Source organism: Balaenoptera borealis (genome assembly GCF_965194805.1).
Source record: "Balaenoptera borealis genome assembly, chromosome: 13".
Taxonomy (NCBI): domain Eukaryota; kingdom Metazoa; phylum Chordata; class Mammalia; order Artiodactyla; family Balaenopteridae; genus Balaenoptera; species Balaenoptera borealis.
Genome location: NC_138870.1, coordinates 44,769,427 through 45,298,464, shown reverse-complemented (window position 1 = coordinate 45,298,464; position 529,038 = coordinate 44,769,427). Strand labels below are relative to the sequence as shown.

Genomic DNA, 529,038 nt, shown 5'->3' with positions numbered 1-529,038 from the left:
GTTATGTCCCCCACGCCCGCAATTAAAAAATAATAAGCCCTACCTTCAAGAAGTTTCCAGCATGCCTGGGGAGTGCACTTAGACGCAGACAGAAGGAGAAGTGCTCTATGATTCTATGAGTTCTATGTGTGTGGGGAGGAGGGGAGTCTGGAAATGAGAGGCGGAGTTTATTTAGAAACAGGCAAGATAGTTTACAAGAAAAACAGGTAGTGCTCAGGAACTATGGGGAGGTGTGGGGCAGTCACTTCTGATTTCTTGCATCTGTGTATTCCTTGATACCACAAGTGAGGAGGGTTACCAGGCTAAAGAACTTGACCAGGAGATAGCCGGGTACCTCTGAGGGGTTTCCAATAGGAGAGAGGAGATTTACATGCTGTTTGTTTGTGGCTGGTGTTTGGTACAATTGACACAAACAGGGAGCTCCAGTCTCCTCTGGGGAGCGGGAAAGGCAGTGGTGGTCTTCATTGTGGTCAGGAGCACATGAGAGTCCAGAGAACAGTAAAGGAAGTTGCTGAAAGCCAAATACCAAAACCAAGATTGAGAGATTTTGGAGGTGGGGATGAGACTGAAGGGAGGACAGTTTCCCAAGTTAAAAGAATTAACCCATTCCAACTTCTAGCCAAAGGAGAGACCCATCACCTCCATCCAGGACACAGGAAGCAGCTAGACCAGCCCCTTTCTGAATGCAGCCTCAGCTCAGATCCACTTGTAACTGGCGATCAGAGAAATAACAGAGGGTAAACATTTATTGTGTGCCTGCTATGTGCTAGGTGGAGTGCTAGATGCTTTGCATTCATCAAGGTATTTACTGTTCACAGAACCTCTTGATAACAGGAGCAGTTACCTCATGATACTGATGATGACCCGAGGTTTAGCTTGAGACACTTGCCCAAGGCACACAGCGAAGTGCAAGAGCTGGATTAAAATGGCTCTGACCCTGGAACCGCTCTGCAGCACCCCACCTACCCTCACACCTTGCTCCTCTGAACTTGGTCAGATAAGAATGGACAAGGACCTCGATATGGCGCAGGATCCATTTCCCACAGAAGAACCATCTCCTCATGGACTTGATGCTCCCATTTAAGAAGTGGTGAAACTACAAGATGTAATGATGATGAATGTCAGGTTCTGTGCTTGGGACCAGCGGTGAGACAAAGCTTACAAAAAGGTTCACCCTAGCTTAGGCTGCATTGATAGAAGTATCAAAACCTGATCTAATCTACCTATCCTAAGAAGTATAAGTTGGTTTCTAGATGCCTCGCTTTAAAGAAGGGGGAATGCTTCCCCTTGAACAAAGAAAGACAAAAGAAAGAAGGAAGGAAGGAAGAATGAAATCTGTCTTCAAACATGGGAAAGGCTTGTAACATGAGAGATGAGAGGTGTTCTCTGAGAGTGAGGGAAACCAGGACCCCTGGTGGAGGCCACAGGGAGATGAAAGCCAGATCCTTGCAAGGATGATTCTGTCTGGACTGTCTGAGGAGATGGCAAGTTCCCTAGGACCCAGGATAATCACAGCTAACGTTGTGAGGAAGCCTGCTCTATGCCAGGTCCTGTGCTGAATGGGTTACAAAAAGTATCTCAAATGATGCTCACCTTAGGAAGTGGTTCCTTTTAACGCTGCCATGTTTTAGGTGAAGAAACTTCTTACAGAGAGCTAAGCATCTTGCCCAAGTCTGATTCACAGGCCCTTTATGTCATGGCACCTCTCCAGCATCAAGAACCACACTGGGGCTGCTGAGGAAGGGACTCTAGGATCAGAAGGGAAACTACCAGATGACTTTGAAGGAACGCTTCCTGAGAGGCAGTGACTGATTTTTCCTAAGGTGGCATTCTAGGCACCTGCCTCAGTAGGTCAGAGCCAGAGCCAGGCAGAGGCTGGCGTGACCAGAGGGAGGTGGACACCCCAGTATCCTGCCCCTGCCTTTCTGGGACTCTGTGGGGTCAGGGCCTTAGGACCTCCAGCCACCCTACCCTTTAACAAACTGTTCCAGAAAAAGGAAATGGCCGGGCCTGACAATGCAGAGCTGTGACCACAGGGTGGCAGCAGTGCTTCGGCTGCAAAGCACTGCTCCCTAGGCTGAAGCGAGGCAGGTCCTAAACAGTGCGAGTGACGATGGGGGTCTGTCTACAAACATCTGAAGCAATCTCCACTTTCTGGGGGCTCTGAAACCTTTTAGTCTCCTGTATCTCACTTTTCTATCCACAGGCAAATCTCAGAGTATTGATTCCATTTTTGACCCTCCAACAGGCACGTACACATGGGCGTGAATGGGCTGCATGCCCCTTCCTGCAGCCTCTCCAGTCACCAGACTGGGTCATCCTGGCTGACTCTGACCCTGGCTCTTCCCTCCTTCCTTCCCAGGACATAATGCCTAGCCTGACAGGACTTTCTCTATGCTTTTATTCTACAGGTTAGGAAAGAGGAGGTGATCAGTTGGAGCTCTCCAACCTGTTGAGGGATTGGGAGTTCTTGAAGGTCCCCCAGGGCCTGGCTCTGACAAAGCATCTGCAATTAATGATGCTTCTTGAGCTCTGGAGACAGGATTTATGCATCTAATAAAGTCTGTAACTCCAGGCTTAGGGGCTGGGGCCGGAGGCTGAGAGCAGGAAGTCCCACAGGGGCCAGAGGAAAGGGGGGGTGGTGGTCCCAGATGGCTCTTAATGGAGCCGTGCATTTCCACCACCTGCTCTAGATTCCCCCTCAGGCTGCTGTCGGGGGTGAGGAGCAGGGGCACAGCAGGTATAAGAGGCAGGTGTGGCCAAAGGAAGGCAGATGGCCGCATGGACTCCAGACGCTGCTGCTGCGGCTGGTAACAGACTGGGGCCGCGCTGAAGGAGCAGGGGGCCGGGATGAAGGAGACCAGAGCGTCACGGTAAGTTAGCATGCCCACCCCCTTGTCACCATTTTCCTGTACCTCAGCTTGAGAATTGTACTCCAGGTTCAAATACTCTCTCTGGCTGCCAGGGTCCCTGGGTCCTCACATCTGACAAAATGACTCCTTAGCCTCCTACAACTTGCCCCCGGAAGCCACTCCCTTCCCCTCGTGACCTAAATGCCCAAGGCCTTTGCCCATCTTCCTTCCCGGATGCCCCTGTACCACAGGAGGAAGACAGTGGAGCCCGCCCACCGCAGGATGCCCAGACCCCCGGGGCACTCTTGCGCTCCCTGCTCCAGGCCATACAGAGACCCAGCCGGAGTCCAGCCTTCCTGATTCAGCCCCAGAGGTGAGTCTAAGAGGGACACGGGCAAGACAAGGGCCAGAGTGAGAGGAGCGGGAGGGCAGCGGGGAAGGGGGGGCACTGGAAGGGCCTACAGCTGAGGATGGATCTCTCCTAAGGTTTGGCAGAAACACCCGGGGCTCCTGGAGCAACGAAGGGCTGAGCTCCCCATTCCGGAGCCTGGCTGCCCCTCGGCGCTTTGGGAGGAAGTGACATGCCGTCCTTTGATGTTTGCATGCAAGGCCCACACCCAAAAGTGCCATGTGTCCCCCCAATAAAGCTGTCTGGCTTCTGAATCAGTGTGCGTGTCTGTCTGTCTGAGACTTGAAAGGGCCGGGAGGGAGTCCCAAGAACCACAGCCCCCTCCATCTCCGCCAAACCAAGCTCTCCAGGAACAGGCGATGGAGTTCCCAGAGGTCAGTGCACCCAACCTCCCGCCACCAGAAAGGCAAACATGGGGACCTGTGGGAAGCAAAGTAGGGAGGCACAGCAGGGGAAGTGACCTGGTGCTAACCTCTGCCACCGACTACTCAGGGAAACAGAGCAGGGTTTAAGAATCCAAAAAGCAGCACGTTTATTTGAGGCTCTCATTGGAGAGCCCCCGATTTCATTCCCCTTCGTCATCACCAGTTACGCGAGGACAGCACCTGGGCCAGCTGAGGCCCCTGGTTCCTGGCCCTGTGCCCTCCTCAGCCTGCAGGCAGGCAGTCTGTGTCAGAGGTAGAGGTGGCACCTCCAGGGGGTCCCAGAGCTGGGCAGATGCATGGGCCGGGGGCAGGAAGAGCAGGGAGCAAAGGACGAATGTCCACGAGTCCAGCCGGGGCTTTATTTGCTGCCCGCCATGATCTTGAGGTACTGCAGGGCACGGCGCGCAGCCTCGCCTCGGGCTGCCTCCCTGGTAGATGCAGAGCCATGACACACGGTGGCCGGCTGTGTGGACAGCTCCACCAGGCACTGGCAGAGCCCACTGAGGCTCAACTCCTCTGCAGACCAAGAGAGAAGAGAGAGGCAGTGCTAGGCAGGAAGGCAGCACCGGGAAGGGGGTGTCCACGTCATCGCCATGCCCTCCCGAACCCTTACTCCCATGCATACTTGCTCTGGTCCAGTCCCACCAGCCCCCGGCCCCCCAGCAGCCATACCAATATCCAGGTAGCTGACATGGAAGGCCTGCTCCTCAGAGAGCTCACTGAGGACACTGCAGCAAGCGGGGCCCAGAGCGCCCAAGGAGCCCGTGGGGCAGCTGCGGAGGGACAGGATCTTCTCTCCCACCGAATTTCGCAGAGAATCCCAGGTGCAGCCTGGGCCCCGGTTCCGAAGTCCATCTAGACGGGAGCCCACACCCTGACAAGATGGGGACAGGAAGAAGGATGCAGCCAGGGACTCTGAGACCCAGGCATTTAACAGACATCCTACGTCCAAGGAGAGAAAAGCCCAAAGAACGCTTCCTCCCATTGCCTCCCCCAGTCAATCCCTGTGTGGCCACCTCTAACTATCAGACCGTGGACCGGATGGCCAGGCAGCCTGCCTCATTCCAGTAACAGAAGCCTACAGGGCCCCTGCCCTGGGCCAGCCCCCTCCCCCAACGCACTCACCGTGCAGGCCTACAGCTGAGGCTGAGGGGGGGGCCCAAGAAACCCTGGGTCTGGTAGGAAAAAGGGCAGAAGCAGCCCTGGGACCCAGAGAGGCTCACTTCCAAGTCACAGACCTGAGTCCCCAGTGCCCTGCCCTGGCATGGAGGATGGGGCACGGGGCCTGGCCCACAAGCCACTCACAATGGAAAAGTGATCGTCATCAGGCTCTGCCTCATTCCCCTCCCGGGCATCCAGAGGCACCGTGTGCACTCGAAGCAGCATTTTGGCCGCTGCATTACGCTTTGCCAGCTTTTTGGAAGTGCCACTGCCTGCATGGGGGAGAGGGTTGCTGAATTATGGTTCCCAATAGACCCAGTGCTTCCACCCAGCTCCAACTCGGGCTGAGGGTCCCCTCAGGGGATGTCAAATGAAAAGGGGAGCTCAGGACCTGCCATGCATCCGAGAACCTAGCCGGCCAAAAGAGGAGGGCAGGATAGGGTGCAAGGAAAAAGCTAGGAGGAAGGAGCCAAGCTCGGGGTCTCCGCCAGGAAAGCAGAGAGAGGCTGGGAGCTGCCTGTGGCTGTGGCTGGGGTGCTGGGGGATGGACAGTAGCTATAGGAACTCCCCTCCGCCCAGTTACCAATCTCAATGAAACGCTCCACCCGGCAGGTCATGGTAAACTCTTTGCGGTGGGCTGGCCCAGACTCCTGGGTCACTGTGTACTCAGGCAACCGCCAGCCTTTCTGCACCACCAGCTCCTTGGAAGGGAGAAACAAGGGTGCACAAGACAGTGAGAAAAGAGTCCTCACATCCTCTCCCCCTCCCACCCTGAAAGCCTCAGACTCGGGGCTAAAGAAGGAATAAAGGAGGGGTGGGAGAAGCCCTCAGAACAAGGTAACCGCCCCACATCAGCTTCCCCCATGGCCCCTGGTACAAGGGAAGACAGGCATGCATGGGAAATGAGGATGGGGACACACCTGCAAAGCACCAACGGGGTTGCACTCAGACTGCTGAGGGGAGACAGGGGGCTGCACCTCCATGGGGGGACTCCTGAAGGAAAAAGGGCCCAGGGCCAAAGCTGAGGGGGCCGGTTCCTTCGGCAGCTGCCCATGAGTCCTAAGCCCTGCTCTGGTTTCCCCCACTGCCATCTCCCTACTCCCCGCCAGGCAGGCAGCTGTCTCTCCAAACGTCAAGCCCGCTCTCTTGCCCCTCCCACCCTAGCAAGGTCTCCTCCAGGTCCCAGGCCCATTTTGATTTTCTGGAACACTTGACCATCACCTCGCCAGGACAATGGAGAGGGGTATATATCCAGTCCCCAGAAGCACCTGATGAGACTCAAACACAGGGCCATCACGTGGCCAACTCAGAAGAAAATGGGGCCTGCAAGACCTTTAACATCAACCATGTGGCTACTGAAAAATTATAAATTACCTCCCATCCCAAGAGCTTACCAGCTGGTGCAAATTCTTCAAACTCTGGTCCCCAACTATTCCATCCTCTGTTTACACTCAGACTTCCTCATACCTGACCAGCCTGGGTCCAAGGGCTAGGGCGCCAGGAGCCAGGACCCCTTCCCGCCCCCCTCAGGCAGTCAGGAAACACAAGATACCTGGTTGGGACAGCAGATGGAACAGGAGTAGCAGCCGCTGCAGCTGTAAAAACCGGCACGTCCTCAGGCAGTGAAGAGTCTAGGGGAGAAAAAGAACTTCCCGAGGGGAAGGGGGCCTTTGATTCACACCCACGTGGGGTGGGGGTGGGGAATAAAGGGTGTGGGACCCAGGTCCTCCTGACCTGCCCATCCCCTAAGAAAATCTCTTCCCACTAGAGACAAAAACTCAGGGAAGCTCAACCACCAGTTCCTCCTGAGATCTTTTGCTGCCAAACACTCGATCAAAAAGACTAAGAAAAGTGGGAGGAGAGTCTCTTCCTACCCAAGAACCATGGGAGCAACAAACACCAACCTGAGTGTGGAAGAGGGAATGACATCTTGCTGGAGAGGGGAAGTATGTTGGGGAGCAGCTCCCTCCAACCTCAGCCTCCACCCCTCCCCCTCCCCAGGTCCCAACCTGGGCCCCAAACCACAGCCATAACCCCTCACTGGGGCTAGCCATTGTCCCCCAGAATCCTTCACAGCAGCAGGAGCCCTGGAAGCATCCTGCTTGGGTTCCAGAGGAAGCTCTCAGGAAGAGGCCAAGTCAGCGTGGTTCAGTGTCACGAGGCCAAGCCTACGGGGCAGAGGGGCTGGTGCAGGGGCCTGGGTTCCTGACAGAGCCTCTAGGATGCCTCGGCTGTTCCTCCCTCACCTGCTGTCCTCCAGGGCCGGCTCCAGCATGCTCCCCCCTTTGAGGTGTTTGAGGGCCACCTCGGCTGCCTTGTGCTTGGCTGCCTTCTTGCTGGGGCCCTGACCTGAGAGAGGGGGTGTGGGCAATACTGGAGGTCACTGGAAGGACAGAAGAGAAACCAGCATCCCACAGCCTCTCTCCTCACAGCCAGAAGGAGTCAACCAAGCCCCCTCTCACCAACCTCCCCCTGCCCAAGACTGGAAGTGTTAACACTAACTGCTGGAATGAAGTGCCCTTATCTTTCCACGAGTTCCCCGAATCAAGCCATGCCAGGCAGAACTCCTCCTGAGGTCAGACACTTTGTCTGGAGGTTCTTTCTCTGCCTTACTTTCCTCTGGGAAGCACTTTGTTTTCTCTCAATAAATAGAGCTGGCTGGAAAAACAGAAGGAGTGCAGGCTCTAGAGTCAAAACCTGGCTCTGCCACCTACTAGGCATGTGACCTTGTCCCAGTCATTGAATCTCTCTGAGCCTCGGTTTCCTCATATTCAACATGAGGATACTACCACCTACATCACTGGATTCGACCACGGTTTAAGGTAAGTGTGAATTTGATTAGGCTGATTAAGCACCTGGAACAGAGTCCAGCACAGCGGGCACTCACTCCCCCAAATGCTGCACTGAGATTTCGAATTATCTCCTCTTACTTCTTCCTCCAGGATGACAACGATCTGCCGGATCACTGTGGCAGCACGGTTTGCTCCTCTAACTCTCCCGAGTCCTACCCACCTCCTCACAGACCTGTTCTCCTAATCCAGTCAGTGATTTTTCCCCTGAAATCTCTCCTTCCCTCACTGGTCTTGGAGAAAAGGACTGTGAATAGACTCCAAGCAATAAAGCCAATGGGGCCCTGTGAATGCACACCCCAGCCAGGCTGCCCAAGCCTTCCTCACCAGTGCAGCTGGTGTCGCCAACGGTGACCCGGAAGGTGAAATTAGGCTGGTGGGCTTGGCCCTCGGCTTTGAGAAGGTCGTACACGGGCGTCTTCCCTATTCTGGTCCCATACTCCTGCAGAAGGCTGATCGGGGTCTTGCCCGGGTTGGCTGCCAGCATTTGCTCTATACTGGGGGGAGGGGCACAGACCCTCATCACACCTCCCCTCTCTGCACCCACCTGGCCAAGCACTGCCATATCAGACCCAGCACACTATGGGGGACATAGGGTCCAGGGGACCTTAGGCAGCCACCGGCTGGGTTCAGTGTGGAGTGGAGGTGCAGGCTGGGAAAGCAGGGTCCACTGCCCCAGGACAAGCGGGGAAAGCACTGTTCCCTGTCTTAGTAAAGGCGAGGGATCCTGTACCCCAGTGCAGTTTGGAAGTGCATGTCCCCTGACACAGTGCAGGCCAGGACCCCAGTACCCACCAAATGCACTGAATGTCGGGGGCATAAAGCCCAGCGCCCCAGTGCAGTCTGGGAACCGGGCCAACCCCGAACTAGCTAAAGCTGGAGGCAGTGGCCACTGCCGGGGTGCATGCCGGGAACCACGGCCCACTACCCCAGTGCTTGCCGGGAACAACCCTCAGGCCAGGTGCATGCTGGGGCCGAGACGCTACTCCCTCCGCACCGTGCCAAGTTATGCGCCCTGCAGAGATTGGTACTAGGCGGCTCACCTGGGCAGCCCGCAGCCCGTGGTAGTGCCGGAGCCCTGCTCCTCTTCACTCATTCCCTCCTCCGTCCCCGCGGGCGCCACCGTGACTACAGCCTCCACGCGCCCCAATACACCGCCGACGAGCTAGGGCCGGGGCCAAGCCCCGAGTTGCGGCCGGTCGGGCCTGCCGCGGAGCATGCTGGGATATGGAGTCCCCCGCCCACCCGACTCTAAGAGTCTCCATCAGGAGGGGAGCTATCCGCCCCACAACCCTCCGCGTGGTTCGCCCTGGCAGGCAGCACCGCCTTCTGGGAGGAGCGGACTCATCCACTGTCGCTTCCCGAGCTGAGGGTGGTATTTTGTTTTTTGTGTTTTGTTTTTAATATCGCCCCGCCTCCTTCCTTCCGCGTCTCCTAGCCTCAGGGCTGGGGCTCTGGGCATGCGTACTAGCAGAATGGAAGCGTCTAGGGGCGGGGCGGTAAGGGCGAACTCGAGATTGGGGGGAGGGGGGGCGGGGGGGGGCCTTCGGGTCCCTTGAAAACTACAGAACCCAGGAGCTTGCGCGTCATCTTTGTCACAGCTGGAGGGGCAGGGTCAAACGTGCACGAAAAGTTTCGCGTCGTAATTGGTTATTCCCGACTGCGCTCGCTTGCTCTAGGAGGATTGCGACTGGTTACTTCACCTAGAGGGGCGGGGACAAGGGAAGAGTCAACCCCCTTGACCCCGCCTCTTTCTGAGAAAAGGTTGTGATTGGCCCAGGTGCAAGGCTGCTGTCGGTTCCTGACTCTGCAGTCTGGGAGGGTGAGCCCTGCCTGGACGCGGGAGGGCACTATCCTCTGCCCCTCAGGGCACCGGGGCAGTTGTAAATCCTAGCCCATCTCAGTCTCAGTTCCCGCTCAGCCTTTGGCCTAAGCCCCTGGCTCTCGGGCCTTCGTCTCACAGAACCTGCTTCTTTTTCCTAGGTTGTCCTTCACCTCCCTTCCCCTTAATTCTGCCCTGCAGCCTGTCGGTTTCCGCTTTTCCAAAGCCTTTTTAGAATGGCCCTACACCTTTCTGTAGCTGGTTCCCCTACGCCAGGAGACCCCCCCCTCTGGGGACTGAGAATCAGGCTATAGTGGGACAACAGGATTAGTAGGACTAAGGCACATAGTGGTCTCATTCCCTCTGCCCTGGGTCTTGGGTCTCTCAGCTAAAGAGAGAACAAGAGAGGATTCTGGCCTCTTAAGACTAATCGACTAATCTGTGTGCGGAGCAGAACGCGTATTTTTGGGTCCCAGAGCTCCATTCCCTCTTCACCAAGGTCTCACGGCCACTGGCCTGAAAGTTGTAGGGAAAATCTTGTGACCTTGGAGAGAAAGAGATCACGAAAAATGTCTGACTCTAACGAGTGTTCTGGGAATGGATCAGGGAAGAGATGGGCTTCTCTTTGCGGGGGTAGCGGTCCGGAGGAATCTTGGAATAATAACAAGGGGTCATCCAGGAACACTGGAGGGGGACGGGGCATTGAGCTGAGTGGATTCCAGCTGGGTGGAACTGGAGTTGTGAAAATTAGGGGAAAGAAGACAGGCAAGATCGTTTGACAGGGGGAACGATGCTAGAGCGCTGGGGGCTGGGGGTCCCACCTGAGGGGCTGCTGTCTCAGGGTATAGGAGGGAGCTTTTAAGACCAGCATGGTGGGCTCCTACGGAATCGGCTTAAGGCCGGGGGTGGGATCGCTCCAGGTCCCCGCCAGCAGGGAGGTGCGGGGCCCGGACGACCAGGGACGAGCCTGGAACGTGCCTGATGGCAGCAGCAGGCTCCTTTAAGAGGCCGCGGCTCCAGCGCAGCATCCCCCGTTCAGGGCGTGTCCGTCCCGGGGGGCCCGGGGCGGGGGCCTTGGAAGGAGCGGGAGTTCAAGCCGCGTGAGGACGGGGCTTGGGGTCGGGGGGTGGGGGGAGAAAGCTGGGGCTGACACCCGTGCACCCGGACACCGCACGAGCATCGCCTGTGACAGCGCCCCTGGTCCGGTCGAGGGCAGCGGGGGGAGGAGGGAAGGAGGAGGAGAAGGAGGAGGAGGCGGGAGCAGCATCCGGAGTCGAGCTGCAGCAGCGCCGCCTTTTGTGCTGCGGCCGCGGAGCCCCCGAGGTGAGAGCCGGGCCGAGTTGTGGAGGGTCGGGGGCAGGGATGGGTCCGGGTCCTGGGGTCCGGGTGCCGAGGGAGGGTCGGGAGGCAGATGTGGCGGGGTGCGGGGAGGGTGGCGCGGGGATGCTGAGACCGTGGGGATGGAGGAACTGGGGACCTGGACCCGACGCCTGTGGGGATGGGAAGGAGGGGAACCGAGCGGAGGGACGCCGCGGCCCAGCTTGGAGGCGAAGGGCCTCCAGAACTGGAAAGGAGTGTGTGGGGTGGGGGTGGGGGCACGACTGGGGGACGGACGTAAAGGGCAGGGGGCAAGGGAACATCCTCCTCTCCTCCCACTCACCCTCAGGAGGGGGGAGAGGGAAGGAGGAGGAAGAGTTTGGGCCCCCTCAGGGCAGGAAAGGAAGGACAAGGCCTCATGTGCCCCTCACTCCCCTCCCCCCTACACACACACACACACTTAGCAGGCTGCACCTGAGGATTATAGGCAAGAGCACCTGTTCCTGGATGCCCAGGTGATGGTCATCCTCCCCTCCCCCATTCTTAGGTGGCTTTCTCCCTCCTCAGTCTCTCCATCTTCTCTGGCTCCCCTAACCCATTTCCCAAGCCCAGGCCTTTCATAGACCTCCTCCCTTTTCCCTACATACTCCTCAAACTCCTTGGCTTAAAACTATGCAGGAATCCTTTCCACAGAGTTAAAACTCCTATAACCATGGCCTTGGCTAAGGGGAGGGAAGAGAAAGGGTCAGAGGCTCTATAGACAGTGGAAGGAAATAGTGGGGTATCCCTTAGAATTGAGGGAAGAGTCCCACCTTTTAGCTCCTTTACCTGCTCCCTCTTGGGAGGAGAGTGGGTCAGCAGCCCTCAACCAGGAAGGGGTGCACACGAGGTCTTGCCCCAACACAGAATCATCTCAAGCCACAGTCAGTGCCTCCCTCTAAACACAATTTCCCTTCCAACTCACAGAATGGACTCCATGGCTCTGGGAGCTCTGATTTTTCAGCCAGAGGGTCATATCTAGGGAAGGCAAGTAGGAGGGATTCAGGAAGGAAAGGGCCTGAGTATGCCCTGCGTCTTCCCATCCAGGCACTGAAGTTCCTCTGAGCTTTAGGGCCTGCTCCCTCCTATCTCACACTTAAGGGTGGAAAAAACTTCTGCCCTCTCCAGCCTGCCACCCATCTACTCACTCACTGTGGGGACTGAGGCAATGCTGGGAAGACCAATGGTGTGATACACTAACCCCAGCACATGTGAAAACGAACCGCTAAATATCCATCCCCTAATTCAACCCAAGTATGGGCAGGGGAGGCAAGAAGTTTACGTAAGAAAGTGGCTCAGGACTTTCTGGTTGTCCTTACAGCTAAGGATGGCAAAACCCCTCTAAAAACTGACTGCTGTTTCTGGGTCCTTCCCCCTGAGGTGATGTGCTACTCTGGCTTTGCCAGGAAGAGGACCCTAAATTCTAGTACCCACCACCCTGGACTTGCCCAATGGCTTATCACGTGCAGTCCCACCTAGCCCTGCTGGTCTGGGAGAAAGAAGGGATTAGGGAATCAACCCCTTCAGGAGTCCCTGTTGAGGCAGAACAAGGATAGTGTGGAGATGACGCCAGCAGGGGACACGGGGGCTTCACGATGGGCTGGCTACAGACACTAGTCTGTCTGCTTCCTTTGCTCCCAGGAGAACTAGGGGCAGCTGTGCTGGGGAAAGGTGACGAGGCGGCAGGGGCGTGCTATTCCAGAGGAGAAGAAGAATTCTCCAGGATACAGCCCTTTTCCTTTGGTTCCTTCTTTCTTCACTCTCCTTTTTATCCCTGTGTTTATCTAGCTCCCTTTCCACCTATACCATCTCTGCTGCCTCTTGCTTTGCGGAGGGAGACAACGGAAAGAAGGGAAGGGACACACGTTTATAAAAATCTACTACTGCTTGTTAGGCGCTTTCCACATGCTAATGTTTATAGGGAGCTTCCTGTGTGCCAGGTACCAGGCCAGGAACTTTATTTGGATTATCTCAATACTGCTTATAACAATACTGAGAGGTAGAATGATCATCATTTCTATTTTAGGGATGAGGAAACTGAAACTTAAAGAAGTTAAGTAATCTGTTCAAAATCAAAAAATCAGTATGTGGCAAAAGAGTTTAGGATTTGAACCCAGGTGTATCTGACCCAGAGCCTATGTTATTACCCACATAATATCCTGCATTGCCACTGTGTGAATTAGTGACCACTGTCGCCATTTAGAGATGAAGAAACTGAGGTTTGTTAAGAAGTCTCGTACTCCAGGTCGCCCAGCTGCTCAAGAGCAGAGACAGGACCTCAAGCAAGCCTCTCTGCTTCTCAGGCCATCCACCCTCCCTCCCTAGCTCACTGTCCAAGGCTAGGTGACAGGAATGGATATAGGCACTCTGTAATTTTCATTTCTTCTTTTTCAGTTTAAAATAGATTTTTTAATTTCTTAATAAAAATACCCACAATTCCACCTACTTAGAAATGGTTACACATTGGTTTCTATCCTTCCAGATCTTTTTAAATGCACATCCGGCTCAGGAACAATTTGTTAAAATACGCTTAACTTCTTCCAGGTGCACCTGAGGTCCTAAGTAGCAGAGACCCCTGTGACCCATCATACCTTGCTCCTACCCTCGCCTTCCCCTCAAACCTTGACGGGTAGGGCTGCGGGGTGATCCTGGGCCACAATGGCCAGGGGGTGAGGATGGGGTACAGGCAATTAGGCCTTCCCCCTCAGTCCAGAGGAGGTGGGATATAAGGATTTGCAGAGGAAGGACGGGGGCCTCTAGCACACCACTGCCATTGTGACCTGGTTCCCCTGGGACGTGAAATCAAGATTTGTCCTGGGGAAGTAGAAGGTTCTGGTCTCCCTTCTGGTCAGACAGAAGAGATGGCCTCTCCAGAATCCACAGAGAAAGACCTGGTGTCCAGCCAACCAGAAAGACAAAGCCGGGAGCCCCAGCACTGTGCTCATGTCATTCCCCACATCATCTTACTTAACCCTCACCATCCCATAAGATAGGGTTGGGAGTCTCGGAGGGATTACGTTCCTTGAACTAATTCACGGCAATATGAGGTTTTAGTTCTGATCTCTCCAAATCCAAAGCTGGTTCTTTTTTCCTAAACAGTACTGCCCCCTCTCTCCCAGCCCCTTCACTGCCCACCCTACTGGAGGAAGAGGTGGTGGCAGCTAGGGGTCTCAGGGCTGGACCTGTGTGAGGCTGGGGGCCTGGAGTTAGGGGTGAGCTCCAGTTTTGCCCAGGCTCTCAGGGGAAGGCATTCCCCCCTTATGAGGGCACAATAGAAAAGCTGTAGTTCCTTCCATCTGAGAATAACCCTGGGGCCAGGACCACGGATCCTGTAAAAAGCAAAACAAAAACAAGCTGCAGCCAAGTGGCCAGGAGCCTTGGCCAGGAGGGGTTAGAGTCTTTTACTCTCTCAGGATCTCAAAGCCTGGATTGGTGGAACTACCATTCCCAAGTCTTGGGTCTCCTTTCTGTGTGAAGACATCCCCTCCACCCCCAGTCAGGAGAGAAGGGGAATCTTCCTTCCTTTCCTGAGTGCAAAATAGGGTCCAAGACAGTGGCGAGTGCTCAGTGTGAGAGCCCAAGACTTGGACAGATGGCCTGGCCTCTCAACTGAGCCCCCAAGACAGCCAGACAAGCAGCTTGGCATTGAGATTCTGCTGTTAGAACAGGAGGGAGTGAGAAACGATTTAATGGGTTGCTTTGCCACAGGCCTCCAGCATCTCAGGCAGGAGAATCTGGGAGGAGGAATGAAAGGGGTGTGGGGTACTCCCTGCCCGCACTCCAGCCCTACAGCCCCCTGGAGGGAACCACCAGCAGAGAACCTGGTAGCTGAAACTGAATTGGGGCTTCCTGGGGTGTCCGAAGAGTGGCTTCCCCTGGAAGATGCATAGTTTAGGGACCACTCTCTCCCCTCACCCAATCTGGAGCCGAGTTCTGCACAGTGACCTTTTGGTAAATATGGTTGACAGAATGACTGACAGAGATATCCACCCCTTCCTGTCACATCCCTGCCCTTCCCCCGTGCTCTGCATAATTGATGGCCAGGGAGACATCCCACCCCCAGGGTGACCGAATGTCTGGGGCAGGGGTTCCTAGCCATGATATCCCCCGCCCCCCGCCCTGCAAAGCCCTGGCGCCAAGGCCCAGGTGGTGAGCAGTGGGACACAGCTGGCAGGTCAGAGATAAAGGACACAGAGAGAGAGTGTGTGTTGGGAGAGAGGAATCTCCAGTTTACTATAATCCCCTGGGGCCTCAGCTCCACCCCACCCCCACCCCCCTCCCCAATACACACACACTCCTTCAGGTCAATCTGGAAGAGCTGTCATTAGCCTGAGAACAAGGAGGGGTGGACTGAGCGTGCCTGGGTTCCCTCCCTTTCCTTCGGTCCCATCTCCTATTTCTTCAGCTACTTCCACTGCCCGAAAAGACAAACAGGTGAAATGGCTTCTCTCCCTCTCCCCAGCTGCTGGCCCTGGATACTGGAGGGGCCCCTGGGGAGGCCAGGGGAACTGGAGGGAGGCTTGGCTGCAAGTGTCTCGGAGCGTGTCACCTTCTCTAGGCCTAAGGCTCCAGGTTGCCAAACACCAGGTGAAGGCTGAAAAATTCCTTTAAAAAGCCAGGTGTTGTGCCTACTCAGAGCTCAGCTTCTAAATAGGAAATGAATTGGGGAGGGCACAGATGATCTGTTTTTCAATCCCCTTTCAGCTCCTTTTACTCAGTGTCCTCTGCTTTTCAAAATCAGTTTTTCAGTCCATCCTTCTTAGGAGTGTCTCTCCCTGTGCTTCACGCTGTTCGGTCTGGCTTTCTCTCAACTAGGTAGGCCCTCCTTCTCTGGCCGTGCCTGTCGCCGTTTCGCGTGTCCAGTCTTCCTGTCTCACCATTTCCTGCTTTCTCTGTGGCACCGCACCCCCAAAGTCAACCCAAGTCCCCTCTCTTCACCACCACCGGCTCTCCCTCCAATGCACGCGGGGACGGGGGTCAGCGTGGGGAAGAAGGGACCCCCGGTGGGGTCCAGGATCCCCGCCTGCCAGCCCGCAACCAGCACGTGGGCCAGCCCGAGTCAGGGGCGGGGCCCGGGCTGGGCCCCACCCCCGCGATCGCCGCTCACGTGACTCCGGGCTAATCTTGTCCCGGTGACTTCACGCGCCGCCTCGGGCCCAGTCGTCATGGTTACGCCGCAGCGCCCAGCGCTTCCCCCAACCCGCTGCGTCCCCTCCCCTTCTCCGCCCGGACCCCCTCCTCCTGCCGCCGGGCCCCCGCCCCCAGCCCCAAGCCACGTGACGGCCGGGAAGGAGGTCGGGAAGCGGGAGGGCGAGCTGGGGCCGTAACCCCTTCCTCTCCGCTTCGAACGGCCCTCACTCTGGCTTCTAGCAGCCGGAGTGCCCCAGTCCCGCCAGCCCTCCCTGCAGGCCCACCCGGGCGGAGCGCCGGGAGCCCCGGCCTTCGTTCTCAGTGGTCCGGAAGGGACGCCCGGCGTGGGGGGCGCAGGCGAAAGCCCTCGGGTCCTCCCGCGGACGTTCTCCGGCGAATTGGCACGTTGCTTGGGCTGTCATTTGCCTTACTACGTGCATCTCACCTCTTGAAGCCGCCGTTATCTCGCGGGATATGTTGGGGATTCGGAGGCTGGGATTTCAGCTTTCTGAGCCTCAGTTTTCTCAAGAATATAAAGGGACCAATGATAATACCTCCTTCCCTGGGTGGTTCTGAGGAATGAGGGAGCTAATGCATGCGTAGTGTACGTCTGGTCCTTAGGACGATCCTCTGGGGTGTGTAGGGCAGTGGTTGCACCTTACTGGACACCTTCCTGCTCGCCGGGTGCTGTTCGAAGCCCTGGGATCCCGTGCGACATCGTCACTCTCAGGAGTGCAGGCTCTCGGAGGAGCCGGACGCCCGCTCGACCGCACTGTGTCTCCAGGATAATGGGAGCCATGATGGAGGAAGCACAGGGGGCTGTGCCAGCCCAGAAGGAACAGTAACTCAGAGCAGCAGGGACAGGGAAGAAGACTTCCAGGATGAAGTGAGACTTGGAAGACAACAGATGGGGCTTGAGAAGCGCCTTCCAGGCTGAGCACGGAGCTTGAGCCTCTTCCTAGCTAACAGCACCTTGGGCAGGTTATTTAAGACCTCTGCTACCTCTGTCAAATGGGCGTAAGGATGCCTAACTTAGAGTTGTTAGGATTAAATAAGCTAATGCACCTATAACAGAGGCTAACATGCATGGTAAGCTTTCCATAAGTGTTAGCCATTCTCATTAGGTGCCCTGGCCCAAACTCCTGATGTAGCTTGGTGACAAGCTCTGTCCATTATGGCCTGGGTACCAACAGCAGTGGGAGACGAGGCTGGGGAGGGGCCAAGAGCATGGAGGTGAGGCTGCAGGACCAAGTGGGGGCTACTAGAGGGTTTGAAGAAGAGGGGTGCTGGCCAATTTGTGCTTTAGAAAGATCCTTCTAAAGGCTAGGTGGAGAATGGGGTGGGGGGAGCCTTAGAAGAACTTGGAGACCATTTAAGGGGCAGTTGTCCTGGGCCAGGTGACACAGCTAATGAGGCCTGAATTAAGGCAGTAACATGGAACTAGAGAAGAGAGACTAGAAAGGCACTGGGTCAGGGCTTTTCAAATGTGCCAGGCATAATAAGAATCAACTGGGGTGCTTGTTAAACACTCATCCAGGCAAACCCCACACCCACCCACTGAAAAGGTCTTTGAGAGGCCTGGAAATCAAGAGTTACAAGAGCTGAGACAATCAGAGGTGCATCCCCACCCAGTGAGCCCTTTTTATTGTAGATTCCTGCCACCCCTCTCCAGTCGTGATTCAGAGGCTTCGATGCAGGTGGTTAAGGAGGGACCCTACTATGCTGAATAGTTAGAGAGGACTGCTGGCCTCAAGAATCCCTACACCTCAGGATGATCTGGTAACTGACTAGATGTGGAGAGAAATGGGAGACCAGATGACTTCTGGTGTCAGGCTTCGGACAAGATTGGTATAGGTTGAAGAATTCGCTGTGCCTGAGTGATAGCTAGTTTATCCCTTTGTACAGTTGGAGAAATGGAGGCTCAACTACAGCTTGCCTGAGATCACGCAGCCAGTAAGCAACAGAGGCAAAGCTAGGATTCGGATTTTTTAATGGTTGCTTTATAGATAGCACCCAGCTATGAACTAGGACAAATCTCTATTGTTTGGAAAGCTGGATCTTGGTTTGGGGAGTGGGGGGAGAGGGCAATGGAGAAAGAGGAAAGGAGACTGAACTGAACCGTGGGGGAGCAGTGGGACTGATGGGAGGGCTAAGGGGGATGAAGCAGTAGGCTACAGCTTGTCCTGACACAGTTTCTGCATCCTCCTTGGACGGTTCTACCTTTTTCCCTCGTCTGTGCTGGGCAGATAATGGAGCTGATTGGTTACAGCCGTCACTTACCTCGGAGAGGCCCAGGTGTGTACGTGTGAGCACCCGAGAGGGAGACCCAGATGTGAGCCCTGAATGTGCCTTAGGATAAGACTCTCAGCAGGATCATGTATCAAGTACATGAGTGTGAGGCCCAGGAATGTCATGTGAGAGTGCCTGAGCGGCACTGAGTCCTAGCAGTGTCACCTGTGTGTGCTTCAGTGCGAGGGAGGCTTAGGAGTGTTACTGTTGTGTGCCTAAGGTTGCGACTCAGAATGTGTATATCCCAAGGACCCTTATATGACACGTGTGTGCACGTGAGCCTCAAGTGAAAGATATAATGTGCTCCAGAGGTGAATTACAGTAATCTTACAGGGAGAAGGGAACTAGTCTATTACCGTACTTGAGTTTGGGACGTACCTTACCAGTATGTACCTGAGCAGGGCTGTTACCTGTATCTACGTGAGAATGGTACTTAGGTATGTTGCCTGTATACCTAAGGAAGACTTGTGTCACTAATAGATGCTTGAGAGGAAGCTTATGTTTCCCAAGATGGATCCCAGGGGGAGCTTGGAGGGGGATAGGTACCTGAGGGTGAGGTTCAAGTGTTACTTCCAGGAGGCTCTTGTGAGCCCAGCTCCCCACCCCATGCCCCTGCTTCTAGGGCGAGCCTCCTGAGCTGGGGCACCTGCGGCTTTGACGGCCCCTCCTCCTTTTTCCCACAGGGCCCACCGCTCACCACTACACCGGGGCCCAGAGGCCATGGCCTGCCTCCATGAGACCCGCACACCCTCCCCTTCCTTTGGGGGTTTCGTGTCCACCCTAAGCGAGGCGTCCATGCGCAAGCTGGACCCAGACACTTCCGACTGCACCCCCGAGAAGGACCTGACGCCTACCCAGTGTGTACTCCGAGATGTAGTGCCGCTCGGGGGGCAGGGCGGGGGCGGGCCCAGCCCCTCCCCAGGTGGAGAGCCGCCCCCTGAGCCTTTTGCCAACAGTGTCCTGCAGCTGCACGAGCAGGATGCTGGGGGCCCAGGGGGAGCCACTGGGTCCCCTGAGAGTCGGGCGTCCAGAGTTCGAGCAGATGAGGTGCGGCTACAGTGCCAGAGCGGCAGCGGCTTCCTGGAAGGCCTCTTCGGCTGCCTGCGCCCTGTCTGGACCATGATTGGGAAGGCCTACTCCACGGAGCACAAGCAGCAGCAGGAAGGTAGGCTGTGTCCTCGAGGAGACCCTCTCCCCAGCTCCCTGAGCCTGAGATCCGTTTGGACAGCCCCACCTAAGTCGCCTGATGATCCTTTTCTCTCCCCAGAGCCCAGCCCCTTATTTGTCCATCAGCCACTGACTCCCCAGTTTTTCTTTTCTTTTTTTTTTTAAATTAATTTATTTATTATGGGCTGCGTTGGGTCTTCATTGCTGTGCGCGGGCTTTCTCTAGTTGCGGCGAACGGGCTTCTTATTGCGGTGGCTTCTCTTGTTGCGGAGCACGGGCTCTAGGCGCGCGGGCTTCAGTAGCTGTGGCGCACGGGGTTAGTTACTTCGTGGCATGTGGGATCTTCCCGGACCAGGGCTCGAACCATGTCCCCTGCACTGGCAGGCAGATTCTTAACCACTGCAACACCAGGGAAGTCCCCCCAGTTTCTTTTTAGACCACCCCTTCATTTCCTTCCTGTCCCCTCATCTTCTCAGCCCATTTTAGCTACTTTTCTGCCTCACCCTCCTTGAGTCATTTCAGCCAACCCAATGCTTTTCCCTGAGCCTGACCACCCCAAGGCCCCAGGTGTGGCTCTCTGAGCCTGTGGCACTGTGCCTCCTGTCCACAGACCTTTGGGAGGTCCCCTTTGAGGAAATCCTGGACCTGCAGTGGGTGGGCTCAGGGGCCCAGGGCGCCGTCTTCCTGGGGCGCTTCCATGGGGAGGAGGTGGCTGTGAAGAAGGTACGGGACCTGAAGGAGACTGACATCAAGCACCTGCGAAAGCTGAAGCACCCTAACATCATCACCTTCAAGTAAGGTCTGGGGCAGGGGCCGGGGTACTCTTTTGAGGGCAGGGATCTACCGCACCCTTCCTGAAGCGGGTGCCAGATGGCGTGGGTGGGAATGGGGGTGCCAGGTGTGAATCAAGTGGATGCTGGGCTGGCTGAGGCCTTCATGCCACTGTGTTTGGCTCCCAGGGGCGTGTGTACCCAGGCTCCCTGCTACTGCATCCTTATGGAGTTCTGCGCCCAGGGCCAGCTGTATGAGGTGCTGCGGGCTGGCCGCCCTGTCACCCCCTCCTTGCTGGTTGACTGGTCCATGGGCATTGCCGGTGGCATGAACTACCTGCACCTGCACAAGATTATCCACCGAGACCTCAAGTCCCCCAAGTGAGTAAGCAAGCAAGCAGGGAGAAGCTACTGTGCACGGTCTCCTGTAGGTGTCCCCACACAGGTCAGTGTGACCATCTCCCTGCTTTCAGACCCTGTCCTAAAGTCCATGTGGCCATCTCAGAAACCCCTCCCAAGTGACAGTCCTATCTCTAGAGGGCTGTGGTAAGCCCCCCGTTTCTGGGTGTCCCAAATGACTTAAAACAGAAAGGTAGAGTTGCTTCAGCTAGATGAGGTGCGTGGAGGGGCCCGGACCCCAGCTGACTACACTCTTTACCAGCATGCTAATCACGTACGACGATGTGGTGAAGATCTCCGATTTTGGCACTTCCAAGGAGCTGAGTGACAAGAGCACCAAGATGTCCTTTGCAGGGACAGTAGCCTGGATGGCCCCTGAAGTGATCCGCAACGAGCCTGTGTCTGAGAAGGTCGACATCTGGTGAGGGCCACGCTGAGGACTGAGAATAGCAGGCGGCCAGCATGAGAGCTGGCGGGGTGGGGGGTTCTTCCAGGGCCTGAGTACAAGTGAGAAGTGAGACGAGCCTGCAGTAACCTGCAGGGCCTCTGGAGGAAGAACCCCCAAGTGACGTCCCTCTTATCCCTAGGTCCTTTGGTGTGGTGCTGTGGGAACTGCTGACTGGTGAGATCCCCTACAAAGACGTAGATTCCTCAGCCATCATCTGGGGTGTGGGAAGCAACAGTCTCCATCTGCCTGTGCCCTCCAGCTGCCCAGACGGCTTCAAAATCCTGCTTCGCCAGTGCTGGTAAGGACCACCTGGCCAAGCTGGGAAGCAAGGGAGTGTGGCTGACGGTTAGCCAGCACCCAGGACCCAGGCACCCAGGCCCAGGATCCTGAACAGGGAAAGGGGGACAGAACTCCCAAATATGGCTCTCCAAGAAAGACCCCAGGATTCAGAGTGTGTATCAAGGGAACTAGGATAAAGAACTGAGAGAAATTGGGCTGACCAATAGTCTGCAGTGGTGCACAAACTGTGTGTGACCTTGGGCAAGCAGTGTTCCCTCTGAACCTGTTTCCTTATCTGCAAAATGGGGACAACAGTGTCTGATATAGAGGGTGGCTATGAAGCGCCTGTGAAGGACCAGCACAGCCACTGAGCATGGTTGGTTGAGCCTCAAGTAGACTGTCTTACAACGCGGGAGGCCCTGGACCCTTGTTGGGAACCTAGACCATGGAGGAAGGTGGGAGATTTCTAATCTTTGGTTAAGCATTTCCCCAAATGTGTTTCTTTTAATGGAGTTACTCAAAAAGGTTTGTTTTGGCAAACAAGTTGGAAAACAGGATTAAATAGGTTTCCTTACTGCAGGACTTTGATATGCTAACAGATGACCTGTAACATTTCCTAGATAGTTGACCAGGGAATTCTTTTGTCACAGAATACGTTCTAGAGTTGGATTCTCCAGGACATGCTTTGGGAAAGGATGCTCTAGTTCCTTTCTGGACCTCCCTGAAATTCCTTTCTCTCCCACAACTCCATTCCCTCCAGGAACAGCAAACCACGAAATCGTCCATCATTCCGACAGATCCTGCTGCATCTGGACATCGCCTCAGCCGACGTACTCTCCACACCCCAGGAGACTTACTTTAAGTCCCAGGTGTGCTGTGGGGAGGAAAACGAATGCCTTAGCTCCCTCTCTTTGCAGGGATAATGGTGTCCTTTGAGTGGAGGCTGGGAAGAAGGGTGGCTGGGGATGGATAGATTAGCTCTTGAAGGACTGAGACCTGGTCTTGGTTGATCCTGTGCCCCACTCCCGTCTGCTCCAACACACACAGTTTGCAGCAGTGCAGGCACCTGCGAAGGCTTTCTACAGGTCTCCTCACCCCTAATTTTCTCTCCCCCCCCAGGCAGAGTGGCGTGAAGAGGTAAAGCTGCATTTTGAAAAAATTAAGTCAGAAGGGACCTGTCTGCACCGCCTAGAAGAAGAGCTGGTGATGCGGAGGAGGGAGGAGCTCAGGTGTGTGTTTTGGGAAGGTGATTTCACCAATAGCAGGGCCTGCAGACCAGTTCCCAGAGACTGGGATAAATTATCGCACCAGGTGAAGCCAGCTCACCTCGGGGACCCTTCTGCCCATTTCAGACACGCCTTGGACATCAGGGAACACTATGAGCGGAAGCTGGAGAGAGCCAACAACCTGTACATGGAACTTAATGCCCTCATGTTGCAGCTGGAGCTGAAGGAAAGGGAGCTACTCAGGTAATCACACACACCCTCATACACCAAATCCCGTCTTCCTGGAGCTGTGCCTGACTTGGAGATCCTACTGAGCCTCGGCCCCCATCCCTGGTCCCATGCCCAGCTAAAGTGTTTTGTCTTTAGGAGGGAGCAAGCTTTAGAGCGGAGGTGCCCAGGTCTGCTGAAGTCACACCCTTCCCGAGGCCTCCTGCACGGGAACACAATGGAGAAGCTCATCAAGAAGAGGAATGTCCCACAGAAGCTATCACCCCACAGCAAAAGGTAGCACCAGAGTTTACACGTGCCATCGCTTGTGAATGGCAAGGGGGATGCTGGAGAGGCAGGAGTAGGGCTCAAGGATGCCAGGAAGACGGATACTGAGATGGGAGAGAGGTGCCTTGTACTGCCTGAGGTTAGGGAGTGCTTTCATGTGATAAATTTGTTAATCTCCAACTTGCACTTTCCCTCTCCCACCAGGCCAGATATCCTCAAGACTGAGTCTTTGCTACCCAAGCTGGATGCAGCCCTGAGTGGGGTGGGGCTTCCTGGGTGTGCTAAGGGCCCCCCCTCACCAGGACGGAGTCGCCGTGGCAAGACCCGTCACCGCAAGGCCAGCGCCAAGGGCAGCTGTGGGGACCTGCCCGGGCTTCGAGCAGTTGTGCCACCCCATGAACCTGGGGGACCAGGAAGCCCAGTGGGGCCAGGAGGGGGACCCTCAGCCTGGGAAGCCTGCCCTCCAGCTCTCCGTGGGCTCCACCATGACCTCCTGCTCCGAAAGATGTCTTCATCGTCCCCAGACCTGCTGTCAGCAGCATTGGGAGCCCGGGTCCGGGGGGCTACAGGGGGAGCTGGGGACCCCGGCTCACCACCTCCAGCCCGGGGCAACACCCCGCCAAGTGAGGGCTCAGCACCTGGCTCCACCAGCCCGGATTCACCAGGGGGAGCCAAAGGGGAGCCACCTCCACCAGTAGGGCCTGGTGACGGTGTAGGGCTGCTGGGAACTGGAAGGGAAGGGACGGCGGGACGGGGAGGAAGCCGGGCTGGGTCCCAGCACTTGACCCCAGCTGCACTGCTGTACAGGGCTGCTGTCACCCGAAGTCAGGTAAAGTATGGAATGGTTCCTGAGCTCTTCCTCTTTCCTTCTTCTCCGTGGGGTGCAGTGCAAGTCCTTAATTTACCTCCCATGTTAGGTTCTTGATCTTAAGCCATTCCCGACTTAACCCTTTATAACCATGTTTCCTTATCCTGGGTCCTTGATGACCTCTTCCCCCTTTGACCAGTCCCCTCATCTCTCTTGCAGAAACGTGGCATCTCATCAGAGGAAGAGGAAGGAGAGGTGGACAGTGAAGTAGAGCTGACCTCAAGCCAGAGGTGAGTGATGGAATCAGGAGGTAATGGCACTCTTTGCTTTCTGAACTGCAAGGTGTAGTCAAGCTATAATCCTGGTCTGCCCAACATACAGGTGGTCTCAGGGCCTGAAAATGCGCCAGTCGCTATCTACTTTCAGCTCAGAGAATCCATCAGATGGGGAGGAAGGCACAGCTAGTGAGCCTTCCCCCAGTGGCACACCTGAAGTTGGCAGTACGAACACTGATGAGCGGCCAGATGAGCGGTCTGATGACATGTGCTCCCAGGGCTCAGAAATCCCACTGGACCCACCTTCCTCAGAGGTGGTTACTGGCCGGGAACCCAGCTCCTTGCCCATCCCACACCACAACCTACTCAGAGGGGAGCAGGTGAGTCACAACCAACCAGGTATTGGACAGGGAGCAGATGTCCAGTCATTTGAGATCTGCTAGGGAGACAGCTGCAGAGGCCAGAAAGATAGGTACTTAGCCCCTGTGTCACTCTGTATCTGAAGCTGTTTCCTCTGGTACTAAAGAGCAAATATCCACATGGTAGAATTTGGGAGGTCTAGAGTACCTAGCGAGGTTGCGTGCACGGTACCTATACATTGCAGCCAGGGAGGAATCCTGAAACTAGGAGTCTGGTGCCTTGGAGAATGGCCTGAGCAACTGAAACCTGGAGACAGTAAAACCACTAAACCTGCTACTACAAAGACCACAGTGAAGGATCCTGAAGGAATCTATTTGCCAAGAGATGCTGAGCCGCACATTATTGCCTTTCTGCTCTTCTTCGCAGGGCCCTCCCAACTCTGAGGACTCAGACTGTGACAGCACTGAACTGGAAAACGCCAACAGTGGTGAAGCCTTGCGGCCCCCAGCCTCCCTCCCTCCATGAAAGCCACTCTTATCCTTGTACATAGAGAAATATTTATATAAGTAATATATATGCGCCACATAATCAACAAAGACAGGGCTATCCCAGCCTAAGTCTGGCTCAAGGGAGACTGACCCCTGACCAAGTCACCTGATAAACTCTAGGGACACTGGCAGCTGTGGAAATGAAAGACAAGTACTGCCCTAGAGATATGGGTAAGGGCAAACTGGCCCCTTCCTGCTTCACTCCAATACATTCAGCAAGTGGTGAGGCAACAGAAAAGCCAAACTTGCCTAGTTTCCTCTCTATTCTGCCTAAACCCTGAGGAGCAGGAAAGGGAGCCATTTAGACTGCACTTTTTTGTTTTCTGTTTACTCTGTTTACACATTTTGCACTTGGGAGGAGGGAGGCTAAGGCTGGGTCCTCCCCTCTGAGGTTTCTCAGGTGGCAATGTAATTTCTTTGTCCCTCCATCTCTCTGCCCAAGCGCTGGCTTAGGGACTAGGGGGAGGCCAGGAGATTGTGAAAGCATGTGATGGCTCAGGCTGAAGAACTGGGGTGTTGTTTTAAGTCCCTGCTTTTATCTTGGTGCCTGATTGGGGTGGGGACTGTCATATTGTAACCCCTGTGGAAAAAACCTTGAAATATAACCACTCCATGCAGGCAAGCTGTTGAGGGTTTTCTTGGTGACTGAATGGGGTAGCCTGCATGGTTAAGTAGGAGCCTTGGGCTCCAGACGTTATCTGAGGACTCTGAGTGACTTCCTCCTTTTATGCTTTTCTAACAAACTGAACATCACTTACAGCCCCAACCTTGTAAAATCTACATAAATGGGAACAGGTCTGTCTTTATAAAGGATTCTAGTAGGACCCATACAATACCCATTCTTTTTAAAAACAGAAGACTGCAGTTTTAAGTCTGGACAAGAGTATAGGCATTCCCAGCAACCTGAATCCCAGTGAGACACACATTCAGCTGCTTCCATGTGTATGCATGTGCATCCTCCCCCACCCACCCAGTGGAAGTGCTTGCTTACACTTTGCAGACAAGTCTTAGGAAAATATAACCCCCCATCTTTTGGACCAAGGGCACAGCCAGCCAGCTTGCTATAGCTATTAAGGTCACTCTGCAATGCAGGCTCAAGGGCTACAGAAAAAGATGGGAGTGGTAAAACAGAAGAAAACATCTTCACTGGAATAAAGGCTTACATTCAAAACCCAAGCAGGGTCCTTGTCCTTTGACGGATAAAAGGTGCAAAAATAACAGCAAGACACCAGGAACAAAACCCACATGAAATCACTGTGGCATCCAGTTTCTATTCACAAAGAAAAAGCTCCAGTCCATCTTTTAATTTTTTTGAAAAATTCCTGACATTACAGAACTAAACTGAAATGTATTAATATTCCACTCTTACATTTCCATGACAAACAAAAAAATTTCATGAGCCAAAAAAAAACCCAAAAAAAACACAAAAAAACAGGGAGAAGCTTATAAAACTAAATATGGATCTCAGCATTAACAGCTGAACAAAGAAAGGAATTAAAACGCTTTAATTAAAAAATCACGAGTGGATGATAAAGTGTGTAGAAACTGAAAATTTACAAACTATTTAAAACCTGGAATCGCTGACTGTTCAGAAACTACACAGATGGATCATGGGTGGTGGTGAACAGCAGAAAGGGATTATGGATGAATCTGCATTGTTCTAGCTGCTCCCCATGCCACCCGTCTCCGAGGAAAGCCTGTAACACACACACAAAAAAAACTCGAAGTTAGTTTTCTGAGTGCCCAGCAGTACCTCACCTCCAAAACTTTTAGCCTGGTTGATGAGATGTGAAGGAGTACATAATCTGCTTCAGTATCAAGGGAGACATTTTAAAGACTTTCTGGATTAATCAGTACCATGGTCCTATAACCCCTGCAATCCAAGCTTCCTGAGGCAAATTACCTCACAACCAAGGGAAATTGAGGACCTTGGTTATTAATTGTGGGTATCCCTCAAACTACGCTCTATAGAATCTTTGGGGGAGATGTTAAGCACTCTCGGAAAATACCACACACACAGACACACACACACACACACACACACACACAAAAGCCTTAGAGGGTCACAATATACACAAACTGTTTCTTTACTGCCCAGCTTATTTTAGCTTCTCCCAAGCTACTGATAGAACAGTCCCAGGTTTCTCCATCAATGTGAAGACTATTACTATTAAGAGATGCTTGAGTTTTAAACACTAAGGCATGTTAAAGAGGGAGCAGCAAGTGTTAAGTATGGGTCAAGAATTATACCCAACCTATAGTTTTTAGACCTAGTTTTCAAGATTTTAAGTGGAAGTCAAAACAATTTGTTTTCAGCACCTCCCTAGCTCACTCTAGAAGCTCCCCAATTTGTGGTCCTGTTAAGCCAAATTCTCCATCCAAATATACCTGGCTACAATGCCTGTTTCAAATAGACTATTTGAGGTCCTGGAATCCAATTTTGGGCTTTGAAGGAAAGGTCTTTAGATGTTCGGCGATCAGCCTGCTTCACTGATATTAGGTAGCCAGCAGGACTTAGCTCCTATTTTGAACAGAACTAAATGTGTAAGACCCAGTCTCAGTTTATAACTTTTTTTTTGGGCCGCACCTCCTGGCATGCAGAACTTCCCCAACCAGGGATCGAACCCACACCCCTGCAGTGGAAGCGTGGAGTTTTAACCACTGGACCACCAGGGAAGCCCCTGAGTTTATAACTTTATTTCATAAAGATTTTAAATTTACTGGCATTCATGTCAAGAGAGCATTTGCATCTCTTCCAGAATAACGCAAATCCAAAAACTGGCCAGGAAGGCAGGGGCAAGGGGGTGGGGGAAGGGCAGGAAATAGGTCCTTCAACTACAAACTGCATTTAGTTTCAAGTCAGAAATGCTATTGTAACCTCAGCATAAAGGAAAATAGTTCTTAAAGGGGGTAGGTTCTTGCCAACCTCAAAATGGGATGATTTAGAGCAGCGTAAACAACAGACCCTGAATCAAAGAGTTTAGTGGGAACTGAAGGTTGAGGAAAGGAGCTGCCGCAAACAGTTTAGATCTAGGACCTAAAAAACACTAAGTTAATGTAAGAAGGTGGTGGCACTCTGGCACCAAAAAGAACTCAAAAAGAATAGTCCAGAATTTATACAAAGCCTGGGCAGGAATTGGGGGTGGCAGGGAGAGGGGGCAAGGAGAAGGGAAAACCCAACCAGAAATACTGTGTTAAGGACTCCAGAATAGAAGGACCACATGGGGGAGCTGTAAGCTACTAAAAAATCGAGCACCAAGAAGTACCTTTGGATGCGGTGATTTTGGTCAGCCCTTAAAACATCTGACTTCCTTCCAAGCAATCCTTTAGGGAGTACTCATTAGGTAAAGAGGCCTTCTAAAATCAAGAACTAGATAAAATAAAAACCAGGTTTCTGGGGGAGATGGTATCAGCAAGATATAAAAAGAGCTTACTAAGGAAAGCTGGACCACACGATAAAGGAGCATCTAGCAACCAACAAGAAAAACCCTATCTGGACAATGAAATTTGCCCCCCTAGTCCTTCATGCAGACTTGGGACATGTAACACTTATTCACAGCCCCAATATGAGACTGAGGGACCAGGATACCAAAAGTTAATATATTGCAATATAATTAGGTTTTTTTTTGTTGTCTGTTTGTTACATTGTTGTTAAACAATGTAAGCCAAAGGGGATATGGGAAAAGGTCACCAGGAAAAAAATCTCCACACTGGTTTTCTAAGTCCTGGGAAGAGCATCATACTTTCATTACCCTGGCAATACGCATTCAGGCTGAATGGAAACTATCAGAGCCCTTCCACCATTTTACCTGCGGCATTCCTACTCTTTTACAGAGAGAGATCTTGGGATACGAAAAAGAATGAGGCTTCAGGGAGATCAAGCACAATCTTAGAAGACTGAGTAAATGTAAAGCACAAATTGCTAGTCCTGACTACTCACTCATGTGGTCTGCAAATTTAAATTCTCCCGGAGCCTCTATTTCTTTAATCTGATAAAGTGAATCAATGAGTTACAGCTGATCTTAAAGGTCCCTTCCAAATCTAGGTCTTAATCCTCTAATTATGACAGGGTTGGTGGGGAGACAAAGGTAGGCGGGGAATAGAATAAAAGGGTAAAAGGACCTGGTTGAGTAATCAGGGTTGACTTAGGATAACTGGACAGAATCCTGCCAAATTTGAGGCAATGTCACCCATTGGTTGTTCAAAATTTATCCAATGTCACAGGGAGAGGGGTAGTACTAGTTCAGAGGAATGCAGACAGAAGCCGGCAAACTTTATTAGACTTTTCCCAACTTGCCTCCCCATTCTGGGTAAAGAAATAACTTCTTTCCTTCACAGCACAGTCAACTAAAGGTTCTTACTGTGGCAACTTTATTACAGCTAGAAACACAAATCTGGCCAAGAAGGCTGGTTGATAACCATGAAATTAAAAAAAAAAAAAAAAAAAAAGGTTAATGGAGAAGCTTTTATTCATTAACACAGAGCCTAAAACATTGTTATATTGCAAGGCAGAATAAAGCTACAAAAAAGTAACAGAATGAGAAAGAAGAGCAAGAACTGTGGCTCTAGATAAAGAATTCAACAAGTCAGACTCTGAAACAGGCACTCAAGCAGAAACGGCCTAAACCTAAACAGTTTACCATTGCCCCTGCCCCCACCCTGTTATCCCCCAAAACAGTAAAAAGGAAACGGTCACAAGCTCACAATAGTTTGGTTCTCACCAATGTTAACAAAGGGAAAACAAAAACAAAAACAAAAACAAATACTTGAGGGGGTGCCCCAAGATATATGCAATCAGTAGGGAGAGAATCTCTGTTTCTCGCTTTTCAGTTTGTTAGTTACACATGGCACGGCAGAGGTGGTGGTGGTGGTAGCTGAAGCCCCGGCACCCTTAGCAGCAGACACAACATTTAGAGCCAGGAGAGGGATGGGTTTCATGCCAAGCAGACTGGAGACACAAGGGGCGGTCGGAAGAGGGTTGGGGAGGCTGGAGGGTGCGTCGGAGGTCCCCGCTGTGGCGAGCGAGGGGGTGGTGGTGGAGGAGGAAGAAGAAGAAGAAGGGGTGGAGGGTTGAGAGAGGTTGATGCTGAGGTGATCAGGGATCGTGACGGAGGCTGCCTGGGAGGAGGGTTTAGCGTTTTCTAAACTGTAACAGAGGAAAAAAAGGAACAAAAAAAAAGGGTGGGTGGAAGGGAAGACCACAAAAGGGAAAAAGTACAGGACAAAATCCGCTTCAGTTATCAGTAAGTGCCTCTGGTTGCCAATTAGGAAGACTTAATATCAACTTGTGACAAGCTGTCTTTTATTCTGTGTCCCACCCTCTAAAAATGTATAGTTTGCCAAATTCCATTCCACAATGCTATTTAAAACTGCTATGGTGAAGAAAAAGCTGACAGACTGAGAAAAATCACACACTTCCTTATTACCTGACACACTGATCCAACCCAGAAGGCAGAAAAGAACGATTTCAAGCAGAAAATGAAAGAGTACCCATCCACCTCCAAACAAGAACAAATGTTTCACCCACCAATCACTTGAGCAGCTTTGGGATACTAATGCACAGAATTTTTAATTGTTTTTTTCTGTAATTGATATTAAAATTTGCTTCTACCGCCACAGCAAACTTACCAAATATATCAGGATGGAAAGGGACAAGAGCCTAAAGTAGGTCACTCATTTCAAACTTCAAAGATTGTAGCATTTTCAATGAAAAATGCTGAGAACAGAAGCATAGATAAAGCCTCATTTCTGGTGATGGGGTGGGAGAGAAAAAAGGTTCTTTGTTTTTGTTTTTAACTGACTGTACTTCTCATATAGACCTTAGAAAACTGGAAGAGAGAAACTTCAAGCACTGCTGAAAAGTTCAGTTTAATAAAATAAACTACCACTGCTACTCCTAAAATAAGCTCTAAATCACAGTGATGACCTGTAGCTCCCAAATACCTGCATGTATCTATGGCAGAACTGCAGGCATTTGCTGAAGTCTGTTGGACATCCTACGGCTCAAGATTAACTCTTAAAAGGCAGGGAGGCTCCTCTCAAGACTCCATTTTGTTTACCTAAATCCAAGGACAGTTGCAATCCATAAAAAAGGTGCCAAAATCAGTAGAAATGCTCAGGGTCCATTCCTGAAAACAGAGAACTCTTTCTTGCCTAGTATTCATAATAAAACCAGTTTGCTTTCTGCGTTCAAACTGGGCCAATATAAGAAAATGAAGAGTTAGCTCCGTGCACACATAGTCCTTGCTTGGTGTTAAATGAAGCTTTAAAAAGTTCTGACCCAAATCCATAGCTTGGGCAGTTTCATTAAAAAGGATGATCCTGAAAAAGAGTGACTAAAATCAGGAAACAAAGATGGACCAAGTTCTGCTTCCTTACAACTTAGCCACTGACCTAGTACAGGGGTCAGGCAAGCAGGTTATGTGGAAGCACTATCTGACAACATTCAGGGCAGGTCTACCCAAGCAGAAGAAAAATCGCTTGGTTTCCAGCTTCCAAGAACATGATTCTTGCCTCTTAACAACCCACCACCCCCATTAGAAACAAGGAAACAAACCTTTGCAAACAGCCTCCATGCAAAACTAATAACTACCATTTCAGTCTGAACAGTAAGAATTTGACATCTTGGTAGCTGAAGAAGAAAGCAGATCTAGACACAGAAAAGTCTTTTCTACATAAAGACTAGAAAATACCTCAAGGCATGAAAAGACATAGGCAAAAGTCAGAACCACTACTGGGGAACTGATAAATTCTTAACCAGGGGATAAAAGACCACGGAATAAATACATGATCTGCAGAAGCATGGCAAAAAATAGATCCCATACTTACGAATTCCTTTCCCTTGCACTAGATTCAGGAACCCATAAAATTTTTATGCACAACAGAGACCAAAGAATTGTGACAGAGGTAAATAACAACTAGGTAAAAGTCTACATAAAAGGGATAGCTAAGTCCCTTGGGGAATGAGCTAACACTGGTTTAAGATGTTAGTAAGCAATTAAGAACATGACTTAAGCACATGTGCTGAGAAAGCAAATAATATAAATGCCTTGTAGGATGCCCACTGGACTGTGAATAGTCCTGCTACAATTGTATTAACATTAGCTACGTCTGGATAAAAAAAGTAAAATCTCAGAAAGTCATTAAGAGATGAGATGAGACTGTGGGGGAAAAAGAAAATACTAAGCATTTCTGAAACATCCAATACCTGTACCTTCTCCTTTTCCACAAGCTCTGAACAATGGAACACACTGGCAACTTGAGAAAAATGGATGTTTTCAGAATAAACGGTAATGACTGCCTCCAAGAAACTGTCTTGCTGTCACGTAACTTCATTATCCTTATTTCAATTAAGGGTGCTTTGGAGCCTAAACCCAATCAGTGAAGTATTAGTCTATATGACATCTACAGCAAGACCCACATTTGGTTTTAAGTCAGTGCTCCAGCCAGAGCAATCCTACTGGTGAAGACATGCTCCATACCTTCCACTCCCAAAACCATCAAAAAGTCAAATGCAAACAATCTATTCCCCATCCCCCAACCCCATGCAAACTTATTACAAATTGGTTTCTTTTTCTGCTACACTAAGGATGGATGAAAAATAAAGCTAGACTTTAAACTTTTTCTTTTGCCATCTCTACCCTTCCCATTTCCATCCCCCAAAGAATCCCACACTTTACATTACAGTGTAACTTCCCCCAACACACACATTACTTGTGCTGACATGAATAACACAAAAGATAGGGAACCCTTACCTGACATTGATTAGATATTGAGCCAGGCTAATGCTGGCAGCAGATCCAGTGATGGTAACCTGCCTATCAGTAGATCCTTCCACTGGGTTCGCAATTTTGATCTGCGCCCCAGACATCTGACGGATCTCATTGATTTTGGCGCCTTGACGCCCGATTATGCAGCCAATCAACTTAAGGGAGAAAAACAACAAGGCATACCAAATTAAGAGTTGCATGGTTAGGTCCAAGAATTCCATCCCACTCCTCAGGCTTCTACAGCTTGGGTCCACAAACATGACAATGGAAACTACTATCTGCATCCTACATTCTACTCATATACTCCTGATTTTAAAAATTGAGTTATAGATTATATCTCAACTCTTGCCCTAGTCTTCTGTCTGATCACTACAGGTCAGAGCCAACTCTAAGCTGAATGACTCCTAGGAGCATTAGCTCATTTCCTCAGAGTACTAACTCCAAAGACAAAATAATAAAGCAGAGCAAACATGATGATAAACCTAGTTTACCAGAGATAGGAATAAAGATAAAAGTATATTCTGTTTTTGACAAAAAAGATCCCTTAACTCATCCTGCCATGATTCCTACTTTACTATAGTGACAAGAATTCTGGCTAATTTCTAATGCTTTTGCCTTGGGAAAAAGTAAAAAATTGGTCAACATTTGCACTGTCCCATACCGCAGACACTAATAACGTGATAACTAAACACATGAAGTGTGGCCAGTAAGACTGAGAAACTGAATTTATTATTTTATTATTCTCAATTCAAACAGCTACACGTGGTAGTGACTACCATGTTGGATAGTACAGACAGAACATCCAAGGACCACTGCGTTAGGGATAAGGCTTCAGGTTCTACAAGAAACAAAGGCAAATGGGAATTTCTATTTGAGACAAAAAGGTTCTTTCTGGCTCATCAATTTCCTCCATCAGTTTTTACTTGAGATTTTATATAGTTTTAATAATTTAATTTGGTGTCTACAACCCCATTTTCTTAAGAGTGGCATGATGCCATTGAAAAGACCTCTATTCTTTAAAACCAATTCTCTTATTTTCACCCCATGCAACCCAACCATATACTTACATCGTTTGGAATGGTGAGTTCATGAGAAGTAGTCTGAGCAGATGCATCCAAACCTGCTGAAAGACAGAAGAGAGCAAAGAAGTTCAATGCACAGCATACAAACTCCCACTGATTTGTACATTAACCTAACAGAAGGAAAACGAACTGGAAACCCAGCATTGGCTGTTGGGATTCATCACTAACTTGGAAGCCTCCAAGGAGGAAAGAGGGGGAGAGGGGTGTAGAAATATGCTGGAAAGGTTCCTCTGTACACACAGAAGAGGCTGATTTCATGCCATTTCCTGCAAAGCCCAGCCTATTAGGGTGTAAGGGGATGGAAGCAAGGGGCAAGGGAATGTGGTATCCTCAATTCTCAGGACCAAAATCTAAACAAGTACTTCTGCACTTCTCCCCTTTTCTGGTTGGATTTCCTGCTGTTGTGTTCCAATTTTATCTCACCTGATGCTATCACCAGCGCCAATATCATGCCTGTTATTGGGTACCATGGACTTCTGGCACACATGCAGAGTTGCTTTAAATATACCTATATCAAATTAACACCCTCCTAACACACCCTTACCCCTAACCTACACTTGAAGGTCAGTGAGAATGAGATGGCAGTAAGGTGTGGGAAGTTCGTTTCTCCAGATTTATTCCGTCTTTTGCTCAATAATTTGTTCTGGGTTTTGTTTTCCAAAGAAAAAGAAAAAAAACTCCTATCAGCAAACACCCATACCCATCTGACACCTGGACTGGACCAGACCAGCTGGCTAACTCACAAGTCTAGTCTTGCTCTCAGCTGTGGCTGCTGAAACTCAGCATTTTTAGAAGGGGGTAGGCCAGATCCATCAAGGGACCCTCCGGGGTACCAGGCCCACCCCCGCTTTGCTCTCTCAGCTCCTTTCTGCCATTTGCATGTTCTGCTGGTATGTCATGGGTAGTGAAACAAGACTCCCACCAGTTTATTAATATAACAGTAGAATACTACAGATTTTTTTTTTAATCATTACCCCAATAGCCTTTCACCTCTGGAGAGCTGGATTCAATGCCTGTTAAGATACAAGTGAAAATGAGTTTGGTGGTCTCATCCTAACCCTATCGGACAAGTTATTCCTTATATATAAAAAAAAAAGCCCAAAAAAACAAAACAAAACCAAAACCAAAACCAAAACCACTACACAATTTGGCACAAATGGATTGTTTCTACCCAGGTCTATGATAGCTGGTGGAGAGAAAGGGGGTGCCAATCAGATCAAAGGGGCAGCAGTGAGGATGGGTTAGAAGAAATATCAGCCTACCCTTTGCCTGACAAGCATCCCCAGACCTCACCCCAAACCTTCCAGGGCCTTTTTTCTCTTTTAGAATAACTCACCCCAAATGAAAACCAAGTTAACAAACACATTACCTCCTTCGGTTTAGCCATAGAAAACAGGCAAGTTTAAACCAGCAGGATGCTGGGTAATGAAGTTTGTTTTAAACAGATGTCAAACTGAGACCTTGGGGCTGGGCCTCTGTCTTGTACTACACCTTACAGAAATAAACACTGAGGTATTCATACCACTGAATCCGGTGTTGCCATGCGTCATGGGAAAATGAGACTGTTGCATTGCCAACTGGTGCAGCTTGGTCAACTGCAGGAAGGAAACAGAAGAGGTTGGCATTAGAAGAGCAAAACAGTCCGGGCTCAAGCACATTCAAATTTGAAAATGCAGAGCTCCTGATCCCCAAAGTTGGCTACTACTCAACTATGACAGAGAGTAAGATATGGGGCTGGTATCACCATCCTGGGGATGGGCACAAGAAGGTAAGGGTCAGAAATAGAAAGGGTATCAGTACAAAGAGAATGAGCGCATTTGGGGTGTGTGAAAAGACAAGCAGCAGCACCCGCCTGACAACCATCCCCCTGTGGGCTATTTAATGAAGGTGCTTGCAGCCATTGCAACAGTTGCCCCAGGGACAAGCACAGACAGGCTAGGAAAACAAACTGTGCAGTGGTGCTAGGGAAAACACACCATGCAGGGTTCTGTCAGTATTGGGAGGAGGGAAGGAGATGAGGGGGCAGGGAAACTGCAAGGAGGAGAGAGATTAAGGTGTAACCAAACTGGGTTTAGCACATCCCCACCCCATGATTTCTACAGCTATTTTTCTTCGTCTATATGAACTGTCCTGGCTGTTGTAAAACCATCCTTCTTCAAGTCTACTTCCCCTCCTGGGGACTATCACTAACCAAGAGCCAATCTCAACTTCCCAAATCTAAAGCTCAGCACCTGAAAGAGTTAGTAAGGATAGAGGATAAGTGCAGAAAGAAATGCCCTTAAAGTCTAAATACCAGCACTTTTTAAGTTGGAGTTTTTAGTGACAAAGAAGGTTTTATTGAGTTGAATTCCCAAATATTCAGCTTCCTATCCCTCCCTGTGTAAATAAGCCCCTTTTTCCCATCCCTCCAGATGCTTTTTAAATTGTCACCTCAGAATGAGGAGTACACAAGGGCAAAGCCAACCTCCCACCCCCCATCCCCCGCCATGGAAAAGACTCCATGCAGAGATGCAGAGCCCACTGTCAATTTAAACTGTGCCCTGGGATAACAAACGACAGTATACCGTGGAACATTTCTCTTTTAGAGTAATCTGGAACATGGGAGAAAGTAGAATCCAATAATCTGCCAGATTATAATTTCCAGGGATTAAATGTCAAAAACAAGGTGCTACTATGTCCTGATTAAAGATTATTTAAGGGCCAAAATATGGAGTTCACCTTGTGAGGAAAACAATACTGCAAATGTTTAAGACCCAACTCACTTCTGCCTACGTGGAGAAGAGAGACAATTTTGGACGGGAGAAGGAACTTTTCAAAACAAGAAGTGAAAACAAAACTTACATCTGGCTGTGGAATGGCATACTGTCCTTGAATGGTATAGGCCTACAAAAGGAGGAAAACAATTCCTATTAAAAACCAATCACGGACAGCCACCCAGTGGGGGGAAAAAGACAGATTTCAACTAGCCAGGAAGCCAGAGTTGAACTAGAGAATAGGGAGGCCAGGGGTTGAGGCAGTAGATGGTATCTCACAAATACAGTCAGACCTGTTGGCCTTCTTTAAACCCTAATATGATGGCTTATTCCAGGATGCCTATAAAGGGAGCCATGTTCCCTGCAATCAAAGACAAAATAACACATCTGTTTCTTAATGAAAACGAGGGAAGTGGGATTAAACAATGCCTCGACTGCCCGAGACCCCTTCCTTCTCCCTGTGTACAAGATAGCCTAGAAGGAAAACGGTCTTTCTTCAGCCACCCCAACCCTTCTACCAATCATGGTGACATGAATGATTTGTATCTGCACAAACCTACATGGCATGTTTTGAAACACTTCTTTTCCTATCTTATTTTTCTCTACATCTGCCTAAAGACCTTAAGCGCACTGGAAGCTAGTTGGGTCCCTAGCACTAGGGAGCTGACCATAGGAACACACACACACAAAAAAAATCACTGTGTTCTAAGTCCTGCCTTCTCCCACCTCCCCTCCATAAAAGGCACTTGCAGCTCCCACTACACCCTCCTCCCCCCACACCATAACCTCCCAAAAAGGGAGCTGGGTCTTCAGGGCAATGGGGTGGGGGACAAGGAGAATCAGGAAGGGAGGGGAAGGAAGGAGCAGCTGGTTCACAGGATGTGAGGCTTCTTCTCACATCACAGTGGCCAGTACCCCCAAAAGTGCACCCAGGTGGGGGTGGGAAGGTGAAAATGGGGTAGGAGGAGTAGGAGACAGGGAAAAGGGGTTGAACAAAAAAAGAAAAAAAAAGGAAAAAAAAAAGAGAGTTGGTGTTACCATCTGGTGGGCTACGCAGCCTGTGTGAAATGAGGTGGGGGGGTCAGTCCAGGTCCCCGTGGACAGGTGGTGTCCACAGCACAAAAATCACCAGCGCCACTGGCCCCCCGTGTGTTGGCAGTCTCGGCTGAGGCGGAAGGATTGAGTGAGCCTTGGAGACTGAACATCCCCTCTCACCTCTAGAGGTGGTCCCTCCAGGTCAGGGTTGAGGCACATGGACGGGGTGGTGTGGGGAAAGCTCGCACTGTCGCTGCCTGTGCTGTACCTGTCCTGTGGATAAATAGAGGATTTCAGTCTCCAGGGCTGTCAATCCGGCACCTTGTCACCAGCATGAAATTCACACAAAAAAAGTTGTTTAATTTTTTCTTTTCCTTTAAAAAGGAGCTCACAACACAATTTGAAACGAGCTGCAATCAGTGAATTAAAAAAAAAAGTTACCTATGGTGGCAGATTTCACACTGCACAATTGGGCTATTTTCAGTCAGAATGAAGGCGTGGGGCAACAGAGCTGATGCCAGCTCCTGGTCAGTGTGCGATTAAATTGAACCCCTACAGAGCCCACTTTGTCACACAGGAACAAAAGACACAGGTCCATCTGTGGACACTGCATGAACTGGTCCATTTAAAAAGGCCCATGGGAATAATCCAAGACAGGGCCACTCATGGAAGAAGAAGCTGCAAGTTTTTAGAGGGTGGTCAACTGAATAAAGGGGAGGGAGGGAAGGAAAGCAAAGAGGTAAGAAGGGGGGGGTGGGAAGGGGAGGGAAGGAAAGGGAAATGAAGGAAGACTTGTAAATGGAGAGGACTGCTGCTGTGCAGCATGGACTCCATAGATAATCCCAAGTGCGAGTGGAAGAATCCAGAAGAGTAGGAACTTGTAGTTCCAGGGTAGAAGGGAAAACTCCTAGAACTAAACCTCCCTGCTACACTGACTCTGGGCCTGTTTATCCTGCCTAACTATCCAGACTCATGGAGAGCCCTTTGACCAAACCAGTTTGTACAAGGCTAGTGTTAAAAGCAAGGTACTAAACTGTGATATGATTAATTTCTTGTGAAAGCTTCCAGAACTACAAGACAAACTAAGTCCCCCAAAACTTGCTGTTTTATGACAACTCAATAGAATATGAATGAGATGGACTTTCAGTGCTTCTCCAGTTCAAATATAAGATGGAACTAGTTGAATATCTGTGCTTGTAACAGGTCAGCCCCATGTAGGAAAAGGCACTTTGAGCACTATACTTGTTTAGGCAGCTACCAAAATGAAGGTCACTATTTCAGCCTGAACCTCAATACTTTAAAAACTAACCTACCTACTCCTCAAATACTAACCAAAAAGCATAAAACCATGGTGCTAATCAGTGCCCTTTGTCATAAAAATCTAAATTCAGAATAAACCACGTGCCAAGGATCCAGAGTTTAGGGGGGTGAAGGAGGAGAGGCCAAAGGGGTGCTTTGGTGTTCTTACTCTAACACCAAAGGTCACAGCCCCACACAGCCCAACATGCTCTCCCCCTTCTATTCTTAGACACTGAACCCTTACCCCAGCTGATTTGTTATGCCATGTGGGTTCAAACCAGTGTTTATGAGGTTAAGAGCCCGGGGACAACACACTGGAGTTTGGGAGTGAAGGGGTAGGAGTAGGGGAGGTGAGGTGGGGAGAAGGGGAAGTTTGTAGGACACTCAATTTCAGGACCCCCAATTTGAGACCACCATCCAAGAATCTCTTTCAGAGGTCCAACTCTTTGCTACCTTTATTCAGACCTCTAAAGAACACCCCACACATGAAAAAACATGGGATGGGGTGGGGTAGGGAAAGAAGTAGTGACACCAAAGCAATTTAACCCTTTCTTCTAACCCAACCCACCTTAAATTACTAAGTAAATTACCTCTTCCGAGTGCCTACAAAACTCCCATTGCCTGCTAAAAATTAAATAAGATAGCATTCATAGCTTTCTCCAGTATAAAAAATAAATAAAACTGAAAGCAGGTCAAATTATGGCCAGAGTACAGGTTTCAGCAAGCATGCAGAGTGGCCTGGTGTGCTGCTGGCAAAGTTGACATTTCAAACATAATCCTTGTTCACCTTAGCCCACCAATAAAAAATTTCTTACCTGACCACCTGCAAAGATGACTGGAGAACTGGACGGCTTGGGCCGGTACGGGATGGTCACGCCCTTCGGGGGGGACTGGGAGAGAGTCAGAGGGGAAAAAAACAAAAAGAGATAAGGTTTCAAAGCTGCTTCAGCTGTGTGGCTTAAGCTCACACAGGTCAGTTAAATTAAAAACTGTATTATTTCCATTCCCTCACCTACCAACGTTGTCTCTGGCTAGATCTAATCTCAAATCATCTGCAGTTATTTGCCTTTAAAGCAGTAAGATGGTCCGTGGACTACACAGCTCACACTAATTCTCATCAAGGCAGATTCCCCTGTAATAATTTAGGCATTATTTCCATGTGTTCAAATAAGTCTAATTAACATAAAAAACCTGTATGTATACATATGTACGTTTGAGTTGGTAATTAAGATCCTACATTTTGGCCTGAATAGGAAATAAAGCCAAAAAAGGAAATAAAGCTCCCAAATGTTGCATCTAGGATAATACAGAACTGTCCATAAATAGTTCAAAGGCTCAATCAATATTTTCCTAATCTCTACTTGAAAATTCTACTTTCCTTTCTCACCAATATGGGACCAACTCCCTATGACAATTCTAAAAAGGTTTAATTCCCCTTAATTTTGCTATTCTTGTTAATTAAATAGCATCTACTAGAACCTCATAAGTCATTCAGAAACACCATTATGGATATTTTTTTTAATATATATACCATTCTGAATATAATCCTGCCTCATAACACAGAAATTAATTTAAAGAATATATCAAAGTTGCATGTAGCGAAAATATTGTAGTCTGAAAGGCAATTTAACTTAGCTTCTCAGGAACCCAGATACATCTTTTGTCCACTCATTCCTAGTAGTGAATCTTCCCCTACCAACTCTGCTAAAATTGCTGTAAACCAAATGATCACCACTGCTTAGTTTCTATTTTTGCTTGGACTGTAAGAAAAGTCAAAGCTGGAGGAAGGAAAATATGAACTCAGGGAACCTCTTCCCCACCCCCACTGGAGGCTTCTAACAGCCTCACCTAATTCTAGTCTTACTAAATATAGATCAGTCTGTCTCCCTAAATCACCTTCCCCCCATTCTCAGCATGAGCCTGAGGGCTTACCTCCAACATGACCACGCAGATCTGTTTCACACACTCAATGATGGACTGCGGAATGCCAGCAATAGTGATGGCCCGCTCAGTTGAGTTGGGGAGCATATCCCCTGCCACCTGGACCTGAGCCCCTGTACTCTTTGGGGGTAAAAAAATTTTAAAATCAGAGAAAACAGCTCATACTCTTCAGTATCTCCCAGCAGAAATCTTAAGAGTCTAAAGCTCAGTAGACACTTAACCCATCTCCTATCTTACCCTTTTTATCCTCCCTTCCCACTCTTCCCTTATTCCAGATAAAACTGTTTAATCAGTTATAAATTAGCCTCTGAAAGCTGAAAATAAGGCTGAATAACAGCCTAAATTTAACCTGTTCTCAAGAAAAAGGTCCCTCTAGACAGTTTCCTCTCAGCTAATGACAGGTCTGTAGGCCATCAAACAAAATACCCACAAATATCACCCACCTTTCATTCTCTTATTGAACAAATGTTTATATCAAGCCCATCCTATATGTGCCAGGTACCACCCCAGGTACTTGGAATACATCAATGAACAAAATCAAAATCCCTGCTCACATGGCATGTACAAAAGGCTCCCAAAACTACAATTCGTTTTCCTTTAGGAGCCATTCAAATTTCATTCCAACATCCAATTCAATAACTCCCAGATATAAGTAAAAGCTTCCATAATTTTATGTAACTTCCATAATTTAAAAGGGAGAATTTCAACTACACCCCAATACACCTTCATTTTCCCCTTGCTATTTAGAGATTCGGCCAAGAAAAATATTTGATATTATTATCGATCAAATTGTAAGCTCTTTAAACATAAAAAAAGATAACGTAGTCTCATGGAAAAGAAAAGTTGCCAATGGGTCATATGCAATAGGTGGAAATTGTGGTTAACTTTTCTGACTTATTGTTGTTAAAGTATATGAAATATAAAAAATATATATATATATCTCAATCAAATTATAGTCTTCTAGGATTATTACTTTAATAAAAATCTTCATCTCAATAAACACAAACTTTTCCTAGACATAGTAAAGGCTAATAGAAGAAGCACATTTAGAATAATTTACATTTCAAAAAGAAAATGAGCACAAGTTACCAACCTCACGTATTTCCTTGATCTTGCAACCACCTTTCCCAATGAGAGAGCCACACTGACTAGCAGGGACCACCAGCCTCAGGGTGACTGGGGGTCTACTGGCAGCTGTGCTATTGGTCATAGAGCTGCTGATGTCCTACAACAAGAAATTAGTCAAAACATCAGAAGAATGTAAAAGTTTTAAACAGATTCCTGGGAACCCATAACTGCCATGAGAGAACCTTACAAGGGACATACTATGTCACAATCTGCATCAACAAAGGTTCAAATATTGCCTCCCCCCAAAACGCTATTTCTGAAAAGATAAAAAGGCCTACAAACGTCCTCAGATTTAGCCCTAAATATATTTTCCTTCACACCGGGGGCAGTGATCTTGGTAGAGAGAAAACTTACTTTGAAAATTAAAGAGTTTTTTCAGTAAAATAAAACAATATTGAAGACAAAATTAAATATTAAGAGATACAACAATGCAATCCAAATTCAAGTAACCAATTCTGTTCTCTTAGAAAACTACATGAAGATTAAATACTGTACTTCCATTTATCCTTGTCTTAATTTCTTGGTAATATTACCATTGTACAGATAATGAAATTGAGGCTGAGTACCTACCCCAATCACATCTAAAAAGCTGTAGATTTTAAACTAAAGGACTGTATTGGTTCCAAAGCCCATAGTCTTTCCCGTTACAATATGCTGCATTTGAAAGTCATGGCTTTAAACTAGTTAAGTTTAGCCTTCTGAGGATTAAATGGTTTTAACCTAATCTCTATGTAGTAGCTAGACCTGGGAATTCCTCAAACATAAGCCCCTAAAGTCAAGAACATGCTTCTTATTTGTTAAAAGTATGAACAGATTTTCTGAATTTAAAAAAAATATATTTATTTGGCTGCACCAGGTCTTAGTTGTGGCACGCAGGCTCTTTGGTGCAGCATGTGGGATCTAGTTCCCTGATCAGGGATCGAACCCGGGCCCCCGGTGCTGGGAGCTCAGAGTCTTAGCCACTGGACCACCAGGGAAGTCCCTAGATTTTCTGAATTTTTTTTAAAGCTACAAGCTCTGGATTAGCAGGGTCTTGCATGTCAAAGGATAACATTTCTGATCTTGGCAAGGATAAGATCTCAGGCACCATTAAGGCATCAGGCAGCAGCCCCGAAGCTCTCCTCTGCCTGCAATGTCAATTGCATGATTAGCAGTATTACTGCAGAAGTGGGAGGAAGCTGAAGACTGGACCTAGGGCAATGGTTGTTCAGCATTATAAGGTTGAAACCAGTTAATTAAAAAAACAAACAAACAAAAAAACTTCCTTCAGTCAAAAAATCTCTGGTATTGATATTTTGCTTCTGATAACCTGTAAAATGCATTCCCTCCCTCCAAGTATAGCTCTGACAGTTACCAGATTGATTTTTTAAAAAATATATAACTGCATCCAGGGTTGGGAGATACCTGTATTTATGGAGTATATTAGTGTTCAGAAGGGCTCCTAACAAAAGCATGTTAATTTAGTCCACTCAACTATGAATTAGGGGACATAATTACCAACACAGTGGTGGCATACCTTCAAAACTGCTGGTTAAGAAATAAAAGATGCTGGTTTAAAAAAAAAAAAAAAAAAAAAAGATGCTGGTTTTTCATACATTTTTTACAGAGTCCCTGATAATAGTCACACTATTTGGGGGTTTTTCTGGGTTTTTTTTTATTCAAGTATAGTCAATATACACTATTTAGTTTCAGGTGTACAACGTAGTGATTTGACATTTAAATACATTACAAGATGATCACCACAATAAGCGTAGTAACCATTTGCCACCATACAAAGTTAACCTCCCATTACTTATTTTATAACTGGAAAATATGGGATGCTTCACAAATTTGCGTATCATCCTTACACAGAGGCCACGCCAATCTTCTCTGTATCATTCCAATTGTAGTTTATGTGCTGCCAAAGTGAGCACTCAAACTACAGTTGGGGGTTAGGGGTGCCGACACCCCACCCCAGTCAGAAGTCCATGTATAACTTAACTTATCCACAGTTCTGCATCCACAGATTCAACCAACCTCTGATTGTGTAGTTCTACAATACATATTGTGTAGTACTGTAGTACGTATTTATTATAAAATCAAGTACAAGTAGACCTGCACACTTCAAACTCATGTTGTTCAAGAGTCAACTGTATTTTTCTACCGATTAAAGTGACATCTTTTTTTAATTGCAAATGGTCCAATTTGGGGGATGATGAATGGGAGCAAAGAACCCATTTACAGAGTTTCATGATCTAGTCTGTCCTTGAATTTTAAAAGCCCTTAGAAATCACTAAACTATCTAGAAGCACTTAAAAATAAAGAATGAGGGGCAGGGAACAACAAACCTCTTCCAGTTTATCAATGATCATAGCAAAGGCTTTGAAGATGGCATTAGTGGGTCCAGCCAAAGTGATAATCCTCTCAGGACAATTCCCTTCTGAGATGTTGATACGTGCACCACTCTGGATAGGAAACAGAGCCAAAAGGTTAAAGAGACAAAAAGATCTGAGCTTACACACACACATACACACAAATATATAATCCCTCCTAAATAAGATGGGCAAGAAGCTGCCTGTATACATGATCCTGACACAAGGCAATATCGACATCACTTCAAATACTGCTCCATATTTGTCCTCAAACATAAACTACAGAAGCTGCTTTAAGTCTTGAACGAACTGAGACTTCCTAAAATTACATTTCCCAGCATACTATTTGTCATTACAAATAACTGCGCCAGAAAAACACCAGCTTCTCCTATTAAGATCTCCCCCTCGGGCTTCCCTGGTGGCGGAGTGGTTAAGAATCCGCCTGCCAATGCATGGGACACAGGTTCGAGCCCTGGTCCAGGGGGATCCCACATGCCGTGGAGCAGCTGAGCCCGTGCACCACAACTACTGGGCCTGCGGCTCTGGAGCCCATGAGCCAGAACTGCTGAGCCCGCGTGCCACAGCTGCTGGGGCCCACGTGCCTGGAGCCTGTGCTCCGCAACAAGAGAAGCCACCGCAATGGGAGGCCCGTGCACCGCAACGAAAAGTGGCCCCCGCTCATCGCAGCGAAGACCCAATGCAGCCAAAAATAAAAAAAATAAATCTAAAATAAAAAAGAGAGAGAGAGAAAAAGATCTCCTCCCTTCTGGGACTTCCCTAGTGGTCCAGTGGTTAAGACTCTGCGCTTTCACTGCAGCGGGCACAGGTTCGATCTCTGGTCGGGGAACTAAGATCCCACATGCCGCACAGCCAAAAAAAAAATTCCCCCTTCTAATCTCTCATTAAATTTTTTTGGCTTTTGTTTTCAAGGTTTTTTACTTCCCAAGTTAACAGTCCCTTAACCCCCCATCCGCAATAACTCACCTCCTCACGCATCTTCTTAACTGATTCTCCTTTCTGTAAGAGGAAAAGTTAAGAGTGAGTTCCAACTGCTATTTAAACGCAGACTGACTAAATAGTAATTAGAGTTGAAGTGATGTCTTACCTTTCCGATGATACTGCCAACTTCCTGCAATGGAGAAAACTAGTGTCAAATATGAGGAAATTTGAAGCGTTCATTATCACAAAAAGTAATTTTGAACAGTCCAAAGCAATGGAAAAACTAAGATTTATTGGGAAAGGGAATGGACAGGCTTATTATTTTCTTTGCTCTAAATATAAGCAAAGCTATCAAAGAACTGTGAAGAAATAATGGAGTAATTAAATGCTAGCTTTGTTTAATAGAAATCCTTTTTTAAAATACCAAATATATCACCCCACCTTAAAATTACCCCAAAATTGTTTGGGCAGGGGAAATCTACCTATCACAAGCTATAGCAACATCCATGAGAAAAATCTTATCATCCAGGTATGAGACAGTCTTTGGCTCTAGCCTATGGTTAAGCCTTCCCTGCTCAGTGGCGCTTCTTAGTAAAGTCTGTCCATTTTCCCACTACACTCTCATCTACTCTGCTAGAGAAGAGTGCTAAAGCCAGACACCCCACAGTGCTAATCTGATGAGCTCCGAGATCCATGCCCTCTATTCCTGGCCCCTCCCCTAGCAGTTACTATGACCCAATTTCCCAAGCTGGTGCATACCTTTCCATGCATAAGTAGCCGGATGGTGAGAGTGACATTTAATCCACCTTCAATCACACCGGTGTCCATGTCGAGCAGTGTTCTAAGGAGCTGGACGCTGAGTGGTCAAGTCTTTGGTCACTGGTGGGGGTGAAAGCCAAAAACTGAAATGAAAACATGACCAAAATCAGAGTAGGAAAACAATGGAAATATTTCCCAATGTTACTTTAACCATTATCCATGTTTTCTAATGAACTCTTTTCCTTAAATGACAGTCTGTCAGTTGGCAGGCTTATATACATCCAGCACAACTGCATTAACAGCTCAGGTTCTGTTACAAAGTATGAAGGCAACTTTCCAGTCTGCTCTCATTAACGGTACAGTTTCCGCTGACTCTCAGGATGTGAAAGATTCCTTCAATTGGCAATGGTTCTAAGGGAACTGCTGAACGTGCACCAGTTGTCCTTCAACAGAATAAGCTTCAAGAGAATACAGAAACACCTGGAAATCATGAGGGCAAACCTCAAACTAATCAACTACACTGAGGGCAACGACCTTTTGCTTCCCTGTTAGGAAACAGCTTGGGTTGAAAGCTAGAGAGGACACATGTAAACGTTCTTACTGGCAGCAATTTCTAACTAAAGAAATTGAGAAGCATCTCACATTAAAATTTTGAATGTCAATAGATGTCACCAAATAATTTTTAAAAGATTTAAATCAAAAACCTCATTGAAAAAGGCATCTGAAATGCCTTCTATTGCAGGCTGGGTTCCATATTCCCCTTTGGGAAATGACTCAATACATTAAGTGCAGCCTGAGTCCTCTTTTCCCAACCTAACTTGATAGTCACTCAAGATGTGAAAATTTTCCTTGCTTCTGTGTTAACCTCTGTTACCACTCAAGTCTTCATTCAAATCTATTAAATCTTAAATTTTCTTCCAAAGGAAACAATCGAAATTAAAACTGGTACTGCTAAAAATTTATTGTGTAGTTGTTTTAAACAACAGCAGTAACGAGCCTTTCCTACTGAGGCCCTTTCCCCACGTATCCTCTAAAGCAATGTTCCTTACATTTCTGCTTTAGAATAATTGATTACGTGTAGAAAGAATGTTTTTGGATATACCTTAGCCTACAACACCTCTTTAGGCCCTAAGACTGGTTCTCCCCAAAGCTGTGAAATTTCTCCAGTGACATTTTTAGTATACATCCCTTCAAAACAACATCAATGATCTCTCTCCTACAGCCAGTCTTCCCCCTTAACAAAACCAGCCACCGTTTTAACTTTGCTCTAACACAAAGCCCATATCCTAAGTATTTAAAGTGTTTAAGTGGCTGCCAGACCATTCTGTATATGGCAAGCTGCCCTATGGCTACCTCAAGTGAGTGACTGAGGTGACTGAGGCATCCCCAAAGCACTTCATTCCCCCATTTCCAGAATATAATTAATTGCTGGCAAAATCCCAGAATTCAACACTTTTCACTCAAGAAAAAACAACAGTGCTGGGGGTGGGGGGGAAATGGGGAGACAGAGTTAAGTCTGTGCGGAAAACTTTCTTTTTTTCAGTAAGACGTGGTAAAAATTTGGCAGTTTAATTCCTTATCCCCACTCACATAATAGGAAGCACGTTACAAATACCACAATAAATGCAAGTTCGAACGAGCAAGAAAATTGAAAACCTATTTGAAGCCATTTCTTGAGGTAAGGCACAAAGGTGCATTTCCAACTCCAAATCATCCAAGAAATCCCTGTCATATTTCTCTCCTGACTAGGTCAACGTCAGTGTACCCAATCCCAGGAATCCAGCTGTTAATCCTGCAGTCCATTACCCCTTCTCCTATAAATAGCTCGGTCTGGGTCTGCAGCGGCAGGCATTTTGTAATTTCAAATTTCGTTACCCCAAGAGAATGTCCTGAATAACTCGGTAACTGGAAGCCCGTCTACCCTTTCTTCAACTCCACAGCCCCCCTCCCCTTGGTCATCCAAGCATTTTCCACTCAAAAAATGCACCCCCTATCCCTCCACTAGAAAAGAGGGAAAAAAAATAAACGGTTCGGTCAGGGGGGGGCGCTGCGATCCAGGGGGAGGAGCCGGACTAGTAGCGCCTCCTCGTGTGGCTGCGCCAGCGCCTGACCCCCGCGGGGAGCCGCGCTCACCCGCCCGGCCAGCAAGCCGGCCATCGCCTCCCCCCACCCGCCTCAACCAACAAATCCACCGCCGCCCCCCCCTACCGCGCGCGCGCCCTCCTTGACTCCTGCGCAGCCGCCACCGGGAAAAAGCGGGGGGGGGGAGGGGGGAGGGGGGAAGGCCTTGCGCGAGGCCTACTAGGCCTCGCCGGAGCCAGGGCCTCGCGTGAATGGCCGGCCAAGCAGAGTGAGGAGGTAGGCGCTCACGCAGGACTACGCGAGGTCGGGGCTCGTGACGAGGACCGGAGCCCGCTAAGAAAGATGGCAAGAATAGAAATAGAGCTATAGCCGCGGGCGGAGGGAGAATCTTGAAGCTTACCTGCAGGCGCGAGGCGACTGAGGGGAAAAGGGGAGCGGGCGGGAAGGGGAAGGGCGGGAGGCCGGGGGCGGAACAATAGGGGCGGGCGGGAAGGCGAGGGGGGCCCCGCGGGCGGGCGGAGGAGGAAGGGGGGGGTGGAGGAGGAGGAGGAGGAAAGGGGAAAGAGACCCCGGGGCGGGTGGAGGGCGGCGGAGGGCGGGCGGGCGGGCGGAGGGCGGGCGGGCGGGAGAGGGCGCAGGCTGCGGCTGCTCCGGCTGCTGCCTCTGCTGGTCTGGGAGGGGGACGGGGCGGAGCGGCCCGCTTTCAACCCCGCGCACCCTCCGACCCCGGAAGCGCTAACCGCCCCGGGGGCCGGCGAGGCGACTGCGTCGTCCAAACCTTCCCCACGCAATACGGACGGCCTCCCAACAGCCTAGAGCGGCTCCGTGGACAGCGCTGGCACCAGCGAGACAACTGGTGGCAGACGCCGAAGTTCATGATAGAGCGGCAGCGTGGGGGGGGCAGGGAGGAAACTAGTGTCCCCTAGCGGGCTGGTTGGAAAGCCCAAGCGTAAGTGCGGAGAGAGTTGGCAGTCGCCATGGATAAAGGAGACGGGAATATGGGATGTGTGAGGAGAGACTGACAAGAGCCGGGAAAACCCCATAGTCTATAGTGATACTCAGAAAGAGAAAAAAGCTAATTTGCCACATTGGAGGTCACTTTTACACCAACTTACTCTGAAAATTGGTAATTAAAAGGAAAGATTTAAGCATTTACCCTTTCTTTTAGGAAGAACTGTAGTTCATTCCTAGTCGATAAGGGAAAACTTTTTTCAAGAGTTCCATATAATGAATGTAGAGAAATAAAAAGTTAGAAAATCACCATTCATTCTCCAACCCAAAATGAAATAATTGATTCAAGCAAGTGCCATCAATCACCAAAACTCTAAGGGAAAGTTTATTAGGGAACAGGATGTTATCCTGGTGCCAAATATCACATGGACTATCTGAAAAAAAAGAAAGAAACCCGAAAATTTTAAATCGAAAGATCGTATAGTCAACACCTCACCCAAGTGATCAAACTTTGCATCACTAATAGTACAACTTTGACATAGTCCTTGGTGAGATGCAGTAAGTACATAGCATCATCTATTAAGTATTCTTGTCAAGTGTTTAATCTTAATATAATCAAGCCTTCAGACCCGATTTGCAATTTACAGGAAAGTTACAAGGGATAAAGGAAAAAGTTAAACACATCAAGGAGATAATCAGCAAATCCAGAATCCAGGACATTCTATAAGACAACTAGGCTGTTCTCTTCGAAAAGAAAGAGGAGGAGGAAAAGGAAGGGGAGGGAAAAGAGGAGAAATTTGAAAGAATGATAATCAAATATAATGTGTGGATCTTGTTTGGATCCTGTGTTTTTTTTTAAGAAGAACAACTGCTATATAAGACATTTTGGAGACAACTGAGGAAATTCAAACATGAACTGAATATTAGCAAATATTAGGAGGTGTTGTCAGTTTTCTTAGGTGTGATAATGGAATTGTGGTTATGCAGGAGAAATGCTGTTTTAAGAGGTACATGATGAAATATTTAAGGGTGAAGGGTCATGATGTATGAAACAGACTTTCAAATGGTTCACATAGGTATATAAATGAAGCAAATTTGGTAAAATGTTAACCGTTGTTGAGTGTAGGTGGTAGGTTTATGGGTGATCATTGTACTGTTCTTCAAACTTTTAAAAAATAATTTTCAGGGAATTCCCTGGCGGTCCAGTGGTTAGGTCTGCACTTTCACTGCCGTGGCCCGGGTTCAATCCCTGGTAGGGGAACTAAGAACCTGTAAGCCCCGTGGTGTGCCCCCAAAAAATAATAATAATTTTCATAATAAAAATTGGAAAAAATATGATGTGGAATGGAACAAGATTGGCAAAGTGTTGATAATTATTGAAGCTAGGTTATGGGAAATAGGAGTTCATTAAACTGCTTTCTCTACTCCTGTATATATCTGTAAATTTCCACATTAAAACTTTTGTTTAAAAAATAGAGAAGAGGGGCTTCCCTGGTGGCGCAGTGGTTGAGAATCTGCCTGCCAATGCAGGGGACACGGGTTCGAGCCCTGGTCTGGGAAGATCCCACATGCCGTGGAGCAACTAGGCCCGTGAGCCACAACTACTGAGCCTGCGCGTCTGGAGCCTGCGCTCCGCAGCAAGAGAGGCCGCGATAGTGAGAGGCCCGCGCACCGCGATGAAGAGTGGCTCCCGCTTGCCGCAGCTGGGGAAGGCCCTTGCACAGAAACGAAGACCCAACACAGCCATAAATAAATAAATAAAAATTAAAAAAAAAAAAATAGAGAAGAGCCCTGGAAGGGAATGAAACAAAATAAAAAGAAGGATATTGAAAGAGACAGCTACTACAGGGTTATTATTTACCCTTGTTTGAGTTCTTCAGGTGTCAGTTCTGGCCTTAATATTAGTCAAGTATTATTGGGCAACCCCAATTCAGTGGAGTTATCCAAAAAGAGATAGCTTTCTGAAGTGGAAAATAAGGCTTGGGGTCTCCAACGTCTTTCCTCTGACCCTCCAAATGATGGGTGGGCATTAGGAACAATGTGAGATAGAAATAAAAAGAAGTCTGTCATTTGGCAAAGGCAAGGGACAGAGCAAATAATGACAGAGAGGAAATGAGGTAGGAAAATGTTAGGACACCCAGAAAAAAGCAAACCAAGGAGCAGGCTTACTGTGAGGCCTGGGCTGAAGGTCAGATTAACCTCAAGATTTTGCAGTTGGGTCATTTACACCCCAGGGACTCTAAGAGCTGGAGTGAAAGTGAGTGGCTATCTGTGAAATCATCTCTAATAATGGGGGCAAAACAAAGATCAAATTAAAAGTTGATAAAATAACACAACATAACTCTACTAACAATAACATGGCTTCTGTTGGGACTGGCCAACAGTTGCAGCCAGCTTTGAAAGAGATGCATCCAATAGCAACACTTGATAATTCCATGAATCAATAAATTCTTCTCAGAAGGGGAACCAAACTAGTCAAGTGAGTGAACTTGCCTACAGCTACAAAACAACCTGATACAGGGAAATGATTCCGAAAAGACAGCAAACTGAAGACTCATCCCATGACTTAACAGTCCCCAAAGCTACAGTGTCAATTTGTATTTTATTAATAGATCTAATGGGTTTCCTATCCTTTCCCATTTTCAATTAATTGTGTGGAAATCTTACTATACTTAGTTCCTAGTAAGAAAAGAATGGCAGAATCCCAGATCCTCTCATGGACATTGGGCATAAGATAAAAACATGTGAGAACCACCATCTTTAGAGCCTTATACTGATGCACAAAACAGGGCGCACCAACCTAGTGCTCTCGGGAGTCAGGCAAGTAACGTAACTGGCCTAAAGAAAGGCAACAGGAAGCTGAAAGGACAATAAGAAGACTGGAGAGTACAGGGTCCATCTATAAGGAATGACCACTACTCAGGGGCCAGAACTTCTGTCTTCAGAAACGTGGACCCACTATTGCTAGAGTTTCCAGCTTGAAATCTGAAACTTTATTGAAAACGTCTGATAATTAACACAGAGTGGTCCCTCAAAAAAAAAAAAAAAAAAAAAAAGTCCATGGCCAGATATAGCTGTAAGCATCCAATTTTTCAACCTCTGGCAAAGATATATTTACCAAAATGCTCCCCACAGCAGTTAAGTATAGCAAGGTTGAAAACATTCTAAAATCCCAGCAATAAAAGATTGGTTGAATGAAATGCTGTTAAAACAATGTTATACACACACACACACACACACACACACACACACACACACACACTGATATGGAATCAACTCCAAAATAGATAATTAAATGGGAAAATGTTAGGTCCAAAAGAGGGCCTGTACTATGCTCCCATTTGATATAAAGTCGGGGTAGGGGCAATAGGAACAATGTAAGGTAGAAATAGAAAGGGAGGGGATACTTAACTATGTTCAGAATAGCTCTGGAAGTTTACAAAAGAATTTGGTAGTCATGGTTGCCTTTGGGGAGGAAGCTGGAAATCTGCGATGAGAAGAGAACCTTACTTTTCACCAAACATCCTATTATAATGTTACAATTTTTCCCAAGTACATGTATTACTTTTAGCTTTCAAAAAGTTAATAGACTTTTGGGGATTCCCTGGTGGTGCAGTGGTTAAGAATCCGCCTGCCAATGCAGGGGACACGGGTTCGAGCCCTGGTCCGGGAAGATCCCACATGCCACGGAGCAACTAAGCCTGTGCGCCACAACTACTGAGCCTGTGCTCTAGAGCTCGTGAGCCACAACCACTGAGCCCACGTGCCACAACTACTGAAGCCCACACGCCTAGAGCCCATGCTCTGCAACAAGAGAACCCACCGCAATAAGAAGTCCACGCACCACAACGAAGAGTAGCCCCCACTCGCCGCAACTAGAGAAAAAGCTCACACACAGCAACAAAAACCCAACGCAGCCAAAAAAAAAAAGATTAAAAAAAAAAAAGTTAATAGACTTTTGAGAAACAACAATAGCAAAACAGCAAGGTGCTGTGCATGTGACTTAGAAAAGCCAGGAAGGGGAAATGGGCTGTCCATGGTTAAAACTGGGGAAGGAGGTCGGTGAATTTTCTCCCTAATTTCTTTGTTTCTCTTTGTGTTTTCCCCCTTGAACCCCTTCTCATTATCTCTCCTTATTTGTGGTTTGTTTGTCAACATCTGTTTCTCTTTCACCTCACAATCCCCCTGTCCCCACATCTCCCTCTCCTCCTCGAAAAGGAAGGGCTGATGAGTAAATGAAAATGGAGTATGATTGGGAAAAAAACATTAAAACGGCCCCCAAATCCAGGACACTGGAAAACAGGCCTTGGTCTTGGATTTTCTAATAAAATTAGAAGCTAGCTCTAATATATTTATTTTAAGCATTGATTTCATATAACTCACCCCAGGGACAAGTGGTAGATGCAATCCAGCCAACTAAAAACACTGCTTCCCTGTTCAAGCCCCACACTCAATCCCTAAGCCCTGTGGGTTCCACCTCAGAAACATCTCTCAAGTCCACTCCTTCCTCTAGACCCATCTAGAGCCTCATTTCCTGCTTTCAGGCTCCTGTATGGTATCTCAGGCTCAGGAATTCCTGAACTTTCATCCCACGCCTTTTTACAACTTTTTGCCTCTGCAAAACTGCTTCTTCTGCCTGAAATCCACTGGGTTAAAAGCATAGACACAGGAGCCACACTGCCTGAGTTCGAATCCTGACTGAAGTTTTCTTCTTCCACAAAATGGAAGCAGAGTACCTACCTCATAGAGTTGCTGGGAAGATTAACACAAGTTATAAGTGTACAGCACTTAGTGCCTGGCACACGATAAATGCTTGGTGTTAGCTGATGTCATTTACCAACTAGGAACCTCCTACGCATCCTGAGGCCCAGCCAGGACCTCACTCATTTCCCACTGGCACTGTCACTCCTTCCTTTGCTCCCCCACTGCTTGATCCCTGTCTCTGTTGTGGTCCCTTTTACTGTATTATAATAACCTATTCACATATCTATCTGCTCCCTTAGCTCTTGCAGGCCATGAAGAGCAGGGACTGTCTTATTCATCTTTGTACCTCAACACCCGGAACACAATATTTCCTCAATAATCCTTTTCCAGGGAATTAATCTATAGCTGCATTGGGATACCTGTGATCCCCAAACATGCTATGGAGCTTTAGACCCTGTACCTAAGCACATGCCTTTCCCAGCCCTTCTCTGCCATCCACTTGGTAGATCTATTCTTTCATTTTTTTGTGTACTCATGTTTCTCCACTCACGGCCCTAGAGGTAAAATGTCACTTTTCCTGTGAAGTCATCTTTGACTCCTCCTTCACTTCCCAGTTATTTCTACGTTTATATCTCTCTGGCATTTTATACCATCTGTATTAATTAGTTCTCTTAGATGTCTTTTTCCTCTACTCAACAGATCTTTGAGAACCCAATGTGTAATACCATGTATGGCATTTGGTAAACCAGTGGCCCTCAGTTCTAGCTGTACATCAGAATCACCCACAGTGTTTTAAAAATCCTGATTTGCAGGGCCCCATCCTTTAAAAATCCTGATTTGCTGGGCCCCATCCTTATCAAGAGTCTTTCAGGCAAAGCCCTAAATCACTCTCTGATAGCTGATGGGCAGCCAGGGTTGAGAATCTTGGTAGCAGATATGAAAACTTATGCTAAAGATCTATATGTATTCATCAAATGGAAGACAGTAAAGATTCATTCCACTAAGCCTGAACCAATTCTGAAGGATCCTCCCACTAGAGACATATAAGGACAGTATGCTGTCTTCCTGATGACGCTCTGGTTCCTTACCAAAAAACTGATACACTTTAAAGGGTCCGTGGAAGGCGAAAGTAGTAGAATGTGCTAGACCCACCCACGGTAATGGCACAGGTGAACAGAGACCAGGAGAAACAGCTTTATTTGGACTGAGGGCTGGAGAGTGAGAGGAGGACCTGAGATAGCATACTGAGCTAAGGGGTAGAGATCAGTTTCCAAAACGGCAGGCAGAGCTCATCAGCCAAATGGACTCCACTTCCCAGCAGCCTTGCAGCGAGTGCAGTCAATAAAAGGCCTGCTGGGAAACGTTTATTTGCCACTAAATCATCCAAGCATGCCACAATTACAAGAAAGGTACAGGTCGTTTTTTCCTTTCCATAATTAAATTTCCATAGCATCTCCCCAATCATGAGTATTACAAAAGAAAGTAAAAAAATCACATTTTACAGATCTTAGACTTGTCTTCAGCATTTAGCTCAAATCTCACCATCTTCAAAAACTAGTTCTCCTGCAAAATTCACCAGCTAAAAGTTCTATCCAAGCAGTGGGAAGACGGCCTTTGCTAGCCCATGGCAGTTCTTTTCCCATTTTCCCTAGCCAGTTAGGGTTGAACAGCAGAGTGAGGCTTAGATTGCAGGGGTGGCGGGGGGAGGGACACAAGGGCTAATTTCCCCCAGTACAAGATGGCATCTGAAGCTTGATGGGAGAGCAGAACTGGAGAGACTTGAGGGAAGGGTCCAGGCCCTGTATTCAGTCAGAGTCACTGCTGGAAGAGGAGGAGGAGGAGGAGGAATGCTGCAAGGGGAAAGGGGAAAGGAGATATCATCAGATCCAAATGAACTTTGATCACTCCATGGGACATTCTTTGGTGCCCTACACCTCCACCCAAGTGCCCTTTGCTTTCTAAGAAGGTCAGGAGTCTTGAACCAGACTGTCCCTTAAACAGCAAAAGCAAGGATTTCCTTCAGCAGTGAGCATACAGGAATGGATGAAACCATCTAAATCACTGCACAGAATTTACTGCATTTGGCGCAAATTTCCAATTTTCTTTACCTAAGCCAATGCCTAGGCAAGGAATAAATTATAGGCACAAGCATAGTATAGTGCAGGGAAACAGCTGCTACCTTATAATAATGATTAGCTGCATGGACATGCCTAGTGGCTATGAGTCTAAGAAAAGTGAGTAGAATCAGCTGCTGTATGTGCATCTGTCTCTACGTTTTCCTAAGCCCCAATTGGGAGAAAGTGAGGAAGGCGGGAGAGAAAGCTGGGAGAGTCCTAGTCAAGGTTCTTTACATGCATAGTCCCATCAACAACTGTCATAAAAAACATTTTTGAGTCTCTCCATTCAATCTCACCTTTCCTTCTCCTCAAACTTCTACCAAAGATCCAGAACTAGGATTAGCACCCAAAGCCATAAGGCAAATAAATACTAGGCAGAAAAATGTAAATTAAGGCCTCCTCAAGATCGAGGTTGGTTCAACCCTTCCAGAGTTGTCCTGAGAGCTACTTTTACCCTTGCTAATTAACACTCCTCTGGAATGCTGCAAGGGGAAAGGGGAAAGGAGATATCATCAGACCCAGATGAACTTTGATCACTCCATGGGACATTCTTTGGTGCCCTACATCTCCATCCAAGTGCCCTTTGCTTTCTAAGAAGGTCAGGAGTCTTGAACCAGACTGTCCCTTAAACAGCAAAAGCAAGGATTTCCTTCAGCAGTGAGCATACAGGATACTTAGCCTTGGGGCTGAGCATGAAACTCAGGGTTTTATTTGAGGCTGAGAGTCACTGACTGCTCTTGTCCTGTTTCCCTGCCAGACAGTAGGACAATAAGGCCCATGTAATTAACACAACACCCTGAGAATACTGAAGGAGAGAAAGAAACTCCAGGAACTAGGGCCAGATTATTATCTGTTAATTATTATATAAGACTTTGCTTTGTCAAAGGACTGACTCTATTACTTGACATTTGACCACCTCAGTGGGTGTGTCCAACCTGCTAAAACAAACGTAGGGTGGGGAGGGGTGGAGTTCAGGGAAGAGAAAGGCAAATTAGAAAAAAAAAAAAAAAGGCTTTTGATTCTGATATCCATTCTAAGGCTCAGCCTAGCCCCTCCCAGATAGAAGGCCTAATTAGCCTAATAATTCTTTTGAAGATTATCAGATTCTTCCCAGTGGGAATCCTTTACACAATCGCTGCCCCATGTCCTCAGACTTTGAATCCACCTTCCTTGCCCACCCACTGCCTCTCTAGTCCCCCTGAGGGGACACCCCTTACTAGCCAGGATCCAGAGGGCACTGACCTTGCCATGTTTGTGGTGTTTCTGCTTCTTTTTATGAGCTTTTTTCATTTTCTTTTGCATCTTCTTGTCAATCACCATTCCTGGTCCTACCATGCCAGGAGCCAATGGATTCACAGGACACATGCCAGGGGCAGGTGGTGGGTATGGAGGGGGGTAGGGACCTGAGGGTTGGCATCCTGGATACCCTGGTTGTGGCACAGGATGACAGGGCCCACCAGGGGGAAAGGCTGGATTCCCCTGGGGTGCTCCTGGGGGAGTGGGAAAGGGGCCTGGAGGAAAGGTAGGGGTGGCAGGTGGTGGATGGGCAGGATTGCAACCTCCAGGGTACCCGACGTTAGGGGGGTGTGGATATGGCCCTGGCTGCCCTGGTGGAAGAAGCAAAGAATCAATTAAGATTAGAACTGCCCAGAACCTCTGACAACAAACAACAAAAAGAAGAGGATTTCGTTTCTCACTCAATAGCTAAAGGCAAACGGAAAGGTGAGGAAAGAAAATGGAGGGTAGGGGAGACAAACTTACGTAAGAGAGAGAAAAGGTAACGTCCCTGGCAGGGCGGGGGAGAAAGGGAGACAGTGAACTCTAGGGAAAGATGAGAGCATCGGTCAGCTATGGACTAAGGACTTTGCTTTTGCGGGTTAGGGGAGAGGTGGACGAGAAACTGACACAGAAACCTCCTGTTGTGGCCCTTCTGAAAAGAGGTTGGAGCAAGAAAAGAGATCCCCCAAACACCTACCGGCACTGGGATTCCACATGTTCAGGTATTCCCTCCAGCCTGGGAAGAAACAAATGAAGGCAATAAGCTGACGGCCCAGAAATGGGTAGGGGTTTTAGAGACCAAGCTCAACTCCAACGCCTCCCGCTCCGCAACAGTCTCTCAGAGAACTACCACGACCTCCACAGAAGAAATGTTTCTTTCCACCCGTTCCTTCGCCCCCAACACCTATTCTATTCCTAGTTCCCTAACCACAGGAACCTAGCTCCCAGGGCCCCTCCACCTTCCACTAGCTCTGGCCGCGGCTGGAGGTTTCTAAGTTCTCCGGAGAGGGGCAGACTCCGCGAATCTCGCTATCCCCATCACTCATCTGCCTTTCCGAGACCGAGTTCGGAAGACTTTAGCCACCCATAAGCTGCGAAGGGATCTTAAACAACTTAACTGCTCCCGGAGAAGAGTGACGGGGGACAGGACCCCCACCCCAGGCTAAGAGAAGGACCTGCCTTGAGGCGAAAGGAGGTAGGCGGCTCAGGAAAGATCCTCAAACGCTTACATAGCTAGACATACCCCCTCCCACATTAAAAAAAGGCAAATAGAGATCCTGGCTCCCAGCTGCGAAGGGACCCCCTCACCCAGGAATGGAAAAAGAAGGAAACTGAGTAATCCAGGCGTCCCGTCACCTCTACACCACTGCTTGCGCGGACTCCTCCTTTCAGCCTCCACTCTCACTGCCTGGTCACCCTCCCACCTTAAGCTTCAGCATCCGCCTCTGCTACCGCCTGATTGGGACTATGTGGTCATTCGGCGTTACGATTGGAGAACATTGTCGTCAATCACTCTAGGCTAGAAGGCAGCGGTAGGGGAGGAGCCAGGCGCTTCAGGACGCGGCGGTACAGTGGAGCGGGCGGGCCGGAAATCCCTGGGGGCGGGGCTAGGAGAAATGGGCTAGGAGAGGGCGGGGCCCGTTTCTGGGCGAAGTCCTTGAGTGCCTAGGGAAAACTCAACCCTTGACCTCTGAGCCCTTAGTCCAGTGGGTGCCACACCTTGTAATGTGAATATACTGTGATAAGCGGTATACAGACACATCCATATATATATATATATATATATGGATGGAGCGCTTAAGGAAGGGCGGAGAGCTGCTAAATCTCACCCCAAGCCTCAATACTGCCGCCTCCCTCTTAGTCCCCATAGGAAATAAGGAAACATTCTTGGGGAAAATACAGAGATTTCTAATCTCTCCTAGGATTCTCTATCTCAATTGCATAGCTCTGCCATCTGTCAAATTGCATAAACCAGAAACCAAGAAGTTCAGCCTGATGGCTCTCTCTTTCCTTCACCTTTCCCCCGCATCTCCTTCCAACTTCAGGAAGGGTCCGTTTTGTTTCCCAAATAAATCTGGAATCCCTACACTTCTCTCCATCTTCTCTGCTCCCAGCCTACCATCATCTCTCAACTGGATTGCAGCAATGGCCTCTATTTTTTTAATAACACAATTAACAAGCTTGATTTAATGAATATATATAGAACCATACACCCAAAATTTAAAAATACTTATCCTTCTTAAGCATACATAAAACATTTTTAAAAATTGTTCTCAACTAATATAATTCAAATTTCAGAGAATTGTGTATTACATACTGTATTCTTTGACGGCAACGTAAAATATAAATACAAATGAAACCGAGCAGGACCCTGTGGGGCCCTCACGGGTACAAAAGCCTTTCCATGTCCCCTTTTCTAGTTTGTAGGAAAAAGGGTTTAGCCTCCTAGACCTTCCCTGATTTCCAAAGGGAAGACTCAAACAGTTGCTAATTAGGGAAGGGAGGGAATGCAGAAACAAAGGATGAACAGTCAAAAATCAATAGCGCATCAATAAAGCAGGGTCCTGGTTTCTCCTGAAGGTGAGACAGGCTGGGACCTGGGACCCTTTGCTGCAGTGCTGCAGTTTTTGCACCTGGACACACCTCTCCTCGAGCAACAAAATACAAAGAGACTGTACGGGACTAAAAATTATGTGCATGCACAGTTGGGGCAAATTCTGGACAAAAGATACAAAGACCAAAAACCCAACTGCCACTTTTGAAGAGCCTGCAGCAAAAGCAGGGTACTGTGCATGCCCCCGGCACACACCACCACTTAAGGGGTGGGCAAACCACCTAAGCCACTCCTCCGACCCGACCACTGGACACACCCCTACCCTCACCCCATATAAGGGACAAGGCTCACCACCCACCCCTCAGGGAGCGAGCCAGCGAGGGAACTTGTTGTACGTTCTTGCTCCCCCCTGCTGTAGCAGGGGCCCCAGTAAAGCCTTGCCTGAATTTCTCATCTGACCTCTGATCAATTTCTATTGATTAGGGAGGCCAAGGAACCCTCGTCTGTAACAAAGGGATATACATAACAATGTATTTTTGAGTTATTCTGTGAAAACTAAGACCCCCACCCAGTTGGAGGATGGTAAATTCCAGCTGAGCGCAAGATTCCTGGAATACCATCTCAGTTACCTCACCACCAACCAATTAGAAGAAAGTCACATGTCCTGCAGGCCTTGCTCCAAATTTTGCCTATAAAAACTCCTCCCCGAAAACCATTAAAAAATTCGGGTTTTTTGAGCACAAACCACTGGTTCTCCTTGCTCGGTCCTGCAATAAACCTTCCTCTGCTCCAAACTCCAATGTTCTGGTTTGGCCTCACTGTGCGTCGGGCACATGAGCTTGTGTGCATTCGGCAACACAAACATACATTTGGAAGTTAAAAAAAAACAGTCTTCCAAATAACTCTGGGTCAAAGTATAACACACGATGGAAATTAAATACTTTGAACTCAACCGTAATGAAAACATTACATCCCAAATTTGTGAGCTACAAAAAATATGAAGATAAATTTTATACTGAGTTTGTCATCTTGAACTAAAATTTTTGATAGATTTTTAATTTTTTTAGATATTTATTTATTTGTTTGGCTGTGCTGGCTCTTAGTTGCAGCGCACGGGATCTTCGTTGTAGCATGTGGGATCTTTAGTTGCGGCATGTGAGCTCTTAGTTGCAGCATGTAGACTCTTAGTTGAGATATGTGGGATCTAGTTTCCTGACCAGGGAACGAACCCAGGCCCTCTGAACTGAGAGTGCAGAGTCAACCACTGGACCACCAGGGAAGTCCCAATTTTTAATTTTTTAATTAAAATATTTTTGTTATATATATTTTATTGAAATACAGTTGACACACAATATTATGTTTTACATAACCATAGTACATATTGATATATTTTTATATCAGGTTTGTGCTAAATATTTGAGATGAATTGGGACTGGCACTTTTTTTGTTTTTGTTTTTAACGCAATTTATATCTGAGTTATTTCTTCCTTGTAAGATCATTGAGTTTGAAAGAAATTATTGATGTGTCTATATGGGCATGATGCCTCTCAGAATTTAAATATTTAAAACCATTTCTTTTTTAAAGCAGCTTTATTGAAATATAGTTCATATACCATACAATTCACCCATTTAAAGGGTACAGTTCAATAGTTTTTAGCATATTCTGAGCTTGTGCAACCATTGCCATTATTTAATTTTAGAACATTTTTTGTCCCCCTTAAAATAATTCCACACCCCATTAGTAGTGAATCCTCATTCCTCTCCCTACCTCTCCCCCATTCCACCCAAGCCCTTAGCAACCACTAATCAATTTATAAATGCTCCTATTTTAAACATTTTATACAAATGGAAAATTGTATAACATGTGGCCTATCGTGACTGGCTTCTTTCACTTTGCATAATATTTCAAGGTTCATCCATGTTGTAGTATGAATCAGTAGTTCATTCTTTTTTATGAAGGAAATACTGAATAATATGCCACTGTTTGGATATACCACATTTAGTTTATCCATTCATCAGCTGATGGACATTTGAATTGTTTTTGCGCTTTGCCTATTATATATATCACTGCTATGAACATTCATGTACAAGTTTGTGCATAACCATATGTTTTTTTTATTATCAGCATAGAAATGTATTTGAATTCAAAATTATATGGTTATATTTAGAATAATGTAATAATTATCTAAAACACGTATCATCCTTGGCTCTGAAACAGTTCTAAAGATGTCATTCTTTTGAAGTCAAAAAACATGTAGGAAGAATGTACAAGGAGGACTTCCCTGGTGGCGCAGTGGTTAAGAATCCACCGGCCAATGCTAGGGGACACGGTGTCGAGCCCTGGTCCGGGAAGATCCCACATGCGGCAGAGCAACTAAGCCCATGCACCACAACTACTGAGCCTGTGCTCTAGAGCCCGCGAGCCACAACTACTGAGCCCACAAGCCACAGCTACTGAAGCCCGTGCGCCTAGAGCCCGAGCTCCGCAACAAGAGAAGCCAAAGCAATGAGAAGCCCGGGCGCCGCAATGAAGAGTAGCTCCCACTCACCGCAACTAGAGAAAGCCCGCGCAGCAATGAAAAATCAACACAGCCAAAAATAAATAAATAAATAAAATTATTTTTTTAAAAAAAGAATGTACAAGGAAACAAAAATATAAAAAACAAGTTTGCTGAGTATTGGGAGTTGTTACAAGAGGGACACACCAAGATAAATGTAACAGAGTCCAAATTATATAACATGCAGCAAGGCGTTCTCTTGCTTTATCAGCTCCTAGAAAATAAATTAGTAATCTCAGTAATGCAAGAATACCACCACTTGGTTAAAAGGACAAACTTTCTGAGGGACACAGGTAGTAATTCACTGTACTTCCCCTTTCTATAAGTCCTTTCTTCACACCAGTTTCTTTTCGTTCCCCTAAAATATGTTTTATCGTGTTAAAAAAAAATGTGGTTTTATTTGTAAATTGGAGTAAATAATATCCTGATTGAAATATGCAACTATTTAGTTAAAGATGCTCAGGGATCAAATTTTTGAAAAAGGTCAGTCAGCTAGTTAGCAGGGACCATCAGTAGCAAACAGAAAAAAAATTTTCAGATATTATATGTTTGCTAAATAGATTAAAAAAAAAGAATAAGCAGTTAAAAATGGGTGAAAAATCCCAGGGTTTACTGTGACCAAGACAATCAAAAGCAGACAGACCCATTTACTTGTGGAGCAAGCTATAAGGAGGTTCCAGGATAGACTCTGGTTCCCAACAGAGTCCACCGCCAAAGGGCAAACTCAGAATGTCTCCTCCTCTCATAGAAACTGGAACACAGATGAGCAGGCTTCCTCTGAGTAGCCCTTCACATACATCATCCTGTAGATCTGATGGGCTTGACTGCCCAGAGAAGGATTGGGCTCTTCGTGCTAACCGCAGAGGCTTGTGCTAATCCCAGATCCTTAGTCATGAGTGTTGTTCTGAATCCACCCTGATACTTATTAGGCAAGGGAACTCCATCAATCATGCCAGGTATGGGATTATAAGTATCACTTGACCAAAGCTGTCCTGAGCTCACATATAGGATTTTAGCCAATGGTTTTGGGTCAAGCCCCAACCTGATTCCCAGATTCATAGCATCAGCAGTTCCAATCATACCATACCAACAGCGTGTTGTAGCCGATCCTCACAGCCTGCCCAGTCCCAAGGGCTCCACGATGCACCACATTGGAGCCCTTGTACCCCAGCAACTCTTGGGCAGCAGCAAATTCATCTGTGACTCCTCCCACCAGAAACATTAGGTTCCCAGACTGAGCAGCTCCCACACCACCAGAAACAGGGGCATCCATGAAAATTGCTCCCATTTTCTCAACATCTTTGGCCAATTCTTTCGAAACTGTAGGATCAATAGTACTGGAGTCTATTAATAGTAAGCCTTTCTTCACTTTTTTTGGAACTCCATTTGCTCCAGAATAAGCTTCTATTGCATTGATACTGGTGGGCAACATGGAAATAATTCCGTCAGCTTTTTTGGCTACATCTGCTGGGGAAGACACTACCAGTATACCTGCATCAAGAAATTCTTTGCATGCATCAGGGAACACATCATAAATAACAAGCGGATAGCCATGTTTCATGAAATTTTTTTGCCATTGGATGCCCCATTTGCCTAGTCCAGTGAATCCAGCTGGAATCTTAGAAGCCATTGACCTAGAACACACCACTGCAAGGCTGGCCCTTGCCAGCGGCTCCAGTAGGGAGGCCCGAGGCCCTCCACAGAGCTGTAAGGTGGCTGCCTTGCTGCCCCGGCTCACCCACTGACTGTGAGGGTGCGTGGGGACGCGTGCAACCACCATATGTTTTCAATTCTGTTGGGTATTTACTTAAGAGAGGAATTGCTAGGTAATACGGTAACTGTATGTTTAACTTTTTTGAGGAACTGCCAGACTACTTTCCAAAATAGCCACACCATTTTATATCCCCACCAGCAACGTATAAGTGTTCCAGTTACCCCACATCTGCACCAGCACTTGTTGCTGTCTGTCTTTATTAATATAGCCATGCTAGTGGGTATGAAGTGGTGTCTCATTAAATGTCCGGTCAGCATCCACTCGGACCCTCTTCTAATTCATCCTCCAACCTCAGAATTTGTTTTCTAAAGCCAACTGTGACATCACCCTACTGCTTAAGATTCTTCAATGGCTTTGCATTATCCTTAAGACAACGGTGGAAAGTATTTTTACATGTATGTATTCATTTTTGTTGAATAGGTAATATGTTCACATGCTTTGAAAACCAAAAAAGACCAAGAGGTATAAAGTGAAAAGTCTCCCTCCCACTCTTGTTCTCCTTTACCCAGCCTCCCCCAACCCACATAGCCCACACAACCACATAACTGGTTTCTTATACATATTTCCACAGTTTCTTCATTACAATCAAGCAAATACTGATATAAATTTATATCCCCTCTTTTAAGTATACAAACAGCAAACTATGCAGAGTTTAATTTGCAACTTTTCCCCCCACTTAATATATCTTGGAGATGTTTCCATACCAGCCAGCACAGTGTGTCTTCAGTCTTTTTCACAACCCCATTTGATTCTTTTGTATGATGTACCATAATCAATTTAACCAGTCAATCGATATTTGTGTTATTTTCAATCTTCTGCTACTAAAAACAATGCTGCAACAAATAACCTGACAAATATGTCATTTTACATATTTTTACTTTTTTATAGGTATTGATGAATTACCCTCCATAGAGGTTATATTTATTTACATTCTCACCAGCAATATATGAGTGTCTGTTTCCTCCAACTTGTCCAACAAAAAAATACTCAAAATCTTATTACTGCAATGTCTGCAGTGGTCTGGCCCTGCTACCTTGCTGGTCTCCTCTCATACCACTCACCCCTGGCTTTCTGCGCTTCAGCCCCTAGGCTTCTTTCATCCCTCCAGAAGATCTTGGTTCCATTTGCAGGAGGGCCTTTGCACTTGCTGCTCCTGCAACCTGGAATGCTCTCCCCATCTCTCTCCACTTTGCCTAATTAAATCCTGCTCATTCATCAGCTCTCAGCTCCAGGATCACTTCTTCAGGGAAGCCTCCTTGACACCCTAGTCAGGTAAAACTCCTTTGTTGTAGCCCCTAGTAAAACCTTGTCTTTCCTTTAGCACACCTATCTCAGTTTATAATTATACATGAATCAGTAATTACTTAATGTTAGCTTCCTACATTAGACTGTAAGCTTCTTGAAAGTAAGGACACTTAACAGTTCACACAGTGCCTGGTACATAGGATGGTATGAATGAATACACTGTTAAATAAATAACTACATGAATGAATGAATGAATGAACAAATGGACAAAGAGGAATAGAGCATGGTGGTTCTGGAGTTAGTCAGAGAGACCTGGATTCAAATCCTGACTTTGACACTTATTGTGTGACCTTGAATAAGTTATTTAACCTCAATTCACTCATTTGTAAAACAGTGGCAATGGTACCTACCTCATAGGGTTGTGATGAGATAATCGTGTATCTGTCACATAATAAGTACTTACTATATGCTACCATGTATTACTATCATGATTCTTGTTAATATTAAGAACTTTTACTGTTAGACTAGGATGATTTTAACCTCCCTTCAGGACCCTCATAGGTTGCCAATACCCTCCATACCTCTCTTCACCTACCTGCTAGTTGGGAAATTCTTCCTCAGATTTAAACTCAGATTTTTTTTTTTTTTTTTCCCACGCCAAGCAGCCTGTGGGATCTTAGTTCCCTGACCAGGGATCGAACCCGTGACCCCTGCTGTGGAAGTGCAGAGTCCTAACCACTTGACCGCCAGGGAATTCCCTAAATGCAGATTATTTAAAAAGCATTTAAATAATGCTTGTAAAGCTCATTTCTCTGATTCATTAAATCATTAATGATTTACCATGCTTCTGTCATTCATTCATTCAACAAATATTTCTCAAGCTATCCAGGTACTGTTCTAAGCACTAGGGATAGAGTGGAAACACAGAGAAAAAATCCTTGCCTTCATGGAGGTAATAACTTGGTGGGAGAGGCAGAATATAAATAAATATATAATAAAATGTCAGATAGTGATGTGTACTATGTAGAAAAATTGATTGAAATAAGGGGAGGAGCTGTGGTGCCAGTATTTACAGATCCTTGTAAGCCATGGGAAAGAGTTTAGATTTTATTCTAAGTGTGAATGGAAGCCTCTGGAGGGTTATGAGCAGAGGAATGACATGATCTGATTTTCATTTTTAAAAAGTCATTCTGTAAACCAATGTTCATAGAAGCATTATTCATAACAGCCCAAAGATGGAAACAACCCAAATGTCCATCAACAGATGAATGGATAAACAAAATGTGGTATATGCATACAATGGAATAGTATTCAGCCCTAAAAAGGAAGGAGAGTCTGACACATGCTACACTATGGATGAACCTTGAAGATATTATGCTAAGTGAATTAAGCCAGGCACAAAAAGACAAATGCTGTATGATTCCACTTAGATGAAGTGCCTAGAGTAGTCAAATTCATAGAGACAGAAAGTAATTAGCAGGGACTGCAGGCAGTGGGGAATGGAGATTTATTGTTTAATAGGCACAGAATTTAAGTTTAGAAAGATGAAAAAGTTCTGGAGGACGATGATCACAGTTGCACAACACTGTGAATGTACTTAATGTCACTGTACTGTATGCTTAAAAATGGTTAGAATGGTAAAATAATAATAATAGTAATTATTATTATTATTCTGGCTACTGTGTGGTGAAAGAACAAAATAGGGAGAAATGGTTAAAGTGGAAGCAGAGATCCCAGTTAGGAGGCTACTACTGTACTCCAAAGAAGGAATGGTGGTGGCGTGGATGGAAGTTGTAGAGATGATCAGGAGGGGTCAGACTCTGGGTATTTTTTTTTTTAATCGAAGTATAGTTGATTTACCAGTTATTTTTTTTCTAAGGTAGAGCTTAGCAGATTTGGACTGGAGGTAGAGGTGAAAGAAACAGAGAAATCAAGGATGAACCCAAGAATATTGAGCAACTGGGAAATAATTGTGTCATTTACTGAAATAAGACGGGGAGGAGCAGATGTGAGTACTTTTGGACAAAGTTAAGTTTAGGATGGCTATCAGATATCCAAGTGGAAGTGTTAAGAAGGCAGTTGGATTTGGCAGTCTGGCGCTCAGGGAGAGGTCTTGTCTGAAGAGAAAAAAATCGAGAGTTATCAAGGTATCTAAAGGAGCCAGTAAGCCCGAAAGAGAAAAACAAATATCGTATATTAATGCATATATGTGGAATCTTGAAAAATGGTACAGATGAACCTATTTGCAGGGCAGGAATAGAGACGCAGACATAGAGAACGGACATGTGGACACGGCAGGGAAAGGAGAGGGTGGGACAAATTAGGAGATTAGGATTGACATATATACACTACCATGCGTAAAATAACTAGTGGGAACATGCTATAAAGCACAGGAAGCTCAGCTCAGTGCTCTGTGATGACCTAGATGGGTGGGATGGGGGGTGTGGGAGGGAGGTCCAAGAGGGAGGGGATATAGGTATACATAAAGCTGATTCACTTCGTTGTACAGCAGAAACTAACACAACGTTGTAAAGCAATTATACTCCAATAAAAATAAATAAATAAATAAACAAATAAAGGAGCCAGATAGGGACTTCCCTGGGGTCCAGTGTTTAAGAATCCATCTTCCAGTGCAGGGGAACAGGTTCAATCCCTGGTCGGGGAACTAAGAACCCACATGCTGCGGGGCAACTAAGCCCGCGTGCCACAACTACTGAGCCTGAATGCTCTGGAGCCCACGCACTCTGGAGCCCATGTGCCACAACTACAGAGCCTGTGCGCCACAACTAGAGAGCCCGTGTGCCGCAACTACTGAGCCCGAGCACTCTGGAGCCCACATGCCACAACTAGAGGGAAGCCCTCGCACCGCAACAAAGAGCCCGTGTGCCACAACTAAGACCCAACGCAGCCAAAAATAAATAAATAAATATTTTTAACAAAGAAAAATTTTTAAAAATTCAAGGAGCCAGATAAGCTCAGCCAGGGAGCAGGGGTAGCCAGAGTAGAAAAGAGGGCCCAGCCCGTGGCCTCAAGCCTGCCAATATTTAGAAACTGGCAAGAGAAGAGGAATGAGCAAAGGATACAGATTTTCCCCTTCTTCAGTGAGGAAGTGGAAAATCAGAGGAAAGTGTGAAGAAAAGATTCAAGGAGGAAGCTATCAAATGTTCATATGCTGCTGATAAATTTTGTAGGATGCAGACTGAGAAATGGCCATTGGATTTTGCAAGAATAGTGAACTTTTTTTTAATAAATTTATTTATTCATTCATTTATTTATTTATTTTGGCTGCGTTGGGTCTTCGTTGCTGCGCGTGGGCTTTCTCTAGTTGCCGCGATCGGGGCCTACTCTTCGTTGCGGTGCATGGACTTCTCACTGCGGTGGCTTATCCTGTTGTGGAGCACGGGCTCTAGGTGTGTGGGCTTCAGTAGCTGCGGCATGCAGGCTCAGTAGTTGTGACTTGCGGGCTTAGTTGCTCCGTGGCATGTGGGGTCTTCCCGGACCAGGGATCGAACCCGTGTCCCCTGCATTGGCAGGTGGATTCTTAACCACTGCGCCACCAGGGAAGTCCCAAGAATAGTGAACTTTTTTTTTTTTTTAATTTATTTATTTTTGGCTGCATTGGGTCTTTGTTGCTGCATGCAGTCTTTCTCTAGCTGCGGTGAGAGGGGGCTACTCTTCGTTGTGGTGCGCGGGCCTCTCACTGTGGTGGCCTCTCTCGTTTTGGAGAACGGGCTCTAGGTGCACAGGCTTCAGTAGTTGGGGCGCACGGGCCCAGCTGCCCCATGGCATGTGGCATCTTCCCGGACCAGGGCTCGAACCCATGTCCCCTGCATTAGCAGGCAGATTCTCAGCCACTGCACCACCAGGGAAGCCCGTGAACTTTTTAAGAGTGGTTTTAATTACATTCTAGGGATGAAATTTTGCCTGCAACGAATTGAGGAGAGAACGAAACGTGAGAAGGTGGAGGCAGTAAATAAAAGCAATTCTTCCAAGGAGTGTTGGTAAACAAGAAGCAGAGAAATGGAGCAGTAATCATAAGAGAATGGGCGAAAAAAAAAAAGAGGATGGGCAGTCTGGGAGGGGCTTTTTAAGATGGGAGAGTTTAAACCATGTTTGTAAACTGATGTGAATAATCCAGTAGAGAGAAAAAATGCTTTTGCTGGAGAAAGAAGGGATAACTGAAGGAGCAAAGTTCCTAAGTGACCAGGAAAAGAGGGGTTCAAGTTTACATGAGGAGACATTGACCCTAGATAGGACAGTTCACTTGGTACAGTGTAGTGGTTGAGAGAATGACCTCTTGTTACCTGAAAACTGGGTTCACCTCTTGGTAGGTGTCAAGCCAAAAGACACAACCAAGCCAAAGAAGAAGGAAGAAGAAGGAAGGATTTATTGCTTGCAGCAAGTAAGGAGAACACTGGGACTCTGTCCCAAAGCAGTGTTTCCCTGAACAGCAAAATTGGGGAACTTTTAAGCTAAGGGTACATGCATATTCATGAAGGGGCTCGAGCAGAGGAAAATTCAGCATAGAAGTGGGGCAAAGGTTGACAGGGTCCAAGCTTTAGTTGATTGAAGTCATGAGTGTCAGAAAAGGTGACCATCATCATTCCATTCTCCACCTTGGTGGGAGCCTGCAGAACTTATCAGATTGTTATGTATACCCCTTGAGGAGGAATTAGGACTCTGCTTTATCCCTGAACTATTGCTTCTTGACAGCTTTTCCTTTGTTCCTGCATTCCCTCACTTCCCTTAAGATCTTTTTTTTTTTTTTTTTTGGCTGCGTTGGGTCTTTGTTGGTGCACGTGGGCTTTCTCTGGTTGCGGCGAGCAGGGGCTACTCTTCGTTGACGTGTGGTGGTTTCTCTTTGTTGCAGAGCACGGGCTCTAGGCGCATGGGCTTCAGTAGTTGTGGTGCACGGGCTAAATAGTTGTGGCTCGCAGGCTCAGTAGTTGTGGCGCACAGGCTTTGTTGCTCTGCGGCATGTGGGATCTTCCCGGACGAGGGATTGAACCCCTATCCCCCACATTGGCAGGCGGATTCTTAACCCCTGTGCCACCAGGGAAGTCCTCTTTGCAGTTTCTTACTGCACCACGTAACAGTACAGCTTACTGGGCCAGGAATGCCCTACTGCTCCAGCACTCCTGGAAAACTCCTGGTCTTCAAGACACATCTCAAGCATCCTGTGCTCTGTGAGGCCTCCCCACTCAAGCCTCAGGAGAGGATACTGCCCCAGGACACTGTATGGGTGGCCAACAAAATGAGCTGTGGGTCTTGGAGCAGTTTCAGAGCAGCAATTTCATCTTTCTCATCCTTTTCCCAGTGCCAGTATGAGATCCCACCAAATAAAGGCTTATGAAAGAGAAGGAAAAGGAGAGAGACAGAAGGAGTGCAGGATCACTGGAAGGGAGGAAGGCCTCAGGACCAGGACGTAGAGTCAGGAAAGCTGACTTTATCTCTTTCCTGTGCACACCCCCCGCCCCAGTCACTGGTCAGAAGCAGTGGATTGGATACCCACGGAAGGATCCATCCAAGCATTTGGCAAGTAGGAAAGGCCGTGGCGAGGCAGAGCAGACAGGCATCTGATCACCGTATTTATGTTTCCATGTACACCGACTCTACATAAACTGCATATTTACACATGAGAACTGGTACGGGCAGGTTGAGGATTTCTGGAACAAGGGCCTTGCTGAACACTGAAGTGGCAGACACTCAGCTGAGGCCTACGAGGGAGAATGGCAGGGCGGAGGAGTGGAGAGACGGTCTTCTGGGCAGAGAGGTGGGCAGCCATGTGGACAGCCCTGTGGGAAGGGGTGGGCCTCCTGAGGACGGGCCAGGGAAGCCAGGCGTTGCTGTACACACTCAGCTGTCAGCCGTGCTTCTGGGTCTGCATCCCAGCAGTCCTCCAGGAGCTCTCTCAGGCCACCAGGGTCCTGGGAAGAATGACCAGGAGGCAGGCTTTACCCCAGGATCCTGAGTGGCCCCATGAGTGGCCCCAGGGTTAAAAGGTATCTATCATGGCCCCGTTCTCAACACGCTTCTTCTGATCCTTCCTGGAGCCTTCTTCCTCCCCTTCACTGAAATCCAGCCCTTTGCATCTTGTTCCCTATGAGACAGGTTCTCTCCAAAGAGTCCACCTTTTCCTCTGAGGAGCTAATTCAGGTTAATTAATGGCTTACCGTGCTGATGGGAAATTACTCTCCTTCCTCTCAGGCAATCAGGGTCTTCTGCAAACAATGCCTGGGCCTTTGTTATCTAACCCAACAGACACTTGTGCAGTGGAAACTTCAGATCAGGTAGCAGAGGAATGGGCTTCCTGTTAGGAAACTATTTTCCTCAGAAACCCTGAAATTTCACTATTAGGCCACTGTTTTAACCCTTCATACTTAGTTCTGGCTTTTATTGGGTCATGGCAGAAACACAGATGTGTAGGACAGAATGAGGAATTATTGGATTAAATGTTGGGCTCCAGTGTACTAGGAGAGGAGCCATCTTGGGGGCAGAGCTCAGGGCAGAAGCAAAGCCAAGGAGGGCTTCCTGGAGGAAGGAACTGAGGAACAGGGCAAACTGATGATGGAGAGAAGAGGGACGGACAAGGCAAGACTGAGCAAGAAGAAGGTGTGTGTCTCAGGAGTGGGCTGTGTGAGACTTAACGGTGGAAGGGGATGAACTGAGGTTCAGAGCACGTTTGCCCAGCTCCAGCTGAACAAGAGCCAGGAGGGTGGGAGATGAGAGGGGATAGGAGTAGGTGGGCTGGTCCTGGTGGACAAGTCCTTGAAGCCCGTGCCAGGACTCTCCAGGTCCCCAGCCCACCAGCCTGTGGCCTCTTACTGTGGCAAAGCAGCCCCAGGTGGATGGGATGTGAGGGCGCCTTCTCTCCTCCACCGCCAAGGTCCACAGCTCACAGGTGGTAGGGGTGCTACCCAGTTCTGCCTCATAGGCCAGTTGGAAGGGTGGTGGTCTGCTGTCTGGGAAAAGGCACATGGGGCTAGGTGTCAGCTAGCCCGTGGGGGTGACTTCTTGCGGAACGGTCACGAGGGAGAAGGGAAGAGCCTCCTGGGTCAGGAGGTAGGTGGGTCTGGAATGGGTAGGTGGGGCATGGGGGGAGTGAGGCCACTGTTACACCCATCCTTACCGGGACGCAAATCTGGGCAGCGGCTCATGATCTCCCACAGGAGCAGAGCCAGAGAGTAAACATCAGCTCGCCGGAGGGCCGTGCCCCAGTCCTGTAGGTCCAGAGTCTTGTCCAAGAGCTCCGGTGCCATGTACCTCTGGGTGCCCGCCTAGACAGCAAGGCATGGAGGGCCAACAGTCATCACCATGGCAATCTTCACCACACAGTGGTCCATGCAACAACCCCCCAACTAGACTCAGCAACATCCCATGTGCTATAGGTGCTGCTGCACTGTTGTCACATCTTCATCAGCACCACCACCAGCATCCTGGGCCTCACCCTTATCCAGAGTACTGACCTCCATGATGGCAGCTGGGCCTCGGGGTTGAGTAGGAGCCCAGGTTGGGGGCTGGGCGAGGCCAGGGAGCACCAGGGCGAGGCCCAGGTCTCCAATGGCGCATGACCCATCGTCCCGAATGAGCACATTCTGGCTGCTCAGATCCCGGTGGGCGATACCTGGTTTATATTGGCCTGTGGGAGAAGCCAGGTTGAAGGGACATGGATCTTCTTCCTTTCTCTTTTTGACCCAATCCTTCCCCTCCAAGCTAAGGGAAAATCAGAAACAGCGGTGTGGCTCCTGACTCCCACAGCTTCCTGCCCCCAGCTCACCCACCATCCTGCCAACGTTCCTCATGGAGAAACGCCAGGCCCTGTGCCAGGGACAGTGCCATCCGCAGGGAACTTCCCCAGTCACTGGTGTGCTGGGCCAAGTAGTGGCACAGGGAGCCCTGGGGAGAAGCAGAGAGAAGAGAGGGACACACAAAGCTGGAGGTGGCTGATCCACCCCAGGGAGCAGAGATCAATTGATCCCCCTGCATCTCCCAGCAGACTTACACGCCGACGCACCCAGGGCAAGGCAGCAGGCAGTGCGAGTGAGGACGTGCATCAGTTGGATTGACACGAAAAACAGTAGCTCTAGTTCAAGTGTCCCGAGCACTTACTGCGTGCCAGGCCTCCTGTAGCCCTCACTACAACCCGGGGAGGTAGGTACTCCTGTCACTCCTGTTTTACAGATGAGGAGCTTGCTGGAAATCCCTGGGTGAGAGAGTAGCAGAGCTTGACCCTCAGCAGTCTGACTCCAGCATCACTCACCTTTAGCCACCTCATACTGCCTCACAGGACTTGGGGTAAAGACAGAAACAGAAGAGGCAGAGCAGGTTAGGTGGGGCACCCTCGGGAACCACCTGGCCTGAGGTGTCACCCTGTAGCAGAGTGCGGATGGGGAGAGCCGTTGGGTAGGAGAGCAGCTGGCAGGGAGCAACTGGGAATTGGAGGGAAAGGGGCAATAGAGTCCCTCATTCTGCAAACATTATTGAGCACTTTCAGTGTGCCAGGAAAGGGAAACAAACAAACAAAACTAAAAAAGCAATGATTTTTGAGCTGGGCAATGAGGTACATTGGTCAAAGAAGGGACTTTCCAGAATTCAAGATTTCAGAGGTGAGGGAACTACAGGTGCTGATAAAGTCCCAAGTCCTTAGCAGGCCCACAAGGCCAGTGTGGTCTGGCCCCTGCCTACCGATTCCTCTTCATCCTTTTTGCTCATGATCCTCCTTATTCTTCTCTTATAGTACCTTTTCTTTTTTTTTTTAATATTTATTTATTTGGTTGCACCGGGTCTTAGTTGCGGCAGGTGGGCTCGGCAGGTGGGCTCCTTTAGTTGCATTTCACGGGCTCCTTAGCTGCGGCACGGGACTTCTTACTTGTGGTATGAAAACTCTTATTTGCAGCATGCATATGGGATCTAGTTCCCTAGCCAGGGACCGAACCCAGGACCCCTGCATTGGGAGGGCGGAGTCTTACCCACTACGCCACCAGGGAAGTCCCTCTTGTAGTACCTTTTCTTTCAGCACTTAACGCGCTTGACATTTTACACTTCTTTTTGTGTTTGCTTGATCCATTTCTGCTTCCCTACTACTCTGTAGAATCTGGAAAGGCAGGGACTGGGTGTGTTTTTCCTAGCACAGGAAGTGTGACATATAGTTCATAAACATTAGTTGAATGCCTGGAGGTAATTCTTTAACAATGGTTTTCCTTGAGGTTGGGAATATGAATTGCTTTGATTTCTCCCTTTTTTTGTCAGTGTAAGTCAAAAATGTTAGCAAGTACTGCTTATAATAATAAAAGGTAAAAACAATACAAATCATTTTTAATGTTCTACAGAAAAGGAAATCTAAAGAATAAGAATAAAGCAAAATAATAAGCGTGGACAGGGCCTCGCTGCCATCCAGCACCCACGCGCCGACGTCTTCCCACACACAGGCAAACACACACATATGCGTTCCTCAGCACTCACCTTGGGGTGTAGTTCCAGTACCAGCAGGGGCCCACAGGGCAGGGGACCAGGGCTGCCCCTGCTGGCGGTGATCAAGCGCACAATGTGGTCATGCCGTAGGCCCGGCAGCCCGTACAATGCTCTCTCAGCTTGGAACTGGGCCACAGCCCTCAGGGGGAAGGCCTTGATGGCCACCAGCTTGCCTTGCAGCTGCCCGGCCCACACCACTGCGTGACCTCCTTCCCGGATTACCTGGTGAGGACATGGTGCTGGGTGTGGGCCCCAGCTAGGAGCAGAGCCAGGCTTCCTCCCCAGCACACCCTCCGAGAGCGCCCAGAGGAGCCCGCCGCCCACCCTCCCCGGGCACCTGGGAGAAGCACAGCTCGGGCAGCTCGGGCAGCTCGGCACTCCAGTCCCTGCCTGAGTGTGGTTCCGGCTCCAGCCCCGGCCCTGGCTCTGGCCCACCATGCGCCCGGCAGCCTTTCCGCTGTAGCAGGGCTGAGGCAGAGGAAGAGCCTTAGGGCCGGGGTGCACGGGTATGGAGACTGGGAAGGGGGCTTTGTGGGAAGTGATGGGGGTCAGGGGAGCCTGGAGAGGGGTCAGAGCGCTGGGACAGTGTGTTGGGGTCACAAGGGAGGGGTGGGGCAGATTAGTACCCAAGATGATGTTGCTCAGCAACAGCAGGAGGAGGAACAGTCCCAGCAGCACCAGTGCCATCCAGATGGACTCGCCTGCACGTTAAAGCAGGAATGCAGGCTGGATGAGCCCTGCCCCAAATCGTGCTCTCTGCTCCTCTCCCGCTCCGCAGAGAAGTTGCTTCTCCACCCGCCTCCACCCTGGTCACAAGCCCCCTTATCTCCCAGTCACCAGGGCAACCAACTTCTCAAGGCCAGGAGGAGGGAAGCTTGGGACGGGGGGTAGGGTGAGAATTGGCCCTGGTTCTACCTCTCATTCTAACCTGGGCTCCAGCCCCCACCTGGCTCCGGCATCCTGGGTGGCTACCTGGGATGGCCTTGAGGCCCTGGGAACCAGGTGTCCCAGGGCTCCCCAGACGAGGCAGATGGCTGTAATTGGCATTGCAGAAGTCAGTGCCACAGGAGCAGGTGAAGAGAGTAAAGCTGGGACTAGGATGGGCTCGGGGGCTCGGGTCACAGTGGGGGGACTCACAGCCTGGCTCATCACTGTCTCGGCATCCTGATGGGATGGGATTGGGAGAAGAGGATAGAAAGGGGGCGAGAGAGAGAGAGAGAGAGAGAGAGAAAGAGTGTACGAGTGAGCGTAACGGGGTCTGGGAACACGGAGGGGGTCCCTTCTCTATCAGAGGCGTCCCTTCCATCTCTTATGGGCTTTTCTTTCCCTCCACACATTCCCTTTCTACTCCTCTTCTCAGCTGCCACCCCCCACCCAGGATGTGCCTCTCTCCCCTACTGGCTATCGCCTGCCATGTGCTGTGCCATTCACCTTGCATCTCCACCTGTGCCTGGTCTTGGGTCAGGTTCCAGATCCCAAAGCAGCAGCGGCTGTAGAGGCAGCGGATAACCCTGGGGGGCCCCGGTCCTGCATCTAGCAGCTTCCCCAGATTCTTGGTGCTTCCCCGCACTCCAGGGGCCTCAAAGAACACACAGGTCCGCCTGCCTGGGGGTGCTGTGGCCCAGGGTAAGGAGAGGGGAGGGTTCAAGATGACAGTGAATGCAGGGGCAAAAACAGCAGCCAAAGAGAGACAAAACATGTTTTATATCCCAGGGCCAGCCTGGTAAAGCCACAGGAGGAAACAGGGTCAGCAGAGGCCTGGAACCTGACCCCCACCAAGGGGACCCATAGCTGTACCCATCACCTTCACTTGCCCACCCCATCACCACTCTTCCAAAGGGGTGGCTGCTGCTTCAAGTGCCCCCTCCCTTAATGGGTGGGTGGAAGGACCCTGCTCCTCCCTGTAGACACTTACCTTGCACAGCTGTGGGAAGCAGCGCCCAAAGCCCCAGAACCCCCAGCATCATGTAGTGGAAGGGGGGGAGCGTGAGCCAACACAGCTGCCCCCGGCCAGAGCTTCCTTCAGATGCAGGGCACCGTGGGGCTTCTGATCCTTCAGTCCCCAACTCCGCCCCCTCCCTCTTCCCAGTCTCTGTGGGGGAGACGGCTGCTGAGGGGGAGAGGATGGGTGTGGGGAGAAGCAGGGAGAGAGAGGGAGGAGCAGAGAACCAATCTCGTGTCTTCCTCTCTTCAGCCACCTCCTCTTTTCTCTGTAAAGTGAGAGGAGGGGGCCTTAGTGGTCCCGCTGAGAACCCAGCAATGCCTAATTTCAAACCTCTGCCCTTTGCTGACCCTAGGACAAAATGCTGGATCCTGTCAGCCCTTCCCAGGCTGGAAACCAAAGAGAGGTCAAGTGCTCAGAGCCATTCAGCTGTGCCCAAGAGCCTTTCTAGCCCTTATTTTCCGGGCTCAGATCTGCAGTTCCCTGGGCACAGAGAGGCTTCACAGCCTATACTAGAGTTGACCTCATTTTCCAAACTCAAGAGTCATAAAAGCAGTTGTATAAAATTACTCAGAGTTTTTTAAAAATCACATTGAAAATAGGTATGATGGTAAATTTTATGTCATCAAAATTTTTTAAAAAATCACGTTGAGTCACACACTAAACACATCACCATTATTGAATGGTAACAAACTTTTATTAACCACCTACGTGCTAGGGCACAGCTAGGGCTATGAATTTTACAGTCATCTCATCTAATTCTCCCATTGAGCTGTTTATTATTATTTTCACTTTATAGGGAAGAAAGCTGAATTTAGGTAACTTGCCCAAGTCACTCTGCTAGGAAATAGCACAGCTAGGATTTGGACCTTGTTAAGTCTGACTCTAAAGCCCAGGCCCTGTTCTTTGCACTTATGCCATGATGCCGGAAAGAAAATACAAAATTCGGCAATAAAAAAGTATTTCCATTTAACACAGTATTTGAATATTTGAATATGGATTGAGAAAATGTGCATCAATACCTGTGAGCAGGCCACTAACTAGAAAAAGATACAGTTCAAACTATCACCACCAGAGGTCAGCAGATATAGGAGAAACTCGGGGACATAGTGAGGGGGCAGAAAGGGCGTCCTCTGATGACTAATATCCATAGTACATCTCCAATATCTATTAAGCTGCACGAACTGTAAAATGTGAAGAGAGGGCACAGGGTGTGTAGAGGGAATGTCAGCATGGAGATGGAAGGAGAGAGGTCTATAGCTTGTGCTGCAGTCGAGAGACAGGAGGTGTCCAACTCCACCAGATTACTGCTCAGAATAAGGGAAACTACAGAGCAGCTGCCTCCCATGAGAATTAGAGCCAGAGGAGACTGGTTCCCTGTTTTCCTAACTTTCTGTTCCCCTGGTGGCTGCCTGGAAACCCTTTCTGGGGATGGTCTGGCTTAGATCAGGCCTGAGGGCCTGAGTACTCTTTGATTCTGGAGCCTTTCTCCCAGGGAGGCTGCATGAGAGGGTAAAAGCTCCAGTGGTGTGAAGTAGCAGCTAGAGGAATGACCAGGGCTTAGAGGCTGGTAGATAGCTGCCCATCCCCTCCTGGGTCCTTTTGGGAGTCCAGTGAGTTGGAATGTTGTACTTAGTTACAACTATCTTCCTTCACCAGCTCCCAGATCAGTAAGTCTGGGACTGAGGGGAGGAGTTGAAGGTAAAATAGTTTCTTGTGTCAGGAGTGTCTCAGGAGACTCTCCTCCAGAGGAGAGCAAGGTAAGGATCAGGCAGGAAGGCAGTGTCTCCTCACCCAAAGCCTTGGATAACTACACTCAAGACAGAAACGTTCCAGTCAGGTTTACAGGAACTGGCAGTCAGAGTTTAGAGTTGAGGTGGTGAGAGAAGGAGTAAGGATTTGAGAGCTGGGGGATTAGGAAGGTCCTGAGAGAGAACTTCAGCATAGAAGAAAGGCTTCCTGCATTCCACATACACAAAGCTCTTCATTAGGATCCCCTGATTAAAGTCTGCAGTGGCCCAATAATTTACCTTTGACCCCACTGACGACAAGGCTAAAGTGAGTTGTTTATTCAATTTATAAAATATTAGGTCCTAGTCTTAAAAAGGTATTCTATTAAGTGCTGGACCTACAAAGATACATGTGATTCCTGCCCTCCAGGAACTCATAGTCTAGAAAGGCAGGAAAATATATCAATAAGCAACCAGAAAAATGTGTCAAGCTAGGGGTATGAACAAGGAGCTATACAAGCAGAAAGATCAAACAAGCTAATTCTGTTCAGGGCATAGAAGACAAGGGAAGAAAGGTGCCCAGAGTTTTCACAGCAAAAGTGATATTTAAATTGTCTCAATGTAAACACACTGAAAACAAATAAAAGGAGGCTGATTATTACAGGCCAAGGGAACAGCAAAAATACAGGCAGCAAGAATAAAGGTATGAACATAAAGTGTGTATAGTGGTGTGTTGGGGGCGGGGGAGATTGAGCAGGAAAAAGGGGTATGAGATATGAAGCAGAAAATCGTGACTAGAGATAGACTGGGACCAGACTGGAAAGTGTAGACTCTTCCTGAAAGCAAAGGATTTTACGCAGGGGCCTGGTGGCAAAGTGGAAGATGGATGACTGAGGCTCAGGGAGACTAGAAGAAGGGAGATCAGTTACAAGACCTAAGCAGTAGCCAGGGTGAGTACTAGGACAATGGAAATAAAAAAAAAAGAGGGAGGGAATTCCCTGGAGGCCCAGTGGTTAGGACTCCACGCTTCCACTGCAGGGGGCCCCAGGTTCGATCCCTGGTCAAGAAACTAAGATCCTGCAAGCCGCTCGGCGAGACCAAAAAAAAAATCCACAACCCCCACCCCCCAAAAAATAGATAAATAAAAGAGGGAAAAAATTGAGATACACTGTATTTTTTTTAAATTTATTTATTTTTGGCTGCGTGGGGTCTTCGTTGCTGCGTGTGGGCTTTTCTCTAGTTGCAGCGAACGAGGGCTACTTTTTGTAGCAGTGCTCGGGCTTCTCACTGCGGTGGCTTCTCTTGTTGCAGAGTACGGGCTCTAGGCACGTGGGCTTCAGTAGTTGTGGCACGCGGGCTTCAGCAGTTGTGGTGCTCGGGCTTAGTTGCCCCGCGGCATGTGGGATCTTCCCAGACCAGGGCTCGAACCTGTGTCCCCTGCATTGGCAGGCGGATTCTTAACCACTGCGCCACCAGGGAAGTACCGAGATACACAGTACTGGTAATTGACAGGATTGGTAATCAAATGAATGTTGGTAGATGAAAGGCAGAATTAAAAGATGATTCTGAGGGGAATTCCCATTCCCTCGTGGTTCAGTGGTTAAGAATCCACCTCCCAATGCAAGGGACACAGGTTCGATCCCTGGTGGGGGGAACTAAGATCCCACATGCTGCGGGGCAACTAAGACTGGACGCTGCAACTACTCAGCACACAAGCTCTGGAACCCTTGCACCACAACTAGAAAGAAGCCCGCGAGTGCTGCAATGAAAGATCCCGTGTGCCGCAACTAAGACCCGATGCAGCCAAATAAATAAATATTTTAAAAAAGAGATAATTCTGAGGTTTCAAGCATAAGTGATCAAGGAGTAGTAATACTGTTAAGTGAGCTGAGGAACACAAAGGATTATTTTCCTTTCTTACATGTTGAGTTTGAGTTATCTGTGGGACATCCAGATTAAAATGTCCACTAAGGAGGCTGCCAGGATGAGAAAAAAGTGAGGCATTTTGATTTGGGAGTCATCAAAATGTATGTAATAGATAAAGAATGGATGCAACTTGTTTAGGGGTGAAGAGTAAGGAAAGGATCCAGGATGGGGAACAGCAGTATTTCAGGGACAGAGGAAGAAGTGGCTATGAAGGAGACTAAAACAAATAGAAAGGTTGAAGGAAAGCCAGAAGTGCCTCAGTTTCACACTCAGTGGGAAGAAAGCACTAAGGCACACACTGTTGCAAAGAGGTCTAAGAGGCTAAGGACTGAAAGACCACCCGAGCAGGCAACCAGGGCGCTGGTATTGATAAGAAAAAATTTGGTAAACGATAGGTGCTTAACAAAGTGGACTGAGAGGTGAATAAAAGAGAAAAATTAAATGTAAACTACTTTCACTAACTTTGGAAATGTTAAGAATCAGATCAGCAGCTTGAAGAGGAAGCACAGGTTTTTCAAAATGGGGGGTGGGGAGCAGGGAGGCAGATTTTAACATGTTTATAGGCTGATAAAAGGGGACCCAGGAGAGACTGAAGATAAAAGGAGAAAATACTATCAAAACAAAGAACAGAAAGAAGTTAAAGAAAACAAGGTTGGGAGCCCAAGTGGCAGGGTTGGCCTTGCAAAGGAAAAATATTTCTCTCAGAAGAGAGAAGGGGGTAAACTGGCACTGGTGAGTACCTAGATGTTTGTTAGAGAGAAGAGAGGGAGGTCTGAGGAAATTGATGCTTCTGTTTCATGAAATAGGAAGCAAATCACCTGCTGAAAACTGGGGTCAGGATTGGGAAATTTGCAATTAATGGTATGTCTCACTCACCAGACTATGAAGTACTTGATAGCAGGACTTGTCTTATTTCATTTTTTATCCTCAACCTAGCACATAGTAAGGGCTCAATAAATGTTTACTGACTGAATAGCTGGCACAACTATTAAAGGCCCACTTAAGGCTCCAAAGCCAAAAAATAAACACTCCCCCCCAAAAAAAACCTCCAATAAAGTCAAATATTAAAATGTTATATTGCTAATGGCTACATAAGGAAATCAATTGGCTGGCTGAGTGATTGACAAAACTGACATAGGGAATCAAATGACCAAAAATAATCAAGAATGCTGGTAGCTATATATAAACAAGCAACCAAGGATTCTTAGATAGGTAGGAAGGGAAGTAAAGGTATAGGCTGATGGGAAATGGGAAAGGCTGTCAAAATAACTTCAATTTCAGTTTCAAGGGGCCATAATCCAGATTCGATCATTTTAGACACAGGTTGGTATTAACTGAACGTAAAATGTGTTGGAGCTAGATCTTGGTTTCTAAATACCATTCTCCAATAAAAAGAACAAAGGCTCCTTGGAGAAATGGCTGATCTAGGGCTGGGGCAGGGAAAATACAACATGAGCCTGAAGCATCTTGTGTATCAGAAAGTAAGAAAGTGCTCAAAAAAATAAACGGATGTAGACATATCAAGGGGACACAGAAGTCAACTTGAAAGCACTCCCAATGTCCAAAGCTGGGACAATTCCATCAAAATAGTGTATAATTGGATTGTAACAACGCACCTATAAAATATACGTGAGTACATGCTAGTTTAAATTAATGGAGAAGAAACAGTTTCCTCACAGAAGCTTAATTCCCACCAACCCCATTAAGAGTGGCCTAGACTTACTTCCAAATAGGGAAAGAGAAACAGTGGAGAAAGCAAGCAAACACTACCTTAACCAGGTGCTGAAGGTTTTATCATCAGTAATGTCATGTGGTTATCACATACTCCTTGATAGGATGTGATGAGAAGGGCATTTCACCTGTGTGGGTATTTTTTTTTTTTAAAACCTGTAAGCTCAGTCTAATAATGAGAAAAAAATCAGACAAATTCAGACTGGGGGATATTCTACAGGACACGGCCAGTACTCCCAAAGACTGTCAAGGCCATGAAGAACAAGAAAAGACTAAGAAACTGTCACAGAGAAGACTAGGGAGACATATCAACTAAATGCAACACGGTATCCTGCAATAGACCCTGGAACAGAAAAAGGCCAACAATGGATGAAGTCCATAAAGCCTGGGATTTAGCTAAAGTAATGTACCAGTGTCAGTTTCTTAATTTTGACAATGAACCATGACAATGTTAACAATGGAGAAAACTAGGGAAGGGGCATATAGAAACCCTCTGTACCATCTTTGCAACTTTCCTTTGAATTTAAAAGTATTTCAAATAAAAAGCTGAATTAAAAAAAAGTTGGGCCTGCCCCTGTTCCTCTGGGTCCTCCACATTTCTATGTAGTCGTGGCACACTGATTTGGTCATGAAACTCTTTACCCAGGAGTTAAGTGTAGGACAACTGCACTGATTAACATGTATGTAACAACAGTGTAGCTGGAAACCTCTGTTGGGTTTAGTATATGAAGTTATAACCATATTCTCCCCATTCCCAACCCTCTCAACACACCAGAGACATGGCTTTTTATTAAAAAAACTTTTTTTAATTGGTTTACAAAGGAGCTACAGACTACATTGAACTAATCTTTGTACAAAAAGGCAAAAAAAAAAAAAAAAAAAAGCCCCAAAACACCCAGAGACAAAAGGTAGGGGGAGAGACAAGAAAGGAAGATACAAAAGAGCAGGAAGAAACTAAGACAAGAGATTAGCATCATACATACACAAGATCAAGGGGAAAAAAGAGCAAGAAAGATGAGAGAGCATTTAAAAGTTATTTCCCCACACAGCCCCGGTGATAATCGGATTGGAACCAACAACAAACACAGCATGAGGTTATTAAGAGATTTAAAAAAGGCAACAGTGGTATGGAGACTGGTTATTGCCAGTGTTAAGAGAGAGAGAGAAATAAACTTGTTTTAGGCACCAGAGACTGGAGCACTGCCCCTCCCTCCCAGAGGAGGAGACTCCGGAAGAGGAAGCAGGCCCTGGAGCAGCTGCCATTGGTGTGTGTAGACGTGGTCTCCTCAGGTCAACCTCCGCATGTTTTCCCAAAATCTTTGTGCCCTAGACTCTAGGTGAAAGCTATGGGATGCCACTGGGAGAAAGGGGTGATCAGAAATATGAAGACTTGCCCTTGTGCACACTGTTCAAGAGCAGCTGCTGGGAAAGTGGGGGCCTGGGTAGAGAATTCCATTCCTCTGTGGAGAAGGCACAGTGTAATTCCTGAAGGTGAGAAAGAGGAAAACACACACCCCAGGAGAGGTATCAACAAGGTCCTCACCACAGGCAGCCTCAGCCCCTTATGTTATGCTTTTTTCCAGATACTGAAGGGAGCTGAGGGACAATCACCATGCCTCTTCTTGCTCAGCAGGGACATGGAAGGCTGGGCTTGTTTGATAATGAGGAAAGGAGAAAATGGGACAAAATACTCTTTTCCCTCAAATGAACATTGGGGAGGAAATCTTTTTGGGTTCGGGGAAGTCAAATTAGAGAAGAGCTAGGAGGGGAATAAAGCCAGGGACTCCCATTTTTTTCCCTTTCCCAGACTCCAATCTAAGGCAAGTGAGCTAAATCTGGAAGAGGGAGTAGGAATTTAAGCTTAAGGCTGCTTACTGTCCTCCTGGGGGCTGGTGTTTAGGGAAGGCAGACAAAGAAAAGAAACAGGTCAACCTCAAAGCTGGTCTGCTCATCCTCCTAGATGAGGTCTGTACCCCAGGAGTAGAGCCAAGAGAGGCACCAGAGAGCACACAGGCTCCTAAACAAAAGTAATAACCTACCCATACTTTATCAGCAGTTTTCAAAAGCAATGTTTTCCGGGACTGGAGAAGTGCCATATCCTCCTCCCTTTCCCCAAAGCTACTGCTGCCACCTTTCATCCTTGCACATAAGTTACTGGCTCTCTTCTAAGGGAGATGAAACTCTGAGATTTCACATTTCTCCTCCCAACTCCAAGAGGCTACTCAGCTTTGAATAGGGGAAAGGAGAGTTATGCAAAGGGCCCCTCACTTGAGGCAGCTAGACTATCCTCATTTCCTTGGTACCTGGATCAGAACTCCTTTGATCTGATCCCAAGGTCCAAAAGGCATCAGGGTACTTACAATTGAATGAAAACTTTAAGTAACTAGCACCAGGGCTCCCCCAAAGCACAAGAGGGGCCTGATTAATACCCTCAGAAGAACCCCTCAAAAGGTATATAAATTTATTGCGTCCTAGCAAAGATCTGCAGCTTCCAGTATTCACACAATGTGAAGATATTAACAATACAAAATATATTCTGAAGTCAAACATCTGCAGTTCATAGTGCTTTCTCAGATTTGTTAAAAAAATACAATGCTTAGTTTCCTATATAGGATATACAAAAGCAAAAAATATATATATGTATATAGTAGAAATAAAATCAATCAGCCATAGTAATTTACAGCCTTTGTCTCTAACCCTCCCCCAATCATAATCTTTACACCACACTTCAGTCTATACTTTCTGGGATCAAGAGTTCTATCTATCCTGAACTCTGAGAAATGTCTGTTAAATTGCATTCTGCATAGCACCCACAAACAGAGTGCCAGCTGGGAAGTCCCTGAAGGAAGATGGTGTGGGTTGTTACTGCTCTGGGTAAAAAGTCAGACAGTCAAATGATAAGCAGATAAATGTGACTGGGCAACCTGAACGGACAAGGGAATAATATTACCACTCCTCTGGGCACCCCCACCCCACAAGGTTTGGTCATTAAGAAGTTAAATAAAAAAGCAACTCTTGAAAAAAATTTAGAATCAATAGCCTGTCAGTTACATTAATTTCTTCTGGCAAAAAGTTCAGGGAAAGGGAGTTTCATCAATAAACTCCTGACTCAAGGAATGTGGGCTCCTAACTTCCTGTGGAAAAGACTGAGTGACTTACTGTTGCTGGGAGACAAAAGCAGAAGCTGCTTCAGTTTTAGGGCCAAACAAGATACTGGATCTGGAGCTTCCTTGGTAAGAAGAAAATAGGGCAAGTGGAAAGAACTGGATATAAATTCACTCATGCTAATGAATGGAGTTGAGGGTAAACCAGCATTCCATTCCAGAGAAAAACATCAAATAACCTTCTAAAAGCTTGTAGGCTTCAGCATCATTAAGCTAGTTTATATCTAATAACTTCATACTGGGGAAGATTCCATTCCTTGAAATCTCTAGCGAATACTCACACTTCAGTGAGTTATCCTGCCCCTTTCCTCCAGAAGATGCCTATGAACATGATTACAGACATAAAATAACAGGTTCTGAGTTCTGCCTTTCAGAGGGGACAAAGGGTGCGATAAGTGGCTGGGCATGGATAACTTTTACTTCAGTATTAATAGAATTTGATCTGGGGAGAAGTTCCTTGCAATACTTCCTGTGTTAAAACAGTATTAAGTCTGCAGAGAAAGGACGAAATGGAGTAAACTTTTGTTTAGATTAAGTTATTGTATTTCAGGTTAAACAACAACACAAACTTACCCAAACCCTAATTTGGATAGATTTTATATAAAATATATAGTAGAATTATAGCATCATCTATTTGTAGTCAAGGTAAATAGATTCATGAAAGGAACTAGGACTCTGCTATAGATCTGGATGTTGGTTTCACTTTCAAACACAAAAATAGTTTCTTCTTTTAAAAGTGCAGTAGAATATCCCCCATTCATAATTGTAACTAATTTAGCAAAAGCAAAGAAATGACCTCAGGAACATACCCAGGTTTTAAGATAGATTTCTAGGTAATGGGCCTTTGAAAGGCATTTGATCTGAATTTGATTTATTTTCCAACAATTTCAAATATTAATTTCTCATCTGCATGTAGATATATACAGGCACAAACACACATTCACACACAGTCATACACAAACACTTCACTTTCTATCAGATTAGGGTAATTTTTTATTGCAGGTCTCTTATAGTATTGGCTAACAGAAAACCTATCCCCAACCTAACAGATTACACACATACACACAGCCATTTCCACACTTCCTCACAGTGAAAAGCTCTCTGACAAGATACCAGAAGGTCGAGAGAGACAATGTTTTAATGGCTGGGCCTTGAGGACAACTCTGGTTGCATTTAAATCTCAGTGCCAAATGCACTAAGAGTTCCCTGCCGCTATAATTTTTGGATCAGTCTCTTCAGCAATCAGGCCACGGAGAAAGCAGGATGGTTTTTCCTGATCTCTCCTATAAACCACAGTGGTAAGACAAGATTTCTTTTTGTTCTGGGCTATCATTCCCGTGATCGTGTGTGCTTCCTTTCCCCTTAGGAACCACCCAAGGAAGAGTTAAGGGAAAAGATCAAAGAACCACTGCCTTGCCACTGGTCCATGCTCTGGAGTTTTGCAGAATGGAAACCCAGAACAGGTTCATTGGCTGATGCTCCTTAATAACATAATGGGAAAGAAACTACTGGGGATGTTCAAAAGAGGAAGTGTATTTCCTTTCAGAATGTGAACTCAGAAGCCCACACATCAAAGCTGAGAGCTACCTTGGAAGACAGTTGTACAAAGGTCCAAATAATCCACTAACTCCTGAACTGGACTACTTGAGTCACTTCCGCTTCTGAGCACATCATTTTCCTATTGAAAGCCCCTACCTATTATTTGACCATCTTTTCACAGTTTATATAAACTGATCCCAGATTATAAACTTCAAAGGGTCTCTTGTACAATTCCATAGAAGGACTTCTGATTCTTGATGCTTAGAGCAGCTAATGAAGAGAGAGGTGCCTTTGACTCTCCAGCGCCAAGAGGGTGCCTGCGTCAGTAGTATTTTGAACACTCTCTTCACAGCTACCTCAAGCATTCGCCTGAGCTTCAAGGCTTCTCTATTCTGCTGCTGGGACTAAGGACTTTAAAAGAATGACAGAAGTGCCTCATCCAGGGACCACTACCAAAAACAAATCATGAAGTGATCAGGTGAGAGAAGGGGAGACAGAAATGGTTGAGTCAAGGAAGGAGTGCAAGAAGCTGATCCCAAATTAAAAGACAAAATTAAGAAAGGAAAACATTATGTATGTATATATAAACTAAAAGCAGAGCATATAAATGCTTAATCTGGTGGGAAGCCAAGACAACATCTATAGAAAATCTTGATGTGTCACAACAAGGCTCAGCCATAAGGAAATAAGGCAATATAAAAAAAAATGACCAAGTTATTTTGGTCACAGAATGGTCTCCTTCCTCCTCCCAGCCAACCCCTGCAAATGCATCTCTATATATCTTTTATATATATATATATATATATATATAATATAGAATCTGTTTTTTGTTAAAAAGTATTTCAATGATCATATATATTTATCAAGGCATGATGGCTTTAGGAAAGGGGGGGGATCCATCATGGGGGAGCTGAGAAGGGAAATGCAGGAAGTGGAGGCTGGGGTAAGAAGTGTTAAGAAACTGTTTGGGGTCAAACAAATGCTCATCAAAGGGTGGCACCAACAGAATTTTCACTAATGTTTCGCACTTCAAGGAGGTACTGATGATACAGGTGGATGCCAGGACCCCATCTCTTCTCTTGTATCCCTCCCCCAATTCTTCCCACCACCATGCATTTTTAATGCCTCATGGCTCTCTCTCCCACATGTCTCTTGGACCCATGCTACCTTGCATCCCAGGGTTGATGGGTATGGCCCATATGTCTCTGGCCCCGGGTGCCTGATCTCAGAAGCCATTGCCACTGATATTAATGGACTGCAGATCTGCCACCTGCATGACGTTGATGCCACTGTTGGCAAGACGGGCAATACCCTCTGGACAGATGGCCTCCATGGCTACCATGTTGGTGGTAATGAGGGCCGAAGGGGTGGCAGTGCCGCTGCCTTCTGAACCTGCCCCACTGTCCAGGGGCAAAGTGCCCACACTTAGGGCTACACCTGGGCCTCCCTTCTTATTCTGGTGGGTCTTAATATGTTTTGACAGGTGGTCACTCCTCATGAAGCGCTTGGGACACTCAGGGCAGGCAAATTTCTTCTCACCTAGGTAAAGGAAGAGAAAGAAGATGAGAAACTCACATCTCAGGAAGTAGTGGTACCTTGTCCAATTCACTGCTTTCAAACTATATAAGGCAGAATAAAGCTAGTCCTAGAAGGTGATTACAAACAAGAAAAACCTGGTGACTGTCTTTTGCCTTTTGGGGGAACAAAAAGTAAGTAAAGGCTGGGGAGTACTCAGAAAGGAAGGAGTATAGCAGAAAAGTAAGGCAGGACCTTCAAAATCCCACTCAAAAGCTAGCTCCTTCCTTCTTAAGGGTTTTCCAGATTAACTCCAATTCCATTTATGATCCATACATTCAGTTTCAAACATAAGTTGCTCAGAAATTTTAGTTATTCCATAGGTATATTTTGTGTATTTTTCTTTTTTTGACTTGAAATGTTAGAAATTTCTTTATTATTACTCAATAAGCACCAGCTTAATACTGCGGAAATTTCAAATCACTCCCCAAACCCAAATTCTTGATAAAGAGCTCTTTTAGTAAAGACACGCTCTCTTCTCTGTATAAAACTTTACAAAATAAAGGCAAAGAACTGTGTACATCTTGCTGTAAATGCTGCCCATAGCTGTGGAGGCAGTGTCTGCCCAAGGCTCCCTTTACGGTCCAGGTCCTGAAAGACTCTTGTTCATGAACTGTCTCTTCGCAAAGCGAGTCCACCACTTGCTGGGTTTATCATCCTGAGGGTCAAAAACTTTCTCACAAAGTCTCAGTCCAGTCTCTTGCCTCAGCTGTTGTAAGTAGGCCCTCATCACTTCATCTTCCTGTTTGTTTGCAGGTTTGGCGTAAATTGCATTAAGTGGAAAACCAGGCTCTCCAGGAATGGGAAAATTAGTGATTCCCAGTGTATACATTTCTTTCTCGCCTTGGCTTTTAGAATTGCAATTTTCTGAGTTTCTTTAGACACTCAGAAATGTAGAGAGTTATATATATCAAGATCCTATCAGCTTCATTCTTAATTTCATAGTTTTTGAAGAAGACATTGGCCTTGAAGTAATAGATAGCTTCATCCACAATATCTGTATCTTTTGTCTCTCTAGGAGTGGGTCCTTTGAACTGACTTCTGATAGGCAACAGTGCCATGTTTCCAATGAGTGTGGTGTCAGGGTCCATGAGGGAAGAGTGTGGTAAGCCGGCATCTTGAAGGCACCCAGGTTTCAACCCCAATGAGGAGGATTGGGTTAGAGCACGGCGCTATTTTGTGTCTTTTTATTCTGGTCTATTACTACCTCTCCCTTCCCCAAGTTCCTGCTCACCTGTGTGTGTGCGTTTGTGCCTCTGTAACTCATCCGAACGTGTGAAGCGCTTCCCACAGTATGACCAGGTACACATGAATGGCCTCTCGCCTGTATGCCAGCGCAAGTGTGCCCGTAGGTGTGAGGTCTTGCCATATACTTTGCCACAGCCTTGCATGTGGCAAATGTGCTGTTTCTTCTTGCCAGGATCCCCAGAGCCCCTGGAAGAGAGAACACAACTATTCATCATTCATCCTAGAGACAAAAATTAAAGAATCACAAAGTATCCATCATAATTACTGGATCCACTCAAAACTAATCCAAAATTTTATTTAAAAAAAAAAAAGCCCTCTCTTTAGTATCAAAAGATAAACCTTTAGTTGATTCGGATGTTTGACGTTTGAAGAGATAATCATTCTCAAGGTGACTTGTGAAATGTGAGAGGCATTTTCTTATATTTTTTGGAAGTTAAGTCTCAATACAAGCATTTTCCATGAGAACTACAGTGAATATGGTGACATGGTGATATTTTTGGCTGGGAACTTACTTAATGAACAAAGCGTCTCTCCATTTAAGCACCTGGTGGAGAACTTTAAAGAAAACATAATATTTTACAACTATAGAACTTTTCTCCTAGAATAAAGGTCAAGAGCCAAACACTAAAGATTAAAAGCTGAAAAGAGGGCTTCCCTGGTGGCACACTGGTTAAGAATCCACCTGCCAATGCAGGGGACACGGGTTCGAGCCCTGGTCCAGGAAGATCCCACATGCCGCAGAGGAACTAAACCCGTGTGCCACAACTACTGAGCCTGCGCTCTACAGCCCACAAGCCACAACTACTGAAGCCCATGTACTGAGAGCCCGTGCTCCGCAACAAGAGAATCCACTGCTATGAGAAGCCCACGCACCACAATGAAGAGTAGCCCCTGCTCACTGCAACTAGGGAAAGCCTGCGCAGCAACCAAGACCCAAGGCAGCCAAAAATAATTTAAAAAAAAAAACAAAAACTGAAAAGACAGAGCAATATCAGAGACTTCAGTGGAAAAGGACGATGGGATGGATAAAAGTTAAAAGAGAGGAAATAAGGATCCTAACTAATTCAAGGTATGTAAAAAAAAATATTCCCTATATGGAGCAAATCCTAAGCTCCTCTCAGGAAATCAGTTCTGAAATGTTTTTGCCAAACCAATTTGTACCATGTGTGAACCATTAGTGGGCACTGGGGAGATTTCCAAGAGGGATTTTTCTTGGGTTTTAACAGCACATATTAGTGGGGCAGGGGGAGGGGGGAACCAACCATAACAGAAATGAAATCATACTGAGGTAGAAATCACAGAATTTCCTTCAAAAACTTAAATCCACTTTAAGCTTTGTGAGAGGGAAACTCTATTGTACTCAAGTGTTTCTGATTCAGGTTTTTCCTGTAATATAGGGTAACCTACAAAGAATTCAAATTATTTTTTGTTTTGGTACATTTATTTTTATGTTTATTTTTAATGGAACAAAACTTTAACAGATTTTTTTCAAAGGCATTTAAAAAACTATGTGACTTCTGGGCTTCCCTGATAGTGCAGTGGTTAAGAATCCACCTGCCATTGCAGGTTCGAGCCCTGGTCCGGGAAGATCACACATGCCATGGAGCAACTAAGCCCACGCGCCACAACTACTGAAGCCGGCGTGCCTAGAGCCCGTGCTCTGCCACAAGAGAAGCCACTGCAATGAGAAGCCTGCGCACCACAACGAAGAGTAGCCCCCACTCGCCGCAACTAGAGAAAGCCCACACACAGCAATGAAGACCCAACGCAGCCAAAAATAAAATAAATTTATTAAAAAAAAAAGACCCAATGCAGCCAATAAATAAATAAATTTATAAAAAACTATGTGACTTTCTATTCTCTTTCAAAATCAGTGACTTGAAAAAAAGAAAGTAACTTGGAACTCTCCAGAGATAATACTGAATAGCCAGTACACTAATGAGAAAATTCGTCAGAATTCTGTTCTGTAGGACATATTAGATTCCTTGATGGAAGAATTTGCTACCCAGAATAAGTATTTTTATCTATTTTGAGAGAAAAAAAGATTATGGAAAACTCATGATTTTTACACAGCCACTGTAAAAAATCATTACAGTAGGTATGTTTCTTTTTCTTTGCCAGGCTGTTTTATAAGCTATCTTGTTAGGGGACTTCCCTGGTGGCACAGTGGTTAAGAATCCACCTGCGAATGCAAGGGACATGGGTTCGAGCCCTGGTCCGGGAAGATCCCACATGCAGCAGAGCAACTAAGCCCGTGCGTCACAACTACTGAGCCTGTGCTCTAGAGCCCGCGAGCCACAACTACTGAAGCCCGTGCACCTAGAGCCCATGCTCCTCAACAAGAGAAGCCACCGCAATGAGAAGCCTGTGCACCACAACAAAGAGTAAACCCCACTCGCCGCAACTAGAGAAAGCCCGCGTGCAGCAACGAAGACCCAACACAGCCAAAAATAAATAAATAAAATAAATAAATTTATTAAAAAAAAAAAAAAAAAGAGTTGAAAAGGATCAGAGCTGGAACCAAGACCTCATATACTGGAACCAAGACCCCATATATAATCTAATCAAAAGCACTGTACTATCTCTGATCCCTTTGCAACACTGCCAACACTTAAAAATTAAAAAAAATAACCCTTTCTTTTTACCTCCAAGTCTATTAATTTTTCTTCTTTATACTCTTAAGAGATTGGCTGAGTCAACTTACCTTCCTTCACTATCTTTACAGTAGGGGCAGGTGCATGCTTCCCGCCGGGTCCTCCGACCAGCTTGGGGTTGGGGATCTGGGCTGTTCTCTCCTTCCTCTCCGCCTGTTGGGTCATCATGTATTCCATCACCACCAGCCCCATGGAGGCCAAGCTGAGCTCCATGATCACCTGAAATTAAGAGAGTAAAAGGGTCAAGGTGGGAAGAAGGGGAGGTCATCACAGCCGCAGGCATATCAGTGACACTTCACTTTTACAGCACCATTTCTTCAAAACTTTGAAGTCACATTCACTGATACTGCCCATACTTGAAATCTCAAGAATCAGAGTTGAAAAGACAAAGAGCCAATAAGTCTACGAAAACATGCTCATTCTCACTCAATTTTTAAAACACAACTCTATTTATAATAGACTTGTAATTTTTCACCTACTAGTTTACAAAAAGTTAAAACTCTAATAATGCACAGAATTGGCAAGGATACAGGGAAACAGGCATTTTTATATACAGGTGGTGATAAATCAGTACAAACTTTTTTTTTTTTTTTTGGCTGTGCCGTGCAGCTTGCAGGATATTAGTTCCCCAACCAGGGATTGAACTTTCGCCCTCAGCAGTGAAAGTGCGGAGTCCTAACCACTGGACCACCAGGGAATTTCCAGTACAACCTTTTTGAAGGCCAATTTGGCAATATTATTAAAAATTTAAGTGCACTTCTTCAAAGAAGTTTCACTTTGAATCAGCAATGTCCTATGGATATATTCATGAGTACATAAAGATATCTGACAGTAATGTTTTCTGTAGCTTTATAATAACAAAAAACTGGAAAAAATCAAAATGTACACCACTGAGGAACTAGTTAAGTAAATTACGATAAACTTATGCAATGGACTACTATACATGCATTAAAAAGAATGAGATAAAGTTATGTACTGTTATAGAAAGATGTACAACAAATCTTATTCATTCCCAGAACTAAAGTGCTATGGAACCAACCAAATGGAAGTGACTAAAAATAAGACTTTAAGGGATTCCAAATTAGAAAACATACAAAACTGGAAAGAGGAAACTTCCTAAAATGAGCAAAAAATTGTGCTGAATATTCAGTGGGAAATAGTACATGTACATTATAAATTTTAACACAAAGAGAAAAGGAAAGAGCTGAGGTCAAAGTTAATTGTTTTTTTTTTTTTCTTTTGGCCATGCTGCACAGCATGACAGAATCTTAGTTCCCCAACCAGGGATTGAACCCACGCCCCTTGCAGTGGAAGCACAGAGTCTTAACCACTGAACTGCCACGGAAGGTCCTCGAAGTTAATTCTGTGTAGCTAGATATACACCCCAGGAAAGTTTCGGTTTGGGATTGGATGCTTTTCAGAATGCTACAAAAGGAAGAAAATATCGTACATACAATCTATTATGTTACTTGATGTCATTTCCTTTTAAAGATAAATTTGTGTACTTCCCTGGTGGCACAGTGGTTAAGAATCCACCTGCCAATGCAGGGGACACGGGTTCAATCCCTGGTCTGGAAAGATCCCACATGCTGTGGAGCAACTAAGCCCGTGCACCACAGTTACTGAGCCTGCCCTCTAGAGTCCGCGAGCCACAACTACTGAGCCCACGTGCCACAACTACTGAAGCCTGTGTGCCTAGAGCCTGTGCTCTGCAACAAGAGAAGCCACCACAATGGGAAACCCATGCACTGCAATGAAGAGCAGCCCCTGCATGCCGCAACTAGAGAAAGCCCACGTGTAGCAACGGTCCCAACGCAGCCAAAAATAACTAAAATTATTTTTTTTTAAATAAATAAAAAATAAAGATAAATCTGTCTGAATCACTATAATTTCTGTCCTGGTTAAATTAAAATAGATAAATGCTACAAAGCTCCAGGCCAGTGTTTCTCAAACTTTTTAAACTTGCAACCCACAGTTAAAAAATATATATACGACACTGTGACCTAGTATATAAACATGTAACTGAAAGCAGTTTCACAAAAAATGCTTACCCTTATGATAAGCAGGGTATTCTGAAATTTTCTAGACTCTATTTAAATTTTGTTTCCTTAATGCTGGTCATGACCCAGTATATTGATTTTATGAGTTACTAATGGGTCACACTCGACATTTTCAAACACTGCTCTAGGCCAATAGACAGAAGCAATGTTTTAAAGGAATAGATAACATTCTTTTCAAGCTTTCAAATCTACTATCAATAAGCATTCACCTATGAAAGCACCTTGTAAATAAGTTAATGACTCTATCCATATTTAAGATTCCAATAAATGGAGAGTGTTGAAATGGCCAGCTTTGTTTTATCTATTTTATAAAGAAGGAAACTAAATAAATGGGGTAGGTCAGACTTAACATCTAGAAACCTAGGCTCTTGACTTTACTTCTGTACCTAATTTCAACTCTTTTCAGCTCATCAATGTAATTTTGAGTCACAATACCTAATAAGCAGCTCTCTTTGTACTTTCTTTCTCACTCTACCACTTCTAAGCACCAGCTTATTGCATTAAAATAAATTTAATTTGAATATTTTGAGATTTTCATGATACTGGCAGAACTAAAACTGGGGAGTACTGGAGTACAGGTTAAGAACAAGTTTTTTTTGTTTTTTTTGTTTGTTTTTTTAAAGCTTACCAGGTTCAGATTATTGCTAATCATTCCTAGCAGTTCTTACTTTATTTATTTATTTATTTATTTATTTATGGCTGTGTTGGGTCTTCGTTTCTGTGCGAGGGCTTTCTCTAGTTGTGGCAAGCGGGGGCCACTCTTCATCGCGGTGCGCGGGCCTCTCACTATCGTGGCCTCTCTTGTTGCGGAGCACAGGCTCCAGACGCGCAGGCTCAGCAATTGTGGCTCACGGGCCTAGTCGCTCTGCGGCATGTGGGACCTTCCCAGACCAGGGCTCAAACCCATGTCCCCTGCGCTGGCAGGCAGATTCTCAACCACTGCGCCACCAGGGAAGCCCAAGAACAAGTTTTGAAGTAAGACAGACCCTAGATAAGAGTCCCTATACTATGATTTGATTAGCTTTTCTGGCAGTGATCAAGTAACTTCTCTAGTTATTCATTTCTCCATCAGTAAAACTGGGATGAAATATTAACAATCTCATAAAGTTATTGTGAAAAACAACTGAAATAATACATGTAAGGCGCTTAGCACACTATCTGTCACATAGCAAACATTCAATACATTGTAGCTATTACTATTAGGAAAATATCTTGTGGAAAAAACATAGTGAGAAATCATGGAATAAGATACACCAGTATTTCATTTAATCATTCCACCTTAAAATTGTATGTGTTACTGAGTGGAAACTCCCCCTAGTGGGGATGGAGAATTTATCCTTAAAATAAGCCAAATAGCTCAGCAGACAAGACAGGATGCTAGTTAGTACTGCCAGTGGTTACCTACTAAAAATTACCTTCAGAAGAGAAATTTATAAAACTGTAGATCCAGCTATCTATAATAGGTCTTTAGAAATAAGACAAAACTGTGGTGCATATCAGCAGATCATCTTCTTTGATCTATTTTCCAAGCTAACCTAACTCCATTAAAATTTGAGAAGCAATCCATTAATCCCCAAAGTTCTCCCTTGTCCCAATCAACTGGAAAGAGGCAAATCTTTCTCCACTTTATTGAAATATAAGAGTAATATTCAAGATAGGCATAATACACTAAATAGGGACACAAAAAAATACTTAGATATCAGGACTACTAAAACTAAATCTCTAACCCTCTTTTCAAATTCTTATGAAATGGACAGTCAAAAATTAACATCCTCCTGGACCCCCACAATGATTTCAAATTTTTTTAAAATAAGAAAACTGAGAATGGGCTTAGATAAAATGAACAATTTTGAATTTCATTTAACAAAAAGAAGGGATAAAATGTCAACAAAGCATCAACATCAGACCAAAATCTGTTTCCTGCCTCTTTTAATAACAGTTTTAGTAAAAGAACAGTTTTATCTTAAAATGTGGCACTGGTTAAGCAATGAAATAAATTAAAGATTTTCCTTTCCATGATTAAAATAACTGGTAAACCAAAGGCACAGTTTAATGACAGTCTTGCCCAACCCAGTGGTTGCCTCTAGCATCAGTTTCTGAAATAGCTATGGCAGTTACACACTTTTTTAGTTTCCTCAAAGTGAAGAAGTGTGCTGAAGTCATGAACTTTCAAGACCACCACATGGTAAGTCAAACACCCTATTCTTCTCTGAGAAAAAACTTGGGTAATACTAAAATAAGATGAAATAAGAACCTCCTCAATAATTTTCAGAAGGGTGGTTCCCATACACTTCCCTATTTATCTGCTTTCTGAAACGATTTTGGGAACACTGTGTTCTTTAACTTTAATTCAGTAAGTATTAATACAGTAAGACTAAAACTTTAAAACTATACCTATATTAAACACACACTGGGTTTTCTGAATATGTTTCAGTTTACACAACAGATTTAATTCAAAGAAGCATATCTCAGACCACAAAGTGTTTGTGTCTTTTCAGCCATGTTGAAACAGAATATTGGTAACACCACTTATGCCTGAGGAACAGGGTATCCAGAATATGGCCCCAAATCAAGAAATAAAAACATCTCTAAGGACTTCCCTGGTGGTCCAGTGGGTAAGACTCTGTGCTCCAATGCTGGGGGCCCGGGTTCGATCCCTGGTCGGGGAACTAGATCCCGCATTCCACAACTAAGAGCCCACATGCTGCAACTAAGACCCCGCATGTTGCAACTAAGACCCGGTGCTGCATTAAAAAAAAAAAAAAAAAAAGGTCTCTAGTAACAGAAATAGATGATTCACAATACACAGGGATCCAGGGATTGAACCCAAGCCCTCAGCAGTGAAATTCCTAACCCCTGGACTGTCAGGGAATTCCCCTTTATATTTCTAAATAATAATAATTTTATTAATCTAGTTTCCCAGTCCAAACAAAGTATATTAGAGGTAGCAAATTAGAGAAAAAGGAATAGAAGAATCATACCTTTAATGGCACAAAAACTGACAACTGGGAGTGATATATATAAATGACCCACAAATCCATCCCTATATTGACTATTTGGTTACTCTTGAAGTACAGTCTAATGTAGAAGAGATAGGATAAATGCTTGATTCTGTCAATTAGTAGTTTTTAAAATAATGAGTTGGTTTCCTAGACTCCTTAAAAAGTGACTAATGAGTTTTCCTTTTCTTAAAAATCAAGTTTCTTGAGATACAATTCACATACAATAAAAATTCACCCTTTTAGTAAGTTTAGACCAGGGTTCTCAAACTGGCACCATTATACTCCGCAGGAGACATCTGACAATATAGGCATTTTTGGCATCTAGTGCTGCTAAATATTCTACAATGCATAGGACAGCTTTGCTCCTCCCCGCCCCAATAATTACCTGGATCAAAATGTCAATAGTGCTGAGGTTGAGAAACTATGCTTTAGATAAATGTATACAGTAAGTAATGTAACCACTAATAAAGCACGATACAGAATATTTCCACCACCTCAAGTAGTTCCCTTAAGCCCCCCCCATAGTCAGTCTTTTTTGCACTGATACAAACTCATGGATTTAAACATATTTGATGCTTCAATCCACTGCAGTTATTATTCTTACTGATGCTCAAGCTATCCTGCACTTGGCCACAGAAACATCAAGTTGGCTCCTTTGTTCTTTGACAAGACGTCTCACGTTTGATATTAATTTTCTGCTCTAGATCTAGAATCAGCTATTTCTTCAAGTATTCCTAGTTTCTTTTCATGGGAAATTAGTATTCAGGTACCGTAATCTGGTCCTCTAGTCATTTTAGTTATTTGAAGCTCTAGTAGATTCCACAGGAAGGGATCATGTGAACACTATTTCCTTTATTCTTACATGTTAGTGATCTTTATACTTGGAGGTCTATTTGTCTGAACAGAAAATTCTTGGTTGTTGTTTCATTTCCTTGATTCTCTTAAATGTTAATCCATCGCCTTCTAACACTAAACATGCTGTCAAAAAGTCTAGTGAAAATCCATTTTCCTTCATTTGTAAGTGATTAGGTCTTTTTCTGCTAGGATGCCCAAATGTCGTTTTTCTTTAAAGTCCATCAGTTTTAATAGACTATGTCTCAGTGTTGGCCATTCTGGGTCGATTTCCCCAGGCACATTTTTAAATTTTTTAAATAAATGTATTTATTTATTTATTTAATTTTTTTGGCCTGCCTTGGGTCTTTGTTGCTGTGCACTGGCTTTCTCTAGTTGCGGCAAGCAGGGGGCTACTCTTCGTTGCGGTGCGTGGGCTTCTCTTTGCGGTGGCTTCTCTTGTTGCAGAGCATGGGTTCTAGGCGCACAGTCTTCAATAGTCGTGGCACGTGGGCTCAATAGTTGTGGCTTGCGGGCCCGAGAGCACAGGCTCAGTAGCTGTGGCTTGCGGGCTTAGTTGCTCCGCAGCATGTGGGATCTTCCTGGACCAGGGCTCCAACCCGTGTCCCCTGCATTGGCAGGTGGATTCTTAACCACTGTGCCACCAGGGAAGTCCCTCCCAGGCACATTTTGGGAAAGTTTTCTTTCTGTCCCATGCATTTGGCTGTTTTCTTCCTTGGGAACTTTGTTCACATGAATGTTGGTTCCTCTTTGCCTATATTTTGTATCATTTCTTCTCAAACCCCTTCTTCTTTTTTTGGTAATATTTATTTATTTATTTATTTATTTATGGCTGAGTTGGGTCTTCGTTGCTGCACACTTGCTCTTTTCTCTAGTTGTGGTGAGAGGGGGCTATCCTCCATTGCGGTGTGTGTGCTCATTGCAGTGGCTTCTCTCGTTGCAGAGCACGGGCTCTAGGCACGCGGTCTTCAGTAGCTGTGGCTCACAGGCTCTAGGGCGCAGGCTCAGTAGTTGTGGCACACGAGCTTATTTGCTCTGCAGCATGTGGGATCTTCCTGGACCGGTGACTGAACCCATGTCCCCTGCATTGGCAGGTGGATTCTTAACCACTGCGCCACCAGGGATGTCCTTTTTTTTTTTTGGTTTCTTTTATTTTAAAAGCTTCCCTCTTTCTATTACATATAAAAAATTAATTGCTTTACTTTGTGTTTTTTGAGTCATATTTGTTGTCATTACTTTATGTTCCTTTTATTTTCATCTTTATTTCTGAAATGATTTTTTTCTCTTATTTCTAATTTTTTTGTGTGGTCCATCAGTTCTCTTTTCAAATTCTCCTTTTCTCCAATCACCTCAATTCTGAGATTTTTCTAATTAGAATGTAAACTTTCTCTCATAACTTCCATCATTTCCTAAATTAGCTCATTTTCAATTTTCATCTGTTTGGTGAGCATGTCTTTCCAGGAGCCTTCCACTGCCTTAGGGAATTTTTCTGCTGCTTTCTGTTGTTGCTATTGCTATCTTTTGCTAATAGTAATTTTACATGGATTCAAACTCATTTTTAAACTTAAGTGAGTTTTCCTGAAATTTTATGAGGAAGGGGTATGAGCCAGGATGGGTTTTCTAAGCTTCATGGCTTTAGAGATTTTCTCTTATTTTTGAAAAGTGATTAAGAAACAAAACACAAAACAAAAAACATATAACTCTTCCTTCTTTCTACCCCTCTGCTCTTTCTCTGACTTTTATCTTGTCCTTTTCTTTGTTCCTGTCTTGCTCAAAGTGGATTCTACCCCTAGAAGTTTCTCCTCAGTGCAGTTTTGCATTAGAACTTCAGTTTGTTAATTTCAAAAGTTGCCACAGTTTATCTCCATTCCCTCCTACTCACCCTCTAAGGGCAGAATCCCTTCCCAGTTTCAGTTACTGTTCTAGATGTTTCTCCGGTGCATACCTGTTGGTGATTTAGAGGTTCTCCTGTTCTCAGGGCCATCAGAAGCCTTGTTGCCTTCCCTCTGCTTCCTTCCCTTCACAAATGCCAATAATCAAAGATATACAGTTCATTGTAGATATAAGGTTTGATTGTAAAGTTTTTGGTTTTGCTGTCCTAGTTTCTCTAGCTATTGTAATTTTTTTGTTTTGGAACAATTTTAGATTGATAGAAACATTACAAAGATACTTCAGAAAGTTCTTGTATATTCTTCTTCGTTTAATGTTAACATCTTACATAACCAAAGTACATTAGTCAAAACCAATAAATTAATATTGGTACAATACTAGTAACTAAACTGTAGACTTTACTTGGATTTCACCAGTTTTTCACTAATGTCCTTACTCTCTACCAGGATCCCATCACAATACCACATTGCATTTAATTGTCATGTGTCCTTAGGCTCCTCCCATCTGTGACAGTGTCTCAGTCTTTCATGACCTTGACACTTTTGAAGAATACTGGTTGGTATTTTGCAGAATGTCCCTCCATTTGGATTTGTCTGATGTTTTCTCATTAGGCTGGAGTTATGGGTCTTGGAGAAGAATACCACATAAGTGAAATGCCCTTCTTATCATATCATTTTAAGAGGTACATGATATCAACATACTCTGTTTTTAGGAGGAAGATCCAGGAAGATTTAAAAAACTGGCTGCCATTATGTTCCCACAATTTTCAGTAAATAATCTTTTGAAAGTTTTAAAGTAAAAAAAGAGGGCTTCCCTGGTGGCGCAGCGGTTAAGAATCCACCTGCCAGTGCAGGGGACACGGGTTCGAGCCCTGGTCCGGGAAGATCCCACATGCCGCGCAGCAACTAAGCCCGTGCGCCACAACTACTGAGCCTGCGCTCTAGAGCCCATGAGCCACAACTACTGAAGCCTGCATGCCTAGAGCCCGTGCTCCGCAACAAGAGAAGCCACCGCAATGAGAAGCCCGTGCACCACAACAAAGAGTAGTCCCCACTCCACAACTAGAGAAAGCCCGCGCGCAGCAACAAAGACCCAACGCAGCCAAAAATAAATAATAAATAAAATAAATAAATTTTAAAAAATAAAAGAAACAGAGTCATTCATCTAAAATAATTATTTAGGTGGACTCCTCATGCTCTATGTGTGGTCAGTGGTATGCATATGTATGTGCACTAGGCTATGGCGCTCAATAGCAGATACTAATTCTTTTTTTTTTGGCTGCTCTGTGCAGCATGTGGGATCTTATTTCCCTGACCAGGGATCAAACCCACGTTCCCTGCATTGGAAGTGCGGAGTGTTAACCACTGGACCACCAGGGAAGAAGTCCCAGCAGATACTAATTCTTGTTCCCAGTTTTCAATCTCTCTTTCTTTCTGCCTAAAAGCCACCTGATTTTTGTTCAGGGTAACAGTGCGCCAGGTTAAAAATATTCTCCTTCCCAGATTCCCTTGCAGATCAGGAGTAGCCAAGTAACAAGGTCTTGGTCAATCAGGTATAAAACAAAATTGCTGGATAAGACTTTCAGGAAAGCTCTTTAATTGGGAACAACTAGGTTTGCTTCCTCCTTTATCCTGTCTGGAAAGAGGTCCCAATGACCAAAGGTGGAGTAGTTGCAAGCATGGCAACTGTCTCACACTAAGGCAAAAGTAAACGTGGCAGGGGTTCCTACTGTTACCTGGAGATGCCACACCAACTCTGGACTCACTACTTCCAGATTTCATATTATATGTGAACAATAAACCCCTATCTGGTCAAGCCACTGCAATAGGTTTTCTAGTACATACAGCTAAATGCATTCCCTAACTACAAAAAAAAAAAAAAAAAAGAAAAGGGGAATTATGTTTTCTTAACGTGAGTCATGACTACATTGGGCATACAAATTTTTCTTGACTGCAGTCTGTATCTCAGTATGTTCTACCAGTATTTTGTGTCACTATTTTGTGTGACTCAAATTGATGAGAGTCTTTAATTTTCTTTGTCCAACTCCCAGAACTATGCCGTAAGTGGGTAAGCATGTAACAAAAAATTCTGATGATAATTTTGTATTAAACTAGACCACATAAGAATAGAGAATGGGCAACAGAAATTTATTTCCTTCTGCTCCAGAATGCAAGCCCTTGCTAATTCATCAGTAACTTGTGCTCTATACAAATCCATATATATACCTTGTTTCTAAACTTATTTATTACACATTGAATCTTTCCTGTTTTAAAATTACCACAACATATTTTATACACACACACACACACACACACACACACACACACACACACACGCATGTATAAGTTATAGGCTTTACTACATATAAACTTACTTAAGAGCTTATCCCTATAGTGCCTTATACCACCATGTGGACTCCCTAAAGGCAATCTGTAGAAATGTTTATCAATTATTTACTGTCTATTGCTCCAAGTACTATACAAAGCTCTGAAGATTCAAAGAAATAGTTCTCACTGTTGAAAAGCTTGTAGTTCACTAAAGAGAGAAACAGATAATTTCAAAATAATGATATAAATGTTACAGTAAAAGCCATTCAAAAGATGTTCCAGAATTGAAAAGGGTAATTTCTCCAGTCTGGAATTTCAGAGAAGGCTTGCTTCCTAAAGGAACTGAGATTTGGGTCAAACTTCAAAGAATGCATAGGAGTTAGCCAAGTGAAAAATGTTGGCAAGGGAAGGGCATCCCAGGCAGAGGGAAGACTATGAGCAGCATAAAGGAATGTAGTGGAGTGTGGGATGATGGTGGAATAGAGGGAGAAGATGTAGGTGGAGAGATGAACTTCAAAACAGATGATATTATTAGATGCAAGACAGATATTTAAATGACTGATTTTTTTAAAAAGGTGATGGTAGATAAGAGTATGGAGAGATAAGCATTTTCATACAACTGCTAGTAGCATGACTTCACTAAAGCATATGTCAGGGAAACAGCACGGTGTGTGTAGGGCATGTTGGCAATACAGACCAAGTCTTTAAGATGTAACTAATATTTAACCCAGCAAGTATACCTCTAGGAATAAGGACACGTGCCAGATATTGTATCAGGCTCTGGAGATAGATATAATCCTGGCCATTATAGAGCTTCCCAGCTTCATTATCTCACTGGGAAGACACAAAATGAAATCAACAAGTATAATATCTGTCCTATAATTTGTATATTAAAGTACTAATAAAACACTCTAATAAGAGAAGTATTAGAGTTGGGAGGGGAACTATTAGAAGGAAAAAAGTGGAATATTCTGGGCTATTTCATTAGATAATGGTGAGAGATAATAAAGGTCTAAAGTAGGGCAGTGGTTCCAGTAAAGAGAAAGGCATGGATAAAAAAGTATTTAGGATTTAAAAGAAAGCAGGATTTAAGTGGCTGAATACAGGGAACTTCAAAGTTTCTGGGATATAACTGAAAACAGCAAGACTGCCAGGGATATGAACAAAAGACAGGCAACAAGCATTTTTAAAGATTTTTCGAAGATGCAGACTAAGGGACTCATTAAAACTAAATAACCCAGGGAATTCCCTGGCAGTCCAGTGGTTATGACTCTGTGCTTCCACTGCAGGGAACCGGGGTTTGATCCGTGGTCAGGGAACTAAGATCCCGCAAGCTGTGCAGTGCAGCCAAAAAAACAAAAACAAAAACTGAATAACCCAGTAAATTCACTCCTAGGTATATAATCAAGAGATATAAAAACATGTCCAGGGCTTCCCTGGTGGTGCAGTGGTTGAGAATCTGCCTGCCAATGCAGGGGACACGGGTTCGAGCCCTGGTCTGGGAAGATCCCACATGCCACGGAGCAACTGGGCCCGTGAGCCACAATTGCTGAGCCTGCGCGTCTGGAGCCTGTGCTCCGCAACAAGAGAGGCCGTGGTGGTGAGAGGCCCACGCACTGCGATGAGGAGTGGTCCCCACTTGCCGCAACTAGAGAAAGCCCTCGTGCAGAAACGAAGACTCAACACAGTCATAAATAAATAAATAAATAAATAAAAGAACGTGAATTTCTTTAAAGAAAAAAAAAAAAAATGTCCACACAAAAACTTGTATACAAATGCTCAAAGCAGCATTAGTCATAATAGCCAAAAAGTAGAGACAACCCAAATGTGTATCAACTGATGAATGGATAAACAAAATTCGGTATACCCACACAATGAAATATTATTTGGCAATAAAAAAGAATGAAGTACTGATACATGCTACAACATGAATGAACCTTGAAAACATTATGCTAAGTGAAAGAAGCCAATCCCAAAAGACCACATATTGTATGATTTCATTTATAAGAAACATTCAGAACTGGCAAGTACATAGAGATGGCAAGTAGATTAGTGATTGTCTTGGACTGGGGATGAGGAACGACAATGGGGCATGATAGCTAATGGGTCAAGTGGTGTTTCTTTTTGGGGTGATGAAAATGTTCTTAAATTCGAATTGTGGTGGTAGTTGCACAATTCTGTGACTATACTAAAATCCACTGAACTGTACATTTTAAATGGGTGAATTATAGAGTATATGAATTATAGCTCAATAAAGCTGTTTTAAAAAGCAAACTATAGTTCAAAAAGTTCTTTTTTAAAAAAGGAAGGAAGGAAAAAAGAAAAGGTTCAAAGGGGAAAAGTGAAAAGAAAAACCCTACACTGTCAGGGATGAGGGGGGTACCACAGGAATAGGGAGACAGAAAATATTTATTTTTTATTTACTTTAATACAACAAATCTTTATTTCACCTCTGTTGTGTGCCACACACTAAATTTAGGTTCTACGGTCAAGGACCCAAACTCTAGTGAGATAAAACACACAGAAAAAGGTATCTCTAGCTGCCTTTTTTGCTCTGGATGTCAGGAAGCTGAGAGACAAACCATATGTTCAAAGTAACTTTAGATATTGAAGTTACAATATCACACCCTTGTCACACTTCAAAAATAATTCTGGGCAGATAAAGTTCAATGTTTACAAAAATGTCTGGAAAGAAAGACTGGAAAAAAATTTAAAAACACTAATATTGGTTTCTTTAAATGATGGGTTGACTTCTTTGTATTTTTCATATTAAACAATGAAAAATAAAGGGAGGGAGGGGAGTTAAATACACACATATATATATTTAAATATGAAAAGAAAACAATTATCAAACTTTTAGGGACTTCCCTGGTGGCACAGTGGTTAAGAATCCGCCAGCCAATGCAGGGGACACGGGTTCGAGCCCTAGTCCGGGAAGATTCCACATGCCGTGGAGCAACTAAGCTCGTGTGCCACAACTACGGAGCCTGCACTCTAGAGCCCATGCTCCGCAACAAAGAGTAGCCCCCACTCGCTGCAACTAGAGAAAAGTCCGCGCGCAGCAATGAAGACCCAATGCAGCCAAAAATAAATTATTAAAAAAAAAAACTTTTATAAGGCATAGACCGTAGAGATCTATGTTATGATTTTTTGAACTCATTAAAGAAATCACAAAAGAAAAAATCAATTCATTTGACATACAAAAATGAAAAGCTTCTGTATTAGAAAAAGCCAGTAAGAACTTGAGGAAGTTATTTTCAGCAAATGAATTTCTTTATTTAAAAAAAGAGCTCAGGCAAGTTCCTAAAAATATTATCATGCCAGTAGACAAATCAACTGGTATAATCTGTAAACAAGCAGAAGGAGGGCTTCCCTGGTGGCACAGTGATTAAGAATACATCTGCCAATGCAAGGCACATGGGTTCCAGCCCTGGTCAAGGAAGATCCCACATGTCCCGGAGCAAATAAGCCCGCGGTATGTGAGATCTACTGAGCCTGCACTCTAGAGCCCGTGAGCCACAACTACTGAGCCCGTGTGCCACAACCACTGAAGCCCATGCGCCTAGAGCCGCTGCTCTGCAACAAGACAAGCCACTGCAATGAGAGGCTCACGCACCACAGCGAAGAGTAGCCCCCGCTCACCACAACTAGAGAAAGCCAGCGCACAGCAATGAGACCCAATGCAGCCAAAAATAAATTAATTAATTTAATTAATTAATTAAAAAAAAATAACCCGCCTGCCAATGCAGGGGACACGGGCTCAAGCCCTGCTCCAGGAAGATCCCACATGCCGCGGAGCAACTAAGCCTGTGCACCACAACTACTGAGCCTGCGCTCTAGAGCCTGCAAGCCACAACTACTGAGCCCGTGTGCCACAACTACCGAAGCCCGCGCACCTAGAGTCCATGCTCCACAACAAGACAAGCCACCGCAATGAGAAGCCTGCGCGCCGCAACAAACAGTAGCCCCCGCTCACTACAACTAGAGAAAGCCTGCGCACAGCAACAAAGATCCAATGCAACCAAAAATAAAAAATAATAAACAAGCAGAAGGAAAAACATTCAACCTCACTAATAAGCAAAAACATAACTTATTTGGGGAAAGGTCAGTGTCCATAAAAATGCTCATCACTGAAAAAAATCCAACTATGGAAAAAGTCATTTGAACAGACACTCATCAAATTATTTACAACAGCAATAGAAGAAATGAATTAAAATGTAAATAAACTGTTCAAGTAACCTGATGGACTACTAGGCAGTCAGTAAAATTTATAATTAACGTATAACAGTTTAGACAAAATGCTTATGCTATATTACCAAACAAACCAAGAAACACATTACATGCATACTAAGAAAAAAGACTATGCTAAAGAAATACTGCGTTGGCCACAAAGTTCGTTTGGGTTTTTCCATAGGATGCTACAGAAAAACCCGAACGAACTTTGTGGCCAACCCAATACATACATTAAAATTTATATAAAGTAGAGCAAACACCAAATTGGTGACTGTAATGGGAAGTGCTATTAGTTTTGCTTTTCCCCTTTCTCCTTCTCATATTTTCTACAGTGTAATTATACAACTTTTATCATCAAAAACACCTACACAGTGAAAACAAAAATCAGCCTATGCATCTCCCCACTTTTTGGTATATTAACAGTGTTTTGCTTTTGTTTTTCCAATATATTTGGCTGCGCCGGGTCTTCAGTTGCGGCACTCAGGATCTTCATTGCCACATTCGGGATCTTTTAGTTTCAGCATGTGGGACCTAGTTCCCTGACCAGGAACTGAACCCAGGGCCCCTGCGTTGGGAGCATGGAGTCTTAGCCACTGGACCACCAGGGAAGCCCCTATCTTTTTTCTTTTTAATTTATTTTATTTTTTATTTTTTAAGTGGACCTGAAACTATCAATGTAGAACTGTTTTTTTTTAATTGGACTATAGTTGCTTTACAATATTGTGTTAGTTTCTACTGTACAGCAAAGTGAATCAGCTATACGTATACATATATCCCCTCTTTTTTGGATTTCCTTCCCATTTAGGTCACCACAGAGCACTGAGTAGAGTGCCTTGTGTTATACAGTAGGTTCTCATTAGTTCTCTATTTTATACATAGTATCAATAGTGTACATATGTCAATCTCCATTACAGCGTTTTTTAAAAATTGGTTCTTCACATTGCAGAAACTGCATAGTTTTCCTTAAGTACAGGGCAATCAATCAGCACAATGATTGCAAAGGCTCTCACCAGTAGGTGTCGCTGTAACTAAGTGATAAGTGTTTTAAAAGCCCACCCTCCCAGGGAAGAGTGTTTAGGAGGAAGAAAAAAAGAGGGGAAAGGTGTGCAGTGTATGCACAAATTTTAAATGGGACCATTTGAAGAACTATAATTCAGATGTCTCTCCATCAAAACTACATTTTTTTCCCCAGTGTTGGTAATGTTTCCTTAACTAAACACTCTCTGGTTTTACGTTATCCATCGGTACACATTTCCTTATTTTTCATGTCCAAGAAAACTAAGGATGTGAAAATTTGATCATCATTAGTAACATACCAAAATTCTTATAAATTCCAAGACTTTCACCTACTTCCCATCTCTGTCAACATCATTCCATAGTGAAAATTGTTTTCAAGACAGAGAAATGAACTAAAATTGTCTTATCTTTCCGCCAGCTCTCACCATAGTGATTATTTCCTGGGAAAGGGACTCACTTTAACATCCCTCGCAAACTAGCTATAATTACCTATTATTATTCAGACTGTTATGATTTAAAATTCATTTAAATATATAATATATACCAGAGGAAAGCTGTGGAGAAGGAGCATAAAGCTTAAGAGAATATAGTCGGGCCTGCGAACATGGCGCTGCGAGTGGCGCGCAGCGTGCGGGCCGCGGTCTGCAGCCTGCGCGCCATCTCTGCGCCCAACGCGCCCTGCCCGCCGCGGCCTTGGGGACTGCGGGCGGGCGCCGTCTGGGCGCTGCGCACCGGCCCCGCTCTGCTGTCGGGTCGTAAATTCACAGACAAACATGAATGGGTAATAACAGAAAACGGTGTTGGAACAGTGCGAATCAGCAATTTTGCACAGGAAGCTTTGGGAGATGTTGTTTACTGTAGCCTGCCTTAAGTTGGGACAAAATTGAACAAACAAGAGGAATTTGGTGCTTTGGAAAGTGTGAAAGCTGCTAGTGAACTCTATTCTCCTCTATCAGGAGAAGTAACTGAAATTCATTAATGAAGCTCTAGCAGAAAATCCAGGACTTGTCAACATATCTTGTTATGAAGATGGTTGGCTGATCAAGATGACACTCAGTAACCCTTCAGAACTAGAGGAACTAATGAGTGAAGAAGCATATGAGAAATATATAAAATCTATTGAGGAGTGAAAATGGAACCCCTAAATAAACTAGTTTGAAACAACTTAATCTAGCATAGTTGTCTTAAATTAGTGGTGGATAGATTTTTAAAAAGCAACTTTTAGCAAAAGAAACTACTTGAAACAATGTTGCCTGAAGAAAATACCCCTTAACTTCCTAATGATTTCAGATAAACACTATGCATCTTTTTCACAACACCCTGTGATTTTTAGGCTAGTCTCCAGTTATAATACTCAGAATTCCTGAAATTATCTGTGGTAACACTAGTTATAAAAATTATGTACTTCAAGGATAACATTGTTATCTTAACCTTATATAATATTGTAACTTGCTTACAGCCATCCCTGGATTTGGGTCAAAATACTCAATGAACTTGCCACTGGAAATAAATGACAGTGGAGAAAAGTTTGTTAGTTGTATAGTGTCCAGTGAAGAACATTATTATCTTAATTTTGCAATATACTGTGTTTGCTGGTGCTATTTTTATACAGTGAAGCAACAGCCTTGCAGGAAAATAAGAAACAGTTTAATAATAAAGTATTCAACTTCTTAAAAAAAAAAAAAGAATATAGTCGGGAATTCTCTGGTGGTCCAGTGGTTAGGACTCTGTGCTCTTACTGCTGAGAGCCCAGGTTCAATCCCTGGTCAGGGAACTAAGATACTGCAAGTCGCACGGCCCAGCCAAAAAAAAGTTTTAATAAAAATTTAAAAAATAATTAAAAATTTTAAAAGACACCCTTTTTTAAAAAAAGAGAGAATACAGTCGTTTGGTTTAGTAAGAAAACGAAAGTGATATAATAAATAGGAGAATGATAAAAATTAATTCTGGACTTATTTCATGCCTCTATCACTTCCCTGATTAAAGGAGAGATGAACACAATCCTAACCACTGGACCACCAGGGAATTCCCTTGACTGACTTTCGAACTGTTCATATTCAACCGACATTTTAAATTACTGAGAGCCTCTGACGATTAAAATTAATAAGGGCCATTACATACACTGTAATGCACTATAATGGTGCAGTTGGACAAACTTAGGTATGAATCCTGGTTTCACCACTTATTAGCCAAGGAACCTCTCTGAGCCTTACTTTCCTCAGGGGCAAAAAGGATACTGGGATAACTAATAAAAATTAATATACAGCATACCTAGCATTGTTCCTGGCACTTAGGAGGTACTCAATAAATCACCGTATATTAAGAAAATAAAAAGGCTAAATGTGACTTTTAATGTTTTTTTCCTCCCATCTACACATGTACCCTTACTACCCACAGTATGTGCTTTTGAATTTATGTAGGGAAGTTGTAACACCAAATTCTATCATTAGTGTTTAAAACAGCAGCAATAAAATACTGTAAAACAAAGAATAAAATGCACTGTAATCTAACATTTTGTTTCTAACCACTGGATTTACCACTGAAAAAGGATAATCATATCGAAGTCTTCAAATTATACATAATTCCCATTAATAATAGCTTGGGGTTGATTAGTAATGCAGAAATAACTGTTCTGAATACACAGCGTACTTCTGAAAGGAGAAAGAAACTGTGGATAAAAGTTCATGTTTTCAGAAAATTTCCTAGATAAAATATAGCAAGGAGATGTTGTTTGATGATAAAGCACGAAAGAATGCTGAAGCAAAGTAGAGATGTACATAGTAAAGATAAGAACCTCAAACTCAAGTATCCTAGAGGCTTTCGCTAACAAGACCAAATTAATTTCTCTAGTAGGGCCTGAAGAAAAATGAATAATAGTAGCCATCTATCATGTTCTGTGAATAAGAGTCTATAAAATATTTATAGTACTATTAACAGTAATGGAAACCAAAAAGGGGGTGAAAATATCCCAAATTCTACCATCACAACAAATTAACTATTATTATCCTTTTCATCTTCCCCTCAATTACTATTTGCACAAACTTTACATATTTATAATCATAATACAGTAACATTAAGCATAAAAATCTGAATTAATATTAAGAAGTAACTCTTCAGGGGACTTCCCTGGCAGTCCAGTGGTTAAGACTCTGCGCTTCCAATGCAGGGGGTGCAGGTTCGATCCCCAGTCGGGGAACTAAGATCCCACATGCCACTTGGCGGGGCCAAAAAAAAAAAAAAAAAAAGAGGTAGCTCTTCGGATCCATACCATCCTGAGATCCCTGAAGTGACAATGTAAATAGGCACGTACATATTGGGTACCTTTTAATGATAAGGCTCTCTAAGTTTATGCCCACAGTGCAATTATATAATCTGATACAGTACAGCTGACATTTTAAACCTCCCAAGCATAAACTCCAAGGTAACTTTTTAATATGACAACTAGACTTCCCCTTGTCTTAATTTGTCCAGTTTACTAGATAAATACTAAAAGCAGATACTCTATTTATATCTAGTGTTACAGAAACACATCACAGCTTTAAACTGTCAGTGACAGTATGACAAAAGAATAAAAGATGGAAATGTTACTCCATGAAAATATACAGATGTTCATCTATGCATTTGTGAACTCCTTTTCCTAAACTGGTTTCCTTCAACTTTTGCTTAATATGGCAATGAATAATTCAGATGTATGCATTTTATTTAACGTATTCTGAGTTTTCTGTTCTGTTCTTTTAATACTGATTATGTAATAAATGAATCAGCTAACATACTCTTGAGGACTTATTCTAAGAAAATGATTTAAAATGATAAAACTGGACTTCCCTGGTGGTGCAGTGTTAAGAATCTGCCTGCCAATGCAGGGGACATGGCTTTGAGCCCTGGTCCTGGAAGATCCCACATGCCGCGGAGCAACTAAGCCCATGCGCCACAACTACTGAGCCTGCACTCTAAAGCCCACGTGCCACAACTACTGAAGCCCACGTGCCTAGAGCCCGTGCTCCACAACAAGAGAAGCCACTGCAATGAGAAGCCCCAGCATGCCGCAACTAGAGAAAGTGTGCACGCAGCAACGAAGACCCAACGCAGCCATAAATAAATAGATTTAAAAAAAATAATAATAAAAGTGTACAATTCAGCGGCATTTAGTGCATTCACGATGTTGTGCGACTACCACCTCCCTCTATTTTCAAAACTTTCATCACCCTAGAAAAGCCCCTCTGTCCATTAAGGAATCACTCCCCATTCTCCCCTCACCCCATCTTCTGGCAACCACTGTCTCTACGGATTTTCCTATTCTAGATATTTCATATAAATGGAATCATACAATATGTGACCTTTTTTTGTCTGGCTTCTTTCACTTAGCAGAATGTTTTCCAGGTTCACTCACATTGTAGCATGTATCACTACTTCATTTCTTTTTATGGCTGAATAATATTTCATCAAATGGATATACTACTTTTGTTTATCCATTGGACATTTAGGTTGTTTCCACCTTTTGGCTATTATGAATAGTGCTGCTATAAACATCTGTGTACAAGTTTCTGTGTGGATGTACGTTTTCATTTCTCCTAGAAATATACCTAGAAGTAGAATTGCTCACTTACAAAATTTTAATCTAAAAAGTATAAACAACAATATTCATCAGAGCATTACTTATAACAGTAAAATTTTAGAAAAAAAAGTACATCAGTAGGGTTAAGCATATCCTAGTACAAACATACTATGGAATTCCCATACAATCATTTAAAATGATGATGTAGATGTATATTTATTATTAGTTATGGAAAATATGTTTATGATATTCTATTCAGTAAATATAAGATTATGGAGAATTGTGAATAGTATGATTCTACTTCATAAAACAATATGCAGACTTCTTTGTAAATTGTACACAAAGGTACAAAAAGATGTCTGGAAGGACGATCACCAAAATTTCAACAGTGATTTTCTTCGGATAGTTAATGTTCAAAAATTTTTACTTTACTTTCAGTATTATTTGCATTGTTTAATGTTTTTACCAATATCATTTAAACAGGTTACTTAAAAATATATTTAGGGAGTTACCTGGTGGCCTAGTGGTTAGGATTTTGGGCTTTCACTGCCTTGGCCTGGGTTCAATCCCTCGGGAACTGAGACCTCATAAGCCACGCAGCATGGCCAAAAAAATAAATTTTTTTCCTATCCTCAAAGGTATGTTTTCTAATTTTAGCTCTGTAGATCTTTATAAAGTGAATGCTTTGAATTTTCCCATTTCCCACACTGAAACTGTAATTTACATAGCAGTGTGCGTAACCAATGTTCTCCCTTTAGATCATTTATTCTGCACCCATATGTTTATGGTACCAAACATGCTCTGTATAAAGAAAAACAGAGGTGGTTCCTGCCCTTCAGGCATTTAAGATCTAAAACACTGACATACCTAAAATTGTACAAAGAGCAGCTAACAAATGTTTTAGATATTTGTTTGTATGTATTTGTACATCTATGAATTTACATCACCACAAAGAATTGAGCAGCTATAATCATCCTTGTTCTTAGATGAACAGAAGTCAAGAAATTCCAAAATCACTAAATTAAGTCGGTTCAGACCTAACCAGTTTCTCAATTTTTTACTTTCCTTTTGCGATAGAAGATTAAAACAAGCGAGTTTACATACACAACCAGAACAACCATTACTTGATAAAACACACAGTTCAGCAGCAATTTTAAAAAATTTTAGGAGGGCAGACAAATTTTGTGAGCTTTAATAATATTTATAATGTACCATTTTGTGAACTGGGATATGGGTAAAAGAATATCCATTGTATTACCCTTCACACCTGCCTAGATGTCTTAAATTATTTCACAACCATTTTTGAAGTGTTGAGTTTTTTCTCGGGGGGTGGGGGTGAGATACATGAGACAGGAATTAGCTGAGATTACAAAAGGAAGTAAAACAGTGATTGAGTAAAATCAAGTTCTAGAAAGGTAAAAGGAAAAAATAAAATTGTTTTAATGTACAGAAAACCAAACAACTCTTAAGAAAATAGGGACAGAAAAATGATTCATTGAAACAGAAATTGAGAAACCTAATTATCATTATATGGAGTGTCAACAAAGTGTTCATCAAGAAGAATGTTTTTCTAGCAAACAGTCTGCACCAAGTTCATAACCAGGCCAAAGAGAGATGAAGAAACAGAAAATCCATGGGTAATCCTAAAAACCTCTACTGTCAACTACTGTTTTTACTAGAATGGTTTATGAAAGAACAAAGCATACTGGTTGGAATTTACTTCCTTTGGCAGTTGTGGTAGTTCAATGACTACACCAATGGACAAGAAACATAATGGGTGAGAAAGAACGTGAAGGTCTAGACACAACAACTTGAAAGAGCTGCCTTCAACTAAGTGATTAAAATCCTACTTTTAAATGGATGGGAAGACAGAACTTTTATTGAGAGGTGGGCACTAATATGTGTTGAGAACCTATTATGTGCTCTCACATGTTCTCTACCTCATTTAATCCTAATAATCCCATGGGGGTAAATATTAATACTAACTAACTCTCTTTTACAGATAAAGAAACCTCAGCTCAGGCTTCCCTGGTGGCGCAGTGGTTGAGAGTCTGCCTGCCAATGCAGGGGACACGGGTTCGAGCCCTGGTCTGGGAGGATCCCACATGCCGCGGAGCGGCTGGGCCCGTGAGCCACAACTACTGAGGCTGCGCATCTGGAGCTTGTGCTCCGCAACAAGAGAGGCCATGATGGTGAGAGGCCCGCGCACCGCGATGAGGAGTGGCCCCCGCTCGCCGCAACTGGAGAAAGCCCTTGCACAGAAACGAAGACCCAACATAGCCAAAAATAAATAAATAAATAAGTAAAATTAAAAAAAAAAACAAAAAAAAAACACCTCAGCTCATAGAGGATGAAGAACTTCCCCTAAGTCACACAGCCAGTAAGAAGCAAAGTTATGATTTGGATCCTAGTGTATCACTCCCCTGTCCATACTGAATATCTCATTTAGGACAAACTTTCTTTTTCTTTCACAAAGGATTTTCAATTACTGCTAGTTTCAGAGCTGGAGTTATTTCGTCCAGCTAAACTGTTCAATCTTATACTACACAGGATGTGAGACTTGTTCATCTGCAAAAACAGTATTTAAAACAAAAAACAAACCGCAGTATTTTGGCTTTAAGATCCCACTTACAGTCAGTCATCTATAACTTCCCATCCAGAAGAGCACTAACCAAGTAGAAAAACTTTTCCCAACAACTGTTCCCAATCTCCTAACAATTTTGTGGATTTTTATATTGTACTTTCAAAGAGTCATTTCATTTTCCCTCCTAACAGCAGCATAGCAAACAGGAAAAAAAAAAAAACAGTACTCTTTAGCAAGTGCCTGTGTTTGTTCATAGTACCAACATCTCACGGGAGGTTGGGAATAGAAATGGGGGTGGTGTGGAGGTGGTATAAGAAAACAGGAGACATGACACAATATGACTCACTTATAAACAGAACCATTCACGTGCAGCAGTAGCTTTCATTTTCAGCCTCCATTTCAGGTTTCAGAAGGCAGCTGCATGGGCCTGATGGTGGTTTTGAACCAGAATTAGAAAAGCCTCAGAACTTGACTTCTGAACAGAAGCTCATGTTTTCCAAACATAACCTTTATATTTTTGTTTCCTCTAGGTACAATATTGTAGAGCATGCTGAGCACAATGCCAGGTATCTCCAAACCATCCGCTACTGTGGTCCTGAATTTCACATTTCAGTTAAAAATAGTACAACGTGGGGACTTCCCTGGTGGCGCAGTGGTTGAGAATCCACCTGCCAATGCAGGGGACACAGGTTCAAGCCCTGGTCCAGGAAGATCCCACATGCCGCAAAGCAACTAAGCCAATGCGCCACAACTACCGAGCCTGCGCTCTAGAGCCTGCGTGCCACAACTATTGAAGCTCACGTGCCTAAAGCCCGTGCTCCGCAACAAGAGAAGCCACCACAATGAGAAGCCTGCGCACCTCAACGAAGAGTAGCCCCCGCTCGGGAAACTAGAGAAAGCTCGCATGTAGCAGCAAAGACCCAACACGGCCAAAAATAATAAATAAATAAAATAAATATTAAAAAGAAATGCATAATAAAAGACCCTTCACAATCCAGCCTCAATTTCCCTTTAAAAAAGAAAAAAAACAACATTGTACCTGCTGTATTAAAAAAATAATAAAATTAGGACTTCACTGGTGGCACAGTGGTTAAGAATCCCCCTGCCAATGCAGGGGACATGGGTTCGATCCCTGGTCTGGGAAGATCCCACATGCCACGGAACAACTAAACCCGTGCGCCACAACTATTGAGCCTGTGCTCTAGAGCCCGCGAGCCACAACTACTAAGCCCGCACACCTAGAGCCTGTGCTCCGCAACAAGAGAAGCCACTGCAATGAGAAGCTTGCGCACTGCAATGAAGAATAGCTCCCGCTCGCCACAACTAGAGAGAGCCCGCGCGCAGTAACAGACCCAATGCAGCCAAAAATAAATTTATTAAAATAATAAAATTAATTTTTTAAAAAAAACATTGTATATCATGACAATTTTTTTTCCTTTTTTTTTTGCCGTGCCGCACAGCTTGTGGGATATTAGTTCCCCGACCAGGGATCAAACCAGGGCCCCCTGCAGTGGAAGCTTGGAGTCCTAACCACTGGCCCGCCAGGGAATTCCTTATCATTAACAATTCTTCATGTGCAATCCTAAACGGTAATAATTCCTGTCTCAAATCTCAATCCTTGAGCTCCATTTTAAGCATCTTACATTACAAATATCCATATTTAAATAATGTAAAAGCAGCTGGATATCAGCTATAGTGTATTAATGATTTTGCTCCATTAGATTAGGAAATCTGGAAATAATCTTACAGGAAATCTGGAAATAATCTTATCTGGAAATAATCTTATAATCAGACAAAAAAGCTTAAAATGTAGTTCTAACTGAAAACATAGTATGGAAACGTAGTTTTTTAAAATCTTTGTTTATAGAAGCTAAAAGCAAAACTACAAAATATATTTCCTCAAAAAATTAAAAACAGAATTACTTGGGAGTTCCCTGACGTTCCACTGGTTAGGACTTGGCACTTTTACTGCCGGGGCCCAGGTTCAATCACTGGTCGCGGAACTGAGATCCCCGCAAGCCGCACAGCACGGCCAGAAATAAATAAATAAATGAAAAAACTAAAAATTAAAAAAAAGTAGAATTACCATATGATCCAGCAATCCTACTTCTGGGTACATATCCAAAAGAACTGAAAGCAGGATCTCAAAGAGATATTTGCACACCCAAGTTCACAGCCACACTATTCACAATTGCCAAGAGGTCAAAGAAAGCCAAATGGCCATCACAGATGAACGGATAAAGAAAATGTAGTATATACATACAATGGAATATTATTCAGCATTAAAAAGGAAGGAAATCCTGTCACATGCTACAATATGGATGAGCTTACAAGACATTATGCTAGATGAAATAAGCCTGTTGCAAAAAGACAAATACCCTATGATTCCACTTACACGAGATATTTAAAGTAGTCAAATTCATAGAAATACAAAGCAGAATAATGGCTGCAAGGCGCTGGGAAGAGGGGGAAATAGGATTTTAATAGGTATAGATAGTGTTTCAGTTTTGTAAGATGAAAAAGTTTTGGAGATCTGTTGCATATCAATGTGAATATACTTAATATCACTGACCTGTACACTTAAAAATGGTTAAGATGGTACATTTTATGTTATGTGGTTTTTACCACAATTAAAAATACTTATTTAAAAATATCTATATAAAAAAATACCTGTATTACTTTTCATATTCTTTCGTTTTAATCAATTTTTTCTAAAACTACATAAATGCTAGGGATTTAACAGCAACCAAGCAAAAATATCATTAAGTACATCACAATATATATACAAATCTCTTCCCTCTTTCCATGCATCTTCTTTTACAAACTTGAGCCAAAATTATAAGTAAAAGTAAAAACAATTAAGTATTAAAGGACATGACAGCCTTTTTATTTATTTTTTAAAATAAATTTATTTATTTTATTTTTGGCTGCGTTGGGTCTTTGTTGCTGTGCATGGGCTTTTCTCTAGTTGCGGTGAGCGGGGGCTACTCTTCATTGCGGTGGCTTCTCTTGTTGCGGAGCATGGGCTCTAGGCATGCGGGCTCAGTAGTTGTGTCTCACGGGCTCTAGAGCGCAGGCTCAGTAGTTGTGGCGCACAGGCTTAGCTGCTCCGCGGCATGTGGGATCTTCCCGGACCAGGGCTCGAACCCGTGTCCCCTGCACTGGCAGGTGGATTCTTAACCACTGCGCCACCAGGGAAGTCCATGACAGCATTTTTAATTAAAAATAAATAACCTGACAATATATAACACAGTACAACGAGACTATAATATAAATCCAAAATACTGTGGGACCCTATTATTTAATATATTTTGGTGCAACTCTCAGGATTAGTTGTGTGAAAACTGGTTCCCCCCTCCCCGAAATGCACTAAGTGTAGGTAACTATAACGCAACAGCAACTGGAGCTCCAAGAAGGCACGGGAACATATCTGTTTCAATGAATTCCAAGAGCCTAACACATCTGACACACAATAAATGCTCAATAAATTTTGCTAAACTTTGGACTTCCCTGGTGGCGCAGTGGTTAAGAATCCACCTGCCAATGCAGGGGACACGGGTTCGAGCCCTGGTCCGGGAAGATCCCACATGCCGTGGAGCAACTAAGCCTGTGTGCCACAACTACTGAGTCTGCGCTCTAGAGCCCACGAGCCACAACTACTGAAGCCCGCGTGCCTAGAGCCCATGCTCTGCAACAAGCCACTGCAATGAGAAGCACACGCACCACAACGAAGAGTAGCTCCCGCTCACCGTAACTAGAGAAAGCCCGTGCACAGCAACAAAGACCCAACGCAGCCAAAAATAAACAAATTTATTTAAAAAAAAAGAGAGAGTAGTAGTGTAGTGGAAAGGATACTCATCTGAAGTCAGAAGACCTCTATCACTCTGTAAATTTTGTCACTGACCTTTGGCAAGTCACTGCATCTTTCTACACCTTAGGTTTCCAAAAGGAGGGTACTGGAGGGACTTCCTTGGTGGCACAGTGGATAAGACTCCATGCTCCCAATGCAGGGGGCCCAGGCTCGATCCCTGGTTGGGGAACTAGATCCCACATGCATGCCGCAACTAAGGAGCCCACGAACTGCAGCTAAGGAGCCCACCTCCTGCAACTAAGACCCAGCACAATCAAATAAATATATTTAAAAAAAAGGAGGGAATTGGAGGGGATCCTCACCCCCCTTCTAAGCAATCCAAACAGGGTCAAGTTAATGAAGAACATATGGAATAATCTGAAAAGATCTATCTCAATAGCATTTAACCTTACTTAGATTATTTGCAGCAAATATTTGATTTCCTATGAAAACCGTTTAAAAAATTTTTTTCAGAGATGCAGATTTTTTGTTTTGTTTTTGTTTTGTTTTGGCCTCACCGCGCGGCTTGCAGGATCTCAGTTCCCTGACCAGAGACAACCCAGGCCCATAGCAGTGAAAAGAGCCGAGTCCTAACCACTGGACCACCAGGGAATTCCTTCAGAGATGTAGATTTTTAACTGAGTTCTCTCATCTTGTAAAGGGCAAGTCTTTGTCTTGACCTGGGTATTTTATATTTTAACCCCTTCTTTGAAATCATTAAATTATTATTTATTTTGCACATAGATATAGGGTGAGAAGGATTCATAGTAAATTAGACAGGCACGCCCAACTTCTCAAACAAGTTATACTACGCAGTTTCCATAAGCCACTCAGAGTTTAAAACACACTGGAGTGAGGGCCTTCCCTGGTGGTCCAGTGGTTAAGACTCCACGCTCCCAGTGCAGGCGGCCCAAGTTCGATCCCTGGTCAGGGAACTAGATCCCGCATACATGCTGCAACTAAACATCCTGCACACCACAACAGAGATCCCGCGTGCCGCAACTAAGACCTGGAGCAGCCAAATAAATAAATGAATATTTTTAAAATAAATAAATAATTAATTAAAATTAAAAACACTGGAATGAAAAGTATAAATTCAAATTACAGTCCAGATTTGCAACCAACTCTGAAGAAAAAAACTTTCTTCAGAAACTTTTTCAGGGTCTTTTAAGGGGCCCAATTCTTAAAACCTAGAATAGTATTAACAATGTAATCATAGTGTGGCATATACCTTTTAAATAATGCTTCAGAACACCAGGGCCTGCATAATAATGCTAAATGTTAGAGAAAGGGATAGTACTATTGTGATATCCCTTCTGTATGAAATATGAAAAATATGCCTGTTTTTCAATTAAACAGCAAATTGAAAAATTTCAACTAATTATTATCTATTAATGTTTACAGACACCCAATCAGAAACTTACAAAGCATTATGTAATAAAGCTTTTCTACAGATTTTCATCTTACATTTAAAACATTTTCAAGGAGGGAAAACAAAACAATCAGAAGCAAGGAATGAGCAGAACTAAAGTTTTAGTGCCAACATTTATATGCTACTTTACAAAGTAGAACAATTAAAGGGAAAGGGAGATATGAGAACAGATAATTAAATTTTTCTGAAACACTAGGCACCCTTGTGCTCGTTATTTAATTAAGAACTAAAATGGCCACATTACACAATGCAACGGGATTTAACAATGACGTCATTGACAGAAAGCTACTGGAATGAATAAATAGGAGCAATTGAAAAGGTCTCAAGACTGCCTTCTCAGTCTTTTCAAATCAATCAAGGCACCTAGGTTTTAAAGGAGACCTTTTCTACTTACACTGAACTCGTTTAAAAAGCACTTAAAAAAATCACACTAAGAATCAAATATAATATTAGGTACAACAAATGATGCAGAAACATTTTATATTTGATAAAAGTATATTATTTTAAAATAGAAAATTCTGTTGTATAACCTTTTGCACTAGAATGTTAATTTTGAACACATTTAAATCATCTAAACCTACTTATCACTAATGTTCAAATGAACTAGTCTAAAATACAACTCTCTTAACAAATTAGGTCTCAGCAATCTGACCCCAAGTTTAGCGACACTTGGCAAACCAACTCTGGTATCGCATTCAACTTAACTTCTAAGAGGAGACATTTTCCTGACCCCGATAAAACTGAGCAGATGTGAAATTTTTATTTTTAGTGCCAGAAATTTGCTTCTCGAGTGAATTATAGCCATCAAGGAAATGTGCTCTATTCTCTTGCCAAAGCCCACCCCTGCACTCTTTATTAGGCAGAACTCCCACAAAGTCATCCAAACTAAGTCTTTCAAAACCAGGCCCCTCCTCAACCTGGGGGAAGAGTTTTCTGGATTTAGTAGTGGCTGAGAAAAAATCTGAAGCTTTAAGGTTAAAAAAAAAAAAAAAAAAAAGCAAGATCTATGAGCGTATGACTACAAAATGAAAGGAAAAAGGGTGCTGATAAAGGAGAAAGGGTGTTGATTAAAAAAAAAAAAAAAAAAGCTTCTAACTTAAAAAACAACAAAAACTAAGAGCCCATAGATCATTTCACTGTCTGGAAACTAAACTCAGTTTACTGGGTGGTCCCTTCTTCACCACCACCCACCAGGGGCAGAGCTGTGAAAAACAGGAATACAGAGACGGCGGGCTTATTTGGTTCTAAGTTTGTGCCTTCGCCTGTACATTCAAGCAAACAAACATAGTGAAAGTCAAAATGAGAGCTTAGAAGATTTTTAAACGTTACTTTTTAAAAATAATAAATGTGGGAATTCCCTGGCGGTCCAGTGGCTGGGACTCCTCGCCTCCACTGCTGGGGGCGGGGGCGGGGGGAGGAGGGGGGATGGGTTCCTTAGATCCCTGGTCGGGTAACTAGGATCCCACAAGCCCTGCAATGTGGCCAAAAAAAAAAAAGTAAAGTAAACATACTAAGCTGCAGTCTTCCACAACCATGTAATAATAATGTCTCACTTTGCAGAGTGCTATCTACCTACCTCTCTGTATCTTACAACATGATTTGATATCCAAAGCTCTTTCCACTACATCATACTGCCAAGAGGTTGAGTTTTTCTAATAAAATAACTATATACCAGAAAAACCATATATCAGAAATAACTATACATGAGGCACTTTGTAGCAGCCACACAACAGCTAAGGAGCACTAAGCTTCCAGGAAATGACTTTATTATCTTTCATTAAGGCTGAAGTCAGATCAATTGAAGGGGAAAAAAATGTTGCACAAGTATGACTAACCAGAAAGGAAGAAATATGTATCTTCAGAAACCACTATTAATAAAGCAATCTCAACTCACACAAAATGGCCTTTCAGAGCCTCATTCTCTCCTTAGTGAATGTCAAACTGCTGCTACCTTACAAAAAGGCGTGCATTTTCTAGAGCTCAGAGACCATCAATAACAGCTAGGTAGGTAGCCCTATCTTATGACATAGTAAATGGCAGACTTCCCCAGAGCATGATTTAGCAATGAAAGTCTCAGAACTGTTCCTTAGAGCTGAAGTTATAAACCTTTTAAAAATTGCAAGGATCCAAATTATTACTAACTAGAACAATCTCAGTTTTGCTTTCCTTTGAAGAGCAAAACTGCTGGATACAACAACCTAAGAGCAAAGAGAAAACAAACACAAATGTAGATTACCCAGAAAGTGTCTAATTTTCCAGGCTGTTGGGTTCAGTTTTTATTAAACTTTTCCCATTTCTACTCCCATAATTTTTAGCCTATAAAACACTTGCCAGCTCTAGAGCCTTAAATTTCAAAGAAACAAAAATATCTTTTCTGAAACATTTTAAACAGTCTAAAGGATTTCTCATGTCCCAAGTTAAAACTAACAGGTAATGAATGCCCCAGACTAGAACTAACAGCAAGTAGTCTCATCACTTAAGTGCTTCCCAGTATCTCAAAGTACTCATCTAGAAAATAAGGCAGTTGTATGAGATGATTTTCTCAGGTCCCTTCCACCTCTAACTTTCTATTCCAAGATCTCCAATTCACTAAGAAAATTACTGTCTGTTAAGGCTCAAAATGTACTAATTTTAAACACACTACAAGACTGTAAGAAAGTAGGGAACTTGAGCAGACCTCCCCAGCACAGATTTTCCTGAACTGCAAAAGGCAGGAAATATGGTTGCCTATTTGTTATCCTCTCTTACATAAGAACCAGTCTAAACGCAATGAGAACTCTATAATAAAAGTAAACAGTTAATAAACCCACACATATTCCAAAAGAAGTAGAAGTTCGGTGGTATTAAACTATTTCCCATCATAACTTGTATATATCATGCCAGAATATAAAAATGTGTATGTATCCTAATGTGCTTTATTAAAGATTAGCTCCATCACCATGGAATTTAAAATGATAAATTCTAAATAAACTTTCACCTTTTTAAATAAATGTTTTAAATTTCAAATTAACCAATACTAGTGAACATAGTTCAAAATAAATGACTGAATAGTAGCATCAACTGATTCAACATACATTCCAATATATACCTCTTCCCTGACGACTCTTTCCCCTTCAAAGTTCTCCTTATTCCCAACTCCTCTCAGCTCCACCTCCCAAACTCCATTCTGGGCCCCACTCCCTTTCTCGCCCCTCCCTTCTCAACCACACACTACTTTCAAAGCAGACTAGGAAGTGGCTCTCTAATCTAGGAAGTATCAGAATCACCTCGGAAGCCTAAGAAACAAAAAATAAATAAATTTAAAAAAAAAAGAATCACCTATGAAGCTTGTTAAAAATACACATAAGTACTTTCAGGGTAAGTAGGAGTTGAAAAAATTAAACCTTGCTTGCTCAGAGGGTACACTCTTCTGGTTAACTAAAGATTAACCAGGGAACTTATTGTGTTGAAAAGTCCTTTGGAATCCATCACTTTTCCCTTGCTTACAGTTCATGAGAAGTATCTGATGATTTAATAACTGCCCTACAAACAGGTTAAGTTTATAATCAATTCCTATCCCGCAGGGGTGAGCCCTCAGGCCAAATAAAGCCCTCAAGGTAAGAATGGTTTTATATTTTTAAAGTGTTGCACAAACCAAACAAAAAAGTACATGTAACTGAAACCACATGTGGCCCACAAGGCCTAAAATATTTACTGTCTGACAGTTTACAGAAAAAGTTTGCCGACCCTTGTTCCGTAGCACCAAAGGCACTGAAGTACAGAGACCCCAGACCCCAGGGACACTGCCCAGAAGGGCTCCTTTCTCATCAGATTAACTGAGGAAAAAAAAAAAGATTCCATTAAGTCAGTTCCAAATGACTTAGAATCACTGCTATTTCTCTAATTGACTTGCCCTCAAGAAAGTGTTACCCTCAAGAGGTTCTACTCCCTTCTTTAGACTCAATAGTTTCAGCTAGGATGCTAGGTAGCTCTGGAGATAAATACAAAAGATTTCAAGCCTTACCTGAGGCATTTGCTATAGCCAAGGGCAGACTTGGAAGCTGGTGCACCTGGATTCCTGAAGCACCCAATGCACTGAGGTTAATGGTCTGGAGGCCAGGCATGGAGGAGAGCTGAGCAGCATTCACAGTGACTGTGCCGGCAGGGATGGAGGCAGCTGAGGCAATAGGTGTAAGGGTGGTACTGCTGCTGCTGGTCTGCCCCAAGGAAACACCCTGCATTGGGGCCAAGGTGATTGTCTGGGCCTGTGGGTTCTGAACTTGGAGGTTCTGCAGCTGAAGAGTCTGCCAACTGACCTGTCCATTGGGCCCCACTGTTGGTGTCCGGATGATGATAGGGCCAGAGTTTGGAACAGCCTGAAGCTGAAGGTTCTGGAGGGTTTCCTGGGAGATAGCTTGAGTTGTAAAGGTCTGCCCTGACAGTGGGGCTGCTTGGAGGGCCTGGAGGGCCTGTCCCCCTTGAACTAGCTGAGGCTGGATGAGAATTTGTTGTTGCTGCTGCGTCTGCTGGTTTTGCTCTCCCTCTTTTTGTTGACTTGCTTGCAGTGAGCCTCCAGATGTCTGGTTCTGCTGGATGTTCAGAGCATCAGATCCCTGCAGCCCACTGACCCTCTGTGGTGTCTGGCTTTGAGAGTTGGTCCCTGCTGATCCGCTGGTGGTAAAGTTCATAATTCCCATGTTGCTGGTGGTAGTAGTTGTTGAGTAGCTATTGGCATTGGTGAAAAAGGAGCTGGAACTGGCTTGTGATGATACCAAACTGGCAGAACTGATGGCAGTCCCTGAGGTGACAGGCTGTGAGCCACTCTCCTGGGACCCAGAGCTGCTGATCGTGACTGCCTGAGAGCTAGGAGTCAAGGTAGCTGCGGAAACGCTGTTGACAGGTAGCAAGGTAATATTCCCATTCAGGGCCACTGGTACATTGGTCACATACTGAGTCTGTCCTGAGAGTACATTATTAGCCAGGCCTTGGAGGGGGACAGCCTGCTGGAGTAGGTTTGGCATAGCAGCAATGATGTTGCCTCCACTTCCTCGATTTGTGATGATCTGTTGGTTTGCACCTGGTATGATCTGTATCTGACCTGAACCATCCTGCTGCACTTGAGCCCCAGTGGCAGCAAATTGCAGCTGTTGCCCATCAACGGTCTGGAACTGTGGGATTACTTGATACTGAATATTAGGCATCACTCCAGGCAGTCCTGTCAGGACTTGCTGGTTCTGTAGGTTGGAGGTGGCAGCCACAACATACTGCCCACCAGAGACTGTGCGATTCTTGGAAGACTCACTGCCATTGTTGCCATTGGTGCTGCTGCCACTCTGTTCCTTCGAGGTAGGGGTAGCCCCAGAGGAGGAAGAGATGATCTGCCAGCCATTGGCACCCTGGGAAAGTTGTGTGGCTGTGAGGTCAAGCTCACCTGTGCCCCCTGACTGGCTTGGGCCCTGGGAGTTGTTGCTGTTTTCATTGGGTGACTCAATTCTGCTGCAAGTTGCTGCCAGCAGGGCCAAAGGGGATGGCTGGGATTCCTGGCCAGAAATAAAGGAGAGGAAAGGAGTTACTTTAGTGACACCCATCTGTCAGCCCAGGGGGTAGTACACAAAATATAAACAGCAAAACAGTGCAAAGAAGGAGAAAAAAACAAAAACAAAAAGCTGACCTATCTATATTGCTGAAATTCTCATTTGGGGGGATCTCCAAGCTACTTGTCTCTCTGTGCTTACTTCCCTATCTATAAAAGTTCAGCCCTTTCTTAAAAATTTTCCTATGAAAAGTAAGACAATCATCTACGAGTATTTACATCCTCTCAACACCTTCCCCACTCTGTCCAGATCCTCACTTACCTGCCCTCCTCCTCCTCCACTGCTGCTGCTACTGCCTGTGCTGCTGCTTCGAGCCTGAGAAAAGGCACCACCACCACTACCATTGCCCCCATTATTGCCACCAACTCCTTTTTCAATCTTCACCACAGCTGTCATTTCATCCATGGAGTGATCTTGGTCTAAAAAGAATTTAAAAATAACTTAAAGTTGGAGAAAGGAAAAGAGTAAAGTGAGGAAGGGTAAAGGAGGCTGTGATGAAACAGAAATGACTAACAGGAAGGTGAAAGGCGCCAGTATGAAGAAAAAAAAAAAAAAAAAAGGATTGGGGGAGAAGGAACAGTTGTAGAACCAGTAGATGTGAACTAGGCTAGGTGGTGCCAAAACTGGGCCTCAACTCTCCCTTGCACAAAATTAAACTCAGAAAACATTGAAAAGGTGCTTTTGATATAGGAAATGTGAAGGTCGGTGGGCATGTTGAAAGAGTTTAAAAGTATCCTGGGGGAAAAAAGGATAGGTAAGGCACAAAACAACATGTGGGTAGATGGAAAGCTTGCTGAAAGTAGGGTCAAAGGAGATAGGGAAAAAGAAAAATTCAAGTGTAAAAAATAACAAGAGGAAAGGAAGAGAAAGGGGAAAAGAACAGATAAAAAGTTTGAATGGGGAAACATCTGTGAATACTAGTAAGGGGCTAAAGAGGTCCAGGGGTTAGAAATCAGGCGTTTCGGGGCGGCTACAGGGCGGGCCCTATAGGGAAAGGGCGGTTTCGGGGTGAGGGGCGTGGAAAGGGCGGGACGGTAGGGGGGAGGGGTAATTTGCGGGGGGGAGGGGTAATCTACGGCCGGGGGGTGGGGGAGGGCCTTGGGGCCGGCGGCGACCAGAGGGCGGACCAGGGAGGCGGTTGGCCCGGGCGGGGCCTGCACTGCTCGGGCCGCCCCCGCGGCTCCAGCCCCCGGCAGGAGGAGCCTCAGGCGGGCGGCCGAGTAGTGGGGGGTAAGGCCCGTCCCCCGTGGCCGGGGCGGGCAGGGGGCGGGCGAGGCCACGCTGCCCCCTCCCCCGGGGCGGGTGGCCCATCCCCCTCCTCCGCGGAGGCCCCGCCACTGCCCCTTCTCCCTCCCTTCCCTCCGCCCCGGGCGGGACCAAGGCCGCCGCCGCCGCCTCCCGCCCGTCCCCCCTACGGCGGGGACCGCCCGGTCGGCCCTCGCGCGCGCCCCCTCACTCCCCTCCCACCCCTAAGCTTGGAGTGGACTCATCCTTACCGCTCATGGTGGCAGCCGAGGGACGAGCTCAAGGGGGTCCTGTCCGGGGGGGTTGGGGGGGGCCAGGAAAAACGCGGACGCTGACGAGGCAAGCGAACCCGGACCGGACAGGGAGGGGGGGGGTAAGGAGGAGGGAGCAGCGCGCCACAAGCCCGGCCTAGGCCCCGCCCCTTCACTGCTGCCCCGCCCAATGAGGGAGGGAGAAAGGAGGGACTTGCAGAAGAAAGACCGGTAGATTGCCCAATGGTAAGACTCGCTTGCACTCTTAAGGCGTGCAAGACAAAGTTGCGCGCGAGGTGTCCGCCCAAAAAGAGCGCCCTCTCAGTTTTAAAGGCCAATGAAAGACGCAGGAAGTGAAGGTGGGCGGGAACTAAAGGTGATAGGCTTGAAAAGAAGCCAGTCAACTGCCAGGCGGGCTCCCTGAGAGGTAGGGATAGGAAGAGCTTTCATTGGAATGACAGGACAACAACCAACCAGAACCCTGGACGTGCCTGGGCAAAGTCCTGGTGGGAGGAGGTAAGAAGTAGACAGGAATGGGATAGGATGAAACTGATCAAAACCAGTCAGAAATCAGGCGGGCAGCCAGGAAAGTTATGATTGGATTAACACTGAAAAGAGACACGATAGGACGCAAGTTGACATGAATAAACGCCAATTGAACGCCGCGTGAGCTCTGAGGGCAGGAACCTGGAGTGGGCAGAGGAGAATTGGCGTCTCCCTCAGTCATTCAGTCCAATGAGGCGGAGGGGGAAGCCTGGCACCGCCTCCAACTTAACCAATGGGCGTTACTAGAGCCGGGAGGGAACAGGGCTGTGCCAGGAGGAGTCCGTCGCCATTTTGGCCCTCCTCAGGGAACGTCTTCACCGTGATTAGGTAGCAACGCTTCAGCGGAACCGTGCAGTTCAACAAGTGTCAGGGCCGAGCTACTCGGCGCGTAGGTCTGCCGTGACACCAGGGCTCGTTTGAGTCTTAATTTAACCGCTCTTAAAAGTACTTCTCAAGTCTCACTCTCCCCCGGGTGGGCGGACAGGCAAGCGGGTGCCTCTGAATGTGGTGTAAGCCCTGTAGATACACGCGCAACGAGATCTGGCGAGGGTGTTCACACATTCAGTTAATAATGTGCTGACCAATTTGCACGGTCTTTGTGACTGCAGCAAACGCCATTTTATTAAATTCCCCCCAGACAGAGGTGCTAGCTACTTAACTTAAGGCAGGTTAACTTTTCAAGAGCTTGCCTTTGAAGGCTAAAGCATGTTGGAGAACTTCCCAGAGTCAAGATTCTGTAAGCCACTTCCCCTCCCCCCGCCCCCTTTAATTGTAAATACAGTCTAAGCAAAAAGCAAGCTAGCAAGATAGAGTTCCTGCTTTTTGCAACTACAAAGGTTAAAGGAGATTTTTCCTGAGACACCTGAATTTCTGGTCTCCCATTCTGCCTCTCCTGTATCCTAGTTTTGGTGGAGGCAGCCTGGGTGGTTTGTCAATAACACGACAAGGTCATTCTCTTTCTCATTTGTATGTTATATGTTGGCACTTCATTATCTGCAATTCAGCACTTGATAGTGTCACGTTTTGAAGTCTGGATTCCCCCAAAACTGAGATCTCTTGCTGCTTTGGGCAAGGCCTGAAGGTGAAAGCCTATAGTGTGAGGTGCCTAGGTCAGCTAGGCATCTTGCATTCCTTATGTCATTCTCATAATGAAGATAATAGTATTAGAGATATTATGTATTTTATAAGTGAAGAAATTGAGGCTGGGAAGTAACTTGCCCAAGATCACAAAGCTAATGAGTTGTACTGCCAGATTCCAACCCAGAATAGTCCCACAAAAAGTCTTCTATAAATTCTTAGGTGAATAAAGCAATGCCTTGTATAACCATTTATGAAAATGGGCTTAATAAAAAAAATACTTCTTTTAATTTTTGGCCACACCCCACTGCATGTGAGATCTTAGTTCCCTGACCAGAGATGGAACATGCACGCCCTGCATTGGAAGGCGGAGTCTTAACCACTGGATGGCCAGGGAAGTCCCAAATTTATTTAGTTTTAAAAAAGCTTTTTATTGTTACCTTCTAACTCCTGAAAAAAATCCTGCCCATACTTCCAGGACGGCTCAAATGGTATCATACTCTTATAAAACATCACATTTCCATTAATAGCATCTCTCCCTAGGTCAAAGTTTCTCAAAATATAATATCAGAGTCTTTATCTGTATCCTCTGGACTGCTTTTTTAAAAAGGTGGATTCCTAGACCCCATCTCAGACCTAATAAATGAGATTCTCTGGGGTGGGTCATGAGAATATGCATTCTTAAATAGCTCTTTCAGGTGATTAGTCCCTAAATCAGAGTTTAAGAAACACTAAGGGAAGAAATTGAAGAGAAGAAACTTCCAGAAGGAAAGAAACTTCCTGGAGGGAAGAAGCTGTATTACTCATCTTTGTAAACCAAGCTCTGGAGATTCCAACAGCTGTTTAGTGTATTTAGCAAAGGACCACACCCAAACTTGCTGGGGGGGAGGGAGGAGGAACTAACACCGAAGAGCAGCCCTCTGAACGTTTCACGTGTGTTGTCTAATCCTTTCAACCAATTTAAGAAATTGTCATCCTCTTCTACAGATGAGAAACCTGAGGCTCAGATACTTCAGTTAAATTATGACTGTTTTGTTTAGTTTCAACGCTTGTGTTTTTTCCAACAATTCTAAGCTAGTCTAAGCCTGAAATGGGGACTAGGGTTTGATTTTATTCCAGGTAGTGAGAAAAAAGGCCTAGATTTAGACTCAGAAATTCAAGAGCCACCATCCTTTTCACAATACTCTCTCCTTGCTTCTCCAGGACAAGACAGAATTCAGATCCTGGCTAGTGAGGGATGTCCTCGACATAAGCCTGTTTATTGATAGTTCCTGAGAGCATATGGACATGATCCATCGTGTCCAATTCATCTGTGAAAACCTGAACAAATTTTCTTTTTTCTTTTTAATTAATTAATTAATTTATTTATTTTTGGCTGCGTTGGGTGTTCGTTGCTGTGCGCAGGCGTTCTCTAGTTGCGGCGAGCGGGGGTTACCCTTTGTTGCGGTGCATGGGCTTCTCATTGTGGTGGCTTCTCTTGTTGTGGAGCACAGGGTCTAGGCACGCGGGCTTCAGTAGTTGTGGCATGCGGGCTCAGTAGTTGTGGTTCGCAGGCTCTAGAGTGCAGGCTCAGTAGCTGTGGCGCACAGGCTTAGTTGCTCCACGGCATGTGGGATCTTCCCGGACCAGGGCTCGAACCATGTGCCCTGCATTGGCAGGCGGATTCTTAACCACTGCGCCACCAGGGAAGTCCCCATAACTCTTATCTTTGATAAGAACGAACTCTAATGAAGTCTGTCCTACCTCCCCCAGCTATTGAACACTCACTCTGTCCACCATGCTCTTTTTACATACATCCATTAGAGGTAACTAAATGTCACATCTCCTCCAATCAGACAAAGCAGTCTGAGGGCGGGGATGATACCTTTTCACTTTGTATCCTCAAGGCCTGGGATACTGTTGACACCCAGTAAATACTTGATAAATGGAAGGGGAAGCCTAGTCCCCAAAATCCTGAATAGGTCTCCAGATATTACAATGCCATGGATTGATTCTCAGCCTTCGGTTGGTTGCCTTTTACAAGTTGAAACTGATTTTGAAGCTGCTCTTTGATTCTAACAATTTCCCACTTAGCAATCTGGTAACGGGAACATTTTATAAATTAAAAGACACAAATGATTCAAAATTCTCCTTTTATACCATCATTGTAACCTCCCTCTCAGTAAGCTTTCAACTACAGCTGTTAAGAACAAAACACACTGACTAAAATTTCATTTACCTGTCCTACCTTCTCTAGGATAAAGGAGTGTAGGAAAGAAAAATAGTCCCTGACAAGAAAATAAAGTCTCAACGGTCTTATAAACCTTTACATTCTAGCTCTCTGAACAGGAAAACAATCCTAGATATTTCACATCATGCACGCTCAGGTCATTTGCAAGGCAATGGTGACTTGGAGAAGCTAAAGGGATCATCACAACATGCCCTTCAGTCTTTTCAGGACCCTGCAAAGGCAAGTAACTAAGAAAAGAACTCTAACAAGAGGTAGTTTCTTTCTGTTTGAGAAGCCCAGAATCTGTTGATGAAAAATCCGGGACAGGCTACGGATATTCTTTACTGTTATTATTATTATTATTATTATTTAAAATGACTCATTCTGCATCTTTGCCGGCTTTGTTTCCTTATCTGAGATGCATCATGGTTCATCCCTGCCTAGACTCTACCTGGTACTAGGAAGGCCGTCGTCCAGTCCGGCAACTAGTCGGTGGCTCTGGTGGTCTTGAAGGCCCTGGACGAGGAAGAAAGGCTGTGGGAACGGGGGAGGGGTTTTTTGTCTGAGAGTTGGGAGGCATAGTCAAGAACACAATTTAGTTATTGTTGGAGCTGAACTCTGGCCCAAACTTCTGGAATATTCTCTTTTCTGAAGAAGACTGCAAGAAGACAGGCCTGACTGTAAACCCAGCTGATGGTCCCTGCAGCTTGAAGACCCTTTGGCAAATAAAAGCAGAGGTGGTTTCAGGCATGGTGGGAAAGAGGAATAGAAACTGCTGAGAGACACGATCCATCTGCGTTCTTGACAGCTAGAGGAGGCAAGCTGGAGTCACCAGGGAGGCTCAGAGAGGAGCCTGGACCCCACAGTAAACAAGCAGAGAGCTTCACTGAACATTTAAATCTGACCCCTAGGGACTCCAGCTTAAAACAAACACATAATCAAAACATTTCCCTCCCTCAAATATCCAACCCCCTCAGGCTCCTCAGCTCACCAGACCTGGAAGGAAGCCTGTGCTTACTGCCAAGTTACCCTCACCAGTCACCCCCATCGCCACCGCCACCCGGACCTCTGCACCCCCAAGGTGACTGGGGTACTGCGTGGCAGTTCAGCATTAAAAACAAAACACAACCAAAGTTCCTCTTTTAACCAAAAATGAAGCAGTTTCCTTTTCTCCTTCCTCTCCTGGGGAAGAAGCCTTGAGACCCCTCCAGAGTCCAGAGCTGAGAAGAGAGCTGCACCACCCCCAGCTTGCCACTCCCAGAAAGGAGAATGGCCCCGACTGGTTCAACAGGTCTATAAAAAGGACCTGCCCTGCCGGGGAACCTACAGCAGAGGCTGGAGGAGGAAAGGGGAGGGGACCGGAGGGGCGCCGGCGGGGGCTGGCCTAGTTTCCCCCTCCCACGGTACTGGGGCCACCCTGAGGGCGGGCAGAGGGCCGGGCTGGGGGTGGAGGGAGCTGGATTCATAAACAAACCCGCCTGGGCCACGAGGTGCCAGAGGAGTGGGGTGGGGTTTGCCGGCCTCTCAGGCCCAGCCTGGAGCTTGGACACTGGTGTGGGCCGGGCCGGGGCCTCTCCACCCCCAGTTTCCGGCTAGGGGTGGACCAGCTGGCTCTCCCCAAGCGCATACCCCTCCTTCCTGCTTTGCCCTCCCTCCCTTGAGCCCGAAAAGCCAGCTGAAGTTCGTAGAGGCCTGACACCTGACTTCTCTCTTCTCCCGGAAGTTTTCACTGTTCCCCCAGGAGAGTGGGTGGTTCCTGCGGGGGAAAGGCCCTGGAACACCATGTTCATACCTTCTTGAGGTGCCCAGGGAGATGGTGGAGAGGGCAGGCGCTTCACAGGCTTTTGCCTCCAAGAGAGGTTTTCCCACCGCTGCCCTGAGGCTGATGCCCAGCCTAGAGGTAACCCTTACCGCGGCCTGCCTTCTCTCTGCTCTCCCCTCCCCCACCACTGTAGGTGATCAGAGGTTCCTGGACAAAAGTCCCTGGGCGTCTTCCAGGAAGAACTTACCTTCAGCCACTCACAAGACTAGTAACTAATACTTGTAGATAGTATAGTGTCTCTTTCTTACTGATTGGGAAATAAATTTAGAACTTGAGAAGTGTGTCCAGCCAAGGTCTCAAGGCAGAGGTAGGTGGGACTCCCTGATGCCAATTCTACTCCAGCACTTCCGAAAGTGTGGTGGCATTGAACATTTCTGTATGTGTTCTTTTAATAAAATTTTATTTTTATTTTATTATTTTTTTATACATTTATTGTATTTTATTTATTTATTTTTGGCTGCAGGTCTTCGTTGCTGCGTGCGGGCTTTCTCTAGTTGCGGCGAGCGGGGGCTACTCTTCATTGTGGTGCGCGGGCTTCTCATTGCAGTGGCTTCTCTTGTTGCGGAGCACGGGCTGCAGGTGCCCGGGCTTCAGTAGTTGTGGCATGCGGGCTCAGTAGTTGTGGTGCATGGGCTTAGTTGCTCTGCGGCATGTGGGATCTTCCCAGGCCAGGGATTGAACCCATGTCCTCTGCACTGGCAGGTGGATTCTTAACCATTGCGCCACCAGGGAAGTCCCTAATAAATTTTTAGAAAGAAATTGAACTACATACCAAACCTATCATTTCACAGGTGTTATTGTTAGGGTGAAGAAAAAAGTAATGGTAAAGGGACTTCCCTGGTGGTCCAGTGGTTAAGACTCCACATTCCCAATGCAGGGGGCCCGGGTATGATCCCTGGTCAGGGAACTAGATCCCGCATGCCGCAAGGAAGATCCCACACTCGGCAATAAAGATCCTGCATGCCGCAACTAAGACCCGGCGTAGCCAAATAAATAAATATTAAAAAAAAAAAAAAGTAATGGTATATTATGGAACAAGGAGAGCCTGATTGTGGTAAAAATAGGAAGGTGGAGTGTGATGGATGGACCTCGAAATTATCCTATTAAATGGAATAAGTCAAACAGAGAAAGACAAATATCATATTATATCACTTGTATGTGAAATCTAAAAAAAAATGATACAAATGAACTTATTTACAAAACAGAAATAGACTCACAGACATAGAAAACAAACTTACAGTTACCAAAGGGGATAGTGGGTGGGTGGAGGTGGTGAGGATAAATTAGGAGTTTAGGATTAACAGATACACACTACTATATATAAAATAGGTAAATAACAAGGACCTACTGTACAGCACAGGGAATTACACTCAATATCTTTTAATAACCTATAATGGAAAAGAATCTGAAAAAGAATATATATATAACAGAATCACTTTGCTGTACACTTGAAACTAACACAACATTGTAAGTTAACTAGACTTCAATAAAAATTAAAAACAAAGAAAAAGAAGGTGGAGTGTGAATGACTGAAGCTGGGGAAATACATGGTAACATCCTGATCTCACCGTCTTACATGCAGCTATTTCTAAGAAAGATGAGGGAGAATGAGGATTCTTCAGTGAGGGGCTAGTCCAGATGACCTACAAGGCTTCTTCTAGCACTGACATTCTAAAGTTTAAGATCAATCAAAGAGTATTTAAGGCAGAAACTGGAAGCCAGAGGACAAGAAAAATTGAGCCAGCAGAGTCAGGAATTTTCTCTGAGCCACACCACCATCAGGCCAACCGCCGAAGGTCCCAGATTGGAAGAGGAAGGCTTCCTGGTCTCCACAGTGGAGAGTGCAGGACACGGTGAACAGGTCTTGAAATGGTTTGTCTCCCCCAAGTCCTGGGGAATTTTGCCTGGTTAGTCTCCTCATTCCTACAAGGTGCACACAGCAGGGCTGAAAGGAGCCACTGCTGCCCGTGTGGTATCTCTGTCCCAGGACCCTCTGCTCAATCCTGCCAAAGGACTGAGCCAATCCAAGCTGCCAACATCAAGCTGATGCTTCTCTGAGTGCCTCCTCCCTGACCTCAACCCACACCGTGCTGCTAAGGCCAGCAGCCACGGAGGCTGGGGCCCAGTCGGAACTCAGCCTCCAGGTCCAGAGGTGGTTAACTGCCTAGATCCCCTCGGGCTTAGCTTCCTCCAGCAGCTTCAAAAACACAGGACCCCAGACCACCAGCCATGTGCACATATGTGCATTATGTGGCCCTGATATAAGGCAATATGAAGAACACTGCATCACCTAACAAGTATTCTTTCCAAGAATATTGAACCTGAATCTAAGGAAGTCTTTAGATCTAATCTCCAGTTTCCAGAAAATATGGGGACTGGAGGAACAAGGTAAGTCAAAACACAAAGAAACTAATCAGAAAAATCCAAAATGTAGGTCATTCTACAGGGTAACTGACTGTTTCTTCAACAAGTCAATGGAGGACTTCCCTGGCAGTCTAGTGGTTAAGACTCTACATTTGCAATGCAGGGGGCGAGGGTTTGATCCCTGGTCGGGGAACTAAGATCCCACGTGCTAGGCATGGCCAAAAAAAAAGAACAGGTCAGGGCTTCCCTGGTAGTGCAGTGGTTAAGAATCTGCCTGCCAGAAATAGGGACACAGATGTAGAGAACAAACGTATGGACACCAAGGGGGGAAAGTGGTGGGGTCGGGGCGGGGAGATGGTGGTGGGATGAATTGCGAGATTGGGATTGACATATATACACTAATATGTATAAAATGGATAACTAATAAGAACCTGCTGTATAAAAAAAGTAAATTAAATTAAAAAAAAAAAAAAGAATCCGCCTGCCAATGCAGGGGACATGGGTTCGAGCCCTGGTCCGGGAAGATCCCACATGCCGCGGAGCAACTAAGCCTGTGCGCCACAGCTACTGAGCCTGCGCTCTAGAGCCCGTGAGCCACAACTACTGAACCCACGTGCCACAACTACTGAAGCCCGTGCACCTAGAGCCCGTGCTCTGCAACAAGAGAAGCCACTGCAATGAGAAGCCTAAACACCACAACGAAGAGTAGCCCCAGCTTGCTGCAACTACAGAAAGCCTGCGCACAGCAACGAAGAAGACCCAATGCAACCAAAAATAAATCAAAAAAAAAAAAAAAAGAGCAGGTCAATGGCGTGGAAAAGGAGGAGGAAGAGTTGCTCTTGCTTAAAGGAGACTTAAGAGGCAAAACAGTCACATGCAACAAGATCCTATTTTGAACAAAACAACAACAGTAAAAAGACCTTTTGGGGACAGCTGGGAAAATTTGAATATGGACTGGGTATTAGATGATATTAAGGAATGATTGTTAATTTGGGAGGCATGATAATAGCATTGGGATTGTATTAGAATATGTTTTTATTAGCAATGCATATTAAAATACGTAAGGGTTTAACTCAAAATGTCTGTAAATTATATTAAAATGCTTAAAAAAAGAATAACTGGGGGAATGCCCTGGCCGTCCAGTGGTTAGGACTGTGTGCCTCCACTGCCGGGGGCCTGGGTTTGATCCCTGGTTGGGGAACTAGGATCCCACAAGCTGCACGGTGCAGCCAAAAAATAAATAAATAAGTAGGTAAATGAATGAATAACTGACCTAAATGTGGCAAATATCAATAATCGTTTTTCGGCCCCACCCTCCAAATATTAATAATTGTTAAGTCCAGATGACAGTTATATCAGATTCATTTTCCTCTCCATTCTGATTTTTTTTTAAATTAATTAATTTATTTTTATTTTTGGCTGTTTTGGGGTCTTTGTTGCTGTGCGCGGGCTTTCTCTAGTTGCAGTGAGCAAGGGCTACTCTTCGTTGCGGCGCGGGGGCTTCTCATTGCAGTGGCTTCTCTTGTTGCGGGGCACGGGCTCTAGGCGTGCGGGCTTCAGTAGTTGTGACACATGGGCTCAGTAGTTGTGGTGCACAGGCTTAGTTGCTCCGTGGCATGTGGGATCTTCCCGGACCAGGGCTCGAACCCGTGTCCCCTGCATTGGCAGGCGGATTCTTAACCACTGTGCCACCAGGGAAGTCCTCCATTCTGATTTAAATGATTTTTTAATAATACAGTTTAAAAATTAAATAATAATAATTAAAATTCCCACTGGCTTATTTCTCCTTTTATGTCTCAAGTCTCAGGCCCATGGCCTCCTTTCCTTTGTGCTGGAGTTCACACCTTCTCAGCTGTTCTCTCCTCTTCTCCCCTTGCCACATCAGCCTATGGCATAATGCCAAAGACATGCCACCACTTGCCATACATCTCAAGGTTTGGTGATTTAGAGGAGGGGAGTAGAAGTACGAGGCTTCTCCTATGGCACCCTTTTTAGAATCCGTTTCTGCGTGGTGGTAGTAGACTTTTGGGGAGACGCTCTTCCCCACACTGCAGCCACCCATGTCTGAGCTAGTCAGCATCTATCACACCATGTGGCTAACTCAGAAAAGTAAAGGATTTAGGGGAAATGGGAGCAATCTCCCCTGGGGCAGGCTTCTGACCAAGGCTGAGGAGGGAGGCAGTAAGCTGGAGAACTTCCTGGCTTCCCACTTGTGTGATTATTTATTCCCCCCCAGGGAATTCCTGGTATGTCCACTGGTTAAGACTCCCCACTTTCACTGCCGGGGGCCCACGTTTGATCCCTGATCGGGGATCCTGTAAGCCACGTGGCCAAAAATTAAAAAATAAAGAATACTTTTATTCCCCACCATTCCCTGCTCCCCACCCCAGACCAAAGCCAATGTCTCTGCTGTGCACTTTTATTCGTTGTTGAACATGTTCTGTGCAAGATAGGGCTCTAGGCACTGGGAAAGATGAGAGGAAGGAGACACGCTCCTGCCTCAAGGAACTCATGGCTTAGTAAAGGAGGCTGACTCATACTCAGCTAATTATAATATCCTGTCTTACATGCAATGAAGGAGATACATACACAAGGGATCCACCACCCCCCCTTTTTTTTTTTGGCCTCGCTGTGCAGCTTGTGAGATCTTATTTCCCCTACCAGGGATTGAACCTGGGCCCTCGGCAGTGAGAGCACAGAGTCCTAACCGTTGGACTGCCAGGGAATTCCCAAAGGGACCCCTTTTTAAGGGACCTTGTGACCAGTTTTCTCCCCAACAAACTTTTACTCTCTCTCTTAGACGCCTATCCCCACTCATAGCAGTAATCAGTCATTGAGTCTCATCGGTCTTATTCCGCAAGCATCTTTCAGATTCATCCCTTAGGCAGGTGAACCCAACATTGTTTACTTGTTACTGTAAACAATGCATTCCTTGTCTCCAGGTTGACCCTCTTCAAAATAGGCCCCAGGGAGTCTTATCTCACTGATAAGACATAGCTTATCATCTGGTACAAATCAAATCAAATCTTTCCAGGATTTACCTTTCACCTTAGAGAGCAAAGCTCCAGCCATGCCCACTCAACTACTTATCACTCATAAAATAGACCAAATGGTTTTCTCCATGACATCCTACTGATACACATACAGGTGAATGCCTGGGGTGCCCTTACCCGTAGTAGTTCAAGAACTCACTTTTCAGGAATTCCCTGGTGGTCCAGTGGTTAGGACTCTGTGCTCTCATTGCCCAGGGCCTGAGTTCAATCCCTGGTCGGGGAACTAAGATCCCACAAGCCACACAGTGCAGCCAAAAAAAAAAAAAAAAAAAAGAACTCACTTTTCAAGTCTTAGATCAAGCTTCATCCCTGGAATCCTTTCCAGAAATATTCCCTTCTCTATAGAATTGGCCACACTTCTCCCTGTGGTGCCCCCAGTTGCAATCTGATACAACCTCTGCTGTTTTCCACCTTGCAGCCTTCAACACTTTGTTGCACTTGTCTGCACATTTATAAATACAGTGGAGAGAAGCAAACCTGGGTCATGGAGCCACAGGTCAAAGTTCACATCCAGGCTTAGAAACTGTGCAACTTGAAGCAAGTTACTTAATCTCTCTGAGCCTTAATTGCCTCATCTATAAAATGAAAATATTATTACTCACCTGGAAGAGTTGTAGAGAAATTAAATGGAAATGTGGTCAGTCTTTTTTGCTTTTGTTGTGGGATTTTTTTTTTTTAATCTGCTTGGTTTTTGTTTTTATTACCCAAGTAACACATGAACATCCTGTGTCTGTATAAGATTTGAAACAGTCAGAAGTTTAGTGAGTATGTGCACATCTCCCATCATTAACCTACCCCACACACACCATTCTCTCTTCTTCCAAGGTAGGGAACCGCCTTCACCAGTTCATAGTTTGGTCTGCAGTTTTTCAATCCCTTTTCTATGCATTTACATATATTTATATACATCCAGCAGATATTTACTCAACGTCTGTTATGTGCCAGGCACTGACTGTTCTGCTTTTGTTGTTGTTGTCGTTGTTGTTGGTTTAGGTCAGAGGTCTTTTTTTTTTTTAACTTTTTATTTTATATTGGAGTATGGAAGGCACTGACTGTTCTGGTGTGACAATAAAGACACAACAGTGAACAAAACAGAAAAAAACGTTTGCTTTTTTAAGCTTACTTGCTATGTTCACATATATTCTCTGTTGGTGGTATTTTTTATGTAACTAAGTATTGTTAAGTATTATTCTACAACTTGCTTTTTTTTTTTTTACTTAACAAAATATGCTGAAGATATTTCATTAGTTTATTTCATTCTTTCTTAATTTTTCAAACTCTTCTGGAGCAAACATCTTTGTATTTATATACTTATGCCCATGTATGGCATTTAAGAGACAGTGAAGAGCTGTATAGCATAGTGGTTAAGAGCACAGGTTCTGGAGACAGGTGCAAATCCTGACTCTGTCACCTACTAGCTATATGACCTTGGTCAAGTCACTTAACCTCCTTTCCTTACTTACCTTACCTTATCTATAAAATGAGGAAATAAGAGTATTTACTGGGTGGAATGGTTGAGGTATGTTAGGAATCCCAACACACGGTTAAGTACATATCAGTATTATCGGTATAGTTTCTTTTTTTTTTTTAAAGGAATTCCTTTATTTATTTTTTTATAATTTATTTATTTATAGCTGTGTTGGGTCTTCGTTTCTGTGCAAGGGTTTTCTCTAGTTGCGGCAAGCGGGGGCCACTCTTCATCGCGGTGCGCGGGCCTCTCTCTAACGCGGCCTCTGTTGTTGCGGAGCACAGGCTCCAGACGCGCAGAGCTCAGTAGTTGTGGCTCACGGACTGAGTTGCTCCGCGGCATGTGGGATCTTCCCAGAGCAGGGCTCGAACCCGTGTCCCCTGCATTGGCAAGCTGACGCTCAACCACTGCGCCACCAGGGAAGCCCTATCGGTATAGATTTTTAGGTGGAATTGCAGAGTCAAGATTATACATATTTAAAATTTTGATACACTGCCAAATTATCTTCCAAAAATATTTCCAGTTACACTAATACCAACACTGTGAAAGTGATAGTTTCCCTGAATTCTCTCCAATGTTTAAAATTGTTTTTGGGACTTCCCTGGTGGTCCAGTGGTTAAGACTCCACGCTTCCAATGCAGGGGGCACGGGTTTGATCCCTGGTCAGGGAACTAAGATCCCGAATGCGGTGAGGCCAAAAAAAAAAAAAAAAAAGTTGTCAATCTAACAATTCCATTATTGAAATTTGTTGTTTTCTGATTAATTGAGATTTACAAGGACAAGTGTGTCCATTTGTATTTTGTCCTCTATGAATTGTCCTTTCATGTTCTTTGTCCATTTTTCTATTGAATCGTTTGACTTAAGCTCTTTATGTGTATAAGATATTAATTCTTTGTTAAAAATATGTCAAATATTTTCTCCCTGTCCATTGTCTTTTTGTTTGTTTTTGAGATCAAAGGCAGTCAGCTTTAGTGAGGTATAATTTTTACACAATAAAATGTACCCATTTTAAATGTACATTTTGATGAGTTTAGACAAATATATATATACACGTGTAACTATCACAACAATCAAGATATAAAACGTTACGGACTTCCCTGGTGGCACAGTGGTTATGAATCCGCCTGCCAATGCAGGGGACACGGGTTCGAGCCCTGGTCCGGGAAGATCCCACTTGCCGCGGAGCAACTAAGCCCGTACACCACAACTACTGAGCCTGCGCTCTAGAGCCCGCGAGCCACAACTACTGAGCCCGCGTGCCACAACTACTGAAGCCCACGCACCTAGATCCTGTGCTCCACAACGAGAGAAGCCACGGCAATGAGAAGCCTGCGCACCGCAAGGATGAGTAGCCCCTGCTCCCTGCTCGCCACAACTAGAGAAAGCCCGCACGCAGCAACGAAGACCAAACACAGCCAAAAATAAATAAATAAAATAAATTAATTTTTTTAAAAAGATATAAAACGTTACCCTAAAAAGTTCCCTGTGCCCCATCCCCTCCTACAATCCATGCCAACCCCTCCCCCACCTCAGCTCCCAGTCTTTTGTGGGTCTTTTTTTTTTTTTTTTGGCTGCCTTGGGTCTTCGTTGCTGCGCCCAGGCTTTCTCTACCTGCAGTGAGCGGGGGCTACTCTTCGCTGTGGTGCGCGTGCTTCTCATTGCGGTGGCTTCTCTTGTTGTGGAGCACGGGTTCTAGGCGCACGGGCTTCAGTAGTTGTGGCATGCGGGCTCAGTAGTTGTGGCTTGCGAGCTGAGTTGCTCCGTGGCATGTGGGATCTTCCCGGACCAGGGATCGAACCCATGTCCCCTGCATTGGCAGGTGGATTCTTTTTTTTTTTTAATACCTCTTTATTGGATTATAATTGCTTCACAATACTGTATTAGTTTGTGTTGTACAACAAAGTGAATCAGCCATATGCATACATATATCCCCATATCCCCTCCCGCTTGAGCCTCCCCCCCCACCCTCCCTATCCCACCCCTCTAGGTCATCACAAAGCACGGAGCTGATCTCCCTGTGCTACGCTGCTGCTTCCCACTAGCTGACTATTTTACATTTGGTAGCGTATATATGTCGATGCTACTCTCACTTCGCCCCAGCTTCCCCCTCCCCCCCGCACACCGTGTCCTCAAGTCCATTCTCTATGTCTACGTCTTTATTCCTGCCCTGCCACTTGGTTCATCAGTAGGCAGGTGGATTCTTCATCACTGTGCCACCAGGGAAGTCCTTGACCTGCTTTCTGAATTCTAGATTTGATTCTGGAAAATAATTAGATTTGTGTTTTCAGAAATATAATCATACAGTATTTGGTATGTATTTTTTTTTTTTTCCTCTAGCTTTTTTCCCTCAACATACTGGTTTTGAGATTCTTCCACACTGCTGGGTATATCAGTAGCTTATTCCCTATTATTACTTAGTAGTATTATGGTAAATATATGTTTAACTTTATAAGAAACTGCCAAAATGTTTTCTAAAATTGCTGTACTATTTTACATTTTTATTTATAGATTTATTTAATTTATTTATTGGCTGCATTGGGTCTTCATTGCTGAGTGCGGGCTTTGTCTAGCTGTGGCGAGCGGGGGCTACTCCTCCTGGCGGTGTGCGGGCTTCTCATGGCAGTGGCTTCACCTGTTGCGGAGCACCGGCTCTAGGTACACAGGCTTCAGTAGCTGTGGCACATGGGCTTCAGTAGTTGCGGCTCACGGGCTCTAGAGCTCAGGCTCAGTAGTTATGGCACACAGGCTTAGTTGCTCCGCGGCATGTGGGATCTTCCCGGACCGGAGCTCGAACCCGTGTCCCCTGCATTGGCAGGCGGATTCTTAACCACTGTGCCACGAGGGAAGACCCTATTTTTAAATATACATAAATACTAGATACTAACCCTTTTTAAAAAGTATTGGAAGTATTTTCTTCTGTCAGTTGCCTTTTAACTTTGTTATTGTTATCTATGCACCAGAACTATCTTTATTTTAACAAAATTCACGTTTTATTTAGGTTGAAATAAACTATACAAAACTGATTTTCTTCATCAAAAATAACAATATTTTCTGTATTATTCCTAGATAAACCACAAAACACTTATTTTTGTAGGTTTTCTAGGTTTTGCTTGTCAATCAAGATGAGGCAGTAGATACCGTCATGGAAAAAGACAGAAGAAAACAGTCAAATCAGTTGTCACCTCCCATTGAGTACATTAGTCATTGATGATCTGCCTGTTTAAATGGCCTGTTTGAACTCCTGTGCTTTGGAGACCTAACTGTTCTTCCAGAAGATAGCATTGAAAGTACCCTGTTACACTCTGTGTGATCTCTGCTAATGGCACTTTGGAATTGTATTAAAGTCATTTTAGACATAACATTTATCACTGTGGGTCCAACTATCAGGTATTGAGTTATCAGTTCTTTGAAGAAATAAATTTTGAGGAGGTGTGGGAGGAAGGAATACATTTTATAAAACGTTACAATGAAGCTCATCACTGACTTTTGAATATTAGGAGTTTTAAGTATGCTGTTAAAAATCTGTAAGGGACAGTTAAGAAAATTATCAGACTGTAAGAGAAACGTGTGAGCTCGCCAAACAAGGATTTCAGTGTAGATTTTGTCTTTATCAAATGAAGTTAAAGAAACAAGTTATAGTTAAAGTTTGAATGGAAGAGCCTGCCGTTATTGTTCCTCATCTGGTTGTTGCTGTGCAATGAAAATGGACGAAAGTGTCTCAAAGCATACCTGAGGAACACTTTGACAGACCAAAGGTCAAGTAACTTGGCTTTGTTTAACATAAATTTTGATATAAAACACGATTTGGATTTAATGGTGGATACATATATCAAACTCTATACAAGTAAGTCAGAGCTTCCTACAGATAATTCAGAAACCATTGAAAATATCTAAGAGACTTTTAAAATAAGCTTTCTCTTATACTTGATATTTGAAAAACTCTGTCAGAACTTATTTTTTAACAGATCAAATCTTTCTTTTTGTACCTTTGTATCCCCAGCACCTGGACCTGTGCCGGGCACAAAATAGCCCGTCACTTAGTGTTTACTGAATGATCCAACGACAGTGAGGAATTCCACTGCCATCCCCAGGAGTTTGTAAATACAGTCACATTTCCATCATTTAGTTAACACAAACTAGTCACAGGAGATGAATTTAACCATCAGTAAAAGACTCCAAAATATTATCTGCCAAGGAGAGGCTGATGAGATTTGGGAACACCTAACTCCACTCTTTGGTCCACTGTATGCCCACTGAGAGCCTTCTTTAAAAATTTCAGGGACTTCCCTGGTGGTCCAGTGGGTAAGACTCCACGCTCCCAATGCAGGGGGCCTGGGTTCGATCCCTGGTTGGGGAACGAGATCCCACATGCATGCCACAACTAAGAAGTCCGCAAGCCAGCAACTAAAATCCCGCATGCTGCAACGAAGATCCCGAGTACCACAGCTAAGACCCGGAGCAGCCAAAATAAATAAATAAATATTAAAAAAAAAAAATTTCATCTGATTTTATTACACTCCCCTGCTTAAACCTTTTCAAGGCTTTATGGCACCCTTGGGATAAAGTCCCCCAACCTTAACTTGGCCTATAAGGCTCTGAGTCATCTGGTCTTCAGGTTTGGCCACCATTTCCTCCTTCTCGTCCATATATGTTTTCAGTTCCTCCAACATGCCATGATCTTCCCCAAGCCATTGTCCCTACTTATGCTGCTCCTTCTGCCTGGAGCACTTCTGTCTCCCTCCACCCCCACCTAACTGCCAGTCACCTTTCTGGACTCAGTTTAACTCAACTCCTCTGGGACGCCTTCCTTCCCCAACTCCTGAAACAGCCATAAGTTCTGTATAACCCTGTAATTACTCATTCAACTTTTGCCTTCCCCCCAGACTATAAACTCCACAAGAGAGAAGACCATGCTGCTCTTATTTGCCTCCTTGTCTCCACTGTCTACTAGAGTGCCTGGCTCATAATAGACACTTGATAAAGGTTGAATGGATGAATGCATTAAAGGTAAGCCAGGAGTAGGAGGAATTGCAGGATTCATTAAGAAGTCTGGATTTTATCTTGGGGGTAATGGAAGCCATTAAAAGATTTGAAGCAGAAGAGTAAAATATAAAAGGCTCAATCAGTCCCACTAGGCTGAGATGAAATGTTCAGATAATCAGACAACAGAAATCGCACAGTGATAGAGTAAACACATAAGGGGACCCTAATCCAGCCTGGAAATGCCTGAACTGAGCAGGAGATCATGATTCCTAACCTACCTGTGGTTCTTTATTTTTTTTTTAATGAAGTTCTATTCTTTTTTTAAAATTTATTTATTTGTTTATTTGATTTGTGGCTGCGTTGGGTTTTCATTGTTGCATGCGGGCTTTCTCTAGCTGTGGCGAGCAGGGGCTACTCTTTGTTGTGGCTTCTCTTGTTGAGGAGCACAGGCTCTAGGCGTGCGGGCTTCAGTAGTTGTGGCACACAGGCTCAGTAGTTGTGGCTCGCGGGCTCTAGAGCGCAGGCTCAGTAGTTGTGGTGTACGGGCTTAGTTGCTCCGCGGCAAGTGGGATCTTCCCGGGCCAGGGCTCGAACCCGTGTCCCCTGCATTGGCAGGCGATTCTTAACCACTGTGCCACCAGGGAAGTCCCTACCTGCAGAGCTTTTAAAAAACACTCATAGGGCTTCCCTGGTGGCGCAGTGGTTGGGAGTCTGCCTGCTAGTGCAGGGGACGCGGGTTCGAGCCCTGGTCTGGGAAGATCCCACATGCCGCGGAGCAGCTAGGCCCGTGAGCCACAACTACTGAGGCTGCGTGTCTGGAACCTGTGCTCCGCAGCAAGAGGGGCCACGATAGTGAGATGCCCGCGCATCGCGATGAAGAGTGGCCCCCGCTCGCCGCAACTAGAGAAAGCCCTAGCACAGAAACGAAGACCCAACAGAGCAATCAATCAATTAATCAATCAATCAATCAATCAATCTTTAAAAAAAAAAAACAAAAAAACACTCATACATGGCCCCACTCCAGTCCAATTAAATCAAGTACTTCTGGGGTTGATTGAGGCTCAGACATCTACACATACTATATTCTCTGGGCTGTGCATTAAAATCCTATGACTTATTTATTTCATAACTGAGAGTTTGTACCTCTTAGTCTCCTTCACCTCTGGTAACCACTAGTTTGTTCTCTGTATCTGTGAGTCTGTTTCTGTTCTGTTCTATTTGCTTGTTTTGCTTTTTAGATTCCATGTATAAGTGAAAACATACAGTATTTGTCTTTCTCTGCATCTATACATTTTTAAAGCTTATAAAGTCATTCCAATATGAAGCTAGAGTTGAAAACCAGACTTATAAGGATATTCCAGAGAGGGAGTAAAGGCAAAACAGCTAAGAATTGCTGGACGTAAGTTCTCGACACAGAGAGCCTTGATCTTCTAGATTATGGAGAACTTCTGAAGGATTTTGAATGGGGAAATGAGAGCCTGGAACATAGAATTTTTTTTTTCAATCTAGGTGCAAAGAGTCAATAAGTTAGTCATAGTATTTGGTTCATAGTGAAGCAGGAGGGAAGGGGGCAGGGCACAACCTTTAAAAGAATGACATAGCCATAGGACATGACAAAAAACTGGGTCCAGGATGGCGGAAGATTCAACTTCCAGTAGACCTCGAGCCTCATTATATGCTCATTGTAATTCATTAGCATGCTAAATGCCACACCCACCAACGCCATGACAGTTCTGAGGCCAACCATAAAAGGCCAAAAGTGGGCCGTGGCCCAGTTCCTGGAAATCTACGCCCCTTCCCCCAAATAGTTGGAATAATCCTCCCACTCATTAGCCTATGAAATTACCCAGTCCATAAAAACTAACCACGCCATATTTCCAGGCTTCTCACCTACTGAGATGGCCCACACTCTGTCTGTGGAGTATGTTCCTCCCAAGACCATTCTCTTCTTTTGAGACAGACCACATTCTGTCTATGGAATGTGTATCTCTCTAAATAAATCCCCTTCTTTTTTAAAAAATTTATTTATTTATTTTATTTTTGGCTGTGTTGGGTCTTCGTTGCTGTGCGCAGGCTTTCTCTAGTTGCTGCGAGTGGGGGCTTCTCTTGTTGTGGAGCACGGGCTCTAGGTGCATGGGCTTCAGTAGTTGCAGCACGTGGGCTCAGTAGTTGCAGCGCATGGGCTTAGTTGCTCCGCGGCATGTGGGATCTTCCTGGACCAGGGATCAAACCCATGTATGCTGCATTGGTAGGCAGATTCTTAACCACTGCGTCACCAGGGAAGTCACCTGGGAGTGAATTTTTACTTAACATCTTTTTGGTCTTCTATGAGAGTAATTTACCCCCATTTTACAGACAAGGAGACTGAGGCTCACAGAGTTTGCACAACTAGCAAGTGGTGGAGCTTGAGTTCACACCTTAGTCTGTCTGACTTCCAAGACAGTGCACTTTACTACTCCAAACTGCCTCCATGTCATAAGAGCATGGCTGTTGACCAGGTTTCTTCCACTAGATTGCACACTTCGTGTTAAATGCTATTATGGACACTTGTAACACATACCTGGCACACAGTAGATGCTCAGGAAATGTCCGTAAAAGGCTGGTAGGCTGGTGGGTGAGACAGAAAATAGACCCTTGCTTGTTGAATTCTGGCCTACGAGTCTGGACACTTTTACACCTTTGACAGGGGTCATGCCTTCTCTGAGTCAAGGCTGGGGGAAGGCACAGAATCAGTACCATAACCCTCTGAGGATTCTTCCCACCCCAGCCCTTACCTCAGCACTGGCAGGTCTGCCATTGCATTGTCTCCTGCAAAAGGTGCCAACACTCTGGCCCGGGAACAAGCCCTGGAGAGTGGGTGATAGGTGGAGTCGTTGGGTAGCTCACTCCTGCCACCTGGTGGTACTGAGCAGCCTTGCTCACCCTTCTTTCAGAGCTGAGGATCTAGGGAAGGTCTTGTCTGAAAAAAGTCTAGAAGTTGTTTGCACACTGCCCTTCCCTCCAAGGGTCTTTCTTTCTCTGGAATCCCTTCCCATTTGCAGAACACACTGAACTGAGCTGGATGGAGTTAAGACCCTTAAAGATCCTAAGCTCCGAAAAGATTGTGGTGTTCAACTCTAGCATAAGGGCTTCAAGATAGAAACAATACTGAAAGTGATAAGTGCAAGTAACGATGTGACACAAAACTGACTTCTCTTACGATGACTACTTTAATGCTTTTATTTTTTAAAATGAAATAACAAATTATATCAAATGTTCTGTTTATTTTAATGTCTCTGCTTTGCTGCCCTGTGTACTAAGCACTACTGGGTACTGTTGGGTACCAAGGTAGCACACCGTGGACTCCCCTTTGGAAAAGAGAATCTTCCTAATTTAAGCCTATGAACTACTTGAGGGGGAGGGTTATTGTATTTTATACATGTTTGTCTTCACTGGGACCCTGTGGAACCTGGGAGATAATAAGAGATAACAATCAATGATTGGCTTGTTGTCTTTACCTGAAATGCATCCCTGACTGGCCTGTTGTCAGGACCCTTGGGAGACCATCTCTACTTTGTCACAGCCTTTTGTGTGTGTGTGTGTGCCTCGACACTCAGCATGCAGGATCTTAATTCCCCGACCAGGGATCAAACCCGTGCCCCCTGCAGTGAAAGAATGGACCCTTAACCACTGGACTGCCAGGGAAGTCCCTGTCACAGCCTTGCTGGGTGCCTAATACCTACCTGCCTATCTCTCTGCATCTTTAGTTTTTCTCTTTGCAAGTCAGAACCCTCCCTCCCCACTCCAAGAAACCTGATTTCAATTCCAAGAAAGGATCTCAAAACCCTAGAACTTTAGAGCTAGAAGGAACCAAGATACTAATAATTCCCACCATTTGCTGAATACTATTTTTTTTTAAAGTGGGTTTTATTAAGAATAACCATTTTGCTTTTTTAAAAAAGTTTTATTGGAGAATCTTTATTTTTATCCTTTTAAAAAACTTTTTTTAAGAATAGCCATTTTGGGGGACTTCCCGTGGCACAGTGGTTAAGAATCCGCCTGCCAATGCAGGGGACACGGGTTCGAGCCCTTGTCCGGAAAGATCCCACATGCTGCGGAGCAACTAAGCCTGTGCGCCACAACTACTGAGCCTGAACTCTAGAGCCCACGAGCCACAACTACTGAGCCCACGTGCCACAATGAAGAGTAGCCCCCCTCTCACCGCAACTAGAGAAAGCCCGCATACAGCAACGAAGACCCAACGCAGCCAAAAATAAATAAATAAAATAAATAAATTTAAAAAAAAAGAATAGCCATTTTGGGGCCTTCCCTGGTGGCACAGTGGACAAGACTCCATGCTCCCAATGCAAAGGCCCCGGGTTTGATCCCTGGTCAGGGAACTAGATCCAACATGCATGCCACAACTAAGAGTTCACATGCCACACCTAAGGAGCCTACGAGCTGCAACTAAGGAGCCCGCCTGCCACAACTAACACCCAACACAACCACTAAATAAATAAATAAATATTTTTTAAAAAACCCCAAGAATAGCCATTTTGGGACTTCCCTGGTGGTCCAGTGGTTAAGACTCCATGCTTCCACTGCAGGGGGTGCAGGTTGGACCCCTGGTCTGGGAACTAGGATCCCACATGCCACATGGCAGAATAAATAAATAAATAAATAAATAAAATAAAAAATTAGGAGTAGCCATATTTTTGGGGTTTTTTTTGTTTTTTTAATATTTATTTGTTTATGGCTGCATTGGGTCTTTGTGCTGTGCGGGCTTTATTTAGTTGCGGCGAGCAGGGGCTATTCTTCATTGCGGTGCTTGGGCTTCTCACTGCAATGGCTTCTCTTGTTGTGGAGCATGGGCCCTAGAGTGCACAGGCTTCAGTAGTTGTGGTACGCGGACTCAGGAGTTGTGGCTCGCAGGATCTAGAGCACAGGCTCAGTAGTTGTGGCGCACGGGCTTAGTTGCTCCGCAGCATGTGGGATCTTCCCGGACCAGGGCTTGAGCCCATGTCCCCTGCATTGGCAGGCGGACTCTTAACCACTGTGCCACCAGGGAAGTCCCAAGAATTGCCATTTTGAATTTTGTCAAATGTCTTCTTAGCGTCTATTAAATTGGTGATGTGACTTTTATTGTTTAACATATTAACATGCTCTTTATTCATGACTTCCATTATTAAAGACCTATTCTAGCATTCCTGAGATGAATCAGAGAGGAGCCTTAGCACTCACTGAAGTCAGTGGTTCTCAATTAGATGTAGCCAAATTCGTTTATTTTCAGATGAGGAAACGGACGCAATGAGAGGTAAAGTGGGTCATCTATGCTTTCAAATATGGTCCTTGGGTTTTTTTTTTTGTTTTTTTTTTTTTGCCCTACCCAGGTTGTTAAGATCCTAAAGGGCAAGCACTGAGGGTCCTATGTAGCATTTTCTGTATAATATTTCACCTAAGGGTCCACTCAGTAAATCCTATTCATTACTAAATTGATTAGTAAGCTTTTATACTGGAGCTAGAAAAAGAAGTTGCAGGCTAAAAAGGTAGATGGAAGATGGTAGTTATACCAAAAGAGGACTTCTAGATAGTGGAGAGGTAAACCATTAAACAAGTGAATAAAGATGGCTTGAGGCATCCCCTCCTCAGGTGAGCCTGAGAAAGAGGAGGATATGCCTTCTAACTAGGCCACACGACTGTGGAAAGAACATAATGACTTTTGGCCAGGCTGATTAGCTTTGGTTCTTCCTATGATTATCACATTTCCTCATCCCTCCACGGTGACCTTACATCCTAGAGTTTTCAGAACTTTACAACTTCAGATATTTCCCTTAAACCAGTGAGATGTTCCAGAAAACAGCAGACTGTGTATCTCCATCCTCCACTTTTTCAATGCTCTGTCCCATTTTGTATCCATGCCCAAATCTGTACCTTTCCCAGCAAAAGACAAACACGCAGGATGTAAGAATTAGGCCCCTGAACTGGAAAGGCAGTGGGCAGAAGAGCATAAGGCTAAAGAATAGGCTGAATTGAATATAACAAAAAAGAAACAGACTCACTAGTGGTTACCGGTGGGGAGAGGGAAGGGGGGAGGGGCAATATAGGAGTAAGGGATTAAGAGGTACAAACTATTATGTATAAAATAAGCTATAAGGATATATTGGGAATATAACCAATATTTTATAATGACTATAAATGGACTATAACCTTCAAAAATTGTGAATCACTATATTGTACACCTGTAGCTTACATAATATTGTACATCAACTATACTTTAATAAGAAAAAATAAAAGAGCCGAGCTGGGGGTACAATTCCCACACTCTTCTTCTCAATCTGGCTGAGATAGAAGGGATCAAGGGGGAGCAGAGGTGGGGGGGTGGAGGGTGGGCTGTCACCAATGAGCCACAGATCCCCAGGTCCCCAGGCTCCTGGAGCTGCACATTCTTGCCCTCTCTTTGTCTCTTGACTGCCATGACTGAGTCCACTGGACACCATATGCTTCTTCTGCAGGAATTTGGAAGTAGCTAGAAAGTGCTCTGAGGGTAGCACTGAGGGGGAGCATTGCAGTCTTCCTCTACTCCAGTTCTCAAGACCCTGGAAAGAGGGGTCAGGCCTGAGAACCATCCAGAAATGGAATGGGGTTGTGGGTGCTGCCTGGCAGGGCACAGGCAGCCCTAGATGTCCCGGTCTGTCCCCTCACCTCTGTTAAGTAAGGCCTGCCTGCTCTCCTACCCCATATTCTTGGATTCCTAAGGTCTCCTTAGCTGGCAAGGAAGGCCCAAGGCCCAAGGAGACTTTAAAGAAGTAAGGGACTGAGGAGAGAGAGAGTGTGACCATCCACGAGTGTGCTGAATGTACTTATTTGAGTTCAATGTATGTCTCCTTCTAAGACCTGGCCCTCGTGGTTGTCAGTGTCGCCATGAATACCCATGGGTGTGTGACTGTGGCATGTGGTGTGTGCCTTTGTGTGTCGGGGCAGGGGCTCCCTGTGGTGTGCATGTGTGTTGGGAGGGAGTGATGGTGAGAGTCTGGCTCCCTCTCCTCCTCCCCCATCCCTGGTCCCATCTGGCCTTGATCAACGGGTCCCTGGGGAGGGAGCCGCGGTTTCGGATACAGGAAAATGTTCCAGGAAGCGGCCACTGTGCTGGGCCCTGCTCAGGCTCCCCCAGCGGAAATTGTTCCAGGAGGGAGGGGGAGAGTGTTGAGATAGGATTAAGGGAGGAGGGGGTGGCTCTTGGCTCCCCTCTCCATTGGATAAAGCAGGATAAACTGATGGGAAGCTCAGGTCAGCCAGGAACCTGGATGCTGCTACCTAAATCCTTTAATGCAGGAAAACTGAGAGCCAGCGAGAGGAGAGGGTTCCCTTTCTTCTCTCTTTCTAGTGAAGTTTAAGGACTGGGATCTGGGTGGTCCCTGGAGATCCCTTTTCTGGCCCTGCTAGCACGTACCCAAGCTGGGGACCAGAACACCTGGGTCTTGTCTGAAAGTGGTGTGGCTTGATGGGGTGGGGGAGGAGGGGGCATAAGATTCAGCCCCTTCTCCTCACTGAGGGGGCTTTGAAGCTTGGATGCAGGACTGGGAGGGCTGCCTAATTGGGATAATGGAGGTTAATGGGGCGCCTGGAGGGGGTGGCCACGCTCCTAGATCAAAGAGGCCAGCTCTTCCCATCCACCACAGCTGGAGGTCACAGCTGGAGGGGGAGGGGCGTGGGGCTTCGGGCCAGCCAGCAGGGGGTGCTCTGGTCCCTGAATGCCTGTCCTCTCGAGTGACCCCTTCTTTGCTTGGAACTATTTTTGCCTAGAGAGTGCTTGTGGGGAGCGGGGGGTTGAGGAATGGGGGAGTCCTGAGATTCAGACTCTTTGGGTGGATGAGGAAGAGAAAGAGCACGAGAGGCTGGCAGCCTGGGGTCAACGGGATGTTAGCGCCTTGGGGACCTCGGGCCCTGCAGGGTCCAGAGGAGGACGCCTGGGCTGAGGAGGCAGGACTCCCACCCTAGGTTCAGGCGGTGGAGAAAGGACTGGGCGGGGCCGCTGGGGGGCACTGGCTGGGGCGGAGAGGAAAGGGGCACACAGCTCCCCGCCGCCGCCTCCTCCCCCCTCCCCCCGGTTGGCGCTCTCTCTCGGGCTCTAATCGGCGCGGCGGCCGCAGCGGGCAGAGTCAGCGCCGCCAGTCTCCGGGACGCGACTCCCAGCAATTGTGGTCGGGACCGCAGATATGCAGCTGCCTCCTGCCCGGGCGCCCGGCCCGGCCGGCCCCGCCCGCGCCCCGCCCCCTGCCCCCCGGCCGGCCCGCCCCTCCGCCTCCTGGCCGCGCGCGGGGACACTGAGGCACGGCTGGGAGGCGACGTCTCCGGCCGCTCCGAGCCCAGTCCAGACTGCGTGAGGCGGCTGGGGAGGCCCCAGACCTCGCGATCTGCTGGTCCCGGGGCACGCATCCGCGCAACAGCTGGAGCTAGGTCTGAGAGCGCCAGTCTTGCCTTAGCTTTACCGCTCGCCCGGCCTCAAACCTCCCCGCCTAGAAAGTCAAGCAGTGATTGCTTTGGGATCCAGCGGGGGGCGTCCGACTGAGGGTGTGTGGGGAGGAATGGCGGTGGCTGAGCCCCCAGGACTCTCATTAACCCGGGCAGAGGAAAAAGGAAGGATGGAGAATCATGGCCTGTGCAGACTTCGAACTTAGAGTTCCTTCGTAGGAGAGGAGAAGGGGGCGTGGGAGGGTAGGGGAGGGAGGGAGGGATGGGTGAAGAAGGGAAAAGGAAATAGTTAAAGGGGGTTAAGGCAGAGTGTGTGTGTTGGGGGTTCTCCTGGGAGGCTGGAGGCCAGGTCCTCAGATGCAGCATGGCGCTTCACTCTGTTGACCAGACCCAGCAGCTGGCTGTCAAGGGGCCATTTTCAGAACTGAATAGATACCTCTCACATGCCCGTACGTCCTGTGTGCTCGTGCCCACACCAACACACTTATCAAGAGAAGTCATCCTTGACTGCTTGGTCTCCCTCACTTCTCACATCCAATCAATCACCAAGTCTTGTCTATACCACCTCCTATGTATCACCTTTCCATTGACTTTTCCTCATCCCCTTTGCTGCTACAGGCCACACCTTCTCACCTCTTGCCTGGGTTGCCACTGTAAACTGGTCTTGCCTCTGATTTTACCCTCCTCCAAACCCTGACAATACTATTAGGCACCATTTATGGAACAACTACTAAGTGCCAAACCCTGTGGTAAGAGTTCCACATGTATTATTCCTAATCCTTATAACAACCCTGGGAGGTTGCTGTATTATGTTTCCCCATTCTAAAGAAGAAGAATCCAAGGCATCAAAGGTTAAACAGCTTGCCCAACCTTACGCCATAGTAAACAGCTGATTTGCCCAGAACTGCCAGGCTCTAAGTCCCTATTCCATTCTCTTCTACGCAGCCAGGGTCATCTTTCTGAAATACAAATATTCCCATATGTTGCCCTGAGCATCTAGTTCAGATTCCTTGCACTGCTGATCAGACTTTCTCCATCAGCCCCTACTGTCTGTGCTCTAGTCACACTCAACTCTCAGCACCTTAAAATGTCATTAATCCCTCAGACCTCTGGGCCTTTGCATACACTCTTCCCCCTGCATGTAACACTCTTCCTCTCTTCACCTGGCTGACTCCTATTCATCCTTCAGTTTCTTTACCTAGTCATCCCTGCTTCCAGGAAGCCTTCCTTGATTCTCCCAACACTGGCTTAGATTCATTTTTTCGTCTCCAGTAACATCTAGTACTTACTCTCTTAAGATACTTTCCACTCTACGTTGGTTGCTGGTTTGTGAGGCAAAGGACTGGGTCTGTATTGCTCGTGGTTGCAAGCCTGAGCCTAGCCCTGCATGCGTGGCACAAAGTAGGTGCTTGCTGAGCATTTGTTGAATGAAAGAATGTTCCTCGGGTCTAGTCTACATCTTAAGAAACTGTTCTCCTAAGAAGAATCTAAGCAGGTCAGAGAAATCAGGGGATTGGGGCGGAGTATATCTAAGATTTTGAAGGACCGTTGCCTTGGGTTGTTTAGCCCCATTGCTAAGGATAGAAAATGTGATGAGGACCCTAACACCCCAAGTTCTCTTTGTTTAAAGACAGTAATATATTTCATGCATCAGATTCCAGGGTATCATTCTTACAAAGAGGCACTTGCTGGAGATGACCAAGATGACCAGAGTCTTAATTCCATGCTGATCCTTTTGAAACGCCTACCCAGTGCAGGTTCCTCTGTTCCAGGATCAGGCCTCTCAGTGTTACCCTTCCCTCCATTTCCCTCTTTGTCCCCGGCCATCCTTGCTTCTTCCTCCCCCTCCCAGAGCACTTTTTCTGATTCTTGATCTGCCTCCCCTGGAACTGCTATATTATCTCAGGGCTCAAATGTCAACTAAGGAGACTGAGGCTCAGAGCAGAGGGGAACCAGGGCCAGCACCAGGAGTCCTGCCTTTTAGGCCAGGCACTGGAAGAGGCGAAGGGGAGACGCAGCAGATAGGGAGGGAGCTGAGGTATCACACATATGTAAATGTGCTTATGTGAGCATTAGGGTGGGGAGCTCCTTTTTCAAGCTGTCCTATACAGAGGTTGCTGGCCTCCTAAAAGCTTCCTTTCTTCCCTGTGTCCTCAGCTTTGCCTCCCAGAATGGGATTCTCTTCCCCAAGCTCCCTGAGCCTAGTCTCAGAATGTCAAGGCACCGGGCAGTGTCCAAATCCCAAGGTCATGAGTGGATCTTCCCCCCACCCAAGGAGCAAGTTTCCCTGGTCAGCAGCCCTGTTACTTTTGGAGGACCCTCTCAGATTTGCAGTTGTCCCTCAAGGTCTCTTATCTGTAGTCCCACCATCTCTGTTTCCCCCTGTGTCTCTCCCTTTGTCTTTGTTTCCCTGACTCTGGGTGCCTTCTTTTTTACTGTCCCCTCTGTGTTCTCTGTCACTAGTGTCTCCACTGGAGACAAGGGTTGGGCCTGGGTGCATGGGGGGGTAGTGGCCAGACCAGGGGCCCGGGACATGAGCGCAACTTTCCAAGCTTCTCTTCCAGGCCCCTGTGGTTGGGGAGCTCCACAGAGGGAGAGATGAGTCAGCGGGGCCGCAGAGCAGGGGGGGTCTGGGTGGGGGTGGGGATGCCGGGGTTCCCCAGGGCCAGGGAGTTTGCTAGGACCATCTGGGTCTCTGAACTCTGGTGGATATGGAGAATAAAGGATCAGCGAGTCCCCAAAGGTACACTACACTAGTAGGAATTGCAGGCAACAATTTGTAGCACTGGCATTGCCTGTCACATCACCCTTATGCCCAGATTCTTGTAGGAAGGAGTTCCTAAATCCCCTCTAGGAGACCTCCGGGATTTCTAGAGCTGTAAGCTTGTGATGTTAGACCTGTGTGTATGTCTGTGATATTTGCCATGTATGTAAATGTATGTATTGATGTGAGTCTGTGTGAGTCCCTGCAGGGGTATTGTAGCTAACTGTGAGTCCATCTGCATGTATGTGTGCTGGTGTGTGCATTTTTGTGATTGGAGGTTAGGGTCAGTGTCTTGGTGTAAGCATCATCTGTATAACGTATGTATTTATATCCGTGTGTGTCAGTGTGGATGCCTGCAGAGTGTATGTATGTTCATAATTCAGCGTGTGTGCAAGAGTGTATCTGAAAGTGTGTCACTCATTAGGTACGTATTAGAGAACGTGTCAATCTGTATCTCAGCGCTTTGTTCACTGTTTGCTGGTGACTCTCTCTAGGGTAGCCAAACTCATAAAAACAAAGGAAGAGTTACGAGTCCCTTTGGATTGGGGCTCTAAGAGGAAGCCCAGCCTAGGATAGTGGGCGGAGGGCAGTGGGGTGGAAGGAGGCGGCTTCCCTGAGGAGAAGGGAGGTAGACGTCTCCCACTCTCCCCAGTGTTCACTCTCTCTCCACCCTCACTGACCTTTCCAAAAACAGCTAAAGAGAACTGAGGCAGGTTCCAGATTCAACCCCCTCTAACCTAGAAATCCCACCCCGATTCTTCTAGGGGAGGGAGGGAGGGAAGGGAGCGGTCCCTGTGGTTCAGCCCAGTCCTGGGGTTGAAAGATCAGAAAGGCACCATCCCACCCCTTCCTTCAGGGGCGTCCATCTCTGGAGCTCAGCGTCTGGGTGGCCATGGGCGGAGGCTGAGGGGCCCCCAGGGTGGTGGGGGGTGGTGGATAGAAACCAGATGCCTAGGGGGTTTATACTGGAAGGACCAGAGCCGCAGCCTCTACCCGCCCCTGCCACATGGCGCCTCTGCCTGGCTGCCCCACCCCCTGGGAGGCTGGGCTGAGGGAGGCCTGCGAGGGTGGAGGCAGGTCCTTGGTCAGGGCTCCCAGTTGTTGACCCCAGCCTCTGGGGGCACTGGGAAGGGGACGGGGGTCTGGGCCCAGGAATAGCAGGGCCTCAGCTGGGCTGCAGGACTATCTTAAACAAGGGTGTGGAAGAAGTCAGAACCCAGGGTCCTGAGGGAGGCAGCTGGGGGCTTCAGGCAGCCCCTCTGCCTGGCTTTGGCGCAGACCTTTGGGAGGGGGCGCTGGGTCCAGGGACTCTCCTACTGGGGTCGGCACATCAGGGGCCCTGGCTCACATCTTGCTGGGGACCCTGCTCCTTCCTTGTCCTTCCCTAGCACTCCTGCTCCTTTCCAGGTAGGATTAGGGATCCAGATCCCCAGAGGAAGTGGAGAAGGCTGACCATCCCTGCCCCCATCTCCTCTCCTCAACCCCCCACCTCCTTTCATCCTGCCTCCTTTTCCCCTTCAGTTTCTTCCTTTCCTCCCCAACCCCTCTCTCACCTGCCATCTCTTCTGTGGAGTCTAGACTTTGCTCCTCTGCCTCAGTTGCCTGCCTGATCTGAAAGCGCCTGGCTTTCCGCTGGCGGTGCAGTAATTCCTCCAAAGCTTCCCCTTTTCCTCCCCAACTTCTGAGCCGGCTTGTGTGGGCGCCCAGAAATCCATCTGACACCTCAGGCTCAGAAGCACCCCCCACCAGGGGGAGACTGCGAGGTCATGGGACACCCCACCACGGGCACTTCCTCTTGGGCAGACGGGTGGGGTGGCCCGTGTAATCATCGGACACAATTATGCACTATTTATACTCCATCCCTGCCCCCCACCTGCCTGGCCGCTTTGACCCTCTGCCTCCGCTGGACCTGGCCAGGCGTCCGGCTATTTTCCCTGTCCTGTCCTTCTGAAGCCATTGTCTCCTCATCTTTGTTCCTCTGGGCCTATTTCTTTTCCTTTTTTTCATTTTTTTCTGCTCTGTGTTTTTTTTAAGCCACATACTGGTCTTCTGTTTTCCTCTCTTCTCTCCCTGTTATATCCCTCGCTTCTCTTCTGATTTTCTTGGATTGTTTCATTTGCTCTGTGTGCCCCTCAGTCTTCCTGTGTTCCTTCTTTTGCTTCTTTTCCTGGGAGACTAGTGTCTGCCAGTCACCCTGGTTCCCTAACTCTCTCCTCAAAAGTTGGGCCCATAGGCTTCCTTGGGGGAAATCAAATCATGGGGCTGGAATCCCGAACTTCTCCCCCCACCCCCCGACCCCCTCCTCCCCTGAACTTTGATCCTGCCTGCTGGTTAAACTGCAGTTAACCCTCCCTGGACTTCCAGCTGCTCCTGCCCCCTCTCCACCTTTGCCTTGAGGAACTGAGCCGGGAGAGTAAAAGGAGCCCTGAAGTGGGCACCCAGGAAGAGAAAGTGAGGGGACTGGTTGGCGAGTGAGGGAAGCGGGGGAAGGACCAGGCTCCATTCCTCTGATGGGCAGGGCTGAGAGCGGGAGAGGGGTGTGTTGGGGAATAAGTTGCAAAACAACCCCAGCTGGCTGGGCGCCTCCGTGGGAGAGATGCTGGCTCTACCACTTGGCTGCCCAGTCCCCTCTCTCCCATAAACTTACCTTAGGGCCCAGGTTTCAGTTAATAGACTTTTTGAATTTCCCTCTTCCAACTGGTTGACTTTCTTTTCTTCCCCATTTTGATGAGAAGTCAAAGTTGGGAAGTCCTGCCTAAGCTCTAACTTCAATTCTTCCTGCTGCAGAGGGAACTGATGCATGACAATGAGAAAGGGAACCAGGCACTCCCTCCTGGAAAGCATGATCACTCATGAGAAGATCATGAGTGATCACTTTGATCACTCCATCAAAGGATGGAGATTTGATGTGTGGCCAAGAAGGGCCTAGGGATGGTAACTGGCAAGGAGCAATGGAGGCTAGGGCCTCCCTTTGTGGGGGGGGGTTAATCCAAAGAGGCTAGGCTCAGGCTTGGATGAGTTGACCCAGTGACCTCCTGCCCTTACCCTCACTCCTGCCTGCCTTAAATTTTCTCAGAACCAGAAGATCTAGCTTCTGCCCCACAAAGTGAGGCAGGCCTAGGTGCCACTTCCCAAGAGTGAAACTCAGGCGTTGGGAGGAAGATTGGCGACCCCCAAACCTGTGCCAAGCTCTCCCCACCCCCACCCCCCTCCAGGCCTTGCTCTGGAACCTACCTCAGTGACCCTGAAAGCCTGGGCAGCAGAAGCCTCCACCCCAGAGCACACTCCCCCTCCTGGCTTTCACAACACACGTACACACTGCACTCCTGATCTCGAGGTGGGTGACTGGGGAAGCAAGCATCTCTGTGGTCAGCTCGGGTGTGTGTGTGGCTTGTGTGCCTCCAGCCATGTCACTGTGATCATCTGTGTGTGAGTTTGTCTCTGTTCATTCATGACGGTGGCTGTGCCCGTGTGGATAGCACTGTGCGTGTGGACGTGCACACGTATCATCCTGTGTTTGTCCATGAGCGTGTGTGTCAGTGTGCTCCAGTCTCTCTGTGTGAGTGTCGTCCCCAATCCCCCATCCCCCCCCCTGGATCTCTAATTAGTGGTTTGGGGTTTGTTCCTTTTCCCTCCTGTTCCTTCCCTCAGCGGCAGCAGCGGCGGCAGCAGCAGCAGAAGCAGCAGAAGCAGCAGGAGCAGCCGTCGCCACCCGCCGACCAGCAGCCAGGACTCTGGAGTCAGAGTAGGATTCTAGGATCAGAGCCTGAGTGGGAACAGGAGTGGAGCTGGCCTAGGAGAGGAGCGAAGCCCTCCCAGGACCCTCAGGCGACCCCTTGCCAGCATTCCCAGTGCCAGACCTCCAGGGAGGAGAGACCCAGGACACCCAGCCCCAGATCCCCCAGGTACAGGACACTGGGGAGCTCTGTCTGGGAGGGGTTCCCACAGAGGCTGATGGGATCGCTGGGGGCAGGGTGTGGGACACCTGGGCCCACCGTCCCTCCGTTTTGCCCTCAGCGCACCCCAGCACGCCCTGACAACTTGCCCTGTCCCTACCCGCTCCTGCTTCCGGCCCTTCTCTGGGAGCCCCGTTTCTCGTCTCCCGCCCAGATCCCTTCTTTGGGGAGCTCAGCAACTGGAGCAGGAAATTTGGACCCTCTGCCTCCCTCTCTCGCCCTGCTCATTGGATCCGGAGCCTTCTCCGCTGGGAAAGCTGTAATTAGAGGGTGGATCCCTACAGACAGAGAGCAGCCCCCCCCAGCCCCTACCCCCCAGTCCCTTCTAACTTTAGATCTCTTCTCTCCCATTCTCCCATTCTCCCTCCCTCTCCCTCTCCCTCTGTCTCCGGCTCAGCTCTCTCCATCTGCCTGGCTCCTTGGGACCCGTTCCCCAGCCTCAGGATGGCGTCCTCCCTGCTTGAGGTAACTGCCCCCTCCGTCCCCCAGGACACCAGCCATGATCTTAATGGTCCCTAATCCCTGTCCACTTCCCACCTCCCAACTCACACAGACAGTTGCTGTGGTGCTTGTCACTTCCAGGGGTCAGAGGAGGGGGGAGCAGGGGGCAGGAGAAGGGAGGAGAGAGCAGGCCCAGGGGTCAGAGGACAGTCAAAGGAGGATGAGAGGGGATTAGCTTAGAAGAAGGCATGGACCCCTAAGGTCAGCCAAGCACACCAACTCTGAGGAGTGGAAAAGGGATGGAGAAAGGAGTAGGGGGGTTAGGAGAGAGGAGTGGGAGAGAGATAAGCTGGTAGCAGATGGGGGAGAGAAAGAAGGCCAGAGGACTGGCTGAGTGGGCACAGAGTAGCAGTGAGTACACGGTTCCTTGGGGGTCCTGGCTCTCGGGACTCTTAGCCTAGGCAGTGTCCTGTCTGGTTTGTAGGTGGGGAGGGGGCTGGGCTTCTGGGCTCGTAGGAGAGGAGGTGGGCAATGAGAGAAGGGAGAGGGCAGTCCCTGCATGTGGGGGGCTGACCAGAGGAACTGGGCCCAGGCCTGAGAGGCAACCAAGGAGGAGGGCCAGGGTCTGAGGCCGCCTGCCCGGCTCACAAATATTTAGCTTTCAGCCAAAGACAAACTCAGCTCTATTTTGGGAGTGGGAGGCTCCAGGGCGGACTGAACCACTTCCCCTCCAGGCCGGGACCCCAGTATCCCTTGCCTCTGGCACTGGGGATGGAGGGAACTAGGGTACCATGGGGGTCAGGGCTTGGGGGCTTGAGAAATTTCTGACTCTGCCAGGGCTTCTGGGAGGCTCATGGCACATAGTTGGAAAGGGGGACTCAGGGTCACTCAGAGCCTGTTTGAATGTCCTGAGTTCTCCTAGCTTCTGGGTCTCTGACTCTGTGTCTCTGTCACCACCTCTGCTTTCTGGGTCCCTCCGCAGGAATTTGGGACCAGAGAGCCCTCCCCAAAGATCAACTCCCAGCAGTAGCCTTGACCTTCTGTATTCTTGGGCCCCTCTGAAGGCCCCATCTCTGCTCCCGGTGCACTAGCTCAGGTCCAAGGGGTGATGGGCCAAACAGGAAGCCGACTCATGCAGCCTGCAGGAGAGGTGTGTGTGAGATGAACTGGGAGTCTTTTAACACCTGTGTTCACTGGCCTGCATGTAAGTGTCAGAATGTAAAGCAGCACACCCGCATGTGTGGCTGGCTTTGTGAGAGCACAGGGGTGTGTGCATATAAGCTGGGGCACCTGAGTGTCTGTTAGTCCAAGTGGGGAATGGTGTGTGTAAGTCTGGTGGATAGCGAGTCTGTGACTGAGTCTGAGGGAATGGCATGCAAGGCAATGGGGTGGACACCATAACCCAGTCAGGGGGCCTCAGGTGCTGTGCTCTACCCCCTGCTGCAAGGAGGCAGATCGCTCACCCCCAGGACACTCTCAATTGAACCATATCATTGAAACACTGGGGTTGGTCTTGAGGAAGCTGGAGGACTAAGGTGCATGGAAATCCTGGGTCCACCCAAGGCAGGGGCAGTGTCAGTGGGCGTGGGCTTCATGTCAGAGTTGCCAGCGTGGCACTGGTGCCTGCAGGAGCAGCTGGGCCAAAGGCCTGTTGGAAAGACACGGGATTGGGGTAGCACTTGGCAAGAGCAGTGTGTCCTGGAAACTGGGCTTTCATGTCCCTTGCTCCCCGTGAGCTGGAGATGCCCCCAACACCAAGGCTTCTAGCCTCTGTCTCTTTCACCTGTTCTGGGGGGCGCCTGGGCCCTCAACCTTCTTCTCCCACCCCCATCCGGAAGTCCTCTTTGGCAGTGGGAAGAACTTGGGATTTCAGAGAGGGGAGCTTGATGGAAGGCTCACCTGGGCTGAGTGAGATGCAGAGGAACAGGGTGGAGGGAGAAATGGGGGTGGGGGGCTAGGTGGGGATGGACACTTGGAAGGTGGGAAAGCTAAACAACTTGGGAGGAGGCGGAGAGTGGAGAAGTGAAAACTGGGACCTTGGGTGCCCAGAACCTATGGCCAGTCAATGCTCGGGTGTCCAGTGAACATTCCCGTGGGAGGTCAGTGGAAAGAGGGGGCTCTCCTCCCTGTGTGAGTGAGAGAGCTGGGACAGCTCCTTATCTAGTTCCTTCTCCACAGACTCTCCCTTCAGTACTTGAAGGCTGTTTTGTTGTGGTTGTCATTGTTTTCAATGGATGGTGGGTGGAAGTGAGAGGAAAAGCAACTGGAAGGTGGGCTCCTTGGCCCCCGGTGTGAGGTCGTGGACAAGTATTTAGAATCTTTAACCAGGACCCTCTCCCCAGTTCTCAGAAGAGCCCAAGCAGCAAGAGAAGGAAACCGAGGCTGTGGTGAAACTTAGCCAGGTGCCCAGCTCTTGGCCTCCAGGAGCTCCAGAACCGTCTGAGTGGTCTGGTGCCTTGCTCCCCCTTCCCTGCCCTCAGGGGCCCTGGGGGCCTCCGCTCCCCAGTGCTGGGGTCTCCTGTTGGCCTGGGGCTGCTGGCCTTCTTTCACCCCTCCTTCCCTCCCCACGGCTGGGTGGGGTCCCTGGGCTTGGCTGAGGCCCCTGTGGCCACAGTGTGAGGGCCGGGCGGGGGGGACGGCGTCGGCGTTTTTAAAAATAAACCGACCGCAGGGAAACCAACGGAGCCGGGCCGGGCAGGCAGAGGGGGAGGGGGTGGTCAGGGGGAGAAGGAGGGAGGAGTGGCCTGGTCTGGGGGTTTTCTGGGGCCCAGCACTGTGGGGATTTTCTCTTAGGTAGGAAATCTGCCTTCCTCCTCCCCCTCCCCCTTTTCTTTTTTCTCCCTCCTTTCTTTTCCTCTGTTTTCCTGTGCCTTCCTTGCCCAGTCTCTTTCCATCACCTCTCTGTCTTTGTTTATTTTGCTGCTTTCTTCTCTCTCCGTCCTTTTTGTCATTGTTTTGCTTTCTTCTCTTTTGGGTCCCTGCCCATTTCTGCCCCTGAGGGCCAGCTGCCCCTCTGTTTTCACTTTCCCCCCTGGGGGCTTTTATGTCAGCTCTTCACCCTGCAGGGTCCTCTGCTCCGGTGTCTCTGGGTCTCTGCCTCTCTCCTTTGAACTCCACGTTTTTACCTCTCCTTTCTGCTAGGCTTTGCCTCCTGCCCCATCAGCTACCCTGCCTTACCTACCCTCTGCTTGGGAGATGAGAGGCTCCAGGGAAATCCTGGCTGGGCAGGACGCAGGGCTTTTGCCAGATTTGAGGACGCTTTCAGTGGCTCAAATTTGGGAGTCCATGGGGTCAACAGGACCTCAGAGAGAGGTAACTGGACAGGGGGAGCAGCAGGTTTGCATTTGCGGAGCAGTGCAAGACTGGCGACTGCACACACCCCTCACTGCAACCTTTAGACCCCAGATCTACCTCTAGGATTGGTGTTACGGGCACATACCGCACATACCACATGCTAGGAGCTAGCAGGCAGGTCTGGGAACCCTGGATTCTTGGGTTCCTTTTCAGTTTTTGAGGGCCCCAGTCAAGGAACTGTACGGGGTCAGCTTTTGAGGGCATCTTTTTTTTTGGTGGGATTCTCAGTGATGGACGCCTATCTATGCCAGCCTGGGATCCAGGAGGGCATCCATCGCCCAGGAGGGCGTCCCAAGGCTGACTCAGGGAGGGGGTACCATGAGCTCCTGAGAGATGGTGATCTCAGAGTGGTTTGGCCTGGTAGCAGCAGCACGATGGGCACGAAGGGCATTGTGTGTTTCTAAAAGACCCCCACGACCCGTATCTACATGCATCTTCCTTCACTCCCTGCGCTGGAGGGGTGAAGAGAGACGAGCTATGTGGCCTCTGTGTGTTAGGGTACACCGAGGCGTGGGGGTGTGTGGCTGTGAGGCAGTATCTTAGCCACCCCAGTTCCCTGCCCTGCAGGGGCATGAGGACTTCAGCTCTCCCAGCCCTCCCAAAGGGGTACCAGCTGGCTCCACAAAGCAGGAGGTGCCCAATGCCCGCTTGAAAGACATTCTTGCCTCAGCCACAGTCCTGGCTTGGCGGCAGCCCTGTTCCCTCTCAATGTCCCAGTGTCTCTGCCCTCGCTTCCTCTTGCTCCCCAGTCCCAGGGTCCCTGCCAAGAGAAAGAGATTCCTTACCAGGGACATGAGGACGCCGCTTCAGGGAGACCAGGCCACTGCCTTAGTCAGGAGACGAAGCAGAGACAGGAAGTGAATAAGGGGTCAAGCTGGGAAAATCTGGAACGCGGGGAGCTACAGTTCCCTACGACTTCACCTTCTTCCCAGGCTGCCCTTTCAGCCTCATCTTTCCTCTCCAAGTCCCCGACCACGGCCTCTGCTCCCAACCCATTTCCAGGGGTCAGGATCCCTAATTCTCACCGCACCCAAGTGCTGCCTCTATCCCCAGCTCTTCTCATGGCTATCTAAGAAGCATCTCCCATTCCTCAGAGGCCCTTGCACACTCCCCCAGCACCACAGGGAGCTCTGCTTCCTGCCTGCTGGGTTGGGTGTTAGGCCGCTGTCTTGGTCCTTTGCTTTTTCCAGACTCCATCTGAGCTCTGCCCTGGGTCCCCGTCCTCAGTGCCGCCCCTCACCACCTCTGATTCCCCATCCTCTTCAACTCTTCCTCAACCCCTTTCTTCTGTTGTCCAAGCCTCTGGGGTGCACAGTCCTTCTGCGCGTGTCCTCCTCTGCCCCTAAACGGTGCTTCCCTCTCTCCACAGGAGGAAGCTCACTATGGCTCCAGTCCCCTGGCCATGCTGACAGCGGCGTGCAGCAAATTTGGTGGCTCCAGCCCTCTGCGGGACTCAGCGACACTGGGCAAAGCAGGCACAAAGAAGCCATACTCTGTGGGCAGTGACCTTTCGGCCCCCAAAACCATGGGCGATGCCTACCCAGCCCCCTTTTCAAGCACCAATGGGCTCCTCTCACCTGCAGGCAGTCCTCCAGCACCCACCTCGGGCTATGCCAATGACTACCCTCCCTTTTCCCACTCATTCCCTGGGCCCACAGGCACCCAGGACCCTGGGCTACTAGTGCCCAAGGGGCACAGCTCTTCTGACTGCCTGCCCAGTGTCTACACCTCTCTGGACATGGCACACCCCTATGGCTCCTGGTACAAGGCAGGCATCCACGCAGGCATCTCACCAGGTCCTGGCAATGCTCCTACTCCTTGGTGGGACATGCACCCTGGGGGCAACTGGCTAGGTGGCGGGCAGGGCCAGGGTGATGGGCTGCAAGGGACACTACCCACAGGCCCTGCTCAGCCTCCACTGAACCCCCAGCTGCCCACCTACCCGTCCGACTTTGCCCCCCTTAATCCTGCCCCCTACCCATCTCCCCACCTCCTGCAGCCAGGGCCCCAGCATGTCTTGCCCCAAGATGTCTATAAACCCAAGGCGGTGGGCAACAGCGGGCAGCTGGAGGGGAGTGGTGGAGCCAAACCCCCTCGGGGTGCAGGCACAGGGGGCAGTGCTGGCTACGGGGGCAGTGGAGCAGGGCGCTCCTCCTGTGACTGCCCCAACTGCCAGGAGCTAGAGCGCCTGGGTGCCGCAGCAGCCGGGCTGCGGAAGAAGCCGATCCACAGCTGCCACATTCCGGGCTGCGGCAAAGTGTATGGCAAGGCCTCCCATCTGAAGGCCCACTTGCGCTGGCACACGGGCGAGAGGCCCTTCGTCTGCAACTGGCTCTTCTGCGGCAAGAGGTTCACCCGTTCAGACGAGCTGGAGCGCCACGTGCGCACTCACACCCGGGAGAAGAAGTTCACCTGCCTGCTCTGCTCCAAGCGCTTTACCCGAAGCGACCACCTGAGCAAACACCAACGCACCCACGGCGAGCCAGGCCCAGGACCCCCGCCCAGTGGCCCCAAGGAGCTGGGGGAGGGCCGCAGCGCCGGGGAAGAAGAGGCCAGTCAGACGCCCCGACCTCCGGCCTCACCGGCACCCGCAGAAAAAGCCCCTGAAGGCAGCCCAGAGCAGAGCAACCTGCTGGAGATCTGAGCCGGGTGGAGGTTTCCAGCCCCTGGGCTGCCTTGCCAGTCTCTCCTGGCTCTGTGGACCACTGCTTGCCCCTCACTCCCTTTACCCCATGCATGCTGCCCTTTGGGACTCGCTCCATCTCTTCCCCCCATCATTCTGGGCCTGGGTATCTCCTTGCATGCTTCCTCATCTCACTTCCTCCCCCTTGCCATGGGCCCCTTCTGCAAACTCTCATCTTAGGCCCTCACCTCTTGCCTGATTTCTGCTCTCGGGCTTCTGAAGCTCTTTCCTCACCACTGCTCAGTTTCTCTCTCCTCTGCTCTTCCCACACCAACTCACTTTCTCTCCATTTGGGCTCCCAACACTTTATTTCTCCATCTCACTAACTCCTTGACATGCATCTTTTCTGCTTCCCAAGCTTATTTACCACTATCCCTTGGCTTCCAGGCTCCAGTCTCCTCAGTGGACTTTGTAGTCCATTGCCTTCCATGCTCCAGAGCATTCTTCCTTTTTACAAACACAATGATGATGATGATGATGATGATGATGATGATAATTTATTGCCCCCTGGTGGCCTCTTCATTAGGGACCAGAGTTGGGGGATTGGGGTAAGTGACCTGGCAGGGAGCAGGGTGCCAAGAGGGGGGCAGACCAGTGGGGATCTGATCCCAAAGATGGGGTGACCCCAGGGTCAGGGAGGCTGCCCCCAGGCCTGTATATTTAACCCCTATGTTCCAAGAGAAATGAATAGTAATAATAATAATTCTATTTATCTAAGTTATGATGACAGGTCAGGTAGAGTGAGCTGGGGAGGGAAGGGGGTCCATTCCTGTTATGGAAATTTTAGCCAAATGCATCTCTGTCTAGAAAAAGTGATAGTGAGATCTTGTTAATAGAATTTCTATCATCAGGGTCTCACTTAATGGTGTTTCTTGTAATGGAATCTCTGCTAATAGGGTTGATTAGCTAGATCTCTGTTAAGAGTTAATGGGGTATCTCACAATTAGGGGATCCCTAATATTTCCAGCCCCGGCCAGAAGCTGTGAAACCTCAAGTCCTATGGAGGGGAGGACTGGAATTTACCCCAGCTCCCTTGACCCCAGAGCAGGTTCTTCCACTGCCCCTCCCCTGACACCATGACCCCATCAGGCTAATCCCTTGTTGCCATGGTAACAGAGAGCTTGCAGCTGCCATCTTAGACATGCTCTTTGGGGAAGCCCACCTAACTGGAGGAGGACACTGGTTTGGAGGTGTCTCTCTAGAAGAATAGGTGGGGAAGGCTTTCTCTGGGATCAGATCAAGAAAATCAAGTATTTATTGAGTGTCTACTCTGTGCAAGGCACTGTGCTAGGCTGGTGCCTAGAAGCCACGAGAAAGAAGAATTTATAGAGCTAGGAGGACAGAGGTCCCCAAGCTGACTTGGGGGTGCGTCCACAGGCCCCCAACCTGGGACTTCCGATGCTCCCAACTCCACCTCCAGTGACTTTTAAAGCCGCTTCGTGCCTTTGAATGCCTTTCCTGTGACTTTGGATCCTCCTTTTCTATCTCTTGCTCCCTCAAGGCCCCAAGTTAAAGGTTTAAAGCCGCCGGAGCTTGGGGAGAGGGTAATATTGTGGAAGGGAAGGGATCATGCCCTCATGGAGTCTTTTTTTTTTTTTTTTAATTTAATAAATAAAAGTTCGATTTAAAATTTTGTCCTGGTGAGAAAAGAGGGAGAGGAGGGGAGAAGAGTGAGCCACAGGATTTCTCTTTGGCAAACTGGGGAGTCCCTGCGGGCACTGTCGTGCCCGTTTGCACGTTACGCCCGGGGTAGAATACTTTGGCGGCCCGGCCCTGCGGCGGAGGTCAGTTTTTGACCGCCCAGAGCTCTCTGCGGAGTTGGGAAGGCGAAGAGGTTTTCTTCACCTGGCTCTTTCTCGGGCTCGGCACCAGCGGACACGGCCTGGACAGCAGCCGGGCCGCGCACCGGCCCCGCGGTCGCCGTGCGGACTACGGCGCGGCCCGGGCCGGGCGAGGTGCGGCTCCCGCGGGTGGACCCGCCTGGCACGTAACCCGCCCCCGGCCCCGGGCCTGCAATCAGTCGTGCCCGCCACGGACTCAGCGGAGGAACAAAAGCCACTCTGTCGCGGCCAGACCCCAGCCACAATAGGGCTTTGTGCGGCCTCCGCCCCCTACGGCTCCCCCGCCGGGCGGAGGGGCGCACGAGCCGCTCCCCAAGCCTGGGCCCGACTGCGGGCGGCACCCCCGTCCGCCGGTGCCCCTTGCGGGCTCGCGAGAGGCGCTCCGCGCTAGAGCGGGGGAGGGGTCGGCGGGTCCCAGGGGGTGCTCGGGCTGCCGGTCCCCTCCCCACCCCGCCCCCGTCCAGGTGCGAAATCTCCTGCCCTAGGGCGGGGCTCCGGGCTTCAAAGGCGCTTTGAAGAAGGATCCGAGTTCCGAGGACCCTCCGGCCGGCCGGGGGCCGCGGCGGAAGAGCGGCTGAGAGGGGCGGGGGACGCCTGGGCGCGGGGCCGCGAGAGTGGGCGACCCGAAGTGGACCCCCGGGCTCGGCGCCCACCCCGCGGGGTCGGCTCCTCAGGACCCCCCAGGGCCTGGCCCTCTCGCCTCCCGGTCTCCGCCTGTCCGGTGCCAGCTCCCGCCCGCCGCAGCCTCGCGGTCCTCCCCTCCCCGGTCCCTCGGCCCCTTTCATCTTCCTTAGACTCCGCTTGGGGTTTTGCTGGTTTCTGGGAGATAAAAACCGCCTCAAATAGCGGCGGCGCGCTGCCAGGACAAACAGGGCCGGGCGGGCCATGTGCGCCTGGTTACCGGCCCCGGGCCGGGGCGCCGGGCTTCGGCGCGCCCGGGAAGGGGCGGCGGGCCGAGGTCCAGGCACCCAGGCTCCCGCGATGCCAGTGGCCAGGACGCTGCCTCGGTTTCCCGCCCAGGTCGTAGGGAGGGGCCCCGGTGGAGACTGCCCGCTGAGCGCTCTGAGCCCCTGGGGTGGTGGGTCACAGTCACTGTGTCGCCAGGGCCGCCGCGCCCCCTGGTGAAGTTAGTGGGGAGTGCGCTAGGCCTGGACTTCAGCCTCCCAAGAATCTGCAAATTGTGAAAAACCATTCAGCAAACCTTAAATAAGCTGTATGGGGGAGGCGGTGGTGGAGTATGAAGACACAGAGCACTGTTCCTTCTCTCCAGGTCACATTACAGGGTAAGAGGCAAGCACCTAACTGATAATTATAACAGTCTGTTGGTGAAAATCAGGCTTCATTCAAGGGAGGGTGGAGGTTGTAGGCCCAGGCTGTAGTGAGTTCTTGAGGTATCTGGGGTTGGAGGATACAAACAAAAAATTTGTGGGTGGCTTCTCACTGCTCTCCACCAGTCTGTCAGGGTCACGGACTCCCACTTTTCCTTCAAACCTGTCCTGCTTCCCCGTCTCAAGGAGAGCTTTCCCAGCCAATTTCTCCAAACTACCCCCAGTTTTAATAATCTGCTCTTTTAAGTTTTCTGTGACTTCCCAAGTGACAGTGAACTAATTAAATGGGGGGAGGGGCTACTCAAAGCGTTGTCTGTGCAGTATCACCTGTGGGCTTTTTGGAACTACAACTTCAGAGCTCCACCCCATAATTTGCATTTTAACAAGATCCTCAGATGAGTCCTATGTCCATTAACATTTTGGAGCCCCGGGTTTTCTGACCCGGGAATAACTCTTGGGGGGAACTTTTCATGTAGAAACGAGGGGCAGATATAGAATCCAAGAATGTTAAACCAGAATGCCTCCTAGAGTCTCCAATGAGGCTGGCTGCTCTTGGGAATGGGGAACTGTATGCCTTATACAGTTCTGGGTCCCCAGAGCTTGGTCTTTGGAATTGCTCATTAACATTTGTTAAATGAATGAACCAGTGCCCAAGGTCACCTAGTTCATGGCAGAGTTAGGGCTATTCATCTCCAATATCTGCTTAGCACTTTACAGTTTATTAAATGGCTTTCTTTCCATTATTTTGTATGGGAAACAGCCATGTATAATAGGACACTGCAAGTGAGGGAGCTGAGTCTCAAAGAATTCAACGATTTTCCCAAAGCCACACAGCTGTTAGAAGAGGAGCCCCCATTCTGCATTAGATTCCAGTTCTAGTTCCATCCTTTGGAGTTAGAAAAAGATCAATCTCACTTGTTTTAAAAAATTGATTTACAATATTATATTAGTTTCAGGTGTACAACATAGTGATTTGATATTTTTATAGATTATACTCCATACAAAGTTATAATAAAATATTGGCAATATTCCTATGCTGTACATTACATCGTTGTAATTTATTTATTTCATACCTTGTAGTTTGTACCTCTTAATCCTCTTCACCTATTTTTGCCCCTCTCCTCTCAATCTCACTTTCATTCTGCAGTCAGAATGCCTTATACAGGTTTTGGTATTTTTAGGTCCGATCTCCCTGTGCCTCACTTTCCTTATGGTGACGTAACAGTACCCACCTCATGGAGTTGTTGTAAAGATTATACAAGCACTTATCATAATAAGTGCTCAGGAAATGTTAATTTCCCAACTGTTCCCACTTTTCCTTCCAGGAGGCCTAACCCTGTGGGCTCTAGGTTCCGGCGGGCCCTGCACTTTCTCTCCCAAGGCCTCCCGCCTGACTTCCCGCCTCCCGGAGGCTTTCCCTCAACTTTCCAGCTTGCTGCCCGTGACACAGTCCTGGGAGCGTTTAATTAGGTACTGCCCTGAACGTGGCTTATTTTGGACTTTTCGAGTGCTGAGAGTGAGTGGGAGAGTGTGTTGGGGAATTCGGAACTGGGAAAAACAGCAGTCTCACAGGAAACAAAACAAAAGAAAACAAAAAAAACGCTCCGACCCTTAACTAGTGGTCTGCCCTACGGACGTGTCTGCACCGCCCCCCTCCGGCCGCCAGGCGGCGCGCGAGGACGCCGGAAGTCTGTCCCCGGACTGCGCATGCGTCCTTCTTCTCCGTTACTCTTCCATTCACTTCCGTTGAGCTTTGCATAGCCGTTTGTCCCAGGCGACTACCCGTACGCATCCTAATCTAGCCCGGGAACTAAGAGTCGGCGGAGCGGGATACGGGAGTTTGCTCAGTCCGGACGTCTTCGGGACCGGCAGGATGTGCTCCCTGGGGTTGTTCCCTCCGCCGCCGCCTAGGGGACAAGTCACCCTATACGAGCACAATAACGAGCTGGTGACGGGCAGTAGCTATGAGAGTCCGCCTCCCGACTTCCGGGGCCAGGTGGTCAGGGCGAGGAGGGAGGAGACCTACAGGCATGGGGGGCAGAGTCGGAGAGAATGGGGGAGCAGAGGCAACGTGATAGGGGCGGGGTCGAGGTCCCCATACGGGAGTATTGGAAACAGCCTGGCCCAGGCTGGAGAAGAATAGAAAGGCTGGGATGTATTTAAGAGCTGGGATTGAAGGATGAGGGATGCTGAGGGGCTGTGGTGCGGGCCTAGTGGGAACGGAGAGTGAGGGCGAATCTAGGGGATGTGAGGGTGCAGGAGGACTTCTGAAAAGTTGGTACAGTATCTGGGAGAACTGGGAAGGCACAACCTGGGGAGTTTTTTCCTGTGGTGTTTCTGGGAAGGAAAAGGAAGAGAAACTTACGTTTATTGAGCGTTTGCTTGGAAGAAAGAGGCTCTGAGTCAGGTGTTCTCCACAAATGTTTTAATAATGTGATTTAATAATCACAGCAACCCTATGAAATGTTATTCTAGTTTTACAGATAAGGGAGTTAAGACCTGTTTCCCTGCCCCACAAGTGTTATATATATATATATATTTTTTCCTTTAACATCCTTATTGGAGTATAATTGCTTTACAATGTTGTGTTAGTTTTTGCTGTATAACGAAGTGAATCAGCTATCTGCATACATATATCCCCATATCCCCTCTTGCGTCTCCCTCCCACCCTCCTTATCCCACCCCTCTAGGTGGCTGCAAAGCACCAAGCTGATCACCCTGTGCTATGCAGCTGCTTCCCACTAGCTATCTGTTTTACATTTGGTAGTGTATATATGTCAATGTTGCTCTCTCACTTCGTCCCAGCTTACCCTTCCCCGTGTCCTCAAGTCCATTCTCTACGTCTGTGTCTTTATTCCTGTCCTGCCCCTAGGTTCATCAGAATCATTTTTTTCTTTTTTTAGATTCTATATATATGTGTTAGCAGACGGTATTTGTTTTTCTCTTTCTGACTTACTTCACTCTGTATGACAGACTCTGGGTCCATCCACCTCACTACAAGTACAAATATATATATATATATATATGCCACATCTTTATTATTATTTTTTTTAATTTATTTTATTTTATTTATTATTTTATTTTTGGCTGCATTGGGTCTTCATTGCTGTGCACGGGCTTTCTCTAGTTGTGGCGAGCGGGAGCCACTCTTTGTTGCAGTGCGTGGGCTTCTCATTGCAGTAGCTTCTCTTGTTGCAGGGCACGGGCTCTAGGTGCGTGGGCTTCAGTAGTTGTGGCATGCGGGCTTCAGTAGTTGTGGCACATAAGCTCTAGAGCGCAGGCTCAGAAGTTGTGGCTCACGGACTTAGTTGCTCCGCAGCATGTGGGATCTTCCCGGACCAGGGCTCGAACCCGTGTCTCCTGCATTGGCAGGTGGATTCTTAACCACTGCGCCACCAAGGAAGCCCACATCTTCTTTATCCATTCATCTGTCGTTGGACACTTAGGTTGCTTCCAGATCCTGGCTGTTGTAAATAGTGCTGCAATGAACATTGTGGTACATGACTCTTTTTGAATTATGGTTTTCTTAGGGTATATGACCCATTGCTGGGTCATATGGTAGTTCTATTTTTAGTTTTTTAAGGAACCGCCATACTGTTCTCCATACTGGCTGTATCAATTTACATTCCCATCAACAGTGCAAGAGGGTTCCCTTTTCTCCACACCTTTTCCAGCATTTATTGTTTGTAGATTTTTTTTAAATTTATTTATTTATTTTTGGCTGTGTTGGGTCTTCGTTTCTGTGCGAGGGCTTTCTCTAGTTGCGGCAAGCGGGGACCACTCTTCATTGCGGTGCGTGGGCCTCTCACTATTGCGGCCTCTCTTGTTGAGGAGCACAGGCTCCAGATGCGCAGGCTCAGTAGTTGTGGCTCATGGGCCCAGTTGCTCTGCGGCATGTGGGATCTTCCCAGACCAGGGCTTGAACCCCTGTCCCCTGCATTGGCAGGTGGATTCTCAACCGCTGCACCACCAGGGAAGCCCCTGTTTGTAGATTTTTTGATGGCCATTCTGACCGGTGTGAGGTGATACCTCATTGTAGTTTTGATTTGCATTTCTCTAATGATTAGTGATGTTGAGCATCTTTTCATGTGTTTGTTGGCAATCTGTATATCTTCTTTGGAGAAATGTCTGTTTAGGTCTTCTGCCCATTTTTGGATTGGGTTGTTTGTTTTTTTGATACTGAGCTGCATGAACTGCTTGTATATTTTGGAGATTAATCCTTTGTAAGTTGCTTCGTTTGCAAATATTTTCTCCCATTCTGAGGGTTGTCTTTTCATCTTGTTTATTGTTTCCTTTGCTGTGCAAAAGCTTTTAAGTTTCATTAGGTTCCATTTGTTTATTTTTGTTTTTATTTCCATTTCTTTAGGAGGTGGGTCAAAAAGGATCTTGCTGTGATTTATGTCATAGAGTGTTCTGCCTATGTTTTCCTCTAAGAGTTTTATAGTGTCTGGCCTTACATTTAGGTCTTTAATCCATTTTGAGTTTATTTTTGTGTATGGTGTTAGGAAGTGTTCTAATTTCATTCCTTTACATGTTTTCCCAGCACCACTTATTGAAGAGGCTGTCTTTTCTCCACTGTATATGCTTGCCTCCTTTATCAAAGATAAGGTGACCATATGTGCGTGGGTTTATCCCTGGGCTTTCTGTCCTGTTCCATTGATCTATATTTCTGTTTTTGTGCCAGTGCCATACTGTCTTGATTACTGTAGCTTTGTACTATAGTCTGAAGTCCGGAAGCCAGATTCGTCCAGCTCCGTTTTTCTTTCTCAGGGGTGCTTTGGCTATTCGGGGTCTTTTGTGTTTCCCTACAAATTGTGCAATTTTCTGTTCTAGTTGTGTGAAAATTTCATCGGGATTGCACTGAATCTGTAGATTGCTTTGGGTAGTATAGTCATTTTCACAATGTTGATTCTTCCAATCCAAGAACATGGTATATCTCTCCATCTGTTTGTATCATCTTTAATTTCTTTCATCAGTGTCTTATAGTTTTCTGCATACAGGTCTTTTATCTCCTTAGGTAGGTTTATTCCTAGGTATTTTATTATTTTTGTTGCAATGGTAAATGGGAGTGTTTCCTTAATTTCTCTTTCAGATTTTTCATCATTAGTGTATAGGAATGCAAGAGATTTCTGTGCATTAATTTTGTATCCTGCTACTCTACCACATTCATTGATTAGCTCTAGTAGTTTTCTGGTAGCATCTTTAGGATTCTCTCTATATAGTATCATGTCATCTGCAAACAGTGACAGTTTTACTTCTTCTTTTCTGATTTGGATTCCTTTTATTTCTTTTTCTTCTCTGAATGCTGTGGCTAAAACTTCCAAAACTATGTTGAATAATAGTGGTGAGAGTGGGCAACCTTGTCTTGTTTCTGATCTGAGAGGAAATGGTTTCAATTTTTCACCATTGAGAACAATGTTGGCTGTGGGTTTGTCATATATGGCCTTTATTATGTTGAGGTAGGTTCCCTCTATGCCTACTTTCTGGAGAGTTTTTATCGTAAACGGATGTTGAATTTTGTCAAAAGCTTTTTCTGCATCTATTGAGATTATCATGTGGTTTTTATCCTTCATTTTGTTAATGTGATGTATCACACTGACTGATTTGTGTATATTGAAGAATCCTTGCATTCCTGGGATAAACCCCACTTGATCATGGTGTATGATCCTTTTAATGTGCTGTTGGATTCTGTTTGCTAGTATTTTGTTGAGGATTTTTGCATCTATGTTCATCAGAGATATTGGCCTGTAGTTTTCTTATTTTGTGACATCTTTGGTTTGGTATCAGGGTGATGGTGGCCTCATAGAATGAGTTTGGGAGTGTTCCTCCCTCTGCTATATTTTGGAAGAGTTTGAGAAGGTTAGGTGTTAGCTCTTCTCTAAATGTTTGATAGAATTCGCCTGTGAAGCCATCTGGTCCTGGGCTTTTGTTTGATGGAAGATTTTTAATTGCAGTTTCAATTTCAGTGCTTGTGATTGGTCTGTTTATATTTTCTATTTCTTCCTGGTTCAGTCCCGGAAGGTTGTGCTTTTCTAAGAATTTGTCCATTTCTTCCAGGTTGTCCATTTTATTGGCATATAGTTGCTTGTAGTAATCTCTCATGATCCTTTGTATTTCTGCAGTGTCAGTTGTTACTTCTCCTTTTTCATTTCTAATTCTGTTGATTTGAGTCGTCTCCCTTTTTTTCTTGATGAGTCTGGCTAATGGTTTATCAATTTTGTTTATCTTCTCAAAGAACCAGTTTTTAGTTTTCTTGATATTTACTATTGTTTCCTTCATTTCTTTTTCATTTATTTCTGATCTGATCTTTAGGATTTCTTTCCTTCTGCTAACTTTGGGTTTTTTTTGGTTCTTCTTCCTCTAATTGCTTTAGGTGTAAAGTTAGGTTCTTTATTTGAGATTTTTCTTGTTTCTTGAGGTAAGATTGTATTGCTATAAACTTCCCTCTTAGAACTGCTTTTGCTGCATCCCATATGTTTTGGGTTGTTGTGTTTTCATTGTCATTTGTTTCTAGATATTTTTTGATTTCCTCTTTGATTTCTTCAGTGATCTCTCGGTTATTTAGTAGCATATTATTTAGCCTCCACATGTTTGTATTTTTAAATTTTTCCTGTAATTGATATCTAGTCTCATAGCGTTGTGGTCGGAAAAGATACTTGATACGATTTCAGTTTTCTTAAATTTACCAAGGCTTGATCTGTGACCCAGAATATGGTCTATCCTGGAGAATGCTCCATGAGCACTTGAGAAGAAAGTGTATTCTGTTGTTTTTGGATGCAGTGTCCTATAAATATCAATTAAGTCCGTCTTGTTTAATGTATCATTTAAGGCTTGTGTTTCCTTATTTATTTTCATTTTGGATGATCTGTCCATTGGTGAAAGTCAGGTGTTAAAGTTCTCTACTGTTATTGTGTTACGGTCTATTTCCCCTTTTATGGCTGTTAGCATTTGCCTTATGTATTGAGGTGCTCCTATGTTGGGTGCATAAATATTTACAATTGTTATATCTTCTTCTTGGATTGATCCATTGATCATTATGTAATGTCCTTCTTTGTCTCTTGTAATAGTCTTTGTTTTTTTTGTTTTAATTTATTTTTGGCTGCATCGGGTCTTCGTTGCTGCACGCGGGCTTTCTCTAGTTGTGGCGAGTGGGGGCTACTCTTTGTGCTGGTGTGTGGGCTTCTCATTGCGGCGACTTCTCTTGTTGCAGAGCATGGGCTCTAGGTATATGGTCTTCAGTAGTTGTGGCACGCGGGCTTCAGTAGTTGTGGTTTGCGGGCTCTAGAGCGCAGGCTCAGTAGTTGTGGTGCATGGGCCTTGTTGCTCCACGGCATGTGGGATCTTCCCGGACCAGGGCTCAAACCCATGTCCCCTGCATTGGCAGGCGGGTTCTTAACCACTGCACCGCCAGGGAAGCCCCTAGTCTTTGTTTTAAAGTCCCTTTTGTCTGATATGAGGATTGCTACTCCAGCTTTCTTTTGATTTCTATTTGCATGGAATATCTTTTTCCATACCCTCACTTTCAGTCTGTATGTGTCCCTAGGTCTGAAGTGGGTCTCTTGTAGACATCATATGTATGGGTCTTGTTTTTGTATCCATTCAGCCAGTCTGTGTCTTTTGGTTGGAACATTTAATCCATTTACGTTTAAGGTAATTATCAATATGTATGTTCCTATTACCATGTTCTTAATTGTTTTGGGTTTGTTATTGTAGGTCGTTTCCTTCTCTTGTGTTTCCTGCCTAGAGAAGTTCCTTTAGCATTTGTGCTGGTTTGGTGGTGCTGAATTCTCTTAACTTTTGCTTATCTGTAAAGGTTTTAATTTCTCCATTGAATCTGAATGAGATCCTTGCTGAGTAGAGTAATCTTGGTTGTAGGTTTTTCCTTTTCATCACTTTAAATATGTCCTGCCACCCCCTTCTGGCTTGCAGAGTTTCTGCTGAAAAATCAGCTGTTAACCTTATGGGGATTCCCTTGTATGTTATTTGTTGCTTTTCCCTTGCTGCTTTTAATATTTTTTCTTGTATTTAATTTTTGATAGTTTCATTAATATTTGTCTCATTGTGTTTCTCTTTGGGTTTATCCTTATGGTACTCTCTGTGCTTCCCAGACTTGATCGACTATTTCCTTTCCCATGTTCGGGACGTTTTCAACTATAATCTCTTCAAATATTTTCTCAGCCTCTTTCTTTTTCTCTTTTTCTTCAGGCACCCCTATAATTTGAATGTTGGTGCGTTTATGTTGCCCCAGAGGTCTCTGAGACTGTCCTCAATTCTTTTCATTCTTTTTTCTTTATTCTGCTCTCTGTCAGTTATTTCCACCATTTTATCTTCCAGTTCACTTATCCATTCTTCTGCCTCAGTTATTCTGCTATTGATTCCTTCCAGAGTATTTTTTTTAAAAATAAATTTATTTATTTTATTTATTTATTTTTGGCTGTGTTGGGTCTTTGTTGCTGTGTGCAGGCTTTCTCTAGTTGCAGCGAGCAGGGGCTACTCTTCGTTGCAGTGCACGGGCTTCTCATTGCGGTGGCTTCTCTCGTTGTGGAGCATGGGCTCTAGGTGCATGGGCTTCAGTAGTTGCGGCACGCAGGCTCAGTAGTTGTGGCTCATGGGCTCTAGAGCACAAGCTCAGTAGTTGTGGCACATGGGCTTAGTTGCTCCACGGCATGTGGGATCTTCCTGGACCAGGGATTGAACCTGTATCCCCTGCATTGGCAGGTGGATTCTCAACCACTGCGCCACCAGGGAAGCCCCTAGAGTATTTTTTTTTTAATAAATTTATTTATTTATTTTTGGCTGCGTTGGGTCTTCGTTGCTGCGCACGGGCTTTCTCTAGTTGCAGTGAGCGGGGGCTACTCTTCATTGTGGTGCACGGGCTTCTCACTGCAGTGGCTTCTCTTGTTGTGGAGCACAGGCTGTAGGTGCACGGGCTTCAGTAGTTGTGGCACATGGGCTTTAGTAGTTGTGGCTCGTGGGCTCTAGAGCGCAGGCTCAGCAGTTGTGGCACACGGGCTTAGTTGCTTCGCGGCATGTGGGATCTTCCCAGGCCAGGGCTAGAACCCGTGTCCCCTGCATTGGCAGGCGGATTCTTAACCACTGCGCCACCAGGGAAGTCCAGCCCCTAGAGTATTTTTAATTTCAGTAATTGTGTTGTTCATGACTGTTTGTTTGCTCTTTAGTTCTTCTAGATCCTTGTTAAATGTTTCTTGTATTTTCTCCATTCTGTTTCCGAGATTTTGGATCATCTTTACTATCGTTAGTCTGAATTCTTTTTCACGTAGGTTGCGTATTTCGTCTTCATTTATTTGGTTTTGTAGGTTTTTACCTTGCTCCTTTGTCTGTAACATATTTTTTTTGTCGTTTCTTTTTTTTTCTCTCTTTTTGATGGGTGGTGCTGTATTCCTGTCTTACTGGTTGTTTGGCCTGAGACGTCCAGCACTGGAGTTTGCAGGCAGTTGGATAGAGCCGGGTCTTAGTGCTGACATGAGGACCTCTGGGAGGCCTCACTCTTATTAATATTCCCTGGGGTCTGAGGTTCTCTGTTAGTCCAGCAGTTTGGACTCGGAGCTCCCACCACAGGAGCTCAGGCCTGACCTCTGGCCTGGGAACCAAGGCCTCGTGAGCTTCGTGGCGTGGTAAAAAAAAAAAAAAAAAAAGAAAGAAAGAAAGAAAAAAGAGAAAAAGGAGCAGTACAATATCAAAGAATAAAAAACAAAATAGAAAGATAAAAAATATAATAGGAAAAATAAAACTATAATTGAACCAACTGGTTGCTGGGGGTTCCTCCCATCCCCTTAGGTGTCCATGGTTCCCCACCGGTGCCTGGTAGGTGCCCTAGTTGTGAGGAGACACAAATTCCACGTCCTTCTTGTATGCCATCTTGACTCCGCCCCTCTCCACAAGTGTTATATTTGTGGAAATGGGAAACAGGTCTCTGGAGCCTCTTACCCTCAGCCCTGCCAAGGGTTGGAGATGGCAGGAAGTTCAGTAGAGATCTAGGGAAGAGACTGACTCACTGTCATTCCTCATTTCTGGCTCTAGTGGATCAATCTTCCTGTCCTAAACCTTACTAAGGATCCCCTGAAGACCCCTGGGAGGTTGGACCATGGCACAAGAACGGCCTTCATCCACCACCGGGAACAAGTGTGGAAGAGATGCATCAACATTTGGTGAGACATGGCAAAGGGTCTCCTGGGCCAGTGGTCTGCAGATCCTGGAGGCAATGAGGTCACTACCCCTCTGCCTTGGGCTTCCCAGCCCTCTCTAGCTCAGAGCTGTGTATCACTCAACATATCAAATTATCAGTCCTTTTTGTGGAACTCAGGTTGTGCAACAGTAGTTCCATTTCATCTCGGGTGACTTGCTTTCCTTTTTGGTTTAATTCTGTGAACCTGTTCCTTCCTTATGTCATTATTACTTTCTGAGCCTTTACCTGAAGTTCAGCAAGATTAGGTATAAGGTTGCAGGGAATAATCTCATACATAGGTCATTCATTCTGCACATGTAGGAGTGAAGCCTGGATTGAATTCCTGGCTGTGCCACTTTTTAGCTGTGTGACCTTGGTCAAGTTACTTAATCACTCTGTCCCTCAATTTCTTCATCTGTAAAAGGGAGCCTATCTTACAAGGCTGTAGTGATGATTAAATGAGTAAAACACTTAGAACAGTGCCTGGCCCATGTTAATCCCATCAAGAGTTAGCTATTATTATTATTATTATCATCATCATCATCATATGTAGGATGAATTCCTACAAATGAAGTAGCTGGGTTCAAAGGGTATGTTCATTTGTAATTTCATGAGCTATTGCCATATAGTCCTCTGTTTAAGTTGTACATATTTACAGACCTACCAACAGTGTATGAGACGACTATACTTCAAAAAAATTAGAAAACAAAACAACAACACAAACACAGTGTATGAGAGTGCCTGTTTCCTAACACATGTGCTATCAAGCTTTGATATTTGATATTGCATTACAGTTTAATTTGCATGTCTCCTTGAGTGAAGCTAAACATCAAGTCATGGTCTGAAAAGCCATTCAGTCCTGGGTGCTTTCTCACTTTCTGCCTCTCTAACTGCTGCTTCTCTTCCTGCTCTCTTTTAAATGTTGGTGTCCCTAGGCTGGACTTGTGATTGATGCTCCACACCTGGGTGTTCACTTGTCTGCCCAACACCCTCAGTCAGATATTCCACAGGCTTCATACTCTCAGCATGTTCAAAATCAATCTCTTCATTTTCCTCTCTAAGCCGGCTTCTTCCTTGTGTTTTTTATCTCAAGGAATGGCCTTCCTAGTCATATAGAAGCAAGTGGTTTGAATGTAGGCTCTGGGGCAGGCAGACAGGTTGAATCCTGACTCTGCTGTTTCCTACTTAGTTCACCTTTGATAATTAACCTCTTCACACTCTCTGTTCTCTCATCTAAAAATGCTGATGATAACAATACCTATTTTGTAGGGTTGTGATAAAGGCTGAATTAGATGATGCATGTGACGCATCTAGCCCAGCCCTGGCACAGTGTAAGCAGTATTAGATGCTATCATTATCACCTGGGTGTTTCCCTTGATATTGCTCTTTCCCTTGCTAATGTCTAATTAGTCCTCAAATCCTGTCCATTCTACTTCCTCCAGCACTCAAATCTGTCTTTTTTTCTCCATCCCCAGTGGTTCAGGCCACTTTGGCCTTTCTTCTAGATTCCTGAAGTAGACTCTTAACCCATTTCTTTCTCTCCATTCTTTTTCCCCTCTAATCTGCAGCCAGACTGATCTTTCTAAAATGCCAATGTGATCAGTTTATTCCTCAGCTTAAACTCCTTCTGTGGCTTTCCATTCACTATCTTAGGGCAAGTCTTCTTTTTTTTTTTAATAATTTGTTCTTAAATTTATTTTATTATTATTATTTTTTATAAATCTACCTATTTATAAATCTATTATTTATCAATCGATCTATTTTTTCTACATCTATAAAATTTATTTTTGGCTTCATTGGGTCTTTGTTGCTGCATGTGAGCTTTCTCTAGTTGCAGCGAGCGGGGGCAACTCTTCGTTGCAGTGCGCGGGCTTCTCATTGCGGTGGCTTCTCTTGTTGCGGAGCAGGGGCTCTAGGCACGCGGGCTTCAGTAATTGTGGCACTCGGGCTCAGTAGTGTGGCTCGCGGGCTCTAGAGCACAGGCTCAGTGGTTGTGGTGCGCAGGCTTAGTTGCTCCACAGCATGTGGGATCTTCCCGGACCAGGGCTTGAACCCGTGTCCCCTGCATTGGCAGATGGATTCTTAACCACTGTGCCACCAGGGAAGTCCCTTAGGGCAAGTCTTGACTCCTTGATCTGTGCACAAAGCCCTGAAAGACCTCTGAGCCTTAGTTGCCTCACTGGTGGACAATTTATATATTGTCCTTTCATTGGTACAATGAAAGGACTATATAAAGTACATGTCACATAGTTGTCACTCATTAAATGTGAGTGTTCTTATTTTTAATACATGTTTATTGAGTGAATGAATACATGAACTTAGAGGGGAGACTGAAGGGATCAGAGTAACCGACTCACAGCTCCCTCTCCTCTTCAGGCGCGATGTGGGCCTTTTTGGTGTGCTGAATGAAATTGCAGACTCAGAGGAGGAGGGTAAGTGTGTTTACCTCCAGCCTTCTCTAGTTTTATGGTTGCCATCTCCCCTCCATATTCTCCCTAATTCATCCCAATACCTGTTGGCCCAGCACCTTTCCCTTTAGCCCTGTATTTCCTGGCCCATTTGACTCTGCTGGTGCCATCTTCTCTTCCCCTCTACCTACCCCCATACCATAGAGTGGGTGTCCAGAGCACCTGTTGGGTGGAAGGATCTGGGGAGTGCTTGCCCTTGCTCGTCCCTTACCTAGGAGGGTGCCAGTGAGAACCCTGTGAATGGTTTAATCACAGCTGCTTTCTCAACCCCACAGTGTTTGAGTGGGTGAAGACGGCATCCAGCTGGGCCCTGGCACTCTGTCGATGGGCCTCCTCCCTCCATGGGTCTCTGTTTCCCCATCTGTCTGTAAGTTTGGCTTCCTCCCCCGGCCCTCCCTGGCTGCTGGTCCCCCACTCCCACCCCCTCTCCACTTCCTATGTCTTAGGGTCAGGGTGTGATGAGAAGACTGCAGAGGGTATGAATGGTCAGCTCCCCTGTGGGAGCACTGAGGGGATGAGCTCCTTTTTCCCAGTGCCACCTCTATCCACTTTGTTATTACAGCTCAGGAGTGAAGATCTGATTGCTGAATTCGCTCAAGTCACAAACTGGTGAGTGTACAAGCTCTGGAGCTTTTGTGGGAAGCAAGTCCTGAACCCTGGAACTTCTTCTGGGGAGAGGGAAATCAAGGCAGAGACTCCTCACACCCCTTTCCTGACTGCTCCCCACATTCTCCCTCCTACCTCCCCCAAAAAGAAAGAAAAGAAACAGTGAAAAATAATAATGTCCTCACATGGAAGGGAACCTGAACTCTGGGCCGGGTATGGCGAGGTGCAGGTCGGGACTCCTCGCTCTCACTCCTGCCCCAGGTCCAGCTGCTGCTTGAGGGTCTTTGCGTGGCACCCACACACCAACAAGTTTGCGGTGGCCCTGCTAGATGACTCCATCCGTGTGTACAATGCCAACAGGTATGTGGGGGGCACGCTGTGCGGACTCGGAGTCTTCAGTCTCCATCGGTCGGTCCCCACTTCCTTCTCCAGCCTTGGTGCCCAGGGAGTCCTGCAGTTCCTGGGCCTGGTCCATGGCTCCTTCCAGAACTGGGGTCAGGGAGGCCCCACAACTGGATGCGTCCTCTTTCCAGATCCAGTCTTTATCCTGTCCTCTGTCCCACAATACCCCCAGGCCCTGGGTGATCAGCTTTCTCTCTGGATTACCCCTCCTCAACCACAACTCAGGTCCCCTGCGCCTTAGTGTCCCTGCTTTGACCCCATCGCCTCCCCTTTCACCCCAGCACTATAGTCCCCTCCCTAAAGCACCGGCTGCAGCGAAATGTGGCGGCTCTGGCCTGGAAGCCCCTCAGTGCCTCCGTCTTGGCTGTGGCCTGCCAGAGCTGCATTCTCATCTGGACCCTGGACCCCACGTCCTTGTCTACCCGGTGAGTCCCAGCAGTCTCTCTCTTACCTTGGCCTGAGTGTCGTGGCCATGCTGGGGTGGTGAGGAGGTCTGGAAGGAGAAGTTCTTTTTCCTCACAGCACTTCCCAGGGCTACGGGAGAAGCAGACCTAAGGCCAAGGTGGAGGTGCTGAGAAGATCTAATCTAGAGAAAGGGACAGAACTGGGGGCTTCTGGGATTGTGGGGAGTTTGTACCTGTGGATCATGGATTGGAAAGACTGTCTCTTTCAGAGGACTGCCAGATGTAGGTTTAAAGGAAAGGGGGAAGGGAATTAATATGGATAAAAGCTGAAACCGATGAAATTGGAAAAAATCCCCATGAGAACTAACTAAATATAAAACCAGAAACTGGTTCTTTAAATTATGAATAAAGAAGAAAACCTTTTGGCCAGCCTTATTAAGGTAAAATAGAAAATCAAAGTACACTATTTTCAAAATGGGAAAGGAGAGATAACCACAAATATGGAAGAAAATAGAAGAATTATTAGAGCATATTATATATGTTTAGACTAACAAATTTGAAAACCTAAAGGAAATGTTTGTCTAGCAAAATATATGTTATCAAAGTGGACTGTAGAAGCAATTAAAATGGATGATCTCTACCCCTATAAAAAGATGCCAGGCTGAGATGGTTTTATGAGAGTTCTATCTAATTGTCAAAGAAAAGATAATCTCCATGTTATCTGAACTAATCCAGATCATAGAAAAATTTGGAAAGCCTCCTGATTTGTTTTATTTTCCTTTTAATAAACTTTGTGCATAATTTTAAATTTTTAGAAAAGCTGCAAAGATAGTAGAGTTTTGGTATACCCTTCACACCATCGTTAACGTCAGATATTACAATGTTAGATTTGTCAAAACTAAGAAACTGACATTTGTACATTGTTATTAACTAAACTCCAAACTTTGTTCCGATTTCACCAGTTTTCTCATTAATGTCCTCTTCCTATCCCAGGATCAATCCTGATTTATTTCTTTTTATACAAATCTTTTTTTAAAAAATATTTTATTTATTTATTTATTTGGCTGCATGGGTCTTTAGTTGTGGCACTCAGGATCTTTGTTGTGGCATACGGGATCTTTCATTGCGGTGCATGGGCTCTCTAGTTGTGGCACGCAGGCTCTAGAGCACACGGGCTTGGTTGCCCCGCAGCATGTGGGATCTTAGTTCCCCGACCAGGGCTCAAACCCACGTCCCCTGAGTTGGAAGGTGTATTCTTAACCACTGGACCATCAGGGAAGTCCCCATCCTGATTTATTTCCATAAAGCTAATGTAACTTAAACCTGACAATAGGTAGTATAAGAAAGAAAATATTTGAGCATAGATTTTATTTATTTACTTACTTACTTCCCTCCTTCCCTCCTTCCTTACTTTACTTCCTTACCATGCCTCGTGGCTTGCGGGATCTTAGTTCCCCGACCAGGGTTTTTTGTTTGTTTGTTTTAAATTTTTATTGGAGTATAGTTGATTTACAAGGTTGTGTTAGTTTCTGCTGTACAGCAAAGTGAATCAGTTATACATATACATATATCCACCCTTTTTTTAGATTCTTTTCCCATATAGGCCATTACAGAGTATTGAGTAGAGTTCCCTGTGCTATACAGTAGATCCTTAGTTATGTATTTGATATACTGACCAGGGATTGAACCTGCGCCCTTGGCAGTGAAAGCATGGAGTCCTAACCACTGGACTGTCAGGGAATTCCCCTGAGCGTAGATTTTTTTTAAATGCTTAATAAAATATTAGCAAATAGAGTCCAAAAGCATATTTAAAAAAAAATCTTAACCAAGTGGAATATTCCGGAAATTAAAAACTATTCACCATTAGGAAATCTATTAAAATGATTTGTTACATTAGCAAATTAGAGGAGAAAAGTGTTTATATAAATAAATGCCCTTCTCAATAAGCAGACATTCAGCTGAATACATAAATAGGAATACAAAGAGACAACCTAAACATAAAGAGTATATATGCAAAATCAGTGGCTACCATATTGAACAGTGAAATAGGAAATACTAAAGATATTTCCAATAATGTCAAGATAAAGACAGAGATGTCATTATCACCATTATTAACGAACATTATTTGTGGAGGTTCCTTTGAGGGCAGTAAGACAAGAAAAAGAAACATGGTAAAGTCTTGTGAAAGAAGAGAAAATTATTTTTATTTGACGATGATATGATTTTAAACCTAGATAAGAGATTCAACCAAAAAAACCTATTGAATAAGAAATTTAAGTAGTAAAGTAACTGGATCCAAGAAACTGAAAATGTAATAGCTTCCCTTTGTACCAACAATAATCAGTTGAGAAATTGCAATGGAAAATATGTTCTATTTACAATAGGTACAACAATTACTATAGATTACTAGGAATAAATTGTTAAATTTATTTAATCTGTTAGACATTTGAAGAAACTGGTTGAAGAATATTAAACAAGAGCTGAATTAATGGAGGGACGTGCTATATTCCTGGGTAGGAAAATTTAATCATGAAGATGTCAAATTAAGTGTATTTCCCATCAGAATTCTGCTGGTTTTTGTTTGTTTTTGTGAACTGGACAAAATAATAGAGTTTTTATGAAAGAATAAATGTGGAAGGATTGCCAAGAAATGTTTGAAAAGGAAGCATATTGAGAGAAGATTTGCCCTACCAGGTATTGAAATATTTTATGAAGTTATAGTAATAGGAAGTTATTGGCATAAGATCAAACAGATCAGTGTAACAACAACATTCAGGAACAGATCTAGGAATTTATGGAAATTTAATATATGATGAATTTGGATTTGCATTGCAATAGAGAAGTTTAGATTTTTGTTTTTTGTTTTTTGTTTTTTAGTGGTTTTGGCATAATTGGCTATCCATTTAGAAAATAATACAGTTTGTCCTTGCTTCACACTTTATATACAAATAAATTCCAAGCAGACAAAAGAACTAAATGTAAAAATAAATAAATAAAAGGACTAGAAGAATGTATAGAATGCTTTTTGGCCCATTCAGAATTATAGTAGTATAATTATTATTATTATTATTTTTTTGGCCACACCGTGAGGCTTGTGGGGTCTTAGTTCCCTGACTGGGGATTGAACCCTGGTCCTCAGCAGTGAGAGGGTGGAGTCCTAACCACTGGACCGCCAGGGAGTTCCCAGTATGCTAGTATTAAAGTTGAAATGTTTGATAATATCCAATACTAGCAAGACTAGGAAAACTACTACTAGAGTATATTGCGGTACAAACTTTTCAGAAAATATTTGTTGGCATATTTATCTTTTGAAAGGTTCAAGCCTTTTTTTACCTGCAATTCCATTTTAATACTCTATTCTACACAAATAATGACAAGAGTTCATAAAGATATAGGGAATATTTTTTGCAGTACCGTTTGTAATAAAAAATTACAAACAACTGAAATATCCGTTTGTGGTGGCATGACTGAATAAATTATAGTTCATCTATTCAGTGGAATACAGTGGGGCCACTGAAAAGAATGAGATGGATCTCTGTAAACTGATGTAAAGTTAAGAGAGTTAGTTGTAGACTGGTGACCTAAGACCTCATTAGAGCTTAAGGTGGGTATAGTTGGGAGGAAAAAGGACAAGGTGGCATTAATTTGGCTAGTAGCCTGTACCTGTCAGGCCAAGTATGTGGCTCTGGAGATACAGAGCTGACGGACACAGCCGGGGCCCTCAACTAGTTCCCAGTCTAGTGGGGGAGGTTGCCACGTGCGCCATCTTTGATGAGGAGAAAATGATGTGGGAGCACCGAGGAGGGAAGCTAATTCTGACAAGGAAAGGCAGAAAGACAGATTTAGGAGCACAGGATGAATTCTGGAGAGTGGCAGATAACTGTAGGACGAGAAGAGATTGGAACCTTGAAGTGATGGCATGGATTATCCCACGCTCCAGGCAGGATGGTCCTGTGGGGAGAGGGCTCTCATCTAGAGCAGAACATGCATCTCCCCAGCACAGTACCTTCTAGCTTTACTGGTCAAAAGTTTTTGTCTCTTTCAGGCTCTTTTGTTCCTTTCACCCATTTTCCTTTCTGGACCTCCTGATAGTGACTGCCCTTCCTTCCTTCCTTTTTTTTTTTTCTTTTTCTTTAACTTCCATGATCCTTATTCATTTTCCTCAACCTGGATTTGAACTCAGAGGGGCCATTGCGATTGGGAAGTTTTAGCAGGAGGAGGCAAGGGAATAGAATCATGGGGCTTTCTTCCTGTTGTCTTCTGACTCCACACCCCGTTTCCCCTCGGCAGACCCTCTTCTGGCTGTGCCCAAGTGCTCTCTCACCCTGGGCACACGCCTGTCACCAGCTTAGCCTGGGCCCCCAGTGGGGGTCGGCTACTCTCAGCTTCACCTGTGGATGCTGCCATCCTGGTGAGTTGGTCCCCACGCCTCTTTTGGTCATTTCAGCCACCCCTCAGACTTGAGGAGAGAGCTTTCTTTGCCTGGTGGTGGGAAATACCCTGGGGGAAGGAGAGGAATCTGTCCATTCAATCTTAAGCATATCCAGGGGAAGGCGCTGCACCAGCCTGACTCCTCAGATGTAGATTTCTGCCTGCTGTCAGTATAAACATAACCCTATTTCCTCCTGTTTTAACAGTCCCTTTCCCGCATCCTCCCCTCTGGTTCTTTGTACCTTAAGGAAGGGCAGCGCCCCGTGGGATGGTAGGGACGCTTGAGTCTCCCCTGTCTCACTCTCTTCCCCTTTCTCCTAGGTATGGGATGTCTCAACAGAGACCTGTGTTCCCCTTCCCTGGTTTCGGGGAGGTGGGGTTACCAACCTGCTCTGGTCCCCGGATGGCAGCAAAGTCCTGGCTACCACTCCTTCAGCTGTCTTCCGGTGAGTAGGGGGAGGGCGGGGCGGGGGGCGGGGCGGGGGGCAGGAACGACCTAGAGAAAGGCACTAGGCTCCTGGAACTGCTAGTGCCACAACCTTCCGTCCGCGTTCCCATTCACCTGAACGTGGGACTGACAGGAAGGGAAGTCCAGGCTGTGACACCTAGAGTTCCTAAGCTGTGACCTGCCTCTCTTTGGCACAGAGTCTGGGAGGCCCAGATGTGGACTTGTGAGCGGTGGCCTACCCTGTCAGGGCGATGTCAGGTAGGAGGGACTGTGTGTCTCAGGAGCGGGGGCGGAGGTGGGCCCTGCTCCCCCAGGCGTGTCCCCCACCTCCTCTACTTCTCTTCCTCCTGTGCTTCCCCCCTGTATTCCCATAGACCACCCTTTCCCTGCCTTTTGCTCCCTGACCCCAGACTGGCTGCTGGAGTCCTGATGGAAACCGCCTGCTGTTCACTGTGTTGGGGGAACCGCTGATTTACTCCTTGTCGTTCCCAGAACGTTGTGGTGAGTCCAGGGAAACACTTCTGGATGCACAACATCTGGGGTAGTCGGAGGGAGACAGGAACCATCTGGAATATGCTGCTCTGAAGGATAAAGGGAAGTAAAGAAGCTTGGGGGAAAAAAAAAAAGGAATAAGCTTGGGAGCCTTGAGAGGTGTTGATGCCTGTGATGGAGAGGAGGCAGGGGCCAGTGGGAGGCCCCTTGTCCTTAGGAGCCTCGGCCCTGATCCACAGGTGAGCGAAAGGGGTGCGTTGGAGGCGCGAAGTCAGCTACAATTGTGGCAGATCTGTCTGAGACGACAATACAGACACCGGATGGAGAGGAAAGGTGAGCTGGGTGGGCAAGGGAGGGGCAGTGAGACAAAGCTGGGAGGGACCACGCTGAGCCCTCCCAATCTGCTGTTCTGACCCATAGGCTTGGGGGAGAGGCTCACTCCATGGTCTGGGACCCAAGTGGGGAGCGGCTGGCTGTGCTCATGAAAGGTAAGAGGAGGGGAGGGAGGCCTTGGCTCAGGCCTCACCATCTTCCCATTAATTGACTGTTTCCAGGCCCTGGCTGCAGTTCTTCTCTGCCCCTGCCCTGGGACTCTGCCCCTGCCCTGGGACTCTGCCTCCAGAGTTCCTTCCTATCCCTGCATCCACTTCTTACAGGAAATCCACGGGTCCAGAATGGTAAACCAGTCATCCTCCTTTTTCGCACTCGAAACAGCCCTGTGTTCGAGCTACTTCCTTGGTAGGTGCTGGGCAGGTGTGGTTCCCCCCGGCCTCCCATACCAAACCCATACCCTCTACACCTGCCTTCTGCCTCCAGCAGCCTGCTCACCTTTCCTTCTGCCCCTAGTGGCACTGTCCAGGGGGAGCCAGGAGCCCAGGCCCAGCTCATCACTTTCCATCCTTCCTTCAACAAAGGAGCTCTGCTCAGTGTGGTGAGTAGGCCAGCGGCTGCGGTTGCAGGAGTGGGCTGAGGAGCTGAGGGCTGCAGCTGCCGTGTGGCTCTGCTGTATGGCCTTCTTTGGGCTCAGACTGGTCAGACTTTGCTTTCCCCTCTCTCTGCAGTGCTGGTCCACGGGCCGGATCGCCCACATCCCTCTGTACTTTGTCAATGCCCAGTTTCCACGTTTTAGCCCAGCGCTTGGGCGAACTCAAGAGCCCCCAGCTGGGGGCGGAGGCTCTATTCATGATCTGCCCCTCTTTACTGAGACGTCCCTAACCTCTGCCCCTTGGGACCCTCTCCCAGGGCCACCCCCTGGTCGGCCCCACTCCCCTCACTCCCGCATTCAATAATAAAAAGTGTCCTTTTTTGTTTTCCACTCAATTATGAGACTCTTATCTTTACCCAGCATTGGGGTATACTGAAGAAGAAAAAGGCATGGACTTTGGGTTAAGATCTTGGCTCTTTCACTTTTTAGTCATTTCTTGTGAATTTGGTCAAGTTATTTACCCTTAGAAACTGGATAGTTTTCAAATGATTTGGAAAGCAAAGCTGAGAAAATACCTAGCACAGGCTCTGGCACATAATAGATGTTGCACTTTTCCCAAGTTTCAGCAAGTTCCCAGAACGATGCAGGGCAGTAATGGAGCAGTACTTCGTCAGTGTGAGACAGGAGAGATTTCATTGGACTAGGGAATTTGTGGGAGGCACAGGTGCTGGGCGTTGGGCCAAGGTGGCACGGGCCATGCTCAGGGCACCCTCTCGGGTGTGGTGCCCACCAATGAAGCCACTGGCGTGGACAAAGACACAGCCAGGAATCCCACTGATCTGGTCCAGGGCCTCATCCCGAAGACCCCGCCATGGCTCTGGCAGGGGCAGCCTATGAGTAAGCAGAAAGAGGGAGTTGGTGGGAGCAAACGGAGGCCTTGAGGAACTGGGAGAGGGGGAGCAGAAGCCTAGGTTAGTGGCCTCCTCCTCTGATAGGGTTGAAACAGGCCTGAAGGGCTGCAGGGCGGTCCCCTAGGGCCTCACCTGCTCTGGAATGAATGGGGCTCCTTAGGCACACACTGTACCCGCCACTGTCCAGCCTGGTCCGTGTAGATAACAAAGGCGATGGTCCCTGGGGAGGACAGCCCTGATTCCAGGTGGTAGAGGTGCTCCTTCCAGGGGCATCCACCCTTCACCAGTTCTATTATCTCCCCACTTGGGTCCACCTGAAAAGGAAGTGGAGCAGGGATAGAAGGTTTAGGGTAGGAGTGGGAGCCCCTGTTGGCCAGCAGCCCACCAGGAATCACTAACCTGAGCCACAGTGCCTCCTCCCAGGCCAGTACCTGGAACCGCTGGGCCAGGGCCTCTTCCACCAGGGCCCGGGCTGGCAGCCAGCTGTGCTGGTAGAAGTCTAGTCTCTGCAGGAACTCCTCTCGAACCAGGTCCATTGCACGCTTGAACGCAGCCTGGGAATCACATGGGAATTAGAACCACAGTGCTGGCCCAAACTGCTAACTCTGCTAGGGCTTGACGGGGCAGCCTCTCTCATTTTCCCCTGAGGTTCTCACATGCTTCACGGCCTCTTCCCCACGGTCCTCCTCACCTCAGTGTCTTGGTTGGGCTGGTTCCAGGTGGGATTAAGCCGAGCAACCCGGGCGCTCAGCGTAGTGGTCAGCGCGTACCGAGGCTCCCCCTCCTCCCACTGAGAGATCCCATTGTCCACGGCATCCACCTCCTCCACGAAGTTCTCGTACATCTAAGGCAGCATAGGAGAAGTGCTCTGGAGGGCGCCTACCATTTGCATAAAGCTTTACAGGTCTCAAAGTTTGTGCATACCCAGTCTTTAATCTTTACTACAGCCCTGCAAGGATCTCCCAACGTTAACTGGATGAGGAAGGGGGGAATTGGGGAGTTCAGCAGCTGACTAAAGGTCAGCGAGCATACAGTGCTGGGGCTGGAATTCAGATCAACTGATTTCTAATCCAGTGCTCACTCTAGTACCACTCAAAGCCTGAGCCAAGGCCAGCATGTGTGGGGAGGGGGCTGCTGCCTTCTGAACAAGGAAAAGTCTAGAGTTCCATGAGGGGTTCTGTGGGAGTGGATCCTCATGGCCTGGGGGCGTAAATCTCCAGGTGGGCTGAGCAGGCTATTCACTGATCCAGTTAAGAGGTACGGGGCCGGGGGGTGGGGTGGGGGGCTTTCCTGGTGGTGCAGTGGTTAAGAATCTGCCTGCCAGTGCAGGGGACAAGGTTTAAGCCCTGGTCCAGGAAGATCCCACACGCCGCGGAGCAACTAAGCCCACGATCCACAACTACTGAGCCTGCGCTCTAGAGCCCACGAGCCACAACTATTGAGCCCACGTGCCACAACTACTGAAGCCCGTGTGCCTAGAGCCCGTGCTTCACAACAAGAGAAGCCACCACAATGAGAAGCCCACTCGCCGCAACTAGAGAAAGCCTGCGCGCAGCAACGAAGACCCAACGCAGCCCAAAAAAAAAAAAAAAAGGTACAAGAGGGTCTGGCCAAGCACACCAATCAGGTGGGAGAAGATGAGTACTGGACTAGACGTCAGGGCTGGGATGTGGTCCCAGGGAAGCCCATGATGTGCCATGTGGCATCAGCAGTTGCTGCATCTCCTGAGCCTAAAGAAATGGTAGGATGATGCCTCAAGAATCTGGGGGCAGAAAACGATACGGGATATCAGTGTTTAATACAAAACTGCCCGACAAAATAGGCCTACATAGCAACACATCTGTGGTATGTAGAAAAAGTGCTACTCTCAGGGAGAGTTGGAAAAGAAACTCCTTCCAGCACCTCTAGGTCTGGACCCCAACCTGAGGCACAGTTACAACTTGAGTGTAAGGGAATTCCCTGGCAGTCCAGTGGTTAGGACTACATGCTTTCACTGCCGAGGGCCTGGGTTCAATCCCTGGTTGGGGAACTAATACCCCACAAGCTGCACAGCACAGCCAAAACAAAAAACAACAAAACTGGGTGTAATTCTAATAACTGAAAGATATAAACAGCTCATATAACTCAACATCAAAAAAAAAAAAAACCAATTAAAAAATGGGCAGAAGAATTGAATAGATATTTTCCCAAAGAAGACCTACCAGTTGGCCAACAGGCCATCAACATCACTAATTATCAGAGAAATGCAAATTAAAACCACAATGAGATACCACCCCACACCTGTCAGAATGGCTAGCATCAAAAATACCACAAGTAACAAATGTTGGTGAGGATGTGGAGAAAAGGGAACATTTGTGCACTGTTGGTGGGAATGTAAATTGGTGCAACCACTGTGGAAAGCAGTATGGAGGTCCCTCAAAAAGTTAAAAATAGAACTACCATATGACCCAGCAATTCTACTCCTGGGTATATATCCCAAAAAAACAAACACTAATTCAAAAAGATACATGCACCCCAATGTTCACAGCAGCATTATTTACAATAGCCAAGATATGGAAGGAACCTAAGTGTCCATTGATGGATGAATGGATAAAGATGTGGTATACAATAGAATAGTACTTAGCCATAAAACAAAAAATGAAATTTTACCAATTGCAACAAAATGGATGGACTTGGAGGGTATTATGCTTAGTGAAATAAGAGAAAGACAAATACCGTATGATATCACTTATACGTGGAATCTAAAAAAGAAAAACTAGTGAATATAACAAAAAAGAAACAGACTCACAGATATAGAGAACAAATTAGTGGCTACCAGTGGGGAGAGGGAAGGGAGGAGGGACAAGATACGGACAGGGTTAAGAGGTACAAACTACTATGTAAAAAATAAATAAGCCACAAGGATATACTGTATGGCACAGGGAATACAGCCAATATTTTATAATAATTATAAATGGAGTACAATCTTTAAAAATTGTGAATCACTATGTAGTTATACCTGAAACATATAATACTGTACATCAACTATCCTCAATAAAAATAAATAAAATAAAAAAACCTTGGGCATAATTTAGTTCAATTGCTTAGAAACCCCTTAGCAGTAGAAGGGAAAATTGACCCAGGCAGTCTAAAACGTTAGTATTCCAGAAGCTCCAATTTACCATTCATATTTCTTCAGTTTTGGATCAGAGAACTGAACTCAACAGCCTATCTGCAAAAAACAGAGTTGACTGCACCTGCAGTTTGACTTGCTGTGAACTTCACATTAGCGGGGTCAAGTAGGTGTCCTCAGAATCATCGATCCAACATGCACACCAGGGACGCTAGCCCTGTTCCTTCCCCAATCACAGGCACCTGCTGAGCTGCCTGCAGGGGGCGCTGGTGGAACCTGAAGAGGTTTTCATAATCAAACCCTTCCCAGTTTCCCAACTCAGTGAGCCTCCAGTGAATACAGTGGTGCCTGAGATATGCTGCCCTCCACCTTCGGGGCAGCCAGAACCTCAGCCATATGCTTCCAAACATAAGCAGCCTCCTCTATTACCAAGTTGTTGAACAACTTACGTATGTCAGGTCATGCTTTATAGTTTTCAAAGCCCTTCCCCATACACTACCTCATCCACTTCTCACAAGCACCCCAGGATGGAGGCAGGAGACTAACCATTCCCCTGTGAGAAGATGGGCCGGACTGAGGGAGAGAGCAGTGGGCCAGCATGGGTCAGGAACCCCGACCTGAGCCCAATCCTGAGTGCCACTCTGGCCCGCCTGGTGGAGATGCATGTGGGGGGCATCTCTGTCCTCGAGTCCCCACCTTGTCATAGAGGGTGCCCACCATGCTGTCCTCTTCGCTAGTAACCAGCAACTGGGCCAGCAGCTTGTGCCCGAAGTGCAGATAGATGAGTCCCGCACTGCTCAGCTTGGTCTGCCACGGCTTCCCAGGGGACAGGGAGCTCATGGTCTCCGTGAAAGACCTGAGGAGCACAGGGAGGTGGGGCTGAGGCAGAGCTGTCCCGGTTCACCCACAGTGTCGTGTGCATGTGCAGGCACAGTGGGGTGGGGCGGCTGGAGAATACTATGGGAGTTGGGAGAAAGCCCAGGTGGGGAGGCTTTGGCTTGTCCTCAGGGGTCAACATGGACTTGAGTTTGGAGTCTCCATTCATGCATTCATTCGACAATGGTTAACTAAATGCTTACCACATGCCAGGCTTTGTGTTGTAGACATTAGAGATGAAAAAACTAAGACTTGTCCCTGCCTTCAAGTTCATCCACCTAAGGTGGACACACACGCACAAACAACCAAGGGAATGCTCTAGCTAGTTATAAACAAGGAAAAGGCAAGACGGAGGAAAGGGTTCAGGAGAAGAGCATTCAGGTCATTTCTGAAAGATGAATTAGTGGGTGTTTCCCAGACAGACAAAGGGTGAAGGAGAAAAGGCACTGCAGGTAGAGGGAACAACATATACAACAGCTAAGAGAAAGATTCCTCCATGGAACTGCAAGAAAGCAGCTTGGCTTGAGGAATGAGTGGCAAGAGAGAAAGCAGGGGCCGGACCAGGGTAGGCCTTGTATGCTACACTTCAGAGTTTGGACTTCATCTGTAGGTAACGCAGAGCCACTGAGAGAGTGTAAGCAGGGCAGTGCGTGTCAGAAAGAGCACTGTGCCAGCCAGCATGGAGAAGCGATGCAAGATTACCTGCAGTGGTCCGGGTGAGTAAGGAAGGCAGGGTTTTGAATAGCAGTGCAAGAGAGGACACAAAAAAGGTATGAAAGTTGTTAGGGCAGTAGAAACTACAGCTGTAATTTCTTTTTTTTTTTTTTTTTTTTTTTTTTAATATATGTATGTATGTATGTATGTATGGCTGTGTTGGGTCTTTGTTTCTGTGCGAGGGCTTTCTTTAGTTGTGGCAAGCGGGGGCCACTCTTCATAGCGGTGCGGGGGCCACTCTTCATCGCGGTGCGCGGGCCTCTCATTGCCAAGCACAGGCTCCAGACACGCAGGCTCAGTAATTGTGGCTCACGGGCCGAGTTGCTCCGCGGCACGTGGGATCTTCCCAGACCAGGGCTCGAACCCGCATCCCCTGCATTGGCAGGCAGATTCTCAACCACTGCGCCACCAGGGAAGCCCTACAGCTGTAATTTCTAAATACCAGTCCATCAGAATCACCTAGGGAGCTCATTTTTTGGTTCTAATGATTAATGTTCTATTGCTTAGGGAGATCAGTTCATGGGTGTTCATTTTCTTTTTATTAAATTTTAATTTATTTATTTTTATTTTTGGCTGCATTGGGTCTTTGTTGCTGCACACGGGCTTTTCTCTAGTTGCAGCGAGCGGGGGCTACTGTTTGTTGCGGAGTGGGGGCTACTGTTTGTTGCGGTGTGTGGGCTTCTCATTGGGTGGCTTCTCTTGTTGAGGAGCACGGGCTCTAGGCGCGCGGGCTTCAGTAGTTGTGGCTTGAAGGCTCTAGAGCGCAGGCTCAGTAGTTGTGGCGCACGGGCTTAGTTGCTCCGCGGCATGTGCGATCTTCCCGGAGCAGGGCTCGAACCCGTGTCCCCTGCACTGGCAGGCAGATTCTTAACCACTGCGCCACGAGGGAAGCCCCATGGGTATTCATTTTATGTTTTATATTACAGAAATGTTAAATAGATTCTTTTATGTGTCAAACACTGCATAATTTTTTTTAAAAAGTATATAAAATCGGGACTTCCTTGGCTAAGGTCCACCGGCTAAGACTCCACACTCCCAGTGCTGGGGGCCTGGGTTCAATCCCTTGTCAGGGAACTAGATCTCACATGCTGCAACTAAAAAAAGATCCCCAATGCGGCAACTAAGACCCAGCGCAGCCAAATACATACATACATACATACATACATACATACATAAATATATAAAATCATTAGGAAAAAGGAAGTAGTGAATAATGTCAAGTGCCGGGCTTCCCTGGTGGCGCAGTGGTTGAGAGTCCTCCTGCCAATGCAGGGGACACCGGTTCGAGCCCTGGTCCGGGAAGATTCCACATGCCGCAGAGCAAGTAGGGCTGTAAGCCACAACTACTGAGCCTGTGCTCTAGAGCCCGCGAGCCACAACTACTGAGCCTGTGTGCTACAACTACTGAAGCCCGCGTGCCTAGAGCCCGTGCTCTGCAACAAGAGAAGCCCACGCACTGCAACTATGAGTAGCCCCCACTCGCCGCAACTAGAGAAAAGCCTGCACACAGCAACGACGACCCAACCCAGCCAAAAATAAATAAATAAATAAATAAATTAAAAAAGAAAAAAGTATATAAAATCGGGACTTCCTTGGCTAAGGTCCACTGGCTAAGACTCCACACCTCCAGCGCTGGGGGCCTGGGTTCAATCCCTTGTCAGGGAACTAGATCCCACATGCTGCAACTAAAAAAGATCCCCAGTGCTGCAACTAAGACCCGGCGCAGCCAAATACATACTTACATACATACATACATAAATATATAAAATCATTAGGAAAAAGGAAGTAGTCAATAATGTCAAGTGCCGGGCTTCCCTGGTGGCGCAGTGGTTAAGAATCCGCCTGCCAATGCAAGAGACACGGGTTCGAGCCGTGGTCCGGGAAGATCCCACATGCCACGGAGCAACTAAGCCCGTGTGCCACAACTACTGAGCCTGCGCTCTAGAGTCTTCGAGGCACAACTACTGAAGCCCACGCGCCTAGAGCCCGTGCTCCTCAACAAGAGAAGCCACCGCAATGAGAAGCCCACACACCGCAACGAAGAGTAGCCCCCGCTTGCCACAACTAGAGAAAGCCTGTGCGCAGCAACGAAGACCCAACGCAGCCAAAAAATAACAATAATAACAAATAAAAATAATAATAAATAAATAATGTCAAGTGCCACAGAGAGGTCAGTTAAGGTGAGACCCTCAACCAGCAACCTGAGCTTGGTGTTGAGGTCACTGGTGCCCTTTCCACAAGCATTTCCAGTAGAGAGATTGGGAGAGAACTGGCTGAATGAATGAATAAATGAAAGGATGGATGAATGGAATGTGCAGCGAGGGTCAGCTCTTCTTTTGAAGAGTGGCTGAGAAGTGAGGGTGAGAGATTAGGCTGTAAATACCGGGAGCATTCCCTCCTGGCATCATTTATGAAGGTAATACGTGTATTTAGAAAAAGATGGAGAGAAGTAGCGAGGGAAGGAGAGAGAGAGGGAGAGAAACAGACTTAAAACAAAATAAAACCTCCTCATGACCCGTCAGAGATAACCACTTTATACAGTGTGGTGTATATGAGGGAGAGTTTGGGTTTTTTTTCACTCCTTTGTTTTCAAGATGGGAGATGCTTAAGCAGAGTTCCTTGCTGTAGGCAAGAACTAGAAACCCTGCCATGTGAAGTCCCAGAGCAGAAAATGATACACTGGAAAAGGGGCAAGCAGAAGGAAACAATGTCTCCTGAGTTGGAAGAAGGGAGCTGTTCAGGAGTAAAAAACTGAGGCTGTCCATGCAGGAAAAGCTCAACTTCCTTTAAAGGGAAGAGACAGGGTCACTCACTAAGGTAGTTTGATGAGGCAGGGGCTTGAGGAGAGGGGAAAAGGACTGGAATGGTACTGTGGATAATGGGCTACCCTCGGATAAGACTGATTTCCCCGTGGAAGAGTGTCAATGACAAAGGAAGACAACACACCTGAACTATCACCACCCACCACAATCATGTGGGCCCAGCAGTCTGAGGTGGGGCAGCAAGGGCACATGACTGGATTAATCCCAGCTGGGGTATTCACTGGGGTGACGATGGGGCTGGTGGGAGAAAAGCCTGACTGAGCCAAATAAGGAGGTGAGTTGGAAGGGGCCCAGGGACTGACCCGGGCCAAGGGAGGCCCAAGGCCAGCTAGATGGGTGCAGAGCAGGTGGAGAGCTGGAAGCACGGAAGACGGTAGTCCCACGGGGCTCAAAAGTTTGCTTTCCAGGATGAGGCGGTTCCCTTCGCTGACGCGGACCACGGCAGTGGACTGGAGCACTGACAAGAGTTGAAGTCAAGGAAAGTTAAAGAAATGGTAGTGGGAACCCACCTCTGGTGATGGTCATATCGGTGTCTCTGAGGGTCATACTCGCCACCTACGTCTACCACGATGTCACAAGAAGCCAGTTTCTCGGGGTCCCGGGTCCGCACGATCTCTGCATCCTGCAGGGCACACAGGAGGTGAAGAGGCTGCCGGGGTCGCACGGGTAGGGGATTAATGTTGGGCTTCCAAGGAGCCGGGGAGGGGAGGAGGGGTGCTCGGGCGGGACCCCGTTAGGGGGACGCGATCTGCCCCGGAGACTCGCCGGCAGCCCCCGGGTCAGTTTGCGCTGCCCGTACCCGGTACTCGGGCAGGAGGCGCAGCAACGCGCACGCCAGCGCCTCATCGCAGTGGAAAGTGCCGTTATGCGTCCCGATTCGGGGCGGGGCCATGAGGTGGCTGCGGGGTGGTTTGGAGAGTGGGACAGACTCCAGGCTGCGCTTGAGATGAGGGCTTCGGCGGGGTGGCGGCAGCAGCAGCAGCAGAGATAGAGAACCGCGCAGGAAGCGGTGGCCCATGCAGCTTCCCCTATGGGGCGGCAGGGCGCCGACCCGGAAGAGGAAGCGCCCGGGCAGCCCCCACTTCCTCTTGCCGGCCGTTTCCACGACAACCGGCCGCGCAGGGAGGGCGCGCCGCCCGGCGCAGAATTTCGACCCCCGCCCCTCGAAGGGCCCCGGGTGGAGCCTCCAAGATGAGCACCGTATCACCCCTGCTTACCAGGCTCCGGGAGGGGCACACCCTCTCACCACCGCCCTCCCATCTCATCACCAGTCCCTTGCCTAATGCAAGAAAAGACCAACACTCTGCCCAGCTGGCGGATTTATTAGCATTAAACACAAGACCCTCCTCTTCCCGGAATGCAGGAAACCACGCCCACAAAGTCCCAGGCCCCTGAAGCAGGCGCCCTCTGTCCGATTTCTGAAACAAGCTATCAGGCCTTGGCAGTAGCCTGAGGTGCTCCCAGGGCTGTGAGCTGCTGAATTTTCTGGCTCATCATCTCCATGACAGCTGTGGGAAAAAAGAAGAGTCAGACCCTGGTCAGGAGCTAAAGGGGAGAAGCCAGAGTTAAGGAAAAGTGACAGGGAGACAACCAACTACAGTTAATAAAACTTTTAACACAGTGATCCACTGTGGAGGGCACACACAACACAAATTTAGAGTCTAAAATGTGTCAGTAAATATGAGAACCACTGGGATATAAAAACGAACAAAATACAGTATTCAAATGAGTCAGATATAACCAGAAAATGATACCGTGGAAAAGATGTTTGCCTTTAGAACAGTGGTTCTCAATCCTGACTGTGTAACAGAATCACCTGGGGAGCTTTTAAAAAAAAATTGTTCCCTGGAATCCCTGCCACCCCCCCCCCCCATTGACTTACGGTTGATCCTTGAAAAACAGGGGTTTGAACTGTGCAGGTCCACTTATTCGGGGTTTTTTTTTCAATGGTAAATTCTACAGTACTACATGATCCACGATTGGTTGAATGTGCAATGCGGAACCGAGGATATGGAGGGCAGACTGTAAAGTTATATGCAGATTTTCTTCTACTTCACCAAGGGTTGGCACCCCTAACCCGCACACTGTTCAAGGGTCAACTGCAGTTGGTCTGGAGTGGGCCCAGTTTCTCTTTTTAAACTCTCTGGGTGATTCTAATGTGCAGCCAGGGCTGTAATTGCTAGCAGTTAGCTAGTTAGGGCTATATTTCTTTGCCGGGTGTTCATTTATATGCATCTTCTCCCTCATTCCATCCACAATAAATAGGAACTCAAACACAAAAACAAAGACATGATTTCCTTTCTCTAAATTTCTCAAGCACCGAACCCAGGAATCTATAAATAGTGGATATGTAATGCACAGAATCTAAAGAACAACACATCAAGACACCAAAGAGAAAACCATGGTTTTAATCCAGCGAAGGGGACATCCCCATGGATCACAGTGCAATCCCTGTTTGTTATTATGGCTGTAGAAAGGGTTCAAAGAGGTGCCCAAGGCCAAGCTTACCCTGCTTCATGGCATGCTTCTCCTGCAGAGCCGGCTGGATTTTCTCCATTTGCTTGGTGAGGAAGTCTATCTTCCTCTTGAAGAAGTCCTTAGCATCCTCAGCCGTCTGCAAGGTCAGAGGTGAATGAGGGGTTAAGAGGAGACCCCATTCTGCACTCTGGATCTCCCCCTCAGAGGGGCATCCATATGCTTCCTTCCACTCACCTTCTCTACATAGTAGCCAGTTCCCACATCGATGAGCACATGTTCCACATCATGCAGCTTCCCAGGGACATACATCTGAGAAGCAAGGATTAAGGGAAAACTAGCCCAGCATGAGTCATGATTCGCTGTCAGCTAGTGTGCTTGACCTCCTAAGACCCTTCTTTCTAAAAAGCTATAAGGCGGGAATTCCCTCGCGGTCCAGTCATTAGGACTTGGCACTTTCACTGACGGGGCCGGGGTTTGATTCCTGGTTGGGGAACTAAGATCCGGCAAGCCTCGGGGTGCAGCCACAAAAATTAAAAAATAAAAAGCTATAAGGCTCAAGGAACAAATAATCCGGAGGCCTACGAACTGCAAATGCAGAGAGACAGGGAAGTTGGTTCCTTATGGAGAAAATCACATATGCTGATCTTGCCCTCATCCCATCTGCCACCTTCCAAGCAGTTCTTACAGTTCTTCCCATTAGCCCTTCCAGAAAGACTAGAGTGATTTTTTTCCCGTTGCTGTTGAGTAGTTGAGTGAAAAGGCAGCCTCACTTTCCCTTTAACACTCCCAAACATGAATTAGCTAATTCCTGATGAATTTAATGTTCATTATTTAAGCAATCCCTACTACGGTGCTATTCCTGTGTTTACCTTTCAGCCTGTCAGTTCTGTGGTACAGTTTACAGGTGCCTTATTGTCATAACTTGCTCACTCAAGTAAAACACTCAACAGGTAGACACAATCCAGGTTTCTTAGTAACAACAGTTTAGGAATAAGAGCCACAGTTGAACTGAAATTGAGGATTAATAAGCAGAACCAACCCCCTTGTTTCTGTATCCTCTATTCTTCTATTGCTTATGTTTTCTAAGTTATTAGTAGAACTGTAAACCACCAGTTTTATCTCCCTATTAGGTTATATCCTCAAACAGCAAAGGGAAATAATCACACCTCAATTCTACATACACCTGGGTGCTCACAAAGCATTAGCTGGATGTTGGCCCCAGGATGGAGAGCAGAGCTAGGAAGCGTGTATAATAGTATTCTCAGAACCATCCGAGCACTCTGGAGTAATTAAAACCTCTCGTCCTTCTTTGCAGGTTAGGTGTGTGGAGAAAAGGTGAGGGCAGGGTAGCAGTTCCTGCGGAAAGGATACAGAGCTCGTCAGTGGAACCAGTAATTCTTTCCCTGTGAAAGCAATTAAGACAAACAAGTGGGGGAGATTGGCAGCTCCAACGTTTAGACATTAAAGGGAGTTTCAACACTGCACAGCACCTAGAGACTGTATGCAAAGGACGGAGATAGGGACAATGGGAGCAGAAGAATGTCCTGGACATTTCAATTCTAGGTAAGCAACATGCAAAGGGCTCCTGTAGCGGTATACAATACATAATGGACTGCTCTCTCGTCTCAGGTGAGGAAAACTGAATTAGGAGGCGGGAAGAGAGGAGAAGCCGGCTCGCCACATCCCCCAGGGTGCCTTCACACGCCTACCCCGTACCCTCGTTGCTTTTGTTCAGCACGTTCAGACAGTCCTTGGCTTCCACATACTTGGTCTGTACCACCTTGAGCTGGGCAATGGACGTGGACAAGAACTCCACTTCCTACAGAGGATGGGAATGAGGGTCAGTGTGAGGGCTGGCGGGAGAAGGGGGCACAGCCGGAGAAGGGGCGGGTCCTGGGACCGCGTGGCGATTTCGCCTGGGAAGGGAAGCCTCCCCAGCTGGGGAGGAATGGAGTGGGGCGAGGGAGTACCCGTGGCGGGGAGGGATGTGAGGCGGCAAAGGGGTGTCTCTGGGGCCCATCCCCACCTGGTCCAGCTGGTTCTTGAGCATTTCTAGCTGCGGCAGACTCAGCTCGGTGATATTAACCGACTGCGCCATGTTGGGAAGGAGGACTTATGAAGCAGAAGCCGGCCGGGCGAGCAACGCTCTAGCCATCCTCTGTGCATCTCGATGGCTGCGCCGGGAGGCCTCGCTGCGCCAGACGTCTCTATGGTCCTCCGTCCCGGAAGGGAAGGAAAGGCCTGGTTAGTCTCGGTGACTCCCATTGGGAGAGAATGGGTAGAGGCACTTTATTTTCTCACAACGTCCCAAGCCTAGCGTAGTCAAGTTGTAGCAAACAGGATTCCTACGCTCAAGGAACTTAATCTTAAAAGTACTCAGGCCATAACCACAGCGTTGTAAAGCAATGTATGCTACTCCACGTAGGTGGTATAAACCTAGTGACAACAGGCAAGGGGGAAGCCTGTGAAGTTCTCTGGGTCAGGGGGAGTAGCATTGTGAAAGGAATGCTTTGGGCAGATGAAGCGGGAGTCTGGCGGTGGAGAGAACACAAAGGAGGCCCGTTATCAACTAAAAAGTACAGCAGTGGGTTTATTAATCAGTACAGTGTTTTACCATGTGCTAGAAGTGAGGGATACATAAGAGTGTTAAGATACGTACTTCTGAACTTAATCTAGTTGGAGAGAGAAAAACCGTACATCAGCATCAGAACCCCCCAGAATCTGCTGCTAAAGTGCATGGCACTAACAAGTGTAACAGCTGTTTGTGGGGAAGGGACAGCAGCCTATAACATCCACTTAGGAGGGGGGCGAAGCAACTGAGGCATTAAACTTGTGTCACTCCTAGGATACCTGAGGGCAGGAAGACAGGATAGACATGAGGGTACCTGGCCAAGACACTCTCAATGGATCTATCTCTACCTTTCCTTGGGCCTTTGTCCCCACTTAGAGCATTTTGATGCCCCTCTCTCCTTCAGCTTTGTCTGGTGAGGTCAAGACAGGCCCAGCTTTGTCTGTTGGTTTTGCCTTTCGTCCCAACACTCTCAGACTTGAACTCCTACAAGCTATTCTTATCTATTTATAGTACCACACAGTAGGAAGCCAGCAATAGTCTTCTCTTTAAATGTTCTCAGAGGAACTACACAAAACAGGGTTTAAGTGATGTATCTTTATTATATTAAAAATTAAATCAAAAGGAAATGTTTCATATAAAACACTGGGGAAAATCATTTAAAATATTTATTGTAAGGGCCAAATCTAAGTTTGGAGGTAGAACAGTCACATGGCTTCTATCAGCAACAGGAGAGCTCCAAGGGGTCACTGCAGGGAGACAGGCAAGCCATAGGCTACAGGTGCAGCCCCAATAAGATACTTGAGTCGGGGAGCCTGGCGGGCCTGGCTGACGTAATACAGAAGTGGGGCTCCTGGGCCTGCTCCAAGCCAGCCCTGCAGCAAAGCCTCTGTGTAGCGGTCAATGTCACGGTCAGTCACATCCCAGAGGTTACCTAGAAACAGGGGGCTGGGAAAAGAGAAGGAAGAAATACAAAGTAAGGGTCTAAAACAGAACACCTAGGAAAACACGACTGGTGGTGGTGGTGGTGGTGGTGGTGGTGAGTGAGTTGAGAGGGACTGAGCCAATGAGGAAGTCCCTTGACCCATAGTTCCAGGAGGATGATAGAGGATGGCAAAGGGTTAAGGGCCCAGGTATGCCAGGGAAGTAGGGTGGGAGGAAGGAGGTGGGGCACAAAAGAGGAAGGATTTAGGGTTCAGACCTGGGAAAGCACTTGGGATGGGGACCTAGGATGGACTTTGCCCCTCAAGACTCACCAGCCAGCCATGATATACTTGAGCACAATGCCAGCACCCTCCAGGTTTCCACGCACAGCCAGGGCTGCACTGCTGCAGCCAAACAGCAGGGCCACCGCCCGGCAGCTCAGCCGCAGGACAGCCTGCCCGTCCAGGAAGCGGGCACCGGCCCCATGCCCTGCATAGCTGTGGCAGAAGGAGGCGAGATGAGCCTGACCTAGCAGGGCCAGGCCTCTGCTGTGTCTCCAGAGGTGTCCTGAGTCAGTCAGGGGCTCCAAAGCCCCAGAGCAAACCGTGGTGATACCCACCCTCTGGGACTGTCCCTCTCCCCACCTCCCTGCCCTGAGCACTCACATGTACAAGTCATGCTCCGTCAGGGCCGCCTGCACCTGTTCCGGGCTCGGCACCTCCCCGACCACCCCTTTCCAGCCAGCTTCACTACAGGGAAAAGGTAGGAGTAAGAAGGGTTATGGGGCAAAGAGGGCAGAAGGAACACTAGGGAGAACGTGGGCTGCAACATTTGATTCTGGAGAAAAGGACATTTGCCCCTGTGTTGTGCTACCCTTCCCCACCCTCCTTCTTACTCTTCTCCCCCTGACCTGCTAAAATGGGCTCGGAATTGCTCCTCTGTGCTTGACAGGTTATTGTGGGGATTCAGGACGTAGAAGGCACTGCGAGGATCCACCCCTTGGCTCAGCACCGACGAGGCCCCGGACTGATGGGAAGACAGTGGTCATCAGGATCCTGGTCTGGCTCAAGGGCCCAAGCTCCCACAAACCCCAAGCCCCTTTCCACAGCTGATCCATTCCTAAGACCTCCTTCTTCTCTTCCCAGGTTTCTCTACCTTTTCTTGCCCCATCACCAATCACCCCCACCCCCAGTCCCCACTCCCTGAACCCCGCACCTCTTTGATGATGGAGTAGCTGAGTAGGAATCGGAAGGAGGGCAACCGAGTGACAGGCAGGGCCCGGAGGCTGGGCATGCTCTCCCACGGGAGCTTCTGTAGGTCCTGGGCAAAGAGCACTCAGAGGTTACTGTCCTGAGCCAGGGGTACACAGGAGTCAGAAGGGGCATGGTGGCGAGTAGCTGCCCACTGCCCACCAGGCGCTGCCCCTCCGGCCCCTGGCTCCTTACCTTGTCCAGCACCAAGACAAGATGCCTACTGCTTGGTACCGTCTGACCCTGTAGACGCTCTACTGCCTCACTCAGGAGCTCTTGGGCTCTTTCTGGCCAGGCTGGGCACAGCCCATAAGCCAGGGCCTGAACGTCCTGTGGGGTGAGGGTACTGGCACCGCTGAGCATGATCTGCGGGGGAACAGTGGTCATTGAGTACCATAGCTCCCATCTCCACCCTCAGTGGCAGGTGGGAAAGTTAAGGCTACCTTCTTCCCCTTCCCTGATTGCTCAACTCACTTTCAGCAGAGTGCGGTCAGGATATTTCCAGCCACATTCCTGCAGCAATTCTTGTAGACGGGAGGCCTCCTGGGCAGGGCCGGGGTCCTCACTGGATGGCAGCAACAGCCCCCGCCAGCAGCCTAGCACATACTTCTCTAGGGAAGTGGTGAGAACCTGAATGCAGAACAGAACTGTCAGTCAGAGAGGAAGCAGAGTTTCTTTCCCCACAGGCACCGACATTTTGGAGACGAGGAGATGGGTCTTCCAGTAAGTGGATGTGTCTTACTTATCCTACTGCCAGTCAAAAAAGGCAAGAAGCGAGAAACATTTTTCATTTGCTGAGACTCTGGGGGAGTATAGATAAGAGGATTTGTAGGGGGACTTCCCTGGTGGCGCAGTGGTTAAGAATCTGCCTGCCAATGCAGGGGACACGAGTTCAAGCCCTGGTCTGGGAAGATCCCACATGCCGCGGAGCAACTAAGCCCATGTGCCACAACTACTGAGCCTGCGCTCCAGAGCCCACGAGCCAAAACTACTGAGCCCGCGTGCCACAACTACTGAAGCCCGCGCGCCTAGAGCCCATGCTCCGCAACAAGAGAAGCCACTGCAACGAGAAGCCCGTGCAGCACAACGAAGAGTAGCCCCCGCTCTCCACAACTACAGAAGGCCCGCATGCAGCAATGAAGACCCAACGCGGCCAAAAAATAAAAATAAAAATAAATAATATATATATATATCTTTTTAAAAAAAAGATGATTTGTAATAAATCACTACGTTTTGACAAATACGAACAGGTAGGCAAAAGCTAAAGCCAGGAAATGAAATGAAAGTTGTGGTCGGGAGGCTGATACTTGGGCTTAACTTCTTTTTTTGTACCTATCTTTAAACATTCCATTGCCATAACCCCTTCCAGTCTCAGACTCTTGTTTAAAGTGCTTCCCAAGTGACATAATTTTTTATTTAGGCCTACACTTCCAGAAAGGACTTGAGGTGGCTCAGCAAGAACCTGGGACCCCTGAGAGAGAAGATATTCCTAGGGCAGGCTGGACCCCACCCCACGCTGGGGACACACACCTCCATCCTACGGTCCAGTTCCAGCCGCCCCGTCCACCATTCTCGCTTGTCAGTACAGCTGCTGTTCTCTTTCTGTTCCTTCTGGATGGCGTCAAACTCTTTCAGGGCCGAACTCACAGAAAGCTGAGGGCGATGGGGTTGTAAGAGTTCTGCTTGTCCACGTGACCACCATCTCTCCATCCCCCAGCCACAGCTTGACCAGAAGCCTGCCCCAGCCCAACTTTGCTCCCCGGCCCAGAAAACCAACCTTGTTCTGGGCAGTGGGGATCTGCACGGTGACTGGGGGATTGTCTTTTTCCAGCCGGGTCAGCAGGAGGGTGTTACCCATGGTTCCAGGCTGCAGGGTGGCCAGGGCCAACACACACACGGTCACCCCTGACACACAGGACGTGCCCAGAGTTATTTCAGCTGTTACAAAGAATTCCTTTCCCTGTCTTCTGCATGCAATCCCTGTCCATCACTCAAGACAACTCCTAGAAGACTTCCCTGGCCACTGGAGTTCAAAGGTGCTCTCCCTTACCCTAACAGCTCCCTGTAGACAGAGACCATGTTTTGTATTTATTTGTGTCCCTACAGAAACTAACAACTGCTCCCCGCCACCGCCCCCCGCATACAGTGAGGCACTCAAATCATCCGTGAACATGTTTCATGTTAGCATAGGAAGACCCTGGACACCTGAACTTACCCCTAAAGAAAGAAAGACACTGAATTTGCTGGTAACTCAAATTGAGATTAAAAAAAAAAAAAAAAAAGAAAGACTTCTAGATTTAAGGTATGTCTGTTTGGTGAGAGTTACAAAATGTCTAGTCAATGGAAAAGTATGACATGATCTTCCATAAGGATCATAAATCTGTGTGTGAACTAACTAATGCCTTAAACTCCTTCACCCAACTCTTCCCTACGAAGATGAATAGAAGAACAGCAGAGGCACTGATGCCTGCCGCCATACCACTGGGGATCAGAGCCAGGCGCTCCTGGAAACTCTCCTCCTCGGGCTGGGGGAAGTGGCCAGATCCCGAAGCTCTGAAGGAAAAGAGGCGCTGGATGCGGGCCAGGGGTGTGTCTCCAGGCCTCTCCTGGAGGTTCAGCCCCTGCAGCTGGTCTGCTATTTCAAGCGATCCTCGGCGCTTCTGGGCCTTGCTGCAGGCAACACAAGAGCGGGTGAGTTCTGCCTCCTTCAAAGTCTGGACAACTCCCCCCAGTCTGTCCCAGCACAAGCCTTAGGGATGGTGGGCACTCACCTGAGCTGCCTGTGGAGGTGGATGAGCAGCTGGTGGCGACAGGTGATGGAGACAGACTCGGTGACAAGGCAGGCAGTGGCATAAGGATCCCGGTGGCCCAGGCACAAGGCCAGGAGGCGGCAGAGGTGAGCGTAGAGCCCACTAGGAGGGCAGTGACTGACCCCACGGAAAGCAATGCTCAGTGAGTCACAGATGGAATCCAGGATAGAGAGACCTAGAGGAAGGTCAAGACACAGATGAATCCCCGACTTCCTAACTGATAGGAACTTTCCAAGAATGAGTGTCTATCTACTCTCCCACGTGGAAAACAGCAGCTACCATTTAGGAAGGGCAGTGTGCCAAGTGGGGAGCTATGCAGTTTACATGCATCAACTCTCTCCATCCTCCCCAAATTCCACCTTACAGTTAAGTAAACTGAAGCTCAGAGAGGTGGAGTGACTAGAGTTCAGCTAGCAGAGAGAGTGCTGGGATTCAAACCCAGGTTCAAAGGCTACCAGATCCAGATGGTCCAAAACCAGAACCAAGGACAGTATGGAAAGGCACTGGGATCAAGCGATCACACCTTTGTGGTCAGCATACTTACTGACGGCTACGGGGGCCGAGGGGAGTTGGAGCCGAGGACCAAGATCCTTGTCTCTCTCCTTGTCTGGGCCCCGGACGGGCAGCTCCTCTTTGCTGGCATCCCGTCTCAACACCTCACATTCTCCTATGGCTGAATCGAGCCCTGGAGCTGGGGTCTTCCCACCTGGGCAGACAACACGACTTTTCTGTAGAGTTCCCTCTTCCTGCCATCCCCTTTGCTCTCCCTTCTAGGGTCTGGTCCCAGAGCCAGCAAAAGAACTTTCTTCCTGTTCCATCTTTGGCACCAGTTATTTCTCACGTTTTGGCCCCAGGGCAACCCCGAAAAAACATGGACCTCTATCTTCCACCCTTGCCATCACACCTGAGGCTGAGTCTTCCCCATCAGAGCCCCTGAGGATCTCAAAGCTCATTTCCATCTGCTTGTCAGTCAGTTCCTCCTCAAGGATGGTCCTCATCATCTCGGGGCCCAGCTCCTCACAATGTCCTGATGCCAGCTTCTTGACCCTCCGGCTTCTGCCACTGAGGCCAGGGTGCCCAGGGGCACTGCCTGGGGCGGCCACCGCGTTTGTCTTCACGCTCGGGCCCTTCCTGGCCCGGCCCCGGCCCCGGCCCCGGCCCCAGCCCCGGGAAGCAGTGCCTCGTCCCTTGGGCCCCTCTGCAAGCCGTGCCTCAACTGAGACAGGGTCTTCCAGGTCACTGTCATCACTGAAGTTCACCTAGGATGGTGGGAAAGGGAGAAGGGCCAAGTGACAAGACATTGTCCACCAGCAGGTGGCGCTGTGGAGGCGCCATCACAGAGGCCCTTGGGGAAGATTTAAGAATCAACCTCCCAGGTATTAGGCCACACTCAATCAGGGGCAGTAACTCTGGGGTGTGGAAGGAGGGAGAGGAGGAAGGAACAGAAGATAAGGAGGAAGGATGAAAAGGGGAAGGAACCGTATAGAGTGAAGAAAAGTCCCTTCTGTCTGAAACAAAGATGGACTTGAACTAGGTCTTGCTGTGGAAGATGTAGGGGTCCTGCAGTAACAGGAGAGCTTAAGGTCCCCCCCTCCCCGGCCCTAGGAAGCTATTCCAGAGACACCTGCTCTGCAGAACTCTTCTCCAGGATCACCCCCACTCAACACCAGTACCACCTAGCCACAGTCCCATCTCACCTTGAGGCGTGTCTGGACCCTCTGTTGTACCCTGGGGGCCTTGGGAACCTCAGGCTTGCTCTTTGTAAGGAAGACTTCCTCAAACACGGTGAAGGGGACACGAGGGCCAGCCTGCCTGACCCGGCCTGGGGGCTTAGGTGTACAGGGTGGTCCTCCACCTTCCAGACCTTTCATAGAGGTATTTGAGAGTGGCAGGGTAGCAGAGACCTCTTGCTGGCGTCTTCGTCCGCAATGTTTCTGGCTCCAAGGCTTAGAGGGTTCTGAGCCTGCAGGGGTCTTTACTGATGGTGGCTGCCAGCCCCAGGAGCTCGCAAAAAGTCGGGGAGTGCAGCAGCTGAGGCCAGCCAGCTTTGCAAGGGCCCGAACCAAGAGGAGGTTGGCTCGCCAGGGCTCCAGGTGGGGTATCCGAGCCGCCACAAACTTTAGCCCCGACTCCAGGACCTTCTCCAGGCTCTTGTTTGACAGCTGGCTCAGTCCCTCCAGTGCCAGCTGTGCATATGCCTGAGCCGAGATCTCATCGAAGAGGCCCAGGACAGGAGAGGGGGGTGCTTTGTGATTCAGGGAAGCTTGTAGAGCTTGGGTGAGGCGCTCACTGGCCGCGGCGCAACGCTTCAGCACAACCTGCAGCAGATCCAGGCCCTGGGCCTGATGGCCCATGGCCAGCCTCGCCCCCGCTGTGATCAATGCCCAGCGCAGACAGACTGCTGAGAGGACAGGGCTGGCACAGAGAGAGCAGTCACAAGTGGGCAAATGGGTCAGGAAGCCAGGGCTGGGCTGGGGCTTTGTTTTCAGGATCGGGGAGGAGTTAGTAGAAGGTGCTACAGGGCCAGGCTCCTTGGCCACGGTGGCCACCAGCTCCAGGGCAGGGCCTCTTAGAACAAGCTCTTCCTCTGGAAGCTCTGGAGGATGGGGCACCCAGGCCTGCTGCTTCCCCTTCTGCAAGTGGACCTTCTTCACAGAGTCTGGGTGTTGGGCTAGTCCGACAAACTCTGAGGAAAGAGTGTAAAAAGAATTACAAAACTGGGAGAAATTATACCAGTGTGTCCTGAGCTACCTCAGCGGCCAACGACCTATGTTATTTACTTACTAACTGTTCATATATATACTGTACTAACATACTAAATATTAGTATCCTTACTCTTTTTTCGATAAAATCCTAACATTTTCTTCCCTTCTTTTTTTTTTTTAATTTATTTATTTTTGGTTGTGTTGGTGTTCGTTTCTGTGCGAGGGCTTTCTCTAGTTGCGGAAAGTGGGGGCCCCTCTTCATTGCAGTGCGCGGGCCTTTCACTATCGTGGCCTTTTTGTGGAGCATAGGCTCCAGACGCGCAGGCTCAGTAGTTGTGGCTCACGGGCCTAGATGCTCCGTGGCATGTGGGATCTTCCCAGACCAGGGCTCGAACCCGTGTCCCCTGCATTAGCAGGCAGATTCTCAACCACTGCGCCACCAGGGAAGCCCACATTTTCTTCCCTTCTAACAATGCATCAGCACAGCCCACCGAGCCCCCATATCTGCAGCTCAGAAGGCTGCATGACTCAGGCCAGAAGGCCGGCACCCAGAGGCCCAAGTCTTAATCCTGTCTCTGGCCCCTGACTAGCCCCGTGATCCCGGCCTCAAACATTGAATTTCTCAATTTTCTGAGTTTACAAATGAAAAAACTCTAGTTCCCACTCAACTTTCCAGGGTTTTGTGTGGGTCCAATGAAATACTACAGGTAAAAGTGGTTGATAAGGAAAAAAAAAAAAAGTACCATAAATACAATATTTTATTATTAGCTTAAACCCTTCTGAGGATGCTACATTTGTGCTGCCCCATACAGTAGCCACACGTGCGGCTACTGAACACAGGAAGTGTGGTGAGTACCTAAGGCACTGAATATTCAATTTTATTTAAATTAAAATATATTAGTGCTGGGAATTCCCTGGCAGTCCAGTGGTTAGGATTCAGTGCTTTCACTGCAGGGGCCCGGGTTCAATCCCTGCTCCAGGAACTAAGATCCCGCAAGCTGCACGGCACAGGCAAAAACAAAAACAAAAACAAAAACAGAAAAACAAAAAAACATATATATATATGTATGTGTCTATACGTGTGTGTGTATATACATATATATACACACATATATACATATATACGTATATAAATATATATATACACACACACATATATACGTATATATATATGTATGTGTCTATACGTGTGTGTGTATATACATATATATACACACATATATACATATATACGTATATATGTGTGTGTGTATATATATATATATTAGCACTGAAAACTAGAAGCAGGTAAGGTTAGTCCTGGACAGCCCATCTGAAGGAGGGACACCAATGGTCTGACGGAAGTGAAGGGAGCTTTGCCCTGGGACAGAAGTAAGTCTGGTTTAGAAGAGAACCTAACCTTGACATGTAAAGCTGTGTTGCAGTGCGTGCATCACTCTCACCACCGCCCACGGGCGTAGGGGCCTGGCTGCTCACCTGTGCAAGACTCGAGCAAGAACAGAACCCGCTGCAGGTCCGACTGACAGAGGTCGATGTCACTGCGCGCCAGCTCCAGCTCCCCCTTCAGCACCAGGAACAGGGCACACCTGGTTGGGAGAGAAGATGATGACTCATTAGTGGAATCCTTTGTTTTCCTGGAGAGTCTTCTTTTTTTTAAATAAATTTATTTATTTATTTGTTTGTTTGTATTTTTGGCTGTGTTGGGTCTTTGTTGCTGTGCGCGGGCTTTCTCTAGTTGCGGTGAGCGGGGGCTACTCTTCGTTGCAGTGCACGGGCTTCTCATTGTCATGGCTTCTCTTGTTGCGGAGCACAGGCTCTAGGCACGCAGGCTTCAGTACTTTTGGCACGGGGGCTCAGTAGTTGTGGCTTGCGGGCTCTAGAGCGCAGGCTCAGTAGTTGTGGCGCACGGGCTTAGTTGCTCTGCAGCATGTGGGATCTTCCTGGACCAGGGCTCGAACCCATGTCCCTTGCAGTGGCAGGCAGATTCTTAACCACTGCGCCACCAAGGAAGCCCTCCTGGAGAGTCTTTCTTTCTGCCCCTTTCCCAGGCAGAGCCATCACAGTCTTTTCCAGCGTCCAGAAGGCCTTTAATTCCTAAGGCTGACTTCAAGCACTCCCTGAGGAAAACCCTCTACACTCATCTCTCAAACCAACTCACCCTTGTGCCTGAGGACAGGATTTCCCAAACCGCACTCCTCACCAAAAGGATCCTCCGGGCAAAGAGATTTAGGGAAACATTGTATACTAGATCTCCCTTCTGGAGATTGAAAATGTGTGTTAGCATACTAGAGGACATAAGTCCTATAGGAAATAGAAACGTCTAATCTTGATTAACTCAGCATTTCCCACTTATTTGCCGTGGAATGCATTCTTCCACCAACCCATCCAAATATAACATGTTAATCTGTGGAATAGTTTGGGAACCCACGGTCAAGGTCGTAGGCACTCAGGTTTGGGAATCGGCATCCTCTTGGGCCCTGTACTCACCAGCGCGGTATCTGCAGCTTTGTTGTCAGTTTCAGGGCCTCCAAGCAAAAGGCTTTGGCTTCGCTCACACTACCCAGGTGGACCAGGCGGGAGACCAGCTTCTCCGAGCAGCTTAGCACCTCAGTAAGAACCTGCCATTTTTGTACCAGATTTTCACCTGTAGCAAAGGAGAGAGACGAGACCATCATCATGTGGAACCAGGACCCGTAGCCTGGATCCTCTGCAGACAAAACTGCCAGCCCCGCCAGCTAGCCTGTTCCCTCCCATGTTAGCTCTCCTCCTCGGACTTACCATAGTCCAGAAATGGTGTCTCCACAGCTGTTTTTTGAACCGAGAGCACATCGCTGCCCATGAGCAGGAGGATGATGCTTCGGAGGAGCTTATGGGCGTCGATGAGCGCTATCTCAGGCGTCTGCCAGCCTGTGCAAGTGTAGGGGGAAGGTGAGAGGGACAAGAAGGGAGAGGATATGGCCAGAACTTCCACCACCTTCAAATACTAAGAAAGCAAATGCAAAGCATGCTCTCACCCTCTCCCTCCACGCTTAAGGCAGGCAGAGCTAATCAATCACAGAACTCTCTCCCCCGAGGCTACATGGGAGTCTCAGAATCCTTGTCAGTGTAGTGTTCAGGGCAGTCACTAAGCAGTCAGTTAGAGTCAGCAAGCAAACTGAAACTCATTTGCTATCCCAGGCCTGCTCTGGGCAGCTTCTAGGTAGGCTCATCCACGCAGCTGCACAGCAGAGGGGACGAGGGCAGAGAAGAGCTGACAGCGGACACAACACACAAACCACACAAGGAGGGCCATCCACCCTCTTCTTTCACCTTGGGCACAGAGCTGCTCCCACAGGGAGGCCGAGAGGCTGTCCGATGAGAGGCTAAGGTAGACTGCCACAAGCTGCAAGGCCTGGACGCGCAGCAGGTACCAGGCCTTGGATGACCTCTGGAGGGCAGGGTCCTGAAGCACAGACAGCAGCAGAGAGGCACCCTCAGCCACCTGGGGGGAGGGGGAAGGGGCGGAGGAGAGCAGTGAGTGAGGTAGGATCAGCAATTCAGAGCTCAAGGTGCCCCCATAGATCACGTAGCCCAACCCCCTGCTTTTCAGATGATAAAAGCTGGAGAGAAAACTAGAGCCTGAAAGGGCATAAGACTCAGCCAAGTCACACAGCTAGTGTGTGCGAAAGCCCAGTCTTTTGGATCCCACTGGATTTCCAGTCGAGGGCGCCAGTGTCATCCCAGTTTCTAGTCACGGGACAGACTTTCCCCCTTGCCCCAGAGGGAGCTGGAAGAGGACGAAAAGGATGGAATGGCTCCTAGAGAATCACAGGTGGACGATCCACGGGAGAGAGCAAGGCGAGATGGTTCTGCTCCTCAGGGCCACGAACATTCTCCCCAGCTCCAGGGAAGCCTCAGGAGCCAGACAGATTCTCTGGAGAATCCTCAAATCCTTCCCGTACCCAAGACCTTCGGGGATCAAGAAAGTGAGAAGCACCTTCTGGCAAGCACAGTAGAGTCGACTTCGCAGGAGGTCACAGGTCAGGGAAAGGAGCAGGCATGTATCTGTGGTGCGATCCAAAAGCTTCAGACTTGATTCTGCCTCTTCCAGGTACAACTGAGGAAGCAATTGGGGGTGCGTGAACATGCTGGTGAGGAGAGGCAGCCAGACTCTTCAAATTACAGCGGATTAAAGCATTCGCAAGCAAAATGTTGACCTTGTCCAATTAAATTATTTCAAATATTATAGTCTACGTAGTGATTATTCTCTCACTCACTAAAATGCTCATTTAGTACCTTTCCATTAACCACTAGGCTAGAGAGACAAAGCTGGATAAGCAGTAAGCAGGCCCTTCCATCCAATAGCTTGCAATGCAGGGGGCAGGGGGGCGTGGGCATACCTACGTAATCATGATACAATGCCATTAGTGGTTGGGGACCCAGGGAAAGTGGTTGATTTTGCCCTTGAAGAAGGGGACATATAAAATGCTTTATGAAGGAGGAGACAATTGAGCTAGGCCTTGGAAAGAAAGTACGGGTTTGGGGCTTCCCTGGTGGCGCAGTGGTTGAGAATCTGCCTGCCAAGGCAGGGGACACGGGTTCGAGCCCTGGTCTGGAAGGATCCCACATGCCGCGGAGCAACTGGGCCCGTGAGCCACAACTACTGAGCCTGAGCGTCTGGAGCCTCTGCTCCGCAACAAGAGAGGCTGCGATAGTGAGAGGCCCGCGCACCACGATGAAGAGTGGCCCCCACTCGCCGCAACTGGAGAGAGCCCTCGCACAGAAACGAAGACCCAACACAGCCAAAAATAAACATAATAAATAAATAATAAATAAAAAATTAAAAAAAAAAAAAAAAAAAGAAAGTACGGGTTTGCTGAAGGAAAAAAAAGTTGGGGAGAGGGTGCATTTAGGGTGGAGGGTCTACCACAACCAAAGACAGCGAGGTACGTACGAGGAATATAAAGTAAGTGGTACAGATTAGCATAAAGTTCATGGTGTGGAGCGGTAAGACAAAGAGTGAACCAGAATATAGAAGGTGTGCAATCCAGAGTAAAGGATCTGGACAGTATCCCTCAGGTAGCGGAGAAGCCAATGTAATCCTTTAAGCAGGAAAGAGATAAGATCAGATCTGTGCCTAACATGATCCCGCTAGTAGAAGTGGAAAAGGGAGGAACTGGAGGCCAGGAGACCAGTTAGGTTACACTGACACAGCCCTAAGTGAACAAGAAGCATAAACTAGGACAACAGAAATTGCTGGGAAACCCAGGATTAGCAGCGTATTGCCAGTGCAGACTAGGTAAGACTGAATGAACAGTTGGTTTGGCAGTGAGACGGAGAAAGATGCCTCCTCTCCCCCAGCTGCGTCCCAACCACTCCACACTTCACCATCCTTCAGCCAAATGTGGCGCAGAAGGCAGAGAAGCCACTCCTTCAGTAGACTATCTTCTCAGAGGAGAGCTGGGTCACTGAAGCCAGGTCCTCCTGCAGCCCCAGGCTAGCGTGGCTGGGCACTCACCTGGGCATAGCTGGGACAGCCGAGTGTCAGGAGGAGCTGGGTGACATGGCAGGAGGAGCCGGCTGCCTTTGCGTGGTCCTCCAATCTCTGGGAGACGATCCGTAGGAGCAGGAGGACCTCCAGAGCTTGCAGGGGCTGGGAGGCCAGAAGCAGCATATTTATCCAGCTCACGCTCAAGCCTTCATTTCTACCCGCTCCTCTCCAGCCCTTTGGGACCTTGGTCTGACCTGAGGGCCTGGCTGGAATGTGGACACCCAGACAGAGCAACCACTGGCCATCCTCAGGGAGCCGGAGAGGAGAGCAGCCAGGGCATCTGCAAACCCTCCTACCCCCTCACTTGTTTTAAAGCCCACACGCCAGTTGTCTTCAATAGCCAGGATTTCCTGAGCGTTTGCTATGTGCCAGGCACTGTGCCAGCTCACTTTATTTTCATAGCAACTCTAATCCTAATATTACAGATGAGGAAACTAATAGGTTAACATATGTTAAGCTGCTTGTCTAAGTTCACATAACACGTATGTGGTAGAGCCGAGACTCAAATCTAGGGCTCAGGCAGATTCCCAGGCTCCTCCTGCTAGGAATATGACCTAATGCCCACAGTAATAAAGATCCTCTATGTGCAATGTCCTTTTTCAGAGGTTCCTAATATGGGGTCCAGGGAAGAGCTTCAGGGAGTCCTTGAAACCTGACATTGCATGTAAAAATTTAAAATTGTATCTGTAGAAATTTATGTATTTTTTCTGAGTATACAGGTCTCAAATTATCTGATAATTACTAATAATTATGGCTAACGTTTGAGTATTCCGTTTATACACACCATCTTTCATGCGTTATCTCACTGAATGCTAACAAGGCTATGAGTTAGTATTATTATTACCCTCATTTTAGAAATAAGGAAATGGGCTTGGAAGGTTAAGCAACTTGCTTAAGGCCATGTACTAGTAAACGCTGGAGCCTGGATTTAACTCAGGGAGATTGGTGACAGAGCCCACAATGGATGACATGACTTCTCAACAGGGACACAGGCCAAAGAAGGTGAAGGAGCTGAGTTTCTGGCCTGTGTCAATGCCCTGCCCTGTTACCTTTGCCACCAGCTGATAGAGGGCCGCTAGGATCTGCAGGGAGGCTGCTGTCTGCTGCAGACACCGCACAGCGGGGGCCTGCCCCTTTGTAAGCACCTCCTTCCACAGGGCCATGGCTTGGTCCAGGCATGCGGACTGAGCTGTAAGTCAGAAGAAAGGGACCAGCCATTCTCTCAGTGTGGGCATCTGGGGAAATGTGGTCCTCTTCCCCATAACAGCCTCTGCCCTTGTGCCCGCCTTCCACTCCACAGGGCAGCCTCTCTCACACCTGGGGTACCCGTAGGAAGCCATAGAGGAGGCCCTATCCCACCACACTACGTTCACGGCCCTCACCAGCATCTGCAGCCAGGTTGAAGGCAATGTTACTGTATAGGAAACGATCTTCCTGGAGTTTATCTTCATAGTTCAGGTCATTGACTTCAAACTCCTCCAGGTTACTAGGGGCCTGGGCTCTCCGATCCCGCTCAATACCCTGGATGGGGCGATCAGGGTGAAAAACAGGGTTGTCACGAGCTTACTGGGGTCCAGCGAAAATAAACCCTGTATCCAGTCCTGCTCAACCCCACAGCAACCATGCTCACCTCCTGCATCTTGGCCTCCAGGGTACAGATGTAGAGCCACAGCAGGGCCTGTGCTTTATCATCCAGAAGCCGATCCTTGGCCTGGGCCTCAGGCCTCACAGACTCCAGAAGCTGCAGGGCTTCCCGGATGGCATCCAAGGCAGAGCTATAGGGAGAAGAAGCACTTAAGCCAGGCTACTGTGAATACCTGCCACGCTGTCCCGGGAAGGGCCTTCTGCAGCACAGCTGGCCTCATCCTTTGAATTGAGTTCCCATGACCACAAACTAAAGGGAGTGCTCAGGGACGTGGAGAGGGAAACGGGCTCCAGGAAGGGTAAGAGGAGCTAGGGCAAGAAGCAAGAGTGGCCTTCCCAGACCTTCCTCCTCACCAGTCGGTCTGCTGGGCAAAGTTGTGATAGCAGAGCACCTGAGCCAGTTCCACCAGGTGGGTGGCCCGGGCCCAGGCCCCGGCCGGTGTTTCCTCGGGGCTCAGCTCCAGCAGGTCGCAGATGACGTTGAAACGTTCCTGCCCCGTGTCGGCCCGCACCGCCTTGTAGGTCCGCAGCTCCTCCCTGAGCAGGAGGGCCAGGGTCTCCGGGTCCCAGCCACTCAGGCTGTCTCGAAGCGTCCTGAGAGAGGGCAGGCTCAGCACTGGGGAGCCCATGAAGCATGGCGCCTCTGCCCCAGGCCAAGGAGTCCCCGCCTCAGCTTGCTGAGAGCTCAGTTTCCGGTGGTGAAAGCAAGAACAATTGCCTGTCGCCGCTGTCCCCCCACTACCCAGTACAGTGGCTGGCACACAGTCGGCACTCAATCAATAATGATGAATGGAGGAAACAGTGCCTTTTTCAGACATGAGGATGAATGTGACCATGAGTGCCAAAACCAGCCCTATCCAGGGGATAAAAATGGTTGTCCCCCTCCCCACCAACTCACTTCAGCTGTAGCTCCTTGTCTCCGGCTCTGGCTGCATCCATCTTGACCCGGACCCAGAAGGTGACTGGCTCAGTCATGTGTTTGGGGCCACAGGGCTGCAGGGCTGCCAGCCACAAAGTCACCATCTTGCAGCCCTGGGCCTGTTTACCCAGTTTCTTCAAACTCTCTACGTGCAGCCGGAAGCATCTGTGCAACTGACCAGAGGAAGAAAACAGACCAAACTGGAGAAGGAAGCAAGGAGTCTGTACCATGGGGGCGGATGTGTGTGCTCAGGGTCCTCCTGCCCCCAACCCCGCCCTGCAAACACCTAAGAACTAAATATCTGGGTGCTCTCAACCTGAGGCTTCGACCCATCTCACCCATATACCCATCACCCATACTCCTGCAAACTGCTCCTCCTCCTGACGCTTCTCGGCAAATCACCACCTTCTCCTGAGTCGGAAAGGCGAGACCATCTTGGCCTCTTCCTTCTCCCTCCCGCATACCAGTCACTTTCCAGGTTAATCCTTGACTTCTTGCACTCACCCACTTCTTTCCATCCCTTGGGAAGCTGTTTCAGTTCAGACGCCCACCCTTTCCTGCCTGGACTGTTAGAGCCACCTGGGTGCCTGGTGTTGTCCTTTCCTTCTGTTTATTCGCCACAGTGATGCCAAGAAGCCCAAGATACCAATCCGATACCAGGCCTCCACTTAAATCGAGAGGCTCATCAAATGAAACCCAAGGCCCTCTATGACCCATCTTGCCTGCCAATCCAGCCAACCCATCATTTCATGGGTATTCTTGCTTTATGACAGTGGTTCTCACTCTGGTTGCCCAAAGGACCACGTAGAGGAACTTTAAAAAAAAAATCCAGATGCCTGGGCTCCAGTGCCAGAGATTCTGAAGCAATTAGCTTAGGACAGGCTTTAGAATTTTTTTTTTTTTTAGTTCACTCAGGTGATTCTAAATGTCTAGCCAAGTTGAAAACCACTGGCCCAGGACAAGGCTAAATATAAAAAGTGGATCCAAAAAAAAAAAAAAAAAAAGTAAATATGAAGGCATGGTGAGATTTAAAAAAAAAAAAAAGTGAATCAATCAAAAAAATTACGTAAATAACAGTACAGGTGAGGTCTGGGAAACACCGCCCCAGGTACTGCTGCCAACATGCAGCTCCTAACTCTCTACTCCAAGGCAGGGTCCTGGCCAGGCCCTTTCACGCTACTTGAGCCCCCTCCTCCCTTCAATATAACCTCCCTCCTGCCCTCATACCTTCTCAGGAGGCACCTCAGGATAGGTGTCTGGCTTTGCCAAGCCCAGGTGCTGACAGAGGGGCTCGGAGATGGCACAGGCCTCGGCATACAGCTTGTGACTATAGAAGTTGTAGGCCAGGTTACTGGTGTAAGAGGCTGCAGGGGAGAGAGAGGACAGCTGACCGCAGGAATGGTTCCACTGCCCTCTGCTGTTGGAGGGGCGCAGAGAGGTGCTAAACCTGTGGTCAGCTCAGCAGTCCCCAGATCAGCCAGGAACCCCCATCGCTAGGGAATGAGAACGGGACAGCTCTCCCCTTCATGCTCCAAGTCAGCCCATGCCCTCCATTCCAGGAAGGCAAGCCCACACCAGCCAGCCTCTCTGCACTTGTTTTACAAGAGACAAGTCCTCATTCCCACACAGGGCCCGTCTCTCCTCACATGCCAATCTCTGTCTTCATCTTGCTCCAAAGGTCAGCATTTTGGGGGAAACGCGCTGGCCTATCCCTTACTTCCCTCTCCTTCCCTCATTCCACTGAAGCCACACTAGCCTCCCTGCTAGTCCTTGAACACGCCAGCCCCTTTCCTGCTGTAGGCCCTTGGCACTGGCTGTTTCCTCTGCCAGGGGACGTCCTTCCCCAGGTTTCCACATGGTCAATTCCCTCACACCCTCCAGGCTGTGCTCATGTCACCCTCCCCAAGAGGCCTACCCTGACCACCATTTTTTTTTTTTTTTTTTTTTGGCTACGTGGCATATGGGATCTTAGTTCCCCAACTAGGGATTTGAACCCGCACCCCCTGCATTGGAAGCGTGGAGTTCCAACCACTGGACCGCCAGGGAAGTCCCTGACCACCTGTTTAAATGGTAATTTGCCCCCCCTCACCTACCCTGACCTCCTAATTCCCTTTCTTATCCTGCTCTACTTTTCCTTTCCCTCCATATTTCTGATCACTTTCTAACATGTTGTACTGCAATTATTCTACTGTTTATGATCTTTCTCCCCCAACCAGAATGTGTCTCCATGAGAGCAGAGATCTTTGTTTTATTTACTGACATATCTAAGTACTCAGAACAGTGCTTAGCACATAGTAGGTACTCAATAAATATTCACTGAATGAATACAATTTTCCTACATTCTAGTTTAGGCAGCTTCTTGGCTATCGATGTACATGGCTGGGAGAAAATAAAGTAGGTCTTCAATACTCTGTGGGAAGAATTTTCATACTATTAATTTGTGTGACTCCTGATGACATTTTCACCTCTGTGGCCAGGTTCAACCTGAAAATATGAATATGAAAAACTCTCCAAAACCTTCTCGTGACTGAACTCATTAGGTTTATATAATTCAAACTAAAGGGCTATGTATGCTTTTTGTAAAACTGAGGGGGAAATTTCTTATGAAATACAAAACAGGTAAAACTAATTGATGCTGTTAGGATAGTTAGTGGTTACTGTTGGGGTGTGGGGACCAGAAGGGGGCACAAAGAGGGGTTTTCAGGGGTCTATGTCACGCTCTGTTACTTGACCTAGATGTTGGTTACAAACCACGCTCACTTTGTAAAAATCCATCAAGCTGTCTGCTTATGATCTTAGTATTTTCCTGTATGTATATTTCAATAAAAAGGGTGGGGAGAAATATATATGCCTGTTGGTTAATATATACATATACATAGTATATATACATATAGTAGCTATACACAGTATATCTCTAGAGGGATACATAAGAAATTGACCATATTAACCTCCTCTGCAGAGTGGGACTTGGGTGACTAGGATTCGGAGCAGCAGAGGGACTTTTCACTGTATGCCCTTTTGTGCAATTTGAATTTTGAATCATGTGAACGTTCTACCTGGTTTTAAAAAATTTAAGTTATAAATGTTCTACATTTTCATGAAACAAATACCAAGTCAGATTTCAAAGTCAATGAGAAAAAAATTCACGTCTGCTAGGATAAATGAGCCTCATCATTTCTCTCCTGCTGTTAAATACAGAGATCTTTATAAATATCTTTCTCACTGCCTCCCTAAGCCATAGGGAGGCCCCACAGAACTATCCAGCTAGTGCTACTTGCCTGCCTAACAAGCGATGACCCTCCCAAGAACCCTGTATCTGGGTCCTAGGGCACTAACCAGTCATCCCCAGGTAGTCAGTCAGCTCTCGGCCCGACAGGCCCTGTAAGGCCTCCATCATCCAGACAACAGTAGATGTGCAGCTTTCCACTAGCTGGGCCAGGTCAGCCAAATCACCTTCCTGAAGGGACAAAAAAGGTGAGAGGAAACATAATAGGTCTAAGGTGACGTCCACCCCACTTCATGCCCAAAGCCAAAGCAACCCCAAAGCTCTACTGAGGGCAGTCAAGCAACTCCAGACCCTAGGACCTGTCCAGGTTTTTTGATTCCAGATGGTACCTGACAGCCTTGGGCAAAGTCATAAACCACCGTAGTGTAGAGGTGAAGTCCCTGAAAGTGCATCTGAACCAAAGCCTGCAGTTGCTTGCAGGAGTCCCCACAGACCTGAGGAAGGAAGGGGAAGCTTGGTTTGAGGGACAGGGAGCTCCAAGCAGAAGACTGGCCCAGAGCCCTGGAGAGCTGAGACAGCCCGGGGAGTAGGAAGAAGGACATCAGGATGGGCCACTGCCCTCTCAGTGTATACTAGGCTGCTTGCTGGCTGGCAGGCATGGTCCAGAGAGCAACTTACCAAGGCGGGAGCCAGGGCTTCCAGATCTTACCAAAGACCCTAGCCCAGTGGAGAGTCCACAGAACCACATTCCCACCCTACCCCTAGGTCCTTAACTCACACCATCCTGCAGCTGCCGGATGAGGCAACAGTAGCTGCCAAGAAAAGCAAAGAGGCCCAGAATGGCATCAGGTCCATAGTGCCCCTTGGTGCCTCGCTCCAGGACTGAGAGGAAGAACTGGCAGCTGTCACACAATGCCCGCAGTGCGGGTGACGGTGCTTCCATGCTGTTTTTCAGGACAGCTGATGCCTTGATCAGAAGCTTGGCCACTGCCTGGGGTCCTCCCTCACCAACCTGCAGCAGTTCAACTGCCAGCTGGCAAAGCTGGAGGCTGGGGGCCAGACTGGTGTTCCTTAGGTAATTGTAGGCCTTCTCCACTGCCCTGGTGGCTCTGGCGTGGTGGTGGCCCCAGCAGAGGCGACGGCAGTGTTCCAGGGTGAGCTCCAAGAGACAGAGGGCCCTCTGCGGGGAAAGAGGACCAGGAGAGCCCCCTCCCTCTCCCACCAAAGCTCTGATCACATGCCTGGAGAGCAGGTCATCTAGGAAATCAGCATCTGCTTCATTCAGACCATGCCCACTGGCATCAAATAGCTGATTGGCAGCTACAACTCGACAGGCTGTCGGAGAAGCAAAGTGGGGAACCTCACAAGGGGTACTTTCATCCTCCAAGAGTACTAGAAAGCTCAAGGCCTTTAGCCGAGCTGACAATGCAGCTTGCCGCTCCACCAGGGCTTCTGCCCCCTTCCAAAGCAGAGAAAAGCTGCCCCGAGCCACAGCGTCATAGTCCTGGGGAGCAGCTTGTCGAGAACACTGCACCAAGCAGGTATGGAGGGGCTGAGCGACTCGGAGTGTGGCCTCTGGGATTCCCTGTGCAGCAGTGTTCCGCAGAAAGATGAAGAGAATTCGTTCCACGTAGAGGGGTGGGCGTTGGGGTGTAGACATCAAGTAGCCATCGCAAGCTACCTCTGCCAGCTCCAGCAGGCTCCCCAGGTGCCTAGGGCAAGCCAGCTTGACAGTCAGCTGCTGGTTGCAAGCCCTGAGGATGGCATCACAAGCTTGCCTCCTCTCGGCATCAGATCGGCAGCTGGGAAAATCAGCTGGAAGCTGGGACAGGAACTCCTAGGAGGAGAGGAAGATGTGAATGAGGCTACCAAAGGAGAAAAAAAAAGATAGGGAAAGGAACTAGAAAGGAGATTGCTCAAGAGTGGATCTCCTACTAATCTATCTCTTCAAATAAGTCAGAAAACAAAACAGCTCAGCTTGGTAAGCCGGGTGTATCCACAGCCAGACAGCACTCCCACCTTCAAGTCAGGCAGCAGCTCTTCAGCCTCCTTTGGACTTCTTAGCAGAGTCCCAAAGTTGACTCCTTTGAAGCTCCTCATGGTGCCGCGGGACTAGGGGAAAGAAAACGGATTAGGGAAGGCGGAGAAGATTTGTAAAGGAGCTAAATAAAGGGCGGGAGAAGGGCTTGAAGGCCGCGGAAGGCGGGGGGCAAAAAATCCCATCAGAAATCCTATCGGAAAAACGTACATGCCAAGACACCGGCCTCCCGTTATAAACCGACGCTTCTGCTATTCCTTCCTCCCAGCCTATCCCCAGCCTCACTACCCGTCCCACCAACCAACGCCCCACACCGGAGGCCTCCACCGAGCTCTTCAGCACCACCAGGACGTCCCGAGGTCTCCCGACCCTCCCTCGTAGAGACGCCCGGCCTCTTCCTCAAGTCAGCGCTGGGGCCCCATTCACCTCGGCGCATACATACGTTCACGAGTACCTCAGGCCTTCCGGTCCCAGAGCCCGTTCTTCTTCCCAGGGGCAGGACTTAACCACTAGACTGAGTACTCCGCAAGGATCCAAAATGTAACCTTCGTTTTCCGCGCCAGCCCCTCCTTTCAAATATCCCCAGCGGCCAATCAGCGAGAGCTGCGTAACGCCGGCGGGCCGCGAGGCGCGCTGGGAGTTGTAGTTTACTCGCCGCGCTGCGTCCTCACGTGACGCCGGCCGGCGGGGGGTCTCGCCGCTCTGAGGGCTAAAGCCCTTTGGGAGAGCGGGTTTTCCCACATTTTCTAGTCGGGGCCGACTTCTTCAGCTACGTGTGGCTTAAATGCTATTGTGAAGGCCAGCCCCCTGCCTCCTTCTCCTCCCCTTTATCTTCAGAGCTCGGAAAGAGTTTAAATTTGCAGAGAAGAGAAATAGGTTAGACAACAAAAAGAACTTACTTGGAAACTCGCGGTTTGGGTTACTAGGAAAAAAGGGTATAGCCTTTCATGGAATTCTTTAAAAATATAGTTTTCCGGGGCCACTGACATGAGTACTGTGGCGACTTCCAGCTCTCTCTGCCTTCCAGCCTTGCTCCTTGCATCAGTTGGATTGTTTGAGGAAGACAGAGGATCTTCTTGATGGGGGATGGAGGATAGAAGGGGGGCGGGGGTGGAAGCTGTGAGTGACGACGGGAAGAACTAGGAAAACTCATTCACTGGGATATTTCGCAGTTTTTAATGGCTTGTATTCGGTAAGTACTAACTACTTCCCCAAACACACACGTTCACTTGGCCCTGCTTCTCTTCCCTTCCTCCAAAGAATTCAGTTCACAACTTTGGGTCTTCCAGTTAGCTTTTTCCTGATGAACTCTATTAACTCATCCTTCTCTATTATTGGTTTTCCTCATCATCATCAACCTCTTTTAGGAGCTGAGAATCTAGCAGGGAAAACTATTTAAAAACAAACAACAACAAAAAAACAATGACGAAGAATCTCAGCGTTGTAATGGTAATATTGCTGCAGGGGCTAAATGTGTATGATACATCAATTCTCTCAGTACTCATTTCATCTTGCTTACACCTTAGCAGTCAGTGCTTTGACAGTGTTCTAGGACTTTTTCCCTATGTATATCTACTTGATTTCTCCTCAAGGGCAGAAAACATCCTTTTTTTATGCGTCTTCTACTTCTAACAAGAAGGAAGTTCTTTAGAGATCAAAAAGTGCTGACCAGGGACTTCCCTGGTGGACCAGTGGGTAAGACTCCCCACTCCCAATGCAGGGTGCCCAGGTTCGATCCCTGGTGGGGGAACTAGATCCTGCATGCATGCTGCGACTAAGAGTCTGCATAAGGCAACTAAAGATCCCGCATGCGGCAGCAAAGATGTGCCACAACTTAGACCCAGTGCAGCCAAAATTAATTAATTAATTAATTAAATGGTCCACATCAAAAAAAAAAGAAAAAAACTATGATAAAACTGAAAAAAAAAAAAAGTGCTGACCAATGTGAATTTGGGTCACATAATTCAGTCCCTCACTTGAATCCCTGATGTTTACAAAGAGACAGTATGGGACAGTGAAAAGAGCTTTCAACTTGAGTCTGGACAGAGGAGCCAGGTTCTAGTCCCAGCTCAATTTATTATTAATCTGTGAAATGGGGTAGTAACATCTAGCCTCACTCCCTGCCAGGGGTTCTGCCAGCCTCAACTAGAACAGATATGAAATGCTTTCCAAAGGCTCAGCAAGGCTTCGCAGCTGTTAAAAGGCGTGTCTTATATATAATGACATATGAAGATGTCAGAGATACATGAATGATTGTTATAGTCTTCCTGTGGATTTCAATCGTTTTAAAAAGAGAAAACCAAGATATATGTTTATGTAAAAAACAAACAAGTTGCAGCATGAAAGGTATGATTCATTTTTATTAAAAAAATATTAAATCTATGCACTAGACTATAAACATTTAACAGTGGTATGAAGAGCAGGCTTAAGGGAGCCTATCATGTTTTACATTTTATATTTCTATATTTATATATGTATTTATATTTGTACTATATTTATACATCAATATAAATATATGTATTTTAATGTAACATTATATAAACATGATTTACATTCACATATTTATATTAAATATATATTTCTGTATTTGCATTTGACTCTTTACTTTATTGTTACTGTTATTATTTATTGTTATTACTTTATTGTTAAAAAAATTATTAAAGCAAATGTGACATATTTTTATAACATTAGGTCTGATCCCAAACATGACAAACTTTTGTTTGTCTAATAATTCTATTCTGTGGTTCTGTGGGGAAGTGGTGGCAAAAAATAATAAAAGCAACAAGGAGAACCACAGGACTGGGGTTAGGGAAAGTGTGTTGGGGAGTGGAACCTAGACCCAGCCAAAGGGTCATGGCTATTAACTGGGGGCAGCCATTCCCCTCCCTGAGCAGGGACTGAATTTCCAGGAAGAGGTCATTCTCCAGCCTCAGAACGCAGTACTGTCCTCATGACCCAGTCCTCCTGCCTTCTTGTCCATTGGCTCCTGGTTCCTTGGGCTGTTTCTGTTCTCCTCAGGATCGCTTAAATGCTCCAAATAAAATAATTATATATCCAGCTGGATGGAAAGTCAGAAAATCAGGAGCCTCTCTTAGTGAAAGATGGTGGTGTGTATCAAGTCTGACACCAAGCTGACCTTCCCACTTGAGGAAGAGGAAATGAGTTCAAGTGGAACACACTGACACCCTCCTCAGCTGCTCACATACCCCAAAGTAGAAGGCTTCTCAGATAGCTTGATCCTGCTCTCTGGGCCAGGACCAAGGATAAACACTGCTGGGAATCACCCAACCACTGGGATGGGCTGGAAAGTTCTACACCCCATTACAGCCCCATCCACTCATTCTCACACCCAAATCTGGCTAGGCTCAGCTGGATTGAAAAAGTTAAACAATAAAATATGAAAGCAAACACTTATGTAGTACTTACACTGGGGGCCAACTGCTGCTCTAAGTGCTTAATTTAATCCTCACATGAGCCCTAGGAGTAGAAACTATACCATCATCCCCGTTTTATAGATGAGGAAACTGAGGCACAAATTTGAACCCAGGCAGTCAGGCTCTGACTCCATGCTCTTCACCAGCTCCCTCCGCTGCCTCTCCGCAAGGCATCACAAGCAGCGTTTTGCAGGTAGCATGTGCCTGGTGAAGCAATCCCTCATTTGCCCCATATGGGTAAATATCCAAAGGTGGACCAGGTGGCCACGGCTAAGCGCTCCCACTCTCTTGCCCTTCTCCTGGGACAGGGCTCGGGAGGAGGGAAGAGGGCTAGAGGGGGAAAGGCAGGTAGGTGGAGGCCCAGGGGACAGAGTCAGTACATGCCATATAGAAGGGGCACTGGGCAGGCAGCAGGAGGCAAGGTTTAGCCTTGGCTTTGCCATCCACTTGCTACGTGCCCTTTAAGTGGATTTTCCTCTTGGGTAAAAAATTTCACCAGCACCTAGTAATACAGTGCATGGCATATAGTAGGTGCTCAATAAAAATACGTTTAAGGCTGACTGGACAATCTCTAAGATGCCTGTGAGCTCTTCACACCCAATGAGTCTTGACAGGAAGAACCCTCCCCACTCTATCTGCTACCAGCTCCTTTGAAGAAAGCTCAGCAGGGACAAAGCTAAGGGAAACTCATTAGTCTGTCTCCCCTACCCCCCCATTTCCTTATCACTTAGGAATATGGGGCCCCCTCATGCTTCCATCAGTAAACAATTACTGTCATCCAAAACAACAAATCATTAACTAGGCTCTGGATTCTAGTGTAATAGATTTCCCAAATGGGCGGCTCTTGAAAAGCCACGTGTGAGCTAGCCTGTCTCCTCTCCAGACATTTACTGAGCACAGCCACGGGCCAAGCCCCCACTTGTGTGTATATATGGGGGAGACAAGGGCAAATAGGACACAATTTCCTCCTGTCTTCAAGGAGATCATACTGTAGTAGAGAGACGGAAAGTCTACAAATAACTAAAATACATCGAGGTCCAGCTCCACAGGGCGGAAAGGGGAAGTGGAGTTACTGCAACAGACTCTGTTTTAGCCTCAAGATGGGGGAAGGAAAAGATACCTGTCTTTTCATACTTAACCTCAACTTCTATTCCCTGCAGGCTGGGTGGGGGAATGTGTTTTTTCCCTTGTCTGACTAGGGACCTGAGACCACCACTCTTCCCTCCCCCTTGGCCTCACCCTGAAGGAGCGCATCCACCCCACATTCCTCCCACACCAGGTGATGCTATCTCCCCACACAGGTTTGGACCTGCAGCTCTTGGAAAGTCTTGCATCTTCCTGTCTGGGAAGTAGTCTGGGACCCACGGAAAGGTCATCAACCTCTTTTCCAGAACAGGTAGGTCCCTCATGCCCACCTCAAGCACATTCCAGGACACACCCTTGGGCCTAACCTCCCTCCATCCCCACCCTTCTTAACTGCTGGCTCTACTTCCCCTGAGAAGCCCAGGTTTGGGTGGGAGAAGGAAAGGCAGATACAATCGGAGGTGAGGCAGGGAGGGGCTCACAGAACTGGTGTTCCTACTGGTACTGTTTCCTGCCCTGATGGCTCTCTCACCCTCACTCACTCTGGGTGGGGAAGAGTCAGGTACAGACAAGATCCCAGTCCCTCATCCATTCACTGCTGTCTCTCCTTGGCAGCCCTTCACTTGGGTTTCATGCAAGGAAACAGGACCTGGTGGACCCCGGTGATGCTGGGCAAATGGTGCATCCACAGCCACAGAGGCAGAAGGCAGACAGCACGCACGTGCTGAGCTGCAAGCTTGTTCCTGCAGGAAGGCTCCGGATTTGCCCCAAGGGGTGGTCACAGACGCAGCTCAAGCCCCTGGAATCTTTGCTCAGTGGCATGGACATCCGCCCCATATGCTCCAGAGACTGCCCCACCCTGGATGTGGAGCAAGGTTTTTGCTTGGCAACCGGGGAGGGTGCCTGACCCCAGAGTAACAAGATATGGAGGATCTAGGGGCCTCAGGCATTTCCCACCCATTTCTGTTGAGAGGCAATTCCACAGCTCTCAGTTTAAGCTGGAGGCAGTCTTAGAGAGGCTAGAAGTACAAACCTTCTGCTGGTAACCCCACCTCTCTCCTCACAACCTCCAGCTGCCCTCTCACCAGAACTACTGAGGTGGGTACAGGTGAGGATGAGTAAATCAAATCGATGATCAATTAAAAGTGTTTATTTTTAAGTAGAAAGGGGGAAGGGAGTGACACAGAGGCAACTTTTGGCATCTTCTTTCCAGGCCATCACCCCCATGTGCTTCCCAACCCAAAGCACTGGCAGGAGGGGCCCCAGGACAGGATGAGGGGCCAGATAGTCGCAGAGTCACAGAGAGATCTGTACAGCCCTGGAGAGGTGGGATTCAAGGGTCCATCCCAGCTCCCTCGTCCTGGAACAGGATTAGAGCTCAGGGGCATAGGGCTCCCCAGTGGGTGAGGGCACCCGCAGCTCAGCATCATGCCTGACCACGGTGAAGAGCCCCACCACCGCCAGCAGAGCCATCACCATAACGGCGGAGCAGATGCTGAACATGTTCCGAGTGCCCGTTTTGCGATCGCTGTCATGGAGGACCAGAAGCCCCAGGCAGGCCAGTAGGTGCAGGGGCACCCGGAACCAGTTGAGGACACCAGCTTGCTCTGTCTCAGGGATCACCTTTCTCCGCAGGAAGCTCATGCTGGGAAAGTACAGCCCACAGGCCAATTCGATAAGAAGGAAGGCTATAAAGGACTCCACTGGACTCTCCTGGCCTGGGCTGGTAGAGAAGGTCAACATGAAGAGGGAGAAGACGACGATGAGGACAGCGAGGGAGACTAGGTGCATGGGCTGAAGGTGGTACCTCTTGGAGGTAGCGATGCGGTACAGAGAAGAGCCGAGCAGGCTGGCTGCCATGAAACTGGAGAAGATGATGCCCAGCGGGGCCCCATGTGGGTCCAGCACAGGCGTCCAGAGGAAGACAAAGATGAAGATGACACTCTCAAACAGGGCCTGAATGGTGCCTAACAGCAGCACACGACGGTCCGACAGGAGGCAGCGCAGGCCCCCAGCACAGGTCCTTGAGAAGGCACGCTGCCGATCATAGTTCTCTCCCCAGTTATGAAGGGCCAAGGCCCCAGCCAGAGCCAAGAGAGGGATGGCAGCCACAAAGGGCGCTACAGGCCCCAGGCCCATCCAGCAGGCCACGGCCTCAGCTGCCACACCTGCCACTACAGCCAGCACATGATTCCAGAAGGCAGCTCGGGCAAAGGTAGCCGGGATCCACTCTGCAGGGAAGTCATGCCGTTCCACGTGCTCATGGATGTACCAGGCCTCAAAGGCCGAGAAGAGCAGGGCTGTGGACAGCCCACCAAGTGCTCGGCCCACCAGCAGCACAAAGTAGTCCCGAGAGAGTTTGGTTAAGCAGCAGAGAGAGTAAGTGAGGGAGAAGAGGACACAAGACTTCTTGCGACCCAGCCAATCCACAAGGGAGGAGGCCACCAGTCCAAAGAGGACTGTGGAGGCAAGGCCGCAGACATAGAGGATGGCAATTTGTCCCTCCAGGAAGTGGTAATGCTGATAGAGTTTATAGAGGTAGGGGGCCTGGAGCCAGTCAGCTGCCAGGGCCAGGAAGTAGACCTGATAGAAGTCCAGTTGAAACCGAACGAAGGAGGGGTTGCTGCAGGCTCTTCCAGAGGGCTTAGCCCGGCATCTTGACAGCTCCAACCCCAGGCAGGAGGCCAGGAGGACCACAAAGGCAATGTAGGCAGTCACCAGCATGGCCGGCCCCCGGACGACCTGGGGAGAGAAAGGGGCTTCAGAGTCACATCCATTGCCCGGATAGCGCTGTCAAGGGGCTGGGTGTCTAAGTAGACGGCAGCTCCACCCAACCCCCCGCTGCCACCTGCACTTCCCCACCCCTCAACTCCACTCCCCCGGAGCTCAGACCGGAGGGACCAGTTGGGTGGGTGGCAGGAGTGGCCCGCCAGAGCGGTCTCCAAGGACGCTGTGCGGCAGGGAAGGGGTGGGAGAGGGGAGAAGATTGAGCATTCGCCCCATCCTTGCCTGGTATAGCAGAGAGGGAGTTCCTTCACTAATCCCAGCCCTGCAGTTAAGGGGCTGCTGCCCTCTCCCACAGTAGCTTCTGCATACAATACTTCTGTTACCTCCCATCCTCTTTGGGGAGCCCGTTTTTGCCCTCAATGTCTCGTCATCTGTCCCGGGCATCCCTACCGCCCGCGCGGGCCTCTCGAGTTGCTTCTGGGTCACGAGCGTGCATCTCAGATTCCCCCTCCTCCAGGTCAGGGCACCCCCCGCCCTAAAGCGCCCCCTAGCCCCCGCCCAGCGCCGCCACATCCGCTCGCGCCTCGCCCAGACACCATTTCACCTGCTGCCCCGGTCTGCGGGGACGCTCCGGACACACCCGGCTCCAGGCCGCCCGGCCGCCCTGCCCGCTCTACCTCCGGCTCGGGTTCCCCCAGCGCGCCCGCCCCTCACAGCCTGCTTCCGGGAGCCTAGGAGCCCTCTGGCCGCAGCCATGATGGGTCCCGTCACGTGACGGGGGCGCGGCGCTCAAACCGCGCCCCTACTCCACCCTCTTGCCCCAACCAGGTCGCTGAGCTCCGGAAGCCTGCTGGGGCTCAACAGGAGTCGGTGGTGGTAGCTGCTCCGGGTTTGGCCCTGTCCGCTGCCCTCCCGTGACACCCGCTCCTTCGACTCCGGGATACCTACGGGGCCCCCTGGAAGTAAAGACACATTTTCTGTCTCTTCCTCCGTGCCGTGGGTTAGGGAGCGCAGCTGTGCCTGGGAAAATGCCAGCAGTCCCGCAGAGCCGGGGCTTGAGCTTCTTAAGGAACATCGCCGCCCCAAGCCGAGACGGGCTCCTCGCTTACCTCCTCTCCCAGAGTAGTGACCTCCGGGCCAAAAGTCAGTATGGCCCAGACACCTGAGGGAGGCAGTGTGGTGTCAAGGACTTGGACTTCGGTTTGCAGACGGCCAAGGCTCAAATCCCAGCCCTGTCACTTACCAGCTCTGTGGCCTCGGGCAAGCCATATGACTTCTCAGTGTCCCAGTTTCTTGGTCGGCAGTCACAGGAGAGCAGCGCCCAAATAAAAAAGGCTAAAGTTCAGTGGCAGTTAAGGGTTAAGAATTTCAGCCTTGGAGCCGGATGCCCACCCTCTGTCACTTAACAGCTGTGTTACCTTGGAAACGTTATTTAACCTCTTTCCAGCCCTAGTATTATCTCCTCAAAACCCTCCAATGGCGTCCCATCTCACAAAGCATAAAAGCCAAAATCATTATAATGGCCTACAAAACCCTCTGTCCTCTGTTCCACTGCTACATCTCTGACCTTATCTCGTACCATTCTCCTTCCTACGCCTTCTCCATCTATACTGGCTACCACCAGGGCCTTTGCACACTGTGCCCTGTAAAGTTCTGGTTCTTCTCCCAGATATCCACATAGTTCCCTCCCTCAGCCCCTGCAGTTCTGTCTTCAAGTGTCACCTTATCAGAGAGGCCTTCCTTGGCCAACCTGTTTGAAAAAACACCACCACCTCTGCCACAGTAATCTACCTGCTTCCCTACCAACTCTCTATTCTCCTTTGCTGCATTTTCTCCATAGCACTTAACACCATCTGGCACACTATATATTTTGCTTATTTACTATTTCTTCTCCCTACAGATTTTTATCTGTTTTGTTCACTTGTATTCCCAGTACTTAAAATGGTTAATGGTACATAAAAACATTCAATAAATACTTGATGAATAAATGAATAAGTTAATACATGTAAAATACTCTAAAAAGTGCTGGTCTTTATTAGCTGGTAACACTTATCAAACAGTTATTATGTACCTAAGTTCTGTCTTAAGAAGTCCTGGGCCAACTGCTGTAGATGAATTGTTTAACTGTCACAACAACCCTTTAGGTAGTTACTATGATTATCCTTCAGAATTGGAAAGGTCAAGTAACATGACTAGAGTCACATGGTAAGAAGTAGAGTCAGAACTGGGACCCAGATCTTTCCAGTTCCACACTCATGATTTCTAAGAAGATTAAATGGGTTCACCCACCTGCACAGGTGATTAGCAAATGTTGGTTTTCTTTATACTAAAGCTTGGAGGGTAGAGGGTGGGAGAATCTGGAATTATAACTTGAGAAATACTTTCTTATGATAAAGTAAACAGCTGAGATTTATATCCTACAAGTTCCAAGGTGCCTTTATCCCTAACTGGCAAACTTCTAGAGAGTAGAAAAGGTGTTGGTTCCCATGCATTTGTCTAGAAACACGAAGACTCAAAAATCATGATTTCCCAAGGTCATTCAGTGAGTGAGGGCATGAGGGATCCAAATGGCCTTCCATTCTGATCCTGGACTGAAACCCCTTGAACTCCTGACACCCAGTCTCTCAGTTCCTGGTGGTCTTTTCTGTGAGGGAGGAGGTCATCCTGAATGAAGGCAGGGAGTGGGACAGGATGGCCTTACGTGCTTTGTCTTCTGTTTTCCAGGATGGAGGCCAGTGCTCTCCATTATTGAGTTGCATTTTGCTCAGAAGCACCTGACAAAGAGAGACTTTAAGGAAGATTACATTATTTTGGATTACTTTTATGGTAGGACCTATTCAAAATATGTTAACTCTTTAAGATTCCCCTGGCCCCTCGAAGCTGTGAAGCACAGCTGGGAAAGATCCTGCACATGGGAAATGTGCCAGCTGAGCAGCAGGGGACTGAAGGGGATAAAGGACAGCCTGGGAGGGCAATTCCATCTCTAGGACACACTTCTAGTAGAGGGCAAGGAGGGCTGGGGTCTGTGTGTGGGAAGTCACAGGGGAAGTCTGGCTTTCAGGGCAGGTGGGGAGGATGCTCTGGGAATTACTAGGAACCATGCTTACCAGAGGCGCATCATTTAAAACTTCTATTATGAAAATGTTCAAACATACATAAAGGTAGAGAGCATAGTTCTATGAAACCCTATATACTTAATTCAACAATATTGATTTTTGTCCCTTCGTTCCTTCTTCTCCTTTCTTTTTTTGTTTGCCAAAATACTTTTAAATACATCACTTCACTCCATACTTCAGTATGCATCTCTAGGAAATACGGACCTTTTCTTACATAACCTCAAAGCCATTTTCACATTTAACAAAATCAACACAGATTCCTTGGCATTGTAAGTACTCAGTTCATAATTAAATGTTTCCAACAGTCTAAAAATGTCTCTTTACAATTGGGTGGTCCCAATCAGGAACCAAACAAGGTCTCCCCACCACCACCACCACCAGCCATTGACTAGTTGAAGAAATTCAGTCAGATCTCCTTTAGAAAGTCCCACGTTCTGGATGTGTTTTCTTACTTCCTTGTTGTGTCATTTAATTTGTTCCTCCACCCCCCATATTTCTCATTAAATGGAGGTTAGCTCTAGAGGTTTGATTAGAATCATGTTCAGTTTTTTTGTTTGTTTCTTTGTTTGGCAAGAGTCCTTCACAGGTGGTGCTGAGTGCTTCAGACTGCATCATATCAGGAGGTACACGGCATGTGGTTGTGCCGTTTTTAGCGATGCTGAGATTCATCAGTGGGGTCAGGTAGTGACAGCCTTATTCCTCCATTGTAAAGTTCTCCATCAACCACCATCCTTGGTTTCATCCATTGACGATTCTTGCTTTGATCAATTGTTTCATTAGGGGTTGCCAAATGGTGATTTTTCTAATTGCATATTCCTTCTACGTTAGCTGGAGTTCTTCTGTAAATAAGTTTTCTCCACCACTTAGAGCTATTTGGCCACCCTGAAATATAATTTACACAGGACAGGCAGCATAAATGCATAATTCTTTTTCTTTTTAGTTGCCAATTTTCAGAATATGAAGTTGGGAGAAAAACTTCATTTTTTAAAAGTTTTGGGCTTAGAGCCGAGTAGGGATGGATGGCCTGGACAGTGGGCAGGGGAAGAAGGGTCTATTCTGGTAGCTCTGTCCAGCCCTCACTCACTCCAGGGCATGGGGTGTTTGGGGGACAGACAGACAATGGAGGACTTGGTGTCCTGGCCCTTGGGCAGCAATGAGATTGGCATGACATAGGCCTGGTGTGCAGGCAGCTGCAGGACCCAAAGAGAGAGAGAGAGAAAACCAGATATTGGGGAGGCAGAAAGAGAGATAGGAATTGAAATACAGCTGGACCCAGAAGACAGGAACAAAGACAGAAAGGGAAATAGAAATGAAAGAGATCGAGAATGACTTGCACCCAGAAGCAGAATAGGACAGAAAAAGAGAGAGGCAGGAGGTGAATCAAAAGACCAAGGAAGAGGGACTTCCCTGGTGGCGCAGTGGTTAAGAATCCACCTGCCAATGCAGGGGACGTGGGTTTGATCCCTAGTCCAGGAAGATCCCACATGCGGTGGAGCAACTAAGCCCATGTGCTGAAACTACTGAGCCTGCGCTCTAGAGCCTGAGCTCAACTATTGAGCCTGCGCTCTAGAGCCCGAGCCACAGCTACTGAAGCCCCTGTGCCTAGAGCCCACGCACCACAACGAAGAGTAGCCCCTGCTCTCCACAACTAGAGAAAGCCACAACGAAGACCCAACGCAGCCAAAAATAAATAAATAAATTTACTTTTTTAAAAAAAAGGAAGAAAACAAGATTTTAAATTAGATGGGGAAAGGGAGAGATGAGTGGGGGAAACAGATGTAGAGACACAAGTTAGGTGAAGGCAGAAAGTCCAGGTGATAGAAAAAAGGAAACAGAAGTGGAGAGAGTGGTGCAGAAAGCTAGAAGGAAGGATAAGCAGAAGGATAAACAGAGATAGAAAGGAAAGAACAAAGGGTTCCAGAGAAGGAGGTTGAGAAAGAGAAGACTGAAGCAGACCAGTGTCAGAGAACTTGGGGAATGTGGAAGGGTGCTTAGGGGCTCTCAGCTTAAGATCCAGTCCCACGCAGATGCCAGGGTCTATCACTTCCAGCTTCCTCTTGGTGGCTTCTCCAAACCCCCAGCCCCAGCCCCACCCCCAGGGACAGGGGACTTATGACTAGCTATGTGTGGATGGGATCATTGGGAACCTGAGTCAAGGGTTCCCAGCTTCCATCACCCCCCTGCCAGATGAGCATGGATGTAACAGATGGGATTATTGCTGGAAGATTGAGGTCATGCGGCTGGGCGAGCACTCAGAGATTTGAGAGATAAGACATCCAGGTAGAGAGCGCCAGGTTCCTAGAAGCAAAGGACCATGAAGGATGTCATGATATCCAAGGGGAGGGAGGAACCAAGAATTCTCTGCTCAGCCTCTTCTTCTGGTCCAAGAGCCATTGACCTTCCTTACCAGGCTCATGATGAGAGGTAAGGGATTCAGAGATTCTTGGGTCATTTAGGGATATGGGTGGAGGTCCACAGGGCAAGAAAAGTGGTCCCTGGACAAAGGATCCCCTGTCGCCTCTAGAGGAAGAATCCATCTTATCCATGCAAACTGCAGAGAAGATGAGCCAGGAAGGGTCTCCAGGGGAGGCTGGCTAGAGGGGAAAATGGCCAACTTGCTCACCTTCAGGGGCCATGGGAGAGGCTGTGAGAAGAACACTTTCCATTCCAGAAGTTGCAGAAGAGGAGGCTCTGGAACCAATGAGAGCATGCCCAGAAACTAGCTTCAAAGCAGATGTCCCGCTCTCACTCCCGGGACTGAGGAGAAGGCCGGGGGACCTGAGCAGCCAGCCTCCTCTCCCTGCCTGGGTGAGGGGTCCAGCTGATCCTTCTCCGTCCTCCAGAGCTTCTGCCTCCTCCCTGAGGAAGCAGCTGCAGAAGTGCCCTGGAAGACTGGCAATCTCTCAAGGGGCAACAGCCCAGCTAGACTATCAGACAGTGTCGAGAGGTGCGGTGTCTCCTGAAGCAGCAGCTGCAGCGGCCAGCAGAGCCTGGAGGTCCCCGGGCAGCCCCCCGGCCATGGCCGCAGCTGTCACTGCAGCCCAAGCAGGAGCTGGAACAGGCGGCTTGACCCCTGGAGCAAGGGTACATGGGGCAGGGAGAGGGGTGGCAGCAGGTCAAATGCGGAGCAGAGCAGGGGCTGCAGGAACTGAGGGGACAAGTCAAGGGGGCACAGGCAGGGCAGGGCGGGCAGGGGCAGGTACAGGGTGGGCCAGGGAGGCCGGGACAGGAGGGGCAGGGAGCTGCGTAATAGGGATAGGTGGTGCCGGAGCAGCTGGGAGGGGGACAGCCAGGGCAGGGGCAGGCACAGGCGGAGGGGGGGCAGGACAGACAAGGGGAGGCAGCTGGTGGGCCGTGCCCGGAGGGTGGAGGGGGCTGTTGGTGGCTGGCCTTCTTGTTCCGAGGCCCCAAACGTAGGCCCAGAGAGAAGTCCATTCAGCTGCAGGAGCGGCCAGGCTGGGGGGTTGGGTGAAGGGGAGGGCAGGGGTGGGGTCAGAGGGGGGACTGTGGGGAGCAGGGGTGTGGGCAGGATTAAACCTAAGACACTGCTGATCCTCTCTGAGCCTGCAGGAGCTCAGACCTCCCCAGCTAGCCCTCCCCTTCCCGGCCTGCCTGCTCCCCTCCCCTCCACTGAGAACCCACCAAGGGCACCAGACCAGAACCCGTCCTCCAAATATCATGTGCACTTCCATGCCTCCAGTCCTTCGTGTACACTCTTCCTTCTGCCCCCAGTGCCTTTTCTCTTTTTCTCCACCTGGCGAGGTCCCATCATCTCTGAAGTCTTCCCCTTTATTCAATCAAAAAGTATTTCTTGGGGACTTCCCTGGTGGCACAGTGGTTAAGAATCCGCCTGCCAATGCAGGGGACACGGGTTCGAGCCCTGGTCCAGGAAGATCCCACATGCCGCGGAGCAACCAAGCCCGTGCGCCACAACTACTGAGTCCGCATACCACAACTACTGAAGCCCGCACGCATAGAGCCCATGCTCTGCAACAAGAGAAGCCACCACAATGAGAAGCCCGCGCACTGCAACGAAGACCCAATGCAGCCAAAAATAAATAAATAAATAAATAAATAAAAAAGTATTTCTTGAGCTCCAGGCACCTGACAACTGCCCATCGCTCTCCAGCCCTGAAGGCCAGAACGGCTGCTTCAGGCTCCCATATGGTCCCTAAGGAGACGTAGGGAAGCAGCAACAGCACCAGCAGGTGCTCTGAGACTCTGAGACTGAGCCAGGGATGTTGGTGGGAGCTGGCAGGGGAGGGAGGAAGCCTAGGTTCTGGGAGTTTCCAGACAGGGCAAGTCCCAGGTGTGAGGGTTGGGGGAGGGGCTGGCTGTCTCTGGGAGCCTGACAACCAGCCTGGACAATTATTATCTGAGGGCCTGTCATGCAGCAGGCACTGTCCATGGGACAGAGCAAGACAGCTTACTTTAAAGTGAGGGGTGGGGTGGGGCAGGGTGGAGACAAAAACCAAACAGGTAAACAAACAAATACATTAGCTTATTTCAGAGCATGGAAATGGCTATGAAAAAAACCAGGGTGATGTGATAAAAAGTGACTCAGAGAGGTGGATCCTTCAGGAGGGGCAGCTAGACAGCCCCCAAACAGTCAGCTATGATGGTCCTTAAGGGTTTGGGAGGAGATAAAAGCACTGGCAGGAACTTCCCTGGTGGTCCAGTGGTTAAGACTCTGAGTTTCCATCCTGCATGCCACGTGGCCAAAAAAAAAAAAAAAAAAACAGCGCTGGCCAACCAGGGGGAGAGCTGCTTGAGGCTGAATGGAACCCAGGTGGCTGGACTACGAAGAAAACTAAAGCTGAGAAGGGTATAAGGAGGGCTGGAGGTTGCAATAGAAAATTCAGTGGTCAGGGAAAGTGCCAGTGAGAAGTGACATTTTAGCAAGGACCTGAAGAAAGTGAGGGAGAGAGCCATGGAGATAGCTAGTGGAAGAACATTCCAGAGAGGGGGGACAGCAAGTACAAAGAGCAAAGAGGAGAGTCATATGGCACAGGCAGAGAGCCAGGTAGAGGCCCTGGGAGCCACGGCAGTGACTTGGATCTTATTCCAAGGAAAAGAGAAAACCACTGAGAGTTTTAGGTAAGAAAGGTGTGTGGATCTTCTTGATCCTACACCTGCCCCTGGTTAGAATGTTCTGCTTCCTGTGTAACTGATACAACCATTTTGGAAAACAGTTTGGCATTATCTGGTAAAAACTGAGATTTCCTGTACATACACTTTGACTCTTAGTTTTATAGCCTAGAAAAACTCTTGCATGTATGTACTGGGAAACACACACAAGAATGTTCTTAGTGGCATTATGATAGCCCAAACTGGAAACAACTCAAACTTTCACCAACAGTAGAATAAAAAAATTAATTGTGGTATATTCAAGCAACTGAATACTCTGTAACAATAAAAAAGACAGTTATGGGGTTTCCCTGGTGGCGCAGTGGTTAAGAATCTGCCTGCCGATACAGGGTACATGGGTTCGAGCCCTGGCCCGGGAAGATCCCACATGCCGCAGAGCCACTAAGTCCGTGTGCCACAACTACTGAGCCTGAGCTCTAGAGCCCACGTGCCACAACTACTGAAGCCTGCGCACCTAGAGCCCATGCTCCACAGCAAGAAAAGCCACGGTAATAGAAGCCCACGCACTGCAATGAAGAGTAGCCCCAGCTCACCGCAACTAGAGAAAGCCCGTGCACAGCAACGAAGACCCAACGCAGTCAAAAGTAAATACATAAAATAAATAAATAAATTTATTAAAAAAAAAAGACAGTTATGTGCAACAATTTGGATCTCTCTCACAAACAAGAAGTTGAGCAAAATAAGTAAGACACAAAAGGGTAATACAGTGTCATTCCGTTTATATAAACCTCAAAAACAGGCAAAATTAAGTAATATCGATTAGGATGCATACATAGGTGCTAATACTATAAAGAAAAAGAAGGAAATAATTATCACAAAAGTCAGGATGGTGGTTACTTCTTAAGGGAGGGAGGGGATGATGGGAGAGTCACATGGGAACTTCTGGAGCAGGAAGTACTCTATTTCTTGACCTGGATGGCAGCTGAGTAGGTATTCACTTTATTCTAATTTATTCTGTACACTGTTCATAATATATTTCTTTACTCTTTCAGAAAGAGAAAATAGAAGTACTGTTTCTTTCTCTACTCCATGCCGCCTCGTTCAATCATTAGGCTGAAGTTAGATACTGCCTAGTTCACACACCTATCTTTCCCACCAGACCTTGAGTCAGCAACCTTCCCTGTCACTGGTCTGGCACCTGTCCGGGCCTGGCATAGAGCAGATGCTCAATAACTGTTTTCTGAATTGGACTGAACTGAACTGATTTTTCCAAGTCTCTCATCTCATGGAGAGGTGGGCAGCTGCAGAAGAGGAGGAAGCCTGTCGTGGTGAAGACAGCTCAGGACCACCAAGACCTAGGTTCCCATCTTAGCTCTGCTATGTGCTAGCTGTGTGATATTGGGCAAGCTGCTTAACCTCTCTGGTTCTCAGCTCCCTCCCCGGTGATGGGGTTGATAATAACTGCTACTTCTCTGGACTGCTTTGTGGATTAAATGAGTAATGTACATGCCTAGCACAACGCCTGGCACAAAGAGATGGTCAACGAAGGATTAGCTTCCCAACGCCCTCCCCCCAGCCCCACATCTTTTCTTCAAAGGGGTTCACTAGAAAGGGCAGCCAGACATCAAATATGGTCCCAGAAAGTGGGCCCACATCCTCAGGGCCCCTCAGGGCTAAGGCGGAGATGTAGTCTGGAGGAGAGCTGGCAGACAGGGAGATCCCACTGTAAGTGAACAGAACCCAGGCCGTTGGTGGGAGCTGGCAGAGGAGGTAGGACACCAGGGTTCTGGGAGTTTCCATCCAGGGGAAGTCCCAGGTGTGGGTGCAGGGGTGCCAGGCCCACCCCACCCAACACCCTGGCCCCAGGGCATGTGGGCACAGGGAGGAAAATGGGTCAGAGCAGGGCTGGAACTTAACCCCATTGGTCCCATGACCTCTTTGCCAGCTCCGGAGGAGGCATGGCCCCAAGTAGCCTGCTCCCTCCTCCAAAGGACCCTCTGTCCCTTTTCTTCAGAAAGGAAGAAGCTTGGAACCTTGGTGTCTGGGCAGGAGGAGCTGGAAGCCCCCCAGTGGACAGAGGAGAGATCACCCCATAACCCGGGATGGAGCCTCTGTACAAAACAGACTGCCCCACCCCCCCACACCAGGACTGGCAGCCACCTGGAGCACTGGCTCACGAGCAGGCGACTGGGGAAGCAGACATGCTCCTCATTCCAGGGAGTGGAACAGGTCAGGGCTGGATCCCGGAGGGGGAGGGTGCACGGTCAAACAGATCAGAGTAGAAGGGTTTTCTATCTGGTGAGGCTCCAGCCAGGCAAACTCAGGAATCCCTCACCCTGAGGGATTTGCCAACAATGTGCAGCCTTGTTTTCTCTATGCAATCTCGGGCCTAAGCCTGTGGATTCCTCCTCCCTATCTGTGCCTCTGTTTCCCTTTCTGGAGGAAGAGATGAAGGAATGGGTGGAATCATTCCAGGGCAGGATCACCAGGTGTCCCAGGGTCCTGCTTTGGCCATTAGGAGGTGCTTACCATCCCTCCCTTGTAGCATATCAAAATCCAGGTGAGGAGCAGGTATGGAGGGACTCTCTTCTTTCTGGGGGAGCAGGGTGGCTGGGAGCCAGGACCCTGATCCCAGGGCCTTTGCACATACTCTTCTGCTGCCCTCCCTTCTCTCCACCCCCCACCCCCCCCGCCCCCCGCAAAAGTCTTTTCTGATCTCCTTGGCTGGGGGAAAAAACCCTTCTACTATCCATTCTTAGAGCACCTTATACCTCTCCACGCTGGTTGTCACTTGCAATTTCGTGGGTGATTTGTTTCACGTCTGACTCCTCTGCCAGACTATAAGCCCGCAAGGGCAGAGACCATACCCAGGGCCTAGCACAGTGCTTGGCATATAGCGGATGCTTAATAAAGATTTGTTGATTTAATGAATGGTGCACGTTCAGGGAAGAAATTCCTAGAGTTGTTTAGGCCAGTCCTAAAATCCTGTGTTTCAAAATCAAGGCCTTATTCTATGTGGGGATCTGGGCAGCTCTGAGGCTGGTAAGGATCTTCCACACACAAACTCATTCACCAGGAGAACCAACAAACTGGCAAGCAGCAACACAGGCCTGATACAAGGGGTGGAACTGAGCAAGCACCCAGGGCAAGGCTGGCACCAGCCTCGGCACAGAGCAGACCTAGGGGGAGGAGGTGGGAGAGGAGGGGAGGAAGGGAAAGAAGACACATGTTGTACATGTTTTCATCACGCTCTCCCTGGGTGCCCTGGTCTCCAAGCCCCGATGGCACTTCTGTGCCTTAATGATGTCCTTGGGGGTTGTAACATAGCTCCCCCCACCTCCCAAAGACATCTGCCAGCCACCTCTGAGCGTGGCCTAGGACATCCCCCCAGTACCAGACTGGGCATGGGGAAATTGCCTGTTCAGTGTCCTGATGCTGATGGGGAGCGGGCAAGGCTGAAAATTAGGGGCGGGCAATATGGTAAATCAGGGCAGGTGGGACAGATGTGTGGATCCTTTTCCTCTCCTCACAATCTCTCCTTTTGGTGTTTGTGATGAAGGGAGCAAAGGAGGCCTGGTCCTAGGGCCCCCAAGATATCATTTTCTCCAAGTTGCCAGGGTGACCAAGTGGAGCAACCACAAACAGAGCAAAGCCTAGAACTAGGGATGACCCAAGAGAAAGAGAAATGAGGGGAGCTCCTTCTACCAGTTTCCAGAGTGGGAGACCCTCTTCTCCAGCTTCCTCCGAGAATCCTTGGACAGAGCACAGGCGGCAATGCAAGATGGAGAAAAGAATCTGAACCCCTCACAATGCCCCTCTTCTCTGCTCCCCAGTCTGCCTGTTTGGTTTGACTTCCAAACCGCTGCAGCCCACAGACCCCAGTCATTGGGTCCTGGGGAGAGGCGGGGGCGGAGGCGAGGCAATCCCAAGGGGAGGGGCCGGCACAGGGCGGGTCTTCCTGGGCATCGCCCCCTGGCTGCTGTCGTTGGCTGGGGACCGTAGAGGCTGCCAGAAGGGCGGAGCCACAGTTACCAAGACAGATGGACAGACAAACACCCACCAGAGACAAAGACAGAGGCAGACAGACAGACAAACCAAGACAAAGAGGAAGGCAGAGACAGATGGAATTCCAGACCCGCTCTCTCTTTCCAGGCTACCCAAGAGTTTTGTCCCCCGTTAGCTTCCCTGGCCCCGTTTGCTACCCCGGCTGCACAGTTTCAGAGCTCTAGCTCTGGGGGACCAGACCCTGAGCCCCTCTAAGAAGGAGAAGGGGAAGAGTTGAGAAAGGGCTACCCAGCAGGGAGAGCGTTCCAGGGGTGGGTGGTGGCTGGTTCTGTGTCAGGATGCCCGGCCAGGGCCCAGGGAGGGAGTGGTGCCCTCAGCCGTTTCATGAGGACAGGAGACTCATTCACTGTAAACCAAGTGCAGATGTGCTGGGAGAGGGAAGGGGAATTAGGGCCACACTCACAAACCGCAGCTGGGCCCGCCCTCCTTCCGCCAGCTACCACCACCACCAGGGCAGGAGGGGTTAACTTTGCAGGCTCCTGACAGGATCTCTGCCACAAAGGCTGAGTGCCATCCCACCCCAGCCTGGATGCCTGGGTCCAGCTCTCCGACACCCGCCCCTCTCACACTGCTGAGAGCTGCTCCCAGGGTAACCAAGCAAAGTCAACAGCAGCCAGGCCACCTGGGGACGGGACCCTGGAGTACCTATTCCCGGCTCTTCCCACCCCCAGAGTGAAAGGGAGGGCCTTGTCTGCACCCCATCAACGGCTCCTGTTCTCCTGAGAGAGCCACAGCAGGCCCCCTCTTTCCTCTCCCCTTCGCCTGACTCTGGCTACCAAAAGTGGCCTTTCCCTTTCCCTGGAGGGAGGATACCTGGTCCCTAGGGTGGCAGTGAGGACAGAGCAAAGTAATTCCGGTATGGGAGATGTGACGTGACCAAGAGTCAGTGTCCCCAGTGCTGGCCACCCCAGAACTGTTGCTGGGGGAAGGTCCCTTGGGTGCATCTCTCCGGACGAGTCCAGCCCTCACTGCTACTGCTGCCCTTCTCCACTTTCTCTCTCCCACCCTAGTTCCTGTAGGAGTGTTGGAGCTCCATGTACAGAGCTTGGACTCTCCTCTTGCTCTGTCCTCAGTAGAATGGACGCTGACACCCCGGGGTTCCTACTCTAGGACTGAGAGTCTGTGGTGGTCACATTGAAGTCAGAGAAATGTCCCCATCAGACCCTGACACTGACACTGGGTGCGCATGCCTGCACACACACACACACACACACACACACACACACACACACACACACACACACGGCTAGAGTCAACAACATCCGTGGCGCATCCACCAGGCAGGCAGGCAGGCAGGCAGGCAGGCTCTAGGTAAGGCAGACACACACCCTCGACTTGGGCTTTCCCCCTCACACCCAGCCCCAGGCTCCTCCCACTCCCAGCTACAGTTCCCCTTGCCCTCCACCCCAGCCTAAAGGTAGGCAGCCAGGGACCCAGGAGCCCTAGCCCAAGCTTACTCAAGGCAGGGTGACAGGGAAGAGGTCTTGAAGCCCTGGACTTAGCATCCGCACAACCTCCACTAGTTCAACCAGTTTGCTCTTGGGACCAAAGAACAGGCTGGGGTAGGCAAGCGGAAGTGGAGCCTACTTTGACCTGCAGGTGAAGGCTAAGCAAAGGGTAAAGACAGTGGCATCTGCTGTGGCATATCCCTGCGCGGTCACTCCACGCCTTGGGGGTCGTGGATACAGCCCCCCACTGCCTACCCTGAGGAGGTACAGAAACTGGCCTCCGTGAACCGCAGCCCGGCCAGAGGACTCAACCAGTACCCCCCAAATGGCAGGAAGGGGAAAAGTGCCAGAGAGAAAGGGTGGCATCATGGGCCCAGGACACTGACCTCTTCTGCCAGCCTTGCCCGGCCTCCCGGGGACGGAGCCACGGAAGCCCAGCAAATGGGCGGGGCAGAGACCCAGGCGTCCTGGCCCGCCCCGCCCAGCCCCCCTCCCCCCCACCCCCCGCCCCCCAGCCCCAGGGCACCGAGGAGGGAGCCGGGCAGGGGCAGGCGGCAGGGGAGGGAGGAGCGAGGGCGGGAGGGGGAGGAGGGAGCCAGGCTGGGAGGGATGTGGGGGGGTGGGGAGGGAGAAAAAGAAAGAAAATATTTTCCGTGTCCCCGCCTGCAGAGTCAGTGTGCGGTTTGGGAGAAAATGTGTCGGATATTTTGGGGCGGTCACGTGGGCGGGCGGGCTCCGAGAGGCCCCGGGACCGTCCCAGCCTAGAGTCTGTGCCCCCCCAGAGCCCCCCATCACCGAGAGCCCCTGCCACTGCGACGCTCTATCCCCGCGACCGCCCGACGCCGGGACCTCGGGGCTCGGCGGCCTCCCTTCCCCCTCCCTCCCCCTCCAGGTGAGTCAGGCGGGGAAGCAGGCTCGGCCGCCGCGGACGCCCGGGTCCTCCGGCGAGGTGGGCCGGGGGCGGGGGCGCCGGGAGCCACGCCGGCTCAGTTCCTCCCCGCGCTGGTCCGGCTGTCCGCAGGGGTGGAGGGGGGCTTCCTGCCCCGACTTGGGGGTCAGCCCTGATGTGGGAAGGGAATGGGGAAGATTTTAGACAGGCTGGGCTGGGCTGGGCTTTATCCACCCTTCACTGCGGTGAGTAGTCGGGGAGAGCTTTGCGGGAAGAGTCTTCAGCCAGGGGCCTTCTATCCTATGTTTGTGCCTGGAGTGTGAGGGGAGATAGGGTCCCCTCCTGCGTGGAAGGTCCACCATCCGCCTCCCCTGAGGCTTTCCCTGGGGAATCTGAGGGGAGGATTTTTGGTCCACGCTGATCCTTCCCTAGTGGAATGGCACAGCTTGGACAACAGAAGGGCGAGGAAAAGGTCCAGAGGCAAGTGATTCTGGCCGTCTGGGTCCAGCAATTTGGAGAGACAAGTGGATAGGATAGGGGTCTATGAAGTTGCCTTGAACCGCAGTGCAGGATTCCCTCTCTCATATCCGCAACCTTGGGTGTGAGTCCGGGCTCCCTCCAGCCAAGGTCGGGGGCTCCTCAGGAGTATTCTTGAGGGGAGCCCGAATGGTACAAAGGAAGAACAGGGAGACTGGGGCAGGGACCTGGGAGTTCCAGTCCCGGAGCCTCACTGACGCTGCCTCACTGTCTCTAGCACTTACAGCCCAGTTCCCTCAACCTGACCCAGTTTGTAGGAGAGAATCTCTGCAGGTGGCCAGAGAGTAAGAGTACACAGGGTTGGGCGGGGGGTGAGGTGGGGGGGTGGGCAGGGGAGCCCGAGGAGGGGCCTGTAGGGCAAGAACCTGAGACGACTGTGCCCCTTCAGGGCCCACATCCAGGGCAGCTACCATCCGAGTCCTCAGGTCTGAGGCTCCTGCCCTTACCCCTTACCATCACTCCTCAGATGCTGACTGGGGGTTGAGGACCACAGGCAGCGTCCCATATCCTGGAGGCGAGAAAAGAGAGGACAGGGGAGGGGGCAGGAGGCAGTGTGTGAAGGGTGCCTGGAGCTTGGGTATCCCAAATAGGGAAACACACACTCACACACACATGCACACACACGCCATGGCTTAGAGCCTAGTAGGCAGCACAGGGCACACACCCCCATCCCGGCACACCCCCACCCCTGGCTCAGAAAGCCACCCAACTGGCACCTCCAGTTCCCCCCTCTGCCCCACCCTACCCATGCCCTCTGATGCCCACACACATTCCACCGGCCTTGCCTGCCTGCCTCCTGGGTACTGCCCCTCCCTGGGGCCAGTGAGGTAGAGGGAAGGCACCTGGTAATGGGAGGTGGAGACTCAAGGGTCTGGACTCCCCCAAGGGTGGCACAGGGCCAGGGAAACCCAGCCCACTGTTGCCTCCTGGGGAGCAGGCTGGGGGCCCAGGCTAGAGCAGAGGATGCCTGGGTTCTCTGCCCAGGCTGGGGATGGGGTCATGGAAAAAGGTGGTCGTGTTTATACAGAGGGGAGGGGGGCAGCGGGTGGAGTGCAGCCGACAAGAGCAGCTTTGTTCCAGGCTCTGGAGCGGGCAGGACGGCAGAGAGACGCCCCCAACCCCCCTCCATCCAGCAGCCCCCTTCATCCATGCCCTCCCCTCAGCTCCACCTCAGCTGGAAGAGAAGCAACTTCGCAAGGGCCCCTTTCCCCTGGTCAGCCCCCCTCAGTCTGAGGTGGCATCTTGGGAGGAAAGAAGTACATTCTCCCTTCCTCAGGTCCTCCAAAGTACCAAGGCCTCTGGGTTCCTAGTTTAGGATTTCCTTTTACGCTGTGTACCACTGTCTTCAATTCCTTGGTCCCTTCCTCTACCCAGGACTTAGGACCCTCCCCTTCCCTTCCCAGCCAAGGCAGAGAAACCAAGGCTCAGAACTGGGATGCATCTCTGTCCCCTTCCTCTCTTCACTCAACTCTCAAGTTCCTTCTCTGAGGCAAAATAAGAGGAAGGCCAGGGAGAGCTTGGCTCACTCACAGCTTCATTCCTCCGTAAGGACCAGGGGCCTGAGCATCCCTCTCTGGGACCCTCGGAGTCCTCCTGCCCCACCCCCAGGTCTCTGTTTCCCACCCACAGGTGAGAAGCAAAGATAGTGAGTGCTGGAGCCCAGAGCCGGGTTCTCAGTCTAAGCCAGTCTGGGGAAGATGGGGTTGGGGGGACCTCTAATAGCTTCTCATCCTTAGCATTGGAGGGGTTAATCCACCTGGAATGTGGCCCAGCCTGTTGAGCTATGGCCCAGGGGCCTCAGGGGCCCGGACTCCTGGCTCTACCTGGGCTTAACCTGGGACAAGGACTTCAGGGAATAGGGGAAGGTAAAGGAGATGGACCCTGGGGGCTCATAGCTCAGACTTTTAGGGCTTGGGGAGACACTGGGCTGAAGAGTCAGGGTGCTGGGGATCTGGGTGGTGGCTAGTGAGGGACAGTGGCTGCTTTACGCATTGGGACTGAGTGAAGGGTCGTGGCTTGGGGTCTGAGTTCCTGTAACCTCCATGACAGTTTACCCTCAGGAGCTTGAAGGCCAAGGCAGATGAGAGATAGAAAAGGAAGGAAGAAAAAAAGCAGAGGTACAAAGACGGAGCGATATTGATCTTAGAAGCAAAGACTTATGGAAAGAGATGCAAAATACCCATCACCTACCTCTGGGCCTGCCCACCCCGAGGACTCTGTGTTTCACTCTCTCTCGGTCCTTCTCTGTCCTTCTTCATCTAGTCCATTATGGTTCTGGCTGGTAGAGGAGGCACCCAGGCTGGGGTGACTCTCCTTCCCTAGCCCCTAACTCCCTAGACAGGTGGGTGGTTCTGAGGCTCCTGGGAAAGCCTACCTTTCCCTTGTCAGAGCATCAGGAGAGGAACCACCTGCCTGGCCCTAGGATTCCCACTTCCTCTTTCCCTCCTTCCCCTCCCCCTCCCTTGGGCTCAGGTTAAAAACCTCTGAGGTCAGGTTACATTTGAGGGAGGGGAGGATGTAGGGAGGGCTTCCTATAAGCAGAGGGCTCAGAAAAGACAGAGAAGAGATGGAGAAGCAAAGTAAACTAAGGACAGGGAGAGGAGCTTCTTAGCATCATACCTGGCACACAGCGGGGCTTCCATTAACCTCTGTGGATCTGAAGAGAAGTTAGGGAGTGAGGGATAATTGGAGACAGAGACAGAACTGGGAGGGGAAAACGGGAGAGGGAGTATAGAGGAAGGTGGAAAGAAAGGAAATGCAAATTAGAAGAGAGGTATGGAGGAAAAGAAGGTACAAAGAGAAAGAACAGGAGACATTTATATGGCATTTAGTATGTGCCCTATATTATTCTAGACACTTTACATATGATAAATTATTTAAGCCTCCTAATAACCTTATGAAGTGAGGCTTATTATGATTCCCAATTGACAAAGGAGGGAACTGAGGCCCAGAGAGATTAAGTAACACTAATACATCCAAGGTCCTGCAGCTGGCAAGTGGTGGGCATCAATTCAGGTAGTCTGGCTCCAGAGTCTGTGGTCCAGAGAGGTGTAACATTTTTTAACAAAAATGTTAAAACAGATATGTTTGCTTTCTCCAGGATGGTAGAGAGTTTGAATCTTGGCTCTACTATTTACAGCCATGTGACCTTAAACTAGTCCCTTAACCTCAGTTTCCTCATCTGTGAAATGGGAATCATAATTCCTACTTCACAGGATTGATGTGAGGGTTAAATCAAGTGTCCAGCCCATGGTGGTGTTTAATGGTCATTTCTTAGCCTAGGAGTCCTCTCTGCCAGCAGTCTGAAGACCATCAATCACCTTGGAAACTCAATTTACCCTTCCAGGAGAGTTTCTCTGAGCCTGCATCAGCACCTGCCCTGCCTCCCCTACTGTGTGGCAGAGGGCGGCAAGGAGGGAAAAGACTCCAGCTGGGAGAGGGCCATGGGGCTTGGAACCTCAGAGTGATCATTCTCTCATTCCTCCTTTTCCTTTCTTTCTCCTTAGGAGTCCTGGAGACCCAGTGAGCAGGCCAAGCAGGGCGGGCACGGAGCCTCCCAGGCCAGGGCAGTGGGCATGGGCGGGGGCTGTGGCTGAAGAAGTCCCCCGCCCACTGCAGACCCCAGGGGATTCAGCCTCCCACACTGCAGCGGCCATGGCCACCAATAAGGAGCGACTCTTTACGCCTGGTGCCCTGGGGCCTGGCTCTGGCTACCCAGGGGCTGGCTTCCCCTTCGCCTTCCCGGGGGCACTCAGGGGGTCTCCACCTTTCGAGATGCTGAGTCCTAGCTTCCGGGGCTTGGGCCAGCCTGACCTCCCCAAGGAGATGGCCTCTCTGTGTGAGTCTCAGGGATCTTGGGGGATGAGGGCAAGTGGAAACAGGAGGGCATTTGGTGGGTGGATGATAGAGAAAATTGGTGCCCCAGTGAGGAAGGCAGGCCGGGCTGGGGGTTTGATCTAATGGAGGAGGTGACAGGGGTAGCCACGAGGGGGTTTGGATGTGGAGCAAATGGACATGCTTGCAAATGAGAGTTCTCCTGTGCAACTAGAATGGGAAAGTAGCACGCCTAAAATTTGGGGCTCTGCAGTCGCCTCCTGAATGACTCAACTAGCAGGGAGAACCCCTTTGTACGGGCAGCCAAAGGTGGGTCTGGGGAAGCCTGAGGCTGCTGCCTGCCTGCAGTGCGGGGTGTGGGGAGCCAGGCTGCAAAACGGAGGAGTCTGGGAGGCCAGTACCCCAACTCTGTGATCAAGAGGTAAAATTGTTCTGAATTAGGGGGAGGCTGCAGAAAGAGGAAAGGAACCTAGTGCCAGGTGCCCAAAGATGTGTAGGGACAGGAAACTTCCCTCTTGGTTCTGGGGAGGGTGGAAACAGCCGCAATGAAGGTAGCTCTTGTACCATTAAGTAATCCGGGGAGGTGCAGGGGGTGTTCCAGAAGCATCCTCTGCTCCAGCCATGTGGGTTGTGGACTCCTCCCCTCTCTCTAGGTCTGGCATGGTGCCCACATGCTGTGCAGATCCCTACTTGTCCCTCAGGCCTGCCCTCTTTGGGTGAAGCCTTTGAGTGCTGACGGCAGCAAGCCTTAGGCCTCTCTTCGTCCCTCTGGATCCCCTCTCCTTCCACTTGGTAGTTGTTCCTCCTCGCTAGGCCATTACAGGCGTGGGTGTCCGTGAGCCGGAAGGCTGGGATGCTGGCCTCTGTGGGGTAGAGGGTCAGTGCGGGAGCTGGCATAGAGAAGCCCCCACCTGGATAGAAGGGGAGGTGATAGAGAGAGGGGCAGTTCCAGAGAGAGAGAAAGACAGGGGTAAAAGAAAAGACCAAAAGATAAAGACACATCCTTTATAGCTCCACAAGCTGAGAGAGAGAGAGAGTTGGAGAGAAGGGGCCTGCGTTTAGGAGCAGGCACTCCGAAAGTTGTGTGTGTGTGTGTGTGTGTGTGTGTGTGTGTGTGTGTGTGTGAAGGGGTGACTAGGCCTGGCTGGCAGCTCTGCTGGAAAGAGCTTGCTCATCTAGAGAAGGCGTGTGCGTGTGTGAGAGGCCATATGCAGTTGTGTGTGCACAGCATGGCCCTGAGACGCTGCTCACATACAGAATTCCAGGGTTGCAACAAAGAGTCAGTGTGAAGAGTGAGGCAGTATTTCATAGGGCTGCTGACGGTGTGTCTGGGGTTTGGTGAGGCCTGCCGGTGGCCTGTCTGTAGTCCAACAGGGGTTATTTGGGTGGCACGCAGGTGAACGAGAGAGCACAAAGCCCCCCTTTTTGGAAACCTCAGCTGGGCTTCCCCTACCTCATTTGCACCCCATGAATCTGTCCCAGGGTCTGGGGGGTGGGAGGGAACCACCCTCCCCACATGAATGTACTTCTTGCAGAGGGCAGTACAACTCAGTATCTTGGGACTTGATTTTCCCGAGTTCCTGAGGCAGCTAAGGGAGCGTGAGTGAGGAGGCAGAGTACAGAGAATGGTGGCGGGGAGAATGCTGAGAGCCAGTAGCCAGTCCCCAGTGAAGTTCTCCATGTGCCCCTGTGCCCTGGACACACTGAGACCAAGGTCAGGGTTCAAAGTGAGGTCAAGGTAGGGGAAGGGGTCAGACTGGGCTGTATCCCCAAAGGTTGCCCTGCAGGAGGAGGGGCTGAAAGAAGAAATCCCAGGGAGGAGCCAGAACCAGGGCAGGTAGCTGGGGAGGGTGTGGCTGGCAGCAGGGGGACAGGCCTGGGCAGAGAGGGGGCAGTGGGGTGGGGAGGAGGGGAAGGCCTGGGTCCAGACAGCTTGCATGGGAGTGGGGCACGCAGCACCTAGTGGTGAATGAGAGGGAGCAGTGGGGAGAGGAGGGGATCCCGGAGTCTGGGAGACCTCCCGGTGGGACAGTGGCTGAAGGGGGAAAGTGTATTCTCTCACTTCTCTGCCCTGCTGTCCCTTTTTGGCTGGGACATCTAATGGAGGGGGATTGGAGGCCTAAGTCTGATGCCAAAGCCACACTCACCTGGAGTCTGGGTCTCTCTCTTCAGCCTCTCTCCCCTGGTCTGTGGGAGGGAGGTGGGGTGGTCCCTGAAGGAGTCTGGAACTTCTCCCTGGGGCTGGCTCCTGAATCCTACTGCGGGGTCCCTAGCACCTTGGAGACATCCATGTTGAGAAGGGCAGTCTTGCTCCATCTCTTGGGGTGCTCTAGGGGCCTGAGTGGTTAAGGCAGGTGTCTCAGAACCTCGTGGTGGAGGAGGGCAGTGGGAAGGGGAGCACGTGCCGCCGGGGCAGCACAGGCCTGTGTGCGTGGGAAAGCGGAGGGGTGTGTGTGTGTGTCTGTGTGTGTGTGTGTACACACACGCACACAGGTTTGGGTGTGCTTGCTCACACACATGCATAAAACCCTGGTGTCTGTGTCCTCGTGTATCTCCATGTTTATGAACACTGGTGTGTTGTATGTTTGTTTTATCAAGACTGCAGGGAACAGAGTGTGATGGGAGGGAAGGGAAGCCTTGCCCTCCTCCCCCTCTTGAGGAGATAGCTGGTGTCCTGAGGGCCTAGCCCTGCTTGTCCTCTGAACTTGGTGACAGTGTCTCTGGGCAAGGGAGCCCAGGCTCCACCATACTAAGTCACATGGAGAAACTGAGGACAGGCTGGCACAGGAAGAAAAAGAGTTCTACTTAAAAGAAACTGAAAAAGAGAGACTCAGAGACCTAAACCAGATGAGAGGGAAATAACATAGGCTGAAAGGCGCAGACACAGAGAGAACCCAGACTCCGGGAGAGGCAAGGGGACTTGTTAAGCGGGCGGTACCGGTGGTGAGCAGGCGGCAGAGAGGCCTCCTCCAGGAAAAAACCCCAGCCGACTGCCTCCTTCCCCTCCCCTCCCTGGTCTCTCCTGCTCAGGCTCGGGCTCCAGCTCCAGGCCGACACAAACGGGGCTTTGATTGCAACAGGAAACCTCTCTGGCGGGGGGAGCTGGGCAAGCCGCCGCCGCTGGGGCCCAGGCTGCACCCCCCTCTCCTGGCCCCCTCCCCGGTCCCAGCCCCCATCCTGCCCAGCACTCCTGCTTTGGGGCCCGTCCCTCATTCACACCTCCCTATTCCTTCGCTCCACTGCTGCCCCCTCCTCCAGAGACCCCTCCTATTGCCCTTCAGGTGGGACTCCTAAGTTAGGACTTACCCTTGGGGTGGGGCCTTCTTTGCTTTGAAATGCCCCCACTTCAGTTTTTTGAGGGAAGGTTCTGGAAGAAAAGGAGAATTTAGCATGAGGAATTCAGAGCCAGTTATCCTCAAGCCCCTTCCAGAAGGTGGCAGGAGGGGAGGAAAGGAGGGATGAAGGGGTTAGCTGTTCCTCCCCGCAGAGCCTCTCGTTGGCCAAATTCATCCTTGCCAGGGTGGTAGAGGCTCTGAGGGGTGACCACACCAGATTCAGTGCGAACGGCTTCTTTAATGGGGGAGGGGTACACTTCTCCTTGCCTCTGGGGCCATGACTTTGTGGGGCTCTAGCTGGGAGGGGTGCGCCTTGGTGGTGGGGATCATAGGGAAGGGGGTGAGTCAGGCAGCAACCCCCCCTCATACTCCCACCAGGCTGGTGGAGAACATCTGGTTCCCATGAAATGCTAGAAGGCTAATGGGTCTAATTGCTGCAATAAGGGCTGGGGGGACTTTGGGGAAAAGAGGGGGCACTAGATTCCCCCATCCTCTTACCTTCTCCTCAAGGCTAAGACTGTCTAGAATGGGGGGTTGGGGTTGGAGGTTAGGGTGGGCCTGACACCCCAATGCCTGGTCCCTTCTAAAGCCCCCTCTCCCTGCAATGCCTGGGAAGCACACACAGATGGGGTGATGAGGAGTGGGGTGCATCTGGTGGAGAGAAAAGGGGGCTACTGAGAACTCATGACTTCCTGGAGCCCTCCCCCCACTCCTCCTGTGCCCCACTCCCAACCCCCCTCCCTGTGGCCTGGCCACTTCTGGTTCTAATTACCAACCAGGCAGGCCTGACTTAATTGGGACCTTTCAGATTTCGGAGGGGGAAGGGTGGGGGGTACTGACAGCCTAGAGTTGACTAATCAGGGCTCTCTTCTCCCCTTGTTTTGGGGGTACTCCCCATTTTGCACTTAATTGACTTTTTTTTGCCACTGGCCAGGTTCTGATTCAGAAGTCTGCCACCCCTTTTTTCTTTTTGTGGGGGATGGCTGGAGTCAGAAATGGGGTATTTGGGGTTGGGGCAAGAGCAGGGAGCTCAGGCTGGACTGGAAAGAGCAATGCATTCCCTCTTCATCCCTGCTACGAGTCCCCCGAGTCGGCCCTGCCACCCCGCGGCCCCCCATCCGCCAACCAGGCCCTCCTTCCCAGCCCTGCCCCCTTCAGTCCCCGGCAGCCACCCCGGCCCCTCCTCCGCGCCTGCCTTCCCTTCCCTCGCCTACTCTGGCACCCCTTCCTGCTCTTTATTCTTCCAAACTGGCGCCCCACTCCTGCGGCACCCCAGTGCGCCCCCCACCCGGTACAACAGATTCTTAGAAAAGCGCGCCCCGCCCTGGCCCAGCCACCGCCGCCGGGAGGGGGAAGGGGCCGGGCCGGGCGCCGCTCCCGCTCCCCCGGCACTCCCCTTGTGAGCGGCGCTGACAGAGCCGGCTGGGCCGGCCCGCCGGGCGGCCGGGCGGCCGGGCGGCCGGGCGGCGGGCGGGGCGTGGGGAAAGGGGCGGTTTCCGGCAGTCGCCGCCGCTGGCGCTGTCCCGGGGCCAGGGTCCCCGACTCGGCCCGGCTCGGCGAGGGCAAACTCTTGACGTGGCCAAACTCCCGCCCCCCCACCCCCTTCTCCGCCGGTCGAGGGCACTCAGTGCCCGGAAGGGGCCCGTGAGGGAGGAGTGGGGCGGCCCTCCGAGATCCGAAGGGCACCAAGTGTGGCGCTGAAGGGGAGAAGGGGCAGTTTGCCACTGGTGGGGGTATTTAATGACTCTGAGAACAGTTACCGACCAGACGCGCAGTTATTGCCGAAAAGGCACTTGGCACTTGGGGGCGACTGGCACGGTAGCGACTCTGGGGGAGGGGAGCTGGCACTCAGGAAGGCAGTGTCGTCCGAGGCGCAGCTGGCACGGCGGGAGCAGTTTGGGGTGGGAGTCTTGTGCTGAAGTCAGGTTCGAGGAAGGGGCATTGGAGGAGCTCCGGGAGTGTCAGCCGCGGGATGGGGCTTGGGGGACTCGGAGGGAGGCAGCCCCGGCCGCGGCGGAGGGAGGACTCCTCGGCCTAAGAAGGGTAGACTCCGGCTGCGCAGGAGGGGCGGGGGGACTCCGCGGCGGCGCGGGCTACGGCCTGGGCGGGGTGGGGCGGGGCCGGGTCAGGAGGAGGTGAGCGCGCCCGGCCACCCGCCCCGAGGGGGGTTCCCGGAGAGTTCACGGCGGGAGCGCGCTCCGGCCCTCCGACCGGGGGTGGGAGGACGGGAAGGAAGGAGCAGGCCGCGCGCGCCGAGCCGCAGGAATGTAATGTTCGGCCCTGCAGCGCGCGCGCGGAGGGAGAGGGAGGAGCCAGGCCTGGGAATGAGCGGGTGAAGGTAGTGCAGGTCCCTGGGCTCTGGAGAAGTGCCGCGCGCAGGGAACTTCCATGTTCCCTCTCCCCAGTCCTCCTTGACACCCCTGCCTGTACTGACTTGTGTAAAAAAAAAGGAGCGCTGGGGGAGGGGGAAACTCGAAAGGAAATGCGTGTGCTCGGTTTCTCCACTCCTTCCCCCATCCCCGACCTTGGCACGCGCCTAAGTGCAAAAGCTTGCAAAGCCTCCGAGCTGTGGAGAGAGAATCCTTGCAAGTGTTCTCCTGAGCCAGGTGTGTTTGCAAAAACGTGTGTGCACCTCTAATTTTATGCGCGTGCAGACATGCATGTGCACTATTGCATATTTGCAAATGCGTGGTGCCTGCCAAGATAAATGCATGCACGGATGTGCGTCTAAGCAAGCAAGCGCGCCACGGTGCGAGTGCGTGTGTTCCACTCCCAGCTCTGCTCATCTTGGTGCCCGGCCCCCTTAGCTCTCCAAGCCCCACCCCCACCCCGCCGGGCTTCGCTTTTACAAAACGTCTCCCCAGTGCTAGCCGCCGAGGCGCCCAGAGTGAGGCGGACCGCGGCTGGAGCTGCAGCCCCGGCTCTGCGCCCCGCCCAGTCCCTTTCCCCTGCTGGGGATCCCCCTCTTCCCCGCCCACCCCTTACCCCCCATGCAGCCCGGCGCCCTACGCTAGCCCTCCCCCTCCCCCCCCTCCAGGAGCGGGGCGCCGCCGGGGGAGGAGGGGGAATCGGCTGCGGGTCCTCGGTGTTCCTAGCACCCAGCTTCCCTCCAAGCCGGGTCGCGATGTACGACTGCATGGAAACGTTTGCCCCGGGTCCGCGACGGCTGTATGGGGCGGCCGGACCCGGGGCCGGCTTGCTGCGCAGAGCCACCGGCAGCTCCTGTTTCGCCGGACTCGAGTCTTTTGCCTGGCCGCAACCCGCCAGTCTGCAATGTAGGTACCCGAGCCCTACATTGGGGGTGGGGTGCGGGGTGCAGGACAGGCAGCGGCTGTCTCGTTCCGTGTGTAAAAGGTGGACTTGGGTTGCAAGCGGAGATTCTGACCCTTTCCATGTGAGGGACGGGTGTGTAGGAGAGAGGTACTGGCCCTTTAAACGTGGGGGCCTCAGCGACTCCTTTGGGTGTGTGCAGTAGTGTTTGGAGTGTGTGTGTATTTTTTATGGTGGGTGTATAGCTAGGACCTGTGGTTGGTGACCCTCCAGAGTTCCCGGGGATAGGGAGAGGCCGAGGTGCGTTGGTAGTTTGTGCCGGCAGGTCCGTGGCCCGGGAGGGTTATGGCACCCAGGACCGTGAGTGGCGTTTGTAAAGTCCATGTGGGAAGTCGCGAGTGTAAAAATATTATTTGCAGAGCGTGTGCATCCCTGGAGTGTGCAGCGCCTCGCTTAGGCGGTGCGGGTGTGGGCGTAAGGGTCTCTCCACGCAGCGTCGCCCTCCGCCAGCGTTGGCAGGTCCGCATGGCCCCGTGTGGGGATGTTTGTGACTTGAGGCCGGGAGGGCGTGTGCCCTGCGTGGCTGCGGGGGCGGTTTTGGAAAGTGCTGTGTTCGAGCGTGCACCCTCTGTGTGTGCTGCGTGCGGGGTGTAAGGGGTTGTGCACGCAAGCGGGGCCAGGCTGGGTTCTGGCGTCCCCCTCCCCCATTGAGAAAACAAATTTTAGGAAATGTATATAGGGTTGTGTGCACTTTTTCCTATGGCTCGAGCCCACAACTTCAGTAGGAAGCGAAAAGTTTCAAGAAAAGTTGGTGTTATGGTGAGGAGTGGCCTGGCAGCGGCAGGGGGAGCGGGACTCCTGGGTCCCCAAATATCCATCTTCCCCTCTCTGTGAAATGGGAGATGCCAGGCCTGGGGCCCTGGAACCCCTTTCCAGAGCGGTAATAAAAAGCCGGGGATTGAGAGGCAGTAAAAATGAAGTCCAGATGAGAGGCGGCTTTGAAGCCCGGGCTGAAGTGCCTGGCGGGGGTGAGGGGGGGGTGGGGAGGGGAGCCTGGAACACCCCCGAATTTCCCCGGGGCTGGGACGGCGCTCGGAGCCCGGGGACGCGGGGCTGGGGGGCACGCTGGGAAGGGGCGGGCGGCGGGCGCCCGGGGAGTGCGCGCGCGGGGTCACTGAGCCCCCGCCAACGCGCCTCGCTCCTTGGCACTCGGCAGCGCTGTTTACGAGATCGGCTTTTTTTTTTTTTTTTTTTTTTTTTTGGTCTTTTGGTTGCAGGGCAGAGCTGCTCAGATTTAACAACTGGGAGACTGGAAGAGGGAGGTGGCAAACAGGAGACCGTACTGTGAGGTGGGGTGGGGCAAGAATGAAAAGCGTAGCATTTAAAGGGCGGGGAAAGCGTGAACTATTGCCTTGCACCAAATCCTTGTGAATTCTTAACCTTCTCTCATGGCCCAATAGGATGGGGATATGGGGTATGTTGGGAGGGGTGCTGAGATGGAGAGAATCTCCCAGGAAGGGTTTTTGTGGGGGCTGGGCAGGAACCCCGTCTTTTTCAGGCCCAGGGAAGCCCGTGGGACTTGGCTGGCAGTATGTTTTTGCATTTCAGTTTGGACCAACAATTTTGGCCTCTAGGGTCTTGGTGGGCCTCAGGCCTGCTCCACACACTTTCAGAGAGAAAGTAGTTTAGACCTGTGTGTCTAAACCAGGGAAGGAAAGAGGTCCTTTGGTGTGTTTGTATTTGGCAGCGTAGGTGTCCTGGTGCTGCGTTGGCAGGCCATGGGTGTTTGTCTGGGGGCAGAGCTTCTCGCTTGCAACTGTGAAGCGAGCGCTGGGTGTTGTGTGTCCTCCTTATGACTTGTGCATCCAGCTCCACGGTGTGGCTGGAGTGAGTGTGCCTCTGTGCCCGCCTGGGTGTTCTTCTGTGCCAGGGTCCCGTTGGGGTATAGGAGCCCATTGGTAAAGTGCCTGCTTTTGTGCCCCGTGTGTTGTTGACGTGTGAGAGTGTCTCCAAGGAGGTGTGTGTCAGATTGTGAGTCCAGGCTTCTCAGCCCTGGGCCTCGCAGCTGGGAGTGTTTACAGCCGGTTATAAAGAGTTTGTTTGAAGCTCCGCTCAGCCTGGCCAGGAATTTCCTCAATTTCAGCAATTTGGGCTTTAAAAGGAGAAAACCCCAGAGCCACCCGCCTCCTCCCCTGCAGGGGCCCCTGCTTAGCCAGGAGCGGCATCCCCCTGGTGCTGGGGTCTCTGCCCAGGGCTGAGAAGGGAATCTCAGTGGAGTGACAACGATTAGCCTTCCTGCGCCCTTCGCTCCCAGACTGACCAGAGCTACTGGGCTGCGCTTTAGGGTTCAGGGACGGGAGTGTGCCAGAGGGGTTCCGAGAAGGGGCGACAGTACCACGCATATGAGAAAAGCTGCCCCTGGGCCAGTCTCCCTGCCACCCCCAGTCTCATAATAATTGGCTGGCACTGGCCCATGCCAGTCTGACCACACCCAGGCCCTTTTGCAAGAGAGGAAATGAGGCAGCGCTCTGCGGGCAGGGAGGGCGTCAGCGCCGAGTGAGCACCACCCCACGCACTGGCCTGTGGGCAGCACATGTGCCCTCAGAGGACACTGGAACCATCCTGAAAGGCATTCCAGCCCACCCCCCATCTCTCAGCACCAGCGGGCCCCCCCCCCATTTCCCACCAGGTCCTGAATAGACTCCAGGCACCCTCCTTTCCTCCCCTCCTCTCTCCTTTTTCATTGGGGAATCTCACTCCAACTGGATTCTTATGCTAATTGAGTGTCTGTGTGTCGGGGGGTGGGGAGGGCTTTCCTCCTGTGGGGAGGGTGGAGCTAGCCCGAACCCCAGCGTCCGGGCCTTCCTTCTGTCCTTCTGGTGGCCTGGGTGGACTTCTGACCAGGTGGGCTACAGCAGGTTAGAAGGAAGAAGGTGTTCATGAGGTGGGTGCAAGCAAGGGACACTCCTTAGGGAGGGTCTTAGGGTTTTCTTGCATTAACGTAGGCCCTCCAGGTTTGGGCAACTGGTCCTACAGGTTGAATAATTTAATTTATAGATTTTTTTTCAAGCCTCTGAAGATCAGCCACACACCCAAAAGAGGTTTAACTCAGCAGCCTCCCAAACAGAGGGCATCCTCCCCCTCACACTGTGCGTGGCATGGGTGGAGATCTCGTTTGAGCTGTGTTTGGGTATTTGCAGGGGAAGTTTAGGAGTGAAGACACGGCTCACAGAGGGTCCAGAGATAGCTCCCCTCCCCCATCAGCCCTGTTTACCCACTGTCGCCTGACTTCTCTGCTTTGCTACACCCCCAGCAGCTTCTAGACCTGAGAATCTGAGCAAATACCTGTCTCCCTTTCCCAACTTCTCTAACTCCTGGCCAGGTCACGTAGATCTAGTTAGAAGACCTGAGAGCCTTGGCTCCACCATAACTGGCAGTGTGGCACTGGGCTGGTCGCTTCTCTCTCTTGGCCTCAGTTTCTTCGGGTGTAAAATAAGGCTGTTGCATATGCCCTAACCTACCTTCCCAATACCTGTGTCCCATTTCCTCCACTGTCTCAGTGGTTTCTGGGGAAAAGGACACTGGTGATTATTTGGGGGGGTGATATGAGGGGGAGAAGCTCAAGGATTGTCTACCCTGTACTGCTTGAGAGAAAATGAGGTTCTGTTCTACCTCCTGAGCCTCCCAGCAGGTCATTTAGCCAGGTGCTAGCCACAGGTGGTCTGGAATTTGCCTCCTCACACCCAGATCTATGGCCTCATGAGGAGGAGAAGGGTAGGAGGGAGACTACCCGGCAGGGACCCGATATGAAAGGGAGTGACTAGAGAGTTCAGAGCCACGGGACGTAACACACCTACTTTGTAGCTGGGGAAACTGAGGTCCAGAGAATTTAACTTCTGGAATGGCCTCGACCTAGAATTTGGAGAATTGAGCAGTGTCCCGTAGGGCATTATTGTAGGGGGAGATGGCCAGACTGGGAGGTAATAGTGGTCGTTTAGGGGTTTCTGGACGTGTTTACTATGGGGCTGTATATGGGTTGTTGGGACTTTAAATCACTGTGGTGGCGATGGTGTTGTCACCGCTGAGCCAGAGGAAGAAGTGGGAGTGGGGGGGCAGTGTGTATCTGATGAGGATGCCTAGAGATCTGAGGGGTCCTTTTTCCCTGACCCTCACATCACTGCTTCCCCGCAGCGGTGGAGACGCAGAGCACTAGCTCAGAGGAGATGGTGCCCAGCTCGCCCTCACCCCCTCCACCTCCCCGGGTCTACAAGCCGTGCTTCGTGTGCAATGACAAGTCCTCTGGCTACCACTACGGGGTCAGCTCTTGTGAAGGCTGCAAGGTGTGTACGTGGTGGAGGCGGGCGCACTGGGCACCCAGTTACCTGCGTGAGATCAGAGACTCACTGTGTGTGGGTGGGTATCCCTCTGAGGTGGGAGGGGACTGGCTGCTTTGCACAGAGGTGGTTAATAGATTGGCTCAGGCCTGCAAGGCCTGTGAGAGGCTGGTACTCCCAACATCCTGCTTCACTGACCCTCCTCCCTTACCCCCAACTCCAGGGCTTCTTCCGCCGCAGCATCCAGAAGAACATGGTGTACACATGTCACCGCGACAAAAACTGTATCATCAACAAGGTGACCCGGAATCGTTGCCAGTACTGCCGGCTACAGAAGTGCTTTGAAGTCGGCATGTCCAAGGAAGGTAGGCCCTTAGGCCTGCCTGGGCAGGAGTGCTCCTGTCCTAGCCTGTGGTTGCCACCCTCTTCCCACTGGCCACCCCCACTTTCCTGACCTCTGCAGTCCAGCCTCCAGCCGCCCTGGAGTGCTGTGCCTCCTCCCTGGCCAGTCCTATTTGATTAGCTCCATTCACCCAGGAGACCCCACCCCTTCCCATTCTCCCTTCTCAGAGCTTAACCCTTCCTCTGAATGAGTGAATGGGGGTTACCAGTGCACATTCCCTGTTTCATGGGGATGTTAGGGGGGCTTGCCAGTCCCCTCCCCTGCTCCCAGGACTGAGCCTGAGGTGGATCTGGGGTGCCCCCCCTCCCCTGCACCATTGTGCTGCCAAGGCTATAAGTGGATATCCTGCTGCCTGCATATCCTGCCCCCCCTCCCCAGCTCCTGCAGGGTGACAGGAAGGGCAGGATGGAGCCGAAGGGCCTGGGGAGGGAGCAGGGCCTGCAGGCCCTGGGTGGGGCTGGGGAGAGCCAGCCTGGGAATGGGAGCTAGTGTAGGAGATAGGGAAACTGAGGCCCTGCCCAGGGTCCCAGGGAAGGGATGCTCAGGAGCACATTAAATTAGGGTAAGAGGGGATACCCAGGGGGAGGTTCTGAGGGTCTTGATCCTCTCCTTGCGCCTCCACCCCCAAGCTGTGCGGAATGATCGGAACAAGAAGAAGAAAGAGGTGAAGGAAGAAGGGTCACTTGACAGCTATGAGCTGAGCCCCCAGTTAGAAGAGCTCATCACCAAGGTCAGCAAAGCCCATCAGGAGACCTTCCCCTCGCTCTGCCAGCTGGGCAAATACACCACGGTGAGGAGTAGGCAGGGCCCCAGTGAGGGCAGGGGACCATTGACTTTGGAGAATGGGTAGGGGTTGTGTTGGAGGCCATGGTCCGGTGCTGACAAACAAGGAGGGCATCCGAATGCAGAAGGGAGAGCCTGGGGTATTGGCAGAAAGAAGACAGCCCCCCAGGATAGGCCTTCGTTTGTGTTCTAACCGGACCTTCCTGCAGAACTCCAGTGCAGACCACCGGGTGCAGCTGGATCTGGGGCTGTGGGATAAGTTCAGCGAGCTAGCCACCAAGTGCATCATCAAGATTGTGGAGTTTGCCAAACGGCTGCCGGGCTTTACAGGGCTCAGCATTGCTGACCAGATCACTCTGCTCAAGGCTGCCTGCCTGGACATCCTAGTAAGTTAAGACCCGTGGCCTGTCTTCTGCCACAGCCTGACCCTCATATGAGACCAAGGAGTTGGTCCACACAGAGATTTCATTATCGCTCTTCCCCCCCTCCAATCTGGGACTCCCCAGATCTCCTCGAAACCCAAGCTCTTTTTGTCTTCATCTCTGCCCCTGAGATCTGATCCTAGACTTCTGGGTGCCCTGCCTCCTTCTGACTTCTCTTCCCTCCCCCAACTTCAGACCCTCCATCTCTCTGCCTTGCTCCCCCTGCCTGCTTCAGGTGGCCCTCCTTCAGGACCTAACCTCCTCACTTTCCACCTGCACCTCATTCCCTCTTTTCCCCACCCCCATAGCGCTCCTTCCCAGAGACAGCACTAACCCTGCCCCCTGCCTACCTCCAGATGCTGCGGATCTGCACAAGGTACACCCCAGAGCAGGACACCATGACCTTCTCTGACGGGCTGACCCTGAACCGGACCCAGATGCACAACGCTGGCTTCGGGCCCCTCACAGACCTCGTCTTTGCCTTTGCTGGGCAGCTCCTGCCACTGGAGATGGATGATACAGAGACAGGGCTGCTCAGTGCCATCTGCCTCATCTGCGGAGGTGCGGGGGCGCCCCCTGGCGTTTGCTCGGACTACTTTCCCACCACACCCTACACCTGATTGATCTCCCACCTGGCGGGAGACCTTGGTCCCATCCACAGACTCCTCAGCTCCAGTACAGACTCCCTGGCAGCCTGGAACAAAGGACAAGAAGAGGGGAAGAGCCAGGGGGAGCTGAGGAGACCCCCGATACTAGTGCTGACATAGAGGTCTGGGCAGGAGCGATTTACCAGAGAAAACCTCTTGCCAGAGGCAGGGAAGGGATTGGAACAGGGGAGATGTCCTGGGTGGGGCTCATGGTCAAAGTTTGGGGCCTGGAGGGCCATAGGGCAGGGCCACTTGTCACTGTCTTCCCCATCTCTTCCTCTCTCACTCCCCTGTGCTTTTCCCCACAGACCGCATGGACCTGGAGGAGCCTGAGAAAGTGGACAAGCTTCAGGAGCCGCTGCTGGAAGCCCTGAGGCTCTATGCCCGGCGGCGACGGCCCAGCCAGCCCTACATGTTCCCGAGGATGCTCATGAAGATCACTGACCTCCGGGGCATCAGCACCAAGGGTTAGTCGGGAGCGAGCCTCCCCTCTCTCTTCCCGGAGCTGCTGGTCTCCTGGGTCAGGCAGAGACAAGAACAGAGTGGGTGAGAACCAGGCAGCCTACGCGAGCATCCTAGCTCTGGCCACATGCTAGTGGGGACACTTGGGCAAGTGCCTTTCTTTTATTGTTTTTCTGCTTGTAAACTGGGCTAGACTTCCACCTACCTCCTAAGTTTTGTGAGGATGAAACGAGTTAACACACGATGGGCTTAGAACTGCACTGAGTTACAAATTCAGTTCCTCCGTTGCAGTAGCCACATTTCCAGTGCTCAGTAACCCTGTGCAGCCAGTTATTACTGCGCTGGACAGAGGAGATATTTCCCTCATCACAGAAAGTTCTATTGGACAAGACTGGTTTAGGAGGATGCCTGGCAGATAGTGTTTGATAAATATTCGTTCTAATTATAAACGTTATTAAGAACAGCCCTAGGAACAACTGGCAAGCTATGGACATTGGGGGAGGGGTGTCCAGGGAGTGGGGCTGGAATTGGGCACCACGTGATTTTTGAGGAGACAGCCTGAAAGGATGGGACGGATGGGCAGCAGGCTTGGCAGAGAAGACAGGCAGAGGCTCCAGGCAGAGGAGCAGTCCCCAGGAACCCTAGAATAGGGAGAGGGTGACAGAGGTGGCAGGCCTGTGCTGGGAGCCCCCAGAGGGGAGTTAGAGGGCAGTCCAGCAAGGTTAAGGTGTCAGCCTTAGGGGCTGTACCTCAGCCCCCCCGAACCTCCTTGTCCCTCCATTGCAGGAGCGGAAAGGGCCATTACCCTGAAGATGGAGATTCCGGGCCCGATGCCTCCCCTGATCCGAGAAATGCTGGAGAACCCCGAAATGTTTGAGGACGACTCCTCGCAGCCTGGCCCCCACCCCAAGGCCTCCAGCGAGGATGAGGTTCCTGGGGACCAGGGCAGAGGGGGCCGCAGCCCCCACCCTGACCAGGGCCCCTGACTTCCCCTGTCTCGGGTTGGGGGCTCCAGGCAGCAGACTGACCATCTCCCAGACACCGCCAGTGACTGGGGGAGGACCTGCTCTGCCCTCTCCCCACCCCTTCCACTGAGCTCCTTGTTTTTGCCAAAGTTTCCAGGGGTGCCTCCGTGTTCATCCCCTTCCTGCTCTAACCGGCTCCCTCTCCAGTCTTGGGAGCCTGCCCTGTTCCCTCCAGGAGAGAGGGCAGAGGGGTGAGCCTGGGTTTGGACTCTAAAATCTCAGCACTGCCCCTCAGACACCAGGGTCCCGGGCTCCCCAGGGCCCGGGAGGAAGACCCTGCCATTCCACAGCCCCTTCCTCTGCCGGGTGCTTAGGCCTCTGGGAGCAAATAGGAACACTAGAGACCAAAAGAGGGGGGCGTAGGGGGAGGGCTGAGCCCACCCTCTTGCCCCTGTCCTTGGTGCCTAATGCTGCGTAAGGCAACTGCCGGGTGCATGCTGCCCGCTGTGCCCCCATCCTCGTGCCAGGTCAGGGTGGGGCAGGTCGGGCCCTGCATTTCTGTGGGGGGCCAGAGGGTGAAAGGGACAGAGGCAGGTCCATTCTGCACCTCTTTGCTTGGGCCCAGAGTTTACCTTGTGCCCTCAGTTACAAGCCCCTCCCCCAGTCCTGTCATGTGCCTTGGGCTCCCCCTGCCCCCCATCTCAGCCATGGGGCAGGAACCCTCCTACACTACAGAGGGGCCAGGGGATCCCTCTCCCCCTAGTGCCTTCCCCCCGTGACCCCCAGAGCAGCTTGGCCCAGGGAGAGGGGGGGTGGGCACTGCTTAGCTGATCCCACCCTGACCCAGAGGAAGCCTCTATTTATTTATTAGCTTTTGTTTACACCCTGGAATTGACCCCTTCCTCCAGGGGTCTTGGGAGGGGGAGCCCAGGGCCCCTGTGACCCCTCCCTTCTTCCTCCAATCCCCAGTTTGTATTTAGCTGCCAAATAAGATTCCCACTGGCTCCCCTTTTTCTCTGGGGGGGTCAGGGTGCTGTCCCCTCCCCTGTTTACATCTCCCCTCCACCCCGCTGTGTCGCATATTGCTGAGTTTTCTATTTTTGCAAATAAAGTGATGGAAACTCATGGGATGTGGCTCCCTCTAGGGGGGAAGCAACGAGCTGATCTGCAGAGGGACTGGGTGGGGAGGGTGGATTTTGCAGCTTTCTTAGGGGAACTAAAGAAATAGGATGAAATGTATCTGGTTGGGTGTGGTGGGAAGGTGGCGAAAAGGGAGTCCACAGGGGCCTGTCCTGACTGTCTGGGCCTCCATGGTCACCAGGTATTGGAGCTTTGATTGGACTCTGTGAACCTCTAGTAAGGTCCTGGGCCTCAGAGGTCTTTAGGCTATCCCCACCCCCAGTTCTGTATACATGCACATCTGCCCTTCTCTGGGGAGGAGGTCGATGCAGTTTCAATTGGTTCCCATGAGGGTCCCTGGCCCCAGAAGAAAAGAACCACGGTGTACATCTAAGTTACAGTGTTTCTGCTTTATGCCAGCCCCTCACCCCATAAGCCGCCTACCCTGCGACCCCACTATCACCTTCTGAGTCACTCCTTCTGCCCCCACCCATCTCCCTGTGACCCTGCTTGCCCTCCACGACCCCACTGTTACCTTCTGTCCTAATACCTCTCCCTGCCCCTGCATGCCTTAACTTCTGCAACACCCCAACCTCAGCCCCATTGACTTTGGCCTCTGCCACTGCCCCCTGTGACTCCCCATGAACACCCACCCCCACCCACCTTCTTCCCTGGGACAGTGCCTTGCCTACCTGCGCCTGGCTGTCTTCACCAATGACCCGTGCATGTGGGAGAGAGAGGTTGAGGATGTGGGAGTGGCGGAGGAGAGGAGAGGGGGGAAAGCAGAAGAAGAAAGTGAAAGAAACTCTAGAGGAAACCACAGGGCCTGTGGGGAAGGAGGGGTCATTGCCATGGCAACCCTGGTTGCGGGGGAAGGGCAAGAGGTCTGAGAGCCGGTGGCTGAAGCCCACCCAGAGGAGGATGCCCTTCTCTCCAGTTGCTCCTCCTACGACCCATCTGATGTTCACTGAACACCCGCTAGGAGACGGACCCTGCGGCTTCAGTCAGTCCCTTGCCGGTGGAGGAGACAGACCTGTGAACAGACGTCACGTCCAGTTCCTTCTCAAAACTCCCTGTGGTCAAGTGTGGGCCTCAGCCTCTTTTCCCTGCAGCCTCGTCCTTGCCTGGCTCCAGCTGCCATGCCTGTGCTCAGCTTTGCGCGGTTCGCCTCCTCCACCCACGTCCCGGGCCCCAGCACCGTTTGGCTCCTTGGCCCCCCAACTTCATTCTCTGAGCCTGACCCTGTGCCTGTCTCTCCAACTTCCCAGCTGTCTGGTCCTTGAATTTTTCAAAGCCTCCCACCTCCATTACTTCTCATCCACCGATTCTCTCTCTTATCGAGCCCTTAGTAAGTGCCATGTTGTCCTCTAAGCAATTGATACGAATAATCTCATTTAATTCTCACAATAATGCTATGAGTTCCACTTGACAGATGAGAAAACAGCCACAGGAAGGGTAAGTAATTTACCTAGGGTCCCACTACTAGTAAGTGATAGAGCTAGGATTTGAACTTGGGCAGTTTGGCTCCAGAGCCCGTGTAGTTAAGCACACACTGTAAGACAGTGGGCACCAGGTTTTCAGAATGAACAACAGTCACTCATTTCCCCCTCCGACAGTACTTACTGCCTCCATATTTCTTCCTTCCTGTCATGTTCCTATATGAGGAAATAGAACATCAATTTGGGAGGCAGGCAGACCTGGATTTAAATCCAGACCATCTAGTTGCTAACTATGTGACCTCGGGCAAAATACTTTGTACTTCTAAGCCTCTACATCTGTAAAATTAGGGGGCTGGAGGGAGGTTAACACCTATGTCATGAGGTTGCTGCTGTGAGAATGAATTGTAACATTATGATACCCCCAGTACAATAACAGGTGCTCAACTGATGAGCTTCCTTGCTTCCTTCTTCCAGATCCCTGTATCATCAACTCCCTTGGCCCAATTTCACCCTTATCTGCTCCACCTTCTCCTAGGTCAGTCACCCCCACCAGCCCCAAGTCTCCCCCACCCTGGGGCGTGTCACTTCCTCCTCTGCAGCCTCCCAGATCAGTACACAAAGGCTGCTGCTACCACCGGAGGGAGGAAAGGCTGCTCCGCACGCACCTGTGAGTACCAGGGCAGCAGCCCTCCTGCCTCCTCTCCTACCCGCCCAGGCCCCACCTGGTCCTAACCTCCTGGGAAGAGGGCTCTGACCTGAAGACACCCAGGGTTCAGCTGAGTCTTGAGAAAGGCTCTGAAGACCTCTCTGCATTCCCAAGGTCTCCTGTTCCCTCCTCCAGTCTCACAAGCCCTCCCTCCCCCCACCCATCCCTCTTGTGCTGGTTTCCCAAGAGTGGGACTGGAGAGAGAAAAAGGAGGTAGGGGATGCATGAGTGCTCTCATTTGCTTGCCGGCTGTGTGTTACGGATTATGACGAGGTAAGGTTCTCCCAGTATTACTCCCCAGCTGCCATCCCTGCTGCCTGATGCCTTGTGCTTGGCTCAGGCCTCCTCCCGGTTGGTACCTTGGCCACAGATCCCACACTCCTGGAAGACTGTGGCTCAGCGGCTCAGTTCTGTCCCCTCCTTGTGACTCTGAGTGGGCAGCAGAGGGTTCCTCCTGACTTGGGAGATCTGGATGGGTTGGGGAGATGCTCTCTTTCTCAGCTGCTCAGAGGGCAGTGGGGTACATACTGGAGTCAGAATTAAGTCCAGGAAAATGGACAGCCCCAGAGGGAGAGAAGCGAAGATAGAGGAAGGCCAGAAGGAAAGAGAAAGGGGATCAGATAGAGCCCATCGGGGCTGGTGGGGAGAAGGCACAACTTTCCATGAAGATGGTGCCCAGGTTGGAGGGGAGGAAAGCAGCAAAGAAAGCGAGAGGCCTGGCCTGTGTCAGTCCCTGCTCTGCTGTAGTTCGCTGGGGGACCTTGGGCAAGTCACTCACCACTCTGGGATTCAGGTTTCCATCTGCAAAAAGAGGGGGTTGAAATAGAAGATTTTGCCATTCTACGGTTAGGATCAGAGTGGGAAAGGAAGTAAAACAAAGAACTGTGAAGAAGTGGAGAAGAGAAAATTAGCTGTGAGATGGAATCAGATTTCTGACTAGGAAGGGGAGACAGAGAAAGGGAGAGACAGATTAAGAGAAGCAGGTGGCAGGTCATGTATCCTGAGGAGGGGAGAAGGGGGGTTGGGGAGGGGAGTCCAAGGGCCCCCTTTAGGGGAGATGAGTGACTCCTTTGAGCCCTCTGGGACTGTCCTATCCTGGGGGACAGTGTGGCCCGGAGCCCCACCTGTAAGAGATGAGTCAAAACTGGGCTCCGTGCTGCAGCATCCCCAGCCTCGCTGACCACAGGCGTGCCGAGACAACGAGGCTGAGGTTACGCTGAGGCTGAGCCCTGGGCTAGCCTCTCACAGGAGGGTGGAGGCTCTGTTAAATATATATCTACTACGCCTGAGGTTACAGGTGGTGGGAAGCAGGACAGGGGCGGTCAGCGACTTGGCACCACACCCCTTCGCCACACCCCGTGTAGATCATCTGGTACTGAGTCTCGGCCCAGGCTGAGAAGGATGCAGATGCTTCCCGACAAGGAGTTAGTTCAGATACACTGCTGATGGGGATGTGAACTGGCGCAGTCCTTCAGGAGGTCATGTCAGTTATGTTGGCACTACTCACCAGTATTACAAATGATACCTATTTATTAACCCTACAAATCCTCTTCCAGGGGTTTATCCTACAACATGCACACATGTGAAATGATAAATCCATGAATTTTCACTGCAGCGTTGTTTATAATAGTGAACAATTAGAAACAACATAAATTCCCATTACAAGAGACTAAATACAACATGGCATATCCATGCAGTGGAAATCTATATAGCTGTAAAAATGAACAAGGGAGTTTTTTATTTTCTTGGGTGGCAGGAACTCCAAGAAAACTAGTCTGATCAAGTAAGATGCAAAACTGGGTGTAAAGTATTCTAGCATTTGTTGAATTCTATTGTTTGATTCTATCATTTGAAGAGTATATACGTGTTCATGTTAGTTTGTATATACACTAAAAGTCTCTAGAAAGATTATAGGCAACAAAAGATAATAATAAATGATGGTTATTTATTTGAAGTTAAGTGTGGAAACTGGGATGGATGGGGGATAGGAGTGGGAGATTTATATCATCTTAACTTTTTGGTTTTTTAAATTGTGGTAAAATACACATCAAATTTATAATTTTAACCATTTTAAGTGTACAGTTCAGGGGCATTAAGTACATTCACAGTGTTGTGCAACCATAACCGCTATCTAGTTCCAGAACTTTTTCTTCACTCCAAAAGGAAACTGCCCATTAAGCAGTCACTCCCCATCCTCCCCAACCCCTGGCAACCACTAAGCTACTTTCTGTTTCTATGGAGTTGTCTAGGTGGGCTATTTCATATCAATGGAGTTGTACAATATGTGGTTGTTCATGACTGGCTTTGTTCATTTAACATAATGTTTTCAAGGTTCATCAACGTTGTAGCATGTATCAGTACTTCATTCCTTTTTATGGCCAAATAATATTTCATTGTATGGATATACCACATTTTATTCATCCATTCATCAGGTGATGGGCATTTGGGTTGTTTCTACCTTTTAGCTACTGTGCATGGCACTGCGATGAACAGTATTGCACAAGTTTGTATTTGTTTAAACACCCGTTTTCAATTCTTTTAGGGATATCCTTAGGGGTGGAATCGTCAAGTGCTAGGGTGATTCTGTGTTTTAACTTCTTAAAGAATCACCAAACTGTCTTCCACAGTTGTTGTACCGTTTTACATTCCCACCAGCAATGTATGAAGGCTCCATTTTCTCCACGTCCTCATCAACACTTATTTTCTATTTTTTTTTTTTTTTGATTACAGCCATTCTAGTGGGTGTGAAGTGGTATCTTGTGGTTTTGATTTGCATTCCTCTGATGACTAATCGTGCTGAGCATCTTTTTATCTGTTGTTAGTCACTTGTCTATCTTCTTTAAAGAAACGTCCAAGTCCTTTGCACATTTTAAAACTGGGTTGTTTTTCTCTTTGTTGTTGTTAGAGTTCTTTAATATATTCTGGATACTTAACAGATACATGATTTGCAAATATTTTCTCCCATCCTGTGGTCTGTCTTATCACTCTCTTGATAGTGTTCTTTAATGCATAAAAGTTTTAAATTTTGATGAAGTCCAATTTATCTATTTTTTCCTTTGTTGCTTGTGCTTTTGATGTCATAGCTAAGAATCCATTGTCAAGTCCAAAATCATGATGATTTATCCCTATATTTTCTTCTAAGAGTTTCATAGTTTTAAGAACTTATACTTAGGTCTTTGGTCCATTTTCAGTTAATTTTTGTATATGTTGTGAGGTAGGAGTCCAACTTCATTCTTTTACATGTGGATATCCAGTCATCCCAGTACCATTTGTTGAAGATTATTCTTTCTGTATTGAATGGTTTGGCATCTTCGATGAAAATCAACTGACCATAGGGATGGATTTATTTCTGAACTCTCAATTCTGTTCCATTGATCTATTTGCCTATCCTTATGCCAATACCACACTGTCTTGATTACTGCAGCTCTGTAGTAAGTTTTGAAAGTGAGAAGTGTGAGTCCAACTTTGTTCTTCTTTTTCAAGATTATTTTGGCTATTCATGCAATTCCATGTGAATTTTAGGATCAGCTTTTCCATTTCTATAAAAACGGCCATTGGGATTTAACTTTTTGATTTTTGAAGCATGGTAATAAATTGCCTATTCAAATTTTTAACCTAGATCCCCTTTGTGCAATGTACAGGAAAGAGAAATTTTTACCAAACCTGGCCTTCCTTCCTCCATTATCCCAGACCTTTAGACAGTTCTTCTTATGGTCTAATCTTTATTCCTCTTGCTACCATGTCAGTCAATTACAGCTGACTTTCCCTGCCTCTTTCACATACTCCCTCATCTGCTCCAGCTTTATTTCCTCTCATTCCTAATCCCTGACTTTTTCCCCTTATTTAGAGCCCCTGACCCTCTTCCTTTAGAATCCAAGGTTATGAAAGCTAGAAGGGCTGTCAGATTATTTTTTCAACTCCCTTACTTTACGGCTGTGGAAACTAAGGCTCAGAGAGAAAATCTGACTTGACACCAGCCAGTGAGTGACTGAGGCAGGACCAGACCTGGTCCGTTTCCTGTTTGGTTCTCTTTCCACTATGGCTTGGAATCTTGGTGAATAGACCTGTGTGCAGACCTTAGTGCCTCCAGGTCCACTCTCCAGACTCTTAGTTAGGCTATTTTGCCCACTCTGGCCTCATGAAGTCTGCACGCAGGAGGGCTGGGTCTTTTCCAAGCCTCCTAACCCTAGCCTGGGATCTGCCCCTTCCTGCCATTTTGAAGAAACTGTTGAATCCACAGGGGGAAGTGAAACTATGGGGAGAGATAAAGAGTTGGGGTAGAGTTTTGAGAGGGACAACCACAGGCTAAGTTTAGAGGGCTGAGAGCTTGGGGGCCCTCGCTGAGGACCCACATGTCCCCCTTTATGTCCTATTACAGACCATGGTGGCTTTGTCAATGGTCCTTGTTTTCCTGCTGGCCCTGAGCAGAGGTGAAAGTGAACTGGACACCAAGATCTCATCCCCACAGGAGACCACAGAATGGCGGGATCCTGGGCTGTCCCTACCAGGGTCCTGCCAGCCAGCTCCCTCCTGTCAAAAGTGCATCCTCTCACACCCGAGCTGTGCATGGTGCAAGCAACTGGTAAAGATGGGTCTGTGGCCTTTGAACCAAGTGTATGTGTGTGTACAGCCTGGATATACGAGTGTGATTGTGTGGGCACGTATGTGACTTTCTGGGTGCACACTGTAGTTGTGTGTGTGACTGAGTTTGTGCACATAGGACTCCTGTCTGATTGTACGTGTGTGTATGTGTGTGTGCATATACATGCACTCAAGTTTCCTGCGCATGTATGTTTATGTCTGTATCTGTGTATTTGTGTATATGGGGAGAAGACTTGTGACCATAAATTTGGAGGAAGCATGTTCCTGCTGGAACCCATGCTTGTGTATAGGGAGAGGGATCTTTTGTGGGTGTACATGTGAGAAAGTGTATTTGTCAGCTTGGGCTGTCATAGCAAAATACCATAGACTAGGGGGCTTAAGCAACAGGAATTTATTTCTCACAGTTCTGGAGGATGTGAAATCCAAGATCAAGGTGGTATAGCTGATTCAGTTCCTGGTGAGAACTCTCCTGGCTTGCAGATGGGCTGCGGACAAGCTCTCTGGTGTCTCTTCTTATAGGGATCTAATCCCATCATAAGGGTTCTACCCTCATGACCTCATCTAACCCTAATTTCTTCTCAAAGGCCCCATCTCCAAATATCATCATGTTGGGGGTCAGTCCACTGCAGAAAGTATGTGACTGGGTCTCTGGATCTGTGTTGGGGGTGGGGCATGTTCCTAGGTATGTAGAAGCCTGTGACTGGGAGGGTAGAAAGGAAGGAGCTGGAAGCCTGTGGGCTTTGGGGGAAAGGCTTGAGCTACCTAAGTGACAAGAAGGATGCTGGGGAGAGGGTGTCTCCCTGGCTGGTCAAACAAGACTGTTCTTTGTTTTTTTTTAATTTTTTGGGAAATTTTAATTAATTAATTAATTTTTGGCCATGCCATGCGGCATGGCATGTGGGATCTTAGCTCCCCGACCAGGGATCAAACCAGTGCCACCCACCTCCATTGGAAGCAGGGAGTCTTGACCACCAGGGAAGTCCCAGGCTGTTCTTTTGTTTATGCCTTAAAGAGACAGGGCTCATGGTGTAGCAGAGCATGAGGGGCGCCTGAACTGGAGGGTGGGCAGAATTGTCTCTCTCACAGGAAGATGGAGAGTTAGATGAGATAAGAAATGAGGGCACACTCACTAGGAGGCAGAGCCACAAAACTGAGTGGGTCCAGGGGAAATGCACATAGTGAATCTGGGAGGCCGGGAGGGGGAAGACTCAGAGTCAGTGGGAGGCAGAGGCCAGAGATGCCAGACAGGGACTCTTGGGACACCTGGGTATGTCTGTCTCCTCCAATCCCCCGATCAGAGGCTGGCACCCGGGTCAGCTGAGAAGCCACTCTAACCATTTCCTTCCCCTGTGGCTTCCCAGCCAGTGCCAGGGGTACCAGACACACTGAGGGGGAGCGGGGGGTTCTCTCCTGTCCCTATCCTTCCCCTTCCCAGGGACTGTGGGTCTTAGTCTGACCCCCTTCCCATTTTGGCCTGAGCATTCAGGGGAGGTTGGACTAGGAGGTCAGGCTCCTCCTTTTTTAATGGCAGTGAGGTCCCTGAGATCTCAACAGGAAGTCTGTGGCACTGGGGGAGTGGAGAGGTAGGGTGTCTGGGGAAAGGGGGCATCCAGATAAGGGTAGGAGAAGGGGGGGTGCTGTAGGAAGTGGGCTCTGACAAGGAAGAAAGGACGGCGTTCAAGGGTAGCTGTGGAAGGGAGGGGAGGGAATCAGGGGGGCCCAGGGAGTTGCCTGACAGGGGAGGGCTTGGAAGTGGCCGGGATGCCAGGGTGGTTCTGAGAGCAGGGCTGAGGGGTCCAGGGGACTAGGGTCCCGACGTGCCTCCCCTTGCGGCGCAGAACTTCACGGCGTCCGGGGAGGCGGAGGTGCGCCGCTGCGCCCTGCGAGAGGAGCTGCTGGCCCGGGGCTGCCCCCCGGGGGAGCTGGAGGAGCCCCGCGGCCGGCAGGAGGTGCTGCAGGACGAGCCGCTCAGCCAGGGCACCCGCGGCGAGGGGGCCACCCAGCTGGCACCGCAGCGGGTCCGGGTCACGCTGCGGCCGGGTGAGTTAGGGGGTGGTGGGCCGCCGGGCCCCGGGCTGGGCTGGGATTCCACCGCGCCCCACCAACCTCTCCACTACCTCCACCCCCAGGAGAGCCCCAGCAGCTCCGGGTCCGCTTCCTTCGAGCCGAGGGATACCCTGTGGACCTGTACTACCTTATGGACCTGAGCTACTCCATGAAGGACGACCTGGAGCGCGTGCGCCAGCTTGGGCACGCGCTGCTGGTGAGGTTGCAGGAAGTCACCCACTCCGTGCGCATTGGTGAGCCCAGCAGAGCCCTGCTCCGCACCTGCTGGCCCTCTGCCTCTAACCAACCGCCACCCTAGCTTCTGCCAATGTCTAGGACACACAAGGGCCCCACCTGCCCTCTCCCGTTTTTTTCTGTTTTTTTCAAGAAAGTAAAGCGAGGGTTTACTTAAGTGAAAGTATGCTCTCAAGGGAAGAGCAGGGAGACTCAGGTGAGTAGCTGCCCTGAGTTTTTTTTGCCAGCCGGTTATGTGGGGCGTAGAAATGAAGGGGCAGAATATTCACTGTGCCGTCTCCTCGTGTTTAACGGACCTGGCCAGGCCACGGGTTCCTGACATCTCTCCCCAAAGACATCTATCTTCTAGGTCAGAGCTAGAGGGGGTTTAAGAGACTGTCCAGTAGGACCCCTCATTTTTACTGGAAGGGTAACTGAGGCCTTGAGTTTGGAGAGACTGTGTTCACACAGCTCCCAGGGTCAGACAGTGCCCTAGATGCACCCACCTGGACACTGCCCTGATGCCACTTCTCAGGCCCCGTGTCTCCTGGACAAGGTCTAAATGCCATTATCCCTGCTGTACGTTCTGCTCTCATCCCTCCCGTTCAAGATCCCCTCCTTCATCTTATGCTGCTGCTACACCGCACACCCGTGCATTCTTCCCCAGCTTTAACCAACCCCCTGCCTGCCCACCGCTGTGCCCTCCTCCTCATCTCCATCCTCCACTTCCCTGAACCTGTGCTCTCACCCCTTTGCCCCTGCTGGGTCCTGGGTCCCCGCCCTCTAGGAGCACCCTCTCCCATCACCTCCGCTATGACTGTCCCCCCACCACCACTTCCCAGGGACTCCCCTCCTGAGTCCTCAGCAGTGCCCCACCCCGCCCTGCATCCTGCTGCTGTCCAGTGACTTCTGGCACTGCCTTCATGACTCCTCCTCCCAGGCTTTGGTTCCTTCGTGGACAAAATGGTGCTGCCCTTCGTGAGCACAGTGCCCTCCAAGCTTCGCCACCCCTGCCCCACCCGGCTGGAGCGCTGCCAGCCGCCCTTCAGCTTTCACCATGTGCTATCCCTCACCGGGGATGCTAAGGCCTTCGAACGGGAGGTGGGACGCCAGAGCGTGTCCGGCAACCTGGACTCGCCTGAAGGTGGCTTTGATGCCATTCTGCAGGCTGCCCTCTGCCAGGTGAGGGGGTGGGGAGGGGCCCTGAGCCTGAAGGGCTGCTTGGGGCCCAAGATGGCCACCTATGGTTATGCAGTTCACAATTCTAGGGGGTGGTCTTTGTATTATAGTCCCTGTAGTTTGCATATCTGTTTTGACAATTTGCTGGTGGATTGGGGTAAAATGTCTTGAGGAAGAGGTGTGTTTTCTTTTTTGTTTTTGATGTGGACCATTTTTAAAGTCTTTATTGAATTTGTTACAATATTGCTTCTGTTTTATGTTTCGGCTTTTTTGGCCGCGAGGCATGTGGGATCTTAGCTCCCCAACCAGGGATGGAACCTGCACCCCCCTGCATTGGAAGGCGAAGTCTTAACCACTGGACCGCCAGGGAAGTCCCGAGGCGTGTTTTTCTAATTCACAAGAAAGCCTCCACTAGCAGCAACCCTGTTTGAGGGGCTGGGGAGAAGCAGGGAGCTGGAGACAAGGGGCTGGACAAACTGACCACAACAAGGCTGGCCAAATCCTTGCTCCTAGAGCAGGCGGGGGTGGCTCAAGGGCCATCCATGCCCAAGTGCACAGCCTACCCACCATCCCACCCCAGGAGCAGATTGGCTGGAGAAATGTGTCCCGGCTACTGGTGTTCACTTCAGATGACACATTCCACACAGCTGGGGATGGCAAGTTGGGTGGCATTTTCATGCCCAGCGACGGGCACTGCCACTTGGACAGCAATGGCCTCTACAGTCGCAGCCCAGAGTTTGTGAGTCGCCACCCTCACCTGCCCTGCTCCATCAGAGCCACACCTCCTCTCCTCCCAGGAACCCACCCTCCAGCCTCACTGTCCTTATGGGTGATGACCACCCTGCCATCTTCCCCAGAAGTTCCTCCTCTCCATGTCCCCCCACTGCTCAGACAAACCCAAGTCACTCCACTCCCTGGCCCTTCCCTCCTTCTTGCCAAGCCTCCAGGGCTCTTCTAGCTGGTGGAACCCTGGATTTCCTGGGTTGAGGGCACCTTGCGTGTTGTGAGGGGGACTTGGGGCGCTCACCTTGTCCTGACTCCCTGCTCCAGGACTACCCCTCCGTGGGTCAGGTAGCCCAGGCCCTCTCTGCGGCAAACATCCAGCCCATCTTTGCTGTCACTGGTGCCACACTGCCTGTCTACCAGGTGAGAGTTGTCTGAATGCCAAACCCTCCCACTCCCAGCCTTTCTCACTTCCCTCACAGGCCCATCCTCCTTCCCCCATATGCCCTCCTTCCAGACCCCCAGAAGCTTATTTCCCTAGAGCTGTGACCCACCATTTCCCTCAACTCCTCACGTCGCAGGAGCTGAGTAAGCTGATTCCCAAGTCCGCAGTGGGGGAGCTGAGTGAGGACTCCAGCAATGTGGTCCAGCTCATCATGGATGCTTATAATGTGAGGGGCCAGCGTGGGGGGAGGGGGAGGGTGGGCGCTGGGGAAAGGTGGAAAGGGACCCTCAGGTGGGGTGGCAGAACTAAAAGGGGACGATCACTTTTTGTGTAACACTCCACAGCTCCTACCTACAGTTTGCATGTGGCTGTCATTAACAGCTCATTCACTCAGTCAGTCTTGCATTCACAAATCTTAAGTGCCTGATTTGTGCAGAGCATGGGGCCCTGCTCTGGGCAAGGAAGGGAATTAACATTGATTGAGCTTTTATTTCATGCCAAGCACTGTCCTGAGTACACACACAGTTTGCTGTCTCACTTATCCCACTAAAACCCCTGCTTGGAAACTAGTGTTCCAATTTTATCGATGGGGATACAGACACAGGGAGGCTAAGTGACTTGCCCAAGGTCACAGAGATAACAGATGGAACGGCTGGCACTTGTCCCCCAGTCAGTCTGTACATAAAGAATGTGACATCTGGAGACTGCCTTCACTAAGCTTATAAATAATTCAGAGATATTCTTCACAGGAACCATAGAATTTTACAGGTAGAAGGAACCATAAAAATTTGTGTTTCTTGCGTTTAGGTCTTATCCCTGCAACTAGACTGTAGCCTTCTTGATAACAGGGACCATGTTCTAAACCCATGGCCAGAAAATTTGAGACAATATCAAATTTCCCAGGACAAACTCAATTGAAAGCATCTGCCCTTTAGACCTTTTATGCACACCGGTTATGTGTCCTGATCTGGGGTTTGAAAAACATAGCCACTGCACGTTCACAGTGCTGGCCAGCCCCTGACCCCCGGCAGGCCTTTGCTGCAGCTGCACTGAAATGCTGTTTTAGAAGCCTCTGGATTCTGTGTTCTCACTCAAGGTTATCACAGGTCCTTCCTGCAGAAACTCCTCCTGACTGGGCAGAATGGAAGGAGTCCCCAGGTGGGCTGAGGGCAGGCTTCTGGCAGGATTTGGAACAGCTGGAGAGGGCATGAGGTGGAGTTGGAGTCCTGCCTTCACATGGTTACTCTCTCTTTCTCCCTTTCCACAGAGCCTATCATCCACTGTGACCCTTGAACATGAACGCTCTCTACTCCCTCCCGGGGTCCACATCTCTTACGATTCTCAGTGTGGGGGTCCTGAGAAGAGACAGGATGAGGCTGGTGACAGGGGCCAGTGCAACCACGTCCGAATCAACCAGACAGTGAGAAGGAAGGGCGTGGGGGTGGGAGTGGGAAATTGAGCAGGCAGGGAGAGATGGAGGACAGGCCCAGGAAGCAAAGCAAAAAGCATGGGGTAGCCTTCCACCCATCCTTTCTGAGGAGCTTTAACGAGCAGCCTCCTCAAGAGTGTTTCTAGGAGATGGGTGTTAGCACGACCCTATCCCTTCGTTTACTAGGAAGTAGGGTTCTGGATGACCAGTGTGTTTGGTGTGTGTCCGTGCACACACAGGAGTGCACATGATCTTAGTTTGATTTCCGCCTGCCCCGTCCTCAGGTGAATTTTCTGGTTACTCTCCAAGCTACCCACTGCCTCCCAGAGCCCCATCTGCTGAGGTTCCGAGCCCGTGGCTTCTCAGAGGAGCTGACTGTGGAGTTGCACACACTGTGTGACTGTAACTGCAGTGACACGCAGCTCCAGGCTCCTCACTGCAGTGACGGCCAGGGGCACCTACAATGCGGGGTGTGCAGGTGAGGGCCTCCTGCTTCCCTTCACCTATATGGCTCCCCTGTATTCCTCCTCCCTTGCCTTCCCTCCTCCCACTGGCGTCTCTAGACGTCTTGTTCGTAGACATCCCAAGACTCCACCCTGATTTTCACCTCCTGAAGCTTCTCAGAAATGCCAAACCCTCCCCTCCACCAGAACTCCCCCCCACCCCCTCTATACACCTTGGTGCTCCATTATATTCTGGCCTCCTGTCAGCCGCTGGTGGCTCTCCAACTATCTTGAGATCTTGGGTTTAGAGGATTCTGGGAAAGGCAGGTCAAGGCATGATAAAAATCTATGACTCCCCTTTCCCTCCCCTGCCTTCCCCTCCCAGCTGTGTCCCTGGCCACCTGGGTCGGCTCTGTGAGTGCTCTGAGGCTGAGCTGTCCTCCCTGGATCTGGAATCTGGGTGTCGAGCCCCCAATGGCACAGGGCCCCTGTGCAGTGGGAGGGGACAGTGCCAGTGTGGACGCTGCACCTGCAGCGGACAGAGCTCTGGACGTCTGTGTGAATGTGATGATGCCAGCTGTGAGCGACATGAGGGAATCCTCTGTGGAGGTACCTGGAGACTTTGGGGAGGACGGGGTCACAATGGCTTCCCCAAGGGTGTTTAGGCTCTGGGAACTTCTCTGCACTAAGGGGAGGAATCAAAGATTCTGGTGTAGGGGTTGGAGGGTATCCGGCACACTTGAGAGGGAAGTGGATGCACAGGAACAGGTCAGCTCTAGGCAGCCTGTGGTGGCACGGGATATCCAGTGCCTGTGGGGAGGATGGTTGTCACCCTGCGTGTGGCTCTGCCTCAGGCTTTGGCCGCTGCCAATGTGGAGTGTGTCACTGTCACGCCAATCGCACGGGCAGAGCATGCGAATGCAGCGGGGACACAGACAACTGTGTCAGTCCCGAGGGAGGGCTGTGCAATGGGCGTGGATACTGCACCTGCAACCGCTGCCAGTGCTTGGACGGCTATTACGGTGCCCTATGTGATCAGTGCTCAGGCTGCAAGACGCCATGCGAGACACACAGGTGAGCCCTCAGGCCTTCCGCCTTGGGAACAGGGGCACAGGGCTCATTGAGCCCCTCCCACCCACCTGCTCTTTCTGCATGTGGTTTGGGTGACATCTGTCCAGCTGGTAACTTACTGGCACCCGCTGGACAGGGACTGTGCAGAGTGTGGCGCCTTTGGGACTGGTCCTCTGGCCATGAATTGCAGCCTGGCGTGTGCCCATGCCAACGTGACTCTGGCTTTGGCCCCTATTCTGGATGATGGCTGGTGCAAAGAGAGGACCCACGACAACCAGCTCTTCTTCTTCCTGGCAGAGGATGAAGCCAGAGGCAGGGTCATGCTGACAGTGAGACCCCCGGAAAGTAAGTGGGCAGGGATGCTGTGGACGTGCCAGATGGGGCCCTGGAAGTTTAATGGGTAGGGCCTCAGAACTCTGGAGGTAAAGACAATGGGAAATCAGGCTGGGGGTTGAAGCAGAGCTAATGAATCCAGGCAAAAGTGCAGGTGCTGGACCAAACAGACAAGGCTAAGGCCCTGAGCACTGGGATAACCTTGGACCCTGTGGAGGTTCCCTTTGTTTTCAATAACAGGCAGCCTGGGGAGGCTGGATGCGGCTGGACACACTGTGGTAACTGGTGATCAATTCCTAGGCCCCGGCCCCCAGAAGTCTCTTGTTTCTTTCCCATAGAGGGGGCAGACCACACCCAAATCATCGTGCTGGGCTGTGTGGGGGGCATCGTGGCAGTGGGACTGGGGTTGGTCCTGGCTTATCGGCTCTCGGTGGAAATCTACGACCGCCGAGAATACAGTCGTTTTGAAAAGGAGCAGCAGCAGCTCAAGTGGAAGCAGGTGAGGCTGCCGCCTACCCCACTGGGTGAGGTTTTCCTTGCTTCCCCTGGTTAGGGGGGCTTTGCTTTCTGCTTCACCGTCTCACCCTCCACCCTGACTCGGTCTACTTAGCCGCCCCCCCCGCTGGCCTAGCCCTCCTCTGTGGGCTTACTCTGGTTCCTCTGCTAATTTCCATCAGCTCTTGGGGTCCTCCTGCTCAAGTTCTAGGCTGGCCTCTTAGGACTAGATAAAAGCGGAGTCCTGGGACTTTTCCTCATCATTTCCAACTTCTTTCCCCAGGACAACAATCCTCTCTACAAGAGCGCCATCACGACCACTGTCAACCCCTGCTTTCAAGAGGCGGAAAGCGCCCCTCTCTGAAGTGGGGAGGGACACTCACTGCAGGGCTCTTCTCTGGGATGGAGGGAATTGGGGCATGGGGTCTCTCAGTCAGCAGCTTGGTAGGGGGCTAATCCGCTGCTGAGTGGTCACCCATACTTCATTCTTAGAGTGACACCGGAGAGGACTACCTTCTGCTGCAACCTTGCTTCCCTACCTCAGAAGTGGGGGCTACCCCCCATGTATGTATACAATAAAGAGTCTTACCTCAGAGCACACCTGTCAGTTTGCTTTACCCCAAGGCCAGAGCAGGTTGTAGAGCCTGGGCCTCAGGAAGGCTCTTGTGCATTCCTCCTCCTGCCGCCTGAGGGCAAGGAGAGGTTCTCAAACTTAAAGTGCACAACAGACTGCACAGTACGGGTTGCCTGGGGAGCAGCAGCAGTGGGCTGGGGTGGGCTAGTGAATCCTCAAGTAATGCTGACGTAGGAGGCCTACAGACCACGCTTGGAGAAACACTGCCTTTCCTGGTGTCTGGCCTCATTCTGTCCTGCTGTGCATGTTTTTTTTCCTTATTCTGAACTGGTATCCTGTATTTATTCTACTTGTTTCTCTCTGCAAAGGGGAGCTTACAGGGTGCTGGAAGTCGTGGGGTGGTTGGTTACACTTGGTGGAAAAAAAGAAAACTACTTTGGCCCCAGTGAAAAAGCTTCTCCCAAGGATATTCTTCCCAAAGAGGAGATAGTATGTACAAAAGCCCCATTTTCTTTTTATTTAAATATCCTAAATATATCACGAAGGAACATACACTGCACTTTAATGGTAAAAAGATACAAGTTTATAACATTTTATAAAAACTACCATTTAAAAGTGATCTTGTTCATTTGATATCCCCCTCCCCCAATAGCAAAATAAGTATATTAAAAAAAAAAAAAAAAAAAAGAGGATGGAGAGGAAGGGTAGGGTAGGAGGGATTAAGATAAAAGCCCCAGGGCCACACAGAGGCAAAGAACATCTGGGGAGAGGGTTAAAAGTTGTGGCGGACTCCACGCCTCATTTAACCCTCCAATGTCAAGCCATGGGGGCACAATCAGTAGCTAAGTGATGACAAGAGGCTATTGGGGGGGTGGACGGAAAAGACTTGGGGTGCTGGGAAGGGCAGGGCTGGTGGGACCTGGTACAGGAGCCCACCTAGGAACTGGCGCTACTCTTTCCCAGGTCTCTGAATCCCATGTCCTGGTCTTTAAGAACCGGCCCTACCTCCCTCTCCCTTCACTCCAGACACACCTGAGGCGGCTTTCCAGTGCTAGACCCCACCCAGCAGTGGGGTGGAACATTGGGCCCAGGAGCCTTTGCAGCGGTCTTGGTCTGTGATTTCCCTGGGGTGTAAGTGGGACTCCTGGGCTCCCTGGGCGCTAAATCACTCCTTTGGCCTCTCAGCTCCTCTCTCCTCACACATCCATGGCCCCAGACCATCAGCACCTGGACAACTGAGCTAACCACCTGCTCCTGTGTTTCCCCTCACCCAGTCCTCGGCAGGGGTGGTTCTGGTATGGCTCTTTGCACATACGCTTAGTAGTTCCCTCTCTCCCGCCCACCCAGGCAGGAAGCCAAGGTCTGCAGAGGGCCAGGGCACATCTGGACATAAACACACATTCGCACACTCAGGGGCACAGATCACTCATGTGATTCTCTCCACACATACCCCAACTCACCCCAACCATAAACAGATTAGCCGCAGGTGACAGGAAGCAAAGCCTCCCACTTTCAAAAGCGCGTTTGGAAGGACAGAATTTTCTAAATGTATCCTAGACAAATCCCAGCCCCCAGCAGAGCCCTCTAACAGGGAGGGGGCTGGATCACATGCAGAAAGATGCCCTACTTGCAGGGACCAAGGGCAGGTCCAAGGACTCGCGGTCTAGTTTCTGGACCACATTAAATGGGAGTGCCAGCACAGAACTAGAAAAGCACAGGTAGCAAACACATTCCCCAGCGTCTCCCCCACAGGATCTCAGATGCTGTCAGGGAAGATCTAAAGGGTGCCACGCCTCCTTTCTTTTTCCCTGAAATCCTCACACCTCAGAGGTATGGAGACCCCCACCCCGCCATTTCCTCCAGAATAAGTAACAGCCAGGAGTCTGCTGCTGCTACTGCCTACATTTTTCTGGGAAATGAAACCACTTCCTGGAGATTGCCATCTCAGATCCCCACTGACAGCTTGGTCAGGTTCACCAAGTCAAGTCTCCATGATTCTTCCATAATTACTCACCCCTCCTCCCCACAGGTCAGGGCAGGCCACAACCTGGGAGTCAACCAAACCCCAGAACCTCCCATAAGGATCCTTTCCTTAGCAGGAAGAAAGAGGGTTTTTATTTCACTTTAGAAAATTCATATTCACAAGCCCTGGTTTGGGTTAGAAACATCCTAACCACCAGTCTGTTGAATCAATCTTAAAAATCCCCTCCAAAACAAAGCCCTCCAGTCCCCTAAGATGAGTTCTTCAGCTTCTTTTGGGACCTCAAGCACCCTTCAGATTTGTTTGGTGGGGGGGGAGGTGGTCAGGAGAGGCTGTTTTATGCTCATCCTCCCGAGCTGAGGGCTAGAGAAGGGTTTGGCTCAATAATATGCCATCTCCAAGCATACAAAAACACTCACTCACATACCACACACACACACACCCACACACACCCCCCGATTGCTTTTTGTGGGGTGGACAGGGTGGTGGGGTCGGAGCAGAGAGGAGCAAAGAGTACAGTTAAGAGTAAAACCTACGTTAGGTTTCCTCCTCAGTTTTTTCTCCGCAGCATCCCCACCCCCCGCAGTTCTTGGTTGGGTAGGGACGGCCATCAAGAAGGAAGCCAAGCCCTTGCTCTTTGGGACTGAAGGCCAGACCCCTATCTCCTCTACCTGAATACAGTGATAGGACTTGGGCAGGGAGAGCAGCTCACACTGCTCAACAGTCATGTCAGGGGACACCAAATTCCTTTCGTTTCTTCAACAGCTGTTACCCAACTTGGGGCTAGTCTTGGGTTGCTCCTAAGAGGGCACAAGGAGAGAGAACCCACTTTGACATCCATGACTTCCTGCTCAACATCTGTCTGGCTTAGGAGTCAATATCAGCGAGGTAGCCAAAAACTATCTCCAAGACCAACTGCCCAAAGAGAGAAAGGAAAGGGGCTTCACGGGCCACTCTCACCCAAGTTTCCTCCAGAAGGCACTTGAGCTGACCCCATTAGGTACCAGTGTGGCATGGGCCATTACAACAGCCATGGCCACAACTCTTGCTCTTCCCCGAAGGAAATGAGAGGTACCTGTCCACTCTTCTTGGATCCAGCCCTTGTCTGCTCCTGTCACTGTTCTTCCTTTTGTCCCTACAGTGTATAAGGAGACCAAAGTAAGCTCAGCTGCCATCCCTGATCCTATTCTCCTTCAAACAGGAGATGAGGTACAGGGCTGTGGAACACTGAGGATCAACTGCAACTAAAAACTCAATTTTGGGGGAGGGCTGGACCAGCCACAGTCCCTACTTTGACCAGGACTCTATACCTCCATATTACCTGTTTCCACAGTGCACCTGCTGAAATTGTTTTTGGATAAACAAAAACAAGAACAGAACAAACAAACAAATCCCTCTCCCCGATCTTTTCCACTTCAGCTGCCAGCTGGAGTCCAAGGTTGTGGGAGCCACACTTCAGTCTTGGTCCTGTACCTTTAGTCCCCACCTATGACCTCAGACAAGGGTCCAGGGACTAGCTTCCCTACCCAGGAATGCTGAAGGAACTTCCCCGAGATACTCATAGTCTCAGATTATTTACAGAGCTGAAGCTCTGGGGCCCGCTGTCCCCGATGCACTCTTCTGGTCTCCTGGGTCCACTCCTCCAGGAGGGGGACAGGTACAGACGGGGTGGTGGTGGGACCATCAGACCAGAGGGGTGCGCTCTTCGGTAGAATCTTCTGATCACTCCCACCACCCGGGGCCCCTTGCGCCTATAGAGAAAACTGCCCGTCGGAAGTCTTGGACTGGCACCCTTGGCACATCCGTTTGTGTCTGAGTAATCGATCTGTCCGAGAAAAACACTGAGAAGAAAGGGAGGGTTAAGTGCCTGAGAGGAGAAACTCAGTTACTATTGGCTAGAGCTGCCTTCCCCACACGGGAGAGGCACACATCCCATTCTACACCCCCTTGGCACATACACAGACGGCATGAGTGCACAGTGGTTAAGAACGCAATCTCTGAAGTCTCAATTCTGGCCTAGTGCTTAGTAGCCGTGCAACCTTGGGCAAGTTATCTAACAGCCCTGAATCTGTACACTCATCTGTAAAACGGGGCTAAAGGTACCTACTCACAGAGTGGCTGCTTCATTTATCACACATTTATTGAGCATCTATCTCAAGGCAGGTACAGTTCTTGGGGCTGAGGACAGAGTGGAGAACCAGAGGGACAAGGTCTCTGCCTCCTGGAGCTTTCATTCTAGTGTTTTGCAGATTCAACCTAAGAGCACGGAGCAAAGCCTGAGACCCAGCAAAGCATCCAGGAAGTGTTGGTTGTTATCGTTTCTCATCTCTTGTTCTTGTCTTATTTTGGTCCTGGCTCTTACATTCTCTACACATCAGATATTGACCTCCCAGGGCAGAAATTTTATCTCTTCCTCCAAAGCGCACCTGCTCTGCAGTTCGATTCAATTTGTCTCTCGTCCCGGATCTGCTGTGTCCTCGGGAAACTCAACCTCTCTAAATCTCAATTTCCCCATGGGTGAAATCAGGACAACACAGCTTCCTCACGGAGTTAATGTGAAGGTTAAACAAAGTAATGTCAAATATGCTCTCACAGTGCCTAACACAGAGTAAGTACCCAAGAAACGCTATTATTATTATTACAATTATTCTAATGGCCCCTACCCATGATCAGCTGCATAAGGCCAGAGAGATATACATCACCCTGAGGTACTAACTCTATCATGGCCAGGAATGCTAGGTGGCCCCTTGTCAGGCAGCGAATGGCAGCAAGCCCTGGTTCTTAGGGAAGAAAGTTTGTGTGTGGGCGTGAATGGATGACACGTGAGCTTACCTGATGACACCGTTCACACTGGTAAGGCTTTTCCCCACTGTGTACACGCTTGTGACGCTCCAGGTGGTACTTCTGGATGAAGCGCATATCACATATGTCACACTCAAATGGCTTCTCACCTGGCCCAGGTGGAGAGAGAAGCGAACATCAGGAGGTATACATGGCAGGGACCTCATTCCAGGTATTTTCCCAGAAATCTTTAACTTTTAGTAATGTGCAGACACCTAATGGGGAAGGCTCCCCAAAGCTGCTGGTCTCAGTGACACTAGATACATACAATCTCTCTGCCTCATTCACTTACCTTCTTTCTCTATTAGTAAGTATTCCTAATACTTACTCCTTAAAATAAACCCAACAAGAACTACACACAAATATAATACAAACTATGGACTATTCTCCCCCTTTGAATGTGAGCAAGAGACTTACCAGTATGAATAAGGATGTGCCTCTTGAGGTGGTAACTGCTCCTAAAGGCTCCAAAGCAGTGTTCACAAACAAAATTTTTGGGAATCTTTACTTGAAAAGAACCATTTTGTTCCACTACCACCACCTGGGGGCAAGAGTCAGGTATGTCATGAGGCTATCCCTCTGCTCCCTTCTTGCCCCCATTCTGCTCTGGGTTTATTTCCAACTGCTGGACAAAGTAACCTCTCTGATGCTGTCATCTCCATATTCCTTAGAGTTAAAAGACCTTCTAAGGAAGGAGGTAGGGTGGGCAAGCTATCTGCCTTGTCAAACCCAACACTCTGAACTGACCTGAGGGGGAGTCTGCCTGCCCCTCTGCCACAGAATTTCATGCTCCCCTGACCCTCCTTCCCTTACCAAGGATGTTCCAGAGAGGGCAGAGATCAATTACCAAAGTGGTCTCTGGATGGAATCAGGGTGACACACTCACTGGCTATGAGGGAGCAAAACATCTAGGGAGAGCTCCGGGTTGAGCCAGAGAGGGAACAAAGAGGAGGACTGCCCTATTCCCAAACTGGACCAGTTTGGGGGTTACCCCATTACCTGCCTTTTTCTTTTTTTTTTGGCCGTGCTACATGGCTTGTGGGAGCTTAGTCTCCGACCAGGGACTGCCCTCAGCAGTGAAAGTGCCCAGTCCTAACCACTGGACCGCTGGGAATTCCCCATTACCTGCCTTTTTAACAGTCTTTTTTGAATGAGAGGCCTCAGCCAAGCTGTCATCGTCTTTGCGGCTCCGGGACTTATCGCTGTCTTTTCGGTGGCTCTTTGAATACAAATCAAATCTAAATTCATAGTCCATCTCAGAACACAAGACAGGAGGCCAAAAAGCTGCTTTGAGACAACTTATAAATGAGAGTAAATCACCTGCCCCAAAGGTTTAGAGAAAGTACGCATTCGTTTCCTCTCCAAGTACCCTGGTTTTAAGGAGCTGTTGTACAGAAAAGACCATCCTTTTCTGTACCCTTTTCTGTATCCTCTAAAATACCCACATTCATTCATTCCCCAGCTGGATCCCCTTTCCCACTTCCCTAAATAGAAGCACTAAGGAATCAAAGCTGGGCATCTTCTGGCAGAGAGCTCGGGCCACCCGACCCCCAGGTGCCACAATGGACTCAAGTGCTGTACCTGACTCGAGCACCTCAGCATATCAGGGCTACCTGCCCGCTCTCCATTCTCGGCCTGCTTGCTGGCAATCTGGCTCAGCATCATCTTCTTGCTGGCTGCAGTGGGAACCAAACTCACACCTGCTAGGCCTTCACAAGCCAGGAGACTTGCCTAAGTTGAAAGGAGATGAGGTGTCAGGTCACCTGGCAGGGCAGGGCAAAAAGAGACTGCCAACTTCTATAGAACTACCTTTCACACCCAGCTACTAACATGCTGCTTCTCTCTAGGGAGCGTCCCTCCTCACCACAAAACCCAGCTTCCTTCAAGAGTCCTCCCTAACTCATCTCACCAGGAACTACTCATTTTGTCATCTGTCAGCATTTAGATACAGACCAAGTGAATAATCAAATGTCACTGACACTTCTGTCATTAGCACTGTGCTGGGTAAAGCGTGTGTCTATGTATTCCTTTGAAGTATTTCTAAGCCTTGTGTGTGGGCATGAGGGTCTCTCCTGTTGACCCACTGACATGGGAGATTTCTAGGGGAACTTCCTTCTTCCACTCTTGATGACACTCAGCTTCACAGAGCCCACTGATGATTGGCAGACCTCACTGGTGCCAAATGTACATTCTATCGGGTCCTACAAACATGTTTATCAGTAAAGTTAGATTAATTTCTCCCTTTAGATTTTAAATTCCCTAGATGTTGCCAATTACAACAGATATAAAAATTAAACCACTTGGAAGGATTCTGGAGTTGAATATACAATTTCTCTCCCCCTCCCGGCCCACCATTTATATGTGTGCATATCCATATTTTTTCACATTCCCTGTTATACATACAGTTTAAAAATGCCTTAAGCAAGAGTGAACACGATGCTGTGAAGTGGGCTGCAAACAAAGGAAGAAGAAACTGAAGGGCTCCTACTCTGCGTGGAAAGGAGGAAGCTATGCATGCAGCTGGAAGAAAGCCAAATATACTGTAATCAGGCTGCCATCCTGGTGAGACTGGTAGGGGAGGGTCCCTGGAAGGAAGCTGGGAGCAGCTCTGGGGTTGCCTGCATATAGCTTTTCTACCCAGATAACTACAATAACCTATCAAGTCATCCTGTCTCTCCTATCCATCCTGTATCCCCACAATGACAATTACCTTCCAAATACACTGATGTGACGTAACTCTGCTGCTTAACGTTCTTCAGAGAGTTCCCATTCCTTACAGAATAAAGACTAATTCCTCAGCAAGGCATAAAAGGCCCTTCAGTCACACTCTGCTTGTTTCTCCAGGAAACAACTCCCTTACCCTAACGTTCCCATCTATCACTATCTACCATATTCCTCTAACCATGCCCCACTTAAATCCTCTCCTCCTTAACTAGAAAACTACCTGCGGTACTCCTAACGTCATCACATCCTTCCATGTCTCTAAGCCTCTGCCCATGCAGTTCTCCTTGTCTGAATGCCCTGTTCTGCTTGTTTATCTAGCAAAATCCTATGCATCCTTCCAGCTTCAACTCTTTTCATCCAAGCAGAAGGATCATTCCTTCCTTTTCAGTGTACATACCTCTATTATTGCACATTCCTTCAATCAACAGATTCACTACATCTCTACTACTAGCCAGCCACTAGGCAAGGTGTTGTGAATATAAAGATAAACAATAGAGTGTCTCTTCATCTCCCCCCGCCCCAACCCAACTAGCCTGGAAGCTTGCTGGGGACAGGGACAATTTTATTCATCTTTGTATTCCCAGCACAATGCCTCGCATGTAACAGGAGCTCACTAAATTCCTGCTGAAAAAAATAAATGAAGCATTCACCAGACTGTTCACTCCCTCATGCCCCTCAGCAGTTAATGTACCGAGTGTAAACTGAGTACATGTTGCTTTGCAAATGTCCCATCAGGGCCTGTGATGCAGTATAGCCTACCTCCTTCATTTGACTGGAAGCTCCCTGAAGGCAGGGGCTGTGGCCTGTCTCCTTTCCTTCCTCTAGATCTCCCCCTGGTGCTTAATACAGAGCTTCGCTCACTGGGTTGGTCAATATGTTGACTAAGGCAGCATTCAAGAGTGAAATTGCAAACACGCTTCCCAGTGATCTTGAAGGAGGAGGACTCGAGAGCTTTTTACCTGAGCCATGCTGATTTCTCACTTAATGCAACCCAAAAGTTCAGGAGTTTCTCGATCCACCTTTCCTTAAGACACTGTTGTTTGAAGAACTGTCACCAAATCACTGTAACAACTCCTTCGCGTCCCTTCAGTCCTGCTGCCATACTGAACTGCCTTTGTCTTCAAACAGAACTTAGTGTCCTCCAAAAGGAAGATAGATGTTCCAAGAATCCTTGATCTCTGCCTGGCTCCTGCCTACTGTCTGAAGAAAGAGTCTGCCAGTCTTGGTTTTCCAGCTGAATTCTCTGGATGAAGTTCACGATCTGTTTCAGAAACCTGAAACCAGAAAGGGAGATGGGGCTGTTAGGTGCAACATCCTCAGGCCAACCTGCAGTGAGGTGAACTCTTTTTGCCAGGCGCTCTCTGTGCAACTCCAAAAGAAGACATCAGTCAAGCAGAGTTTTCTTTCTAGGTCATGAGTTGAAACTGGTCTCCGGGCAGCCAACAGGAGCAAAAGTAACTGGGGCCTCTGGTGGAGGAACTGCAGCAGGTCAACTGCTTGGATTTGCCATCTTAGAACTGGAAGAAGGGGGCGGAGGTCCTCTGGGGCTTTTGTGTCCAGCGGGCCGGCCCGCGAAGCTCGCATTCTATTAAGGCGACCAGAAGTGGGGTAGAGAAAAGCTCAGGGCGCTTGGGCAGTAGGCAGAAACCGAACCGGCAGTACGCGCCCGGGCCGGCCCACACGTGCACATTCTCCGTGTCCGCCCGAAGGTACGTAAACTCGCTGCGAAGGTGGAAGGCAGGGAGGCGAAGCCCAACTCTGTGCATTCCCTCCCATCTTCCCTCCCTCGCGCCAGCCAGACAGCCAGCCAGCCAGCCAGCCGCTGCGCCCGCCGCACGCACCCGGAGAGAGCCGAGGAGCGCGCAAGGTGCGTGCTCGCGCCCGCGTCCCTTCCGAGCAAGCCCCCTCAGCCCAGCCGGTGACGCGGCCGGACGGTGGTGTGCGCGCGGCCCCTACCCCTCCCCGGGAGCGCCCTCCCTTCGCCACGCGCCCCTCCTCCCCTCCCCTCCCCCTTCCCGCGCGGCGCCCCACGGCCTGCGAACTGCTGAAGCGCTGCCGTCTGCCCAGACGACGCTGCGCTCCCTGGGGCGTGCTCCTACCTGCCAGGCGCGGCCTCCTGCTGTCTCCCCCGCCGCGCGGCCCCTCCTCCAGGCCGCAGCACGCCGTGCCAACCCCGTGGCCACCGCTGCCCCCGCCGGAACCGAGGCAAGTTTACAAACACCAACCCGGGACCCGTTTCCCCGGAAGCACTTCCCCTTCCCCCCTCGTCCTCTCCCCCCTGAGCAGCATTATCCACTTCCGGGCTCGCGACCCTGGACGGGCGGGGGCAGACAGAAAGGGGGTGAGGCTGAGGGCTCACCGAGGGATTGCAGCTGGCGAGTGGGCGGTGCCGGCGCGCGGAAGGACGGGAAGAGGGAGGACCGGAGGTACGGCGCTTGCGCCGTGGTGGGGGCGCGCCTCGGCGGCCATCTTGATTCAGGGAAGGAACGAGGGCTCTGAAATGTTGGTACGCTGAGTGTTCGTTGAGCGGTTTTGCTAGGTGAGCTGGTTAGTACTCCTGAAGAAGCGCCATCACTCTCCCTTCCTCCCAGATGTTCTCCCTGTTGCTTCTGAGCCTGAAGCCCCAAATAAAGCCAGAATACTTTGTACTAGGCTTTTTCACGTAATTCGGTCGAGGTCATCTTTACCCGACCTTTCCATCAGGCCCAGATCTGCAGATTCTGAGGGCCGCCGCGTCACCTGGGAGGGGAGTTAACTTTTTTGGCACGCTCCTGCCGAGTACACTCGACTCCAATCTGAGAACGGATTCCCTGACATGGTCTGCGCACCCCGAAGCCTCTGATTTTCTTATATAGCTTCCGCCTTTATTCCAGACCGTCCATGCATCTAACCTTGGCCTCCTCGCCTGGAAAAAGCCATAGGACTCCCCTCAGTAGGAGAATGTAATCTCTTTGGAGACTTAGCGATGCAGGGTGGCCCGTGGGACCGGCTACATTAGGAAAACTTGAGCCTTTCTTTAAATTCTATTCCCAACTTTAGGGAGGGGTGCTGCTAAAGATGGGCAATGCATTTAGTTCACTTGATGGAAGGAAATGTCGATTCTATTTAGGTGTGTCAGATTGTGAGTTTAGGAGAATTAACGGAGCTGCCAAAAGAAAAAAAAATATTTATGAAAGAAGACAAGAATTGCCAGCCACTTTTTGTACACAGATTTCATTTCCCTGAGCGCTCCATTTTTTGAGTAATTGACAGCAAATCCTTGTGCTCTTAAGATCATCATAGACCAGATAAAATGGAGCGAGATCATCAGAAATAAAGCTTTAATTTAAAAAAATTAGCTCATGCTTATTTTAATAAGTCCACACGGCAGAAAAGAATTAAAAGGCAAAAAATATGTTGCCATTTACTATTCCATGCTCCATGTAAAAGGTAGTCACTTTTACAAGTTTGGTGTATATACCTCCAGGCTTTTTTCTATGTTCATAAATTTGTTATTTCATCCAAAACATATTTTTGAGCACCTACAATGGACCACACAAGTGTATTTTAGACATTTTCTAAGTCATTTCACATTTTAAAAATTGTTGCATAGTATTCCAACTATTTTAATTTGTCTAGACCCATCCTGATGAACATTTAGGTTACTAATAGCTTTTTTGTCTTATAAACCATGCTGTAATGAACATCCTTATATAGTTATCTTTTTGTTTTTCTAGATAGATTCGTAGGTAGGATATGTGCATTTTAAATTTTAATAGATTCTGTGAAATTGAATTTCAGAAGTTTGTGACAATTTACACACTCAGAGCCATGTGTGAACGTCCCCGTTTCCTACAACCTTGGCAATACTGGATGCTATGAATTTTTGTACAGTTGCCAAGTTGATAGGTGAAAAATAGTAATTTCATTATTTTAAGTTGCATGTCGTTAATAGTGAAGTTGAGCATCTCTTGTTGCTTTTTGACCATTTTAATTGTTTTTGTAAACTGCCTGTTCACATCTTTTGCCTGTTAAGGAAAAAAAGATCATTTGTCTATTTCGTATTGATTGATAGTAATCTCTATGTTATATTAACTTTTCATTTGTCATATGCTTTTAAAATATTTTCTCTTCGTTTTTCATTTATCTTTGAACTTTTTTTAGAGTGAAAGTTATGCTTTATGGGAAAATATTTGAAACATTCCTGTGAAAATAGTAACAAGACAGGAATGTTTACAATCAAAACTAATATTCTATTAGAGGTACTGGCCACCCAAAAGTCATTATTATTTTCATATTTTTATACTCATTATTTTCACATGATATATCCATCCGCAAAGAGAATCAGTTGACAAAATACTAAAACCAGTGAGTTCAGCAGCATCGCCAGATATACAATTAACAAACAAAAATTATATAAATAAGATATGAGAACAATAATCAACCATAAAAATGTCATAGAAAGGTCTCATTCACAATAAAAATGTTACATTATAGGCATAATTTAACAGGAAATTGCAAATTATGCATTAAGAAAATCAGATTATTTTAGTGGAAGAAAAAAAGGGCCGATTATTATTTTTGGCTGCACCACGTGGCTTGCGGGATCTTAGTTCCCCGACCGGGGATCGAACCTGGGCCAAGGCAGTGAAAGCACTGAGTCCTAACCACTGGACTGCCAGAGAATTCCCAAAAGGCTTGATTAGATGGAAAGTTTTACCATTTCCGTGAATAGGAAGACTTAATATTGCAGAGACACAGTTTTTACTTTAGGTTAAATTCTTATTAAAACAGGACTTTGCATGGAACTTAAGCTGACTTTTAAATCTGCATGGAAAGGAAAAATTGCAAGGAAAGCAAAAACCATTTTTGGAAAGCAATGAGTAGGTAAAATAATGGTGGGGGAGGGGAAATAAAGCCATAAATCATCTTTAACCACTTTATTTATTTTTTAAAAAATTTATTTATGTAGCTGCGTTGGGTCATAGTTGTGGCACATGGGATCTTCGTTGCCGCGTGCGGGATCTTTAGTTGCGGTATGCGAGATCTAGTTCCCTGACCAGGGATTGAACCCCAGCCCCCTGCATTGGGAGCACAGAGTCTTAGCCACTGGACCACCAGGGAAGTCCCTAACCACTTTAATGGTGTCTTTCTTTACACAGAGTTTTAAAAGTTTTACGTAGTCAGATCTGCCTGCGGCTTTTGGGTTTTTGTGATATGCTACTTCATGATTATAGAAATTTTTCCCTGTACTTACTTCTGGTATTTTTATGGTTGTATGTTTTCAGTTTTATGTCTTTATCTCAGCTGCAGTTTATTTTTTTTAATTTTTAATTTTTATTTTATTTATTTATTTTTAAATTAATTAATTTTTGGCTGCGTTGGGTCTTGCTGCGCGCGGGCTTTCTCTAGTTGTGGTGAGTGGGGGCTGTTCTTTGTTGTGGTGCGCGGGCTTCTCATTGCGGTGGCTTCTCGTTGTGGAGCACAGGCTCTAGGAGTGCGGGCTTCAGTAGTTGCAGCATGCGGGCTCAGTAGTTGTGGCTCGTGGGCTGTAGAGCGCAGGCTCAGTAGTTGTGGCTCGCAGGCTCTAGAGCGCAGGCTCAGTAGTTGTGGCGCACGGGCTTAGCTGCTCCGTGGCATGTGGGATCTTCCCGGACCAGGGCTCGAACCCATGTTCCCTGCATTGGCAGGCGGATTCTTAACCACCGCGCCACCAGGGAAGTCCCTGCAGTTTCTTTGTGTGTGTGGTGAGTAGGAGAAATGCCAGACTTAAAAGGTACCAATAATGTAATGGGAGAGGTACTAGCCTAGATGCCAGAAAATCAGCGATCTAGGCTTCCTCCCATGTCACCTTTGTAATCTTGGACAAATTAATCTCACTTTTTTTGGCTCAAGAGCCCTTGACTTGAAAATGAGGGTGAATAAATACTTTTTCAGGCTAATTTCTAGCACTACTGTGAGGCTCAAATGAGATCATAGGTGAGAAGGCTTTACGAAGAAAAAAAAACCCTTTGCAAATCTTCTAAGTTATCTTTAATACTGATTTTTGGTTTATGCATATCAATGTAAGTGTAGTGCAACATCATTTTTCAGTACCTGGAAATAGTTTATTCAAGTTTGTGCAAGACCTTGGGGGAAGGGAGAGGAGAGTGGGAAAGATGAAAACTAACATTTTTCTGAATGCCTATTTTGTATTTGGTGCTTTACTTAAAGAAGGATAAGACTTAGACCTCTCTTCCCAGGAATTTACAGTCTAGAAGAGGGGAAAACGCTGTACACATAAGAATTGGAGCCACTATTAACGTGGGTGTTGAGTTGGTGGGGTTTGTTAATAGGTAGACAGCTAGGAGGTCAGTGTTTTCACTTTCTAACAATAAGCCTGGCTGAAAGTGCTTTAAGAAGCAACTGCCCTAATCCCTTTGCCCTCAGGCAGGCCTCCTCCTGGGCGACCTTCCCCACCTTCTTTGGTACACTCTCCCCTCAGGCCCACCCCATCACTTTTTCAGGTAGTATCATAATGATTAGTCTTTTCCTGTACCAGCTCTCTATCGCCTTAAGGAGAGCCGGAATGTTTTCTCTTTGAAGGCTGCCCTGGGCCAATTGAGCAGAGTTAAACAGCCCTCCCTTTCTTTAGTGAGCGAGCATGCCTTTATTTTATGTGCTGGCCTCTCTCCTGGCCTGTTAGCTGGAGCAAACAAGGCAGACACACCACCTGGGGCAGTGCCAGACATTAGATAGTCAGTGTTTGTTGAACTACCTGAACTCGTTCCTCTCTCTGAGAGCCAATTGGGCTGCATAGTAGAAATGAGCAGTATGTAGCTACCTTTGTCACCTGGTAGACCTTTTAGATGAGAGTTGATTGAGGAGTTGGGAAACCACATGGTGTAATGGGGTCATTCCTTGAGCCTGGCAATTTGTATAGTTTGGAATTCTTGTTGCCCCTTCATTCCTCCTTAATCTTTTATGTTGCTTAAAAATAATCTTTATTTTAATTACATAAGTCAATGGAATTATCATATAAAATTATAAAAATATAGAAATGTGTAAATAAGAAAATGAAAATCATCTATAATCCTAATACCGAGAAATAACCGCAGTTAGTATTTTGAAGACTTTTTCCATCTTTTCCAGTTTTTAAAAAAATGCATGGGGAGTGACTGCTAACAGGTATGGGGTTTCTTTTTGGGATGATGAAAATGTTCTGGACAGTGTGATCCATGCACAACTTTGTGAATATACTAAAAACCACTGAATTGTACACTTTAAAAGGGTGAGTTTTGTGGTTTGTGAATCGTATCTCAATAAAGCTGTTTTTTTTTTTTTTTTTTTTTTAATGCTTGTAAGGGTTAAGAATCCACCTGCCAATGCAGGGGACACGGGTTCGAGCCCTGGTCTGGGAAGATCTCACATGCCGCGGAGCAATAAGTCCGTGCGCCACAACTACTGAGCCTGTGCTCTAGAGTCCACATGCCACAACTACTGAGCCTGCGTGCCTAGAGCCCGTGCTCCGCAACAAGAGAAGCCACAGCAATGAAGAGTAGCCCCCGCTTGCCGCAACTAGAGAAAGCCCGCGCACAGCAGCAAAGACCCAATGCAGCCAAAAATAAGATAAATAAAATAAATAAATTAAAAATGCTTGTAGGTACATACACACAGTATTGTTTTCTGAACTGAAAGTGCATATACAGTGCTCCTTTGCTGCTAAATGATTTAGCATGTTTCCTAAGAATAAGAACATTCTTTTATATAACTACAATGTAATGATCAAGTTCAGGAAATGTAGCACTGACAGAAGAATTCTAATACTTATGAGGCCTTTCATGTCAGAGTCCACCAGTTCTTACAGTAACTTTCTTCACAGCAGGTTTTTTTCGTCCTTATCCAAGAGCCTATTTAAGATCACATATTCCTTTTGGTTGTAATGTCTCTAGCTTCCTTCAATCTGGAACAGTTCCTCAGTCTTTCTTTAATTTTCATGATGTTGACATTTTTGAAGATTACAGGCTACATTGTTTTGTAGAATGATCCTCAATTTAGATACCTCTGTTTCCTCATGTTTAAATTCAGGTTGTGCATTTTTGCCATTTTTCCATGCCTCACGTCAGGAGGCCCATGGGTCCATCCATCCCATTACTGGTGATGTTAGCCTTGATCACTTGGGTAAGGTGGTGTCCACCAGGTTTCTCCACTGTAAAGTTACCACTTCCCTTTAAAGTGCTTTTAAGGAAAAGAATTTTACAACATAACCCAGAAGAAAAAGCTTTATCCAGGTTTTAGTGTTCTGCTGATGTTTTGAATGAGAGAGAAAGATATAACATTTGAAGATTAAATAAAAAGGAAAAAAATCAGCCAAGGACGAGGAGGCAGGAGCTCAGTTAGAATCTAGGTTTCAGAAGATGGTACCATTCACCTAACCAGGGAACTCAAGAAAAAGAGCCTCAAGAAAAAGACTCATAATGAGTCCACTTTTGGACCTGTTGAGTGTGAAGTCCTGTGAGACTTCCAAATTAGGCAGGTGGCATCATGGATCTTGGCTGGGGAGAGAGGTCTGGGATGGAGGAGTCACCAGCATGTAGCCCTGGGAACAGAGTAGATTGTCCAGGGAGAGGTGCAGAACACAGATGAAAAAGGCCCTGGGATAGAACCCTGAGGGAGGGCCAGAGGAAGGTGAAAAGGCAAAGGGAACTAAGAAATGGTCAGGGGTAGTCATATGGAAGCCAGTGAAAGAAAATGTTTCAAGATGGGATGGCAAATGTGTGTTGGCTCCAGAGGGGTCAAGTAGGATAAAGATGATATGTGTCCATTGGATTTGGAGGCAGGGATGTTCTTGGTGGCATTGAAGGTGCAAGCTACATGGTGGTGGGCTCAGGAAAGTGTGAGAGGAGAGGAAATGAAGATGGAGTGGGCACTACTCTTTTAAGAAGGTTGGCTGAGAAGAGGAAGTGGCTGGAGTGGGAATGTGTTGTGAGAGGTTTAGACAATTAAAAATGCTGTGAGAAAGAGGAAGTGGGAAGGAGAGTTGGAGAAATGGGGGGGGGGGGCGGGGGTAATCAAGAGGTATCCCTGAAGGAGAAGGAGAGGAAGCCTTTAGACCAATGGGTCCAACTCAGATGTCTACAGGGCCAGGCAGGTAAAGCAGCTGAGTGAGGTGGACTAGTGTGGACTGAGGTGAAACAGAATGCAAAATTCTAAGGGCCTGTGGCCAGTCCTCTTCTGAGGATTGTCACCCAGTCGTCATCCATTGCCATGCACTTTGCAGTGCCCCCTTGTGGGAGGAATATACATCCTCACCCCACTGCCCCAGGGCTTGCTTTGGTCAACTGGATCTGACCAGATGTGCCATATGCTAGGTCTGAGCAGAAATTTTAGGAGTTGGTGCATGGTTTTCTCTGCTGTGAGAACACTGTGTCCCAAGTAGGGGCTATTCCTTCAGCCTGGGTCTTGGAATAAAGGCACGTGAATCAGAGCTATAGCCAGCCCTACCACCAACATAAACAATGAAAGAGAAATAAATCTCTATTGTAAGGCAGTGGTCCCCCCTGACCCCCAACCGTGCACGGCTTGCAGGATCTTAGTTCCCCAACCAGAGATGGAACCCTCGCCCACTGCAGTGTAAGCGCAGAGTCTTAACCACTGGACCGCCAGGGAAGTCCCAAGACAGTGGGGTTTTGAAGTCATTAGTTAACCACAGCAAAACTGACTAATACAGGAGTTTAACCAAAATAAAGCTATACTAAGATATTTTTTTACTCCTCGAATTAAAAAGATTCAGAAGTTTGACAGCATACTCTTTTACTGAGGCTGAGAACACAGGCGCTTTCATACACTGGTGTCACCTCTGTGGATGTTGGCAATCCTTATCAAAGTTACAAATGCAGATGGCTGTAATCAGAAAGACAGACAATAACAAGTCTGTCAAGGATGTGGAGAAATGGGAACCCTCATGGGAATGTAAAATAGTGTAGTCACTTTGGAAAGCAGTTCGGCAGTTCCTCAAAGAGTTAAATGTGGGACTTCCCTGGTGGTGCAGTGGTTAAGACTCCTCGCTCCCAATGCAGGGGGCCCGGGTTCGATCCCTGGTCAGGGAACTAGATCCCACATGCATGCCGCAACTAAGGGTTCGCATGCCACAACTAAGGAGGCCTCCTGCTGCAACTAAGGAGCCTGTGAGCTGCAATTAAGGCCTGGTGCAACCAAAAAAAAAAAAAAAAAGTCAAATGTAAAGTTACTATATGAGCTAGTAATTCCACTACCAGGTATGTACCCAGGAGAATTGAAAACATGTCCACACAAAAAATTGTATATTAATGTTCATAGCAGCATTATTCACAATAGCTTAATAGTGGAAGCAACCTAAATGTCCATCAATTGATGAATACTTAAAATGTGGTATATCCATACAATGGAATATTATCTGATCATAAAAGGGAATGTAGTTCTGATACATGCTACAACATGGATGAACCTTGAAAACATTATGCTAAGTAAAAGAAGCCAGTCGCAGAAGATAACATACTGTTTGTTTCCATTTATGTGAAGTGTCCAGAATAGGCAGATCTTTAGAGGCAGAAAATAGATTAGTGGTTGTCAGTGGCGGGGGGAGGGGAGAATGGGGAGTTTCTTTTTGTGAGGATGAAAATGTTCTGGAATTAGTGATGATGGTTGCACAATTTTGTTACTATATGAACAACTGATGAATTGTACAATTTATTTTTTATTTAAAAATTTTTTTGGTACCGCAGGTGGGACTGAATTGTACAATTTAAAAGGATATGCTTTAGAGTATGTAAATTATCTCAATAAAGCTGTTATATTAAAAAAAAAGAATGAGGAAGTTCTATATGTTCTGATATGATCACTCATATACTGTTAACTGAAAAAAAGCAAGGTGCACAACAGTGATTATGTGCTTTTATGTGAAAAAGGAGAAAATAATACATATTTACATTTGTTAGTATTTGCATTAAAAACTCTGAAAGATTATCTGAGACACTAATAAAAATAGTTACCTGGAATGGGGCATATGGAATAGGGTGGAAATTAGACTTTTCACTATTAGTATTTTCATATATTTTGTTTTTGAACTACCTGAATATGTTGCTTAATCAAAAATTTGAAAAGAAAACACAATGAATGCACAACTATAATAATAATAAAGGGGGAACTCCAACTACACATGATTGTTGCTCCTTAAAATTCAGGCCCCGTGTTGCTAGATCTTCTGATTTTTTTTTTTAAATTAATTAATTAATTAATTAATTTATGGCTGTGTTGGGTCTTCGTTTCTGTGCGAGGGCTTTCTCTAGTTGGGGCAAGTGGGGGCCACTCTTCATCGCGGTGCGCGGGCCTCTCATTATCGCGCCCTCTCTTGTTGTGGAGCACAGGCTCCAGACGCGCAGGCTCAGTAATTGTGGCTCACGGGCCTAGTTGCTCTGAGGCATGTGGGATCTTCCCAGACCAGGGCTCAAACCCGTGTCCCCTGCATTGGCAGGCAGATTCTCAACCACTGCGCCACCAGGGAAGCCCGAGATCTTCTGATTTTTTTCACAAGAAGCTGGACGTTTCGGTATTGACAATTATTTTTTAAAGTTTTAAAATGTACTATGCAAGCCAAACAAAACCATGTCTATGCAGTTGGCCCTCCGTCTTCCAGTTTGTGACCTGTGCTTTAGACTGTGAACCTCATGAGGACAGGGCTGTGGTCTTTTGCTCTCCATTGTGACCTCTAGTGGTCACCAAAGTGCTTGGCCCATATATACCAGATACTGAATAAATACTGAAGTAAGGCAGAGAGGGATCCAGAGTGCAGGTGACAAAAAACTGAGTGAGTTGGGATGGTTTTTATTTTCTATAAGAAATTTGAAATGAGAGGGAAACAGGGAGAAGGTTGATAGGTCAATAATTTGAGAGGTGTGGGAAATTTTTGAAATAATTGCTCCAGAGAATTGGAGATAGAGCCGACAATAGAAGAATAGTAATATTGCCAGGCAGTGTTGTGTGTCCAGTTGAGCTGAGTCATTGCTGCTTTTTGCCTCTGAAGATGGTTACTACCTTCATCACAGTCCTGGGAATTCCCTTCACCTCTCTCCTGTGTTGGGCGAAATGTGATGTGGTCTGATTCTCTGTCCTTTGTCTGTGACCTGGTTTGGGTTTTGTCTCTGGAAGTCTTTGGATCCTCCATTGTTCTGAAACAATATTATCATCTGTCTTCCTGTTGGTCATTCAGTGGATCCATTTGATCTATCCTATTCTATAAAGCTTTTTTTTTTTTTTTTTTAATTTCTTTCCTCCTTTTTTCCCTTCTGTTTCTGAAACTTCTATTAGTTGACTCTTGGGCCTTTTGGATTGATCTTCTATAGTTCTTTTCTGTTTTGTTGTCCATCTCTTTATATTTTTATCTTTCTGTGTGATTTTCTTGACTGTCATTTCAGTTGTCATATTTTTAAAACCCTAGAGCTTCTCATTGTTCTATGAGTGTTCCTTTTTGAGAGCAACCCCCCCCCCTTTTTTTTTGTTATGGATGCAGTATCTTCCTGAATTTTTGAAGCTTTCTTCTGCTCCCTGCATTTCTCCTCTTCTACCAAATACCTTTTTTCAGTTTGTCTGTTTTTACCTCTGTGGTTCACATTAGGGGCTTTCCTCAAGTGTCGGGTAGTCCCTGGCTGTCTGTCTGCTCACATTTAAGAGTGAGGCACTAAGGCATATTGGAAGGCCCAAGTGCATAGAAAGGATGTATTTATTGACTTGTGGGCGTCACTGACTAGGTGATTGGGTGAGGACTGAAATAAGAGTGTCAGATCTTTTCTCTAGGGCTATTGAGGTCAGTTTCTCCAGAGAGGAATCCTCCAGTCTCCTGGCCCTGGAAGGTTTACCCCAGGCCACTGGTTCTGAACACTGATTGGGAGAAAGGACTTGACTGGATACTTCCTGCTAATCCTCTTGTATTCAGTACAGTGCCTCCTCCTCACCTTCTGCTGTGCTTGGCATCCCTAAGTCCCAGCCGCTCCATTTCAGTTTCTCTAGAAAACAGACTTCCTGCTTCTTTGGAATTAGGTGGAGGAGAGGGGAGTTGCCTTGCTGAATGGGCAGGGGGAGAAGAGTGAGGGCCTAAATGTTCCTTGTATAAATTTTCATCTAATTTCCACGTTTTTAGCTGTGCTTCCTCCTCCTGGATTCCAAGGTAGCTACTGTTGTAAATTCCTGAGCCTTTCTGGGCTTCTGCCCTAAGAACCAGCTTATATCCTGTTGGCATAACCCTCTGCAGACAGACTGGCTTTAACTTTCTGCATTTGCTGAACCACTTACCACTTCTCCTCTGCCTTCTATCTTCTACAGTTATTCACATCTCTCACCTCTTGTCTCTCATCTGCTTTATTCTTCTGGATTTAAAATTCCACTGATATAATTTTAGTGGGGTTTCAGGAAAGAGTAGTAGTAAACATATGCATTTAATCTGGTGTGTTTTATTGGAATGAGCACAGAGACCATGAATTTATAGCAAAACCAATTTGAATGGTTAGGTGGTTTTCACTAGCAGAATTCAGCAGTCCTGGTGGATTTGGTAAGAAAAGGACTGGCCAGTTGGATTGGGGTTTTGCCAGGTGGATTTGGTGGAAGGACATTAGGGCCAGGGAGTTGAGGATTTTGGACAAAGAGTGGTTGAAACAACAGACCATACAATCTAGGTTGTGTAAGTGAAGGAAAGAAAGATACAAGGGAGTTGATGGCTGGAGGAGTTTATGAACTAAAGATCCCATGAAGTCAGAAAAACTTGTCAATTTTTTTTTTGAATTTTTGAATTTTATTTTATTTTTTTATACAGCAGGTTCTTATTAGTTATCTATTTTATACGTATTAGTGTATATATGTCAATCCCAATCTCCCAGTTCATCACACCACCCACCCCCCGCCACTTCCCCCCCTTGGTGTCCATACAAAACTTGTCAATTTTTAAACAAACCCTACTTGGTCATTCCAGCATCTTCTCAGCTAGGGGCGAAAGTGCTGTTCCTAAGTTTATTCATGTTTCTTTGCTTTATCATTCTATCTTGGGGGTTAATGTCCTTCTTGCTTTGAAAAAGGAAAACTCTCTCAGGTCCCCAGGACAGGATTCTGTATGGGGCGTGAGGGTAGGGATGCCTCACCTCCCTGTTTACCCCGGAGGAAACTGGGGGTGTTCAGAGCCCTCATCTATACCTTTCATTTCTTTCTTTTTTTTTTTTTTTTAAATTTATTTTATTTATTTATTTTTGGCTGCACTGGGTCTTCGTTGCTGTGCGCGGGCTTTGTCTAGTTGCGGCGAGCGGGGCTACTCTTCGTTGTGGTGCATGGGCTTCTCATTGCAGTGGCTTCTCTTGTTGTGGAGCACGGGCTCTAGGCACGCGGGCTTCAGTAGTTGTGGCACGCGGGCTCAGTAGTTGTGGCTCGCGGGCTTAGTTGCTCCACGGCATGTGGGATCTTCCCAGACCAGGGCTCGAACCCGTGTCCCCTGCATTGACAGGCAGATTCTTAACCACTGCGCCACCAGGGAAGTCCCCACCCTTCATTTCTGAGTGGTGACTTTGGTGGGATGGATACAGAAGGGGCCGGGTGGACAGAGCCATATCTTCCTTGCAGACCTCTCTTCAGAGCTTTGGGAAAAGCCTTCCTCCAGCCTGGGGTCTCTCTTTCTTCACCAGTCGTTCCCTCCTTGCAGCCTGTTTTCCACTCCCCTGGCCTGCTTGCCGTATCCAACAGCCTGAGCTGATGAACACCCACAGATACCTTGGAGGTTCTCTCTTTAAATCCCTTATTTTACAGAAACTGAGGCCCTGAGGTGTACTCACTCCTGGCCCAGAAGCCTTTGTGCCACAGCAAGCTCAGTGGCTGAGGGTGCCCCGCATGAGGCGGTGGAGCCTGGTGATTAGGGGCGGGGTCTTCAGAGCCCCGCACACCCTTGTCCAGACCCAGCTCAGCCACATACTGGCTGCATGACCTGGACACGTTACATACATAGTGTCTCTGAAATCTGTTCCCTCATCTTTAAATGTGGGTCATAAACTTAACTTCAGTGGTTGTGAAGATGAGAATAATGCATGTTAAGTACAGAATGAGGCATGTGGTAAGTACTTCCATGGTGCCTGTTTTTATTAGCCTCTCTCCTTCTAGCCTTTCCACCTAAAACGCCCCACTGCTGCCACCTATCAGGGGAGCCAGAGTGAACACTGATGAAGGATTGAGTCTTATTCTCAAGGCTGAGCCAGCTCCCCTAGTTTCCCAAAAACCAATCTACTGAGGAGAAGTTTAAGGATAGGACCACTAGGGTCCCTTGGACCTGTGTTTTCAACTAGCTTGGGGTCCAGTGGCTGCTGACAGTGGATTATACCAGAGGAAGATTCCTTCCTTTCCATGTTTTCTGGATCCTCTTATCCCCTCATTTGGCAGGTTCCCCAGGCCTTGGTGTTTGCCCCTCTCTCCCTGGCCATCTCTGTGAGCGTTCTCTCCCCTGGGGAATGGAGCCCATCACAAGGCTTCAGCTGTGGCCCACCTCTCGAGTCTGCTTCTCATTCCTGCATCTCAGCAGAGCTCTGGACCTGACTTCCTCCCATATGCGTATTTGTAGCCCTGGACACTTCCACTTAGATGAGTATTTCCAAGAAATAACAATCTTACTTTCCATCCAGCCTCCACTTTCCGCATCCCTATTTCTTTTAGGGGCACCATTATTTTTCCAGTCACCCAGGCTTGAAACCCCAGGGTCGTCCTTGGCCCTTCCTTCCCCTCCAATGTAGATTCTGTAAGTGCTGAATTGAGTATAATCCAGCAAGTGGTTAAGCCTGCATGTTCCTCTGCCTGTCCGTCCCTAGCGACACCACCCTTATTCACGTGTGGCTCACCTCTTTCCTGGTTTACAGCAATGGCCTGTTCATTCTTCTGCATCCATCTGCTATACACTGGTCTCCTGAGAGCGTTGTTTTCATCACATTAATCCTTGCCACAGAATCTTTCAGTGGCTTTCCATTTTCTGCAGGATAAAATCTAGATTCTTGGCCTGGCTGGCACTCAAGGCTCTCCATAATCTTGTGCAGCTCTGCCCACCCTGCCTTTGCTCCCATGTCGTCCTTGCAGACCTTCTCTCCAGCCAGCCAGGCACCTTCACTGACCTGAGAATCAGCCATACTCATTCCCGTTGTAAGCTCATGGCATTCCCCCCTGTCCCTGAATGCCTCTCTTCCTCCCTTTCTCCAGTCCTGTTTCTCCTGCCCGCTTTCAAGTTGCAGCCCCAGTCCCACTGCAGATCCTCCCCAGTCTTCAGCCTTCATCCATCTCTTCTCCTGAATAGCGCTTGGGATCAGTATCTAGCCAGTGCCCTGGGCTGTAACTGTTGCACGTGCGTCAGTGTCCACCCTCCCCCCCCAACCCCGACCCCGACCCCGGCACCCTGGTGTGAACACAGTTGGTGGTCATTTCAAACAGCCACTCCCTGTTTCTTGAGCACTCTCAACCTGCAAGGCACAGGATTATACTTGCTTAACAATCTGCCTCCTCAGTGTGGCCTCCTTTTCTTCCTGCTCTTTGGAGAAGAGGGCTGTAGAAATCAGGACAGTTCTGAGAAGACTCTGGGGGCTGGGATGCAAAGAGATTGGCCTCTGAGGCCTGCCTAAACCATTTCTCTGCTCTTCTCCAGCCTAAGTGAAAGTGGCATGTGTTTTTGCCTTACATCTCATCTCCCCCCTTCTTCATGTCAGCTAATGGTTATTCAGGAAACTTCTCTCAACCTGCTGGCCCTATCCCAAATCTTTTGGGCAAGGGTCATGAGAATGATGTCATGGTCATGTGACTGCTGCCTATACCTTGCTCCCTCTGCTGCCCTAGTCCTAACACTCTAAAAAGCCAATTGTGTCCCCTGCTTCCAGCTCACCTGGACAAAGACCTGAGCAGAAAGGTAAGCTTCTCACCTTTGCCTTTGGTGAGCAGTGGCCACTGGATTCTACCTGCTCAGCACTAACTGCCTTTTTCTTTCCCACCTGTTTCTGCTGGCTCTCTCCCTGGACACTCTCACTTGCCCTTATCTGTACAGTGAAGGCTGGGGCTAGGCCTTAGGCCCATTACGGAGTTGAAGTTCCTGCTGGTTAGGTCCAGGTGGGGTCCACAGGCTGAGTAGGGAATAACTCCTGCTCTGCTCACAGATTTTCTCCTGATGGCTGACTCTAAACCACTCCTCTCCCTTGATGGGGACGCCGTGGCTGCAGAAGCCTTGCTCCAGGATGTGTTTGGGATTGTGGTGGATGAGGTCATTCGGAAAGGGACCAGTGCCTCCGAGAAGGTGGGTCTTTTCTCCCTCCTCCTCCTGCCCATCAAACCTGGCTGAGAACTTTCCTCCTCTGTCCAGACTTCTCCCCAGAATTCATCACTCTCACTGTGTGCCTCAGGGATTACATACTGGGCCAGACTGTGTTTATTTACCCTTGTTCATGTGTTGCTTGGAAAATATTCCTAACTTGCTGTAAGTGCAGCTTGGTGCTGTCTTCTGTCTGCTGAGATGTGGTTTGGGCAGCCAGTCAGTGGGGTGCCTCAGTGCCCCCAGAATCTCCCGCTTCTCCTCCTAGGTCTGCGAGTGGAAGGAGCCGGAGGAGCTGAAGCAGCTTCTGGATTTGGAGCTGCGGAATGAGGGGGAGTCACAGGAGCAGATCCTGGAGCGCTGCCGGGCTGTGATCCGCTACAGTGTGAAGACCTGTGGGTCCTGGGTCCTGCGGGGAGGCGTGTCTAGAATTCGTACCCAGCTCCACTCTGAGCCCCCCTCCCCCTTCTCCAGGTCACCCTCGTTTCTTCAACCAGCTCTTCTCAGGGTTGGATCCTCATGCCCTGGCCGGGCGCATTGTCACTGAGAGCCTCAACACCAGCCAGTGAGCCATCCCAGGGCCCCCTTCCACCACCCCGAAAGGATTTGGGTTTGCGGGAGACACACTCTGTGGGTGGGAGAGGAGAATGGTGCTTGCCCCCCTGTCTTTTCTGGGAATCTCTGCTGGCAGAGTCTTTCCCCTCGTACCCTTTGGGCTTCCTTTCCCAAGCTTTCCCATGTCTCCTGGCTCCAGTTTTTTCTCACCTTTTCCTCCCTGGTTCTTTTTCACCAACTCAGTCCTCTCTTTGGACCCTCCTCTCACTCACTCTCTCCACCTCCTCTCTCCCTGTCTCTTTCCCATTCTCATCATTCCCTCTCCTGGCAGGTACACATATGAGATCGCCCCCGTGTTTGTCCTCATGGAAGAAGAGGTGCTGAAGAAACTCCGGGCCCTGGTGGGCTGGAGCTCTGGGGATGGCGTCTTCTGCCCTGGTATGTAAACAGGAGGGCGGCCTTTCTTTGGCCTTTTCAAGGGTTCCTCCTTCCCCACTGTTCTCTTGCTCTAAGCTGGCAGGGAGGGGTGATTCTTCTTTGTTTCTTCTCCAGCTGGACTCGGGCCAAACCAGAGAGAAGCTGCCCAGTCCCCTGTATCCTCGTGTTTGCCAGATAATACATGGGATCGGTGCCTGCTGTCCTGGCGGGGGGTGGGGTGGGGTGGTGGATCCTGGGATCAGCCCAGGATAAGGAGGGGGAGTCAGGGGATCTGCAGATTCCGCTGTTCTGGGTTACCAGCGTGCCATTTGTCGAGCCCTCGGAACTCGTGGCCTGGTAGCCAATCACTCGTGCTTCTTTGATCAGTTCTTCTGGGTGGAGAGGTCAAGAGAGCCAAGCTCCAGTTTTGACCCACTGCCCCTCCCTCTTGCCACCACCCCTTCCCTGTGACAGGTGGCTCCATCTCCAACATGTATGCTGTGAACCTGGCCCGCTATCAGCGCTACCCGGATTGCAAACAGAGGGGCCTCCGAGCACTGCCGCCCCTGGCCCTTTTCACATCAAAGGAGGTGGGAAGAGGCACAGGCCTACCCTGGGCTCCCCGATTCTAATCTCCAGCCAGCTGAGTCCGAGACCTGTCAGGTCCTCTGTCTGCTCAGACCCATCTCTTCGGAGACCAGCCTGCCCCCAGGCGGATGTGCTTCCTTCCAACCAAGGGGGCTGTGTAAACGCTCCCCGTTCACCTTGCCTCCTGTGTGGGGGTAGCAGAGGGGCATCCAGTGCAGTGTACACAGTCCACACCCTTTCTGCTAAGAGTATGGGCCACGGACCAGCAGCATCAGTATCACCTGGGAGCTTGTTAGACATGCAGAATCTCGGGCCCCAGCCCAGACCTACTGAATATGAATCTGCATTTTAACCAGACACACTGGTGATTTGTAGGCCCATGAGTGTTTCAGAAGCCCTGGTCTACAGGGTCTCATCTGTTTGACCAGTCTCTCTCCTCCCCACCCTCCCTGCCCTCTGCCTTCCTCCACAGTGTCATTACTCCGTCAAGAAAGGAGCTGCTTTTCTGGGACTTGGCACCGACAGTGTCCGAATGGTCAAGGCAGATGAGAGGTGAAGGTCCTTCCGTCTGCGTGTCTCAGACCCAGCCTGGCACAGTGTGCCTTCTCATTGCCAGAGGCTCTGGCCTCTGGCGCACACCCCGGTGGACTTCTCTCCCTGCCCTGTTCCCGCCGAATTGCCTCTGCTGTCTACCAGTGCCTGCTAGAGTCTCTGCCCTGTCCCCTGAGATCTGTTTACCCCTCTTAGGGAAAAATCAACACTGTGGCCTCTGCATTGCTAACCGCACATTACCCTGCTCTCGACAGTTCTGCTGCCCAGCCTAGAGAACCTATTACTCCCCTACCCACTAAGTTTTCTTTTCCAGAGGGAAAATGATCCCTGAGGATCTGGAGAGGCAGATCGGTCTGGCCGAGGCTGAGGTGAGTGAGTGAGGGGTGATGAGGCAGTGGAACAGGACCCTTCTGTTCCTTTCTTGGAGGGTTCTTTGGCCTGTCCCTACTCAAGGCTCCCCTCATCCCTCTCCTTGATCTCTGTGCCCATTTCCCTGGTGGGTTGAAGTGATCCCTGGGGAGCAAGGACACTGTAGTCCTGCTGAGACCTATGGGCAGGATCGGATCCCAGGGCAGGGGCAGGACTGATTCACTGAGTGGAGTCCCAAGGGGCACCGCAGGGAGGATGTTGGGGACCTGAGGTGTAGCACAGAAGGTTTCTGTGAGCTGGCAGGGTCTGTGCAGGGAGAAGTTCAGGAAGATGTGCGGGCCAGTGGTGAGCAATGCAGACTTGGAGCAATGGGAGATGTGGAGGCCCCTGCACGCCCCTCCGCGCTGGTGGACACGGGAGCTGCTGCAGCCGTCTTGGAGGGCGTTTCAGCACTATCTATACCATTTTTATTTACTTATTTATTTATTTGTTTATTTACAAATATTTATTTATTTATTTGGCTGCTCCGGGTCTTAGTTGTGGCATGCGGAATCTTTTAGTTGCGGCATGTGAACTCTTTTTTTTTTTTTTTGAATAAATTTATTTATTTATTTTTGGCTGCATTGGGTCTTCGTTGCTGCGTGCGGGCTTTTCTCTAGTTGCGTCGAGAGGGGGCTACTTTTCTTTGAGGTGTGTGGGCTTCTCATTGTGGTGGCTTCTCTTGTTGTGGAGCACAGGCTCTAGGCGCGTGGTCTTCAGTAGTTGTGGCACGGGGTTCCCCCTTGCGGGCTCTAGAGCGCAGGCTCAGTAGTTGTGGCGCATGGGCTTAGTTGCTCCGCGGCATGTGGAATCTTCCCGGACCAGGGCTCGAACCCATGTCCCCCGCATTGGCGGGCGGATTCTTAACCACTGCGCCACCAGGGAAGTCCCATGTGAACTCTTAGTTGTGGCATGTGGGATCTAGTTCCCTGACCAAGGATCGAACCCGAGCCCCCTGCTTTGGGAGCACGGAGTCTTAGCCACTGGACCACCAGGGAAGTCCTATACCATTTTAAAATGTATCTATCCACTGACTCTGAGTTCTGCTGCTAGGATTAGTCTATAAATCATCATCACAAGTGCTTAGAATTGTGTGCACTGGAGCGAAGTGTAAAATTTAAAAAAAAATTTTAAATATCCATCAATAGATAAATTATGATGTATCTGTATCAGTTTCTTCCTTTGTAAAATGAGCATAATATAGAACTTATGGGGTTGTTGTAAGGCTTAAATGAATTATGTGTAAAGCACTTAGAAGAGTGAAGCAGTATATAAATATTAGCTGCCATTGTTGTTATTGTTATTATTGGAGTAGTATGTAGCCATTTAAAAGAATAAGATGGGAATATATATGTTAACCTGAAAATACCTCAACTATGTATTTAAGTATAAATTTAAAAAATATATATATATCTCCACATGCAAATGGTTGCAGCATCAGTTTTTGAGAAGACTGTTCTTTCCGCAATGAATTGTCTTGGCATCCTTGTTAAAATCCATTGAGTGTAAGTGTGAGGATTTATTTTGGGACTCTCGGTCTATTCCATTGATCTGCATGTCTATCCTATAGACCATGTTGTCTTAATATAGCTTTGTAGTAAATTTTGAAATCAGATGTGTGAGTCCTCCAACTTTGTTCCTTTTCAGGATGGTTTTGGCTTTCTGGGTCCCTTAAATTTCCATTTGAATTTTAGGATCAGCTTGTCAATTTCTGCAAAGAAGCCAACTGGAATTTTGATAGGGATATGTTCAATCTGTAGATCCATGAACATGGAATGCCTCCATTTATTTAGGTCTTCTTTGATTTCTTTCAATAGTGCTTTGTAGTTTTCGGAGTATATGTTTTGCACTTCTTTTGTTGAATTTATTCCTAAGTATTTTATTCTTTTTGATGTTCTTATAAATGAAATTGTTTTCTTAATTCCATTTTTGGATTGTTCACTGCTAATGTGTAGAAATACAACTGATTTTTGAATATTGATCTTGTACCCTGTGAACTTGCTGAACTCATTTATTAATTCTAATAGTATTTTTTTTAAATTAATTTATTTATTTATGGCTGTGTCGGGTCTTCGTTTCTGTGCGAGGGCTCCCTCTAGTTGCGGCAAGCGGGGACCACTCTTCATCGCGGTGCACGGGCCCCTCACTATCGCGGCCTCTCTTGTTGTGGAGCACAGGCTCCAGACGCGCAGGCTCAGTAATTGTGGCTCACAGGCCCATTTGCTCCGCGGCATGTGGGATCTTCCCAGACCAGGGCTCGAACCCGCGTCTCCTGCATTGGCAGGCAGATTCTCAACCACTGCGCCACCAGGGAAGCCCTCTAATAGTATTTTTTACTGGATTCCTTAGGATTTACTCGGTATAATATAATGTTATCTGTAAATACAGATAATTTTGCTTTTTTCCTTTCCAATCTGGATGGCTCTTATTTTTTTTTACCTAATTGCCCTGCTAGAACCTCAACACAATGTTGAATAGAAATGAGGAGCGTGAACATCCTTGTCTTGTTCCTGATCTTAGGGGGAAGGCATTCAGTCTTTTGCCGTTGAGTATGATGTTAGCTGTGGGTTTTTTTTGTAGTTGCCCTTTATCAGGTTAAGGAAGTTCCCTTCAAATCCTAGTTTTTTGAGTGTTTATATCATGAAGGAGTGTTGGATTTTGTCAAATGTTTTTCTGTGTCTACTGAGATGATCAATAAACCACATTGAAATGTGGGTTTTTTCCTTTATTCTATTGATAAGATGTATTACATTAATTGATTTTTGGATGTTAAACCAAGCTTGCACTCTTGGGACAAATCCCACTTTGTCATGGTGTATAATTATTTTTATATGTTGCTGATTTTGTTTTGCTAGTGTTTTGTAGATTTTTATGTCTATATTTAGAAGAGATATATTCTGTAGTTTTCTTGTGATATTTTGTCTGGTTTTGGTATCAGGGTAATACTCACTTCATAGGATGAATTCAGAAGTGTTCCTTCCTCTTTTTTTTTTTTTGGAAGTGGATGAAGAGCTGGTATCAATTCTTTTCTTTTTTTTTTAATTTATTTTTAATTTATTTATTTTTAGCTGTGTTGGGTCTTTGTTGCTGCATGCGGGCTTTCTCTAGTTGCAGTGAGCGGGGTCTACTCTTCGCTGCGGTGCGGGCTTCTCATTGCGGTGGCTTCTCTTCTTGCGGAGCACGGGCTCTAGGCATGCGGGCTTCAGTAGTTGTGGCACGTGGGCTCAGTAGTTGTGGCTCGCGGGCTCTAGAGCGCAAGCTTAATAGTTGTGGCACACGGGCTTAGTTGCTCCGCGGCATGTGGGATCTTCCCGGACCAGGGCTTGAAACCATGTCCCCTGCATTGGCAGGCGGACTGTTAACCACTGCGCCACCAGGGAAGCCCTAGCTGGTATCAATTCTTTTTTAAATGTTTTGTACAACTCGTCAGTGAAGCCATCTGGGCCTGTGCTTTTCTTTGTAGTAGTTTTTTGAATACTAATTCAATTTCTTCATCAACTTTTGTACTATTAGGATATTTAAAATAGCATTTTGATCTTCCAGTAAGACATTCAACTTTTTTGAAAGAGTATGAACTTTGGAAATAGACCATCAGACAGACCTAGGTTTGAATTCCATCTCTGGAGTTTCAGCTTGGGGGCAGGTTTCTTAACTCCTCTGAATCTCAGTGTCCTCACTTGCAAATTAAAGGGGACAGTAACACGTTGTAAGGTTGCAAGGGCCCAGGTCAGGCATGTGAAGTTTATAGAGCTGGATCTCAGCACCAGGCTCTTGGTAGCTCTTGAGATGACTTCACAGCCTCTTTCTCCCTCTGCATTTTTGCCACAGGGTGCTGTGCCATTCCTGGTCAGTGCCACCTCTGGCACTACCGTGCTGGGGGCCTTTGACCCTCTGGAGGCAGTTGCAGACGTGTGCCAGCGTCATGGGCTGTGGCTGCACGTGGACGTGAGTGGTACTCAGGCCTGAGGATGGGGTGGGCTGAACTGAGGCCAAGGCCAAGGCCCACATTGTTCCTTTTGCTCCACAGGCCGCCTGGGGTGGGAGCGTCCTGCTGTCACAGACACATAGACATCTCCTGAATGGGATCCAGAGGTGCATACAGCCCCCTACGCCCTGAATCTCACCCTTCAAATCCTTGATCCAGAGAGTAGTTTTGGACTAGGGAGCTCAGATGGGAGTAGGGGAAGGAGGCTGGTAGGAGGGAGATTGGAGAGGTGGTTGATTGGGGCTGGGAGGTCAGACGTCAGACCTGGAAATTCTTCTGCTGGGCTGGGGTGAGACCGAAGCCCCTTTTACTGGAGATCTGGAAAGGTGGGGGCTCTGGTTGGGCAGCTTGAGGGGGAGCCAGCTGACCCTGCTTTGCTGTGTGCACCCCAGGGCTGACTCCGTGGCCTGGAATCCCCATAAGCTCCTCTCCGCAGGCCTGCAGTGCTCAGCTCTTCTTCTCCGGGACACCTCGGTGGGTCTGCCCCTCCCCAGCCCTGGTGCCACTTCCCACCCTGGACCTCTGTCTTCTTTTCTATCCCACCTGAGGGGAGCTCCTGGCCTTACCATGTTCTCCTTACCATGCCATCTGAAGCTGAATATCTGTGACCACCCTAATCCCCTGTAGTGGGCTCCCTCATTCCCCTGTCGTAATGCAAAGGAAAAAGTTCCCAGCTTAAGTTGTAATCGGAGGGATCCTGGGTCATTTGGGAAGAACTCTTGAGTGTTGGAAGAAAACCCAGAGAGAGGGTTTCAGTCAGCTGGCAGCCGTCCCATCAGTGCCGCCTGGTTCCAGGGAAAGAAGCATGTGGACTGAGCTAAGAAATGGCCCAGTGCAGCTCTGGAGGAAACCTCGGCGGGGAGGGTGGGTCTGACTGTCTCCTCACCCTCCACAGAACCTGCTCAAGCGCTGCCACGGGTCCCAGGCCAGCTACCTGTTCCAGCAGGACAAGTTCTACGATGTGGCTCTGGACACTGGAGACAAGGTGGTGCAGTGTGGCCGTCGCGTGGACTGTCTGAAGCTGTGGCTCATGTGGAAGGCACAGGGCGGGCAGGGGCTGGAGCGGCGTGTGGACCAGGCCTTTGCCCTTGCCCGGTAGGAGTGGGGGCGGTCCCGTTTCCCCTCCCCGGGCTCCAGCCCTGCACCCCTTTCCTGCTCTTAGTGTCTTTTGGCTCACTCTCTGGGTTGCTTTTGTTTCTGTATCTCTGCCTTTCCTCCTCCACCCATGATGTCTCACTCTGTGTTCACAGGTACCTGGTGGAGGAATTGAAGAAGCGGGAAGCTTTTGAGTTGGTCATGGAGGTACGACCGACCTTGTGCTCTTTTGCATCCCCCGCCCCCCCACCGTTCCCCTCTCACTGCCCCTCTTCCCCAGCAGAGCCCTGGTTGGGGAAGAGGGGCAGTGAGAGGGGAACGGTCCCCCTTCCTCAGCTCACACCTTCCTCTTCCTCATTCCTCCCAGCCTGAATTTGTCAACGTGTGTTTCTGGTACGTGCCCCCCAGTCTGCAGGAGAAGAAGGGGAGTCCGGATTACGGTGAAAGGCTGGCTAAGGTAGGCAGTCTCCTCCCTGCTCTGGTTAACCCATTAGGGATCCGATGCAGCTGGTGTGTTTCTGCCCCCTGCTGGCTGTGAGTGGCATGGCAGTTCCCTTGGCTAGTCTCTTGCTCCCGAGCTGGGGACCATGAATGGGAAGACGACACCCACTTGTCCTCATTTCTGTGAGCCTGGGAATGGGAGATAAGGTATGCTTCTGGAAAGTAAGAAGAAGACGGAGAGGGGCATTACAAGAGAAGTCACCAGTGTACAGTACATAGATCCATGGTGTGGGGCATTCTGCTGGGAGCTCAGGCTCAGGACAGAGATGTGAGGCAGAAAGATCTTGGAAGTTTTGCTCACTAATGCTGGGGACAGAACAACCCTGTCAGGCCAGGAGGTATGTCCTGGTCGCTAAGGATAGATCGGTACTAGGTGCTGCAGATGATATGAAAGGACGAGAATGTTCTTACCCTTAAGGAGTTATTTCAGAAAACAAGCGTTACCTATTTGAAACCAGTGTGTTCAAGGCAGTCTTGGAAATTACATATTAGATCAGGGGTCCCCAACCCCCGGGCCACGGACCAGTACCGGTCCATGGCCTGTCAGGAACTGGGCCGCACAGCCAGAGGTGAGCAATGGGCGAGCGAGTGAAGCTTCATCTGTATTTACAGCCTCTCCCCATTGCTCACATTACCACCTGAGCTCCGCTTCCTGTTAGATCAGCGGTGGCATTAGATTCTCATAGGAGCTCGAACCCTGCTGTGAATTGTGCATGTGATGCATCTAGGGATCTAGGTTGCGTGCTCCTTATGAGAATCTAGTGCCTGATGATCTGAGGTGGAGCTGAGGCGGTGATGCGAGGGCTGGAGAGCGGCTGCTAATACAGATTATCATTAGCAGAGAGGTTTGACTGTGCAGAGACCATAATAAATCAATGCTTGCAGACTCATATCAAAACCCTATCAGTGAATGGCAAGTGAAAACAAGCTCAGGGCTCCCACTGATTCTGCATTATCGTGAGTTGTGTAATTATTTCATTATATATTGCAATGTAATGATAATAGAAATAAAGTGCACAATAAATGTAATGCCCTTGAATCATCCCAAACCACCCCCCTCCACCGGTCCGTGGAAAAATTGTCTTCCACGAAACCGGTCCCTGGTGCCAAAAGGTTTGGGGACCACTGTATTAGATCACAGGGTACAGATCAAAAATGTTATAGGAATTCAGAGAGGGGAGAAGAAGGTGTCGAGGATGATGAAGGCTTGAAGTTAGACTGAAAAAGCAGTGTTGAGATTCAGTGAAAAGTCAGGTTTTAGCAGAAAATGGCCCATGTGGTAACGTGGAGAATGGTGAGTTGTGAAAGAATGCAGGAGGTAGAGAAGGTCCAGTGGGCTGGATATGGTGGCAAGGGTAAACTGGGGCCACGTCAGGATCCGAGCCGTGAGTTGCTGTCTCTGGAAGGTGTCTGGGTGGAGGGAGGTGCAAGTCGGGGAGCCCACCCCCTCACCTGACCCCAGGCTGCAGCTGGAAGGTCGCTCCACTCCTCCCACAGGTGGCCCCAGTCCTCAAGGAGCGCATGGTGAGGAAGGGCTCCATGATGATTGGCTACCAGCCCCACGGTACCCGGGGCAACTTCTTCCGCATGGTCGTGGCCAACCCTGTGCTGACGCAGGCAGATATGGACTTCCTGCTGAATGAACTGGAACGGCTGGGCCAGGACCTCTGAGCCGCTCCTTCTCACTGCTGGCCTGGACCCCTCCCCCAACCCTTACCATCTCCCTGTATCCCCTCCCCGTGTTCTCAAGAACAACCTCTCCAGGAAACAAAGCCGTCTTAATTTTTATGTGCTTTGACCCACTAACTCTCCTTTAAGTATTTGATATTAAGAGAATGTTTAAATAAATGATAGTATATCCATATGATGGAATATTACTCTGCCATTAAAATTATGTTTACAAAGAGGATTTTTATAGATAAGAGAAAAATAATTTTAATATAATGTTGAAAAAGCTGGATATAAGACTTTATATATGGTAATATCTGAGCTGCATTCAAAAATACATAGGAAAAGACTGATGAGATGAAATATGCCAAAATGTTAATAGTTTTCTCTGGGATGGGATTATAGGCAATTTGAAAATTAACTTCTTTATACCTTTTGTGCTCCCCTTTTATGATATAAGGAGTATCTGTTGCTTTTTTTTTTATAAATTTATTTATTTTTGGCTGCATTGGGTCTTCGTTGCTGTGTGTGGGCTTTCTCTAGTTGCAGGGAGCGGGGGCCCCTCTTTGTCGCGGTGCTTGGGCTCCTCATTGCGGTGGCTTCTCTTGTTGTGGAGCATGGGCTCTAGGCGCGTGGGCTTCAGTAGTTGTGGCACACGGACTCAGTAGTTGTGGCTCGTGGGCTCTAGATCACAGGCTCAGTAATTGTGGCGCACGGGCTTAGTTGCTCCACGGCATTTGGGATATTCCTGGACCAGGGCTCAAACCCGTGTTCCCTGCTTTGGCAGGCAGACTCTTAACCACTGCGCCACCAGGGAAGCCCCCCTCTATTACTTTTAAATAGGAAAATAATAAAGTTAAATTTTCAGCTGTATTATTTTGGTATATCGTGAAGTTTGTTATCTTTCAACAAAATATTGGAGAACGCAAATTTGCAAAAAAGTAAAGGTATAAGAGAGGCTAAAAATAGGAAAAAATTTTCCCAAAAATCTTGAGTGGGAGGGGGAAGACCAAAAGCGGAGTTACTCTAAAATTAACTGTACTTTGGGACTTCCCTGGTGGTGCAGTGGATAAGACTCTGTGCTCCCAATGCAGGGGGCCCAGGTTCGGTCCCAGGCCTGGGAACTAGATCCCACATGCGTGCTGCAACTAAGAGTTCACATGCCACAACTAAGGAGCCCACATTGCCACAACTACAGAGCTGGTGAGCCGCAACTACGGAGCCCGCCTGCCGCAACTGAGACCTGGTGCAGCCAAATAAATAAATTAATTAATTTTTTAAATAAAGTTAATTATACTTTAATGACACTGAAAACAAAACGGGCACTGGTTGTATCTTGAGACCAGAACCTTGTCCACTTATCACTCTTGAAAAATCTTCGCACACACCAAAAAAGTAAGAATGTTCCCTCTGTAATTTAAACAACAGAAAGCAAGTTGAAAAAAAAAAAAAAGCCCAGCAACGGAACCAACCACTGTTATGTCTTCTGTTATTGCTACTGTCTTACATAAAAATATCCATTTAACACTTAAAATCCTGGCCTGATGTTGCTTCTCAGTCACTTTTTGGGAAAGAGGCATTTAGCTACACAAGTTATTTAGGACAAGTGGCAAGTCTACCAGAACTTTCTGTTATTTCCAATTCCTAAAAATACCATTTATGAAAACAATAACGTGGTCATGTAAAAGTCATCCAAAGTTATTTGAAGAAGCAAATACAGACCGTACAAACCATAGCAAAAGAACATCCAAATCTCAAACCCAATTCTCTTGACCATTTGGGGGAAAAAAGATTTTCTATTCATAAATTACTAATAATTTCCCTATAAACTTGTTATTCTTGCAATAAATGGTCTCTAATTTCTTCCAAATAATAAATTTGTTTTAAGAGTACTAATAATTTGAGCTCCAAGCCCTAATCTTAAAGAGTTCTATTTATCTGAAAAATGTCTTAAACATAGTAAAAGCAAACTAAAAAAGTCCTTATTTTTCAGCTCAAAGCAAAGCCAGAAAGCCAAACAAAAATGAAAATCTTCAAATTCCTTGAATCATCTCCATCTCTGAAATATGTTTAAGAGAAGGCTAGAGGACTTCCCTGGTGGCGCAGTGGTTAAGAATCCGCCTGCCAATGCAGGAGACAAGGGTTCGATCCCTGGTCCGGGAAGATCCCACATGCCACAGAGCAGCTAAGCCCGTGCGCCAGAACTACTGAGCTCACGCGCCACAACTACTGAATCCCACACACCTAGATCCCGTGCTCCACAAGAGAAGCCACCACAATGAGAAGCCCATGCACCACAACGAAGAGTAGTCCCCACTTGCCGCAACTAGACAAAGCCTGTGCGCAGCAATGAAGACCCAACGCAGCCGAAACTAAATAAATAAATTAATTAAAATAAAAAAAAAAGAGAAGGCTAGAAAGACAGGACATAAAATCAGTGAATCATCTATTTTTCTCCAGCTTTATGAAACGGATTCTTCTTTTCCTCCATTCCCAAAATTCAATCTTAAAATCTCTGGATACAATATGGTAGTCTCTCTCTTCCTTCTTCTCTCCCATCAACATTTACTGAGCTCCTGCTGTGCGTAATTCCTTTTCTTGCCTTCCAAGAGCCCACCTAAGACTAAAGCAATCATCCCTCAACTGAGGCCTGTCCCTGCTGTAGGCCCTTTGCACCTGCTGCCCCTTTGGCCTGGGTGTTCACCCATCTACATGATTCGCTCCCTCATTGCCTTTAGATTTTTGTTCAGATGTCACCGACTTATTGAAGCCTTCCTTGAATTGTTGATCTAAAATTACATTTTCACCCTCTGTTGTTACATCTGCCTTGTTTTTCTCCATGGCATGTATAAGCATCTGGCATACACTGTATTTTATTTATTTATTTATTTATTTACTTACTTACTTACTTACTTCCCCTACACCTGCCTCCCCTGGTCTCACTCAGCTAGAATGTAAGCTCTGGGAGCAGAGATTTTGTATCATTGCTTCCGAAAGTGGAGTCTGGTACTTACAAGGTGGGTAATGTTAAGTGAATGGTTAATGAGCTCCAGGTACTAGTTGACTTGCTCTCAGTCACACATCTTTTAAGTGGTGGGTCAAAGCCAAATTCAGACCATCTTCCTCTGGCTCTTAACCATGGGTCTAGTCTGCTTCTGTTGACAGGTGTACATAATTCATAGTGTGTGGTATCAGGGCCATTTTATTAACCGTATGCTGTGGATCTGTTGCTTGCGGGAAGAATGAAGGCATTCACAGGTTTGGTCACCCATCTTGCCCTTGGCCTGGAGAAATCGTATTACCATCAAACAGAAAACAAGGTCGTTGGGAACACCTGGGTGAATTACAATGTTTGAGTGGGTTTTCTCTTTTGTTTAAAGGGGTCAAAGTATTCAAGAGGCTAGCCTCCCCATGACTGGGGAAGGAAAATGGTGACTTCACAGGGTGGTAGGCCACGGGCTGGGAAGCTAAAAGCTGGGTGGGGCACCTTGGATATGGCAAGGTTGGGGTAAGAGTCTTTTTAGGAGAGTGGATGGAAGGGTGCAAACTACAGTAAAGTCAGAATTTGGACACTTGGAACTGTTCTTATGCGCCCTAGGTCCTAAGCTGGCTATTTCTCCTCTTTATATACCTTTAAAAAATCTTTTTATTTTGAAATAATTTGAAACTTAGAGAAAAGTTGCAAGAACGTCTATATACTCTTTACCTGAATTTATCAATTTTCACATTTTGACAAATTTTCTTTATGTATGTACTATAACTTATTTTTTTCAGAACCGTTTGAGAGTCGGTTATAAACAATATGCCTCTTTATTTCTTAATACTCTAGTGCATATTTCCCAAGGACAAGAATATTATTTTAACCATGATATGATGATCGAATTCAGGAAATTTAACACTGACACCATACTTTCATCTAAAGTCCATATTCCAGGGACTTCCCTGGTGGTCCAGTGGTAATGAATCCGCCTTCCAATGCAAGGGACGCGGGTTCGATCCCTGGTCGGGGAACTAAGATCCCACATGCTGCGGGGCAACCAAGCCCATGCGCCACAACTACTGAGCTCCCACGCCTCAACGAGAGAGCCCGCGTGCCACAAACTACAGAGCCCATGCCCTCTGGAGCCTGCACGCCACAACTAGAGAGAGAAAATCCACATACCACAACTAGAGAGAAGCCCGTGCCACAACAAAGAGCCCTCATGCTGCAACTAAGACCCGGCACAGCCTAAATAAATAAATAAATAGATGATAGATAAAATAAAGTCTATATTCCAAAGTTGTTGATTGTCCCAACAATGCTCTTTATGGCATTTCCCCCTTCCAGTACAAGACCCCAGTCCAGGATCATGTTGTTTCCAGCCTTTCTGTATCATTAACATTGACATTTTAAAAGAATACAAGCCAGTTATATTATAGAATGTTCATCAGTTTGTTTTTTCCTGATGCTTCCTCACGACTGGATGCAGGTTAGCATTCTAAGCTGCAATATGACTTGTCACGTGTGTCCTTTTCAGAGAAGCACATCACGAGGGCCACAATGTCCATCTGCTCCTTACTGGTGATGTAACTTTGATCAAAGTCAAAAGTGGTCAGGGTGGTGTCTGGCTTCTGCAAGGCATGGTTACTATTGTGCCCTTTGCAGCTAATAATCTGTGAGGAGACATTTTGAGATTTTGCAGATATCCTGTTCCTCTTCATATTTTCCCCATCTAGACTTAGTATCCATTCACAATGCTTGCCAAACCAACTTTTATCATAATGATTGCCAAATGGTGGTTTTCTAACTCCAACATTCCCTCCACTTTTATAATTTGGCATTTGACTATAAAGAAGAGCCCTCCTTTCTCCTTATTCATTTAGTCATATATTTTTTTCAATATGGACCCTTCATTTTTGGCTGCGGTGGGTCTTCGTTGGGGTGCGCGGGCTTCTCTAGTTGCGGCGCGTGGGCTTAGTTGCGGTATGTGGGATCTTAGTTCCCCAACCAGGGATCCAACCCAGGCCCCCTGCATTGGGAGCGCGGAGTCTTAACCACTGGACCACCAGGGATGTCCCAGACCCTTGTTTTATTAAGTAACTTATAATCCATTTCTAACCTTACTTATTTTTAATGCTCAGATTGTCCCAGTTTTGACCATAGAGAGCTGCTTTAATCTGGCTCCCATGTCCTTTAAACATGACTTTTTGTTTTTTTTTTAAAACACTGCCTTTCCTCCTGGCACAGCAAAAATCTTGTCCCTTCTCTGCCCAGTCTTGCAATCAGCAAGGAGCCCTGATTCCTTTTACTGGAGAACGGCATTTAGAAACCACAATCTAGGCACCAGGTATGTTCATTGGTACTGGATATATTCATGTACTTTATTTATTTATTTATTTATTTTTGGCTGCGTCGGGTCTTTGGTGCTGCACGTGGGCTTTTCTCTAGTTGTGGCGAGGGGGGCTACTCTTCGTTGCAGTGCACAAGCTTCTCATTGTGGTGGCTTCTCTTGTTGTGGAGCACAGGCTCTAAGAGTGCGGGCTTCAGTAGTTGTGGCACGTGGGCTCAGTAGTTGTGGCTCGCGGGCTCTAGAGTGCAGGCTCAGTAGTTGTGGCGCACGGGCGTAGTTGCTCTGCGGCATGCGGGATCTTCCCAGACCAGGGCTCAAACCCGTGTCCCCTGCATTGGCAGGTGAATCCTTAACCACTGTGCCACCAGGGAATTCCCTATTCACGTAATTTAAAAATTTAAACTAACATCCTTTTGGATCTCCTAACCCATCATAACTGTGCTGAGGGAAACAAAAAGCCAGAGTTCTAAAGGGGGAAATGCGGTTCCCCTGAGAGCTAGCACAGGGGCAGCAGAGAGAATAGGTTGATAAACTAGGATGGTAGGTGGGGGGTGAGGTACAGAGTTGGGATGCTTAGTTGATTCATCTCTTTTTTTAGAGAGTTTTTTTTAATGTTAAGTGGAGAACCTTGCAGATTGGGTACTGTATGAAGATGGCAATGCCCTTGCAGACCCTGGTTTAGCATTAGCATTCCAAGTTTCATAGAATTTTTGGTCTTGCAATTAAAAGGACAGAACAGGTACTCATCTGTACAACCTTGGCCTTTAGGTAGATTTTTTAAAGCCGTATTTTACAAATAAGGCAGCTGAGGCTGGGCAAAGCTCAGGTTCTTGACAAGGTCACAAAAGTGTCTGTCTCTTAAGCAGAAGATGTATTTTATTCTAAAGAGGAATATCTGGGACTTCCCTGGTGGTCCAGTGGTTAAGAATCTGCCTGCCAATGCAGGGGACACAGGTTCGAGCCCTGGTCCAGGAAGATCCCACATGCCACGGAGCAACTAAGCCTGTGCGCCAAAACTAATGAGCCTGCGCTCTAGAGCCTGCGAGCCACAACTACTGAGCCCACGTGCCGCAACTACTGAAGCTCGCGTGCCTAGAGCCCATGCTCCACAACAAGAGAAGCCACCGCAATGAGAAGCCCGCGCACCACAACGAAGAGTAGCCCCCCGCTCACCGCAACTAGAGAAAGCCCGTGTGCAGCAACGAAGACCCAACGCAGCCAAAAATAAATAAATTAAATAACTAAATCTTAAAAAAAAAAAAAGAGGAATATCTTTTGTTTGTACAAGCCAGCATCTCTTTAATTTTATACCCCAAATGCAATAATTCTGTTCTTTCTTTTCTAGACTGATACTTTTTTGGCTCTTGAGATCCAGTTTCCACATGTTAGAGGAATCCAGTAGTCTGATGGCCTAGTTTTGAAAAATTCCTGAAGTTCATTTTTAGCAAATTCTCTGGTGCCAGCATAATGAGCTTGCACATTTCCTTAGTTTGTAGCATGGTATTTTTAGTTTTTTCTTATAATCACATACATTTTAAAGTTGGCTCAGAGGTTTAAATGTTTTTACTGTCAACTGGAGGTGTTGTGGTGCTGTTCCCTTCTGCTACATACTGTCACACGTCAATGCTGAGACAGTACCATGTCCTGAATGGAAGCTTTGATTACTGCAAAGCTATAGTAATCAAGACAATGTGGTTTACAGGATACACATGCAGGTCAACGGAATAGATTGAGAATCCAGAAGTAAACGCTCACATTTCCACTTAATTGATTTTCAACAAGGATGCCAAGACAATTCATTAGAGGAAAGAATAGTCTTTTCAACAAATGATGCTGGGACAACTGGATAGCCTCATGCAAAGTCGAACCCCCTTGTCACATTATACACAAAAATTAACTCATAATAGATCATGGAACTAAATGTAAGAGCTAAAACTATAAAACTCTTGGAACAAAATAGAGGAGTAAATCTTTGTGAGGTTGGGTCAGGCAAAGCCTTCTTACGAATGACACCAAAGCACAAGCAACCAAAGAAAAAAATAGATAAATTGAATCTCATCAAAATTTAAAACTTTTGTGCTTTAAAGTTTGTGCATCGAGGAGGTGAAAAGAAAACCTAAAGAATGGAAGAAGATATTTGCAAATCATATATCTGATAAGGGACTTATATCTAGAGTAGATGAAGAACTCTTGCAACTCAGTAATAAAAGACAAATAACCCAGTTAAAAAATGGGCAAGGGATCTGAATAGACATTTCTCCAGAGAAGATATATAAATGGCCAATAAGCAACTGACAAAATGCTCAACATCATTATCAGGGAAATGCAAATAAAAACCACAACAAGATACCACTTCATACCCAATAAGATGGCTATAATTAAAAAGAGAAATAGCAAGTGTTGGTGAGGGTATGGAGGAATTGGAACCTCATACACTTCTGGTGGGGTTGTAACCTAGTGCAGTCACTTTATTTTTTTTATTTTTTATTTTTTTATAATTTTTTAAATTAATTAATTAATTAATTAATTTATGGCTGTGTTGGGTCTCCGTTTCTGTGCGAGGGCTTTCTCTAGTTGTGGCAAGCGGGGGCCACTCTTCATCGCGGTGCGCGGGCCTCTCACTATCGCGGCCTCTCTTGTTGCGGAGCACAGGCTCCAGACGCGCAGGCTCAGTAATTGTGGCTCACGGGCCCAGCTGCTCTGCGGCATGTGGGATCTTCCCAGACCAGGGCTCGAACCCATGTCCCCCGCATTAGCAGGCAGATTCCCAACCACTGCGCCACCGGGGAAGCCCTTTATAATTTTTTTTTTTTTTTTTGGCTGCATTGGATCTTCGTTGCTGCACGCGGGCTTTCTCTAGCTGCGGCGAGCGGGGGCTATTCTTCGTTGTGGTGTGCGGGCTTCTCATTGCGGTGGCTTCTCTTGTTGCAGAGCACAGGATCTAGGTGCACAGGCTTCAGTAGTTGTGGCACGTGGGCTCAGTAGTTGTGGCTCGCGGGCTCTAGAGCGCAGGCTCAGTAGTTGTGGCGCAGGGGCTTAGTTGCTCCGCGGCATGTGGGATCTTCCTGGAGCAGGGCTCGAACCCGTGTCCCCTGCATTGGCAGGCAGATTCTCAACCACTGCGCCACCAGGGAAGCCCTGGTACAGTCACTTTAGAAAACAGGTGCCCAAAGCTGGAGGGATTGGGGGAATGGGTACAAGATTTTTTGAGACAGTGATGAAAATATACTGAAATTAATGAATTCTGGAGATCGTTGCACAAATCTGTGAATATACTAAAACTATTAACTTGTACCCTTTTTTTTTTTAAATAAATTTATTTATTTTTATTTATTTATTTTTGGCTGTGTTGGGTCTTCGTTCTTGCGCGCGGGCTTTCGCTAGTTGCGGCGAGCAGGGGCTACTCTTCGTTGCAGTGCGCGGGCTTCTCATTGCAGTGGCTTCTCTTGTTGTGGAGCACAGGCTCTAGGCACGTGGGCTTCAGTAGTTGAGGCACGTGGGCTCAGTAGTTGTGGCTCACGGGCTCTAGAGCACCGGCTCAATAGTTGTGGCGCACGGGCTTAGTTGCTCTGTGGCATGTGGGATCTTCCCGGACCAGGGATCGAACCTGTGTCCCCTGCATTGGCAGGCGGATTCTCAACCACTGCGCCACCAGGGAAGCCCTAACTTGTACCCTTTTAATGTGGATACATTGAATGGTATGTGAATTATATTTGAATAAAACTGATAAAATAGCTCATATATATGTATATATGTATCTATACACACCTTTCCCTCTAAATCAGGAACAAGGCAAAGATGTCCACACTCACTCATTCTATTTAAAGTTGTACTAGAGGTTCTACCCAGGCAATAAGGCAAGAAAAATAAATAAAAGAAATAATGATTGAAAAGGAAAAAGTAAAATTGTCTTTATTTGCAGGTGATATAATCATCTGTTTAGAACATTCTGATGAAGCTACAAAAATGTTACTAGGACTAGTTTAGCAAGGTTATAAGACACAAGATATAAAATGCAGAAACCAGTTGTATTTCTATATACTAGCAACAAACTATTGGAAGTTGAAATTAAAAGACAATATCATTTACAATATCATCAGAAAATGAAATGTTTAGAGACAACTCTGACGAACGATGTGCAAATTCTATACACTGAAAACTAGAAACATTGCTAAGAGAAATTAAACAAGACTTAAATGGAGAGGTATACCATGTTTATGGATTGAAAGACACAATATTGCTGAGATGTCAGTTCTCGCCAAACTGATCTAGAAAGTCAATGTAATCTCAATCAAAATCCCAGTATGATTTTTGTAGAAATTAACAGTTGATTCTAAAATTCATGTGGAAACGCAAGTGATCTAGAATAGCCAAAACCAACTTTGAAAAAGAAAAAATAGGAAGACTTATACTACCTGATTTCAAGACTTAATAAAAAGCAGTAATCAAGACAGAGTGGGACTTCCCTGATGGCGCAGTGGTTAAGAATCCACCTGCCAATGCAGGGGACACGGGTTCAATCCCTGGTCCGGGAAGATCCCATATGCCTCGGAGCAACTAAGCCCATGCTCCACAACTGCTGAGTGCATGTGCCACAACTACTGAAGCCCCCCCGCCTAGAGCCTGTGCTCCGCAATAAGAGAAGCCACCGCAGTGAGAAGCCTGCGCATCGCAACCAGAGAAAGCCCGCGCGCAGCAACGAAGACCCAATGCAGCCATAAATAAATTAATTAATTAATTAATTAATTAATTTTAAAAAATCCTTTCTCCTTCCCACTTCCTTTAAAAAAAAAAACAGTGTGGTATTAGCATAATTATAGATAAATGGAACAGAAATGAGAGTCCATAAATAGATCCATACATATACGATGAATTGGTTTTTAACCAAGTTGCAAAGGCAATTCAGTGGAGAAAGTACAGTCTTTTCAACAAATGGTGGTGGAACAACTGGCTATTTATATGCAACGTTAAGTTAGATACCTCCTGCTTTTAAAATGGAGGAAACCTCATGGAATGATGGTGAACATGTAAATGGCTCTAAGTCTAGCTATTCTGGAGAACATCTGGCTGTTCTTAATGAAATTAAATATGTCTTAAGAACAAGTTCCTAGGAAATCCCACAGAGAACCCCTGTCTCCTCAAGCCCATGCTAAATATCCACTATTAAATGTCCAAAAGACATATATAAAATGTGGTGCATGCATATGATGGAATGAACTATCAGCAGAAATTAACTAACTTTACCTGTAACACCGTTGTACATCTTTTAAAACGATGGATGAAATGGGATGAGAATTATGGCATAAATTACTTTATATAAATTAAAAAGGTGCAGTACAACACCGTATATTTCAAGAATATGTATAGGTTTGTCATGTATTAGAGCGGATACGTTTGGTGCAGAGGAAATGGCAGTAAGGGACGGGAACTGGAGTAAACAACCCATACTAAAATATGGAGACCCATGGGTGTGAGAAGCCAGCAAGAGGGAGCTCAGACAACTCTTTCCAGAAGTTTGGCTATGACAGAAAGCTGAGAAGTGAGACAGCTCGATGAGAATGTGGGGTGAAGAGATGATTGTAGTAGAGGAGCATATCTGGATGCCAATGGGAGAAATTTGATAGGGAAAAGGACAGGGTGGTGCCCAGAACTCATCAAACGGACTAAGTGTTTGAGATGGTGAGAGAGACTGGCCTTTGATGTGAAGGTGTTATGGAGCTCATAGACCACTGGGCCAGCGCAAATTAGGGGACCACAGAAGAGTGGAGTGGGTGCTATACGGGGGTTCCTGGACAGGCAGGGAAATTTGGAGAAAACAGAGGACCGAATCAAAGGGGTAAAGAGAGTGTGATTGAAGCAAGGGAGTGGGCACAGAGTTTGGGGACACAGGTGGGGCAGGGCAAGGAGACTCCAGACAGGAAGACGGGGTTCCTAGCCCTAGCCCGGGAGCAGAGCCCCACTGGGCAGGAGGGTGGCCAGAGAGCCCTCATTGCCTCCCACGTTCATCCCCACTCCAGGCGCTTCCACCCCGAGTCCCCACTGACCCCAGGGGGTCGTGGAGGGAGTGCCGGGCAGCTCCGATGCTGCCCTCTGGGTACAAGGGTAAAACAAGGGTGCCGCCAGGGGAAAGGGGTCCTCCTTTGCACAGGCTCAGGACGCCTTTCCCCTGACACCTCTATTCCACTTCAGCCCAGCTTCAAGGCATCCTTACCTGGGTGCCCTTCTCAGACTGGGAGTCAGGGTCTTGAAGGGCCTGTGAGAGCTTTGGTGGAGGAGGGGGTCTGGATGGAGACCAGCTGTGTACAGGCCTCCGTATCATGAACAAATTGAAGAACCCAATATAAAATAAGGAGATGATATCTCCCTGCTATTGGATTAATTTCCTTACCGGAGAAAAAAAGGTAAAATTTTGAAGAAGATGAAGGAGGAGGGCTTGGTTTGGTGTATTCTAACGCAGTGGTTCTCAGAGTGTGGTTCCCAGATCAGCAGCAACAGCATTCTCTGGGAACTGGTTAGTAATTCTCAGGCCCTACCCCAGACCTCATGAATCAGAAACTCCTGGGGTGGGGTTCAACCATCCATATTCACAAGCCCTGGAGATGATTCTAATGCATGCTCAAATTTGAGAACCACTGTTCTAAGGGGATTTTTTACTTCCATCTCCAAACATGTGCTTCTTCTTAGCCATATTGCAGCTGGGACCAGTGGCATCAGGGTATAGAAGTGAAGGCTTGGACTTGGCATTAGTATGGGGAAGGCCTGGTGTGGAGACAGGTGAGGAGCTGCCTCATTCTCACCACACAGGAGCCTGGAGACCAGCTCTGGAGAGCCCCTGAGCAGAGGTCAGGACTGTAGGGATACTGGAAGAACATGACTCAGAGGGCCTTGGCCCTACAGGGATGAGGTCATTATAGCTGGTGTTCCTGCCTATGGGACAGCACAGGAACCACTGAAGAGGTATGTGACAACTTAAGAAAATATTAGGAGCAGCTAAAGAGATTCAAGTACTGTACCCCAAAAATACCTTCTGGAACCAAAAAAACATTATTTTCAACAACAACAAAAAAATCAGCCTATTTACTGAAAGAAAGAAGTCTGGTCACTGGCAGGACTCAAATTAGTGGCTTGGAAGAAGAAGTGGAAAAATATTTCAAAGCACAGAGCAAATAATATGAAGAGATGGAAATAATGAGGAAAATATGAGATTTGGAGAAGAGACCCAGTAATCCTAACATTCAAATATTTTAGTTCCAAAAGAAAGAAAAGGCATAAATGGAGGAGAGGCTATACTTTAAAAATAGAATATTTTGCCGACCTGAAGAAAGTTCTGAGCTTGCAGACTGAAGGGGCATAGGAAGATACAAAAAGAGAAGACATACATCTAAGCATGGAACTCCTGAATTCCAAGATTAAAGAAAGATATTTTCAAGTGTCTAGAAAGAAAAAGCAAGTTATTTACAAAGCGAAAAGAATCAGATTGACACAGGACTTTTCATCTGCAACACTGGAAGTTAACAGTAGGAATACTGAGAGAAAAGGATGGCTACCCCGGAATCTCATACCCAGCTGAGGAAGCATTCACCTGTTAGCACGAAAGAAAGATATATGGAGATATAAAGGATTCAGAGAGTATATCAATCCCATATCTCACCTGAGGAAACTACTCAAGAAAATTTTGGTTAGAGAACAGAGAAGTCAAGATAGAGGAAGATGAAAAGGAGAAAGAACAAGCAGTGAGCAACAAACCTGGCAAAATATTATACTGTTAAATGTTTATGGCGATTGGGCTTCCCTGGTGGCGCAGCGGTTAAGAATCCGCCTGCCAATGCAGGGGACACGGGTTCGAGCCCTGGTCCGGGAAGATTCCACATGCCTTGGAGCAACTAAGCCCGTGTGCCACAATTACTGAGCCTGTGCTCTAGAGCCCGCGAGCCACGACTACTGAAGCCCATGTGCCTAGAGCCCGTGCTCCGCAACAAGAGAAGCCACTGCAATGAGAAGCCCGTGCACCGCAACGAAGAGTACCCCCGCTCACCACAACGAGAGAAAGCCCGTGCACAGCAACGAAGACCCAATGCAGCCAAAAATAAATAAATAAAATAAAATTTAAAAAATTAAATGGGCAGAAGAATTAAATAGATTGTTCATAAAGGAAGATACATGAGCGGTCAATAAACACATGGAAAAGTGTTCAATGCCATTGATTATCAGAGAAATGTAAATTATAATTACACTCCACTAGAATGACCAAAATAAAAATGAACTAGCAAAATCAAACATTGGTGAGAAGTCCTGTGCCCAACTAGAATTCTCATACACTGCTGGTGGCAATGTAAAACGATATAACCACATTGGAAAAAAGTTTTGCACCTTTTTATAAAGTCAAGCATGTATCACCTCTATGATCCAGCTATTCTGTTTCTTGGCATTTACCCAAAAGAAATGAAAAAATTTACCCACAAAATGATTTGTACGTGAATCTTCAGAGCAGCCTTATTCATAGCAACCCCAATTCAAATGTCCATCAACAGGTAAATGGATAAACAAATTGTGGTATATTCATAAATGGAATACTGCTGAGCAGGAAGAAAGTACAAACAATTGATACATCCAAAACATGGAATAATCTTAAGAACTATATTCAGCAAAGCAAGACTACATCCCTACAGGAGCACATACTGTAGAGCTCTATTCCTGTGAAGTTGTAGAAGAAGCAAAACTAATATATGAGGGTAGAAATCAGAAAGTAGTTGCCTTTGGCTGAGGAGTAGACTGGAAAGGGGCATGAGGGAACAGTATGTCCCCATAGAGTCAAGACACTTCTAACTTAAATGTCCTTTTTTTTTTTTTTTAACATCTTTATTGGAGTATAATTGCTTTACAATGGTGTGTTAGTTTCTGCTTTATAACAAAGTGAATCAGCTATACATATACATATATCCCCATATCTCTTCCCTCTTGCGTCTCCCTCCCACCCTCCCTATCCCACCCCTCTAGGTGGTCACAAAGCACCTAAGTGTCCTTTTTTTTTTTTTGGCCGCAACCCGTGGCTTGCGGCATCTCAGTTCCCCTACTAGGGACTGAACCTGGACCACAGCAGTGAAAGCGCTGAATCCTAATGCCTAGACCACCAGGGAACTGCCTAAATGTCCATTTTATAGCTGTGGAAGCTGAGGTTCACGAAGTTAAAAGATTTGGCTAAGGTCTGTACAGGAGGCTCCTCTCCTGGGTCCTCTGAAGGAAAGGAGGCCAGCCATGTGCCCTCTCAGGATGTGCTGGAGGTTGCCAGGAGCAGGATTCAAGGGTTGGGGAAATGTGATCTGAAGGAGTAGAGGTGGAAGAGGGGGTGAAGCTGAGTTTTGGGGAGATGGGGTGGCATAGAATAGGTAAAGGAGGATGTCACCCAAGACCCTCAGCCCCTCCCATCACAAAGTCTTGCCTCTGCAGACTTTGCCTGTCTTCAGTCATGCCTGTCAAAAGTGGGTCTTGGGGAGGGTGGGAGGGAGGGAGATGCAAGAGGGAAGAGATATGGGAACATATTGTATATGTATAACTGATTCACTTTGTTATAAAGCAGAAGCTAACACACCATTGTAAGGCAATTATACTTCAATAAAGATGATTAAAAAAAAAAAAAAGTGGGTCTTCACATAGAGAACAGACTTGTGGTTGCCAAGGGGGAGGGGGGGTGGGGGAGGGATGGACTGGGAGTTTGGGGTTAATAGATGAAACTATTACATATAGAATGGATAAACAACAAGGTCCTACTGTATAGCACAGGGAACTATATTCAGTGTCCTGGGATAAACCATAATGGAAAAGAATATAAAAAAGAATGCATATATATGTATAACGAAATCACTTTGCTGTACAGCAGAAATTAACACAACACTGTAAATCAACTATACTTCAATTAATAATTTTTTTTAAATGGGTCTTCAACAAATGATGAATGAATGAATAAACGAATGAATAAAAAGCGATACAAAGAGTTTATTATTGTATTGGAAAGAGCACAAAGAAAGAAACAAACACCTCTCAGACCTTGATGGCCCGAGTTGCTTTAAGTCACCCCACCTTCACCAAATCTGTAAGGTCCTTCGTGTCTCCCCCAGTCTGAACAGCCATGGAGTGAGAGGGGGCCCTTTGCCCAACCCACGGGGCTGGGGGCTCAAGAGCCACCACCATTCTGAGTCTGTGCTCACCTGCCCACAGGTCCACAGATCTCAGTCCTTGGAGTTCTCTGGTGGGGTCAGGTATGGCAGGCCCCCTTGACTCAGAGCTAGGTCTGGGAATTCAGAGAGGAGCCCTGGTCCCAGGCTTTGCAGGCAGAGAACTTGGTGGTGTCATCTGGGCAGTGAGCGTGCCCTGACCTCTAGGTATGGCAGGACCAAGATCGAGGTGTCACCAGCCCCCAGAAGGTTGTCTGTGCCAGAGAAAGGTGAGTTGTGAATAAGGTCCCTCCCAGTGCCCACCCTGTGCATCTAAGACACGGGACCCCGTCCCTCACCCCCAAACCGGGCCCTGGCTCCTGACCGTGGCTGTGGAATTGGGCAACAATAGGGGGCTGGCTCTTTTGAAGGGGAGGCAGGTCCTCCTGGGTGGGGAGCTGAGCGAGGGTCATGGCCCCTTACCTGGGGCAGGGGGCAGTGGCGCCGTGCATACCACTCCTGGCAGTACAGGCTGACCTGGATACCCTGGCCCAGAAAGAGCATGGTCCACATGAGCACGTTCCACGCTGGGCCCGTGCGCCGGTCATGCATCATGAAGTTCAGTGGCCCTGATGCAGGAGGAAATGTTGTCACCTCAGCTCCAGATACCTGTATCTAATCTTCCTGGCTGCCTTCCTATCTCAGGGCACGGGGAAGAGTTGGAACAGGAAGGCACCATTGAGGAAGCTCTTGAACCCAGCTCCAGAAGCTCACAGAGGTCTCAAGTGGCTCATGTAAAACCAGGATTCCTCAGTCTACACTTCAGTATCCTGGATCTCTTACTAAACCTCCCAACCTCACACCAGTTTTCTCCCCTTTGTCTTCCTGTATGTGTGCCCTGCTCAGATGCTCCTCTCCAGCCAGAAGTCTTTTCCCACATCCCCCAGGATACCCCTTTGCTGCCTCCCTCCCTGCTCCCAAGTCCGTCCCCCACCCCCCACCAACTCTCACACACAACTCTCATGCCTTCCCCCAGAAGGCACACACATTTCCCCCTCTGTCTTGGGTACATGGCCTCTCCCATCAGTCTGGAATCTCCAGGAGCGGGACTCCAGGTCTCTTCCCTCTGGATGTCTCCCTCTCCAGGGGCATAAAGAGGCCAAGCTCACCTCCAATGACAAGGAAGAGCAACAGCATGACAGGGTAGAAGAATCCCAGGACGAAGCAGAAGATGTACTCGTGGACCACTGCAGAGACCAGGAACACGCCCAGCATGGCTGCCCCTCGGGCCCGGCCACCAAGGAGCTGGCAGGAGCCGGGGGGAGGAGGGTGGAGTGAGTCTCCCTAAGCCCCCTCCACAAAGAGCCCCCTCCTTAAGGAAGCCAGAGGTTGTGTAGTACAGCGGAAAGAATATGGGATTTGCGATCAGAAGGGCTGACATGTCCTATTTAAGAGCATTTTATTAGTCCATTGGGCCTTAGATGCAACTTTCAAAAGGGGATATAATAATACTTACTTCTCAGGGTTACAGGGCAGATTATGTAGTATGTGCAAATTCTTGGTAACTGAAAATTGCTATATGCATGTTCCTTAGAAGGCTAAGGAGGGGAGAAATGCCCTGTGGAGGAGGTGTAGTTGAGGACAAGGAAGGAAGGCAGTTAGATCATAAGAAGGACTTTCTGCCCATTGGGTTGGGTAGAATGGGGACAGGTGAAAGTCAAAGGGGCCCCTAGGTCTGGAAAAGAGGAATGGTGCAGAGAAAGGGAAGGAGAGGATACCCCAGAGAGGTTCCATTAACTTTGGGAGCTGATGGAGTGTGCAGAGCCCATACCCACAGCCCATCCTGATATACGTAGCTGTACAGCCAGTCGTGGACCACCACGTTCCAAGTGCGGTAGTAGTTGGAGAAGGATGTCGAGTTCCACCAGTCCTGGGGGGGGGGGAGGTTCAGGGGGGGAGAGGAGGTGAGCATCAGGGCCCTGTCTCTGCCCAGGCCCCAGCTTCTCTCCCCTGCTTCCTGCCCCCTGTCCCAGTGTTCTCCACAAGGGCTGGCTCCCAGCAGGAGAGAGACAGCAAGCATCCTCCCAACTCCCTCTTCAGCATCTGGGGTCCTTGCCCTCCCTCCTACTCTCCCTTTCAGGAGAAGAAGATTCCAAATTAGCATCCCCACAAGAGCAGTTAGCCCTGGCTGGTCAGGGGGTAGAGGGGTGACAAAACAACCATACCCAGAGGAGCACATTTCTCACTGTGGAAGATTGACAGCACAGCTGATGTTGAAATCCTGCCCCACAGGGTTAAGAGAAACTGGTGACTAATGGAAATTCCTGAGCTCGTCTTACAGAACAGCAGGTAAGGGAACAGCTTGTTAAAAAAACCCTTCTGCTTGTAACCTGCCTTCACTGACTAAGCCTTAAATTTTTTTTTTTTTTTGACTCCTTAACTGCCCCGTATAGATAACACCTCTGATGTATGGGTCACTATAGTAACAGGGGGCATAACTTTTCCAGGAACTTGGAGTTGGCTCTTGTCTAGTTCAAGCGGGCTAAGACTGGTTGGGACCACTGACCCTAAAACTGGGCTTGCACAGGTGTCGGATGAATGACCTTTTGACATCAGAGGGCCAAAAACTCCACCCTCAGATCATGCTAAATGCCTCCATTTTTTAACATGCATCCCATGAAGAAGCATGTAACTCAGATACACCTGTGCAGAACACCGATTACCTCACCTTTTCTCTACCTCCAATCACTTTTCCCCATACCTAAGATCATCTTGCTTCTTTATCCCATAAATATCTCAAGCCCCTGGCCTTTGGGGAGGCGAATATGAGATTGTTCTCCCTTCTCCTCACTTGGCTGCCTTGTGAATAAACCCTCTCTCTGCTGTAAATCTTGGCGTCTTAGTGTCTGGCTTACTGCGAATTGGTCAAATGCACCTGGTTCGGTAACAAGGTGACAGCCAACATAGCCACCATCCTCCCCACATCCTTCCCTGGCCCTCCCTGCATCCAGCTCCCAAGTAGCCCAGGTCCAGGCCCCACCCGATAGAACATTCTGTCTCCAAATCGTAGCATCTCTGCGAAGGCGTTGAGCCAGCAGTGAAGGAAGGCAAAGAAGATGAGCAGCAGCATGAAAATGCCTGGTAAGTGGAGACAAGGGGCTGCAAGTCAGCCTGGCTCCCCTGATCCCCCATGAAGCTCCAGGGGTCCCCCCAGGAAGCCCTCACCCAGCAACCAGGGCCCCAACCCCTACCGATCATTTGTTAATCATTCACTAGTTCATGCACTCATTCATTCATTCCATTTGCTCATGAAGCCCATGCCACATGTTGGGGATACAGAGATGAATGTCAAAACCTCTGCCCGTTGGCAGTTCATAGAGTGGTTGAAAGGTAGGGAGTAGGTGGCAATCTGAAGTGAGACCCTGACGATGAGCAACCATAGGAGGGGGCAGATAAGGGAGAGTCAGGGGAAAAGGTGTTGAAACTAAGAGTGAGCGGAGGGAGGGGTTCCCTGCTAAGCCTTCCCCAGGGTGCAGCCTTCTGCAGCCCTGCCTCTGGTGGGCATACCTGGCAAGGTGGCGTGCATGATGGAGAGCACCAGGGCACGGGTGCTGAAGGGCTCCCTGCTCATGTTGGCAAAGACAGGAACACAGAGGCGGCCCAGGATGAAACAGGCATAGAGCACGCAGCCCAGGGCCTGGGGAGGGGGTGGAGGACGCATAACTTTGAAAGGAATCACTGGTTGCTGCCCCTCCTTCTGGAATCAGACTCTGGCCCAGCAACTGCCTCCTCTTTCCTTAGCGCCACCCTCTGACCTCTCCCCCAGGCCTCCCTTACTTCACTCCCAGAAATGTCCCCTCAGCCACCATGAGTCACGGGTAGTCCACCCTTTGACCCCGTCTTCTGACCTGGGCAAAGTTCTTGGCCACATAATTCCACCTGACGCTGGGTGTCCTGCAGCAGCAATGGGGATAATATGTTTCTCATCCTTTTATCTTGTTCCTGCCTGGGCCGGGGCCCAGCACCTGGGGCCCTCTCTCCGCAGCTCCCTCAATTGCTCAGGCCTGGGAGGATTATCTGGGGAGGTGGGGGTCTAGAACACTTTGGACCTTCTATAACAGAGACGACAAGTGGATTTTTAGCTTGAGTGTCCACTAAGGTGACCAACCATCTGGAGTTTGCTCCAGACTGAGAGGTTTCCCAGGATGTAAGAATTTCAGTGCTAAAACTGGGGCAGTCCTGGGCGAACCAGGACAGTTAGTCACCCTTGTGTCACCATGAGCTGGGGCAAGGAGAAGGGGTAATATACCTGCTCCTTACTTCCCATTTTTATTATGGGGTGCTGCCTGAGAAAGTGGCCAGTGTCTGGGATGAGGCTAAAGACCTCAGGGAGAGGAGAGTAGAAGGGCTAGATCCCTGACGGGCCTGGGCATTTGGGGAAGGGCGTGCAGGGTCTTACCTGGGGTAAGTCTCCCTGTAGATGAGTGTGGGGCAGAAGAGGAAATAGAGGTAGCTGGAGAAACTGGGGGCCCGGATCCCCTCACCTGGGGAGGAGTAAGAGGGGTCCATCAGTGAAGAGGGAAGGGAGAGAGGACACAGCTGGGTGGGATGCTGGGAATGGCACCCCCATCTTCTGGCACAGGACCTGCTGTGGCCAGAGCTTCATTTGGCACCCACAAGTTGCACCATCCACTTCTCTCTCCTGTTTTGACTACCTAATGGAAGGCTCTCATACCCTGGGTCTTAATAAGAATGAGCCAGAAGTCCTGGGCAGCAGGGGAGGGGTCTCAGAGGTGGGACCTAAGAGAATGCCTAATGACTAAGGCCCACAGAGCCCACCTGGGGGCCGGAGCTGTGACCCGTGGGCAAGATGGCCTTAGGAGGTTGGAGCTTTTATGAGGATCCTGCAGCTAGTGGCTTCATGCAACCAGCCAAGAGGACTGAGTTCACAGCAGCGCCTGCTGAAGGCCTCACCTCCTCTGGCCCGAAGTGTCCCAGGCACAATCTCTCTCAGGAAGGAGTAGCTTTTCATCAGGAGCCTGACCTGAGATGGAATGGAAAAGAGGTTAAGGTGCTGTGGGACTTTGAGCAGATCACTTAACCTCTCTGTGTCTCTTTTACGGGAGAGGGGCAGGCAGATTGTAAACTTTGTACAGTCAAAGCCCATACTTTATCTTTTTGTTGGACTGTCTCATAGCCTAACACAGACGGCTGCTGGGATGAATCGAGGATAAAGGGGTACCGGAAAGGGCAGAGTCTCCAGCTGGCCAACCCAATCGATTATACTTGCGTAGCAGGGTCCGGTTCGTTTACATTTCCTTGGAGCCTGCTGTTTGTCTCAAATCCCTCGCAAAGGACTCTGCCCCTGGTAACTAGCTCCGCCCCCACCAATACAGTATCCAATGCCCTCCTTCCCAGGGGCCCCGCCCACCATTGGTCCCGCCCATCACCTACCTGCTCAAAGACTAGGACACAGCGGGAGGCTGGCGGGAGCTGATACTCCACTGCTACATGGACCGGAAGGATGCTGAGCACTGCTGTGTGGCCGGCCAGCAGCATGAAGCCCAGGCCCACCCCCAGCGTCCAGGCCACTCTGGACTGGGGCCTCGCCCACAGCCGCAGGGCCTGGTAGGGCACCAGCAGAGTGGACAGGAACATGGGGACCCACGTTACCAGCGCCAAGGGCAGCTGTCCGAAGCTGAAGATCAGTAGGTCAAACTCCAGCATCAGCCTGGGAGTGGGGAAGGAGAGACAAAGTAGACAAGTGTGAGGCCCATCCTTGTCCCCTTCCTCTGCAGTCAGAGCTCTTGGAAGATAAACTGAGGCATCTTGCCAAGGTTGTGAGCTCCCGATCTCTGAAAGTGTTCAAGATGGCACCTCTGTTGCCCAGGACTTCTAGCAACAAGGCATTGCCCGAGGAGACTCAATCATGGGATGGCTTTGCTTCCAAATTACCTTTAGAGCCCTCTGTGGCACTGCAGAAGGGTTCAGTACATCCCGTGCCACCGGTGTTAGGGTATGAGGTGCCTAGAGTTTAACTTTGATTTTTGTTAGTTTTGTACTTTTGGGGTGTCTGGAGCTGTAGACTTGAATTAATAGAAAGCAGGTTGTTGAGTGTTTTGTTTGCTTAGGTTAAGAGTATACGGTCTGGGGACTTCTCTGGTGGTACAGTGCTTAAGAATCTGCCTGCCAATGCAGGGGACATGGGTTCGATCCCTGGTCCGGGAGGATCCCACATGCCGCGGAGCAACTAAGCCCGTGCGCCACAACGACTGAGCCTGCGCTCTGGAGCCCGCGAGCCACAACTACAGAAGCCCGCGTGCCTAGAGCCCATGCTCCACAACAAGAGAAGCCACCGCAATGAGAAGCACACGCACCGCAACGAAGAGTAGTCTCCGCTTGCCTCACCTAGAGAAAGCCCGCGCACAGCAACGAAGACCCAACGCAGCCAAAAATAAGTAAATAAAATAAATAAATTTATTAAAAAAAAAAAAAAACGAGTATACAGTTTGGAACTTCCCTGGTGGTCCAGTGGTTACGAATCCACCTACCAATGCAGGGGATGTGGGTTTGATCCCTGGTCAGGGAACTAAGATCCCACGTGCTGCAGGGCAACTAGAGAGCCCGTGTGCCGCAACTAAGATCAAATGCAGCCAAATAAATTAATTAATTAAAAATAAATTAATAAATAAAACAAATAAATTAATAATAATTATTATAATTTATTAATAATTTATTATTAGCTAAATAAATTTAGCTAATTTATTATTAGCTAAATAAATTAATTAATTAAAAAAAAGAGTATACGGTTTGGGGACTTCCCTGGTGGTCCAGTGGCTAAGACTCCAAGCTCCTAATGCAGGGGGCCCGGGTTTGATCCCTGGTCAGGGAACTAGATCCCACATGCCACAACTAAAAATCCTGCATGCCACAACAAAGACCCGGCGCAGCCAAATAAATAAATAAATAAATACTTAAAAAAAAAAAAAAAGAGTATATGGTTTGGGGAATTCCCTGGAGGTCCAGTGGTTAGGACTCAGTGATTTCACTGCCGTGGCCCGGGTTCGATCCCTAGGGTCAGGGAACTAAGATCCTACAAGCCTCGCTGTGCAGCCAAAAAAGAGCGTATGGTTTGTAATGGTGAAAAATTAGAAAATTAGAAGCGACCCAAACGTCCATTAGTAAAGAACTAAATGAACAAAAGCTGGCACTTCCAGACTCTGCGGTCATTAAAATCAATGGACCAACATGGAAAGATCTCTAATATGGGTCATTAGGGAGTGGAAAGGAAACAATAGGTACAGTATCTTATTAATGTAAACCCCCATAAAATACATTCCCTTGGTTCTTATATACATCTGGAAGTGGATGCATCGAAATGCTCTGGAGGGAAGCTCTCAAAACCATTAAAAATGTTACCCCTGGGGAGCGGTCTGGGATGGAGGGGGGTGATGGAGAACGAGCCATCTTACATATATTTGAAACTTTTCCTGAGATTTGATCCTTAATTATAAGGATGAACAACAAGTTTGCCAAAAGGAAGTGCTGTTGCTGAACCTGCAGATCCTTGGTCCTCTTCCTTTTACTGCTTCCTAAGCCATATGTAGGGTGAGGTGGGGTCATGCAAGTCCAGACCCCCAGGGCTCTACAGCTCCCTGAGGCTCATCCCCAGAGTGGGGAGCTGCTTTTTGGGGGAAGCGATCCACCAAGGCACTTGTGTGCACAAGATCTTGTCTTCCCCACAAGATTGGGAGTGCCTCACAGAGAGGGCTGGGGTTGGCCCCTCATCACTCTGCCCCCCAGGGCTTGTACTTAGGAGGGGCTCACTGGAGGTTACTTGAACCGAACACCACTGCCTTGGAAAGGACTGTGTGAGAGCAGTGGGGTGAGATCCATGCTTGTGTGTGCACATACATGTATGTTTGCCTCAGGACAAGGGTCCAATTGAGAAGGATTTGAGTGGGGGAGTAGTGTTCCAGAGGGCTAACTCTGGGAAAACAGACCAAAGGCCATCCAAGGCTGTGCTAAGAGGGCTTTTTGGGTGGGAAGGTGGTTGGAAAGCAATGTTGATGTGTGTCTAACAATCAAACGGGCCCGTGCTCTCTCAGGCCGGTGGCAAGTGGAACACCGGGAACCCAGGTGGTCTGATCTTACCTGTGGGCCTATCCCGAGCGGGAGGGGTGCCTACCTGCCCTCATCAATGAAGTCGATGGCCAGGGTGCTGATGATGAAGACACACAGGCCGGCGATAAACATGTGGTAGATGGTGCGGAAATGCTGCACCTCCATCAGCTCGCTGGAAGGACAGGGGCCCGAGTGTCAGTGGGAGAGTCCTCAAGGTCATGCAGACTAGCTCAGGCACTGTACACACGTGGGGATGGGACCTAGTGATTGGGAACTTGCAGCTACGGGCTGCAATATGGCTAGGACTTCTGTCCAAAGCTCTTTCCAGCCCAGACAATTCTCATCCTGGTGGCCTTTCTTCCACAATCACACCCAAGGCAGACAGAGAAACAGAACCTTAGAAACCTTCTCCAAGTCCTCCCCCAAACCACCTAGAGCCTGAGGATGACAAATGAGGTGCCCTGGACCCCCCCAGACAAAGCTCTTTCTTTTCTTCTCATCCCGTCCTCACCCTTGACTTACTCAAGCAGGGACTTGCGGTTGATGAAAACTTTCCGTTTCCCCAGGGATGGCTCCCGGGTCCTGAATTGAGACAGTTGTTCTGGGCCAGGACCCAAAGGAAGAAGGCAGTAGGCAGAGGGTAGGGCCTTGCGGGATGTCAATATTTGGGAGCCGAGGGCAGTAGTAGGGGAAGGTCAGGGTTAGGGCCAGCGGGCAGGACCAGGTGGAAGGTCAGGGAGGGCCAGGGCAGAGCAAAGCCCAGCAGAGGAGGTCAGGAAGGCAGAGGCGATAAGGGGAGAAGGAGGGAAGACTGAAGTTGGAGTTACATCAGTGCTGGCAAAGGGCACATGGGATAGCATCTGTGGCTCATAATCCTTACGATGCAGGAGGCTGCGCAGCCACTCCCCAGCCCCCTGGCTCCTCAGACTCTTACTTGCGCAAGGAATCTGGAGGGATGGAGGGCACTGGTCTGTCTTGTGGCGGGTAGGCTTGAATAGCCTCGCACATGGCCTGATCCAGCAGCTCCGTCAGCTGGCCTTGTGCTTGTTCCAGCAACTGCGTCTTCACAGCCTACAGGACAAAGCAGGGCAGGGCCCGCGGTCCCTCCATCCAGTCAGCCATCCTCCCACTCACCAAACATTTACTGAGCCTCCCTCCATGCCAGGCACATTGCTAAGTGCTAGGGATGGAAAGATGAACAAGCATGGCTCCTGCCCAGAGGTTTCCACCCCCAGTTTAACTCCCTCTGGTTTCCCAGGGCAGCAGTGAGGATCCAGGAAAGATACTTTCAGACTCCAGGTCTGAACCTCAACCACCTTGTCATCTCTGATCCTACTCTCTTCTCCCTGACCCCAGCCTTCCCTCTCCTGACCTCTAGCCCCACGAACAGAAGACTGTTCACTGGCTGACCTTTGGCCCCTGTCCTGATGACCTGTGTTTCAAACCCCTCTGTCTTAACTCGTAGCTCTGACCTGAGGGGTTTGAACCCGAGAACAAATTGTCTTTATCATCAAGCCAGTCCTCACCCCTCCCTCCCTCTACTCCAGGACCTGTCCATTTTGACCTCTGACCTCCCTCACCTGCATATGTCGGGTCCATTGTAGCAAATCTGGGCCTCTATGTGTCTCATTGTTTCCTAGGATAAGGGGTCAAAGGGGAGGAGTTGGGGTTCTGCTGCCTAGTGCAGACCCAGAGGCATCCTCTGACCAGGAAGTGCTTTCTGTGTGCTCAGCAGCCTCCCCACCCCCAACCAGTCAATATCTAGTATCATGGTGGGGGGGCGGCGGGGAGCAATCAGAAGGGGAAGTTATTTTTGCAGGGGGTGAGGAGGTCACTGGCAAGCAGGGAGCCTGATGACCTTCCTGGAAACAGGGTACCCAGGGAACAGGAAGCTACTCTAATAACCATCTGGGGTAAAAGAGTCAGAAAGATAAGGCAAGGTACTGAATAGCTCTTTTCTCCTCCCTTCCCCAGCTGGGTAGTTAGGGGGCAGAGGCTGGAATCTGCCTTCACTGGCCTCCCAGGACAGCAGGAAGGATTGAAGGTAGACAGCAGGAACCCCCTCTCGACAGTGCACCCCACCTCCAGCCCCACCTGGGCATTCTGCATTCCCAAAGTGGGGCTCCCCTTCTCTGGAGGGCCGGTCCTCCTGCTCTCCTCCTAGCCCTTCTCTCCTCCGCAGTTGGGCCGCCCTTGGCTCCATGATGTGTGTCTTGACTGGGCAGCAGCAGCTGGTAAGTGTTCCCTCCCTTCCTTCAGGCTTGCCTGGCAGAGCTCTTATCTCACTCAGCTCCTCTGACAGCTCCAAAGACTAAAGTCCTTTCAGGAGGAGGGGTTATAAGTTATCCGATCCATGATCCCCTTCCGGAAGGCAGTACCATCTCAGCTACAGGCTCTGCTCTACTGGCTGTCACAGGGATGGACACAACCCTTGAACAGATAGCCCAACCACCACCCAGATGCCCAGCTCCCTCCCACAGGAATGGGAGCTCTGCACCCATACATGTCACGGGGAGGGGGACTTTGCTCCTCTGAGGCTTATCATCTGGTATGGCTGCTTCCCAATCTCTTTCTCAGTAGGCTGAAGGTCGGGAAGGAGTCAGAAACATCTTCAGGTATCAGGGCACTCAGCTCCCGTAGACCATGATAAGGTGCGTGAAAGAACCTTGTCAACAAAGCTTTCTGTGCATGTGATTACTATTCTGTGAGGTTGGTACCTGTGACGACTGCGGTACTGTGGCCCCTCCAGTAGAAGGCTAGGTGCTGGGGGCCCTGAACACCACCTCTTCCCTACACCTGCTTAGGTTAGCAGGTAGGCAGAAAAGAGGCAAAACAAACACTTAATCAGCACCTGAGGAATGCCAGGCATTGTCACGTATGGAAGAACCAGATTTAAATCCTCCCTCAATCATTTACTGGCTGTGGAATTTCAGGCAAATGACCCTAATAGTTTAAGCTACAGTTTCTTCCTCTGAAAAACAGGGGCAAAAGTCCCTACCTCATAAGGTTATTGTAAGCATAAAATGAGGTAGTCCAGGTAAAAGCACATGGTCCAGGGCATAGCCCATGGCAAGAGTGCAATAAATAATAATTTCCTTCCCTTTTTAGTAAGAAGTAACAGAAGGGTAAGTGCCTTGAGAATTCCTCTTTGTTGGGTTCCTGGTGGGGATTAACTATTAATCGTTCCTCTCCCTTTGTGTCCAAAGATCAGTGTTAGAAACAAGGTCACAACTTCAGACCAAGGCCACGGCCTCAGTGTCTCCCTGCCCCCACCTGCTGCCTTCCACTCCCTGGTGGGCAGTTGGGTGAGGCTTGAGGCCATGAAACCTCTACCAGTGGCTGTCTCTGTCATTCCAAGTGTGGCGGGAAGGACAGATGGTAGTCCACAGGAGAAGAGAGCTGCTATAAGAGGCTGGACAGGGGTAGAGAGGAGGGCCAGGGACTCCACAATGTAAGAGGTGACACAGAGACGTAGGCCAGAGACCCCCAACACAGCTTTATTAACACCCCAAGCCAACACCAACAATCTTTCCATGTGTGAGGTTGACAATGGGGCAGGGCCTGCAGGTGGAGTGTGGGGCTCTGGGCCCCTGAGTTACTCAGCACTCAACAAATAACCCAAGATGACAGCCCCACGCTCCTGCCAGTGGCTATGCAGCCTCCCACCCAGCCTTAGCCACTGCTCCCGGTGGGGCAAGGGGAGCTTCCATCGCCATCTGGGGACCCGGGCAGGGGCTGGCCCATGCGATCCACACACCAGCAGGGACCTCGGCGCTGCCCCTGGGAGGACCGGCACTGGGGAGAGAGGCACAAGGATCAGAGGTGTGGCCCAGGAGAGATGGGAGGGGCCCCGTGGGTTGGGGGCCGGGCTGTCGACTCCTGAGTCTGAGTCTGTGGAAACATCTGAGTGTTCTCAGGACAGCGAGGCCCGCTGGGTTCCCTTGCATGGCTTCTCTTCTCCACCCACCAAATTGTGCCTGTTCTTCTAGGCCAGAACAGTGGTTCTCAGAGTGTGGTTTCCAAACCAACAGCATCAGCATCACTAGAGGCCGCATTAGAAATGCAAATTTTCAGGCTCTGTGGGCGGGGCTCAGCCACCTGTGTTCACACCAGGGTGATTCTGATGCTCCTCATGTTTGTGAACCTCTGAGTCAGGCATTGCTTAGATAGTCTAACTGCTCTCCCATAGCTGTGGTTGGTTATTCTCTATGTTTGTGTGGGCTCTAAAGTTGGGAGAGCCCTAAGGGCAGGGCAAGTGTCTTATTTATGCAACTTTGTAAGCCCCCCTACCCAATTGCTGGTAGGACCCTCGTACTGATAGACCAAGGGAGGAGAGGAATGGCCTCACCTGCCGCTTCCGGTAGAAGCCCCGATGGTCACAATTAGGCACGTAGAGGGTGTGAGCCCCGCGGTAGATCTCGGTCTGGAGTTGCTGCAAAACTGAGTCCAGATGTCTGCGGCAGGGGCCCTGGAGGAAGGGATAGCTCTGCTGCAGAGTCTGCTGGCCCCACCAGCCAGGCTCCCAGGACTGGGATGGAAGACTTCGCCAAGCCCAAGGGAGCAGTCTCCGATGGGAATCTCCAGGACTCCCCACCCTTCCTGTTCCCTGCCCGCCTCAAACGCACCATTTCAGTGTCTTGGACGCCCCCAGGATTGGGCCGGGCGGAAGTGGTAGAGGTCCCCGGATTCCTCTGTTGGTCTCTGCGGTTCATGTCCTGCTGGCGAGTTGTCCCTGCTTGGGGCTTACTCTCCTTAGGATTCTCCCCTACAGCCACAAGAGGAATGGGGAAGAAGAGGCCGGAAATCAACCAGATGTCAAAGGCCAGAGCCGAGTGGAAATGAGCGGAGCTTTCAGAGTAGTGAGGGGGTTTACAGTTTGGCTCCACTGTTACCTTCTCCTGGCCTCAGTTTCTTTCTCTGACAAATGGTAGTATTACCTTTCATGATAATATCCCCAGACTAGTTTTTTTTAAAAATATTTATTTATTTATTTTGGCTGCACCAGGTCTTAGTTGCGTCATGCGGGATCTTTAGTTGCATCATGTGGGCTTCTTAGTTGTGGCATACGGACTCTCAGTTGCAGCGTGCGAACTCTTAGTTGCTGCATGCATGCGGGATCTAGTTCCCAGACCAGGGATCGAAGCCAGGCCCCCCGCGTTGGGAGCACGGAGTCTTACCCACTGGACCACCAGGGAAGTACCCTGCAGACTAGTTTTAAGGCTTATAAAGGAGAAGCACTTTGGAAAGCAAAAATCAATACGTTCATTGATTGAGAAGCCTGGGGCTTTGGGTGAAAAGACCGGGCTGTTCCACCAGAGGCCAGCAGGGGGTGCACCAAGGCAGGGAGATGGGGCAGAAGAGCAATGGCGGTGAGAGGGGGGTCAGCAGGGACCCAAGTGGAATGTGTGTCCCCGCTGTGACCCTGCTGTGACTCAGCCCACCCCTCCCAGGGCTGAGACATGGTTACTTTGGGGGCACTGCAGTGGGGGCCTCTCCCTTCTGGTCCCCTGAGACTCAGCCCAGCTCAACCCCAGTGGTCCCAGGAGCATGTGTGATTCAGCCCTTAACCAGGAGGTGGAAGGTGGGCAGGCTGCAAAGGTGCAGGAATGAGTGGCTTCCAACCTTCAGGCTGCTCCTGGCTCTGGAGAAAGTTTCACACGTTGTCCTGGGGGGTTTGGGGAAAGCTCAGGATGGGAAGGGAAAGTCAGGGTGTCAGGGCAAAGAAAAGACAGGGAGGGGAGCGGGCACTGTTTGGAATTTGCCCCAGCTGTAAAATGAGATATTATGAGCCCTGAAGTTGCTCCCATCTGCCTACTACTCAAAAGCCAAGAACCGTTTCCTCTGCAATCCTGAGTCTGATCCTTCTTTCTCCACACTCCTCAGACCTTGCCCTTCATTCCCTCTATTCAGCATCCTACCACGACCATGCTCCCAGCTGCCTCCTCTGACCCATCCAGACCACCTCTTTCCAGGAAGACCCCTAGCAGCCTGGACCCAGGCATTTAGGACTGAAAGAAACTCCAAGTTGATTTCCCATCCTTCCCTGCGGAAAGAACTGGGAGCTCAGATGCCCCTGGGGTGGGGGCCGTTTGTATTTCCTCCTCTTCCCATCTCCCTGCTGCCCCCCATCTTTCAGGTTCTGACTCACTTCTGTCCCACCCACCCAATGACTCAGCCTTCTATTCTCCTCTCTGGGTTAGGGTGGGGTGGGGTGGGGTGGGTGGAGGGTTCTGAGAAGCTTTAAATCATAACCCTGATTTGGCAGACTCCTTCTTTTCCCACCTCTATCCCCCGCTCCGGGTGGGGAGCAGGGAGGGCCAGCGCCAGACATCTGACCCTAGTCTAGTCTGAAACTGCTCTGGATTTGAGCCATCTTCTATTCTCCACCCCATGTTCGGGTGCTTTGGACACCCTGATATTAAGAGGAGATATTTCTCAGTGTGTGCAGGATTTGGGAGTCTGGAGTTCTCTTCCCTCTTTCTCCAAGTGGAAGCTGGTAACAATGCCTGGGTCCTTTCTGCAGCTTGGGTGTCTGGGGCTGAATGAGCTGGGCCTCTGTAGCATACAGCACGTCCCTAAACCCTTCCATCCCTCCCTTTCCCCTCAAGAGAAAATAGGTCAAGGGGGCAAAAAAGGGTTGCGGGCTCAGACATGTCCCTGCTTCATCCCTAGGGCCCCCAGCCGTACCCCAGACTCCTAGGAGCTCCCCGCACTGGCCCCTTCAGCCTCGAAAATGTACCCCCACCAGGGTTGGGGAGGAGGAAGCGTCAATCTCAGGACCCTAATAGCAGGGCTGCCCGTGCGCATCCCTCCCGGACCCCGCCGGCAGAGTTGCGGGGCTCACGTGGGCGGGGCAGGGGCGGGGCGCGGACTCACCCGAGGGCGCGCGCGCCCGGCCGCAGCGGCCCCGGCCCAGCAGCAGCGCCCGCAAAGGCGCCTCGTCTTTCTCCGGCGGCTGGCACTGCAGTCCTGGGGCGCAGTTTGGAGTGTAGACCCCGCACTGCTGCCCCTCCCTCCTGAGACAGCCCCCAGCTTCCGAACAGCCCTCCGCCGGCGGCCCTCCATCCTCCTCCTCCACGCAGCCCCCTGGACAACCCGCCTGCACCCCCTGCCCGCAGCCTGGGCACCTTGCCAAGGCGCCTCCTGGGCGGGCAGCGAGCAGCAGAGTTAGCAGCAGTGGCGGCAACAGCCTGTGGGGGGTCATGGTCAAGATTTTTGCCCCGTCCACTCCTCCCAGAGCAGTCGTAGCGCAGCTGCTGCCCGTCGCCGCCCCTCTGCCTTAAGTAGCCGCCGGCAGGGGCCGGGCCCTTTAAGAGCCAGGTGAAGGGGGGGGGGCGGTGGAGAAGGCAGGGGCATTCCCTAAACTGGGTGGGACTGGAGAGGCCCCCCCCTCCACCTGGGTCCTCCCCACTCTTCTCTACCTCCTCCCTCCTCCCGGTTTCTGTTTACTTCCCAAATTACTCTGATTTTTCTTGCTTTGTTCCCGGGAATCTCGCCCGGATTTTGGGAGCTGGACAGCTGGCTGGAGGCCCTGGAGGGTGGGAAGGGGTGGAAGCAGGAGGGGTGGAAGCGGCAGTAGGGATGAAGGGGAAACCTGAAATCCAGTTCGGGTACATGTGTGGCGGATGAAGGAGACGGAGGGACTCCGATGGGGAGTGAGAAGATGGCGGACTTAAGTGGACGGAGAAGGGATGGTGTGGGGGTCATGAGAGGAATGCGGGCGAAAAGAGAGAAAAGGCGGAGACGACGGAGAGTGGGGTCTTGGGAGAACCGACTGCTGATGGAGGAGAGTAAACCAGGGGCGAGGAGAGGAAGAGCAAAGCTGAGGCAGGAGCAAGAGAAGGTCTCCCTGAGATGTGACTGAGGGGAAGGCGGGTACTGGGGGCCAGACTTGGGTAAGATGATAGAAGGGGTTGAGGGAAGCAAGGGGTGAGGTGGGGGGAGGCGGAGGCACACCCTGAATGAACTGTCAGAAATCCTAGCATTGTGTTGGGGCCATGGGAGTCTGGAGGGATTGCAGGGGGCGGAGCGTGCCCGCAGAACTGGCTGAACACCTGGGAGGTAGGGACGGGGGACTGGCCAGCTGAAATTATGGTGGCGGTGGCGGGGGGTGGGGGTGGGGGGGGGGAGGATTAGAGGAACCCATACTCTGGGTGCTCTTAGGGACAGCGGCCAGAGAGCAGATCCCCAACCCACCCTGCCCTTCATCCAGGTCAGCCCACCCCTCCATTCCTCTCCTTTCCCAGAATCTGTCCTCCACTCCACACCCACCCAGTACCACCCTTTGGGTTTTCTGGATTATTCAGGCTGTGCTCTACCCAGGGGGGTTGGATGGTGACTGGTCTGAGTGTTTCAGTCTGCCTGCTCCCCAGGCTTTCACACGCTGGTCTGTCTATCCCCCCTCCCCACCCCTGGCCGCCCTTCTCCAGGCAGTGCCCCGCCCATCTGAGAACTCCTGGCTGAGCCTTCCTTCCTAGAGGGAGGAAGAAGGACCATTTCCTTCTGCAACCCACACCCACCCAGCTCTGGGTTACGCAACACCGGCCATCTCATTCTTTCCTAAAACAACGGCTCTGGGCAGTGACTAAGTTTAAATTCTGGGCCTCCAAGCAAGAATGTAAGCGAGGGCTTCCTGAACTTTCAGATAAATACAAAATAAAAAGAACTCTACTCCCAGCCCGCCCCCTAGGGCTACCCTGGGACCCTAGGACCAGCATTTGGCGAGCAGCGTCTTCCAGTAGCCCTGAGACTGTGACGCAGATTGGGCAGGCAGGGAGGAGGGGGTGCTGGGGGAGTGGGAGGAGCAGCTCTCCCCTCTCTGGAGGCTCTCCTCTGGGAGGCTCTGGGACCTCCTCCTCCAAGCTCTGACCCCAGGGTAGCGAGCTCCATCCTGTCCCTCCGTCCTTATCACGATTTATTTCGCCCTGCACTTGGTTCTAGCTAGGGCTTTTCTCCTCAGCTCCATCTTGCTGCTTCTGAATAAGATGGAAAGGTCTGTGGAAAGTTGAGATGCGGAAGAGATGGCCATACTCCCTGCAGGATCCCAGTGTGGCTTTTTAAAGAAGTTTGTATTCTTTGGTAGGTTACATTGCAGAGACGCCCAGTACTCTGCTAGCCTCTCACATCCACCGCTGCCTTCCCAAATTCCCCCTTCCCCCTCCCACATCACCACCGCCACACTTACAGATTTCCCCTGTTTACTGCTACCCGCTGCCCAGCTTGGTTCCTCCATGCAGTCTAAGTACAGCCACTGCACAGCCCAGTCCCACCCGCCACCCCAGCACTGCTCTTCCCTCGTCCCCATGCCTCCAGCATGGATGTCCAGAGCGGCGAGCTGTGCTGTCAGTGCTGGGGTCTAACCAGGCTCTTTCTCGAAGTCTGAGACTCTCGAACTCTGCTTTTCCTCCCTTTAGGATGCCCTTCACCTCAGCACCCAGAGCAGAGGTAGGAAGCTCATGGTGAGTGCCCAGGATGGAGTGTGGGCCAAGGTGCAAACAAACCTCTGGGACTCTGTCTGGCCTCTGTGGAGAGAAGAGCTTGCGGAAAGCTTCTGTCAGGGCTGTGAAAAGACTAAACGGCTTGGGCTGTTACTTAGGCTTTTTTTTTTTTTTTTTTTTTTTTTTATTTATTTATGGCTGTGTTGGGTCTTTGTTTCTGTGTGAGGGCTTTCTCTAGTTGCAGCAAGCGGGGGCCACTCTTCATCGCGGTGCGCGGGCCTCTCAGTGTCGCGGCCTCTCTCGTTGTGGAGCACAGCCTCCAGACGCGCAGGCTCAGTAATTGTGGCTCACGGGCGCAGTTGCTCCGCGGCATGTGGGATCTTCCCAGACCAGGGCTCGAACCCGTGTCCCCTGCATTGGCAGGCAGATTCTCAACCACTGCGCCACCAGGGAAGCTCTAGGCTTTTTATAAATAAACTTTGACAGGACTTCCTTCTGCTCTTGCAGGTTACACTCTGTCGTCCTGCTCCCTTATGCTCTGCATCTCTCACACCCAGCCCAGCCCTCCAAATCCACAGCACCCCCAGGTGCTGACTTCCTTTTGAGAACCAGGGGTAAAGGAGGGAGCCTGCCTGGATCCTTTTGAGCTTTGAGTCTGAGGAAAGACAAGTGGTGGCACAGTCCACAGACAGAAAGCACCAAAGAGGAGGCTCAATGACCACATCATGACATGGCCTGTCTGGTGTGGGTCTGATGGGAACTGTTACGATAACATCCGCTGGTCTCCAGCCTCTGGTTTCTGCCATCTGTCCCACACACACAATTGGTCTTGCTCCTGTGACTCTCTCCTCCTCAAAGGCCTTTGGTGGTACTCCATGACCCCCCTCCCCGCAAGGACCCATGCTCTCATATGCCAATCATGACCCTGTGGACAGCTGGCCCTGGAAGCACACTCTGGTTCAGCCATCTGGTGGGATCACCTTCCCCAAAACCTCTTGGCAGTTTCTCATCTCTGAGTCTGAACTGAGATTAGGGGAAGGGAAGGTGTTGTGCTCAGAGGTAATTTCTTCCCCTGGACTCCAAATTTTTAGCTCATAACGATGAAATTCTCCCCACCCCCCATTCCTCTCACCACAAACCAAATTCTGCCACCTCATCCCCACCTGCTCAGCCAGCTGTCTGCCTTTCTTTGAATTCATCCACATTGTTGTGTTGCTATCTTAAATTTTTGCTCATCTTTTCTTGTGTCTTATTTTTCCAGTTAGATTATGAGTGTTGGGTTTTTTTTTTAATTAATTAATTTATGGCTGCGTTGGGTCTTGGTTGCTGTGCACGGGCTTTCTCTCTAGTTGTGGCGAGCGGGGGCTACTCTTCGTTGCGTTGCGAGGGCTTCTCATTGCGGTGGCTTCTCTTGCTGCGGAGCACCGGCCCTAGGCGCATGGGCTCTAGAGCTCAGGCTCAGTAGTTGTGGCTCACCGGCTTAGTTGCTCCGCGGCATGTGGGACCTTCCCGGGCCAGGGATCGAACCCATGTCCCCTGCACTGGTAGGCGGATTCTTAACCACTGCGCCACCAGGGAAGTCTCAGATTCTGAGTGTTTTGAGAACAGGAGCCCCATACCTTCTTCACCTCTGGACCCCCCAGCTCTCAGCTCATATAAGGAGTTAGGAATTGATACAGGTAAAAGTTGTTGTTTTGGGTGGGAGCAAAGGCAGTCCTGGGGGAGGGCCTTGAGAGGTGAAGTGGGCGCATTGTAACTCTTCTGGAGGCTCCACCGGTGCTCCTCTACTTCTGAGCTAGCCCAGGCCACCCACCCCAGAGGGTCTTGTGGCTCTCCAACTCCTTTAGCCCCTCCTCTCTCTTTTCCTATTTCTCCCCCTTGTTCTCCAAGTAAAGGCCAAAGAGACTGAGAGGCCAGAGTGTGGTCAGAGTTCAATAAGAGAGGGAAACCTGGCCCCAGGATAAACCAAAGAGGATTTCCCGGAGAATAGGGCTTTATTTTTTTTTTAATTTATTTTTATTATTTATTTATTTATTTATTTATATTTTTGGCTGCGTTGGGTCTTTGTTGCTTAGTGTGGGCTTTCTCTAGTTGCGGCGCGCGGGGGCTACTCTTCGTTGTGGTGCGAGGGCTTCTCCTTGCGGTGGCTTCTCTTGTTGCGGAGCATGGGCTCTAGGCGCGTGGGCTTCGGTAGTTGCGGCGCATGGGCTCAGTAGTTGTGGCGCACGGGCTTAGTTGCTCCGCAGCACGTGGGATCTTCCAGGACCAGGGCACGTGGGATCTTCCCAGACCAGGGATGGAACCCGTGTCCCTGCATTGGCAGGTAGATTCTTGACCACTGCGCCACCAGGGAAGTCCCGAGAATAGGGCTTTAAAGTAGAGTTTAGGGGACTTCCCTGGCAGTCCTGTGGTTAGGACCTGGTGCTATCATCGCTGTGGGCCCCGGGTTCAATCCCTGGTCGGGGAACTATGATCCCACATGCCTCATGGCAAGGCTGAAAAAAAAAAAAAAAAAAGAGTTTAGGAGAAGAGGGAGGAGGGCATCTCAGATAGGAAAGCACATCTTTGTGTAACAGAGATGAGGGGAAAGAGGCATGCATGTGGATGTGTGTGCATGATTTGTTCTGTCTAGATTCCCAGTGTCCCAGTGATATCAGAGAAAGGAGAACTGGGAAGGGAGCAGAGCAGTTTTCTAGACTGGGCTGGAGTCAGCCAGATGGTTGGGAGCTGGGAATCATTAGTGGAAAAGAAATCATAACTGGGGGTCTGAGTTTTGCTTTTCTTGGTAATTACATGAATAAAAATATATTCAGTAGACTGATAGAACATTTATTTATGTGGATGTAACTACCTTATATGGACATAAATAGGGAGGAATTGTTCTCCCAAGGAGCTTAGAATTAATATCTGTCCATCCAACACACACTTAATAAACACCTAAAAAACCAATCGAGATGGTAGGGTATTCCAGGATAGAATGCAGACTGTAACAGGTGAATCTAAATGTATTATATACGTATGACAAAAATACACTGAGGGGGTGAGGAAAAAAAAAGGTGCTGACCTAAGTAATTTGGAAAACAGTGTTATGACTGGAAACTGTAAGGCTAAAGATAAATGTAATGGCATACTCTACACTCTACATAAACACTGTACTCTGGTTGATAAATTTGTTTCTCATGGGCTTATGGGTTAAAATTTTTGCAACTGCTTAATACGTACTGGGGTTGAGCAAATAAGTAATGGATATTGGGTTTCTCACTGTCAGAGAGAAGTAGGGAGGAAGGCTAGAATGAACCCTGTGGTACTGGATCAGAGTAAGAGACTTCAGTACAATCCTCATGGATTGGAAGACTCCATATTGTTAAAATGTCAGTTCTCCCAAAATTGATCAATAGAGTCAATGTAATCCCAATTAAAATCCCAGAAGGCTTTTTTGTAGCAATTGGCAAGCTGATTGTCTCATATAGAAAAGCAAAGGATCTGGAATAACTCAAACCAACTTTTAAAAAGTACAAAATTGAAGGACTTATACTACGTGATTTCAAGGCTCATTATAAAGCTATAGTAATCAAAACATAAAGATAGAAAAACAGATCAGTGGAACAGAGAGTCTAGAAATAGATCCAGAAAAATACAGTAAATTGATTTTTTTTCCTTTTCTTTAAACACTTTTTTTTTTCTTTTTTACTTGTTCAATAGATGTTTGACAAAGGTGCAAAGGAATTCAGTAGAGAAAGGACAGTCTTTTTAACAAATGCTGCTGGAACAACTGGACGTCCATATGCAAAAAAAAAAAGAAAAAAATTATCTCAAAATTAATCACAGATCTGGATGAAGTTGGTAATGCATAACCTCAATCTAATAATGAGTAAATATCAGATAAAATGAAACTGAGGGATATTAAACAAGATAATTGGCATCTACTCTTCAGGAAAGACTGAATAACTGTCCCAGATTAAGGAGCCTAAGGAAACATGACAAGTAAATGTCAGTCACAGATCTGGGGTTCTAATCCAGATTTCCTAATGTCTGGTCTACACCTATTTCTGACACCTTATCTCCATTATGCCAAGTGGCCACTGTTTATGGTATAGGAGAGGATGGCTTCCGTTTCATTCAACATTTGTAGAGCACCTATTTATGATAAGAATAGGATAGCTCTCAGGGGTCTGAAGGAGCTCACAGTCCAGCAGAGACAGATCTACAAACACAAGTTACTTTAATAATAAAAGTAAGACTGTAATAAGTGCTATAAATGAGGTGCAAACGACATGGTATAAGAATACAGAGGAGGGAAAACCTTCCTATCTGGAATAGAGAAATTCGGTGATGGGAGGAAACGGGGAAATCCTCCCCAGAATGGCAATAATCACCCTTTAGTAGGTGCTCAATAAACGTCAGTATCTTTCTTCCCTTCACATTATGGCCCCAGCCTAACTTTCCTTATGTCACACCAACCCCTCTGTTCCTGAACAGCGTGCCGTTTCATGCCACTGCTTTTTGCATCTTAAGTTCTCTCCTCCGGGAAGGGAATGCCCTGCCTAGAATGAAGGAAAGGTAACATGAAATGGAGCTCGGGAGAATACAAAGCATATGGTAACAGGCGCACGAGCTGTGGAGGCCAGCCTCAGGCTCTGCATCTACAAAAAGGATTTAATAAGACTCATTTCATAAGGTTGTTGAGCGGATTAAAAGGACATTCCTACAAAGCTCTTAGCCTCACGTCCGACACGGAACGAGCGCTGAGGGAATAGTCTCAGTATTTGTGGGTGCGCAGCGACCTTCCCCGCCCACCCCGCCCGGAGGGAGCCGCCCCTTGACCGGCCAGTCAGCGCCCAGGGCGCCCAGTGCGGCGTCCGCGCTGCCACGTCGCCACCTCCCACCCTCTCGACACCCGCATTTAGCAGCCCCTTACCCGGCACTAGGTACCGGGTTCACCGGGCCGCGCCCGACCCGGCCTGCGTCCTCCGATTGGCTTCTGCAGGTGCCTGTCGTCCTCAGCCGCTGCAGGTTGGCCGGGGTGGGTGGAAAGGGGCGGGCCTCGGGGAGCGTAGGAAGGGCGGGGACCCGGATGTGTGTGGTGGCGGTGGCCGAAGAGCTAGTGAGCGGAGCTCAGAGGCCTATGGATGAGGAGGACGCGGCGGCCCCGGTAGGCGGGGATCGGGGGCGGGGTCCCGGAGGCCTCGGGTCGGTCTCCACGGAGCCTGAGGCGGGAGGCTGGGGTCCTGGGAAGAGGCTTCGGAGTCAGGGGCGGGGTCTTGCGCTCTGGTCACTGGTCTTCTTCCCTGGGGACCCTCCTTGGCCCAGTGCAGGGCCTGGGGAGACTGGGCGTAGTCACACTGACGGGCCAGGGCCCCTTTCCCCCGGGTCTTGTCTGAGTGATCGGGCTGTGCCCGAGGTGGAGGCGGGGCCCGGTGCGGCCGCGTCTCGGCGGCGCCAAGGCTGTGGGGTTCTAGGCAAGAAGATGCCCCTAGGTCTGGGCGCCAACATCGACCTAGGGTCGAGCCCCCTGGCCGAGTGCCAAGGAGGCCAATCCTAGGGCTGCCCCACAGCTGCCTACCCTTTTGGTCACGCGGTGGCTTGTAGCTACTGCAGAAGCGTGTAATATGCGCATTGGGATTGAATTCAGCCTAGCTGAGGCTTCCTAAGCCCCTGCTGTGTGCAAGGCACAGTCAGGCCTGGATGGAACTCTTGTCCAAGGGTTTGGGGGATGGGAAGAGAAAGTACCTCCCCTTTTTGTCGCTTTGGGAAAGATTCGTCCATTCATTCATTCATTCATTCATTCATATGTTAGCACTGTTAGTGGTTTAAATACCTGGGTCATCCTACTCCACTCCATCTTCACTGCTACCATCTTTGGGGATGCCATCTCTCATCGGAACAGCTGCAACAGCCTCCTAATTAATTGTTTGCCACTTCTGTTCTTGCTCCTTATAGGATCAGTTTAGTCTCCAACCAACCGCCTGAATGATCTTTACGATGTGATAAACCTTAAAATCATATAATTTTCTTGCTTAAAACCCTCCAGAGCTTTCCCATCACACTTGAAATAAAATTCACACTCCTTAACACGGTCTGTAGGGCGTTGATCTGGCCCCTACCTTTCTTCCATCCTCTTCTGGTACATTCTCCCTCCCTACACACTAGCCACCTGGCCTTTCTATTTTCCTACCATGCCAGCTGCCTTGCACCTCAGGACCTGTGTCCTGGCTGTCCCTTCTGCCTGGGATGCTCTTTCTTGGGCTTGTTACATGCCTGTCACCTTTTCATCTCATAGAGTTCACCCCATTATTCTTTATCACAGCACTCTGCTTTTTCCTCCACTGTCTAACGTTGTCATGTCTGTTTATTGCCTGTCATGCCTCCCCCAATAGAATGGAAGTGCTATGAGAGCAGACATCCCATCCATCTTGTTCACAGCTGTATCCCTAGCACCTAGGACAGTAGGAGCACATAGTGGGAGCTCAGTAAATGTTTGCTGAATGAAAGGATGAGGGTGGGGACTGTTGAGGTCAATCTGGGCAACTGGCTTCAAGTCCAGTGTCCTCTCCGCATTCTGGGTGGAACAGGCTGAGGTACTTTGCTCAGCGCCTTGCTTCCTCCTCCTCAATCCCCTTCTCTCCCTGGCAGGTTTGTTCTCATGAACAAGATGGATGACCTCAACCTGCACTACCGGTTTCTGAATTGGCGCCGGAGGATCCGGGAGATTCGAGAGGTCCGGGCTTTCCGATATCAGGAGAGGTTCAAGCACATTCTTGTAGATGGAGACACTTTGAGGTGAGTTTCGGGGAGTGCTTCCACATTTTCCTTTCTGTGCCAGATCTTAGAGATGAAAAGGGGCTTTTGCAAAGGCAGAGGACTGTCTGCACTGCACATGGAGGGGTATGTTATAAACCCTGGAGGCCTGGAGGCCTTTCCGAATGGAGCAGTATATGCTTCTTCACCCCGCACCCCCCCTCTGCCTGTGTCTCTGGGTCCCTCTGTCCTGATCCACATTGGAAGCAGTCATGTCAGAGATGGAGGCTGCTGGGGTCTCAGGAATTGCCCAACTGCCTTGTTGAAAGGACTCCATTGAGTCTGTGCGATGCCTGGGTCTCCTGCCTGCATCTCTGGAGTTGGGATCGGTGAAGAATGGCCATTCAAAGGCAGTGGATTTCCTGTTTTGGGAAGGACAGTCCTGTAGTGCATCCTGCTTACTGCCTTCCAACCCTTTGGTTTGTGTGTTTGTGTTTGTTATCGCTCTATTTTCTGGCTTGAACCTTTCCCCTGACTCCATCCGAGTCTAATTCTCTCACAAAGTTGTCACTGGAAGGGGGGAAGGAAGTAGTGCTATCTAGCCTGGAGACAAGAAAGCTGAGGAGTGGGGACTGAATAACTGTCTTCCAATCTGCGAAGGGCTTTGGTCCCGAGGATCGAGACCAGCCGCTCTCCAGCTCCACTGAGGACAGAGCCAGAGGAAAAGGGCCGAAGCTGCAGCATGAGGGACTGAGGTTAGACAGGGTTGTGAGACCCCTAATAGGCAACTGAGGGAGGCTCCACATTCTCTTCCCCACCGGCAGTGAAGAAGCCAGGCTTGCATTGGTTTGGTGTGGGCTGGGCCCTGGCTGGAGGCAGCGGGTAGGGTGGGTGACCTCAAGTATCTTGTTATGGTGTTTGTGCAGATGTCCTGAAGTATGGCCTGATGGATTCTCTTCTGTGCTGGCCCTCACAGGGTGGGAGTTGGGGATGCTGAGGCCCTCCCCCCAACCCCTGGGCTAGGCTGCTAATGGAACTCCCCCTTCATTCCTCCTTCAGTTACCATGGAAACTCTGGTGAAGTTGGCTGCTACGTGGCTTCTCGACCCCTGACGAAGGACAGCAATTATTTTGAGGTGATCAAGGCAGGGGGTGGGCAGAGCAGGGGGTGAGATGGTTAAGCTCCAAGGCGTTCTTTTACTGGATTCTTGACTGGTCCTTTAAATTTTCCATCAGGATTATTCTGTTGGCTGGGAAAAGGGCCCAGGATAGCATGGTGCCTAATCTGAGAGGCACCCTAAAGTCCTTTCACCCTGTCCCTTCTGCTCTCCTGCCCTTCACCTAGGTAGACTGTGACCCATGTCCTTTCCCACCCCCTAACCCAAGCCCAGCATCTACTCCATCTCCCATCTTTTTCCATAGCTTGGAAATTATTTTCTAAGTAATTGTGGTAAAGTGGGCCCCCACTTTCCCCAGTTCTCCCTCTGAGTGCCCTGACTTTTTCTCTGATTACCCTGTCTTTTGCTCTTTGAGCCTCAGCCCGCTTTGATGTCTAACTCCCCTCCCTGCTGACTGTGCCCTGCTCTCCTCCCTCCAGGTGTCTATTGTGGACAGCGGGGTCCGGGGTACCATTGCTGTGGGACTGGTCCCTCAGTACTACAGCTTGGATCACCAGCCTGGCTGGTTGCCTGACTCTGTAGCCTACCATGCTGATGATGGCAAGTGAGTTGCCTTTTGTGGAACCCGACCCCTTTCCTACGGATTTGGGAATCTTGGATATAATGGACTACCTCAGGGTGGCTTTGGCTATTCCTTCACTGGTCTTGCGGTATTTTCATAGACCTTTCTGATAGGGACAGGAAGGTGGCCTGTTGGCTACCCTTGAAGGTTTGCAGACTTAAAGGGGATGGTGGAGCTCCCCCGAGAACGTAGGTAGATGCCATTGCAGAGTGATCGGGAGCAGGAGCACTGGGGAGAGGTTGGGAAGCCAGGTTCGGGTCCTGTGTCTGTGCTGCTCTGTCCACAGGCTGTACAATGGCCGGGCCAAGGGCCGCCAGTTTGGGTCAAAGTGCAACTCCGGGGACCGGATTGGTTGTGGCATTGAGCCAGTGTCCTTTGATGTGCAGACTGCCCAGATCTTCTTCACCAAAAATGGGAAGCGGGTAAGTGGGACATCCTGAGTGGGATTTAAACGGCTTGAAGCTGTCCAGGGATTTGTGTGAGTAATAAGGAAGAGTCTGCTGGCTGGGGCTTGCCCAGGGCCCCACGGGCTTATTTCCCATCTTCTTCAGTTCAGCCTCAGATTCTCCTGGGGTCTCCTGCATGTAGGAGAAGATGCTCCCCACACCCAGGGGAAGCTGGGACATTCCCCAGGTGATGGACGCAGAGGGGCAGGTTTGTGCAGTGGAGGAGGGGCAGAAACTGTGGGGGACAGAATTGGTGATGTGGGGGAAGGTTTTGAGCAGAAAAAAAGACGGGGAGATTATGACCTGGCTGCGTAAGCTGGAGGTCCTCTTGGGATTTTTGACTTGAATGCTTTTGGGGATATGTCCTTTCTGTGTTTCGTGTTCCTTGTTTCACTTCTCCTTTCCTTCCCTCTTCAGAGAGAGACTAGTGATGGTGAAGGGATGGGATAAGAGCAAATAGGAGAGACCCCGGCTCTCTTTCTTCTCCTCCCCAGCCCCATCTCCCACCCTGGGAAATTGCCTTCTCAGGCCTCCGCCGGCCCGCCTAGTGGTCTTCCTCCCTTAAGCATCTATGCTCAGCACTTTCCTGCTCCAGTCCACACTCATGCGTACCTGAAGTGTATGAGGGGTTGTCGAGAGACTTGTGTTTGCCTTCTAGCTCCGCGGGTACCTTGCTCAGCTAGTAGTACTCAGCAGCTTTTTCTGCTTCTTTGTACCTCTGTTTTGCTATCTGTCAGCGTGTGTGATGATGACTGGCTGCATCATCTCAAAAGTCCCCGTGTGAGAATTAGATGAGCTGTGGGACAGTGAGCCAGGTGGCAGCTCCCTCCCTTCCTCCCCCTCCCTCCGCTGCAGGTGGGCTCCACCATCATGCCCATGTCCCCCGATGGGCTGTTCCCAGCAGTGGGCATGCACTCCCTGGGTGAGGAGGTGCGGCTGCACCTGAACGCTGAGCTGGGCCGCGAGGACGACAGTGTCATGATGGTGGACAGTTACGAGGACGAATGGGGCCGGCTGCACGACGTCAGAGTCTGTGGAACTGTAAGTAAGGGGCAGGTAGGGCTGGGCCGAATCCCGGGGTCCACAGAAGCATGTCAGGATTGCTTAGAATAGGGAGTGAAGACAGGGTCTTTTTTAAAATTAATTAATTAATTTATTTATTTATTTTTGCCTGTATTGGGTCTTCGTTGCTGCGTGCGGGCTTTCTCTAGTTGCGGCGAGCGGGGGCTACTCTTCATTGCAGTGCGCAGGCTTCTCATTGCGGTGGCTTCTCTTGTTGCGGAGCACGGGCTCTAGGTGCGAGGGCTTCAGTAGTTGCGGTGCACAGGCTCAGTAGTTGTGGCTCGTGGGCTCTAGAGCGTAGGCTCAGCAGTTGCAGCGCACGGGCTTAGTTGCTCCGCGGCATGTGGGATCTTCCTGGACCAGGGCTCGAACCCGTGTCCCCTGCATTGGCAGGCGGATTCTCAACCACTGCGCCACCAGGGAAGTCCCAAGACAGGGTCTTTTGTAGGGTTTTGGAAAGTGGGAATTTTGTCAGGAGAGCCTGGTGTCCTGACATGATTCTTGAGTCCAGATCTGTGTTCTCCTTAGAGTTGGTCCTGTTTCCTGCCTTCTCTTTGTTTGAGAGCTCAGCCTAGTTGCTTAACCCTGGGAACAAGCAGTAGCCAGTAGCTCTCCTTTGCCTGCTTTGGTTCCTTCAGGCCCCCCCCCGCCCCCCCCAACAATGCACGCTGCTGCCTGCACGCCTGCCTTTGCGAGGCTGGGCTGACTTGGCGGCCGGATGCCTGGAACACCCTTTTGGCTTGATCCCAGCCCAGCTAGCCCAGCTTTCCATTCTCTGCATTGTGGAGCAGGTGTGGTCACAAGTCCCACTCATGCTGGGGAAGGTTCTTTGAGATCTGTTTCGAGTAAGCATCAATGATAGTCTCTTTTGCCTTCCTACATTTTATAGAGGATGAGAATAGCAGCAGATAATGATTCAGTGAGAGTCCTTGATCCTCCAAAGCTGGCCTTTTTATACATCTCATCATACCTGCTTTAGTCCCCTGCCTAGATTTTAAACTTTCTTGGGAAGCGTATGGACCTTGAGAGAGGGAAATTCTTCATATCTACCCTCCGTGCCTCATGCTGGGTTGGGAGTGAATGGGTGCTGAGTTAGGGGTCTGGCCCTGACCTCTAGTGGGCCACTCGGGCCTTCCACTTCAAATTGTCCCTCTGCTGCCCTCCCGCTCCTTCCTGGCTCAACCTTTTCCTCCGCCCTCTGGCATTCTCACCCCAACCCAGGCTGTTTTCAACTCAGCCTTTGATAGCAAAACAGAAGCAGCGGGGGTGGGGGCGGTGGGAGTGGATTATGAGTAAGGCTCTCCACTCTGGAGTTCAAGGTGAGTCAAACACAAGGAAAAAGGCAGAAAGTGTGGCCTCCTGCAGCTTCGGGCACTCTGCACCCCCTTCTGGCACTAGGGTCCAGGAGGCCTCAGATGCCCACTCCCTGACCTTCATCCCTCCTTTCTTTTCCCCTTCCACCATCATTTTGACAACATCTACAGAGTTGAACTTGGGACTGAGCCAGGGCGATGTTCCAGCTCTCATCCTTGACCTCTCCTCAAGAGTTTTTTTCCTGGCACCCTTCCCCTGCCTGGACCTGTCCCCACTCTGCTCCCTGCTCCTCCCAGGCAGTCTTTTCTAATTGATGCGGAATCCTGTAGACATTTATAAATAGCCTTCCTTTCTCCCTGCCCTTCCCCCAGTGCCCTCAGGCCACACATTTAAGAATTTTTTTCTTTCTTGGACATAAGCTGTTGAGTGTAGCTCTTCTGTCAAACCCGCACCCCAGCTGGGGCAGCTGGCAGGGTAGGCACACTGCTCCCTGCGCACTTGCTCCTCTGGGGCAGACGTGGGCATGAGCCTCTTGAGGGACGCAGGCTTCTCTTCTAGTCTTGCCAGCTACGTCATCTTTCACATGAGGGTGACTTACCCAGTTTCTGCCAGCCCCTCGGCCCCCCATCTACTCTTGCCTCCTGGCCTCCTTGCCTCATCCTCTTTGTCCCTTCTGACCCTCCACTGTATTTCCAGTCCAGCAGTCAGAGTGGTGTCAGCCTGGAGGAGCCTGGGGGAGGTCATTAGGCTGTGGCTGTGCCTCCTGTTTCTAAAGATGTCCAGCACAGCTGCTTCTCCTCTCTGCCCTTCCTGTTTTACGTCCCCCTCTGTGGGGAGACCTTCCCTGAGACCTCAGACCTCTGCTCTTGTTGCAGCCTGTTTCTCCTGCCCCAGGTGATGTTCCCAGGAGGACACCCCATAGAACCATAAAGGTCTGGAGGAGGCTTTGATGCCATCCTGCCCAGGTTTCTCAGTGCAGAGACTGTGGGCATCTTAGGTGAGACAGTTCCTTGATGTGCAGGACATTTAGCATCCCTGGTTCCCAGACCCAGGATGCGGGTAGCTCCGCCCCGCGCCCCCGCCCCAGTTGTCGTGACTGCCCGCACATTCCCATATATCCTCTTGTACTGCTGAGAAAACAGTCCCAGAGAAAAGTGAAGAGACTTGATCAAATGTCAAACAGCGAATTAGTAGCAGAACTAAGCCCAGATATTCATTCCTTGACCCCTACCCCCGCTTTTTCCACTGTCTGATATATGCTGCTGCCTTCTGCCCAGGCCCACTCTTCTGTAGCCAATCTCTCCTGCTCGCTTCTCACAAGATGAATCCAGAGTTCCTGGGCTTAAATTCCCACGTCCCTGGGGATTTCTCCTGTCTAGTGTCTTTAGCCAGGGGCCTCCTAGGTGAGTTTACTTGGCTACCTTGGAATTCTTTTACTCCTAGCCCTTTCTCCCAGTTTTGTAGTCTCAATTATCCTCTCTTCTCCCTTCTCACTGGTTCTTCCCATTACAGAAGAGTGAATTCGACTCCTGACCCTTTTTTTTCCTCCAACAATTCATTATGAAAAGTTTCAAACATACAGGAAAGTTGAAAAAATAGCACAGTGAACACCCACTGTATCCCCACTACCTAGATTCAAGAGTTGTTAATATTTAGTTGTGTTTGTTTGATCTGAGGATCTATATATAGACAGACTGGCTCTTTCCAGAGGGAAGTCTTTCCCTGCTTCCTGTGGCCTCACTTTCCCCTCCTAAAGAGCGCCCCCTTCCCAGAGCTCCGGGATGCTGAAGAATTGCTGTTGCATTTGCTCAGGCATGGGGTGCTGCCCCTCATTCCTGTCCCCAGGCCTTGCACAGTGAGGTAATGTGTCAAGGGCGGGGGGCAGTAGGTAGGGCTGGGGGATTAGACTCATTCTGTCTTTGTTTCTCATTTCTGTTCATAGCTCCTCTAACAACTCCTTAGTGACGGGGCAACAGCTTTGGTACACAAAGTGGGGTGAATGAGGCCCCACCCTCTCAGGGGTCCTCCCTGGGCCCAACCCAGGAGGAGACCGTGTTGGGGCCTGAGCTGGCCGGTGGGGAGCTTGTTCTTGGTTCGTGTTTCAATTGCTTTTAGGCCCTCCGGGCACTGAGTCCTCCCTTGCTCCTGTCAAGAGGGATTAGGGTCTCTGCTGGCAAGAGGAGGAGGGCGGGCCGCAGCAGGAGAGGAGGCTGAGAAGGGCTACTGGTAGGAGGGAGGGGGCGGGGTGCAGGAGGCTCTCTGCACCTCTGGTCTGCAGCCTCCGCTCTGTGGAGTTGACCTGTTTGGCCTCTCAAGGCTTCCGTTGTGTGTGGAGGGAGGTGGGGTGGGGAGGGGGTCTTGAGAGCCTTAAGGAAAGAGTTCCCCACCCCCACCAAAGATGTAAAGGAGCATGCCTGTTGATTGGGGGTATTGTTTGAGGAGAAACACTGGGAGGAAGACAGTTGGTCCCTTGGGATGGAGTCATCTGAGGAGTGTCCTGGGAGCCCAAGGGACCATTCTAGCTGGGGGTAAGGGCTGAGGTGAAAGATCCTTTCCTTCTTTGTGATTGGCAGTTCCAGTCTGTTGTAGCTTTGGGGGGCGACTGTTAATGTTTAGGGAGCATTGGAACTTTCGGATATTCCAGTATCACCCCCATGTCCTGAGTCAGGGAAAGGCTAACGTGTGCATTTATCACCTACCGGGGGTCAGGCTCCAGACTAAGCCCTTGACACTCATTTCACTTCGTCGTACCCATTTTTGGAGATGCAGGTAGTGGTACCCCTATTTTACTGCTGAAGTATCTGAGGCTTAAAGAAGTGAGAGTCACTTGCTTGAGTTTAGTGACTAGTAAGTAACAGGAGCTAGGATTTGAACCCAGGTCTGTTTGATTCTCTTTCAAACTAAGAGGTATCTTGGGAATTCCCTGGTGGTCCAGTGGTTAGGACTCCGCGCTTCCACTGCAGGGGGCACGGGTTCGATCCCTGGTCAGGGAACTCAGATCCCGCAAGCCGCATGGCGTGGCCAAAAAAAAAAAAAAAAAAAAAGTAGAAACTAAGAGGCACCTGAGGCACAGATTGAGGGACCAGCATCAAGATTCTAGCAACTCAGACTCTAGGTGCTAAACCTCTCATCTCCTCTAGGTTTCTACCAGCCCAGGTCTAAGGAGGGGAGGAGTGCACTCAAGTAAGGATCTATCAGGGAGGCCAGACTTTCCCCCACCCGCTCCTCTGAGTGCTCTGAGAAGGCTCCCAGGGCTTGGGAGGACTTTGCCCAGGGGCAGGAGAGTGGATCCAGAGGAACAGATGAATCCAGGGGCTTACACCCTAAGGGGCGGGTGGTTCCTCTCTTGAAGAGGTGGCTTGTGCATGGCCCTAGTCTTCTAGGCATTTAGCAGTCTGTCTGAGCTGCTCTGCTTTCTGAGCTGCTCTGCTTTCTGAGCTGCTCTGCGGGCTGGGAAGTGGGTTTTAGAGCCCCATGTTAGTGTGTTTCATCCTCCTGGCCTTTTAGCTTAAGGAACCATCCCCCCCCTATCCATAGACAAACCGGCAGCCTGCCTTCCTCTGGGCTGAGGCAGAGGGAATGGTTGGGCGGGTTTTTCCCAAGGATCAGGATCTGGATCTGCTGTCTCTTGGCTCTGGAAGTGGAGAACACTGTGTTTCCTATGCCGAGGCCAGTTGGATGGAGTGGGTCAAGGGCAGCTGTGGGATCCCCCACCCAGTTCTGCAATGCAGGGTGGAGAGGTTGGGCTGGGGGCTGCTCGGATTGGGTGGAGTCTATGTTAGTTAATGTGCATCATACCACACCCCTCCGGGCCCTGTGGGGAGAGATGCAGAGGAGGAACCCAGGCCACACTGAGAACATACAGAGGACCAGAAATCGAATTTAAACAGTGTGGGCCTTCATAATACCCAGTAAATCAGAAGACCACCTGCAGGGGACCCCTTTCTGATGGAAGAAAGCAGTGTGAGATAATGGAGACTTGGGCTAGGAGTATGAATATCACAGAGCCAGTGTACCCCGAAACATGTGTGGTCCTGGCTGCAGGAAGGAGAGAAGAAAGTTTAGGCGGCCTCCCGTACACCTCTGGCTTTTCTCCTGGTGCCCCCTGTCCCCCGCCTCCAGTTCTCTGGGGAGGAGGGGAGAATGGACTTGAGGTGACAGGGCTTCGGGGATCCAGGGCTGAGAGGGGGGCCGAGTCCCTCTCTTGCCTCCCTGAAGGGGTTGGTGAGGATACAGCGCCTGCCTCTGCTGAAGACACACGGAGGCTTCGGCACTGGTGCAGGCGAGCGTGATGCCTTTCCTGTTCAGGCAGGAGTTCTTTGTGGGGTGAGAGGCCAGCGTCTGCCAGGGATAAGTGGAGGAGATCCTCAGGGAGTGAGTTTTCTTCAGGGCCTGAGGGGTGGGAGGGTAGAAGAAAGTCTTGAGGGGCAGTTTGGTTAATTAAAAAGGGATTAAGGAATCCCAGGTGATGCTGAGGGTGGGGGAAAGAGGGATGGGGTTGAGTCACAGCCCTACTATCACCATGACAACTGATAAATAAATCCTCCCAGATTGGGGGTTGCCGCCCCATCATGCCCAGGCAGGATCACTGTGGGGCCGAAGAGCCCCAAGAGCCCATCAGTCATCTCCCCTCCACACCCCTGCTCCAGCTGGAAAGAGCCATGAGGGGCTGGGAGCAGGAACGCCTGCCTTTCTAGCTTCTCTCTGCCTGCTCCCCTCCCTCGCATTAAATGAAGGAGAAGAGCTGGGTGTCCTCGGTTCCCTGGCTCCCCTCAGCACCTCCCTGACCCCGCTACAAACAGCTCTGTTCAAAGCCAAGTAAAACAAAGACCTTGAGAAATTATATCAGTCCCATCCCAGGCAGAACTGGCTTCTGAGCTCGTCTCCCCTCCCCCGGACGTCTGGAGTTGGCCCCTAACCTCTGCATCCTCCCCATCCCCCTGAGGCACCCTGAGAAAGCCATCAGGCTTCCTCTCAGCCTAGCCTTTGCTTCTCCTCTTCTCTGTGTTCAGAGCCCCTGGGTGGCCCTTTCCTGGCAGGGTGATTGAGGGAAGTAATGGCAGAGTCTACAGACCCCTGTGTGGTCCTGGCGCTCGGCCATCCGGATCGCCGTGCTGCTCTCGCCGGCTCCCCACAGCAAGGAGAGGGTTTTTGGCTCGGTAGGCAGGTGGGCGCAGCCTTTAGCAGGGGCTCAGCCCTCTTGCTCGTGCTGCCACCTCCACGCCCCTGCCCCCATCCCTGTTCTCCCATGCCTGCCTGGAACCCTGAGGCCCACTTTGTGCCTCCAGGATCCCTTCCCTTTCGGCCAGGGCTTTTTGTGAGACCCAGGAAAACTGGTCCCCAGATGGCCCTGGAACCAGGTTTCCAGGGGTGGGGTGCTAGCCTGCCCCCCACCCCTGGTTCTTCCCCCACAGCTACTGGAGTACTTGGGCAAGGGCAAGAGCATCGTGGACGTGGGGCTGGCCCAGGCCCGGCACCCGCTGAGCACCCGTAGCCACTACTTCGAAGTGGAGATCGTGGACCCTGGAGAGAAATGCTACATCGCCTTGGGGCTGGCCCGAAAGGTGGGCGCCAGTGCTGGCTTTTGGCCTGTGGAGCTGCTCAGCTCTGGGGCTGTTGGGCCGGAGCTGGGAGCTCTTGGGGAGATCAAGGGGCTGGGCTGCAGAGGGAGGTCTAACCCGAGACAGAACAGGCCGTGTGTGTCTGCCGTGTAAGGGTACAGACCCCAAGTCACCTCGGAGCTGAGAGAGGGTCGTCGGCGCACCACACGCACCGAGGCCTGGATGTGGGGTGGGGGGCAGCCTGCAGCCCTGGCTGGGAAAGCCAGGCACCTTCCCACCTTCCCCTGCAACCTCCAGTGCCTGAAGGGGTGAGGCTGCCGGGGTGGGAGCAACCATCTGGGTCGTAGCTTGTTTCAGAAGATCGAGGGTTCGTAAGCCACTCTCCCGTCCTCTTTTCTGTGCGTGGTACCACAGCTTTCCTTTTTTTGTCTTGGTGTAGGATTATCCCAAGAACAGGCACCCTGGCTGGAGCAGAGGGTCTGTGGCTTATCATGCAGGTGCGTGAGGGGCTGCCCTGGGGAAGCTGGGGGGCTGGGGTATAGGGGCACAGGGATATCCATTTCCCTGACCCCGCACTAGGGGCCTCGCCTTCAGCATCTGGCCGGAGAGACTTTCCCCTGCCGCTCTCTGCTCTCCCCATCCCAAGCTGCTAGCGCTTTCTCTTCATCTGTGTTTTTCCTCCCAGCCCAAAAAGCCAGGGGAGCAGAACAGGGGTGGGAGATCTGGGACCGAACTGGACATTCCAGGCCTCTGAGTTGGCTCCCTCTGCACCCTTCCTGCAGATTCTGCATTTTCTTTTTTTTGATCGGCTTGATTTCCTTTAGGGCTTCCTTTAGAAAGGAGGAGCTGTGAGTTCCTGTGAGTTCCTGGTCCCGCCTCTCCCTCCCCTCCGAGGGCCCCCCGCTCTCTGACCAGCTCCCGAGGGAGTTTCCCCCTTAGCCCCTTGAGGGGACAGATGTGTGTCTCTCTTTAATCTGGTGCCCTCATTCTCTCTCCTCCCTTCCTCAGGACCAGAGAGGGAGGGAGGGACACTTGAACTTTAAGCGGGGGCCGCTCTAGGGGCTGTAGGGTGTCGGCCCCTCCCTCAGGTGTGTGTCCTCTCCCCTCCCTCCGACAGATGACGGGAAGATCTTCCATGGCAGTGGTGTGGGGGACCCTTTTGGGCCACGCTGTTACAAAGGGGACATCATGGGCTGTGGAATCATGTTCCCCCGGGACTACATCTTGGACAGTGAGGGTGAGTGGGGTGACCGTGGCCAACCAGGCTGGTCGGGCAGAGGCTGGGGGCAGTACCACAGGAGCTCAGGTTTCCTGGCCCCCAGGTGACAGTGATGACAGCTGTGACACAGTGATCCTGTCCCCGACCGCCCGAGCTGTCCGGAATGTCCGGAACGTCATGTACCTGCACCAGGAAGGGGAAGAGGAAGAGGAGGAAGAGGAAGAGGAAGATGATGGGGAAGAGATAGAACAGGAGCATGAGGGCAAGAAGGTGGTGGTGAGTGGGGTGGGTCTGGGGTTGGACTAGGGGTCTTGGGCCTCGGTGAGGTCTGGTGTTAGTGCCGAAAGCGGAGCCCAGGGAGGGGAGAGGGGAAACCCTGGCTGCTGTGGGCGTGGGGCTGCTGAGTGGGGAGACTGGCTGGGAGGCTGGTTTCCGGCCTCAGGACGCCCTCTCGTGGTCACCTCCTGCATCGCCCTCTGTCTCTCCAACGGTGGTGCGAGTTGGGAGTGATGGGGCTCAGGCCTACGTAGCTCCAGCATCCTCAGAGGAGAGGCTAGAGCCTGCCTATCCCACTTTTCTCTTTCACCCCCAGGTTTTCTTCACTCGGAATGGCAAGATCATTGGGAAGAAGGATGCTGTCGTACCTTCTGGGGGCTTCTTCCCCACAATTGGGATGCTGAGCTGTGGGGAGAAAGTCAAAGTGGATCTGCACCCCTTGAGTGGCTAGGCCTTCTCCCCTGGACCTGCTCCTTCTCCCTCTCCTCGCCCTTTGCAGAGCCAGGTACCCCGTTCCTGACGCCCCGAGGATTTGCTTACCCAGCAGGCCCCAGGGGGTGTGTTGTCCCTCTGCCCTACCAGATCAGGCCCCTGCCAAGCTCCTCTGTGCCCATGTTTCTGACCTGGTGCTGCCCCTGTTGTTAGTCCCTGGGCGAGAGTTCCTGGCTGGACAGGAACCAGCCCAAAGGATGGTGTTGCTTCACGGGTGGGTCCCACTGGCTTTGGCCGTGGGCTCCCGCATGCCCCTCCCACTCTGGCCCGTGTGAGGGGAGAGGAGTGAGCGCCCGTCTCAGCTGCTGTTGGGCGTGAGGCTCGGCAAGGGTGGAGCAGGACACCCCCTCCTCTGTTTACCACAGGGTTCCTCTTCTCATCTTCTTTCCTGTTCCCTGTCCTCGTCGTCGTGTGAAGCAGTTGCCGCTGTCATCCCCCCCTGGCTGGGCTAGGGGGGGGCTCTCTTGGGCCCTCTGTCTCCTTCCACTGACTGGTGTCCCGAGAAGACTACTCGAGGGTCTCCGTTCTTTCCCCTGTGAGCCAGCTTCCTCCCTCACTGCCTGCTCAGGCACCACAGTCCCCCCGAGAATCCGAGTCTCTGGCTTCCCCCAGCTGTACACACGTAGATGGTGTCCATGACGTGTTTGATGGGGTGAGAGGGGGGGCTGTCAAATCGGGGGACTGGGGCCTTTGCTCCTGTCTCCCCCTTGCCCTCCTTGGCTCACCTGTGGCACCCGTCTCTCGTTCCTGGGGAGGCAGGCGGAGACTCTGGAGCCGGTCTCTCCCACGTGGTCAGGGCAGGACCCCAGAGCCCTAGCGAGAGCCCGAGGGCACGGGCCCACGCTCCCCTACCCTGCCTTGCCCCCGCCCCTGCTTGCTGCCTGTGCCAGTTGCCTGTTTTGCTTCAGTGTTTGATTCTAGCACTTAACGTGTCCTCCCGCACCAAGCCCTCCTGTCTCCTAGCCCCTTGACCCCTGTCCCCTCCTCAGTGACTTCTGGGAGAGAGAGGGAGCGGGAGCAGGTGGCCCTGGTTTGGGCAGAGTGGGCAGGGCTTTGGGAAGAGGGGCGAGGTGTTGTGCTGCTGGGGCCTCCCCTTTGGCCCTCCCTTCAGGCCCTGCACTATGATGTATGAAATGTATGTACAGACCAGAGATGTTTATACAGCCAATAAAGATGGAGTTTCCATATTTATCAGTACGGCCGGGACAAGGGAATCCTTTCCAGTACAGGGGACCAGGGACAGGGCTGGAGGAGGGGGCGGCCGAGGGCACTTGCTCACCAGGCACGTGTGGACCAGTATGGGGCCAGGGAGGGGGATCGTGTGTGTCCCATGGGCCTGGCTTGGGCCTGGGATGCCCCAAGAAGCACAGGTGTGCCCCTGGGAGACCTGAGGCTTTGACCTTCCTGGAAACAAGGCATGACTCCAACTCCGACTAAACGTTATAGAAACTCTTTATTATTAGACAAAAATAGACTCTTTTTTAGCCCCCTTTTCATGTGATCCCACTCTGATCTCTCTGCTCAGAGGGGAGGCAGAGGAGGGAGTGCCTTGCTCCCCACACTCTCCCCTCTCCCTGCCATGCTGGGACCTGCAGCTGGGTGGAGCTAGCAGGGCCTGTCTCCGCCAGCGCTGATGTTCTCGCGCAGGTAGGGCCATCCCCATCTCCTCCAGGCTCCACTGCTGATGCCTCCTCACCCTTCACACACCCATCTCTGCCATCTGCTCACATGCAAGGTCATCTCATGGGCCCGTCCACTTCGCTTAGCAGGCTGGGGGCGGGGAAGGAGAGCAGTGTCCCAGGCCGGTGTCCGCTCCCCGTTCCTAGGGGAGGGGCTGGATCCCGGGTCTCCTGGGTCCAGGCCAGGGGAAGTGAGGGCTGTGGGGTGCTGAGAGGGGCGCAGTGTTGACGTGGGCTCGGAGCTTGTGGCCTTCCTTCATTTTCTCTGGCCCAGCAGAACTTTGGTGATGAAGGTGACAATGGCGCCTGCAGGCTGATCTGGGTCAAGCTCTGCAAAGAGGTGACACACGTTCTCCCAGGGGCTTCCCGGCTTCTTGGCCACGAAACCAAAGATCCTGGGGGTACAAAGGCAGGGTGGGGAGGGCTCAGCATCCCTTCCACAGGGACTGCCACGCCAGGGTTGGGGAGGAAGGAGGTGTCTCGATGCCACGCCAGTGCCATGCCATGCCATGCCAGGGAGGGGCGACTGCACTCCCAGGGAGGCTTACTTGGAGGTGGTCCCGTCCGGGTTGGTCCATCTGCAGAAGGAGAAGAACTGTGAAGGGATGCACCCGGGGAATAGCTACCAGCGGAAGAGCTGAGCTGGGGACTGTGGGGCGAAAGGGCTGGGAGGGAGAGGGTCACCTCCGGTCCTGAGGGTCAGTGCTGGCGAAGGTGATGCTGTTCACTGGATAATGGCGGCGAAAGAAGAGCCTGTGAGGAGGAGGGTGGGGAAAGTCACCCGGAAATCGGGGCCCCAGGGCCTGCGCCCCCCCGGGGCTTGGCACGCACACTCACTTCCTCTGGTTGTCTGTCAGCGTGATGCCCTGGGCTGAGACCTTGAAGTGGACAATGGCTGGCGTGGCGCGGGGGCTGCAGCTCAGAGCTGCGGAGCTGGCCCGCGCCACCGCCTGGGGGCCTGTCAGCGACTCCGTCTCCACTGAGGTCAGGTAGAGCACACTGCAGGCTGGGGGGGCGGGGGGTTGGAGGGAGCAGTGGCTCTGCCTGCCCCCAGGTCTATCTTCCCTCGGTCCCCCCACCCCACCAGCTCTCACACTTTCCCCAGCTAGCGCTGCTCGGGGGATGCGTGTCACACAGGTAACCTGTTAAAAAGGCAGGTTCTGTGACTCCCCCAGATCCACAGTCAGAGGTGCTGGAAAGAGGCCTGAGAATCTGCGTTCTAACAAGCCCCCTCCCCGCAGAGCCTAGACTGAGGACTCCCTCTCCCACTGTGCCTACAGATGCAGGGCTCCCCCTGCCCTCATGGGTTAGACGCATCCGCCAGGGCCCACCCACCCACCTCAAGGCCTTTCAGTGCCCCATGTATCAGCAACGGCCCCCTTGGTGCCCAGGGGGAGGAAAGAGGGAGAGGCCCGTACCGGCGCCCTGACGCAGGAGGTCTGCCGCTGTGCTCATGTTGGTGGGCACTGGGGCCTCTGGGGCCTCCTCCAGAGGATCTGAGGGAAACGGGGGTCAGCGGGGAGCGGCAGTGCTGGGAGCTGGAGAGCACCCTCTGCCGTCCCCGAGGGAAGGCAGGCAGGCGGGAAGCCAGGGCCTGGGGAGTCTGCCTTTGGCTGCAGTGGGTGGGGAGAGGTGGGGGGACAGATGACCGGACACCCACCTTTGCTGGGAATGCGCAGGCAGCAGGGCAGGGACAGCGGGGAGATGGAGTGCTGGGAGACCAGGGCCGACAGGCTGCCTGCAGGGGAGAGGCGAGTGGGCTCTCGAGGCACCCGGAGATCCTGGTGGTCTACCTCCTCCCTCCTGACGCCTCTTGGCCTCCCTGGACCAGCCCAGTGCAGCCTTCCCAGCCTCTGCTTCTCACCAAAGTAGGGCTCGCTGGGGCAGCCCTTGATCTTCACCCCTTTGGGCCCAGTCTCAATGAGAAAGTGGCGGACCAGCTGTTCCAAGGGGTCCCCTGAGCGGAGGGGAGGGGAGGGGAGAGGAAGGCTTCGTCAGATTCCAGGTTCTGCTTCTCGCCTGCTGGAATTCTTTCCCGAGCAGGAGAGGTCACTTGCTCCCTCTCCCCACTAAGAAGCGACGTGGTCCACCCTGCCTTGTCCTGCCTCTGGTACCTCCCCACACCCCACTCCCCGTTCCCCTCACGTTTGGCCATTCTGTACCTTTCCAGGGCTGGGCGCTGGGTGGGGGCGTAGCCACCTTGAGAGCCAGCCCATAGGCTCCTTGGAATGAATGACTGTCCCTGATCAAGAAGGTCCCAGGGTCCTTGTCCTTCAGCAGGGCAATGGCTGGAGGAGGTGGGAGAAGTCTTCACAGCGGCCGACTGAGCCCCAAGGAGCCCCTCCGCTCTGCTGCCCAAGTTCCCCAGGCCTCTGGCCCTAACAGCTGCGGCGACAGCACCCGGGACGCCACTGGGGAGTCAGCGCACAGAGCGCTGACAGTGTTAGACCTCCTTGGGCCCGAAGCCCAGAATCACCAGCTAGAGAGAAGCTCGGCCTAGAGGAGGCCCGCTGAGACGGGGAAGAGGCACCCACTGGAAGGATGGGCTCCAAAGCCGAGCCAGAGCCCTGGGCGGTGGGGGGGGGGGGGGGGGCGCAGGCTGGCTTCTCACCTTGGTCACGGGACAGGTGTGGCTTATACCAGAACTTGGACGTATCCTGGACAAACTTGACGTTGCTCTGGCTCTCTTGCATAGGGGGCTCTAGGACAGGGAGGGACTGAGCTTGGCCTCAGGGCTCCCCAGTCCCCATGCCATGCCCCTCCCTGGGAAAAAGGGTTCTCCCGAGGTGGCCCCAGCCACCTGAAGGCCTTTATACCTGGAGGTTGGGGGGCATTATCCGGGAGCAGAGGTGCAAAGGTGACATGGTGACTCATGCCTCTGGCTGGTGGTGATGCCTGCTCTGGGCCCCAGGGTCCTGGCTGTTGCCCAGGCCCCAGCAGGTGGCGCTTCTCGGGAAGTGGGGGCTGGGTGGGGCCATTGATGTCATAAGATGCAGCCAGAGGGAAGGCAGGTACGGGTGAGCTCTGAGGTGGCTCTGGGCTGGCCACAAGCCAGGGCATCTGAGTAGGCACAGGGGTGAGGGGGGACCCATCTGGGCTGTCCGGGGAGTCTCGAAGGCCCTGCCAGGGGGCGTGGCGGAGGCCGGGCAGGGTGGTGGGTACAGGGCCCCTCGGACTGGCGCTGTCCGAACGGCCCCCTGGGCTCCTCTCCTGAGGCCAGTCGTTGGGTGAGCTGGGCGGGGAGGCTGGGGAGAAGGGACCAGGGGCCGCAGGCTCAGGCCCACTTCTTGCTGGCAGCTCTGGAGATTTTTCAGCCCCTCCCTGGGAAGCAGGTGGCAAGGCCTCTCCGGGACTCAGTCTCTGAGTGGGCGCCAAGGTGGGGGACCTAGTGTCCTGCCGTCGGGCGCTGCGGGGTGGGAGGGCGGGTGGTTAGTAGAGCCGCAGAACCCCGTGAGAGCTGCCCCCATCCCAGGCTTCAGGGTCTGCCCGGACAAGGAGGCGCCTGAGCTGCCCAGCCCCTCTGGGTACCTCTCCTTGCCCTGGACTGGGCTGCTGGTGTGCAGGGGCGTGGAGGGACCGGACAGCTCAGAAGAGGCACTGCACTGGGCATCTCGGGGAGACCGAGGCAGGGTGCTGTGCCCGCTGGGGCCCTCCCTCCAGGACACCGGCTCCGGCGACTCTGCAGGGAAGGTGAGAGGAGAGGTTGTGAGCCAGGAAGAGCCCCTTCTGTCTGGCTTAGCTCTTTCTCACTCTGTGCCTTCCCCCACCATCTTCCAGAGCCCTCCTCTGCCCTGGGCACTCCCCATCCCAGTGCCCTCACCTGCAGATGCCAAGGGTCCTGCTGGGGCCAGGTGCCCGGGCAGCGGATACCTGTCCCCTCCCTCCTCTGCAGGGATCTCGTAGCTGAGGTTCCTGGATTGGGGGTAGGGCGGGCTGCCGGGGGAAATGGAGCCAGCCCGGGGGGAGTGGGCACCAGAGCTGGGATACCTTCTGCCCTCGCCTGGAGACCCGCAGCTGTGAGGCGCCCGGCCATATGCTGGGCAGTAACTGGGAACCGCTCCTCCATAGCCATATGTCACCAGGGCAGGGTACCCTGGATGCCCATACCTGCCTTCGGGGCACATGGCGTAGGAGCAGCCCTCATGGCCTTCCTCGCCTGCCTTGGGTGGCTTCAGGCAGCTGTAGTCAGGCACTGGGGCATGGTGGTGCCCGCAGGCAGGCACCAGCAGGGGCAGTGGGTGCCCAGGTCGCACCGGGTGCAGGAGGGGCTTGCCAGCCTCATTCGCCCACCCCTCTCCAGCCTCCCTCTCCAGGCGCAGCCCATAGAGGGCTGCCGTGGGCAGCGCTAGCTTCTCCTCACAGGCGGGGCATGAGCACAGGGCAGGCAGCCCAGGGTCCTCTAGGATCACCACCTCCCGGTAGCCTGGGGCGCGGTAGCCAAAGTCCCCGTTGGCCGGTTTCCCCAGCTCAGGCGGGTAGGGGTACGGCCCCTCGGACAGCGATCGGCAGAGGCGCCTCTTCTCCACGGAGGCCTCAGCATAGCCCTGTGGGGGCCCCTCGTAGGCCCCGTAGGCCAGCCGCCTCCTCTCCAGGGTCCCCTCTGGCCGGTAGTAGCCCCCATTGGGGACCCCACAGGGCTCCCGGTAGCCCTGGCGGCAGGAGCAGTGGCGGCTGAGGCCAGGCCTGTGTCCCGAATACATTCCAAGGCGGGGGCCTCCACCCGCCGGGGGCTGCTCTTCATCATCGAGGATGGCCGTCTCACGCCCAGCTCCCCGGCCCCCAGTGGCCACTCCACAGCCCCCCAGGAGGCGCTCCAGCTCCTGTCGCTCGGCAGCTGTCGGGGGTGGCCGGCCAGGGGACTCAGCGGCTGGCTCGGTGGTCAGCGTGGATGAATGGCCAGAATCGCTGCTGACAGAGAGCAGCGGGGGCGGGGGCGGCTCCGGAGAGGGCGCCGGCGGGGTCTGGCGGGGGGCCCGCTGCACCTGGGCGTAAGGACTGCCATCCAGGGGTCCCCGGGTATGGGTGACGGAGTCTGGATCCGGGAGGGAGGGCAAGCAGGCAAAAGGGGGAGAGAGAGAAAGCATGTGTGTTAACAGGGGACAGCGCAGGAGACTCCAGCTCAGGGGGTGTCTCTCGGGAGGGGTGTCTGCCTGGGGAGGGAAGAGTGTGCCCCCCAAAACTCCACCTCCTGCCACCCCACGCCCCACACACCGTCCACACTGTCCTCGTGGTGCAGGTTGAAGTTCTCGTAGGAGTCCCAGCGCACAGCAGGCTCTGCCGTGTTGTAGTCAACAGACACCGAGGGCTCGTTCCGTGGGGTGCTGCCTACGGAAGGGCACCCGGGGGTGAGGAGCAGGGAGGGATGACCCCCCCCCGCCCCCCGCCGGGGCCAGGCCTGGCTCTCACCTTTGATCTTCTCTGGGCTGGAGGAGAAGACGAACTCCACCGAGGCTTGGAAGGGGAACCTCTCGTCTGCAGGGAGTGGACCGTGAGGAGCCCGGCACCCACCCGCCCGCCCGCCTTCACCTGGGCTCCAGCCCCAACGCCACTTGTCTCCAACTCACCGGTCCAGGCCTCGTCCAGCTGGTCCTTGGGGAAGGTGAGCCGTGGTCCATGGATGGTACACGTGTGGAACTGGACTCGGAACACGAGGGTCCGGTCAGTCCCCCGGCTCCCCCTGTGATAGCACGTCACCTGGGTGAGGGGAGGGAGACCGGCGTTCAGGCCCTCGTGTCCACTCACGTCTTCTCAGTGCTTCCACCCTGGGGACTATCTGGCCACGGCTCTGCCTTGCCTGAACCCCAAGGTGACCTCCTCCCCATCAGGAGGATGCCCTCTTTGCCCTCCCATCGGCCTCGAATCGATGGCTCACCAGAGACTGTGCAGCTGGCAGCCTACACCACCACCCCTCACCCCACCCCCAGGCCTCTCCCTGTCGCTAAGGCCCCCTCACCATGACATCGCCTTTCAGGAGGAGAGCTGGCTCCAGGCTGATGCAAAGCTGCTGGGGACCAGGGCCTGCAACATGACTGGGGAAGAGAGAGGGCAGAGGTGAATCAGGGGCACTTGGGTGCACGGGTGGCTGTGAAGAGTCAGGAGGGAGCTGGGAGATTGGAGACTGAGCACTGCCTTAGTGAGAGCCCTTTAAGCATCAGCTTCCGCATCTATAAAACGGATTCTGTGATGCTATTAGTTTGTGGGTGCAGTGGCTGGAGCTGGAGGCCCAGCTATCTGGGGAGGCTGGAGAAACAGGGACCCAGGGAGCAGGGAAGCAGGGGCCGGGGAACAGAGCACTCACTAGATTCCAGATGTGTAGACAAGCTGCATGGACTGGTAGATCTTGAGGAAGGGCTGGAAACCTGGAGGGGCACGAAGGAGAAGACACGTGAGGGGTGCTGAGTGGAGGGGGTGGGGGACAGCCCACTCCCTGGAGTACATTCCAGGCAGACTCACCCGTGCCAGGTTCAAAGGCTGGCAGCATGGGCACGAGCACGTAGTGCAGGAAGAGAGGGCTGCTGTTCATTCTGATGGAGCCGGACAGCAGACCACTGAAGTAGCTGATATACCTGGTGGGGGGATGTAAGGAGGACGTAAGCCCCTTCCTCTGGAGACGCCCTGGTGTCATCTCAACTACGAACACCGCCCCAGCCACCTTCTCCTCGGCGCTTCCCGCCCATCTTCCAGCTCAACAGAGATTTCTTCCTTGCATCTAACCTCCATCCTTCTTGCTGCCTCTGAGGTTTTGTTCTTGCTGTTCCCTCTGTCTAGAATGCTCTTCCCCCAGATCTCTGCCTCACGTTATATAGCGGAGGGCCCTGACTGTCCTGTGAGTCTCCGTTCATCACGAGACTCAGCTTTGTTTTTTGTATAGATAGCACCTGTCATCATCCAAAACGACCTTGTCTCTTTATTCACAGGTTTATTGCCGTCTACCCCACTAGCATGTAAATAAGCCCCACGAGAGCAGGGACCCTGTGCTTGTTCCGCATTCTCAGCACTTGGCACAATCCCAGGCACACAGATGCATCTGTGCTCCATGCAGGTGTGCTGCATGAATGAGAGAACCTCGGCCTTCGTAGCCACGGAGGGAACTGCTCCTCTGGCCCATCCCCACCTAGGCTGCTCACCGGCGCTGGGACGGCTGCAGCTCTGAGGCCACCTTGTCCTCACAGAACTTCCGCATGGTAAGGGTAGCCAGCGCCTGGTCCGCCCTGGGGAGAGTGGGACCAGTGTGGGGGCTTAGGGGCTGGTCTCCAACCTGGTCTCCCATCCCTAAGCCCCAAGGGAGGGAAGAGAGGTGCGATTTCCCCCAAGTCTAGAGGAGGCCCAGGGTGGTGGTGAAGAGAACTAGAAACCCCACAGTCACTTTACTAGTTGTTGGACCTCGGGCAATTGTTCCCTGAGTTTTAGTTTCTTCCTCTGTAAAATGGGACAATAAGACCATGTTATGGGTTGAATTGTGTCCCCGCAAAAGATAGGTACCTCAGAATGTGACCTTATTTGGAAATAGGGTCGTTGCAGATGTAATTAGTTATGATGTTATACTGGAGTAGGATGAGCCCTTAATCCAATATGATTGGTGTCCTTAGAAGAAGAGAAGAAGAGACACAGACACACAGACACACAGGAAGAAGGCTATGTGACAACAAAGGCAGAGATTGGAGTGATGCATCTGCAAGCCAAGGAACACTAAGGATTGTCTGCCACCACCAAGAGCTAGGAAGAGGCTAGGAAGAGGCCAGGAAGGTCTCTACCCAGAGTCTCAGTGGGAGTGTGGTCCTGCTGACACCTCAGATTTTAGACTTGTAGCTCCCAGAACTGAGACAACAAGTTTCTGTTGTCTTAAGCCACTTAGTTTGTGGCACTTAGTTACAGCAGCCCTAGGAAAACTGTGGTGAAGTACAAGTGAGAAAAAGGAGGTGGAAAGGTCAAGTTTATAGTAAATGGCTCTTCTGAACACTGAGGTGGGCTTCAGAGGAGATGGGCTCGTCAAGGGCCAGCTGGAGGAAGGGTCACTGGGGAAGGGGGCACTCGGGGCTGGGGAGCCTTACCCTGCAGAGATTTTGCTGTAGTGCATGTAGGCAGAGACGATGACCCCGAGCTTGCCCTTGCTCCCCTAGGGACAAAGAGACAGGGATGCAGGGCTTACTGGGGCCCCTGGCTGAGGGCACCCCAGCCCTGCGAACCCGCACTCCCAGCTCACCTTGCAGTACAGTACGACCACGTGCTGCGGGTCGGCACTGAGCCACGTCTCCATGGCTTTGCAGATGGAGCACAGCTTGTCCAGCGGGGGCGCGTGCAGCTCAGGCCAGCCAAAGTCCTGGACCTGAGGGGTACAGGAGTGGGACTGGAGCTGGTGGCCACCAAAGAAGAGGTGGGTGAGGGTGGAAGAGGGACAGGCTGTAGGGGCCTGGAGACAAAGTCAGGGGCCTGCTGGCTGTGTCCATGACAGCTTCAACACTTCCCTCACCTGGACAATGGGTTGATACCTGCTGCACCATGCTTTGGGGTGTCCCAAGTGATGTGTCATATGGGAAAGTGCTTCAGAGTGAAGTAGGTGGCAATTGCTACTATTAATACCGAGGAGGCAGGGGGTGATGGCTTTAATCCCCTCCTACCTTGGGGTTTAGGCGGGTCAGGTCATGTCTTTTCTCTGAAAGGTTGAAGAGCTGCAAGTAAAGTGGGGGCGTTAGGCGAAGTGACCCCAGGCAGCGAGGCGCGGTGATGCTTGGGGGTGGTATCACCCGCTGTGACCCTAAGGACGGGTCTTTCTCCAAAATGAGTAGGTCGCTAAGGCCCAGCCTAGCTCGTACAGCCCAGTCGGCGTTCCAGGTTTGCGCCCGGGCCCCGCCCACTCGGGGCTCCGCCTCCGCGGCGTGACGTCAGGGAGGGGCCTGGCCCATCCGGACCTCCCAGCCCTCTCGTTGGCTGACTGAGGCAGGTCCCGCCCCTCACCAGGTACTTGTCGCGGTGCTTGGATTGCAGCACGTGAGCCAGCTCGCGCAGGTGGCCCCGGTGTCGCTGCTCGTCGGGCCGCGCGGGGAAGGCGGCGGCCAGGATCCGCTCCGTCACGTAGGTGAGGTCCAAGTCCCAGCGGCGCTCCATGAGAGGATCCAGGCTGAAGCTCCTGGGGAGGAGGCGAAGCCTGTGTTAGGAACAGGGCGGAGAGTGGGGGTGGGGCGGGCACCGGAGGCTGATGTTAAGGAAGGGTGTTTGGCTGACTACAGGTGAGGTCTCCTGGGTCCTGAGAGTGGGTGGGACCAGCTGGGGGGCGGGGCTGGCCTGGAGAGCTTTGTTGGGGGGCCCTGCTCTGGGCTGAGGTGTGGGGCCAGCGGAAGGGGCTCATATGGGACCACACCCCGCGCCCTCACTTACCTGGGCAGAGTGCTGCGTTGCTTTGAGTAGTTCAGAGACTTGGTGGATCCCTGGTGGATGAGATGAGACTTTGCACACGTCTTTTGTGCCCCTCACTCTGGGCTCCCCACTCCAGAGTTCCATGAACTTTTGCCTCAGAAGAAACCTAGGTCCTTAGTCCCAGAGCTACCTGCTTCCACCCCCCTCCTCCAGCATCACCTTACCAGGTGCTCTATGCGCCTCACAGGGGCCGTGTTTCTCCGCTAGAGAGAGATGGGGGAGGAAAAGGGAGTGGTTAGGGAAGGGGCAAGGACCAGCCGGTGTCCCTGTGAGGGATGTACTGGGCGGGGGGGTGTCCTAGCCCCCAGCAGGCCCAAGAGGACGAGAGCAGAGGGCTCAAATTTTTTCCCACTGCCTCAGGATGACCACTATCCACAGCAGTCCATTCAAGGTAACCTCCTGGGGGCCCTCTCTGTGGCCACCAGATCTCTGGACACCGCCGCAGCCAGGTTCCTTGCCTCGGTCACCCCATCCCAGAGCATACTCACCAGCTCCGTGGGAGGCACGGCCTGACAGGACGAAGTCACCTGGAAGGAGACGGGAGAGAGGAGCTGAGTTGCTGGTGAAATGGGCTTTCCCGGGCTTAAGGATGGGGCCACCCCTCAGCTTCAGCAAGAAGGTGGAGGGGCTGTCAGCAGATGGGCACAGGCTGCAACTGAGGTTCCTCTATTTAAGGGAGCCTCCCCTCTGGCCTCTCGGTCCCCCACCCCTGGGCCCCCCACTTGTTACTCTTGGCTTCCAGCCCCCTGCCCACACAGACCCCCATTCATCCAGCTGCAGGGCAGGAGTTATATATAGAGCCATGCAGGCAGGCCACGGCCAGGGACGGACACTGGCCTCTTTCACTGGGAGACCCCGCCCCCGGGCACACAGCTCCCCAAAGCCAGCTCCAAGGCCCTAGGACCCCTCACACTGCAGGAGGAGGACCAGGGCACCTCCCCAGAGATGCGGCTGTCTCAGGTTCCCAGTGGACAGTGGGTGCTATCTACACCTTGCACCTTCTGCCCAGCCTTTCCAGGGCCCAGGACAAGACCCACTCAGGCATCCTGAGGACCCTTCCCCAGAAGGAAGGCACAGCCCATCCGGCTGCCAGTCTCCGAAATCCTGCTCTGACACCCACCCACCCCACCCTTCCTCCTCCTCATTCTCCTCCTCTTCCCCACCCCCCCATCCACTCGCCAGCTGCAGCCTGGGCAAGGCACCAAGACAAACGCCAAACGCGCTGTCTGCGCTGCCTGGGCCAGCCCTCCAGGGGGTGGAGTAGGGTGGTTCTTAAAGGGCCCAGTACAGTACCCTCTCCCACCCAGCAGGGGTTCCCCAATGATGAGAAGGGTGGAGGGTTGATGCCAGTGTGGTTGGAGAAGCCTGTTTCACAGGAGGAAGGGACCCCAGTCCCCCTCCCCACAGCAGGTACCCACCTTTGCTTCACATTTTCTGTGTGTCGCCACCTTGCACACTAGAGGGGATGGAGGGGAGGAGAGGGGTTAGCAGGGGCCCACTGGGGCAGTGGAAGGGGTGGCCCTCTCCCATCTCCCCAGGCCCTGGAACTAGACCTTGGGACTTCCAGGACTCCGGCTGTACTGAGCTGGCTGGAGTGGGGGAGCAGGGGCAGAGTTCAAGGGAAGCGCATGGCAGTGGTGCACTACTGCCCAGGCCAGGGAAGGAGGGAGCCAGGGGTAATGTTCTAGGGTGGGTGCGGGTGAAGAGGAAGCAAGGGAGGAAAGCCTCCAGTCTCAGGTGAGGTGGGAAGGTGATTTAGAGTACTGGGTCTCCTGGGGTGCTGGGGGAGCAAGGGCTGTTTGGAGGGGACGCAGTTCCTCTTGGCTCCCACGTGGCCCAGCCCAGGGGCAGCACACGCAGTACGGGTTCTGTTCTGGGGCCTGCCTGCTGGGGCTGTGCAACCCAGTGGTGCTGGGTGACGCTCGCAGAGGCACAGCATAGGGCAGGGCGCCTCACCTCGGCACGAGACGCCTGTCCCATCGATGGTCACCTTACACACTGCACAGACTGGTGGTTTCTTCCGGAAAACCTTCTCCCGGAAGCTATGTGGCTCAGCTTTCCTAGGCTAGGTGGAGGGACAGACAGACAGAGGTGTCAGTTCCCACGGGCCCATCTCCAGGACCGGGCCGGGGCCTGAGCACTGCACAGTTTCTCTCTTCTTCCATCCCGATAAAGCCCTCAAACTCGTAGAACGCACTTGGCCTCAGCTGTTTCCGGGCAGTTGTAGGGCTTGTCCTAGACAGTGCGTAGAACCTGGCCCCTTGCGTCACCCTAGCTGGGTCAGCTCCTCCCCAAGGGATCACTTAGGCCCCTCACGTGGCCCTGGTGTGTGATACCCTTGCGGTCACTGCCACCCAAGCCCTAGAGCTTCCGTCCTGGTGTGGGGGGATAGCGCTCCCTGACTCCGCTATGAAGGCAACCTGTTTCTCCTCCCATCTTGCCCTCCCCAGCTGGAGGCTTCGGTAGAGAGTGAGCAGGGAGGGGGTCAGACATGAATGTACGGTGTCAGTCACACAGCGCCCAGACTGACCCGGCAGGAGGGCCTCAGCCAGGCCTGCTCCCCTGGTCCCTCTGTCCCAGTCCTCCAGGCGGCGGACGCGCCCTCCTCCCCCTACTGTCGGAACAACATGTTTACTCATTGTGCACCCAGGCGGCAGGCAGCAGTTGTGTAAGGAGGGGGCGGTAATGCTCAGAGGGAGAGGCAGATGGAGGCATGACTTGGAAATATTTCGCTGCCTTACTGCTCCGGGATGTAGTAAGCGCCCCGTCACTTGAGGAGGTTCAAGTGGGATTCCAGCTTTGTTGGAGAGGGAGAGGGTGGAGCAGATGCTCTTGGGCCCCTCCCCACCCAGAGTGCAGTGAGCGAGGAGGCTGGGATGTCCCCTATGGCCCAGGCCTACCTTGTCCCATCCCTCCCATCCTCTGGGGACCATTTGCTTCCTTGCCTCTTCTCTCTTCTACCTATTTTTCTCCTCCTCTGGCGTTCAAGTTCCTGCCTCCCTCCCCCATAGTACTGTCTCATGTTGCCCTGAGATGCTTCTTTTGGGGTGAGGCTGAGAAAATGTGGGGAAAGGCAGTGATGGGGCCTCCAGGCCCCTCAGCCTGGGGATGCAGGCAGCACCTCTGGTCTCTTGGCTGTCCCTGAAGCTTCTGGATTAAACCCAACTTGAACTCTTCTGGGCTGGACCAACTCTGCCAGACCCACTAGGAAACCTGGGTGCATTTTGGCATTAATGGCACACACAGATGATATCAGTGGAAAGCAAATCAACCCCCCCTTGTCTAAAGCACTCCTGAGACCTGGCTGCCTCCCTCCCTTCCTTCCTTCGCCACCCCCATCCCATCTCCCTCAAACTTCTCAGCTTAGGGACGTCCTCTCTGGGGTTCCAGAATAGTACCCAGGAAGGTCCTACAATGATGTATACCTGCCTGGGTGCAGGGCTGTCCTGGGCTAGGGCAGGGAATGTGTCAGGCGGGCTGAAAGGGACACCAGGTTTTGCTCTAACCCGAACGTCTGCTGCTCACGTCACAGCCAGCCCTGGCCACTCCAAAGGGATAGAGTAACAAGGGGATGCGAGGGGATGCGGGTCCAGGGGAGAAGGCTGAGGAAGCCGAAACTGGGAAGGGGGTCTGGCCTGAGTCCTGGCCCCCTCCCCCACTGCCCACACCTCCACCCCTGCCCCTCCTCTGCCCAGCCAATGGGCACTCCTACCCTGTTGGTGGCCCGGCTGCTGTCCCTCCTCCCCAGGGCTCTGAGCAGCCTCTCCACTGGGCCGCTGGACTTCATGGTGTCCGGCTGCCTGGGGTGCCGGCCGTGGGGCCCGAACAATGCTGGGGCCTGGCCCGGGGCTTCCTGGAAGCGGCCTGGCGGAGGCAGCCACTTCCCCTGGGTGGAGATTAGGCTGTCTGGCTGGTGTGAGGAGAAGCCCAGCCCTGGAAGTGGAGGGGAGTGCAGGCGGGAAGGGGGCAGGTCGCTGCTCCAGGAAGTGGGGGCGGGTGGGGGGGGGGAGGAAGTGGGGGAGGCCAGGAGATCAGATTCCCAGGATCTACCCTGCTGGGAGTGTCAGCCCAGGATCTTTTGCCCCCAACCCACCCTGCTCTGGAGCTGCCCCATGCCCAGGGATCTGCCCTATCCAGGGATCTGTGGGATCCTGAGATCCAGCCCCCAGTGGGGCGGGGCAGGGGCGGGGTGGGAATTTAGGTCTCAGGGCAGGGCTCAAGGGCCAGCGGGGAACACCGCGTCCCAGCCAGGCCAGCCTCCCGGCCTGAACTCTCAGGCTCTCTGGGGACTTCTGGTGGGGGGAGTGGGAGCTGGGAATTGCGACCCCAGCCAGCTCAGGAGTGAAGTGCATCCTGAGGGTCAGGGAAAATGGGACTGAGGGCCAGCTTCCTGCCTCAGTTTCACCAGTTGTGAAGAAATAGGAAAAGGAGAACGTGCACTGGCCCCCTGCCCCCACCATCTACACTGGAAGGTCAAATTCCAGCCAGAGTCTGCTCTGCACAGGAGCGAGCCATTCTCCTGCCCCAGCCCGAGGCATTTGGGGCCCTTCTCCTGAGAGCTCCCCAGCTGCTCTGCTCCTGACACAGTTCCCTACTCACCTATTCTCTGGCTTGTTTCTCTCAGGTTCCTAGCTCTTTTGAGCCTTGCCACCCCAGGCTCTAGGTCTGGGCTCCCCCCCTCCCGCCCCCCGAGCCTGAACGCTACCTTCATGGCTCTCCCAGCTCCGCTCTCCTTCCTCAGCAGCTGTCCCAGGGCCCGAGGACTGGACAGGAGGCCCCCCTCCCAACACATACTCCACGCCCCTCCGCGGGCCTCCTGCCTCCCTCCTGGGAATGCGGCCAGCTTCCTGTCCCGGAAGTTAAGGGAAGGAGGTGGATTGGGGCCTTGGAAAGGATGGGGGGGGGGTGGTAATCTTCGGAAAGTATAAGGGGTTAATAGCCTGGGGGTCCTCAGCCCCAAGCCTTAGGACAGCAGCTCCCCAGAGCAGTCCAGTGGAACAGTCCAGTGGCTTGAAAGAATGTGCCAATGTGCGTGGCCCGCCCCCATTTGCAGCGTATTTACTGAATGTCCCAGGGCTCTGGAAGCTCCCCCGGCTCTGGCTTCTCCCACCAGGTCCGTTAACCTTCCCTCTCCCTCCCTCGAGCCCATCTGGGTTGGTCTAACCCTGCCGCTGCCGGGATGAGCCCGCTCAGGACACTTCCTTGGGCTGCCTGGACTGGGTCTACCCTGAGGCTTCTCCCTTGAAGCTCTAATCCTCCTTCCAGGTCGGGAAGTCTGCCCCCAGGGTACCTTAGCCAGAGGGCGGCCTAGCCTGTAACTGGAGAGGGGCACTGGCTCTGCAACACACTCCCACCCCACCAGCCCTGGCTGGGTCCCAGGACATTCCAGGCCCCTGGCCAGTGTGGGCAACCGGGCCTGGCCTGGTCCAGTCCCCAGCCCTGCTGGGAGCAGGAGAGGTGCTGTGGTAGTGGTAGCATGGCCCTTCTCCCCTCCTATTACAGTTACCCTGACCAGGACCCCTCCAGCAGGCTTCTCTCTACTCCTGCTGCCTCCCGAGAGGCTGAAAGTCCCCTCACCTGGCAACAGGTCCCCAAACCTTCTCTGACCCTCGCTCTTGTCCTCGTGGGTGGCTCACTAGCCCCCGTGTTGGGTGGCCAGGGAAGCATGGCCTTGAGTCCCTCCCCACCTGTGGAGCACTTCTGAAGTGAGATGGGATGGGAGAGCGCTGAGCCTTCAGGCAGTGCTGAGAGGAGAAGCAGCTCGCTGGGGCAGGCCTGGGAAGGCCAGGCCAGACCCCTGGGACCCTCACCCTCCTCCTGCCTGGAACTTTCCAGAGCCCGTCAGTCTCTCCCCGAGCCTGGCCCCCTCTTACTCCCAAGCCCTGGGTTTGTTTGGAGAAACCCCTCCACCCAACACTCCCCCTTCCTGGAAATAGCTGTGGTTGGATGAGCGGCTGGGAGCCCAGCCGCGAGGAGGGGTGAGGCCCAGGGAAGGAGACAGGGAGGGAAGGCGGGGTGTGCGAGTGTGCCCAGGGTGACCTGGAGAATTGACGGTGGAAGCCGAATCTGCCTCGGTTTCCCCAGATGTGAAGTAAAATAGCAAAACCCTGACTCGCACTCTCCCCGGCCTGTTCCCGCCCAGGTCCCCGGCCTGCGGGGGCGGCGCGAGCGCGTGCGTGGCGGGACGGAACGGCGGCGTGTGCGCCCGGGACCCGCGAAGGCGAGACTGCCGGGCTGGGGAGTGACCGCGGGCCGGCCCCGCCCCCTGGTCACCTTTCCGGCCTCCGGTCCCCGCCCGCTGCCGCCCCCGGCCCCGCGGCTCCCGGCCCCCGGCCCAGCGCGCCGGCCCCGCTCCCCGAGCCCACTCGCCCCCCCGGTGGTCCCGCGCCCCCTGGCGACCGCCCCCGGCACTGTCCGCCGGGCCGTGACGCACAGGCCGCCGCCCTCCCGCCCGGCGCAGCGCGGCCACTCACCTGCGGGGGGCGCCCGGCGGGGCGGGGGCGCGGCGGGGCGGGGCAGCAGCAGGGGGAGCCCCCGGGCCAGCCCATCTCGCCCGGGCCCGCGCCGAGCGGACGCGGAGGAGGCGGAGGAGACGGGGCGGGCGCGCTGCGCTCGCCCCCGCCGCTCCCTGCACCGCCCTCTCCTCCCTCCCGCGGGCTCCTCTCCCTCCCTCTCTCCCTCCTTCCCGGGCTCCAATCCCCACGTGCCGCCCGCTCCCCGCCCCTCGTCCTTCTCCTTCTCCCTCTTCTCCCCACCTTCTCTGGCGAACCCACGCGCCCAGGAGCTGGGAAGGAGGCATGCGGGGACTGGCAGATACCCTCGGAGACCGGAAGAGACAGAAATGCGGGGAGAGATTTTGAGAGAGGTGGACACTGAGAACACAGGGACAGGAAAATCTCAGAGTCCGGAAGAGACTGACCCAGAGGGACACAGGCAAAAAAACTTACGAGCCAAACAGACGCAGAAGAAAAGGTGGACACAGGTCCAGAAGGCACTAGAAACAAGGGTGCAGAGGACTGCCTCGGCCTCTCTCAGTCCGGCCCCTCCACAGGAATGCATTTGGGAGTGGACCTGACCCCGAAATCAGGGGCCACCTGCGGCCTGGCCTAGTGGGGCTAGCGCCACCTACCCACCGGGGCTTCAAACGAAGGCATCTGGTATCACTTATGTCCCAAGTCGCTGGACGCACTCCTCTGGTCCTCTGCCACGGGAGACTTCTCGAGTGCCACCTAGTCTCCCCCAAAGGACTCACAGCTGAGGACCTTCAGGTCAAGTTCAACCTCCCAACCCCACGCCTAAGCCGCTCCAGTCAACCCAAACATCACCCTGTTTTGGACCTGGACTGTCATTCCTGTTCCCTAGGATAATTCTATTAAAGTCTTCCTCTCATTTAACTCAAGTTCCAGGCTTCCCACTGGACATGGAAATTTATTCTGCGGTCTAATCTCATTCACTTCTTTTGCAGTGTCTGGATCTGGTACTGGATAGGAATTTCCTGGAGTTGAGTTAATGGGCTGTGGGGCTGGTTTGAGTTGTGCCACCCTGGAGGGGAAGGTAGAGGGTAAGGATGTCTTTCTAGAAGTTCAATCGATCTATTCCCATTCCCAGGTTCCCCAATGTTCTTTAGCAGTGAGCACTTCCTGAAACTTTCTCCCTTCCTCACCCTCCCCACTGGATTTTCCATGATGAAAACTGGCGGGGGAGGGGGGCAGGCAGATTCTGAGGAGCCGGTGCCCAGGCCTCAATGCCCAATGCCTGCTTAAGGCAGCCAGTATCCCCAGCACTAAGGCCTTCTATCCCTCCCTGTCTCCTCTCTCAGCTGGGTCTTTTCTGTGCTCATCTAGCCTTTGGCAAAGGCTGAGAAGTCTGGTTCTGATTACGAGGGAGTGAGGCACCTGATTCTAATCTGGTGGCAGGGAAGAGGCTGGGAAGCTGCAGATGGTGACAATGCAGGTCCCCCAGAGACTGGCATTTGGGAGGGGTAGGTGTGGCTGGAACCGGGGAGCCTTGATCTTACTGCTCTTGACTGAGTTGGTGTCCAACAGGCAGAGATTAGAGCGGCAGGAGTCACTGGGATCTGGAGGAAGAGCTGGGGGATTGGAATGGAGCGGGGGAGGGAAGAGGTAGGGAGGCACTGGGAGAAGGTGAGAGGCCAGAGTCTGGAGAAGGCCAGAGGAGAGAGGAGAACCACAGGGATCAGAGGCTACTGGCGAAGGGGCAGGGCTGAAGGTCATTCTGTGTATTTTGGCAAGATTTGATTGTGTAATCGAGATAGCCAAGATATGAAAATTCACTCACTTCTTTGGAGCCTAAGTCTACCTCTTTTAAAATCTTGCTCTTTCCAGAGTTCATTAGGGTCTTTGGCTGGGCCCTGGGATGCACGCCGAAGGGTAGGTTTTAGAGGTACCAAAGGAGAGACTGGGACCCAGAGAAAACGTACTTGACTGGATCCCAGAACGATGGGAGGGCTAGAGCCTCACACTCATGCTGGTATTGCTGCCCCTAAGAGGAATTTTTTTTTTTTTTTTTGGCCACACCGCCTGGCTGTGGGATCTTAGTTCCCTGACCAGGGATCAAACCCGGCCCCTCGGCAGTGAAAGCCCCGAGTCCTAACCACTGGACCGTCAGGGAATTCTCGCTAAGAGGAACTTCTGAGGTTCCAAGGAATTGGGGGAGGGTCGTAAGATGGGTAGCTGAACTTCCAGCGCAGACTTGATTCCTGCTCTCAATGTGGGGACGGGAAGTGGGCTGCAGGGGGGAAGCTGATGAGGAAGGTTGAGAGTGAGAAAATATAGAAGGTGGCTTGGAGGGGGTGAAATTATAATGGGTGGCACGTGGCACAAAGGGCCAGGCAGGCATCCTGACTACCAGCTCAGAGCAGAGGGAACTTTAGAAAGGAAGGGGAAAGGGAGGAGAAAACCAGGATCGTGTTAGTGAAGGTGAAACAAGTTGAGGAACACCCTCTGACCCTTCATGCAGGTTTTCTTACCTTAACTACGCAGGGGGCAGCCCATCCTGGCACGGAAGGCTGAACCCCCTCTTCCCTGGTCTGGGGTGATCCCATGCCTGTGACGGAGTGTGCTCAGATCCTGGGGGTGGGGGACTATAGGAGGAAAGCATTGAGGGAGTAGGCTGGTCTGGCTGGAAGAGGTCAGGGGAACTTCAGGGGAGGGTTTGGGCTCTGGGAACCAGGAAGAGTGGGGGAAGGGGAAGAGCTGTCTCCAGAGGCAGATCTCCTAGCTGAGGACAGAGGATATATTGTCCAACTGGGAGGTTGCTGCAGCTGCGCGGGGAGCTGCACAGCTCGCCTCTTCCAAACTCTTTCTTTTTGCTGAGGCTGGGGGGTGAGGGAAGGCAAGTCTTCCCTCCACACTTGTGGCCCTGGGGGCTACAATGGTTGCTGAGAAACAGGGTTTTATTTGAGAAATAATGCTTCCCAGGAGCAGATGTGTAGCTCTCCCACTTCCTGAGAAACCAGATGCTGTGAGCTCGCTTAGCGCTCGAGGTGACGCCCTCAGCACTAACTGGGACCCTGCCTTGGGATCCAGAGCCTAGTGTTTGACTCTGTTTAGAAGAAACTAGGCCATGTGGATTGGAATACACGAGGGACCCGACCAGACTGAAGTTGATGCCAAACTTGCAGCCTCTGGTCGCTCAAGATTTACGTAGGTTGACAGGGCTGACCCATCCTGGGACCCGTTTCCACGGTTGGGCTTCTGAAAGGGTCCACACATTCTTATGACTGAGGATGGGGGCCATACCGGTGCCTACCTTTCCCTTGAACTTAAGAGTACCCTGTTGGGCCATAGTACAGGGAGTTTTTCTCCCTGCCTTTTCTGTGCACAACCAACATGAACCTCTTTCCGGTCAGCCTTTCCCAGCTTCATCCTTCTTTCCATCATCATTTACCCAGACGTCAGTATTACACAGTGAGGGGAGTGGCTTGAGATGAAGGCTTTGGAGGATGTGACTGAGGCTGCTGCCTGCGGTGGAGCTGCAGTATGCAAGCGCTGCCTTGTAGGCTGTAGGTATAGGCAGCCTGGGCCGGAGCTTTTCCTCCCTACCCACAGGGATCACAGCACACCAAGCCACTTATCGCTCAACTTCAGAAGTCAACGCGCCAGCAATAAACTACAAGAGCAGCTGCTGCTGCAGTCGGCCCAGGAAAGCCACCTGTGTCACTGTGCTTCCATCTCCTTACACCTCCCGCCCCACACTTACTCTTGGCTCCAAGTCCCCAAAATTGTCGACTGAGGTTTCCGTGGCTTTCTGTGCTCCACCCCCTTGTGACCTTAAGGATTCTCTGCCACTGTTCTAACCTCTTTCCTGCCTTGTAACAATGAACAGTCTGTCCCTAGCTGTTTGGAAAATCCCCACTGTCTGTGCATTAAAAGTGGCCTCAGCTGTAACCCAGACCGTTGTGCCACCCTGTCAACCGTAACTCCACTCTGCCTGTGTGGTGTAGCCTAGGACAGCAGACACATCAGCTCTCCAGACTGAAGGGTGGAGGTTTGTGGAGACACCACCTCAAGGACTTGAGGATTTATCCCTAGAGTTCCCGCTTAATCTTATAACTAAAATAAACAGTACAGGAAATGGAACACAGATACTCTCCAGTATTAAAGGTAAACACCAGGTAAAAATGGAGGGGAGCTGATGCAAATTCCCAGTTCTGGGGCCTCAATCAACAGATTCCTCTTGTAGTCCCACCCTCCACCTGCATGAAATAGTATCCAGTACTGAGAAGGAACTTCAGAAAGGGGGGTGTGTGTGTGTAGAGCAGACTATCAACAGGGAGTCGAATAAAAAACGCAGAATGTGGCACGCACGCCAACACACTTAAGCATTAAAGTGAACTTTAAAGATCAGATTTATTTGGAGAAAACAAAAAACCCCACAACCTAAAGGATGGGATTTTACATCTCAAGACATCTCCCAGGTATTAAGTCTACAGATTACAAATCATTTTCATAGAAGATATTTTTGTACAAATTTTACATGTATTGAGGAGCGGGTCATAAATCCCTGTTTGTTTTAACAGGGTGGCAGGGTAGAGGAATGGGGGAAAAAAAAACAGCGTTTTTGGACACATCTATTTGGAAGGAGCAGACATGAAGAGGGCAAACCCTACTTTTTCATCATCTATAGCAAATGGTTAAAAAAAAATACCCTCTCAACCTTGGGTATCTCTAAAAGCCACTTCCTAGCTACTACCCACTCCAAGCCCATTATTTAAAGTTACTTCACTTGGTATGTCTTTTATGTCCACTGGGTAAATGATTCATTATGCTCACTGCTGCAGCACTCATAAACCAACACCCCTGCACGGCTGTAAAGGGTCTAACCTAGGACTGATGCGAGAAGAGGCCAAGATATCTTTTCTCTGCAGGTACCAATATTGCCTGTAAGGACACCATCTGTTGAGCTGACAGTACCAAGGTGCACATAAAAGCAGGCAAGTAAAGCTACTGTGTTGCAAGAGAAGCCAGGACCTTGTGAAATTGTTCTTCTCCATTATCATTTATTCTCTCAAGGGGATGCTAAAAAAACAGAACCAAAGAAACCACACATTGGTCTCAGCCACATTATAAATCCAAACATTGGTGTGGGATTTCACTTGGAGAGAAGGAAACTTTTGTTTTTTAAAAAGCCCCTCAAACCCCAATTAAGGTTGTAAGAAAGGCTCCCAATTTAACCACCCTCGCTCACCACCTAAGACTGGTAATTCTAAAGTTTTCTGAGGTGTAAAAGGGGTCAAAGCAGCAGGAGCACGAATGGCTGGAGGGAAGGAGTGTCAAAACATGAAGGAGCCAAGATTTGCTTGAGAAAAAGCAGTGATGATTCCTCACTGGACAGCTCCCAGGGGCTCTAGAGAATGCTTAGGAAGTCAAGTATGTGACTTAAGTAGAAGCTGCCTGTGGGAAGGTTAACAGGAAAGAGTAGCATGAGGAACATAAGACGATGACAAGAGTCTAAATTTTTAAAGCTTTAAGATTTCAACAGAATGTGGATATATTTGAACTTTCAGAAGGGATAGTGTTTAAGAAAGGGTGAAACCAGGACACATAAAAGACCTGGGAATTCCCACAACCCCTAAGTGCTTCCTGCTCCAGGAGGTAAACGATTATGTGTTTATTGGAGGTCATACCATTTTCCCTGTTACTGGTGCAAAATAATTCATCAAATCCCCAAGCTTCTTTTCAAACCACGATTTCCCCATTTACTTTGGTCACCAAACAGTCCTATTCTTCAGTGGCCTGTAGACTCACTCCCACCTACCCCCCTGGGGGGCACAAATGAAGGAACTCCCCCTTAGGCTGGCCCCAGTAACTCAGAATTAAATAAGAGGTGGGGCTGGCAGCCTCCTGGAGACTAAAACAACATCAGAGACTAAACCTACCTTGCCAAGAATGGAGAATTTATTCAGATACTGTTTGCGAATTCATGTATGCCACAACAGGATAAGAATTAAAGGTAGAAACCTCACACTCTTCCTCATACCTGCCTACTGCCCAACTAGATTCCAGACACTGCATCACTATCACTGCCATCTTGCTAAACGGAGGCCCCTAGGCACTAATCACACAGGCAACTGCACGTGTCATAAAAATGCACCACAACTTTAAACTTACAGCATTAAAAGCTGTATGTCTCTCTCTGGCTACATTGGTGATTCTCCAGTTAGTTCAATATTTTAAAGGCTGCAGCAGCATGCAAAAGAATTTCATTTCGTTTCTTTTTTTAAAAAAAAAAAGTTAAGAAAGGTCTCCAGGAGATGGTGAGTTTTATTTTGTCTTGTCTGGATAGAGGTGTGATTTGCTCTCGAATGTTCCAGGGTGGTGAGAGACTAGGAGAAAAGCACAGAATGCAGAGGTCTATTCGGTGTAATCTTCTCCCTCATTTTCATCTTCACCATCAACGGCAAGAGCAGCATACTTGCTTGCAGAACTGAACTTCTGTAATAGACAAGATCGGTAAGAACAAGCAGCAATGTCTATTTCCAACCACCCTGTTTGCAGCCCCAAACGTACAGGATTTCAATGGCAAAAGTAAGCTACAAGAAGTTGAGGGCAAGCAAGTCTTTGACACTCACAGAGGCTGGACTTTCTTCAGCTTTCTTTGGCTCAGGTGCAGATCTGGAGTCTTGATCCTTTTTGCCATCTTTCCTGCAGAGACATGAACAACTTTAGGAGAGGACTCTCCCAACACTCACAAGCAGTTCTGAGGTACTGAATAGGCACCTCCAATCAACACTTCTGGCTATCTGGACATTTTGTAATCTAGATTCTCAGAATTGTAACTGACTATATTGGTTGACTTTAATGGGTTCACAGTGGGAGATCTGGCAAGGCTTGGAGAACCAAGAACTTCCTCATACAAAGACACAGGTATCTAGCATCAGATCAAAGATTACAAATGAGGAGGGAACACACGTACCTATCTGACTCCTTCCAGTGGTCTTTGTTCCCTCCATCTCCTGGACCACGGCTGGAATTTCCACTTTGGCCTTTTGGGGCACTCACCCCATCTACTTTATTGTCATCTGCTTGAGTGGAGACACAAAAATAAATGGAAGTCAGTAAAATAAACACTCTCCCTCTCCCAGGTTTCCCTTAAGCTGAAGAGAAGTGTGCCCATATGTACTGAGGGAAATAAAAACTACCCCCAATCCAGATTTCCTTCCTAAGCCCTTCTTCCCTTCTATTATCAGACACAGTCACACACACACACCGCAAACAAGATCCACTAAAAAATTCCACCGTGGGGTTATGCCATCATAAAAAGCAAAGTGGAAATAAGGACTATGATGCTGTGTAGTGACCTTGGCCTTGCAGATGGCAACATTTCTAATCTGGACTGAGCATGTCAATTTCCTTCCGATTCTTTTTTTTTCCCTTTCAAAGAAATGTTCTACCAGGAAAGGGCAGGGCTCTATGTTTTCTCCAAAGAGGCCACTCCTGCCCTCTACTGGCAAGAAAAGGCAGACAATCAAAGAACCTTCAACACAAAAAAATGGGTGCAAAATACAATGATATTCAGTATTTTGTGACTCCTCTATGGGGACTTTTTTATTTAGGCCTCTATCTGGGCGAATAACCTGTTCCCCTCTTGGCCTTACCTTTCCTTACTGGTCCTTCCTCAGATGGTTGAGCTGGAACTACTTTCCCTCCACCACTAGAAGGAAAACATGTAATCACATCCATCAGCTATCTTAGGGAAGGAACAGATAAGAAACTTCCACTTCAAGTGAAGTTTTACAGAGAACCAAAAATACATACTTAATGCTGTGAAACATTAAAATATGGGAAAGCAACAATGAAAACAATTATGTGAACTTGACCAAATGTCATGTCCTTTAGAATCATCGTAGTCATGCTAGGTTAATCTTATCCCTCTACTTTACAAATGAGAATCCTAAAACTTAGGGAAGTGACGTGACCCCCAAGGCCGCACTGCCAGAATGTGGCATTGGTGGGTTCCGATTTATAGTGTGTGCAGATTGAGTCACCGAAGTGATGTTAACCAGCTATCAAAACTCCAGAAAACTGAACCACCGGCACACCACAGAATTTGAACTATGACAGCAAAAATGGCAGAACTTATCAGATGCCATAAGGCCAGTACCCCACAGGGCACCTTCCACCATGATAGCACAGCACTGAAGAGTCTATAGCCAACCAACTGCTATGTTTCCAAGCTGACTCACCTTGTAGGGGACTGCTGCTCTGTGTCTGAGCTCTGAGATCGAGCAGGAGGGTTAGAACTTCGCTTCACCCAAGCATTCTCCTTTGGTGGAGGGGCTGGCATTACCTTTAGAGGCTGTTCAGGTTTGGGAGGCTTAGAAGTTGGAGACTGACAGTCTTCCTCTTTATTGGGTGTTTCATTTTCTAGAGACTTCTCACTCTCTCTCCTTCGTGCATCTGTGAAGTCAGAATGGGAAGGTCAGAGCATCAGGAAAAAAGGGCTTATTGGACAACAATCTATTAAGACCTCAACAGAGTGGCAAACGGTCCACATCCGAGTTTACTGCTTTCCATCATTATTCTTAAATACAGACCTGAATTTGATTCCCAATAGATAAAATTATCCCCAAACTGGTTTCCAAATGTCCTCTGGTGAAAATGTTTTACTGATGCAAGAGAAATAGGAAAAATAATGACACTCCAAGGATAGCTGTCTGACCTCTCTTAGGAATGAGAATTCTTTACTTTAGGGTTATAAACTTTCTGTATTCTCCGTGTTAGAACGTTGGTACTTGGAGAAGGATACATATATGTGTGTGAAGGGGACCTACAATGAAATTGTAAACTCGAGGAACCACTGATCAACTTCCACATAGAGGCTCAACGCACATGTGCACACACACCCATAACAAAAGTCTCTTCTGGTACACATTTCTCAGACTTTTCAAAGCAGATGTGAAAGTCAGATCAATCCATGCTAATACTCCAAAATCTCTGCATAATTTGGTTATGGATAGGTTATGGAAAAGGGCAATAATGAGATACCCACCCTGGTCTGACTTACTTCTGCCAGATGTGGCTGAGGTCCCCGTTTGTGATGACTCACTTCCTGTCCTCGATCGTTCCCGTTCCTGAGTTTCTTCACTTCGCCAGCTTGGGTGTCTGTATAAAAGAGATTTACAAAATACATCACGTCCAGCTCAGTGAAGGCCACCCTGGACCCATGCCGACCCCTCAGGAACTATCGCTTATTAATATTTTATCCTGCTGGCTTTATTTATGTGTGGGTGCACGCACCTGTCTCTTTTGCTCAAACCGTTTGAAAGCGGCAGACATTAACATTCTTTGGTTCTAAATACAGGTATCCCCTGCTTTTCCGAAGTTTCCTTTATGCCACTTCACTTTTACAGAAAGATCCATATATGCTGCTGCTAACCGAAAGAAATCCAAAGAGGATTTCTGCTTTTACAAAAAAAAGATGAAAAGCGAAAATAGCATTCAGCGATTGTTTTGCAGCAAGCTGTTACCTGTTAGCAAGATGTGCCCTAAAATAACTGCTTCTTCACTTTACACCATTTTGGCTTATAAGAGGTTCCGTAGGAATGCTCTACTTTTGGACAGCAGGGAAACAAGTGCCTCAGCAAGTGTCAGTTAGGGTTAAGAACATTCCCCTACATAATCTACGACTCTGCCCTCCCTTAGTGGTAACACAATTCCGCAAATTGCTCAAAACCAGGCCTAGCTTTTCAGCGTATTATAGGAGGTGTCTACCCTATTGGATGTCATGCCATCTTTTTAATAATAAACATTCCTTTACACTATCCTGAAATAACAGATAATATAACCAACATACACACAAATAAAAGTAACTGGAAAATAATTTACAGCCTACACTTAGTATCAGTGAAAACATTTTGTCTACTCCATCCCTAATAACTTGAAAAGGGGTAAATCCATTCACCTCATTATGGTGTTTTACTCTATACAATAAAGCAGCGTTTGGCAAATTTTTTCTTAAAGGGCCAGATAAACTTTATTTATAAAAACAGGTACAGGCCACAATTTGCAGACTCTTGTATTAAAGTACCACCAGGGCCCAGGAGGCCTTTTGAAAATCATGAGGGATAAACAACAACTCTTCATTGGGTAAAGAAACTTTCCCACACGCTGCAGACCACCTAGCAGCCCCACCCCACACGCACTAATGATAAGTGACAACCAGTAACACCCACATGAATTTCCTAAGTGCCCCCTGGGGATGTAAGCCCCCATTAAGAATCACTGGATTGGGGACTTCCCTGGTGGTCCAATGGCTAAGACTCTGCAATCCCAATGCAGGGGGCCCAGGTTCCATCTCTGGTCAGGGAATTCGATCCCACATGCCATGAATAAGAGTTTGTGTGCCGCAACTAAGAGCCTGCACAGCCAAATAAATAAAATAAATAAATGTTAAAATAAAGATTCAGGATTAAAAAAAAAAAGAATCACTGGATTCATGGATGTGAAATCCGTAATACAAGACCACCTCACCTCTCCCGAGGCCGTCGTTCTAGTTTTGGCTCATCCAGCTGACGCTGCAGTTTCTCCTGTTCCTTCTGTAGCCGCTCTTCTACTTCTCGTTCTCTAGCAGCTGTGTCAACAGGCTTTGCCCCTCCAAAGATAGAGGCTGCTCGACTGGACTGGGATGTGCTAGCAGAGGAATCATCTTCCTTAGGAGTACTCCGAGGCTTTAGGTTCAGTTTGGGTCTTTGGGGGGGACCTAAGTTAAATGAAACTCTAAGTAATAGTTTTTGAAAATCATCAGAAGCCGATGGCTGAAAGCCAGATTTCCAGACATAACTCTTACGAAATGCTATTTGGGATTCAGATTAGTGAGTGGCCTAGCCAATCCAGCAAAGGTAAAAAGGGAGATCATTAAAAAATGGGTGGCCCAAAGAACCAAGTCCAATTAATCTTTCCACTACCACATCCATGATGCAGTACCAGACTGAGGGAAAGATTAAAAACAGTAAAAATTTCAATGGTAAATTAAGCATTTATCATGATTACTATTATCTGGGGGAAATTTTTTGACTATGATAACATATTGGATGAAAAGTATCTTGTTAAAAAATGTGGTCTGGAAGATGGATTGCTTCAGTAGGTTAAGACAAACTTGTAACAGTATGATGCGGAAGGCTCTAGTTCTTATATTCTTATCTCTGTGTATAATATAAATTTGATGGTGATTCATAGGGCAAAGCATGCAACACCGAACATTAGAATATAAACTGTTAAGGGAGTCTGACTTCTTCCTGGATCCAAGCTGTCAGAATATTTCAAGATAAACCTAAGTGCTTCAAGGATATTGTATTTCTCAAAATCAGTGTTTATCCTAAGTATTTCAGACACAAAATATATAGAAGATATAAAGAAAGCCTGTGTACATCAACCAGCTGACACCACAAAAACCACTGAAGCCTCCCGATAACATGCTTAGTGCTGTGCTGTCTTCTCATAACTACTATGCTGAATTTGGTATCTATCATTCTTACGTGTGTCTTTGGTCTTTTACTACATATCTATGTATCTGCAAACAAAGAGGGTATTGTTTAGCAGGATTTAAATTTTCTACAAGGGTTTTAAGTTGGTAGTTTATATAACTTCCAAGATACATTTTTCATCTGTATAACTCTGTGAAGGGGCCATTTCCTATGTGAATAGGGTACAACTGGGGTCAGAAAGAGGAACTCATTGAAGTCACACAGCTAACACCTGGTGGACCAAAGAATGAAATCCATGTTACTGAAGCAACTCCACTGCTCCTCCCACTATGGTACACAATGTCTTCTTCTTCCTTTGGTAATTTCGTTTACCTACTCAACAAGTAATTGGAACACCTATATTTCAGATACCATGCTAACGTCTGGAATATGATGGCTGGGCAGTTTTTGTGGAAGGGATGGAGACAACACTGAAGAGGCAGAGCAGTGAAGGCCCTTGTATGTCAGAGGTACAAAGGGATATCTTTCAGGCCATGAAGAGACAAGACAGGGTTTTAGAAGGAGGAGAATAACCTAATTAGATATTGTTCCAGAAAGACTACTTGGACCAATGTGAAAATGGAGTGAGGCAGGGAAATGTTAGTAACGTGGGCATAGCAATGAAATCTGAACAGAGATAGTGGCAGTGACCCTGAGGACAAGGGGGCACAGATCTTAGAAGGAATGGGGGGTTTGATCATCAGGGGGGAAGGGGGGCTGGAAATCAGGTGTACAGCCATTGGGGGAGGCAAGAAATGGCATGAGAGGCAAAGGTCAGTAGTCAATGAAGACTACATCTGAGCCTCTAGTTTTCTCACAAATGAAGGGAAGATGATAACTGTGTATCTACCACATAGAATACTTAAATAATACCTGTATGAGCACTCAGTTCATTGTTGGTGCAGCATAAATGCTCAATAAATGTTAGCTATTACTTCCAGGTTTCTTGCATGGAAACAGAGGAAACAGGTATCAGCAATGCTTTTAAGAATAAATTTTAGGGACTTCCCTGGTGGCACAGTGGTTAAGAACCCACCTGCCGGGCTTCCCTGGTGGCGCAGAGGTTGAGAATCTGCCTGCCAATGCAGGGGACACGGGTTCGAGCCCTGGTCTGGGAAGATCCCACGTGCCGCAGAGCAGCTGGGCCCGTGAGCCACAATTTCTGAGCCTGTGCTCTAGAGCCTGAGAGCCACAACTACTGAAGCCCGTGCGCCTAGAGCCCGTGCTCCGCAACAAGAGAAGCCACTGCAATGAGAAGCCCGCGCACCACAACAGAGTAGCCCCCACTCGCCGCAACTGGAGAAAGCCCGTGTGCAGCAACGAAGACCCAACACAGCCAAAAATAAATCAAAAAAAAAAAAAAAAAAAAAAGAATAAATTTTAAAACTTTTGTTTAAAAAACTGGAAACGTTACAACTTTTTTGTTTGAGGGAGGAATAAAGACTTTACCACACAATTTCAATATGGCTCTGATGACTTGTGCCACCTCACGGTGTTTTATTAGTTATCTAGGTCTATCTTCCTCAGGGGATTATAGGAGATGCTGGATATAATAAAGCACTTGGGCTAAGACAGGGATATTAAAACACCAGGTTTGCTGTCTAAACATAATTACAGAGAAAAATTCTGGGGCCAAATACCTTACTTTTATTTATTTTATTTTTGGCCACACTGTGTGCCTTGGGGAATCTCAGTTCCCCAACCAGGGATTGAACCCAGGCCACGACAATGAAAGCCCAGAATCCCAACCACTAGGCCACCAGTGAACTCCCAGATACCTTACTTTTAAAATGACATCACTTGGGCTTCCCTGATGGCGCAGTGGTTAAGAATTCGCCTGCCAATGCAGGGGACACGGGTTCAAGCCCTGGTCTGGGAAGATCCCACACGCCACGGAGCAACTGAGCCCGTGCACCACAAGTACTGAAGCCCGCGAGCCTAGAGCCCGTGCTCCGCAACAAGAGAAGCCACTGCAATGAGAAGCCAGCCCACCACAAGGAAGAGTAACCCCCGCTCGACGCAACTAGAGAAAGCCCGTGCGCAGCAACGAATACCCGTTGCAGCCAATAAATAAATACATACATAAAATGGCATCACTCAAGTCAGAACAACAAATAGTGGCCTTTTATAATACTTTTTGAGAGGTCAGAGTTGTAACACAATATATGTTTTATATAAATGATATAATATCAGGGGCATAATTTTAGAATAGGTACACTGACATCTCACCATTAATTAATGAGTATCAACTATTTGGTATCAACGGCATTGAAATAAGCAACACCTGGTTTTTAACGCACAGTGCCAACCAATTACTGGCTATGAGACCATGTTTGAGTCTCATTCCTTCACTTGAAAAATGGGGCTAAAACAGCCTATTTTAAGTGAGATCATACTATAAGAATGTCTGGCAAATGCTTTTTCCTTTGTTTATTCAATTAAATTTTAACTGAAAAAATCTATATGCTAAAACAGGTTAGAACTAGACTTCATTTCCATTATGTCCATTTTTACCTAATGCTCTTTCCATTATGTTCCGATGCAACCTTTACTATGTGTAGGTTCTATCTGTGCCCACTTAAGGGGTTTGAAACATAACTGAAAAATTTCCAACCAGTTACTCTAGTGGTAACGCCCCATTAAGTAAGCAAAAGCAAATGATTACCTCTATCATCACGCCTATAATCATCCCGAGAGTAATCATCTCTGGAGCTCCATGACCGGTCATCTCGTCTGTCATATCTGTCTTCATAGCGGTCCCCACCTCCTCTGAAGTCGTCATCCCTACGGTACCCACTACCAAATGCTCTTCTGCCACTGCCTATCCTGGAATCATAGCCTGTAAACATATCCCAAATTGTGATCATCACACTGGAGGGGAGAAGGCAAGAAAGGAGTTCTTAAAAGAAAGCAATTTAACTTAATTGTGTTTTACAACGACCTCTATCATAGTCTCTGCTGCCTCGGTCATCATAGCGATCTCGGCCCCCGTATCGATCCATGTCCCGGCGTGGTCCATCACGGTAACTGTCCCGATACCCATCACGATATCGGTCCGAATCATAACGATCTCGAAACTCTAGAGAGGAAAGAGACAGGTAACGTCATTCCTTTTTCTTTGACACCTACTGATAAAAACAAACATAGCCCATTAGTCAGTTTGCTTCCATGACTTCATATTCACTGCTGTGTCTGTTTTTATTAAAGAACAAAAAAAAACAATTGCATTATATCCAAGGTAGAAGAATTTGTATTGAATTAAAGTTTCCTTGGTATTTATTTTAAAAAGTTCTCCACTAATTCAATAAATGTTGCCAGGCTAACAATTTAGGAGGGAGTTAGGGGGGAGAAAAATCTCTATACAGTGGTACTGCCTTATGTGTGGTTTCATATATATATATATATATATATATATATATATTTTATGTATGTATGTATGTATGTATGTATGTATGTATGTATGTATGGCTGTGTTGGGTCTTCGTTTCTGTGCGAGGGCTTTCTCTAGTTGCAGCAAGCGGGGGCCACTCTTCATCGCGGTGCGCGCGCCTCTCACTCTCGCGGCCTCTCTTGTTGCAGAGCACAGGCTCCAGACACGCAGGCTCAGTAGTTGTGGCTCACGGGCCTCGTTGCTCCGCGGCATGTGGGATCTTCCCAGACCAGGGCTCGAATCCGTGTCCCCTGCATTGGCAGGCAGACTCTCAACCACTGTGCCACCAGGGAAGCCCTGGTTTCACTTTTTGAAGTTTCAGTTACCTGTGGTCAACCACAGTCCAAAAATTTTAAATGAAAAATTCCAGAAATACACAATTCGTAAGTTTTAAATTGCGTGCTGTTCTGAGTAGCATGATGAAATCTCGTGCCATCTCCCTCCAACCTGCCCGGGACGTGAATCATCCCTTTGTCCAGCATATCCACGCTGTACAGTACAGTACAGTAAGATATTTTGAGAGAGAGAGAGAGATCACATTCATGTAACTTTTATTACAGTATACTGTTATGTATAGGAAAAAACATAGCATAAAACATAGGGTTCAGTAATATCCGAGGTTTCAGGCAACCAGGGGGGTTCTTGGAATGTATCCCCACAAGTGGGGGGGGGTGGGGGGGTGGGACTCCTTTATATCCCATAATGAACTTCCAGGATTAAAGATCTGAATACTAAAAATGTAAGCACAAAGCACAAGAAAATGTAGTTGGAATCTTTCATGCCTGATACCAAAGAACCAAAGACTACCTAAAAAGTTTAACATGGAGGGAATTCCCTGGCAGTCCAGTGGTTACGACTTCGTGCTTCCACTGCAGGGGGCATGGGTTCCATCCCTGATAGGGCAAGTAAGATGCCGCAAGCCACGTGGCCCGGCAAACAAACAAAAAGTTTAGCATAGAAAAACAATACACATACCACAAATCTGAGAGGCAAACAAAATGAGAAAAATATATGTAACATATGACAACTGGGTAACTATCTGTTACTGCTTAAGTAACAGAAACTAAAACGGGACATTGTTTTCTACTGCCCAAATGGAAAGGTTAAAATAAATGATACATCTTGTATTGGTGAAGTTTAGCACAATAAGTCAATTCCTACCCTGCTGAGTTAAAAATAGTTCAAAGGTCTTGAAAATTGTTTTGGAACTATGTACTAAAAGATTTAAAAAACATGTATACCCTCTGGGCCAGCAATTTAATTTCTAGGAATTTAACCTGAGCAAGTAACCGGACACATTATACAGATATAAATACAAGAAGGTTCTTTGGATTGTTGTTTATAATATTAAAATCGTTGCATGCTATTTAGCTTCAGGTGACACGTCAGAAACCCAGATTTTTATATGGAAAAAAAAAAAAAAAAAAAACTCCTCAATGTCTAAACATGAACCAATTAAAAAACAGAACAAAAAAACTTAAAAGACATTTTGAGTTTGTGAGTAGGCCTAAGAAATATCTTAGTTTTATGACAGCTTCCTTTTAAAACAATGGTTTCATTTTGCAAAGGACATCATTTTGTCTACGTGAACATTCATCTGCAGGTAGTTTAAATTTTAAAAATTAAGGGACTTCCCTGGTAGTCCAGAGGTTAAGACTCCGCGCTTCCAGTGCGGGGGTACGGGTTTGATCCCTGGACCGGGGCGGGGGGGACGCAGACGGACAGGGGGACGACACTAAGACCCCACAAGAGGCTTGGCGTAGCCAAACAAAACAGGTCTTGAATTTTATCCTTGTCGTCACATGTATGTTATGCTATCAAGTATTCCATTATATAGACAAACCACTACTTAGTCATTTCTTTACTCAACAGTAGGTTCTTTACATTAAAAAAAGAAATGACAGTGTTGAGTCTTTCTTCATGTATTTCAATAAAGTTGTATCATTTTCTCCACAAACGTTTTACAAAGCTTTTATTGGATTTAGGTGGTGTGTGTAAAAGTTGTAATTTATCCCATCTCCTACCCCATGACATTCTCTACTCCCCTTCTCTAAATTACATTTTATTTGCATATTGTTTCTCTCCCCTGGTATAAATAATGTCCAACAAAGACAGTATTTTTGTCTGTTTTGTTCACTGCTGTATCCTGAGCTTACAAAAGTATCTGGCACGTGGCAGACATTTAGTATTTTTGAAGGTAATGAAATTTCTGTTATTTTAAAAGGCATCTTAAATTTTTTTTCTGCATCTACTGCTACCCTCCCCTTTATCTGCTATTGTGATCATCTACATTAACACATTTGTCCTATTACAAAACAACCCCCCAGAATACACAAGAAACTAACTAGATAAAAATGAACTTACTGTCTCCAAAGCTATCGTCACCTCTTCTAGGTGGGTAGTCATCAAAGCTGTCTGTAGCAGGACGGGCCCTCCAGTCTGTATCTGTTTTGTCAGAATCCCGATTTCTATCTCGGCCAAAAGAACGATCATCCCTGTCTACAGATATATAAAATGAAAAAACACAGGTTAGCTCACAAAAACTTTTGCCAGATATTTCTCATATGCACAGAGGCCCCCTCCTGCCCCCACATACTGTACTTCTTGCTTACACCACAGCGTCATCACGAAGTCGCCCCAGGCCCCATAAGTGTACTCTCCAACTCAACCAAGTGACTCCCTTCCTCACATTTATTCCTACTGCTTTAATGCTTACCTGTCTCACCTTCTGTATAGGCATCTTAAAATTTTTTAAAGATACGCCAGGAACCCCCTGAAATATACATGAATCAGGCTCCTCTTGTGTCCAGTGTGCTGCTAGGTACGTAATCTATTTAGTATATATTTAATGTTCATCTAGGTCAATCAGGGTTTCTCAGTCTCAACACTACCAACATTTTGGGCTAGACAATTCTTTGTTGGGGCGGCTGTCAAACGCATTATAGGATAGTCCCTGGATACTATTAGACGTTAGGAGCCCTCCCCACAGTTGTGACAACCCAAATGTCTCCCAACGTTGACAAATATCCCCTGTGAAGCAAAACCATCCTCAGTCAAGAACTACTGCTCAAGGTTAAGGTGGCCCCCACTATTTGCCTCTACTACAAGTTACTGGGGAAGGGCACCTCTGCTTTGTCTTCCCAGGACCATGACAAAACAAAACATTCAATCATCTTTCCTACCTTTATCCTGTGCTTGATCAGCAACGTCCACTCGAATTCTCCTGTTACCTAGAGACTGAGAGCATAGGACCATATTAACCAACCTTTTGCCCCATTATGCACAAATCCCATGAGTGACCTTGAACGTCTGGGCATAGCAGAAGCACTGGGGGAAGGAAGATAAAGGAAAAACACTGTAATCTAGCCAACACTACAATCTGTTGGCTAAAGAATCCTTTATAAAGACTTGAATATAAAATAACCCCTTAGAATTAACATTTAAGTTGGGCTTAAATGAATGTTAGGTCAATTATCTTACTATTTTTATAAAGTCAAACCTCACAGAATAGATTTAACTTTTTAACTATCACAGGCAATTTGTCACATGTAATAAATTAAAAACATTTTCTAGACAACTAGCTAAATAAAAGGTATTATTTGGGTCCAGAGCAATTATGCATTCAAACATTTATAGAGTCCTTACTATGCACCAGCAAAGTTGCATAAAGCATGGTCTCTGTTTATAATCTCAAGTTCTTTCACTCAGTATTACCTTAGGATAAATCAGTTCCTCCAGGATACCCTCTGATTTCCCTTTCCCACATCACTATTTATATACTTTGAACCCAATTAATTCTACTGATGATATTTTTCTCATTTCATAGTAGAATCTACAGTTGAAGAAGGGTAACAATGAAATTTAGTTAAGAACACCTGGAATTATATTAAATACCACTACGATGATATCTCTAAATACAAACTAACTCTTAAGTCTGGACCATGACAACATCTTATTTAACAGTCAATTCAGCAAACTTCAGATAATAACAATTGTATGGTATTCTTTTTCTTATTCAGACTGAGAGTTAAAAACTAGTAATGTTAATAAAACCTAAAATGACCTAAGAAAAACTTTCAAACAACTTTTGCTTTCCACATATTTAACTAAATACATGAATTTTATTCCTATTTGACATCTGCTTCAGATTATCATGGTGGTACTCAAGTTATGAGATAGGAAAAATATTTTAAGAGCAGTTGCTTTCAATCACGTCCAATGGCAGACATGGACCATAGAATTATGGCACAAATGGCATTGGAAATTGCCTTCTCAACGAACAATGAGAGGTTTCTGGAATTAAAAGAGAAAAAAACAGCCTTTTTTTTCTTTCGATATATAATCAGTTTGATTTCTAAAGTCACTCACTAGAGATAAAAAAGCAGTTCTTGGATTAGAAACTTCCATCACTAACAAGTAACTAAATGTTTCAATATCCTGCTCTGGCTAGCCTAAGAATCCCTACATGGCACCAATCACTTAAATAACTGTATTTCAATTAGATTTAATCTCCATCCCCCCTCATGTATTAACAGCTAAATCTCCTCTCCCCACTGAACCTCTAGTGTCTGGATTAAAAAACATCTATGGGCAATGTTACAAAGCAGGACTGAATGTTTACTGTCATTCTCCTGTAACAGATTCCCAGGAGCAAGTATTACAAATGACATCTTAGTGAGAAATGTTTCTGAGCCCTCTTAAAAATAAAAAATTACTTCCCTGAAAATGAGGTAATGCCTTTAAATACTAAAATAACATGATATTTCTATTTGCCTTCATCTGGTCGTATTATTTTGAAAAAGCAAAGCCACGAAGCTGAGGCAAAGCTGTGAGTGAACTAACGTGAGATTTTATTAAGGACTTCGTGGTGGATTTCTTCACAATTTCCCACCTAAACATGTTCCTGAATTACTAGGCCCTGCTGAACTTGCAGAAGGGAGGTGTGACGTGCTAGATGTTGAATGTTAACCGGTATATTGATAAATAATCCAGGCTTTTCTTTGTAGGTATTATGGGAATCTTCGAAATAGCTACTGACCCGGCCTAAAAACTATCAGTTTGATAAACACAAGAGCTGTTAGCTCCCAGCCCTCAACCCCCACTCTTAGTTTATTTACCTCTTCATTGAGGCTCAGGGCACTGAGCAAGGAATCCAGGTCCTCAAACTCAGCGTAACCAAAACCTTTCAACCTCTCAGGATTGCTGGGTTCACGTGGTAAACGCACTGCACTGATCTAAGGAGGAAAGAAACAAAAAATATTTCCTAATTAAATGCTCTTGTTCATTTGTCTTCTTCCTCTTTTTTTTTTTTTATACCATTGTGTATGCAGTGAATTTCTCTGAAGAATACCCAAGAACCTGGCTGTCTCCAGGAGAAAAACTGGTACAGAGGGATACAAGAGAGACTTCATCGTATATACCCTGTTAAACCTTTTCAATTTGAACAATATGAATTTAACCTTTAAGAAACTAAGGAGTTCAGTGTAACGTTTCTAGTTTTTAGTTGTTTTTCAGTTAAGAGGAACTGCCTGTGTTCCACAATTAGTTTATTTCCAATTTTTGTCTCTCAGAAATTTGACACAGTTTCTGCCAAAAAATTTTCTGGGCAGTATATTTTTTGGCAAGCTGACTTACCTGAGAAACATTATTTACTGTCTTCATATATTAATAGCTTGGCTGAATCAAACACTGGATTGTAAATCCGCACCATACTTACCCCTTCTGCCGAATTCTGAGATGGTAAACCACTGAATTGTACTTTTCACTTTTTATGTCTGTTTTCTTACTCTTTTTACTTATTTCTTCATTTCTCCAATATTTTGCATATATTCAAGCTATCTTTTCCATCACTGATTTGATACTTTATTCTGGGCTCCTGAGATATAGATTTTGTCACAGTCGCTTTTAAATTCTAGTTTAACTCAACTTATGAGGAGAGCAGGAAAAGGAACAAAATAAAAAGGGAATAAAATAAAAGGGAAGTAGCTACAGACCAATTCTAGAGCATAAAGGTGAAAAGCCTGAACAGGCCAGAGATTATTCAACACTCTACAGAAGAAAGAGGCTACCAGAGAGGAATCGAAAACAGGCCATACTTCTAGATATACTATATAATTAAACAGAGAGTAAAATTTGTAAGTTGTGATCAAAAATAATCACACAAGAAAAGCCAGCTACAGAAGTTGATGGCCCATTGCAGAGAACAGGATCTAGTAAAGAAGTCAACCAACATAGCAAAAGTGAAGGAGGATTGACATATATACACTAATATGTATAAAATAGATAACTAATAAGAACCTGCTGTATTAATAATAAAAAAAAAGCAAATGAGGGAGGGACTTCCCTGGTGGTCCAGTGGTTAAGAATCCACCTTCCAATTCAGGGGACGCGGGTTTGATTCCCAGTTGGGAAAGTAAGATCCCACGTACCGCGGGGCAAATAAGCCTGCGCGCCGCAACTAGACAGCCCAAGCACCCTGGAGCCCACAGCTAGAGAAGCCCACATGCCGCAATGAAGACCCAACGCAGCCAAAATAAAAAAGTGAAAGAGGGAGCAGATTCTTAGAAGAAAACTAGTTTTTAATGTCTTCTCTTCAGCAAAGACTGGAGAAAAACCCAATAGAATTGGAAATTATTACTCATTCTTCCATTTTTGAAATCCTAAGTATTTTTTCATCAAAGTTTAGAAAAAGGATTCTTCGCACCTCATATTCACTTTTTCGTCTTTCTGGAAACTTCTAGGTCAGTGTTTTCAAACATCCTGCCTTAAGCTTTTTAAGCAAGCCTGTGAATTCCATTATATGTGAACAGACTCTGTTAATAAAAACTACACATCTGCTCAGTTCAACGTATTCATATAAAAAATTAAAATGTAATTTTGATATAATCCTGAATGTCAATAACAGAATAGCTGAGTTCAGAGAAACTTTCTTCCACTTTCCAACGTTTACCTGGGTATGTCACCTTTAAATTTCATAGAGAAGGGATATATATTTTTGAGAGATTCTCTCCATATCAATAAGGTATTAAATTTGCTGATAAGACTGTCCGACTGGTTTTGGATGAGAACATTCTCAGCCAAAGGGCCTAAACACCACTAAATTACATACCTGTTTCTTCCAAGTATAGACACAACCTCAGAACCTTTCTCAACACAGAAATTCAGAGACAGTCACTACCCATACTGTACCCTCCATATCTAGTTAATTGCCTAAAACCTTTACACTTACATTTAATCCTCTAAAGAATTCCTTAATGGAGTCTTCTGTCACATCATAGGGCAGGTTCCCTAGAAAAGCAGTGTAGGGTGGTGATTTGGGAAGACGGCTCCGGTCGATATTGGGTTCCCGAGCAGCCCGTGGAGCAGTGGGCAGGATGGAACGGTCAATTGGAGGTGCCCTATACACGTCATCATCATTACTATGCCAAGTGGTTGAAACTAGGATAGAAAAGTAGACATAAGAAATTATAAGAAACTTCCCTTACTGTCACTGTAGAATAAGAGGACATATGCTAAGCGCCCAGTATTAAGCAAGCTATATCAGGAAATAAACAGATAAAAAGGGTAGGGGTTCAGCAATAAGGACCCTTTACAGACAAAATGCTTCTGAAATGTCAGAATCAGATAGCAATGCAAAGACTCAGTACTATTTACTGTCTCTTTGTTTCTAAGTATTTCAAGGCCTTTCAAGGCCCAGGCTTTTGTTAACAGAATCATAACTTATTCCTTATGCAGCAGAGAAATGAGAGAATATCAATCACTATTTATGGAATGTTACCATGTGCCAGGTACTTCATATTCATTATATCCCAACTTACCTTTGTAATAATTATGTGAGTTTGTTTCCCATTTTACAGAAAAGGAAACTAAGATTTCAGGAAGGTTTTGTAACTTGCCCAAGGTCACACAGATGGTAGTGCAGTAGGATGGTAATCTTAGTGGAACTAGGAGATACTGTCCATACAGCACTGCCCATGAATTTGTACTTCAGGTATGAACACTTACGGAAGATATGATCTAGATGAAATTTCTTGTTACAAAAGTAGGTCACAAAAGAAAAAGTATTCTTCCGTTTGCAATTAAAGCTTTTAGACAAAAATGATGGGTGATCAGACTTATGTCATACCCAATGATTTTATAACTCCTGCCTGTTCCTCGCTATTCCTTGAAGGCACAGAACTTATTCAAATGATACCCCAGTGACTCTTCTGCATTTTCCCACCATAATTCCTATTCCTATTCCTTTTCCTCAGACCAGTTCTGTTTACCCAGGGACACCCTGACTTCATACTAATAGCTCTTAGAACAAATTATTCCTTGACTCTTGAGTATAAAAGAGCATATAGATTATACTGCATATTACTTTATGAGGACATCACAGAATTTGAGACCTAAAATGAAATAATCTAGTCCTTAACTTTCCAAATGAAGAAAATAAGGCTTAAAAGGATAGTACCCTGAGAAAACCCTGTTACTGCAATAGCCAGAATTAGCACTAAGCTCTCTTGAATCACCACTTTAGCCCCTATCACAAACTCTTATAGCCTAAACCTAAGATTCTACAAAATACATAAACATAAGATTGCAGGTTCTACAAAATTAGTTAAGTTCCTTCCAAATTACAAGTGAGAACCATTACTGTGGAACAGATTTTGTCTAGAAGGTAATGAAAATTCCAAACGTGACAGAAAACAAAAGAAAAGTTAAGAAAAGTTACCATCTCCTTCTAGGTCATCTGTTTCATCAGCCCAGCTGACTGGTTTGGGGACATAGGTGCTTCCTCCACCAGTCCCTCCATCCTCAGCCAGGAAGTCTGTTAGGGAGATAGTCTTCCCCTTCTTATTCTTCTTTTTTGCTATTTTAAAAGGGCCAGAGAAAGATTATTCATCAATACTTGGGTATTTACAGAGCTGTACAATGCACTATTGTTAAATGTATTTATAAAGAAAGCAACAATAAAGGCCCATCAAAGGTTTAGATTGTGGTACATTTCTGTGAAAGAATTCCATGCAGATATTAAGGAGAAAGCACAATGCACTGGCACAGAAAGTCTGAGATGTGAAAAACAAAAAGTTACAGAATACATATTACGTAAGTCCCCCTTTTTTTTTTAAAAAAATTTATTTATTTTTGGCTGTGTTGGGTCTTCGTTGCTGCGCGCAGGCTTTCTCCAGTTGCGGCGAGCAGGGGCTACTCTTTGTTGCAGTGCGCGGGCGTCTCATTGCAGTGGTTTCTCTTTTTGCGTAGCACAGGCCCTAGGTGTGCAGGCTTCAGTAGTTGTGGCATGAGGGTTCAGGAGTTGTGGCGCACAGGCTCTAGGGCACAGGCTCAGTAGTTGTGGTGCACGGGCTTAGTTGCTCTGTGACATGCGGGATGTTCCTGGACCAGGGCTCGAACCCGCGTCCCCTGCATTGGCAGGTGGATTCTTAACCACTGAGTCACCAGGGAAGCCCCTATGTAAGTCTCTCTTGTTTAAATATACATTATGCATACGGATGGAAAGGGGTCTAGAAGGGTTTTCAAACTTACTCTGGGAGTAAAACTGAGGTGGGGGCAACAACCTTTTATTTCCTACTATATTCACTTGTGTATCATTTGAGATTTTGCAGGTTACTACATTTATTGCTCCTGGGACACAAAGAAATAAAACAAAATCCCTATCCCTAATAATATATTCTGTATGACACTTTGGAGAATTGTTTGATACTCCTTAAATAACCACATGAGAAAGGAATCATTACTATCAATTTACAGAGAAGGAAACCAAGTCTCAGAGAGGTTAAATGACCATCCTAAAGTTACAGCGATATTAGATGGCAGAGCTAGAATTAAACCTAAGGTTTTGGATACCAAGTCTAGGGCTCTCCCCCATGGGAGCCCCAGCCCCTAAGAAGCTTGTTATTAGTTCTATGGCAGGTTATCACAACCAGGGCAAATGTACTCACTGTCATTTGAAAGTGTTCAAATTGTAAGACTCATATACACAGCTCGATTTCTCTGCCCTCTAGAAAAAAAAAAAAAAAAGATCTCCTTCCCTACCTTAACACCGCATATGAAGATGAGATATTATACTAAAGGGAAAACATAGGAAATCCCTAAGAACCAACAATTTAAATGTTTCCCATGGTTATGAAATCTATAGGAATCTCTAAATGGCTCCATTTAGTGGCCTGACCTTGGCTCTTTAACTCTCCAGTCCTCAGAACCTCTGAGATGGCACCCATCAGCAGCTAATGCCAGAAGAGCTGAAAGGACTAACTGAAGTTCTAGAACTGGCCCCTGAGAATAGCTGCGACATAATTAAGACAAAAAACAAGCAGCTCTGCTGTAACAAAGATCATTTTCATGGCTTTTATAATGATGAGTTCCTCCTCCATGTTCCAATTCTCAACAAGTTTTCCATCCAAGAGGATGAAGAATCTGTAACTCGATGCACCATTTGCTTAACTGAATGAAGATTGTTCTCTCACCTGGTACCTGCCTTTCCTTTAAAATACCATTTTCAGGAACTAAAGACCTGCTAGCTACGAATGTTATGAACATTCTGGACACAATATGAATTAAATTCATATATAAAACAAAGGGAAAAGGGATCCCTCAGTCAAACTCTTACTATTCTTATGTTGGACTTGACCTCATTTTGCACCCTGAGATTATGGTCTCAATGTGCAAAACAGACAAACTTGGCTGTAATTACACAGAGAAAAGATGGTCTTGAATGTGAAGTTCCCATGTCTCTCTCAAGTGACTTAACACTAACCCTGCTCCAAAACTATAACTTATGATCACCAGGTTATATTTTGGATCTAGTCTATGCTTTGAAAGAAAGCAGCTATGCAAAGTTTAAGTCCTACAGCACTGATATTGCTCCTAGCTCATATGCAAAGGCCTAGGGGAAATTTTAATTTGAATAAGACATAAAGCATACCTCTGTGGTAGAACGCTTATAATATATAGGCTTATTTTAGTTGTCCAATTTAAAAATAAGTGTCTGGGACTAGTATGATGCTAGCTAGAGATCTTTACCTTCATGGGGCTTAACGTAGTATCATGATCTGTCTGGTCACTGAGAAAATAAAAATAGAATTGGTGGTCAGTCATACAGTGAGGTCAAGTCCAACATAAGAATAGTAAGAGTTTGACTGAGGGATCCCTTTTCCCTTTGTTTTATATATGAATCTAATACCAAAACAGCACAGTCTGGAATTAACCTGCCCTTTGGTCTGATTCTGGCTTACATCAATTTTCTAAATCACAGTTTCTCAACTTTTACCCCCTGACTCTTGACAAACAAGTCTCACACTCTCCTTTAATGTTATTTGAAATTTCAAAATAATAAATAAAGTATTATGACCAAAAAAATATTAAAGCACTGTTTTAGAATGTCTTTTCAAATCATACATCTCCCTCTCCCCTGATTCTGTGACTGGCCCCTCCAAAAACTTCTGGCTGAGAAATCACTGCTGGATGATGGACAGTCTTCAATTAAAGACAGGCTAAAATTCTTTCACAAGATCCCTAACTTCCATTTCTTTAAATCTAGCAGCAGCATTGACTCAATCACAATATAAGCAGCAGATTTAAAGGAACAAGCCTTTAAAAAGTAAAATGAATAAACCTAAGTGTTTGCTCCACTCTATTTTATTTCAGTAACCGAGAAACAATGTTATCTAAATTCTCCTTGTGCTTTGCTCCTTCAATATCTAGGTCCATTTCATGTTTAGGATTTCAACAATGTTCTCTTCTTTATAAGTAAAGCATCATTTAATGTTCTAGGGGTATCAATCCCTTGACACAATGATTGAACTAACTGAACTGAACTGTTTAAAATTAAGCAGGTCCAACTCTTAATTTTCTTTAAATCTTATGTGAATTGGTTAAAGTTAAACCAACCACCTAATAAACAAAACACATTCCAATTACTTAAGACCAAATCCACATGGACTAAGAGGAAAAAAAAATATGTCCCAGAAATTTTATTAAATCCTCTAATTGCCTGCTTGTCTCATTACGATTGTATTTTATTCACTAAGTACTAGGTACTTGTGAAGGTCTTTATATACTCATCTAGGTTAAAGAAAAGATCTTACAATTGCAGTCTTCTTAATTAAAAAAACAAGCTTTGTTATGACATATAAAAATAAATACTACAACTGATCAGCTTAACTCTTTGTTTCTCAATTTCTGCACCACTGACATTTGAGGTTGGGTAATTCTGTGTTGGGGGGCGGTGGGGTGTCCCGTCCATTGTACGATATTTAACAGCATCTCCAGTCTCGACTTAGATGTCAGTAGCAACCCCCCCACCCCACTGTGACAAAAATGCCTCCAGACATTGCCAAATGTCCTCTGGGATGGGTGAGACAAAACTACCCATGATTGAGCACCACTGCTCTAAGTGGTATTTTCATATCAATAAATAAGTAGACAAACAAAAGGAAACGTTAGCCCTATATGAAGCACATCAGCAGAAAAGTGACTACATTAAACCAAGTCTTCAGGACTATCAGGCTGTAGCAAGTAAAAACGCTTCCTTTATTTTTCTCAGAATGTTTTCCTGTTATAACTCCATTGTATTAGTAATAAAAGCACCAACTGACAGATATTGGAGTGATAAAATCTATGGAAGTGCTGTTTTCCTTAAACAAAACAGAAGACACCTTAAAGTACTTTAACCAATAAAGCTTATTTGCTGTACAATGCAGCCCTACTTCTCCACCTTTCTTAAACTAGTATCTCTTATTTAGGAAGGAGAATTCACACAGCTCTTAACATTCAGATGAGGAGTTGTCAAAAATTTTCTTAATTTTAAATCTTGCCAGACTAAGTCCCACTTATTTTACAAGGTTATCAAGTCTTCTGAATGTGTTAGCAACTACAGACTAGAAGGGCTTCCCTGGTGGCGCAGTGGTTAAGAATCTGCCTGCCAATGCAGGGGACATGGGTTCGATCCCTGGTCCGGGAAGATCCCACATGCTGCGGGGCAACTAAGCCCGTGTGCCACAACTACTGAGCCTGCGCTTTAGAGCCCGCGAGCCACAACTACTGAAGCCTGCGCACCTAGAGCCCGTCCTCCGAAACAAGAGAAGCCACTGCGTTGAGAAGCCCGTGCACCACAACGAAGAGTAGCCCCCGCTCACCGCAACCAGAGAAAGCCCACGCACAGCAACCAAGACCCAATGCAGACAAAAATAAATAAATAAGTAAACTTATTAAAAAAAAAAAAAAAAAGACTAAGTCAGTCAGAAAGTGTCATAAAAACCCGTACAAAATCACAGCATTATTCGTAATAGGCAAAAAACTGGAAACAATCCAAACGCCCACCAACTGAGGAATAGATAAATAAAATGTAAATGTCCATACAATGGATTTGTCAATAAAAAGGAATGAGTATCCATACATCCTACAATATGGATGGATGAACCCTGAAACATGCTAAGTGAAAGAAGCTAGCAACAAAAGTCCACCCACTATATGATTCCATTTATATGAAACGTTCAGGATAAGTAAATACAGAAACCCAGTAAGATTAATGGCTGGTGAGGGGAGAAGAGAAATGACTGCGAATGGGCAAGGTGTTTATTTCTGGGAAGTGAATCCTGCCAGTCTCCAGAATTAAAAACTAATTAACGATCAACAAATATTTCCTTAAAGAAACAATACTGTATAAATGCAATCTACTCAAATACCAGAGTGCCTAGAACTGAACTAATCTGCTGATTAGAGCCCAGCACGAAAAGATGTTTCATACAATGCAGTACAGTATCATGATGTTGAGAGGCTTCAACCTTTACTATGCTGTTTAGCAGAGTAGAGAATAAAGACTAAGTCAGGACCAATAAGCTCCACCACCTTGACTTCTATGTTCAGTTGTTATGGGACCTCTCTTTGTCCAACTTCTTCATCTTGACACAATCTGAGGAAAATGCCACACTGTCTTTTCCTTGCCTCTCCACACTACTCAATTTGATCACTTACATAAAATATATAAAATAACGTGTCCAATACAACATCATGCAGATAGATCACTACACAAAGCACTTGCAGCTTTTCTGTAAGAGAGAAGCTATAAAAATTCAAGAATAACTTCTTGCTTTGGGCATTTTCCTACCATTAGGACCACAGCAATATCCATTACAAATCTAAGAAACTGACTTTGGTGTGTGCATTTATAAATGTACATACACATACTTAATTACAAACAAGCAGTTAAAAAAAAAAAAAACCCCAAAATCCTTAAGTTAATTCTTTCCCCCATGATCAGGAAAACAAATTCTAGGATGTTTTGAGACAAAGACAATGTAGTAGGGTATCCTATCTCAAGCTATACATGGTATGTGACATACCTCAAAGCTGTATAAAAGTATATACATTTTTTTAAAAAGTGACATTACTTAGAAATACGATGTTGTACCTTGGTACTTCTCTCTGTATTTGTACTTGAATTTTCATAAGGAGTTTTAACCTTGGCCTTCTGAATCTGGGTATCTTACTCCCAGAATAACAAACATGATACAGGAAGGAATATAAAAATAGGTAATACGTGAACAGCATATAATAGCAACCACTGAAACTATTTTTCACTATAAGGATCAGAATTGTATAAAAACAACCACTGGACACTATCCTCTCCCCATAAAAAATAATCAAGATGCCACATATAATTCTGGAAAGTGCTATGCAAAAGAAAGGCCTTGTGTGGGCATAGGTACACTATTTACAATCTCAAAGCAGTCTAGTCTCAAAAACTGTTAACCCGTATCAAATACATTTGATCCCCCATAGGTAAGGAGAGTAGATTCAATAGTCAGCTCTGGGACACCTCCTGTTCTTGAAGTTCAATAATGGGTCACACTGGATACTGGTATTACTGCAAAGAATTTTTGGGTCTCACTTAACAGTAAAAGAGGCCTATGAAGTTTTATCATGTATTTTCACCAAAAAAATGTAAGATCTGTTTTTTCAACAAGACACCAGGCACCCTCAAGAAGTATACTGAAAATACACTAATTTTACAGACTCATTAATACAGTCATCTGGGAATACTGGTCACTCAACCAAGTCAATGCAATGGGAAAGGATTCAAAGTGGGGAAAGAAATTTGATAGTTTCTCAAGGGCAGACTGTCAGATGCAACCTTCTGCCTGGATACTAGCATAAGTGTCCCTTACACATACTACACAAGCTAAAAAGATTCATGGAACCGAATGAAATGAGATGAGGGCTTCCAGGCAGGTAAAGTGGAAGAACAGGAGGAGACCTCACTAAGCACATCCAATTTAACCAGTCTGGATTTCACTCAACTCTGTAAAATGAAGGACAGATTGTTAATGGTGTCTTCCACCTCTAAAAATTCCACACAAGTTTTGAGAAAGGGAATACAGGCTTTTCACTACATTATGACACTAAGCTATCAAGATGGCAAATTCAGGCCAAATAAGTAGTTCAGATGAAGCTCTTGGGCAGCATCCCAAACTTAGGGTGACATGGAAGCCAACCTTGTTAGTTCCAAGTTGATAATGGAGAAGAGTGAGAAGTTTCAAAGATTTCGACCTTACTCTGCCATCAGCATGCAGTGTGACCCTGAACGAATCATTTCATCTTCCTCAGATGGGAGACACCAATATCTGCCTATGTTATCTCACAGAACATCAAATTAGACAACATACATAAAAGTGCTAGGTCCACGTCAAGCGCTACACTAATAAAAGGTATTATGTTCAAATGCACCTCAACTCCCTCAAAGACATACATCTCTATGTAACAGAGGCGAGAAATCCTTGGTGAGAAATGAGTGTCCGGAGATAACAGTTGTTCAATAAGTGTTTTGTAGAATGCAGGGTCATGCCAGCGAAAGGAGACCATATCTGCCAAACTAAAATTACTGCTACGAAATGTTGGCACAGCTCACTAAGTCCATCAGAAACGCAAGTAGACTTGCATGTCAGTGATATTCCCTCTCCCAAAGTCTAAAAAAGAAATCAGCTCCAACCACTAATATTCTAGTATTATTCTAAAAGCACCCCCAAGCACTTGTGCAAATATCTTCCAAAAAAAAAAAAACGCCCAACTCCACCACTGGGGCTATCAAAACTCGACCAAAATCAAAATGGAAGTTGTCAAGGAATCAGATCTTGCTCACCATCGTATCTCCAATACCTAGAATCGTGCTTGGCACGTATATAGCTCACACTCAGTAAAAATGTGTTGACTGAATAAGAAAAAAGCCTAGAAGAAATGTAGGTCTCCACCCTGTTTCTCTCCTCCAACACGTGGGCGCCCCACACCGGGTTCCCCATCCCCATCTAACTCCAGTAACTTCAACCTCCAAACCTAACACATTTGCCCTTGTAAAAATATAAGGGCCGAGTCACACTCTAACAGGGGAAGGTCAGAAAGTGGAAGAACCTAAAAAAGGAAGCAACACAGGTGCGTAAACCTTCCCATCTGGGCTCTCGCGCGTGCTTTTAAGGAACGCCCGTCTCCACCACCCTCGTCTCTTCTACCGCGCACGCGCACCGCCGCCTTCCCCGCCCCTCCACCGACTCGCGCTCGCGTTCTAACTGCCCCCCCCTTTATTCCCTGCCCCCACTCCCGTCCGCAAAGGCCTCGCGCCTCGGAGACCTGGTCTAGTGTGCACCCGTCCGCGCGCCAACCGCCTCTTTTCCTCCTCCACGCCTTCACGCGGGCATAGTGCTTCACGTCTATGAGAAGGCCTCACGTCTCCCGCGGCTCTTTCTGCGTCTCCTCCTCACTCCAAGTCAAGCCAGAGTCCACCATTGCTCCCAAGTCCAACCTCGCGCATACGGGGTGAAAAGAGTGTGAGGGGGAGGGGAAGGTGTCCTTCCCCTCCCCCAAACATCCCGAGGCGATAACCTCACATGGCCTAGCCGCCAGCCTGCCGCAGCCCCAAAATCCGAAGGGAAGCGGTGCCGCCCACCCCCCGACTCCAGAGAACCAATGGATCAGGGTCGGAGAGTCGCTTCGGACCCCGGTCCTTGGCCGCGCTCGGCCGCTCACTCACCTGAGGCCGCCATGTTGGGAGAGGGAGAGAGAACGCAAAAGACCCGGATGAGGCAGTCACGTGATTATAGCGAGCGCGTCGGGCTAGGAGACGCAAAACTGGGAGGGGGTGGGGAGGCGAGGAGGGACACAGGAGGCGGGGCGGCGCTGCTCTAGGTTCGTAAAGCAGCGCGAGGAGGTGGCGCGGCGTCCGACGGGAAGACCTGCGCGACATGTGGCCAAAGAGGTGGGGCCTGGGCTGTCGCGAAACCCCACACGCTTTACGTAGGGCTACGCGCGGACGAGGGGCAGGGTCTGAGCCCGGGGCGGGGTCTCCTGAGCCGCAGACTTCCGGCCGGTGCGGAAGGGGCGGGGCCGCGCTTGCAGGTTCTATTTCTCTGGCACCGAATGGCAGCTGGCTCGAACCCAGAATGGGCGTGCCACAGTTGGTTTCCTGAAAGGGAAAATTTTGAGTTTCTTTGTAAATCGCTTTTTGTTAAAGCAAAACAAACCCAGTATTCTGCTTAAGGATGGTTTTAATTGGGCATGTTTAGAAGGAATAAGTAACAAATATTGAACACTTACTTGCCACGGGCTTTTACCTCTTTTAATCCTTCATTTTACCGACTAAATTCAGTCAAACTCAGGCCCTTAGGATTTCACAGCCGAGTGCTATCCATGCTTCCTCTAGCTAATGCTATATTTTTATCATAGATAGTAGTTAATTAAATGAAAATTTTCATTGAGCGCTTACCATGTGTCAGGCACTGTTGTTGGCATTTTGGGTACAACGGAGAACAAAACTGCTCCAAAGGATGTTACAGTTCAGTGAGGGAAAGACAGACAATAAGCAGTGAATAAATAAAATATTAGAAATGATAAGCACTCTGCAGGTAAGTAAGGTGACTTAATAAAAGTGTTTTTGTGCAACTTTAGATTGCATGGTCAGGGAAGTCCTCTGAGGAAGTGACATGTAAACTGAGATCTGAATTACAAAGAGCCAGACCCGTGAAGAGCTTTAGCTGAAGATAGAGGATGCACTACCAGATCAAATGCTCCAGGGCAGGAACATGTTGGCAAGTTGAGGAATTTAAAAGCTGGTAGCTGGAGTTTGGTGAGGGAGGGGGGAGAGTCGTACAAGATGAGGTTTGAGAAATAGGTAGGGGTTGGATCATGTGAGGCTCTGTGAAGCAGGTTTAGGAGTTTGGATTTTATTCCAAGTGGATTGGGAAAGCATGGAAAGATTTTATGCAAGGGAATGTCATGACTTGAATAAAATTTGGAAAAGGATTACTTAGTATTTTGATGTGGGTGGTGGTTACATAAGTGTATATTTATGTACGTCAGGTTGTACACTTAAGGGTTGTGCACTTTACTGTATAGAAGTCATACTTTAATTTAAGCAAGGACAACAAGATTACTCAGTTTACTGAATGGAGAGTGGATTATACACATGCACTAATGGAAGAGAAAGACCAGTTAAAAGGTTCTTGCTGCCAGGATCTCACAATGACTTTTCATGGACTCTAGGTACTTTTGCCTTCATAGGCCCTTTTCTCCAAAAAACAGTATTAAAAATTATATTTTACGATTGTCCTGGTATAAAGACCAATATATTAATATTATACATTTTCTTTGACCTAAACATTTCTTTTTTTAAAAAATATTTATTTATTTATTTTTATTATTATTTTTTTTGGCTGCACCGGGTCTTAGTTGCAACACGTGGAATCTTCATTGCTGTGTGCAGCATCTTTTTTTTTAAAGTTGCGGCATGCGGGATCCAGTTCCCCGACGAGGGATCGAACCCGGGCCCCCTACATTGGGAGCATGTAGTCTTAACCACTGGACCACCAGGGAAGTTCCTATTTTTTTCTTATAATTTAAAAATAAACTAAAATGTTTTTATGGGCCCCTTAAAGTATGGTGGGGCCCAGGCATTGTGCCTGCTGTGCCTACTGGATAAGTCAACCCTGGTGTAATCCTGATGAGAGAAGTTGCTGTTTTAGGCATGAATGAAGAGATGGAAAGGGATAGATGCAGATATATTTTGGAAGTGGACTTCATGATTGATTAGATATGAAGGGCACAGGAGAGGGAACTCTCCCAACTTTTTGGCATGAACACTTGGGTGATGCCATTTACTTAGTCTCTGTCTCAGAAAGTCAGGAGGGAATACTGTAAAGAAGAGAGCCTGAATTCTAGTGTTGACTCTGCCCAAGTCTCTGGCTGGTCATTGAAGCGTGAATGCATGAACTGTTCAGCTGAGGAAAGCAAAAAAAAAAAAAAAAGAGAATTGAACTGAGATCTGAGCTGCTGTCTACCTCATGTGAGAGAGAGACTGTGTAGTTTGGGTCCAACCAATTTAATTGCTTGCTAAAATGAAAACATGAACATTTTTGGAGGATGCCTTAGTTCCTTGTTCCTGCTGTAGGAAATTTCCACAAATTTAGGGGCTTAGAAAAACACAAATTTATTCTTTTATGATTCGGGGTCAGAAGTCTGAAATGGGTTTCACTGAGCTAAAATAAAAGTGTTGACAGGACTGCGTTCCTTCTGGAGGCTCTATGGGAGATTCTGTTTCGTTGCCTTTTCCACCTTCTGTATAAATGCCCATGTTCCTTGACTCATGGTCCCCTTCCTACATTTTCAGAGCCAGAAGCATTGGGTTGAATCCTTCTTGTACTGATCACTTTGACTCTGGCTTTTCTTTCTGCTACCCTCTTTCACTATTAAGGACCCCTGTGATACATTGGGCCCACCTGGATAATCCAGTATAATCTTCCTATTTTAAGGTCATCCAGTTTGCAACTGTAATTCCATATGCAGCCTTAATTCCCTTTTGCTGTGTAATATAACATATTCACAGGTTCCAGAAGTTTGGATGTTGTCATCTTTGAGAGGGCCATTATTCTGCTTGCCACAGAGGGATATAACAGAATCTAGAGTCTTCAAAACATAACATTCATGATGTATAGGATATAGTCAAAATTATTCAACATGTGAAGAACATGGAAAACGTGACCCATTCTGGAGGGAAAAGACAACAGAGGCCAACCTTGAGATGAGCCAGATGTTGAAATGATCAGACAAGGACTTTAATGCAGCTATTATAACTGTGCTTGTTGAGTTAAAGTAAAATATACTTGTAATGAATGAAAAGGTAGGAAATTTCACCAGAGAAATAGAAAATATGAAAAGAATGAAATGGAAATTTTCAAATTGAAAAATACAATATCTGAAATAAATTTCATGGATGAGATTAAGAGCAGAAGAGAGATGATAGGAAAGAGTCTCTATACTTGAAGGCAGATCAACAGAAATGATCAAATCTGAAGAGAGGGAAAAAAAGATTGGAAAACAAAAAGTGAACAGAGCCTCAGGGACCCGTGGGCCATATCAAAAGATTGAACATGTTACTGAAGTCTCGAAAGGAGAGGAGAGAAAGAGATAGGATAGTAAATATTTGAAGAAATAATACCCCCAAACTGTAGATTTGGTTAACCACATTTGGTTACGATTCGGGAAGCTCAGTAAACACTGAACAGTGTAAACATAAAGAAAACTGCATTGGCTTATCATAGTCAAAATGCTGAAAACCAGTGATAGCAAGAAAATCTTGAAAGCATTCAGAAAAAAAGTGACATCATATACAGGGGAACAATAATTTGAATGGCGATGGGCTTCCCATGAACTATAGAGTCCTGAAAGCAGAGAAACAAGATTCTTAGAGTGCCAGAAGAAGAAAGCTGAGGGGAATGACACCAGAGGAAATTGAGATCTTCAGGAAAGAATGGAGAGTTTCAGAAATCGTAAATTGCTGCATAAATATAGAAGACTTTTTTCCCTTTTAATTTTTTTTAAAATGCATCTGATTGTTAAAAGCAAATTTTAGAACATTGTGTTGTGGGATTTATGATGTATTTAGGTGTAATGTGTATATTACAACTATAGCGTAAAGGGTGATGGTCCTTCTGTCTGAAGAGATTCAATATTAACTCTAAGTAGGCTATGAAAGGTTAAGGATAGATATTCTAAGCCTTAGAACAGGAACTTTAAAAATAATGCAGAGGGCTTCCCTGGTGGCACAGTGGTTAAGAATCTGCCTGCCAACGCAGGGAACACGGGTTTGAGCCCTGGTGCGGGAAGATCCCACATGCTGCGAAGCAACTAAGCCCATGCACCACAACTACTGAGCCTGCGCTCTAGAGCCCGTGAGCCACAACTACTGAAGCCTGAGCGCCTAGAGCCTGTGCTCTGCAACAAGAGGAGCCACTGCAATGAGAAGCCCGTGCACCGCAACAAAGAGTAGCCCCTACTCACCGCAACTAGGGAAAGCCCGCTCACAGCAACGAAGACCCAATGCAGCCAAAAAAAAAAAAAAAAAAAAAAGCAGAGAAGTAATACACTACCAAATGTAAAATGGATAGCTAGTGGGAAGCAGCCGCATAGCACAGGGAGATCAGCTTGGTGCTTTGTGTCCACCTAGAGGGGTGGGATAGGGAGGGTGGGAGGGAGCTGCAAGAGGGAGGAGATATGGGGATATATGTATATATATAGCGGGTTCACTTTGTTATATAGCAGAAACTAACACACCATTGTAAAGCAGTTATACTCCAATTAAAAAAAAAAGAAAAAAAAATGGGTTAGTTGGAAACCTTTAGGGTTTCACAATTGATGGGATGCTTGTGTAAACTATGATAGTGTGCCTAAAGTCAATAAAACTTACTTAAACAACTTAAACATAGACTAGGATTTGGAAATATAAACATCAAGGTTTTATTAGTGGTGGTATCTGGATACATGAAAATATCTGGAGGCATGTGATTTTCCTATGACTTTTTTTCACTTAATTGTATCTTAATTATTCTGTAGTAAGTATTGCATTTGTAATAAGGAAAACTAGAATTAATCTAAAAATAAAATTTACTGTAAAAGGAAAATGAGTAGGTTTGGGGGCTCTCAGTGATTAAAAATTATAATTCATTATAAACCAATTATTTCACTTCTTCTGGTTTGCTATGTTTTAATTTTATGCTTAGCTGTGAAAAACAGTTTGTTCCAATTAATTCCTCTTGCTGGACATTTAATTTTACTTCCCAATTAAACCCATATATCGGAAAAAAAATAATGCAAAGAAGTATAGCTAAAAATCCAATAAATTAATTAATGTGGGATTTAAAAAGTTATTTAATCCAAAAGAAGGCAGAAAAGGAGGAACAAATGATAATAATTTTAAAAGCCAGAGGGGAAAAATAAGATCTATAAAGCAAGCACTTTAAAGGGACAGCACATAAATTGTCTTCCTGAATAACGTTTTACATGGGGATTCGTAATTTCTAGAGCCTAGTAGTGCAGGTTCTTGTTGCAGCTCTGTTCCTACTCAGCTCTGCAGAACAAGGGTAAACAGAAAAACGCAATGCAAGGGGAAGTAAAGTGGATAGAATATAGAAGAGTATTCTTGACTATGAGGAATTGGAAATATGCAGTGGCTGGAGCACAAGAACATTTTGAATCCTCATCTCTGGAGAAAAAGCAGGCATCCCTCAGTGGTGTGCCCAGGAAAGTGGGAAAGAGATGGCTAGGTGTGGGTGTGGGTTCTCTCGATAACCAGCTACCTTGGGGAGGAGAGGAAAGGCAGAAAGACACCTGCCAGTGTAGGGTTCTATTGTGAGCTAGCCCCTGGTAGCATTCCACAAGGTTCTCTTCCTGCCCTCCTCTCTTTTTGCCCCAAAGGCTATGGATGCAGATGCCTCCAGGAGTCAGGCGGCTAATGGGAATATTTAAGCAGCCTGGTAGGCATTGTGGCAAACTGCATACAGAGCACATGCTCCCTGTGGCAGAGACATTTACTGCTCACCCCAAATCCATAAGCTCCCCATTTCTCAGCTCCCTACTGGGGGGAATGTGACTAGTTCTGGCAGACAGACTGTCAGAGGAAGGAGCTGTGTCCCATCAAGTAGGAAGCATGTTAAAAGCTATGGAGCAGCTTGATCTGAACAGCTACTGCTCCCTGCTGATCATGGAGACCATAAGTTGAACTAGAGCCATAAGGTGTAAGCAGCCTGGATCCCTGAGTCATTGCCAGGAGGAAAGCTGCTCTGGAGAGTTGCCTGACTGACCCTGGACTTTGAGTGAACAAGAAACAAATCTTCATCCTAAGCTCCTTCTATTTTGTAGCCTAGCCTACCCTATACACTTCCTTTAAAGGCACCAGTCACAACTCAGCTCAGACTCTTATTATCAAGTGAAATGTTAGCCCAGTGTCACCAAATCTTCCAGTTTCTGCAAGATAAACCAGAAATAAGGGTTTTCTGGTGAAAATTCTAACATTTAAAAGTAGATGTGGGGCTTCCCTGGTGGCGCAGTGGTTGAGAATCTGCCTGCCAATGCAGGGGACACGGGTTGGAGCCCTGGTCTGGGAAGATCCCACATGCCGCGGAGTAACTAGGCCCGTGAGCCACAACTACTGAGCCTGCGCGTCTGGAGCCTGTGCTCCGCAACAAGAGAGGCCACGATAGTGAGAGGCCCGCGCACCGCGATGAAGAGTGGCCCCCGCTTGCCACAACTAGAGAAAGCCCTCGCACAGAAACGAAGACCCAACACAGCCAAAAATAAATATAAAAATAAATAAATAAATAAAAGATTACTATTAATTAAAAAAAAAAAGTAGACGTTAGGGGGCTTCGCTGGTGGCGTAGTGCTTAAAAATCCTCCTGTCAATGCAGGGGACACGGGTTTGAGCCCTGGTCTCTGATGTCCCACATGCCGTGGAGCAACTAAGCCTGTGTGCCACAGCTACTGAGCCTGTGCTCTAGAGCCCGCGAGCCACAACTACTGAAGCCCATGTGCCTAGAGCCCATGCTCTACAACAAGAGAAGCCACCGCAATGAGAAGCCCGCACACGGCTATGAAGACCCAACGCAGCCAAAAAAAAAAAAAAAAGAGTAGACGTTAGGGACTTCCCTGGTGGCACAGTGGTTAAGACTCTGCACTCCCAATGCAGGGGGCCAGAGTTTGATCCCTGGTCAGGGAACTAGATCCCACATGCATGCCACAACTAAGGGTTCGCATGCCACAACTAAGGAGCCCGTGAGCCACAACTAAGGAGCCCGCAAGACACAACTAAGGAGCCTGCTGGCTGCAACTAAGACCCGGTGCAACCAAATAAATAAATTAAAAAAAAACCTAGATGTTAATTTGGAAAATAAAACCTTGTGTAGCCCAAATAAAACATTCCTGGGGGTCAGTTTAACCCTGGGGCCACTAGTTGCAACTCGAACTCTGCATTTTCTTCCTTAGTGACTCATCAGTTCCCAAAGCTTCTGTTGTCACTCCTGTTCAGATGGGGCAGAGACCAAATCTTTGTATCACAGCTCCTGATGAGCTCAGTAGATGCCTCCAACTCTGGGTTTCTTGCCCTGGTCTAACTTGTGGAGGGCAGCTCTTGAGTGCTAAGCCATGAGTCCTACCTGGCTCCCTATAGCCAGCACGGATAAATGCAGCCTGTAAAAGGCCTAATGGTTCTTTCTCATGGCCTTGACCCCAATCACCTTTTCCTGACATATTTCATATTCAACCTGAATGTTTCTTTATGGTTTCTGACCTAGTGATTTACTTTCCCATTTATGGCCTTGACCATCTATGGTTGTGCCCTTTGTATCTGACTCTCCATCCTGCTCCTCCTTTCAACCTTTTTCCTCTCAGCTTTTTTTTTTTACTCTTTGGAGATTTGGATTCTGCCTTCCACTTCCCTGCAGGTTTGCTCTGGACTAGTCCTGAATTTTCAATTAATCTCATATATCTCAAATTCAATATGTTCCATGTTGAACAAACATTTTTCTATCCCAACTTTCCTATCTCTGTTAAAGGTACTACTGTCTTGCATGTCACAGTCTCAAACTGTTGATGTCACATTAACCTGCCCATCTAAAACCAATGCAGTTATTTATTGAGTATTCATACTGTGCACCCTATTCTAGGCACTGAGGCTACGATGGTGAACTAAAAAAATCTGTGCCCTCATGGAGCTTGCACACTATTGGGAATGGGCAGAAAATAAACAAATATATATTAGGTCAGATGGTGATAAGTGCCATGGAGAAAAATAAAGCAAGGTAACAGAACTAGGGAGTGCCATGATGGGGGAAGGGTGCTATTTTATATTTGGTGGTCAAGGGAACTTGAGTAGAAGTGAAAGAATGAGACTTACATACTTCCGGGGAAGACTGTTGCAAAGGCAAAGACACTGTGTGGAGGCATGCCTGGCATATTTGAAGTCCAACAAGGAGACCATTTTGGCTGGAACTTGGTGAGCAAGGGAGAGGGTAATAGGGGTGGTTACCCACCTCTCCCATCTTTGCCTTCTACTCTCTCTCCACCACTTCTGCCCTAGCTGTGACTGTCCTTTCCCCTCTGGACTGCTTCAGGAATCGTCTGACTCTACCCAGCACAAGCTGCCTGGATGAATCTTCCTAAACCTGGGCTATATATCAACTTGACTGGGCTAAGGGATGACCAGATAGCTGGTAAAACATCATTTCTTGGTGTTTCTGTGAGGGTATCTCTGGAAGAGATTAGCATTTGAATTGGTAAACTGGGTAGAGATAACCTCCACCAATGGTGCTGGTGGGCATCATTCAATCCACTGAAGGCCTGAGTGGAATAAAAAGGCAGAGGTAGGATGAATTTGCTCTCTCTGCTTGTGCTGAGACATCCATCTTCTCCTGACCTCAGACATCTGTGCTTCTGGTTCTCAGGCCTTTGGACTCTGACTGAATTACACTACCAGCTTTCCTGGTTCTCCAGCTTGTACGGAGCAAATCATGGGACTTCTCAACCTCCATAATCATGTGAGCCAATTCCTATTATAAACCTCCTCTTATATTTATCCCTGTGTATCCTATTGGTTCCATTTTCTCTGGAGAACTCTGACTAATACACATCCTGTTTCTTTCCAAGGCACTACTCCCTAGCACTGAAAGCATTTCATAATCTGCCTTCAGCTGGCTTCTCCAACTTTATGTCACCCCCAACTTCTGCCTTGCCCAGAGCAGACGCTGGGCTTTCCCACTGTTACTCACAATTCTCTTCACTTAGAATAGCTTGTACCTTCTCAGTCTCATAGGAGAAGGCTTACCCACCCCAAGACATCGTCCCAAGACTTCTTGGCCTGGTTTCCTATTTAGTTGTGTACTTGGTTGATTTTATCCTCCTAATTAGATTATAAACCCCAGGACGTATTTTACACATTTGTTTTTCCTCTCCTCCTGTAATTCAGCCTTGTACCCTGTTCTTTTTTTTTTTTTTACAAGACAAAGATTTAATGAAAGTTGGTCAGTGGGTATGTAATAATCCAAAGGGCTAAATAGTTAAATAGAAGTAAATGAAGTAAATGTTACATGTTATCATCATCTGATTCGTCTTCTTCCTTCAAAGATTCCTTGGCATATTTCTCTGCCTCTTTACTTATATCTTTTGGAACAATTTCATGTCTTCCGTTAGTTATTTCACCAACCCAGCTGAGCTCTAGTTCAAAAGCTTTATCCTTAACTTCACCGTGTACTATGTAAATTAGTTTTGCAACTTCTTTAACAACGTCACGGCAGGTCATTTCTTTCATCTGAAGCTTTTGGATTTCTGTCTTCGCAGCTTGCCTGGCTTTGCCAAGGGCATAGCCCCAATAACCATATGAAACACCCGATGGGTCAATCATGTAGAGTTGTGCACCATCATCACACTGTAAGACGCTAACAAGAAACTGCAGCCAAAAGGTCTAACAGCACTGTAGAGTGTATAGGCATGTACATACATGGCCACTCTGTCTGCAAGATGTTTTAGTGGAAGGTTATATCCAAAGTTAGATCTAAAGTTGGAAGCCTCTTCTCTTGCAATGTCTGCTAAAGAATGAGCATCTGCCAACAAACCTGCTACTGCCATTCAGACATGCCGATCAACATTAAAAAGTCGTTTGTTAGGACCTTCTTCATAAAGTTTAGAAAGGACTAATTTTTCTACCCCAAAGACAACGCCATCTTTCCATCTGATTCCAATAGCTGTACTTCTATTTTCCACAGCCTTCATAGCATACTCAACTTGAAAAACTCTTGCATCAGGAGAGAATGTAGAGGCTGACAGGTCACACCTGGTGCCGATTGAGCTCATCGTGCTAAAACCACTGGGACGCCTAGGGCTTCAAGGTCTAAAGTGATCCCCCTCACCCTGTTCTCTTTCTGCTTGAGGAGTGTGGGTGGGCTTTTTCTTGCCCAAATCCAGCCTCTGACACCAAAGATGCCATAGTTCCACTTCCTGAATTAGAGATTGTTAATCAAAGGAGGGGCAGGTGAGGGCTTTGGCTAGAGATTTGCCATGTAGTGTTTCAAACTTGAACTCAACTCTGGACTTAGGCAAGAGAGCAGTCGGGTTGCTCATCAGGACAAGCTTGTTTGACAGCAGCAGGCTCAAGTTCTTCTTCTTTTCCTTCTCACTTACCAGTTCAAACTTTTTAATGCTGAAGTGTGTTTGAGAAACAGCTAAAGGCCTGCCCCCTGCCCCTGAGGAGTTTACAAATCTGTAGTTAATTGTGTGCTCTTGACAGGTATTGATAAGAATATAATTCAGCTGATTAATGTTTTTATGGTATGTCAGTGGAGAAATGAATAGTGAAATATTCTCTAACAGACAAACCAAAGTTAAATGCAACAGGGGAATGAGCTAGGGATGAACCTGTCACAGATCCTGGTCGAGTTATACTCTTTTCCACATTGACCTCGCCTTGCCTTGCCTGGGACCAACTCCTCCACGTTCTCTTTCCTTCCCCAAATCTTGCCCATCCTTCAAGGACCAGTTAGACCACTGCTCCTCCAGGAAGGCTTCCTGGATGACTCCAGACTCCATTAACCTGTTTTGAACACCAGGATTAATAACCTTTGCCACACAGTTTAGAGCTTAATGATGTACTTAAACTCTTTGCTGCTGTTTTGTGTGATTTCCCAACTAAATGATAACTCTTTTGAATAATAATAATAGTAACAACATTAAAGCAGCTAATATTTGTTAAGCATTTATTATGAGCTTGGTACTTTGCTAATATTGGGTTGGCCAAAAAGTTCATTCGGGCTTTTCTGTAACATGAAAAACCCAAAAACTTTTTGGCCAACCCAATATATCCATATATTTTATCTAATTTCATCTGCCCAACAACCCTGTGGGGAAGTTCTATTATTATTACCATTTTACAGTTGAGGAAACTGTGTTGTAGGATAATTTTCAAAAAAGTAAAATAATGACTCACACAAACATGAAGTGAACACATATCAAAGATTTTATTTAACTCACTAATTAAAGAGAAAAACCTGCAATTTGTTAAAACCAACTGAAAGGAGAATCTGAAGAGCAGACATTTATAGGCAATCAGGAATGCTGAAATGAAGTTGCTAATATGTTCAAAACTGGTTAATATTCTATGTGTACTAAAATTTGAAATCATCTTTTCTACTAGGCAGAAACCAATTTTATTTTATTTTTAAATTTATTTTATTATTATTTTGTTGAATGACTATTTAGCAGAGGGAGGAGATGGCCACACTGGAAAGAATTGGTCTTCCGGCATGCAAGGCAGTAGGAGAGTCTGGCTATTAAAGGACTGGAGTAACAGAGCCTCTATCATTCAGCCTGGACCTCTATCAATGATGAACAGGAGTAGCAATGGCATTTTCTCTCCAGCTGCCCCGGTTGGGCCTTACCCCTGGATATTTAGCCATGGAGCGTGTCTCACTGGCCCTCTTAGAAATCTGTGAGCTACTTAAAAGCCCTTAACAAATTTGTTTTCTCTTTTTTTAAAAATTTATTTATTTTATTTACTTATTTTTGGCCGCGTTGGGTCTTCATTGCTGCACGCAGGCTTTCTCTAGTTGCGGCGAGCGGAGGCTACTCTTCGTTGCGATGCACGGGCTTCTCATTGCCGTGGCTTCTCTTGTTGCGGAGCACGGGCTCTAGGTGCGCAGGCTTCAGCAGTTGTGGCACGTGGGCTCAGTAGTTGTGGCTCGTGGGCTCCAGAGCGCAGGCTCAGTAGTTGTGGTGCATGGGCTTAGTTGCTCCACGGCATGTGGGATCTTCCCGGACCAGGGCTCAAGCCCGTGTCCCCTGCATTAGCAGGCAGGTTCTTAACCACTGCGCCACCAGGGAAGCCCCTGTTTTCTCTTTTATTCAGAAACCAATTTCATCTCACGTTATCTCAACGTTCATTTGCATTTCTATGGCCCCACATTATCTGCATTACTATCAGTTTTTCCAACTTGCAGAGCTATAAATGAGTCTAGTCAGAAACAATGAAAGGAAAAAAAAACAAAACAAAACAATGAAAGGGGGACTTCCCTGGCGGCTCAGTGGTTAAGAATCCCCCTGCCAATTCAGGGGACATGGGTTCGAGCCCTGGTCCAGGAAGATCCCACATGCCGCGGACGAGCAACTAGAGAAAGCCCACGCGCAGCAACGAAGACCCAACGCAGCCAAAAATAAAAATAATAATAAAGAAAATAAATTTATTATTATTATTTATTTATTATTAATTAATACTGGGTCTTAGAGTTCTTTCATACTTAGGTACTGAGCACAACACCTAGTGCATATTAGGTGTTCCATAAGTGTGGGTTGGTTAATTGATGAGAGTTTTTGAATGATGGATTATAAAGCTTGCGGTAGATTGAACACCGTGACCAAAATATTTTCCATCTCTTTCACCATGAGGGAGAGTCTAATTTCCTACTCCTTGAATCTGGAATTCCCTGTGACTTGCTTTGGCCAGCAAATATGTCAGAAGTGACAATGTGTGACTTCTGGAGCCTAGACTTCCAGAGACCCAGAAGCTTCCACTTTCACTGTCTTGGGACCTGCCCTTACTGAGTAAGAAACCTCTTCTCCAGAAGCTCTTCTTCTGGAGAGTCACATGGAGGAGAGGAGAACTGAGGCACCCTGGCTGACAGTCCCAGTTAACCGTTGTATATGTGAGTGAGGCCATCTTGGACCATCCTGGTCCAGGTGACTGCAGCCACATGAGCAACTCCAGGTGAGACCAGCAGAAGAACTGCCCAGCTGAGCCCAGCTAAAATTGTGACCTAATAAATTGTTGTTGTTTTAAGCCTCTAAGTCTTGGGGTGTTTTGTTATGTGGTGATGGCTAAACTGATGCAGAGGTGTCAGTGCAGTCATAGAATGTCAGCCGGGAGCAGGGGACAAGTGTTTATTCTTTGGGGATGGAGGCTACTCCCTGTGATTTAATTTCCTGGCTCAGCCGTCCTGCGCCCCAGCTGACTGGGACCCCTGTGCTGCTCCTTGACAGAAGTATCACTACCTGGGTATGTTGTTTGGTCCCAAACCTTGTCCACAGAGCCCCTTTGACAGGCTCATTGTCTGCACTGGGCTGGTGACTCATTAGAGCAGCGGGAGTCCACCCTCTTCAAAAGAAGAGAGGCTGTGATCAAGCGACACTCTTCTAGGAACTTTACATCTAACAAGGACAGTGTGTGTCCATAATAAAGTACAAAGTTAAATCTGTCGTTGATATCTGCCTCCTCCCTTCCCTCATATGTGTCATGTGACACTTTTGCTTTCCAAACATCTTTCTACTTAGCTTGTTTGAGTCCCAACGTAGCCCAGTGAGTGAGAAGGACAGGTGAGGAGATCAAGAGATTTGCCTAGCACCACACAGAGCTTAATCATGGGCCAGGTCCCAGGCCTCCTGCTGCAGTGTCCAGTGGCCCAGTGCTGGGACGGCCTAGAGCTGGTTGCATGTGTAGCCCTGTCTCTCTGAGGGCCCCCAATCCAGGCGGTACATCCAGGACATATGTATGAACTTGAGATGATGTCAGGGTGGCGGTGTGGTGTCAGGGAAGACCTCCATTCAGTTCTGTTAACTCCTTCAGCTGTGTGATCTCAGGCAGTCACTCAGCCTTGCTCAGTCTCAGCTTCTTCATTTGTAAAATAAGATTTAAATTATATCTACCTATACTTAAAAAACCTGTAAATAGTGGTTGCATCTGGAGTAAGGTATGGCGCTGGGCATCTGGGATAGTAGGAAGACCTACTTTTCTTTTTTGTTGTTATATTCACTGGTTTTATTATTATTTTATTTTTTAATTTGTATTTATTTTTTGGCTGCACCTTGCAGCATGCGGGATCTTAGTTCCCCGACCAAGGATCAAACCTGTGACCCCTGCAGTGGAAGCGTGGAGTCTTAACCACTGGACCGTCAGGGAAGTTGTTTTATTTTTTAGATTCCACGTGTAAGTGGTAACATACACTATTTGTGTTTCTCTGTCTGACTTACTTCACTTAGCATAATGTCCTCCAAGTCCATCCATGTTGCTGCAAATGGCAAAATTTCGTTCTTTTTTCTGGCTGAGTAGTATTCCATTGTATACACCACATTTTCTTTATCCATTCTTCTGTTTTAATTTTTTTTTTTTTTTTTTGGCTGTGCCACGTGGCTTGCAGGATCTTACTTTCCTGACCAGGGATCGAACCTGGGCCCTTGGCAGTGAAAGCACTGGGTCCTAACCACTGGACCGCCAGGGAGTTCCCAATCCATTCTTTTGTTGATGGACAGCTTGGCCATTGTAAATAATGCTGCTATGAACACTGGGTTGCATGTACCTTTCGAATTAGTGTTTTCATTTTCTTTGGATATATACCCAGGAGTGGAATTGCTGGATCATATGGTAAGACATACTTTTCATTGTATATCTTTTTTACCATTCAAATTTGTAATTGTGATGATTGAGTTTACGTAAACTTGACTGGGCTACGATGTGCCCAGATCAGTAGTAAAACGTTATTTTTGGGTGTGTCTGTTAGGGTGTCTTGGGAAGAGATTAGCATTTGAATCAGTAGACTGAGTGAAGAAGATCATCCTCACCAATTTAGGTGAGCGTCATCCAATCTGCTGAGGGCCTGAATAGAACAAAAAGGTGTAAGGAAGGGTGAATTTGCTCTTTCTACTTGAGCTGAGACATCCATCTTCTGCCTTCGGACAATGGCGCTTGCATTCAGACCAGGAGTTATACCATTGGGCCCCAATTCTCAGGCCTTTGGACTCAGACTGAATAACACTACTGGCTTTCCTGGGTCTCCAGCTTGCAGGCAGCAGATTGTGGGACTTCTTGGTCTCCATAACCATGTGAGCCAATTTCTATTATAAGTCTTGTCTTGGAAATTCCCTGGTTGTCCAGTTGTTGGGACTCTGCGCTTTCACTGCCAACAGCCCGGGTTCGATCCCTGGTCGGGGAAGTAAGATCCTGCATGCCGCATGGTGTGGTCAAAAAAAAAAACCAAAATAAATAAACCTTGTCTTATATATATCTCTATATATCCTATTGGTTCTGTTTCTCTGGAGAACTCTGATACAGTAATCGTAGGGCAAATGTTATTAATTCAGTAACAATGCTAATTAACCAAGAAATAAATTATTAGTTCATAATAATTCTAATTAGCCAATAATAAATATATCTAAAAAATGAAATCATGTCTTTCTCCAGTGGCATACCCAGAAACTCCTTCCTCTACAGGACAAAATTATTTTTAGAAAGAATCATTCTTTTCTTGATTCACTTTTTAGCTTAAGAACAATTAGTAATTTAAAAATATTATTTTAAAAGATATTATTCAAATTCAGTGTAACATATCATGTATGACCTGAAGTTTACACTTACCAAGCAAAAATATTATACCTTGCAGTTTGCAGTCATTATTTTTAATTTTAAACACAAGTAAAAGTTGGAAATGTCCACATAGAATGGCAGAGTTGGAGTTAGCCAAGGGCTGTTTCTTTATAATCACTGTGTGTGGTCGTTGTCTATTTCTCATCTACTATTTAAACTCTGGAAGGTGTATTATCACAAAGGCTGGCTGGGCAAGGGCTTGGACAATTCTGAACTGTTACAAACTTCTCGCCAAATGAACAGGTATCATTGTTGAAAACACTGGGTATCCACTGCATATAGAATACTATGTTCATTGAAAGATAAGTAATGAAAGTGTGTTCATTTGAAGCTTACACATTTATTATCAAAACTCAACAGTCATCACGGCAATTGTTTAGCACTTAGACCAACAAAAGATTTCCTTATTGAATATTTTATCATTGACCTTGTTTATTTTTTATTTTTTGGCTGCGCCACTCGGCTTGCAGGTTCTTAGTTCCCGGACCAGGGTGGAACCCAGGGCCCCGGCAGTGAGAGCGCCGAGTCCTAACCACTGGACCACCAGGGAATTCCCTCACTGATCTTGTTTAGAATTGTCTATGAATGGGACTTCCCTGGCGGTCCAGTGGTTAATAATCTGCGCTTCCACTGCAGGGGGCGCGGGCTTGATCCCTGGTTGGGGAACTAAGATCCCGCATGCCTCACCCTGCGAGGCCAAAATAAAAAAGAATTGTCTACGCATGAAGATAATAAAAACAGACTTTTAGTCAGTTTTATTGTTTTTAAATTATCTGCTGACAACGATCCCCCTTGTTGCCTAACTCAGAGTGGACTACTCCCACAGCCCTGCCCTCCTTACAATGTCCTTGTTAAAGATCAAATGAGATAGTATCTTCCCGGGTCTCAAACTCAAATTCAAATGCTGCAGGGTTCAGAGGCACATATGTGAAGTGGTGTAAGTCATATAGCACTGTGCAGTCCATGGAAGACCGTGGAGGGTGTGCCCTGCCTAGAGGCGTTCACTGTCAGTTTTCCTTTCTGAGACATATCGTTCTGTGGCATGGGCTGACACCCTGTGACACCCATGAGTAATAAGCAATTCAGACTGAGGTCTGGGCTGATTTCAAAGCTCTTTCCACTATGCCATGGTAAAAAACACCACCTTACTTTTAAACTAATTCATAGATGCGTACTGATTTATGTCCTAGGTAAGAAAAGTAAGAAACGAGGGAGCCCTGGAGAAGTTGAGACCAGAAGCAGGTGGGATTTAGATGAGAAGTGAGTCTACTGGCCCCTGTGCTTACAGGAGGAGAGGAGGGGATGGACCGCAGTGACTGCAAGTGTGGCTCTGCATGAGGGAAGAAGGTGCGGGGCTGTTCTATCTGTGGGGTCCTCACAGTTTAACAGGGTAAGCATGCCACCCACAGGAGCATTTACAATGCAAAATTATTTTTTAAATGACCAGAGAGATGTTTGTTGCAATTCAGTTTGTGATAGCAGAAAACGAAAAGCAATGTAAATATCCAAAACTAGGCGAATGGTTAAATAAATTATGCTGTATCCATTCATTGAGGGGATACTATTCAATCCTTAAAAATAATATTTATTTGACAGGGGAAGAAAATCCCATTATCTATATGATGTGTAAAGAGGAGATTACAAAACAGTGGGTACAATCCAATCTCACTTTTGTGAAAAAAAAAACAAAAGAAAAGAAAAGAAAAAAAAAACCCACAAAAGATCTTGAAGGCTACACATCAAGGTATTAACAATGGCTAGGTGGAGGTATTCTGGCGGTTTAAAATTTTTCTTATTTCTGCTCATCTGTGTTTTCTAATTTTCTACAGTGAACACATCTTGCTTAGGTAATAAGGAAAACCCACATTTATTTATTTATTTAAAAACATTTATTTATTTCTTTGGCTGCACCAGGTCTTAGTTGCCAGCACTCAGGATCTTTGTTGAGGCATGCAGGATCTTTTTATAGTTGTGGCATGTGGGATCTAGTTCCCTGACCAGGGATCCAACCCGGGCCCCCTGCATTGGGAGTGCAGAGTCTCAGCCACTGGACCACCAGGGAAGTCCCCACAATTATTTGTTAAAGTGTGGTGAGAGTCAAGTGGACAGGGTCAAAGTTTGTGTTAATAGGTTAATAGGACTGAGCTAATCCGGAAGAGAACCTCGTAGGAGGCTGGTGACTTTCCACCCAGGGTGAAGGAGGGTGAGAGGTGTTTGTGTGTGTGTGTGTGTGTGTGTGTGTGTGTGTGTGTGTGTGTCGGGGGCTGGGGGCAGATGGAGGGCAGGACCAGGAAGCCTGGCATAGCTTAGGCACAAAGGAGATGTCAGGGGTTGGGCCCTCACACCTGCCATGCATATTGCCAGTTCCTTGACTGCTGGACTATGGTCATTTGCCACTCTGTCCTCACCTCTAGCATGGCCCTCCAGAATGAACTTCAAGCATAGATGAACTCTGGATGGGACTTTGTCCACTGAGGTCGTTTGCACTCCAAGAGGCCATGATTCTATGAACTCTGCCCAATGAGAAGGTTGAAAAGAAATTGGAGGTGAATGCGGGTGGAGAAACCGACTATCAGCAGCTTTGGCCAGATGGTGGTGCTATAAGGCAGAGAATCAGAGCACAGCACTGTAATCCCGGGTTAGGCGGGAACAGCCGTCTGCTCCTGGAAGGCCACCAGGGGGCAGAGGAAGGTTAAGAGGGTGCTGCTTCCGGAGGGCCTGCTGGAGTCCCCGGTATACAATGCCATCAGCTGCCATTTGATAAAACGGATCATTATAACAATGAAATGCCAGGGAAAAAACAGAATAATTCAAACAGGTGCAGATTTGAAACTAAATGCTCGGACTTCCCCGGTGGTGCAGTGGTTAAGAGTCCGCCTGCCAATGCAGGGGACATGGGTTCGAGCCCTGGTCTGGGAAGAACCCACATGCTGCGGAGCAACTAAGCCTGTGTGCCACAACTACTGAGGCTGCGCTCTAGAGTCCGCGAGCCACAACTACTGAAGCCCGCGCGCCTAGAGCCCCTGCTCCACAACAAGAGAAGCCACTGCAATGAGAAGCCCGCGCACCTCAACGAAGAGTGGCCCCTGCTACCGCAACTAGGGAAAGCCTGCGTGCAGCAATGAAGACCCAGCGCAGTCAAAAATAAAAAATAAATAAATTTATAAAAAAAGAAAGAAAAGAAACTAAATGCTCAAAGGCAGTTCCAAGGACCTGTCTAAACACTGCCCTCAGCCCTCCCCTGCTCCCACATACACCTCCTTGCTGTGAGCCTCACTCACGCACCATGCCTCTTCCTTCCCTCCCTGTGTCTTCCCTTCCTTCCCCATGTTCACTGAGCGCCTTCTGGGTACCAGACCATTTAGCCAGAGCCTGGGGAGGAAGCCAGAGCCTGAGAGATCTTTTGAGCATGAGGTAGGAGGGAGCTAAGTGAGGGACGACGTGTGTGCGTAGGTGGGTGTGTGACTGGCAGAGAGGACCACACTCCCAGGTCCTTGTGCTGGAAAAGTGTGCCTGGTTAGAAGAACCGGGTGAAGCCCAGTGTCGCTGAAGCCTGGTGAACATGGGGGAGACTGGAAAAGATGGGGCTGGAAAGAGTCAGGGGACTGACCATGTAGTTTGCACGTTTCTGAGACCATTGAAGGATTCCAAGTAGGTGACGGATATGATGAGAGTTACTTTTAAAGAATACCACATTGGATGGTGTGTGGAGGAAAGCTAAGGGGTCATAGGCGGCCACGAGAAGGCCGACTGTTAGGGAGATATTGTAGTACAGAGGAGAGATGGCTGCAGCCTAGGCACCATGTGTAGATGAAGAGAAGGGGACAGGTTTGGATTTATTTTGGAAGTAGACTTAGTAATTCATTAGCTGCAGAGGGATGGGGTAAGAGAGAAGGAAAGGTTGAATATGATTCCCAGGTTTCAGGCATGAGCAATTGGATGGATGGAGTGTCATTTACTAAGATGAACAATAATTAAGAAGGTACTGGTGGCGGTTAAGATCAATAGTTCAGTTTTCAGTTTTAAACAGGTTAAATCTGAGATGCCTAAGAGATATCTAAAAGGAGGCATCAGGGACTTCCACAGTGGTCCAGGGGTTAAGACTCCATGCTTCCAGTGCATGGGGCACGGGTTCGATCCCTGGTCAGGGAAGATCCCGCATGCCTCACGGTATGGCCAAAAACAAAAACAAACAACAACAACCAAAAATAACAAAAACAAAAATGAAAGGAGGCATCAGGTAGAAAGTTCCATAGACTAATCAGGAGCTCTGAAGGAAGATCTGGGTTGGACATCTAAAACCGGGAGCCTTTGGTCTACAGAAGATGAAGTTAAAGCCATGGCAATGGGTGAGATTACTCAAGGAAATAGTACACGGAACAAAAGCAGAGGAACGTTTATAGAGCAGATAAAGGGGGTGAGCTGAGGAAAGAGGCTGAGGAGCTACATCTGGAGGAAAACCTGGAGTGAGGTGTCAAGGAGAAGAGGGAAGGAGAGTGTTCCAAGAAGCAGGGAGTGTTCGTGTCCAGCTGCTGAAAGCTAAGAGGTCAAGGAATAGAAGGAATGTCCAGTGTCAACTGATTTTAACAATGTGGTGTCTCTGGGAACCTAGGCTAGTGCAGCTGCCATGGGGCAATGGGAGCCCTGGCCAGCCTGGAGTGGGCTGAGGAGTGAGCGGGGGCAAGGGAGGGGAGAGCCTGTGAAAAGGAGCAGAGAGCTAGAGAAGGAGCTGCTGGGTCAGTGGTCCAGGGAGCTTGTCTTAAGGTGGACAACAGATTTGAATGCCAATGGAAGGACCTAGCAGAGTGAGAAAGAAATCTGACGGAGGAGCGAGAGGAAGGTCAGCTGATGATGTGCGGGAAGGGATGGGGTCCAGACCTTGGCTTATGCTATTCCCTCTGCCTGCAATGCGCTTCCGAGCCTTACCACCGCCTTGCCACCTTGTATGGATCCTTCAAAGACCAGCTCAGATGTCACTGCTTCTGGGACATCTGGAAGACAAAGGTTGTCTCCACCCACTCACAGCATGTTTATAGCTGGATTATAGGTTTTATCATATATTATCGATGACAGAGACTAACTGTCTGTACCCCAGCATTGTGTCTGGCACCTGTATAGGAGGCCCTAATAAATGACTTTGAATAGACGGCCAGGTAAATGAATGGGTGAAGTGTCAGCACCCCATACCATGGTAGTGGGGTAGTGGGGAAGGGCGATGTTGGGGATGGCACTGATTTTTTTTTTTTTTTCTGCAGGATTGGAGTCCTAACAGTTCCCAGACCCTCTCATATTATCTCTCAAGGAATCTAGCTTAAAGGATCTGCCCAATGTAGATGAAGAAACAGAAATCCACACAGCAAGCCTGGAGGTCAGAGGTGAAGGGAGCAGGACTGGGGTGGGGGCAGGGGAGGCGCCTGAATTCCTTTCTCCCAGCACTTAGCGGGGATCCTCAGGTATTTTCTAATTAAGATGAGAAGCAGCAGGGGCCCTCTGGAATGTAAACGTCAGATAAGATCAGCACCCCCTCCCCTCCAGGAAGCTTCCATTTTCTTTCTTCTAGGATGAATAACACATTCTTTCCCAGGAACTAGTTTCTGCCCCCTTTAGTCCCTGCAATTTATCATCTCCCCTGGGGGGAGTGAATCTTTGCGTCCCAAGTGCTTTCCATGCCCCCTACTTCAGCCCTTGCCTCCATCTTTGGGTCTCTTTTCATCCCTTACGGCTTCCTCATCTTATACAGGGCCTGTGCTTCTGAACCTGGAGGGGGACATCTCGCTTTAATCATAATATGAACATCTCTTGGGTTTGGGCTTGGGGGCCAATGACCCCTGCTATGGGCTTCTCTATCCTCTCTCTTCCAGGATGGTAGAACAGGTGCCATCATTGGATCAATACACCTTTCATTCAAATAATCAATTCCAACATATGGGACCAGGCACCCCAAGTACTAAAAGAACAATCTCAATGAATGGTCCTAATGAGAGGGTGCCAGGATCCGGTGCCAGAGCTATGGGGAAGGCTTCAGGGAGGAGGTGTCTTTAGTGCTGAGCCTTGAGGGAAGTGTGGGATGTAGGAAACAGAAGAGTAGGGGGGATTATAGAGGCGTGGGCAGGAGGCAGCTGAGGAAACATTGTTAGCGAGCAAAGAGTTTGGAGAAGGAGGAGACTGGAGAGTTAAGTAGGGAGACAAATACGGGGTGGTAGGAGAGATGGAATGCAAGAATAAGGAGGTGGGATTTTATACTTTCAACAATGAAGGTGTTTGTCGGGGGAGGGAGTGGTGATAGGGGACAGGTGGGGATTTACAGATCATTCTGGAAGCAAAGTGTGGACTGTTGTCCAGGGTAGAGAGGTAAGGGTCCCGTGCTCTCTTATCTCCCCCACTTCTTACCCTTTGCTGTTGCCACTGTCGCAGCAGGCCCAAGAATGTTTGGAGCAGAGATCCAGGATGCGTGGGACTGAGGGAGCCAGGAGACACACGTTCCCCCATCTCCCAATCCAGGAATTCTCCAGCCCTTGGGTCCATACTTGGCCAGTGGTTCTGTCCACAGTGGAGCTTCCCTGCCTCTCGGGTGGCACAGGACAGGGTGAACTCTTCTGGACCAGAGGGCCTGGCACCATTCAGGGAAGGGTTCAGTTCACTGGTGCCACCTGGCTTCTGCAGGCTCTGACCTCAGTGATGGGGTGGCGGGTGGGAGTGGGGAATGGAGAAGCAAGCGGAGGGAAGAAATTCAAGAGCAAGGGGATGGTTTGGAGCAAGCTCACTGGGTCCGGGAGTACATCCCAGAGGCTCAGTCCAGTCACAGAGGCTCCCCAGATTGTCTCCTTTCTCTCTTGTGACCCCCAGACCCAGGCCTTACCGCCCCCCAGAAGTCAAGTCCTGGGGAGAGAATTGTTCACTGGAACGCAGATCCTGGGTCTAGGAGAATGTCTCCCCAAGACAGGGAATGGAGGCAATGATCTCTCCAGGATTGTTTTGTGGGGGCATTGGCTGGGTTCTTGGACTGCCTTCCGGGATGTCTCTGGGAATCTGGGCCTGGGCCGTTTGCAGCTGCTATTACAGGAAGGGAGAGTACATTCAGCAAGCGTGCTGGGATCCCAGACCCTTGGGTTTTCATTCCTCCCTCTCCTTGTCCCAGGGCAGGCCACTCGCCTTTCTTCATGCCATGGCCCCCTTCCCTGACTCCCTGCCCAATGCCCAGTCCCCAGGCTGCCTCACTGGGGTGAGGATGCGGCGGGCATCCTGACTGTGGGAGAGCCCCTTACCAAGTCCTTCACTTTGCTCCCCTGGGAGTTACAAAGACCAGGTCTAATTTCTCTTCTCCTAAGTGACAGGCCTTCAGATACTTGACATCACAGAAAGTAGAAGGGAACTCAGAGGAGACTGAAGGCTAGATGTACATTTTGTCAGTGAGGAAAATGGCCCAGAGAGGAAAGAGCTACGTTAGAGTTGCATAATGAGTCAGCCTGACCCAACCCAGGTCTCCTGACACCGCCCAGGGCGCCTTTCTTGCCTCCCAAGCTTCCTTTTCTCCAGGCCAAACTCTCCTCTCCCTTGAGATCTTACTTTGATCTTCTCAGTCCAATGTCACTCGTAGGTGTGCACATTCTATCTCTCCTTGAGTTCACCCTGTAACTTACACGTTGTCTTGCCCACAGGGGCCTAGCAGTACAGGGCTGTCAAGGAAGACTTTACCCGGTGAAGGAACAATCGAGGTAGCCCATGCTCACTGAGTTCCTTCAGTGTGCTATGCGTTTCATTTACTTTCATCCCCACCCGGTGCTCCTCCAAGGTGGGTTCATTTAAATGATGAAGAAACCCATGTGAGGAAATGAATGTGCTGCTCAAGGTCCGACCGCGGGAAAGGGTGAAGCCATGGCTACTGGGCCGCAGGTATGCCCTGGGCTGCTGCGTGACTGGTAAAGCATGGAAACATTGCACTTGTGTTCCATTTGGGAAATAGTTACTGCCTGAGCTGTCCGCGTCCCCCCACCCTGCCTTGTCTTCCTGGGATCCCTCCCCGCCATCAGCTCTAAGGAGGAGGCGTTCAAGCTTGGAACGTGTTCGCTCTAAATTTAAGCCTGGGCCGATGCTGCAAGTCCACAACCCCTGAAACCCAACCCTGAGGTCCAGGTGACTCTTGGGATTCAGAATCTTTTAGATTTTAGAAAGGAAATGTAGTGCATATAATGTATAAGGAAAACCCCAGTGAGGTCTGAGGTGGCCCCTGGAATCACGGAATCAGATTCTTTACTATTTATGCAGTGAGACGCAGAAACATTCCTCCTAGGCGGAATATATAAAACCTAGATGTTTCTAGGTTAGGTTTTGCAGGTGAGTGAATTACAAAAAAAAACCCTTCTGGGTCCAGTGGTTAAGATTCCGTGCTTCCACTGCAGGGGGTGCAGTTTCAATCCCTGGTCCCTGGTTGGGGAACGGAAGAAAAACTTCTGGTCTTCAGAGCTTTCTGGAGTTTGAAATTGTTAGATAAGGGCTTGATATTGCCTGTTAAGGATGATTGTACATGACTTAGTGGGCGCTTGAACAAGCCAGAGAACTTGCTGGGGAGGGCTGGGGAGGGGTGATAGAGGCCTGGAAGTGGGTGGCACGTGAGAGAGAGCTCCAGGGCACCCCAGCAAGGCTTTGCTTTGACCAGGGCTGTCACAGTCCAGCCACCCTTAGCCCTGCCAACAGAAGGATCTGAGAGCTCTGCGGAGCAGAGCGTGGCTGGGCCTGGTGCCAGACAGGCTCAAAGCAGCGCTAAGGTGGGCAGCAGGCCTTTGAGACCCTGGCTGGGCAGAGCCAGGTTCGACAGGCAGGATGTCACCTCCTTATTTAGGCCCGAGGTCTTGGGGCAGCTAGGGGGCTGGCATCCTAGATAGTAGCTGCAGGGAAAAGACCTTTTCGTCTGTGCTTTTTGGCTCAGCTCAGCCCCACTGTATGCTCCTGCCAGTCCGAGGTTATCTCCCTGGTGATGGACTGACTGCCTGAGACCTGGCGTTTGCCCACCCATGCTCTCTTGCCATTGCTACAGCCAAGAGCAGACTCAGATTCTCTGGGACCCTATGAACATGTATTTATTGAATACCTACTATGTGCCAGGCACACAGTGGACCTTGGGGACCGTGTTCTCATTATTCTCTCAGCTGGAATGCACACCTCTCCCAGTGCACAAGCCCTAGCATCCCTTGGGTTCCACTTGTGCATGAATCATGATCACCGTCTTTCCTCTGAACTCCTGTAGTGTTTACTGCCCTGCCATTCCTTGGCTCTGAATTTAGCTCATGACCTTTCTTGAATCCTTGTCTCAAACTTTGTTGCTTGAATTTTTATTTGAACACTTTCTTGTTTTGAATCAGTTAGGGCTAAGGTCTCCACCTGGCTTCAAGCTATCCCCAAAGTAGGAACCTGCCCCTCCTTCCCTGAACACGTGTGGAATGCAGGATTGACCCCAGAGGAGAACTGCAAAGCCCTTCAAAGGAGAGGTGGAAAATGGTGCCTGGGGCCTATAAACATTTGCACTGAGCATTCCTAAACGATAGCAAGATTTATAGTTTTAGCACTTCCTATTACAAAGGCTGTTTAAGTGACTCAGGGAGGCTGTGTAATTTCTGTACCTGGAAATTTAAAAAAATGGTAGCAACTACCTTACATGAGCTTATATTCATTCCCCATGCTTTAATATTCACTCTATAGCTTTTGTAACATACAGGATTTTCCTCTGGCTAGGATGGCTTAGGTTGGGGCCTGTTGGAAAGCCCTTGAGGTTTCCTGAGAGTCTGTGGCTGTGAAGTGGGGCCACAGACTGAGGAAGTTCAACTATTCTCACACTGCGTTCTATTTCTTTGTACAAAGAGGAGCTACAAAGGGAGAAAGATGACTGTTAACAACTTAAAAGATCCCCCTATTCTCCTTATTACTCTTTCCCTTGAGTGTTCTGCCTGTAGAGTCCCATCTTGGTAGGTTATTCACTCATTTATTTGTTCATTCATTCACTCATTCATTCAAAAGGTAGTGAGAGGGAAATACTGGATCATTTGGGTGTGTGTTATGGATGCAGAATCTGAGGGGGAAGCTGGCCTTGGGGCTTTTTCATCTCACAGCATTTTACTCTAATCACATATCCACACAAGTGCTTCTCTTGAAATATCTCGAAAATGGGAAAAGAATAAAATTGTTTATCCTCCACAACTGCCTGGAGAAGCTCAGAGATCATCTGGACTTCCTTGGTGGTGCAGTGGTTAAGAGTCTGCCTGCCACTGCAGGGGACATGGGTTCGAGCCCTGGTCTGGGAAGATCCCACATGCCGTGGAGCAACTAAGCCCGTGCGCCACGACTACTGAGCCTGTGCTCTAGAGCCGGCGAGCCACAGCTACTGAGCCCGCATGCTGCAACTATTGAAACCTGTGTGCCTAGAGCCCGTGCTCCATAATGGGAGAAGCCACTGCAATGAGAAGCCCACGCACCACAAGGAAGAGTAGTCCCCACTCGCCGCAACTAGAGAAAGCCCGCGCACAGCAATGAAGACCCAACGCAGCCAAAAATAAATAAAATTTAAAAATACTGAACTCCAGATTGTTTAAAAAACAAAACAAAAAAATAAATAAATTTAAATTAATGGAATTAAATATAATAAAAAATATAATTTCCTCAGTCACATTAGCTATATTTCAAGTGTTCAGTAGCCCCGTGTGGTTAGTGGCTACAATAGTGGACAACACAGATATAGTATACTTCCGTTACTGCAGAAAGTTCTCTTGGATACTGTCTAGAGGCAGAAGGTGGAAGAGGGATGGGTAAGGCAGACGGGTCATATATCCAGACCCAGATATATGTCATCAAAATGACAGAACCAACTGCTCTAGACTGTGGCTTTTTAACTTTTTTGATTAAAATCCACAGTAATATATATAACATCTCTCCCTCTGTCTCTCTCCACATATACATCAAGTTTCATGAAACGGTATAACAGTATTCACCCTTACCACATGGGATGCACTCTGATTTAGTTTTTTACCCTATTCTATTAATTTTATTTTAAAAATATAGTTAGACTTCCCTGGTAGTGCAGTGGTTAAGAATCCGCCTGCCAATGCAGGGGACATGGGTTCGAGCCCTGGTTCTGGAAGATCCCACATGCCACAGAGCAACTAAGCCCGTGCGCCACAACTACTGAGCCTGTGCTCTAGAGGCCGCGATCCACAACTACTGAAGCCCGTGCGCCTAGAGCCCCTGCTCTGCAGCAAGAGAAGCCACTGCAATGAGAAACCCGCACACTGCAAGGAAGAGTAGACCCTGCTTGCCGCAACTAGAGAAAGCCCGCGTGCAGCAACGAAGATCCAACACAGCCAAAAATAGATAAATAAATAAATTTAAAAAATATATATATTTATATGCTGGTTAGTCAACTCTTCTGCTCATACCCCTCCATTTGAAAAATACTGCTTTAGACATTAGTGAGGGTAGGGCAGGGTGATGGGGATAGAGAAGTTTAGACATTAGTGAGGGTAGGGCAGGGTGATGGGGATAGAGAAGAGTGAGGAAGGTTTCCTGGAAGAGACTGTAGTGGCTTTTGGAAGAAGAGGGAAAGGAACGATATGCCTGGCCAAGGGAACTAACTTGGGGTGGAGGACATGGGCCACAAGGGACTATAATTCATTCCCCAAACCTAGGAGGCTTCAAAGCCTCTCCCTGCTTCCCTCCCTCCCCCCTGGGCTCCCAAGCCCTTTCATCTGGCCTTGAGTGTAAATCATTAGCTCTAGCTGGGGACACAAAGCAGGACTCTAACACAGGTATGTGTGGGAAGGGCCTGGAGGAAGTTCAACAGTGTAAATGAATGTCTTCAGATCCTGAGGGGTTGGGTGGTGGAGAAAGGTCAGTTAATTTGGCAGGCGCCCACTCAACCCTGCTGCTTGGGGTGGGGTGGGGGAGAGCTCTGTGTGCTTTAGGCCCAGGGCATTGCAACGCCTGAGAATCCCTAGAAGCTTACCCTAAATCCCTCCTGTTGCAGCACCAGCCATTTTATCATGTTCTGATCAGGGCCTTTGGAAGAAACAGCTTCCCAAGACCTGAGGATCACTAAAACCATTCATTCATTCATTCATTCATTCAAATTCCTTGAGTTGTTCTTTTGTAGAGCAGTGCTTCCCCAGCTGAGCCCCAGGCAGGTGGGGCTGAGGCCAGCAGTGGAGCTAAATCTGTACACAGTGCTTGGGGCTCCCTCTACATAGGTTAAGAGAATAATAATCACTCCCAGATAAAATCTCACGGAGGAGGGAGTTCTGTGTAACTTCAGCGGGCAGAGCTGTGTCTAGAAAGTTGGAAGGAGGTAGATTTCAGCCCAGTATAAGTAGAAATAATGTTTTAGTAATTAGAGTGCGCAGTGGGGGCACTATCTTAACGTCACTTACAGGCTATCTTTAAAAAAATTTTTTAAATTGAAGTATAGTTGATTTACAATATTGTGTTATTTTCAGGTATACAGCAAAGTGGTTCAGTTATATATATATATATATATATATTTTTTTTTCAGATACTTATAGGCTATCTTAAAGTCTTCACACCGAAGCCAGATGTCAGGAGGGCTACAAAGAAGATTCCTACCCTGAGAGACCAAATTTGAACATTCATTCATTCATTCATTCAAACATTTATTGGCCACCTATTATGTGCACTGTGCTAGGTGCTGGGGTCATTTCTGAGGACAAAGCAGATCAAAATCCCTTATCTCCTGGAGCTGACATGGCTGGGAGGTGGGAGGAGTGGGAAGTCAGGCACTGTGTGACCTGGCAGGCCTCCTATAATTCCAGGACTGTGGAATGTGTGGAACTCTGTGAAACTTCATGACTCACTTCCACCTGTATCATTTCAGGTAATCCTCACAACAACCCTTAAAGTTGTTAGGGCAGGCCAGGCCAGTGTCTACACCTAATAAATGTGTACTCAAAAAAGCAATATCTTTATTCCACTCAGGAAAAAAATCAGGCCCAGAGGGTGGCTGACTCAAGGTCATGGAGGTAATTTGTTTGGGACAAGGATTCAGATTTTAGAGCTTCCCAGCTTTTCACACTCTGGTCTGTGACCCAGCCCAGGTGGGGCCCGAAGATCTCCCTCCTTACCCCCCTTTACCTAGGATAGCTGAGGCTTTCCCTAGGGTGGCGAAAGGGGAGAGGGACCTGGGCCAGGGTGAGGGGACTGATGGGGGTGGGGGTGGGTGAGGGCGTCTGTGCACCACCCTTCTCATTCCTGGTGACAGTAGGCATAAGCAGATTGTGACAGGCCTCCCAGAGAGGGAAAGGGCAGGGGCAATTATGGAACCTGAGAAGAGGATGTGGGAATTCTGGTGCTCAACTACTTGTAATAATATCAAGCCTTATATAACGCTTACTATGGGCTGGACAGGGTCCTACAAGCTTTACACCTGTTGATTCGTTTATTCCCACCACAACCCCAAGAAGCACGCACTATCCTTAGCCCTATTTTAGGAACAAGGAAACTAAGGCACTGACATGAGGAACCTGCCCAGGGTCACCCAGCAAGTGAGTGGTTCTCCTGGGGTTTGTGGCTGGACAGCCTAGCTGGAGGGCTAACCTGGGTCCGGAGCCGTCTTTCCTCCCGATCTCCGTCATTGGGCACCGGGCCAACCCGCTGCCCTGGCACCCGCTAGCCCTGCTCAAACCAGACCACATCCGAGGCCTTCTCCAAGGTCGCAGTCCTCGTGGGCGGGGCTGAGGGGCAAAGAGGAACTGGGAGAACAAAAAGAAGCTTTGTGTCTGGGGCGGGGGGGAATTCCCCTTAAAGCCACAGGCCTGGTGGGAATGGATGGGGATGCGGGGAGGGATGGAGAGGTGGCGCCAGAGCCCGGGACCGCGGGAAGCGCGGGGCGTGCGGACAGGCGGCGAGGGGTGGGAAGCGGGACCCTAACTCTCAAAAATTCGCCCTAGAGGACTCTCTGGAGCTGGGAGAGCTGCTTCCCGGCTCTGCGCCGCCCGCCGTCTCGGGTTGTTTCCCGAGCAAACCGCGTGGGGAAGCCGCATTCCGGCCCGCGCCCTCCTTTCTCTCGCTGAGTCCCCACACCCTCGGGTCTGCCTCTCCCGCCCCCCTCGCGTCCCCCGTCCCCAGTGGAGTCAGCGGGGGGCGCCTGGGTGTCTGCAGCCCCGAGAGCTCAGGGCAGTGCCGCCTGTCCCGTGGCCCCGCCGAGGCTGGGTTCGCACCCGGGGCAGAGTCGCCGCGCCTTCTGCCGCCGCCTCCCCAGCACACCCCAGCTGGGAGAGTCTCCTGGTTTCCAGTTTGTCCTGGGGCTCCTGGGAGCAAGTCCCAGGGCGAGTCCCGTGGCACCTGCAACCAACCCTCAGTCTCCAAAGATAAGAAGGAGGAGAACTTTCCTATCATAACACATAACACTCAAAGGGATAAAAATCTCGGGTGTGTGTGTGTGTGTGTGTGTTCGCGCGCGCGCGCTGAACGCGCGTGAATGTTTAGGGTAAGGATTGAATATTAAAAAGCAACCTTAATTTTTTTTTTGGAGAAAATAAATGCGAAACATTTTACATACCCATTTTTTAAAAATTAAACTTTTTAGTTTGAGATAATTGTACACACATGCAGTTGTCAGAAATAACACAGAGAAATCCCATGTACCCTTTACCCAGTTTCCCCCAAGGGTAGCATCTTGAAAAACTATAGTACTATGTCACAGACAAGATTTTGACATTGATAAAGTAAAGATACAGGACATTTCCATCACCACAAGGATCTCTAGTGTTGTCTTTGTACGGCCACGCACATTCCATCACCACAAGGATCTCTAGTGTTGTCTTTGTACGGCCACGCACACTTCCCTCTGGCCCCATTTCCGCCTTAACCACCGCCCCCTCCCCGCCCCCCATCCCATCCCCCGCAGTTACTAAGCTGTTCTCCATTTCCATAACTTTGTCATTTCAGGAATGGAATAGAGGGACTTGCCTGGCCGTCCAGTGGTTAAGACTCCGTGCTGCCAGTGGAGGGGGCCTGGGTTCTATCCCTGGTCAGGGAACTAGATTCTGCATGCCGCAACAATGACTCAGCACAGCCAAATAAATAAATATTAAACAAACAAACAAGAATGGAATAGAATGGAATCATACAATATGTAACCTTTTGGGATTGGCTTTTCTTAGCATAATTCCCTGGAGATTCATCTGGGCTATTTCATATCTAGCTGAGAAGTATTCTACCATATGGATGTGGTACCCCAATTTAACCATTTACCTGTTGAAGGACATCAGTATTTCTTCTAGTTTTTAGCTATTTTAAGTTTATTCTTTTTTTATAAATTTATTTATTTTGTTTATTTATTTTTGGCTGCGTTGGGTCTTTGTTGCTGTGCGTGGGCTTTCTCTAGTTGCGGCGAGTGGGGGCTACTCTTCGTTGCAGTGCGCAGGCTTCTCATTGCAGTGGCTTCTCTCGTCGCGGAGCACGGGCTCTAGGCACGCAGGCTTCAGTAGTTGCGGCACACGGGCTTAGTATTGTGGCTCGTGGGCTCTAGAGTACAGGCTCAGTAGTTGTGGCGCACGGGCTTAGTTGCTCCGTGGCATGTGGGATCTTCCCGGACCAGGGCTCGAACCCGTGTCCCCTGCATTGGCAGGCGGATTCTCAACCACTGCACCACCAGGGAAGCCTTTAAGTTTATTCTTTGTTGTTGGTTTTCCTGTACAGGTTCTTGTGTGAAGATAAAGTTTTTATTTCTCTAGGATAAATGCCCAGGAGTGCAAATGCTGGGTTGTGTGTTTAGATTTTTAAGGAACTGCCAAACTGTATTTCAGAGCGGCTGTGCCATTTTACATTCCTACTAGCAATGTATGAGTGTTCCAGTTTCTCCACATCTGCTCCAGCTTTTGGTGTTGTCCATTTTTAAATTTTAGTCATTCTAATAGGTGTGTTGTGATATCTTGTTGTGATTTTAATTTGCATTTCCCTAATCGTGACATTGAACATCTTTTCATGTGCTTATTTGCCATCTGTATATCTTCTTCAGGGAACTGTTTCTTCAGGTCTTTAACCCGTTTTCTAAGTGGATTGTTTATTTTTCACTGTTGAGTTTTGAGAATTCTTTATATGTTCTAGACACTGGTACCTGTAGGATGTATGGTTTGCAAATATTTTCTCCTAGTCTGTTGTCTCTTCATCCTCTGAACAGCTTCTTTCACAGAGCAAACACTTTTAATTTTGATGAAGTCCAACTTAGCAATTTTTTCCTTTTATGGAGCATGCTGTTGACGTCAAGTCTATGAGCTCTGCCTAGCTCTGGATCTCAAATATTTTCTCCTATGTTATTTTCCTTAGAATTTTATAGTTTTATGTTTTGCACTTAAGTTTGTGACCAATTTTGAGTTAATTTTTGTATAAGGTGTAAGACATGGGTCAAGACGGTTGTTGTTGTTTTTTGTTTGTAATTGTCCAGTTGCTCCAGTACTGCTTGTTGAAAAGGCTATTTTTTTCTCTATTGATTTATTTTTATGCTTTTGTCAAAAATTTGGGCATATTTGTGTGGATCTATTTCTGGGTTCTCTATGGTGTTCCATTGATCTATATGTCTGTCTCTCCACCAATACCACACAATCTTGATTACTATAGTGATAATAATGTCTTCAAATTATGTAGACTGATTTTTCCCACTTTTATGTAATTGTTTTAGCTATTCTTGTTTCTTTGCCTTTCCATATATATTTTAGAATAATCTTGTCTCTATCTACAAAAAAAAAAAATCCCATTTCATTGTTGATGTTGGCAATTTGTTTCTTCTTTCTTCTCTCTTTTTTAATTTGTGTGTCTTGCTAGAAGGTTGTAATTTTATTCATCTTTTCAAAGAAATAGTTCTTTGTTTCACTGATTTTCTCCATTGCTTTTCTGTTTTCTGTGTCACCGTTTTCAAAATTTCTGCTCTCCTTATTATGTCCTTCTTTCTGCTTGCTTAGGGTTTATTTTGCTGTTCTTTTTCTAGGTTCTCGAAATGGGAGCTGAGCATAAATTTCCCTCTCAACACTGGTTCATCTGTATCCTACCACTTTTAATTTAATTTTAATTTTTCATCTGTATCCTACCATTTTTAAATTTTCATTCACTTCAATGTGTTTTTAAATTTCCTTTGAGACTTCTTTGACCCATGGATTACTTAGAAGTGTGTTGTTTAGTTTCCAAGTGTTTGGAGATTTTCCTGTTATCCTTCTGCTGTTGATTTCTAGTTTGATTCCATTGTGGTCAGAGAAAACATTCTCTATGATTTAAATTCTTTTCAATTTTTTAAGGTTTGTTTTGTGGCCCAGGATATGGCCTGTCTTGGTATATGTCCAGTGGGCACTTGAAAAGAATGTGTATTCTGCTGTTGTTGGTGGAATGTTTTATAAATGACAGTGAGGTCTTGGTTGATGCTGTTTTTGAGTTCCTCTATAGCTTTGCTGATTTTCTGTCTAGTTGTTCTATTAATTAATAGGAGAGGGGTGTTGAAGTCTCCAACTATAATTATGGATTTGTCTATTTCTCCTTTCAGTTCAATCAGTTTTTTTACTTCACATATTTTACAGCTCTGTTGTTTGGTGCATACACATTAGGATTGCTATATTTTCTTGGCGAATTGACTTTTCATCATTATGTAATGTCTCTTTCTATCTCTGGCAATTTTTCTTTGCTCTGAAGTCTACTTTATCTGGTATTTATATTGCCACTTCTGCTTTCTCTTGATTGATATTTCATGATATATCTTCTTTTTTCATTCTTTTACTTTTTTTTTTTTTTAAGTTATACAATTTTTATTTTATTTATTTATTTATCTATGGCTGTGTTGGGTCTTCATTTCTGTGCGAGGGCCCTCTCCAGTTGCAGCAAGTGGGGGCCACTCTTCATCGCGGTGCGCGGGCCCCTCACCATCGCGGCCTCTCCTGTTGCGGAGCACAGGCTCCAGACGCGCAGGCTCAGCAATTGTGGCTCTCGGGCCCAGTCGCTCCGCGGCATGTGGGATCCTCCCAGACCAGGGCTCGAACCCGTGTCCCCTGCATTGGCAGGCAGATTCTCAACCACTGCGCCACCAGGGAAGCCCCTCTTTTACTTTTTATATACTTGATTTGAAGTGAATTTCTTATAGACACATTTATAAGAGAAAAATAAAAGATGACTTTTATAGACTGCCTACTTATTTTAGAACTAGAATCCTATGACCAGGTAATTACAGCCAAAGATTCCTGTGGGTCAGACCATTCTGATTATTACGCTGACCCGGTTGCCTTTTAAGGTAACCAAACCTACCTTGCCTCTGGTGGTCAACTGCTGCCCCTGGCTGTTCCATGCTGGGATCCATCATTGCTATCGAAATCAGGAAGCCCATTTCCATAGCAGCCCATCCATCTTCATTCCTGAGTGCAGAGAAAAATCAGCACAGCCCTTTTTAAGAATGCTCTGCTTCTCTTACCAGTATATTTCTCAATGCCTCAGTGAAGGACATTTCCCCTAGGCCCTCTTGGGGGAATTATTTAGGGGTGAGTGAGTGGATTGTACATGATAAATCCGCTTCAACATTCCTCTCTCTTTAAGTCTTTGGATTCCTTTCTCTGCATTATGCAATAGGATTTCTTGCATTGCAGCTTCATTTGTTGTACACCACTCCTGAATCCAGGTTTTAACAAATTAACTAAGGAAAGAGGTAAAATCATTCTTAACTGCTGGAGTTAGCACACCAAGTTTGGAATCTCTGAACCCATATTAAAAAATTCAGCCCAGGGAATTCCCTGGTGGTCCAGTGGTTAGGACTCTGCGCTTTCACTGCCAAGGGCCCGGGTTCAATCCCTGGTCAGGGAACTAAGATCCCACAAACTGCGAGGCGAGGCCCCCCCTGCAAAAAAAAACAGCCCAATTCTAAAACTGTGTTCCTTCCTCTCCGGTTTAGCATCTTTAGAATCCCACCCCACCCATATTCCCCAATTTTATGTTTAATAATCTAGCAAAATCTTTGTTAATCTTGTGAGTCTTTTCCTCTAGGGTCAGATTTTGTACTTGTCCCCCTAGGTACGTGTCTGAGGCACCCATTGCACATTGACCACCTCAGGGGAGGCTTTTACAGAGTCTCCAAGCAAGACAGGACCAGCCTCGTTAGACAGAGAAGGAAGGGCTGCCTCTGCCAGACGGTGAGATTTAGTGGGGCCTGGGCATTCAGCATCCTCACATAGATCCCAAAGCCCCTTTGCCCATTCTTAGGATTCCTCCTCAATCTCTCGGCTTTTCCCATAAGACCTGGTAAGGGTGTGATTTCAACATACGTAATTCAACAACCTGCAGAATCAGGCTTCAGCGGCATCAGCCCTGTGGCTATAGGAGTTAAGAGATTCATTTGGGAAGTCTTTCTTAGGAGCAGCCCTGTCCTCTTGAGCCAAGAATTTAAAATTTAAATTAAAAAATTTAAAAAGAATTTAAAATGTCAAGCTTGCCATTTCCTTTTCTTAAGCTCATTAGTACAGCCGAAGCAGCCAGACCATACCAGAGTCCTTGATCTCCTTTTTCCTTTCTGGGAGGGAAGGAGGGAAGGCCATGGTGCTGAGCCTCCGTACAACTTGGATCTGACTCTCAACATTGCTTGCCCATTGGAATCACCTGGGGGCTCTTTTAACATTTGCCTGGAGGCCTGCACCCCAACCTCAGAACAACTGAGTCAGGATCTCTGGAGATGGGACCTGGCCTTGGTATTGTTTATAAATCTCGCCAGGTGATTCAAATGTACATCCAGGGCTGAGAACCCCTGGGTTAAGTTGTAATCCACAGAGGAAAGAGTTTGGGACTGGGAACCTGGAGATGTGTTTTCCTGCGTTAAGCTTCTCGCTCTGTAGCTTCGGACAAGTCACATGATCTCTGTGAACCTCTACGCCCACTTCTCTGGGCCAGAGCCAGTAATAACCACGTCCTTGCATACCTCACAGGATTGTGATGAGGATCAAATGCATAAGGGCCCTGGGAACTGTGAGACATTGTCTGATGGGAGGGCTAGTCATACCAGATGCATCATCTCGGGTTACTTCGATCAACTTAGTTGCAAACACTGCTCAGCCTCTGCCAGGGACTTTCTGCTTCATCCTCGGGCAGGTACACATCCCATAATGTTGGCTGGGGTCAGTCTAGTCTCAGGCCTGTCTGCTCACCATACCACATCAGTCTCTCCTTTTTAGGGGCCAGAGGAAAGATAGATTCCTCCTGGCTAAATTCCAGTGATGGCCAGCCAGGACAGTGCCACCCTTTGTAGGGGCTCATTAGACTTCTGGGGCACCTGTGTGGTCAGAGGGAGCACCTGCCATGTCATACTTACACATTTGGGAAATGGTAGGGCAGATGGGGCAAGAATACTACCTCGATGGCTTTCCTAAAACAAATGTCAGAAAGTAAAGCTCAACCATCTTGCCCCAAGGATTCATATCCTGTAGACTCCTGCAAAGATTGGGGTCGGGAGACAAAGTAGGGGTTGAAGAGAGATTGGGAAGGAAGAAGCGGGATAGGCGATTGTTATGTTTATTCAGGGAAGGTAGGTTTAAGAAGGGTGAGATGCACCTCACTAGGGCGGGCGCCTTGCTTTCGGGTAGGATGTTTTCCTCCAGGTAGTGGAACCCAGGCACCCAGAGGCAGTGGGGCTCCCTGCCTGCAGAAGCTCCCAGGTGACCTCTCGTGGGGCTCAGGAAGAGTGGCCCTTGCTCTGCTCACTTCGCAGCCTCTCTGACTCATCTTCTCTTGGGGCCTGACAGTGATAAAGACGCCCACCCCCTCCCTCTAGGGGCTTCCCTGCACCCTTAGGGGCTGCCTGTCCTGGCCTCATCCTCCTCTGGGCCTCTCAAGAACAAAGGGGCTCGAACAGTGCTGTCTTTAGCTTTTTTCCAAGGGCCCTCATGTTTTTAGAGACTGCAGAATAGACACACTGTATTTTTTAAGTAAAAACTCAGTTTTCCATTAGTTGAAGATTCATTATCCTGGGATCATCACCTTTTCACTTTCCTGACTTCAATTCTCCCTGCCTGCTCTATCCAACTTATAACACTTGTCACCTGCTAACATGCTATATCACATTTATTATCTGTCTCCTGTCACCAGAATATAAACTCCATGAGGATAGGGATTTTGTCTGTTTTGTTCACTGAAAATCCCTAGTGCCTAGAAGAGTGGCTGGTGCATCATAGGGGCTCAGTAAGTTTTTGTGTGAGGAATGAATAAAAACGCAAATACTTTTGACCATTAGGCTGTGAGCTCCACGAGGTAGGGGCAATACCAATTTTCTTTACCACGTATATACTCACAGGGCCTGGCACAAAGTAGGCACTTCATAAATATTTGTTAATATGGCAGTCCAGCATTCCATTTTAGGAATTTATAGATAAATTCCTAGATATGCTCACACAGGGCATATTAATTAACATTAATTGCAACATTTTTGCGAAAGCAAAACTACTAGAGACCAAGACGTGCATCACTAGAAGACCTTGGTTAAGTGAATTTGTACTCCACACACTAGAGTACCAGGCAGCTATTAAAAAGAATGAGGTATATGTGAAATTAAATATAATAGCTCCCTTCCCACCAAACAACAGTTTTCTCTTTGGTTGTTGTTGCCAAGACCTGAGAGAAAATTATTGAAGTTCTTTCTAAAATAATGATCCTAGGGAATTCCCTGGTGGTCCAGTGGTTAGGATTCCGTGCTCCCATTGCAGGGGGCATGGGTTTGATCCCTGGTCTGGAAACTAAGATCCCGCATGCCATATGGTGCGGCCAAAAAATAATAATAATAAAAAAAATAAAATAGTGACTTCCCTGGTGACCCAGTGGTTAAGAATCCTCCTGCCAATGCAGGGGACACGGGTTCGAGCCCTGGGCGGGGAAGATCCCACATGCCGCTGAACAACTAAGCCCGCGAGCCACAACTACTGAAGGCCGCGCGCCTAGAGCCCCTGCTCCTCAACAAGAGAAGCCACCGCAGTGAGAAGCCCGTGCACCACAATGAAGAGTAGCCCCTGCTCGCCGCAACTAGAGAAAGCCTGTGAGCAGCAACGAAGACCCAACACGGCCAAAAATAAACAAATAAAATAAATAAATTTTTAAAAAGTAATTATTAAAAATAAATAAATAAGTAAAATAATGATCCCAACATCATTCCTATACAGATACAATAGAAATTTTATGTAAAATGATATCATATATATTTTTAAAATAAATTTATTTATTTATTTATATTTTTGGCTGCATTGGGTCTTCATTGCTGTGCGTGGACTTTCTCTAGTTGCAGCGAGCAGGGGCTACTCTTCGTTGCAGTGCACGGGCTTCTCATTGCAGTGGCTTTTCTTGTTGTGGAGCAAGGGCCCTAGAGTGCGTGGGTTTCAGTAATTGTGGCACGCGGGCTCGGTAGTTGTGGCTCGCGGGTTCTAGAACGCAGGCTCAGTAGTTGTGGTGCACAGGCTTAGTTGCTCTGTGGCATGTGGGATCTTCCTGGACCAGGGCTCAAACCCATGTCTCCAGCGTTGGCAGGCGGATTCTTAACCACTACGCCACCAGGGAAGCCCGATATATTTTGTATGATGTTTCTCAAACTAGATGGATGACAAATTACTAAGGCAAGGGTCAGGAAAGACCTAGATATCATTTCTCAAATTGGTCTGTGGAGCATGATTGGACATTACACAGATCAAGGTTCTGATTTTTAGAAAGAATTTGTAGAGTGTAGTAGTTATTCTTTATTGCAGATTAAGAGCAGATTTATGTGATATAAACATTCAACTGGACAATGGGTAGGAAAAAATTAATTGAAATTGGCACCAAAACAGGGGAGGTGACAGAATCACTACAATTCTGTAGTGCATGATCACTACAATTCTGCATTTTCCCCCCTCAATATTGGGCTAACAATTTCCTTATAGTAAATGGAATATGCATATGGATTCCAAATGAAGGTAGAAGAGATTCCAAATTCACTCATCTGGGTAAAAAAAAAAAAGTAGGTCTACATATCTTGATTCAGAAAGGTGTCCAAATTATACTGTGAAATGAAGAAAGCAGAGTTTAAGAAATCAAGATGAAGAACAGTATGAGCCTACATACCTAAAATAAAATGTGTTGGTATATGTCTAGTTTAAAAAATAATTTTACAGTGGTTACCTCTGGGGAGTGGAATGGGACATATTTAATTTTCTTTCCTTCTTTCCTTTTGGATTTTGTGCTTGTTTTTTATACTTTTTAATTTAAAAAGATAAATTATCATTCCAATCAAAGCATATTAGTTTTAGACATCCTTTGTTTTCACTACTAGATGACACACTTCCAATCAAAAGCACAGAACTGTGCAACTAGAGATTATCATACTAAGTGAAGTAAGTCAGAAAGAGAAAGACAAATACCATATGATATGACTTATATGTGGAATCTAAAATATGGCACAGATGAATCTATCTACAAAAGAGAAACAGACTCACAGACATAGAGAACAGACTTGTGGTTGCCAAGGCAGGGTTGGGGGGTGGGGGGTGAGAGATGGATTGGGAGTTTGGGATTAGCAGATGTAAACTATTATATACAGGATGGATAAACAACAAGGTCCTACTGTATAGCACAGGGAACTATATTCAATATCCTGTGATAAACCATAATGGAAAAGAATATAAAAAAATAATGTCTATGTGATGTAAAAAAAAAAAAAAAGGGATAATACCTACTCCATTGGGATGATCATGAGCATTACATGAAATAACCTGGCAAAGGACCAAGCAAGAAGCAAACTTTCAATGCATAGTAGCAATTAACAGGATAATAATTATTGCAATTATTTACAAGAAAACCACTTCCACACACACACACACACACACACACAAAATCACAGAACTGGAAGTGTTCATTATTACCCAAGTGGATGGTTACTTAAGGGCACCACTTACTTAGATGGGAACCACTGGTGTAGACTAGTCCTTCACCTGCCATGATTGCATTTACTCCAATTCTAGCCAGACCTCTAGTACTCTAAAAATCATATCCCATTCTCAATTAAGTGAATGAGCAGAGCATAGGGGACCATTGATTTCAGGGGGCTGAGTGTGGGAAGGGTGTGTGGGGAGAAGCACTGGGCCGTGGGTCATGGATGCAGGGTGGCAGGGATGGGGAGGGCCAGTTGCGTGCTCTGGTCTCTCGCCTCTTCCCCTTTCCTTTGCCCTCTGTCCTCGGCTCCACTTCCTTCTCAGGCTCATATTTCTACTAAGGAGCACCTGTCAGGTGGGGGCTTTATGATCAGTTTTCTTTAAGGTTAAGATTCACAATTCTATTGTAATTTTCCCCACTGCCATTGGCCCAACCCATCTACTGGCTCCCTTCTTTTTTTCTGAGAAGGTGTTTCCAAGAACCCAGACCCTTCCTCTGGGTTCAGAGGCCCACTCCCCAACCCGTATGAAACCTCTGGGCTCAGAGGTGATTTCTGCCTGATCAGAGAGATAGGCCTATAGAGTCAGGGCATTCGTATGCTCACAGGATGAAATCAGCCGCTCGCAGTATGAAATCAGCCACGGAAGACACAAAGTGATATGCAGTAACGTCTCAACTTTTATTGGCCTCCTGCTTCCCAGCGCACCCTGCTTCTGCTAACTCAATGCCTCAGAACTTTGGTGTCTGCGGTCTCAGACACCACTTTGCCGTCCACAAGCCTGAGGGTGGTGGTCTTCTGGATGGTTTGCACGGAGTTGCTGTTGTCCAAGGCGTCACCAAGACTGTAACAGAAGACAAAGCCCCAGTTATAAACAGCACCGCAGAGAAAAGAGAAACAAGGAAAGTGGAGAAAAAAAGCCTCCCAATCCCTGCCTGTATGTCCAAGTTCCCCTTCGCTGCTTCCTCCATAAGAGGAAAACTGAAGGCCAAATTCCACCTGTGCTCCAAGAACGGCTAGGAGCAATATTTAGTCTATTCTCTTCTCGGGGCACGCACAGAGAACCAGCCCAGTGCTCAGTGGGTACCAAGGAACAGGCATATGGGGGGCTTACAAAAGCTCAGGCTTTGGGAAGAAGTGGTAGCTTGACCCCAGCTTATACAGATAGGAGGAGAGCCCCACTCACCTGAAGTCCTCCCCATCTTCCAGCAGGCGGCGGTAGGTGTTGATCTCAGCCTCCAGCTTGACCTTGATGTTCAGCAGGGCCTCGTACTCCTGGGTCTGGCGTTGCCCCTCTGCCCGGGTCTGGGCCAGCTCCGACTCCAGGTGCAGGAGGACCCCATTGAGCTGCTCCATCTGCATGGCATAGCGGGCCTCCACTTCCCTCAGGCTGTTCTCCAAGCTGGCCTTCTGCAGGGGCAGAGGGAGGAGGGTCGGGTGAGACAGGGTGGAGGGAGAGTCTCTGCAGCTTTCAGCCCTCTTTGAAACTCTGAGTGCCTACTGTTTGCCAGGTGCTAGGGTAGTGGGTAGGAGCAGTGGGAAATACAGCGAGAAACAACTCTTTCTGAGCGAAAGGCACTGAGGGCTCTCACCAGATTTCTCATGGAGTCCAGGTCGATCTCCAGGGACTGGACAGTGCGTCTCAGCTCTGTGAGTGTCATCTCAGCAGCTCCTATCTCAGCGGTCTGCGAGGTGACCACTGTGGCGCTCTCCTCAATCTGCGGGGGGCGGGGATATGGTCCTCAGGTCCCTCCTTCTCTGTTGGCCTCCCTCCCGCACCCTCGTGCCTCTTGTGCTTAGCCCGGCATCCATCCCTCTCCCTCGTGTACCTGCTGGGACCAGTACTTGTCCAGCTCCTCTCGGTTCTTCTGAGCCAGCTCGTCATACTGGGCCCGGATGTCCGCCATGATCTTGCTGAGGTCCTGAGCTTTTGGGGCATCCAACTCCACGGTCAACCCCGAGTTGGCAATCTGGTTTTGTAGACCCTTTACTTCCTAAAGGAGAAAGGGACAAAAGCGAGGAGGTGCTCAGGGTCAGAGCTCCGGGAAGCCTCTTCATCTGTGACTGCCTCTTCCAGGAGGCCTACAGGATCAGTTGGAGAACAGAACGGGGGAAATCTCTTGACTTTGCTCTCTGGGCGTTGCCACTTGTGGGCCTTCTACTCCAGATGGGTAAAATGCCAGCTGTGAACGCCATGCTTGTCACTCACAGGCGGTGGTTCCTCTCTCCTCCCTTCACCCTGTCCCTCCATCTACAAACCTGCTCCTTGTACCTTCCTCCCTCACCTCCTCCATCCGGTCTCACTTCTACTGCTAGCTGTTTCCACTGTGGTCCTCATCTCATCCTCTCACTCATGTCCTTTTAACTTCATCACGCTCTAATTCAGGTGACCCACCGAGCGTGGCAACAGCCTGATGAAGAAGCACTCAGGCTGGTAGTTCTAAACTCCCCCCGCAAGGCGTCTTGCAGGTGGCCTGCTCCATCTAGTCCCCAACCCAGACTCATCTTGGCCCCTTGGTTCCTGGCTTGGCCAGGGGCCCCTGCTTGCCTCCTCGTGGTTCTTCTTCATGAACAGCAGCTCCTCCTTGAGAGCCTCGATCTCAGTCTCCAGTTGCAGCCGGGTGACGTTGGTGTCATCAATGACCTTGCGGAGCCCGTGGATGTCACTCTCCACAGACTGGCGCATGGCCAGCTCTGTCTCATACCTGTGGGAGTGGAGGTGATTGGAAGGGCCCCGCCTCTGATCCTGAACCTTCTCAACCCACGCCACATACTAAGAGCAGCCCCACGCCCGCTGCGAACCAGCCATCTGAGTCAGGAATCAGGCAGTAAGCCTCTGAGCACCGTTCCTGGCACTTGGGGGACAGTGTTCTTACACTGGGTTACATGAAGAATAAATCGATGGAGCCTTACTCTCATTCACCCAGCTCTACCCACAGCTGAACAAGGTCCCCCTAACGGACCCCAGCTTCCTAGCCCCCAGCCTTACTTGACTCTGAAGTCGTCAGCAGCAAGACGGCCATTATCAATCTGCAGAACGATGCGGGCATTGTCCACAGAACTTGCAAAAATCTAGGGGGGATTGTAGAGAGAGGTTGCTCCATGAATAGGAAGTCAATGATGGGGTGGGCTGAGTGTGCGGAGGGTGTTATGTGTCTCAGTGAAAAAACCTTCCCAGTCCCTGGAATAACCAGAGGCTTTCCTTGTATACCTATCCCCTTCTACCTGTGCCCCCTCATACTGTTCCCTCCTTTCCTGGAGTCTCAGATCCCAGGGTTCCCAGTCTCCTGCTGCCCTTCCTTCTAGGCCTCTGCTGGCTGGCCAGCCCGGAAGTGAGCGGTTACTGATACGTCCTCTCCCTGGCCCTCTCCCAGCATTCTTCCTAGCGCACCTGTTCAGCATCCCCCCCGCCCCACCGGTAGGCCTCCTGTTTACTCCCAGATGACTCAGCCTTAGCCACATCCGCTTAACCCCTCCAATTGTCCCCTCTCCACTAGAAGCCAGAGTGTCTGGGCCCTCTTTAACCTCCCTCTATGCTGTCCACTCCTCTGCGAAGTTCCCCCCTCCTCTTCCCACTCTGTCCTGGGGAAGGGCCCTCCTGTGCCCATTCACCACCCTTGGGGTCCCTGTGACCAGGGGCGATGTCTATGGAAATTCGGGGTATTCCTAACCCTCTGCGGGTGGAATTGGGGGCGGGGCGGGAGATAGACAGGGGGAAGGAGCGCAGGCACCCCACCCTACTAAAATTCCCATCCTTGGGGGAGGGGGAGGAAGACGGGAGTGGATAACTGGAGGGTCAAACGTGGCTGGGAGTTGGGGTTGCTCCCTCCACGCCCCCTTACCTGAGCCCTCAGGTCCTCGATGGTCTTCAAGTAGTGCCCCCAGTCTCTGACCTGGGGTCCCTTCTTCTCCAGGTGTTCCCGGATTTTGCTCTCCAGTCTCCTATTATCGGCCTCCAGGCTCCTCACCCTCTCCAGGTAGGAAGCCAGGCGGTCATTCAGGTCTTGCATGGTCTCCTTCTCGCCCTGGATGCCCCCTACACCCACCAGACCCCCGGCCATCCCGGCGCCCAGGTTCCCGGACCCCCAGCCGCCCCGGACGCTGGTGGAGCGGGACACGGAGATCCGGGAGCCCGAGCCCCCGGCGCCTGCATAGACGCTGGCAGCGCTGCTGACCGGTCGGACCCGGTGGCCAGGTGACTGCACGGAGCCCGCGGACCGGTAGCTGGAGAAGGTGGACTGGGCGCTGAAGCTCATGTTTGTTCTGCGAGGAAAGAGCGAGGCCAGGACTCAGGTGCTGGGCCGTGGAGTGTGTGAGGTCCGCAACTCAAGTTATAGCTCTCAGGGAGGGGGGTGGGTGGGAACCCGCCCGGGAACCCGCCCCAGCCCCCGCCCCCCGACAGGCCCCGCCTCCGCCACCAGAGTCGCCGCGGAAGCGCGGAAGCCTGCGCCACAGGTGGACCGCGGGGACTCCGCGCCCTTGGTTCCTGACCCTCCCCAGCCTTTCCCCGCCCCCTCAGCACCGCCCTGCCAAGGTCACCCTCCAGCCCCCGGGGTGGCGGTGAGTGAGTGGGGCCGGGACAGCCGTGGGCAGCAGGTGAAGTTGGCTCTGGCAGCTGGGACTTCAGGGCAGGAAATGACGTCATGGTACCCCCCCTCCCCCAGGTAGGGGAGGTACAGGCCTGGTTGAGAATTTGGGGGATGAGTGTGGAGTCGGGTGTGAGTCTCCGTCGTTGTCCTCAGCTGCAGCCCAAGTTCCCACCTGCAGGGGGCATCTTGGGGAATCCCGGAGCCCTAGGAGTCCTGGGGAAGAAAAGTTGGGGGCTGGAGAAGAGGAAGAGAAACGCGATTCTGAGCCTCAAGTCTGCTGGTTTACACTCGACCCCCCCCCACACTTGGTTCCCAATCGTGCCCTCCTGCACTTGTTCCCTAGCACACACTCAGCCCCTATCTTATGCATGTGTATTGTCAATTACCCACAGACACGCTTACTCACCAAGTATGTTCACTCTGAACCTTCCCAACCCCTCCCCATCCCTCAGCCCACTGCCACGGAGGCCTGGCCTTCCCAGAGCACTTTGTGGTTTGAACAGGAGTCCTCACTTCTACACACCTGCATATCAGCCTTCCCCACACCCTTGGGTAAACAAATATTTCTGAGCACTTAACAGTTCGACAAATATTTGTTGGGCACCTACTGTGCATCAGGCCCTGTTCTAGTTGCTGGGAGAGCAGCAGTGGAAAGAGACCAATAATCCCTCATGGAGACTGTCATGTGTCCCATTTGTTATGGGGCCTGAGAGGACAGACACGCACACCTCCAAACATTCTGGCTGAGGCTCAGCACTGGTGGCCAGCCCTTTCTCCCTCCTTACTAGGACTTTTCTGCAGGCCCCCTCCTTCCCCTGCCTCTCCTCCAAAGGCTCTCTGGATCCCAAGCCTGTCCCCAGGGGGCTGCCCCCTCCAGGAAGCTTATGTCAGGATATGGGTGAGAAGGATGGATGTAGGGAAGTTCCCCCTGCTCCCTTCCCCCCTGAAGCTGGATGGTGACCCCCTGCTGGATGAGCTGGAGGAATCCTGAGGCACTGGGCCTTCAAGTCTGTTGCCACCAGCAGTTCATTTGTCTGGCAGGGCCTGGCATTACACACCTGTCTGTGCTCTTTGCTCTGGGGAGGACCTATCGATTCTTATCGAGCTGCCAGCTGAACTGAAGAGGTGAAGGCAGACGGGAGAGGAGGAATGGGAAGAGAAGGGGCCCCAGGAGTAGCTAGGTCAATGGACCAGACAGAGGGGAGGCACTGCTCAGATGAGGGGCTTGGCCCTGGATCATCCCAGACCTGGTACCTTCTGGTGGGGAAAGCCCCTCAGCACCCAATGGGAGCTGGCTAGGAGCAGGTCAGGGTGGGAGCTGGCCAGGGGAGGGTCAGGGCCTGCTGAAGGTCAAAAGGCAAATGGGATGCAAATTAGCGTACAAATGAATGCCCACTAGTTTTGCATGGAAGATTTCTGGGAGCTTAGAAGTGCCAGCCAAAGGGGTTTCTTCTGCTTTCACCTTCACATTCCCCCATGAAGTTCCAGAATTGTCATGTTGTGCAGAATTGCACAATAAGGTGTAGAGGTTACATATGTGATGTATTGCCTTTGCGGTTTTTGCTAAGCTTGAAGTCAGCCAATTTGGGGACTTTGCCAGCTGCGTCACCTTGGGGAAGTCACTTAACTCTGCACTTCAGTTTCTTCACTGGTAAAAGGAGAAGAAAGCCTGTCCAGTCTATCTCCTTGGGTGGTAATTGATATGAATGTTAATTATTACTCACTTATTCACTGAACAAATGCTAATTACTTACTGGGTAGTAAATCTCCAAGAGGGCAGCTGTGAGGGGGTCAGTGTAATTGTAAAGATGTCTCCATGATATAAGGACTCTTTCTAAGTCACTTAACACCCCTGGGGGACTTTGAATTCCAACAGGGATCAAGCCCAGATCTAAGGATTCTTATCTAAACTCCAGGTCTTTCTCTGACTCCTGCCCCACTCCAACTGCTTGGGACATTTTGGGGCCTGGGGAGGGAGGCACTGTCTGGGGGCTGGAGGAGGAGAGCTGCCAGCCAGGTCTTATCTCCCATAGCTGATGTTAGTGGCCACATTCCTGACCTCTTGCAGCATCGGGGCAAATACCGACCTCAGGTTTCCAGCACCAGCCTGCCCTTTTCCACCACATCCAGATTCCTCTGTGGTTCAGGGCCTTTTCACTCTTCTGAGAGCCTCTGGGAGAGCTGGGGAGGGGGTGTGAGGGGGGAGTTTTGGGCCCCCAGATTCCCAGCACTGGGGCTCTGGGGTGGTGGTGGGATGGGTGATGGTGAAGCCGGTCTCTGGAGTCGGAGGAGCAGGAAGTGTCCCGGTGAGAGGCCGGAACAAAGACAGATGAGAAGGCGAGTCGAGTAAAGGAGCTTAGCAGAGGGGGGTCCCGAAGGAGGGGAAATGGTCCCCGCCCCCATCCTGCCCTGTGTTCCGGTGTCCTGCTGAGGGGGAGCTGGGAACCTGAGAGACAGGTTTAACTACTGAGTAAACTCCGAGATGACCCCGATAAGGGGGGGCGGGTCAGCTCTTTCCTCCCCCTCCCTACACTCTCCCTTGGAGAGCTGGAGCCACAGCCCTGGGAGAACTAGATAGTGGGGAGATTAAGGGATTGGGGGATCATGGGGGCCTGGAGCCCTTTAGGCTTTGCTTTATCATTTAGTCTGTAAATTTTGTACCCAACCCTGAGGAGGGGGTTGTTTAGAATAGCAACTGAAGTGTGATGGTTGGGGTCTATAGACCAGACAGCAGGGGGCGGGAGTCGGATTCTCATCTCCGTCTCCAAGGATTGAAGGATTGAGAACGACTCCAGAAAGGACCTTCCAAAGGTGTGAGTGTCTTGGGGGCAGCGAGAGGTCTTTTTGGTGGGGACAGTAGGGGGCAGCAAGGCGGGTGAGAGGTTGGCCTGGGAGGCTCCCATCAGCTCCCCTCAGTGAAGGGCCCAGTGTGCCAGCAGGCCTCCCACAGGAGGACCCCAAGGGCTACTGAATTAGGGGCAGAGCCTCAGAGGAAGAGAACACACAGAGGGAGGAACGGGGCGAGACCCGAGGGAAAGGAGTCTGGGGCTGAGTGGGAATTCCTCTTGCTCAGCCCTGAGTCTGGCATGTAGCGGGAGCTCCATAAATGATTTTGATTTAAACAATTAATGAAAAGAGGGGCCGAGGAGTGTGGTTAGGTAGGCTGTGGAGGCAGGTGGGATGATGGGGGTGGCAGCTGGGTTGGGAGCAAGGCCCAGTCTGAATCCCTCAAGACTTTTGGGAATGTCTCTGGAAGTGTCCCTGCCCCATTTGGAGACCCTGGACCTGCCTGTCCAGTGTAGACTGGGGGAGGGGTTCTGAGGGTTCGGGCCAGGCCCTTTCCCCCAGGGTTGGGAAGGTCAAAGAATGCTCTGGTACTTTTATATCATTGCTTCAGCTGGGTTTGTATCCTGGGTTATTTTCCAGGGATAAAGGAAGGAAAGATCTTGAGGAGCATGTAGCTGCCCAGGAATCTCCAGCGATAAAGCTCAGAGAGGATTCCAGGAAATCTGGCCCTTCCAGAGTCCCCTCAGCTCCCTGGGGTCCCCTGCAGTCTCCTCTGGCAAAGCCAGCTCTCACCCACCAGGGGTGGCCTCTCCTATTCTTATGACCCCTTCCCTTTCCCCCTTCTGACCCTGGTGCTCCTGGTCCCTCCCCTGGTACAACCCCGTTACCTCAATGCCATCCCCCAGCCCATCACCTCTTTCCAATCTGCCAAGAGGTGGGTGGCGCACAGGGATGAGTGTGGCACTTGGTGTCAAAAGACCTGGGTTCAAGGTCCTACTGCTGGCTGGGTGATCTTGGGCAACTTTACTTGCCTTGTTCTCCTCAGCTGTAGAATAAGGATAATAGTTATATCTACTCCGAGAGTTTTCATGAGAATCTAATGAGACAATCTGCCTGGAAGGGCTTTGACAGCTGAAGAAGTCAGTTGATTTCCTCTCTTGTCTGGTTTGCCCCCATCTACTCTTTTTCTTCCCAGGTCCCTTATTTTGCTCTCACTACCCTCTAGCCTTCTGCTGCCTCCTCATCACTATTTCTTTACTTTCAATTTGGGCACAGGGCAGGTGCAGCTAAAACTGAGTCTACGGAAAAGGGGGTGAAATGGAAAAGTAGAGTGGCTGAAAACCCATCTCAGAATCATCCCATCAATGGTCACATCTGTACCAGTCTCTCTCCTTTTGGCTTTGAACTAAGCAGATCTACTAGCAATGTCTGGGGAAACTGTTCTGTGAGCAGCTAGACAGGCAAGGCTACAGCTTGAGAGAGGCATGGGGTATGGAATGCAGCTTGTGGAGCCAAGGCTAGCCCTCAGGGCCTTTGCAAAAACTGGACAAAGTCAGCCTCCTCCCTGTCTCCTTGGCCTGGTGCCCTTGTGCACTGACCCACCTACACAGGCAGATGTGGTAGCCCTGTCTGGAGCCACCCCTCTAGAGGATCTGGGGGAAACCCTGGTGTGGATGAGATGGCCTAAGGAAACAGATCAGACAAAAAAAGTGGGCAGAATCTGCATAGAGGGACCCAAGGCAAGAAGAGGAGGAAGAGACAGAGGGAAAAGAGAGGAGAAAGGAGAGGAGGTCCAGACTCCTGCCAGCTCCCAAAAGAGACCAGGAGAGAGGGCTGTCATGAAAGCCAAGGAGAAGAAGTTTCAAGGAGGGGCAGATACGCACAGAGATCAAGGAGGCTGAGGACAAGCAGAGCACTTCCAGTGAAGTGATGGAGGCCAAAGCCAGGTGCTGAAAGGCCAAGGAGTAAGTGGTTAGTGCTAAGTGGAAGCAGAATGTAAACTTCTCTTTTACGAAGTTTGGGGGAATGCCCTCGCGGTCCAGTGGTTAGAACTCTGCGCTCTCACTGCCGAGGGTCCTGGGTTCAGTCCTTGCTAAGATCCCACAAGCCGTGTGTTGTGGCCAAAAAAAAAAAAAAAAAGGTAAAAAAAAAAAAAGTTTAGGGGATTTCCTGGTGGTCCAGTGGTTAGGACTCCACGCTTCAACTGCTGGGAGCATGGGTTCAATCCCCGGTCGGGGCACTAACATCCTGAAAGCCGCATAGCACGGCAAAAAAAAAAAAAAAAAATTAAAAATTAAAAAAAAAGGTTTGTCTGGGAAGGAAAGGAGAAAATGGGGTGATACCCTGTTGTAGGTAGCAAGGTTGATGGAAGGTGTCCTCAGGATGGTACTGTTTAGCCAGGCTGATCAGTGATTAAACAAGCAATGACAATGGAGTGAGGTTGGTGCTGGGCCAGGGCAAGTCCAGGGCCCAATGGAAGCCCATAGCAGCAACTGCTAACCCAGCCTAAGAGCCTAGGGGAAGTGACATTTCAGCGGAAACCTGAAGAGTGCTAGTACTAGTAGGTGGCAGACCTGGGATTTGTCATACGTAACCTCTACATGCTTCTGCCTCTCTACCAATGGGAAGAGCAGGACAGAGGCAGAAGGAGCCTGCGGCACGCGTGATGAGATAACATGGTCTACCCATGGTGCATGAGGCTATGTGAATGGTTCTGAGGTCCCAGTGAAGGTCATACAGCAGGGCTCCATGATGAGACCAACCACATGAAAATCTGTATCCTGGGGGAATCTCTTGCTGAGAGATGAGCGGGAGGGAGTGGTGGAAACTCAGAGGCAAAGGAATCTAGATTTACAACATTGTTGAAATAGACTCTTGGGGTGGGTTGAGTGGGAAAGCAAAGACAACCAGAAGACCTCAGAGGAAAAGGAGTCCAGGGCTTGGGAGCTGACATGATGGATGGCAGCTGCAGTCTAGAAAACAAGGGAGCACGAGATGTGGCATGTCAGAGAGGGCATTGTCGGAGTTTGGGGTCAGAGCAGATGATATCATTTAAGGGTGAATGAAGGTGCTGAAAATCATGGAGTTAAGGATCTTAAGGAAAAGAAAGGATAGGAAAAGAGCATAGATTTTGGAGTCAGGCAGATCTGAGTTTGTGTTCTAGCTCTGTTGTTTGCCTGCTGAGTGACCTCATTCAAGTTGAGTGCCCAAGTTAGTCAGCTTCTCTGAGCTACAGTTTCCTCATCTGTTGTTGCAGGAATTAAATGTGCATGATAGGGCCTGGAGCATAGCAGGTGCTCCCCTGCCTTCTTCTGCTGCAATAATCATCAGCATGGAGGTTCAAGTCTCTCAGTTTGGTTCAGTTCTACAGTGAGCTGGGGATACAGAGATAAATAAGAATAAACAGTAATAATCAAGGAGATGATTATTAGAGGGGACAGATAACCGGACCAAAAAAATACAGTGTGATAGGTGCTATGAAAAGTTCTAAAGTAGTATCAGAGGAGGGATAATTCATCCATTCATTAACAATTTGTAAGGCAACTGCTATGTGCCAGCAATGTTCTAGGCTCTGGGGATACAGCAAAGAAAAGCCAGATAAGGTTGTTGTTCTTGCGGAGCTCACATTTTAGGTGGAAGGGTTGGGATCGTGGAGAACCTCAAGAAGGAGGGAATGCTCTGGCAGAGCTTCAAAAAAATGAACAAGAACTTGTTAGAGAGACAAGGGTGTCAAGGTGTGTCTTTACAGGGTGTCTTTACAGATAGAACGGTATTGTGATCTGTTACAGTATCCAACAGAGTCCCCTCCTCTGAGTTTCAGATATGTATCTCCTGCCTGTCACTGGATATTGTCCCCAGTTGGAGCTGTCAAAGAAATCTTTTTTTATTTAAAAAAATTTTGGGGGGGGACTTCCCTGGTGGCGCAGTGGTTGGGACTCCACACTCCCAATGCAGAGGGCCCAGGTTCAATCCCTCGTCAGGGAACTAGATCCCACATGCATGCCCCAACTAAAAGTTTGCACGCCGCAACTAAGGAGCCCTCGAGCCACAGCTAAGGAGCTCGCCTGCCACAACTAAGACCTAGCGCAACCAAATGAATAAATAAATAAATAAAATAATATGAAAAAAAAAGAAATCCTAGACATTTAAAAAAAAAAAAATTTTTTTTTGGCTGCGCTGTGCAGCTTGCAGGATCTTAGTTCCCAGACCAGGGGTTGAACCCGTACCCTTGGTGGTGAAAGAGTGGTCTCCTAACCACTGGACTGCTGGGGAATCCCAAAGAAATCAAGCTTATTAGATGTAAGGCTGGTTCTTCCTGCATCTTTTTTTTTTTCTTTTAAAAAATTCAGATTTATTGAGGTACAATTTGCATAGAGAAATGTTCACTCCTTTCAGGGATACGGTTCAATGGGTTTGGACAGATGGATACAGTTGTAGACCTGCCACCATAAATCAAGATATAAAACATTTAATCACCTCAGAAAGTCCTATTGCATTCCTTCATAGTCAATCTCCCTCACCCACCCCCAGCTCTGGCAACCATCAATCTGCCCCTATGATTTGTCCTTTTTCAGAATGCCAAAGGAAGTTGAATCATACAGTATGTAACCTTTTGTCTCTGACTTCTTTCACTTAGCATAATGCTTTTGTGGTTCACCCATGTTATTGCATGTTTGTTCCTCTTTATTGCTGTATAGTATTCTACTGTATGGTGGTATCACAATTAGTTTATTCATTCACCAGTACATGGATATTTGAGTTGTTTCCAGTTTTTAGTAATTATGAATAAAGGTGTTATAAATATTTGTGTACAGTTCTCTGTGTGGATATGTTTTCATTTCTCTTGGATAAAATAGCTAGGAATGGGATGGTGGGTTGTATGACAAGTATATGTTTAACTTTATAAGAAACTGCCAAACTATTTTTTTCAATTGAAGTTTAGTTAATTTATAATATTGTGTTCAAACTATTTTCTAAAGTAACTGTACCATTTTGCATTCCCTCCAGTAATGTATGAGAGTTCCAATTGCTCTGCACCCTCACCAGCACTTTCTATTGTTTTTCTTTTTTTAAATTATAGCTTTACTGGTGGGTGCATAGTAATGTCTCATTGTGGTTTTAATTTGTATTTTCGTAATGACTAATGATGTTGAGCATCTTTTTTTATGTGCTTTTGTTGCCATCTGTATCTCTTCTTTGATGAAGTGTCAGTGCAAATCTTTTGCCCATTAAAAAATATTGGGTTGTCCATAAAAAAAACGAAAAGACAACCTACGGAATGGGAGAAAACATTTGCAAATGGTAAGACAGACAAGGGCTTAATCTCCAAAATATACAAACAGCTCATACAACTCAGCAAAAAAACAAATAACCCAATCAAAAAATGGACAGAAGACCTTAATGGACATTTCTCCAAGGAAGACATACAGATAGCCAGTAGGCACATGAAAAGATGCTCAACATCACTAATTATTAGAGAAATGCAAATCAAAACTACAATGAGGTACCACCTCACACCAGTCAGAATGGCCATCATTAAAAAGTCTACAAATAACAAATGCTGGAGAGGGTGTGGAGAAAAGGGAACCCTCCTGCACTGTTGGTGGGAATGTAAGTTGGTGCAGCCACAACGGAAAACAGTGTGGAGGTTCCTCAGAAAACTGAAAATAGAACTACCATGTGATCCAGCAATCCCACTCCTGGGCGTATAACCAGACAAAACTATAATTCAAAAAGACATGCACTATGTTCATAGCAGCACTATTCACAATAGCCAAAACATGGAAACAATCTAAAAGTCCATCAACAGATGAATGGATAAAGATGTGCTACACATGCACAATGGAATACTACTCAGCCATAAAAAAGAACGAAATAATGCCATTTGCAGCAACATGGATGAAACTAGAGATTATCATACTGAGTGAAGTAAGTCAGAAAGAGAAAGACAAATACTGTATGATATCACTTATATGTGGCATCTAAAATATGGCAAAATGAACCTATTTACAAAACAGAAACAGACTCACAGACATAGAGAACAGACTTGTGGTTGCCAAGGGGGTAGGGGCTGGGGGAGGGAAGGACTGGGAGTGTCGGATTAGCAGATGCAAACTATTACATATAGGATGGATAAACAAGGTCCTACTGTATAGCACAGGGAACTATTTTCAATCTCCTGTGATAAACCATGATGGAAAAGAATATATAAAAAAAGAATGTCTCTATGTATATAACTGAGTCACTTTGCTGTATAGCAGAGACTGGCACAACATTGTAAATATACTATACTTCAATAAAAAAATAGAATTAAATTTAAAAAATATTGGGTTGTCTTTTTTATTATTTATTTTTGAGAGTTTTAAAACTCTCAAAATAACATTTAATAACATTCTATTATTAATTTCTATTTTAAGCCTCTTATGGTAAGAGAACATAGATTGTAGGATTTCATTTCTTTTAAATTTGTTGAGATTTGTTTTTTTTTGAGCCAGCATATGGCCTATCCTGATAAATGTTCCATGCACACTTGAAAAGAATGTGTATTCTGCTGTAGTTGGGTGAAATTTTTTATGTATCAATTAGATCACATTGGTTGATGGTATTTTTCAGGTCTTTTATATCTTTACTGATTTTCTATTTGTCTTATTAATTATTGAGAAAGGAATATTGAGGCCTCCAAGCATAATTTTGGATTAATCTACTTCTCCTTTCAGTTCTTTTAATTTCTATTTTATGTTTTTTTAAAAAAATTAATTAATTAATTTATTTGCCTGCACTGGGTCTTAGCTGTGGCACACGGGATTTTCGTTGCTGAGTGTGGGCTCTTAGTTGTGGCATGTGGGCTCTTAGTTGTGGCATGCGGGCTCTTAGTTGCAGCATGCGGGATCTAGTTCCCTGACTAGAGATCGAACTCAGGCACCCTGCAGTGGGAGCTTGGAGTCTTAGCCACTGGACAACCAGGGAAGTCCCTCTATTTTATGTTTTTAAAAACTCTGTTGTTGGGCGCATACACATTTAGGATTCTTATAGCTTCCTGATGAATTGGCCCCTTTGTCATTCTTCAATGTCCCTCCATATCCCAGATATATTCTTTGTTTTGAAGTCCATTTTGTCTGATGTTCGTGTGACCTTCTTCTAATTTTCCCCTTCTCATGGAATGGCATCACCATCCAAAGACGTGTCTAGGGCAAAAACTGAGTTGTCATCCTTGACACTTCCCACCCTCCACCACCATATCAGCCCATTATCAAATCTTGTCCATTTTACCTCCTAAATGACTCTTGAATCTTTCAGCTCCTCTCTAGCTCTATAATCATCACCCTAGCCTAAGTTATCATTGTATTATCTCTTGCTTAACCTACTCTCTTAGTTTACTGATGTCCTTGAATCCACTTTGGTCTAACGTGCTCTCCACATGGCAAGCAGACACGATTAAAAAAACCACACACACAAATGAAGTCACCCCTCTAAAGCTAATTAGATCTAACTAGGTCCAATTATTCTTAGGGTAAAGACCCCAAATCTTAAAGTGGCTGATGAAGCCCTGCATGGTCTGGCCCTCTCAACCTCTGCAGTCTCCCTCTGTACCTTTTCTCCCTCTTAATATGGCTACACTTACCTTCTTTCTGTTTGTGGAACATGTTGTACTCCTGCTTATCCGGGGCCTTTGCACATGCAATTCTCTATAACTAGATCACTCTCTTCTCCTTATTTAGCCTTTCCTATTAATTTACTCATCTCTCATATCTCAGTTCAAGTATTGCTTCCTCAGGGAAGTTTCCCTAACTCCTTCAAATTTAGGTCAGGTTGCTCTACAATATACTCTCTTAGGATTGTGTTCCTCTCGTTAAAATAATGTATAGCAGTTTATATTTACATTTTCATTAGTGTGATTATTAGGTTACTATCTTTCTCTCCAACTAGATTATAAGCTCCAGGGGCCATGTCTATTTTGCTCACCCTTGTGTCCTTAGTGCCTGCACTTATTAGGTGCTCAATAAATATTTGTTGAATATGTAAAGAGTCTATGGGTAGCAGAGAAAAGGAAGAGGCAGAAGATGAAATGGGAAAGGTTGCTGAGGGCTGGGTCAAGGAGGACCTTGCAGGCCTTGTAGAGTTTTTCCTTCCTTGCTTCTCAATTTTATTTTGCACCAGATACATTAGGAAATGTGCTATGAACACATGTGCCAAGGTACCACCCATGTCTGCAGGGGGTTGGGGTCTGAGCCTCTATTTATAACAAGTTCCCTAGGGATGCACCAGCGGCTGTGGGCTACTGGGAAGACATTGAAGCTTGAAGTAGGGAAGTGTCATGGTCAGAATTGCATTTTGGCAAGACCTTTCTAGCTCTATGTCTTGGAAAGACAGGAAGGGACAAGACTGGAGATGACTGCCATCATCTAGGCAAGTGACATGAATGCCTGGACTAGGGGAAAATCAGTGGAAAAACAGGGAAGAAAATAGACTCAAGGGAAATTTAGAAGTTAGAAGTTAGGTCTTGGTGTCTAATTGGATATAAGGGGAAAGAACAAGGAAGAATAGCAACCACAATAATTAACAATTACTGAGTACCTATGATGTGCCAGGCACGATCCTATGTGCTTTACACATATCACATTATTTAGGCTCATAACAACCATGTGAGGCAGGTTATAGACTTCAGATGACTCCTAGTTTTCTTGCTTTGGAGGCAGTGAGGCTGTCCACCAGATAAGGATTATGAGAGGAAGGAAGGCCAGGAGGGTGGTGTTAGACAATGACTTCAGTTTGGAACCTACTGACTTTGAGACTTGGGTGAATCATCCAGGTGGCAATTGGAAGCATGGGTCTGAAACTCTCCTGAGAGTTGGGAGATGTGGATCCAGGAGCCATCATCCCTGGGAGTGGATGGGATTGTTCAGAAGAGGTTGAGGCACCGTCCCAGGGATACTAACTTTCAAGGCCGAGGCTCTTAATCTGGCCTCTGTGATGGTTTCCTGAGTACATGAGTCCCTTGAGGCATATGAGAGATGCTGGCAATCTGTGATTGTGCCTTAGAGTCTCAAAAGTGTGCATGGCCCACCAAAAAGATTAAGGGCTATGGATACAAGTGGTGGGTAGATAAAGAGGATTCAGGAATGAATCAGTAGCGTCCAGTCCAATGTTGCAGGGAGGTCAGATAAGAGAAAGCTTGAAAAGGTCTACCAAATTCAGTTCTTAGTTGATCACGGGTGGTTTTAAATTTCCGTGGCTGGTGGCTGGGGTGGGAGTAGGTAGGATGAGGTGAAAATTGAGAACGAACATGGCCTCTTTTTTTGGGAAGAGGAGAAAGGGTGGTCAAGGGTCAAGGATAATTTCCCTCCCTCCTTCCCTCTCTTCCTTCCTCCCTCCTTTCCCTCCTTTCTTCCTTGCTTTTTTTAAGTAGAAAAGCCCTTGAGCAGGGGTACAGGTAGAGCGGAAAAGTCCCTCCAGTGATGGGGCTGGGGGGAGCAGGACCAGAGAGAGATGGTCCTTGATGCAGCGAGGTTCTGAGGGGATAGAGTTCAGAGTGCAGGTGGTGGGCCTGGCTCTGAGCACAGTGAGGACCACCTCCATCTCCAAGAGGGAGGAAAGGGTGGGGATGGATACAGACAACGGGTGAGGGGGGCATTGTTAAGGATGGTGGTGGCAGCCATGAGGGCCCCTTTGGGTACCAAGAGTTTACGATTCTGGTGACTAGCAGAGAGGAAAGAGTGATGGTGCATCTGGTCTCACACTAGGTGAGGAGACACTGTCTTTTCCTTAGCCTGGACACCCTCCTCCTGATGTTTGGCCTCGTCCTCCTCCAGGAAGCCTTCCTTGACTGATAATTCCATTCTGCCCCTTCCCAGAAGCTGCCTCAGCTCCCCGTTCCCTCTTTGTCTCAGCACAGAGGCCAAGAGATCCCCTTGGTTCAGTGTCTGCCTGTCTGTCTCTGGTCTCCAGAGAGAAGGCTCAAGGAAGGAGGTGAGGAGGGGATGGGAGCGCTTGTGTATCTGTAAAATGGGTGGCTGCTTCCTCAGGACTGTCCCTCCCCCGCTCTCAAGACAGGCTGTGCCCACAAGGGGGTGCTCAGCCAGAGAAGGCCTGCCTCGCATGATCTGGGCAAACAGCCCAATTGGCAGGCTGGTAGCAGGGCCCTCACCTTTGCTCCCTGCTCAAATGGCCCTGGCCTCCGTTGCCATGGTTGCCCCTTAGTTTGGGGTAAACAGAGCTCTCCCTCTCCCTATCCAGACACCTAAGTGTCTCTCTGGGGAGGGGTTAGAATTTCCAGCGTCCAGGTATCCCTCACCCTGCTTCCCAGAAGGCACAAGGATGGTGAGTCACAGCATTTAGGCCCCTTTCCACCCCCTCACTGCTCTCTGGCTGGCCCTGAGGCTCCCTTCTGCTCCACCTGTGTCCTGTGAGAATTGGGGAGGGATAGGGAGACGGCTGGGACTCACTATCAAGCTGGGTGGTGGGTATAGGGAAGAGGCTTCCTGTCGTCCTTTGGACTGTTTCTCCTGGGGCCTAGATCCAATCCCTGGAATCAGTGAGAACGATTACAGCTTCTTTCCTCCTTATCTCCTGGATCCTTAGGGCCTAGGGTGAGAGAGAGGAGAAGATAGAAAAAACAAATGTGGAGGAGAAGAATACGGATCAGAGTGGAGAAGATGATTCATCTGGATAGAAGTGAATCTTAGAACCATTCATTCATTCATTCATTCATTCTGTGAATCAAACAAATTCCCGTGCTGGGTGCTGAGGGAAACAGAAACATGTAAGACACAACCCTGCTTTTGAGGAGGTGCCTTGGTGCTGGTGTGAGGGCCCTGGATTTGGAATCTGGGGACCCTGGCATGAGCCCCGTCTACCACTTGATGGACAAGTCACTTCTCTAAGCCTTGGGTTCCTCATCTGTAAATAAGGATAATGATACTTAACTCCCAAGGTTATTGTGCAGATCACATGTGATGAATATGGACCACGGCCTCATTTGCCGGTGTTCAACGCCTGTTGGATGCCTGTGGCTCAGGTATGCAGTCAGGGAGGAGCGCTCAGACAAGTATGACCCAGCCCAGGGTGTAACGAGGCCAGTTCTTGGGGTCTCTGTGGGAGAGGCCTCATCTGACAGTGGTGACTGCGGCAGGGAGGTGCCTGCTGGGTGGTTTTCATTCAGTAAATGTTTGCAGAGTGCACACGGTACGCTGCAAGGGTAAGGGTTCAGCAGGTGCAGGTTCCAGGCAAGGCTGTAAGCAGGATGGGCAGAGCCCCGGGGCTGGGGCAGGGAGGCAGCTAGTGCCAGGCAGGAAAGGCTCAGCTCGATCATCGATGAGGAGCTTGACCTTTACTCTGAAGGCAAAGGGAAGTTCTGAGCTGGGGCGTGACGGGATCCAGGTGGTGTTTATAGAAGATCAGTCTGCCTGGGCCCTGAGAAAACACCTTGGAGCAAAGTAAAGCGAGTCCAGTGTGGAGGTAGAGGGGGGCCTGGGCCAGAGGGAGAGAGCGTACGTGTCTAGGAGCCTCAGGCGGGCAGTGAGGTCACCTCCCCTGCATCTCTGCGGGAAGGGGGGCGTTCACAGCTGCACGTCTCTTTCTCTGGGGGCCCTTCTCACCTGCCTGCGAGAAGGAGGGAGGGAACATAGCAGGGAGGTGGAGAATTTCTCTGGAACACTGCCCCCTTCAGCCTCCTCCCTCCACGGGACCCAGGGTCTGGCTCACAGGTGGGAGGGGGAGAGGGGGACAGGGCTGGAACTAGGATCGGTGTCCCTTCTGGGTCCTGCTCCTGTCCTCTAAGAGAGAGGGTGAGTCAACTGCGGTTTTTAAAGCTGGAGAAGTAGTTCATGGTGGCAGAGAGATCGAAAACCCACAGGCCACAAGAACTTCACTGTCTTGAACCCCAGAGAGCTACCTGGAATACAGTGCTGTCCAGCCCCGGGACATAACTTTCTTGGGAGGGACATTTCTGGCCGGGGAGCTGGTTGATAGGAATCGAGGCCCTCAGCCTTTGGTGGCACCAGTGATCCTGGCCCCCATTAGCTCCCACCTCATTTCCGGATGGACCACCCACGCTGGGGTGACTCAGGTATGTGGCTCAGGCCCGAAAACCTCCCAGCCCCCTGGGCTGACTCAGCCTGAGCTCCTGGGAATGGTGAGATAGTTCCCCCAGCTCTCCGGAGGTGGGGAGATAAGGTTTATGGCTCATTATCTGTGAGATGGTGGGCTGTGCAGACGTACCTTCAATTGCATTCCTCCTGGGCTTGACCCTGCCTTACACAGTCTTCTCCAGGAATTTCAGGCGTCTGAGCACCATTTATTTTCAGAAACCTGCTCTTCGGCACCTCCTGCCCCGGAGGGGGTCTCCTCCCACCCAGGCTTTGCCTTGCTCTTGTCCCCCTGAGGCCTGCCGATCCCACTCTCCTCTGGGCTTTGGCTTCTGGGCCGACCTGCCCCACTCGAGGTCCGAGTGAAAAGAGACCCAGCACAGCTCCTTTTGCAAAGCAGCATCTCCCCTTCCCTTTTCCCTCATTTCTACTACTACTCCTTCCATTAGCCGGTCCTTCCTTCAGTCTAGCCTTTTCTCCCTTTCAATTCTTAAATTAAACTTCCACTTAATTTAATACTTATTTTCATTTTATATCCAGGTCACATTTTCTACATTAAAATATAACCATATAATAACTATAAGTGGAGTATAACCTTTAAAAATCATGACTCACTATATTGTACACCTGTAACATACGATATTGTACAGCAACTATACTTCAATTAAAAAAGACTGTGGATATTGACAAAAATTTTGGATTTGGGGAAAAAATATATATATATTCATGCTGACTTCCCCCACCCCCTATACCCTCAGAGAAAAAAGTGAACTTTACACACCTTGAAAGATGGAATGCACAGAGAAAGATGGAATTGCACCCAAGTAACAGAGAACACAAAGAGACCCAACGGTAGACATGTCAGAAGCTCATAGGTGACAGCTCAGGGCTTGCAGCAGGAAGGAGGAGGCATGAAAAGGCTAAAGTTTTGAAATGCTATCGCTGGTGCCACATTGAAAGGGAGAAAAGGCTAGACTGAAGGGAGGACTGGCTAATCCAAGGAACAGAATAATAGGAGTAGAGATGAGTGAAGAGGGAAGGGGGGATGCTCCTTTGAAAGGAAAGCATTCCTTAAAGGAGCTGATGCTTTTTTGTTCATGGGTTGGTATCCAGTGAGGTAGACTCTGGAGAGCAGGTGAGGGTGGACTTATCATAGGAGCCCTTTAATGGAGGAGAGGGGGAAAAAGACAGGGGGAAGGGTGAATTCTTGGAGAAGAGTTTATCGTTTTCACCCAACACAGCAATAGTCCTATATGGGGACTGCACAGGGGCAAAGAAAATCTCTTGCAAATATTATCATCATATAATTGATTTTTTTTTTTTATCAGAACATTTTAAACCCCACATTTGTTTCATTTATTTTTATTTTTGGCTGTGTTGGGTCTTCGTTTCTGTGCGAGGGCTTTCTCTAGTTGTGGCAAGCGGGGGCCACTCTTCATCGCGGTTCGCGGGCCTCTCACTATTGCGGCCTCTCTTGTTTCGGGACACAAACTCCAGATGCGCAGGCTCAGTAGTTGTGGCTCACGGGCCTAGTTGCTCCGCGGCATGTGGGATCTTCCCAGACCAGGGCTCGAACCCGTGTCCCCTGCATTATCAGGCAGATTCTCAACCACTGCGCCACCAGGGAAGCCCTATCATCATATAATTGATTTTATAGAGGAGAGAACAAAAGCTGAGCACTCAAATCAGTGTGATTTCAAGCTTAATGCTTTCCCCAAGACATTGCAATCACTGGGAAATTCAAAGTTCTAAAAACTGAATGAATTTAAATGTCATTAATAATAAAATGTAATTTCAAGGAATTTTAGAAATAAATGGGACTGTTCCTTCACTGTACAGATGAGACAGCTGTAGCTCTGAGAGGGGAAGTGACCTGTCCGAGGTCACACAGCAATTTAGAGACTGAGTTGAGATGAGAGCACAGGTTATTTGATTCCCCGATTTATGTTTTCCTGTTAGTCTGTATTGTTCCAAGAATTGCTGAAAACTATTCTCAAAATGAAAATGAATTCTTACGACAAAACCTAGAGCACTTTGGAGGTGGTGGTAGGAATTTGCATAAGTGAAAGGGCTTGAGGGTGTGTCAACTCACAGGATTCATGGGGAGGGTGGGGAGCCAGGAAGTCAGCTGGCCAGCGAGCCAGCTTTCAGCTGTCCTGGGATTCCTAGGCCTCCCTAGATCAGCAGGGCAACTTCTGCAGGCCTTCTGGAAGTCATCTTCCTTTATCAGAGGTGCTGGCTGATGTGAGTCAAAGCTTTCATGCTGGCCTGGAGAATTTGCCTTCCTATCTCCAGCGTCTTTCAGTCTGTGTCTGGTTAGACTCAGGACTGGGAAACCCAGTGGGACTGGGAAACCTAACTGGGTTTTGGAGCTTGAAGAGTTGGGTTGAATTCTGTTCCTGACACTTAGGTGCTGTGTGACCTTACAAAATGGATAGAAAGTTTCTAAACTTCCGTACCCTAATGTGTAAATAAGACTAACTGTACTTTCCTCATAGGTTTAATTGTGAGGATTAAATGGGGTTATAAAAGGTCTATGGGGGCTTCTCTGGTTGCACAGTGGTTAAGAATCCGCCTGCCAATGCAGGAGACACGGGTTCGAGCCTTGGTCCGGGAAGATCTCACATGCCATGGAGCAACTAAGCCCGTGCGCCTCAACTACTGAACCTGCGCTCTAGAGCCCGCAAGCCACAGCTACTGAGCCTGCGTGCCACGACTACTAAAGCCCGCGTGCCTAGAGCTGGTGCTCTGCAACAAGAGAAGCCACCGCATTGAGAAGCCCACGCACCGCAAGGAAGAGTAGCCCCCGCTTGCCGCAACTAGAGAAAGCCCGTGTGCAGCAACGAAGACCCAACACAGACATAAATAAATAAATAAATAAATAAAATAAATTTATTAAGAAAAAAAGTCTGTGGTACAGGGAGTGCCTGGCATTATGGTACTATCCTGAAGGGATAGAGAGAGGGAGGTGTACCGCAGGGAGGCGAGACACGGCTTTGGAGGCAGACAGGGCCCAACTCTACTGCTGGAGCACAATCTATTCTTAACCTTGATGCTCAGTTTCCTCAGCTCTAAAATGGAGATATTGCTTATTTCATAGTTTCTGTAAGGATTAAAAGCTGTCATGACTGCCTTAAGGAAACTCCTAAGTCACTGGGGGTACTTGGACCCATGCCCAACTCTGGGAGACCAGGTCAGAGTCCAGGCTGGGAGACTGGGGGAGAAGCCAGGAGGGAAAGTCTGGGAGGGCTTCCTGTAGGAGGTATTTGGAGTGGAGCCAGGCTGGAGCGACAGAGAGAGAGGAGGGTCTGGTGAAGAAACCAGGTGGAGAAAGAGTTTGTGTAGGAGCTGGCTACCAAGTGAACAGGGTCAGGCCATGGGTGGGGAGGCGTAGTTGGGGGCAGAGGGTTCATGTGGGGGCCATGGCTCCCATGGTCCCATGGGTCTAGGAGGAGGCCTGGGGAGTTTGACTTCTGCAGCGGGATACTTCTGAACCAGAAGATCTGGAGCTCTGGAGCTCTGGTCTGGTAGGGAAATGGCCCTCTCCTCTGCCTCCCATGTTCTGGAGGCTGCTTCTGCTGTTCAAGCTTCTTTTAGCTTCCCGAGATGATCACCTGGGAAACCTGGGGAGGCAAGGAAGGAGAGGGCAGCACTTGTGCGATGCCTTGGGGAATCCTGACCTCAGGCTGGAATTCTGTTGGGAATGCAGAAACACACAGTGGGTTGTGTTGCCATGGGAGCTTGCCGAACACTTCCCTGAGGCTAAATTGGCTCCAGCTGGCCCAGACCAAGCCCAGTCCCACCTTCCAGGTCAGCAGCTTTGTCATTAGACCTATGATTGTGACACTGTGTCCTGCTTTGGGGTCATCTTAGCCCTTAGACACCAGGGAATCCCGGAAGATATGTTGATTATTGGGTGGTTGGTAGCAGGGCTTTCCTTGACCTGAGCTGCTCTCCCACTCTCCCTTTTACTTCCTTTCTAATAGATACACACACGCGCGCACACATACACACACACACACACGCACACACACGATGGCAGAGGCTGAGTCAATCCTTAGTGAATTCATCATATGTTGGTGTGGTGCCTTCTAAGCACTTTCTAATGCTGTAGATATGGTAGCTAGCAAGGCGGTTAAGGTCCCTGCTCTCATGGAGCTTTCCTTTAGGTCGGGAGGTGTCCCCTAGGTCTGTCTGGATCACTGAGTAGGAGAGGTCATTGAATGTTCAATGAATGCATGTAATATTTATTTTTTGGATTGCTAAATAAAATGAGAAAAATGTTTTGGGGACATTTCTTCTGGGTTATCTACAATGACTCTATATGAAAGCATCACTGGAAACAGTATGCCCAGGCTTTTGGGCTTACCCCAGACTTGAGGTCAAGTCTTGAAGGACTTTTAGTTTCCTTATCTGTAAAATGGGATAACGTTACCTTCCTCCTGGGTTATTTTATGATTATAAATATGTAAGAGATCTGACACTTTGACCTTTAGTGGGAACCCAGCAAATGAAAGCTGCCATCATCATCACCATCATTCATTCCCTACATCACCACCACCACCACCACCATCATGGTCGGCAGGGAAAGGAACCCTGGGTTGGGAGATGGGGAAGCAGAGGGCGTGTCAATAGGCAGAGCTCAGTTTACATGGCTGGCTCCCTGGGAATTGGATTTGCAAACTTCTGTTTTGCATAGTGGCAGAGTTTTGCATGTTATCCCTTTATTACTATCCCAGAGACTCCTTCTTTTTTTTAAAAAATTAATTAATTAATTAATTAATTTATGGCTGTGTTGGGTCTTCGTTTCTGTGCGAGGGCTTTCTCTAGTTGTGGCAAGCGGGGGCCACTCTTCATCACGGTGCGCGGGCCTCTCACTATCGTGGCCTCTCTTGTTGCGGAGCACAGGCTCAGTAATTGTGGCTCATGGGCCCAGTCGCTCCGCGGCATGTGGGATCCTCCCAAACCAGGGCTCGAACCCGTGTCCCCTGCATTGGCAGGCAGATTCTCAACCACTGCGCCACCGGGGAAGCCCGAGACTCCTTCTTATAGTTCCAATTGCCACCTCTCTCTAGTTAGCCTCAGTCCTTCCGAACCAGCGCTCTCTCCCACTTGAGCACCTCCTGTGGGCTGAGTGGACACTGCAGAGGACACAGAGATGCATGAGACATGGTCCCATCCTGCAAGGACTTCAATTCTCACAAGGCAAATGAGTCAAAGCGGGTGTGAACACAAGTTCCATGGGGCGATGATCTCAAAGACAGTGAAGGGATGGCGGAGGCTGCACAGGGGGGGTGGTGTGGTGAGAGTTGAGCTAACATTGATTGAAAACCTACAACTGTCAGACACTGTTCCCTTACCTGATGTTCAGACCATTCCTCTTAGGTAGTTGCATTTGCATCTGAGGAAAAGGAACCTCAGAGAGATTAAGTAGAGTGCCCAGCTTCACACAGTTGGGAAGTGGCTCCAAAATTCTTTTGATTGCATTCACTGTCCTTTGGCCTTCAGTCACACCTGGCTGCAGAGCCGATGAACATGCGTTTACAGGCTTGGTGAGTCTCACCAGTGAGGAGTCCACTGGGCTCAGATTCCAGTCCTCTTCACAGCTGTGTGGACCTGGGCACTTACCCATCCCTGCCTGGAGAGGTCTTTATAAGCTTGCATGAGGTGAAGTTTGCAGTGCACATAGTTGGCCTTAGGATGTGTGTCTGGGGCTCCGCCAAGCCATCTATTGACCCTCTGCCACAACTTCCCAGATGACGATGCACATTGCACTTGCACAGAGCTTGAGTTTCGGGAGTTCCTTACTTACAGTGAGCAGAAGTCTCTCTCTGGGGGCTTCTTCCTGCTGGTGCTGGTCGTGTCCCTTGGGCCACAGGGATGAATGTCCCTTCTTCTTCCTGGCAGTCCATGCCTCTTCTCCAGGGAACATACTCTCAGTGCCAGCTGAAAATGCAACTACTTAAGAGGTCTGTGGAATGTGGTTCCCATTCATCTCCTTATCCCAGACATCTCCTTGCATCAGCTCCCATTTTTCCAGGTCCCTTGTAAGAGTCAGACAAGAGCCAAACCCTGTTCTCCAAGCATGGTATGATCAGAGGGGAGGAAATGGGCTCTCCCACGCTTGGATCTGCTGCCGAGGACCACAGAGGGTTTCACGGCGGCCTTGTCATGCTGTTGCTGACGTGAAGGTGTGCATGTGCATGCGTGTGTGATGAACAAAGGTAAGGTGATGGGTGTAAACTATGTGTTCAGGAGAGGGTCTACACATTCCCTCTGTGGCATGTACTCTGGGCCAGCGCCCTGCCAGGCAGAGGCTGGCACAAGAGATGGGAACCATACTCAGACACTAGAGGACGCTGTCTTGTCTGCAAGAAGCTATGGTCTGACGTCACTGAGATGAAGGTGATGGCCGGGGAAGGTCCAGCAGCTCATGGCAAGTGTGTGCAGCAATGTGGCTAGAGCAGAAGGTGCTAGGGTTCAGAAGGGAGCTACGGGAAGTGCCTATGTTGGACTCGGCCATGCAATCAACTGCCGTTTCCTGTAGGTTCTTTCTTCTTACCGTCTTCTCTCCGCATGGCTCCTGGCACCCCACGAACCTTCTCACTTGTGTGCTGCAATAGCCCCCTTTCTAGTCTCCTGCCAGTTTTTGCCCCTACCATCTAACCTACACATCGCAGCCCCCTGAATCTTCTTAAAGCACCGCTTTAACCGTGTTCCCCTCCTGCCCCACACCTTCCTTGGCCCCCGTGACCACCTTCCTGTTCCATAGGAATCCTGTTCTCATCCAATAACTTATTGCATTTCCATATCTTTCTTTTCTAAGCTCAATTCCATCAAGCCCAAGCTCATTTATTTTTATTTTTTTGATACTTTAATTAATTAATTAATTTATTTTTGGCTGCGTTGGGTCTTCATTGTTGCGCGCGGGTTTTCTCTAGCTGTGGTGAGCGGGGGCTGCTCTTCATTGCGGTGCGCGGGCTTCTCATTTTGGTGGCTTCTCTTGTTGTGGAGCACAGGCTCTAGGGCGTGGGCTTCAGTAGTTGTGGCATGTGGACTCAGTAGTTGTGGCTCACGGGCTCTAGAGCGCAGGCTCAACAGTGGTGGCACACAGGCTTAGTTGCTTCGTGGCATGTGGGATCTTCCTGGACCAGGGATCGAACCCGTGTCCCCTGCATTGGCAGGCGGATTCTTAACCACTGCGCCACCAGGGAAGTCCCCCAAACTCAATTTAAACAGCTCTTCTCTTCCTCTGATGTCCTATAGCCTATGTCTGAATCACCCATTTATCTGAGATCAGTATTTCCTTGATAAGTATAGAAGGTAGACTTTGGCCAGGCAGGATTTATATTTATACAAGGGCTCACTGTGTACACTGATATCTTTATACCCCTGAAGCCCTCTATATTACCCCATCTCCTTTGTGTATATTCGGGTTAGTGTAAGCAGTGAACATCTGTTGGTTTTACCAGCCCAACATCTCTTCCTCTTCTTTTGGTGAATCACCTCCTTCCGCCCCCCTTCTATAGAGTTTGAGTGGGGCTGACCACCCCTGTCCAAGGCCTGGCTCATGATCTGCTATCCCAGTCCCCCACCACAGTGATTGGTTTTGGCAGGAGCATGTGACCTAAGTCAGTCCAGTGAGAGTCAGCCTTGGAGCTTTAGCAGGAAGGATTGGGAAAGAGGCGCTCCCTTGGTTGCCATCCTTGCTGCAGCACGGACATGGTCAGCCGAGAAGGAAGCCGACACGGAGGGAAACAGTCAAGGGAAGGAGAGAAAGACAATCCTGATGCCATCACCAAGCCCCTCATCCAGCTATGCCAAAGCCAAATATGCACCCCCGAACTTCCCAATTGTGTGAGCAAATGAATGCTATTTCATGCTGAAGCCCCTTTGACTTGGGTCTCAGTCACTTGCAATCAAGAGTCCTGAGCAATAATGAGTATCTGGGAGTTTAGGTTTGGATGATTTAGCTGTGTGTGCACGGGGGCGTGTGTGATGCATATTGAAGTGTGGCATGTACTTGGCTGTGATGGATGGGAGAGGTGAGGGGTGGCACGTACTCGTGTGAGGGCTGTGTGTGTGTGTGTGTGTGTGTGTGTGTGTGTGTGTGTGTAGGGGGGGAGGGGAAGGGACTAACTAGCTGTGAGGGTGCATGTAGGGTCAGAGGGGATATGGGCGTACAGGGAGGGCATGTGAGGGGTTGTTTGTTTGTTCTTGGCCCCTGTGTGTCCTGAGGACAGGGGCTGAGTTTGAAATACATGTACCCAGGGACCACCCAGCAGGTGCTCAGAAAATACCTGCTTATCTTCATTAGCCTCTACCCTTTGGAGGAAATCCCCATTGTTTTCAGACTGAAGCCAAATTCCTTGGACTCCTTGAGTGATGCATAGAATTATAAAACATGTGTAAATGTTGACGGCTGCTTATACCAACCCCTAATTACAGGAGAGGAAACTGAGACCCATATAGGTGTAATTTGTTGAGACACAACCAGATTTCACCAGGTGGAATCTTTACGTCCTTCTACTCCAGCAGGTGGGGACAGAGGTGGGCAGGGCTGGCCTTGGGTACTTTTGAGGAGACCACCTCCCACCCCAACCTAGTCCTGCCTCTCCATGGGCTGTGGTTGCTTTTATGGTGGGTGATTAACCTCAGGCTGCATATTTATGGCAGAATACTTGGGGATTTGTGGCTTCCAGCTCTAATGGATCTTGATCTCTGGGGCTTCTCTCCAAGGTGGGCTGGGCCTTAGCTGTTTGCATTCCATTCCTTCCTGTTTCTCCCTCAGCTCCTCACTTCACCAGAACAGAATGGTATCCCCAAACCAGAGCTTCCCCGCCGGGGTGCCTGCTCGCACCATTTGCGCCCCGAGTGGGCTATACTTGTGTGATACATTGGGCCCACCAGCCCTCTGAGTGTCAGAGGGAGGCCTTGGGTGGCCAGAGCCTCTGGCCTGACCACAACTAGTCCCAAGCAGACCTTTTCATTTACCCCAGCTTGCCATGCACAAATGATCATTTCCTGTGAGTCACGACACTTGACTGTGGAGAAGGTTGGGAATGGCCTAAGCAGTGGCCGTTTCCCGGGGTGAGGTGGAATGAGATCCAGATACCCGGAGAACTCTCAGAGGACCACGCCTTGCCCATGACTTTTCATGACCCCACCAATGTTGTGCAACTTTCTCTTCTGTACTAGATGTGGAAGGGTCACTGCTCCTGTATATCAGGAGAGCAAGAAAGGGCCCCTCCTCTTCACCCAGGGCTGAGATGGGTGCCTGGGCTACTGTGTGAGAGTGGGCCCTACCCTGGGACCCTGGCAAGTACAAGGTATCAGGGTGTTCAAAGGTTCTTTTTTTTTTTTTTTAAATTGAAATATGGTTGATTTAAAGTGTTGTGTTAGTCTCAGGTGTACGGCAAAGTGATTCAGTTATACATACATATATATATGTATATTCTTTTTCAGATTCTTTTCCATTATAGGTTATTACAAGGTATTGAATACAGTTCCCTGTGCTATACAGTAGGTCCTTGTTGTTTATTTATTTTATATACAGTTGTATCTGTTAATTCCAAACTCCTAGTTTATCCCTCCCCAAAGGTTCTTGTCCAAACCCACTAGTTACGGTTTTTTAAAAAATATTTATTTTAATTAATTAATTAATTAGGTTGTGCCGGGTCTTAGTTGTGACAGGCGTGCTCCTTAGTTGTGGCTCGTGGGCTCCTTAGTTGTGGCATGCAAACTCTTAGTTGTGGCATGTGGGATTTAGTTCCCTGACCAGGGATCGAACCCGGGCCCCCTGAATTGGGATTGCGGAGTCTTAACAACTGTGCCACCAGGGAAGTCCCTAGTTATGGGCTTTTAAGGGGGTGCCTGGGGGATGTTTTTCAGACCACAAAGAGCTCCCCTTTTCAAGCAGACCCCTAGATTTCTCCGAGGCTGGGGGGGCGTGGGCTGAAAAATGGACAATCAGAAGTCCATCCCAGACAAGACTGACTTCAGGCAATGTGGCGGTAAGGGAGCTCACTTCAGTGTGCTTCGCCACCTCACCAGTCCTCCTGCCTCCTTGGAGGACCCTTGGACCCAATGCTGACACTCTGCTCCTCTTCCCATCAAGGTATGGCCCTCATCTCTCAAGGCCTGCCCATGATAGTGCCAGTTTGGTGATCTGAGGACAGTCTCTGGGCTGCTAAAAGCCCACACCACTCTTCTTGTGTCTCATCATTATACAGGAAGTGTGATATAGTGGTTAGGGCCTTGGAGAAAGAGCCACACTGCTATGTGAGTCTGGGTATGTTTCTTAACCTCTCTGTGGCTCATCAGGTAAAAATGGTAATATAGCACTTACTTTATAGGGTTCTTATGTAGTGTAAATGAATTAATACTTGGAAGACATTTTTGTACCATATCAGTATTATTATTACCCTGTTAGAATAAGTGGCATTATGTGTCTGTCTGTCTCTCCCTGCACACAGTGAAGACCACTGGGGACCCAATTCCCTCAGAGCCTTCCCAGCATGTGCCCAATGTATAGCCAGACACCAATATACTGAATTAATGACTAAGGACTCCTAATATTCACCTTTCAACAGAAGCCTTCAGGCCACACCTTGCTTTGGTCATAGGAGGCTCCTACCTGTACTGAACTGGTGTGAAAGGAACCAAAAAACTATCACCCCACACTTTTTAGGCTAGTGCCTAAGTAAATGAGTGGACAAGTGAATGAATGAGTGAACAACAACAGGAGGGAGTAAAGGCCTGGGGTCCCTGCCCCTGACTCCGCACCTTGGTCCTCAGGTTGCTGGGCAGGAAATTCAGAACAAAAGACCTCTGGACAATAGCTCCATTGCCCAGCAGCCCAGGCCACAGGTAATTCTCAGTGCTGGAGGGGGTGGTGGTGTGTGTGGGGGGCAGGCTGTAGCTGAGGCCCAAGTCCTTGCTGTTCCTTTTTCCCTCCTGCGCTCCTGTCTGGTTACCGGACACACCTTTAGGAAAGCTTTCTTGCAGTGGAGCTGGGCTGTGTGACTACTTCCTTAGGGTCCCATACTCCTGGGGAGCCTTCTTCAGTGACTCCCTGCTTCCCACTTCCCATCACTCAGGCCTTTTGCATGCTGTCCTCGCCTCCAGGAGTGGGACCCATTCGGGTCTTCTCTCCATCTCTGTCTATGTCTCTGGCCACCCCAGTGGAGTGTCAGGCTCTGGGGACTGGCCACTCTCTATTTTACCCCCTGAGGCGCAGGTGTATCATCCTTTCTGAGCAGGGACCCTGCAGCACACTGGACTTGGACTCTGACCTAGAATCTGTCAGGGGGAAGAGAAGAATGTGTTCCTGGAGGTCTTGGTGTGAGAGCAGAGCCAAAGCCAGCTGCTCAACCCTGGCCGCACCAAGGAAGCTTTATAAAACATGCAGGTGCAGGACTTCCCTGATGGTGCAGTGGTTAAGAATCCACCTGCCAATGCAGGGGACACGGGTTCAAGCTCTGGTCCGGGAAGATCCCACATGCCGCGGAGCAACTAAGCCCGTGTGCCACAACTACTGAGCCTGCGCTCTAGAGCCCATGAGCCACAACTACTGAAGCCCATGTGCCTAGAGCCCGTGCTCCACAACAAGAGAAGCCACTGCAATGAGAAGCCCGCGCACCGCAACGAAGAGTAGCCCCCGCTCGCCACAACTAGAGAAAGCCCGTGCACAGCAACAAAGACCCAGTGCAGCCAAAAATAAATGAAATAAAATAATTAAAAAAAAAAAAAAAACCCAAAAAACCATGCAGGTGCAGCCTGGGTGATTTTGGTGTGCATGCTCCAGACAGAGAATCGGAATTAAGGGGAAGGACTCGAACGGCTGAGCTAGGCTTGACAGCCCATCGAACGGATGGCCTCTTCTGGTTTGGTATCAGTGGAAGCGAGGGTGTGAGGATTGGAAGATGAGTGGGAGACCTCATCATCTCCAGGCTGTCAGGCTTGTCTCCTTTCCTCCCTAAGAAGGTTTACCTCATGGGGAAGGTTCTCCCCATGCTTGCTGTAATAATTTCTAACCACATCTTCTATCAAAATCAAAATTTCGGTTCGGAGAACATTCGTGGATGCCTAATCAAAGAGTAAAGCTCTGTGATGGTAGAATATGGATCAAGCCTCTCAGAGTGGGGAGGATTGGGATGTTCTAGTCCAAACCCCTACCTGACCTAGGAATCCTCCTACAGTGAACCCAGTGGACAGCTGGTTAGCGCGCCTTGGGCTCGAGACTTCTAGGGACAGGCGCTTGCTTCCTCTCTAGGCAGTCCATTCCCATTTGGGCTGGCTTTAATCATCAGAGCCGTGTTTGTCACGAAGACAAATAGTCACCATTTACTGAGCATTGACTATGAACAATTTCGGCCTTGAGGCACATGGCACAAAAATCAACAATCAAATCAACTTTATTATATTCATGATGTGGCTTACTGATGGGTGTTCCCACCATCTGTGGCTTCCCACTTAAATGAATTGTTCTTGCTGCCTTGGTGCTAAACTCAGCTATTTCCATGCCAACAATAAGATTTTAAATTGCTCATCTTTTAAAGTGATTTCAGTGCTTTGGAGATGCTGCCCTGGTTACTAACCTAGAGGCAGGGAATCTACCTTCAGCATCTTAACAAAATCTTCCCTTCTATCTCCTGACCCGTCTGCTGGCCCACGAAGTCCGTACTTTATATATGTGGCTAATTTACGCTTTTGTGGACTTTCTTTTTTGTAACAGCTTTATTGAGCTATAATTCATATACCGTACAATTCAACCATTTAAAGTGTACAATTTGATGGTTTTTACTATTTTCACAGGCTTGTACAATGATCACCATAATTAAATTTAGAACATTTTCATCACCCCAAAAAGAAACCCCACACTTTTACCAATTACCTCCATTCCCCCCAGCCTGGAGGTGGTTTGGCAACCACAGATCTGCTTTCTGTCTCTACAGATTTGCCTATTCTGGACGTTTCATATAAATAGAATCATGCAATATGCGATCTTGCATTGTAGCATGTATTGTATCGGTGATTCATTCCTTTTTACTGAGAATGATATACCATCATATGGATATGTTGCATTTTGTTTCTCCATTCATCAGTTGGTGGACATTTGTGTTGTTTCCATTTTGGCTGCTGTGAATAGTGCTGCTGCGAATGTGGTGTCTTTGTGTCACCATTCCTGATCACTGAGAAGAACGTGTTCAGACCATCTTTTCCGATGATTGTGAGTGATATAGTGATAAGAGCTACCCTGCTCACCCATCTCTGCCCTCAGCCTTGACACAACTGCTCGGGGCTTCAGGGCCTCCTCGGTGTCATCCTGTGCCATCACCATCGGGGTGGAGGGGGCACGCATCTCCTCTTTCCCTCTTCTGATCTCCGGGAAAGGCAGTTTGGAGCAGAATCGTCTGGGTTGGGCAGTCACCAAAAACACTTTCCCTTTCATTGGGGAGGCAGCAGTGTGCAGACCACAGTGGCCAGAGACAGTCTTACAAGGAGTTGTCCCCACGGGCCCCCTTAGTCCAGTTTTCTGTTCCCTCACCACTAGACCCTCGTCCTGGGGCCTCCCCCTATTGCCTCCACCCTGGAATCCCAGGCAGAGGCCACAGGAGAGGGCAGCTTTGGTCTCTTCTCTTGCGCCAAGGCTGGGCTTGGGGCATGGGGGAGGGGTTGGCTGGGGTCTCTGGGCAACAGGGAGCTGACAAGTGAGATGCAAACACTTCCGGCCCTGCATTGTTCTGGGTTGCCCCAGCAAAGAGGGACTCCCCCTGGGTGAGATCTGGGCCGCCCTACAGCATGAAAACCACAGGGTCCCTTGTAGCCGGGTTTGTCCTCACCTTAAACAAAAGGCACTCCTGGAACCAGGGAACCAGGTGAGTTCGGGTGGAGGGGCTGAGATTTCAGGGAGGGCTCTGGGCTGCAGTTCTGTGCTCAGGACTTCAGGTGAGGTCTCTCCCCTCCAAGTCTGCCCAGGTGTACTCTGTTGGGGAGGAGAAGTGGGGAGCTGGTCATCCTCCCTCCCCAGGGCTGCCATACCTGTCTGACCAGCCCCTCCCTCTCTCCTTCCGCCTTCTCTGTGCCTGATTTGGCACCGGGCCCATACCCCTCCCTTTGGTCTCAGGAAGGTGAAGTCTCTCTGCCCTGCACGGTGTGGGAGTTTGTTGGGGAAGGGGTAGCTTGCATTCAAATCACTCCTTGGAAAATTAAGCATTGTTTAAAGGCGCTGAGAGAGGGCCTGGTACAAACAGGTATTTCCTGGTTCCGAGTGGCAGGAGGCCAGGGCTGGGGAGAGTGGCGAGGAGAAAAGAGGGGAGGGGAGAAAGGGATGTGGTCACTGTGTCCCCTCTAAGAGTCTTCGGCTTTGTCTTTCCGGAAGGGACTTCAAAGTGTGTCCTTTTGTGTGTACGTGTGTGTGATCTGGTGTGTGTGATCCGAGGGGAGCTTATCTGTGTGTCTGTCTTTTTGGATTTGTCTGTCTTCCAAGGAGGGGGCTTCTGGTCTCGCTGTCCCTCTGTAGGGGTCTCTCTGCCTGTCCTCTGGAACCCTGGGTGTCTTTACTGGAGAAGGATGGGGAGGCATCTGCACATCTGCCCCCTCGTGATAGGCGGTCGGGGTAGCAGTCACCCTCTCCCCCGGGTTGGGGATTGGGGGCTGTGGGCCACCTGTCCCTCTACCCCCAGGGGATCTGTTGGTCTCTAGTTAACAGCCATCCAGTCTCCACTTCATGCCCTGCAGGATCTTTCAGAGAATCTAGCCCCAGCCATTAGAGAACCGAAGCTGGAATCTCTGCCTCCGGGACCCAAACCTCCTGTTTTCCACCCACAGCCTGCCCCACCCGGCCCCACCCAGGCCTGGGGCGCCTTACTCAGCTCCCCATTCTCCAGCCTTCTGCAGGTGCATGCTGTGCCCCAACCCACTCTCCTGACTCATTCTCATAATGGGTTTGGGGAGACAGGTGCAGGGACTCTTCCCCTTCTCCTCTGGCCATCTGGGGGCCTGGGAAGAGAAAGAGAAGGAGGGCCCAGGTGGCTGCAGGTTGACTCACCATCGGTGCCCCCCACTCCACAGTCCTGCCTCCTTTCCTGTGATTCACCCACTGGGAGCTATGGGAATGACTCCCCCAAGCAGCAAGGAGAGCGATGAGATGAAGTCGCCGACGACGTAGCTGCCTGCTCTCCTGAGCTCTCCCAGCCTGCACGTTTGCTCTTGTTCATCCTTCTCTGTGCCTTTCAGCCTGGCCCGGGGAATCCTGTGATCTTGGGAAGAGAGAAGGACACGGGGTTGTGTCCAGGAAAAGTGCTGTGTTGGACCTCGCTTTAACTTGCACGTACAGCCCCAGAGGGAGGACAGCCTCTGTGTGTGTGTGTGTGTGTGTGTGTGTGTTCATTCATTCATTCCACAAATGTTTACCCAGCCCCTCTTGGCATTGCACCAAGGGCTGAGGGCACAGCAGTAACTGAGGAGAGACTAGGCAAATGGCTGACCTCGGGTTCAAGGATTTGGAACCCAGCCCTGTGCTCCAACCTGGGCAGACCTTCATAATCACTTCAAGTGGAGAGAAGAACACGAAGGACACGGGGTGGTGTCTCTGGGGCGTCAGCTGCTCAGAGGAGACCCAAATGCCACAGATCCCTCTCCTGCTCTGCTCCCCAGTCTGTGCATTTATTTCCCACAGGAGGGAAGGAGATAAGACCCAGGATTCAGGGTTGCAGTGGCTGGGCCACCCCGCAAGGCTCTGTTAGGGAGCAGGTAGAGGCCGGCAGTCCTTGCACTTCTCACATTCACTGAATTACCCTTTCCTGGGCTCTGGGGTGGTGCAGGAGTGGGCTCCGGGGCGGGAGCAGCTCTCTGCTGCCCCCACCTGAGTCCGGCCTGTAGGTGGCAGGTGTCAGGTTAGGCCCTGCCCCCTCAGGGCCTAGCCACTCAGCTACAAGGCCGATCCCCTCCTCATGGGCTGGGCTCTTTTTTATAAAAGGCCATCCGGGGAGCTGTACCCCACCTAGGAGCAGCTTCTCAACTCCTCGAGTCTCTGTGTGCTTCAGCCTCCTCGCCTCCTCTCCAGCCTCCACCATGTCCATCAGGGTGACCCAGAAGTCCTACAAGGTGTCCACCTCCGGCCCCCGGTCCTTCAGCAGCCGCTCGTACACCAGTGGGCCGGGCGCCCGCATCAGCTCCTCGGCCTTCTCCCGGGTGGGCAGCAGCAGCAGCTTCCGGGGCGGCCTGGGCAGCAGCATGAGTCTGGCTGGAGGTTACAGTGGGGCCCCGGGTCTGGGGGGCCTCACAGCTGTCACGGTGAACCAGAGCCTGCTGAGCCCCCTCAAGCTGGAGGTGGACCCCGACATCCAGGCCGTGCGCACCCAGGAGAAGGAGCAGATCAAGACCCTGAACAACAAGTTCGCCTCCTTCATCGACAAGGTGAGGGCTCCCCCTGCGTGGCCGTTGGTGCCTGGGGCCGGACCAGGATCCCAGCCCTTTCTCTTGGTCACCCCACCCTCCGTGGGCACATCTCCAGGCCCTCCCTGGCGTCCTGCTGGGCCCCACCCACTCTGGCAGCACTCCCGCTTCCGACGGATGTCTCGGCGCCCTCCCCCCGCCCCATGCACTTTGGTTTGGGCTGGGGAAGGGATAGAGAGGGGGTCCGGGCGGCTTCTGACTCTAAATCTCGGGGCTCCCTCCCTCACTCGCCCATCTCACCCCAACTCGAGGTCTGATCGTCTGTAAAGCTTTCAGCTCTGGAAGAGTCCCAGCTGTTCAGCTGGCGGGTGGGAGGGCAGTTCCTCCCTCAGGTTCACCCTTCTCCCTAGCATGGCCCCAAGGGCTTCTCAACAGTGCTCCTGTGCTTTAAATTTTTTTTTTTTTTTTTTAAATAGGAGATTGATAGGATTCTGGGAGAAGGAAGCGGCTGTCTTGATTCAAACAGGCAAATATTGATCCAGGCCTTCTGCGTACCGGGGCCCGAGTGTTGGGGGCATCAAGATGAGTCATAACTTGGCCAGGGCCCAGGGAGCCGGCCGTGTGGGCGGCGCCGGGCGGGGCCGAGACCCGCCCCCGCCGGGGGCTGAGGGGCCGAGGCCCGCGGTACTGGGGACCCGCTCCTCTGCCTGGGGGCGTGTATCGTGGTGGGGTGGACGCCAGGGCCTGGCTTCAGGAAGATCCATCCAGGATTCAAAGTATGCGGGCGTGCGACACCCCATCTGCGTTTCACGTCCTGTTAAACCCCACGATTTACGGCTTTAGATAAGGCGTCTGTCCGCCAACGCCCCTCCCCGCTCGGCCCTTGTCCCCTCTCACTCTTCCCTACCACCCCGGCTCCGCCCCAACGAACTGGCTCCGCTTTCCCAGGGAAGGCGCCAGGCCGGGTTTTGCAGCCTGGGGGTTTGCCTCCTCAGGGGCCCCAGGGCCCCCAGCGCACAGGAGGATCAGCCCCTGCCTGCTGACTGGCTCCTGGGAGGCATTTCGGGAGCGGAAGGAGGGAAATCCTGGGGCAGATTAGCACCTTTAGGAATTGGAGTGCCCCAGGAAACCAGCGCTCCCCTGATTTTGGGAAGTGCTTGCTGGTTCCTTGGCTTTAAGCACCCTTCACTTTACTTCTTGACTGCGTTTTGCTAGCTCCGGGGTCCTCCCAGTGAATAACTAAGCACAGGCCGAAGGTTCCCAGTGCTCTGCCCTTTCCTTTGATGGACTACCTTGCTAAATCTGATTTCCTCATCTACAAAATGGGCACTCTAATCCCTAAGTTAAAGAGGTTTTGCCTATTCAAGCATATAATGTATGCAAGAGCTTAGCAGTGTTTGGCCTACATTAAACAGTCTAATAAGGCTAAATGTTATTATCACTTATTTTTTATAATTTTGGGGCAGAATGAGCTGGGGAAGAAAGGGATTTACAGAGAGGGATTTGCTGGATCTGGACCAGACCCTTAAGATAACCTTCTAAGTCCTCCCAATTTAAAAGAAGTCCAACTTTGGGTTGATTTAAAAAAAAAAAAAAAAAAGTCATTCCTCTTCTTGGAACCAGTTTATTATTCTTTCTTTTTAAAAATTTCCCTTCCAACATGCCTTAATTTCATCCTAAAATCTGGATTCCTTGAGCCCCAAGGAACCTAGGACCTTTGTGTTTGGGACAGGAGGACAGGATTGTGGATTCGGGGAAGGGTAGGGTAGGGTGGGGTTGGATGTTGGAGAACTCAAAGGGAGGGCTGTGGGGAGGAGGGCCTTCAGTTTGCAGACAGATTTACCTTGTTTCTTGCCTCTTCCCCAGCTAAAAGTGACTTCTGCACAGGGGTGGGGCTCTGGATAGGGCTCGCCTGAGTTCTTCTAGGCCACTGCAGGGTTGAGGAGACCCAGGCTCAGAGAAGGGAAGCAATTCAAGATCAGGTAGCAGTGTTGGGCTAAAACCTAGGTCTTCTGGCGAATGCTCTCCAGGCTATAGGGCTAAAGTTTCCTTATAGTCAATGAGTCCCTCAAAGCCACTCCAAATAATAATCATGATGATAATATTATTTGCTGTGAACAATCTACAGTTTTTTCAATCATATATAAAGTGTTAATTATAACTTGGCTGCTTTTATTGACTGCAATATACAATCTAAGTCAATAAGACCCATTTGTTTTGCAAATATAGCTTCAACATAACTGCTAGCTATCCTCTTACAACCATGTATCCCCTTCTCTCCCCCCAACTCAGCACTAATGGGGTTCCGGAGACCCCACTGCTTGGGGAGTGGATGAGGGGAAAAGACAGTGCTTGCTTCACGCCAGACTTTGAGCCCTGGCCTGATGTGCGATGTGGACCTCTCTGCCTCCTCATGCAGGTACGGCACCTGGAGCAGCAGAACAAGATTTTGGAGACCAAATGGAACCTCCTGCAGCAGCAGAAGACAGCCCGGAGCAACATAGACAACATGTTTGAGAGCTACATCAACAACCTCCGGCGGCAGCTGGAAACGCTGGCCCAGGAGAAGATGAAGCTGGAAGTGGAACTTGGCAACATGCAGGGGCTGGTGGAGGACTTCAAGACCAAGTGAGCCTCTGTCCTCCCCAACTGAAGTCATCCCACCCTGCCCGGCCCCTTGGGACCAGAGGCCTAAGACACCAAGGCCCTCTGCTTGCTGGGCAGTGCAGTCTTACATAACTAGGGTGACCCCAGGACAAGGTTTTTTCAGGACAGTCTAGGTTTATGTCCATTGTTAATAGCACCTCCCTTCCCCCTTCAATCTCAGAGCTGTCCCGATTTGGACAACAAATTATCTGCTAACGTTTACACAGTAAACTTAAAATGGGAGACAGAGGTAGCCAACAGGACTCTCTTGTATACTAATAGCCCTAGACTCTATTTCTTCCTTACCCCTGATTTCCAGCACATTCCAGAAAGTTCTGTCTGAGGTTTCATGTCAGTGCCCGTTGCTAATCCTCATATGCCTAATCCAATGTGTATTCGTGGATCTGGAGAGAGATTTCCTGCTCCAGGCCTCCCCACTTGCTGATGATAGCATGGAGTAAGGGTGGGGAAACAGTAGCTGGTTGGGGCAGAAGGACCAGACCAGCCATCTCATATCTTCTTGCATTTCCATTAACTGAATTTTCTAGCTATCCTTTCCCCCCTCGAAAGACCCACAGCAACCTCACCTTTGCCTCCATCCTCTGATTATATCTCTTTCTCACCAGGTATGAGGAAGAGATCCAAAAGCGCACAGACATGGAGAATGAATTTGTCATCATCAAGAAGGTGAGGGAGTACCCCTTCCCCCATCAGACACTGGAGGCTGGCGCTTAGAGACTCAGGCTAGAGGCTTTCTGTTCTTAAATGTTTCTAAGTAATGGGACAACATTTGGGTGCCTCCTAGGTATCTAGCATAGAAGGACAGAGAGGTAGTTAGGTGCATTTGGACAGAACTCTGGACATCAATGTTGGGACATGGTTAAGAAAACGGAGCAGTAGAATTTGAGGTCTGGCTATAGAAGGCTTCCTGGAGGAGGAGGAGGAGGAGGAGGAGGAGGAAGAGGACAGAGGAGGAGAAGGAGGAGGGGAGGGGAGTGGGGGAGAGGGAAGGGTGTGTAGAAAGCAGAGGTAAAAGGCCTGGGGCTGGGGATGCAGGTGTGATGGGGCAGAGACTGGACTGGGTCAGGCCACACACAGTGAGGGGGAGAAGACAATTACTTAGAAAGTTCTAAGTCCAGGCCATTGATTGGTGCCCCCGGCTTGGGGTCAGGAGTGGGCACTCAGCTCAGGCTCCCCTCCCCCTGCCCCGCAGGATGTGGATGAAGCTTACATGAACAAGGTAGAGCTGGAGTCCCGCCTGGAAGGGCTGACTGACGAGATCAACTTCTACAGGCAACTGTATGAAGAGGTACGTTCTTGGGCACTGGAGACTGAGGTTCCCCAGCCCCATCAGAGGCCCCTCCCAGCCCCCAGCGCACCAACAGACAAGGGCCCACCACTGAATAATTACAACTGCCAATAGTAGCCCGGCACGGATGTTCTATATGTTCTGTCCCCCTGCGTGAGGGAGGGTTTATTATCCCGCTTCACAGATGAGAAAATGGGCTCAGAGAACTGAAATAGCCTGTCCAAGGTCGTCATACACAGAGTGGTGACCCAGCTGCAGCTCAGGCCTGCTCTGTCCCCAGGGCCTTATTTAGATTCTTTGGGCCGAATGAGAGCCCTCTGTGGGCGCCATACTGGTAGCTGAGAGTGCGGAAGGGCACTGCCCCTCTGGTTTCTCACCCAAAGCCAGGTTTCCTTTTATCCCGGCCTCATTTCATCTTTACTTTCCTCCAAGTTCCAGGTCTTTGACCCATCTTCCTTCTTTAGGAACTTTGCCTTCTCTCCAGCCCTAACTCCCACTGTCTTGTCCTTTATGGAAGGCCCTTCTGCAGAAGGGAACTCCTTGTGTGCGGGCCCAGGGCCTCACCACCTCCCCTCCCCACCACAGGAGATCCGCGAGATGCAGTCGCAGATTTCTGACACCTCCGTGGTCCTGTCCATGGACAATAGCCGCTCCCTGGACCTGGATGGCATCATCGCCGAGGTCAAGGCCCAGTATGAGGAGATCGCCAACCGCAGCCGGGCTGAGGCTGAGACCATGTACCAGACCAAGGTGAAGAGCAGGGTCACTATAGGCTGGTGTTCCCCTTCTGGCTAGTTCTGTGCCCTAGTCCTTGAGGAGGGAGCAGGATTTCAAACTTGACTCTGCCTGCTGCGAGCTGGGCTGCCGAGCAGTGCTGGGGGACAGGGATGTCCCTGTGCCCGGAGGTGTAGAGGGGGGTGGGGGAGAGATGACCTGGGTTCTGGTGACTTGGCTGAGAGGGCATTCTCCCTCGGAGGGACCGGGGGGTCCCCTCTCAACCTCACTCCTTCTCTCACATCTGCAGTACGAGGAGCTGCAGACATTGGCTGGGAAGCACGGGGATGACCTCCGTCGCACGAAGACGGAGATTTCCGAGATGAACCGGAACATCAACCGACTCCAGGCTGAGATCGAGGGCCTCAAAGGCCAGGTATGGGCTGGGCTGCGGGTGGGAGAGGGTCTTGGGACACCTCCGGGTGAGAGGAGATAATGCAGGAGGAGTGAGGGGTCTGGGGGTTGGGGAAGGAATCCTAGACCAGAGTCAGGAGTTGGAGGGGCAGCTAGAGTCCAGATTGCTCCTGGGAGGCTGAGGGGTGCTGAGGAGGCCCCTCTGTGAGGGCCTGGCAGGTAGGTTGGGGGTCCAGAATGGGTCCCCCAAGCCTACTTTATTATATCTATCTTATGTATCAGGGTAAGATTGGGCTCTGATGCTTTAAGGAAGTTTAGAAAGCAGAGATCTAGTCCAGCTGGGGGTGGGGATAATACCGCACAGCGTCCCAGGTGAGAAGTTTGTGCGGGGAAGGGCCTGAAAGCTGCTCATGTTTCCCCATTCTGCTTCCTGAATCTCACCCACCTGTAGCATTTTCTGGGATTGAGCCAGGTGGAGTTGGTTAGTGCAGGTCAGGGAGAGGGGGTCCCTAAAGGAGGGGAAAGGGAGGGCGGGTGCAGGGGGAGGAGGGGAGGAGGCAAGCAGACTCTGCTCTAACTGCTTACCTGTCCGCTCCCCCCGCAGAGGGCTTCCCTGGAGGCCGCCATCGCCGATGCCGAGCAGCGTGGGGAGCTGGCCGTCAAGGATGCTCAGGCCAAGCTGGCCGAGCTGGAGGCCGCTCTGAGAACCGCCAAGCAGGACATGGCACGGCAGCTGCGCGAATACCAGGAGCTGATGAACGTCAAGCTGGCCCTGGACGTGGAGATCGCCACCTACCGCAAGCTGCTGGAGGGCGAGGAGAGCCGGTGGGTGTGGGCGTTCTCTGGCCGGCCCTGGGGCCCCATCCCTGGGACCTGGGGTGGGGAAGGGTGGGACTTGAGTCCTGTTGTCCTGGGCTAGGGCCAGGGGTTGGTCCTGACATCCCGTGTGTCCTCTGGGTACAGGCTGGAGTCTGGGATGCAGAACATGAGTATCCACACCAAGACCACCAGCGGGTACTCAGGTGAGTGTCCTGGTCCTGGGGGGGCAGGGCAGGAGGGCAGCTCCTATACAGTTCCCTCCGGTATAGCTGAGGAATCTGGGGCCCAGTTAAATGTCTTGTCCAAGGTCACGTAGCTGATAGCAAAGCTCTTTCCTGCCCTGCTCCTGGTTTTCCCCAACCATCTTGGAGGAGTGAACCAGGGCGGTTCCCTATCCCTGGGGACCACATCCATTCGGAGTAGCAGGGAGAAGGGGGCGTGGCACCTGATGTGTGCATGGGCTCCTGTGCTCACGTGGCTGCCTCTGTTCCTGACCAGGTGGGCTGACCTCAGCCTACGGGACCCCTGGCCTCAACTACGGCCTGAGCTCCTACCAGTCCGGCTTGGGCTCTGGAGGGGCCTCTGGCTCCTTCAGCCGTACCGGTTCCAAGGCTGTGGTTGTGAAGAAGATTGAGACCCGTGATGGGAAGCTGGTGTCCGAGTCCTCTGACATCCTGCCCAAGTGAAAGGCTCCTGCGATCCCTCCCAGCCTCCCCTCTCACTTGCTCCGGCAAGAAGGAGTTATGCAGGGGAGTGTTGGAATCAAAGACCTGAGGCTCAGTCCCGTCCTTAGCCCACCCCTGGGGGAGTCAACTGCCTGGGGCTCCCCCAACTAAAAGCCAATCCAAGTGTCTTTTTCAGAATAAAGCTTCAGCTGGCTCTGCCAACACATTTTGCTGTGTGCAGCCCTTGTCTGTCAATGGGGTGGGAGAGAGGTGGTCAGGAGGCCTCCTTCTGGGATCAGAAGGCTGGGGTTGGGGGACACGTGGAGGAAAGCCTGGCCTTCTCCAGGCTGTTCCCAGAGAGACTTCTTTGCTGAAAAACCTCGTTGATGCCTTGGTTTCAAATACCCCATTTCATTTGATCTGTGCAACAAACCCTGTTGGGGAGCAGAGCAGGTTTTAGATTGGACTATCAGGAGGTTTCCTTTCCTATAGACCTCACAGGAGGTCGGCATCAGGACCAGGGCCAGAGAGACCAAGAAATTAGCCTAATTAAAAAGTGGGGCTTCCCTGGTGGCGCAGTGGTTAAGAATCCACCTGCCAATGCAGGGGACACAGGTTCCAGCCCTGGTCCGGGAAGACCTCACATGCCACGGAGCAACTAAGCCCGTGGGCCACAACTACTGAAGCACGCGCGCCTAGAGCCCGAACTCGGCAACAAGAGAAGCCACCACAATGAGAAGCCCATGCACCTCAACAAAGAGTAGCCCCCTCTTGACGCAACTGGAGAAAACCTGTGCGCAGCAACAAAGACCTAATGCAGTAAAAAATAAATAAATAAAATAAATAAATTAAAAAAAAATTCCCTATTAAAAAAAAAAAAAGTGGCTGATCTGGGATTCAAACCCAGGACCGTCCAGTTCTCAAGCCTGTCCTCCTCCTCAGCGAGGCACATGGCATTTCCTCGGTGGCCAGAGATGTCTCTGTACATCTTCATTCCTTAGCAGCTGGGGACAAAGAATCCTGGTTTTCCCATCCCTTCGGAGGCCCAAAGTCCATTCTCAGCAGCTGGGTGTGTCACACCCACAATTTCTAAAAGCCAAGATAGTATAGGATTTGGCATTGACAGATGACCCCTTCCGTGCTTCACTCACAGTCACACCCACCCCCCATGGCTCCTCACCAGCCCTTTCCACCCATTTACATGCAGCGTTTGTACCATATACAGTTGAGTATGTAAAGGGTGTGGGCGTTCTGTGTTTGCAGGTGGAGGGTGTGCTGTGTGTATTTGGGTGTGGATGGGTCCTGTGAAGTGTGTAAAGGGGTTTTGCTTGTCTCGTTGGGGCAGGGGCGGGGCTGGGTGGAGCAGTGGCTCCGCTGCCACCACCGTGGGGTACGCGGCAGACACGCTGGCCCCTTAGTGCTGGACTAAGTGTGGAACATGCCCTTACTTAGAACGGCTGAGACGGGGGCATTTTCAGACTTTCCCAAACACTAAAGGAGAATGAACAAACCTATGCAGAGGGTCCAGTAGTTGGGACAGCCTGGCGCAGGAAGCTCAGGTTCTGGTCCTGCTGTGAGGTCTCCCAGGGCTCCTTTCCCTGGGCTCTAGGCTTCCCAGGCCCTGGGCTCCCACCCAGGGGCCCATCTCACTACCTCCCTAGCTGCCCACCTCAATGGAGCTGCTTCCAGACCGAGCCCAGGCATTCTACCTCCTCCGCCCCCTCCACCCAGTCCTGGGACCAGGGCCAGGGTTCTGGACTCTGTCACAATAAAGGACTTCACTCTTCCATGATAAAACTTAACAGTACCATTATCTAGAGCAGTGACTCTATTGTGGCAGCAGCTCTCAGTACGAAATTCATTTTTATCACAACCTGCAAACGTTTATATCTATACAACTGAAAGAAAAATTTCATAAAACTGTACCACCCTTCTGCCCTCTGTTCATGTGTGGCTGGCCGTCTTACCAGGTCCCCGGAGCCCAGAGGGTGGTGTTAGAGCCCAGAGCACGTGCAGTACCCAGTGAGAGAGATCTCTTGCCCACTGAGGCCCCAAGTCAGTATTTTCAACTGTGGCCCACCCGATCCTCTTGGAAGCCAGCCACCTGTCTTACCGGGCCCTGCCCCCGGGCGGTGGACACACGGTTGGGGAGGGGGTGGGCAGGCAGCCAAAGGCCCCACCAATGTTCTCCTGGAGTTTCCACGCCCCCGACCTGCTGCTTGCAGAGGGAAAGGCAGGAAAGCTCCAATGAGAATTCCCTTTCCCTCTCCCCCTCCTCCTTCCTTTCCTGGTTATTGTGCAACTACTATGTGATCAAGGACACTCAGCATTTAGGAGACGCCATCTCATCTACCTTTCAGTATTTAATGACGTAAAGGAGCTGGACCTCCAATTCTCATTTAGAGGAGACACCGAGGAAGGATGAACGCCAACATTTCTTTAGTACCTATTGGGTGGTAGATCTTGTGCTTCAGCACATTTCAACCTTCCAAGGATCCTGTGAGGCAGGTATTAAAATCTCTCTTCTTTCAGGAGCTGTTTTTCCAGCTCCAGCCCTGTGGTTTTGGTAGGTGCGACCCTCACAGCACCTCTTCTCCGGGGCCACACGGGTGGAGGGAGCCAGGCTTGGCCAGTCACAGCCCCCTTTGTTATTTTTTTGCTCAGGTATAATACTAAATGTAATAGAATGCAGAAAGTACTCGATGGATTTCTACTTACATTCACACTGTAATATAGAACATTTCCTGTGTCATGGAAGAGTCCCTTGGGCCCCTTGCCAGGGTGCTTTTTTTTTTTTAAATTGAAGTATAGTTGACTTACAATGTTGTGTTAATTTCTGGTGTAAAGCAAAGTGATTCCTCTCTCTCTCTCTCTTTCTTTTCCATTATAGGTTATTACAAGATATTAAATACAGTTCCCTGTGCTATACAGTGGAACCTGTTGTTTATCTGTTTTATATAGAGCAGTGTGTATTTGTTAATCCTCAGCTCCTAATTTAACCCTGGCCCCTCCCCCATATCCCCTTTGGTAACCGTAAGTTTGTTTTCTATGTCTGCAAGGTGCACTTAAAAAAATGCAAGTCAAAAGAAAATGCAAATCAGATTCAGTTACTCTCCTACTTACCCCCTGCTGCCACCCAGGATAAAGCCCCAAGCCCTGCCTTGGCCCACAGCCTGGGCCTCCTCAGCAACCACCCCCCCCCCCCCCCCCCCCCCCGCCCCGACTCAGTGGTGCGGCTTTGCAGCGCTCACATCACATTCTTTCCTCACAGGGCCATTGCACGTGCTGTTGTCCGCTTGGAACACGACGGCTTTTCTCGGTGGGCTTCCGAGCTTCCTAAGGATTCTGCAGAGTGCAGCTCAAATGCAGCTTCTGCAGGAAAGCCCCTGGACTCCACAGGCCAGGTGGGGTATTTCTAGAGTAAGTTCTCAAAGCATTTCTCGTAGATTGCAGTCATTTATTCATCTGCAGCGGTATTTTACTAATGTCAACCTCATCTGATAGACTGTAAGCTCCATGGGGGCGAGGACCCCTTCACATATGCCTGGCTCTTCACTGATTCTTTTTTTTTTTTTAATTGAAGTATAGTTAATTTACAGTGTTGTGTTAATTTCTAGTGTATAGCAAAGCGATTCAGTTATACGTGTATAAATATACTCTTTTTTAAAAAAATTTATTTATTTATTTATTTTTGGCCGCGTTGGTCTTTGTTGCTGTGGGCGGGCTTTCTCTAGTTGTGGCGAGCGAGCAGGGGCTACTCTTCGTTGCGGTGAGTGTGCTTCTCATTGCGGTGGCTTTTCTTGTTGCTGAGCAGGAGCTCTAGGCGCACGGGCTTCAGCAGTTGTGGCTCGCGGGCTCTAGAGCGCAGGCTCAGTAGTTGTGGCGCATGGGCTTAGTTGCTCCGCGGCATGTGGGATCTTCCTGGACCAGGGCTCGAACCCGTGTTCCCTGCACTGGCAGGCAGATTCTTAAGCACTGCGCCACCAGGGAAGTCCCTATACATTCTTTTAAAATATTCTTTTCCATTATGGTTTATCACAGGATATTGAATATAGTTCCCTGTGCTGTACAGTAGGACCTTGCTTATCCATCCACTGATTCTTGGGTACCTAGCAGAGCATCAGGCGCATAGCAGGCGGTCAATAAAAAAATTATTAAATAAAAGAATGAAGGAATGGGTAATTCCCTGGCGGTCCAGTGGTTAGGACTCCACACTCTCATTGCTGAGGGCCTGGGTTCGATCCCTGGTCGGGGAACTAAAAAATCCCACAAGCAGTGCAGTGCAGCCAAAAAAAAAAAAAGAGAGAATGAAGGAACTGTTTCCAGATTGATGGTCATCTATTATTTATTTATTTTCTGCCATTTTAATCTTTTAAAACTCCTTCCTTTTGGGGGAGATAGATCCATTTGCTCAGGCCTAGTCCAGGAGCAGATGATGTACTGGTCTTTTAAAGCGTCTCCCTGTCAAGTGGACTTAGCCACATGTTAGCCATAGACAGCCCTTTGTAAGGGCCTGGGAAGGAGTGGAAAGAGCAGAGTTAGGGCCGGGCTTGGCGTAAATGTGCCTAGCAGTGTGCCTGGCACCTGGACGCTGGGGAGGAGGATGGCAGAGGTGAATACAAAAGAGCTAAGACAGGGTCCTTGATCTCAAACTACTTCCAGCTTACCTGGAAAAGCAATACACATCCCAGAAACGTCCAGGCGGTGTGTTCAGTCATGGAAACATTCACTGGTCATCTGGGGTGAACCAGACACTGGAAGAAGGTCTAGATGCTTGGCACGTGGCAAGGTGAGGAGCTGCCGTGCATGGTGGACTTCGCAGTGACTTAGTGCAGCATTGACTGCTAGTAGTCTCCCAATTCCTGTTCCCTCTCTTTTCCTCAGTAGGTAGAATCCCACTTTTTAGTTGGGCACCTGGCTACCCGGAAAAAAGACTACATTTTTCTGCCTTCTTTGCAGTTTGTTGCGGCCATGTGAGAAAGGGATAGAAGTGGAAGTGGAGGGTGCAACTTTTGGGAAGTGTTCTTTTTTTTTTTTTCTTAAGTGCCTACTTTATTCCAGACATCATTTGGGGCCTTTGGGATACAGCAGTGTCCTTGTCCTCAAGAAGGCTTATTCTAGTAAAAAAGCACATTTATCTCTCTTCTAGGACGTGAAGAAGGTAACTTCCTTTTACAGGATTCTTCATTGTTAAGGTAGCACGGTAATTGCATTGATACCTTTGCATTATCCAATACCTTAGCCCAAACTTTACTTTTTTTTTAAACATCTTTATTGGGGTATAATTGCTTTACAATGGTGTGTTAGTTTCTGCTTTATAACAAAGTGAATCAGCTATACATATACATATATCCCCATATCTCCTCCCTCTTGCGTCTCCCTCCCATCTTCCCTATCCCACCCCTCTAGGTGGTCACAAAGCACCACTGAGCTGATCTCTGGGAAGTGTTCTTAAAGGGAGAGAGCGTGAGCTGTTTCTTTTGGCTCTCCTTTCTGCTGGTGGGAATGCATATGTGATGGTTGCAGTTCAGCAGCTATCTTGGACCATGAGGTGACCTGGGGAATGGAAGCTACCCTTGGTAGACCAAAGGAGAGTTGGGACCTGGGTCCATGGCACCATGAAATGCCATACTAGCCTTGGACAGATTATCTCTATATGTCTGGAAAATTGAGAGAGAAATAGGCTTCTGCCTGGATAGAGCCACTCTTATTTTGGGTTTTCCTGTACTCTCAGCTGAGCTAATTCTAATATAGTGAGCCTGTCAGCCTGTCTCAGGGATGTAGCTGCCAGAGGAGCCTGGAGGATGAGCAGAGAGAGCACTGACTGGGATAAGCAAACTGGCTTCCAACCCCGGCCTGCATCCTGCTCTTGACTTGCTCTGGGATGTTTGGGAAACCCCTCCCCTCTCTGGGCCTCAGTCCCCTCTTCTTGGACAAAGAGGGCTAGACTTTAGGGTTGCTATGATATCTTCTAGCTCTGCCATTTTATCTTCTGGACATTTTGGTGAGTCATGGAGGCCCAGAATGCCAAGCTGAGAAATTTGAACTTGATCTCAGAAGTGGTGGTGTCACTGAAGATTTTTTTGATGGGGGGCCAGGAAGTGAATTGATGGAGGCAGTGTTTTAGGAAGATGAACCTGGCAGGTCCCGACAGGGACACGTGACTAAAGTGGGGCGGGCACTGGGTGAGGGTCAGAAGACCTGGTGGACACCCTGGCTCTGCCAATCATGGCATCTGTGACCTTGGGCATGCTGCCTCCTCTCTCTGAACTTCAGTTTGCTGCCCGTGACACAGGGACAATCAACACGGCCCAGGGTGGTTGTGAAGACTGGAACCAGTCATGCATGTGAAGGTGTCCTTTGAACTGTAAATGAAGACACTTGCTCTTTCCCTCAGATCTCTCTCAGGATGAATATTCTCCGCCTTCCCTTCTGTGTCTCTCGCTCACCCTGATGCACCACACTCACTCCCCATAAGACCAGGGAGCCTCCCTGGGAAGAAGGCAAAGGGGCCCGAAGGCATCTGCCTGCTCCCTGCCCCCTTCCCCACGTCTCTTAGGTTTTTTTCTCCTCACTTCTGTGTGTACTGAGCTTTGCAAATTTCGAAGTGCTTACAAAGGCTTCACCTCGTTTGGTTCTCACATGTTCTCTGAGAGGAAGGTTCAAGGCTCATTTTATTTTATTTTAATTAAAAAAAAAATTTTAAACTACAAATCTTAAATTTTTTAATTACAAAAATATCTCTAGTTACATGAAGTAATACCTCCAACTCACTGCGATAGAACTGTATTGTGCAGGACGCTTCTTTTATTTAATACAATAATGAGTCTGTAAACTCAGTCTCCTTCTACTGTCACTCCTTTCATTCAGAAAAATACTTGGAATATCGTCAAGTCTCACTTTATAGGTGAAAAATGACGCCCAAGGCTGGGAAGAGGGAGTCACTTGCTCAGGGTTGCCTGGCTATTTGGGGGGCAGAACTTGGGTCAGAACAAGGGCCTCAACCTGAGCTTTTCCCAGATTATTTTACTCGCCTAGACTCTTTTAACCTAGGGGAAAGTTGCAAGATTACAGTAAAGGACGGAGGAGTGGACCACACTGGTGGGCGCGCCTGGGGTAGGGGAGAGGAAGGCAGTACAAGTTCACGGTTGGTCCCCGTGGGGTCACTTTACTCAGGCTTCTGGCGCCACCTGGAGGGAGATTTGGGAAGTGCAGCCAGCCAAACAACCCCCCCCCCCCCCCCCAACTCCACTGCAGCCTGCTCCTGGCTTCGGGATATTTCCTCTAACACTCCCTTTCCTTCCAGCTACTGGTCTATTTGGGGGGCTTATTGGAACAGAATGTAGGTAACTTGGAGTTTTTTTTTTTTTTTTGGTTTAGGAGATCAAAATACAAATGCCCACAGGGGTCAGACCACTAATGTAAAAGAGGAAAGTGAGTCTGGGGTAAGAAACTGCGGATAGACGCAGGTTGTTTGCACATGAAAAATGCTGGAATATTCTTCTGCTCACAAAGAATTGTGTTTTCCATTGTCTTTTTTGAAATCTGCTGGCCTTTCATTCTCCCACTGTAGATTGAAAGATGGGTGCAAGGATGGTTTAATTTTCTTTTTAGCTCTATCATAAGGTGGTCCAAGTGTAGAAAAGGCATCTGACATTCGGCTTCATTGTTGGGACAATAAAAGGGAATGGTGAGGACTATGGCCAACTAGAATTACTGATAATCCCTGGACCAGAGGCACCCCTGCCATGGGGCTCTTGTTTTAGCAGGCTCTGCTCTGTTACCCTCCGGCTCTGACTCTTGACCCTTAGTGAGGAGTCCAAGGGGCCAAGGAGGTGCCCACCCAGACAGAGCTGTGTCTCCCCGTCCCTGTCCAGATGGACCTGAGCTCACTTCCAGAAACTGTTGGGCTTCCTCCCTGGGCCCTGTCTCCCTTGAACCTCTAGTTCTGACAGTGGCTATGGGATGGTTGATTTGGGGGTGGATGGGTGTCCAGAGCTGGCCCATCCCATCAGGCAGCCACCAGCCACATGCGGCGATGGAGGATTTGAAACATGGCCAGGCTGAATTGGGACGTGCTGTAAGTATAAAATACATAGCACATCTTGAAGACAGTATGAGAAAAAATGAATATAAAATATTCATAATTTGAAATATTGATTACATGTTGAAATAATATTTTGGATATATTGGGTTAAATATGTGTACTATTAAAATGAATTCCACCTATTCTTTTTACTTTGTGAAGGAGCTACTAGAAAATTTACTATTCCATATGTGGCTGGCATTTGTAGCTCACATTCTATTTCTCTTGGGCTGGTACAGAGGGCCCTTGGAAGAGTTGTTAGGGTGTCCACAGGCCTGTGCATGAGGGCCCTTCAAATATGGGGTGAGATTCAGGATGCAGCTGGGTCAGAAGAGCAGGGGGCTGTGGGTTTCCCTTTGCAACCCATCCTGGCCCCCCAGATGCTGGGGCCAGGTCCAGGGTGGCCTCTCTCCTCAGACCCTGCCCGCTGTAGACATGCAGGGATTCCAGAGCTTTCAACTTTGCAACAGAAATCGGAAATCTGGATTTTTACAAGAAATCTCTTGATTTAAAAATGTTGGCAACTAATTCAAATGTTTGGAAAAAAACATTGTCCTTGCCAAGACCTCACAAGCCACAGAAAATATATCTTTGGGCTCTGGTTCAAAGTAGGGAGACTGAGGGACTTCCCTGGCGGTCCAGTGGTTAAGACTCTGCGATCCCTGGGCGGGGAACTAACATTCCGCATGCCGCATGGTGCGGCCAAAAACAAACAAACCAACAAAACAAAACCAAAACCAGAAAACAAAAAACAAAACAAAACAAAGGAGGGAGACTGAGGTCAGAGAGAAAGCTTAGCTTGGTCCCATAGCATAGGAGCCCGAATCACCGTAGAAGGACTGAGGGGAAGCAGACGAAAGGGGCTGCAAAATCTCCACCACCAGCTCCCACCTCAGTCCAGCATCGGTATCAGGGGGAAGTGAAGTGGTGGGGACCCAGGGGACACAGAGAGCCCCAGATTTTCCTCTTTCCCTGCAGCCTGCTGCTCGGTCTGTCTGGACCTCTGAAAGATGGACAGTAATTGTGGGCTATGCTCAGAGGGAAGGAGGTCGGATGTGGGCAATAGGAGGTTCAACAGGTGTCCACCGGGAGGCAGCAGAGGAGCAGGGAAGAAGCAGCTCCACAGGCTCCTTAGAGCAGAGCTGGCCGGCCTGTTGCATCCTCCGCATTCCAGGAGCCAGACCTGGGAGGTGCGTTGCAGGCCACCACAAGTCCACAGGGAGCTTGCATGCAAATCGAAGGGAGCTCTCCTCCTCCGGGGGGTTGCAGCCCCAGGCCAGGGTCTGGCTTGATAAGTGGAACTTGGGGTGGATTTTAGTCCCCATCCACCTATGCCCTACCCGCCTGGCAACCCAGGGGGCGTTGTTGTGGTGGTGGAGGAGCTGAGGGCTGAGGGGACTGAGGTCTGGAGTGGGGCAGCCCCGGTCCTGCAGGTGTGTGTGGTTCGCTGCTCTGGTGCTTTGAGGTCCAGGTGAGAGGTGGCAGGGGTTCCCACACTGCCAGGTGCCAGTTGCTGGCTCCCGCCTTTCCGGCAGGTGGCAGACTCCAGGCTCCATCGGCAGAGCCGACTGAGGCTGGGGTGCGAGGGCCCTGCCAAGGGCTGGCAGGTGAAGCTTGGGAGGGGGGTGAGCTTGGCAGGGTCCAGGAGGATGGGCACAGCAGGCATCGGAGGCGGGTGGGATTTCTGGTTCTGGAGGAGGGGACACCCGCCCCTGGCACTTGGGTCAGCAGCGCAGAGGCCGGTGCTCTGTTCTGGCGGCTCAGAGAGGGAAGTCACCGTGCGTCTGGGCAGAGCCAGGGCCCTTGCTCCCAGTCTGTGCTTCTGCCCCCAAAGCACTCCTTCGGGTTGGTTCTGATTATGTCACACCCCAGCCCAAATCCCTTCTTTGGAGTCACCCAAGCCCCTGAGCTTGGCACTCAAGGCCCTGCCTGTCCTGGCTGAAGATCACCTCTGCAGCTGCAACCCCACCATCCCCCCGCCGCCCCCAGCAGCTCAGCTCCTTGCAGGTTCCTGGAGGAAGCCGCACACCCTCACACCCCTCGCTCTTTGTGTGTGCTTTCCCCTGCCGGCAATGTGGGCTCCCTCTGGCTCATCTTAAGTCCTCCTGACCCTTCCAATCCTGACCCTTCCGAGGCTGGGCTGCCGGTTCCCTTGTACTCCAACCCATGGCTGTTTTCTCTGCGTTGCATCCCCCGGCTCCTTGCCCCAGCAGATGGTGAGCTTCGTGAGTCTGCCTGGAATGCATTCTATATCCCTATGCCTGGTAGGAAGGCCTGACTATATCCCCCCTCCCACCCTTCCAGCTGCAGCCTTGCCATCACAGAAGACTGGCGGGGAGCCAGGTGTGTGTGTGCATGTGTATGCATGTTTGTGTGTGTGTGCATGGTAAGTGCACATACAGAGGGTCTCAGGCAGCAGAGACAAGGACTAATTCATGTGGAAGCTAATATGTGCACAGGCGCAGACAGGCACAGACAGGCACAGACAGACCGTTCACATCGACCTGGCAAGACAGAGCTCCATATGCAGTGCGGGGTTTACTTTAAAAAAAAAACAAAACAGGGCTTCCCTGGTGGCTTAAGGGTTGAGAATCCACCTGCCAATGCAGGGGTCACGGGTTTGAGCCCTGGTCCGGGAAGATCCCACAAGCGTCAGAGCAACTAAGCCCGTGCGCCACAACTACTGAGCCTGCACTCTAGAGCCCGCAAGCCACAACTACTGAAGTCCGCATGCCACAGCTACTGAAGCCTGCGTGCCTAGAGCCCGTGCTCCGCAACAAGAGAAGCCACCGCAATGAGAAGCCCACGCACCTCAACGAAGAGTGGCCTCCGCTCACCGCAACTAGAGAAAGCACGCGCGCAGCAACGAAGACCCAACACAGCCAAAAATAAATAAATAAAATAAATAAATTAAAAAAAACTTTCATTGAAGTACATATACATACAGAGAAGTACTCACGTCAAAAGTATACAGCTTGACAAGTTTTCACGAACCAAACACATCATGCTACCAGCACCCAGATCAAGAAAGCGCAGGGCCAGCACCTGCAGCCCACAGTAGGGGCTTTTAAAAGGCCTGTGCCTTGACTCTGAAGCTGGGAGGGGGTGGCGAGAGGGTGCAGGAGGAGAGAGTCTGGGGGGCTTCAGACTTCCACCTGTCTCCCCTCCAGAGTCTGGGCTGCTCCAGGAGATTTACTGCTTTTTGAACCCAGGCCCTCTCCCTAATGTCTCCGTTTTGTCATGCCTGTCCTCCTCCAGCACCCTGGCTGCCAGGCCCTGGCATGGCCCCCTCCTTGGGCGGCAGGCCCAGGGCCTACTTCTTTTCCCAGTCTACTTCAGGAGCCGTAGGGTCCCTATGGCCGTGTGCTCAAATCAGCTGATGGCCAGTTTGTACTTTTCTCCCACGCCCAAGGGGCAGACTGTGGGAGTGCATGGCTTCTGGGGTGACATCTGCCCCAGCCAGGCTTGTCATAACTACAGAATATAGACAGAACAGGGATAAATGAGGCCCATCCCAGTGTCCTAGAACTGCAAACACAAGGCGGGTACAAAGACCTGCCCCCTAAAACCAGCACTCCCGGGATGGAGCTGGCTTGATTGTGTCTGGGGCAACTATAAACGCCCAGTGACACTGTGCAGGTCTGAGTGACTGGACACGCACAGGGAGACTGTTTTGACTGTGCTTGTTTTACGGAGACTGCGTGGAACCCTGTGTGTGTGGCAGGGGGTTGGCGTGTCTGGTGGTGCTGGCACGCTGGGTGTGACAGGCCGGGAGTGGATGGCTGGGTGGCTGGGTGTGTAGGGCTGCGTGTGTGGGGCTGTGAGAAGGGCTGGTTGTGTCTGCGTGCTTGGGAGCCCATGTGTGCGCACGGATGTCTGCGGGTGAGGGGATAGTGCGGGGAGAGTTGTAGCTCTGGGCGTGTTTGCTCACTGCAATCAGGAGGTCACCTGTTCCTGTGGGGACCCAGTGCCGGTGAGGAGAGGTCAATCTGGAGAAGCAGAAAGAACAAGGGGGTGGTTGTTGGAGGCTGCGGATGGGCTGTCCCTTCCCCCCGAGGGTCTTGTCAGTGGGCCCCTCCTCTTGGCTCGCAGCTTTGGGGGTCAGTCACCCTGCCCACTGCCTGCAGAAGTGGGCTAGGTGGGGACTTCCCTGGTGGTCCAGTGGGTAAGACTCCGCACTCCCAATGTCAGGTTCGATCCCTGGTCAGGGAACTAGATCCCGCATGCATGCCGCAACTAAGAGTCCGAATGCCGCAACTAAAGATCCTGCATGCTGCAACTGAGACCCAGCGCAGTCTAAATAAATAAATATTAAAAAAAAAAAAAACTTAAAAAAAAAAAAAAGAAAGAAATGGGCTAGGTGGAGCCCAGGCTGGGGCCCAGATGATGAGGTGGCAGGCAGGCCTGGGAGGAGGGAGTGGGGCTGGCGACAAGCGGGAGTGGCAGCCAGAAGCATGGGGCACCCTGCCCTGTGCTGAGCTGGCAGCTGGCTCGGGGAGCGGGCGGGGCCCCACCTAAGCAGGCCAGGGCAAGCAGGGCAAGGTCTGTCGTGGGCCAGGGAGGGGATGGAGCTGATGCGGCAAGCTTGGGCCTTGTTTGGCCAAGATGGAAGGTTGAGGGGCAGCTGGGGGGGATTCCTTTTGTGATGGGGGCAGTGTGTCTGTGCCTGCTTACTCTTATTATTGCACGTGTGATTGATTTGCTTATGCATTTATCTCTCTCGTTGTATGCATGGATCCATGGGTCTATATGAGGGCCACGGGTGGTTCTGTGTGTGTGTGACTGGTACCCAGGCATGTTTGTGTGAGGGTCTTGCGTGGATGTGTTTGTGGGAAGGCTGTGTGCTTGCATGATGGCTATGTGTGCACCTCTTCGGAAAGACCCATGTGACTTCTGTACGTCATGTTTGTGGCAGGCATCTACATGAGTCAGTGTTGGCTTTCTCCAAGGCCTCTGTGTGTGTGTGTGTGTGTGTGTGTGTGTGTGTGTGGTGTGTATGAAAGTCTGTGTGTGTGTGTATGTGAGTAGTTCAGGTCTTGGGCTCAGACAGCAGAGGGCCAGTGGTTGGCAGTAGCCTGTCCAGGGTGGGTGATGTGGGGAGGGGAGGGGTATGGGCTTCCTGGTTTGGGGCTTGGCCAGGCCCTGGGAACAACTTGCTCCTGCAACAAATTTACATGTTCTTTCCACTCCCCCATCACCTCCCTTTAATGATACTGACAGTGTGTGTGTGTGTGTGTGTGTGTGTGTGTAATGACCCCCAAACAATTGCAACTCTGTGTATAACCATTCCACTGATCCCTTACAATGTGTTTGTGTTTATAGCAATCCTAAAGACCATGTGTGTACAATGTGAAACATGCAAGTGTAAGTGTGACACACACTCCTGTGTTTCTGTGTGTGATGACTCCACAAGCCACTGGGTATGTGCCTTGGTGTGTGTGGGTCCCACAATCACTGTGCATGTATGTGGGTCGAGCTGACCTTGTCCCTCCTCAGCCCGGGGATCTGGCACATACATCTTGTTGCCTCCTCCAAAGCCCACATGTGCTGACACTCAGCTTCCTTCTGCTCCCCACCCCGCCCTTTCTGGAAGCCCTCAGGGATCCTCCCTGGAGACGGAAACCCTGGGTGGTGAAGTTGAGAACAGGACCTCCTGCGGAGTTGGCATTTCCCTCCCAAATCTGCTTTAGTATAATGGGGCCAGGCGGAGGCCATCACCAGCTAGGAGCTCAGGCGGAAGCCACAGCCAGTGGAAAGAGCACATGTTTAGAGCCAGGCAGAACTGGGTTCAAATTCACACTCTCACATACCACATCTGTTAAGACCTTGGACAAGTCACACTCTATGCCTCAGTTTCTCCTGTTTATTTTTGGAGTCGCTATGTGAACATAATGCTCCCAGCAGTAGGTGAACAGATGCAGTAGTCTCTGGACAAATGGGGGTCCTTTTCTATTTAAGGGATCACTTTGAGAACACTTGAAGGTCACTGGGAGATCTTGCAGGAAAGGGCCACAGGGGTTGGAAGGGGCATCTGGAGGCTGATCTCAGGGTAGCATCTGGTCTCTGACCTTCAGGGGCCCTGCAGTGTGGAGGTGGGCAAAGCCAGAGCTGGAGAACTCTCCAAATGTGTAGCCCCTGTCAGGTCCGAACTGGCCTTGCACTGTCTCATAGAGCCTCAGGCCTCGCACCCCTCTCAGAGGGAGGCATAGAGGAGGGCATCCAAGGTGTGTGTGGAGGGGGTGGGGGCTACAGAGATGATACTGAAACGGTGGTCATGGAGTGACACCCAAAAAAAGTCAACATGCAGACTCCAAAAGACCACAGCCCATCAGCTGCACACACAAAGATCCAGGAGCGGAAGACAGAGATACCCTCAAAAAGACAGGCACACACACAGCCTCCCATTTCAGAGGGACAGAAGTCCCCACCACCCCAAGGAGGACCCCGGAAAAAGAGACACCAGATCCCCTCCCCTCCAGAGGGCTCGATTCTCCCAGAGGGATGGACACGCATTCGCCACCCCTTCGCCCCTGGGGAGGACGCGCAGAGGGCGGCTTGCAGGCCCCTGCTGCCCCCGCTGAGTCAGCCTGTCTCCGCTCAGCCGGCGGGTGTTGGGTGAAGCGGCTGAGCGGAAGCTGGTGGGCGGCGCTCCAGCTCCAGGGGTGGGCAGAGAGTCAGTTGTCAAGCTGCCGGCCGGAGCCGCCCTGGGCCCCCCGGCGGCCGTGGGAGCGCGTGGGCCCAGCCAATCGGCGGCCGCCACCCGGCCTAGCGCTCTGGCCCCGCCCCTGCAGCGGGCCGCCGGCCTGTCCGTTCCCAGGGCCCCCTCCCAGGCAGCCTGATCGACCTGGCACCCGGCCAGATGGAGCCCGTGGTCGCTACCTGGGGAGGGAGGTGCAGGAGACGGAGCACGGGGCTCCCGGGGAACAGAGCTCCCAGCCAGGAAGTCTCAGCTCCTCTCCCGGGGTCCTGCTGGTTAGGGGTAGGGGTGACCCTGTCGGTGACAGTGATGGGGTGGGGGGCGGGGGAATTGCCTTCTTCTTGCTGCCCTGTGAGCTCTTCCCAGATTGTCCCTTACTCGAAGGGGACAGACTGCCTTGCTTTTCAGACTCTTCGGACTGTGCTGGCTTCACACTGGTGTTTCCTGCACAGTCTTGATGGCAAAAGTTCTCTGTCCAGAGTCAGCCACATCACGAACTCTGTTTTCTGCTTCAGACAATACAGTCCCTCCTTGGGAGTGTCGTTGTTCCTAAGACTCTGGTGCTCCCTGCTACTGAGTCCGGCCTGGCCAGAGCCTGGGCCCTGATACAGACATACAGGCAGATACGCATAGACTCACCTGAGCAGGTAGAGATTATGCAAACACACAGACACACAGAGACAGATCTACAGATGTTCTGTCCAGATTCTCATATACATGGAACGCAGACACATTTTCGGCATGAAAGTCAGGCATTCCAGCTCTGTCCCTTACTACTTCTCTGACTTTCAGTCTATCATCAAATCTCTCCAACTGTTTTTCTGTAAAATGGGGAAAGCTAGAATCCCTTCCTTACAGGGTTGTTGTGAGGATTAAAGAAAGAAAGAAAGAAAAAAAACAGCTGGAGAGTGCCTGGTACATTGTAATAACTCAATAAATGGGAGCTACAGTGATCTCCCAGGCCCACAGGAATATATCCACACACAGACCTCATGGACACACACTGATACACACACACACACACACACACACACACACACACCCCAAACTTCAGACATCAATACATATGCAAGCACCAGGTGTGTCTGCACATAGCAACACAGACACAAACAGCACCCCGGCCCCTGGACCCCGCCCTCCCCTCCACCCATGACCTCTGCAACAACCATAAAAGCAAAATTTACTGCCCAGGGTGTGATGGGAACAGCCAGCCCAGCAGGGCGGGACAGGGACGGAGGCCTCCGCATAGGGCGGTGCCTGCTCTGCTCAGGCTCCCACTCAGCCCCAGGGAGAGGACGCTTGCATTCTTCCAACATGCCCCTCTCTGTCCCCGAGAGCACTCACCCCATCATCTCTCCACTGTCACCTGAAATCAGGCTCCACCCTCTCCCAACAGCCTGAGCCCCATGGGGCCCCCCAATGATCTGTGCTCCGTGTGGTTGAGGGGTGCGCGTGATGGCCTGGCTCTCTGGGGAGGACTTGAGGGTCGGCAGGGTGGCCCTGTCCCCACCGCTTCGCTGGGCTGGTGGATTTTGGAGGGTAGTGATCGTGAGGATTTGGCTGCTGGGCCCTGGAAGCAGCCAGAAGGGGACCACCTGGAGCTGGGGATACCCCTCTGGGCTTAGATTCCCCTGGGCTCCAGACAGCTTTCAGGCAGCTTCTCTCTACTTTTTATTTTATTTTTATTGTGGTAGGAACGCTTAACACGAGATCTACCCTCTTAAACTTTACGTGTACAGTATAGTATTGCTACAGGCACCGTGTTGGTAGCATCTAGAACTTACTCATCTGGAAACTGGACCACCCTCTGCTTTGTCATGTGCTTCCCAACCCCAGCTCTCGCTAGACCCTCAGCCCTCCCCTGAGCTGGGGACATTTGTAAGTGGTTCTCTAGTCTCAGGGAAAGCTAGAAGGAACGCTGCCCCCAGCTCTGGGAGGGAGAGTCCTTTTCTGAGAAACCATGGCCACAGCAAGCTAGTCTTCTACTTAAGCAGGTTCTCATTGCCCTCAGATCCCCTCCCCCCATTAACACAAGAGGATACTCCTAGTAGAATAGGCTGTCAGAGCTGGAAGGGACCCCCAAGGTTACTGAATCAAGACCCGAGATGGAGGCCCCCATGTCTGAGGTCACACAGTGATTCTGTAGAAGCAGCAGTGGGATTGAAGCTGGGGCTCCTGTCTCCTCATGCAAAAAAGCCCGAGTCTCAGCGCTGGCTGTACCACTCCCCCACCCCAGCCCCCATGTCCATTTTCACAGGGCTGCGTCCCTTCTGTGTGCTGTCTGATCCTAGAAGCTGGGGAGGGGACTCGAGCAAGGAGGGGACTCAGGCCCTGTCCTCAGGGATTCCAGCCTGATAGGGGAGGAGGGTGTCAGATCCGGGGAACAGAGAAGCTCAAGCCATACATGGGACCTGAACCCATCAGACTGGAAGGTCTCACAGACTTGGGGAGATTATCAGGCAGTTGCCTGGAGGAGGGATTAATTAATTAATTAATTAATTTTTTGGCTGCATTGGGTCTTTGTTGCTGCGCGCGGGCTTTCTCTAGTTAAGGTGAGCGGGGGCTACTCTTCGTTGTGGCGCATGGGCTTCTCGTTGCGGTGGCTTCTCTTGTTGCAGAGCACAGGCTCTAGGCGCCTGGGCTCAGAAGTTGTGGCTCGCAGGCTCTGGAGCACAGGCTCAGTAGTTGTGGCGCACGGGCTTAGTTGCTCCGTGGCATGTGGGATCTTCCCGGCCAGGGCTCGAACCCGTGTCCCCTCCATTGGCAGGCGGATTCTTAACCACTGCGCCATCAGGGAAGCCCCTGGAGGAGGGTTTTGAGGGAGAAGAGGAATATGGGCAAGTCCAAGGAGGTGGCCTCTGGATCGTGGGACTGGGGGTCTTGAGGGGAGTTGGATGAGGCTTGCTCTGTCCCCTTCGTGGAGTAAATTTCTGCTTCCCACTGTGGGGACTGCCATGAGTTCTGGGGGGTTGCCATGAGACACCAGGTGACTCTGCTTTAAATGTTGCAGATGGCCAGAGGGAGGCCAGAATGTCTTGCCAGGACCGGACGTGGATGTAATGGCCTGTAATGTAACCTCCAGGGCTGGGACACTGGTCACCTTCAGCGGCTGATCTCCCTGAGGGGGCTGGGGGCGAGGGGATGAGTTCACCAATACCTTGCCAACCTCCACTTGCCCACAACCCAGTTCAAGCTTCTTGGATACCAGCTGGCCCTCGAGTGTGGCCGTGTCCTGCCAATGGGTCCCCAGAGGACTAGGAAGGCTTCTCAAATGCTCTGGCTTTAAGCAGACCCCTTCCTTTCCTGCTTTCAGATTTCCTGCCCCCTTTTGCCCCCAGGGTCTGGATGAGCCAGAAGGGTAGGGCTCCCACTTGGCAAGACCCAATTTTGCTGGCTGGGGGTTTTTCAGGTGCGAATTAAAAGGAGCCACCCAGAGAGAATGACTTCATTTGTTAACACACACACCCTTCTGCCCTGCCCTTTTTCTGCCCCTGTTCACATGCCCAGCCAAGACAGGGGCGGCGGCCAGCCCCACAGGAAAAGCAGGGTTGTGAGCCTACATGGCTGTCGACAAGCAAACCGCAGGCTCAGAGCATTTTTGACATTTTTTCCCCCTAGTCAAATGTTGCAGTCGCTGCATTTCCCCTGTTCCCCTCTCAGCTGAAGTGGATGGGCAGAATTGATCTGGATGGGGAGGGACCTAGGTGGCTCCCAGAGGCCCCCAAAGAGCCCTACTGTGGGGAAATCCTTCCCTGGCCTGGCCTCAATCCAGCTAGCTACAGCCCTGTGAGCTGGGGCCCCTTGGTGGGTCCACCTTCTGTACGGGCGGTGTGAGTTTCTCCCCACTTCTTCACAGTTCTCTCTGTTCCCTAAATTCTTCCAAAAGTAAAACCACGAGCCCTTCCATCCTGGGTTGCAAGATGGGGCTGTGATAGCCGAGGTGGGCACTAGTGCAGATCCAGTGGTATCTGGAGGAGAGGTGCTGGAGTGTTGCTGACTTTGCAGAGCTCCCAAAGATTCCTACCCGGTGTTTTGGCTACAATCCCCGTTGACCCCTTGGTCTTGGCTGGCTGCGGGGAGGGATGTGAGTTTACGGATTCCATCAGGATGCGGGCATGGTGTAAGTGGGTTTGCCCCCAGACTCCAGGTGCCCGGGAGCGGTGCCACAGGTCGGAGGCAAAGGAGCTGGACGGCTGCGGCCCACGTGGAGCGGGGAGGGGTTAGCGCTGGCCCCTTCCTTCCTCTCTGTTCTGGGAATGCCCTGCAGGGGTCGCCCTAAGCCAGGCTCCGGGCCGGTGGCAGCGGTAAGGGCCCTCTCCAGAAGCCAGGTGCCCTCTCAGATCCCATGTCCCTGACTCGGGCTCTCTTCTCCCTCCGGGGCCCTTCAGCCCTCAGGAGTCTGGGAAAGGCCACGAGGGAGGGACAGAGACCATGTGGGGCCCAGTGGCTCTGAAGTGACAGTAGTGACAAGTGTCGGTGGCCAGACGGGACACATGCAAATGACATGCAAATAAGCCCAGCTACCTCGCCCTGGCCAGAGCCCAAGGTGTTTTGGCCAGGTCCCTGGGGCACTGAGAGACCTTGTCGCCTGTTTTCTACCTGTCTCTGAGCTTTAGGATACCATTTTTTGCTGCTCCCTCCCTCCAAGTAACTGTGCCAGGCCTGTGCTAACTGCTTTAGTTACCTCTCTTACTTGTCATAAGCCGCTGGCAGGGACCATTATCCTCATTTGCATATGGCTCCCATGAGGTTGGATTATTGTTTCCCAGTTTCTCCCTTTTGCCCTCGCAAATCATCAGGTATCAAATGCGCTTGAACAGAATGTAACAGGACCACTCCCACCCGCAGCCTCTGGAGAGCTGGGTCCTCCTGAGAAGTCCCTGAGAGTGGAGGTTCTGCTCTGTGGTTTGGCACAAAAGGACTCCCTGGGGTCAGGTGAGGACTCTAAAGAAGTCATCTGGAGCATTCCCCTGCCTCTGTGGGGCAGCCTCTCCCTGCCGGACCTGGGTCCCCTTGACCCAGGCCCACTGCTCGTGTCCGTTGTCCTTCCCTTAATGGTGTCAGGGGTCTGACTCCAATCCCCCTTGCTGCAGCACTGGCCTATTCCCCTGGTGGTGGGCCAGGCTCCCCAAGGAACTTTTAAAGGGGGTTTTGATGCAGTTTCTGTACTTCCCTCTTGCAAAAGGCCTTCATGAAGCTGGGGGGCTGTGGGGGACACTGGTCACTTTCCCAGAGTAGAGTTCCAGAGAGAGAGGGCCTGTGGACTGAAGCCCTGCTTCCCCAGGGGATAGACACGAGTTCTCCCTGGCACTTGGCTGCGCCTGGGGAAGCTGGGAGGGGGCTGGGGCCAGGGCCGGGGCAGTTTGCCCTGCCTTCTCCTCCAAGTGCTCTGCCCCAGCCTGGTCTCAGCACAGAATCTCCCCTCTCCAGACCTGCCTCGATCCAATTCCTCCCCTCACTTCTCCTTCATTCACCCTGCCCTGCTATCTCTCCCACCTCCCACTCCCTCCCTGGCCCCTGCCCATCTCCTGTCTCCTGGATCTTCAGCCAGGCGCCCCCTTCTCTGTCCCCGACCCTCCGGGAACCTTGGCTGGTCACTCTGGAGACCCACAGGGTTTCTCTTTCCCACATGCCTGGGGCCTTTAGTGCTCCTCCCTGTTGCTGGGAATGAGGTGGCTTGAGGAATGAAGCTCTGGCACATTCCAGAGTTTGGAGGTGCTCAGATGCCCACCACCTGGGCTCTTTGCGGTCTGAGACCCCTGGCCCAGCAGAAGCCATGAGGCAGATGGCCCAGGCCTCCTTGGGGAAGTGATGGCACAGGGGGTAGGTACTTTGGGGGCTCAGCCACTAGGCCTCAATTTCTACCTTAATTTCCACTCCCCACTCTGCCACCCTGCATGCAACCATGTGCCACCCTCCCTAGCCGGGTGTCACAGAGGTCTGGGTCCCCCTTCTTATCCCCTCCACTCAACAATCTCTCCCCCTTGCTTCCTGAGGCCCCTCCACGCTCCCCTCCTCTGCCAGGTGCTGCCAACTGCCCCAGCCCACTGTTCCCCGAGTTGTTCCAGCTGGCTGAGCAGGTTTCTGTCTTTCTTTAGATTCCCCCAACCCCCCTGGTAGAGGGGGAAGAACAGAGGTGCCGATTCAGGCTGAGAACAGACAGGCAGATGCAGGCACAAACCTGAGAAAGGGTCCAGGTTTTACAGACAGACCTGGTTCAAATCCTGACTCTGCCACCACTGGTTGTGTGAGCTAGGACAAGTACTTTAACTTGACTGAACCTCAGTTTCCCCATCTATAAAATGGTGTTAATTAGAAGCACAATATGTAAAACACCTGGCATGTTGTAGTTGTGCATTACGTGATAATAATTCTTCTTTTTTTTTTGGCTGCACCGCGCGGCTTGTGGGATCTCAGTTCCCCGACCAGGGATTGAACCCTGGGCTACCGCAGTGAAAGCGCCGAGTCCTAACCACTAGGCTACCAGGGAACTCCCTAATTATTCTTTTTTTTTAAACATCTTTATTGGAGTATAATTGCTTTACAATGGTGTGTCCCTAATTATTCTTGATACATATAATAGTATTAAAAATTGAGACAACTTCCTGGAAGAGAGGTCTTCTCTTGAGCCCCTAAAAGTAAGGAAGGACCCTAATTTTTTTTAAAAAAAATTAATTAATTAATTAATTTTTGGCTGCATTGGGTCTTCGTTGCTGCGCACGGGTTTTCTCTAGTTGTGGCGAGCGGGGGCTACTCTTCGTTGCGGTGCGCAGGCTTCTCATTGCATTGGCTTCTCTTGTTGCAGAGCACGGGCTCTAGGCACGTGGGCTTCAGTAGTTGTAGCACGCAGGCTCAGTAGTTGTGGCACATGGGCTCTAGAGCTCAGGCTCAGTAGTTGGGGCACACAGGCTTAGTTGCTCTGTGGCATGTGGGATCTTCCCGGACCAGGGCTCAAACCCGTCTCCCCTGCATTGGCAGGTGGATTCTTAACCACTGTGCCACCAGGGAAGCCCCAGGAAGGACCCTACTTGATGTCCAACCCCTACCTCCAAGTGGCCTTTCTCTCTGACACACCCTCCCACCCAGTCCTTTATTGGGATTTTGGCTTCTTAGGAGAGGCAGCGTGGGTTGGAGTGCTTGCCTTCTGGGAGGGGGTTGGTCGTGGGCTTTGAAGCTGGTCCTCCTCCTCCCAGCCCCAGTTCCCCTCTGCATGGAGTTGCCAGCTGCCCCTGGTTGGGCCTGCCTGGGCAGGTAGGCAAAGTGCTCTCAAAGCTAGCAGAGGGGTTTAAGCGTTCTCATCAGTGGCTGGGAGCTGCCCCGGGCACCCTGGCCCTCGGAGGGGCTGGGGAGAACAGGGAGAGGGTGTGGACCTGAGCAGCCAGTGGGAGGTGGGGGGTGAGGTGTGGGTCAAGCTGGAGCATTCCCAGGCGGGAGTAGGGGTGAGGGTGCAAGGTGGGGATGGCTGGTGCTGGTTTTCTTCCCAAGTTTTGATCAGAGGGGCGGGTTTAACGTTGGGCTCTGTTGAGCTAGCAGCTTTTCTCTAGGAAACTTGAGAGCTTTGAAGGGAGAAAAAAAGTCTGTTCCACATCAAGTCAGGGCACTGGGGAATGTTTTTCTCTGAGGAAGCACTGTCTCCTGGGTCCTGGGGTGGGGCTGGGGACTGTGGACATTCACACACAACCCTCATACACACACACAACACACAACCTCACAACATATTCACACCCCTCTATCCCCTCTTTCACACACACACCCTTACATGCTGTCATACGCAAGTGTCTTCTACCACACACCTTCACAGAAGCTATGTATTCACACTCTCATCCTTATGCACACTGCTAGCTTACACATTCACACCCAAACCTGGCTTTCACAGCCCCTATGTTTTTACTTGTATGCACACATATGTAGTCCTTCATGATCATGTCCAATCTCTTTTCACCTTCACGCTCACTCCCTCACATTCATTACAAGCTCCTGGCGATACACATCCTGCATGTATTCACATGCATGTTCCTACTCTCTCTTTCTTTTACCCCTGGAGGTCGGGAGGGCACAAAAAGCCCTTCAGACCACAGTGAGAGCAGGAGTCCCAGGAAAGTCAGCCTTTAGTAGGCCAGGCCTGGTTGGTGAGTGGAGGCTCAGGAGACGATGATAATAAAAAAATAAAATAAAATAAAATAAAGCTAATAGTTGGTGGGTACTACACTGTGCTAAGTTCTGTTCTGAGCATTCTACGTGTATCATCTTGTTTGACATACACAGCAACCCTATAAAATAGGAATGATTATCCCCTTATTATAGTCGGGAATGCAGAGGCACAGAGAGGTTAAGTGCCTTGCCTGAGGCCACACAGCTAAGTCAGTAGTGGAGACAGTATCCGAACCCAGGCAGTCTAGGCCAGCTGGGACTTCTTAAAGTCCAGAAAAATGCCCAGAAATCACCAGGGCATTAGGTCCCCATTAGGGGGCCTGTTTGAGGCCTCTGGCCATACACCCCCACCAGGCACCAGGAAGGCGGGGGCAGAGAAGGGACTCAGGGAGATCAGGATCAGCCCCTGCTTCTGTTCCTCCTATTGCTGCAGGGCTGGCTCCTGCCGGGCTCCCAGGCCTGGTTCCAGTTGCGAGAACCCCAGCCGCCTGCAGGGGAAGTCAAGACTGGGAGAAGCCGGGCTCCTGCTGCTGCCTGCATGGGAATGCCGGGAACGGGTCTGTGCCCTGGTGAATCCCGGAAACGTGCCTCGGACCAGGACTACATTAGACTGCACGATCCAGCAAGCCGACGGCTGGCTCCCGTGTCGGCAGTGCGCGCGTGCAGCCTCCTGTACGTGTGTCTGCGCGCATGCGCGTGTGCCAATGGGCTTCCAGAGCAAGGTTCAGGTCTCCTGCGGGGAAGAAATCAGACAGTGGACTTGGGGAAAAGCCCTGAAAATGCATGCAAGGGAATGCTCTGAGCCATTCACGATAATCTAAGGGTATATTTATTGACACAGACGGGGAGGAGAACTGGCTAGAAATCTGTATGTGTAATATGATCCCACTTCTGGGGGATACATATTTATATATTTACATGAATAAATGGTGCTTACACTATCGTAGAATACAGCACTATACTAGACATATGAATAGACATACACACACACACACACACACACATCATCGTGAGATGCAAACTCCATAAAGGCATGGATTTTTATCTGTTTTTTTTTTTTTTTTACTACTTTATCCTTAGCGCTGGAACAATACCTGGCACATAGAAAATGTCCAATAAATATAGGTTTAATGAATAATGAAAGATATTTACATATGGAAAAGTCTGGAAGATTATGCACCAAAATGTTAATAGTGACTACTTCTAGGGTATTTTGGAAGAGTTTTATTTTTTCTAATTTTGTTATCTGTTGCTTTAAATTTTTCAACAATGAATTTGTATTATTTGTATAAAGAATAGGAAGTGCCACCAGCTTTGGACCCTTCTTCTTCCTCCACATCTTTAAAACAGGAGCCTAGACTTTAAGAAGCACGGCAGTGGGTGGGATCTGCATTTTCTTCCCCTTTCACTCGCCCATCCAACATCTTCCTGCCGGTCCGCTCCTCTTTCTGCCCCTTCTCCGCCCACAAGCTTCTGCTGGCACAGCTCCCCGGGCTTTTTGTGCCACCTTAGTACAAAAAGGTTTAGGTAAAGTCATTGGAACAATGGATGGGCTGACTCAGGAGCCGGGAGAAGGTCATGGGAGGCACTGGCATCTTCCCCCACTGCCAGGCCAGGCTAGCAAGCAGGTGCCTCTGGGGCCAAGAGGAACTGGGCTGATGTTGCAGCAGGAAGGAGTGAGGTTAGACCCGAGAATTTCCTGACAGTGATAAGAGTCTGGAGCAGGTCAGGGAGATCACAGAGCCAGTCTCCTTTTCTGGAGGGCAGGAGGGGCACTCCCTTCTTACCTGGAGGAGATTATGTGGTGTATCTCCACATACCGAGCACAGTGCTTGGTGCTGAGAAGTGCCCAGGAGATGTTATGGGTGGATGATTGTGTGCATGAGCTTGTTGGGATGGTGGGGCTGTGTGGGTGGGGGTTTGGGGTCCTCTTCTATGGTCTCTGTCCTAGTCTCATGGCTCTCTGTAGTGCAGGATGAAATGAGTCCTGGCTTAGTGGGCTCTAGTCCTACCCTTGCTGTGTGCTCTGGGCAGGTTGCTTGCCCTCTCTGGGCCTCAGTTTCTTGTGCTATGAAACAAGGGTGTTGGATAAGATGACCTCTTAGGTCTTTCTGCTCTGACATCTGACAACACCTGGCAGGTATTATGCACGTGTGGGGCATTTTTGGTGTCAGGTCGTTCTCCCGTTGTGGAGTATGGTGATCTTAACTAGAGTCTACAATTCCCAAGACCTGGTCTGTGTCGCCACGGCACACACAGGCTGGCCCTCCTTGCCTTGCTGGCACTCAGCACGCTGCTGTCTGTGCTCCCTGGCTTGCCTGACCTTCCCTCCCCTGGACCCAACTAATGGTTCCTGTCCTTGTCACTTCTGTGACTCGGAGGTTATGTGGAGCAGGGGGCCACGATTCTTCCTTTTGGGGAGTGGGCGGTCTTCAGGGCAGAGCATGCATCAGTGGGCTTAGGGATTAGATTTGGCATTAGGAGAATTTCCTAACTTTCAGGATAGATTGAGAGAGGTCCTCACTCTCCAAGTTCCCCCTCCCAATCCTGCTTTCATTACTTCTCTCTTCTGGAAGATCTCCCCAGACCAAACCTTTATTTTCCCATCCCCCAGTCCTGACAACTAACGCCACTCCTGTTTCTGGTCTTATTTCTTGGGTTTGTGTGTGTCTGGGGGTGGGACCACCTCCTCTATCAGAGGGTTTCTCAGCTTTTTTGGACAATGATCCTTAGTAAGAAATGCATTTTATATCACAGTTCTGTACACACTTACACAGATATACACACATGGAACACAATTTTATGGTGATACACTCTGATATGTTGGTCGAGATCCATTAAATTGATTTCACAACCCACTAGTGAGTTGTAACTTGCAGTTTTGAAAATACTATTCTCTCAGACTGAAGTTCCTTGGGGATGGGGGCAGAAGATTCAACACCCTCCCCATGCCCCATGCCCAGGGCTTAGTGCTTCAGATGGCCATGGGAGGGATGCTGGTGAGAGGGACTGAGGAGGGGCAGGGAGCTGGTCCAGGTAAACCCCCTACCCCATCTCCCAGTCCAGGAGTTCCTGCTGGGGCCTTGACCTTATTTTCCCAGGGTTGTAGGAATCCTGGAAACTTTGCCCTAGAAGTTGCCCCATGGACCTCTGGGGTGTTGGGAGGCTGTCCTTAGTAACATGCTGTATAAATATTTGCCAACTCAGGAGTGGTTGCTTGCAGCAGGGCACCCAGCTGGCTGAACCTGATTGGTTCAGAGCGGCAGTGGCTGCGTGCTGGGTCCTGATGGGCAAGTCTGGACTCTCAGCTCAGATTTTCTGGTCTGAACACTTCCCCCATCTCCTCTCAGCCCAGCCCTCTTTCCTCTCCCAGCTACCATCAGTTTGCTCCTAAAGATGTGTTCCTGGCTCCCACAGTCTGGGACAGGTCCCCCTCCACAGAAAGGCCTCTACCTTCCTCACCCTCGGCGAGTGGTGTGCTGGAGCCAGTTCGTGCAAACTCGTGAGGGCTAACTGTGTTCACCTCTTCCCAACTCTGCAGTCAGTGACATCATGCCGGTAGCTTGAAATCAGCCATGGCGGGACCATTTATACCCTAGAAAATGGCAAACACTACAAAACAGAGATGTGTTCTCCCAACCCCGCAGACAGCCAGCTGTTACACAGCAGCACCCACTGCCCAGTGAAGCTCAGCGAGGCCCCTCCACGGCCTCTCTCCCCAGCACGCACCGGAGGGGAAGCTTCTGGTTCTCTGCTGAATAGGGAAACACTCCTCCTATTGCAGGCAGGAGTCTCGGAGGAGGCTTCTCTTCCCGAGGAGACTATAGGATACTTAGAAGATCTGGGTTCTTGTCCTGGCTGGGCCTCTTCCTGTCTTTGAGATCTTGGGCAGTTGTTTTTGTTTCTGTGTCTGTAGTGTGAATAAGAATAATCCCCACTTCTCAGATTGTGGTGAGGATTAAAGAACATGAAGTATCTACAGGGCCTGACATGGTGATTGGCACTCAGAGGGTCCACAATAGAATTTTTTAAAAATGTTTTTATGATTTATAATTTTAAAATTTTATTTGTATATATTTTTGGCTGCATCAGGTCTTAGTTGCGGCATGCGGGATCTTTTCGTCGCTGCGCTCAGGCTCTTTGTTGTGGCGTGCGGGCTTCTCTCTAGTTGTGGCGCGCGGGCTTCTCTCTAGTTGTGGCGCGCGGGCTCCAGGGCGCGTGGGCTCTGTAGTTTGTGGCACGTGGGCTCTCTAAGTTGAGGCGCATGAGCTCAGTAGTTGTGGCACGCGGGCTTAGTTGCCCCATGGCATGTGGGATCCTAGTTCCCCGACCAGGGATTGAACTTGTGTCCCCTGAATTGGAAGGCGGCTTCTTTACCACTGCACCACCAGGGAAGTCCCTAGAAGTTTTTTTTTTTTTTGATTGAAGTATAGTTGATTTATAATGTTGTGTTAGTTTCAGGTGTATAACACAGTGATTCAGTTATATATATATATATATATATTTTTTTTTTCTTTTCAGATTCTTTTCCCTTATAGTTTATTACAAAATATTGAGTATAGTTCCCTGTGCTATAGAGTAGGTCCTTGTTGGTTATCTATTTCATTTTATTTTATTTTGGCCATGCTGCTCGGCTTGTGGGATCTTAGTTCCCTGACCAGGGATTGAACCTGGGCCCTCGGCAGTGGAAGTGTGGAGTCCTAACCACTGGACCGCCAGGGAATTCCCTGGTTATCTATTTTACATATAGTAGTGTGTGTATGTTAATCACAAACTCTTAACTTATCCCTCCCCCACTTTTCCCTTTGGTAACCATAAGTTTGTTTTCTATGTCTGTGGGTCTATTTCTGTTCTGTAAATAAATTCATTTGTATCTTTTTTTTTTATTTTAGATTCCACATATAAGCGATATCATATGATATTTGGCTTTCTCTGTTTGGCTTACTTCACTCAGTATGACAATCTCTAGGTCCATCCATGTTGCTGCAAATGGCATGATTTCATTCTTTTTTTATGGCTGAGTAATATTCCATTGTGTGTGTGTGTGTGTGTGTGTGTGTGTGTGTGTGTACATACCACATCTTCTTTATCCATTCACCTGTCTATGGACATTTAGGTTGCTTCCATGTCTTGGCTATTGCAAATAGTGCTGCAATGAACATTGGGGTGCATCAATAGAATTTTAAAAAGTGTGTTATGCATGGAAAATGGTTATTACTCCAAAGTTAGAGTTTGGCATTGTCCCTCCTCACTTCCACCCTCAACCAGGAACTTGGAGACAAACATTTAAATTCTGAGCTCCCAGGAAAAGCTTTGCAAATCTTTCCTCTCCAGGCCTCTCCCTGTGGGTTTCGGGGGCTCATTACCTGGGCACGGGGGCCTGAGGAGGCAGCAGCTTGGCTCCCCTCTGGGGCACCCCTTCCCTCACAATAAGCCCATTCTCTGGATGGGCAGCGCCTTCCTTCACTGCCAGTGCAGTGAGGAGGGCAGGGGCTACCCGCCCCCAGCCCAGCAGGCAGGAGGGCGCCAGGGCAGAGCAGGCTGGTGTGAGTGTGCTCTGCCTGGCCTGGGGAAGAGTGAAGGGCAGGCCTTTCTTCTCCTCCCTCCCCTCCTGCCCCGACGGGCCAAGAGAGCTGTAATTACAGGCGAGATAGAAATCAGCCACATCTGATGGGTGCTGCTCCCTCCTTGCCCTCACTGGCTTTGGGAAACTTCGAATAGGGTCAAGGTTGACCTGTGTTCTCTGTAGGCCAACAGCACACGGAGGAATGTTTTACGTTTTAATAGTTATGTTTTATTTGAATATGAATTCAAAAAAATTAGAACTAGCACGCAAAAGCTACATTTTCAAGGATATTATGGCTTAGGGTCAGGATAAGAAGGAAGTGAATTGATTTCGATTCGA

General features: G+C 48.9%; 24 protein-coding genes, 4 long non-coding RNA genes and 4 pseudogenes across 121 annotated transcripts; 10 read left to right on the top strand and 22 right to left on the bottom strand.

Annotated features, from left to right (window-relative positions):
- Positions 1–3,768: 3,768 nt before the first annotated feature.
- On the bottom strand, positions 3,769–9,008 carry TARBP2 (TARBP2 subunit of RISC loading complex; the record flags this gene model as incomplete). 10 transcript variants are annotated; one of them, XM_082351400.1, is made up of 9 exons in its annotated part: positions 8,740–8,987; positions 8,024–8,188; positions 7,094–7,196; positions 6,400–6,495; positions 5,768–5,840; positions 5,431–5,548; positions 4,992–5,119; positions 4,359–4,560; positions 3,769–4,202 (listed from the first exon to the last, which is right to left on the bottom strand). In XM_082351400.1, exons 2-9 carry the CDS (start codon positions 8,181–8,183, stop codon positions 4,045–4,047), a joined length of 1,038 nt encoding a protein of 345 aa, XP_082207526.1. In that variant the 5' UTR covers positions 8,184–8,188; positions 8,740–8,987. The 10 variants fall into 10 exon arrangements, with proteins under 10 accessions (XP_082207526.1, XP_082207524.1, XP_082207527.1 ...); XM_082351398.1 differs by having other exon boundaries at positions 8,024–8,193; positions 8,740–8,985; XM_082351401.1 differs by lacking the exon at positions 7,094–7,196 and having other exon boundaries at positions 6,400–6,478; positions 8,024–8,193; positions 8,740–8,989.
- Positions 9,009–10,662: 1,654 nt separating this feature from the next.
- MAP3K12 (mitogen-activated protein kinase kinase kinase 12) lies at positions 10,663–25,690 on the top strand. Of its 6 annotated transcripts, none has more exons than XM_082350670.1 (14): positions 10,663–10,841; positions 18,977–19,458; positions 20,071–20,254; positions 20,420–20,611; positions 20,892–21,050; positions 21,217–21,375; positions 22,117–22,225; positions 22,476–22,585; positions 22,709–22,825; positions 22,949–23,086; positions 23,282–23,906; positions 24,105–24,175; positions 24,267–24,540; positions 24,947–25,690. In XM_082350670.1, exons 2-14 carry the CDS (start codon positions 19,014–19,016, stop codon positions 25,043–25,045), a joined length of 2,682 nt encoding a protein of 893 aa, XP_082206796.1. In that variant the 5' UTR covers positions 10,663–10,841; positions 18,977–19,013; the 3' UTR covers positions 25,046–25,690. The 6 variants fall into 6 exon arrangements, with proteins under 6 accessions (XP_082206796.1, XP_082206797.1, XP_082206800.1 ...); XM_082350671.1 differs by having other exon boundaries at positions 10,663–10,842; positions 19,003–19,458; XM_082350669.1 differs by lacking the exon at positions 10,663–10,841 and adding an exon at positions 15,121–18,299.
- A 667-nt stretch (positions 25,691–26,357) lies between these two features.
- On the bottom strand, positions 26,358–48,887 carry PCBP2 (poly(rC) binding protein 2). Of its 34 annotated transcripts, none has more exons than XM_082350692.1 (15): positions 48,607–48,874; positions 46,125–46,267; positions 45,532–45,555; positions 45,411–45,443; positions 44,403–44,519; positions 42,041–42,172; positions 40,940–41,067; positions 39,822–39,909; positions 37,888–37,980; positions 36,761–36,802; positions 35,442–35,514; positions 34,894–34,932; positions 33,905–33,957; positions 32,823–32,992; positions 26,358–26,765 (listed from the first exon to the last, which is right to left on the bottom strand). In XM_082350692.1, the coding sequence occupies exons 2-15, from the start codon at positions 46,191–46,193 to the stop codon at positions 26,729–26,731; spliced, it is 1,098 nt and encodes a 365-aa protein (XP_082206818.1). In that variant the 5' UTR covers positions 46,194–46,267; positions 48,607–48,874; the 3' UTR covers positions 26,358–26,728. The 34 variants fall into 34 exon arrangements, with proteins under 34 accessions (XP_082206818.1, XP_082206819.1, XP_082206820.1 ...); XM_082350693.1 differs by having other exon boundaries at positions 33,905–33,960; positions 39,822–39,896; positions 40,939–41,067; positions 48,607–48,873; XM_082350694.1 differs by having other exon boundaries at positions 39,822–39,896; positions 40,939–41,067; positions 48,607–48,873.
- A 6,153-nt stretch (positions 48,888–55,040) lies between these two features.
- PRR13 (proline rich 13) lies at positions 55,041–58,692 on the bottom strand. Of its 2 annotated transcripts, none has more exons than XM_082350716.1 (4): positions 58,613–58,692; positions 57,954–57,992; positions 57,221–57,585; positions 55,041–55,711 (listed from the first exon to the last, which is right to left on the bottom strand). In XM_082350716.1, exons 2-4 carry the CDS (start codon positions 57,970–57,972, stop codon positions 55,667–55,669), a joined length of 429 nt encoding a protein of 142 aa, XP_082206842.1. In that variant the 5' UTR covers positions 57,973–57,992; positions 58,613–58,692; the 3' UTR covers positions 55,041–55,666. The 2 variants fall into 2 exon arrangements, with proteins under 2 accessions (XP_082206842.1, XP_082206841.1); XM_082350715.1 differs by having other exon boundaries at positions 58,565–58,684.
- Positions 58,693–63,092: 4,400 nt separating this feature from the next.
- Positions 63,093–68,088, bottom strand: LOC309609359 (3-hydroxyisobutyrate dehydrogenase, mitochondrial pseudogene; annotated as a pseudogene). The gene has a single exon. The product of its transcript is annotated as a 3-hydroxyisobutyrate dehydrogenase, mitochondrial pseudogene (transcript).
- Positions 68,089–69,756: 1,668 nt separating this feature from the next.
- On the bottom strand, positions 69,757–76,840 carry AMHR2 (anti-Mullerian hormone receptor type 2; the record flags this gene model as incomplete). Of its 3 annotated transcripts, XM_082350574.1 has the most annotated exons (11): positions 76,774–76,840; positions 76,290–76,472; positions 75,831–76,022; positions 75,485–75,559; positions 75,196–75,326; positions 74,850–75,080; positions 73,169–73,283; positions 72,854–73,026; positions 72,517–72,664; positions 72,213–72,349; positions 69,757–71,314 (listed from the first exon to the last, which is right to left on the bottom strand). In XM_082350574.1, exons 1-11 carry the CDS (start codon positions 76,823–76,825, stop codon positions 71,105–71,107), a joined length of 1,647 nt encoding a protein of 548 aa, XP_082206700.1. In that variant the 5' UTR covers positions 76,826–76,840. The 3 variants fall into 3 exon arrangements, with proteins under 3 accessions (XP_082206700.1, XP_082206699.1, XP_082206701.1); XM_082350573.1 differs by lacking the exon at positions 76,774–76,840 and having other exon boundaries at positions 76,290–76,663; XM_082350575.1 differs by lacking the exons at positions 69,757–71,314; positions 76,774–76,840 and having other exon boundaries at positions 72,209–72,345; positions 76,290–76,663.
- A 7,791-nt stretch (positions 76,841–84,631) lies between these two features.
- SP1 (Sp1 transcription factor) lies at positions 84,632–127,365 on the bottom strand. Its single transcript, XM_082350572.1, has 6 exons — positions 127,239–127,365; positions 126,004–126,161; positions 124,173–125,688; positions 92,418–92,586; positions 89,700–89,899; positions 84,632–88,429 (listed from the first exon to the last, which is right to left on the bottom strand). The coding sequence occupies exons 1-6, from the start codon at positions 127,243–127,245 to the stop codon at positions 88,116–88,118; spliced, it is 2,364 nt and encodes a 787-aa protein (XP_082206698.1). The 5' UTR covers positions 127,246–127,365; the 3' UTR covers positions 84,632–88,115.
- LOC309609312 (actin-related protein 2/3 complex subunit 3 pseudogene) lies at positions 88,455–89,675 on the bottom strand (annotated as a pseudogene). The gene has a single exon. The product of its transcript is annotated as an actin-related protein 2/3 complex subunit 3 pseudogene (transcript).
- Positions 95,089–105,478, bottom strand: LOC309609314. The gene is made up of 2 exons (XR_014233370.1): positions 104,258–105,478; positions 95,089–103,929 (listed from the first exon to the last, which is right to left on the bottom strand). It is a non-coding gene; the product is annotated as an uncharacterized lncRNA (long non-coding RNA).
- Positions 105,893–111,240, top strand: LOC309609313 (glycine cleavage system H protein, mitochondrial pseudogene; annotated as a pseudogene). Its single transcript has one exon. The product of its transcript is annotated as a glycine cleavage system H protein, mitochondrial pseudogene (transcript).
- A 4,701-nt stretch (positions 127,366–132,066) lies between the features above and the next one.
- Positions 132,067–168,509, top strand: SP7 (Sp7 transcription factor). 3 transcript variants are annotated; one of them, XM_082350576.1, is made up of 5 exons: positions 132,067–132,970; positions 144,661–144,784; positions 159,627–159,880; positions 160,329–160,396; positions 165,096–168,509. In XM_082350576.1, the coding sequence occupies exons 4-5, from the start codon at positions 160,376–160,378 to the stop codon at positions 166,368–166,370; spliced, it is 1,296 nt and encodes a 431-aa protein (XP_082206702.1). In that variant the 5' UTR covers positions 132,067–132,970; positions 144,661–144,784; positions 159,627–159,880; positions 160,329–160,375; the 3' UTR covers positions 166,371–168,509. The 3 variants fall into 3 exon arrangements, with proteins under 3 accessions (XP_082206702.1, XP_082206704.1, XP_082206703.1); XM_082350578.1 differs by lacking the exon at positions 160,329–160,396; XM_082350577.1 differs by lacking the exons at positions 132,067–132,970; positions 144,661–144,784; positions 159,627–159,880 and having other exon boundaries at positions 160,215–160,396.
- Positions 168,510–171,317: 2,808 nt separating this feature from the next.
- On the top strand, positions 171,318–190,335 carry AAAS (aladin WD repeat nucleoporin). 3 transcript variants are annotated; one of them, XM_082350160.1, is made up of 16 exons: positions 171,318–171,574; positions 179,620–179,747; positions 182,141–182,196; positions 182,508–182,599; positions 182,795–182,841; positions 183,100–183,198; positions 183,522–183,665; positions 187,935–188,055; positions 188,397–188,521; positions 188,721–188,781; positions 188,934–189,024; positions 189,255–189,348; positions 189,436–189,503; positions 189,672–189,753; positions 189,862–189,946; positions 190,077–190,335. In XM_082350160.1, exons 1-16 carry the CDS (start codon positions 171,452–171,454, stop codon positions 190,302–190,304), a joined length of 1,644 nt encoding a protein of 547 aa, XP_082206286.1. In that variant the 5' UTR covers positions 171,318–171,451; the 3' UTR covers positions 190,305–190,335. The 3 variants fall into 3 exon arrangements, with proteins under 3 accessions (XP_082206286.1, XP_082206287.1, XP_082206288.1); XM_082350161.1 differs by having other exon boundaries at positions 171,322–171,574; positions 179,653–179,747; XM_082350162.1 differs by lacking the exon at positions 179,620–179,747 and having other exon boundaries at positions 171,374–171,574.
- Positions 190,336–190,616: 281 nt separating this feature from the next.
- Positions 190,617–199,675, bottom strand: MYG1 (MYG1 exonuclease). 2 transcript variants are annotated; one of them, XM_082350183.1, is made up of 7 exons: positions 199,593–199,675; positions 198,885–198,997; positions 194,660–194,819; positions 191,543–191,695; positions 191,283–191,405; positions 190,984–191,165; positions 190,617–190,831 (listed from the first exon to the last, which is right to left on the bottom strand). In XM_082350183.1, the coding sequence occupies exons 1-7, from the start codon at positions 199,638–199,640 to the stop codon at positions 190,633–190,635; spliced, it is 978 nt and encodes a 325-aa protein (XP_082206309.1). In that variant the 5' UTR covers positions 199,641–199,675; the 3' UTR covers positions 190,617–190,632. The 2 variants fall into 2 exon arrangements, with proteins under 2 accessions (XP_082206309.1, XP_082206308.1); XM_082350182.1 differs by lacking the exon at positions 199,593–199,675 and adding an exon at positions 199,175–199,523.
- A 4-nt stretch (positions 199,676–199,679) lies between these two features.
- PFDN5 (prefoldin subunit 5) lies at positions 199,680–203,036 on the bottom strand. The gene is made up of 6 exons (XM_082350193.1): positions 202,880–203,036; positions 202,570–202,672; positions 202,225–202,256; positions 201,088–201,162; positions 200,884–200,989; positions 199,680–199,883 (listed from the first exon to the last, which is right to left on the bottom strand). Exons 1-6 carry the CDS (start codon positions 202,949–202,951, stop codon positions 199,807–199,809), a joined length of 465 nt encoding a protein of 154 aa, XP_082206319.1. The 5' UTR covers positions 202,952–203,036; the 3' UTR covers positions 199,680–199,806.
- A 51-nt stretch (positions 203,037–203,087) lies between these two features.
- On the bottom strand, positions 203,088–229,971 carry ESPL1 (extra spindle pole bodies like 1, separase). 6 transcript variants are annotated; one of them, XM_082350155.1, is made up of 31 exons: positions 224,895–229,971; positions 224,450–224,542; positions 223,209–224,267; positions 222,820–222,924; positions 222,541–222,661; positions 220,432–220,568; positions 219,184–219,377; positions 218,640–218,879; positions 218,272–218,416; positions 218,024–218,162; positions 217,691–217,830; positions 216,609–216,743; positions 215,088–215,207; positions 214,421–214,592; positions 213,890–214,018; positions 213,599–213,755; positions 212,588–212,697; positions 210,104–211,092; positions 209,311–209,665; positions 208,951–209,112; positions 208,368–208,581; positions 208,076–208,266; positions 207,374–207,501; positions 207,127–207,249; positions 206,071–206,226; positions 205,792–205,962; positions 205,562–205,666; positions 205,257–205,372; positions 205,012–205,095; positions 204,679–204,843; positions 203,088–204,370 (listed from the first exon to the last, which is right to left on the bottom strand). In XM_082350155.1, exons 2-31 carry the CDS (start codon positions 224,528–224,530, stop codon positions 204,169–204,171), a joined length of 6,345 nt encoding a protein of 2,114 aa, XP_082206281.1. In that variant the 5' UTR covers positions 224,531–224,542; positions 224,895–229,971; the 3' UTR covers positions 203,088–204,168. The 6 variants fall into 6 exon arrangements, with proteins under 6 accessions (XP_082206281.1, XP_082206278.1, XP_082206279.1 ...); XM_082350152.1 differs by having other exon boundaries at positions 224,911–229,971; XM_082350153.1 differs by having other exon boundaries at positions 224,923–229,971.
- Positions 229,972–230,119: 148 nt separating this feature from the next.
- Positions 230,120–245,837, bottom strand: MFSD5 (major facilitator superfamily domain containing 5). The gene is made up of 4 exons (XM_082350172.1): positions 245,816–245,837; positions 232,956–233,004; positions 232,661–232,874; positions 230,120–231,727 (listed from the first exon to the last, which is right to left on the bottom strand). Exons 2-4 carry the CDS (start codon positions 232,979–232,981, stop codon positions 230,357–230,359), a joined length of 1,611 nt encoding a protein of 536 aa, XP_082206298.1. The 5' UTR covers positions 232,982–233,004; positions 245,816–245,837; the 3' UTR covers positions 230,120–230,356.
- LOC309609143 (uncharacterized protein) lies at positions 235,090–245,809 on the bottom strand. Its single transcript, XM_082350192.1, has 2 exons — positions 237,452–245,809; positions 235,090–235,710 (listed from the first exon to the last, which is right to left on the bottom strand). Exon 1 carries the CDS (start codon positions 238,261–238,263, stop codon positions 237,751–237,753), a length of 513 nt encoding a protein of 170 aa, XP_082206318.1. The 5' UTR covers positions 238,264–245,809; the 3' UTR covers positions 235,090–235,710; positions 237,452–237,750.
- Positions 245,838–246,085: 248 nt separating the features above from the next.
- Positions 246,086–266,435, top strand: RARG (retinoic acid receptor gamma). Of its 5 annotated transcripts, none has more exons than XM_082350179.1 (9): positions 246,086–246,321; positions 250,362–250,693; positions 261,486–261,634; positions 261,852–261,993; positions 262,661–262,821; positions 263,024–263,200; positions 263,593–263,797; positions 264,192–264,350; positions 265,100–265,297. In XM_082350179.1, exons 2-9 carry the CDS (start codon positions 250,510–250,512, stop codon positions 265,153–265,155), a joined length of 1,233 nt encoding a protein of 410 aa, XP_082206305.1. In that variant the 5' UTR covers positions 246,086–246,321; positions 250,362–250,509; the 3' UTR covers positions 265,156–265,297. The 5 variants fall into 5 exon arrangements, with proteins under 5 accessions (XP_082206305.1, XP_082206306.1, XP_082206303.1 ...); XM_082350177.1 differs by having other exon boundaries at positions 246,089–246,321; positions 265,132–266,435; XM_082350180.1 differs by lacking the exon at positions 263,024–263,200 and having other exon boundaries at positions 246,087–246,321; positions 265,132–266,435.
- A 2,106-nt stretch (positions 266,436–268,541) lies between these two features.
- Positions 268,542–282,169, top strand: ITGB7 (integrin subunit beta 7). Of its 2 annotated transcripts, XM_082350158.1 has the most exons (14): positions 268,542–273,156; positions 275,015–275,216; positions 275,306–275,476; positions 276,397–276,638; positions 277,216–277,374; positions 277,686–277,781; positions 277,940–278,029; positions 279,071–279,223; positions 279,517–279,710; positions 280,061–280,284; positions 280,530–280,749; positions 280,883–281,091; positions 281,418–281,578; positions 281,858–282,169. In XM_082350158.1, the coding sequence occupies exons 1-14, from the start codon at positions 272,956–272,958 to the stop codon at positions 281,936–281,938; spliced, it is 2,403 nt and encodes an 800-aa protein (XP_082206284.1). In that variant the 5' UTR covers positions 268,542–272,955; the 3' UTR covers positions 281,939–282,169. The 2 variants fall into 2 exon arrangements, with proteins under 2 accessions (XP_082206284.1, XP_082206285.1); XM_082350159.1 differs by lacking the exon at positions 277,686–277,781.
- A 473-nt stretch (positions 282,170–282,642) lies between these two features.
- On the bottom strand, positions 282,643–291,929 carry ZNF740 (zinc finger protein 740). 8 transcript variants are annotated; one of them, XM_082350189.1, is made up of 8 exons: positions 291,794–291,929; positions 290,654–290,968; positions 288,552–288,701; positions 288,100–288,189; positions 287,388–287,511; positions 286,962–287,080; positions 285,205–285,264; positions 282,643–284,929 (listed from the first exon to the last, which is right to left on the bottom strand). In XM_082350189.1, exons 2-7 carry the CDS (start codon positions 290,660–290,662, stop codon positions 285,244–285,246), a joined length of 513 nt encoding a protein of 170 aa, XP_082206315.1. In that variant the 5' UTR covers positions 290,663–290,968; positions 291,794–291,929; the 3' UTR covers positions 282,643–284,929; positions 285,205–285,243. The 8 variants fall into 8 exon arrangements, with proteins under 8 accessions (XP_082206315.1, XP_082206314.1, XP_082206312.1 ...); XM_082350188.1 differs by having other exon boundaries at positions 282,643–285,264; XM_082350186.1 differs by lacking the exons at positions 282,643–284,929; positions 285,205–285,264 and adding an exon at positions 285,741–285,970.
- On the top strand, positions 291,768–318,296 carry CSAD (cysteine sulfinic acid decarboxylase). 4 transcript variants are annotated; one of them, XM_082350173.1, is made up of 15 exons: positions 291,768–291,899; positions 306,842–306,978; positions 307,262–307,388; positions 307,468–307,558; positions 307,880–307,986; positions 308,440–308,555; positions 309,026–309,105; positions 309,419–309,473; positions 313,342–313,458; positions 313,541–313,605; positions 313,891–313,972; positions 314,394–314,593; positions 314,749–314,800; positions 314,961–315,050; positions 316,592–318,296. In XM_082350173.1, exons 2-15 carry the CDS (start codon positions 306,853–306,855, stop codon positions 316,763–316,765), a joined length of 1,482 nt encoding a protein of 493 aa, XP_082206299.1. In that variant the 5' UTR covers positions 291,768–291,899; positions 306,842–306,852; the 3' UTR covers positions 316,766–318,296. The 4 variants fall into 4 exon arrangements, with proteins under 4 accessions (XP_082206299.1, XP_082206300.1, XP_082206302.1 ...); XM_082350174.1 differs by lacking the exon at positions 291,768–291,899 and adding an exon at positions 292,131–292,233; XM_082350176.1 differs by lacking the exon at positions 291,768–291,899 and adding an exon at positions 292,180–292,200.
- Positions 318,297–332,065: 13,769 nt separating this feature from the next.
- SOAT2 (sterol O-acyltransferase 2) lies at positions 332,066–343,758 on the bottom strand. Of its 2 annotated transcripts, XM_082351381.1 has the most exons (15): positions 342,462–343,758; positions 341,948–342,003; positions 341,302–341,438; positions 340,890–340,949; positions 340,432–340,539; positions 337,698–337,974; positions 337,218–337,287; positions 336,703–336,787; positions 336,152–336,197; positions 335,811–335,940; positions 335,284–335,381; positions 334,075–334,173; positions 333,413–333,548; positions 332,727–332,872; positions 332,066–332,518 (listed from the first exon to the last, which is right to left on the bottom strand). In XM_082351381.1, exons 1-15 carry the CDS (start codon positions 342,568–342,570, stop codon positions 332,468–332,470), a joined length of 1,608 nt encoding a protein of 535 aa, XP_082207507.1. In that variant the 5' UTR covers positions 342,571–343,758; the 3' UTR covers positions 332,066–332,467. The 2 variants fall into 2 exon arrangements, with proteins under 2 accessions (XP_082207507.1, XP_082207508.1); XM_082351382.1 differs by lacking the exon at positions 336,152–336,197 and having other exon boundaries at positions 335,811–335,866.
- Positions 343,759–343,843: 85 nt separating this feature from the next.
- On the bottom strand, positions 343,844–347,739 carry IGFBP6 (insulin like growth factor binding protein 6). Its single transcript, XM_082351383.1, has 4 exons — positions 347,244–347,739; positions 344,993–345,132; positions 344,716–344,835; positions 343,844–344,162 (listed from the first exon to the last, which is right to left on the bottom strand). Exons 1-4 carry the CDS (start codon positions 347,569–347,571, stop codon positions 344,040–344,042), a joined length of 711 nt encoding a protein of 236 aa, XP_082207509.1. The 5' UTR covers positions 347,572–347,739; the 3' UTR covers positions 343,844–344,039.
- A 2,225-nt stretch (positions 347,740–349,964) lies between these two features.
- On the bottom strand, positions 349,965–354,832 carry LOC309609625. The gene is made up of 2 exons (XR_014233523.1): positions 354,723–354,832; positions 349,965–352,299 (listed from the first exon to the last, which is right to left on the bottom strand). It is a non-coding gene; the product is annotated as an uncharacterized lncRNA (long non-coding RNA).
- SPRYD3 (SPRY domain containing 3) lies at positions 354,801–369,848 on the top strand. 4 transcript variants are annotated; one of them, XR_014233522.1, is made up of 12 exons: positions 354,919–354,956; positions 356,438–356,584; positions 357,602–357,677; positions 358,139–358,263; positions 358,568–358,703; positions 359,583–359,768; positions 366,518–366,667; positions 367,104–367,161; positions 367,782–367,901; positions 367,987–368,159; positions 368,476–368,664; positions 369,017–369,848. XR_014233522.1 is itself a non-coding variant. In XM_082351346.1 (11 exons), the coding sequence occupies exons 1-11, from the start codon at positions 354,934–354,936 to the stop codon at positions 369,064–369,066; spliced, it is 1,260 nt and encodes a 419-aa protein (XP_082207472.1). In that variant the 5' UTR covers positions 354,801–354,933; the 3' UTR covers positions 369,067–369,848. The 4 variants fall into 4 exon arrangements, 3 of the variants coding, with proteins under 3 accessions (XP_082207472.1, XP_082207471.1, XP_082207470.1); XM_082351346.1 differs by lacking the exon at positions 367,987–368,159 and having other exon boundaries at positions 354,801–354,956; XM_082351344.1 differs by lacking the exon at positions 369,017–369,848 and having other exon boundaries at positions 368,476–368,752.
- A 237-nt stretch (positions 369,849–370,085) lies between these two features.
- On the bottom strand, positions 370,086–386,531 carry TNS2 (tensin 2). Of its 7 annotated transcripts, none has more exons than XM_082351336.1 (30): positions 386,218–386,531; positions 383,457–383,630; positions 381,701–381,809; positions 381,163–381,200; positions 380,233–380,271; positions 379,909–379,947; positions 379,706–379,755; positions 379,286–379,457; positions 378,949–378,999; positions 378,534–378,656; positions 378,382–378,446; positions 377,458–377,541; positions 376,784–376,896; positions 376,629–376,689; positions 376,284–376,359; positions 375,895–376,024; positions 375,737–375,802; positions 375,542–375,655; positions 374,151–375,362; positions 373,859–374,009; positions 373,147–373,736; positions 372,942–373,031; positions 372,493–372,618; positions 372,195–372,287; positions 371,991–372,068; positions 371,749–371,826; positions 371,168–371,336; positions 371,015–371,083; positions 370,879–370,908; positions 370,086–370,725 (listed from the first exon to the last, which is right to left on the bottom strand). In XM_082351336.1, the coding sequence occupies exons 1-30, from the start codon at positions 386,290–386,292 to the stop codon at positions 370,587–370,589; spliced, it is 4,404 nt and encodes a 1,467-aa protein (XP_082207462.1). In that variant the 5' UTR covers positions 386,293–386,531; the 3' UTR covers positions 370,086–370,586. The 7 variants fall into 7 exon arrangements, with proteins under 7 accessions (XP_082207462.1, XP_082207456.1, XP_082207457.1 ...); XM_082351330.1 differs by lacking the exon at positions 386,218–386,531 and adding an exon at positions 384,450–386,144 and having other exon boundaries at positions 378,534–378,683; positions 379,286–379,475; XM_082351331.1 differs by lacking the exon at positions 386,218–386,531 and adding an exon at positions 384,450–386,142 and having other exon boundaries at positions 379,286–379,475.
- Positions 379,295–387,143, top strand: LOC309609626. The gene is made up of 2 exons (XR_014233524.1): positions 379,295–379,406; positions 386,526–387,143. It is a non-coding gene; the product is annotated as an uncharacterized lncRNA (long non-coding RNA).
- A 3,453-nt stretch (positions 387,144–390,596) lies between these two features.
- EIF4B (eukaryotic translation initiation factor 4B) lies at positions 390,597–418,434 on the bottom strand. 5 transcript variants are annotated; one of them, XM_082351337.1, is made up of 15 exons: positions 418,184–418,434; positions 409,877–410,014; positions 408,389–408,597; positions 406,278–406,394; positions 404,343–404,397; positions 403,525–403,659; positions 400,672–400,809; positions 400,396–400,569; positions 396,739–396,967; positions 395,258–395,370; positions 394,452–394,665; positions 393,864–393,919; positions 393,182–393,290; positions 392,838–392,910; positions 390,597–392,700 (listed from the first exon to the last, which is right to left on the bottom strand). In XM_082351337.1, the coding sequence occupies exons 1-15, from the start codon at positions 418,194–418,196 to the stop codon at positions 392,620–392,622; spliced, it is 1,854 nt and encodes a 617-aa protein (XP_082207463.1). In that variant the 5' UTR covers positions 418,197–418,434; the 3' UTR covers positions 390,597–392,619. The 5 variants fall into 5 exon arrangements, with proteins under 5 accessions (XP_082207463.1, XP_082207466.1, XP_082207465.1 ...); XM_082351340.1 differs by having other exon boundaries at positions 395,273–395,370; positions 418,184–418,397; XM_082351339.1 differs by having other exon boundaries at positions 390,597–392,697; positions 418,184–418,342.
- LOC309609627 lies at positions 414,643–418,177 on the bottom strand. Its single transcript, XR_014233525.1, has 2 exons — positions 417,784–418,177; positions 414,643–417,567 (listed from the first exon to the last, which is right to left on the bottom strand). It is a non-coding gene; the product is annotated as an uncharacterized lncRNA (long non-coding RNA).
- Positions 418,435–425,170: 6,736 nt separating the features above from the next.
- Positions 425,171–430,392, bottom strand: LOC309609624 (proteasome subunit alpha type-3 pseudogene; annotated as a pseudogene). Its single transcript has one exon. The product of its transcript is annotated as a proteasome subunit alpha type-3 pseudogene (transcript).
- Positions 430,393–458,429: 28,037 nt separating this feature from the next.
- KRT18 (keratin 18) lies at positions 458,430–462,105 on the bottom strand. The gene is made up of 7 exons (XM_082351347.1): positions 461,615–462,105; positions 460,762–460,844; positions 460,321–460,477; positions 459,602–459,766; positions 459,365–459,490; positions 458,959–459,182; positions 458,430–458,616 (listed from the first exon to the last, which is right to left on the bottom strand). Exons 1-7 carry the CDS (start codon positions 462,026–462,028, stop codon positions 458,496–458,498), a joined length of 1,290 nt encoding a protein of 429 aa, XP_082207473.1. The 5' UTR covers positions 462,029–462,105; the 3' UTR covers positions 458,430–458,495.
- Positions 462,106–493,213: 31,108 nt separating this feature from the next.
- On the top strand, positions 493,214–500,425 carry KRT8 (keratin 8). Its single transcript, XM_082351343.1, has 9 exons — positions 493,214–493,653; positions 496,052–496,260; positions 496,905–496,965; positions 497,492–497,587; positions 498,173–498,337; positions 498,612–498,737; positions 499,320–499,540; positions 499,679–499,737; positions 500,033–500,425. Exons 1-9 carry the CDS (start codon positions 493,309–493,311, stop codon positions 500,218–500,220), a joined length of 1,470 nt encoding a protein of 489 aa, XP_082207469.1. The 5' UTR covers positions 493,214–493,308; the 3' UTR covers positions 500,221–500,425.
- Positions 500,426–529,038: the final 28,613 nt, after the last annotated feature.

Excerpts from the sequence above, each read along its gene's own strand:
- SP1 (XM_082350572.1), bottom strand. Across the intron at positions 125,689-126,003 it reads GTGGAGGAGGAGGAGGGCAG|GAATCCCAGCCATCCCCTTT; the intron begins GTAAGTGAGGAT and ends ATTTCTGGCCAG. Across the intron at positions 92,587-124,172 it reads GGCTATAGCAAATGCCTCAG|GTGATCATGGAGCTCAGCTT; the intron begins GTAAGGCTTGAA and ends TCTTAATTTCAG.
- MAP3K12 (XM_082350674.1), top strand. The coding sequence starts at position 19,014 with ATGGCCTGCCTCCATGAGACCCGCACACCCTCCCCTTCCTTTGGGGGT. Across the intron at positions 22,226-22,475 it reads AGACTTACTTTAAGTCCCAG|GCAGAGTGGCGTGAAGAGGT; the intron begins GTGTGCTGTGGG and ends CTCCCCCCCCAG. Across the intron at positions 24,176-24,266 it reads GAGCTGACCTCAAGCCAGAG|GTGGTCTCAGGGCCTGAAAA; the intron begins GTGAGTGATGGA and ends CCCAACATACAG.
- MFSD5 (XM_082350172.1), bottom strand. The coding sequence starts at position 232,981 with ATGGCTTGCCCGAGGCCACAGAGCTG. Across the intron at positions 232,875-232,955 it reads TGCCCGAGGCCACAGAGCTG|GTGTCTGGGCCATACTGACT; the intron begins GTAAGTGACAGG and ends TGCCTCCCTCAG. Across the intron at positions 231,728-232,660 it reads CTTTACTTCCAGGGGGCCCC|GTCGTCCGGGGGCCGGCCAT; the intron begins GTAGGTATCCCG and ends TTCTCTCCCCAG.
- TNS2 (XM_082351330.1), bottom strand. The coding sequence starts at position 384,536 with ATGTGTTGGGAGGGGGGCCTCCTGTCCAGTCCTCGGGCCCTGGGACAG. Across the intron at positions 376,025-376,283 it reads TCCTGAAAGGCGATGTCATG|GTGACGTGCTATCACAGGGG; the intron begins GTGAGGGGGCCT and ends CCCCTCACCCAG. Across the intron at positions 374,010-374,150 it reads AGGACCCTTGGCATCTGCAG|AGTCGCCGGAGCCGGTGTCC; the intron begins GTGAGGGCACTG and ends CCTTCCCTGCAG.
- AAAS (XM_082350160.1), top strand. The coding sequence starts at position 171,452 with ATGTGCTCCCTGGGGTTGTTCCCTCCGCCGCCGCCTAGGGGACAAGTC. Across the intron at positions 182,197-182,507 it reads TGCAGACTCAGAGGAGGAGG|TGTTTGAGTGGGTGAAGACG; the intron begins GTAAGTGTGTTT and ends TCAACCCCACAG. Across the intron at positions 182,842-183,099 it reads TTCGCTCAAGTCACAAACTG|GTCCAGCTGCTGCTTGAGGG; the intron begins GTGAGTGTACAA and ends CTCCTGCCCCAG.
- PRR13 (XM_082350716.1), bottom strand. Across the intron at positions 55,712-57,220 it reads AACACCACAAACATGGCAAG|CATTCCTCCTCCTCCTCCTC; the intron begins GTCAGTGCCCTC and ends TTCCCCTTGCAG.
- ITGB7 (XM_082350158.1), top strand. The coding sequence starts at position 272,956 with ATGGTGGCTTTGTCAATGGTCCTTGTTTTCCTGCTGGCCCTGAGCAGA. Across the intron at positions 280,285-280,529 it reads TGAGGGAATCCTCTGTGGAG|GCTTTGGCCGCTGCCAATGT; the intron begins GTACCTGGAGAC and ends GCTCTGCCTCAG. Across the intron at positions 280,750-280,882 it reads ACGCCATGCGAGACACACAG|GGACTGTGCAGAGTGTGGCG; the intron begins GTGAGCCCTCAG and ends CCCGCTGGACAG.
- KRT8 (XM_082351343.1), top strand. The coding sequence starts at position 493,309 with ATGTCCATCAGGGTGACCCAGAAGTCCTACAAGGTGTCCACCTCCGGC. Across the intron at positions 498,738-499,319 it reads TCGAGGGCCTCAAAGGCCAG|AGGGCTTCCCTGGAGGCCGC; the intron begins GTATGGGCTGGG and ends CTCCCCCCGCAG. Across the intron at positions 499,541-499,678 it reads CTGGAGGGCGAGGAGAGCCG|GCTGGAGTCTGGGATGCAGA; the intron begins GTGGGTGTGGGC and ends CTCTGGGTACAG.
- CSAD (XM_082350173.1), top strand. The coding sequence starts at position 306,853 with ATGGCTGACTCTAAACCACTCCTCTCCCTTGATGGGGACGCCGTGGCT. Across the intron at positions 313,459-313,540 it reads GGCTGTGGCTGCACGTGGAC|GCCGCCTGGGGTGGGAGCGT; the intron begins GTGAGTGGTACT and ends TTTGCTCCACAG. Across the intron at positions 315,051-316,591 it reads ACGGTGAAAGGCTGGCTAAG|GTGGCCCCAGTCCTCAAGGA; the intron begins GTAGGCAGTCTC and ends CTCCTCCCACAG.
- PCBP2 (XM_082350686.1), bottom strand. The coding sequence starts at position 46,193 with ATGGACACCGGTGTGATTGAAGGTGGATTAAATGTCACTCTCACCATC. Across the intron at positions 45,444-45,531 it reads TTGGCAGTATCATCGGAAAG|AAAGGAGAATCAGTTAAGAA; the intron begins GTAAGACATCAC and ends TTCCTCTTACAG. Across the intron at positions 36,803-37,887 it reads TGGAGGGACCACCTCTAGAG|GCCTATACCATTCAAGGACA; the intron begins GTGAGAGGGGAT and ends CTCCTTTTGTAG.
- LOC309609143 (XM_082350192.1), bottom strand. The coding sequence starts at position 238,263 with ATGGACTTCTCTCTGGGCCTACGTTTGGGGCCTCGGAACAAGAAGGCC.
- SP7 (XM_082350576.1), top strand. The coding sequence starts at position 160,376 with ATGGCGTCCTCCCTGCTTGAG. Across the intron at positions 160,397-165,095 it reads TGGCGTCCTCCCTGCTTGAG|GAGGAAGCTCACTATGGCTC; the intron begins GTAACTGCCCCC and ends CTCTCTCCACAG.
- ESPL1 (XM_082350155.1), bottom strand. The coding sequence starts at position 224,530 with ATGAGGAGCTTCAAAGGAGTCAACTTTGGGACTCTGCTAAGAAGTCCA. Across the intron at positions 208,267-208,367 it reads CACCTCCACAGGCAGCTCAG|CAAGGCCCAGAAGCGCCGAG; the intron begins GTGAGTGCCCAC and ends TGTTGCCTGCAG. Across the intron at positions 205,963-206,070 it reads CTGACCGCACTCTGCTGAAA|ATCATGCTCAGCGGTGCCAG; the intron begins GTGAGTTGAGCA and ends GTTCCCCCGCAG.
- PFDN5 (XM_082350193.1), bottom strand. The coding sequence starts at position 202,951 with ATGGCGCAGTCGGTTAATATCACCGAGCTGAGTCTGCCGCAGCTAGAA. Across the intron at positions 202,673-202,879 it reads TCAAGAACCAGCTGGACCAG|GAAGTGGAGTTCTTGTCCAC; the intron begins GTGGGGATGGGC and ends CATCCTCTGTAG. Across the intron at positions 199,884-200,883 it reads GAAGCATGCCATGAAGCAGG|CTGTCATGGAGATGATGAGC; the intron begins GTAAGCTTGGCC and ends TTTTTCCCACAG.
- ZNF740 (XM_082350184.1), bottom strand. Across the intron at positions 287,512-288,099 it reads CAAAAAAGACTGTTAAAAAG|GTGGTGGTAGTGGAACAAAA; the intron begins GCAGGTAATGGG and ends TCTTGCCCCCAG. Across the intron at positions 286,406-286,961 it reads AGTGTGAACGGTGTCATCAG|GCTTTGCTCCGTGCTCTTAG; the intron begins GTAAGCTCACGT and ends GCTGGGTCTCAG.
- SOAT2 (XM_082351381.1), bottom strand. The coding sequence starts at position 342,570 with ATGGAGCCAAGGGCGGCCCAACTGCGGAGGAGAGAAGGGCTAGGAGGA. Across the intron at positions 342,004-342,461 it reads TGGGAATGCAGAATGCCCAG|GAAACAATGAGACACATAGA; the intron begins GTGGGGCTGGAG and ends CCCTTATCCTAG. Across the intron at positions 333,549-334,074 it reads TATATCAGGATGGGCTGTGG|CTCCTTGGTGGCCGGGCCCG; the intron begins GTATGGGCTCTG and ends GGCTCCTGCCAG.
- RARG (XM_082350177.1), top strand. The coding sequence starts at position 250,510 with ATGGCCACCAATAAGGAGCGACTCTTTACGCCTGGTGCCCTGGGGCCT. Across the intron at positions 262,822-263,023 it reads AGCTGGGCAAATACACCACG|AACTCCAGTGCAGACCACCG; the intron begins GTGAGGAGTAGG and ends ACCTTCCTGCAG. Across the intron at positions 263,798-264,191 it reads CATCTGCCTCATCTGCGGAG|ACCGCATGGACCTGGAGGAG; the intron begins GTGCGGGGGCGC and ends TTTTCCCCACAG.
- KRT18 (XM_082351347.1), bottom strand. The coding sequence starts at position 462,028 with ATGAGCTTCAGCGCCCAGTCCACCTTCTCCAGCTACCGGTCCGCGGGC. Across the intron at positions 460,845-461,614 it reads TCGAGGACCTGAGGGCTCAG|ATTTTTGCAAGTTCTGTGGA; the intron begins GTAAGGGGGCGT and ends AATCCCCCCTAG. Across the intron at positions 458,617-458,958 it reads GAAGATGGGGAGGACTTCAG|TCTTGGTGACGCCTTGGACA; the intron begins GTGAGTGGGGCT and ends CTTCTGTTACAG.
- SPRYD3 (XM_082351345.1), top strand. The coding sequence starts at position 354,934 with ATGAGGAGGACGCGGCGGCCCCG. Across the intron at positions 359,769-366,517 it reads ACGTCAGAGTCTGTGGAACT|CTACTGGAGTACTTGGGCAA; the intron begins GTAAGTAAGGGG and ends CTTCCCCCACAG. Across the intron at positions 367,162-367,781 it reads GTCTGTGGCTTATCATGCAG|ATGACGGGAAGATCTTCCAT; the intron begins GTGCGTGAGGGG and ends TCCCTCCGACAG.
- EIF4B (XM_082351337.1), bottom strand. Across the intron at positions 396,968-400,395 it reads TTATAGGCGTGATGATAGAG|GTCCCCCCCAAAGACCCAAA; the intron begins GTAATCATTTGC and ends CATTTAACTTAG. Across the intron at positions 393,920-394,451 it reads GAGCAGCAGTCCCCTACAAG|TGGTGGAGGGAAAGTAGTTC; the intron begins GTGAGTCAGCTT and ends TTTTCCTTCTAG.
- IGFBP6 (XM_082351383.1), bottom strand. The coding sequence starts at position 347,571 with ATGACCCCCCACAGGCTGTTGCCGCCACTGCTGCTAACTCTGCTGCTC. Across the intron at positions 345,133-347,243 it reads CCGGGCGCGCGCGCCCTCGG|GGGAGAATCCTAAGGAGAGT; the intron begins GTGAGTCCGCGC and ends TTGTGGCTGTAG. Across the intron at positions 344,163-344,715 it reads GCTTCTACCGGAAGCGGCAG|TGCCGGTCCTCCCAGGGGCA; the intron begins GTGAGGCCATTC and ends CTCTCTCCCCAG.
- MYG1 (XM_082350182.1), bottom strand. The coding sequence starts at position 199,393 with ATGGGCCACCGCTTCCTGCGCGGTTCTCTATCTCTGCTGCTGCTGCTG. Across the intron at positions 198,998-199,174 it reads GCCTCCTGCCCGAGTACCGG|GATGCAGAGATCGTGCGGAC; the intron begins GTACGGGCAGCG and ends TGTGCCCTGCAG. Across the intron at positions 190,832-190,983 it reads CCCCATTCATTCCAGAGCAG|GCTGCCCCTGCCAGAGCCAT; the intron begins GTGAGGCCCTAG and ends GCTTACTCATAG.